Source organism: Macaca mulatta, chromosome 5 (assembly GCF_049350105.2).
Source record: "Macaca mulatta isolate MMU2019108-1 chromosome 5, T2T-MMU8v2.0, whole genome shotgun sequence".
Classification (NCBI taxonomy): domain Eukaryota; kingdom Metazoa; phylum Chordata; class Mammalia; order Primates; family Cercopithecidae; genus Macaca; species Macaca mulatta.
Window position 1 is genome coordinate 13368810 of NC_133410.1, and position 493691 is coordinate 13862500.

At 38.5% G+C, this 493691-nt stretch overlaps 1 long non-coding RNA gene across 7 annotated transcripts; it reads right to left on the reverse strand.

The window, feature by feature from the left end:
- Positions 1 to 58919: 58919 nt before the first annotated feature.
- LOC144341125 (uncharacterized) lies at positions 58920 to 486957 on the reverse strand. Of its 7 annotated transcripts, none has more exons than XR_013417771.1 (5): positions 486577 to 486957; positions 311146 to 311994; positions 183161 to 183272; positions 122803 to 122920; positions 121848 to 122445 (listed from the first exon to the last, which is right to left on the reverse strand). It is a non-coding gene; the product is annotated as an uncharacterized LOC144341125 (long non-coding RNA). The 7 variants fall into 7 exon arrangements; XR_013417772.1 differs by having other exon boundaries at positions 122803 to 122924; XR_013417770.1 differs by lacking the exons at positions 121848 to 122445; positions 122803 to 122920; positions 311146 to 311994 and adding exons at positions 58920 to 59580; positions 280912 to 281009.
- Between the last annotated feature and the right edge of the window lie 6734 nt (positions 486958 to 493691).

The following is a 493691-nucleotide window of genomic DNA, read 5'->3' on the forward strand; positions in this document are numbered from 1 at the left end:
ACCTCTGGGGGCAGGGCACAGCTGAACAAAAGGCAGCAGAAACCTCTGCAGACTTAAATGTCCCTGTCTGACAGCTTTGAAGAGAACAGTGGTTCTCCCAGCATGGAGTTTGAGATCTGAGAATGGACAGACTGCCTCTTCAAGTGAGTCCCTGACTCCTGAGTAGCCTAACTGGGAGGCACCCCCAAGTAGGGGCAGACTGACACCTCACACAGCTGGGTACACCTCTGAGATGAAGCTTCTAGAGGAATAATCAGGCAGCAACATTTGCTGTTCAGCAATATTCACTCTTCTGCAGCCTCTGCTGCTAATACCCAGGCAAATAAGGTCTGGAGTGGACCTCCAGTAGACTCCAACAGACCTGCAGCTGAGGGTCCTGACTGTTAGAAGGAAAACTAACAACAGAAAGGACATCCACACCAAAACCACATCTGTACGTCACCATCATCAAAGACCAAAGGCAGATAAAACCACAAAGATGGAGAAAAAACAGAGTAGAAAAGCTGAAAATTCTAAAAATCAGAGTGCCTCTCCCCCGCAAAGGAATGCAGCTCCTTGCCAGCACCTGAACAAAGCTGGACAGAGAATGACTTCGATGAGTTGAGAGAAGAAGGCTTCAGACGATCAAACTTCTCCGAGCTAAAGGAGGAAGTTCAAACCCATCGCAAAGAAGCTAAAAACCTTGAAAAAAGATTTGACAAATGGCTAACTAGAATAACCAGTGTAGAGAAGTCCTTAAATGACCTGATGGAGCTGAAAACCACGGCACGAGAACTATGTGACGAATGCACAAGCTTCAGTAGCCAACTTGATCAACTGGAAGAAAGAGTATGTGTGATTGAAGATTAAATGAATGAAATGAAGCGAGAAGAGAAGTTTAGAGAAAAAAGTGAAAATAAATGAACAAAGCCTCCAAGAAATATGGGATTATGTGAAAAGACCAAAACTACGTCTGATTGGTTACCTGAAAGTGATGGGGAGAATGGAACCAAGTTGGAAAACACCCTGCAGGATGTTATCCAGGAGAACCTTCCCAAACTAGCAAGGCAGGCCAACATTCAAATTCAAGAAATACAGAGAACGCCACAAGGATACTCCTTGAGAAGAGCAACTCCAAGACACGTAATTGTCAGATTCACCAAAGTTAAAATCAAGGAAAAAATGTTAAGGGCAGCCAGAGAGAAAGGTTGGGTTACCCAAAAAGGGAAGCCCATCAGACTAACAGTGGTCTCTTGGCAGAAACTCAACAAGCCAGAAGAGAGTGGGGGCCAATATTCAACATTCTTAAAGAAAAGAATTTTCAATCCAGAATTTCATATCCAGCCAAACTAAGCTTCATAAATGAAGGAGAAATAAAATCCTTTACAGACAAGCAAATGTTGAGAGATTTTGTCACCATCAGGTCTGCCCTACAAGAGCTCCTGAAGGAAGCACGAAACATGGAAATGAACAGTCAGATGTTTATAAAATCATTAGATCTCTTGAGAACTCACTCGCTATCACGAGAACAGCATGGGGTAAACCACCCCCATGATCCGATTACCTCCATCTAGTCCTGCCCTTGACACATGTGGATTGTGGGGATTACAATTCGTGATGAAATTTGGGTGGGGACATGACACAGAGCCAAACCATATCATTATGTATTTGAAGCAAAGTCATGGAAGATACATAGGAATTAGTTGTTTTCACTCTTGTAGCCTCACTGGATCATCATAGATGAGTATATATTTGTGGTACAGAAGATGAAATAGGAAATTTGTTCTAAAAAAAGACTTGAAAATCAATATAATGATTTCTCTTTCTATTTGAAATATTCACATATATCTGCATGTGTAACCTGAGATGATGTACAGACATTAAACTTTCTCATTAGAGAGGTAAAGAGATGGGAAAAAAAATCAACAAGCTTTAAATTGCAAGTCACAGTTGCAGTAAAACACTTATGATCACACACAAATCAGAGAAGAGAATTATGTTCCTAGATTCAGAAAAGCTTAGTAAACCCATTGAATTTTAAAAATTATCCCCACAAGAAATTTGTTGTTTGCATGTTTTAGTTTTTGTTTTTGTTTTCTCCCTCAGCAAATTGAAGATACTAGCGTTAGGGCAGAATGTAAATTTAGCAGAGAAAATGTCCAAGTCTATCACTCCCTAGCTTTTGTTTGATATTGTTAAGAAATCCTGTATCTTCCTTTCAGCTTGCCTCAGGAGAAATGATAAGCCCTCCAGAGACAAATTCCATTTCTCCATACATCTCTGATAAAAGAAGTTTAGAAATTTTTTAGGACTTGAGCTGCTTTAATTCTCAAATAGAATCAGGCACCTAGAATCAATGCCCTACTTCCCTGACCATCCCATTCTTGATTTTCTTGCCTCATTTTAGATAGCTCTCAAATTTAGAGAATATTATACATGATCTACTTTAAAAAGTACAACTTTTAATTGCCTTTTGATTCATTAAAGATAACTTGGGTGTTTCAGTGCTAAGGGATGTTAGTGGCATTAATTCAACTCTTTCAGTTTTCAGAGTTGGAAACAGATAATATTATGAGTTCTGAGAATAAGCACTGGATCATGAATGAGGAGAACTGGGTTTTACTATTAGCAGTGCAGTTTATCATCTGCATGATATTGATAAGTTATTTTCCTTTTCTGAACCTCAGTTGCCTTACACATAAAATTTGTGTGCTGCTTTAGAGATTCTTTATAATCTTTTTCTGTGCTGCTATTCTGTCTCCCTGTCTCTCTCTCTCTCTGTCTCTCTCTCTCTGTGAATATATATAAATATATATATATATATACTTTGAAAAAATACATCTAAAAATACATATATACTTATTTAATAAATATATTAAAAGTATATATACATATATACTTATTAAATAAGTGTGTGTATATATACATATATATACATATATATACACACACACAGACACACACACTTCTCTATGCCAAGGTGGCTTGAGCTAGGCTCTGTAGTGTTATATCCTCTGATCGCTGCCTTCTAGGCTATCATATATGCATGAAAATTATATTTAGAATCAAATAATTCTCTAAAATTTTATTTTAGAAATGTGTGGAATTATCTGTAGCAAGAAATTAATGCTTATAACAGATTAATAAGGAAGACTGTGACTCTCAGAACTTTAGAACTACTAGTTTAATTGGTTATTGAAAACTAATTTGGTATTCATGCAATTGAGTCAAATAGTTAAGATATTTATGTCATGGATATTGCACTTTAGGAGAGAAATAGACAACAAACATTAACAAACAAATACAGAAGCAAGCTAAATTCAAATGGGGATAAGTGATCTAAAAAGTAAAGTAAAATAGGATGATGTGTTATAGAGTGATGGGAAAATAGAGCTTTTAGATTCAATAATCAAGAATGAGCCTATGGAAAAGTGATGACAGCAACATAGGGGAACAGAAAGCCTGAATTCTTCTTCCTCACCACAGACATACCAATTCAGCCACAATTAACAGACAGATTCCTTTTGTGAGAAATCAGAAACTAATGGAAAAGCTCGTGCACTTCAGGAGAACACACAGACTCAATGCAACTGGTGGGGAGATCTGGAGCTTCCTCTCTCCAGATATCCTGCTCCCAGGACAGTCATACAATCAGAAAGAAACTCAAATCTGCCAGTTTTACCCAGAGGGAGAGAAGGGGCTGATTCATACATTCAGAACCCATATTTTCCAAGGGATATGTCAAAAGACTGACTTTGTGTCTTACTAGTCTTGGAGTTCTGATGGATGTGGCACAGGCTAGAATGGAGGCAGCAGGTTGGGCTGGTCCCTTCTACTCAGCATACAGTAGGCAAAATGAAACCCTCGGTGGAAATATAGACTGATAGAATAGAATAGAGTCTAGAAATAGATGAGCACATGTAAGGTCAACTGATCTTCCACAAGGATACCAGGAATACACAATGAGGAAAGGGTAGTCTACTCAATGAATAATGTTGAGAGAACTGAGCATACACATGCACAAGAATAAAATTGGACTCTTGCCTTACACTGTACACAAACATAAACTCAAGCTGGATTAAAGACTTAAAGGTAAAACCTGAAACCATAAAACTCCTAGAAGAAAACTTAGGGGAAAAGCTTCATGACATTGGTCTTGGCAATGATTTCATGGAAATTACACCAAAATCATAAACAATAAAAAGAAAATAAATAAATGGGACTACATCAAACTAAGAAGCTTCTGTACAACAAAGAAAAAAAATCATCATGATGAAAAGGCAACTAAGAATGTATTTGCAAACCATATATCTGACAAAGGGTTAAGCTCCAAAGTGTACCTGGAATTCCTGCGACTCAACAGTAAAATAAATCTCAAGAAATAACAACAAAAAACCTGTTAATCTAATTAAAACTGAGCTAAAGGCTTAAATAAATGTTTTTCCAAAGAGTACATATAAATGTACAACAGGTATATGAAAAAATGCTCAACGTCTCAAATTATCGGGGAAATGCAAATCAAAATCATAGCGAAACATCACCTTATACCTGTCAAGATGGCTATCTTAAAGAAAAAGTGTTGATAAGTATATGGGTAAATTGGAGCCCTTACATATTTTTGGTGGGAATGCAAAATGGCGCAATCACTGTAGGAAACAATATGGAGGTTTCTTAAAAATTTAAAATAAAACTACCAAGTGATCTAACAATCCAATTGTTTGGTATTTATCTGGAGTAATTGAAATCAGGATATCAAAGAAGTATTCATATTCCTAAGTCCATTACAATAGCTAAGATGTGGAAATAATCAACATGTCTATTAATTAATGGATAAATAAAAGGTGGTATGTACATACATTGTGTGTGTGTTTATACACAGACATACAGTATTCCATTTCAGCAGATTGGAAACAATAAAAGTGCTCATCAGTGAGATATTGCTTAAATCACTTGGAATGGAATAAAATACAATGGAATACTACTTAGCTTTTAAAAAGAATGGAATTCTGTAATATGTGATAACATGAATGAATCTTGATGACACTATGCTAAGTGAAATAAGCCAGTCACAAAAGGACAAATACTACATAATTCCACTTATATGAAGTACTTAAAATAGTCATTATAGGATCAAAGAATGCAATGGGGTTGCCAGGGGCTGGAGGAAGGGAAAATGTATTATTACTAATTAATAGGCATAAAGTTTCAGTCAATCAAGGTAAATACGCTCTAGAGATCTATTGCATAACATTGTACCTATTGTCAATAATAATGTATTCCACACTTAAAAAACTTTAAGAGGGTAGATCTCATGTTAAGTGCTCCTACCACAATAAAAGAAAAAAGAATGGCTCTATGAAGAGGTGGGCTTTGAGTTCAGACACTGAGTTCAGAATGTCACAAGTGAGCCAGCCATGAGGCAGCACCGGGGTAGAGCCTTTCACAAAAGGAAACAGAATATGCAAAGACTCCAAGAAGGATCAATCTGCGCTTATTCCAGGAATTTAAGAAAAAAAAAAAAAAAAGGAGAAGGAAGAAGAAAACAGTGAGGCAGCAGAAGAGGCCATGGAAAAGAGGGGAGAAAAAGGCCAGTGTGGTCAGGACAGAGTGAGAAGAGGAAGTGAGATAAGGTTAGGCACACAATCATTAAGTGGAGAAGTGGAGCCAGATAGGATATAGTAAAACGTTTAAAGTTTTTTTTCAGTCATGACAGAAAGCCATGAACTGGTCTTAGATGAAAGCATGGCATGGCCCGATTTACTTTTTAATTTTTTAAAAATTTTTTGTTTGTTTTTTGAGATGCAGTCTTGCTCTGTTGCCCAGGCTGGAGTGCAGTGGCACAATTTAGGCTCACTGCAACCTATGCCTCCCAGGTTCAAGCAATTCTCCTGCCTCAGCTTCCCCCGTAGCTGGGATTACAGGCATGTGCCACCATGCCTGGCCAATTTTTGTGATTTTAGTAGAGACAGGGTTTCTCCATGTTGGCCAGGCTGGTCTTGAACTCCTGACCTTGTGATCCGCCCACTTCGGACCCCTGAAGTGCTGGGATTACAGGTGTGAAACACAGCGCCTGGCCGATTTACCTTTTATAAAGAACACTGGACTGCCATGTGGCAAAGAGAATGTAGTAGAAAGATGGGAGGACAGCACGGAGAAAAATGCCATCGCCCAGGTGAGAGTGGTTGAGACAAGAGTGTCTGGAGTGGAGATAGAGTGGAGTGAACTGATTTTACAAAAAGTTTTCTGTTAGACTCACTTGGATTCACTGACAGACTGGATGTGACAGCATGTGGATGAGGAAAGAGAGGGTAATTCTAGGACAATTCTTAGAGTAACAGGATCAACTCCTGTATGTAGCAGAACTTAAGAGAACACAGTTGTGTTTAACATAGTTGGGGAACTATGGTCAAAAGGTACTAAGGCTATTCATAACCCAGAGATCAATGAGTACAGAGCAATAATAATAATAATCAGCTTTTATTGAATAAATATTATTACCTATTATTATGCCAATTTTACAAATTAGGAAAATAAATGAGGCTAAATGTGGTTAAATATTTTGTCCAAGGTCGCATGGTGAGACACTGTATTCTGCTTCTAGGAAGTGTTCATAAAATGGTGGCTGGTTTTTTTGCCATAATAATTACAAAGTTAGTAGGGACTATACCACAGGAATAGGGGAGGACACCCAAATAACCAGGCATCAACTGAGCTCCACGGTCCTTTAAGAGAAAGCAGGATAGGCTCAAACGCTGTTGTTTTGTCTCCTGAAATCTATGCCATCCCCAAGATTTCTGCAAGTCCCAAAGCCCATGTTTGCTCACTACTCATTGCCACTTCTCCCGTGGATTCCTTATTCTTCTTTCTGTCTCTCCTCTCTGATCTATTGCCCCTCTTTGTTCCAGTCTGCCTCAGTCACAGACCACTACTCCTTTACTCCTTTGCCTAGATTTCCCCCCACACACGATTCACAGAAGGCATTAATACAGAGGAGAATTTTACAAGAGATTTGGATGCAGTGGCAGATGAGAGGTAAAAGGAAAGAACGTATAACTCATAATTGAATGTCAAATATTAAGTAGTTCTGCTATTTAAAAATACTCTTGATTGCACCTGCCATAGGTAAGTCTCAATTCCCACTTTCTTTTATAATTTTTTTTTTTTTGTCCCAGGGCTTTAAACTTTCACGTTCATCTCTCTCTAGACCACTGCACCTCCTTTCTTATTGGACACCTCTTTAATACCAGGATTCTTCTATAGCTCTGATACAGGACAGTTTAATGATCTCTGTGTCACTGTGGCACGTTTTGACTTTGTCTCCAAACATGTCTATTATGGTGAGTTCTTGTGTAAGAGAGATTTTTTTTTCCTCCTGAAATCAGCTTTGAACATTATGCGTTTGTTCCCTCTCATATCTCCTCTCACTGGTTTTGCCTTCTTCCTTCCTCATTTACTATCTGTTTTTATTATGTACAAACACAAATACATATTTTCTTGGAAAAAAATTGAATCTGTCCTTTGATAATCACCTTGAGATTATGTTTTTATTGCTCCTACTGTTCTGTCCAGAAGGCTGAGCTTTGATGTCTGTGACTGAAGGTAAGACTTCAGCCTTCATTGAGTCAGTGTAAAAATAGACTTATAAAAGTCACACACCTTCTTTGTGAGCTGCAACCCTGCCAAGTCAATGTGAATCACCTGCCAAATTTAATGTCAGGCTGGGACATGTCTGTCCTTTGGTTTTATGCTGTTTCCAGTAAGGCTGGCAGTTTCATTATATTTATAAAGTTGTGTACATATTATAAGTACATGCCTGTCTTTACCCTACTCACCTTCAACTTTGGCCTTCCCACTTGCTGGTCTTTTCTATTCTCGGAAACCAGATAAGTCTTCCTCAGTCACAACTATGATTTTCCCGCTTCTAAATTAAGAACTTTTCATAATTCACCTACTGAACATGGAGCCTGCAGACTTGGCATCACATCTTGGCTCCTTGACCCAGAATCTATGTGAACTTGGGCAAGTTACTTACATCATCAAGTTTAGTGTCAATCTCTGTAAAATGGGTACATTTCTTACCTCACAGGCTAATCATTAAGATTTATTTGGAACTGTGTGAAAGAGTTTGTAAACTCCAATACGTGATTTGATATAAGTTGCAAATCTCCTCATATGATGAAACTTAACCTTTTAGTCTGTTCTTTTTTTAGATGGAGGCTTGCTCTGTCTCCACGCTGGAGTGCAGTGGCACGATCTCAGCTCACTGCAACCCTCCCCTCCCGGGTTTAAGCGATTATGGATCCTGTCATTCATAAACCATATGATCTTGGAAGAGTTGTCCCACCTTATTGAGTATCAGTCTCAATGCCAACAGAATGATTACTCTTATAAACATACCTACCACCTGTGTTCATCTAAAAATTATACAAAGGGATTATAAATAATAAAAATTTAGCAAAGGACAAAGTTAAGCTTTGTATTTTTGTAGAGGTTTCACCGTGCCTAGCAAAGTCTTGAATATATAAAAACAGATCCAAAGGAGAATTCACTTCTTTTCTTGCTAAGCCACTATTATTTTCTCACTTTCTGCAAATAGTCTCAATTTCTTAATGGTAGAAACAACTATGATGTTTTTCACTCTTTCCTCTCCTTCACAGCCTGTCAGTAACCAGCCCTATTGATTCTACTGATTAAATAGCTTTGAAATCCTCCCACTATCTGCTGCAGCCTTTTTTAATTTAGATTTTCTAATTTTATTTTCTGGAAGATGGCATCAGCCTTCTCTCTAGTCTTTCCAGTTTCAATTTATTTTCATTGTGTTATTCCATCTATCACTTAGTTACCAGAATAGGTATTCTTAAATTGAAATCCAATAGAACTTCATCCTGGCTCTGAGGTGTGCTATACTTTAAACATGGCTTTGGAAACAAACTGCCTGAGAACTGCCACTTAGTATCTTTGTGAGCTCAGTGGAATTATCTCTCAGTTCCTCAATTTATTCATGTGGTGACCATGAGTATGTGCCTCTCAGATCTCTGGCTGCAGGGAACATCAAATGGACCAATGGCCTCAGACATTGCCTTCTGGAACACACCACCACATTCATGCTGATGCCATGCCTCCCTCAGGCGTCTGCAGGAAACCACTGAAAAACTGCAGAGATACTAGAACAGACACCCCTTCCTGGGAATCACAGATTTCCCATTGACCTTGTGGAACTTCCTCTGACTGTATTGCAGTTTAAAAATCTTCCACTCAAGAGTTCTTCCTTTTCTTACTCCTTCATGAAAGATAGACCTGCACTGTGGTCTGACCTGTTCTCCTGGCCTCCGTTGGATCCCACTTCATTATGCCTCACAGGTATTTTCCCTGATAAATCCCTTGCATATCTAACCTTCTCTCAACATTTGCTTCTTGAAGAACCTGGATCAACCTACTTCATCTGTAAAATTGATATAATAATAGTATCTATGTTATAGGACTATGAGAAAGATCAAGCATAATATAGCTATAAAGTGCTTTCAAAAGTTTCCAGTGTCTACTGGGTGCTATAAAATTGTTTGCTGCTATTAGCATTGTTATTAATTTGCTACTCACTCAACATAGCATACACTTGCATGAAGTAGAGCATACATATATAATCGTATCTGCCAAACACACACACACACACACACACACACACACACACATACACACACACAGACACAAAACTCCTTTTTCATTCCAACCATGGAAAGTCATAATTACCTTTCAGGGTGCAGCTCTGAAATCATCATCTATGAAATACCTTTTCTAACTCACTTCCCTTTTCTTCCTACAGTCCCATGTATGCCATCCTCCTACAACTTTTATTAACACTAATCTCATTGTGGAGTCACTGATTATTGGTTGCTACTTCCAATGCTTGAGTCCTTCAAGGACTTAGATTTTTATCAAGTATTTTTGTTTTGTATGTGTTTGTAGTACTTTGCACAATACTCAGCACATTTTGGAGGCCAATAACATATTTTTTTAAATTACTGAGAAAATGGATGTTTGCACATATGCATTGTATTGATTTAGTAGCAATACAGGAATAAAATGTGCCACGATATCACTCAAGCTGGAACAGCTGAACTTTCTTTGCTTGAGTAGAATCTATAACACTCAAAACTTCTCAAATTTTTCAGTATCAGCTTACGACTCAAAGACTAAGGATTTTGAAATCCAAGTTAAATAGCTGTCCTTGGTGTATGTAGGGAGGCACCACTAATGAAAAATAAATGCGATTCTTCCATAAATCACTTTGTCCTTCTACAAGTTCCTTCGGGCTCTAACAGGCTGTAATTCTAAGCCAACGTCAAACAGAAGCTACTGAAAATTCAACATTACTCTTAGTTTCATAGTTTTTATCTTCTTCCTTTAATAAATAATTGAATAAAGACAACCTTGAGAAAAGAAAGGACTGAAGGAATACAGTTCCTTGACATCTGTCCAAATCTTGTGCCTCATTTTCATATCCAGCTGATCCTTTTTAGTCTGTGTTTCCACAGACCTGGTTATCTTCTTACTCTAATACTCATAAATGAACAATGATAATGATAACAAAACTTTCCATTTGTGTACATTTATTAAATGAATTTTTTGATCACCTGCACTGTTCTAAGCACTAAAGAAACAGTAACAAACAAAACAGTCAAGAATAAAACAAATACACAAAAGCTCACCTGCCTTTATGGAGCTCACATCCTGGTAGAGTGAGATAGATAACAAATAAATAAATGTGTAAGATGTAATATGGTGATTAGTTTGTGGAGAAAGGTAGGAAAAAAGCACCAAGAGAATATAAAGTCCTCAGGGTCCGGCGAATGTAAACTTTTAAAATAGGAAAAAATAGAGAAATCCTCACTGGGAAGAAGACATTTAAAGATGTATATGATATAGGTGAAAGGATGAAGCAGAAGGTATCTCAGGAATAGCATATCAGACAGAAAACACTGTCTTTGAGATGGAGTATGTCTAGAATATTTCAGGAACATCAAGAAACCAAGGTAGTTGGAACAGGAATCTCTAAAAGAAGAAAGTGGTAGCAGATGAGGCCAGAGAGATAACAGGGAGCTAGGCGTAGGTCATGGTAAGGTTGCTGGATTGTACCCTGTGTAAGATGAAGACATACTAGAGGTCTTTGAATATATTTTTAGAGATTTCTGTGTATACATCTTGAATCAAGACCTTTGTATGATACCATGCCCTCGGTAGGAATAACACATAGGGCCAGGAATCAAGAGGTGGAAGCAGGTATGGGCCTCTTACTGTAATTCCCAATGACCCACTCAGAGAATTTGAGCTTCCTGTACAAGCAATGCTATGCTGCGCAATATTACAAGTCCTCATCATCAAAAGGGGAACATTCCCACAAAGGGCCAAAGCAAGGGTTAGATATGGTGCTATGGCTATGCCTAGGAACTTTAGATTCCTACTGTCTAGGGATCATAGGGGAAAAGAAGACTCATTTTCTAAAGCTAAATTGGAATACACTTGGTGCCCGTGCGATCCACTAGACCAATGGTGTTGACAAATGCACAGGTACCAAAATTCTGGCCTGAGAAGAGCATAGTAAGAAACTGTGGGGCTCATATTCCTCCAGAGGAGGGTCTGGGCTTTGCCATAGGTAAGCCTCCAAGATCAGCATTGGTGGCAGCTACAGGTAAAGGTGATATAGGTTAAGTCATGGAGAATGGAGATAGTGAGTTTCATCTGTGGTCCTAAGACTAACTGCATGGTAAGAATTGTAGCTCTTCTCACTAACATTCCTATTTTAATTTACCTCTCAGGAATGTAGGAGGTGTTATACCCAAATGAATATAAAAAGGTGGATGTGAGCAGCACAAGGGATGGACTTCAGAAGAAACAATGATGAACCCCCAAGATGTCCCTCTTGGGGAAAACATATTGCCTTAGCTTCTGGAGGTGCTAAGGTCATAACCTTCAGGTGTCAGAACATTCAAGTCTTGTCTCAAGAGACCCATCTTGCTCAAAGTCATCCTCTTCCCAGGGCAATCTGTCAATAATGGCTGGTTGAGATGGGGTCTATGAAGGTCCAGCTATTCCAACCTAAGGAAGGAAAACATTAGAGGCCATTTTATCTCCAGAGCCTCCTGTGGGTTGACTTGGGGTTGTAAAGCCTACATCTCAACTCAATGTCTCCCTCTACCTGATCCTATTTTCTTTCCACAGGTGTCGATCAAAAGGGCACTCCATAATAAATATTATTCTTGTTGAACTCTGTCTCAGAGTCTACTTCCTAAGGAACCACTGTTACAGGGAAGGAGGTGCCTACTGTCTCATGAATGGCTCTTTTGTTCTGTTGACCACCCAGATTCATTCCAATAGTCAAATCTTAGAGATGCACGGGTGAATTTGGGTTAGAGAAATCTCAATTGGCCCAGCATAAAATAGCGAGAAAATGTGAGACTTCCTGGAGCTAATGTTAGAGGAAGTGAGGAGAGAGAAAAACAAGCCAAAGAAGGAGAAACAAATCAGAAAACAGTATTTATACCGTTTTCTAGCACTATATGAGGTAAAGCAAACCACTAGAAGAATTCCAGTGGCATCATGATCCGAAGGACTTTGAGTAACAAGGATGACTGATGTGGGATTTTACATTGTTTGCCTTATGTGCATTGTTCCTTCCTCTTGTTTAACATGCAGTGAAGTCTGCCATTTACAGAGATCTTATATGGTAGCTTTTATAAAAAGGGTCATATCTGAATTGATAAAATACAGAACAGGTAGGAAGCTGATCTATTAATGTTTCAAATTTATAGGAATCAGGAACTCAGAGTCATTGGTAACCGTGGTAATATAATCTCCAGTGAAGGTGCTGGTATTTAATCATATTGAAACCTTAAGCAGCATTTGAGTTGTGTCTGTTTACTTGTTTGTTTAATCCTTTAGAAAGTGCTTTCTTATGGGTAAGGACAGTGCCCATGATGCAACAAATTGCCACACTCATAATTAATACTCCTTAAATATTTGTGTAATAAATGTATATGGGCATGAAGGACTGTATTTAGTCGTACAGATATCTGCCTCCTCATTAAACTATGAACGTTTGTGGATCAGGATCACTAAAATAATTATTATGCAAAGTGCCTAGAACAATGTTTGACTCATAATAAATGAGTTAATTGATGAATAGAATGTCTAAAACTGATACACACCAAAGCAAGACACAGGTGTCAAGGATCAATTTATTCTCTCAGCTCTATACAACTAGAGATGGGCCTGGTGAATATAACTTCTTTACTACCTGGCACAATGCTAAGCTTTTAAGTAGAGGGCACTGGAGAGACACTGCAGCAGGAAGAGAATTTCCTGGTTCTGATAAGCTCATTTGGCAGGATCTTGTAGAGCACTTGGCTTATCCAACTCCTGGATCCTGCAGCACCAAAATTTTCCAATGCTTGGCTCTGACAGCAAGTGCACCTTCTCCATTGCCCAACTACTGTAATGCATGGTGGCCAACCTCACCCAGTAGCTAGCAACTTCCTGTACAACCATTCTCCTTTTGGTCTGGTTTATAATTGAGTGTCTCCAGTAAGACACCAACCTATGCAGTTTTCTAAGAAGTACCGTGCAGGGACCATACAGGGAAGTTTTTTAACAAGTTTTGGAGAGTAATAACCAGAAAGTTTCTCTGGCATGGCTTCACAGAGAGACTTCTCTGTTATCTAGTGAATGATGGTTGTCCCTTCTACAAGAAGATCTGCATCTCAGCCCTGAGAGGCTACTCCTTTGGGCTCTCTATCTCAAACCTAGGGTCAGCCTGCTGCTTATATCTGCTATTTCTGTATACTTTGGACTTCACTCTACTTGTTGATAATCCTTAATTACTCCAATGACCCTTTATAGTTGATGATTCTTCATATTAAACTTATCATGTTCAAATTTCTGGGTGGTTTCTCTCTTCTGATTGGACCCTGCCTGTATGGTAAAATACTTAAGACTGAAGGATCAAGAACTACTGTGAATTGACTGTTCTCCTTTCCACATATTTACCCTCTGAATTCCAGCTGTTTTGCACATAATTTACAGCACTGAAAAAAAATTAAAAACTGTAAGAAACTCAGGTTAACTGCCTTTACTCCATAATAGTAATAATATCCAAAGATCAAATATCAGCAAATATCAACAAGTATGTTAAATCTGGTCACAATGTTTGTGAATGTTAGGTAAATAAATGCAAATTGTTTCATTTTCTTTAACTTCAAGATTTTCTCACAACCTGTATCCTGCCAACGTGAAATTTTGAACCTCTAAGAGGTAGATGGATTATTAACATCTTGCAAAAACTATTTAATAGTCTTTTCATTTGGAGACTACCTCACCAAACGTGCCTCCCAAACACATGTGCAAGAGCTACCTTTAGGATTACCTAGCTCGGTGATTCTCATGTGTACTTCAAGGACTAGCATTAGCATCACTTGCGAACAAGATAGAAATGCAAATTCTACTGCCCATCCCAACCTACTGAATCAAGAACTGAGTACGGGGCCTAATAGTATGAATTTTTAACAATCCCTCTAGGTGATTATTAAACACATTAGAATTTTTTGAAGCATTGATCTAACTTAATACTATCTTTTTATAGGTGAGAAAACTGAATGTCAGAAAATTTTAGAGCATGCCAGGTTCAAACAACTTGCAATTAACAAAACAAATGTTCTGTTTTCAAACGAACTTGCCTACTGGTTCTTTCTTCTAAGCCTGACCTTTAGTCATGATTGCTTCTGAAACCTTTCTCTAGCACTTCTTACCATTTTTGGGGTGTATAACAGGCAAACAGAAAATGGACTTGAATAGAGTAAAGATGGTCTTTTTATAGATATTAAAAAGAATAAGCAAGTGTTATAAATATGGAATCGCTTCTGAGATGCAGTAAACACGTTGTTTCTAAGGTGCTCAAACGTTACTGTCCATTGAGTAAAATACAGTATAGAGAGTTCAAGCATGAATGAAGTTTGGACTAGAAGAGGTGGTCTTTAGAAACCATTCGCTCATGAAATGTTGTAATTTTATGATCCCATAATATGATGTTTGCTATCTTATTAAATAATCTCCCTGTGGGAAGAGATGTCTCTCGAACGGAAATAAAATCCTCCCGGGCTCTGGCTCCTCCCTCCTTTCTCCACAAAATTTTGTATTTGGCCAGATGCTTCTCCTTTTCATTTTCCATTTAGGTGGCATTTTCAAATATAGAAAACAATTTTGCAAACTCCCTGCCGTTTCTGTTTTGCTTGGGCTCCACAGAGGCCCAAATAATTTATGGAAAAACAGCACCTGTGTTTTCACCAGGAATGGCTTTCACCACATTGATGAATTTCAAATGAAGGGCATCTACCTCATTTAAGTTAAATGGAAAGCAAGTTCTCTCTCCATTTCCAGAAATTGATTGCAGAATGTGCTTGAAAACTATTTTCTTGCCTCATAAAAACATTAGGCCAGTTGTAAACATGTTAGACCAAGCTATACCCTCTGAGGGGAAGAAGACAGTAGGTTCAATTTTTTCAAAGAAAGAAATTCTGGGGTTACTTTTTGAAGATTTCTCCAAATTGATTGATTCATTGTTTCATTTATTCATGCAACAAAAGTTTGTGGTACATTTATTCACTAAAGAAATATTAATTCATTTGCCACCTATTCTGTAAACAGCCTTTCTAAGAAATAAGAATATTTTACAGGGAGCAGGGGCCCATTAAATTTTTAGGTCAACATGGAAGATTGAGCATGAGTTTATCATTTATCTCTTCTTTAATCTAAAATGAGAATCAGCAAACTATGATCTGTGAACCATTTTTTTGTAAATAAAATTTTATTGAAACACAGCCACACTGTTTATTTTATATATTATTTTAGAGTGTTCTGTTTATTTTTCTCTTTGATTTTCTTTTTTCTCTGTGTTTTATTTAGGATAGTTTCTATCAGTATGTCTTTGTGTTCACTAATCTTTTCTTCTACAATGTTAAATCTGCAATTGGTCCAATTTATTTATTTATTTTTAAATTTCTCACATAGCCTTCTTTATCTCTAGAAGTTAGGTTTAAATTTTAATTAGTATCTTTCGTGTCTCGATTTTACTTTTTGAATAAGCAGAGGAGGACACTAAATTAGTTCTAAAATATATTATTTTAATAATATAAATAATGTTATATTATAATAACCTATTTAGTGTCCTGTGTTTCAATATCTGTGCTACTTCTGAGTCAGTTTAAATTTATTTGTCTTTTTTCCTCTTTATGGATCGTATTTTCTTTTTTGCCTGCCTAGTAATTTTTAACTGGATGCCAAACATTGTGAATTTTATATTAAGTGATTAATATTTATGTCATCCTATAAATACTCTTGAGCCTTCTCCTGAAATGCGGTTTAACTATCTGACGTCAAGGGAAGTGCCATCCAAGAGAATTAGAGGGTACATACCTGGTACTCAAATAAGGGACTGGGAATAATGTCTGCCTCCTTCTAGCAAGACTCAAAAATTGTTAATTCATAGAGCACTAGTTGGCAGCACAGAGCTTAGTGTTAATTTATTATGGTTATTATTATTGAGGCAAGGCCCGTTGTACCCTACCCAATGCTCATTGAATCCTGAGGCTTTTACGATCTGGCTGGTGAGAACAGGCACTATGACTGTGTTAGCTCGGGACACTGTTATATTTAACCCTAAAAGGTTGTTCTTTCCTTGGCCTTTGGCAGTTTCCTCATGTGCATTTGCTTCTCAGTACTCTGCTGAACATTTGCAGGGTACCTTCTGATGCTTTCTGCAGAACTCTCTGTGTGTACCTTCCATCTCCCTACTAGCCTGTCTTGTGAACCCTAGCTGTTTTGCTTTCCCTGGACTCTCAGTTCTGCTCATCTGCTCAAGGAGTACACACAGCTCTATCTTGGTTCTCCTACCCTGAGTCTGAAAAACTAGCAAGGTGCGGCGATTATGCACTCATCTCTTTTGTTTTGCATCTGTTGGAGATCCATGTCCTGTCTTGTCCCATGCACAATGTTTTTAAAATCGTAATTCCATGTATTTTGTCATTTAAAAAACATGTTAGTTGTTTTACACAGGAAGGTAAATCCTGCCCTTGGCAGAGTAGAGGTCTTGGAACGATGACTTTGAATGATGTGGAAAAGAGCGTGGACTTCATGCTGAGGAAATGAAGCACCCTTCAGTCCAGAGTTGCCCACTGTGTGCACCAAATGTTGATCATTGCCTCTGGCCATGGGCAAATTTATCTGTGTGCTCCTGAGTTCCACACTGATATTATTTTCTATGGGCCCTGAAGTGAAAACGTTAGGGAAGAACTTTTCTTAGACGTTGGGGTTTTAAAGATAGTTCTTAAGAAAAGTAATGGGTACATGCCTGGTAGTAGAAAGAACAGATTTGTAGTGAGGTGAAAAGGGATTAAAGGGGGAAAGAGCAGTGGAGTTAGGAATGAAAGTTTAAAGGTTTTTAATATGACCAAGAGATCATTTTCAGTCTAGCAGATAATCAGACAAGTATAAACCTAATACATTTCTTATTTTAAATTTTTTTTAAAGAAGAGCTCGAGCAACACAGTGGGAGTTTTTTGAGGCAGGTGGACAACATACTCAAATGAATAGCTGATTTTATTTTGCACATGAAGGAAAATAGCCAAAAATGGTTCATCAAATTAGATAAAAGCCTGTGAATGATTATCCCTAAGGAATTCTTCCACCTGCCAGCCCTTGGAGAATGAGATTGCCTCCTTTTAAAAATCCTCAACAGTCGCTCAAAGATCTGGCAAATTCATTATCACCTCTAATAGCTTCTAATTAAACTGTTATAGTAAAGCTGTAGGATTTTTAAAAAGTCACCCATGCACAATAACACCTGTTAAGTGTTCTCATATGTTGAGCACAGATACAGAAAGAGTACACACCTGCTCTATGGCATGCTGTCCTGCCTCAAATACAGGCACCAGACAGTTTCTTCTGGAAGGGACCTCTGAGACCAGAGACTGCTGGGGACATAGGGGGCATCCTCTTTCCAGCAATACTCAGATAGGAACTGGATGACTTTCTGGAAGTGTCTACAGCAAAGAAAAGCCTATTATTCATTAAAGCTGTCAAGTTGTGGTGTTTCTGACAAGCTGGGGCAAATATGTACAGACTTAATGAAAAACACAATATCATTATGCTTACCCAGTGCCTTATAACTCAAAATGCAAGTCCATGTGATGAATTTAATCAGGCATCAACACATGATTGAGTTCTTATTATGTTACTGACACATTGCTTAGTAGTGGGATAGATAGGTGAGATCATTAACCTCACAAAGCTCAGAATGCGGTGGAGAAGACAGAGCCTCTACCTGTAGGACACGGAACTCATTTGATTTGGTCCCCGCCCCGCCTCCCCCCACCCCCGGCCTTTTCAGGAGGGCAGGGCAGGTGTTCTTCACCCTTTTACCACAGTGTCAATGCTTGGCCAACATCTTACAGTTTATAAGTGGCCAAACTTGGACACTCCTCTGGTTATTTGGGATCTTCCCTTGGTTCTCTTTTCCCACAGCAGGCTTTCAACAATTCTATGTTCCTCAGAATGTACTGCCTTTCTCAGCAGAAGGTTCTAGAACACAATCGCTAGGCCCAGATTCATGAAAAAGATGATAGCTGGCATTTTCCATCAAGGGAGCTTTTTAATAATGAATAATCCCATGATATATTTAACTTCTTTAAAACTATTGCAATTCAGACTAAAGAACAGCAACAATTCTCTGTCCCTCATGAAACCAGTAATTAATTGCAATGAGGACCTAATGTTGTCACCTTACATGCTGGCATCTAGGAGACCCAGAGGCAACGGAAACACAGGCCTAGTTGCAATTCTGGGGAAGGGGCTTCTGAGAGCTTCATGGCACAAGACAAGAGAACAATTTTGATTCTTTCCGAGAAATTCCCTGTTTCCAAAAAAAGTGACGAAAAGCACATCCTAAGGCATGCTATTTTTGTGAGATGAGTTAGCTCTCGGGCATGACTAAAGTTTGCTGCTTTTCCCATGTTTTCTTTTTTGTTTGTTTGTTTTCGTTTTTGTTTTTGTTTTCTGGATGAAGTTTAGAGAAAAAAGAAGCCTGTATTCTTGGCCTTCAGTGCACTGAACCCAGCATGAATTCTACCTCAAAGCTGAGGTGGCTCAAAATAACATTTCTTGAGCACTTGTGTTATTCTATGTTTAGTGCCTACTGCTTTCACATATCAATATCAATATCTATACTTGTGCGTACCTGGCATGTGTATGTGTATACATATACCTGTACACACACGGAAAGAGAGGAAGAGTAAATATCATATATATGTATATGTATACGTATATATTTACCAAGTCACATGGTAATATAATGAAAAGTTTTACAATGTCTCCAAAAATGTGGCATTCTTTCAGTTTTATAGAAGATGAAAATGAAATCATTATATAATTATAATAAAAAATAGGTAACTATGATAATGGAGTTCTCTGTGTAATGGTCTTTGCTCCAAGCATTCTTTGATACATTAACTCATTTTATCTTTTAAAAAAAGTAAAAAAAAAAAGAAGCATGGAAATAAAAACAAAACTATTAAATGAGTACTATTAAAATGGTTCCTAATTTGAAAATGAGGACATACTGACACAGAGACATTAAAAGACCTGTCCATGGTCTCTCACAATTAGAAAGTGGCAAGTTTCCAGGCGATGAGTGTGGTATAAAACTTTCACAAGTTCTACATCTGACAAAAGACTAATATCCAGACTCTACAAGGAACTCAAACAAATTAGCAAGAAAAAAAATCCCATCAAAAAGTGGGCTAAGAATGTGAGTAGACAATTCTCAAAAGAAAATATACAAATGGCCAAGAAATATGAAAAAATGTTCAACATCACTAGTTATCAGGGAAATGCAAATCAAAACTATAATGCGATACCACCTTACTCCTGCAAGAATGGTCATAATTAAAAATTTAAAAAGTAATAGATGTTGGCATGGATGTGATGAAGAGGGAACACTTTTATGCTTCTGGTGGGAATGGAAACTAGTACAACCACTGTGGAAAACAGTGCGGAGATTCCTTAAAGAACTAAAAGTAGAACTACCATTTGATCCAGCAGTCTCACTACTAGGTATCTACTCAGAGAAAAAGAAGTCATTATATGAAAAAGACACTTGCACACGCATGTTTATAGCAGCACAATTTGCAATTGCAAAGACATGGAACCAGTCCAAATGCTCTTCATCAACAAGAATTGATAAAGAAAATATGGTGTATATATACCATGGAATACTACTCAGTCATAAAAAGGAATGAAATAATGGCATCCACAGCAATCTGGATGAAACTGGAGACCATTATTCTAAGTGAAGTAACTCAGAAATAGAAAACAAAACATCATATGTTCTCATTTATAAATAGGAGCTAAGCTATGAGGATGAAAAGGCATAAGAATGATACAATAGATTTGGCGGACTCAGGGAGAAGGGTGGGAAGGGGATGAAGAGTAAAAGACTACACATTGAGTAAAGTGTACACTGCTCAAGTGATGGGTGCATCAACATCTCAGAAACCACCACTGAAGAACTTATTCATTCAACCAAACACCACCTGTTCCCCCCAAAACTATTGAAATAAAAAAATAAATTAAAGTATTACAAGTAGACCTTAAGAAAAAATAAATTACCATAAGCTTGATAGCTTAAAACAACACAAATTTATTATCTCACAGTCTGGAAGTCAGAAGTCTGAACCGGATCTCCCTGGGCTAAAATTAAGGAGTCAGCAGGGTGGAATTCCTTTCTGGAGGTTTTAGGGAAGAATCTGTTTTCTTGCCTTTTCTGGATTCTAGTAGCTGCCCACATTCCTTGGGTTGTGGTCCCCTTTTTATTTTCGAGACCAGCAATGGCCAATGGAGTCTTTCTCACATTGCAACACTCTAAGACTAATTTTCCTGCCTTTGTTTTTCACCTTGTGATTATATTGGGCCCACTATGAAAATCCAGGACAGTCTCTCCATCTCAACATTTATAACTCAATCACAGATTCTGAGGTTTAGGATGAGGATATCATTGGGAGGACTCTCATTCTGCCTATTACACCAAGTAATAGGATATCATGGGGGGACCCTTATTTTGCTTATTACACCAAGTATCTGAATTCAGCAGTTTACAAGAGAATACATCCATTTGTTCATAGTTTTCAAAATGGAAAACTTGTATATTTAACCCAGTAATAATATTTCTGGGGATTTATGCTACAGAAATATTTACACATGAACATAAAGATATTTACCAAGAAGTTAATCGCAGCACTAACTGGGCAGGCAAACATGGACATGATGAGCCTCAGGGCTCAGCAACAGCAGAGACTGCAGAGATAAATTACAGCCTGTCCATGCAAAGGATTCCTGAGCTACTTCCTATGTCTTCTCTGGTGGGTATTTTGCTCTCTCATTCTTATGCAACCACAGTGGCATCCTTGCTTCCTCCTCAGTCAGACCACAGCCCTTCGCTCTTCCTCTTCCTGCACTTCTCTTAAATCTCCATTCAAATGTCACCGTCTCTTTCTCTTTCCAGACCACACTCCCTGTCCAACTTAGCCATGCTTATCTTTCTCTGCAGCACCCATTTCCAACTGAGAAGCTGTATATTTACTTATTTATATGTTTGTTTATCTATGTACACTAGAATATAAGCTCTTCAAGGGAAGGAATTTTGCTACATAGACCATTATTTTATTTGCAGTACCTGGTATAGCAACTGCATTTACTAGGAAACTAACAAAGAAATATTTGTAGAATGAATGAATGAATGAATGAATGGATATACTCATTAAAAAGAGATTAAAAGATGTCTAAGATGAAAATATTTCTTGAATAACAATTTATTATGCCATATATATATATATATTCATTCCTATAAATATTATTACAAACATCTACATAGCCATACATAGTACATGATACCTAAATGTGATCTGTGGCTTTTGCTATTTACTTTATTACTTCTGAAATATAATAAACAATAACTATGTATGTTTTCTGTGGTCAGAAAAAAGTTTTAAGTGAATTTAAAAAATCTGAATCTAGGTTTATAATCCAAGTCAAATGCTGCCTTCTCGCTATGTATCACCTGCCTTGGAACGAAAACCTCATTTTAATTTTTTTTAACCTCTCAGATGACTGAGCAAAAATGAAATTCTAAAGAAGACATTTGTATCTGTCAGGATCTAGTCAAAATACAGGAACTACTCTTGGTATTTCATACTGAAAAAAAAATTGTAAGAAAGGAATTGACTATATGAGTGATAGAAGAAGGAAAATCAAGGCTGGGGTCTGTGAGGAAATAGTGATTAAGTAACATATGAAACTGCCACTGAACCTGGGGATACTAGAGATGATGTATTGTTACCAGAATCCAAAACTTGGGCCACTTAGCCAAAGTTGCACTCATGATGGATATATGGAGGGAAGTCCTGGACAACGGGACATAGAATCATTAAAGATGAGTAGCTGCTGTTAGAAATGTTACCCAAAGTGGAGAAAGATGGAGAGAGACATCCTCCTTCTCACCTTGCCAGCCAGTGATGTTATTGTTCAATGACCAAAATTACTCAGAAACCAGAAGGCAGAGGAGCCTGGGAAATGCAGTTCCCTGCACCATAGAACAAGGTGAGGAGAGGGATCGAATCTGAGAGGCAGGTGCCTGGTGTGATAGTTGGAAGGAATCACTGCTAGTCATCAAAAGCCACAACAAAATACCTAAGATAGTTTGCTATTCCAGTATGCTGCTAACGAAATTACGTTTATGTCCTAGTCATCTTGTCAGTGTCCATCTCTATGTGCATTTTGCTTTGTAATAGAAATGCAGTGTTCAATTTGCCTACGAAAAAAAAAAATACAACCAAACAAACAAAAACAACCTTTTAGGACATACAAGACACTCTCAGTTATAGAAATATTAAAAAGCAAGATCCTGCATTCTTCAAATATGTTCCACTGTGAAAACCAAAGTCTATTTATTTGGGTGAAAATCTATCATCAGGAGAAATAGAGACACATGCACTGTTTCTACCTGTCTGTCTATCTATCTATCTATCTGTCTATCTGTCTATCTATCTATCTATCTCTCTATCTATCTGTCTATCTATCTATCGATCTGTCAATCATCTATCTACACAGAGAGCAACACACACAGACACATGCAAACACACAGACACACACACACAAACACACAGACACAGACACTAACACACTCATATATATAGAGATAAAGTCCCTAAGGAATTTTCAAAATTATATCCTTGACATTTTGAAGTAAGTGTGTCTGTCTGTCTGTCTCTTATTGCATGTATTGGAGTATATAAGCCAGATATGACAACAAGAGTACAAAGAGAATGTAGATAGAAAAACATAGAATATAGGTAGAGAATATAGGTAGATAATCACAATAGTGGCATAGGAAGATATATTATGATTAGTCCACCATAAAACTACAAAAAGAGAAATTATGTGCATTTGATATATTGTAACAGACTAGTAGACATTATATTCAAAAAGGGTGTTATTGGTCAGATTAATAAGAGGGTATTATTCCTTGGAGACTGCTGAAATCAACCCCATTCATTAATCTTCCATAAAATAAATTAGACTACTTGAGCTTCTAAACATCTGGGATTAGGTGTAGCTTTGATGGGCCAAGAGCAAGTGATCTGAGGTTTATACAGAAATCTAATGGCAAAAATGAACTGAAACACTTGGATAAGAAACAGCCTGTAGTTTTAATTTGATTCTCCTTGTCTTCCAAGGAAAAAGTTTCCTGGATTGCCGAACTTTAGACATTCTCTGCATTACCTTCTGAAAATCTCATGCATGCTATGAATAAAATTCTCATTTTATGGGGAAGAGGAGAAAATTAATACATGTAGTCCTGACTTTACCTCTTCTTTTCCAATGTCTTGCTGGGTTTGGCTCCCTGTTAATCCACTATAACTATTCCAACTTGGTTCATTCAAAACCACTCTGGAAGCCATTCTTCCTCGTCTGTCTTCATGTTTGTTAGAAGTAATATGTTTAAGGATCTCAATATCTTTCCAGTGACCCAGGCTCCATGCTTGGACAACCAATACTTATTCCTCTGCTGTTTCGTCCACACTATCTTGCCTAGCTTTCAAGCTTTACCTCCTATTTCCATTCCTACTTCTCCGTCCACACTCCTACCATTCTCATTCTCACCTGCACTGTTGCAATAGCCATCCAAAAACTCGGTGAACTTGCAGACTTGTGCTAAAGTCCATTCTTCATACTGCTGTGGATTAATCTTTCTATGGCATGGTTAGGCTGTTATTTTGCTTAAAAACACTCAAATTTTTGTAACTTTTATTTTAAATTTAGGGGTACAAGTGCGGGATTGTTACATAGGTAAACTTGTGTCATGGGGCTTTGTTGTAGGATTATTTCATCACCCAGGTATTAAGCCTGGTACCCACTGGTTATTTTTCCTGATCCTCTCTTTCCTCTCAGCCTTCACCCACTGAAAGGCCCCAGTGTGTATTGTTCTCCCTCTATTTGTCTATGTGTCCTCAACATTCAATATTTTCTTACTGTGTACAGTTGTAGATTTACAATTAACATTGAAGAAGAGTTAGAAAAGATATAACATAAAAATAAAAGACAAACCTTATTTAATTCTTTCTTTTTAGAACCATATACATTAGCCAGTCACTTATTCTGCATCTCTGCAACATGCTTTCATGCGGAAGGACTTGTAGCTGACTGGGAGTTGTTTACATTGCCTGTACACAAAATTGTTATATCCAAGTATGTATTAGATGTATTCATTCTGCCAGAAATGGTTTCCTTTGTTTTCCTTTTTTATCTTTTACCCTTATCCCTTGCTATACATCTTTTTAAATTCAGTTAAATTCTATGTCTACAAAAGGTTTCCCCTGATCTATTCTCTCTCCATCCTGGCTGATTTAATTCCTCACTTTGTTGACTTCTCAGAGCTCTGTACCTCTCTCACTTTGTTTTCTGCATTCACTCTTAACCAAATTCTGTCTTGTAATATTGTCCATCTTAAGTGGGACATACTGTCATTGCTGACTGTACCTTAGGCTCCCAAACAGCCAGAGCAATGTTATCTCTATACCCTGGATCCCTTACCAGGTCTAGCATGGTTTGTGGTATGGTAATTAAGATTCCTTTTTTATGCTTCTGCTGTAGTCATACGTACCCTTTTAAATATTGCTTTTATAAGTCCTTGCTATTGGGTTAAAGGAAGAGAGCAAACATGACGTCCTCAAGACTAACAAGGTTCAGACTTCCATGTTTTCCTCTAAGACAGAGCTGAAAGAGGCATCGATTTACATTAAAATGAAAATAATAACAGCAACAACACTATTTACTCATGTCAAGACTGTGAAATAAAATCAAGGGTTTATCACTGTGGAGTTGAAAACTAAAAAATAAGAAATGTATCTGAATCTGTGGTCTCCTAGAGTATAGGTATCAACAAGGCCACAGTTCAGGAGTGTGGGTTTTGGGTACTCTTATGGACTGAATTATGTCCCTCGAAAATGCATGTGCTGAAATGCTAACTTCCAATGTGATAGCATTTGAAGATGGGGCGTTTAAGATATAATTAAGGTTAGATGGGGACATGAGGGTGGTGCCTCCATGATGGAGATTATTGCCTTTATAAGAAGAAGAAGAGATTAGCGTTCTCTGTATCTTTCTTCAATATGTGAAGCTACAGTGAGAAGATGGCAGTCTGTAGACAAGGAAGAGTCCCTTCCCTAAAACCTGACTACATGGGAATCCTGATCTTGGACTTTCCAACATTTAGAATTATGAGAAATAATTGTCTGTTGTTTAAGCCACACAGTCTATGATATTTTGTCACAGCAGCCTGAGCAAACTAAGATGGGTATACTGTTTAAAATGGCCCTGATAATTCACCTGGAAGTATAAAATATTCAGAGCTGCCTGAAAGTTATACAAACCCAGCCAACCCAGTGATATGCACAGCATAATGATGACAGGAGGGAAAAAAAAGGATTTTCTGTATGTTTTTTGTCTCACTGTCTCCTTTCCCTGTCTCTGTGCAATCCTTATTGAGTTCAATCGTATTATAGATAAACCTTTTATTGTAGACTTTGCTTTCTCATTAGACTTGAGGCTCATTTTGAGTACTACCTATGTAATATTCTTCTCTATAAACTCTGATCTGAGCCTAGATTGAAGCACGTAATGATAACTCAATTTTTCTGTAAAACAAGTAGGAAGTTGTTCCCGTTTATGAAAAAAAAAAGTCTAGATTTAAACATTCCTATGGGAAATGATGAAATACAGTTCGAGTTCCTAAGGTTATATACACATAAAAAAATTAATCTCAGAGAAGTCAAGTAGCTTATCTGAGATCATTTTGTAATGTGATGATTTGTGTCCAAAACTGATACACAGTTTACTTGTTTTCTTTTCCAAAAGGCTAGCGCTTTTATTTAAGTAGAGAAATATGATCTAACTTTCACAATTTCTCAAAGTGTATCTCTAGAGATATTAATAAGACTATATTAAGAAAGATGTTATGGTTTTGGAGGCTGAGGCAGGCAGATGGCTCGAGTTTGAGAACAGCCTGAGAAACATGATGAAACCCCATGTCTACCAAAAAGTATTTTTAAAAAATCAGTCTGCCAGGCACAGAGGTTCACACTTGTAACCCCAGCACTTTGAGGGTCAAGGTAGGCAGATCACCTGAGGTCAGGAGTTCGAGACCAGACTGGCCAACATGGTGAGATCTCGTCTCTACTAAAAATACAAAAAATTAGCTGGGCGTGGTGGTGCACACCTGTAATCCCAGCTACTCAGGAGGCTTTAGGCAGGAGAATTGCTTGAACCTGGGAGGAGGAGGTTGCAATGAGCTAAGATTGCTCCACTTCACTCCAGCCTGGGTGACAGACTGAGTAAGACTTTGTCTCAAAAAAATAATAATAAAAAATTTAAAAAACCTCAAGTCATATGACCCAGCAAGTTTATTTCTGACCCTCTTGGCTCTAGCCAAGAGAAATAATTAAATATATACACAAAAGTGTTTGTATAAAATTATGCAAAGCATGCTATTCATTATCACTAAAAACTGGAAACAATTCAAATGCCCATCAACAGGGGAATGGAGAAACACACTGTAGAATATGCATACAATATAATACCAATAACAGAGAACAAACTACTAATACATGCAATACCACGGATGAATCTTAAAAACATGCTGAGTGAAAGAAGACAGATGCAGAAAAAAAAACACCTATCGTATCATGCCATTTACACAAAATGCAAGAACAAGCAAAGCTAATCAATGAGAATGGAAGTTAGAACAGTGATTCTCCTTTAGGAGAATAAGGTTGAAAAAAGAAGGCAAGAAATTTCTGGAGTACAATGCGAGTACAATGTTTTGTATGTTGACAAAGTGGTGGATATGCTGGTGTAAGCATTTGGCAAGCAGTGTTAAGATGAACAATTATGATTATGCATTTTATTGCAAATAAATTACGCCTCAATAAATTACTGTGAACATTAATAAAAACTGCTGTGGCAGAAAAATTCAATCTTCTTGATTTTCTCATTTAAGTATCTTACGAATAAAAAAGTCAAAAATTTTAATTGCTCTTTTTCCTTGTGTTTTTCCTTCTGCATTCCAGGAGCAGTTCTTTTACACAACTCTTCCTGAAGAAAACAACAACAAAAAACTTGTTTGTAGTGACCCGTAATTTATAATGAGCAAATGCTTTCACATACATAAAACTTGCAGGAAGTATCTGGAATTATAAAAGTTTCAACAGGAGAGCAGTTGGGTCTAATGTATGCAATCCAATATAACGCAATGTGTTATATCTAGGGAGTATATTAGCAATAAGTACTTTTTATTACAAAGCACTAGGCCTTCAAGAAATTTTTTATGACTCACTAAAATGGTAGCAAAGTGTGGACTATTTTGTTGTTGTTGCTGCATTTTCCAGAAACCACACACCTTATATTGAATTAATCTATAATTGTTGGGCAATTTCTTTTTCCAACTGAACAGCACTTTTGAGACTACATTTTTCTGCTAGGTCATGAAAAGAAAATTGGAAATATCACATATCTGCTGACGTGTCATACAAGGGTCCTTTCATTTTGCATTTTCTTTTTCTCTCTGAATGAAGGCAAAAAAGCTTTTAAAGACAAAAATGCTTCCTATGGGTTCTCTCCCCTGAATGAAAACCATTTATCCTATAATTTGAGGCAACATGTCTTATAAACGAAGACTGAAGTCAGAGGTAGTTGTTTTGCTATTTTGTGAACATTCAAAGTCCACTGACTCCTTGTAAAAAACAAACCCATGTCTTGAAAACACTAAGTATTCTGACTTTTACATTCTCTTCACATGCTGTTCTTTTTTAAAAGGAACAACTGAAGGAAATTGCTCCCTCCTTTTCCCTTTTTTTAAAATCTCAAATAGAAACATTTACTCTGAAAACTTTCGTTGCATTGAATTTTTGGCCTACCAATTTGGCATACGGACTTTGTCCGCCTGAAGCAGAGCTGCAGCATGTTGCCACCATCTTTGTGGGTTTAATGCTAGAGTAATTGTCAAAAGAGTGAGTGGCGTTTATGACCTTGCACCTAGCAGGCACTTTTTGTATTTTCATTGTTTTTGAGCCTGGATTTGCTTGGATGCAGCAAACTAAGTGAAGGTTTAATGAGGGTCAGGGTCAGAACACAAAAACAACCCTTTCATTTTAATTAGTTCCCAAGAAACCTTTCTCTATTTCAGGTAAGAGCTCAATTCCCTTTAATGTAAATGCTGATGCCGTGATGAACTAACTGGAGACTCTCCCCTTATAAGTACCTATTAGCTCACATACTTTGGGAATGTTACTTCTTCTCTTTCTCGTTTTCAACTGTTAATCCAAATCACTCATGACTGACTTTCTCACATATTCCTGTTCCCATTGATCTCTTACTTTTCCAATTAGCGATATATAAAATATATTGTGATGTTTATTTATATCAATTTCATACAATTCTCTAATTACTTTATGAATAGATCATTTTATGTAATACATTTAAATAAGATATGGAGGGGGAGTAAACTTCATTTTAAAAAGAAATTAGGAAAAGAATCACAAAGTACCTAGAAGAAGGGGAGGGAGAGATATAAAGCTGATAAAGCATGTAAATCACTAGTGTCATAAGTACAATTAAGAATATTTTTAAAAATTGACTATTAGAAATGAGATAATATATATGAATGGATTTGCAATTCCATGGGAACGTATCTAACTTTGCAGAGTAAGTTGATGTTTTCTAGAAAAATGTAAACTACCAATATGTATTTGAAAAAGATAATAAATGTGAAGAGCTTGAATAGGAGCATTCAATAAAAATAAAACATACTCTAATCCCTTGTTATCTTTCTTTTTTTAAATATACTTTAAGTTCTAGGGTACATGTGCACAATGTGCAGGTTTGTTACATGTGTATACATGTGCCATGTTGGTGTGCTGCCCCTATTAACTTGTCATTTACATTAGGTATATCTCCTAATGCTATTCCCTCTACCCCCTCACAATAGGACCCGGTGTGTGATGTTCCTCTTTCTGTGTCCAAGTGATCCCATTGTTCAATTCCCACCTATGAGTGAGAACATGCAGTATTTGGTTTTCTGTTCTTGCGATAGCTTGCTGAGAATGATAGTTTCCAGCTGCATCCATGTCCCTACAAAGGATATGAACTCATCCTTTTTTATGGCTGCATAGTATTCCATGGTGTATATGTGCCACATTTTCTTTTATTATTATTATTATTATTATTATTATACTTTAAGTTCTAGGGTACATGTGCATAACGTGCAGGTTTGTTACATATGTATACTTGTGCCATGTTGGTGTGATGCACCCATCAACTCGTCATTTACATCAGGTATAACTCCCAATGCAATCCCTCCCCCCACCCCCCTCCCCATGATAGGCCCCGGTGTGTGATGTTCCCCTTCCTGAGTCCAAGTGATCTCATTGTTCAGATCCCACCTATGAGTGAGAACATGCGGTGTTTGGTTTTCTGTTCTTGTGATAGTTTGCTAAGAATGATGGTTTCCAGCTGCATCCATGTTCCTACAAAGGACACAAACTCATCCTTTTTGATGGCTGCATAGTATTCCATGGTGTATATGTGCCACATTTTCTTAATCCAGTCTGTCACTGATGGAGATTTGGGTTGATTCCAAGTCTTTGCTATCGTGAATAGTGCTGCAATAAACATACGTGTGCATGTGTCTTTGTAGCAGCATAATTTATAATCCTTTGGGTATATACCCAGTAATGGGATGGCTGGGTCATATGGTACATCTAGTTCTAGATCCTTGAGGAATCGCCATACTGTTTTCCATAATGGTTGAACTAGTTTACAATCCCACCAACAGTGTAAAAGTGTTCCTATTAGAGACTTAAATGTTTCCTGACTTTTTAATGATCGCCATTCTAACTGGTGTGAGATGGTATCTCATTGTGGTTTTGATTTGCATTTCTCTGATGGCCAGTGATGATGAGCATTTTTTCATGTGTCTGTTGGCTGTATGAATGTCTTCTTTTGAGAAATGTCTGTTCATATCCTTTGCCCACTTTTTGATGGGGTTGTTTGTTTTTTTCTTGTAAATTTGTTTGAGTTCTTTGTAGGTTCTGGATATTAGCCCTTTGTCAGATGAGTAGATTGCAAAAATTTTCTCCCATTCTGTAGGTTGCCTGTTCACTCTGATGGTAGTTTCTTTTGCTGTGCATAAGCTCTTTAGTTTAATTAGATCTCATTTGTCAATTTTGGCTTTTGCTGCCGTTGCTTTTGGTGTTTTAGACATGAAGTCTTTGCCCATGCCTATGTCCTGAATGGTACTACCTAGGTTTTCCTCTAGGATTTTTATGGTATTAGGTCTAACATTTAAGTCTCTAATGCATCTTGAATTAATTTTCGTATAAGGAGTAAGGAAAGGATCCAGTTTCAGCTTTCTACTTATGGCTAGCCAATTTTCCCAGCACCATTTATTAAATGGGGAATCCTTTCCCCATTTCTTGTTTCTCTCAGGTTTGTCAAAGATCAGATGGCTGTAGATGTGTGGTATTATTTCTGAGGACTCTGTTCTGTTCCATTGGTCTATATCTCTGTTTTGGTACCAGTACCATGCTGTTTTGGTTACTGTAGCCTTGTAGTATAATTTGAAGTCAGGTAGCGTGATGCCTCCAGCTTTGTTCTTTTGACTTAGGATTGTCTTGGAGATGTGGGCTCTTTTTTGGTTCCATATGAATTTTAAAGCAGTTTTTTCCAATTCTGTGAAGAAACTCATTGGTAGCTTGATGGGGATGGCATTGAATCTATAAATTACCTTGGGCAGTATGGCCATTTTCACGATATTGATTCTTCCTATCCATGAGCATGGTATGTTCTTCCATTTGTTTGTGTCCTCTTTTATTTCACTGAGCAGTGGTTTGTAGTTCTCCTTGAAGAGGTCCTTTACATCCCTTGTAAGTTGGATTCCTAGGTATTTTATTCTCTTTGAAGCAATTGTGAATGGAAGTTCATTCACGATTTGGCTCTGTGTTTGTCTGTTACTGGTGTATAAGAATGCTTGTGATTTTTGCACATTAATTTTGTATCCTGAGACTTCGCTGAAGTTGCTTATCAGCTTAAGGAGATTTTGGGCTGAGACAATGGGGTTTTCTAAATATACAATCATGTCATCTGCAAAGAGGGAAAATTTGACTTCTTCTTTTCCTAACTGAACACCCTTGATTTCTTTCTCTTGCCTAATTGCCCTAGCCAGAACTTCCAACACTATGTTGAATAGGAGTGGTGAGAGAGGGCATCCCTGTCTTGTGCCAGTTTTGAAAGGGAATTTTTCCAGTTTTTGCCCATTCAGTATGATATTGGCTGTGGGTTTGTCATAAATAGCTCTTATTATTTTGAGGTACGTTCCATCAATACCGAATTTATTGAGCGTTTTTAGCATGAAGGGCTGTTGAATTTTGTCAAAAGCCTTTTCTGCATCTATTGAGATAATCATGTGGTTCTTGTCTTTGGTTCTGTTTATATGCTAAATTATGTTTATTGATTTGCGAATGTTGAACCAGCCTTGCATCCCAGGGATGAAGCCCACTTGATCATGGTGGATAAGCTTTTTGATGTGTTGCTGAATCCGGTTTGCCAGTATTTTATTGAGGATTTTTGCATCGATGTTCATCAGGGATATTGGTCTGAAATTCTCTTTTTTTGTTGTGTCTCTGCCAGGTTTTGGTATCAGGATGATATTGGCCTCATAAAATGAGTTAGGGAGGATTCCCTCTTTTTCTATTGATTGGAATAGTTTCAGAAGGAATGGTACCAACTCCTCCTTGTACCTCTGGTAGAATTAAGCTGTGAATCCATCTGGTCCTGGACTTTTTTTGGTTGGTAGGCTATTAATTATTGCCTCAATTTCAGAGCCTGCTATTGGTCTATTCAGGGATTCAACTTCTTCCTGGTTTAGTTTTGGAAGAGTGTAAGTGTCCAGGAAATTATCCATTTCTTCTAGATTTTCCAGTTTATTTGCGTAGAGGTGTTTATAGTATTCTCTGATGGTAGTTTGTATTTCTGTGGGGTCGGTGGTGATATCCCCTTTATCATTTTTAATTGCGTCGATTTGATTCTTCTCTCTTTTCTTCTTTATTAGTCTTGCTAGTGGTCTGTCAATTTTGTTGATCTTTTCAAAAAACCAACTCCTGGATTCATTGATTTTTTGGAGGGTTTTTTGTGTCTCTATCTCCTTCAGTTCTGCTCTGATCTTAGTTATTTCTTGCCTTCTGCTAGCTTTCGAATGTGTTTGCTCTTGCTTCTCTAGTTCTTTTAATTGCGATGTTAGAGTGTCAATTTTAGATCTTTCCTGCTTTCTCTTGTGGGCATTTAGTGCTATAAATTTCCCTCTACACACTGCTTTAAATGTGTCCCAGAGATTCTGGTATGATGTATCTTTGTTCTCATTGGTTTCAAAGAACATCTTTATTTCTGCCTTCATTTCGTTATGTACCCAGTAGTCATTCAGGAGCAGGTTGTTCAGTTTCCATGTAGTTGAGCGGTTTTGATTGAGTTTCTTAGTCCTGAGTTCTAGTTTGATTGCACTGTGGTCTGAGAGACAGTTTGTTATAATTTCTGTTCTTGTACATTTGCTGAGGAGTGCTTTACTTCCAATTACGTGGTCGATTTTGGAGTAAGTACGATGTGGTGCTGAGAAGAATGTATATTCTGTTGATTTGGGGTGGAGAGTTCTATAGATGTCTATTAGGTCTGCTTGCTGCAGAGATGAGTTCAATTCCTGGATATCCTTGTTAACTTTCTGTCTCGTTGATCTGTCTAATGTTGACAGTGGAGTGTTGAAGTCTCCCATTATTATTGTATGGGAGTCTAAGTCTCTTTGTAAGTCTCTGAGGACTTGCTTTATGAATCTGGGTGTTCCTGTATTGGGTGCATATATATTTAGGATAGTTAGCTCTTCCTGTTGAATTGATCCCTTTACCATTATGTAATGGCCTTCTTTGTGTCTTTTGATCTTTGATGGTTTAAAGTCTGTTTTATCAGAGACTAGTATTGCAAACCCTGCTTTTTTTTGTTCTCCATTTGCTTGGTAAATCTTCCTCCATCCCTTTATTTTGAGCCTATGTATGTCTGTGCGTGTGAGATGGGTCTCCTGAATACAGCAGACTGATGGGTCTTGACTCTTTATCCAGTTTGCCAGTCTGTGTCTTTTAATTGGAGCATTTAGTCCATTTACATTTAAGGCTAAGATTGTTATGTGTGAACTTGATCCTGCCATTATATTAACTGGTTATTTTGCTTGTTAGTTGATACAGTTTCTTCCTAGCCTCAATGGTCTTTACATTTTGGCATGTTTTTGCAATGGCTGGTACCGGTTGTTCCTTTCCATGTTTAGTGCTTCCTTCAGGGTCTCTTGTAAGGCAGGCCTAGTGGTGACAAAATCTCTAAGCATTTGCTTATCTGTAAAGGATTTTATTTCTCCTTCACTTATGAAACTTAGTTTGGCTGGATATGAAATTCTGGGTTTAAAATTCTTTTCTTTAAGAATGTTGAATATTGGCCCCCACTCTCTTCTGGCTTGGAGAGTTTCTGCCGAGAGATCTGCTGTTAGTCTGATGGGCTTCCCTTTGTGGGTAACCCGACCTTTCTCTCTGGCTGCCCTTAAGATTTTTTCCTTCATTTCAACTTTGGTGAATCTGGCAATTATGTGTCTTGGAGTTGCTCTTCTCGAGGAGTATCTTTGTGGCGTTCTCTGTATTTCCTGGATTTGAATGTTGGCCTGCCCTACTAGGTTGGGGAAGTTCTCCTGGATGATATCCTGAAGAGTGTTTTCCAACTTGGTTCCATTTTCCCCCTCACTTTCAGGCACCCCAATCAGACGTAGATTTGGTCTTTTTACATAATCCCATACTTCTTGCAGGCTTTGTTCATTTCTTTTTCTTCTTTGTTCTTTTGGTTTCTCTTCTCGCTTCATTTCATTCATTTGATCCTCAATCGCAGATACTCTTTCTTCCAGTTGATCGAGTCGGTTACTGAAGCTTGTGCATTTGTCACGTATTTCTCATGTCATGGTTTTCATCTCTTTCATTTCGTTTATGACCTTCTCTGCATTAATTACTCTAGCCATCAATTCTTCCACTTTTTTTCAAGATTTTTAGTTTCTTTGTGCTGGGTACGTAATTCCTCCTTTAGCTCTGAGAAGTTTGATGGACTGAAGCCTTCTTCTCTCATCTCGTCAAAGTCATTCTCTGTCCAGCTTTGATCCGTTGCTGGCGATGAGCTGCGCTCCTTTGCCGGGGGAGATGCGCTCTTATTTTTTGAATTTCCAGCTTTTCTGCCCTGCTTTTTCCCCATCTTTTGGTTTTATCTGCCTCTGGTCTTTGATTATGGTGATGTACTGATGGGGTTTTGGTGTAGGTGTCCTTCCTGTTTGATAGTTTTCCTTCTAACCGTCAGGACCCTCAGCTGTAGGTCTGTTGGAGATTGCTTGAGGTCCACTCCAGTCCCTGTTTGCCTGGGTATCAGCAGCAGAGGCTGCAGAATATAGAATATTTCTGAACAGCGAGTGTACCTGTCTGATTCTTGCTTTGGAAGCTTCCTCTCAGGGGTGTACTCCACCCTGTGAGGTGTGGGGTGTCAGACTGCCCCTAGTGGGGGATGTCTCCCAGTTAGGCTACTCAGGGGTCAGGGACCCACTTGAGCAGGGAGTCTGTCCCTTCTCAGATCTCAACCTCCGTGTTGGGAGATCCACTGCTCTCTTCAAAGCTGTCAGACAGAGTCGTTTGCGTCTGCAGAGGTTTCTGCTGCTTTTTTGTTGTTGTAGTTGTTGTTTAGCTGTGCCCTGTCCCCAGAGGTGGAGTCTACCGAGACAGGCAGGTTTCCTTGAGCTGCTGTGAGCTCCATCCAGTTCGAGCTTCCCAGCGGCTTTGTTTACCTACTTAAGCCTCAGCAATGGCGGGCGCCCCTCCCCCAGCCTCGCTGCTGCCTTGCCGGTAGATCAGAGACTGCTGTGCTAGCAAATTGGGAGGCTCCATGGGCGTGGAACCCTCCCAGCCAGGTGTGGGATATAATCTCCTGGTGTGCCCGTTTCCTTAAAGCGCAGTATTGGGGTGGGAGTTACCCGATTTTCCAGGTGTTGTGTGTCTCAGTTCTCCTGGCTAGGAAAAGGGATTCCCTTTCCCCTTGCGCTTCCCAGGTGAGGCAATGCCTCGCCCTGCTTCAGCTCTCGCTGGTCGGGCTGCAGCAGCTGACCAGCACCGATCGTCCGGCACTCCCCAGTGAGATGAACCCAGTACCTCAGTTGAAAATGCAGAAATCACAAGTCTTCTGTGTTGCTCGCGCTGGGAGTTGGAGACTGGAGCTGTTCCTATTCGGCCATCTTGCTCCGCCGGATGCCACATTTTCTTAATCCAGTCTGTCACTGATGGACATTTGGGTGGATTCCAAGTCTTTGCTATTTGTAAATAGTGCCACAATAAACACATATGTGCATGTGACTTTATAACAGCATGACTTATAATCCTTTGGGTATATCCCCAGTAATGGGATGGCTGTGTCAAATGGTATTTCTAGTTCTAGATCCTTGAGGAATCAGCACACAGTTTTCCACAATGGTTGAACTAGTTTACAATCCCACCAACAGTGTAAAAGTGTTCCTATTTCTCCACATCCTCTCCAGCACCTGTTGTTTCCTGATTTTTTAATGATTGTCATTCTAATTGGTGTGAGATGGTATCTCATTGTGGTTTTGATTTGCATTTCTCTGATGGCCAGTGATTATGAGCATTTTTTCATGTGTCTGTCGGCTGTATGAATGTCTTCTTTTGAGAAGTGTCTGTGCATATCCTTTGCCCACTTTTTGATGGAGTTGTTTGTTTTTTTCTTGTAAATTTGGTTGAGTTCTTTATAGGTTCTGGATATTAGCCCTTTGTCAGATGAGTAGATTGCACAAAATTTCTCCCATTCTGTAGGTTGCCTGTTCACTCTGATGGTAGTGTCTTTTGCTGTGTAGAAGGTCTTTAGTTTAATTAGATCCAATTGTCAATTTTGGCTTTTGTTGCCATTGCTTTTGTTGTTTTAGACATGAAGTCCTTGCCCATGCCTATGTCCTGAATGGTATTACCTAGGTTTTCTTCTAGGGTTTTTATGGTTTTAGGTCTAACATTTAAGTCTCTGATCCATCTTGAATTAATTTTCATATAAGGAATAAGGAAGGATCCAGTTACAGCTTTCTACTTATGGCTAGCCAATTTTCCCAGCACCATTTATTAAATGGGGAATCCTTTCCCCATTTCTTGTTTCTCTCAGGTTTGTCAAAGGTCAGATGGCTGTAGATGTGTGGTATTATTTCTGAGGACTCTGTTCTGTTCCATTGGTCTATATCTCTGTTTTGGTACCAGTACCATGCTGTTTTGGTTACTGTAGCCTTGTAGTATAGTTCGAAGTCAGGTAGCGTGATGCCTCCAGCTTTGTTCTTTTGGCTTAGGATTGTCTTGGCAATGCAGGGTCTTTTTTGGTTCCATATGAACTTTAAAGCAGGTTTTTCCAATTCTGTGAAGAAATTCGTTGGTAGCTTAATGGGGATGGCATTGAATCTATAAATTACCTTGGGCAGTATGGCCATTTTCACAATATTGATTCTTCCTATCCATGAGCATGGTATGTTCCTCCATTTGTTTCTGTCCTCTTTTATTTCACTGAGGAGTGGTTTGTAGTTCTCCTTGAAGAGGTCCTTTACATCCCTTGTAAATTGGATTCCTAGGTATTTTATTCTCTTTGAAGCTATTGTGAATAGGAGTTCATTCATGATTTGGCTCTCTGTTTGCCTGTTACTGGTGTATAAGAATGCTTGTGATTTTTGCCCATTGATTTTGTATCCTGAGACTTCGCTGAAGTTGCTTATCAGCTTAAGGAGATTTTGGGCTGAGACAATGGGGTTTTCTAAATATACAATCATGTCAGATGGAAACAGGGACAATTTGACTTCTTCTTTTCCTAACTGAATACCCTTGATTTCTTTCTCTTGCCTAATTGCCCTAGCCAGAACTTCCAACACTATGTTGAATAGGAGTGGTGAGAGAGGGCATCCCTGTCTTGTGCCAGTTTTCAAAGGGAATGCTTCCAGTTTTTGCCTGTTCAGTATGATATTGGCTGTGGGTTTGTCATAAGTAGCTCTTATTATTTTGAGATACATTCCATCAATACCGAATTTATTGAGAGTTTTTTTTTGCATGAAGGGCTGTTGAATTTTGTCAAAGGCCTTTTCTGCATCTATTGAGATAATCATGTGGTTTTTGTCTTTGGTTCTGTTTATATGCTGGATTACGTTTGTTGGTTTGCATATGTTGAACCAGCCTTGCATCCCAGGGATGAAGCCCACTTGATCATGGTGGATAAGCTTTTTGATGTGCTGCTGGATTCAGTTTGCCAGTATTTTATTGAGGATTTTTGCATCGATGTTCATCAGGGATATTGGTAGAAAATTCTCTTTTTTTGTTGTATCTCTGCCAGGCTTTGGCATCAAGATGATGCTGGCCTCATAAAATGAGTTAGGGGGGGATTCTCTCTTTTTCTATTGATTGGAATGGTTTCAAAAGGAATGGTACCAACTGCTCGTTGTACCTCCGGTAGAATTCGGCTGTGAATCTGTCTGGTCCTGGACTTTTTTTGGTTGATAGGCTATTAATTATTGCCTCAATTTCAGAGCCTGCTATTGGTCTATTCAGGGATTCAACTTCTTACTGGTTTAGTCTTGGGAGAGTGTAAGTGTCCAGGAAATTATCCATTTCTTCTAGGCTTTCTAGTTTATTTGCGTAGAGGTGTTTATAGTATTCTCTTATGGTAGTTTGTATTTCTGTGGGATCAGTGGTGGCATCCCCTTTATCATTTTTTATTGCACCTATTGGATTCGTCTGTCTTTTCTTCTTTATTAGTCTTGCTAGTGGTGTATCAATTTTGCTGATCTTTTCAAAAAACCGTATCCTGGATTCATTGATTTTTCGGAGGGCTTTTTGTGTCTCTATCTCCTTCAGTTCTGCTCTGATCTTACTTATTTCTCGCTTTCTGATAGCTTTTGAATGTGTTTGCTCTTGCTTCTCAAGTTCTTTTAATTGTGATGCTAGGGTGTCAATTTTAGATCTTTCCTGCTTTCTCTTGTGGGCATTTAGTGCTATAAATTTCCCTCTGCACACTGCTTTAAATGTGTCCCAGAGATTCTGGTATGTTGTATCTTTGTTCTTATTGGTTTCAAAGAACATCTTTATTTCTGCCTCCATTTCATTATGTACCCAGTAGTCATTCAGGAGCAGGTTGTTCAGTTTCCATGTAGTTGAGCGGTTTTGATTGAGTTTCTTAGTCCTGAATTCTAATTTGATTGCACTGTGGTCTGAGAGACAAAATTTAAACAAAACCCAATTTTAACATAGATGCTAAAATTTTTAAAAATTTCAAATCGAATCTCTAAAATGCATCAAAAGTATGATACACCATTACCAAAATTCCCTAAGAGTTCAGCATCATGAAACAGATTCTAATAACTTTTTTACTTTAAAAATAGATTTGTTGTTGTTTTATCTAGAAAGCACCTGCTGCTGATACATTCATGAGAAGTAGTGTTACTAGTGACCCAGATAGAATATCTTTGTTGTTTTTACACATACTTTAAAAAAAAATGTCAATAGATTTTTAGGGAACAGGTGGTATTTGGTTACATGAATAAGTTCTTTAGTGGTGCTTTCTGAGATTTTGGTGTACCTGTCATCCAAGTACTGTACACTGTACCTAATGTGGAGTATTTTATCCCTCACCTCCCTCTCATGCTTTCACCACCACCCCAAGTCCCCAAAGTACATTGTATCATTCTTACGGCTTTGCGTCCTCATACCTTAGCTCACACTTATAAGTAAGAACATGACATGTTTGGTTTTTCGGTTTTCCATTCCTGAGTTACTTAATTTAGAATAATGGTCTCCAATTCCATCCAGATAGCTGCAAATAATGGCTGTGAATGGCATTATTTCATTTTTATGGTTAAGCAGTATTTCAGTGTGTATGTGTGTGTGTGCCTGTGTGTATGTATACCACATTTTCTTTGTCCACTTGTTGATTGATAGGCATTTGGACTGGTTCTGTGCTTTTGCAACTGCAAATTGTGTTGCTATAAATGTATGTATGCAAATATCTTTTTCGCACAATGATTTCTTTTCCTCTGGGTAGATACCCAGTAGTGAGCTTGCTGGATCAAATGGTAAATCTACTTTTAGTTTTTAAGGAATACCCATACTGTTTTCCATAGTAGTTGTCCTAGTTTACATTCCCACTAACAGTGTAGAAGTGTTGCCTTTTTACCGCATCCATGCCAACATCTATTATATTTAGATTTTTTGATTATGGCCATTGTTGCAGGAGTAAGGTGGTATCGCATTGTGGTTTTGATTTTCATTTCCCTGATCATTAGTGATGTTGAGTATTTTTTCAGGTTTGTTGGCCATTTGTACGTCTTCTTTTGAGAACTGTCTTTTCATGTCCGTAGCCCACTTTTTAATGGAATTTTTTTTTCTTGCTGATTTTAGTTTCTAGTGTGCTCTGGATATTAGTCCTTTGTCAGATGCATAGTTTGCAAAGATTTTCTTTCACTCTGTGGGTTGTCTGTTTACTCTGATGATTTTTTTTTCTGTGCAGAAGCTTTTTAGTTTAATTAAATCCCATCTATTTATCTTTGTTTTTGTTGCTATTGCTTTTGAGTTCTTAGTCATGAAGTCTTTGCCTAAACCGATGTCTAAAATGATTTTTCTAATGGGATCTTCTAGAATTTTTAAAGTTTCAGTTCTTAGATTTAAATCTTTTATCCATCTTGAGGTGATTTTTGTGTAAGGTGAGACAAGAGGATCCCGTTTCACTCTTCTACATTCTTCTACATGTGGGTAGCCAATTATCCCAGCACCATTTGTTGAATAAGGTGTCTTTTCCCCACTTTGTTTTTGTTTGCTTTATCAAAGATCGGTGGCTGTAAGTATTTAGTTTTATTTATGGGTTCTCTATTCTGTTCCATTGGTCTATGTGCCTATTTTTAGACCAGTGCCATGCTGTTTTAGTGACTATAGTCTTATAGAATAGTTTGAAGTTGGGTAACGTGATTCCTTCAGATTTGTTCATTTTGCTTAGTCTTACTTTGGCCACCCAGGCCCTTTTTTAGTTCCATATGAATTTTAGGATTTTTTTTTTCTAGTTCTGTGAAGAATGATGGTGGCATTTCGATAGGAATTGCAGAATAATTATTATGAGAAAACAAGTTTAATAAAACAAATGACCTGATTCTATCAGTACGGCAGGCTCATTTGTACTAAATCTCCACATAAAATAAAAATTGAAGAAAATCATTCAACACAAAAATGGCTACTTTCCAATAACCAACACCAAACTAAATGTGGATGTGCCCAAACTTACTTTTATTGAAACTTACTTTTATTGACATTAAGCATAAAGTGGAAATGTTAGATATTACATTGTTTTGGGAGGCTTTTGCTAATTCAAAAAGAGTAGATAAGGGATGTAAGTATAAAAAGTATAAAATAATCTTTATCATTTTTTATAATATTTAACTATAAAGTATTAAGTATAATCTTTAAGTATACTTAAAATATAAAGTATAATCTTTAAGTATAATCTTTAAGTATAAAGATTATAAAATAATCTTTATTCAATAAATGGATGATTGAAGACTTTAGAAAGAAAATGAAGAAGAAATGAAGGAGGGAAGAAAGAAAGAAAAGCTCTAGGAAAACAAAATTAAGTACTAAAATTACTATAGTAAGTTGATAAGGTTCCTAAATGCAATGTAAGTATACAAAATAAATGTTTATTTTTCTTGTACTAACAATATCTAGTTAGAAAATATTTTCTTAAAATATCATAAACACAACCTATAAACAGCTAACAATCAATTTAAAAACAGAAAAACAAAACCTATATAAAAATAACCAAAATATTTTTGTTGGACATAAAATAAGGCCAGAACTAAAGAACAGAAACAATTTTCCTGCATAGGAATAATGAGTATTATAAAGATGTCAATATTTCAAAAAATAATGAGCTTATACAGTTTTAGTTAGAATGCTATTTTAACTTGAATACAGCAATTTTAAAATTAATATAGCAGTGAATATTCTTGAATAACAAAAAAATTTAAAGAATTACAAGAGCAAAGTAGGTTAGTGAAGAGGGCATACTTTACCTTTTCTGAGATATTAGAAGTTTCTATAAAGCCAGGTAACCAAAATTATGTTGATATTATCCATGAATAACAAGATCAATCAAAGGAAGGGAATATAAGATACAGAAATCAATGCAACTTCGTGTTTTATATATGATAAAAATAGTATTTCAATTCCATAGAAAGAGGCTATTTTATTTATAAATAGTGCAAGCATCATGTAAAGAAACAAAATAAAGAACATATAAAAAATATTCCAAATGGGTTAATGTTTAAATATCAAAAATCTGAAATATTAGAAGAGGTGTTTAGAAAATATTAATAAATCTCTGAGTGAGAGAAAACATTTTAATCAATAAAAGAAATTTAGAGTTACTCCAAAACAAATTTGACTATAATGAATTTAGGCTTTTAAAAAGACTAAAGCTACCGTAATAGGCTCAAAAGAATATGTATATGCTGCAATAAACATATGTGTGCATGTGTCTTTATAGCAGCATGATTTATAATCCTTTGGGTATATACCCAGTAATGGGATGGCTGGGTCATATGGTACTTCTAGTTTTAGATCCTTGAGGAATCGCCATACTGTTTTCCATAATGGATGAACTAGTTTACAATCCCACCAACAGTGTAAAAGTGTTCCTATTTCTCCACATCCTCTCCAGCACCTGTTGTAAGGACAGAAAACCAAACACCGCATGTTCTCACTCATAGGTGGGAACTGAACAATGAGATCACTTGGACTCGGGAAGGGGAACATCACACACCGGGGCCTATCATGGGGAGGGGGGAGGGGGGAGGGATTGCATTGGGAGTTATACCTGATGTAAATGACGAGTTGATGGGTGCTGACGAGTTGATGGGTGCAGCACAGCAACATGGCACAAGTATACATATGTAACAAACCTGCACGTTATGCACATGTACCCTAGAACTTAAAGTATAAAAAAAAAAAATACATATATGAAAGACAAAGGGTTGATATTCTTAAACTGTGACTAGCAACATGAGACTAATGGTAAGTACATACATAGCCTAATAGAAATATGGGCACAATTTTTTAAAAGGCAGTTTTGAGAAGATGAAAAGCAATTAGTCACAAAAAGCATATAAAAGATCTAGTCAACCTCTCTTTTAGTCACAAAGAGAAACTACTTAGCCCATGGCTATTGTCATTGCTAATGTTGTAAGCCAGAAGTGAAAATGTAAAGAAACAAGCCATCCTAAACATTACTGGCTAGACTCTGAATTGGTTACATCAGAAGAGTAGAAGCTTCCTGTGAACCTGAAGAGAGGTTCCTTTTTAAAATAATTTATGGCTAAGTCTTCAAAAGCAATTGCAGCAAAAATAAAAATTGATAAGTGGAACAGAATTTAACTAAATAGTCTCTGCACAGCAAGAGAAACTATCAAAGGAGTATACAGACAATCTACAGAATGAAATAATATATTTGTAAACTATGCATTCGACAAAAGCCTAATATCCAGCATGTATAAGAAACTTAAACAAATCAAAAAACAATGCCATTAAAAAATGGGCAAAAGACATGAACACACAGTTCCCAAAAGAAGACCTACAAGTGCCCAGTAAACGTGAAAAAATGCTCATCATCACTGATCATCAGAGAAAAGCAAATCAAAACCACAATAAGATACTATCTCACACCAGTCATAACGGCCTTTGTTAAAAAGTCTAAAAACAGCAGATACCAGTGAGGTTGCAGAGAAAAAGGAATGCTTAGCCACTGTGGGTGGGAATGTAAATTAGTCTAGCCACTGTGAGGAGCAGTTTGGAGACATCGCAAAAGAACTAAGAGTTAAAGCCAGCAATCCCATTACTGGGTATATATCCAAAGAAAATAAGTAATTGTATCAAAAAGGCACATATACTCATATGTTCACTGCAGTACTATTCAAAACAGCAAAGACATGGAATCAACCAAGGCGCCCATCAGTAGTGGATTAAATAAAGCAAATGTGGTACATATATGCCATGGAATACCACACAGCCATAAAAAAGAACAAAATCGTGTCCTTGGCAGCAACATGGATGCAACTGGAAGACATTATCCTAAATGAACTAATGCAGAAACAGAAAACCAAATACCACCTGTTATCACTTATAAGTGGGAGCTAAACATCGAGTATACATGATCATAAAGATGAAAATAGGCTGGATGCAATGGCTTATGTCTGTAATTCCAACACTTTGGGAGGCCAAGTTAGGAGGATCATTTGAGCCCATAAGTTTGAGACTAGCCTGGGTGACATAGTGAGATGCCATCTCTATAAAAAAATTAAAAAATTAGCCAGGCATAGTAGCGCATGTCTGTAGTCCCAGCTACTCAGGAGGCTGAAGCAGGAGGATCCTTTGAACCCAGGAGATTGAGGTTGCAGTGAGCCATGTTTGTGCAACTGCACTTCAGCCTGGGCAACAGAGCAAGACCTTTTCTCAAAAGAAAAAATAAAGATGAGAACAATAGACTCTGGGAAATACAAGAGGAAAGAAGGAAGGAGGGGGACAAGGCCTGAAAAACTACCTTTAGTATACCATGCTTACTAACTGGAAGACAGATTCATTTGCACCCTAAGCCTCAGCATCGTGCAATCTACCTTTGTAACAAACCTGCACATGTACCCCCTGAACAAATAATAAAAGTGGAAGAAAATGAATTTATAACTCCTACCATATCAGATGAGTTTTCTTTCCTGTTGAATAATATATCAGCCATAGTCAGTTGTCTAAATATTTGTTTATTTCTTTAAAAAGCAATCAATGTATAAGTTTCAAATAAGTATGGGGAACTGGGTTTCAAACACTTCTTAAGCCTGGCAATAATCATATCAACACTTATTAAGTCTGTGGTTGCCAGGACTCAGACAGAAGCTGAGGTAAGACTCACAAGCAGAGAGCTGAAGGCCCATGCTAGGCTGAGTTACTTAAGACTTCAAACTTGGCCTGTGTGAAGACATAGATGCATTCTAAAATAAGCATGAATATTTACCATCAGAAAGACCTGAATTGGAGACCCACTCCTGCTCTCAAAACAGAAAATAATAATGATTTCTACTTCAAAGCAATATTTGAAGTTTAAGAGATATCAATGTATAGAAATAAGATAAGCATATGTGATATACATTTAAATATAAATGATCTCATGAATAATAATATGTAATACATGCTACATGGAGACCTCGTTCTAAGGGCTTTATGTCTATTAACTGGTTTAATTCCTCACAAAATAGCCTGTGAAGTAGTTAATTTTATTATCTCTATTTTACAAATAAGGAAACTGTGACATAGGGACATGAAGTAACTTTCCCAAGTTCACACAGCTACCAACGGCTAAAGTTTGGATTTGGATATAGTTCTAGTACCTTAAATTATATCCTATGTCACTTCACTTGTTGCGCTTATAACAATAATTTTATAACTAGCTTAGCAAACAGGTTCTAACTAATAATAGCTAGCAAACTGTAGCTTCCTAACTGACATAACTGTACAGTCATTGTATATTGTGGAAACTACAATCTGGAAATATTTTGTGTTCTTTCTACTTAGGGACATGCTTTATTATCTTCTCTCTGTCTACTAATTAATATTTTATTCTTTCTCTAAAATATACCCAATATTCACACTCAGAGAAGGTTTTCCTTTCTTATAAATTCACATTTTAAAATATATCTTTCCCCAAAATATATAAATTGCAATCTGCACCATCCAAGTCGAAGGCATGGGACTTTGAACCCTTATGAGTGCTCCTGGCTGCATACACTTAATTTGCCTCTGCCACTTTTCTCTGAGAGGACACCTAACAGCATCACTTCCATTTGACAGAAGAGGAAAATAGTGCTCTTGTGATTCCATAAAACAACAGAAAGACTGGAGGGAAGAGGTAAAGTTTCAACACAAGACATTTTATTGGTTGGTTTTGTTTTGTTGTAAGTCAACTCACCACTGCATAGAAATATACAATTTCTATAAATATTTGGCTTGCAGACAGTCCTTCAGGAACACATCTTTCCAGAGCATGAGGCGCAACTGCAGAGATATCTTCAGTAACTCAGGAAACAAAAAGCCAACTTACAGATCATTGATGCCTTTGCCTTGATGCCTCCCTCCCCCATTTGGCAATTTTTCTGCTCATTAGTCATTTCCTCCAGAGAATGAGTAAGATCAGAAGGAAGATCAAGCTCAAATCAGTCAATTACATCTACTTGTCAGTAACTGAAATGAAAGGATGAAGGCCTGGTGGGCAAGGATTCAGAGACAATTTGAGGGATTATCTGTGAATTTCAATTACCCTCCCACTTCTTCTCTCCATTAGCATGAATAATTAAGAAGCCAGAGCCTGGAAAACCGGTGAACTTACAAAATGCTGGAGCCAGATGGCACCTTAAATACAGTTTTCCAAACTCCTCTACTTATAGATGAGGAAACTTAGGGCCCAATGCAAGCATCTTGCTAATGGCAGATCTGGTGTCTCCTTGATTTTCAGCCCCTGTATCTTGTAGTTAAATGAAAAAAAAAAATCCAGTCCCCTGTTAGTAAGAGTGCAATTTTGTCTACGATAATATTTCCAAAAGAGGTAAAGTCTCAAAAGGAGCAATGTATGATGGGAAAACCCCTAGGAATGAGAATGCTTAGGTCTAATTATGGCTTAATGCCGTGCAATCTTCGGCATATATCCTAACTTCTTTGGGCTTTGGTTTTCTCACCTACAAGGAAGGGATAATTGCCTCTGCTTTCATTATCTCACAGGCTTTTGGAGAGGGTCATAGAATATAAAAATAATAATACATTAATGGTAATAGGTACTCTCTCTATGCCAGATAAAGTGTTAAATGGTCAACATGCTCATCTCTTACTCCCTATGACAACTTTATGACTCAGGTAATGTTGAGGCTTTGCAACCTAAAACCCAGAGAGGTTAAATAATGTGTTCAAGATCACATGGATAAGCCCACAGGAAAAATTTTGTTAGATGTAAGGTAGATGGGTGTTCGTGTGTGTGTGTGTGTGAGAGAGAGAGAGAGAGAGAAAGAAAGAGAGAGAAAGCTATCTTTCCATCATTGCTAAGGCAAGTTGTGTTCACTACTGTGAATCCAACATTCACCTTAGATTCTGTTTGACTTGAAGTGGAGGCAGCATTTTGAGAATCTCAAAATAAAGGAAGGAATCAAGAGAGTATGGAAGATCTCTAAGGCGAATATAATGCTTTTAGACTTTAGCCTGAGGAAACAGCTAAGTGTGGAAGAATTTTGGGACGTGAGATCTAAGGCACAGTTTAAGAGAGATTAATCAGCTGTCTGAATGTAAGATCCATGGCACAGGAGGGTGGGGGTGGTATATGTGGATAATAAAATGCATTTGAAAGCCTTGAACAGGATTAGGATCCTTTGCATGATTTTTTGGCTGCCTTCAAGCATTGCTCTGAATGGGTGAGTCTTAAGAGAATGAAGGAAAGGACACTGGGAGGGAATTATTTTCTTTGTCTAAAGAAGTATTTCCCATTAGTATTTTCCTAGGGGAAGATTCACATACCACAGAATATCAGAACTGGGAAAGACTTTAGAAAATCAGCCTCCATTATAATGTAGAATAGGGTTTTTAAATGACTCCTTTACCCTTTACCCAGCCTCACAACCAGGACTCAGATGCCTTTCTCATAAGAATTCAGCCTTGCAACAGGATTTAAGTATTGTGCAATCTTCCACCCTTATATTCATGTATTCATGAATGCTTGTTGAGTGAATATTCATGTATTCATGACGGATGTGTATACAAACAATTGCAATCTAGTGTGTTATGGACTACAGGGTATTCTTTAAAGCAGAGGTTGGCAAGCTTTTACCTGAAAACTAAATCTGCCATGCAGCCTGTTTTTGTAAATAAAATTTCACTGGAACACAGCAATGCTCATTTGTTTACATGTTGTCTATGGTTGCTTTCAAGCTTCAATGACAGAGTTGAGTAGTTGTGATGGGGAATGACCCACATTCTCTTTACAGAATTTACAGCTCCTACTGTAGAAGACAGAGTGCTTTTTGCAGAATTGAGAAGAGGGACAGTAAGGCTATCTACACAAGAGCTCTCAAACCTAGCTGTAGAGTATCACCCAAGGAGCTCTTTAAAAACACTGATGTTCAGATTCTATCCCTTTTTATCCCAAGATATTCTAATTCAATAGACCCGTGGTTAGAGCAGCCGTGGTATTTTCTTAATTGCCTCTAAGGTACAAATTTAGGATGCCAGTATGCAGCCAGAGTACAGCAAGACTCTTCTAGAAAATATAGCATTTTGACTGAGACCTAACAGAAGAATAGTATGTACCAGGCAAAGAAAAAGAGGAAGAGGACCTTCTGCATGTGCAAAGGTTTGGAATGGAGAGAATGTACCGTCCATCTGGGGAACTTCAATTAGTTTTATAGAGGAGAAGCTGTCAGGGAAAGGTAAAGTGGAAGAGAAGATTGGATCTAACCATGAAAATTCTTACATATCCTGTTAAAAACATTTGCAGGCTATTTTAAAGCCAAATGATTGGAATGACTGAAGGGTTTTCGACAGGGAAGGAAATATAGATTGGTATTAAGATAATATTAACAGAGCTGTCTGGGGTAAGGATTGTATGAGTTAGTGGGAGGGCAGGGGTCAGGCGTGCTGACGTTGCAAGGAATTGGAGGCAGGAAGAAAAAAGCGAAGGCCAATCTCAGACCCCATTAAGACCCTTTACCATCCACCTGCATTGGAATCTAAGAAATGGTATCCTGACTGCAGTTGTACCTATTTGTAACAGCAATGTAGACCTCCTACCACTCAGCAACTTTCTGCATTACTCTCCTTTGTCCCTTAATACTACTTGAGCAAGTTCTACTCCCAAGCTCCATAAGCTGCTTGAAAAGGACTCCATGTTATGGTCACATTGTCCCTCATCTCTCTTGGCATGCCCAGAAGAATGCTTTTGCCTAGAGGAGTTGCTGAAGAATAATCAGTTAAATCGTATACTCTTTTTTATAGGGGAGTGAGGAAAGTGACTGATAAAAAATGAGCCAGCTCACCAGCAACAGAACTCAGAGCAGCACCATCACCTGACTCAGGGATCAGAGACATCCTCCAACTATCCTGGGAAGCTGTCTATCTGAGCTAATGCACAGATCAGGACACAGGGACTCCAAACAAGCCTCTGCCGGCTACCTGGTGCATGACCATGACCACTACTCACAGGTGAGAAGAGTTCCCACAATGTCACAGAGTTCCCCTTGGACAGCGCTAGGTGCCAGCATATGTCATGAAAACTGGTGCCCAGTGAGGCCCACCTTTCCCTGGGGACAACTTAGCAATAACTCTAGATAATTTCATCTCATTCCTTTGCTTCTTCTTCTTTCTCTCCTAGATCTCATTCCCTACATTATCCTCTACTTTTGGATCTTAAGAACAATAGCCAAGCTGAGTCTCTTTTCTCATTGAGAATTTCACATCCCTTCATTCATCGGCAATGAATCCAACAGGGTGGCATTTGAACAAACAATTTTACTTGTCTCTTACAAGCTCTAATCTCCTGGCACGGAAGCCTCTGTGCAAAAAGCAGAACTATTTTTGTTATTTTTTTAAACAAAGGAAGGTCAATTTTCTCTTTCCTTTTATGTTGGGGGTGGGAGGGTTTAAACCATCATAAACTTCAGCTAGTTCTATTGGACCCCAGCAGTCTTGTTCCTCCCGCCCGTGCACATAGCCATTGCTTAATTTAGAGTGATTCAAAAGGCAGGGGGGATGAAAATGCAGAGTTCATGCTGTTAGAAGCGATCACTCTGCTTGGAGACATATGTAGCCACAGAAGGCTGAACAGATCACAGTAGCTTAAAGCACTGAGAGATAAAAGGACCGGCATTGCCGATTGGGACCCCAGAGACCAGAGACGGGCCTGCTGCGTGTATACACCCCTGGCAGCCTTCATAGCTGCTGCCTTTTCTTTTCTTTTCTTGCCTGCTTTTTTTCAAAATTTTAATTTTCTTAGTAAAACTCTGATGAATGTAGGGCAGGAGAAGGAAATGGGAGCTGCGCAGATGTGTTAATTCAAACCCTACAGATTTAGTTTTCATTTTACATACATGGGGCATGAAGCTAACATATCCTATTCTTCTTAAATTTTAAGGTAAAAAAGTCATAAAAACAAAACGCCCATATGAATGCAATACTGTATATGATTTAACAGAAAGAATTAACACACCAAGTCCACAGACAGACTTAGGTGCAAAGGCTGATTCTGGCAATTCTGTAGCTGTGGGTAGTGTGTATCCCAATGGATAATGTATCAGTCAGGGTTCTCTAGAGGGACAGAGCTAATAGGAGATATATATATGGAAGTTTATTAAGTATTAACTTACTTGATCACAAGGTTGCAGAATAGGCTGTCTGCAAGTTTCAGGAGCAAGGAGAGCCAGTCTAAGTCTAAAAACTGAAGAACTTGGAGTCTGATATTTGAGGGCAGGAAGCATCCAGCACGGGAGAAAGATGTAGGCTGGGAGGCTAGGCCAGTCTCAACTTTCACGTTTTTTTGCCTGCTTTATACTCACTGGCAGCTGATTAGATGGTGCCCACCAGATTAATGGTGGGTCTGCCTTTCCCAGCCCACTGACTCAAATGTTAATCTCCTTTGGCAACACCCTCGAAGACACACCCCAAATCAACACTTTGTATCTTTCAATCCAATCATGTTGACACTCAGCATTAACCATCACAGATAATAATCCCTAACTTGGTTAAGGGATTGATTAAATCCCAAATTAATCATTGGAAGATTAAATAGCATCATGAAGATTAGATGCCAAGTGCAGTCATTGCTATAAGTGGATGCTCAGAAAACTTACCTCCCTTCTGTTTCTCATCTGTAGTTACATAACCTTAGGGAAGTCACTTACACATGTTGAGTCTCAACTTTAAAACAGAGGCAATAGTGTACATCTGCTAATACATTAAAATAATAAAATAAGGTAACAAGTGTTAATATCAGTATAACTTATAAAGTGTTGAATAAATGTGAGGCATTTAGTTGTTACACACTCTGTTAGTCTAGATAACATGTTAACAAGCAACAGAAAAGCAACTTTGCAGATTGAGTATTCATTTTATGGCAGGCACTGTACTAAAAACTTTAAAAATATGTTCTCTTCAATTATTACACCATCCTGTAGAGGATATTAGCTCATTTTACAGATGAGGAAACTGAGGTGCAGAGAGACTAAGTCACTATCATACAACTGGTAAGTGATAAAATAATATTTGAAGGCAGGCAGTCTGCTTCTAAAGCCTATAGTCTTACCCATAATATTATACGACAAAGTAATGACAGTTACAAGCATTTATTCTTTGAGCTTGAAGCTGCGGTTCTCACTTGAAATTATTAACTTATGAGAATATTTCATAATATATAACAACATTTTTGTTTACTGCATTATTTCCAAAGGCAATGAATATATTACTTACTTAAATAAATCCTGTTGAGAAAAATACTGCCATTAGCAGAGAGATGACTAATTTGCTACCATTAATAGGTAGCATTCTGAAACTGGGTCTGTAACCTCGGTTGGTATACTTATGCATATATTTATTAATACATGTGTACTCCCATAAAGCTGGAATGCCATTTAATAATTCTGCTCTGCAGGATGCAACAATCGGAAGACATATATACCAATCCAATATCCAGAAATAATTAAAATGTGATATTCAATCGTAACTACTGTGGGCTTGCATTCACATCTAAAGCATTTAGAACAGGACAGCTCCTGAAATCTTCTTTTTAAGAATTCAGGTAGTCGGAGCACTTCTCTCTCTAACCACGTCTTCCTTCTTTCCAAGATACATTCTCCTTCAGCCCCTAGCAGTACAAATTAATCTTCTCTCTTTTTGTTCTCTTTCCAGCCTTCTGACCAACACAGCAACAGCTGCTAAAGAGAAAGCACAGTAGAAATAAAGTAAGAGCAAGATATGGTAAAAATTTGTGAAAATGCAAGAAAAGGTTTAGTCCATGTGTATACATGAATTTGCATATGTGGACACACATACATTTACATAGTGCAATTTGTATAATATATATGCAAATATAAACACATAAACAATTTAGAATTAGTGTCACTTATAAGAAGGTGCAAGGATATACTTATATACATATGTCTTATATTATTAATTGTATCCTATATAATCATTATACCATTATGTTATTAAACACAAACGCTTCACAATTTTAAGAAGCCATGATTTTTGTGATATTTAATATTAGGTTGTATAATCATAGTGAACTCCCAATTTGTTGAAACTGCATTTAATTTTGCCCCTTTTCTTCATCATCTCTAAGTTCTTTATAGAGTGGAAAGTTCTCAGGATCATTTCTGTGTGTTTGCTGACAGATGGAGTCCACAAAAGGAAACAAGCCTTTTCCCCAGTTTGATGGAAACCTCCTTCCTCGCCAGCAGTGAATAAGGCGTCCAGAACTGTCTCAATGAGAAGTCATGTGTCAGCAAAGGATTATATAAAGCCAGTGGGACATATTTTATTCTGCTTTTCACTTTTGGCTAACACTGTTCTTTTTCCTAAATCAAATTTTCTTCTGGCTTTGAAGGTACTAATGGAGCATTATTAATCCAGAAAGAATATTGCAATGGAGAATTGTAATTACTTTACTTCTATGGTGACATCAAACCAGACCACTTAAGAATAATGAGGTTTTAGTTCCTATAGGGAGATTCAGATTTGGAGGATACATAGAAATAGGAGTTCCGTGACATGTAAGACAAAAAAGGAGGACAATATTGAAACTGATTTGGTTGGCATATTTATGTGTGGGACCACCCCCAACCTCTGCTGACATCTGTGTTTGAAGATGGAAACTAAACATTGAACAAAGGCTTCAGCTCTTTTCTCAGGCTACTCTTCCATTGGCTTTAGGAGGTGAAAGATTTCTGAGCCAAAAATCACTCCTCTGTAAATCCAATGCGGTTATCCTTGTACTTATAACCATTATTTTTTCTACAAGTCTTTAACAATTGACAAATACATAGTTGGCTGGGCTTTATGCTGTAATAAAACACAGGCAAAGGAAGCAAGGTTGGCAAAGGGTTGTTTGATGTCCAAAACATGATTATTTGTACAACATAACACAAGTTAAACTATATTTGAAATTCTTAGGACTTTCTTAATTTGACCTATCAAACAGTTGAAGAGCAGTGTGTGGCTTTTAGGGTATGACAGAAAGTGTGCTTTAGTGTATATTCAGAAATCTCTTCTTTGTGTGAATTCCAAGATAAAAAGAGTGCTCAAGTCAATCTCTGCTGATACGGGGGAGGGGAGTAAGATAAAAACTTCAGATATACCATCCAGATCCTAGAGAAAAAGAGAGTCAGAGGAGAAGACAGAGGGGGAGAGAGACAGAAACAGAGACAGAGAAGAGAGACAGATGCAGAGAAGAGAGAGAGAGCCAGAGACAAAGATATCCAGAGAGAGACAGACAGAGAGAGAGAGAGAGAGAATGAACACGCATGAAATGGTTTTGGAGGGAGAGAGATGTAGTTTGTATTCAAAACACTAGCTCTTTCTCAAGGTTTGACTTTGGGGGTAGACTGGACACTTGGCACCATGAGCTGGACCTTCACAGAATCACCACACTTGGAATGGTTGGTGATTTATTTGCTGTGTGATCTTGGCCAAGTTACAAAACATCTCTGAGGTACCATTTTTTAATCCATGAATCTCAGATGATTTATATGAGGATTAAAAGGCTAACATTGAAAATAGCATCTGGCACATGGTAATAAAAAGCAGTATCTGGCATAGGCACTCAACTGTTTGTGCCGAATGAATATTATTAAGCCCTTTGACCCCTTTTAAACCTTTCACATCCGCACACATGGAAGTTTGCGGGGTCAGAATTCAACCCTATGTCCATTTGGCTCCAAAGTTTAAGCTCTCACCACCTACAGATGCTGGGTGTGTGTCCCAGACCCCCAATCTTCATTGTGTGACCGTTGCAAGTGTCTGCACCTTGTTGAATCAATTTAATTATCTGTAAATTCAGATAGTAAGAGGATGATGTTTATCTTCCTTTTAAAGTGCTTGATGAATCTGTCAAATTTCATCTTCTCCATTTTCCTAAGCCTGTATGTTAACCATTTTCTTTCTGATAGTAGATTTTATCTTAGAACAACAAAAAACTAATAAGAAAATATTTTAAACATACAGAAAATAAAAGGAAACTGCAACAAGTCCTCTCTGTTCCCAACTCCCAGATTTAACATTTTAACTCATGCAACAAATGTGGATTGGGGACAAGACATTCGCCGTTCTGAGGACTGGGGACGTATCTGTCTGGGAACCAAATGCCCCTTCCCTTGTGGAGTTCATATTTGACTGACAAGTATCAATGTGGCCGTATTTACTTTAGGTATTCTTTTAAAAATGATGTGTTACTGACAAAGCTGGAGGCATCCCACAAGCCCGTGTTGTTCTTGCTAAACGTCCCGAGGTGGGTGTCTCTCCTTCACTGATTTATTTCCAGCGATGGTGTCCAGCCCAGTCCTCCCTCTCCAGACTCAGTAGGCATTGGTGCCTTCATGTTGACTTTTGAAGACATGTAAACGCAACCATGGGTGTTTCAAGTGGTTTGAAGAAGGCATCTGAGTAGCCCCTCTGGATTACTCCATTGGAAGTTGTAAGAATAAAAGGAGAGGACACATAGGAGACATTTTACCAACTGTAAAATACTCTGCAAATGCTGTGTATCTTCTTGCATTGGTCATCTTTTATGTGCCGCCTCCAATTATCTGGACCACACCAGTCTCCTGGGCCTTGGAGATCCATCCATCCGAAGAGCCATCTTGGGACTAATTCCGGGAGGGCTCCTAAACAGGTCCCAGACTGGAGGCATAGCCAGGACTCTCTGGCTCCTTCACTGCACCTGACCTGGAGTGGAGTACATGCAGGATGGAGAATCTGACTTCCCAGAAGATGCAACCTAGAAGCACTAATGGGAATCGGGGCCAAAGGCAGCCCTGTTCCTGTGTGGGACAGGAATGGAAGGGGACAGGAAGATTAATTTCTATTCCTGCTTCCTGCAAGTGTCTGAGGCACAGGTCTCCTGACTGGAGACCAGTGCCAGAGTATGGCTGTTTCTTCTTGGAGTAGGGCAGCTGGTATTTGTTCCCCATCCTTCTCTGCCTCACTTTCTCTTTTCCCATTGCTTCAGACACTCTATGAGTACACCTCTTAAATGAAACATCAGTACATTAACCACGCCTCAGGGTCCTTTTCCTAGGAAACCTGGGTTAAGAGTTTCTCTTTCATCGCACCCTGTTTTTCATCTCTGTTGTTCAAAATGCCCCCAAAGTGGAAGAGAGTCAGTGAAGACCACACAACTGCCCAGATAAGAGAACCAAGTTTCCCAAAGCATTCTCACATGCCTGTTGGATGTCACCACAGGGCAGTGTGCTGCAAAACGCAATGAGTATGTCCTCATCTGAAAGATGAACACTGAGACTGAGAAAGGAAGCAACAAGGAAAGGATCACAGAAAGGAGTAAACACAGCTCACACTTTCTAGCTCAGCTTTTTACTTAGAAGAAAGAATGCACAAAAAAATGGGATTTACTAAAGAACAGAAAACCATTTGTTTCAGTCCATTATACCATTTTGTCTCCCACTAACATACTATTCCTATCAATAATTTTCCCTGGCCAGGCACAGTGGCTTATGCCTGCAATCCCAGCACATTTTGGGAAGCTGAGATGTGTGGATCACTTGAGGTCAGGAGTTCAAAACCAACCTGGCCAACATGGCAAAAACACATCTCTACTAAAAATACAAAAATTAGCCAGGCATGGTGGTGTGCACCTGTAGTCCCAGCTACTTGGGAAGCTGAGGCATGAAAATCACCTGAACCCAGGAAGAGGAGGTTGCAGTGAGCCAAGATCACACGACTGCACTCCAGTCTAGGTGATAGAGTGAGACTCTGTCTCAAAAAAATAAAAATAATTTTTTAAAAAATTGACCTTAACACTATTAAGGACTCTCTCTCTCTCTCTCCCCCTTTATCCCTCCTCTACAAATGTTAACTAAAATAGTCACTGTTGCTCAAATAGGCCCTGCATTTTCACAGTTGCAGTGTTCATCCTACCCTTCAGTTGACAAGGAATATATTTTATCTTCTAGCTTTCACCGCCATTTACAACTCACCATTCAAAATCTTACTCATTCTCCACAGTTGAGGTTGAATAATCTTACCTCTAGGAAGAGTTCCCTGCTGCCTCCAATCGAGTAAGAATTGATTACACCTTTAGCTGATAGAAAACTGTCATTGCCTTTAATTAGTGCTCATTTCTTCCTACCTTATTTTACTCAAATTTGTGCCTACCCACCACAGTCTCTAGGATCCAGTAATTCCATTTATTCAACAAATATTACTGAATGCAATGCACCAGCCAAACTTCCAAGACAGCAAAGTCCATGTTCTCATGGAACTTACACAAAGTAGCAGAGGGTGGGATACAGACAGTAAATAAGTAAATAAGTGAATAAGTAAATTTTCAACATTGTTAAGAAATATAAATATGTGAAAGAGGGCTTTGTGATTGAAAGTGACTGATATAAATGGTAGGAAACAGCACTAAATCAGAAGGTCAAGGAATTCCTCACCCAGGAGGCTGAATTGATACTTGAATGTTGAGAGGGAACCAGTGTGGGCAGACCAATTGGAAGTACATGAAGTACATGACAAGTGTGGGAGAAGGAAGTGAGGAGGTCAGAGGCAGGAGTCATCTTCAAGTTTTGAGCCAGGAGGCCATGGTGGTTGTGGCATAGAGGGTGAGGGGAATAGTGGTGGGGGAATAACTATTGGATGACTTTTAATGGAAACTGCCTTCCCAATTATAATCTTGGAGGGCCTCCTTTGGCAATAGAGAGAGCATAGAGAAACTTTAAATTCAGTCTGAAAAAAATGTGAACTTTGAAGATAATTAGAAAGCACCAATTACTGTTTTTCCTATGTTGCCCCGAAAAGTTACTGCAAGGTATTTGTGGTATAACTGATTTCCTCTCTACTAGCCTTTGCCACTGAGATTCAACTGGTATTTACTGAGCATCTGTCATGAGCCTCACACACGCACTTATCTAACCCTCACGACTGGCTGAAATGCGTCTTCTTATGCTGCATATCTATATACACATATATGTGTATATATATATATTTTTTATATACATACATACATATGAATGTGTGTATGCATATATTTACATATATTTGAAAGTTCTGGTAAGTGCCCATATTTGTCTTATTAACAAGGGTGTAACTGTGCATTGAGAGCTATCTTTAAAAACATTTACCAAAATGAGGAAAATAAAACTAAAAAATTGTTAAACAGTTGCTATGTTTGAATGATGGGGTTTGGAGTGATTTTTATATTGTCCTCTTTTTTCATTTTTTAATAATTTACTGTATTGTTTTGAGTTTTCCATACGTTTATATAACACTTAGAATAAGAACAAAAGCCATAATGCTATATCATCAATTTTTTTTTTAAAGGGCCCTCTGAAGCTTATTGGCTGATATGGTTTGGCTCTGTATCCCCACCCAAATCTCATCTTGAATTATAATCCCCACCTGTCCAGGGAGGGGCCTATAATCCCCACTTGTTAAGGGAAGGAGGTGATTGGATCACGGGGGTGGTTCTCCCATGCTGTTCTCGTGATACTGAGTTCTCATGAGATCTGATGGTCTTATAAGTGTTTGACAGTTCCTCCTTCACACACTCTCTTCTGCCACTCTGGGAAGAAGGTGCCTGCTTCCTCTTCCTCTATGATTGCAAGTTTCCTGAGGCCTCCCAAGCCATGCAGAACTGTGAGTCAATTAAACTTCTTTCCTTTAAAATTACCCAATCTCGGGTATTTATTTATAGCAGTACCAAACTAATACATTGAGAACAGCCTAATGCACTGGACATGAGTCACCTCTGTTTTGTGCTGAAGGCAGCTGAGAAATTGTCACTAATTATAGCAATAGCTACAATGCTGTATTCTCCTTTTCTTTCCAGTTAGAATAAAAATAGAGTATGTAGATTAATAGCCCACCTGACTCCCACCTACCCTTATATGATCATGAAGATTTTCCATTTCCTTGACCTCCTTTGTTTCAGAGCACATTTTGTTGCCATTTCATTATATTTTAACTATTTAGTGTCAGTTTCCCCACTGGAGAGTGAGCTTCATAAGAGTTTTCTGCCTCTTTTTATTTTCTATGGCATTCTCTACACCTAAAATAATTTCTTGCATGGTGGAGATGTTTAACTATTATATGTATAACAGGTGGTATAAATATATTATAAATTTAGTTCATCCAATTACCCTTCCAATTAGCCACAGTTTACAGATGGGGAAAATGAGGGTCAGAGAGAATAATTGGCATGCCGGTGTTGCAGCTCTACTAGATGATGAAGTCCCCAGTGTTTCTGCCTGCCTACCCTCCTCTCTATTTGTACAGGTGCTTATTTTCTCCTTTGTCTCTGAATATCTCTATCGTTAGCCATTCCATCTTCCTACATCGTTAGGATTATGCCATGACCTACTCTATCCAGACTCCCTTTGCACATGTGCTGGAGTCCTAATCCCAGACCTACTTCAGTGACTGTGCTGTCTGGTGACATGCTGCCTCTCCCTGCTACAGTCTGTCCACACGGGTTCCACCTCCTTGCATCCTCCTGTCTCATGTTATCTCCTTTCAATCCCACCTGACATCATCCACTCATCTATCCAGAATGATTTTGCGCACTCATAGCAAAGTTAAAGACTTCTGATTCCTTTTAATCCAGATCTGACCCTGGTGAGCTATTCAAAATAATGGCTAAGGAGGGAAGTCATAAAACATGGTATACACATACATGCATGTGTGCAGTTAGCCTTTTAATTACACATTTGTCAATCTTTTAGAAGGTAAAGTTCTTTTGAGCATAGATATTGTGGTTGGCATTCTGTTAATTTTATCTTGAATAAAATCACACAATTTTTCATGCTTAATTTTTAATTTTTATTACTTTCAAGTGGAGTAATATCTTTTACATGATCGCAAATGAATCTGAAGGTAGATCATCTTTATTCTCATGATTATCTTCCAAACTTTAAGTTAATGTGCTCTTACCACATTACACAGGGATGTTTTTAGTCATCTTTAACAAGTTTCAACTGAATTTTCAAATACATAACTTTCTTTTTACATTCTTATACCCCTATTTGAGATAATATTTTATTCTGTAACAACACGAGAAGTAAAAACTGTCATAACAGTTTAGAAAACAAACACATATAACTTTTAAGAAGCATACCTTGTAGAAAAATAATATGGCGCATGAGTCAATTGTCTAAATTCTCTGAGCAGTTATTGTGCCGCGGATATTAATAATGCTTTTTACAAAAGATATCAGAACCTTAAAAGTTTCTACTCTACTGAGTTTTGCCTGCCTAACTGTATCTCCTTCCAAGCCCTGTTGATAGGTCTTCTCCCCACTGTTGCATGTGCGTGTTCCTCTGTTAAAATATCTACTGTCAGGGTCCACTTCTCTGGGAAGCCCTAACTCCTTGCAGATAAACCAAGATATCACATCCCCACAGTCCTGCTGGACTCTGACATTCCAGGAAGCTCAAGGCAGTTTTTTTTTCTTTTTTTTAGAAAAATCCCATTTGAAATGTACAAAGGGTGTTGCACGTGACTCCAATCATAGTTAAAGATGCTGAACCTGGAAGAGAGAAAGCATATTTAATTCAGTTAAAAGCATAGCTCATTTTCCCACCCCCACCCAATCAGGCAATTATAGCACGGGGTGGGGGGGGGGCAGAAGTTTCTCTCACATTTCCCTCATAAAACATAATTCCACCACCAGCTGCTCACCAGCATTTTGTTGTCTCCTCAACAGACAACAAAATGACAAAACAGATCAGCAGAGGGTGATCTGCCAGCATCACCAATGAGATGCAACTCCCCTCCAACCTGCCTGTCATTAGGAAACAGTTTTCTGTTTCTAAAATAAACCTTCTGAAATCACTGCCTTTCTACATCTGTGCTTCTACCTAGGGGAGAGAGATGTTCTCCTAACTCACAACAGGTGCTGAGATATGTCAGGAGAAAGAGGAGGAACTATGCATAAGTAATGAGAGGCAGAGGGGCAGTTACTCAGGCTTTGAGACAGATATTTTGCTCATGATATGTACAGCAGTAAGGAAATTTAGAAATTTGGTATTAAGTGTGTGTTAAAATAGGATCCCTAAATAGGAAACCTACATTTTGTCACATCAGTTCCTTATTTTTTATGTTACTCATTTTCCTTCTGATCTTACTATACTCTTTATCCACATCACCCATCTTTTCCCAGTTCCTCTCCACCAATACTCATTAAGAACCTATTAAGTATAAATGTATTAAATGTTTTACGTGCAGGAAAAGAGGGCTAGAAAGAATATTTCAAACCTAAACTGGCAATAGCTGCTTCTGCCCTGCAGGCAGGGGGCATCATAGTATGAACATAAACTTTAACTCCCCATTCCTCGGTAGACAGAGGGGCAGAGAGAAGGAAAGAAAATGTGAAAAGTCAGACAGTTCTACTTTGTCTCTAAGAAGAAAGCACATGATGAGAGGTGTATTGTATACCAGAGCACATTAAGAAATCTCCATATAAGCAAGTGGAATGGAGAGCTATGTTGGCTTATTTAAAAATAAAAATAAAAATTTAAAAAAACACACGACACCCACCACCAACAAAACCCCAAATCCCAAAACAAAACCAAGAGGAATTAAGCTTTCAGGAAGCACTAGGTGCTAGAAGGGTCAGTGCCTGACAATGGGAGGCCTAGAGATTTCAGAAGACAGTAGGCAAAAATCCAAGGTTCTGTGTAATTCTCCCGGTGCTGTTACAAAAGTTCAGTAAAACTGGTGGCATGCCCACAAGTCTTGATGAGTAACAATTTGGAGGTAGGATCCAAAGGAAAGGAATTGAAGATTAGACATGGAGGAATGTGTCAACATTCAAGAGATGATAAAATCATGGGTTGACAGAACTCATTCAATGCGGCTTCAAGAACAAAGGTATCCAGTGAGCACTTACATCCCTACCCTCAATGCGTCCAGGAAAAGTTTCAGAATGGCTGAATTGTGTACAGGTAGTTGTCTCATTGTGCATGCAATAGAGTAAAGTCTGATTTCCTTGGAATATTAAAGACTGGACAGTCCAGCTGATACCAAAGCATATACATGAATCCCCCAGCAGGTGTTAGCATTTCCATTTGACAGGTGATGAAGCTGACATAAGAGAACTTATATTATTTGTTCAAGGTTACATAATTAAAAGCAAAGCTATAAAGAAGCAAGCTATTGGTTTTGTACCATGCTAAGGTATTTTAGGGATACCTAAATATCAAACATTTTGTAGGTTATTTTACTTATTTGATCCTTATTATACCATAGGACTAGTTTCATTTTACTGATGAGGAAAAAGTATGTTATTTGTAATTAAGCAGTTTTACTATATGCCATATTTTGACCATGATTTTAATCCATTTTTTTCTCACTGCTAACCTGTGCATGAGATTAGGACTTTCCTTGAGATCAGGATGCCTACTGTTCTATTCTGGTCATTTGGGGCCCATGTTTTAGGGAGAGAAGGCTTTTAAGGGAGGTTATACAGTTTTGGAAAAAAAGGGGGGCAGGAAAAATGAACTCTATTCTCAGAGGAATGAAATATCAGCAGTCCACGTTGTTGTCACAGATAATCTTCTAAACAAGTCAGGAACATCAGAAGGAAATGCATGACGAAGAGCACTTTGAAGTTTTCTGAGCTTCCATTCCTCTCATAAAACTATAAAGTCTATGTGCTTACTTACATAACTAAAAATATTTGTAAGAAAGTGAAAATGGTCCATGTTCTTGTTTTAAGGAGCAATGAGAAATTTTGGATCTTTACAACCTTATTTCATCAACCAACAAGGCTCGGGGTGGGGGGGGGGTGGAAATAAACCACATGGATGAAATGGGTAGTGACAACCTCAAAACGCCAAGAACAAGGTACACTTTGGAAATTGTATCACAGAAAAAAGGATGATATGGTCCTGAGATGGTGGCCCTGACACTTAAGGAAGGAGAATATATGATTTCCTGATATGATTATCTATTCTATCCTCCCAGTTTTTCTGTAAGTCAATATGGATAACCAAATGTATAAGAATAGATTATCCTCATAAGTGATATCAGAGTTCCTCCTGAAGGTAGCTATGCTCACCACTATACCAATGTCACACAAGGTAGGTCGTCTCAAGAGGGAATATTTTTATTTAGAAAATGAGTTGATGGTCAACCATTTAGATGTGAATATGCATACTCAAGTGTGGAATCTGGAAAGAGACTTCAGGGAACAAAGAGCAAAATTGTTATGCATAAAAAATGAATAAGATTTGAAATATTGTTGGATTCCCAGAAAAAAGGGTTGCAGAAAGAGTCAGAAAGATTTCTAGGGATGGGTTGCAGTATTGAGAGGCACACCTCAGCTATGGCAATTCATTGATTGTGGAGACCCAGAAAGAACATCTAAGAAGAATGAGTCCTAAAACTCAACATCCACTGTGAAGCTGGCTTATGAATATCCCTCTCTGGACAAATTTTCAGTAAAGCTAGCTACACACTCAAAGGCCTTGTGAGAGTCACTTGAGTTGCTTTTGTTGGTACTAAAATCCAGAAGCACATTTGCATTCTCTGTTTAGAAAAATTAATATAGGAAAAGCACTAGTAAAAGCCTTCAGGAAGAGCACAAATCCAAAGGTGTATATCAACTTGAGAAGTTTAGCACTCTAAGAATTAACAAGTGTCTTGTTGGAAGTGAGGGGCATTGGACTTTGCATAAGTCATATAATGAAGTTTGAGGCCAGTAATTTTTTTAATCCTAAGAGGTCAAGTCACTGATGCTAGGATCATATATATTTGAAACACGCTGATTAAAACAAACCAAAAGCCTGGGTTAAATGAACAAAAAATTGTATTAAAATAAATTATAGTGTATTTGTAAGAAAATTTCTATTAAAAATACAGGAGAGGCCTTATCATGATCTTCTCCAAGTCTTAGTTAGATCAGGATTTTATAACAGAATGCCATAGCCTAGGTGGCTTAAGACATTTATTTCTCATAGTTCTGGAAGCTGGAAGTCCAAAATTAGAGTGCCAACATGATCAGGTTCATGGTGAAGACCTTCTCCCTGATCAGGTCCTCATACAGCTTCTCCTTAGTTTCTACAGGAAGAGAGAAAGATATGTTGCCTCTTTCTTTTTTTATAAGGACACTGATCCCATCATGGTGGCCTTACCTCCATTACATTACCTAAATTTAATTACCTTTTAGAATCCCCATCTCCAAATGCCATTACATTGGAGATTAAGGTGTGAACCCCAAGTATCTGAGATATGTCTCAGTCAATGTAGGAGGTTTACTTTGCCAAGGTTAATGACACATTCATGACACAGCCTCTCAGGAGGTCCTGAGGACCTGTGCCCAAGGTAGTTGGGATACAGATATCTTTTATACATTTTGGGGAGACAAGAGACATCAATATGTGTAAGGTGAACATTGGTGCAGTCCAGTAAGGTAGGAAAATTCAAAGTGGGGGTTTCCAGGTTAGAAGTAGATAAGAGACAAATGGTTGCATTCTTTTGAGTCCTTGATCAGTCTTCCACGGAATACACAATTTAGTCTGGCTCAGTGATTCTGCATTTTTTTACACAAACAATAGAGAAGAGGAAGAAATCAGATATACATTTACCTTAGGTGAGTTCTGTCTGTCTTTTGTCCACGAGGAATTTTCTTGTGGGCAAATTGAAGGGAGGTATTTAGCTTCTTACCTTTTTAGCTATCTTATTTGGAATAAAATGAAAGGCAGGTTTGCCCTAAGCAGTTTCCAGCTTGCCTTTCCCGTTGACTTAGTGATTTGGGGAGCCCAATATTTATTTTCCTTTCACAAAGGTTTTGACATATAAATTTTGGGTGGACACAAACATTTAGTCCATAGCATTACCTTGGCTCATGGCCCACCAGGAGCAAGGACCAGTCCTGTCAGTGGATCATGCCCAGTCCTGATTTGACTGTTCCGGGTATGCCATTTGCCTCACTGTAACATGACATGGGCATATTCAGCAAAAGCAAGCTCCCAGCGTCATCTTTGAACAACTGGGCCAAGTGGGGAGGGCGTTGAACTAAATAAACATGTGTATGTTGAACTAGAACAGTGTTTACAGAGCCCCTAATATATAGTTATAAAAATATATTTGTGAACTTACTAAACATAATTATTTTATGTAGACAGCCTTGAAAGAATTTTATTTTCTTCTTTTTTTTTGGTTACTCTGTATTATTTAGTCTTCCTAATAATTATTTACTACTGCATTTTTAAAAGTATAAGCATATGTTATTTTTAGCATCATAATTATATAGTTGCAATGTATTATTGAAGGATCATTGAACTCTGGAGGAGACCAGGAACATGGTGGGGGTGGTCTAGTGATGTCAGTGTAGGCGTCCCTATGGCCTGCCTGTCATCAGCATCTGTCAAACAGAGCCAAGTATACAAACACTTCTTAAAACACTGTTATTCTCGAGGCAAATAAATCTGCTGCTAGAAAATCACAGTTGCATTTCCATTTCTGCAAAGAGAAAAGAAATTTTATGCTGAAATATTCAGCCTAGGAATACCAAAGGAAGCCCAGTAAATGAATTATGCTCCATTCCCCATGATACAATGCAACATGAATCCTCAGAAATTTACAGGCTTCAGCAATACCAGTGAGTTATATGGTCACTTCAACTTACAGAAATAAATAGTTTCATTTCAATGTCTACATTGCCACACTCTCTCCATCATATAGCTGGCCAGTTTAGCTATAAATTTGACAGTCAATACATTTCTAAAGATTATACGGGTTTCCAAGATTTGTTTTGAAAACAACTTCAGCATTTCTTTTTTCTTATTTTCTTTTCTTTTTTTCCTGTTCAGGTAGAGTTAAAGGTGTTATTCCTTCTGCAGGAAATGGACACCAAAATGAAAGTAAATAACTGAGGGCTCATCAGCCCATTCACTCATCCATCCATCCATTGAGGAATATTTCTGAATAGAAATGCTGCTACTTTCATTTACTTCTGATGAAACTTACTGCACTTTATGTAGACCATCTAAAACTGGTTTATGTATCCATACAATACGGGAGTGATAACTCTTATGTCTCAGACTATTGGAAAGATTAAATGAAGTTATGTATACAGAGTACTTCTAATAATTCCTTTTTCTCCAGTTGCAGGACAGAGTATAAAAACTGATTCAGATGCCAAAATACTGAAATTTTAGAGTACTTCCTTTGACTATTTCTGTGACATACAGGACATGTATAGGGAATTGTGACTGTCCAGCAGGCATGTACGGAGTGGACTGTCCCTAAGCTTCAGGAAAGTCTGTAGTGCAATGTCTCTATAGTTTGTTTGGTTGTATTGAGAATAATCTCTCTTTTTGAGATGGAGTTTTGCTCTTGTTGCCCAGCTGGAGTGTAACGATGCAATCTCGGCTCACTGCAACATCTGCCTCCCAGGTTCAAGCAATTCTTCTGCTTCAGCCTCCCAAGTAGCTGGTATTACAGGTGCATGCCACCACTCCAGGCTAATTTTTTTGTATTTATTATAGACAGGGTTTCACCATGTTGGTTAGGCTGGTCTCGAACTCCTGACCTCAGGTGGTCCACCCGCCTTGGCTTCCCAAAGTGCTGGGATTACAGCCGTGAGCCACTGCACCTCGCTGAGAATATTCTCTGTATATGTATTCTTCTGCATTTAAGCAGTTATACTAAGTCATTTTAACTCTTTGCAGGCTTCCCCACCTCACAGAGAGGTGAGCCAGGATTTTTCCCAATCACTAGAACTAATACTTCATTGAACCTTGACAAGGTATTCTGCTGCACTTAGCGACCCACAAAGCATAGTTACACCTGGGATTTCATCATGCTACACACTTTCCAATATTTATCAGATTATAGGAGATTAAAAAAAAAAAAAAAAACTTTCCGTCTTTAAAGGGCTCTAAGAAGACAGCTCCGTTCCCTGTTCCGAAGCAAGCTAAAGCCCTCTAGCTCTGTTAATACCTTGTGGCCCCCACTTTCTACTACCTGGATTCTGCTATTTGTGCTTTTGTTGGTTGAATGATTCCCAAGTAACCTGCCAAGGTAAATAAGTACCAACTCTACTCATGAATATTTAAGCCCAAGAGCATATAGTGGGTGGCTTTGTGGCCAGTATTGGATTTCCATATAAACCATAAGGAAGCTGTTGTGACTATGGTCGAGCCGAACTTTGAACTCTTCAATAGTGCAGTGATCCCTAGCCAAGCTGCAGAGTCTGGAGACTGCATTCTGTATGCCAGGGTCCACCTGTGGTATAAATGGAATGGAGCCCTTGTCCCCTCCCTGTTCTGAGACTGCTGGGCTCAGACACTGCCCCATTGTCTCTGCAGCATCTCTGCCTCCACAGCAATAAGAGAGAAGAAACTCCTAGGCCGTTTCTCACCCCTACCTGCCACCACCTTTGTTAACAGAAACCACTATGTCTGTTAAGGTTATAAATGGTTTTATATTTGCACCAGAAAATTATTTTCTTTGCTGTTATTTTCGATTGAACGTTTTCTTAGACATTTTCTAGTGTTCAATGCAGCAGTAGACAAAGAAGTAGGACATGTATTCAACATCCATTTCACCATTTCTGCATTTTTCTTCTAAAATGTTATTTTTTTTTCTATTTATATTTTGTGATGGATGTTTGTCATTAGCTATCTTGAGAGTAGTTGTGATGGTTAATTTTACATGTCAAGTTGGCTGGACCATAATACCCAGGTATTTTATTTGTTCAGAAAGAACTCTGGATTTGAGGGTGTTTTTTTTTTTTTTTTTTTTTTGGATGATTTTCTGGGAGAGTATTTTTTTAATGAGATTAACATTTAAATTGGGGAGCTTTTAAGTATAGCGTGTTACCCTCCATAATGTGGGTGGGTGTTATCCAATTACTTGATGTCCTAAATAGGACAAAAATACTGGCTGAGCAAAAATACTTCCCTGAGCAAGAAGAAATTCTCCCAGCAAACATTCTTTCAACTTGAACTGCAACCTCAGCTCTTCCTGGGTCTCCAGACTACCGGCCCACTTTGCAGATTTTGGACTTGTCAGCTTCCATAATTCTGTCAGTCAATTCTTAATATGAATATCTCACTTTCTGTATACACATCTCCTTGGTTCTCTTTCTCTGGAAAACCCTGACTATTATGGTGTGTTGGTCCAGTCGAAGGCAGAATGTTACATATTAATAGATTTCTAGGATCAGCATGCTGCAATGGTAATGCATTTGGATAATTCCATAGTCTTGAAAACATGTTGGGCACAAAGAAACACATTTTGGAACCAGAGAAGGAGGTTTGGAACTTGTCCTGCCACCTAACCACTTGTTGTGCTGTAAGTTGTGACCTTAAGCTGTCTAGTCTCTCCAGGGCTTAATCCCCACATTTGTAAAATGGTGATGATACGTGTATTAGGGTGTTTTTGGATCACTATAAAGAAATGCCTGAGGCGTGGTAATTTATAAGGAAAAGAGGTTTAGTTGGCTCACAGTTCTGCAGCCTGTGCTGCCAGCATCTGCCTCTGGTGAGGGCCTCAGGAAGCTTCTAATCACTGTGGAAAATGTGGGGGAACCAGTACATCACATATGACAGTGGGGACAAGAGAGAGCAAGGAGAGGGGGAAGTGCCACACTCTGTTAAACTACCAGATCTCACAGGAACTCAGAAACAAGAACTCTCATCAACAAGGGGATGGCCCTAAGCCATTCATGAGGGAGTCGCCCCCGTGATGGAAACACTTCCTATCAGATACCACCTCCAACACTGAAAATAAAATTTCAACATGAGATTTGAAGGGGACAAATGTCTAAACCATGTCAATAATAGTTCTCACCACTTAGGTTGTGATGAAAATGAAATGAGTTAATAAATACTACACCCACCCTGTAACAGCGACTAGCACCTAGTAAGCTCTCAGTAAAAGGAACCCATGTACAAAGAGATTGTTGTATGAAGCAGAAAGATCTCTCATCTACTGGATGCTTGCTGGATGTCTGGCACTCTAAGTGCTATATGTATATTTATTCATGTTATCTTCATAACCATTTTTTATTTTAATGTTGTCACTGAAAGAGATGAAATAATCGCCCTCAATGGTACAATAAGGGATAGAGTCCAATGCCAAAGCATTTCCATCTTCCTCCAGATACCATATACTTTTATGACACAGTGTCTGAGCTACATGTGCAAAATACTTAGCCAATGCATAGCATACAGCAGGTACTCAATAAATGTAAGCATTGATATAATAATTAGTGGCCTAGGTTTTTTTTTTGTTTCATTTCTCCTGAGAAAATCTGTCAGTAAATTATGATAAACTGTTTGCTTTCCTGAGAACAAATAACATGTGGTTTGACCAAGGTTTATTGCTATTATTAATGTTGCAAAATATATTTTATATCAGAAAAATTTTACCAAGTTATAAAAATTAAAATAGATCATTTTTAGGGGACAAGAACAAAATAAAAATATAGAATCCAGCAAAAATAAATTGGTTTAATATGGTTTGTGCAATTGGTATTATCATAAAAATTTGGAATACAATGACAAAAAATAAAAGATGGTTTTGTTCACTGTAAATCAGAAAACATTAACAACTCTGTAAGGACCCTGACCTGAGTAGAATAAGGGAGGCAGGTGAACTAAAACAAAGTTGTTTACCTTGCAAACTTGTTTGTAAACTAACTGAACCTTTGCCAGAGAGAAGATCACTGATTTCATTGGTTCAGTGAATAGTTGCCTGTGATAACCAGGAATGATGCTCCTGTGGCAGTTTTAAGCATGCTGTTGATCCTCTTCCTATTGAGGAGAAGGTCTATGTGTTCATTCCTGTTATCGGGGGCAAGTTTAGTGACTAACATGCCATCAACAATGCAGTAGAAGTGGCACTGCCTGACTTCCAAGACTAGGTCATAAAAGTAATGCAGCTTCTCTTTGGTTCACGGAAACACTTGCTTTGGGGCCCAAAGCCACCATGTAAGGAGTCTCACAACTCCGAAACTGCCATGCTGTGAAGAAACCCAGGACACATGGAAAGCCTGAACGCAGGTGCTCCTGTCTTCAACCCCACCAAGGTCTCAGCTAACCCCAGACCTATGCTGCTTAAAAACTCCTCCAGGTGATTCCAACCCCTGCCACCAGTCATGCCGGCTATTCCCTGCCCATATTCCTGATCCGTGGAATTGTAGAACACTTTAAATGGCTGATTTGAGCTGCTTACTTTGGAGTAACTGGTTAGACAGGAGTAAATAACTGTATACCACATTTTAAAGTCCAAGAGATCACAGGCAATGGAGGCAGAATGAGGTGAAGAGAACGGTGAAGTGGAAGTAAGGATGCTCAGAGGAGAGTGCCACAGAATCGAGCTGCACTGCCCTCTCTCAACCACTGTGAAGCATGTGTGATGACTGCACTCCTCCTGAGATGTGGAAACTGTGGTTAGAGGCTGGAACTGGCTGCTCCAGTTTGAATAGGAAAGAAAGAAAAAGGGCCGCCTTGTTATGGACTGAATGCTGTGCCGCACCCCCCAAAATTTATAAGTTGAAGTCCTAATCCCCATTGTGATGATATGAGAAGGTATGGACTTTGGAAGGTAATTGGGTTTAGATGTGGAATGAGAGTGGGGCCCTCGTAATGGGATTAGTGTCCTTAAAATAAAAGATACTAGAATGCACATTTGCTCACACACTCTATCTCTCTTTGTCTATCATGCACATAAGAAGAGGTCGTTGAGCACACAATGAAAGCCAGTCATCTACAACCCAAAAGAGACTCAGCACCAGAACCTGAATTGAACTGCTCTGCCCAGACTCTAAAACTTTGAGAAATAAATGTCTATTAATTAAGACACCCTGTCTACAGTAATAGTAATCCAACTAGACTAAAGACAAGATTGCATTGGAACCCAGATCTGTGTGACTCCAATGTTTTGCTGTCCACTGCTGCACAGAAATGCTTTCCAGAATGGAAGCTCTCAACATTGGGATTCACGGCTTAATCCTAACTCAAATTAGAACTGTGACATATTGGGCAGGAGTCTTTGTCTTCTGATGCCAGAAAGACATCAAGTAGTCTCTAGAAAGAAAGATTTCTTCTCCACCAGAGAATGATTTTGAGAATTAAGTAAGATGATGTCTTGGGCAAAGGAATAAAGTCTTTGGAAAAAAAAAAAGTACTTAACTCATTAGATGGGACCTCTGACCTGACCTATGTTCATTTTGTAGTAAAATTTGACCTGAACCTAAAGGGAGTAGGTTTTATAGCCTTTAGGTATTGGGTACAGTGTAAATTCTCATGAGTTTCACTACAGACAACGTGTTTGCTTATGTGCTGTTGCCCTAAGCCTTTCTAGCAGAGCTGTATAATATTGGGTACCATAAAATCCAGAAAGCCCCAGTGCACCTTTGGCTCCTCAAGTTTCAGATAAGAGATTGTGGAAAACTATTGCATTCACTGATACACCATTTCCCTCGCTTTCCCAGCCATGCTGCCACGTTGTTAAGTGTGAATGAGTATTTCTTTATATTTCTTAAAACTTTATTTGACTGCGACCTTTAACAGGATGTTTGAAAAGGGCATATAACAGCAGGCAAAGAGCCTAGACAGATTTGGGTTCAAAGTCTTGCTCTGCTCCATGTCCTTGGGTGTGAGTATTTAGCATCTCTAAATTTGTTTCTCTAGCTTTTAATGTGAGGAGTGATATATCTCTCATAAGGATCAAATAGAGTCTTAACATGGTGCCTGGCACTTTAACTACCTTCAGTAGTAGACATCACTTTAATTAAATGCACGTGTTGCTATTATGTGTGCTAGGAAGCCTTGCTGTCATAAGCTGGCTGTGGCAATCATGACCGTTGCCCATGAAGCCAATTTGCATCTCTTGCTCATTAAGTTGCTCACAGTGGCTGGAAATTTGACAGCCTTGATGTTTGAACTTCTTGAACAGTAGGTTTAGAACTGCCAGTGATTTTCCAAAGTTGTGTCAAACATCAAGCATTACTGAGGTAGGAGTTTTCCCCAAAGGTCTGTGATGAGATGGAAGTGGTCTCCTCTGGATGTAATGATTCATGGGTGCAAGTGTTGGGCTGAATGACTCAGGAAGGTAAAATCGGAGCTTCTCTTCAAGGAAACATCAGCTACAATGTAACTCCAGAGCCAGGAAGCCATTTAATACTCCAGAGCTCACAGCAGCAGAGCTTGAGCATCAGGCTGGGTTTAGGATATCCTCCCTCCTCCTTTTTTTAATGGACCCTTATTACAGAGGCAGAAGGCCTATTAACCTAGGACCCAGAGCCTGCTACCATAAATTCACCATAAAATCCCGTTGACATTGGTTGACTGTCAGGGATATAAAACTGTCAGTGCCCACGTTTTCAATTATACAGGACAATTACTCTGTGCATGTCAGTATATGCACACCATAGCCATAGTGTGGGATTCATCCCATTCTAACACATGTGTGGGAACAGTGGCAATCTGTCTTCACACAGTGTGCTAGGGGGTTGAAAAAGTCCAAGCAATGATCCAAACTCTCTTGTGCATTAATTCTAAGAAAGGAAAAGATATGTTCTGGTTAGTTTCAGTAATGTTCTTGGCCTTGCTCCCACGTAGCATGTCATCATGCATTAGAACGATCATTTTACTTATTGATCTCCTCTACTAGCCATTTGAAGGCTGGAGATGTCTGTTGTTATTATTAGTCTTCAGAATCTTTAATAGCACCATCTGTAGAGATGGTACTCCACAAATATATCAACTTCAGTCCAAGGTACACAGTATTGAGCTCAGTACTTAAGATAATTTATACTGTGTGCATCTATAACTACAGCACCTCTGTCCTTTGGAAACTTACCTGTAGCTACTTTAGATGGATGTTCTGAATCGTTCTGTCTGTGCTCAGAGCCAAATTATCTGACTGTGGCTGAATCAGACACCAGCATTCAAGGCAAGTTTTTACCAACTTGATTGGTCACTTGACAAAACCTTCAAACTACATTCTGCCAGTCTAATCTAAATCCCTCCCTCTCCAGGCTGTAAAACATACCTTCAGTGTATTATCTTTCTAACACAGACATATGTCCTGCTTTCTTTATCTTAACATTTTGAACTAATTATCTCATTTTTTCATTGAGTTCAGATGTGTTTTCTGGTATGAACATACTGAGCAAGACAGGTCTGTAGCTTCACTGAAGCTGTGCTATCTGTAAGATTTCAGCAGTTAGGCCTTGGTGTGACTGTAAACTCTGCCACAGTCTTACCAAGTCTTACCTGTGGCAAGATTAGGAAATTATGAGCTTCAGTTTCTTCACCTGTAAAATAGGAATAAATAACACTACCCGCAAAGTTGTGGTGAGGATTGCGTGAGATGCTGAATGGAAAATGTCTGATGGATCATGGTGTAAAATACTACTTCTCTTCCTATAAACATAACTGTTCTTTGATTCCACGGGAAATACCTTTATTTATGATCTCCTACTATTTAGGTTTTACCATCCTTCAATATGACTGGACATACAGGTATTTGGAGTTTGCAAAGTAATTTTTGTGTATGTGAGGGCATGGTTCATACCTACAGTGTGAGATAGATGAAGGAAGCATTGACTTTCCCTTACAAAACAGAAACCAGCGACATTGAACACAGAGAAGATAAGGAACTCTGCAGAGTGACAAGAGTCCTAAGTCTAGAGCTAGATGCCATATCAAGTATTAATGAACCAAAATCCCTCAAGGCTCAGCATTTTAGTGCCATGGCCACATTTAGACTGCCTGAGTTGTCCTCTTTGCTGTCTTTTCACATCCTTTAGCAGGGTCTCTCTCCTCATTGTACCCAACTCTTCACCTGCATCCCCACTGCAATAGGGATGGGTTTTCTCAAACCTGTTTAATCTCTTCTTACAGCTAGATTCAGCAGTATTAGCTGTCAGTTCTCCATAATTTTGATTTTTATGGGAGACATTGAAAGATCTATCATGTCAAACTCCAAACGTCAGAGAATGTAGTCTTTCATAGTGATAAAATGGGCAATGGAGAAAGCTTAGTGATGGAGAGAAGGTATCAGATGCCATGGCAATTGAAGGGCTTCTCTGGCTGGTCAAATAAAAGCACCCACTCTGCTCCCGTTTAAAGACTTCTTTCCTTTTACAAGCATGTTAACCACAATAATCAATTCCATTAGCATTTACAAAATTGCAAATCCAAGTTGTTAAAGATTTTGAGCATGAGTCCCCAATATATGCATGCTTTTAAAAATTTTGAATTGTATATTTGTACTAAGAGACTAATATATTATGTATGTTGTAAAAGAGGACATTAAAAGGAGGTGATAAAGGTGACATAAGAATATGTTGAAATGTCTTGCTATTTGTGATGGCATTATAGCAATCATATAAAACTTGGACTTGCATAATTTTTCTGTTCCTCATTACTAAAGTGGGATTATAATGTGTAGCAACTATATTCATTTTATAGGATATGTACATATTTTATTGGATATATGTAGCCAATAAACATATAGAATTTTATAGGTATGATAATACAACATGCCCAGTAATATATGTATGCTAATGTGTGCACCTTGTTAGTATTCACCTTGCATTTTACCTTAACTGTGCCTTCTGTTGCAAGATATTTAGCTGATGCTGATGACAGTGATATGGATCAACATTTTAAATGTTCTTCCAGATAATTTCAGAGGTTTTGTTTGTTTTCATCTTACTGTATGACGGAACTCTTTGGAACATTATTTTAATTCATTAATGTGGCAGCTAGGGATGACTTGAGTCTTAGAAAATCTGTCAATTCTACCATTTTCTTATTCACATATTCTTGTGCTATTCTCATTGCCTTCAATCAGTCATTTCATTCTATAAATACCGTTAAACCACTTGTTTACACTCTGCGTTAGCATAGTTGACATAAGATCACGCAACTCATAAATATAATTAAACTGGGAACACATAAACTGCAGCACATTAAAATACAAGTGATGGTGGTCCCTGGCTTCCCCTTGAATATCTATGCTCTACAATATAAAACAAAACAAAACAAAAAAACAACCAGAAGTTTTAGCTGGTTGGGAAGATTACGTACTACCCTGATCTCCTTTGCTGCTAATTCAATCATTTGACTAGGTTCTGGATAGTGACATGTGAACAAATTGATGAGTGAGACCTAAATAGGAAAAGAAGATGTGCTTCCCACTTTTTTTTTTTTTTTTTTTTTTTTTTTTTTTTTTGCGCAAAAGCTGAAGCTTCATCTTTTTTTCACAATAGGGAATCCTTATGCTCAGAATGGCTGAACAACACTATTGTAAGTTTGTGAGTGTTCCACACCACAGAGTTACTATTTGAACCCTGGGCTGCTCACACCCATGCTGTTAGGGCACTTGGAAATAAACCTTTCATTACTCATTGATATTTTTGTTTTCGTTATAGCAACAAAGTGAACATCCCAACTAATACAATATGCTAAAAGTTAATACTTTAGGCCGGGGTGTGGTGGTTCACGTCTGTAATCCCAGCACTTTGGGAGGCCGAGGAGGGTGGATCATGAGGTCAAGAGATAGAGACCATCCTGGCCAATATGGTGAAACGCCATCTCTCCTAAAAATACAAAAATTAGTGGGACATGGTGGTGCGAGCCTGTAGTCCCAGCTACTCAGGAGGCTGAGGCAGGAGAATCGCTTGAACTCAGGAGGTAGAGGTTTCAGTGAGCTAAGGTCACACCACTGCACTGCAGTCTGGTGACAGAGTGAGACTCCACCTCAAAAAAAAAAAAAAAAAAAAGTTAATATATTCGTGTAGATACCTGTCAGTCCCCCTGTGCTGTATAAGTCCCAGTGACCCCCTCCAGCCTCCAAGATGCTTGGTTAACCATATCAGTAATAGTCACACAGCTTAAATTTTTTACCTTTCATATTAAAAATAAAACAATAAAACAGGATCTTTTTTTTCCTCTCCCCCTACATAACACTAGACATTTGAATAATTGTCTGGGTTACCATTAATTTTTTCCCATTTTTCTTCTATATACCGGTCTTACCAACCTTGAGCAACATTTTTGAAGGCAAGGAATAGCTTTGTCTGCAACCTTTTTGAAGGCAAGGGTATTCTGTACTTGTAACCATTTCTGTGTGTCAGTGGTTCTCAAAATACGGTCCCTGGAATTAGCATTAACTGGGAATTTGTTAGAAATGCAGTTTATTGATCTCTACCCCACAATTATTGATTCAAAAATTCTAGGGTGGGCCGCAACAACTGTTTTTTTTTTTTTTTCCAAGTGCTCCAGGGGACTCTAGGCCCAGCCTAAATACAAGAATCACTGCTGTGATAGTTTACTCTTAAATCTCAAGTGCTTAAGGAAGAGCCATAATCAAATGATAAAAGGTGGTGAAGTGATAGGGGGATTTACAATGATATCAGGCAGGCAGGAAGTGCTGTGGGACTCTCCAAAAAAAAAAGGTTTTAGAATGTCCCCAGTGAAGGATAGAATGTTTCCACCAAAAGATTTAACAGCTTGTGATAGAGAGCTGGCTGATGATGGCAGCTGATATGGAAAAGTTCTTCCCTAAGTAAGTGTGCGAGTACTACAGAGCTGGCAGAAGTGGGCGGGCATCTCACCAGGTTGGCGCTGTTATTGGACTCCACAAAGAAGTCTGTGGGATTAACTCCCAAGAGAGTACACAGTGGTATAAGAATGATCAAAACTAAGGTAGTGGCTCCCAAAGGGTGAAATATTAGCAAAAAAGGATACAAATTGGTTTTATGAGAAAAAGAAACATCTATGAGCAAATCAATTTGGGCCCAACAGTTAACACTTTCTCTACTGCAGTACTTGTCAGAGGCTTTAATATCCTAATAACCATTTCAAATCTCCAAGAAAGGGCTACAGTAAGCAGCACCCCAGGGAAATTTATGGATCAACTATTCTTTGAAACATACTTTTAAAACAATGTTAGGAGCAGAATGTGTACAAATTCCAACTCAAGTATTTTGAGTGGAGGGAAATAATTAAAAAAAAAAAATGAAGGCTGAGCTTGAGGCAGGGGGTTCTGGGTAATTTCTGTGGATACCAGTGTTTTTTGTTGTTGTTGTTTCTTTTTTATTATACTTTAAGTTCTAGGGTACATGTGCAAAACATGCAGCTTTCTTACATATGTATACATGTGCCATGTTGGTATGCTACACCCATTAACTCGTCATTTAGGTATATCTCCTAATGCTATCCCTCCCCCCTTCCCCTACCCTACAACAGGCCCCAGTGTGTGATGTTCCCCTTTCTGTATCCAAGTGTTCTCATTGTTCAATTCCCACCTATGAGTGAGAACATGCGGTGTTTGGTTTTTTGTCCTTGCAATAGTTTGCTGAGAATGATGGTTTCCAGCTTCATTCATGTCCCTACAAAGGACATGAACTCATCCTTTTTCATGGCTGCATAGTATTCCATGGTATATATGTGCCACATTTTCTTAATCCAATCTATCATTGATGGACATTTAGGTTGGTTCTAAGTCTTTGCTATTGTGAATAGGGCCACAATAAACATACACGTGCATGTGTCTTTATAGCAGCATGATTTATAATCCTTTGGGTATATACCCAGTAATGGGATGGCTGGGTCAAATGGTATTTCTAGTTCTAGATCCTTGAGGAATCACCACACTATCTTCCACAATGGTTGAACTAGTTTATAGTCCCACCAGTAGTGTAAAAGTATTCCTATTTCTCCACATTCTCTCCAGCACCTGTTGTTTCCTGACTTTTTAACGATCGCCATTCTAACTGGTATGAGACGGTATCTCATTGTGGTTTTGATTTGCATTTCTCTGATGGCCAGTGATGATGAGCATTTTGTCATGTGTCTGTTGGTTGCATAAATGTCTTCTTTTGAGAAGTGTCTGTTCATATCCTTTGCACACTTTTTGATGGGGTTATTTGTTTTTTTCTTGTAAGTTTGTTTGTGTTCTTTGTAGATTCTGGATATTAGCCCTTTGTCGGATGAGTAGATTGCAAAAATTTTCACAGTTCACCTCTGTGACTTAGTTAGGATCTAGTGCAGTTCATTGTCATCCATTCCACAAGGCAGAATGCTAGTCATTCGATTTTCATGATGGGTGTTTTGTTGATAACTTGTTGATTTCTGTTGATGATTATGTTGATGATAAAGCTGGTATCTAGAGATACTTGCCTCTTCTGATATAGTCCCATTGATGATCCTAACACCAAACAGTCCATGAATGGAGTGGTTGTGGTGGGTGAAATATGCAATCAATAATGTCCTTGAAATCGACAAGGCTTGAAGGAGATAACTACTGATATAAGGAATCTAGATGGCGTGTTGAGTCTGGTTCGGGACACAGTTCGTCACTGAGGATATTGAGAGAATCTTGGTCAAAATTATGCATTGAATCAAGGAAATGGCAATTGTGCATTGGGTTCAAGATGGAACTCAGCCGGGCCACAGATGGAAAGCCAAAGAGAAATTTTGGAGGTGAGGAATGACAGAGATGTGGGTCTCAAGGAGAAATGGCTGTGGTCTGATGGGCATAAACGCTCAGCCAAGCCACTTTGAAGACACATTTTGGAAAACCAAGATGAGCTCCTGAAGCAGCAGCTTGAACACAGGATCTGAGGCCCAGCTCACCATGTGTGGTAACTCTAAGTGGTCAGTACAGCTGGGCAGTGATGGAAACGGACTAGGAGATGATGATGGAGAGCTATGCGGAGACAAGATCAACAGGTTATACCTTCACACAGCAAAGGGAAATCATCATATTTGCATTTTAGAAATAGTAGCTGGGAAGGAAGTGTGTGAGGAAGACAAGCCTCTAAGCAGAAGGACCAGAGAAGTGGAAACAGCATGATCTCATTGTTGAGAGCCTGGGCTCTGTCATCAGATGGACTCAGCTTGAAACCTAGTTTGGCATCTTGTTAGTGAGATGAACTTCTATGGCTTACTTCACTAAATGTCAATTTCATATCTTCAATAGGAAATATAATAATGTATCCCTTGGAGGGATATTGAGAGAATTAATAAAAGGCATATGTAGCAGGTTCACAACATAGATATGCAGAGAAAACAAAAAATTTAAAGAAGTTTTGTCTGGTGTTTCTCATGAGCTCTCAAACACCTGGTAAAAGAAACAACAACAAAACACTTTATTTTAGTTAACTCTTATTTAAAGAGTCTGTATTAGTTTTTTATTGCCATCATAACAAATTACCACAAACTTAGTAGCTTACAACAACACACACTTGTTATCTAACAGTCAAGAAGGCAGGTGTCCATACAGGTCTCACTGGACAGAAGTGAAGGATTTGATATGGCTGTGTTCATTTCTGGAGGCTGTAGGGGCAAATCTGTTTCCAGTTCACTCAGGTTGTTGACAGAATTTAGTTTTTTGCAATTGGAAAACTGACATTCCTCTTTTCTGGCTGGCTGTCAGTTGAGGGATATGTCTAGTATTTAAAGGCCACTGGTCAAGGTTCATTCCTTGGGTCATGGCTTTTTTTCTTCATTTTCAAAGCTGCCAATAGTTGATTAAATCTATGCCATGCCACACTTCTCTGATCCTTCTTCCATTGTCAACTCTCTATCTCTGACCACAGTCTGGAAAGGGTATTTACTTGTAAGGACTCATGTGATTGGACTGAGCCCAGCCAGATGAATCTGGGATAATCTCCCAGTCTCAAAGTCTGTACTGTTAATTAGATCTATAAAGTTCTTATTGCCATGTAAGGTAATACATTCACAGGTTCCAGGGATTAGGTTGTGGACATATTTGGGAGGCCATGATTCTGGATAACACACCATTTCTCCATGTAATGCCTGGTTTTATTTGGAAAAAAAGTAACTGTTCTTAGATACCTTTTAACCAATCTACTTCCTGCCTCTCTTTGGCAAAAGAACCGCAATGTGTGTACAAGGCGCAAATAGAGGGTTGAGGGCTGAGGAGTGAGGAGGGACATATATGTGATTTTCTCTCTCTCTTCTTGTTAGAGTTTATTTATGATCTGTGATTGATTGATACTCCCCTTGATGTCTTTGAAATTAGGAAACCTAGGTTGTAATGGCTCCTAGCGAGTCCCTGGTCCAGGGGATCCTTTCCTACAGGCCTTATTTGACCTCACTTTGTTCCTCCCATGGGTCCCTCTGGCAAGTTCAGCAGCCAGAACCCTCAGCCACTATCATCCTCTCTTTTCTAAGTGTCCCTTAGGCACTTCCTGATCCTTTCCACACCACATAGGGGTCAAAGGGATTCTGGGGAGCGAAACTCAGGCCTTCTCCTGGGCCCATCTACCTGTCTCAAACATGTGCATCCTGTGTAACTGCCCCTTTCTCTCCTGGAGATTGTGAAATGGGAAAAGTTCCCTTATCCCCCTCTCAGAGCTTGTGATGGGGGTGTGGCCCACTTCTTAGGTGCCCTGATACTCAAACCCCTAGATGAAGCATGCAGACAGGCAGGTCATGGGGCTCCAACACCATGGCAGCATCTAGGGTTGAGTGTTTACAACTCCCAAAGCCTCCGTGGGCATGTGTTACAGTGTGCTGTTTCCACATAGCAGACCGCAGACAACTTGTGTTAATCAGCTCAATTAGACCCTCTTCCTTATGGCAAGGACAGAGGGTTTTCAGTATCCTAGGGTTTTTGCCCTAGTGTACCAGAATAAACCAGATCACACATGGGCTTGGGGAATGAGTGCAAAGTTCTAATGAGTGTAGGTAGCTCTCAGCAGATAGATGGAGAGTCAGAAGGGGGATGGAGTGGGAAACTGGTCTTGCCCTGGAGTAGGGCTGCTTAGTGGCCAGGCTCTCTTCGGACCGTTTTTGGCAGATTTCCCCTTGGTGTCTGACTCATTCTGTCGTTGATGGCCTGCCAGTATCTCTCAGCGTCTGTCGGTGTGTTCTTCTGCTGGTGGGTTCTTCTGCTGGTGTGTTCCTCTCAATGTTCAGCCACTTGTGTCTGCCCACTAGGGTCTTGAGATTTTTATATGCACAGGATGAGCATGTGGCAGGTCAGAGTGGTCTTGAAAAATACAACAGGAGTGCCTGTCCTCACTTAGGTCCATGGGCACAGGCCCGAGGATGGAGCCCTCACCAGGGACCCTGCCCTTCTCTACCCAGCGCTTCTCTGCTCCCCTCCCATATCAATTGGAGTGAAGGCAGAGGGGACAGCCTACCAAAAATCTTCCCCCACTCAGTGGAGGAAGAAGGAAAGTACACTTTTTTCCCCAACGTGTTCACCTAAAGTAGTACAGTGCACCTACTTCATTTTCATGACTTTGGCACCTGAGAGTGGAAAAATCAAAGCAGCTGGTATCTCTTACCTTTCTCTTAGTGCCCCCCAAGTCTAGTCTTATCTTCCTTTCTAGGCATATGAGAGATAATTATTCCTGCTCTTTTTGATGTAGAATGGGCCTTGTGACTGTTTTTGAACAGCAGAATGGGAACAGAAGTGATTGAGGTCACCTTTGGGCGGTACAGGGGAAACACCCATGTAGGATTCTTCAATTTCTCTCTCCTCCTGGATGGATGATCATGGAGAACTTATAGGAATGATAAAACCATGAGATAGAAACATCCTGGTTCATGAAACTTCTTGAGAAAGGACAGTGGCCTGAAAAACCACCAGACATTAGGAGACTCTGTAGTCTAGGAATTAGATGGAGACATTTGAGGTTGTTACTATCCTAGATTATGATGCATGCTGGTTACTTCCCTCTTTCTCTTTTCACTTTCCCCAGAGACAGAACAGGCTTGCTTCCTCCCTCTTGATACTTTTACACGTATAAAAGAGGCTCTATGGTATATGGATTGAACAGGTAGAGCCTTAAGCAACCAGGTGTCCTTGGGTAAGTCACTAACCTCTTCTTTACTTCAATTTTCCCATTGAAAATAAAAATGTTGGATTCTTTATCTCATCAGTTTGTTAAAAGGGTCCACGGATTATACATGAAAAGTGTTTGGAATAGTGCTTCGTACATGAAATGGGTTAATTATAAGTATTACTACTTTCTTAGTGTGGAAATATTTAATCTGGGCTTCCAAGTCTGGCTTTCAAGCTTATTGTCTCTCTGAGAAGATCAAATCTTGGTCATCTCCTGTCTGGGGAAAGTAAGACTTTAGGACTGCAGAAAACAAGAGAATTAAAAGCACTGGTTTCGATATTTTTAAAATATCATTACTCATGTAAAGGCATCTGGCATATGAATGTAGTAAATAAATACCAGATACGATCGTCATTTTAGATCTCATCTACCAGTGAGTCTAGGGCTCCCCATGTTTTATGAGGATTGGCTCAGACATTGGCGGGGCTGAGTCTCTATGTGATAGACCTCTCTACAAATACTGCAGAGATAAAAGTTCAGGCAACTCAGAGGTTTCATGATGTCCCTAAGTCCCCCTGCCTCATATAAGTTGAATCTGGGAACATTTCTATCTTCTAATTTCCTTTCCACCAGGGAGGACCAGGACATGGCTAAGAAGAAGCTAATGTGTCATTCATCTCAGACGAAAAATTTAAGAGTCTCAAAAACAAACAAAAAAACCTCAGTAATCAGGAAAAATAATATTGTATAAAATATATTTGAAGTAAAAAGTAATGCAAAATATTTCCATGATGATCAAAATATTGAAAATTTAAATAAAAGCTTGACCTAGTAAGCAACACTATAGCCTGAGGCAAAAAGAAAAATCAACAATACTCATCTCGCTTTTTGTTTAAAATGTTGATGTTTTGCTCATCATGGATGATTGGTCTCAGTTTTTATTTCTTTCAAATATTGCATTGAAATATTATTTACCCTGATGATACACACACACACACACACACACACACACACACACACACATATATATCCCCTTTAATTTTGTGCCCAAGACAAATGCCACATTCACCCTGTCGTTAGTCTTTGCTCTTCCACTAAATCCTCCTTTTACTATGAAAATATAAATTTGTGCCTCTAAGTAATCACATTGGCTTTAAGCAAAGTACAAAACAAAACAAAAACAAAAACAACAAAAAAACATGTTCTAGTCCTCAAGTCATGCAGTTAGAAAGAAAAGTAGAAAGCAAAGAAGAATAAACTCTCTTATCTCACTGTTGTTTTGGCTCACTCCATGCAAGTTTTCAGGACAATGGATTATTTTCTCTTTTGAGTTTTCAGACAGCTCAGATAGCAGGGTGCCTATTCTCTATCAGAGGAAAAAAAGAAAATACAGCTCTTCTTGCATTTGGAGAGGTGCAGTAAAAACTAACAGTCATGATTGATTTCTCTCAACATCCACTGTTGTGAACTGAATTATGCAGCCTCATAAGCTGTAACTGAGTTATTAATTAACTCCTGGAGCCATGAAGATATTCATTTAAGGTCTATAATGTTTGTGTTTTTCCATGGGAGGAATTCAGGGCTAGAGTACAGGTTCTACTTTTCAGCTCTAGTGTGGAAAAGAAAGAAGATGGAAAATAGGGAAAAACCTCAACAAGGAGGTAATTTCAGGCCCCCTTATAATTGAAATTGCAATGATTAATTTAGCTCAGCACTTAAACACTGCCTATAGCTGAAGTGCCCTCACGCTGGCCAAGCTAATTATCTCTGCCCACGTGGTGGCTCTAAGAGTGGGCACGGTGGAAGCTGACGGTGATTTCATTTTAGAACATCAACCCAGGAGCACAGATTGGAATCAGTTATACTTATGGGCCCAGGAAGAAATAAAGAGAAAGAAGGGCACTTAAAAGAGGCCATAAAGAAATGGCCTCTAAATTACAATTTGAATCAAATCACTGTTTTGTATTTCAAACGTGTAAATGTTGTATTTATGTATTCAAAACACATTTGCTGAGAGCACACTCTCACCCAGGCACTGTGTAGGATATCGAGCATGTGATGCTCAGCAAAGACCCATGGAAGCCCTGCCTTCACAAAGCTTACAGGATATTAGAGACATCAAATGATGATAAAATAACAAAAAGTAGGAGAAGAATTACAAAACATAGAAGAGGCAAGAGGAAAGGTATAAGATGTTCTGAGAGTAGAAAATGGGCCCTGTCCTAGGCCAAGAGGCTAGGAAAGGTTTCTCTGAAAACATGGCATTTGAGTTGTGATATAAATGTTAAGTAGAAAAGAAAAAGAAAGAAAAAGGTTATTTTCTAGGCAAAAGAATGAGCATGCCCCTAGCATGGTGAATAAGATTAAGTACTCTTGAGGCAAACTGTGTGGATCATTTCTGAAATCATTACCAAAAGAAGACAAGTAAAATCAGTGAGGCTAAATACTTCTATGTTTGGTGAGTAAGTGGTATAGATCTGCTTCATTCAAAAGCCAGTGGTTCTATATACAAGTGAGATGATACAGTATTTGTTTTTCAGTGTCTGGTTAATTTCACTTAGCATAATGTCTTTCAGTTTTATTCATGTTTTTATAAGTGCTAGAATTTCCTTTTTCTGGCTAAGTAATATTCCTCTTTGTATACATATATATTCAAACACACACAAACACACACATTGTGTTTTCCTATCTTTGCTATTGTGAATAATGCTGTAATGAAAACAGAAGAACAGATATCATTTTGAGATACTCATTTCATTTCCTTTGGATATATACCTGGCAGTGCAATTGCTGTATCATAAAGTAGGTCTAATTTTGTTTTTTTGAGGAGCTGCCACATTATTTTCCATAATGGCTATACCAATTCACATTGCTGCTAACTGTGTAAAAAGGTTCCAGTTTCTTTCCACCCTGACAGACAATTGTTATCACTTGTCTTTTTGATAATAGCCATCCTAAGCAATATGAATGACCTCACTCATATGTGAAATGTAAAAATGTCCAGCTCATAGAAGCCAAATGTAGAAAGATGGTTGCCATGGGGCACCACCTGGGAAAATGTTGCTCAAAGGTTGGACATGGTTTGGCTCTGTGTCCCCACCAAAATCTTACCTTGAATTGTAATCTCCATAATCCCCACACGTCAAGGGTGGGACCAAGTGGAGGTAATTGAATCATGGGGACAGTGTCCCCCATGCTGTTCTCATGATAATGAGTGAGTAGGCATTTCCCCTGCTTGCACTCATTTCTCTCTCCTGCTACTGTGAGACAAGGTGCCTTCCACCATGATTGTAAGTTTCCTGTGGCCTCCTCAGCCATGTGGAACCGCAAGTCAATTAAACTTCCTTTTCTTATAAATTACCCAGTCTTGGGTATTTCTTCACAGAAGCATGAGAATGGACTAACACAGGGCACACACTTTCAGTTATAAGATGAGCAAGTTCTGGAGATCTAATGGACAGCATGGAGTGATGGATGTGTTAATTTGATTGCAGTAACCATTAAACTATGTATACATATATCTAATCATCACATTGTAAGCTTGAATATATTCAAGATGTAGTTGACAATTAAATATTTTTTGCTTTTTTTTTTTAAGGCCAATGTTTTCTCCATGCCTTTTCCCCATGAACAATTGGTCATTAGGAAAATGTTCTAACTGAAAAATTTGATGTCAGTGTTCTCTGCTGAGGAAGAGGACATCTACCCAATGGCCTTATTACTTTATTTAATCATGTTTCTGTGAAAATCTGCAAAGAAAGCCCTGCCCTCCCAGTTGATTCTGTAATAATCTCAATATCAAATAAGGTTGGCGTTCTGAATATCTCTCTCCTACCTGACTCTACAATATTGAAATAAGGTAATGTTCTCTTCTGTATGGATGCCAACAGTTCTTGTTATTAAAATTAGAAAAATGTTTTGTAACTCAAAATAGTCTCCACCTGTATTAAATCTTGGCCTCTGACTGGGTCTTTAACTCTGCTTTATCCACTGTTCTGGGCTTGGGGACCTCATCTCCTATGATGCATCTTTGGATAGAGTGCGCATTTCTTTGTCCAGATAGCAAGTATCGCCTTGAATCTATTTTCACTTTTTCAAAATCCTTTCTGAGGCAACTGCTGACTTCCCAACAAAATGAACAGTGAGCACTCTCACACTGAAATACTTTATTAATGGGACTTGTATCAGATATTTAAAGCATGTACTGGAGCAAATGGCTCTTTTTCAAATGTAAAATAAGCAGGTTGGCATGGTATGGTTGGGTCATCTAGTCCAATATCATTTGAGTAGTACCTGAATTCTCTCTTAAATGTTTCATGCTGGGAGAGGCATAGGACTTCTTCCCTTGCAACAAATCCTATGTAGCTCTGACCATTCATTACTTCTTATAAATAATTGAAGCTTTTTCTTTGTCATTTAAACACGTTTTTCCTAATTTTGCTTCTTTGGTTTCCTCAAAACAAGTATCTTTCCATGTGACACTCCATCAGATCTTCAAAGAGCAACTATTGTATCTTCTACCATCTTCTCTTTTCTAGGCTAAATACTTCTAGTTTTTTTTCAATATAATTCTCTCCAAGCACAACCAATCAATACTCACTTTCCTTATACCCATAAGATTAAAGGGGGAATATAAGAGACAGCTCTTTAATTAAATAATAACCACATCCTCTCTATCTCAGAGAAAAGGGTTAAGTCTTCATAGAAAGCTACTCTTATTGTACCTTCACAATCCAACCTCCTTATTAACGAGGTCTCATTAATGGTTTAAAAATATCTCATTTGGACAATTTCTTTCATTAAGTGTAGTAATTAAATGCACTCATTAATGTCATTAAGAGTATAAGGATATTTCTTATAATAAATTTGTATGGACCTGGGACATAATGTGCCTAAGTTTAGGATAAATGAAAATAAGGGACAACATCAATCTTGAAATCCCTGAACTGAAAAGTAGTTTATCTTGCAAATGCTGAGGTATCTGTTTAATCAGAAAAAATAATTTAGACCAGGTCTGGGGTCCAGCCTTAGGTTGTATAACTTCTTTAGGTGGGACTTAAGCCAACTAGTTTCTACTCAGAGAAAATCACTTGGTCTATCCAAAAGATTTGAGCATGGAGCCTTTTTCTGTTTGGTTCAATGTTGTTCACCTTGTGTCTATCATATTGTCCAACACGTAGTAGGCAGTCAAATGTAAAAGTCAATGAATTAAAGACACTTAAAGTTTTTCCATGTGGGAATAATAAAACAGGTCAAGAAAATTATCTTTGGGAAAAGATGACTGAGACAGAATATGGTAATGACCTTTAAGTGTCCAAAGTGCTATCTTTTGGGAAAGAATTTATTTTGATTAAAATTTCCTCAAGAAATGTTTTAATAAGATCTTTCACATGAAAAAGTCTACAATTGGTGAAGTATATGTGTGTGTATGTATACTCACATAATGTTATACATAATATTCTTATATATATGAATATAGAGCAGAAAAAAAGACACTTTGTTTTCTGTCCTCCAAAGGCAATGAAGAGTTTAGACTTAATCTTGTTAATCTCAACTAATGGATGCCAGATTAATGAGTAGAAGCTAGAAAAAAATTAAATTGACTTCATGAAAAAGCAAACAAACAAACAAACAAAAAACCTTTGTCATTTCCCCGTAACTTTCTTCTGTTTGTCTTGAAAGCTTTTCATGGTCACCTTCTTTTCTCAAACTAGCCATATCTCATCAGTCTGTCTGTAAAACTGTTACTTGTCCTTTAAGACTCAATTTAGGCTGGTGCAGTGGCTCATATCTGTAATCCCAGCATTTTGGGAGGCCAAAAAGGGAGGTTTGCTAGAGCCCAGGAGTTCAAGACAAGCCTGGGCAACACACCAAGACCCTCATCTCTACAGAAAAAAATTAGCTGGGCATGGGGGTGTATGCCTATAGTCCCAGCTACTTGGGAGGCTGAGGTGGGAGAATCACCTGAGCCCAGGAGTTGGGGTCTACAACGAACTATGATTGTGCCACTGCACTATAGCCTGGGCAACAGAGTAAGATTCCATTTCTATTAAAAAAAAAAAAAGAAAAAGAAAAAGAAAAGAAAGACTTAATTTAATGGTCACCTCTTCTGAGAAGCCTTCCCAGACTTTCCAGAAGGACTCCTGCTGGTGTCCCTCTGTATTGTCCATGCTGTGCTCCATACACACCATCTTGTGTCATAATTGTTTGCAATTCTGTTTCCCATACCAGACAGAGCTTCTGGTACCTGGTTGTACTTCCTGAGCCTCTCAAGTTTCTGCATAAAAAAGGTGCTCGATAATATGACTATTGCCCAAATGAGCAACTGAGTGAATGGTTGCTTGAAGGAAGATAGTGGTTCAAAGTTAAAAGGAAGGTGTGTGTGGAGTTGGGGGGAGGGGGGCAAAAGATGGGTGTTACTGGCAAAAACTGCAAGGCTTTCTATGACTCAGCCCTGGAAACAACAAAGACCACATTCACTTGTGCATGGCATTCTATTGCTCACAAACTAGTCACAGGGCCAGCCAGATACGGGAGGAGAGGACTACAGAAGAGTTCAACTATTGGAAGGCATGAATCACTGGAGAATTCTCTTTGGAGAGAAGTTATCATAGTTAGTTTCCTTCTCTACAGACAATAATAATATGTACCAAATTATCTGATATTATTTTTATTGCTTCAAAAATTGTCTATTTTAAATTGTTTAAAGAATTATGAAACTTTTCACTTTTATCTATATCTTGAATTTGATCTTATGTGGATAGTCTTCCTTTTTTCTCTCCTTGGCACAAAACCATCTACCCCAGAGGTCACCAAACTTGTTTTTGTAAAGGTCCAGATAGAGAGTAAATATATTAGGCTTTGTGGGTGATGAGGTCTTGGTTGCAACTCCTCAATTCTGTACTTATAGCAGCCATAGATAATGCTTGGAAGAACAAATATGGTTGTATTTCAGTGAAACTCTCTATATAAAAACAGGTGGTGGGCTGGATTTGGCCCATGGCCTTTAAGTTGCTGATCCCTGAAATAATCTGCAATATAGTAACTTTCACTTAAATGCCAAGAGATACACTTTTCTATCTGTAATAACAACAACAATGACAAAACCCTGTGGAGAAAACACAGCAATAACAACAAAACTTTCCCAGGGCCAACTGAAGCCAATCACTATTTTAAAACACGACTTTTATAACAAAATCTAAACAGTTATAAGCACATCATGAGAGGCACTGTTAATAACGGATATTTTGTGCTGAGCAGCACTATAAATAATAGAATAATGATGACCTTATTTTATATCTACAATTTCGCCAGTATTTCTGTTTCTAATTTATCTTCCATAAGAGCTGAAGATAGAGCCAAAGTATTATCTGAAAGTGACATGATTGTAGGAGTGTTGCCAGCAACCATGGAAAGCTGAAAATGCCTTCGGAGCAACCGAGAGCCCCAGATTGTGAGGGTATGTCCAAAGGTTATTTTTTATGAAATGGGAGCTCAACACTCTATAAATCAATTTTAATGAAATATACATTTATTTTCTTCAGGTTCTAATCTTGAAATAGGTTCAGATTCTGGGCCTGGAGAAAGATTGGATACACCAACAGCACAAGGTCAATGTGAAATATTTTCCATTTGAGTCTCTCCCTGAAGCCTGATGACTTGAGGATTTTGATATTTTGTTTACCCTTTCATGTTGCCTGGCTAGGTCCTAGAGGTTCAGGTTTGAACAAGCCTCAATGAAGGCCGATGATTTTCTGAGGACATCTGCAAAGTAACAAGTATTTTGTGATATGGATGCAGAAAGAAACTGATATTATTTCTTAAATATATAAATAATATACCCAATTCTTAGAATGATATATTGAGTACCCTAAACCTCTTTGATGAAAAATTAAAAGAATAGAGTGTTGAATTTTGGAAAGGCTGGATTATCTATCTCTATTGATTTATTGTCATACTCCATGTCTAATGATATTTTTTCATCTTTTTCATTTGTCTGGATGGCCATATTACACACTATGTATGAATCACTATCCTGCATGGATACTGCACACAGGAAGTCTTAGATTTAGATGCTTTCAGATACCATACAGGCAAATATATGTGTTTATATGTATTTTATATATATGTTTATATTCATATTATTGTATTAGGGTTCTCTAGAGGGACAGAACTAACAGGAGATAAATACATATGTGTGTATATATATCCTATATGTATATCCTATATATATATATCCTATATACACACACACACAAAAAAATATATATATGAGTTTATTAAGGTGTATTAAACTCATATGATCAGAAGGTCCCACAGTAGGCCTTCTGAAAACTGAGGAGCAAAGAAGCCAGTCCAAGTCCCAAAGCTGAAGAACTTGGAGTTTGATGTTTGAGCCCAGGAAGCATCCAGCACTGGAGAAAGATGTAGACTGGGAGACTAAGCCAGTCTCACCTTTTCACGTTTTCCTGCTCGCTTTATATTCTAGTCACACTGGCAGCTGATTAGATGGTGCCCACCCAGATTAAGGATGGGTCTGCCTTTTTCAGCCCGCTGACTCAAATGGTAACCTCCTTTGGTAACACTCTCACAGACACACCCAGGATCAATACTTTGCATCCTTCAATCCAATCAAGTTGACACTCAGTATTAACCATCACAATTTTATTTATATATATATATGTATATATCTTAGGCAAAAAATGTCTATTTGGAGGTCACCAAACTTGCTTAGACGCTAGTCCTTATTCAACACCAGTCCTTAGATTAATGAAGAACTGAAGAATACAGAAAATGTTGGAAATGATGGGCCCTAGAGAGACTGTGCCCAATCTGAGGGATGGGCTGCTGCTAGTTAACTCAGCTAATTATATCTCGTGGGGCTGAAGACCAGAGATTTTGTTTCTTTTTGGTGTGAAAAAGAAGCTGTATTTCCCACTTCTAAAGTAAAACCTTTTAATTTTTGAAGAAGTATTTTAAAATAACCCCTCATTGGCCAAATATGACATGTTTTTAGGCCAGACTTGCACCACGGGACATTGATTGGTGACCCCTGTTGGAATCTTCATGTGGAGAAGCATCTCACCTGCTTTATTCACTGCTGCGTCATTGCAATTAACAAAGTGAGCAGAACATGGAAGATGCTCAGTAAACAACTGCTGAATGAATGAACAAATGAGTAAATTATGATGTGAAGGGACTCCTGTATAAAGTTTAATCTTAAGTGGAGTCAGGATATTAATTTATGTATCAGTTAGTATTGCTGCATAACAAACCACCCCAAAATTTGGTGGCTTAAAGCAGCAACCAGTTATTTTCTCATGATTCTGCCGTATGGCAAATTAGGCAAGTGCTATGGTCTGAATGCATTCCCCAAAGTGTCTTGAAACTTAATGGCCAGTGTGATAGTATTAATAGGTGAGGCCTTTGAGGAGGTAATTAAGTCATGAGGACAAAGCCCTCATGGATAGGATTAGAGTTCCTATAAAATGCCTTGAGGGAGTGGGTTAGCAATCTTCTGCTCTTCATCCATGTGAGAACACGGAATTGGAGTCACTATCTTGGAAGCACAGAGCCAAGTCCTTCACCAGACACCAAACTTCCTGGTGCCTTGACCTTGGATTTCCCAGCCTCCAGAACTGTGAGGAAATAATCTGTTGTTCTTTATAAATGACCCAGTCTCAGGCATTTTGTTTTAGCATCACAAATGGACTGAGACAGCATGACTCAGCTGGAACAGCTTATGGCAGTGTTATGTGGTATTTGATGGGATTATTTCTGCATTTATCATCAGATGGCAGATTCTCTGAAAGCTGGCTACTCTTGGATACCCTATTCACAGGGCTGGGGCTATCAGCTGAAAGGCTTCCACATGACCTCTCCATCATAATAGAATTTACATGGCAAGTGAGCTTTAAAAGGGTGTGCAAGCACTTACCAAGCCTCTATTTGCATCACATTTGATAACCTTCCCCATGGGCCAAAGCAAGTCATATGGCTGACTACTGATTCAGTGTGGAAGGGGGTTGCACAAGAGTGTAAACACCAAAAATTGTTATTTGTTGAGGGTGATTTATGTATTCACTATACGGAGTAATAGTATCTTTAAAAAAAGAAAGCATACTACCATATATCCAATAAATATAGTTTTTAAGGAATTAGGAACAGAATTTCTTCGTAGGCTAAAAAGACACATAATTTCAGTGTCAGCTTCCTCTCTCTCTGGGATAACTCAGCCGTGATGGATGGAAAGCAATGTTTGGTCCATCTATTGCTCTTTTCCAAATAGACTATAAACACTTCTTACCATTTTATTGCAGGTTGTCATACGGCACCAAGCTTTGTTTTGATGCTGATGTCAATGTTGATTTTTATTTATTCTGAAACATTGTCCTCTATGCAAGGAAATAAGACCTCTAACTCATTTTACATAGGTCGTTGAACAGCCAGCAGACAGTAATGACCCTCTATTGACCTCATCAGGGAGGACTTGAACTGATAAACTATGGGTGAAGGATTATTTATCCAATTAGTATGGGAATACTTATTTCTATATCTAAAGAGTATATTTCACCCCATATGAGCTACATTAAATACATGTACTTTTTTGTAGACATAATGGAAAGACTTTATGTGTTTTCTCTTCCCAGTATAATGAAGACTTTAAGGCCGCACTAAATAAGGGAAGAAAAAAAAAATACTAACCCTGATTAGGTTTATGATAGGTAAGGATATCAATTGCCACATATTTATAGCTGGTCATTTATTCAATACATGTTGATTGACTGAGTTGGGCACTAATAATATATAAATAAGAATGCTTTGTCCACATCTTCAATTATGTGGAATCGACACTTACATGAAGAAGCAGTCAGTGGAATAGAGGATAAGTGTTCTGGGGTTTGGAATCTGTTTTCTGTGTACTGACTTTTAAAGCAAATCACTGTTTGATATTGAGCAATTAATTTCACTTTTTGAGCAGACTGGTTTTTAACTGCAAGAGAACATTTATTGTATGCCTATCATATTTTTCATGTGTTCTAATTTAATTTTCACAATACTCTTACAAGAATGACAGTTTTATTTCTGCCTTGTAGATAAATGTATTGGGGCTTAGAAATATTTAAAATTCTGAAGAATAGCACTCAGCTAATAAGTAGCAAAACTGGCATTTGAAACCTAATTTAGTCTGGCTTTAGTGGCTGTCTGGTGTTTATACAACCATCGTTCTTCCCATTGACTGCAGAGATTCTAAGATACTATTAAAAATTCGTCTGGGCCAGGCTCATGCCTATAATCCCAGAACTTTGAGAGGCCGAGGCAGGCAGAATGCCTGAGGTCAGGAGTTTGAGACCGGCCTGGCCAAAATGGGGAAACCCCGTCTCTACTAAAAATACAAAAATTATCTGGGTGTGGTGGTGGACACCTGCAATCTCAGCTCCTTGGGAGGCTAAGACAGGAGAATCACTTGAACCCAGGAAGCAGAGGTTGCAGCGAGCCTAGATCCCACCATTGCACTCCAGCCTGTGTGACAGAGTGGGACTCCATCTCAAAACAAACAAACAAACAAACAAACAAACAAATTCTTGCCTGATTTAGTCTCATCAACACTGGAACTTGTTCCAGGGTTAATGCAAGTAAATATACCTGATCTAGTTCTGCCTTGGAATCACTGGCTACCAAACAAAAGCTAATAGTATTAGATATTTTTATTTTATATTAGTACCCCAATATTAGTTATGGTAGGCTAAGTAATGCTGCAGTATCAATATATACCCATAAATTTTAGTGTCTTAACACTACAAAAGTTGATTTTTTTTTTTTTTTGCTCACATTACATGACTCACGTGGGTTGCCGATGTGTCTCATTCAGACAGTTACAAAAGCATCACCATCTTCTAACCGCCCCATGCACAATCCATGGTTTTCTTTCAGAGAAAGAGGAGATGATCCAAGTGCGTTTCTAGGTGACTGCTTCAAAGTGACACATACCATTTATGATTATATTTTATCAACTAAAACTGGTTTTAGGTTTTAACCAACTGCAGGATAACAGAATTACCATCATTCATGTGCTTGGAAAGGGAAAAGAAAAAAGTACTGGTGAATATTAGTTATGCCTGGCTGCCTAAAATCCAAAACATAACCAAAAATAGAATTCTTCTGCTACTTTCCAGAAAGCAAGGAATACGGCAGCCCTTCCTTATCCACTGTTTCACTTTCCGAAGTTTCGGTCACTCATGGTCAATCATGGTCCAAAAATAGGTGAGCACAGTATAATAAAATATATTAAGAGAGACAGAAAGAGAAGGAAGGATACAGAGAGATAGACCACATTTAAATAGCTTTTATTACAGTATATTATTTTGTTATATTTTATTACTTATTGTTAATATTCCTAATTTAGAAATTAAACATTATCATAAGTAATTATTTAGAGGGGGCACACATAGTATATACAGGGTTTGGTACTATCCTTGGCTTCAAAGATTCACTGGGGATCTTTGAACATATGCCCCACAGATAAGGAGGGACTACTGTGTATTCTTTGGTTAGGATAGTGTTCTCAGTCTCTTCTGGGTTAAGACAACAGTTCTCAGTCTTTTTAGAGTTCTAGTCCATTCATTCATGTGAGACTAGGACTTTAATGGGTCTGAGTGCTCTAGTTGGAAACGTTAGCCTGCCTACTAGCTTTCTAATCATAATTGCTCCATGTACCAATCTAGCTATCTTCCTTACAAATTAGATCTGCTACTGTTTACTATGGCTTATTCTGAAATTATTGGAATTGTTATGCTATTCTTGGCTCTAACATTATGTTTTACTCTCTATTGCTATTGGAAATTTGAAGACCTGAGGCCTCTTTCTCTTTTAATAAAATGAAAAATATCTGGTTAAGAAGACTTCTTTGGATAAAGGGGACAGTTGGAAAGCCTTAATTTTTAAAAATGATATATCATCATATGTAGTCAAATATTTAAAGAGTAGATGTGGCTTCAAACGGAGCTGCTGGATAAAAGGAGTTGAAAAACTTAATTCTGGATTTGTTACAGCCTCTCCATTTCTTGGCTCCATGTCTCCTTTGTTGACAGGCTTTCCTTCTGAGATTGCAAGAAGCCTGCCAGAAGCACTCAGGACTATGTGCTTCCAAGTTCAACCCCAGTGGGAAATAGTGGAACTTCTCTCAAGTTGCTCCTGTGAAGACCCTGGGATTAATTCTCTTTGGATGACATATGTCATGTTCTAAGAAAGGAACTCTATTTGGTATATCAGCCCACATTCTTCTGCTTTCACCTTTCATCGTTTGCTTTTTTTTTTTTTTTTCTTTTTTACAGTAGAGGCTGAAAAACCAAATTTTGTATTTACTAGATGTGTTGGCTATATAAAACTGGCACTCAGCATTTATTCTTATTTTCTTCTATCAGGTCTTTTTAAAAAATCCATAGACTGACAAAGTAAAAACTACATTTCTAATTCCTTCACAGCTTGATTTTTAAATGCAAATTAGAGTTTTGCTAATTACATGCATATACCTAACATTGGGAAGGCAGAAGTAAGTTCAACGTGATTTTCCTGCTGCTCTAGGCTGTTTTGTATGCTCGTTTTAAGTATCTTGCCTTGGAGTTACTGAGAATTTGCAACAAGAAGCAGTGGTTGGTCAGACTCCACAGTCCAAGGCCCCATATAACCAACTTTCTAGATGGAAGAAGGCAATTGTGATGAGAGTTATGGTGGTGATTGTTTTTCTAATCCTAGCTTCCTGACTCCTGCTTTACAAACCTACCCATGGCCAGGGTGATCTTTGCTTTAAACTTGCAGCTCCAGCAGACATATCTAAGTTCGGCACAGAACATTATATAATCTGTATAGACACAGGTAAGAGCAAACAAATGGACCAAAAAATGACCATACAGAAGAAGGGCATAGCACAGTGACTAAGTATACAGGCTGAGCAATGCACATTACAGTTCAAATTCTAGGTCCACCATTAAGTTGTATAAATGTAGACAAATTGTGAAAAAACTTATCAATTTTAATTTTATTTTCTGAAAAATTAGCATAACATTATGAGGTTTGAAAATTGTAGGAAAGTTGACATAAAACAATGTATGCAATATTTTGCCCTCTCCATCCACTGGAAAACACCCACTAGCATCCTCTTATCTGACTTCCTCAATGCTTTCTCACCTGTGGTCAGTTAACACAAGGTACTGATCTTCAGCTACAAGGCAGGGCTTCCTCTTGTCGCTTTCTGTTTGCCTGCCCACTTTGTGGTTGTTCTCCTTCCTCTTTAGCCCTATATGGCCGCCTTTCCAAGGTTTAGAGGTTCATTTTGATTGTGGTTTTCTTGTAAATGCTTCATGGAATCAGAATACCTTTCTTAAGAGAAAACATTTTCAGGAATACAATCACTAGGAGGTATTCAGTCCATAATTTGGATGGTCATAGAATTTGGAGCTATTCTTGCCTGTCAGGGAATGATGTGCTATTATCAAAGCAGGTAATTTTCAAAGGGAGAAACCTGCATAACCTGAAGATTTAAGAGCACTCTGGCTTGCTGTTTCTGAGGATAATTTTTTTCTAATCAGCTCCTCTCTAGCCTTTAGCTTTGGGTGAGGTAATCACATTTTGTTGCCTTTATTCATTTGGAAGGTTCTTGCTATTTCAATTTATCTGAACCCATTTAAACAGTAAAAATGGAAACTCTTCCAAATAAATTTAATTCCAATTACTCTGACTCTTTTGCATCTTCTGGCTGTAATTTAAAGCATTTTTCCAAACAGTCATATTTAAAAGGTGATAATTTCACTTGACAGCTGGAGAAACTAGGATCATTAAAAGGAAACATAATTAACATTATTTCCAATTCAACCTATCTTTTCTCTGTGTTTTCAGAACACTAGCACTGTTCTTGGCTGTTTTGTAGGATCCTTTTCTTGCTGCATGACAAAGGATTCAATTTATTTATTCCTTCAGTCGATAAACAGTTACTGAGCATCTGCTATCTTCCAGGCCCATGCTAAGTCTTAGTGACAGAAATATTAAAAAGATATGGTCTCGCCTCCCATCTCTCTTTTTGTAATCAGGTTTGATGTAAGAAAAGGAAGGAATGAAATGAGGAGAAAAAGAAGTTATACAATGAGAATAAAAGGAAATAAAAGATGGAAAAATAATAAAAAGGAAATCAAGGGAGTTTGGGAGATGCAGAGGGGAAAGTATGAGAAGAGATGAAGGAGAAAAAGGCAAGTACGAGAATGGGAGCAGAAAAAGACATAAAAATTTAGAAATATGGTCATATTGAAATGTATATACTGCTATTCCCATATGCATGCATGTAATTTTATGTATTTTCTAGAACTCAAATAACTTGGTAATAAGCCCTTTCTTCAGTTCCACTGATGTCAGCAAAAACATTTAATCTTGCCAGTCATCAGATATTCCATCTCTTCTAATTTAAGTCGAAGACTTTCTCCAGGTTAATTCTGGCTATCTGTAACTTGTTTTTTTAACTTCCCTCCTCCTTTCTCTTCTCCCAGAGTGTTATGCGGGATGCTTATGTGACATTTCAGATGCAGATCTCTAGTCTGAACGCTGACTCTGGGTACTTGCTGTTTCTGCTGGTGATATAAGTGGTCTTTCATGTACTAGTAATGGCCTCTCGCCTTGAAGTCCTCTGTGGCAGACAGAACAATGGCCTCTTGAAGATGTCCATGTCTACTCCCTAGAGACTGTGATTACATTACATTACATGGCAAAGGGGAATTACGGTTGCAAATGGAATCAAGGCTGCTAATCAGTTGACCTTGAGATGGCAATATTATCATGGAGTATCAAGGTGGGCCTAATATAATCATAAGCATCCTTAAAAGTGGAAGAAGAAGACAGAAAGGAGAATCTAAGAGAGAGATATGGTTATATAAGGATGGCAAGAGTAATGTCATGTTGCTGGCTTTAAAGATGTTAGGAGACCACTACTCAAGAAATGTAGCAGGGATACTGAAAAGGGTAAGAACAGAGATGTGCTCTTAGAGGGAGAAGTGCAGTCTTATGGATGTCTTGATTTTAGCACCATAAGACCATTGTCACATGCATAACCACTCATTGGGGTGCATAGGAAGTCTTGGGTCTTGTGTACACATTTGACAGCACGAGGAACTAGGAAAGAAACCTCAACCCTCTTTCAGCCAAACAAGCTGTTGCACCATTTCAACTTTCCAGGGGTCACTCTATGTGGGTATAGAACTCCTGAAAAGTGTTCCCCAAAGGATTCCAAAAGGAAAGAAGGAAGAATCCTCCCTCTTCTTGTAGGCTGTATCTTTAAGTAAGGCATAATGAAGCCTTGCGCCCAACTCTGGAAAAAGCTGAGTTTAGCTGTGCTGGTTCCATTTCAGTGAGTATCTTAGTTCATCTTATATGGCTGTAACAGAATACCACAGACTGGGTAATTTATAGACTAAAAGTTTATTCAGCTCACAGTTCTGGAGGCTGGGAGGTTCAAAAGCATGGTGCTGGCATCTGGCAAGGGCCATCCCATGGTAGAAGACAGAAGGCAGAAGTGAGCCCACAAGACAGAGTGTGAGGCGTAGATTTAATTTTATAACAAACTGCTCTTATGATAACTAACCCACTCCCATTATTATGACATTAATTTATTCATGTGGGTCTACCCTCATGACCTAATCACCTCTTAATTAGACCCCATCTTCCAACACTATAGCATGAGGATTAAATTTCCAATACACGAATTTGAGAGGCATATTCAAACCACTGGAGGGAGTCAGGCAGCAACTTCACTCCACTGTGTGCCCTAAGACTCTCCAAACATTTCCACCCAAGCCCAGAAATGGCTTTTGTCTATCTCGTGTAAAGGAAACTTGCCTCAGGTCATATCCTCCATCCTCCCTATCCTAAAGTTCATAGTAAGATGCTCCTACCTTAATTAGCTGACCTGTGTTCCTTGAAGTTTAAAAGAAAGCTTTTGAATTTTAGAAAACTAGTTTCTCAAAAGAGTCTGACTCTAACAAGCAAAAGCCCCTGCCTGCACAGTGTTGGCTTTTGAATGCATTTCAAGAGCCTGTTTTTAAAAGGAGAAGACTGAATAACTTTCCCTTTTTCTCATCTTGGTTTTCCACCTCCCCTGGAGCAATAGGTGCCTCAGCTTCAAGAGGCTCTCTTGCCCTTGAATGATTTTGTACTCCCTCTTCTTTTTTTCCAGAAGTTTCCCTTTCCTTTTTCACAGAGCTACTTGTTTTGTTCCTCAAGTTCCTCAAGACTTAGTTGATTCTTTGTGTTGTGAGGAAAGAACTTTCCATCTCCTGCCATGACTTGAGCTGAGCCAGGCAACCCTTCTGTGCAGTTTACACCTGGTACCTCCTGCAATTGTAGCTCCTGTCCCCTGATACTCCAACATTCTGCTATCAGCTAATTTCCTTGCCTTTCCCATGACTCAGATTTTCTATGAAATGGACTTGTTAAAGGTAAATTTCAGTCTTTATGAACAGGCCTGCAAATGTTATCACATTTATCTTCCCCACTCAGTTTAGAACTGAAATGCATGAGCATTCATAGATAATTGCAAGTGTCACACTGCTCTCCCTTCTGGCCATAAAACTTGGGCTCCAACCTTTCAACTATGCTTCTGTTCTTTCATCACAAACACTTCAGGAAAACAAACAAATATAGCTGCTAAACTGTCCCAGGTTAATAGCATGCCACATTAATAGACTAATGTAACTGAGCCCTCCAATTAGAGGGCTAGAGAGAGTTGCACACCACCATTCTCCTTTCCATTTCTTCTTCTGCATTTAAACTGAAATAATTTTATACAGTTTTTCACCAAGGGTGCACATGCACACACACATTCTCTTTCTCTCTCTCCAATGCTCATTCTTTCTCCTGTATAAACACACTCTCAAATATTTTCACAAACATGCACTAATTCTCAAACTATTACCTACAACTTCTTTCATTTCTTCTCTTGATCAAATATAAAAGGAAATTTGCACATGCCTCTCTATGCCTCTTTTCAAACCCCTTCCCTTTATTTAGATTCCTCCAATTTTTTTGTTTCTTCTGCATTTCCTTCTCCTCTGACCTGACCCTGCTTCCATGTCTGAGACTCACCAAGAATAGTGAGAGATGTGGACGGTTATTGTTGTATTGCAGGTGTAAATGATTGGAAACAGACATTTGAGAACAGCAGCTATGTATGCTGGACTTTACCCTAGGGCTTGAGGAGGTTCTATAAATAGGATTTGAAGGAGGAAATTGTTCGGATTTGAGTTTTATGAAATCATTTTGACAGTTGGTTGGGTCATGAACTAGAGGAGGGATATTATTGGAATCAAGGACACAAAGCTTGAGACAAGAATCGCAGAGACTTATCTCAAGTGTGGACAGTGGCTGTGGAAAGGAGAGGAGGGTTTGAGACTGAGTTAGGGGATACAATGGACATAATTATTTCCTTTCCATAATGGTGACAAAATGAGACACAGTAAGTGTGAAAGCATGGACAGTATGTAATTTTAACTAGGAGAAAGTCTTCATTAAGTGTTAAGTGTTCCTGGAAGCAGTTGGCTTCCTAGAACAATAGCCTGCAAGGCTAAAAATTAGATGTGTGTACTTGACAAATTCATAAAGGAGAAATGATGGATTGTGAACTCAGATTTTCAATGCATCTGTGAAGAGTTTTCTTTTCCTTTTTTTTTTTTTTTTTTTTTTTTTTGCGTCTCACTAAAACTATTCATTATTCTGAAGATGAAAAACATCTTGTCAGCGTGTGGAGGAAAATTACCTCCCAGAGAATTCCGGAACATTCTTAGACAAATTTTCTTAAGATCAACTCCATATGCACTATAACTTCACGTGATGGAAGGGCATAGTACAGGAGAAGTAGAGGTCATGTTATTTAAGAGTTATAGAAACAATGGCTGACATGACAATTCCCAATGAGCTAACAGGTAAATATTTTTTAACTTCAGCTGCTGGATCCACAGAGGTGTTTTACTAGGAAACCAGAAGCAGGTATTTTACCTCCTAAATAATAAAGTATAAACTTTAAATGCAGCATTCTGCCTGGATGATGACTTTGCTCTGCATATGACAAGAAAGAACTCCAGGTTCACACTCATAATCTGGGATAGGACACTTCAGGAGGAGGTTTAGCTAAGGAGATCTCTGTCTTCCAAACCTCTCTGTCTTGCACAAGTTTATGTAATAACAATGATTAATACAAATAAAATAGTAGATTCTGAGTTGTTTTTTGGAATAAAGTTAATAAGGCTGTGTGCTTCCAAGAAAGAAATTTGTAAAGTGGCAGATAGGGACACCAAGGACTCTAGTTACAGCATGCCCTAGAAACCGTCTGAGGAGAAAAGATATGGTCTCAGACAAGATAGTTCCTCTTCAAGATGCCTGACTAACTTTCCCCAGTGCCCAGGTGAGAAAGGGTTAGAAGTTAACCAGGCTTCCCTATTATAGTCACACACACGCCTTATATTATTATTACACAGGTGAGATACATTATTTGAGATATGTGGGGTTAAGGGAACTATATATCTATACATTATTAATATTGGCCTAAGTGTATATATTTTATTTTATTTTATTTTTATTTATTTATTTTTTTTTTGAGACGGAGTCTCGCTCTGTCGCCCAGGCTGGAGTGCAGTGGCGCGATCTCGGCTCACTGCAAGCTCCGCCTCCCGGGTTCACGCCATTCTCCTGCCTCAGCCTCCCGAGTAGCTGGGACTACAGGCACCCACAACCGCGCCCGGCTAATTTTTTGTATTTTTAGTAGAGACGGGGTTTCACCGTGGTCTCGATCTCCTGACCTTGTGATCCGCCCGCCTCGGCCTCCCAAAGTGCTGGGATTACAGGCGTGAGCCACCGCGCCCGGCCAAGTGTATATATTTTAAAGTAGAATGTTAGCACATGTCTATTAGCTGTAGTAGGCTACAGTATGCTTGCTCTGGCCAGCAAGAGCCAATTGTGCACCTCTCTACTCAACTTCCAGTTAAGTGAAGTCAAACTGGTTACTCAAAATTGGCCATGAAGAGAGTATTTCACCTCTGAATTCTGCAAATCAATCAAGGCTTTTTCTTTTTCTTTTTTTTTTTTTTTTTTTCTTTGAGTGTCAATCATTAAACACTTACAAGTACATCACTGCGTGCTGATGTTTCTCAGCATAATATCTCTGAATCCCTTTCACCCAGCACAAAGCCTGTGATACATGTCTGTTAAATGAGTGCACAGAGAAAGAGGAGGAGCTATTTGGAAGAACAAGAAGAGAGTCTTCAAGACAAATTTTTAAGCAGAGAAACCTGAGTTTTGAGGCATGTGTAAGAAAAAAAAGGAGGGTATATCTGGGAACAGATAGTGAGAAAGCCTTCCAGAGAGATAGGAGGCTCAGGAAAGTGAAGGACATGAGGAATTAGAAGAGTTATTACAGAGTTGAAAATGAGTTGAATACAGATTTTAACAGTGGCAGAAGATTAAGACCCAGGGTTTGATGACAGATGGATCTGAAAAAGCCATCACTGATAATCCCCAGTTCTAGTCAATGCCTTAAATCATCAAAGGTGAACAGAGAGGAGACAAAGTAGGTCTCCCTGCTTCACAATGATGCTGTCAGAAGTGAGGCTGTTGCTATCACATCTCATATTAACTTCAGATAAACTTTTCTTTTTTGAGAAAACACAGAAAGACTAACTTTAGAAGTCTTCTGTTTCTGATTTAATGTCAACAAAGTGACCTGATACTGTGCAAACTCTTGTGAGTTATAAAGATCCAGTGAGCAATTTTCCTTATATTCCATGTTGTCAAGCAAGCCACAGTGAGGACCACCTCCAGAGACTTGCAACTGACCTGCAGCCATTCCCAGGCACATGACTAGGTGAAAGCATGCACCTGCCATTCTTGTGTTTCACTCAAAAAGAACCATGGATGCTGTGTCAGCTTCCGTAAAACTGGTAAAGAAATGATATGCCAAACACCTATCCCCAAAATGTTATGGATGATGAAAGCTTCTGGGATAAAGAGGAAAAATAAAAAAAATTCCAGTCCAACACAGTTTTAGGACCAGAACACTAGAGATCTCCTTCAACATTCTTTCTATACAATGAAGGAAAAAGAGGATAAGACATATAATTTTATTTGAAAATATTGACCAAAATGAGTTCTCCTTCTCTCCCCTCAAGCCACACACATAATTATGATGTTATCCTTTACACCCCTAATGGGATGCAGTGAAATCAGCTGCATAGTGGTTAGTGCCTGGCCTTTGGAATCATAATTACTTGAATCTGAGTACCAACTTCACATTTTCTCTGGGCAACACTGCAGACATTGTATAACCTCATTGAGTCTTAGTTTCCTCACTTAAAATTTGGGGATAACAGGGTCTGCTTGACAGTGTTATTTTGAGGATTAAATGAGATGAATAAGCAGAGTGCTTAGCGCAATCCAGAGCATGTGATGAGAGGAGCTCAGTGTATGTTAATTATTGATTTTGTTGCTGTGATGTGATGACGATGATTTTATTTTAACTTAATCTTTGGATAATAATATTTTAACAGTTCAAACATTTTCACAAATGGCAAAGATTGTGTGTGTGTGTGTGTGTGTGCATATGATTACAATTTATAAGATCACAGGAGATAATATGCTTTCAATGTATTTCAAGTGATGTTTGACAGTCTTGACACTCCAAGATGTTAGCTTCTCTCTGTGGAAATATTGCAATTTAATGAATAGCTTATTATTTTTAACCAGGCCCGCTCTGTCATTGGACCCAGGTGAAGTTTTATGGGAGAGAATGTCACTAAGCGTTGTAATAAAATCTAACATTTGTCACCTAATAATTAAACAGATTAATCACTTTGACCACCAAAGCAGTTGACCACCATGACTACAAAGCATTAAGACTTAGCAATTCATGATTAAAATCAGGAGGGCTGTAAAAATCAGTGTCTGTGAATGTTCCAAAGAGGACTCACTCAGCTCTGTAATATGGACCTCCCCATGGGTTCTGGACCATAGTCATCCATCACGGGCTGTTCATGCACTGCAGGAAGCAGCCACCAGAAAGGAGATGCAAAGCTCCAGTGGTTGCAAAGACACCGTCTGAATGACAAATGTCTTGTGGTGACAACCTCCAGCTCTTGGGGTTGCTATTCACTGCCCATTAAATGGTCTCCTCATTCTCACTCTTGGCCAACTCCAATTCATCCTCCACACAGGAGCCAGAGTGATCTTTTAAAAAGGTGATTGGATCTTGCTATTCCTTTGCTTGAAGCCATCTGATGAACTTCCACCGGGCTTTGAAGTAAATCCAAATCCTTTACATTGGCCTTCAAGGCCCAGCATGCTCTGTCTCTGCTTACCTCTCCAGCCTCATCTCAGACCTCCCTACCCTCTGCCCTCCAGTCATCAATTGTTCTCTCAGAGCCTCAGACACTACTCTCTCCTTCTCCCTTCAAATCTCACAGCCTTTGTACTCACTGTTCCTTGGGCCTGGATCGCTCTGCTCTGGCTCTTTGTGTGCCTGGCCCCTGCTCATTCTTCAGATCTCAGCTCAAATGTCATCTCCGCAGTGAGGGGCAGCAGCTGTTCCTCTGAGTATACTACGTTCCTGTTTCTTTCCTTCACAGCAGCTCATGTTAAAAAATTATCTGTTTACTTGGTTATCACCTGCTTATGACAGCTGTAAGAGGAAGGGACTTCTTCTGTTTTGTTTGCCATCCTACATCCAAGGTATTTCAGCACCTGATACTTGCTAGGTAATCCACAAACTAATAACTGTCAGTCTTGATGATATAATGAATATGTATTGAGCACATACTATGAGTCAGGGCCTGAGCTGAGTGCTGCACATGTATTTTCTTGTTTATTCCTTACACCAAGGTGATAATGGCTGCTAATATGATATCTGTTTATAGATAGGGAGACAGAGGCAAAGGATGTTTATGTATTGAATCTGATGTCACACAGCCACTGATGACAGAACAGGATTCAAACTCAGGCAGAGTTTAGCCTCTTAATCTTTACCTTGTGATTGCATAAATGAGTAAAAAGTTCTTTGCCACACTCGATCAATTGACTCCTGCTGGGTCTCTGAGACTTGTTCAAGCCTCAGTCATTCAGTGTCAGACCCCTCCACTCCATCTGAAATGGTGTCTCTGTTGTCATTCTTGTCACTCTAAACTTACTTCGAATAGAGCATTTGCCACACTACTTTGAGATTGAGAAGTTCCTTGTCTCCCCCACTTTATCTAGAATTCCATTGTGGAGACTGGGTCAGTTGCATTCACTTTCTCTTCTATCTATCTTCTATATAATAAATAAATATGAAATACATACTGTATTCCAATCTTTTTCTATAGGCCGGGAATATGACAATAAACAAGACAGATGAATTCCCTGCTTCATGGATCTTCTCATTTATTGGGTAGGAAGTAAGACACTAATAATGTAGATAATTTAACAAATATAAAGTGTTACACATAGTGATAAATAGCATGAAAACAAATAAAACAGGGGAATAAGAATAAGAGGGGTTAGGAGAAAAGACAGGGACTTACTGCAGACAGCATGGTCAGGGAGGGCTTTCCTGCAGACGTGATGTTTGAGCAAAGACCTGAATTTAAGAAGATCTGGGAGAAAGTGTTCCCAGAAGAGGACACAGCTAGTATCCCAGGTGTAGGACACAGCATTGAGGATCTAAGAAGAGAATGAACTAGACTTATTCCAAGGACAGAAAGCAAATGTACCAGGCCCAGGTTGTGTGTTAATCAGATCTATTCAGCCCTGCATGTCCTTGGCCTCAGCCACCTGCCTGGCATCTCAGCCCCTAAAATGATTTCTGTGGTCCTCAGTCACCAAGCCCTGTGGGGTGAACCTGTGCCAGCATGCCTCTTTTCTTTATACCAGCAGACGTTGAGCCTCCTGAGCAGGGTCTCTTTTGAGCCAGCTGAAACAGAGCTGCTGCAGTCCCTGCATTGAAACCAGTGAAGCCAAAAGAGACTCAGGTTCCTCACTGGCTATTCAAGGTATCTGAATTACACAATTCAGAAGTTAATGGGAGTCAATACTCTGCAAGGAAGACTCTGACCTATTAGAGACAGAAGACAAGAGGGAACCAGCCAATTACTCATTCACCCTTTCTTTTTTAAACAAACTCTAAGACAGGCCTTTGTTTTCATATGAGATGTCCAAGAGCCTGAGTAAGGAGCAACATTTGTTGTAGTGCTGTGGGCAGTGGGCAGCTTGAGTTGCTCTCCTACCTTTCCCATTGCATATCCTGTATTTTTCTTACTCTTGCTTCCCTGGGATGAAACACTCAAATAAAGAATTGATGTATAAGATTTTGCCTCTGACTCTATTTTCTTTTTTTTTTTTTTTGAGATGGAGTCTCACGCTGTTGCCCAGGCTGGAGTGCAGTGGCGCGATCTCGGCTCACTGCAAGCTCCACCTCCCGGGTTCCCGCCATTCTCCTGCGGGACTATTGGCCCACCACCCATTAATAAATGCTTGTGGTAGACTCAAACAGCATATGCACTTTTTTATTTCACCTTCTGGACTTTTCTTTCATCTCATAAACTTCCCTTTGTCTTCTAACCTCCATCCCCTCCCCTTTAGCACCATTTTTTAAAATTGAATTTGAGTTCAGAATCTGAACTGTTAACTATGATTTAAGAGGTGATTTAGTAAGACAGCATTTCTGAAATTATTCTGCAGCTGAATTGAAAAGAGAAATGTTCTTTTTGTCAAAGTAATTAAACTTAGAATATTTTGGAGGTAGTTTCTTGCATTATCTCTGCTCACAAGCACTGTGAAGTAGAATCGTGGCCACTTAAATGGTAGAGCTAAGAATTTAAGCCTTTCTGCACAAGCCTTCAGGCCTTTTTCCATTGAGGATAATTGCACATGCTGGAAATTGTCAATCTCAAGGAAGGGTATAATTAATCTTCTATGAGAGCCAGAGTTCAGCCTTGGGTTTATGGGGGATGGTGAAGAGTAGTTGGCAAGTGGAAGGCAGGACACCATGCTCCTTCCCTGCAAATGATGTACCATTCCTATATTCATGGTGAAGTGTTTTATAAATACTCAGAGCTAAAAGAATGAACAGCAGACAGAATAAACAATTTTATAAATTTTATACTATTATGTGTACTAGCCTATTCAATGCATAAGGTCTTGCATAATTTTGAACATTTGTTTCTATCTTTTCCTCTACCTGTCTAAAACCCCCATTTTACTCCTCCCTCAACGATGAAACATGAGACTGGTGAGATGGAAATGGGCCAGCATCCGAGACTGCAGTGCTTGTTAGTATGGTTCTTAAAACACAGTCAATATAAACCAATTCCAAGTTGGAGACAAAAGTTAGTAGGTGAAAAGACCAGAAGCCAATCTCAAGACCAAAGTCTTAAAATGAAGAATGTTAATGAAAGCAAGAATGGAGAATCTGCGGGTGAAATTAATCCAATAAGAGTGCGCAGAGTCAATGAGTAGTGAGTCAGCACAGTTACCTCAAGCATCTTCGAGGGATCTAAGTCTTGCCTGTATCAGTTACTGGGCTCAACTGATGGGTGCATTTGTTGGATTTAATTAATTGAAGTTTCACTTTGGGTACAAAATCCCTCCAGTCACTCTTGCACCTGAATTCCAGCTGAACAAAACTACTCCCCCTTCCTTAAAATGACAATGTCCTTATGGGAACACTGTTTCTGTCTCTCCCTCTCTGTCTTTCCACCTAAATACATCTTTCTCTAGGCATAAACAGGGTTCTTCCTTCTAGTCTAGTCCTGGTATATTATCATCAATATGAATTTTCTAATAAATGTATGTTGAATTCAATGGTATAAAATGAAACATAATTTATACTTATTTTGTATATATGTACATATGCATGCATCTATATCTCATCTTCTGTCACAATTTGAATCAGTTAAAGTAAATAAATTTGTTTTCCCCAAAATCTTCATCCCTATACTCTACTATTCTTTGCTTGATTTACTTAGGGTAATATTATTTTGCAGACCACCCAAAATATAGTACCGAACTTGAAAGATGAGTAGGTATTTTCAGTATTTGTGAAATACACATATATCATCATTTTCCACATTTATGTGGTTACAAGAATTAAAGCAAATATACAACTTCAATAAAATAGATAATAGATCATGGATAGAACTCTGATTTAATTCATTTTGTAACTTTAAATCTTTGCATGATCAACATCATTTCTGAGACTGACACTTCCTTGTTGGACTCCTTCAAACTCTCTGTCATTCATCTTGAGGCCCAAAATAGACACTCTGTGAGATCAGGCAATGTCATTAATGCGTCTTATTTGAAACTCAGAGTGAGATATTTGAAAGAAATTATATAAATCCAAATATGGGATTTGTGTAAGACCTGAGTTTAAGTCTTGGCTAGAATACTCACTGGTTGTGAAACATTTCTTTCTTGTATTGATTTTTAAAATGCTCATTGAGCACCATTTTATGTCCAAGATCCTGGGGATCCAGCATTGAATGATTGTATGAGTCATATTTGGCCAGGGAAATGGAAATGACGATAGGTGTATCAAACAAGATAAATTTAATATGAAGAGATATTTGGCAGACTTGTTGGAAGGGCTGGAAGATTTTTTTTTTTTAAGGTGAGGATTACATTTACCCACAGCTGGAGAATTTCAGGAAGCTACTACCATGACCTCAGTATGCTGAATCTAATTTACTGCTGCTACTCAAGAACCAGCATAGTTGTGTCTCTCCTGCAGTGCTGACGGTCTTCTGATGCTACTGCAACAGCTGCCACTGTTGCTGCAGAAAACTTGCACACACAAGACTGCATTGGTCCACTGTGTCTGCCCTTCTTCAGACAACTTATGACTCTCTCCTATCTTTTAATAACATATCCTTGCCTTCCCATTAGTAGTACCAAAACCAGAAACATGCTGGCAAGAAAGCCTGGGGCACATAGTTTCTACTGTTTCAGCCCTAATGAGACGAGAGAGTCTAGAAAGAGGGTCACAAGCGGTTCTGAATTGTTAGCAGAAAATATGACATCATTATGGCACCATAATAGTAACAAAATGTTAGACTTCACAGAGAACAACTTAGAATGGCCTGGATAGACAAATAGTTATCCCTAACTAAATTTTCATAGTCTTATTATTCAAATGGTTGTTATGACAGATTTGCAGAATTTGTATGTGAATGTTGCTATTCAACATGAAACAAGCCAAACCCTGAATTTGTGTACTAGTGAAAACATCCAAGTTATTTGCAAATCCTGTCAATAGAATGCCGATAGTACTGCAGTAATATCTCAAATGTTCTCTTAAAAGGATCCCATTCAGTGCTCATGTTTTGTAAACATACCATGAAGTTATTGCTACCGTCTTCCCCATAGTATTCAGTGAAAATATCTTCCAAGAAGGCATAAGAGGAAGAAAAGCAACAAAATACACAATGCCAGTGCTTCACAAAAAATTATAAATCATGCAGACAAAATGACTGTTGTTGTGAGCATCATCATGACAAATGCAAAGATACCATGTTTAAAAATGCAATTTAAGTTTCATAACATGTTGTCATTAGTTGTATAACTAAGCAAAAGGCACAAAGGTATGTTCTCATTATTCTAATTGTTTTCTTTACGCCTTTGGATATTGATGCATAGGCATCTACTTCTTGAATCAAAAGATCCAAGAACTGAAGACTGTTCTGGCTCTGCAAATTTGCATATAGACAAACCATTTTACCCATCCTTTCACCAGCTGCTTCTCCCTCCTTTATAACATAATAGCCACAGTGACTACACGCTCTCTCTACCATCTTTCACCACCAAACCTTTCTTGGGCAGCTCTCCAATTGGTAGATAACAATTTTAATTATGTTTTTATTGAATTGTATTTTGCTAAGCACTATTTTAACTATCATGTATCTTTAACATATTTTATTTTTGTTTTTATTACAGTATGCAAGGGAGGAAAATGTACTTTGTATTGATATGTACAGTATCAATACAAACTACATTTGTATGTGTACAATGTATACTGCACCTGTATTAGTAAATGATAGGCTGGGCACCCACAGCATCTTTCATGAAAGGGAAGGCAAGGACTCTTCTCCCAATTTAAAGAAAACACAATGTGGGTTTAAACTATCCCTAAATTGCCATCCAACACAATTTTAGGTACCAATTACATTTGGAAAATGAAGGGTGTTTTTAATAACGAAAATGATAATGAGCTATTTAGATGGAGAAACACAAACTATGAAGAATGGGATCAAACTATTTGAAATAAGACCTGAAAAATAAATGGAGTAGAAAAGGCAAAAGAGGGAGGGGCTCAGAGTCAGGGGCAGTCAAGGGTGAGCCAAGAAATAGCAGATGCTAAGACCATAATCAAGAGAAAATGTTTTCTGCTGCAAGTCCTGGGAAAGGGTAACTATAAGACTGTAGAATAGGAGTGGAAAAGTAGCAAGAGGAAAACTGCTAAGGTAGATACGTAGGAAATAGCTTATAAATCATGTTAAAAAACTCAGGCTTCATCTTAGGTGCAAGAGAATACTCCGGCAGATTAAAGTAGGCGAGTATTGTGGCTGTATTTGGATTCTATGACTATTTTATGTGCGCTGTGTAATCTGGATGAAGGGTACAGGATTGCAAATGTGAAGAACCAATAGCAGGCCATTGCAATAGCTTTGCCAAACCTTTATTTTCCCTAATGGGAAAGTTATATTACTACCGTAAGTATCATTTGTTTTCAACACCTTTCCATCTCTAGTCTTTGCTAAATTTAATATTATTTAGTTTTACCTATGTGTGATATGTGAACTAAGTCACTTATATTTCATCCTTACATATATTTATTCTTTTGTATAAACATAGATATGCAATTTTCTAAAGTTTAATTTAGCTGGCCTAAAATTATGCATGCTAATAACATCCAATTTACATTGAGCACTTACTATGTACAGAGCCTTGGGCTAAGTGCTTAAAATGCAATTTCTCACTGATTTCTCATAAAACCTTTTGGATTGTCATTATGGTTTTTTTGTGGATGGACAGGCTGGGGCTTAGAGAGGTTGCAGCACTTATTCAAGGATATGGAATTAGTTGCCCATGGACATGAGACACAACCCAAATTTTTTAGACCCTAGGGTCAATTTTTTAGACCCTAGGGTCAAAGTTTTATCCACCAATTGCACATGATTGAGGTCTGTTCTTTCTCTGTGAGTCACAAAACACAGGGACATCACAATACAGGGGAAGAAAGTACCAGAAAAAGCCGAGGCTGATGAAGAAATTAGACTCTGTGAGGACTCTCAGTTCCTCCAACAACAATGGAGTAGCAGGTAACATTCCATTCAGTGTAGATTTTCATTTTTCCCTCTGTTAATTCACCATATACAGATAGAGAAACTGAGATCTAGAGAGCTGCCTAGATTGGCTCAAGTTTATTCCATTAGTCTGTGGTAACATGACCCTCAAGTTCACAAATATTCAACTAAAAAGCCAGTACTATTTCTGCTACATTCATTTATAGATGGAGAAGCTCAAGTGTTTCAGAGGCTTGGCAGTTCTTAGAACCACAGGGGCTGGTCCTGCAGTACTAAGATGCCTGAGATGAGGTCTTCAACTTGATAACCTCACAGTTCTGCGACTTCTGTCTGCACTCCACTTCCTGTTCTTCTTTTGTTTGTTCACTTACTTTTTCTTTGCCCTCTGCAGCAATCACTGCTCTTGGTGATGTAGGTTGTGAGGCTTTCAGGAAATAGAAGGATCTCAGAGCCTTTGAAAATTATTCGCATTATTCTATTTGGGGTCTAAGTCATCTTCCATGGAGGTATATTGAAAATGGATTAAAAGCACATTATTTTATTCAAAGAACAGAATTGCTGATGTCTCCTAAAGAACACAAGACCAACCAAGAATTTACTTTGCATAAGGGCCCAAAATGAAAAGATAATCCTCTAAATGCCCTGATGAGCCTTTGGAAAGGACAGAGTTTTTTTGAAGGACTCAAAGGACTTTTGCACAGATTACCATGTTTTTCCCCTCATGATTTTGTTTCTCATTTCATAAAGGAAGAAATAAAGATTCTAAATCATGAGCAAAAAAAGAAACTATATCCAATTCTCTCTAATTCTGCATTCTTTTATTCTCTAACTTATAGCTCTGGCTCTCAAACGTTAAATCCTGTATCAGTAGATAGAGCTGCAGGTGTTAACAACCATTCCTGTAATCTTAAGTGAGTTTAATATGACTCTTAAATGCCCTTTAGTCCAGATGGTATGTTTCCTTTATTTGGTATTTTAATATGGTAGTATATTTAAAACACAAAGAACTATTTTTAGGCTTATTCGTCATGTCTTTACATCCAGGTATTTAGAAGAAATGTTAATGTGAAGAGGATCATTATCAATCATCCGTTTTTTGTTGTTGTGTACAAAACAGGAGGTGCTGGTATTCATGACTTTATTAGTTACACAATGCTAAGTATAGATTGCTGGATTTATCTATGGAAAATAGACAATATTTATACCTTCTCAATACTTATAAAATAAATGATACAGCTATAAATTTTACATTTATCATATAAAGAGATGTCAAGTGGGTACATTGGTCCATGAAGAAACTTTTCAAAGGAGTTAGGTAAGTTATTGAATATAATACAACCAATAGAAATAATAGCAGCCATAATAACCATTTTTGTTTTCTACGTGTATAGCAATGACCTAGTAATTGCACATATATAATCATACATTTTTCATTCATGCTACAAAGTAACTATTAAACTTAACATAAAGGTAAATCAAACCTCTGAGACTCCAGGACACTTGTTCAAAATCACACTCCAGTCAAGTCAAGATGGCACCAGGTCTCTATGAGTTTGAAACCAACATTCTTTCAACAGACTAGTGCTGCTATAGTGCTGCATAGGCTGCTCAGTTGATTCTCTCTCTCTCTCTCTCTCTCTCTCTCTCTTTCTCATACACACACACACCACTACTTATTTAGTGAGACTTTCTCACTTGACAGAAATAAAATGGAAGACTCAGAAAGGAGAAAGAAGACCATAAGGTTGGTTAGTGGTAGTACTAAAATTAGAACCCAGCTGTCTACCTGAGCTCTTTCTTGTCTACCTGTCTGTCACCTATGATATATATATAAATCCAAGCTGATTTCCCAGAAATCTAACCTGGAATGACTGTTACCTCAATGGTTAGTTTTTTCCCATTCCAAGAATCCTAAGGCTGAGGAGAGGAGACAGAAACACTCCAATGCTGCTGAAGCAGAAGGAAAAGGGGAAGCAGAGCCCAGGGACTACAGTTCTGACTCCAGCTCTTTAACCATCTGAACACTTGAGGAGGCACTGAGCCCCATGTGGTTCATCCCTCGTCTAAAAGTCAGGAAGAGAGAACATTCTTACCTACTTGTGGGGTTGTTAGAGAGGTCAAATGAGGTGATAAATGGGTAAGTGCTTTGCAATCTCTGAAGCACTATTGGAGCTGTAACATTCCACAAGCTCAGGACCATTTAAGAGTAACCCTATAGGAATAGTAAACACATTCTGTGACCCTAACCCATTACATTGGCCCATGTGAGTTAAGCAAAACTACGGTGTATATTGTAATTTTGTCTGCTACGCTTGCCTCTCCTTTTATTGCCATAGGGTTTCTTTTAATATCTGTAGCACTTCTTAGACCAGGAGCAGGTGCAGCCTGTGAATATGGGGGTAATAATCACCTTTTTCTATAGTGGGCAGAAGTGAAAGAATAAATGCCCAGTTTCCTATGCTTCAGAGGGACAATTCTGAAGCATACTCTACAAGATTCTTTAGTGAGTATGTGTAGGGTTGAACCCCAGCTACTCACCTCAGTTTCCAACTTAACACCATAATCTTTCTTGACTGTTCCTTTTCTGTTGTCTCAATTACTGTCTCCCGATCTCTGTTTCATGGGATCTCTATCAGTGACAGTTAATTTTATATGTCAACATGACTGGATAATGGGGTGCCCAGCTGTTTGGTTAAGCATGATTTCTCACTGTGTCTGTGAGGATTGTTAACCAAAAAGTATCTCAGGTCTCAATCAATTCAGAGATTTACTTTATCAAGATTAAAGGTCATGGCCCATGACTCAGCCTCGGTAAGTCCTGAGAACATGTGCCCATGGTGGCTGGGTTACAGACTAATATTTTACATTTTAGGGAGACAGAAGTTACAGGCAAAGAGACAAACCAACACATGTAAGATATACATTGGTATACATTGACTTGGCTCAGAAAGATAGAACATCTCAAAGGAGAGGGTTGGGTTGGGGGGTGGCTTCCAAGCCATAGATGGGCTCAAAGATTTTCTAATTGGCAATTGGTTGAAAGAGTTAAACTCTGCCTGAAGAGTTGAAGTCAGCTTGAGTTAAGATAAGCGGGGTTGTAGAAGCCAAAGTTCTCGTTATGTATATGAAGCCCATAGGTAGCAGACTTCAGAGATAATAAATGCTTAATGGTTCTTACAGGACCTTGAAAGGTGTCAGACTCTCCAGAAAAGACATAATAGGAGAAGATTCTCCATATAATGCAATTTTCTCACTCAAGAGACAGCTGTATTAGTCCCTTCTCACATTGCCATAAAAAAACTACCCGAGACTGGGTAATTTACAAAAAAAAAAAAAAAAAAAAAAAAAAAAGATTTAATTGGCTCACAGTTCCACAGGCTGTACAGGAGGTATGGCTGGGTAAGCCTCAGAAGACTTACCATCATGGCAGAAGGGTGAAGGGGAAGCAAGCACATCTTTACATGGCAGCAGGAGAGAGAGAGTAAAGGAGGAAGTGCTATACACCTTCAAACAGCCAGATGTCATAAGAACTTCCTCACTATCATGACAACAGAAAGGGGAAAATCGAAGGCTTTGATCCAATCGCTTCCTACCAGATTCCTTCCCCGACACTGGGGATTACAGTTCAGCATGAGATTTGGGTGGGGAGCCAAATCATAACAGCTTTGCTGTGGCATCACAAAATAAGTAAAAATAATATATTTGGGGTTAAACATTTTTATTTCCTTCAGAGCTTGCTCTCTGTAATGTAATGCTGTACCAGAGTCAGTTTGGAAATGGGTGTCTTATTACTATAGTCCGTTTTTCAGTCTTAACATGTTTTAATATTAATGCTGGTCAGTTGTGTCTAAATTCCAAAGGGAGGAGGGCATAATGAGGTGTGTCTGACCTCCTCTTCTCTTCATGACCTGAATTAGTTTTTCAGGTTTCACTGGGATCCCCTTGGCCAAGAGAGGTTCTGTTTAGTCAGTTCTGGGGCTTAGAATTTTATTCTTGGTATACAGCCTGTTTCTGGATAACATTAATATTTGAATTAGAAGACCAAGTAAAGCAAATTGCTGTCCTCCCATGTGAGCACACCTTATCTAAACTTGTCTAACCTATTGAATGCCTAAAAAGAATAAAAGGCTGAGTAAGAAAAAAATTCCCTCTCTCTGCCTGACTCATCTGGGGTATAGTTATTCTCCTGCCTTCTGACTCTAACTCAGACTGTAAGTACCCAGGCTTTTAGTCTTGGACTAGAACTACACCATTTGCTTTTCTGTCTCCAGCTTGCTGACTGCAGATCTGGATTTCTCAGCCTCTGTCATCACATAAACCAAGCCATTAACTAAGACATATGAGTTGATTTTAAGCCCTTTATATTCTATAATCTTTGATTTCTTTTGTTTTAGCAAAAATTTACATAACTTGTACCATGTGCTAGCCACTATAGTGGAGGATGCTGGAATATGACAGTCTTCTCCCCTTAAAGCCCTTGAAGACTAGAAAGGAAGACAGACATAGAAATAGACAATTGCAGTACAGTGTAGTGTGGGCCACAGAAAAGGCAAATCTCCTTTATACTCTCTAGTATAACTCTGGCCTTACCTCTTGGTCTCTGCAGCAGTGTCCATAACTGGCTTCAGACTCCCATTATTAAATTTCTGGTCATGCTTCCTCAGCACAGTCCCCCTCCCCCAGGCTTGGCACACACTTCCAGCCAAGACGTCTTTCCTAATGATATTTCTGGGCTCTTACGCTGATGCAATGACAGCTGTGAAGAATGCTTCATCCCAGAAAGGTCAGGGAACAGCATAAGCCACAGACTAGCAGCCACTTTGCACAAAGCCCATTGCTGAAACACAGATTTTAACCTTTTGGGTTTCTCTAAAGCTGGCTTCAGTTTCTGCACCCTGCCCAAAGCTGGCAGTGCTGAGGGAAAGGCGAAAATGGGAATTATGATGGGGCAGTCCCTATAACAGACTTCTTATCCTGCCCTGCCAACCTCTGCAAATGTTGCACTGGGTGCTTTGGATCTGTGTCTATTGGACAATGAATGTCTGATTAAAAGTGGCACTGCTGCAGCTCACAGTACAACAAATGCATAAAAGTGAAGCATGGATATGCTAACCAATGTCTTCCTTCATGCTGTGGGAACAGACAAAAGGATTCAGCTAGGGGCCCAGCCTATCTAGGCAGACAAATCCCTTTTCTTTTGGCTCTTCCATGAGTGAGTGTTAAATGACTGCTCTGAGGCAGACACTTCAATGGGCATCTGAAGGTAATGAGACTAAATCCACTTTCCTGGGGCTCCCATAGTCTAGTGAAGAAACTGGATGCAACATCAGGTTGCAGGACACCGTGGCCTTCCTCTATGAACAGCCTCTTAGGAAGGCAGTGGGTCAAATGGTTTAGAGAAGAAGGTTTAGGTTTAGGTATATCCATGTTTGAATTCTAATTTCAACACGTACTAGCTTCTCAGTGTAGACAGGGACTTCACCTCACTGAGCTTTAATCTTTCATCTGACAATGGGACAGCAGTGTGTTTACACATTATGGCTATGGGATGATCTGTGGAAAGAGCTGGCACATGGTGTATCCAAGAGGAGGGGCACGTTGCTCTCTTTGTTTCATACCTCCACCGTCCCTGCCCGAGGGTCCTGAGCTGCCCTCTCTATGCCACTCCTGTGCATCATCGCCACATCCGAGACTCTGTTTTGCCCTAAGAATTTCAGATTGTGACTGTCAACAGAAATTAAATCATTTAACCCTCAAATCTCAGTTTCTCATCTGCAAAATGGAAATAATCATATTGAATTGCTATGAATTGAACACTTAATAAGGCAATGGTTGAGAGAGTACTTTGTAAACTACGAAGCCCCCTAAATAGTTGTTCATTACGTGTGTGAAGAGGCCCACAAGAGGGAAGTAAAAGTGTTGAGGGAATTTTCCTGGGTTGTAGGTGCAGCTGCTCTCTCTGGTCTGAGTTATGTATTTTAGGGTTATATTGCATATGTTTTGTTTTAAAAGATGTATTATTTTTTCATAATATGAAAGCAATGCATCCTTGTAATATTGCATTTAAAAACAGTTTATTGCAGCACTACTCACAATAGCAAAGACATGGAATCAACCTAAATGCCCTTCAAGGATAGACTGGATAAAGGAAATGTGGTACATATACACCATAGAATGCTATGCAACCATAAGAAAGAATGAGATCATGTCCTTTACGGGGTCATAGATGGAGCTGGAGGCCATTATCCTTAGCAAACTAACATAGGAACAGAAAACCAAATACCATATATTCTCACTTATACGTGGGAGCTAAATGATGAGAACACATGGACACATAGAGGGGAACAACTCACACTGGGGCCTATCGAAGGGTGGAGGCTGGGAAGAGGGAGAGGATCAGGAAAAATAACTAATGGGTACTAGGCTTAATACCTGGGTGATGAAATAATCTATATGACAAACCCTGTGAAACAAGTTTATCTATGTAACAAACCTGCACATGTATCTCTGAACTTAAAAGTTAAAAAGAGAAAAAAAGGAAAGTTAAGAAAACCAAAGCCTTCTTTTATTCCACTCTACCCATCGCATCCTGTTAACAGCTTTGTGTATTTCCTTCCATAAGCACTGAATGGTTGGGTTTGACCCGGTTTGGTTATCAGGTTGAACAGCACTCTATTTACCTGATTTAGAAAGCCCTGAAACCAGATGAGAGAGAACAGGGGAGAGAAGAGTGAAGTCAATGAAAGGAAGTGGGTAAACAGACAGCTCCTGGTCTTTAGTGCAGTATAACTAATACTTATTTTTGAGCCCTTAATCTGAATATTAAAGGAGAAAGCACCAAGGAGGTGAGTGGTATGTCTTCCTTCCTGATAAAGAAGGTCCCTCCTCTACATGTTGCATCATCTATTGTTAGCTGGGCTCTGGGATAACACAGCTCGTCTCAGCATCAAAAAGTTGAAATGGTCCCTTCAGATTCTTTCTGCATGTCCCGCTTCTATAGTGGAGCAGGCACCATTCTGCATTGCTATGTCTTTCTGCAGGAATGCTTCTTCACACACACACACACATTTATTCCTGAAAATAAAATAGATAATCCACGGCTTGAAGGAGCAATCTGGATCTTTGCACCAACATCCACACCGTCCCACCCCACCCTGTTTCCCTACTCAGGAAGCCCACCCTGCTGTTGAGATATAAATAACTGACTATCCAAACAGTGAGAGAAGAAAGAGAAGATGGTGATTCTAGAGAAAATTCAAAATGGCACTTGCATCGGGCAGCAAGAAAAATAGTCACAGGAGTCATAGAAGAAACCATACTGTTTCCTGCTAAGAGAGCTGAGGGTATGGAGAGTAAATCGGCAACTGTTGATGGATTAATAATGGCAGCATCTTCTAGGAACAGGTGATGGCTCACAGTGGCCATGGAGAGACCCCTGAAAACCCCCACAACCAACACACCTACACATACCTGGGCTTCTACTCTCCATCTTCTATTCAGAGTGAGAGATCAGGATGCTGCACATAATCCACAAAGGAATGAGCTGCGTGTGGTGTTGACCTTGACATATTAGTCATGCATTGTCTCTGCTAATTCATTCTTTCTCTGTTCTTGTATTTTCCTGTTTTTATTTGCTCCTGTTACCCCAGTGTGAGAGAGGAGGGATGAGCAGGCATGTTCTGTGCAACACATATTCCTGATATAGTAGTATCAGGTAATATGATAGTTTCTGAAGCTACTCGCCTGGGAAGTGATCAGCAGGCAAGCCCAAGGAAGTAGTTACATCTACTGCAAGCAATGCTGGGATTCCCTGGACTACAACAGATGACCACACTTTTTATTGATATCTTTAAAAAACAATAACAACCACAGTTTGGAATTCTCCTCTCTCTGGAAGGCTAGCTTCTTATAGTAGGAGGAATAACCACTGCAGAATAAGAAGAGGCATGGATTCTGGGCTAATGCTGCTACTGAGTTAAATGTGAAACAAGTGACCCATTCGTATATCAAGACATTCAGGAAAGCAAGTGAGCTATGGAAAACATTTTTCTTTGAGTGAATGGGTTTAATACACATATTTTTAATGTCCCCCAAATCTACCCCCAACTTGCCACCTCATGTGTGTTCAGGAATGACCCCTCACAGTGTTCAGTGTTGCGCCCAGCATCATCTTACCACCCTACAGTGTCCATTGCTGATGTCCATCGTGGGACCTCTATCCTGCTGAACACAGCTGTTCTGCCCTGGTGATCACTGCTTTATCTCTACCCAGCCCTGAGGCAGAGGGTAAGAGCTCTAATATATCCGCTCATAAAAATATACAGAAGTGACTTCATCTTCCTGGGGCTTTGCCTTTGCCTCCTCCATGCTAAACTACAGAAAATATCAATGGGTAGTATTTATTGAACACTCATTCTGTGCAGGCACTTTCGCAAGCATTTGCAAGTATTAACTCATTTGATCCTTTTCTTAGAGTTGTGTTAAATATTAAGTGAATCAATACATGTAAGTGCTTAGGACATTGCACAGAACGTAGTAAATGCTCGTTTTCTGCTATGACTGCTACTCTAACTACTATAACTTCTTTTGTGGTTTTTGTATTAGCTTACTAGAGCTGGCAGAACAAAGTACCACAGATGGCGTAGCTTAAAGAAACACATGTTCATTTTCTCACAGTTCTGGAGGCTGGAAGGTCCGAGATCGGGATGTTGGTAGGGTTGATTTCTTCTGAGGCCTCTCTGCTTGTAGATGGCTACCCTGTCCTTCCTGTGTCTTTACAGGGTCTTCCCTCTCTGTGCCCAAATTACATCTTCTTATAAGAACATTAGTCATATGGTGTTAGGGCCCACCCCAATGACCTCATATTAACTTAATTTCCTCTTTAAAGACACCATCTCCAAATATGGTAACATGCTGAGGTGATGGAATTTAGGGTTTTAACACAGCAATTTTGTGAGGACACAATTCAGCTCTTAACAGATACAGTATATGCCTTTGCCCATAAGTTCCTACTGCGAAACTCTAGAGATGACTTTACATTAAGATTACGTTGAAAGTTCAGATGGCAAATGATAGATAAAGAAAGGGAATATAGAAAATGACTTAAAACTTAAAAATGGACCGGGCACAGTGGCTCAGACCTGTAATCCCAGCACTTTGGGGGGCTGAGGCAGGTGGATCACCCGAGGTCAGGAATTTGAGACCACCCTGGCCAACATGGCGAACCCTGCCTCTACTAAAAGTACAAAAATATTAGCCAGGTGTGGTGGCAGGTATCTGTAATTCCAGCTTCTCAGGAGGCTAAGGCAAGAGAATCACTTGAATCCAGAAGGTGGAGGTTGCAGTGAGCTGAGATTGCACCACTGCACTCCAGCCTGAGTGACAGAGCAGTGATTCTGTCTCAAAAAAAAAAAAAAAAAAAAAAAAAAAAAAAAAAATCCAAAAAACAAAACAACAACAAAACTTAAAATGACTTATAAACCATGTAGCTATGTTTAACATCCCCAGACCACCTTGAGGAGGTCCCTAAAGACTGACTCCATTTCATCCCTGCAGCCCATTACCTTCTTATCTTTCATCTTCTAGTTAATTGTTACTAATATGTAAGTCTATGAGGCTGCAGAGAAAAAAAAATTGTTTTCTCATAGTGTTTTCTAGTCATCTTCTCCAGTTCTGATTCTTCAACTCAGACTATACAACTTCCCAGAATGATGAAGAGGATGAGTGTCCATTTTCTTCATGAAGGATCCATTTGGATCTTGTTCTTTGGCCCCAACAATGCTATCCTAACAAAACTTAATACATCATTCTGAATTATTCTTTAATTCAACATAACTATCAATGTGAAATATGCTTCTACATGTAGTTCATATTCCATTCCCATCTTTGCAAAATTATTTTATATTACTATTTTTTTATTTTCTACATGTGATTTCTTTTTCTTCAAACCTGTTTTCCTGTCCCTAAAAATGTTTTCAGTCATGCTATTTAACGTTTTTTAGTATTGCTCTTGTTGCTTCAAATGTGGCTGTCATTTTTTGCAGCAGTTTTATATTTCTTATTCATTTTTAAATATCTATTCTCACTTGCTCTTTAACCTGCTATTACATTGTCAGTTTCTTTTTCCTTTAATCTCTAAGATTTATTCTTTGATATATTTTTTAATGAAATTGTTTTCAAATGATTCTGGTGACTGACTCTGCTGTTTTCTAGAGTAATTCTGAGAAGTTTCAGATGTTTTATTTTGCTTACATCCCTTTCATCAACATTATGAATATTTTAATTTCATATTTGATATACATGCTCTTAGTCACTTATTTTCTATTACACATGTTTGAAACGTGTAGAGAACAGTTCCTTCTCAGCCAGTTATTTGCTCTCAGCAAGAGGGAAAGCTGGCAGAAGGCAAAGGGCTGAGAAAGTCAACAGCTTACATTTTGATTAATGGTCTCAGCCATTATTCAAACAATGCCCTTTGCCCTGAGGGCACGCGTTTCCCCAGTTTGAACATTCAAAAGTTTTTAGCGCTCACAGTGAAGTTCTGGAAGTAACAGTTTTTCTCTGTTATCTGATTTCCTACCCTCTTCCAGATTGTCTCTAGGTGGCTACTTCAACAATACTATTGCTAATGAAGTTGGCACGTTTTCTGGCTTCTTTCTGCTTCATTTCGCAAGCTTCTCTGTGGTCTCTTCTATCCATTCAGCCTTCTTATACATCTTTATCTTGCATGCTAATTAAAAGATCATTGGAGGCGTCTTTCCACACTATCGCATTTATTTCAGAGAAATATACTCCTACCCATATGTTTGAAAAGTCTCTCATTGTCCCCCATTTTAACATGCTTTCCTTCAGGTATCATTTGTAGTTTGTGATCTGTAGTTGTGGTTAGTGTCTTGTGCTATTAAACAGGAGATAGTATTCTCATTTTTTATTTTTTTAAAAATTATTTTGAGAAATGTCAAGGAGGAAAGTGGCCACAGATGTCTTTAATTCACCATATTTAATTAGCCCAACCACTCATTCTTACACATAATTCCTTTGTTTTAAAATAACATGACTCTCAAATATGTTTATTTCTATTGAGGTGTTTATGTAATGCCACATTTCTTCCCACCAAGGCACTTAGTCTATTCAAAATGAATGGCTTCATAAATGATAATACTAGACATGAAAAATCAATGGCCACATCTATTTAGAGGAGCATGAAGAGAAGGTGCTATTTTTTTCCTCAGTCTTTCATGGTATAACAAAAACTATAAGCTTAATGAAAGCAGGAGCTTTCTTTTTTTTTTTATTTGCCATAAAACCAGTCCTTAAATTAATGCATGGGACATAGTAAGTTCTTAATAAATTTATGTTGAATTTATGAATGACATCCACGCCTACAGGTCTTTACTGACATCTTAGCTCTACATTGACTGCAAACAACTTCTCAAAGAAAAATAACAAATACACTACTACAATGCACAAGAGAAATTACAAGCTTAGATTAATCTAAAATCACACACACACACACACACACACACACACACACACACACACACACACACACACACAATAAGCCTTTGGTGCAAAGAAGCAACTTGGTTTCCAAAGTCTGAGTTCTGCAAAAAGTATATTCAATGTATATGATGGAAAGGCACACACTTTGTAGTTTTAAGTTTTGGTCTCATTTTCCTTGCCTTATCCTCCCCAAAAGGTGAAAATCTGGCAACTTTTTTTTTTTTTTTAAATAACTAAAAGGCCTATGTTTTTAAAAAATTTTCCTTAAAACAAAGAAATAGTTTGATCCAAGGTTCAACTTAATTTATGTCCAATCAGAGAACAGAGAGTACTTACTACTTTTAGGTAATTATAGGAGATAATTACCTAAATTAATACATGTTTTCAGCTTTTATTTCCAGTAATGTTAAACAAAAAACTTGCAGAGTACATATCTTACCACAAGCATTTTTAAAATAAATAACTGGCTGGGCACAGTGCCTTATGCCTGTAATCCCAGCACTTTGGGAGGCCAAGGCAGGTGGATAACAAGGTCAGGAGTTTCGGACCTGCCTGGCCAATATGGTGAAACCCCGTCTCTACTAAAAATATAAAAATTAGCGGGCGTGATGATGGGCGACTGTAGTCCCAGCTACTCAGGAGGCTGAGGCAGGAGAATAGCTTGAATCAGGGAGGAGAAGGTTATAGTGTGCCGAGATCGCGCCACTGCACTCCAGCCTGGAGGACAAGAGTGAAACTCCGTCTGAAAACAAACAAACACCACAAATAACTGTTGGGGTTGCAGCCATCATAGGTTCTGATGATTGGGGGAATAGTAAATAAACCATGTATGCTACACACCCTGGAATACTGTATAGCACTCAGAAGCAACATGCTGGAGGTATTCATAGCAACATGACTACATTTTCAAAACTTAGTGCCCTGTAAGAAAATGGCAAAAAGGGCTGGACCTGGTGGCTCATGCCTGTAATCCCAGCACTTTGGGAGGCTGAGGCGGGAGGATCACCTGGGGTCAGGAGTTTGAGACCAGCCTGGCCAACATGATGAGACCCTGTCTCTACTAAAAATGCAACAGTTAGCCGGGCATGGTGGTACACACCTATAGTCGCAGTTACTCGGGAGGCTGAGGCAGGAGAATTGCTTGAACCCGGGAGGCAGAGGTTGCAGTGAGCTGAGATCATACCATTGTACTTCAGCCTGGGCAACAGAGTGAGACTCTGTCTTAAAAGGAAAAGAAAAGAAAATGGAAAAAAGAACAAAATAAGGTCTATAGATCACTATCATATAATGTAAGTTAAATGTTAAACATAACAACAACAATATCCACAATCCGTAAGAACCCATACACATGAAAGGACAGAAGTAAAATAAGACTAGAATGGTTGGTTTTGTAAAATAAGGAGATAAGAATAAGAATGGACAACGACGCTCAGCAAACTAACACAGGAACAGAAAACCAAACACTGCATGTTCTCACTCATAAGTGGGAGCTGAACAATGAGAACACATGGACACAGGGAGGGAAACATCACACACTGGGGCCTGTTAGGGTGTGGGGGGCAAGGGGAGGGAGAGCATCAGGACAAATACCTAATACATGCGGGACTTAAAATCTAGATGATGGGTTGATGGGTGCAGCAAACCACCATGGCACATGTATAACTATGTAACAAATCTGCATGTTCTGCACATGTATCCCAGAACTTAAAGTAAAAAAAAAAAAAAAAAAAAAAAACTGGAGAATGATAAAATGTAATAAATAAATATAAATACAGCCAGATTGTATTTATCAATGGAATCAACAATAATCTGAGGAGTATGACAGATTCAACCTAATGCAATGTGAGGTTAAAAAATACATAAATTAATCATAATACACAGGGAGGTATATTATGAAAACTAAAAGGATCAGAGGCTATAAAGAAAGGACTACAATATTTCATAGGAAACGTGATATAGAGGATGATGGAGAATGAAGGGTAAAAAAACCTCAACGATTATACCTATAAAAAGAAAAACAGCTTCCAAGTTATTATTTTATTCACCACGTGTTGTTACATACATTAGAAAGAACTACATGGATGTCTACATTATTCTAAACAAATCTGAAACACTAGGATTGTGAACTGTGAACTGTGTGGGCAGAGGTACAAATACAGTAACGTAGGGGAGTAGATATCAGGACTATCAGCTTTTTCTCTCGGGATGCTAAGGCAAGACTGCAGCCTTGAGGAAGAGGAGGAAAAGCAGAGAAAGCTATCCAGGGCAGGGGTATCTAGGGACCCAGTCACCAGATAACACAGGGAAAGATAAGGAAGGGCTTACCATGGGAGCCAGGTAATGGTGTTGCGGTTTCTCTACACTCATAGGCCCAAAGACAGGCAAGAAATGGGGTAGTTTTTTTTCTTTTCCACATTTCTTTCTAGGTGATAAAAATTCTATTGAATGTAGTAAAATATTTTTTGTTCAAATATTTATTATGAGAGTAATATTTGCTTATTATGCAACATTTTAAAAGCAAAGAAATGCAGAGAGAAGAAAAAACTGTTCATAATCCAGTGAACTATCATTATCATTTCAATATGTTTTTTTTTTCTGGTCTTTTCCGGTATAAACCTACTTTAAAAAGTTATAAAATATGCTTGCATGCTATTTTTTTCTGATTTAACATGATTATTTCAGCATTTTTTCAAGTAACAATTCACTTTTCACAAACATCTATTTTAATATCTAAATAACATTACACTGAAGTAGATAAACAAAATTTACATAACTCTTCTCATTTTATTGTCTTAGGATATTTTTTCTCCTCATAATATAAATTAATGACTATTCTCTGTACTTAGAGATTTATTTTTTCTATATTTCATAATATTTCCTTAGGAGAGATTTCCACAAGTCAAATTGTTAAGAATAAAGATGATAAACATTTTAAGGATATTGACATATGTAGTAAAGTTACTTCTAAGAAAGGCTGGGCCAGTGTATACCATCACCAGCAAAGGATGTAGGTGCCTGAGGACATATTTGAGCAGTTGCTATAATAGGTCAGAAATTCCCAAACTATTTTGTTTATAAAAATCATATGAGCAGCTTGATGAACTCCAGGTTTCAGACACAACTCATATACAACCTGATTCAGTAGATTCATGTTTGCAGCTTTAACAAGTAACCCAATGTGACTAACATAAGAATTACAAAGAATTCATGTTAAAGATACCATTTTGAGATATTACTGGGGAGCCTTTTATGTAGGATTTGTTTCTATAGCTAATGAGATGTTATAAATCCAGAAATCCCCCGTTTTCAATAGAACATGTAAACTTTAAGATTCTGATCACGCTACCTTGTGTTTTACCCTGAACCTGCACAGTTCCTTTTTCCTGGATGAGTCCAAATCAGGTAGCTCTTAATTAAATGCTGACTTCATGGACATAACGTAGAATTTTAAAAGTATTGTTACATTACTAGCTAAGCAAAAATGCTAGTGAAAGTTTGTCAAGCGCCAACATTTTTGGTAGGAGAAAAAAATATCGGCCGGGCGCAGTGGCTCAAGCCTGTAATCCCAGCACTTTGGGAGACCGAGATGGGCGGATCACGAGGTCAGGAGATCGAGACCATCCTGGCTAACATGGTGAAACCCCCTCTTTACTAAAAAATACAAAAAAACTAGCCGGGCGAGGTGGCGGGCGCCTGTAGTCCCAGCTACTGGGGAGGCTGAGGCAGGAGAATGGCGTAAACCCGGGAGGCGGAGCTTGCAGTGAGCTGAGATCCGGCCACTGCACTCCAGCCTCGGCGACAGAGTAAGACTCCGTCTCAAAAAAAAAAAAAAAAAAAAAAAAAAAAAAAAAAAAAAAATTTCAGTAGAAGAAAAAGAAATGACACTTGAAGCATCTGGACTTCAACATGTTCTGCATCTTGGAGGCACTTCTCTCCAGATATGCCTCCCCGTCTCCTCTCCTGGCCCTGTTGAATACCAATACACAGGGATTCCAGGAGCGACTGGGGTATCTGTGTCTAGTGACCTATGTGAGTCTTCCTCCTGTACAGCAGAACGGTTTATTTTCTTCCATTTTCTTAGCAAAGTTGCCCATTTAGTGTCCTTAGCAGCGGCTAGTGGTTGGGAGCTGTCTATGGTCCTGTCTGGATTGAAGCCGGCATACAGAGAATAACAAGCAGGATTAGGAAATGCAGAAGCAGCTCTAAAGTCCTTTGTTCTGGATTTTTGTTATATCCATCTGTTTTCTTGTCTTTCCATCAGCTTAGAGCTATTCTATGGGGTACCCTAATACCAATGAATAATTTTTTTTAATATATAAGCTTATTAGGGTTGGATTTTTATGACTTGCAGGGGGATACTTTTAATTCACTCATCAACACAGTCACACTTGCTTCCAGAGACTGTTGGCCACACCACTGGGCTTTGTGGAAAATGAGAGTAGAGGGTGTTTTGGGTGAAAGCGGGTGTTTGCTGTCGTTAGTAAGCCCTGTGACAGAGTGGAAAGTGCTAAGTTTTTTTGAGTCATACAGGTAGAGATTAAATCCTAATTCTCTTACCTCGTAGTTGTGTGGACTTCAGTGAGTTGTTAACTTCTCTTAGCCTCCATTTCCTTTCTATATAAAATTGGCATATTTTATCTTACATGACTTTACAGTTTTAGTGAGATTTTACGTGCAAGTGCCTACGATGGAGCCCTTGGTATAGCAGGTGCTTCATATAACCCACTCTGGATTGTAGCTCTAGCATCTTTCTTCAAATGATGACTTTGAAGTCTGTATTTCTTCTGCTTCTATACATTTTGCCTTGCCTAGCACCTCTGAAACCAAGCGTTCTTTATTTCTTCCTTTCATAACCAAAACTAGATTTATTGAAGTGAAGGCAGGAATAATCAAGTTTTTAAATTGGCTTTGGAAAATTTTTTTCTAATAATCATTTTCCTAGGGGGTGATTCTCTCTGAAAAGTCAAGTTCACTTATGGATGAGAATGATTATGAGTAATCCCATGAGAAAAAAGATATTGTTTTCTACCACATTTTAATTCTATACAGTTTTCTGTGCATTATCTCATTCAAGCTTCATAACATCCCTGCAAGATAGTTAATGAGAATATTATCATACTAATAAATAGAAGTAGAAACTGAGACTCTCTCACTCATTAATTTTCTCAGAATCAATATTGCTTTCTTGGGCCAGGCACTATCTTAGGTACTGGGAATCGATGAAAAGAATACTAAGTTGTGGTCTGAACCTTCGAAAACCAGGGTGGAAGAGAGAAAAACAAATAGAAAGTATAACTTGGAGTTATGGAGGAGTCAGGGGCACACCTGGGGTTCACATCACCAAGGGCTCACACTGCAGAAGAGTAGGAAAGCCAGATTTGAAATAAATTACTTTGCTTCAGGATCAGAACTAAAACTAAGGATGAAAAGTGATGGTGATGGCTCTTTCTGATATTTAACATTTGTTGTGCCATGGGAGATAGATTTGCTATTGTGTGTTCTGGTTAATCTAATATTCCACATAATTGTGAATTCTGCATACTATATGATAATTAAAGTTTTTAAAAAATCAAATAGAAAAACAATGTAACAAACCACTTTTGGTTCTGGACTTTAGAGATGTTTTTCCAAACATCAATTTGCATCTAATATACGCCAGAAAGTCAGTAAGGTGTAGTGTGGTAATTAAAAGTAAGGGCTGTGAGATCATGCTGCCTGTACTAAAATCCTGGCTCTGTCCCATGCTGGGAAAAACTACTTAACAACTCTGTGCCTTGGTTTTCTCAGTTTAAATGGAGATAGTGATGGTATCTACTTCATAGAATTTTTGTCAGCATAAAGGAGGTAATTAATTCACAGCTTTTGGCATAGTGCCTGGAACATGGAAGACAATCAATAATGTGTTAGTGCTGGAAAAAGTGGTGGTTCATGATGGATAAAAGGGTTCCTAGGGCCCAGCACAAAGTGGTCTTAGGGTTCTGACTGTGCTTCCCTGGAACCTTCCCTAGTCCTGTTATTCCACGGGTTAGGAAGAGTCTCAAAGCCTGGGTTACTGCTCTGTCAGTACAGGCAGAAACAGTAAGATGACAAGGGTGTAGCAATTCCTCCCATTCTCACCATCTTCCTTATGAAATAGGGCTCTCTGGCTGTAAGACTGAGCAGTTAGCCTACCTAATCCTGCAAGTGGGAGCTTCACAGCCTAGCACAGTGGCCCAGATGTGGTTCCAGAGGGTTTCATTACATCCTTATCTCCTTAGGAACAGATAACCAAGCAGCCCATCAAAAAAGTTTTGGAAAACCTTAGTCATTTTAATGAGTAACTTAAGAGTCAATTCATTCACATTAATAGCTCATAGTCATTAATTAGTAGGACCGATTAGCAGACAAATTTAATGACCCAAGATGGAAGAAGTAAAAATTCAGCTTTTTGAGTTAGGTATTTTTTAAATGACTCATGTCTATTACACAAAGAAAAAGAGTCTTAACCCCTGGAAAAAATTAATTATGCATTACTAATCTCCTTTGTCAATATCAATTTCCTAATTTAATGCTGTTTACATTATTGAACACTTCATGAAGGCTAGGAGTGCAAAGTCTACTCATGGAAAGCTTTCCCACCATGATTATCTCAGAGTACTCAAGACCACATAAATCTGCTTGAGCCTTAATTATCAAGCCAATGGCAATTAGAGATACTTCAGAATGTTATTTTTTTTGGGTTCAATTTATTTATCTTTCATAGGGACAAAAATAAATGTTAGTTTTTTTTTAGATGGAGTCTCACTCTGTTGCCAGGCTGGAGTGCGGTGGTGCCATCTCAGGTAAAGTCAAAGGCCACTTAGCTGGTTAGTGACTGTGCTGGGACTTGCCTACCACCAAAACTTCTGCTCCTTTTACACTATGGCTTAATTCCCTGCTGCATGTGTTGTGTCCTGGTGCCTAAGACATTGCCTAGAAAATGGCAGGCACTCAACAAACATCTGTCAAGTGGACAATGTACAGCACCCACACCAGCTTCATCCTCCATTTGTTGTCACTAGTTCTCTCACTGGAACATCTGGTCAACCCTGCTCAACTGTCCACATTTGCTCTGTTTCTGCATCAGTCTTAAACAGATAAAGAAAAGGTCCTTAATCTCAGCCCTATCAACTGATAAGGGTTGGATATTTCTTCTCACAAAAACAAAGATTCGTCTATCACAGAAAAGGATTCTAGAAACCTATAAAACCCCAGAATTGTAGTGTTTCAAATTCATTTCCCTGTGGGACACTCAAAACAAAATTCATGCTTCCTCTCTGGTTTTCCTTTCCAAAGAGGCATACCATGTGCTCTGAAGTGCTCTTACACATGACAACCACAAAAATAATTGACATCAACTGGGCCTGAGTTTGCATTCTGGTTCTCCACTTGGGGCTAATTAGTGTGAGCAAAGACATCAAATTTTTGGAATGTTTTTCCCACCTTTTTTTTTTTTTTTTTTTTTTGAGACAGAGTCTTGCTCTGTTGCCAGGCTAGAGTGCGGTGGTGCAATCTCAGTTCACTGCAACCTCCGCCTCCCGGGTTCAAGTGATTCTCCTGCCTCAGCCTCCTGAGTAGCTGGGACTACAGGACTACAGGTGTGTGCCACCACGCCCAGCTAAATTCTGTGTTTTTAGTAGAGATGGGGTTTCACCATGTTGGCCAGGATGGTCTCAATCTCTTGACCTGTGATTCACCAGCCTTGGTCTCCCAAAGTGCTGGGATTACGGGCGTGAGACACTATACCTGGCCTACATTTATTTTTCTAATTTAACTGTTTACATTACATCTATTTGTAACTATAATGCTCAATTTTTTAAATTTTGTTTTTGTTGGCAGATATATAGCATTCTCTTTGCTGGAAAACATACCATGGCACTTTGATTTTCAATCAAAATAATCTCCCTTTTCTTGAAAAACAAGTAAAAATAGCACTTTTCCTTGATATTCATGGCTTTATCAGTAGTATAAGCTTGTATGTTTTTCCTTCCTGATAAAATATTTATGACGGGGAAAGATACCCTTATCTATGAAATTATATATTATAATTCAGCAAATACTTTATCTTCTGGAACATGAGTTTAATTGGCATATTTAGGCTTGGGCAATTCTTGCTAGATTAATTCAGATTAAGATCTCCAAGGTTTTGCTTTTATGCCAATCTCTTGAAGGAAAAAAAAAAAAATCTGTTCTAACTTCTCCCAAAGTGTTTTGACTTTCTGCAAGCTGTATAACAATGGTTTTATTCAAATTGATGCAAATTTGAAAAGCCCTTGACATTTTCCCTTAACCAGGCATTAAAAAAAAATTGCAAGCAGCAGGTGCTGGGTTTTATGCAACCAGCCATCAAATGAGCTTCCTATTTTATTTTTCTTAAGTTTCCAGCAAACTCTGAACTCACTTTACAGTTTAGGGAAATAGGCCATTGATTCAGCCACACATAAAACCAACTGAGTTTTTGCCCTGAAGTAGTGTTTGGCAGATGTTTCTGTGGTGATTTGAGGAGCATCCTAAAGCAGATTGTCAAGGACACTCTGGAATAACAGCTGCTATAAATCAAATTCTTCCCTCTTCTTCCCTCTCCTGCTCAACTTCATCTATTAACTGTAAAATAATGACAACTGAAACTCTTCAACGAGTACCAGGAGTACTACAAGGACTTGCATTTACTGCAAAGCCTGTAAAACTCCAATCTAGTGTTTAATAAGGTGGGAGGAGGAGAGGGGGGAGAATTCCCACGAAGTTAGAAGTTTATGGAATTCATTACTGGAAAGTTTCACTGTGTGAAGTTTATAGACTTGTGATTTGATGCCTGCTAACTTTAAGCTCCTGGTGCTTCTTGTTATTGTATTTGGTGGTTTGCTTTGTGATATGGTTGGAATGTTTATCCCCTCTAAAACTCATGTTGAAATTTAATTTCCATTGTAACAGTATTAAGAAGTGAGATTTTAAGAGGTAATTAGCTCATCAGGGCTCTGCTTTCCTGGGTGGGATTGGCAACTTTATAAAAGGGCTAGTTTCGTCCACCCTCGCCCTCTTACCTTCTACCATGTGATGATGCACCAACAAGGCCCTTGACAGATGCTGGCACCTTGTTCTTAGACTTCCCAGCCTCCAGAACTGTGAGTCAATGAATGTATATTCGCCGTAAATAATGCAGTACCAGGTATTTTGCTATAGTAGCACAAAATGAACTAAGATATTTTATTTTTAGTGTTTTGGGTGGTACTATTGATTTCTTTTTCCTTTGTGATCTTTTAATTCAATATTTTGATTTACTTTCTGCCTTTCCTTATAATTAAAGGCCAAAAAAAAAATGACTCCTTCTCACCTTTCTATGCAATTTCCTCAGAAACTTTCAACACAGTCTTCTTTTGTCCTGGTCTTTGAGGCTTGGGAGAACACCAACAATCTAGTTTCAAGAGATGTTATTTGCTTTGGTTTAATGTTTTGTGCCAAGTCATTATTTTTTACAGGTTCAGAAATGACTCTATCATCTTGCAGGCCTTTGAGTCATTCCAAAAATTAACCTCACAGTGTCCTGGCCATGTTTTTATCCCCCCATTATTTTTGGTTCCCATTGAACTCTATGCAGCTTTGCCACCTTGATTATCTGGTGCCATAATTACCTGGGAGGCAGTCACGGGCAGTGGGTGAGGTTTAGGATTTTCTATCAAGCAGTCCCTAACTCTGACTTTCTGAACATCGTGACTTCACACATGGATAGGGTAGGTAATCACAATGCCAGCTTCATGGGAATATTGTGAGAACTAATAAAAATTCACCACAAAACACCATACATAGCATGTACTCACAGAATGGTCACATTTAGCTGAGTTCTTGATTATCTTTTCAGGTAACCAAAAGCTCCTCCAGAATAGAGGCAGCATCTTAACTCTTCTACCTTTCCAGCCCAGAAGAGTACTTTTCACATAACTCAAACTCAACGAAGAGATGTTGAATAATCACATGACTGAACCAAATTCTGGTCTCAACTGCTTTCCTTAATGACTGCCTGGCTCAGGAACACAATTTGTGTTTAATTTACCCAAATGTAATTTCCCTTATCAGGTGTTTTACACACCCTTTAAGACTCATCTCCTCCAGACCAATTGTCTTAACTGTTCTTACCTCTGAACTTTACAGTCCTTTGTCTATTGTCCATGCTATTTTAGACCTCTTTCTCTATGAGGAATAGATGTAATATTTCCCAAATCAGAAGCCTTTGGTAGATTCCTAGTATCCTCAGGATGGAGTCATTAACCCTCACTGTGGGATGCAAAGTCTCTATTCTCTGGCCACTGTCCATCTCTCCAGCCACCTGCCATGACACTGTCATGCTTTTTCAAGACTCTTCTATTTAAAAACTTCAAATTACCTTTTTCTCCCTCTCTGTAATACTGACACAGAATTTTAATTGTTGGATTACTTCTCACTAATCATTCTGCCATAATGGTAAAATCTTTTTTTTTTTTTTTATCCTGCTTGCAAACCCAGTTCCTGAAACATAGTTAGATATTTAAAAATGGTGATTGCAATCCCAGCACTTTGGGAGGCCAAGGCAGGTGGATCATGAGGTCAGGAGTTCGAGACCATCCTGGTTAACACAAGGAAACCCCGTCTGTACTAAAAAATACAAAAAATTAGCCAGGTGTGGTGGCGGGTGTCTGTAGTCCCAGCTACTCAGGAGGCTGAGGCAGGAGAATGGCGTGAACCCGGGAGGCGGAGCTTGCAGTGAGCCGAGATCATGTCACTGCACTCCAGCCTGGGCGACAGACCCAGACTCCGTCTAAAAAAAAAAAAAAAAAGTGATTGAATAAATAATTCTCATATATTTGGAATACCATTCCCTGTACATAGAATGCAATTTTACCCTTTGCCACCTTAAAATAAATGTTCATGGTTAAAATCCTATTTAGTCTCCATCTTCATTATCAGGCTTTCCTGACAACACCCAGAGGAAATAATTCATGCTCTCACCTTGTACATTCCTTTTTAAATGGCATGTTTTGCTCAGAATTGCTTGTTTACATGTGCATCGCTCTTCTACTAGGATGTGAGTTTGTGGTGTGCAAGGACAGTATCAACACACTTTCTGGTACTCGAAACTACAACAGACTTGGCATATTAGAGACGCTCAGCCAGTGTGTTGATTCGTTACTCTGATTTCCAAATACTGGCAGGTTTCTCATTCATCTAGCAAATCAATCTTCAGCTATTCCAGAGCACTGTAAAGGGTAATCCCATCATCTTTAAGCTATTATTGAGCAATTCACGAAAATGTGCTGATTAATAAGCCACCAAACTGGAAGAGATTGATATTGCTAAAACCCTTGTTAGGGAGAGGATTTTACAGCCTGGTGGCCAAAAAGACATGTGCCTGGAATATCTGAGAGAGACAGAGAGTCTTTTAAAGTGTGAATGATGGAATGACAAACATTAGGAATGTGCTTAAGTTTCTTTGAAAGATATAAATTCAGGTAGGAATTGGCACTGAGCAGAACCCACACCACCTTAAGATTCTAGAAGCATGATCCAGGGCTGCAATACTACTCCATGAGGGAAGCACGCATGGAAAATATCCTGGGACTGGAGAGAAGGGAGCATTCTAAGGTAGTGTTGTGTAGTGGAAAGAGCACTAACAAGCTGTGTGATCTTGGGCAAGTCTGTTGACCTTCCCTGGCTCCATTTCCTTTATTTGTAACATGAGGGCATTAGAACAACTAGCAGTTTCCAAATATTTAAGTAGATACAAGCCATATATAAACACCAATGTATGACATAGTTAAAACTGGTGTTGCTCTGATTGATGCTGGAATGGATCCTGGAAACCACTTTTCAATCCCTTTCAGAAATGGCCTCTAGGATACCCCTAAGGGACTTTAAGACACCTAGGAACACAGTTTGCAAATCAGTGGTCTAGATTAAGCCAAGTTCACATGTACATCTGGCATGCTCAAATTTTGTGATTCTGTAATTTAATGCCACCTCTCTGTAACAATAAGTGTAACATTAACAATAGCTACACACATTCACATACACACACAGGCATACATATGTGTGCACATACATACGCAAATATTTTTGTATTTACACATATATTTATACAATTACACACAATTGTATAATCACAATTATGCAATTATCATTTACACAATTATTTATATCTATTATTGCTTTCAGTTTCACTTCTGAACTTGGAGGAAGGTATGGCAGGAATTGATAGTCTCATTTTACAAAAGAAGATGCAGCAACGGATTGCTGATGTGCACTTGACGATTGTGGGTCTTGGCAAGGCTTCTGATATGCATTAAGTGGATGGCAGTCTTTTAAGAGTTGCATGATATTGAACACCTTGGATGTGCTAAGACTATATTCAGCAATGGTCACACAGGGAAAGTAAAAGAGTCCCTGATGTTTAGGTAGTTATCGTCTAATGGGTGATATATGCGCAGAGTTGAATTTCAATATAACATATTATAAGATAAAGTTCAGCTCAAGGTCCAAAAATAAAAAGAAGGGCACTTAGTAGAGTATGGGTTTAAGTAATCACTTTCTGGGGGAGATGTTGGTTGACCTGAGTCTGATAGAATTAAAAAGAACATTTCAAGCAGAGGGAACATCATGAGCAAAGACACCACGTCTTAAACAGCATGGCATCCTGAGAGTATAAGGTAGGAGATGAAGAAAGGCAGGATGGGGACTGGAGTGGTAGATGGGGACCAGATGTCAGGGACCAGGATGTCATGCTATGACTTTGCACATTAAACCAAGTGAAAAATTTTAATTGGAAAGTTAAAAGTTTGGATTTTTATTTTAGAAAGATCATCTTGGCTTTAAGGGATTGCAGAAGGGATTGGAATTGGAAAAGTTTGGAAGTGAGGAGAGAAAATTAGGTTGTGGTGGTAACAATCCAGGAATGAGATGATAAGGAAGTAGTACAGAACGATAATTGTTACTTAAAACAAAACAGGTGAAACAAAACTAAACCCCCCCCCTAAGTAGGGACTCAAAGAAATGGAAACAGTGTTAGACACTTTTGCTTCTTTCCTAATTGTTTGATGCCACCTTGTATGTGATCTCCTGCCTATCTCTCTAGCATCTCTCACCTGAACTTTCTACCTCATCACCACATGCCAAAAATACAGCACAAAATTATTTTAACATAGAGGTGGCTATTTGAATGATCTGGGGATGAAAGTATCTTAAGAACTGTAGAGAAAATCACAAAGGAGACTTCAGAAGGACTTGAATGCCTACATATTTTAAATGTCAAAGATACCATGTGCAAAATTAAAACAAAATAACTTCATAGAGTATTTGACATTAAAGAACAAGAAGAAAATATCATTAGTGTTCAAACAATTTATACAAATCAATGGAAAAAGCACTTAAGAATATCAATGGCTGAAGGACTTGAACAGAACATTATAGAGGAATTTTTTTAAAAACCCAATAATATAAGGACAATATTCAACCTTACCAGTGTAGCGGAAACGAAAACAGAAGGAATGATGAAACAATTTTTCTATGGCAAATCCTCGTAACTATTTTACAACTCTACTGCTTCATCCTGTTGCTAGTGAGGAGGAACCTACCACACCTCCACATGGGCTTGGTGTGGGCTTGGGAGTATTTATTCAACCATTCTGAAAAGTAGTTCAATTTTCTATTCATAGCTCTATATAGGTCTGTTTCTATCTAAATATCTCTATGTCTACATATCTGAGTATGTTTTCAAAAAGTTATATCTTTTGGGACTTTTAATTTCTTTACTAGGAATTTATTCTTAGGAGATACTAAAGATGCAGTAAATATTTATTCACAACAATGTGCATTACAACAGTGTACACAGTGGCCAAAATCTGAAGCAGTCAAAATATCTACCAAGAGAGGGTTGCATAAGTAGTTTTGTTAAGAAAACTGTTTCAGTAAAACGACAAAGAAGGAAAGGATACAAAATTGCATAATATGTAATGTTGCTTAAAGTGACTTAGAAAACGTATTTTGCAAAGCTTATTAAACCTAGCTGACATTTCTGATTTGATATCACGAAGTTTTGCTATTGTCAATGTATTGTGCGAGGAAGTGACTTTTGAAAAGTAAAAATGACTTTATTTCTTTGAAAAAGACAAGTCATTTTCCAGTGACATATGAAAGTTCGATGACACTTGAACAGGTGGCTAAATTTGTCCTGAGGAGAGATCTGTGAAATATGTGACTCTTGGCAGAAAAGTGATTGTGGAAAACCCCAAGAACCTTGATTTACAAAGTTGGGGTCTATGGATTATGCATGTTAAATAAACTGAAACAAAAACATGGAAACATTAACAGTGGAGACATATGTGTTGGGTGAGGGAATTTTTTTTTTTTAATTTTTTGATGTTGAATTTTCTTTGAGGATGCACTGCCTTGGAAATAGGAAAGAAACGCAGTGCTGAAGTTATAAAAATTAAAGTCACATTCTACTGATTTTTTCACACCTTCAGAGCTTCTTAAAAGAGACAAGGGAAACGCAGGTCCACATAATTTTGTTCACAACCTCGTTGGGTTTTACTATCTTGACTGCATCATCAGAAAGCCTGGAATAGATCTCATTTTCAAATTAAAAGAGCGAGATATGTTATTTTTCCTTCTATTAAAAACTTTCCATTTCCTGCTGCTACTTCTCCCACTGCCTCTCCAATTGCAAACGACCTCCTATCCCAACCCCTCAATAGGTGACCAATGACCTCAAGAATCCCCTACTTCTGGCAATAGATTCTATCCTCCAGCTCTCTAAGCAGGGCTGGTCTCACTGCACAGCTCTTCAATTGAACCAGCTCCCAGAGCCTGGTATCTCTATCTGCAGACCCTGATTATGCAGCACTTCATGAATAACCTGCACCATGATGTCCTCCCTGCAGTAGCCCAACCTGGCCTGTGATATTACTTGATCCTTCCTCACAGCAAATCTGTAAAAGTTTCAAATTTGCAAGCAATAATCCACCAGCTAGGGTGAACTGAGGACATGTCTGACTCCAGGGTGGCTATAAAATCAACAAAAACCACTCTCCCCATACAAATCAGAGGATCCCTCCCTTGAAAAAGAAAAATAACCCAAATAAAAAATCATCCATGAATTTATATTTACTCAAAGCCTACTATGTGCCAGTAACTAATTACTAGAATACCACTAAATAGAAATGATCACATTTAATTCTCACAACAGAGCAGATGCAATTAGGCCTCTGCTTTTTATTGGTTAACATACTGAGGTACAGAGAGTTTAAACAACTTAGCCGAGATCATAGAACCAGGACTTGCAGCCAGGGACCTGGCCACAAAGGCACGTTTACTCCTTGTAGTGAAATTCTATAGGCAGACAGCAAGGTCCTGAGTTAATGAAACACAGAACATTGAGCTTGATATTTTTTAAAAAGACACATACACACGTATGTTTATGGCAGCACTGTTTATAGTAGCAAAGACTTGGAACCAACCCAAATGCCCATCATTGAGAGGCTGGATAAAGAAAATGTGGCAAATATACACCACGGAATACTATGCAACCATAAAAACCAATGAGTTCATGTCCTTTGCAGGGACATGAATGAAGCTGGAAACCATCATTCTCAGCAAACTAACACAGGAACAGAAAACCAAACACTGCATGTTCTCACCCATAAGTGGGAGTTCAACAGTGAGAACACATGGACATAGGGAGGGGAATATCACACACCAGGTCCTGTCAGGGCTGGGAGGCAAGAGGAGGGAGAGCATTAGGACAAATACCTAATGCCTGAGGGGCTTAAAACCTAGATAATGGGTTGATAGGTGCAATAGACAACCATGGCACATGTATACCTTTGTAACAAACCTGCATGTTCTGCACATGTATCCCAGCACTTAGAGTAAAATAAATTTTATAAAAAGGACAAACAGCTATTTAGAAAGGACAGCCACTGGTCCTTGGCTGCAGAGGTAAAAAGAGGTGTGAGAACAGAGAAAGGGTCAGGGACACACATATGGGGACTGTTAGGCTAATGGACCAGTCAGCCAGACATCATGAAACTGATCCTCTGGCTCTGAAAATTTCAAGTGAGCTTAGGTGAGACATTTCTCCTGGGTCCCGGTAGCTGTCCTAATGTCAAGTTCAAATGGTACAGGTGTGTTCCTTTATTCTTCTGGCTGTTGAGTGGGGCTTCCCCTGTAATTAAAGAACCTGTGGACTATTCTGTTTTCCAAATATAACCAGATTCTGACTCGTCTTCACCACCTCACTGCTTTCACTCTGATCCAAACTACCACCCTCTGCCTAGATTGTCACAATGGTTCTTAACTGGCCCCTCTTATACATGTCCCCTTACTTGTCTAGAGCCCCTTCTCACCAGAATTCAGTGTGATTTTTAACAAAGTCTGTCATATGATGGAATTCCTCCATTTCCATTAGAATAAAAGAAGAAAGTCTTCAATGACTTAGAAGACCCTATTTCAGAGGTCGGCAAGCGTTTTTCTGTAAAGGATCAAAGAGTACATATTTTAGGCCTTGTGAACCATTATGATCTATCACAGCTACTCAGTTATGCAACTGAGGTGTGAAATTGGCCATAGACAATATACAAACAAATGAATATAGGTGTTTTCCAATACAACTTTATTTATAAGAGCAGAATCTAGCCTGCTTTCTTATTCTTGTTCCTGACTTTATTTCTTGCAACTCTTTTCCTTGCTCACTGCACCTCAACCACACCAGCTTTCTTCTTGTGCTCCAAACATGCCATGTGATCTCCTGCCTCCTGGCCTTCTGTCACCCTAGAACACTCCAGGTAGCCAGGTATCTCCACGACTCACTCTCTCACTTCCTCCAACCTCAGATAAAGATTACCTTCTCTGGGAAGCCTAAGCCAGCCCTCTTTTGTCTCACCACCGCAATTCCTCTTTCCTTGCTCTAGTTTTTTTTTTCTTTTTCCACATTTATCACCTTTAAACAAAATATAATTGTTTATTGTATCTATCATACATTACCTTTCTCCCTTACTAGAGTGTTGTCTCTACGTGGGCAGGTGGTTGATAGTTTTATTCACTCACAAAATCCAACTACCTAGAAGAGTATCTGGGGATGTAATACATACTCAGTACACACTTGTGGAATTCAAAGATTAAAACAAATTTAAAGCCACAGAAGTTACAAAAACGTACAGAACATCTTGCTGATATCACCTAATCTCTCCCTTGACTCAAAGGAACAGAACACTAAAAGTGCATGTAGATTGCATTAGGCCAAGGATTCGTCCATCAAGGAGAACAACATGACATTTTTCCTCTTCTCTCTATGTCTACCCCACAAAAACTAAGTGAGGATTGTTCAATTGCTCAAAGAAACTACCAGTAGAAATTAAGGATATGTTTGAGTTTTTGCAAAAATGTACCAATTGACCTGCCCCGGTCCCTTAATCCATGCCCTTTGCAACATTACTTAGCTGCTCCCATCAAGTAGTGAAACTTATTCTCCAGCCCTTGAACCTAGGCTGGGCTTGTGACTCGTCTTGGCCAGTAGAATCTAATGGAATGCCGTTGTGTCAGGTCTCACTTGAAACCCTTGCAGACACCATGTGAATTACTTCAAGCTAGTCTGTTGGAGAATGAGACACACACAACAGAGCTGAACTAGTCCAGTAGTTCCAGTAAGACACATGGAAAGTCTCAGACAAGATCAGCCAAACCTTTTAGTCCACCTATAGCTGATCACAGATGCGTGAATAAGCTTAACTAACATCAGAAGAAGGGCCTAACTAACATCAGAAGAAGGGCCTAGCTGCATTTATTCAATATTGCCCACCCGAAGAATTGTGACTTGAATATTTATTTATTTAACCAAAGTTTGGAGTTATTACCTGTCAATAGCCAACTGATACAGGTGTGTCTGCAAGAAAGAGATATTGGCCTTTCACTCATTGGTTGGTTGGAATATAAGCAGAGCTGAAGAAACCCAGCAGCCAAGTCAGGTTTTGCTGGTGGAAAAGAGCACATGAGCACATTCTTGGGAAAGTCTGGCACACATTACAGCAGTTTAGGGATGAGATGTGGAAACTGGATGAGGAAACTGTGTCCCGTGGCCAATAAAAAACAGCAGCCCAGGAGAAGCAGAATGTCTGTTGAATGAAAGTGAGAGATGAAGATTCCAGCAGTGAGGATTCCCTAGATTATCTGGGAAGTAATCAATAGATAACATAAAAAGCCCTGGCTGTTGGCACCAGTGTTCATGAAAGAAGATCCTGGAGGAGATGAGAGTAAAGGGGCTGGGTGTGGTGGCTGGCATCTGTAATTTCAGTGTTTTGGGAGACTTCAGAGAATTTCTTGAGCCCAGGAGTTTGAGATCAGCCTGAGCAACATAGTGATACCCCATCTCTACAAAAAAAATTAAAGAATTAGCCAAGTGTGACGGTGCATGCCCATAGTCCTAGCTACTCAGGAAACTGAGATGGGAGGATTAATTAAGCCCAGGAGTCTGAGGCTACAGTGAGCTATGATCATGCCGCTGCACTCCAGCCTGGATGACAGAGGAAGATCCTGTCTCTAAATAATAATAATAATAATAATAATAATAGTGAATTTGATGGAGAGCCCACGTGAAAGGATCAGTGGTGCACAGTGGAGGGGACATCTGTGTTTGAATCAGAGGTAAGGAAGGGAAGATGTATAGAAAGGCAGGTGATTGTGTGCTTAGGTGTGGAGGGGCAAAGAGGATGAGGATGTTTAACGGCTTTAATTATTTTAATAAACTGGGAAGAAGAGCATTTTACATGGGAGTACTGATTATTAACTGAGTCAAGATTGAAAAAAAAGTAGTGGTGATGCTTCAGAAGAGTTTCTGGGAGCAGAAGTTGACCATAAGCAGTAAAATGATTGACAGGCGAGACTGAGGACCTTGTCCATTGTTTCCTTTTTACTATCATGCTCTCTGCTGTGCTTAGCGTTTTCTTTCACTTGCCCAAGTTAAAGAAGAAGAAACACTGTCATGAAAATGTAGACTCCAGGTGCTGCCAGGCAGGTGTGGTAGAAAACAGGAATGTGATGAAGTTGAGGTTGTTAAAAAAAAAATAATAATAATAAAAACTTAAAAAAAAAAAAAAGCAGGCCAGGCTCGTTGGCTCAAGCCTGTAATCCCAGCACTTTGGGAAGCCAAGGCAGGCGGATCACAAGGTCAGGAGATCGAGACCATCCTGGCTAACATGGTGAAACCTCGTATCTACTAGAAATACAAAAAAATTAAAAATTCAAAAAAATGAGGGAGTGGTGGCAGGTACCTGTAATTCCAGCTACTTAGGAAGCTGAGGCAGGAGAATCTCTTGAATCTGGGAGGAAAAGGTTGCAGTGAGCCAAGATCACGCCACTGCATTCCAGCCTGGACTACAGAGTGAGACTCCATCTCAAAATAAAAAAATAAAATAAAATAAAAAAGCAATTTAGGTAACCAAAATGAGCACCAGCTGGTGAGGGGATTGCTTGAGATGAGCAGGGCATGATGAACTGATCAAGGTGGGAGCCACTGAAAGGAAGTTGGAGCTAAGCTTCAATTGAGTTGGGAAAGTCAAGATACTTAAATTGTACAGTGTTTCCATGGAAGTGTCCTAGAATGACAGGTGGACAAGAGAATGGAAGGGAAGTTATAATGTGCTATTCTTACGACCCTGATAAAACCCTCAACTCTTGGGTTGCAGGCGATACAATCTAACAGCACTGAGCCCATGGAAAATTTTCTATAGATACATGTCAAATGGCTGCAGGGACCTCCTTTTCCTGTGTTTGGCTTCTCAGTGGCAACAGAGTATAATGAAATAGGTGTCTGGTAAGTTCTGTGGAGGGGAGGAAGAAGGGCTGTGAGAGTCTGGGTGCCTCAAAAGCTAACCTCAGGATAACCACCACAACAAAAAAAGGCACAGACACCTTTGGGCAGGAGTTTGCTATTTCTGGATAAACACTGGACAAGCATAAAATTTTCTTCTCTGCCTCTCTCAGCCCTCCAACTGCCTCAGCAAGGAAGCTGCTTAACATAATATGCTTTTCCAGACAGGAGAGCCCAGGGTGAAGTGAGGGTTTGAGAAAGCAGCATCCCTCCCCAGTACAAATAAACATCCACAAAGCACTGTGTGTAGTGCAGAAGCAGAACATTGGTCTGTTTCATGCTGTTTTAAATGCCCAGGCACAAATGATCTAAGCTACCCTCATTTCTGAGATAAGAAAATTGAAATTCCTAGTTCTATAATCAGATAGGTTGTAAGTCTCAGCTCTGACACTTCACAGCTAGAGACCTTGGGCAAGTCACTTTTTTTTCCTAACGTCAGTTTTTCTCATCCACAAACTGAAAATAATGCTATTAAACTCAGATGTATGTGGAGAATTAAATGAGATAAAGAACCACCCAGCACAGAGTTGGGACTCAACTATTTTTAGCTTTGTATATATGCATATATATTAATATCAACATATCACGAATACTATTGTTATCACATATCATTCCACAGGCTGCTAAATGTACAACAAGGATGGGGATATAGAAGCGAAACCCTTTGCATTCGGGGTGGCTATCCTCCCTCCCAGTCACTGAGAAGTCGGGGATCATTAACATGATTTTCAATGACTGCACAATGTCACATATTTTGTCGTGACAGCATAAAGGCAAAACAAGCTCAATCTGATGTGAAAGTCTAAATTCATTTTTCCTCCCACATATAAAAACATCAGTTGCTACAGGGATTTGGTAATATGCTGAAAGTTTCTGATTCTATATGACCAGCAGGCATATGTGATAGAGTTTCATCTTCCTATGCATATTGGTTTGGAGTGCCAGTTATTTCAATATTTGGTGCCTCATATGAGAACTGTTCCCAAGTCGTGAGATAAAGAAATAGATACACCATCAGCAGCACCAGTATTGAATGGATGGGATTCTATTCAAGTCCTGATGTACAAGCTGTTATGACAGTAAGGCTCCATTATGATCATGTTCTTTTGCAAAAGCAACTGTTCTGGCTTTTTTTTTTTTTTTTTTGGCTCTCCTTTTAAAGCTGATGTCACATTTTTTAAGAAGTTGTTTAATAGATGATGTCAGTTGAGCTTTTTGTCTATTTTCATGGACTAGGTAGCATCAGAAATACATTAAACCACAGCATAATCAATGCCCAGGGATTTATTTATTTATTGCCCATTTTATATTGAGGGAACTGCAAAAGCACAGAAAAAGAGGAGATACCCTCGTCAGAATTAGAAATATGTCAACCCATCTCAAATAAAGCTATCACTTTGGCTTTAGGGAAAGGCATTATTACTTGGCTGTGAGGGTTGATCTCAGTGGAGGTAAAATAGATTATAAATTGACAAATGGTATCTCCCAGAAAAAAACATAAGAATTGGTCTAGCCTTTGTATCTAATAGCTTAACATCAAAGCCTCCATAAAATTAATGGAACGTGATTTTGTATCTCCTGGAAAGACCTGCATGACCTTGGTCAAGTCTCTTAAAGTTTCTGAGTCTTAATTTCCTTATTTATAAAATGGGGTTCATAATAACAATTTTGAAAGAACACAAAGGCTTTAAATGGCAGAACATTGTCTAGCAATGTGCCTGAGACCTGATGGATGTTTTCTTAAATGTTAATTTCTTAACTAGAAGTACAGAGAAATTCACCTCACAGACTTCCTACTTCTACATATATACAGGGCCTAGAAGAACCAAGTAATTTTTTAGTGATACCCAGGACAATGTGATACACCACTACGTTTTCCCAGACGTAAGTAAGATGAAATGTTCGTAGGGTTAATAGGTGAGAATAGATATCAGATGTGAATGTGCAATGAAGACTGTTAGATACTATGTACTAAATCTAACTTACTCTCGTTTTTATTTACTTATTCCTCCAGTAAACATTCCTGAGCTCCTGCTGTGGGCCAGTTACCAGAACAGATGTTGAGGGAGCAAAATCTTGAGCATGATTCTTGCCCTCCTGGAATCAGGGTATAAAACATGAAATGATTGCACAAACAGAAATAAAGTTTTAACTAGGCAAAGTGCAGTGAAATGGAAGAGTGGTACGCTATGGAGTTGGGAGAAGTTGGCCTCATCAGAGAGGCCCAGAAAAATTTCCTAAAAGTGATGCCTGAGCTGAAATCTGAAACACAAGAAGTTTTATATAGAAAAACAAGGAAGGAGGAGAGAACAAAGAGCACACATGCTTTATATCAAGGGCAGCGGGCAGGTAAGGGGACTGAGACAATGCTGGTGTTTTTGGTGTCCAAAGATGGTGGAAGATGAGCTTTAGGCAGGAAATATTGCCTTATTAGTCATGGTATGGAGTTTTCTTGTTATTTTCTAAGTTCTGAGATCTGTCTGAAGTTCTTTAACTGGGCAGTAAAGATATCTTAGCAGATATACATTTTGAAAAGGTTACTCTGGCTACAGTGGGATTTTTAGGAATGTATATATGGTGGAAAAGCAGTTAGGAGGCAATTGGTAATAGATGGTAGTAAAGGAGAACCACTAGGATGATTTGTGCAATGTTTGGAAAAACAATGGAAAGCCCTTCATGATGGATTATCTATAACTACTAGAGAGAGAAGTGTATATCTGGAGGATGTCTAAATTTCTGGCTTTCTTAACTAAGTAGATGATTTAATCTTTTAGTGAAATAAGGAGAAGGAAAAGAAGCCCACATTGACTGGGGAATAATGAAGTAGTCAGTTTGTTACCTTTGGACTGTGGTGCACTTAACAAATACAAGATGTCAGGTAGACATTTAGATATATGAGCTTTGATTTGAAAAGGAGGCTGTGAGCTTTGGAATCTATTTATTAGTGAATTACCTGGCTATTGCTGGAGGCAAGGGGATGGAGAGAGGGATACTAGTGGTGTTAGAGTGAACAACAGTGCCTAAAACGGAATATTGAGAAGCAATTGGTGTAGCAGAAGAAGAAATAACAAACAAGAAGGCAGAGAAGAGACAGAAACAAAAGTGGTTAGTTACCCCTGAGAATAGCAGAAAAACCAAGAAATGAGATGATTTTCCATAGAAGGCACAGTCAACAAGGTCAAATGATGCTGAGGTTAGGTAGATGAAAGACTCTAAAGTGGTACTGTTTTATTTCCTGAAGGTAAATGGTAATCTACATTTGGATACACAAGAACTGAAACCAGTACTAATTTTATTCACTGCACCCCCCTCCCCGTATAAAACTCCACTTCCATCACATACACACATTAAATGACCCACCATTCATTAAATCATATGGAGAGTCCCTAGCAATAGGATCCATAAAACAACATTTCAGATTAAAGATAACAATTCTTTCTGGAACAATGTTGTATTACTCTTATAAGAGTTACTGTATACCATTAAAATAATCCTTGGGCCAGAATATTTATTGAACAACTACTTGGTGGAAGAAAAGAGAAGAGGATAGGCACAGGTCAGCACTCATAATCAACAGTGGATACAACTCCATGCTGAAGACAACCAGAGTCTTGTTGATGACCAATTGCCTCCTCAGGTCTCATCCAAGCTCTCTTCCCTTGCTAGTAGACAGGGACGTGCTTAAAAATTCAAAGGTATATTTTTCTCATTTCCCTCCACCAAAGCTGCATGGGAAAAAACTGTTTATTTTCTTCTATTTGCTTTATCTGTTTTTCTCTTATTAACTCCTAAATCCTTTTTTCCTCCTAATTCTTACTAATAATTTCTTATTTCTTTGTTTCAATTGTTAAAACTCATTTGACCCTCATATGAGGCATTATCATTGGTAAAACTGCCTCAACACTAGACCTCATAGACTAAGCAGCTGATCTGAATTTGAATTCATATCTCTCAAATATCACTAATTATAATGGAATTATATTCCCCAAGGTGTCAGCACATGAAATTTTCACATAATTAAAATCTGTATTCTTCTGACTTTTAGACTCACAATGTCACAGCTATTATGCATCCAATGACGCTGTGGTTAGAAAAGAGGAGGAGGAAACCCTAGTGGTTTTGCAGGTACTCTCTCTGTCTTGAGGATCAAAGAAAGCTGGACACTGAAGGAAAATGCTAAGAGAAAAAGATAAAGCACAATGGAAAAAGATCTGTAGGAGATATAAAGATGACAGTAAAGTCCAAAGTGAAATTAAATTCTGCTTTGGGTACCAAAATGAATAGAAGTGGCATTGCACAATGTTAAATTAATGTTGGCTAGTAAAAAATGAAAATAATATCTGACAGAATAAAATAGAAGAACAAAGAGGTAAAACTTATGGTAAATAAAATGAGAAATTAGGATAAGACAGAAGAGAATCCTGACAAAAAAGGAATATTATTTGAATTTTGGAAGATGCTTTGAGATCAGTAAAAAATTGAAGCTTTCTAAAGGAAAGAATATCTGAAAATAGAAAGCTAAAAAAAAATCTCATTACATTCTAAGGAAATTCAAAAAATTGAACAATTTTTGGACACATTAAAAATAACTTTTGATATAGTTTGGATATTTGCCTCTGCCCGAATCTCATTTTGAATTGTAATCCCCAGTGCTGGAGGGGGTGCCTCGTGGGAAGTGTTTGGGTCATGGAGGTGGATCTCTCATGTCTTAGTGCCGTCCGCATGATAGTCAGTGAGTTCTCATGAGATCTTGTCTAAAAGTATGCGGTACCTCCTCCACCACTGGCTCTCTCTTTTGCTCCTACTTTCCCTATGTGAGGTGCCTGCTCCCACTGTGCCTTCCACCAACGTTAAAAGCTCCCTGAGGCCTCCCCAGAAGCAGATGCTTCTATGCTACCTGTACAGCCTGCAGAACTGTGAGCCAATTGAACTTCTTTTCCTATAAATTACACAGTCTTTGGTATTTCTCTATAGCAATGCAAGAATAGCCTTATATAATTTTAAAAATCAGGAAAAATTGTTTACAACTCTCCAGACAGGGAAATGTAGGTTACTTCTAGAGAAATAAAACCAGAATCTCAGACTTATCATCTGCAATGGTAGAGAATGTTTACAAAAAATGGCCATGAACCAAGAATCGTTTAACTTGACAAGTATAAGAGAATCATAAAATATCAATTTCCCACATGAAGGGGCTAAAACATGGTCCTTTGGACCATTCTTTATTTTAAGCAATGCTCTCAACAACCAAAACAACAAACAAAATTACTACGCTAAGAAAGAGAAAATTATATAAAATGATTGGTGTTCACTTTTTCATTATAACAATTATAAAAAGTCAGATATTCACACATTTACTTCTGCAGAAATGATACTTTTATAACAACATGGAAATAAAAAGAATATGTCATATTAGGGAAATTTCTAGGAGTAAAACTGAATAGTCATTAAATATAATTTTTGGAAAAGATTCTAATAACATGGAAACATGCATATGACAATATTATAAGAAAATATAAATACACAGCATTTAAGCCTTTATAAGCAGCTAGATTTTTACAATGGTAAGAAAGAGGGGCAGATAAGACAGGAAGAAATATGTCTCTGTGATGTAGTTAAAAAAAAAAAAAAGGTAGACTGGGCGGTAGCTCACACCTGTAATCCTGGCACTTTGGGAAGCTGAGGCAGGTGGATCACTTGAGGTCAGGAGCTAGAGACCAGCCTGGCCAACATGGTGAAACCCCATCTTCACTAAAAATACAAAAATTAACTGGGTATGGTGGCACACACCTGTAATCCCAGCTACTCGGGAGGCTGAGGCATGAGTACCACTTGAACATGGGAGGCGGAGGTTGCAGTGAGCCAACATCGCACTACTGCCCTCCAGCCTGGGCAACAGAGCAAGACTCTATCTCACAAAAATAAAAAATGAAAAAGCATGGCAAGGTAGATGAAAAATAGAAAGTGAGGTAGAAAAGAGATATCGGGTAGGATCAAGCAAGAATGAGACTCTTGAGGGAAAGACAGACCAGGCCAACTATTCAGTATTTTCTTCTAAGAAATTATGAGATGAGTTCTAAAGATTTTGCAAAGACAAGCTAAAATTTGATTTTTTAAAATATGCTATTGGCGATATGAAACATCAGTGGAGAAGATTATGAATGAGAGAGAAACAATCAGTTATAAGATGAAAGGAGAGTGGATGTTGGTTTAAAAAGAATGGGAGACTGAAGACAATGCAAGAGTTATTTGGAAAGAGAATTATAGCAATGCAAGAGTTATTTGGAAAGCAGAATCATTAATACTTGGAAAATGAGAAAAGAGGAGAAAATGATTGTCAGGTGGACATAGATGATATTTGCTGAAATGAGAAACACCTGAAAGGAAGCAAGTTGGAGCTGGAGTTGACTAGTACACAAATCTAGAATCAGTCAGGGGAGGAGAGCCAAGATGAGTATCAAATGTGGAGGGATCAAAAGTGTCACAGAAGCAGAAATTCAGACCTGGAAGACACAATTTAACCAATGCAGATTAGAGCTTCTTACTCTGGTGATATGGTTTGGCTCTGTGTCCTCACCCAAATCTCCTCTCAAATTATCTCAAACTGTAGTCCCCATGTGTCAAGTGAGAGACCTGTAATCTCCAAGTGTCAAGGGAGAGAGGTGATTGGATCATGGAGGTGGTTTCTCCCACGCTGTTCTTGTGATAGTGAGTTCTCACTACATCTGATAGTTTTATAAGTGTTTGGCAGTTCCTCCTTCACATTCTCTCTATCCTGCTGCCTTGTGAAGAAGACACCTGCTTCCCCTTTGGCCATGATTGTAAGTTTCCTGAGGCCTCCCAGCCATGCAGAATTGTGAGTCAATTAAACCTCTTTCCTTTAAAAATTACCCTGTCTCAGAGAAGTTCTTTATAGCAATGTGAAAATGGACTAATACATCTGGGTAGGATGTACACCTGTTGTATGTCACCTCTCCCACTCCTTCCAGAGACACCATAAAAATGCTAGCATAAGAATACAGCAATACAAATAATGATATTTGAAAGAATCAATAGAAAATAGGTTTCAAAAAATTTCTGGGAAATAGAAAGTCAATGGAAGGAACGTGATTGATGAAACAGGGAAGATAAGTCAAAGCCTGGATTTCAATACATGATTAAGGCTACAGATGAAAAGGGAACCAGTATGTAGGACCCTGCAGAACCCTGTGGTGATTTGGGACTTGGAAATGTGAAGTACCACAAAGAACAGAAGGGAGAAGAGGGTCTGAAAAGAGGCATTAAATTAAAACCTGTTTATGGGACAGTTGCCTGACTCTTCAGTCCCATCCTCAGGCACAGAACACCAAGAAGCCTAGCAAAACAAACAAATCAACAGAGAAAACAAAATCAGAGATTCTCTTCTTAAAAATTAGAATAAGCATTGTGTAGATAATCATGGCAGCAAAAGAGCAAACCAGAATCCCAAAGCTAAACCACACTTATTCTTGTATCTAGTAGTGCCATGCCAGCTTCCTAAAATGAGACCTGTTACTTTATACGCTATACCCATTATCACAGAGCTCAAAGTCAGCTTTTCTACTGTTCACTCTTAAATATGAATGTACCACTAGAAGTCGGACACTTGAACTTATGACATCGTGGTGGATAGTGTCCAAAGATGGTATCCATTGATACCTGTCTTCCTAAGGGCTCATGTTAGTCTTTCAATCAAGAAGTGGAGTCCCATTACCTTCCCTTTTAATCTGGGCTGGATTTCATGGCCTGTTTGACCAATAAAATGCTGCAAAAGTGTAATTCTGGTACTTCTGTGTTACAGAGAATCTGTGGACCTTTTGCTTGGGGTTCTTGACACACTCACTTTGGGGTAAGACATCCACCAGGTAATAAGTTTAATTATTCTGATAATCTAGTCTACTATGCTGTGAGGGAACTCAAGGTAGCCATGTAGAGGGTCTGTGTGGAGATTAATTCCTGAATTCCTAGCCATACCCAGGTGTTCCAGCTATCCCAGCTCAGGACTCAGATATGGAGCGGAAGAAACTAGGCTTAACTTCATAACCAGCAAATTCTTTACAGGACTCCAGCTGTTATAAGACTGCAACTGTATGAAAGTCACCAGGCAATCACTGTGCAAATGAGCCCAGTTAACCCACAGCTCCATAGGACGAGATGTGTTGTTTTAAGCTACTAGTTTTAGGGTTGTTTGTTATGTAATGTACTTATTGTTAACCTTTAGAATCAACATAAAAACAAGTGATCTCATTGTTCAACTCCCACCTATGAGTGAGAACATGCGGTGTTTGGTTTTCTGTTCTTGCAATAGTTTGCTGAGAATGATGGTTTCCAGTTGCATCCATGTCCCTAGATCACTTGGACATAGGAAGGGGAACATCAAACACCGTGGCCTATTGTGGGGAGGGGGGTAGGGGGGAGGTATAGCATTAGGAGATATACCTAATGTAAATGACGAGTTAATGGGTGCAGCACACCAACATGGCACATGTATACATACGTAACAAACCTGCACATTGTACACATGTACCCTAGAACTTAAAGTATTAAAAAAAAAAAAAGAATCAACATAAAGACAAATCAAGGAAGGTAGTTACAGACTAGGGTGCAGAAATACCTATGTTTGACTTTGAAACAAAAAAGATGATGACATTTGGAATGTGAAATCAGGAAGATAGCTGAAGGAAAGAAAAGGGGCATTAATATTCTTATCATACAGGTGGGAGTCAAGAGATACATTCATATTTGATGAGTAAGAAAATGAAGTTGCAAATATATTCATAAAGTGACAAAGAAAACCAATAGACAAGCTGAAAATTGAGTAGATGGGGTGAGAGAACTGAAGAGGGGGTTAAAGGAACCAGACCAACATCAATCACAGCAGAATATATCTAAAATTTTAAAATTAAGAAAGTACCCAACTAACTACCTTTGTTCTTCTGAGGGGTGGGCCTAGACGCAGAAAGGAGTAAGACAGGGAGTTGCTGCATTTTATTTCTATTTTACTTCTTTTGTCTTCAATTTAAGCCAAGTGCATGAAAAATTAAACAAATTCAGCAAGTGAAGATAATTCAGCCTCCATGGGGTCATGAGTAGATCTGGGATGGAGGCAAGGTGGAGGCTGTGAGAAGTGCCCAGGGCTACTGGCTGAAGATCAGGGAAGGGAAAGAGAGAACAGTATTCAAGACACCACATCCGTTGAACAGGGGAGAGGTGAAAGGATACAGAAAGAAGCAAGAATGACAGGGAATGAATAAAATGCCACAAGGCTTTGGGTTGCTGTTAACCTTGAAGTACCTTTTCTTTGAAAACGCTTCCATGGGCCTGTCGTTTATGAGTCATGGAAAGAGAAATTTCAAGATCATCAAGGGAGCTCTAGGGTGAGGAAGACAATCCCGAGAAACTCAATGGTTGAGACATGCTTTGTCAATCTGCCATGGGAATCTATGTGCTCCCAATACTCCCAGTGTTCCAGAATCTGAAGACAGTAAGAACGTACTTTGGCCAGGTTATCTAATTCAGCAACACCAGGGGCAGGTTTGAGCAGGTCACAGTCATGAGTATGTCAATGGGTAAAGCCAACTTTTCCTCCCAATTCTACTGAAACCCAGTCCATGGCTCTGCCCATAGGTATTTCATCTTCAACGTCTCTTTAGTTCCTCTGATCTTTCTTGGGAAATACTAAGGTGACTAACTGTCCCAGTTTTCTTGAAACTGTTCTAGTTCCAGCACTGAAAGTCCTGTGTCCAGGGAAATCCCTTAGGTTTCGGAAAATGAGAATAGTTAGCACACGCAGGAAGAACTCGTAAAGTCATCATTTGAGAAATAATGTCACATGGCGAACGTTTATGTCTTAGAAAGTGCTTTTTGTTCCTTGTGGTTAGACTTGTTCTCCACAAGCCTGTGCAGTAGGCATGGCATGATTTATGTGCCTCCCCATTTGATATGTGATTAATCAAAGATGATTAGTCATCTGTGAATAATCAGAGTCAGAAATTAGTTGACACTGCATTTTAATTTTATCACTTGACTCTAGATCCTGTCCTCTGTTCCATGTGTAAAGTTGCTGGGTTGACATTTGTCTTCTCATAAATAATGAGAATAATACTCATTATCTCATCTCATTAGTAGGTGCTAGTATTAGCCTTTTGTTAAAGATTAGAAAATTGAGGATCAGAAAAATTAAGCAACTCACCAGAGAACACACAGCAAGTGAGTAGTAACCAGCATTCAAACCAGATTCCTCTGATACTATGCCTTTGCTGCCTGAGCAGACAACTTGCAGTATTCCTGATCTTCAGGAATTCCTAATACACCTTCTTAAGAATCCCAACCTACTTTCACAATTTTATCCCCCACTAGTTCTTTTTCATAGAACTTACGTGCTGGCTGAGCTGAACTGCTATCTGGTTCTGGAATATGTTAATGGCTTCTCTCACTCCGGCTTTTGTTCTGGACAAGCTCCTGACTAGACTTTGTTTATCCAGACTCTCATTGTAGGGTGAAAAAACAAAACAAAACAAAACAAAAACACAGCTTATATAATCAGAGGTAGACTTCATTCACAAAAGTGCTACCTTGTTAGCATGGGAGCTCTTTGGTGAGTGTCCCAAACTTCCTTCCCAGAGCCTTCATTTCATTATCTGTAGATTGAAGACGATCATGTGAAATCATGGGCAGTTAATAATTCATGAACATGTGCTCCTAAATTGTCCAACACTGCACATGGCACACAGTCTGTGTTCTACCTCCTAGCTGTGGGCATAACAGGGAAGACTGTGTGCAATTCTTACCATCGTATACTTTGGGAATGGCATGTCAAGAAAAATTGCACATTCTATTTGCAGATCTGTATTTTGTGTATATGTGTGTGGTTGGCGACAATCATCCATGCTTTTTTGTAAGTAGCCCTCTGCCTCTTAGGCAGTTACGTAAGAAGCATTGCGGACCCTTGAATACAGTTATGAATCATTGGCTGTGGACTGAGTAGAGAGTGCCACATGCTATATCCAGTGCATTTGAAAAGACCTAAGTGTATGTGTGTTTTAGGGGATAGTGGTGGTGGGGTGTGTGTGTGTATGTGTGTGTGTTTTAGGGGATGGTGGTAGAGCCACACATCACATGGACAGCAGTGGATTGGCAACCATGCATGTTGAAAACAGTGTTTCATTTGGAACCCATCTGGCGAGAGGAGCTTTAATATCACTCTGGTTGTAAACACATCTTCAATGCCCTGTTGGTTGCCAATTTGTCTCCTAAACTCAGTCAGTTTTCTCTTTCGGTTTAAAGACACAGCCGTGAATTTAAGTTTGAACTTGGGCTCAAAAATCTACTAAAGTTCTCCTATTAATCCTTTTTATATTACTCTGTACACTATATATACACAAATGTGTGCATGTGTGTATATAATCTTCCTTTAGGAAACATAGAAATTAAGGTTTTAAATGGTTTATTTTCAAGATCCTTTTCAGTTTAATTTAGCTTCCACTAATTTCTTACTAATTCCCCCTCAGCAGTAATGTCACTTATTAAAAGAAAAAAAATGCAACAGAGAAGATGGAATTATTAGATCCGAATTAAAATCTTGAATCTCTGACATATTAAAATCTTGAAAAAAGACAAACTCTACAGTGCAGGAACATTAGCAATGTAGCAAAGACTGAGACATGTCTTTATTTTTTCTTTCTGGGCACAGAGCTAGACTACAATTTTTGGCCTTACTTAGAAATCTAAGCTGTGGCTACATGCCTGAGTTCTGGCCCAAGCCAGGATCCACACTGAGTCAACCATCCAAGATCCATTAGCTCAAGTAATCTTCATGATTCCCCTGTGAGAGGCATATTGGTCCCATTTTGAAAATAAAGAATCAAAGTCTCAAAAAGGCTAATTTTAAAAGATCTTCAAACCAGTGCCTAGGATATCAAGGAATTTATCTCAGTTTCAATAGATTATTTGAATACAGAAAATCCAAAGTATTTACAGATGATCTGCTCAATATAACTAGAGAGTTTGGCAATGTTTCTGGAAATAATTTCACTATATACCAAGAATATCAACTCGAGAAAATATACCATTTTCAATAGCAATATAAATTATAAGTCTAAAACAGTATTGCAGTTTTTGTAGAAAAAAATATGAAAGTATTATTGATATAAACAAAAAAAATAATTTTATCTTGGGCAAGACTAACCGCAGTGCCCAAGTTCTTCACTACATATTGAGACAGAGAGAGAAAACAAGAGGCCAAAACAGACACAAAGAATTAGGAAGGGAACTGAGAGGCAAGCAGAAACATGCTCTCTATATGTTTTTCCGATTTTGATAGTCAGGGAATGGGCCAGTTACTAAAAGGCTCTACCCTACCACTCAGACCAGAAGGGGGAAAGAACAGAGTATAAGATACATTTACCTGTTTGTATATGTTGCTATTTCTTAGACTGTAAGGGCCCTTTTCAGAACCCAAGGGGCAAGCAGAGAACAAGTGCAAATAAGTGATTCATAAAAAGGAGGCTTCTGGTCAGGCGCAGGGGCTCATGCCTGTAATCCCAGCACTTTGGGAGGCTGAGGAAAGTGGATCATTTGAGGTCAAGAGTTTGAGATCAACCCGGGCAACATGGCAAAACCTTGTCTCTGCAAAAATATACAAAAATTAGCCAAGTGTGGTGGTGCACGCCTGTGGTCCCAGCTATTCAGTAGGCTGAGGTAGGAGGATCCCTTGATCCCAGGAAGTGGAGGCTGCACTCCAGCCTGGGCGACAGAGTGAGACCCTGTCTCAGAAAAAAATAAAAATAAAAAAGGGAGGCTTGGCAGCCTTGTGCTGGGGCTGAGCACAGAGCCCTTCATTCCTCTCTAGCCAGGACTCTTTAAGGTTGATTGGCACATGGGACAGACCCAAGGCCTAAAAGTTCCCCAGCCAGCCAGAGGACAGGCTTCTGACTCCACAGCTATACCTTATACTCATTTCAGGCGCTCTTCCTGGGAAATTAGGTTCATATTTTAGATAAATCTTGGAAATTCAACTAACAAAAGTGTCCTTTTTGCCAGTAGAGACTTCTCTGAATGCCCTTTCCAGCTCAGCTCCTCTGAAGCTATGCTCCTATCTTGTTCCATGTGGAAAGGCTCTTCCATTTTGCAAAGAGAACATGCACACTGGACTTCTCAAAGGTGAACTTTGTGGGCTTATCTGAGGTCTCTTGGGTTGACTCATGAACCTTCTGTGTCCAAGGACATTTTGGTCAAAGACATTCAGAACTGGCAGCCTGGGGAATCCAGTTGCCACTTTGACACCTTCATCAGGGTCCTTATTAAAGCTGAGGCTCAATGGAACTGCCTACAATGCCCTGCTGTGGCCACAGTGGCATTCTGTCATAGAGACATACAGATTCTACTCATGAACTCTTTGGACTTTTTTCTGATTTTCAACAAGAAAATGCTGTAGCCCCACGGACTATCGAAGCCTCTAGGGGTAGAAAACCCTGGGTTCACCCCCTGGCTCTGGCTCTCCTAGGTTGGGAGATAAAGGGAAGCTGCCTGATTCTTATAGCATCAATGCCATAAGTTTTCAAATATATTGGTTTTATCTAAAGAGATTGTTGTCATGAGGATGTGAGATGCTATATGTAGAAGGACTGCATTGCACAACTTTGCTGTCTAATCTTCAGACTATTTGCTCATATTTTGGCATATTTAATTCTGGATTCTTCAGCATGCCATTTCTCCTGTCTGAGCTGGGTTCTTCATCTTAAAAAAAGGTGATGAATGCTATGTATGTCATAGTGATTAATGTAAAAATAAATTCAAATCAACCTATGTAAAATAGTTACAAAAACGTAAAGTTGCCCTATTACCCACCTTGAATTTTAGCAAGTAAAAAGAAATTGAGGCCTGGAGACTCCAACTTTTAAAAGTCTGATATTTTCTAGTTTTCTTAGATGAGATGCAACAAGGTCAACCTTTAAAAATTAAAGCTTTTCCTCTGGTTTCTTCACAATGGAGAAACTATAATGAAATCTGACTAAATTGCTTTTTAATTGGCAAAGCAATAAATCAGTGAAAATGTATTCTTGCTGTATTTCAGGATGACTTTACTGGATCTGGAAATAAATCACTTCATGTGGTATTGTTTTGTCTTTTCTTTATTGGTTCTTCTTTTTCACAAATTTATAGAGGTACCAACACTTAAGGGTGAAGAAATATAAAGTCACATATGACTCCTGGCATAATGATTTGCCTTTTCGATCAGGTGAGAAAATCACTGAAATTTTTAATTCAATCTAGGAATGAAGCATTTCACAAGTGTTTTTCAATATCCTAAGAAGATTATTACAGGAACTGATGGTACTTTAGTGATAGTTAAGTGGCTGAAAGGGCCAAAGGATTATGGACAGGTTTGGTCTGTGCTTGGATTAAGAGACACAAAAATGATAATGGCAAGGTGATGTCCTAATTTTTCTGTACATTTACAGAGCATGTTCTATGTTAGAAAGCACCTTCTCATTCATTGCCTAATCTGATTTTTCTAACAACCCTGGGAGGTAGACAGGAAAAAGATCTTTTTTTTTTTTGGAGATGGAGTCTTGCTTTGTTGCCCAGGCTGGAGTGCAGTGGCACAGTCTTGGCTCATTGCAACCTCTGCTCCCTGGGTTTTGGTGATTCTTCTGCCTCAGCCTCCCGAGTAGCTGGGATTACAGCTGTTCACCACCACACTCAGCTAATTTTTGTTGTTGTTGTTTTGTTTTGTTTTTGTATTTTTAGTAGAAATGGGGTTTAGCCCTGTTGGCCAGGTCGGTCTTGAGGTCCTGACCTCTGGAGATCCATCTGCCTCGACCTCCCAAAGTGCTAGGATTACAGGCTTGAGCCACGATGCCAGGCCTCTTGCTCTATTTTTTCAGGAAACTGAAGCATGAACAGTTTTAATGACTTACTCAAGTCATTGGCAAAATTGAGATTGAAATTAAGCTCTGTCTGATACCAAAGCCCAAGAGAGAAAACTATTACCACGTTAATAGACTATTCCAAAATGGATGATAATATCAACCTTAAAAGAGTCACTGAGAAGAAAATCATAATAAATAGTCAGAATGCCAGTTTGAACATCAAGCAAAAACAGTTTGGTCCAGCACAAAACATTTCAAGAAAAGGTTGGTTGGGAAGCAGAAACACAACAGTCAGTCATTACAGCATAGACTTTGCAAGACAACTGCAGACACTGGCTTGGACACTTACTGCAGATGCTTTGGGCACATTGCTTAACTCCTCTGTGATAAACAAGGGATAGTGACTCCTACCTTATCTGTCAAAAGAAGAAAGCAATTTCTCCCTCATGGAGCTACGGCGAGGATTATAGGTGATCATATGCGGATGTGTTTGGGACAAGAAGCATTCCCACAATATAAGCCGGAATGAGCCATCTCTTCTCAGCATGTAACGGCTTGTGAAGTCCTTGGCCCAGTCTGTGGGCCCTGCTTCTCAATGTATTCAAGTGACAGAGAGCAGTGGTATCTGCCTACACAAGGCAGAGAATTATAGACTCCAGAGCCTGAGACATCTTATAGGGAATATGGAGAATCCAAATGGCATATTCAGTTTGTGCTACATGATGGAGATCTTGGTGCCAGAGCTAAGGAATTTGGGCTCTGCTCCGTAGGCTGCAGCAAACCACACAAGGGATTGCAGTAAGTGGGTGGCACTCTCCAAGCTGTTCTTCAAAAGCATCCATCAGGCAGCCACTGTCAGAGGTAGGGGACACATCAGAAACTTATTTTAGGACTCCACCCTTAGGAAGAGAAGGAGAAGTTAACTATAAAAGAATTACCACTCTCAGGGGCAACTAGTGGCCACAGGCCACTCAAGGGCTGGACATACCTCAAAGCCAGACTCACTTTTAAAATTTTATTTATTTTTTTGAAATTTGCAACTCAGCTCATCCGGCCGGGTGCTACACACAGTCGTCAGCAGCTTCACACAAGTTTGTGGTTGTTTTTAAATATCAACTTTCAACATTTGCTCTTGTCCTTTGTGCCCATCTCCAGGTGATTAAAATCCCATCTGGTTTTTTCAGGACTCGAACATCAATACCTTATCAACGCCACTCTCTGCTGGCGTCCCCGGCTCTTCACTGACCTTGTCTTCCTTTTGTGTCTGAAATGCTTTCATGATGGACTGGATCTTCTCTCACCCCTGAGCACTCTGCCTTTCATCCTGAAATCCATGCCGTTAGGCATTTTTTCCACTCCCTTAGCTCAAGACCTGTCTTTTTGTACCCTGTTTGGCTTTCTCGCTATTCCTTGATTTCTTTTCACTCCTCCGTATTCATGCTGACCTTTTTTTTTTTTTTTTTTTTTTTTTGCTTGCGTATTTATTGCTTGATGGTATTCATCACCTCTGGGTATAGAATCATTTATCCACTATGTCTCCTTTCTTCCCGCTTGAACTTCACTCAATGTTACGTTTATTTCCCCCGATTCTACACTGCTGTAATCTGACTTTCCATTATTATTCTTATCAGCAGTCTGTTATTTATAGAGTGGAGAAATAAGATAAGCTCCTTCTAATATAAATGGGGCACAGGCAATGGAGCTGGGAATAAGAAATATAAAAAGGAAACCAAAGCTGCAAAAAGCAGAGCTCCAGGGGCATTGCTGATGGCTGGATGAAAAGGGAACTGCAGAAAGGAATTAGGGTAGAAAAGTGAGATCGCAGCAAGGGTAGTTACCTTCCAGGAAAGGGGAAGAGAAAACAGTTGCTGATCATCTGTTTTTTGCTGAGTACTATGTTAAATCCAGTGAATGCACCTTCTTCTTTAATCTGCACTCTAGACTATAAGGTAGTATTAGTCCTTATTTTATAGGTGAAGAAACTGAGGCTTACAGAGTTTATTTTCCAAGATAATGCAGATACTCTGGAGCAGAGCCTGCACACAATCTCAAATTGTATAAAGATGTAAAACACTCGTAGATGGGTTACTTGGCTGTATCTCAAAAGGGCTCAGATTTGTGTCTTTGAATTCAGTTTTCCTGGGTCTGAGACTCTATTGAAAGAGAATATTCTGAGATCCAGATAAAGATTTAGGCACACACTGCTCATGGTATTCCTACTTGATACTATCATCAACCACATGTCTAATAAAAGGGAAATGACAAATAATAGCATATCCATAAACAGAAATTCTCAAAAACACTCCAAATGACATTTTAGTGATTGTAATAAAAAAGGAAAACTTCTCCTGTAAAAGAAGCATTAAAAATGAGCATCCAGAATTGTGTGCAATTGAAAAATATAAAATTATGCAAATTAAATATCTGTATTTTTTATCTCATAGTTTCTTTTTTAAGATATAGTATATAAGAGATTATCTCTCATTTTATAGGAACTTGGAAAAGATTTCAAAATAAAAAGGTGAAGAAAAATGATAGCCCTGAACTTTCTACTGCTTAGCTTTCCTTATCTTCATACTATGAGATAGACAAATGTTTATATATATACTTATTTGATTTGCTTGTTCTCACTTTAAACATTTTGAACAACACATACAAAAGAGAAAATAAACAAAAATCTCAGAATTTTGCCAACTAGAAATGACCACCACTAATATTTTAGAGTGTTTCCTATTACTTTTCATTGTGTTATTTTTTCATGGTGGAAATCAGGCTCTGTATACTGATATTTTAGCAACAATATAAAATGTCAACACAAGATTAGTTATAGGAGATAAGTTATCTAAAAACACTTGTGATTACCTCCAATAATTACTATTGCCAATGTATTTACCTGTATCACCCACACCTACTAGACTATAAAGTTCCTCCTACAGGTATCATACATATTTTGCTCAGAGATACACTCTTAAAGTCTAGAATAATACCTGGCATTTGCAGGCACTCAAAACATACAGTGAACAAGTGAATGATACAGGAGAATTTTTCCTGTCTGCTTTATTTACCTGATTTTAAAAAATGACTTTAATTAATTCAAATGTGTTTTAGAGATGCAGAAAATACTTTTCATTCCCTTGATTGTAAAAATGATACCTGCTTTATTTGGTGAGAGAGAAAAGCAAAAAAAAAAAAAAAAAAAAAAAAAAAACCATAATTCGTCTGACAATTTTTCTGGCACTGTGTATCAAACATTTGGTCATAGTTAAATAGAGGAAACAAGCAGTATCAGTAATGGTTTTAAATGATATGAAACACATCAAGAGTAAAGCTTGCCTATTTAGAAGCACAGTTGTAAATACTGCCAAAAGACAAAAGCAAAACAGGGCCAAGTTTTTCCCCATGGACAGAGTACTCTGAAAAACATATGGCCTCGATTATTATAGAATTTGGGGTACAAATGAATCAAGAGAAGACCTGAAAGTCTTTGAGAACCACAATTTTTCTATTCTTTTCTAGTTTGTAGTTGTCTCTCCACCAATTGAAACATATCATTAAGTGATTTTTTGAGGTAATTTACCATATATATGTGAGTATTTGCATAACATTTGCATATTATTTACTTTTGACTATGATTTTCAGATATAAATGACAACTTGGCTGGTATAACATTATTTGACTACTTTATATTTTCTTCTGATTCTGAAGTCTTCTTTCTTTGTCTTTGAACATTTAGTGATACACAGAAGTCTGATAATTATTTCTACAAGTAGCTATTTATTAATAGTTTTTTTTTTTTTCGAGACGGAGTCTCGCTCTGTCACCTAGGCTGAAGTGCAGTGGCGAGATCATGGGTCACCACAACTTCCGCCTCCTGGGTTCAAGCGATTCTCCTGCCTCAGCCTCCCCAGTGGCTGGGACTACAGATGCATGCCACCGTGCCCAGTTAATTTTTGTATTTTTAGTAGAGATGGGGTTTCACTCTGTTGGCCAGGCTGATCTCAAACTCGACCTCCCAAAGTGCTGGGATTACAGGCGTAAGCCACTGCTCCTGGCCTAATAGTTTTCTTAATAGTCATAAATTTTTTTTTCTGCTTTAAACTCCAATTAACATATCCCTCAGATTATGCTCAGATGTATTTCCTCTTATTTGTTATTTTTTGTTTGTTTTATTTTTAATGAGTATTTTTAAGCAATACATTTGGTCCATTTCAACCTCAGGATCTTGGAAAAACAAATACATCATTAAATGTTATTCTCTTCTAATTATTCTCATACTATCTCAAAACAGACAAACAAGCAAAACCCCTCAACTTTTAGTTCAGATTTTTATTTTCCAAACTTAGAATTTTGTCTCTCTCTTGTTATTCTCCATATACAAATAAAACACTTTCATATCCTGTCTATCATTGTTTTTAGTCCATTTGCATTGCTATAAAGAAATGTCTGATGCTGGGTAATTCATGAGAAAGAGGTTTAATTGGAAAACGGTTCTGCAGACTGTACAGGAAGTATAGAACCATCTGAGACCGGGAAGTCTCAGGAGGCTGATAATCATGGCAGAAGGCAAAGGGGGAGCAGGCACCTCACATGGCAAAAGCAGTAGCAACAGAGAGAACGGGGAGGTGTCACACACTTTTAAATGTCCAGATATTGTGTGAACTCAGAGCAAGAGCTCACTTATTATCAAGGGGATGGCACAGATCATTCATAAGGGGTCACCCCCATGATCCAAACACCTCCCACCAGGCCCCACCTCCAGCAATGGGGATTACAATTTAACATAAGATTTGGGCGAGGATAAATATCCATACTATATCAATCATCTTTTCAATGTCATTGTATTGTCTTTTTATCTCTAATGCTTGGCATTCTTTCAGAGAATGCCTTCTTGTAGAAATCTGCTTGACTGAGCTCTAAAAGTAATAACATAAAAAGAGTTCCCTTTATAAATAATTTTCAGAAGTAAGTCATCCACAAGCATTCAAGTACCCACTTTTTTACCTTTGTCTGTAGTACATTTTTCATGACCCTCAAGTTGTTGTTCCAATTATTGCACGTCACATTTTATTACAATTGCCCATTTATTTGAAAATTGCATTTTACTCATTTTTAAAAGTTGGTGTCTACCCAGAACCAGCATTTGTCAAATGACACACTGTATATCTTGTCTTGGGTTCCATCCTATCCCTGGTTGACCGAAAATCACTTTCCGTTTGTGGATCAAAAGCAGGTCATCGTCTCATCTCATAGCCCAGTGAACAGAAACTAAAGAATTTTCACTTAGAAGGTCTTCTTAGATAAGGTGTAATCTTTTTCTACCCTACCTCTCTTCTTAAGATAGAATATACCACTGCCAGCCACATGCAAATCCCTATCCCAATCTCTAAATTCGTTGTTTCTCATTTTGCATTTTCTGAATTTGGAGTCACCAATTGGAAAACGCAATACGAAGCCAAGAAAAACTGACAATAACCCAGTTTTCCATTACAAAACAAATTGTACCTTTGAAATCTAGGAAAGGGTGACAAAAAGTCTTCCTAGCTGTTTTAAGGGGTCTGTTATAAAACATTTTTTTTTTAATGCCTGATTTCTGAATCAGCTGATGATCGGCATAGAATCCAGGCATATTGAGATTAAAATTCACTTCGTTAATAATAAAATCGGTGGAGAACTTGGATTAAGATCTGCAGCCAAGTGGAATTACTGTTATTGCACCCTGAACTAGACAGACCAGCCTTCTCATGTGGAGCAAGACAAGCTCAGGCCTTCACCTGGTGGTGCTATCTCTATGACCTAAGCCTGAAGGAGGAAGAGAGTATGTGTTTCCTACAGGGAGGAGTGAATAAGGGGTGTCGACAGTATAGCACTCTCAGAAACAGGAAAGGAGGATAAGAGCACCCACCCTAACAAATAATTGCTCCCTTTCTTTTTAGCTGGAACCACTAGAGTAGATGGGCCACCAATTGCATATTAAATTCTGTTAAATAGGATAAATGTTTGATCAAACTTTCTCTTAGATTCTGCGATTGGGTTGGTAAACTTTCAAAACTGTTAATTGTTTTTTTTGTTGGTGGTGCCTTGGAGATTTTAGTAAGAATTTAGAATGTTCATTATGAGATAAGCTAGCCTAGCCTACGTTTTTCCTTTTTATTCCTCTCTTTTCCAGATTTTCTACAAATAACATATTTAGAATCAGAAAACAATAGCAACGAATAAGGGATTAACATATCAGTGTTGACTTTAAGAATAAGGCTTACTCTTAAAAAAAAGTACACTGTACTGGCCAGGTGTGGTGGCTCATGCCTGTAATCCCAGCACTTTGGAAGGCCAAGGCAGGTGGATCACGAGGTCAGGAGATCGAGACCATGCTGGCTAACACAGTGAAACCCCGTCTCTACTAAAAATACAAAAAATTAGCCAGGCGTGGTGGTGGGCGCCTGTAGTCCCAACTACTCCGGAGGCTAAGGCAGGAGAATGGCGTGAACCTGGGAGGTGGAGCTTGTAGTGAGCCGAGATTGCACCACTGCACTCCAACCTGGGTGACAGAGCGAGACTCCATCTCAAAAAAAAAAAAAAAAAAAAAAAAATGCACTGTGCCTTTATTTTGCATGCATTAATCTGCTCAGGCTGCTATTTAAAAAAAAAAAAATCACAGGATGGGTGGTATAAGCAGCAGATATTTATTTTCTTAGTTATGGAGGCTAGAAGTTCATGGTTGAGGTGCTGGCAAATTTGATTTCCACTGAGGGCTTGCTTCTGGCCTTATAGAGAACTGTGTTCTCACATGACCTTTCCTCTGTACTAGCATAAAGGGAGAGAGATCTCTGGTATCTGTTCCTTTTCTTATAAAGATACTCAAGCTTAGGTTAGTTAGGGCCACACCTTTATGACTACATTTAACTTTAGTTCCTCTTCAAAGTTTCTGTCTCCAAGTACCATCACACTGGGGGCAAGGGCTTTGGCTTTAACATATGACTTTTGAAGGAACACACTTCAGTTCATAACACTGCAATTCTAATTTACTATAATTTACCTTGAGATCAGTGTGAAGAAAAAGTTTGATCAAGTAAGGATTCTGTTCAGTATTGTGTAAGTGACCATAAATTACCCCAAACGTAATTTGAATTAATGTTTCTCTTGAGTGCATAAATACCATGACTAAAACCCAATTTGTTCAGAGTCAGATACATGGTGGAGAAAATCCTGTGTCCTTCCCAGCTCTACCTCTGCTCTTTATACTAAAAGAATCAGGTTGTTTATACCACCAGTTATTGGTGACTATCATTATCAAATATGTCACTAACTTGCATTTAAGTTTGACAAGTATTTTTTAATTAGCTATGGGCAAACGGTTGCTATAGGACACATAAAAATAGGTAAGACATCTTAAAGACTTGAAGACATGATATTGTGGAGCTATAACGCATTTCTGTAAATGATTTTAACAAAGGCAACTAATATATGTCATACAATAAGGAGTGCATGAGGTAGTTGGGGAGTTTAGGAATGGTAATTAATTAAGCATCTGGTACAGTGACTTATGTAGGGTAGGCACTCAATATTTGTGCACTGAAAAGGAAGGAGTAAGTGGATGATTCAAAAGACAGTAGAATGCTTTTTTAGGGACATGGTCTCTGGAGTTGAACACCTATAAACATCATGATTTCTAAGGAAGCTAGACTCCAGCAATCCCCTTGGACAAAATACTATGTATACAGACAGGTAAAGAAAAGACTTCTTTCCCAACCACCAACCAAGATGGACTTAACACAATGTTTATCTTTTTTTAACCTTTACCTTAAGTTCAGGGATATATATACAGGCTTATTCCATAGGTAAACTTTTGTCATGGGAATTTGTTGTACAGATTATTTCATCACCCAGGTATTAAGCCTAGTCCCCATTAGTTATTTTTCCTGTTCCTCTCCCTCCTCCCACCCTCCACCTTTATAATATGCCCCACTGTGTGTTGTTTCCTTCTATGTGTCCTTATCATTTAGCTCCAAATTATAAGTGAAAATGTGTGGTATTTGGTTTTCTGATCCTGCATTAGTTTACTAATAATGGCCTCCAACTCCATCCATATCCCTGCAAAAGACATGATTTAATTCCTTTTTGTGGTTGCATAGTATCCCATGGTGTATATGTACAATATTTTCATTATACAATCTATCATCGATAGGCATTTAGGTTGATTACATGTCTTTGCTATTGTGAATAGTGCTGCAATGAATATATGTGTACGTGTGTCTTTATAATAGAAAGATTTGTATTCCTTTGTATATACACAGCCATGAGATTGCCAGGTCAAATGTTCCATGTTTAGGTCTTTGAAGAATCTCCACACTGTTTTTCACAACGGTTGAACTAATTAACACTCCCGGCAACAGTATATGAGCATTCCTTTTTCTCTACAACCTTGCCAGCATCTGTTATTTCTTGACTTTTTATTAATAGTCATTCTGACTGGTATGAGATGGTATCTCATTGTGGTTTTGATTTGCATTTCCCTAATGACAGTGATGAGCTTTTTTTCACATAATTGTTGGCCACATGTATGTCTTCTTTAGAAAAGTGTCTGTTCATGTCCTTTGCCCACGTTTTATGGGATTTTTAAAAAATTGTGTATTTGTTTACGTTTCTTACAGATGTTGGTATTAGAACTTTCTTGAATGCACAGTTTGCAAAAATTTTCTCCCATTCTGTGGGTTGTCTGTTTACTATGTTGATAGTTTCCTTTGCTGTTCAGAAGTGCTTTAGTTTTATTAGATCTCATTTGTCAATTTTTGCTTTTGTCATGATTGCCTCTGGCATCTTCATCATCATGAAATCTTTTCCCTTGCCTATGTCTTCAATGGCATTTCCTAGGTTGTCTTCCAGCGTTTTTATAGTTTTGGGTTTTACATGTAAGTCTTTAATCCTTCTTGAGTGGATCAGCACTTTTTATCCATGAACATGGAATATTTTGCCATTTGTTTGTGTCATCTCTGATTTTTTGAGCAGTGGTTGGTAGTTCTCCTTGTAAAGAACTGTGACACAATGCCTCTTTGGAGGTAAAAGGGCCAGGGAAGGAATTAAGGAATCATTACTGCTGAATGATCCAAAGGAGGTCATGAGAAATTGGTTGGAAATACATATCTGTAGCTGAGAAGAGAGTTTTAAAGTTGTAGATTAATGTAATAATAAACACATTGAGTGTAGATGATATGGTCAAATGAGAGAGAATAATGCGGGAGAGAGAATGAACAAACTAACCTGGGAACATCATGAGAAAGAACAAATAAAGAAATAAGTAAACTTGACAGAGATTGAGAAGAAATAATTTCAAATGTATAAGCAGAAGCAGACAAAAGCAGTATCATTAATGCCCCCCAAAAGGAATAGCTTTTGAAGGAACTTGTAAAACTGGAAAATCACTGGCTGAGGCAACTGTTAAAGGATAAAAAAATCTTCTGAGGAAAAGTTTTTACAGAATGGATGGACAAAAAAAAAGCCTCATACAAGAGTTTAAAACTGTGTCAGGGGAAGCTGAGGCCATAAGTTTATAATGTTTTTCTAAAAAGTTTGTTAATTAAGGAAAGGAGCAAGAAAGGAACAAATAGCAAATTTATGACTTAATGAAAATAATTGCACCTGAGTATGTTGAAGCTTGGATTTCCCATTAAAAAGCCATTTGTATTTTCTGCATTAGTATTTTCTGATACAGTTTGTTGGTATCTTTTTTGAGAAAATTGCCTCAAGAGTGTAATGAAGGGCAAACTATGTACCCAGTGAAAATAATGAAAAATTGATGCTCTATTTGTAGACTTGATGATTCAGTGGATTTGGTACTCATCAACACAATTACCTGCCAGCAGTTTGACAAAGCCACAAAAGGCTCATTTCTTACAGAGATAAGCCCTTTCCTACTTTTAATACATTATTTTTAAAATTTTATTTCCACATTTTCTACTGTGGTCCAATAAGGAATGTTGGTCCCGTGTATGATACAGGGTGACTTTTCTTGGTCTCTCTTTTGAACCAAATTATTTTGAGCCATAAAGATTAGAGATGTTTTACCTCCCTTTTCTTTTAGGGATCAACAAAGAAAATGAGTTCAGTTTGATAGAGAGTAAGGAGATAAGACACAAACAGAAAGAACCACCTTAAGGAGGGATATTAGCCATTTCATTGATATCTTTTTACATGAGTCTTAGTAGATGTAGCAGAACAGTAAAATTGCAGAGTGTGCACTAGAATTTGGAACTCAGAAAAGGAATGATAATGGCTACTGTTTATTGAACATGTACACTGCAACAGGTGTTTTCCACGTATTCCTTGTCACACTGAATATTATCAGCACCATCTTTTTCTTCATTTTAAGGTGAAGTTTAAGTAAATATTCAAGAACTGAAAGTAGTTATAGAAGAATTAGGATTTGAGGTTTTGTTTGTACAACACTGATGCCTGTTTATTACATCTTGCTTTTTCTCCAGAAGGAAAAGGGTTTATGGATCATTTAAGCATTTTCCAAAACATTTGTGGAAATAATTTGTGTTGTGTTAATAAATTTTCCTGGGTATTTTTAGGAGGAGCCATGGAGGAGTTTGATCATTATTGTTTGTTTGTTTATTTTATTTATTTATTTATTTATTTTTATGGTTGGAGGGAGTACTTTATTTGATGATGCTTCCAGTAAACAAAATCTCCAGGTTGAAGGCTGTGATCTTTGATATCTGTCTCCAGGGAGATTGCTTTTTATTTTTTATTTTTTAAATTATTATTAATTTTTGCTATACTTTATGTTCTAGGGTACACGTGCACAACATGCAGGTTTGTTACATATGTATACATGTGCCATGTTGGTGTGCTGCACCCATTAACTCATCATTTACATTAGGCTTATCTCCTAATGCTATCCCTCCCTTCTCCTCCCACCCCACAACAGGCCCCGGTGTGTGATGTTCCCCTTCCTGTGTCCAAGGGTTCTCATTGTTCAATTCCCACCTACGAGTGAGAACATGTGGCGTTTGGTTTTCTGTTCTTGTGATTCAATTCCCACCTTTGAGTGAGAACATGCGGTGTTTGGTTTTCTGTTCTTGTGACAGTTTGCTGAGAATGATGGTTTCCAGCTGCATCCATGTACCTACAAAGGACATGAATTTATCCTTTTTTATGGCTGCATAGTATTCCATGTTGTATATGTGCCACATTTTCTTAATCCAGTCTGTCATTGACGGACATTTGGGTTGGTTCCAAGTCTTTGCTATTGTGAATAGTGCCGCAATAAACACAGGTGTGCATGTGTCTTTATAGCAGCATGATTTATAATCCTTTGGGTATATACCCAGTAATGGGATTGCTGGGTCAAATGGCATTTCTAGTTTTAGATCCTTGAGGAATCGCCTCACTGTCTTCCACGATGGTTGAACTAGTTTACAGTCCCACCAGTAGTGTAAAAGTGTTCCTATTTCTCCACATCCTCTCCAGCACCTGTTGTTTCCTGACTTTTTAACGATCGCCATTCTAACCGGTGCGAGATGGTATCTCATTGTGGTTTTGATTTGCATTTCTCTGATGGCCAGTGATTATGAGCATTTCTTCAAGTGTCTGTTGGCTGCATAAATGTCTGCTTTTGAGAAGTGTCTGTTCATATCCTTTGCCCATTTTTCGATGGGGTTGTTTTTTTCTTGTAAATTGGTTTGAGTTCTTTGTAGGTTCTGGATATTAGCCCTTTGTCAGATGAGCAGATTGGAAAAATTTTCTCCCATTTTGTAGGTTGCCTGTTCACTCTGATGGTAGTTTCTTTTGCTGTGCAGAAGCTCTTTAGTTTAATTAGATCCCATTTGTCTATTTTGGCTTTTGTTGCCATTGCTTTTGGTGTTTTAGACATGAAGTCCTTGTCCATGCTTATGTCCTGAATAGTATTACCTAGGTTTTCTTCTAGGGTTTTTATGGTTTTAGGTCTAACATTTAAGTCTCTAATCCATCTTGAATTAATTTTTGTATAAGATGTAAGGAAGGGATCCAGTTTCAGCTTTCTACTTATGGCTAGCCAGTTTTCCTAGCATCATTTATTAAATAGGGAATCCTTTCCCCATTTCTCATTTTTGTCAGGTTTGTGAAAGATCAAATGGTTGTAGATGTGTGGCATTATTCCTGAGGGCTCTGATTCTGTTCCATTGGTCTATATATCTGTTTTGGTACCAGTACCATTCTGTTTTGGTTACTGTAGCCTTGTAGTATAGTTTGAAGTCAGGTAGCGTGATGCCTCCAGCTTTGTTCTTTTGGCTTAGGACTGTCTTGGAGTTTTATAAAAATAAGAAGTTTCATTATAATTTAAAGCATACCTCTAAGCCAAAGGAAAATACTTTCTCAGACTCTTAAGAACTATAGAGGACTTATTTCTGAATTCAATATAATAGTATTCTATTATTTTTGTTCATTTAATTTTGTGATTGCCAAACTTTTTAGTATCTATATTCAGAAATTGAAAATTCTCAGCAAGTTGTCATTAAAACAATATTTTATTATCACTCTGTTGAAAAGTGGGCAGTGTCCTAATTGACAGTGGCTTTCACATATTGGTAATCTTGTTTGGATGGTGTACTTGGTTGGCAAAGAAAAATTAATTCCTTAGCACTCCATTTGTATTGTAACTTTTTTCTTGAGTCTGTAGTCTAGTGATTATGTTTAATCCAGCATAATTCTCTGATTACTCTAGTGTAGATTCCCAGAGTTACCCATAACTGCATCCGTCTCAGATCCCAACTCCAGCCTCTCAGGGCCACCTGCACCATGATGCCTGACAGAGTGCATGGCAAATGGGTAATAGATACTCAATAAATGTCTCTGAATTGAAGTGAATTGAAACAATGTAATGTTTAAAGAGCCAACTACATGTGAAAATCCAACAAATAGGTGGCTTTGATGTTAATTTCTGATTTACTAGTTAGAAACACTGTTTTACATTTTTGTCTATGATTTCATGTTTTACACGGTCTATTTCCTTTTATATTTTTTCTTTTTTTAAATTTCTTTCTTCCTTCCTTTTTTCATCTCTTCACCCTTATGTAATGTAAAATCTTCTACCTTTTATTGAACACCCATTCTATTAATGTTTTCTAATTATCATTATACCTTTGAAATACAGGAATTTCCCACCCTCAACGATGAAGGTAACTTGCTTAAAACTTTAAGTAGCTTTGTCAATATCACACAGCTCATAAGTAGTAGAGTCATGCTCCTGGTTCAAATATGTATTTCCATAGATATAAAACAGCATTAAAGTTGCTTCTTCCTTATGAGGCTGGCTAAATTGTGATCTCTGCCAATGAGGGCTCTTGAAGCTTCCATGTGACTTCAGGCCATTCTCTCTTTCTTTTTCTATTTAGTTGAGTGACACTGCTAGGCCATAGATTTAAAATTTCCCTCTGGCTCATTAGGTATGAAAAAGTTTAAGAAGAGATCATGGATGTTTTTATTCCTCTTGGCAAAATACATCAATGCAAACATTATCCTGTAGAAATACCAACAACCAGTAGTTAAATAATCAATAGAAATATCGTTTTGTCTTTTCTTCATCATCATTCTTCTATCAGACATTTCTTGGGTTGAATTGGGTTAATTCTGCAGGCCAAGTGGCAGATATCCTGAACTTTAAGTTGATCTCTAAGTCTTTGGGATGGAAGTGGGCTTCATTAATAATTTATCCAATAAATATTTATTATGAATAATTCAATAAATATTTATTATGCAGGTTTTTTATTTTTTTTTTTTTTGAGACAGAGTCTCACTTTGTCTCCCAGGCTAGAGTGCAGTGGTCCGATCTCGGCTCATTGCAACCTCTGCCTCCCGGGTTCAAGCCATTCTCCTGCCTCAGCCTCCCGAGTAGCTGGGACTACAGGCACATACCACCACGCCCGGCTAATTTTTTTTTTTTTGGTTTATTTATTAGAGACGGGGTTTCACCGTGTTAGCCAGGATGGTCTCAGTCTCCTGATCTCGTGATTTGCCCGCCTCGGCCTCCCCAAGTGCTGGGATTACAGGCATGAGCCACCACACCTGGCCCTGCACTATACAATTTTTGTCTTATTTCATTTGATGCCACTAACACTTTATGGAAGAAGATTAAGCTTTGCCAAGTAATATGTAAATGTATATGTAAAATTTCTGATTCCAATGCCCTCAACTATTTCAATGGTTTTATATGCCTCTAAATCTCTGTATTGTATATTTTGTTCGAAATTTATTGAGTGGTTTGTATTTTCCTAATACAAATCTGATTGCTTGAAAATATGGTGTCAGAAATAGGGAGTTTCCTAAGATAATATTTCTCTCTGAGATTTTGGCCTAATGGATGGCAAGGAAAATGATGTTATAGGCTGGAAAGACAGTAAGCATGTTACACTGTGACTAAACAATTTGTATTTCTAGGGAAGAAGTGGTAACACAGAATGTTAGTTATATGTGCTGGTAGTTACCGACTCTACCAAGGTATGTAAGAGAGAAATTAATTCAGGAAAGAATCAACAGGTTTTCAAGCGTAAATGAAAAAGAAGAGTTTAGAAATCTCAGACTTTAAATTGGAAGAAAAGCCAGTGTCTGGGCTTAAATTGTAGGAAAGGAGATTGAAAAAACCTTTGGGAAGCAAAGTCCAATCAGAATCCAGTATTGAAATAAAGATTGGATTAAGGGCGTAGCCTTCTCATTCAATCTTGATAGCTTTAAGTTACCATTAAGCTAAGAGGAAAAGTGAGAGGTGGGGGGGAATAGAACTGTGGGTAGAGTAAGAAAGGTAAAGGCACAAGGAAAATCTATGCCTGGGGAAATAATATAGGTGTGGTTCCCAATATGTGGAGCCAACTGGAAGCCAATAGATCAGAAGCCTAGTTAAGGTATCAAACGAAAAGTGTTTCTAAAGATAATTCTCTTGACTAGTTGAGACCAAAAGAAACTTTTAGACCTTGGTTTATCATTCAAGGGATCCCTCAAGATAACCCATGTCTTTATTTAATGTGTGCAAGGGAGCTTTGAAAAGGAAGCAGGCAGAGCCAGAGGAAAGAAAGCATTATAGCCTAGGATGCCCCTCTCCCACCTAGAGGTCAGAAGCAGTGCCTAGCCAAGTGAATATCCCACTCCCAGGACAGCCAGTCTTCACTGCGTGCCCAGCGGGATTCCATCACTGTGATTGACCTGTGTCTTCTGTGGATCTTTCAGTCTTCTGTTATTTGAAGGAAATATTTTACTGGGGTCACCCTAAACCCATTTAATCTTGTATCTGAGCTATATGTGTTAGTGGGTGTGAGCAGTTAACTTATGTTTTTAGTTCATACATTGCTGGATGCAGGGCAGCCACACCCCAGTCTGATGACAAGGACTACAATTAATTTTTAAAAATCCTGAACTTTAAACACAGTGACTGAAGGGAATGCTTGATTTTATTCACTGGGGAAGAGCTGAGTGTATTCTGTAATTAGAGGAAATACATTTTGGTTGCTCCCATGGTGCTCACTGCCTGATAATAACACCCTTGTATAATCTTCCCTGGCAGATTGGCAGGACCTGTGACTTGATTCTAAGCAATAGACCAATAGTAATCACCAACCACCAAGAGCAAAGGGGATGAAATGTTTCTCCTGTGATTATACTAAATGTGAATAGTGATGGGACATTGCTTTCGTGATTATGTTACATTACATAAAACTGTCTGCTAGCAGACCCACTCTAAAGTCTCTCTCTGTCCATTGCTGGGTTTGAAAATGCAAGTTTTTGTGAATCCTACAGCCACAGAAAAAAAATTCTACTACTAGTGTCCTGAAAGAGAACTAGGAAATGCTCCCGCAACCCCTCAACTTGAGCTTGCAGACAAGAATGCAGCCGTGGCCCACACTTGATTGTAGCTTTGTGAGACTCCTAGTGAATGACCCAGCTAATCCATGGTTGAATTTCGGATCCACAGAAAATGTGGTTTTAAAGATCTAAGTATGTTTTAATTTATTGTGCATTACAGTAGTCTCCCCTTATCTGTGGAGTCTATGTTCCAAGACTCCCAGTGGATGCCTGAAACCATGAATGGTACACCCTATGTATTGTTAGCCTTTAATGCCCTTTTTATCCTAACTGAGAACTGCAGCTGTAACTTTTGCAGTTTGATGTATGACAGCAAAACTACCATAAATTAATTATTCCTTCTTCACAATTTCAGAGTTAGAAGATCTGTTTTTACCTTAGACCTTGACAACTTCAGCATGTGATTTTTTTTCTTTCCTTATTAAGACACCTTTCACCTTTTCAGTTAAAGAAAGCACTTTGTGGCTGCTCTTTGGCATATTACAATTGCCAATATCACTATTTTTGCACTTTGGGGTCATTATTAAGTAAAAATAAGGGTCACTTTGAACACAAGAACTGATACTTCCATAGTTGATCTGATAACTGAGGTCACTGCTAAATGACTAATGGATGGGTAGCAAATACAGCATAAATACACAGAATAAAGGGATGATTCTCCTACAAGGCAGTATGGAATGGGATAGTGTGGGCTTTCAACACATTCATAGGAACAGTGTGCAATTTAAAACTTATTAATTATTTCCGGGATTTCCCATTCAATATTTTCAGGCTTTGGTTGAGCATGGAGAACTGAAACCATGGAAAGCAAAACCACAGGTAAGGGGGGGACTACTGTAATAGAAGCCTAATACAGGTATACTTGGATATGTGATGACCAGAAGGATACACAGTGAAAAAGATTGTTTGCAGACCACCAAAAATTATTTGGCTTTTTTCCCCACAGTTTAGAATCGCTATTAGGAAAAGATTCCAGTAACGAATATATTCCCCTACTCTTTTATCAAGATAGGGCCACATGACCAGCTCTGGTTAATGCATACTGGAAACAATACGTATCACCTCTGAGTGAAGGTTTCTGTGTGCCCTGTATGCATGACACATAGTCTCTTTCTGTTGAATCATATATACTGAAGATAGTCGAAGTCCATGAAGAAAGGATCTTGGATCCTTGAAAAATTGTATGGGGCAGAAGACATTCCCCTCCCACATTTTCATCAATGATTTAAGCTATAAAATGAGAGAACAATAAACTCACACTGTGTTAATTCATCAATACTTGGCATTTTTCATAATATAACCTCACGTATTCTAACACCATAAAAGCAAAGTATTTTTATTGTCATTTTATTTTAATAAAGACAATTTCTTGAATTAATTTCATAATATTAAAATGACAAATGTTGTTATGCATAAACACCAGTGCATTTTATTTCTGAAGTGAAACAAAACTAGCATTGCTTCCAACTAAGTTTATGAATACATCAGTGAAACAAACCAAGCAAGTCATTTTTATATCAATTTTCTAGAACTATATATGCATATTCCAAGATGAGAGTAATGTATCCATTGGCTAATCACAATATACAATTGAAACTGCATAAAGATCATGGACTTTGACAACTAACAGATTTGAACTTAAAGCCTGGTTTCAAAAAGTACAAGGTGTTTGACCTTGGCAAAGTAATTTAACCTGTTTCTCATTTTTGTCATCTTGTAAATATGCATAGTATTTATAATATAGAACCATTAGGAGAAGGTAATGATGAAAAATATCAAGCAAGCACAGTTCTTGTCACTTAGTAGGTGGTCAAACACTCTAGATTTCTTCTCTTTCCCCCTTTATCTTTGTGTATCATAGGATGTCAAACAGATAATGAATAGCATCAATTATAGCTATGACATCCCCAGGACATTACTAATGAGAGTCATACATCAAAAAATTAGGATTATGTGTTATGCAACTATTTGCTGAAGCTGTTCCTACTTTAATTTTTAAGACAGTAACTTCAGAGCTTTCTAACATAACAAAATTTATATTTACCTTGAAAGCTATGCAGTACTTTGATTATAAAAGCAAACTGACAAAACTCTGCGTTTGGAATTACTACATCTTTACAAAATCCTCCAAAGCCTTTTATGTCCACATATTTCTAACTAAAAAGTAAAAATTCTGTGAAGTTCAGTAACAGCTGTGTGTGTGTGTGTGTATGTGTGAGCATGCACACGTATGTATTTGGAAATAACTCAAGAACTAAAGAAAGACCGAAGACACATTTGTGGTATGGCAACCTTGGAATTTAGTGAACAATATTTTGCTTCTTGCTCACTTTCCTTGTACACACCAGACCCACTCACCTTTATTCTTTTAATTTTGCTCTCTCCTCTTTTCACTACCAATGTCCCTCCTCTTATCTCACCCATTCTTCAAAACCCAGCTTAGGTTTCTCCTGTGCTAGAAGGCTCTCCTTAAGATTTCTCTCTTCATTAGCTGATTTTGGTCCTATTTGTTTCTATAGCAGAGGTCACAACTGGCACAGAAAATGGCACTTGGATTCTGAGGATCCAAGTCCATAGCAGAAAATTCCAATGCTACAGGAGATATTAGTGGGGAGAGGTAAACTAAAATATCAAGGAAAGTGTCCGCACACACCAATTCTGGAGGGGTCAAATGTGAGTTTGAACTCAATCCCAAGAGATGAGACCATAATAAGTGGAGAAAGATGCAGTATCTTTATGTAAGGCTAGATGATGAAAAGTTTCCAAGAGGGCAAATTTCCCTAGACTGTTCTACAGAGGATATCTTATCTTTGTGATCATAAGACTTTATTGTTTATATTCACAGATTAATTAGGATGTCAGCCTACATGGCCTGAAGTGCTACGTCTTGGTAGATAAATAACAGTGTTCTAGATATGACTTCACAATTTATTAACTGCATTATCTTAGCTATGATGCTGAACTGCTCTTGAGTCTTGGTTTAATAAAATACAGGGAGGTCAAGTAATGCCCAGCTCATGGAAGGATTGGAAATTCAATGAGATAATGCATGGAAAAAAGTTTGCAAATTCAAAAGTCTGGAGATATACTAAAGAATGTTTTAATCTGTGTATCTGAGTCCATTTGGTGTTCCTATAACAGAACATCTGAGGCTGGATAATTTATAAAGAAATAGGTTTATTTGGTTCATGAATTGGGTGACTGAAAGTCCAGGAGCATGCCATCAATCTCTGCTTGGCTTCTGGAGAGAGCGTTTTTCTGTGTCACAATGTGGTGAAGAGGCAGAAGGAAAAGTAGGTGCGAGCAAAGAGGCCAAGCATGAGACACAACCTCAATTTGCAACAACACAGTTTCACCAGGACTAATCCATTCCTGAGAAAACTAATCCAGTCTCATAAAAAGACATTAATCTCACTTTATGACCTAATCATCTCTGTAGAGTATCACCTCCCAACATTGCCACAATGGAAATTAAGGTTCCTACGTGAGCTTTGGTGGGAAACACTTAAACCACAGCACTGTGCAACAAAATTGAGCACTCGTTGAATGCTATTTATTAACGCCACTATAGACATAAAATACTCATGTTTTAACTTATAGTGAAAGCTTTTTGATGGGAGAAATCCATATATCATTATTACTAAGTCGTGTTTTAAAGTATAGGTCTAGGAGTACATTTGATATTCAACACGTTTGTTTAGTGTTCAGTGAATGATTACTCTTCTCTCTGCACAACACTTTCTAATCTTCTGGTTTCTTTTATGTTTTTTATTACAAAAAGAAATGTACATAAATGATCACTTCACACAATAAAATTAAGTTGACAATGTAAATGATGTGATTTATTACTGCATAAAATATCTGAATTCAAATCCTGGCTTTGCCACTCACACAATTTTTGAGTAAGTTGCCTAGCTTCTCTTTGTCTCTCTTTTTTTTTTTTCTAGTAAAATACTACAAGGCTACAGTAACCAAAACAGCATGGTACTGGTACCAAAACAGAGATATAGACCAATGGAACAGAACAGAGTCCTCAGAAATAATACCACACATCTACAGCCATCTGATCTTTGACAAACCTGAGAGAAACAAGAAATGGGGAAAGGATTCCCTATTTAATAAATGGTGCTGGGAAAATTGGCTAGCCATAAGTAGAAAGCTGAAACTGGATCCTTTCCTTACTCCTTATACGAAAATTAATTCAAGATGGATAAGAGACTTAAATGTTAGACCTAATACCATAAAAACCCTAGAGGAAAACCTAGGTAGTACCATTCAGGACATAGGCATGGGCAAAGATTTCATGTCTAAAACACCAAAAGCAACGGCAGCAAAAGCCAAAATTGACAAATGGGATCTAATTAAACTAAAGAGCTTCTGCACAGCAAAAGAAACTACCATCAGAGTGAACAGGCAACCTACAGAATGGGAGAAAATTTTTGCAATCTACTCATCTGACAAAGGGCTAATATCCAGAACCTACAAAGAACTCAAACAAATTTACAAGAAAAAAACAAACAACCCCATCAAAAAGTGGGCAAAGGATATGAACAGACATTTCTCAAAAGACGACATTCATACAGCCAACAGACACATGAAAAAATGCTCATCATCACTGGCCATCAGAGAAATGCAAATCAAAACCACAATGAGATACCATCTCACACCAGTTAGAATAGCGATCATTAAAAAGTCAGGAAACAACAGGTGCTGGAGAGGATGTGGAGAAATAGGAACACTTTTACACTGTTGGTGGGATTGTAAACTAGTTCAACCATTATGGAAAACAGTATGGCGATTCCTCAAGGATCTAGAACTAGATGTACCATATGACCCAGCCATCCCATTACTGGGTATATACCCAAAGGATTATAAATTATGCTGCTATAAAGACACATGCACTCGTATGTTTATTGCAGCACTATTCACAATAGCAAAGACTTGGAATCAACCCAAATGTCCATCAGTGACAGATTGGATTAAGAAAATGTGGCACATATACAACATGGAATACTATGCAGCCATCAAAAAGGATGAGTTTGTGTCCTTTGTAGGGACATGGATGCAGCTGGAAACCATCATTCTTAGCAATCTATCACAAGAACAGAAAACCAAACACCGCATGTTCTCACTCATAGGTGGGAACTGAACAATGAGATCACTTGGACTCAGGAAGGGGAATATCTCACACAGGGGCCTGTCATGGGGAGGGGGGAGGGGGGAGGGATTGCATTGGGAGTTATACCTGATGTAAATGACAAGTTGATGGGTGCAGCACACCAACATGGCACAAGTATACATATGTAACAAACCTGCACGTTATGCACATGTACCCTACAACTTAAAGTATAATAATAATAAATAAATTAAAAAAAATATTTTTTATTATTTTTTATTTATTATTTTTATTTTACTACTAGTAAAGATTTTTTTTTAATTATTATTATACTTTAAGTTCTAGGGTACATGTGCATAACGTGCAGGTTTGTTACATATGTATACCTGTGCCATGTTGGTGTGCTGCACCCATCAACTCGTCATTTACATCAGGTATAACTCCCAGTGCCATATCTCCCCGCTCCCCGCTTCCCGTGATAGGCCCTGGTGTATGATGTTCCCCTTCCCGAGTCCAAGTGATCTCATTGTTCAGTTCCCACCTATGAGTGAGAACATGCAGTGTTTGGTTTTCTGTTCTTGCGATAGTTTGCTGAGAATGATGGTTTCCAACTGCATCCATGTCCTCAGAAATAATGCCACACATCTACAGCCATCTGATCTTTGACAAACCTCAGAAAAACAAGAAATGGGGAAAGGATTCCCTATTTAATAAATGGTGCTGGGAAAATTGGCTAGCCATAAGTAGAAAGCTGAAACTGGATCCTTTCCTTACTCCTTATACGAAAATTAATTCAAGATGGAGTAGAGACTTAAATGTTAGACCTAGTACCATAAAAACCCTAGAAGAAAACCTAGGTAATACCATTCAGGACATAGGCATGGGCAAGGACTTCATGTCTAAAACTCTTTGTCTCTTTCCTAACTTAAAACTATGCTTTTCTCCATTATTCAACTGTAGAATGGAGGTACAAATAGTTTTCTCAGGGAGTTTTCAAATGGCCAAATGACTTAAGGTATGTGAAATATATAACACAGTGCTTTGCTTAGCACAAAATATTTGAACAATAAATTCTGCATTCCCTTATCTCCCTTCTGCCAATGTTGTCTCTTCCCTTGAAGGATGTGAGAGCATGGATGTTCTCACTACCTAATTGTTGATGGCATATTTTCCTGTAACCATCTCTGATTTTAATGATTATAGATATAGAGGAGGTATGTCACAATGAGTGGCTAGAAGGAAGATTTTCTTTTTAAAGTTTATATATTTTTATAAAAACAATAGCCTTGGTTGTCCCTGCTTGATAATTCCCACAGCATCCTCCTAGCTACAGATAAAAGGACTTTCTACTTCATAACAAGAAGGTTGTTTGATGTCATTTGGAAATTTTTAAAGAAGCCTATGGAAGGAAATCTAGAAATAAAATAACAGTGGCTGAATCTCAGGAGTTTCAGAGTGAAACAATACTTTATTTCTGTTCACAGGAAACTTCACCATTCAAATGAATTCACTTTTCATACAGCAACTCCTCAATTTCAGACAGAATGTTGAAAACTGGGCACATTAAATCAGAACAAAAACACTTTTGAAAACATCTTTGCAAAAGTACAATTTTGGCACAAAAAGAAGAGAATCAAGAAGGTGAACAAAATCAAAATGGAATTCAGTTCAAGGGAGACAAGTTCTCAGGTGGTTAGTTATTTGTGAAACTTGCAAAGTACCAATCAAAGGGGGAGACTATACCCATCAGTGCATATTGTTCCATAATAACTCTGATTCACTCTTTCAAACATTTAGAGTCAAGCAATTATAGGGGCCAAGGATTGTATTTTGTAGAAAATGGAGGACATAGAATTGACAGTAGCAAGCATATTTATCAGAAGTCTTTCTTCATTCCTCTCTATTCTTTTGAATCCTCTCTCTTCTTCATGGCCTCTTTCCATGCCCTACTGCATCTACAAAGCATTCCCTGACCACCGTGCCTAACCATGTTTCCTTACTCTTTCAAAATCTGCGAAGAAAGATTCTCTGCATTGTTTAGGGCTGTTCCATGTAGTAAAGTATTGGCTCTGGACTCCTGACTCCGTGGACTGAATCCCCGGCACTTGCTAATTGTGAAATCTTAGGTGACGTTATTTAAATTTTGGTACATACATTTTTTCACCTATAGAATGGGGATATTGTTAGTATAATAAATTTAACTGATAAAGGTTAAATGAGTTAAGGATGGCAACACACATCAAAAAGTACCAGAAGTGTGGTTAATAGTACACCCTGCGTTAGTTATTTTTAGTTAATATGACCATTCTACGTTCATTGGTTTCAGACCTAGAGCTGTGCAATCTTTCTAAAAGCAAATTTGTCTTAGCCACCTTATGCTGCAACTCCTTCAATGATTTTACTAATCTTTAGAAGGAAGCCCAAACTTCTTAACATGATGTTATGGTGAGCAATGCACACCTTCCCCCCTACCCAAAAACCATTCACACCCTAACACTGGAACCTATGAATATGTTACATTCCATGACAACAGGGGCTTTTCATGTCTACTGTGGGTATGAAGATTAACATTATCCTGGATTATTCAGTCTAAGCGAGTGTGTCCTTTCCTGCCTATGGTTATGAGAGAGAGACTGATGATGGAGAAGGGTCAGAGAGATGGAGGAAATGAGGCCACATACCAAGGAGTACAGGCAGAATCTAAAAGACGGGAAAGGGAAGGAAAGTGATTCTCCCACAGAGCCTCCAGAGGAGAATGTAACCCTGCAGATACCTTGCTTATTAGTCCAGGTAAATCCTATGCCAAACTTCTGATCTAATGTACTGTCAGATAATATATTTGTGTTGTTTTAAGCCATTAAGTTTGTGGTAATTTGTTAGAGCAGCCATAGGAAACCAATATATGTGATATACACAGCCTTTGAGGTTTCATGCTTGTCTTCTTCTCAGCCTACTTTCAGGGCCCTGGAGAACAAGATGGGAGAGAGGGTCTGAGGCCGATGGCCAAGCTTCTTTGTGTATAGGCAGCATTCTCATGGGTCTGATGGTGTATTTCCAGGAAAGAGACAATGCAATTATAAGGATAATGAATAGATGTCTGGTGCAGAATGAAGGGAAGGAGAAGAGGATGAGAGAATTTTAAGATGTTTTCAGATATTCCCTTGGTTTACATGTCCTTACAATGCCCAGATCTGCAAATATGATAGATTGTCACTCCCATGATTACAGTTGTTTATATAGCCAAGGAGATTTTTCAGATGTGATGAATCTCCCAAATCAGTTGATCTTTGAGAAATCATCTGAATGAGGCTTACTTTATTACATGAGCCTTTTGAATATGGATCTAGAGATCAGAGTAAGAGGAAGTAAGAGATTGAAATCTTGAGAAAGACTTCACATGTCTTTGCCTTTGAAGCTGGTTTCCAGCAAGGAACTGGGGACCTCAGTTCTGCAACCACCATAATTCTGCTAGGAATTTGAATGAGTGCTAAAGTGGACCCTTTCCCAGAGCCTCCAGAAAGAATCACTACCCTGGAAACTGTGATACTCTGAGCAGGGCAACTGTTGTGGTTGGGCCATGCTTCTACATACAGAACTATGATTTCATAAATGGTTGTTGTATCAAGCTGGTCAATGTAGGGAAATTGTGACATAGCAATAGAAAATGAATACAGGGGACAAGCTAAAGCTGCAATGGCACTTCACCCCAAGTTGCCCTCAGAATATAATGCAACTGGCACCATAAGGAGTTTAATTTCAACCCAGTGTAACGTGTGACTAAGGGCCTGGACTTTGAGGTCAGAGAGTCCCAGGTCAAATAATGGCTCGATTCTTGACTACCTGTGTAAACTTGAAAAAATTACTTAACTTCCCTAAGCCTGAGTCTGCACACATGGCTGTGATGAGGATTAAATGAGATGATTCACATAACAGATTTTGCCTGATTCCTGTTACACAAAGAGTTTGATCAAAGATGGTTATGATAGGTCTTCGTCCTCTTCTTCTTATCATCGTTTCCCTATCCCCCCTTTCTTTCTGTTGAAACTTCCCAGTATAATTGGAAAAGAATAGCAGTCAATCCTCTGGGAAGATGAAAAGGAGCAGGTTGCAAAGATTCTTGAATGCAAAGCTAAAAAAATTTACTCTGTTCAGTAGGCAACAGAAAAATCAGTCACATATTTTAACAGAGTAATTATTTTTTAGTTATTTATTTATAAATTAATAACTAGAAAGGCCTCACTCTGTAGTCCAGGCTTGATTATAGTGGCATGATCACAGCTCACTGCATTTTTGAACTCCTGGGCTCAAGTGATCCTCCCACTTTAGCCTCCAGAGTAACTGGGACTATAGTTGTGTGCCACCATACCCAGCTAAAGAGAAATTGCTTTGAAGTTTCATTATATATACTGCAAGAGCTATGTGATCTCTACATGTTTTGTTTTCTCAACTATAACATTAGAAATATATGAAGACCTACCTACCTCATACAATTGAGTAAATTAATACATGCAAAATGCATAGAAAAAGTGTCTTAGATGGTAAAGATTCAATAAGTGGAATTTTAATCTACTTATTTACTTATTCATTGTCCAATATTTACCAATGGTGTCAGAAAATGTTCTAGGAGTTGAGGATATATTTGGAGAAAGAAACAAACTTCGTGAATCTGACATTATGGTGGTAGTATTCAAACAATGAATTGAAAAGTACTTTTTAAAGTGTGTGTGTGTGTGTGTATGTGCGCACACATGTGCATGCATGTAGCATGTTAGGTGGTGACAAATGTTCCAGAGAAAAGAAGACAAAATTTATAAAAGGGAATCAAGAATGTCAGGGCAGGAGCAAGGCAGACAGGCTTCAAGTGTAAATGGATTATTCAGGAAGTTCTTACTGGGAGAATGACATTTAACCAAGACTGAATGGAAGAGGGAGAGTGCAAGCTATGAGACTTTCTAGGTGAAGAGCATTGCAGGTAGAGAGAAGAGTTAGAGCTCTAACTGGGAGCCCACCAGACATGTGTAAGGAATAGCAAGGAAGCCAACAGGACTGAAGTAGATGTGGCCAAAGGGCAGAGGGAGGGCCAAAGGAGAAGAAGCCATTGAATTAGAAGGAGAGGTAAGATTTTGTAGGTACCTCATTGCCACTGTGTTAGAATTTGGGCTCTGAGTCTGCTAGATGAGGAGCTGTTCATCGTTGCTAAGCAGAGGAGGAAGGAACACAGTCTGGCCTATATTTTGACAGCATCAGGCTGGATGCTGTGCTACAAATCGATGTAGGAGGATGAGATCTGAACCACTGAGACAAGTTAAAATAATTGAGTAGTATTTCAAATAGTATAAACGTTAAACTTCAACTACAGGTTTTAAACAAAATATTTGTTTTGGAAATCAAAATCTGCTTGCCCCAATGAATAATTTAATACATTTTGTGTAGCTGAATTAGTTTTCTTTCTCTCTCTCTTGAAATAATACAGGTAATAGATCTTTCTTATTCACAGCTCTTTGTAAATTACATGAAATTCAGCCAGCGTTTAAAGCTGGATTAAAATGCTGGCTGCCTCGTCCTCTGTTAACATTTGCTTTGTTCAGAATGTGACTACTGGATGAAGGATCAGGATGATTTAGAAAAGAAATGTATAGCATTTGTAAAGGACTTGAATGATAAATTACTGAGCATTCCCAAAATGCCAGCATCACATCACAGATCTCCTTACCTGGACTGAGGCAGCATCCAGGGTTAATCATTTCTTCTTTGGGTGCCTGGGTAGTAGAGTCTGAAATACAGGAATATCTAAGACATCGGTGGCTCTTGAGACCTTCTTTCAGCTGTGAAGTTTAGAAAGGAACAGATTTGTTACTCTGACTCACTCCATCGTTGATGGCAATACCAAATATTTATTATTTCTCTTGTTAAATGTAGACATTTAAACATTAAGCATTTATTGAGACTCTGTTATACATTAAGCACAATGCTAGGCATTGTGGTAATTTGTATTTGAATTTTAATCCTGCTTTTTAAAAGCTATACGTCCTTAGGAAAATTTTAATTCAGCCTAGCCTCAATTTTCTTATTATTTAAAGTCAGCAGAGGCAATTTCTGGCAATATGGCAGAGAAAACTTGAATAGATTCCCCTTCTACAGTCCTGTGATAAAGTTATAAAAGTTCTGGCAAAATATTTTCAATATTTTGAAAACATTAAACAATTTTAGATTAAAAAATATTTTAAAATACAAACCAATTTCTATGTAAATATATGTTGATATCCAAGTTCAAAATAAAGCAAAATATACGTGTGAAAAAAAAGTAGATAGAACTCAAAGTCATAATAATAAGGACCACTGGATACCATGGCAAAACCTAGAGGTGTTGGTCTCATTTAAAAGACAGAATGAGACACAGGATTAAGATGGTGGATGGGAAGTAGGACTAGCTTTCAGCTCCCACTTGGATGGACAGAGCAGTGTATGGAGACATATAGTGAACTTTTGTTCCAAGAACTTCAGGAAAATAACAGGAAACCTGAAAGAATTCACAGACCCCTGGAATTAACTGCATCACCACTGCAGGCTCCCCAAGATGCCAAAAATCTGTGAATCTGCTTGCTTTCTCACTGGGGAGGCTTGTGGTCTAGGGCAACTTCTCAACGCTGGTCACTGGCTGCCTGGAAATAGACTTGGTGCTCTTGGAGAGGCACAGTTGGAGTGACACCAGCCTTTAGGACTGCCTGTTGCATGGGAACAGGGTGAAGCCAGTGACTGCCAGCTTTCCCCACTTCCCTGGTGACCTGTATGACTCAGCAGAGGCAGTCATAATCCCCCTGGGAATATAACTCCACTGGACTGGGAACCATATCCTTATCCCCCACATCAGCCACAGCAAGCCCCATCCAAGGAGAGGTTGACCTCAGACATGCCTATCCTTGCCCCCTCCTGGTGGTCTTTCTCTACCCACCCTGGCAGCCAAAAACAAAGGTCATAATCTCTTGGGAGTCCTATGGTCCTGCTCACTACCTGAGAATCCTGAATACTTTACCAGCTGTCCCTACAGCAAGTTTGCATCTTCCCTATAGGACCACAGCTGATAGTCTTGAAAGCACCACCTTTCGGCTGGCAGCCAACGAACACAAAAGCAGTGCACTAAACAAAAACACAACCAAGGACCCTCACAGAGTCTACTTCACTCCCCTGCTGTCTCTGCTGGAGCAGGTGCTGGCATCCATAGCTGCAAGACCTGAAGACAGATCACATCACATGACTCTTTGCAGACACTCAGACACTCCCCAGTAACAGCCCGGAGGCCAGTAGCTCCACTGGGGGGCTAGACCCAGAAGAGCAAAAGCAATTACTACAGTTTGGCTCTCAGGAAGCCCCATTCCTAGGAAAAGGGGGAAAACACCATATAAAGGGAACACCCCATGGGACAAAAGAATCAGAACAGTAGTGCTTGAATCCAAGATGATCCCTCTGACATAGTCTACCCAAATGAGAAAGAACCAGAAAAACAATTCTGGTAATATGACAAAATAAGGTTATTTAACACCCCCAAAAGTTCATACCAGCTCACCAGCAATGGATCCAAACCAAGATAAAATCTCTGAATTACCAGAAAAATGAATTCAGAAGGTCAAATATTAAGGTAATCAAGGAGGCACCAGAGAAAGGTGAAGTCCAACTTAAAGAAACCAAAAGCATGATTTTAGATATGAAATGAACATTTTTCAGTGAAATAGCACAAATAAAAAATAATAACTTCTAGAAATCAAGGGCACAGAAAAATGCAAAATATACTGAAAATCTCAGCAATAGAATCAAACAAGCAGGTCAAGAAAGAACTTCAGAGCTCAAAGACAAGGCTTTTGAATTAACCCAATCCATCAAAAACAAAGAAAAAAGAATTAGAAAAATGAACAAAGCCTCCAAGAAGTGTAGGACTATGTTAAATGTCCATATCTAAGAATAATCAGTGCTCTTCAGGAAGAAGAGAAATCCAAAAGTTTGGAAAATGTATTTGGGGGAAAAATCAAAGAAAATTCCCCCAGTGTTGCTGTAGATCTAGACATCCAAATACAAGAAGCTCATAAAGCACCTGAGAAATTCATTACAAAAGATCATCTAGGCACATGGTCATCAGGTTATTACAGTTCAGCTGTCAGAAAGCCCCAGATTATCTAAAATCAAGACAAAAGAAAGAATTTTAAGAGCTGTGAGATGAAAGCATCAGGTAGCCTATAAAGAAAACCTATCAGATTAACAGCAGATTTCTCACCAGAAACCATACAAGCTAGAAGCAATTGGGGTCCTATTTTTAACCTCCTTAAACAAAACAATTATCAGCCAATAATTTTATACCCAGTGAAGCTAAGCTTCATAAATGAAGAAAAGATACAGTCTTTTCCACACAAACATATGCTGAGAGGATTCACCACTACCAAGCCAGAACTATAAGAACTGCTAAAAGGAGCTCTAAATTTTGAAACAAACCCTAAAAATACATCAAAATAGAATCTCCTTAAAGCATACATTTCACAGGACCTATATAACAATAACACAAGAGGGGAAAAACAAGGTATCCTGGCAAAAAAAAAAAAAAAAAAAAAAAAGCATGATGAATAGAATAGTACCTCATCTCTCATTACTACCATTGAATGTAAATGGCCTAAAGGCTCCACTTGAAAGATACAGAATGGCAGAATGAATAAGAATTCACCAACCAAGTGTCTGTTGTCTTCAAAAGATCCACCTAACACATAAAGACTCCCATAAACTTAAGGTAAAGGGGTGGACAAAGATATTCCATGCAATGGACACCAAAAGCAAGCAAGAGTAGCTATTCTTATGTCAGACAGAACAAACTTTAAAGCAACAGCAGTTAAAAAAAAAAGAGAGACATTAATGATTAAAGGACTAACAGGAAAATATCACAATTCTAAATATATATATACATATCACTGGAGCTCACAAATTTATAAAGCAATTAGTACTAGACCTAAGGAATGAGATAGATGGCAACACAATAATAGTGGGGGACTTTATACTCCACTGACAGCAGTAGACAGGCCATCAAAACAGAAGGTCAACAACAACAACAAAAAACAATGAACTCGCCGGGCACGGTGGCTTACGCCTATCATTCCAGCATTTTGGGAGGCCAAGGCACGGGCAGATCACAAGGTCAGGAGTTCGAGACCAGCCTGACCAACATGGTGAAACCCCATCTCTACTAAAAATGCAAAAATTAGCTGGGCGTGGTGGTGGGTGCCTGTAATCCCAGCTACTCAGGAGGCTGAGGCAGGAGAATTGCTTGAACCCAGGAGGTGAAGGTTGCAGTGAGCCGAGATCATACCATTGCACTCCAGCCTGGGTGACAGAGTGAGACTCCGTCTCAAAAAAAAAAAAAAAAAAAAAAAAAAAAAAGAAACAATGAGCTTAAATACTCTACAACAAATGGACTTAACTGATATTTACAGAATATTCTATCCAACAACTGCAGAATATACATTCTATTCATCAGCACATGGAACATTCCCCAAGATAGGCCACAAAACAAGTCTCAGTAACTTTAAGAAAATCAAAATTATATCAAGGAAATTAAAATTATATCACTCTTAGACCCCAGTGGAATACAACTGAAAACTCACTCCAAAAGGAATTCTCAAAACCATGCAAATACATGGAAATTAAATAACCTGCTCCTGAATGACCATTGAGTCAACAATGAAATCAAGATGAAAATTTAAAAATTATTTGAACTGAACTATAATGGGGACACAACCTATCAAAACCTTTGGGATATGGCAAAAGCAGGGCTAAGAGGAAAGTTCATAGCATTAAATGTCTGCATCAAAAACTCTGGAAGACCACAAATAAACAATCTCAGGTCACACCTCATAGAACTGGAGAAACAAGAACAATTCAAACCCAAACCCAGAAGAAGAAAAGAGATAATGATCAGAGTAGAAATAAATGAAATTGAAACAAAAAAACTACAAAAGATAAATGAAAAAAACACAGCTGGTTCTTTGTAAAGATAAATAAAATTGATAGACTGTTAACAAGATTAACCAAAAAGACAAGAGTGAAGATCCAAACAAACTCGATTAGATATGAAACCAGGGATATTACAGCTTGAGAACAGAACTACAAAAGATTATTCAAGGCTACTATGAATACCTTTACATGCACAAACTAGAAAACCTAAAGGAGCGGGATAAATAAATAGAAATATACAACTTCACTAGATTAAACCAGCAAGTTATGGAATCTCCGAACAGGCCAATAACAAGCAGTGAGATTGAAATGGTATTTTAAAAAATGTCAACAGAAAAAAGTCCAGGACCAGATGGATTCACAGCTAAATTATATCAGACATTCAACTAAGAATTGGTACCAACCCTATTGACATTATTCCACAGGATAGAGAAAGGAAATCCTCCTTAAATCGTTCTATGAAGCCAATATTACCCTACTATCAAAACCAGGAAAAGACATAACAAAGAAGGAAAACTACAGACCAATATCCCTGATAAATATAGATGCAAAAATCCTCAACAAAATACTAGTGAACAAAATCCAATAGTATATCAAAAAGATAACCTACCATGATCAAGTGGGTTTCATACCAGAGATGTAGGGATGGTTTTACATATGTAAGTCAGTAAGTGTGATACAGTACATAAACAAAACTGAAAACAAAAATCACATGTTCATTCCAATAGATGCAGAAAAAGCATTTGACAAAATCCAGAATCCTTTTTTTTTTTTATTCAAACTCTCAGCAAAACCGGCATAGAAGAGACATTCCTTAAGGTAATAAAAGCCATCTATGACAAACCCACATCCAACATTATACTGAATGGGGAAAAGTTGAAATCACTTCCTCTTGAGAACTGGAACAAGACAAGGATGTCCACGTTCACCACTTCTCTTCATTACAGTACTGGAAGTCCTAGCCAGTTCAATGAGACAAGGGAAAGAAATAAAGGGCATCCAAATTGGTAAAAAGGAAGTCAAACTGCTACTGTTTGCTGATGATATGATTGCATACCTAGAAAACCCTAAAGAATCATTCAAAAAGCTCCTAGAACTGGTTTCAGCAAAATTTCAGGATACAAAACTGTTGTACACATATTAGTAACTTGTTATACACCAACAGTAACCGAGCTGAAAATCAAATAAAAAACTCAACCCCTTTTACAACAGCTGCAAAAAAAAAAAAAAAAAAAAAAAAAGGAATATACTTCACCAAGGACATGAAAAACTTCTCCAAGGTAAACTACAAAACACTGCTGAAAGAAACTGTGGATGACACAAACAAATGGAAACACATCCCATGCTCATGGATGGGTAGAATCAATAGTGTGAAAATGACTACACTGCCAAAAGCAATCTACAAATTCAATGCAATTCCCATAAAAACACCACCATCAAAAAAAAAATACTAAAATTCATATGGAACCAAAAAAGAACCTACATAGCCAAAGCAAGACTATGCAAAAAGAGCAAATATGGAGGCATCACATTATCCAACTTCAAACTATAGTATAAGGCATAGACATCAAAACACCACGGTAGTGGTATAAAAATAGGCACATAGACCAATGAAACAGAATATAGAACCCAGAAATAAAGCCAAATCCAGTCACCTGAGCTTTGACAAAGCAAACAAAAACGTGAAGTAGGAAAAGGACACCCTATTCAAAAAATGGTGCTGGGATAATTGGTAAGTCACATGTAGGAGAATGAAACTGGATCCTCATCTCTCACATTATACAAAAATCAACTCAAGATGGATCAAAGACTTAAGTCTAAGATCTGAAACCATAAAGATTCTATAAGATATCATCAGAAAAAAACCTTCTAGACATTGGCTTAGGCAAGGACTTCATGACCAAGAACCCCAAAGCAAATGCAACAAAAATAAAGATAAATAGGTGGGACTTAATTAAACTAAAAAGCTTCTGCACAGCAATAGAAATAATCAGAAGAGCTAACAGATAACCCACAGAATGGGAGAAAATCTTCACAGTCTATGCATCCAACAAAGGACTAATATCCAAAATCTACAAAAAACACAAACAAATCAGCAAGGAAAAAACAATTTCATCAAAAAGTGGGCTAAAGACATGAATAGACAATTCTCAAAAGAAGGTATACAAATGACCAAGTATATGGAAAAAATGCTGAACATCACTAATTATCAGGGAAATGCAAGTCAAAACCACAATGCAATACCACCTCATTTCTGCAAGAATGGATGTAGTAAAAAAAATCAAAAAATAATACAGTATGGTGAAAAGGGAACACTTTTACACTTTTGGTGGGAATGTAAACTGGTACAACAACTATGGAAAACAGTGTGGAGATTCCTTAAAGAACTGAAAGTAGATCTATTGTTTGATTCTGCCATCCCACTACTAGGTATCTACCCAGAGGAAAATAAGTCATTATAACATAGATACTTGCAGACACGTGTTTACAGCAGACACGTGTTTACAGCAGCACAATTTGCAATTGCAAAAATATGGGACCACCCCAAATGCCTATCAATGAACAAATGGATAAAGAAAATGTGGTATATATGTACCAAGGAATACTACTCAGCCATAAAAAGGAATGAAATAATGGCATTTGCAGCAACCTGGATGGAATCTGGGACTGTTGTTCTAAGTGAAGTAAGTCAGGAATGAAACGTCAGACATTGTATGTTCTCACTCATATGTGGGAGCTAGACTATGAGGACACAAGTTATAAGAATGATTCACTGGACTTTTTGACTCAGGGGAAAGGGTGGGGGGTGCTGAGAAATAAAAGACTACACATTGCATACAGGGTACACTGCTTGGGTGATGGGTGCACCAAAATCTCAGAAATCACCACTAAAGAGCTTATTCATGAAACCAAACACCACCTGTTCCTCAAAAACCTATTGAAATTAAATAATAATAATAATAATAATAATAATAATAATAATAAACAGAATGGCTGGGGGCCTAGAGTTCTAAAGCCTTCACAGGAGTAAAAGCAAAGACCTCTGGCCACTGGAACCAAGATCCTAAACATTAAAGTAGTACCTCCTCCTCAAATATAGATACTGACAAATGCTTCTACAAGTTTATGGATGCAGTGAAAAATCCTGCCTATGTTCTAGGCTTTGGACAGTTTAAACTAAAAAAAAAAAAAGTCACTATTGAGAATGTGAAATTCTAGGGTGTGCCACCTAAGATTATGGGATCTGAATTTATTAGGTATATTTGGGGCTAGAAGCCCAAACCAAGAAAATCACATACAAATAGGAAAGGACCTTTGAAATCCACAGAAACTCTTCAGAGACAACACAGAACTGTTCGATAGGTTCATTCACAGGATTCTTGTGAATCCTGCAAGTCCACTGGAGATGAGCTCACATTCAAAAAGTACACAAGTGATGTCAACCATGCAAAAGGAAGTCAGGCTAGGTATGGTAGTTCACACCTGTAATCTCAGCACTTTGGGAGGCCGAGGCAGGAGGATTGCTTGAGTCCAGGAGTTTGAGATCAGTCTGAGCAACACAGTGAAACCCCATCTACACAAAGAATAAAAATATTATCCAGGCATGGAGGTACGTGCTGGTAGTACTTGTTATTTGGGAGGCTGAGGTGGGAGGGTCACTCTAACTCAGAAATTTGATGCTGCAGTGAGCCATGATCATGCCATTGCACTTTAGCGTGGGCAACAGAGCAAGATCCTGTCTATTAAAAAATAAATAAATAAAAGAGAGAAAAAAATGAATGGTCAATAAAAAATGAAGATACAATAAATAGAATCAGTGCTCTAAGAATTAAGATAATAATTATATGTTTGGTATATATATTTATATGGAATATATATAATATATATGTGGTATATATATTCCATATTATATATGTGGAATATATATAATATATATAATATAAATATATATGCCACATATATAAATATAAATGTATTTATATATAATGCATTTATATATAAATGTATTTATAATTGTATTTGGAATGTATATTTATATTCTATATATATTCTAGATAAATATATATCAAATATATTTTGAGGAATAAAATAACCAAAGTTGTAGAGTGAATTTTCCAAAATCATGCATCTTTCTAAATTTAACAAATTTTCTGAAAAACATTTGGAAAATCCTTATAGAGCGATTATTCTAAAAGTAATAAGCAAGTTGTCAAAGAGCTATTTCCCACTTCCTGAAAACCATATGACCAGATAGTTTTACAGGGGAATTCTGCAAAGTTTTATATAATACAATATTTCAATAATAGTTAAGCAGCTCTACAACATAAACAGAAGCTTCAAAAATTAATTTTTTAAAGTTAGCATAAAATTGGTACCAAAACTTAACAAAGATTGCCTTGATTGTCTTAATATTTCAGTTTTTATGTGAGATACTACATGTTACAAATTTAAGGTAACCATTAAAACAATAAAAATGAAATCCATAACTTCCCACTAAACAAAGAACGAACACTTGTTTAAAGATATCTGCTAACAGTGATTCTCAGATTAAATGTATGCATTCCAGCTTTATGCTATTTATGAGATTTCTCTAAGTTAATGAAATAGAGTGGTTTAAAGTAGAAAAGACTATTTCAATATTGTAATAATAATACCTAATTATATATATTTTAAGATAAAATTTCCATTAAGTTCTAATAGCATAATTATTTTATGATTAAAATTTTGCTTTTATTTACTTATACATCTGCAGAAATAGAATTATAGAAAAAAAATAAATAAAATAGTGGCTTTTAAAAATATACCTGCCTCAGAATTTAAATATAAATTAACAAATGATGATCGTATAGATTTTTTTTTTCAACTTTTATGTTGCGGGATACATGTGCAGTATGTGCAGATTTGTTACACAGGTATATGTATGTCATGGTGGTTTGCAGAACAGATCAACCTACATATTAATACCCGCATCTATTAGCTATTGTTCCTGATGCTCTCCTTCCCCCCTGACACCCTGACAGGCCCCAGTGTGTTTTGCTCCCCTTTATGTGTTCATATGTTCTCATGGTTCAGCTCCTACTTATAAGTGAGAATATCCAGCATTTGGTTTCTTGTTCTTGTGTTAGTTTGATGAGGATAATGGCTTCCAGCTCCATCCATGTTCCTGCAAAGGACATGATCGTGTTCCTTTTTATGGCTGCATACTATCTTATAGACTATTTGAAAGGAGTCGTTAGCAATATAAAATTAATGAAGTCATAAAAAACACTCTATCAATCTTTGCAGTCACAGAGTAATTTTAACAATATTGAATAATTGATAATTTATAGCACACCTTGCCTGAATATAATGCAATTAAGTTAGATATATACATATATACTCACAATAAAATACCTGTCAAAACCAGTAGATTTTGACTAAATCTGTTTTTATTCAGACAATATGTATGTGTGTGTGTGTGTGTATATATATGTATATATACATATAATGTATATACACATACACACACAAAATATATATATTTTATGAGATTGTCAGTCAACTGGGGCCACAAGATAAGGCAGAGAAAAGGCTCAGGAAGACAAAGTTCGTTACACTCAAAGGTCCTAGAGACAAGAGCCACAGCTACTGAAGAGGGTCTGGTGGACCAGGGAAAACCATTAATACAGAGCCTGGACTGGGGGTTTCACATGCTGTGGTCTGAATGTTTCTGCTCTTCCAAAATGCATATGTTGAAACCTAACCCTAAAGGTGATGGTGTTGTGAGGTGAGGACTTTGGGAAATGATTAGGTCATGTGTCTGGAGTCCCTGCAAATGGGATTAACACCCTTACAAGGATTAACACCCTTACGAAGGGCTGTGTAGACCAAAGTTCTCTTCTACCATGTGAGAACACAGCTAAAATGTGCTATCTATGAACCAGAAAGCCAGCTCTCACCAGACAGGGAACTGCCAGCAACCCCATCCTCCAGAATTGTGTGAAATAAATTTCTGTTGTTTATAAGCCATCCAGGTTACCATAATTTGTTACAGCAGCCCGAATGGATGGCGATATCAAGGGAAAAGCAATGCAGGGTAGGATGAACAGTTTAGAATCGGCTAGTTGGGATAGTTCTAGCATGCTCTGGGGCATGGGGTGGTCTCTAGTTGCCTGGTATCTGATGCTGGAAGCAGAGGAATATTGCCTGCTGGGGTACATAGGTTTAGTTTATATATCAAAGGCATGCTCCTTGCTGGGCCCTTTGTTATCTCTGAAAATTGGCTGGCTATGGGGGAAGAGGAGATAGTCTCTCTCCCACCCCGTGGAAACGTTTTTTTAAGATCATAATATATAGAGAATTTTAAACACACACACATATATAAGATTTTTAAATGTTTTGCTTTTAAAAAATGCTTTTGCTATTGTGCTATTGTGCTTATCAAAAGCAAAGCATTTAAAAATAATTCTTGAGTCAAAGAGAAAATAATGGAATTGTGAAATATTTAGGAATAAATGGCAAAGAAAACACCACATATAAAAAAATTGAGGAATGCAGTGAATGCTATACTTGTAGGAGAGGGCACAGGTAGACAGGATTTGTAGCCATAGATATTCATACAAGAAAAGAAGAAAAATTATAATTATAAATGGCCTTCTTCAACTCAAGAACTTAATGATAAAGAAACAAAGAACCATGCACATCAAAAAAAGGAGATGAAAACAATAAAAACAACAGGATAAATAAGAGTAAGCGAAGATATCAGTAAAAAGAGCCATGCAACTCCAAAAAGAGCTGATGCCCAGTAAAAGTAGCTTCTGCCTTCACCATCACAATTGCCTACCTTTGGCTTTGTCAAACTGATGGGAACTAGTTTTCTATCATATTCTGCTATAACATATGAAAGTTTCAGCTGGATGTTAAGAAAGTACAAAGCTGCAGAGAGTGTGTCATTTTCAAACCAACTCAACTGGTGGAAAATGCAGGGAAAGGAGTAGGCTCCGCTTCAAACGTTTTGCATCTTAATCTCATTTAATCTTTCTAACACTTGTACCATTTAACTGTGGCCACAATAATGCTGTGTAAAAACCACTCTCAAAATTTCAGAAGCATGTAATTAGCATTTATTTATCTTATATGTCCATAGGTCTGTTGGGGATTGGCCAATCCAACAGGGCTCAGTTTAAGGTAGCTCTGTCTCCGTTGTCTCTCATTCTGAGCTCAGTAGCAGTCATGGTTCTGGGCAAGCTCTTGCCATGGTGATACCAATGATGCCAAAGAGTAAGCCCAACTGTACTAGTTATTTCAGGACCTCTGCTTATGAATGTGAAAGCAAGTCCTATTTTTTATTCCAAAATTCAGGGTGGAAAAAGTTATTCTGGCTTCCTAATAAGAGGAACAATAAAGTCACATGGAAAAGTGGGTGCAGGTAGACACGAAAATTGGGATGATTAATAATACATTCTATACAATCCAGGATAGTAGACACTGTTGATATACATCTCAGTAAATTTCTGAAAAGAAGAAAAATAAGAAAACCTAGAAAGAGTGCTGCAGGGCACCTAAAAATCAATTTTCAGAGCCTAGTGGGGGAAATAAGACTTCCATAAATATGAGTGGAAGAAGGTTTCATAGTTTCTGCAGTTCAGTACTTACTCTACTGAAGAAACCTTGCTAGGCACTAGGGACACACTAGTGAGTATAAGTTGACATAAATTCTGTCCTCAGGATGCTACCAGTACATAGCCAGAAAACAGGAAAATATTAGGTAAGTTAATGTACAATGTCATACTTTTTATTGTGATGAATGGCATGAAGGAAATGTCCATGCTGTTATTGCATAAAGGAGATAGTGACTTAATCTGGGTGTCAGATAGGATCCCTGAGGAAATCATGATGAAACTGAGACGTGAAGAATTAGCAGGCATTTTGAAGCCTTAGACAGGGGGGAAAAGCATTACCAGCAGAAGGAAGTTTATTTACCAAAACTCTGTCATCGGGGTAACATATGAGTGGCCAGAGTAAAGAGTGTGGAATAAGATGAGACTGGAGATATGGCCAGAGCTAGAGCCTTTGTGGGGCCATGTGGGACAGGTGGAGGACTTGGGTCTTTATCCCAAGAAAAATGGAAAGTCATTAAAAATCTTTCACAGGGGCATAACATCATCAGGCTTTCACTTTGGAAATATTATTCTGGCTACAATGTGTAATAAAATGGGCATGATGCAGGAGTGAACGGTGGGAGGGCACAGTGAGGAGTTGCTTTCAGTGCACCTGCTGATGAGAGACGACAATAGCTGGAGAAGAATGAACCTGCACAGGGGGTGGAGGAAAAGCTAGAATGTTGGAATAAGCAATTAAGAGGTATTACTTAGTTATTGTGGAGAAAATTGTTATTTCCCAAAACAGAAAGAAAGAAGGGTTGATGAACAATACCCTGAGAGATCAGGAACTAGTGGAGGTCACTAGTAATCTTAATGTGAATTGTTTCAAGGGAGTGGATGGGAGGTGGCTAAATCTTGACTGTAGTGGGCTGAGGGATGAATGGAAGAGAGATCACTTTTGAGAATTTAATTGCTGAAGGAAAGAGAGAGAGCGGGAGTTAGAGATATGATTCTGATATAATTTTGGGGGTTTTTTATTCTGTTCATGATTAGAGACTTAAGACAATTTAAATGCAGTCATAAAGGATCCAGTTGAGAAGAAGAGATTTAAAATATTTAGAAAATGGGGATAGTCAATAATTTAAAATTTAAGGAAATACTTAAAGATAAAAATAAAGGCAATAAAGCAGTCTAGCCATTTTAACAGGGCAAATTGTCAGGCAAGAATAGCAAAAGCTGTAAAAAAGAAAATACAGACTTGTCTAGCACCGAGGCCATTCCCTGAGCCACATTTGCAAATACCATCAAGAATTACTTAATGAAAATGAGCAAGTTAATGTGAACCTTCGCTGTAAAATTTATAGTATATGCTTGTTTATGTGTGTTTACAGTAAAAAATAAAGGATTCTCATTATCGAATGCAGACTCAGTCATTTCTACAAATAACAGTCCTGAGTTTAGTAATACTTTTGGCATTATCATAAATAGATAACTACTTTGGATAGAGCTACATGGATATTAGAGAAAAAGTTCATATGCCTAACATTAGTAAGGCCAGGTAAAATCCCCTCAGAGTCTATATTTAAAAAAAACTCTGTTTGAGAATGGAGCTCATTTCAGATGAGTGACATGAAAAATCTAGAATTTAGAATGTTACACTGAATAAATCCCTAATGAAGAGAGAAGGCATACACATTTAATTTTATCTTAATCTCATGATTTTATAATGTAGCTCATACAGTAAGATTTTTGTGCCTCCTATTTACCCTTCCTCCCCAAGCTGATCTGCACGAACCTCTCCTGGCAGTCTCTCATGTTCCATCTCCTTGACAATATAAGTCAGCCTCGGGTGTCAGTGCATTCGGCATGTATTGACTTTTTAATTTTTTATTTTGACATTCTAATGATCTCTCTATAGATTTACACTGAAATCATGTTGCCATTTTCTTGGCACTTTAGGTATTTTTGACTTTGTATTGTTCTTAAGGGAGGGGTGTGTGTGTGTGTGTGTGTGTGTGTGTGTGTGTGTGTGAGTGTGTGTGTTCAGTTTCTAGCGGTCTTCTGTTGGATAGAGAAGAGCAGACTAAAGCTAAAGGAGATCAATTTCACTTTCGGATTATCTGAAATTTTGATAACTGAAAAACATCTTGGACAATTCATAATTTGATGACTCCAGGTTTCCTAAACAATGCAAATAGTAATATTAATAGATACAGACATTTTGGAATGTAATGGAGAAATATATGTTACATTTAAAATATACAAACCCTTTGACCCAGTAAGTCTACAGTGCCAAATCTTTTTCTATATGTATATGCACACACACATACACACATATACATACACACACACACATACTATATATAGGCATTATTATGACAAAAGCATGAACATAAACTCATTGTCCTTCAAAAGGAAAGTAATTAGAAAAATTATGACATGGCTATACTATACAACACTATACAAACCTTCAAAACAGTGACTTATGTCCTCATGCAAGGACCTGGAGGGGTGTTCACTAACCAAAGGTTGGTACTTCAAATAGAAAATAAGCGATGGCTCAATTTAAAATGTGCAATCAATTTGGATAGATATTTTGCAAAAGAAATTTCAATAAACATATGGAAAGCCATTCATTCTCAGAACATCAGAAATATCTCAATAAAAGTCGCAGTTAGATACCACACATCCACTTTTAAAAACACTGAATGTCACTGCTGTTGATGATAAGGAGCTCCTGGAACTCATAGATTGCTGGCAGAAATGAAAATCTAGAATTATAGATTAAAACTGAACGTAAAAATATCATAATTCAGCACTCTTCCTCTTAGGTATATGCTAGGCATATATGTGCATATATGTGTTTAAAAGGTCATGCAGAATAACATACATAACAAGCATTATAGCTCCTTCAAACTGGTAACAATCCTCATATTCATAAGCAGATTGAAGACACAGGTTAGGGTATATTCATACCATGGAATACTATACAGCAATATAAATAAACCAATTCCTATTGCATACACTGATATAGATAAACATCACAAACATAATTTGGAGTAAAATAAGTCAATGCAAAGGAACATATACTCAATGATTTTATTTACATAAAGTTCAAACACAAGTAAAACTAATTTATGGTGAATGGCCTAATTTTTCTAAAATAAAAGGGTAGGTCATTTCAACCCATACCCCAACAAAAAGTACTCAAACTAGCAATAATAATATTTTAATATTATTACTGTATAAAATTGTGTTGAAATACTATAACACATGGCTAAAAGAAGCAAATGTTCTAAATTATAATAAACAGTTGTTTTAGTGATGGTACAACTGTTAACATAAGAATGTTACAATAGTTACATAAAAAAATTTTCAAAATGCTTGCTCTTATTGAGAGATACAACAGTCTTAAACTAAAAGAATGGGGTTTGCATTCTCTTACTTTACTTCCTAAAATATCATTTTCCTTATTTGTAAAATGCATTGCTAAGTAATATCTACCTCACAAAGTTGTAATAAGGATTCAATGAAATTATGTAAGCACATGCATTTCAAAAGCCTAAAATTACTAATAAATGCAACTTCTTGTTCATATAAATGGCTCTAACAATTTTCAAGTGGTTTTTTGTGCTAATGTACAAGTAAACATTTTTCAGATCTTATTTTTGTTTTTTCTTCTTCCAAGCAAATTGCATATTAGAATTCATCTGCTATAAATATGTGTCATTTTGAAGTATTTGCACATAATTTGGTTCTATTTTACAAGTTTCTACCTCACTTGAGTACCGGCACCTTTCAAAAATAACATATTACTGTAGTGTCTACATCAGTGTTTCTCATCTTTTAGGTTTATTATTTTTAATTAACACCAACTAATGAATCTTTCTAGATATCATTTTTCTAATTGATATCCATGAAATTTCAATACTACAGATAAACACTCCATGTTTATGTAGTGTATGTAGATTTGTACTTCACAGATGAAAAGAGGAAAATCCCCTCCTCTTCTGCCAAGAACAAATTTTCACTTCTTTGGATGCAGTTGAGATATATGATCCAGAATAAAGCTCATTTTAAACTTATATTTCCATTCATATTGCACAAGTCAATATTTGGAAAGTGCTTAGAATAGTGTCTGGTACAAGTTAGGTTTTATCTAGGTGTCTATTCATTAAATAAATTCTGTGGGCAGTTCAGGTAGAAACACACAATTAATGCTAATTACAGTTTGAAATCATGCTTTCTGAGCTTTCTTGTTTATGAATCCCATAAGAAAAAAAATTCTTAACATGCGCCACAAATGCCTGCATCGTTTGTCAATTGATTAGTTATATACAATATGCTTTGTAATATAAACATAAACACAGGAACTACAGAAGAGGTAAAACTTACGTAGAAAGAGAAATTCAAGTATTTTCCTCCCACATCCCAATCACATCTATATCAGTGAGAGGACTCTGATTTAAACACATAATGCTGTCTATGTTCATATAAGAACAAACTTTTTTCATGTTCCACTTTACATTGTCAAGGTCCTTTTGCATTAAATGTCATACTTGACCCACATGACTGCTCTGTGAGACTGAGATAAGCCAAGCCAGTAGTAGTCCCCCTACAGTCAAATGAAGCTGAGAATCAGAAAAGTCAACATGTCTTGAGCGAGCTGTGTGAGTACACAGTCAGAATCATTGCTGAATGTCATATTGCCTCTTTGACTGCTAAGAGTTGACTTACCATAATTCTTAAGGGTCCTAGGATTTTTGAAATGGTCACTGAGCCTTGGCTTCAACTTAAAGTCCCCAGCTCCATTAGCCCCTAACAAGAGAGTCAGTCTGTCCTCTGAAGCTTTGAAGGAGGACATTGACTTCTCCTCTGTAGCTATAAAAGCCCTAGATGGCATCTTCGTCCAATAGGACGCCATTATGTCTACATCAAAAATCTGTTGTTTAGTGTGGTCACCTTCACCAGTAATCGTAGATAGATCTTCTTGATAATTTGCTGCAGCTAGTGCATCAGAACTTTCAGCTTCACCTTGCACTTTTATGTTATGGATAGTGTCCTTCCTTAAACCTCATGAACCTATCTCTGTTAGTTTCAGACTTTTCTTTGGCAGCTCTCTCACCTTTCTCAGTCTTTACAGAACTGAAGAGAGTTAGGGCCTTGCTCTGCATTAGGCCTTCGATTAAGGAAATATTGTGGCTGGTCTGATCGTCTATCTAGATCATATCAGCAATAGGCTGTTTTGAATTTCCTTCAAGAATGTTTTCTTTTCACTTATAACTTGGCTGTTTGGCACAAGAAGCCTAACTTTCAGCCTGTCTCAGCATTCAGCATGCTTCCTGCATATTTAAAGTGAGAGATATGCAACTCTTTCTTTCACTTGAATAGAGTCCATTGTAGGATTTGGTTGGCCAAATTTTAATATTGCTTTTTCTCAGGTAATAGGGCAGCCCACGTTGAAAGAAAGAGATGGAAAATGGCCAGTCAGTGAATGGAGCAGTCAGAAAATATACAATATTTATCCATTAAGCTTGCTATCTTATCTGGGCACAGCTGGTGACATCTCAAAACAATTTCACTAGTAACATCAAAGATCACTGATCACAGATCACCATAATGACATAATAATGATGAAAGAATTTGAAATATTATGAGAATTACCATAATGTGACACAGAGACATGAAGTTAGCATATGCTGTTGAAAATATAGGCTTGCTCAACACAGGGTTGCTACAAACCTTCAATTTGAAAGAAAAAACACAACACTATCTGCAAAGTGCAATAAAGCAAAGCACAATAAAACAAGGTATGCTTGTACGAAGAGGATGCTTGGGGAAAGCCACTGAATGTGGTAAATTTTGTGCAGACCTCTGAATGTATGACAGAGTGAATCGTGGATTTCTGAAGGAATAGCATCCCATGCTAAAAAGACATCAACTTGAGGAGTGGACTGAATGTGTTCAAGGAAAGTAAGGAGGCCAGTGTGGTTTGCACCACTGGAAATAGAGCCTTTAATTTTACAGGCAATGGGAGAGGAAAAGGAAGGTTGCAAAAAGACACAAGGGAAAATGAGCCTGCATGCTTTCCCATAATCAAGCTCATTTTCTTTCTAATGTTGGAAGTGGGATTTGAAAGACTAATCTAAGAGACTGTTCTAAGGCTTCTCCAGTTAAATAACCCCAGTGTTGATATTCATATCCAGGCCAGACCAAAATCCCAGAATATTTCCCCACTACTCCCGATGTGCACTCACTGCTCGCTGGCTTTACACAAGAGAGGTGTTTATGGAAACCTTAGCCATGCTTGTAAGCTCTACCTTCTTGCTTCCTGAATTGTTTGCAAGTTTTCAATTCAACAGGACTACACAAAGAGACTTTCAGCAACGGATTTACTTTTCTTTGAAACTTTTATTTTAGGTTCCGCAGGTACATGTGCAGATTTGTTACATGGGTAAATTAAGTGTTGTTGAAGTTTGGTGTACAGATTGTTTTGTCACCTATGTAATAAAAATAGAGCTTAATATGTAGTTTTTTGAACCTCACCCTCCTCCCACCCTCCACCTTTAAGTGGGACCTGGTATCTGTTTTCTTCTTTGTGTTCATGTGTACTCAATGTTTAGCTCCCACTTATTAGTGAGAATGTATATATTTGGTTTTTTATTCCTTTACTAATTCCCTTAGAAAAATGGTCTTCAATTGCAACCATGTTGCTGCAAAGGACACGATCTTGTTCTTTTTATGGCTGTGTGTAGTATTCCATGGTGTATATGTACCATGTTGTCTTTGTTGTCATGATGTATATGTACCATGTCTTTGCTATTGTGAATGGTACTGTGATTAACATACACGTGCATGTGCCTTTATAGAACAATTTATATTCCTTTGGGAACATACCCAAAAATGGGATTGCTGAGTTGAATGTTAGTTCTACTTTAAGTTCTTTGAGAAATCTCCAAACTGCTTTCCACAGTGGCTAAATTAATTTATACTCCCAATAGCAGTGTAAAAGTGTTCCTTTTTTCTTGCAACCTCATCATCATCTGTTATTTTTTGACTTTTTAATAATAGCCATTCTGACTGGTGTGAGATGGTATGCTACTATGGTTTTGATTTGCATTTCTCTATTCATTAGTGATGTTGAACATTTTTTTTCATATTCTTGTTGGCCATGTGTATGTTTTCTTTGAAGAAGTGTCTGTTCATGTCCTTTGCCCATTTTTTAAAAGGTGGTTGTTTGGTTTTTGCTTGTAAATTTAAGTTTCCTATAGACTTTGATATTAGACCTTTGTCATAAACATAGTTTGAAAATATTTTCTCTCATTCTGTGTGCTGTCTGTTTACTTTGTTGGCAGTTTCCTTTGCTGTGCAGAAATCCTTTAGTTTAATCAAATTCCATTTGTCAATTTTTGTTTTTACTACAATTACTTTTGGCAATTGCATCATGAAATCTTAGCCAGGGCTTAAGTGCAGAGTGATATTTCCCATGTTTTCTTCTAGGGTTTTTATAATTTTAAATTTTATGTTTAAGTCTTTAATCCATTTTGAATTTAATACGGTGAAAGAAAACAGTCCAGTTTCAACCTTCTACATATGGCTAGCCTGTTATCCCAGCACCATTTATTGAGTATGGAGTCTTTCCTCATTGTTTATCTTTGTCAACTTTGCTGAAAATCAGATGATTGTAGGTGTGCAGCTTTATTTCTGTGTTCTCCATTCTGTTCCGTTAGTCTATGTGTCTGTTTTGGTGCCAGAAACATGCTGCTTTGGTTACTGTAGCCTTGTAGTACAGTTTGTAGTACAGTTTGATATCAGGTAATGTGATTCCTCTGGCTTTTTTTTTTTTTTTTTTTTTTTTTTTTTTTTTTTTTAAGGATTGCTTTGGCTATTTGAGCTCTGTTTTGTTTCCACATAATTTAAAAATTTTATTTTTCTAATTCTGTGAAAAATATCATTGGTAGTTTGATAGGAATAGCATTGAACCCGTAAATTGCTTTGGGCAGTATGGCTATTTTAAAAATACTGATTCTATCCATGAGCATGGAAAGGTGTTCATTTGTTTGTGTCATATCTGATTTCTTCCCACAGTGTTTTGTAATTCTCATTGTACCGATCTTTCACCTCCCTGGTTAGCTATATTTGTAGGTGTATAGAAATGCTACTGATTCTTGTACATGGGTTTTGTATCCTGAAAGTTTGCTGAAGTTGTTCATCAGATCTAGGAGCTTTGAGGAAGAGAGTATGGGGTTTTCTAAGTATAAAATCATATCATCAGCAAAGAGAGATCGTTTGGCTTCCTATCTCCTTATTTGGATACCTTTTATTTCTTTATTTTGCCTGATTGCTCTGGCCAGGACTTCCAGTACAATGGTGAATAAGAGTATTGAGAGTCTTGTTCTGGTCCTCAAGGGGAACGCTTTGGGCTTTTGCCTGTTTATTACGAAGTTGAGTGTGAATTTTGATTCTTTCTATCCATGAACATGGAAAGTTTTTCCATTTGTTTATGTCATCTCTGATTTCTTTCAGCAGTGTATTTTAATTCTCATTGTAGAGATATTTCACCTTTCTGGTTAGCTGTATTCCTACGTAACATATCAATATAGATGGCTCTTATTATTTTGAGCTACGTTCCTTCAATCCCTAGTTTTTTGAGGAAATTCAACCTGAAGGGATGTTGACTTTTATCAAAGGTATTTTCTGCATGCATTGAGATGATCATGTGATTTTTGTTTTTAATTCTGTTGATGTGATGAATCACATTTATTGACTTGTGTATATTGAACCAATCTTGCATCCCAGTAATAAAGCCTACTTGATCACGGTGGATTAGCTTTTTGATGTGTTGCTGGATTCATTTTGCTAGTATATTGCTGATGATTTTTGCATCTATGTTTATCAGGGATATTGACCTGAAGTTTTTTTTCTTTTTTCTTTCTTTCTTTTTTGTTTTGTCTCTGCTAGGTTTTGGTATCAAAATTATGATAAGTTAGGGAGGAGCTTCTCCTCTTCAATTTTTTGTAGTAGTTGCAGCAGAATTGATACCAGCTTTTCTTAGGACATCTGGCAGAATTCAGATGTGAATTTGTTCCTGGGCTTTTTCTGGTTGGTAGGCTTTTTATTTTTGATTCCATTTCAGAACTCATTGTTGGTCTGTTCATGGTTTCAATTTCTCCTGGTGCAGTCTTGAGAGGTTGTAAGTTTTCTACATTTTATCCATTTGTTATAGGTTTTCTAGTTTGCATGCATAGAGGTGTTCATAATAGTCTCTGAGGATTTTGTGTATTTCTTTAGCATTGGTGGTAATGTTCCCTTTGACTTTTCTGATTGTGTTTCTTTGGATGTTCTCTCTTTTTTCCCTTGTTAGCCTAGCTAGTGCTCTATAAATCTTATTTATTCTTTTAACATACTGACTTTTGGTTTTGGTGATCTTTTGTATGGTTTTTCACAACTCCATTTCACTCTGATTTTGGTGATTTATTTTCTTTTGCTAGCTTTAGGATTTGTTTGCTCTTTTTTTTCGTATTTTCTCTAGGTTTAATGTTAGATTCTTAATTTGAAATCTTTCTAACTTTTTGATGTGGGCATTTGGTGCTATAAAATTTCTTCTTAACACTGCTTCAGCTGTGTCCCTGAAATTCTGGTATGTTGTATCATTGTTTTCATTAGTTTCAAAGAATTTGTTAATTTCCAAGTTGTTTACTCAAAGGTCATTTAGAATCAGGTTAATTTTCATGTTATTACATGGTTTAGAGAGATTTTCTTAGTATTGATTTCTAGTTTTATTATGCTGTGATCTGACAGTGTGGTTGGTATGATTTTGGTTTTCATGAATTTGTTAAGAATTGTTTTATGACAGATTGTGTGGTTAATTTTAGAGTATGTGCCATATGCAGATGAAAAGAATGTATATTTCGTTGTTGTTGAGTGGGGTGTTCTGTAGATGCCTGTTAGATCCATTTGGTCAAGTGCCAAGTTCAGGTCTTTAATATCATTGTTAGTTTTCTGACTCAATAATCTGTCTAATACTGTCAATGAAGTCTTGAAGTCTCCCAATATTATTGTGTGTTTATTTGAGTCTCTTTGTAGTCTTTAAGACCTTGTTTAATCAATTTGGGTAATCCAGTGTTGGGTGCATACATATGGTACTTTTTATCATTATGTAATGCTCTTCCTTGTCTTCTTACACTGTTGATTTAAAGTCTGTTTTGTCTGAAATTAGTATAGCAACCCTTGTTCTTTTTTTTTCTGTTTTCCATTTGCTTGGTAGATTTTTCTCCATCCATTTACTTTAAGCCTATCAGTGTCATTGCATGTGAGATAATCTCTTAAAGACAGAATACAGCTGGGTCTTGCTGCTTTCTCCATTTGGCCACTATGTGTGCCACTTAAAAGTGGGGCATTTAGTCCAGTTATGTTTAAGGTTAATATTGATATGTGCGGATTTGATCCTGTCATCATGTTGTTAGCTGGTTGCTATGCAGACCTTATTGTGTAGTTGCTTCATAGTGTCAATGATCTATTTACTTAAGTGTGTTTGTTTTTGTGCTGGCCAGTAACAGTTTTTTATTTCCATGTTTAGCATTCCTTTAAAGACATTTTATAAGGCAGGTCTGGTGCTAATGAATTCCCTTAGCATTTGCTTATCTGAAAAGGATCTCATTTCCTCTTTTGCTTATGAAGCTTAGTTTGGCTGGATATGAAATTCTTAGTTGGAAATTCTTTTTTTTTAAAGAATGTTGAATATAGGCTCTCAATCTCTTCTGGCTTGTATGGTTTCTGCTGAAAGGTCTACTGTTAACCTAAAGATGTTCTCTTTGTAAGCGACCTCCCCTTTCTCTCTAGCTACATTTAATATTGTCTTTCACTTTGCCCTTGGAGAATCTGATGACTATGTTTCTTCGAGATAATCATCTTGTATAGTATCTCACAGGAGTTTTCTGCGTTTCCTGAATATGAATGTTGACCTCCCTAGTGAGGTTGAGAAAATTATCAGAGACAATACCTTCAAATATGTTTTCCAAGTTGCTTATTCTCTCTCCCCCTCTTTCAGGGATGCCAATGAGTCATATGTTTGGTCTTTTTACATAATCCTATATTTCTTGGAGGTTTTGTTTATTATTTTTTATTCTTTAATTCTTTTTTTTTTTAAATTTTCTGACTGAGTTGATTTGAAGAACTGGTCTTCAAGCTGTGAGATTCTTTCCTCAACTTGGTCTATTCTTCTGTTGATACGTCCAATTGTATTATAAAATTATTTTAATGAGTTATTTGGCTCTATCTGAACAGTTTTGTTCTCTCTTTAAAAATGGCTTAATATTTCAGCTTTGTATTATTTTATTAGACTCCTTAGATTTCTTGGGTTGGATTTTGACTTTTTCCTGAATCTCAATGATCCTGATTCTTATCTAGATTCTGAATCCCATGTCTGTCACTTCAGCTATTTCAGCCGAATTAACCATTTCTGGAAAATTCAGTGTGATAATTTGGAGGTAGGAAAATACTATGACTTTGAATTGTCAGAGTTCTTACACTGGTTCTTTCTCAACTGTGTAAGCTGGTGTTCCTTTAATCTTTGAAGTTGCTTTCGTTTAGATAAGGTATATATAATACACACACACACACACACACACACACACACACACACACTTTGATACACTTGGAGGCTTGACTGTGGCATAAGGTGGGTTTAGTAAACTGGCTTCTTTTCTGGATAACTTCAGGGGGACAAGGCTTAGCTTATCACTTCTGGTCTGCATGCTCTCACCCTGGGGAGCTGGTATCAGGTCCATGGCTTTGTTCTCTGGCCCCTCAAGATTCGGCACCTGCTGTGTTGCAGGGGCCAAGGTGTTCCCAGTCCATTTGCAACAACAATCTGATGGGGGAGTGCTGGTCAGAGTACTTCCTCTGGACAGCGGTAGCGGGATTTGCTCTCATATACATGTGTCCTCAGTGATGGCAGTGCAGCAGGATGTGTGCACATTAGGGAGGGCAAGGCAGCAGTGGGGGCTTGACAGCCACTTTTTTTCTTTCTTTCTTTTTTTTTTTTTTTTTTTCTTTTTGTAGAGGCAAGGTCTCACTCTGTCACCCAGGCTGGTCTCAAATTCCTGGCCTAAAGCAGTCTTCCTGCCCTAGCCTCCCCAGGTGATGAGATTACAGATGTGAGCCATGGCTCCCAGTGCTTCAGCAGACTAATTTTTATTCTTAACTCCTAAACACAGTTTTCACTGTGGAAACACTATCTGGCCACCTTCAAGCAATTCCTTATTAATGGGTAGAATCAAACTAAACTAGTGTTAGTTAAGGTAGTCCGGTTCACAGCTCCCCACCTAGAGGGAGAGGCATGCTATATTCTAAAATCTCAGCTAGCCAGAACCAAGCTCAGTATGTCTAAGAGAACAAACACTGGCCTTAAAATCATAGTGAGAATCCATGTGACAACATTTATTAATTACATTTTGCAACGAGGTCTTAGGTTCCTATTCAAATTCTATTAACTCATTCTTTACCATGATTTATAACATGCTAGACTGGCAGTGTTGCAGAATGAAGCTTGCAAGTAGAGGGACCAATTGTCCCTAATGTCCCTAACTGAAGAGTTTCACAGGAGCTGGGGACTATAGAACTAAAACTAGGAAAACCTGGGGCAAGCAGAAGGCACCCACCCTATTTCAAACCATCTTCAAGACTAAGAGCAGTTGATAGCTGTGGACAGAGAAAGATGCTACAACAGCACTAGCCAAAAACTGATCTTCCAGAAAGAGTCAACAAAACAAAGTTAAGGACATGATAATTTCAAGCATTGCAATTGGGTCATTCAGTGCAAGAAAAAATAAGCTTTCATGCTTCACACCCATGAGGATATCTAAAATTATAGCACAGCACAAAAATGGATATTATTTTAGTTTAAAAAGTCGAGGAATATGAAGTTTATTTATAAAGTTTTCACTTCAATAACTAACCAAGTATAGTTGCTTTATTAAAAGGACAGCTTTTAGTTATTTGAAAAATTGTCTCTTAGGAAATAGCACATTTTCCAGTGTTGTTGGACAAATGAGATGCAACTGTAATATAATATGCTAGAGGTCATCCGCACCTAAACTGCTATTCTAAGCTTTGAAGAAAGTGGTAATTTGTTCAGGCTTCTACTAAATTGGGCACTAGAGGGATAATTGGTTAAGTAATATCCTTGTAGTAGAAAAGAGAAAGAAAAATATATCTCTGCACTTTCAAGAATGTCTTATGGGCAATTCAGGTGTCATTTGCTCATCAATAAAATCTGTGCCAGCATATGACTTAAAAGCAAAAAGTAGTGATTCAATCTGGTGGAAAATAGGCACACATCTTTACTACGAGAATATGTAGTTTGTAGGTTCTAAAAATAGGGCAAGTTGATGGGTGCAGCACACCAACATGGCACAAGTATACATATGTAACAAACCTGCACGTTATGCACATGTACCCTACAACTTAAAGTATAATAATAATAAATTAATTAAAAAAAATAAAAATAATAAAAATAAAAATAGGGCAGAGTCTAATTTTAATTTTTTATAACAAATTTATTTTTGTCAAAATAAATTTTTCAAGCATGTCTTAAATAAAGTCTTTAGAATATTTGGAATAAAATATTTTCAGCTCTATTAACAATTTCAAATGTAATAATGACATTTCAATATCAATTTATAATTTAAAAGACACATCAGATACATTACTTCAAACCCAATAATGCTACAACAGAAATATTAACTCTATTGTATAAATGTAGATGATTACTCTTAGAAAGAGGAATACATTATTTAGTACCTACTGCATTTTACAACGCATTATTTAATCCTTTTAATAACCTGACAAGGAAGGAATCACTAATGCCATTTACAAATGAGAAAATCCACGCTTAGGGAAATTTGTTTCTTGGTTTTTCGAAGTCCAAAATCTATATCTCCCCTCTGCATTTCTCTATTTCCAAATAACTTGTTAAGAAACACTCGGCAAACCAGTAGATTTCAAACAGCTCCATCACTCAGCCTGGGGTTCTTTCTGATAAACTAATAAAACTAACTTGGCTGTTATTACTTTTTAATGATAATGAGCATGGATTGACTTCCAGTGACACTAAACAAACAATAAAACTCTTGAATTTGGTTCTATACAGTAAAATTTACAGCAGAATAAACAGCTGTAAATTAACATGTAATAAGCAGTTTATCAGAATAACTTGGTTTCTCAAATGTATCACCCTTAAATTAGTCAAAATGACTATTAGAGTTGCATTTTATCTGTGTTATCATGTAATAATATGCCAATATTTGTCTTATCCTCTTAATAAGTACATATTGAGTATCAACTATATGCCAGGATTATCTAGAACTCAGATTTGAAGGTAAGTAAACATAGCCCAGCGCCGAAAGCTCTCACAATTTAGGTGAGGGTGGTTCCAAATTGCTGGCTCCATCTGTTTATGTTAAGAATAATTGAATTTTAAAAGTGACCACATATGCAGCCCTAGCTAAATACAGATGATGGTCAAATGGAGGGGAGCAGATCCACAATTTGGAGACAGTCATGACAAAATTTAGCTACAGTCAGTTTCATGTGAAACAACGATAATAAAATAAAAAGATGGCTATGTGATAATTCTGCTGGGCACTTTATGCATCATTTCATGGTTGCAAATCTGTAAAAGACATATTATCACCGTGTTACAGGAGAAAGGGATTGCACAGATGCTAAGTAGTGGAGATAGGTTTTGAATGACAAACATTGACAAGAGATTATTATAATAACATGGGATAAGATTTATGATAAAGTTATGCAAAAATTGGTGTGTGAGTATAGAATATAGGATGCAGGATTAATTCAATAAAAGGCCTATTTTCAGAAGACTTATATTGTCCATGGTAGAGACCAAATTTTGCTCATTGGTCAAATGTGGAGATACGTGAGTGAGCAAATTAGTATAGCCATTGTTAAATGACTGTACTGTTGATTCATAAAACTGTCTGTTACAATGGCAGAATTACCTAAAGTTTAAACTGAGGACATCTGTCTATAGTTCATTGATAAATAATCCCAGTCTGGGTTTAGTCCTAAACACCAAACCAGTAGCACATTAGACAATAATTGATAGTACTTAGGTCTTGAGAACTATACTTCATGACTTTGGTCAATATCAAAAATTTACTTTTTCTGTTAAAATAAACTCAGTAAACTGTGTGTGGTGGTGCACTCCTATAGTCCCAGCTATTCTGGAGGCTGAGGTAAGATGATTGCTTGAGCCCTGGAGTTAAAGGCTGCAGCGAGCTATGATGCATTCCAGCCCAGGTGACAGAGCAAACCCTCATCTCTTAAAAAAAAATTAAAAGTCTCAAATAAGTACTAACAGTCTTATTAGTTTGAAATAATTCTGAATTATACTTTGAGTCTGGGAAATCTAATTCTAGCTATCCCAGAGATTAAATCAACTCATAAGAACTTGGACTGTGCAGATTGAACACCTAAATTGAGAAGCTAATGCTACTTAGTTGGGGAATTGTGTTTCATTAAAAATGCTATTCCAGTCAATGTTGTTACATAGTGGCCTCTCAAAAATATCATGCAAATGAATGACTATTAATGTTACTACTTTATGTTACTATTTTTGCTGTAATGTTACTATTTTGCTATGGCTATGGAAAATTATTCCAGCATCTTGAATTTTTGTTGAAGCGTTTATCAAGTACTTTTAAGCACTTGATACAAATCAAGATTTGTCAAGTACTTTTAAGCCCCTAAAGCATATATGTTCAAGGAAGACAGGGACTTGTATGCTTTGTCAATGCTTATATTTCCAATATCTAAAACACGGAAGGCACTTACCTAATATTTATTACTTACCTAATATAGAACATAGAAAGCACTCAGCTAATATTTATTACTGCAGTATGCACATAATAGATGCCCCATTAATATTTGCTAAATGAATTACCATATGTCCTTGGAATGCACTTCTTTCAATTTATAAATTTGGGTCAAGTGGATTTTTTTTTCTACTTTCCCTCTCTTTACTAATTCTCGCAAGAGGACAGGGAGAGGGCTGTGGAAATGTTCACTTTATGAATTCACCTTAAAGGCTAGAATTTCTTTCAGATAATTTTAATCAATACTATGTTTATTCTTTAAAATCACAATTTTATTTTCACAACGTAAATAAAATTTCTCTCCACATTGAGTGTAATATATGAATGAGACATCTGAGAAGAAATGGAAATAACATTTTCTGGAAAACAGGTTGATCACTTTAAAGTTAGGTGAGTGCAAAAGTAATTGCAATTTTTGCATTGTTAGAATTTGCCATTTGATATTGGAGTACATTCTTAAACAAATGTGGTTATGTTACACATCATTTTAATGGGCATTTCTTGCTATATGATTTTTGTGAATAACTTAGTACTTGTTGTTTATGTTATGTTTATTTTAGACTATGGAAATGATGTTAGACAAAAAGGAAATTCAAGCAATTTTCTTATTCTGGTTCAAAATGGGTAGTAAAGCAGCAGAGACAACTCACATCAACAACGCATGTGGCCCAGGAACTGCTAACGAATGTACAGTGCAGTGATGGTTCAAGAAGTTTTGCAAAGGAGACAAGAGCTTCGAAGACGAGGAATGAGTGGCTGGCCATTGGAAGTTGACTACAACCAATTCAGAGCAGTCATGGAAGCTGATCCTCTTACAACTACACGAGAAGTTGCCGAAGAACTCAACATTGACCATTCTACAGTCGTTCAGCATTTGAAGCAAATTGGAAAGATTAAAAAGCTCCATAAGTGGGTGCCTCATGAACTGATCAAAAAATAATAATAATCACTTTGAAGTGTCATCTTTTCTTATTCTACACAACAAGGAGCCATGTCTCCATCCAACTGTGATGTGCAACAAAAAGTGGACTTTATACAACAACTGGTGACTACCAGCTCGGTGATTGGGTCGGGAAGAAGCCCTTCCTAAAGCAAGTGATGGTCACTGTTGGGTGGTCTTCTGCCAGTCTGATCCACTACAGCTTTCTGAATCCTGGCAAAACCATTACATCTGAGAAGTATGCTCAGCAAATCGAGCAGATGTGCCGAAAACGGCAACACCTGCAGCCAGCATTGGTTCACAGAAAGGGCCCAATCCTTCTCCATGACAACACCTGACTGCACATCGCACAACCAATGCTTCTTCAAAAGTTGAATGAATTGGGCTATGAAGTTTTGCTTCCTCTGTCATATTCACCTGACTTCTCACCAACTGACTACCACTATTCAAGAATCTCAACAACTTTTTATTAGGGAAAATGCTCCCACAACCAGCAGGGTGCAGAAAATTCTTTGCAAGAGTTTTTCAAATCCCAAAGCATGGATTTTTACCCTAAAGAATTAAACAAACTTATTTCTCATTGGCAAAAGTATGTTGATTGTACTAGTTCCTATTTTGATTTAATAAAGATGTGTTTGAACTTAGTTATAATGATTTAAAATTCATGATGTGAAACCACACTTACTTTTGCACCAACCTGATATTACTTTTTTTTAAGAAGTATTTACTTAGTTTCAGGTGTGATTTTTTTATTTGTTTTTGTTTTTGACAGCTTCTTGCTCTGTCACCCACACTGGAATGCAAAGGTGTGATGCAAGCTCACCGCAGTCTTGAACCCTTGGACTCAAGCCATCAGTTCGCCTCTGCCTCCTGTGTAGCTAGGACCACAAGCATGAATGAGCACGACTTGCCCCTACATTTATTACTTGAATGGGTTTCTCAAGCTAGCCATGCCAACAGGCTTTGTTAGTACCATTTTATAGAAAAACGTGGGATTCAGTATTTTGCTTAGAGTAATTGATGAAATTGGTGGAAAAGCTACCTGGGCTCAATTTAGCTTAAAGGTCTATGCCCTTTGCATTATGTTCCTATTCTTTCTACAAATAACATTATGATTTTAAAAAGTTCAGGGAGATGGGCAAATAGGATTTGCCTTGATCTTGAGAACCTGCTACATGCTGAGTGCTCTTCTAGATGCTGGTGGTCCATCAGTGAACAAAACGGACAAAAGATTGTGCTCTTTTAATCGAGCTATAGATGAAACAAACTTAAAAGCCAGTGCTGGAGATAAGAGATGATTAAGCAAACACAAAAATAAACATATCATTAACCCTGGGTGGATCACAATGGAGGAAATGACCAATGCAAGAATAGAAAACAACACAGGGGCCTGCTTAGAAAATGAGCGTCCTTCATAGTCCCTGTATAACTCTGAACAAGCAAAATGTGAGAATTAAACATTGTTCCCACTTCCTGCTCTCCAGTTACATTTTGAAAAAATTATCAAGATTCTTTCATATTCAGTTTCTTTATAGGAAAGATAGAATTCATCTTTTGAAGCTATTTTGAGCTTAGATAATTTTGGTTGTGAAAATGCTACACACACATATTTAAGGCTTTATCATAAATTATTAAAGTTTTTACACATGCATTTATTTGATAAATATTTGTTGAACACTTATGACCTATAGAAACTAGGCAAAGTACTCAAAATATAAAGATAAATAAGTTGAAATTCATACTCTTAAAAATAATTGATTAATGGGTAAAACACATCCATAATTAGAAAATTATATTACATTCTGTCAAGTAAAATATAGATAAACGTAAGAGGAGAAACACCTAACACATTAAACCTTCCTGGAGGATATGACATTCCTCCAACGTGGCAAAAAGATTCCTGGTAGAACAGCAGAGACAGAAAGATGGAGATGGGACACAGCATTGGTTTCTGGAAGTTAAGTGTGGACCAGTGCTGGGGCTTGCAAGAAGTAAAAGGGATGGATAATGGACAACTTTTCATGCTTTCCTGTTATCTCATTTAATTTTCTTCACTTACTTATAAGAAGGAGACCAGCTTGACATATTACCATGGCTATTGCACAAATTAGAAAACTTTTGAGCAACAGTGACAATAACAAAAAAAGAGCACTAGATTCTAAGAAGATAGATCTGAATACCTCAGATTAAATAACTGGAGGTGAGGTTAAGAATGCAGAAATACAAAATCATAGAGTGATGATCACATCCCGTGGAAAAGGAGAGAGACTGGGTTGATGGCCGGAGAGGTATATGGTCAACAGAGATATTTTGCTTTATTTCATTTACATATGTCTTTATGCTGAAGCTTAAAGCAAGGAGGAAACAGAAGGTACTGAAGAAAAATAACGATTAGGAGAAGAGACTAGAAAATAAGAGAGGTAAGGAGCAGAGGTGAAGGGATTACCCTTAATGCTAATAATAGTTCGTCGGTGTGTATTCAGTATTTACTATGTGTGAGAATCTGTTGTAAATGCATTAACATGTTTATGAGGTATGTACCATTTTTATACAACTTTAAAGAAGAGAAAACTGAAGTACAGAAAAGGTAAAATAATTGTCTCAATATTACTGAGCTGGTTAATGCTGCAAATGGGACTCAATCACACCACTAAGCTCTATGAAAGTAAAGGTAGAAAAATATTACTCAGTTTGTAATTTGTGACATTGCCACTACCATATACTATATATAATGTTCCTTCATCAAATCTAGATATTATAGTAACATAGTTTAGATCTAATTAACAAGAGTGTATTGAAAGCAAAATCTTAATTCCTAAAGTACAACCCCTGTTAATTTTTATTTTTCTAGTAGAATGAGACAAAGGAAAAGCTAAGATGATTTTTTAAGCACTTCAATTCTTTCTTCCCAATATATGACTTATTTCTATCAAATACAAAGATGTTGTGCAATTTGAAAAATATTTTTGAGTGAGTTTTGGCATATATCTGCAAAAAGGCTTTTATATTTTATCTTCAAGAAGCATATGTCTTTTGAAAAATGTTTCCAAGGGATTGTTCCTGACGCTGCTCTGATGAAAAATCAGGTTTGGATGAATGAAAAGGTTGGTTTCTTTAAACTCATTAAATGTGTCCAAATGTTCTACTCTCTGTCTCTTACTCATGACGAATCTCGCTAATTTGAGTCCATCTGAATATTTAGAAACTGGAAGTTATCTGTCAATCTACTGAATTATTTTCAGAAGACTGCTGAATTATTTAGTAAATCTGATATTATAATATCAATTAACTATTCTGTTAGAATATTAATCAAATCCTTGCTGTTTTATTGGTGAGTGCCTATAATTTATTGATCACTAATAATATTATCATGAAATTGTTTTTAAGCACAATTAGGATATGTTGAAACATATAGGGTCTCTTTTCTTTCCTGGCCACAATAGAATAACATGGTCCAAATGTTTTCATTTCGCATGTTCTGCTAGATGGTATATAAAACAATCATTTTCAGACATTTTACAATAGGCAGCAAAGTTCTGTGATTGCTCAGAGAAGGAAAACAACAAGGTAGTCCTTTAGATCACCTGGCATTCTGACTGGAGGCACATATTGGACGACAGAGCAACAGGAAATAAGGCAAGCACAGCATTTGGGCCTCACTGAATTTAAGTTACAGAATTTAAAGTTTAAGGAGACCAAAGTTGCTGAGTGCTGCAGTTTTAGAAAGAAAAGGGTTAAACAGAAAAAGACCTCCAGAAATCTATAGCGAAATACTTGTTAAACACCAAGGGCAAGACTCCATGAAGTAGGGCAAATAGCATTGAGGAACTGTGAGCAAAGTGGTTTCCATACTCAATTCAGTGCTAGAAAATGTTTGGGTGTCAACCAGCCTGAGTAAGAAGTATTCACTGATTACTCAGGATATTCATGCGAGACCCCAGAAGAATCAGGTCTTTTCAGCGAAAGTAAACAATTTATGGAATAAAGAGGAGTGTAGATCTGCTCTGACAACGATTAAAGGTAAGCCTAAAAAGATCACACTGGGCCGGGCGCGGTGGCTCATGCCTGTAATCCCAGCACTTGGGAGGCCGAGGCAGGCAGATCCCGAGGTCCGGAAATCGAGACCATCCTGGCTAACACGGTGAAACCCCATCTCTACTAAAAAAAAAATACAAAAAAATTAGCCGGGCATGGTGGCGGGCGCCTGTAGTCCCAGCTACTCGGCCACTGCACTCCAGCCTGGGTGACAGAGTGAGACTCCGTCTCAAAAAAAAAAAAAAAAAAAAGATCCCACTGAACTGGAACTAATTAAGAGTTTGCCAGAACAAAGCCCAATCCTCATACAATAAAAGCAATAAATTTCAGACAATTCACAACAAAATATCACAATATCCAGAATCCAATCAAAATTACTAGACATGTAAAGAAGCAAAATTAAGTAAATTACAACCAGGAGAAAAAAACAATAGAAGCAGACAGGGAAATGAGGAAGAACATGAATTCAGAGATAAAGATTTTTAAATAGCTATGAAGTTTTGTTACTATATTAATTAAAGAAGAGGAAGGGAAGAGGAAGGAAAGAGAAAATGCCAAAAATAAGCAAATACAACTGCTAGAAATGAAAATATATAATGTATGAAATAAATAGTGGGATTTAAAAAAGTAAGAACGGACTAATATGAGATCAGGCATGGCAGAAGTAAGTATTAGTAAACTTGAAAAAATAGCAATACAAATTATGTTAAAAAGACCACAGGGAGAGTAAAAGGTTTTAAAATATCAACAGGGCATCTGTTAGCGATAGAATAATATCAAATACCCTTATATACAATAAAACTGGAGTTCCAAAAGAAGGGGTTGTGAAATAGAATTATTTTAAAATAAATAGCCAACTATTTTCCTAATTTAATGGAATTTATAAACCTATGCTTCTATGAGAAACTCAACCTCAACTGGGATAAATACAAAGAAAATCATACCAATTCATAGTGATCAAATTGCACGAAACTGTTCACAGAAATAAAATTTTATGAGAAGCCAGATACATAATCTATATTTGCATAAAATACAAATAAGCAGTCATAAGAAACTACGAAAGCCAGAAAAAATAAAAAGATAGCTTTAAATTGGTGTATGAAATATTTTCAAGTTAGAATTCTGCGTTCAGTTTGTGTGCTGAAAAGACCCCAGCACACACACACATTGCTGAGAAGACCACACCCCCGCCCCCGCAAAAAGATTTAAAAATTTCAGAAATAAATGAAATGTATATTGTCAATTTGTTTTTGACAAAAATATCAAGTAGAAAAACCAAATAAGAATGAGACTTTTTTCAATGCCTGGTGTTGGAATAACTGAATATGCATCCATAGGTAGGGAACAGCACCCACCCACCCACACTCATGTGACATATAAAGAAATCTCGATAGATGCTAGTTATGGTCATTATTTTTCCTAACATGTACAATTGGAATAATGGTATTCAACTGATCAACCTAACTTAAGTGATAGAAGGCAGGATGTGGCTAAGTGGGTCAGTGAGGAAGGAGAGAGGGTTGTCTATGAGATGAATACTGGAAATACCATTGTAATGCTGTTTAATTTATTTTTTAATTTAGGAAAGAAGACATATTGATCTGCTTTTAGCTCAGAATTCATGCTAGAAATACGTTTTTGTACTAAAGTGGTTTTAAAGTGCCTCCCTCTCTGCTAGGGTGAACAGAGAATGCTGAAAGCCACAAGAGAAGGCATTCACCAAAGAGAACAGAGCCAGGGAAGAGCCTTTGGGAAAGAGAAGGCTTTAGAGACGTTGTTTCAACTTGGCAGTAAAGCAAACAAGCAACATAGCCACAGGACTGTTGTAGTGCGACGATGTTTTCTCTAGAAACAAACATTCAAGTCTTAAGGATTTGTTTTGAGCAAATGCATAAGAAATAAATAAAACTTTTATTTGATAAGTAATATGCATGTGTGTATGTGTGTATACAGTGTGCCAGGACGCTAGGGAGAAAAACAGCATCATGAAACACTCTAAGGGTAAATACAAAAAATAAAAAAGGATTTTGTTATCTTTATTGTGACATCTGAAACATCACTTTTCAAACCTTTCAACATAGGTGATGTATCCATCCTACAGGGTCTGTGAGCCTTATTTTATTCCTTAGTAAAATAAATCTATCAAATAAAAGGGTCTCTTTAGTTCATCCTAGATTTAACGGTCGCTATAGCATCTCCCCTTTTCTCTGGGAAAAAAAAAAAAAATTATGGTCCATTTCCTTTGGAAAGCTTAACCCAATCCCTACAGCACCCTTGACATGAAAAGAAATGCTATATCAGTTAATTTTGCTTAAAAAAAGAGTTTGTTCAGCATGGAAAAATCTTTGCAGCTTGTGGGGCGATGATCAAGAGAGACAAAATTTTATAATCTCCTTTACAGAGCTCTTCATGGCTGCTATGACCACATATGAAAAGTCCCCCTTACAAAGGCGTCTGCCAGATGTTTCACGTGACACTGACTTTCCTAAGAAAAGAGTGAGGCCATATGAGCCAGATGCCAACCTCATCTAATTTGTTGAAACATAATTCATTTTCAATGAGGATATTAGATGAGAGAGGAAAGAGTGTTTTTATAGACTGCAGAGAAGTAATAGTGGAGGAAATAACTTGAAATAGACTGAGAATTACTTTTGGTCCTAGGAGACTTGGAAGTGAAATATGAGTTCCTTGAAACTGCCCTCAGGTCTTTAGTCTTCTTTGAAGTGTTCTATGGTTCACCGGAAATCCCACTCCTTACAACAACTACTAACAATACTACTTGGGTTGGCTTTAGGGCTTTTAGATGTGTTTATAAACACCTGTTAACTGTTGTTCACATGGGGAAACATGGTTCTTCACTGGCTAGCAATAATACTTGTTCATCAAAAAGGACACGTGTTACATAATGCACTGTGGCTACTCGCGTGTATTGGTGAACCATCTTCTGGAGCAAAATGCGCTGGTTATCACAGATACCCAGGTAGGCTTAGAGCATTTTACTCCAGACCATGACAACAAGTTCTCCCATATTCCCTTTAATTTCTTCTCCACTGACGGGGTTTCCTCTGCCTTGAAACCTGATCAGACCTCCCACTTTTTGAAGAGTATGAGATTTCATTAATAAAATTACCGCTCAGGATTTTATTCCAAAAGAAAATTACACTGTCCCCACTTCTCTCATTTTGTGTTGTAAAATTAGGTTAACAGACTATTTGTTATTAGCCTCAAAGAAGAAATTAGTCACAGGTGTATCGTAAAGACAAAGCTAGTGTGGGGAGAGTCAATCCCTTCCCTGTATTCCACTGAAGACCCTGGAAATAAATGTGGTTATACAAGCCATGAGCTTCCAAATGGAGAACAGAGAGACTAAAGGGGCATCTAAGGATTGCCATTCCAATTGAGCTGTGGGCAAATGTCACAGAAAGTCTAGGAATCAGGGTCGGGGGCAGGAATCGAAGGCAACTCAGTTTCTAGGTGTCAGGACATAAGCCACAAAGAACTTTGTAGAGAAGACATCAGAGTTAGAGTCATGGATGAAAGTCAAGGTTCAAATCTGATAATATAAAGAAAGATAAAGTAAGAATCAGGCCTGCAACAGTCGGCCAGTCTTGGTTAGGAAGGAAGAAGTAAACTTTGGCCTAAATTAATTTAGGAAAAAAGTTCCATTGACAAGGAATTTATTTAAAGGTCCAGGCACCCAGATGCTTGGATAAGCATCAGATTATCTCCAAATGTGCGGTCTCTGGCTCACACTAGATCTGTTACAGGGCTCACTTTCAGAGTCACTACCTTCCCATCAAGAGGGTGTTTCCCTGACTGACAACTCAGCTCCCCCGCTAGTCTTAACTAGCCATTTTGCAAAGTGAGCATACGCCACTACAGAGTTGCTTCCTCATAAACTGATATAATTGTACTCGTATCTGCAAATGGTCCAGCAATTCACATGCCAGTGTATTTTGTCAATGTCCCTAGCTCAATGACTTTTTAAAAAATACAGAAACACAATGTGATTTTCCCATCTTTGCTCCTACCTGAAGAATGGCTGGTAACACAGATATCTTCACATTCCTCACAACTGCATCAGCATGATTTCAAGAAGTGCTTGAGACATTTTTTCATCTCAGTTCTGTGTTCAGTCATTACAGGAGACATTCAATGCTTTCCCTTAGGTCAAGCTCCTGGGCCCCTCATCTATAACACTGAAGTTAAACAGGAATTTTTCTTGCTAAAGACTTACATAGATTTTAGTGGGAATGATCTATGGCTTTCATCACATTTTCTTCCCAGATCAGAGGTTTCCAGAATGTGAATATGGTAAAAAGTAAAGGGTGGTTGGGGGTGGATGAGAATCATGAAAATCTCCTACTCTTTGTTCACTGGCTTCCTATGTTAGACTCTGCTTTTGCAAATACAATTTCCTCCTCCCTTAGTAAAGTTATATCTGTGCAAATTTCAGATCTCCTACATATAGACTTCACAGCAAAAATTGTCAGTGGCAGGCCAAGAGATGCCTCAATTCCAGAATAAATGGAGTTTTATGAAAAAGCATCATAGAACCTATGGCATATAGAATCACTGGTGTTCTCAAGTATCATAATAGACATACAAATATGAACATTTTTTAAGGTTTGGAAAGGCTTGAAGCACTAAATTTTGTTTTCAAAATTCACTTAAAGTCTTAAAATTGCCAAATTTTTATTCACAGAGTAAGCAGCAACAAAATACCTTGAGGCTTTCTGGGACATAAACTGTCTATCTCTCCACAAACCAGGGTGGCCTTTAAAAGCTCCCTTAATCCTGTCACAACATTTCCCCTAGAAACCATTAAATAAACTAAGCATCACTTATTTGTTCTATGAAGACATGCTCCTTATCTTTCTTTTGTTGAATTTTCCATTTTAATTTATCTATTATACATCTATATATTTATCTACCTATCATCTATTAATCATCTATACTCTGTGTTGGGAAACCCAAAAATGAATCCCAGCACTAATACTGCAGCCTGAGACTCATAGTGCCACAAGGTTTTGAGCTCCTGCCATGTACATAGGTCGGTTGATTCTCACAACATTCTGAGATGGATATTACTATCCTCATTTTGCTATGAGAAAACAGCAACTCAGAAAGGTTAAGCAACCTGTCCAAGATCACACAGCTTTCAAGAAGCACAGGCAAATTTTGAAGCCAGATTTGTCTCCAAAGCTAGTGCCTTTTCCATTATTACACTGCCACTTAGCTCTTTGCACCTCTCTTTTCCTTTCCTTGGGGCAAATAATACTAATATCATAGGATGGTTGTGTGAATTAATTACAAAATGCAAATGTACCTAGTACAAAACCTTAGGAGCCTTAGGTACATTAGGGCCCAAATACTATCTTCACTTTAATTTATCCCATTGTTTTTAAAGTTTACCTTTTTTTTTTCAATTGAAATCAATCTAAGAAAGCCTGCAGGGAGATTATCCTCTAGAAGCGCTTAGGATACTGTGGGGAAAGAGAAAGGCATTGTTGTTTCCCAGAGCCCTCAAAAAGATGCTGAAGGTGGTAAAAACAAGGAGGCAGGATTCTGAAGGAAGAACTAAGGAGAAGAAAAGTTTGTAAATGAGACTGAAAAATGTGGACCAAACTAGGAGGAAAAACAGGAGATAAAATATTACAAAAACAAGGAGGAAAACATTTTGAAAAAGACCTCAAATCATTTAAAAGCAGTATGTCATAGATAATTATAATAGCTAAGCTTATATGACTCTTTTATGTGCCAGCCCTACTGGGTTTTTTTATATATATATATACACACACACATATACTCACACATATATACACACATAATATATAAATAATATATATTATAAATAAATTATATATAGCATTATATAGAATATATATCATTTATATATAATATATATTACTATAATATATATACACACATGTATTTAAAATCATTACATTGCTCACAACAATGTACAAAACAGATATTATTGTTATTCCCATTTTACAGAATAGGGATTTAAATATTAGAAAGATTGGCACCCAAAGTCATTATATCAGTTTTCTATGCTGTGTAACAATATTACTACAAACTTGGCAGCTCAAATAAAACATGATCTTACCATTTTTATGGGTTAGAAGTTTAGCCAAAGGCTAACTGGGTCCTTTGCTTACAGCATCACCAGCCTATCTTCACAGTTTAGGCAGGGCTGTATTCTCATCTGGAGGTTCGAGTGAGGAAAACAGCTTCCCAGCTGACTCAGTTCCTTGACGGTTATTGGCTATAGGTTGCCTGCAGTTCCTAGAGTCTATCCACAGTTCCTTGCCATATGGACATTCTCAAAATTGTCATTTACTTCATTAAACCCACTAGAATAATCTCTGGAGGGAGTCTGCTAGCAAGCCAGTCTTTTACAATGTAATGTCATCATGGACATGACAACTCATAGTCTTTGACATATTATATTGGTTGGAAATAAATCACAGATTCTACTCACACTCAGAAGAAGATTACAGACGGGCATGAATATCAGAAGGCAAGAATCATTGGAGGTGGCTTGAGAGTCTGCATACTAGTCACCCAGCTATCGAGTGACACAGTTTACCTCTAGGGACTTTTCTTAAGAATTTTTCCACTGGGATTGGCAATATGGATATCAACAGAGATTTGAGGGAGAGCAATTTTACTGGAGCTATGAGTGAAAACCCAACTGCTAAGACAACAGGCAAATTTCAATTATTCCTAATTTTTTGCTTCTTTTGTTCCTTCCTTTCTTGTCTTTTGTTTCTTTTCATTTTCACTTCCCTTCCTTTTATTTTTCTTCTTCTTCTGATCCTGATCCTCTTTTTTCTTCTTTCTCTTTAACACTCAATTGCTGATATAGTGAATCACAAATTTTGTTTACTCCAATAACATTTACTCGTAACAGGTACTAAGTCAGGTGCTTAGGGCCCAGTTCTAAATTAGAAGCATGTTTATTTTCTCCCAGAGTTTACCATCTTCCTAAGACTCTGAGACAAACTGTTATCTTGAAAATTTCTTAGACTGACCCTCTGAATTATTCAGTAGGCACAATTCATCTCTCTTGTCAATGGCCCTTCTGGTCTGACTTTTTCCCAGAAGTGAAAGAAGTATACCTAGAAATTCATGGGGACTGTGAAGTCAGTCCAACCTGTGTTTGAAATTGGCTGGTACCAGGCTACATTCATCAACCTTGCTGCTGAAAATCTTAACTTTTCAGAAATTGTATATAATTCAAAAAGGCAATGTATAAAAGCACTGATTGTAAGTCCTGCCGTTCCCTAATACTATGGTCTAATTGAGAAAATGATGACTTCTACCTAATGTAAAGTACTTTTACAATGATCTCCAAAAGGTAAACATTTAGTTCTTTTAACCATGCACCTTTACCAAAAATGAGCCTACAAACTCATTTTATAAAATAAAAGGGGCCTATAAAATAAAAGGGGCCTATAAACTAGGTAAACTTAGTTTTGTATTTTTCTGTTTAATCCTTGGACTTATACATAGAGTCAATAAACACATGTAAGAAATGGTCACATTTGTTAAATTATTTTATGAAAGAAAGAAAGAATGAATAATAGAATGAACCAGCAAAAGAGAAGTGAATGAATACATGAGTAAATAATGAATCAACTACCTACCTAGTAAGAACAACTTTGTGTAGGCCAAAGATGATAAACTAATTTTTGAAAAGACATATTTCTTTTGTATTTTCCCATTTTGCTTTTTTCCATTTGAGCTGTCCATAGCAAAATGTTAAGGAGTAAATCCGGAAGTCTTACTAAACCACAATGGTGAGAGTTTTGTAGAGTAGTCTTAGGCTCAGGAATTTCCCTACTCTAACAGAGGTAACTGGAGCTGAGGAAAAGCAACAACAACAACAAACAGACAAAAAGTGATTCTGGGTTTCAGATAACCTCCAGCCAAGATAGCATTTGCTAAAGGAGAAAAGGGACTTGATCCAAAGCCAAGTGTCTAACAACCAGCCAGCCAAGAAGATGCAGGGGTGCTAGCCTTTAGTAGGTTAGAGCCAAAAGAATGCCTTGTGAATTAGGGCTACCACCTCTTGAGTACTTTCTATAAGCCAGAGACATTGCATGCTGTCTTCTTCAAGCCCCAGCAGTTCTCAGTGCAAGAATAAGGCCATGAGACTTCACCTAAAGTTCCTGAGGCCTGCTGGCTGTCAACATTCAGAAGTATATAACTCTAGAAAGCATAATACTCTATATATGCTTCATACTATATAACATCCTCAGCATAATCACATTAATACTTCTACATGCAAAAATTGTGAATATTGAGTGTGATAAGGGAAGACTTACATAGTTGTATGTCAATTCAGAACAGATTTTACTGCCAAAGGATCTTTCACTCTAAATTAATTAATTTTTTTTTTTAGATTCAGGGCTTCAGAATTTCAGAATTGTGTAAAAGAAATTGTGAACATGAATTTGTATAGTCATGGTATAGATAAAGAAACTGAGACTCAGAGAAGTAAAATGACTCACCAATATTTGCAGAGCTGAGGAGCATGGAATCAACATGTGGACATCAAAGCGATGCTCAATGTTCTTAGAGAATATAGGCCTAGAGGAAGAAGCTTGAGTCTTGCTGGTCCCAGAGTCTGTTAAACACACCCTTTCTATTTAATTCACAATGAAACTGTGGATATAGGGCCTCTCAGTGACCCAGGCTTTGCTCAATTTTTGAGTCTTCCAGGATATTAAATGATGAAGAAATACTAAGATTCAGTTGTGAAAAATATACATTTTCCCTTAATCTTTCACTTTAGAAAAACACACACAGTAATCTTCATTTGGAAATAACATTTTTAAAAATCTAAAATTAAGACCTTTTCTGAGCATGCACTGGTTAAATGAGTCTGTCAGTCCCATTTGCCATAATTTTAGCCCTAGAGAAATGTCAGTGGAACACATCATATCTCAACAGTCTTAGGATCAAGAGAATTGATTATTGAGAAGGTGCTGTGTGAATTGTAAAACATAATATGCACATGTACAATCATCATTATTAATAAACAACTGTATTATTTGCATCTACCACTTTGGCCATGAAAGCTTCTGAATTAGAATTTCTGTGCCTTTTTTTTCCTTGAGGCTATAAGCTATGCTAGACTATATCTAGGGATATCTAATGCTGTCAACTCAGCAATGTCCATTTTTAATCACTTTTTTGGGGTATACTTTATGTGTGTGTGTGTGTGTGTGTGTGTGTGTGTGTGTGTGTATACACCTACTGTTTTTTGGCACAGTGATAAGCACTGAGTATACTTGGGACTAACCAGATAATCTCTTAATATAATAGGAATTTAAATTTAGTTCAAGAGGTGGATAATGAGCAACAAATTGCTAGATAAGTGTTTTTAATTTACAATTATGTAAGTGCTATGAAAAAATAAAATGCTATCTGAGAGTATGAAAAAGGAGGACAGAATGAAAGCTGGCTCAGAGCTTGATTTAATCTGAGACCTAACAAGAAGTAGGAGACATTGAACAACATCATGAAAATGTTCATATAGCCCAAAGTAATTTACAGATTCAATGATATTCCCATTAAATTACCCTTGGCATTCTTCACAAAATTAGAAAAAAACTACTTTAAAATTTATATGAAACAAAGAAGAGCCCATATAACCAAGACAATACTAAACAAAAATAAACAAAGCTGAAGGCATCATGCTACCTAACTTCAAACTATAATTCAAGGCTACAGTAACCAAAACAGCATGGTACTAGCACGAAACAGATACAGAGACCAATGGAACAGAATAAGAACTCAGAAATAATCCCTCCCATCAACCGTCTGATCTTTGCCAAACCTGACAAAAACAAGCAATGAGGAAAAGATTCCCTGTCTAATAAATGGTGCTGGGAGAACTGGTTAGCCATATACAGAAAATCGAAACTGGACCCATTACTTACACCTCAAGATGGATTAAAGACTTAAATGTAAAACCCAACACTATAAAAACCCTAAAAGCAAGCCTAGGCAATATTATTCATGACATAGACAAAGACAAAGATTTCATGAAGGAAACATGAAACACAATTGCTACAAAAGCAAAAATTGATAACTGGGATCTAGTTAAACTAAAGAGCTTCTGCACAGCAAAAGAAACTATCATCAGAGTGAACAGACAACCTACAGAATGAGAGAGGTTTTTTTTTTTCAATCTATCCATCTGACAAAAGTCTAATATCCAAAATCTACAAGGAACTTAAATTTACAAGAAAAAAAAAAAAAACATCAAAAAATGGGCAAAGGATATGCACAGAAACTTCTCAAAAGAAGACATTTATGCAGCCAAACAAACATGAAAAAAGCTCAACATCACTTATTATTAGATAAATGCAAATCAAAACCATTTGAGATTTCATCTTATGCCAGTCAGAATGACGATTATTAAAAAGACAGGAAACAGATGCTGGCAAGGCTGTGGAGAAATAGGAACACTTTTACAGTGTTGGTGGGAATAGAAATCAATTCAACCATTGTAGAAGACAGTGTGGCAATTCCTCAAAGACCTAGAACCAGAAATACAATTTGGCCCAGCAATCCCATTGCTGAGTATATACCCAAAGGAATATAAATTACTGTATTATAAAGATACATGCACACATATGTTCATTGCAGCACTACTCACAATAGCAAAGACATGGAATGAACCTAAATGTCCATCAGTGATAGACTGGATAAAGAAAATGTGGTACATATACACCAAGGTATACTATGCAGCCATAAGAAGGAAGGAGATCATATCCTTTGCAGGGACATGGATGAAGCTAGAAGTCATTATCCTAGCAAACTAATGCAGGAACAGAAAACCAAACACTGCATGTTTTCACTTATAAGTGGGAGCTGAACAATAAGAACATATGGACACAGGGAGGGGAACAGCACTCACTGTGGCCTGTTGGGGGACGGTGCCAGGGAGAGCATTAGGGAAAAGAGCTAATGCCTGCTGGGCTTAATACCTAAGTGATGGGTTGATAGGTGCGGCAAACCACCATCACACGTGTTTCCTTGTGAACAAACCTGACATCCTGCACATGTATCCTGTAACGTAAAATCAAATCAAATAAAAATGTAAAAAAAATAACAATTATAGTAAAAAGAAGTAGGAGACATCCAGTAGACACCATGGGGGTAATGTGAAATAAGGATGCACAGAGAGGCAGTAGCCAGATCCCAGATAACCTTGCATGTTGTATTATGGCACACAGGTGGGGCACTGCCCAGGGAGACAGTGGTTCAACTCTTTTGGAATTTTCATCTTCACATGTTATGGCAGGGACTGAAATATTCAATGCAGCATAAATGCTCACTATAGTGTCAGTGAGGATGTAATATAATCCCAGGATGATTTGGCTGGCATGCCAAGAAACGTAGTTGGTTTGGGATGTAGAAAAAATAACGAAGGCTAGCCTATGATGTGGTCAATTAGGTTTGGATAGTGATCCTGAACACCATAATCCTGAGTGTTGAAATCTCAAAAGATAAAAATCCCTAATGTACAAAACTCTGAAAATCACAATCATAGGATAGTTGCATCATGTTAGGCAGAACTATTACCTTGTTTTTATTATTATTATTATTGTCTTTATTTGGAATTCAAGTACGCTTTAAGGACGTGAACTGAGAATTAAATATGGTTAAGGAGATGTTTATGGGTGCCAAGTCGACAAGGGGTGGACTTGTGGACTTAAGTTTAGGTTTCAACTTGAATGGATTAAGGAACACCTAGAAACCTGGTGAAGCATTATCTGGATGTGTCTATGAGGGTGTTTCCATAGATTAGTGCATGAGGCTGAGTAGATTAGGTGGCAAATATCTGCCCTCAATATTGGTGTTCACCATCCAACTGGCCAGGGGCTCAGAGAGAACAAATACAGAAAGGGAATGGCACTCTTATCTGAGGGCTAGGACAGACTTTTCTTCTAGTGGCCTCAGAACACCAGACTCTGTGGTCTTTAGACTCCAGGATTTACACGATTCTGCCTTCATAAAATGCTCTTTGTCAGAGAATAAAAAGAATTCAATAAGCTCAGTGACCTGTTGAACCAAAGATACTTGCTAACTTCCTCCAGTGTTATAAAACACATTACGTGGTGAAATAACTTGATTAGGGATTTGACTATTGGACAAGATAGACTTCCTATATTTACCACTAAATCTAACACAGAAAAACTAGCACATGCTTCATTTTGGCTAATAGACGGCACTTTCAAAACTGTTTGTACTGTTTATATACAATTCATGACCCTGTTGGATGTGAAAATTCTAGAACTCTAGAATTAGAATTCTGGAATTCTATCTTCTCATTTATGTATTAATGAATGGAAAAAGTGAAGCACTTTGTAAACACTTATTTGAAGATTTGGTGGACTTTGCAGAAGAAAATGAATTTCAATTGAATCCTCAATCCATAATGACAGATTTGAAATTAGGTATGACCAAAGCTTCTAAAAGTGAGTTTCAAGATGTTACCTACCAATAATGTTTGTTTTATCCATTAGGCTCAGTGCATTTGGTGGAAAATTCAGATGAGCACATTGGTCAATTGATAGGGCGATGACAAAAACTGTAGTTCAAAAATGTGTCATTTGCCCGCATTGGCATTCCTTCCAGCTGATGACATTCCAGGAGTTTTTAAGGAATTAAAGCCACATTTTTCTGAAGAAGCCAGCAAAGCTGCTGATTGGTTCAAACATAATTATGTGCATGGTAGGATAAAAATACACACAACGATATGGCTGTTTGATCTCTAATCTTGCTTCTGCCAAATTTGTGGTCTATAAATATAGGCATGCAGAATGTATTTCTGCAAACCCAAAACAACAAATAAATAAATATGTTTCAAATCATTTTAATTCTAGCTTTAGAATTATATTTTCAGGTTTTGATCTTCCAGCATTTCAACATTTGGGATGATGGCGTGATTGGGTCTTTCAGTATTATAATCAGCTCCCTGGTAGATTATGTTCACTTTTCTAACACTTCTTACATTGTATTACAGTCATTTTTCACAAGCCTTTTTCCCACTGTAGGTTTAAAACTCAGGGAGTGGAGAAATTTGTATCTACCTCTACATCCTGTTTAAAAGATGAAAGCAAACTTTAAAAATAAAAATGAATAGGGCCTATAATTTGAGAAACATACATCTTTCAGTGCAAAGGAATCTGTAGATTTAGCAGTGGGAAAGCAAGCTGACAAGCAGACAGTGCCCCTTGCAAAGAACCTTGTGAAAAACACGCAGGATTAAGGGTTTTATCTTGCCTGTGATGGTGAGTCATCGAGGGCTTTAAAAATGGCATGGTCAAATTTACTTTTGAATAGATGACTCTGAGTGCACTAGAGACAAATGCGTCTGGCAGCAGGAAGTCCAGGTAGGTAGCTGTGGCAACAACACAGAGGGGAAAAAGGAGACCTAATCAAGGAAGTGGCAGAAGAGAGGTAGGGGAGAAGGCGTATTAGAGAAGCAACCAGGAGGATTTTGCAAATTCAATTGCTCAACTGACTATTATTGGTTGTTTACTATTTACTAGGTAGGATAGGGAGAAATAGTCCCCAGCCCTGCTCCTGAGGAACTAAATTATTTTAGGGGAAATGAAAAAAGTCAGGTGTTTTCTATTATAAAATGAGAAGACATACACTTTATTGGCAAATATATTGGAAAAATCTAGTGAATACTGCTTATGATAGTACTCTTTAAATTATTTAGTTATAGGTATTATTAAAAGCAAAAATAGTGCCAGGTACTATCCTTTACATTTGTTAATCCATTTAATCCTCACAATAGCTCTGTGTGGTAGGTTCCAGTATTAGCTCCATTTTACAGATGAAGAAACCAAAGTATTGTTGTTATTGAATTATACCAAGTAGCTTACCTAATTATCATAAAAAATATGCCACGCCTTTATAATGCAACCTTAGACAGCAACAATAAGATGGAGCTAATAACACAGTACAAACTGACTGATCTTTCCTTAAGTTTAGGGGTGTATTCTGCATGAATGCAGGTGAACAGAGCTGGGCCAAAAGTCAGTTTGCTTTGACTCTGATTCATTCCTGCAACCCAAATTGCTAAATTAAATGAGTGGTTGAATATATGAAAGCATGGATGGGTGGTTAGCTAGTGGGTAAAAGATGGATCCATCTCAGCATGTGATTTTTAAAAAAGGTGAAGCCAGTTGATCTCATATAACACATATATGATAGCTCTTAAAGAGAAGCCAGGCTGGGCACAGTGGCTCAGGCCTGTAATCCCAGCACTTTGGGAGGCTGAGGTGTGTGGATCACCTGCGGTCAGGAGTTTGAGACCAGCCTGGCCAACATGGCAAAACCCCGTCTCTATGAAAAATAACAAAAATTCGCTGGACATGGTGATGGGTGCCTATAATTCCAGTGATTTGGGAGGCTGAGGCAGGAGAATTGTTTGAACCCAGGAGGCGGAGGTTGCAGTGAGCCGAGATTGCACTGTTGCTCTCCAACCTGGGCAACAAGAGCAAAACTCTGTCCAAAAAAAAAAAAAGAGAGAAGCCAGACACCTATGGGCATTTGGATACATTTCTTGACACCTACTGGTATTTGGATACACTTCCTGGGGGACTTCATTATCATGCTGCATCTTCTCCTTTAAACTGATGTTTTAGTAAGCCACTGGCTTTTAAATTTGGTTTCCCTTGCTTGGAGCATCTGGGGACAATTGCATTCCTCATTCAGAAGTTTGAATTCCCAATCCAGGGGTCAGTGCCCTGCACTATTGGACCAATCCTCCAGGAAGAGGGGAATTCAGACTACATGGATATAGGAATGGATATGTCATCACCTGGACCTCATAAATTACTAGAGATAACAGTTGGGCCCAGAAATGTATCCCTTATTCTTCAACATTTTATTTTTGTTTCCACTTTCTACAGCTTGTCTTGGCAGAATAATTTTTAGCAGAATTATTCTGATTGACTGTCTTGTTTATTTTAAGCCAGTTTCTTATCCATGCCTAGAGCAAAAGTTATATAATGTTTCGCTAGGGTAACTGGGAGTTCAGCAATTGGAATTCAACAATTAATAACGAAAGTATCAAGTCATGAGATTTTCCATTCTCTATAGGGTCTCCTGTTTGTCTGACTTTGATCTTTGAAGATTTTTTTAGGAGACACCAGATTCCACACTTGAGTGGGTTCCTGCCCTCAGGATTAACCAATATGCTTTTTTTTCTCAGCTATAGCAGATACTGTTCTATTTTACTTGAATTCAAGTAAAATAAGGTTTGGTTTGGTGTACACATTCATCCTATGGGCCTTTTGTTCTTTTTCTACTATTTTTTAAAGGAATACCCATATTTTTGTCCAGTTTCGTCACAGAGCCAACTGCTTAAGAGTCAGGATTACAGCATGAATCAAGCGAAAGCCACAGGTTCTATGAAAACTGAAGCACCAAACATGATTCTAGGATATCCTTTGGATACCAAGCTCAATTGCATTTAGCTCCTTTATACGCATGATATCTCCAAAAGAGATTTAATTCATCAGAGTTATGGTATGATGTAGCAGAAATTCTATTAGCTTTGTTAGGACAAAAGTAGACAGTTATGAGCTAACCTGAAATTTACTTGTCATCTTCCTTCCTTCCTCCCTTTTTTCCTTTGTTTACTTCTCTTCTTCTTCCTTTCCTTAAACATATATTTACTGTGTGCCTGCTATGGAGCAGGCCCTTTGTTTGCATCTGAAGTAAAACTACATATTCTCTATCATGGATTCTACAAACTTAAGACTGAGATGTTAATACTTCTGTCCTGGGGTTCACATCCATCCAAAAATCAGGTAAGTTTGCTTGTGAACGTTGAGCTCCACTGACTAAGTACAAATGAGTGCAGTAGATCTGGAACAATAGAGGAGGCCTCCCGGGAGAGGGATTTGCTAGAGTAGAGGTGCCGTAGAAAGAATAGGACAGCAGTTGCCGCTGGGGTGCTGAGACTGAGGGGTTATGGTGAGAGATAAGTCCTAAAAGGCAAGTCAGGATCAGAGAAGGAAAGACGTATAACATTCTAAAGAGGAGAAGAGGTATGTTTGCAATGACTAGCCTGGTGTGTTGAAAATATTCTTGCAGTTACAGAGCGAAGAGCAGGCTGAAGAGGCGCATGAACAGATGTAAGCGGATCAGTTAGAAGGATATGGCAGCAAGCCAAAGGTAAGACAATGATCACTTCTACTTGGATGGGGTGATGGAGATTGAAAGAAATAGACTTATCCTAGACAAAATTGGAGGGAAAAGTCTTTCTTTAAGCTCCTCCAAGCTAACTTCTATTCTTTCAGAAAGCTTCTCTCATTTGTTGAGATGAACAGAGTGTGTTTTTAGACTCTTATCTTCTTGTTCCCCTTTAAAACCAGATTTGGCTTTATAAAGTTTTTCATTTTACCTTTCTTTTTGTACAAAGTAATAAATGAAAAGCAGCAATTAAGGCCATTTCAATTGACCTTTATGTGTTTAGTGGTTTAGTGTGAATTCATTCCATCAACATAGAAGAAATCATTCTTGAAAAAGATCTATTGTTAGGGCCTGGGAAATTCAGAAATAAATAAGCCACTCTCCTTATTTGCCCTCAAGAAATGCCTTTTATCAGTGGAGAAGGACATGCAAATAGATAATTGCATGGATATGATGTGAACAAGATCAAAAGCATGCACCAAATGCAGAAAAGATCTCAGAGAGGATTTGGATGATTCTGATGATAGGTTATAAGAGGATTAAGAAGGTCACAAGTCACCTGATATTTGAGACAGAGCAGTGGTTTTCAAACTAAAACTAAACGCATCATTACCAGGCAGAGCTTGGATGAGTAGCTGAATACACAAGGGAAAATAAAACAGTTTTGAAATACTCGAAGCATATTGCTTTGGACATGTCTTTGAGAGCTATCCTGTTTAACTGGATCTCCAGCAGCAATAACTGGCAAGACAGAAAGAACAGGAAAGGGAGAAGCATTCCCCAGACTCCATGGTGCCAGCACGTTGTTCAACATGAGGGACTTCCTGGGACTTGAGTCTATTTATAAGTCTAGAAAGAAAGAGTGGTGGTGTGGGGGTGGGTCCTGAGGACAATATGTATTGTATTGCAAAGCAACAATCTCTAGAGAGGCCATTAAAATTTCCTCAAGTAAGGCAGGATTCCCTCCTTCAAACAGGAATGAAGAGATGCCTTCTCCTAAAGCTGGGACGGTTGCTTCCACTGGCAAAGGAGACTCATCAGAATTTAGAGGCTCATTATTCCCAACTTTATTGAGGTCTTCTCACACATCCCTCTTCAAATTGTGAGTATCCTATTCTTTCACAATCAGTGTCCTCACTTTAACGTTAGACACCCTGTAAGATGGAAATTCAACTTGCATTGTAACTCAGCCAGTCACTAAATGAGATTCTGGGTTTGGTTTTCAGGAATCACAGCCCTGTGGCTGTAGGAGAAAAGGATCTCCTTCAGGGTACACATAGAAGATTTCATATCATTTATGGGCCACTTAAGTTGGGAATTTGAATTTCTGAGCTCATCCTTCTTTTCCCTCACTTTGTCCAGTGACCATAGGAGCAAACATCTAGCCTCATTACGGTTGTTAGTTTGATTTTTAAAAGTTTAAAAATATCATATATACCATCATTCACATCCTTGCCTCTCATAAGTGGTTGATTAGGAATGTCCAATGGTGATATGTTGCATATTTCTATTGTCAGATGACACCACAGACTATTAGTTTTCTACTTACTATAAAAATAGAGTCATTTATGTCTTTAAATATAATCACATTAGACAGTCAATTTCAGAAATGCAAAACCAATTCTAAGAACTCATTCTTAACATTTTGTTTTTAAGAATAAGTTTTTCACTCTCAGTATCAAAAAATCTATATTTGTCAGATTATCTATCAATCAAAATAGAAAGCAATATTTATTATAAGAAATTGACTCGTATGATTATGGAGGCTGGAAAGTCCCAAAATTTGCAGGAGGAATAGACAAGCTGGAGACCCTGCAGAGTCAATGATTTAGTTCCAGTTAAATTTCAAAGTCTGAGAACTAGATTATTTGATAGTGTATTTCCAGTTTGAATCTGAAGGCCTGAGAACCAGGACAGCCAATAATGTAGTTCCAGTCTGAAGGCCAGCAGGCTGGAGACCCAGGAAGATTTGATGTTTCAGTTCAATTTCAAAGGCAGGAGCAAAGTTAATGTTCTAGTTCAAAGACTATCAAGCAGGGAGAACTCCTTCTGAGGAGACAGTTGCTTTTTTATTGTATTCAGACCTTCAAGTGATTAGATGAAGTCCACCCACATTATGGAGGACAATTTGTTTTATTCATTCTACTGATTCAAATGTTAATCTCCTCCAAAAATGCCCTCATGGACATACCCGGAATCAAATATGACCAAATATCTGGACATCTTTTTCCCTAATAAAATTGACATACAAAATTGATCAGCATTTAGGATGTCTTTCTTTATAGCTTAGATAGGATGGTGGGAAACCAGCTCACTTGGAATATATCTGTCTCACATAAGCTTATAGGTAAATATATATTATATATAGTAAATAATCTTCATGTAGGAAACTTTATAAGGTTTGATAAACTCACAGCTCCCTGTCAATCCCCTGTAATTTTATCTCCAACCTACCATTCATGGCCCATTGATCAGACCATCATCTTCCTCTTCTCATAAAGCAAATTCTTCTTTAATTATCATAAGAGTATGGTTTTTAAATATATAGTTATTTAATGTTTTAAAAAATACAAGTTTGGATGTTTTGGATGCTTGCATTAGAATTGAGGAAAGGGAGAAATTGGGAAGTTATACAGTAACAACACATGCTTTAGCCAGTCATGGTGGGGGTGGGTGGCTCTGGAACTAAAATAGGCCTACAAAATTATCCTGAACTTTGATATGGAGGCAGGGCCTTTATAACCCAGCATTGGATCAGTCATTAAGTATGCTATGTGCCTTGCAAAGAGTTCTGATTGCATGTTAAGTCTATTACTTCAGCCAAGAGGTACATCAGGAGGGATGAGCGACAAGCCATCAATAATCCTTGGTGCTTGGGTGAAGGAGCTTTTCAGTCTTGAGTAGGAGTGGGAAAGCTGATAGTATAGCAACTCATCCTCCACTCCCTATTGCAGTTCTTTGTCAATCATAGCAAGATATGAATGGAATGCAAATGTGTGGTTCAGTTCATAATTATGCATCAAATGATCTGGTAGAAGTTCCAACCTGGAGAGCAATGCGACAGTATTGGCTAAAACAGCGTTGGAGCTGTGGTTATTATCCTTCTCCTGATGCTTGACTGAAAGGGCTAAAGGAGGCCTGTTTCCATGTAGTCGCGAAAACATGACACAGAGTTCAGTGAGAGGGCAGGATAAGGTATGGCTTGGGGAAGAGTCTTAGCTCCATAAAGTCATTCAAGGGTCTAAATGCCTTCCATCTTGTGACTCCATCCTGTTCAAGATTAGCGTTTTCTTTTGTCCACTAGTGGAAAGAAATAGGTCATCTTAATGAACAGGACTGCACATGGGTTTTATCACTTCTGCTCATATTTTACTGGGCATAAGTAAGTCTCCTGGGCTTAGTGAGCTAAATAAGGAAGTCTGTAAAATGTACTCCAGCTGTTTGCTCCAGAAGTAAAGAACACTAATATTGGCCGGGTGTGGTGGTTCATGCCTGTAATCCCAGCACTTTGGGAGACCAAGGAAGGTGGATCACACAGTCAGGAGATCGAGACCATCCTGGACAACATGGTGAAACTCCATCTCTACTGAAAAAAAAAGAAAAAATTAGCTGGGCGTGGTGGTGTACACCTGTAGTCCCAGCTACTTGGGAGGCTGAGGCAGGGGAATCACTTGAACCTGGGAGGTGGAGGTTACAGTAAGGCCAGATCGCAACACTGCACTCCAGCCTGGCAAGAGCAAGACTCCACCAAAAAAAAAACCAAAAACAAACAAACAAACAAAAAACACTAATATTTGCACTCAGCATGGTCTCTGTCACACAATGGAAAGACCTTAGGCAGAATTATGTTCAAATTCCAGTTGTGCCATCATATGCCATCACATCTGTAGCTGTGCGTCATGGGGCCAGTTGTCTAACCTTTCTGACTCATTTTTCTCATCTCCAAAATGTGACTATTATGTGTTCCTCCATGGCTTGTGGAAAAATTAATTGTGGTGAATTTAATTTCACAGAAAGTCTTACATAGTTTTTCTTTCTCTTTTCTTTTTCTAGCTCATTGTAAGTATGATCTTTCTAGTATTTGGAGCTGACCAAAGAGGTGTGAAATGTGGTGGCCTGAAAGCTAGTTGCCGTGGGAGGAATTTTCATGAAGTGGCAAATGGGCCGTATTGACTTCCAAAGTTCTTCAATACCATAGAAACAGCTGAAATAGTAATTAAACTCACACCAAGGTAAGCCAGAGTCAGACTGGGCATTTACACTGGAACCAAAGTCTGGAAAGTGCTCAGTAACCATAGCTTTGCTTTTCTTCTGGAAGTAAGTCTTCTCAGCAGAATATCGACATCTATAAAGCTTTCAGACTCGACTTTTCATTTCTCCTCTTCGCAGAGCTGTGCTTGTCTTGGCCTTTTCATCTCGGCATTTAAGTGAGAAGAATTTCAATTGTTTGCAGTCAATCCTACAGTGCTTTTTCAATTTCCTTTTGTTTTCTTTGGGATTTTCAGAAAACCTCATGTGCCCTACATAATGCAGTTGTGATTCCAAGAGTCTGGTGCCCCAGAGTCACTGACAGATGCTTAAAAATATTTCAACTCCTGTGTATGAGAAGGAGCATTGGATTAGGCATCAGAAAGCCAGTGCCACACTCCAGCCCTGCCATTAATTAGCTGTGTGACCTTTAAGAAGTACTTTTGTTTTCCTTTCTGGGTTTTATTTTTTCAATTGAATAAGGAGAGCAAGTTGAATCTATGGTTTGTAAACCATGTTTTGTGGAATCCTGGGGTTTCTTGGAGATATTTCCAGGACTGTGGGTATTTCCAGGGGTGATGAAAGGCAGTCTTTTTCCCATATGACTCAATTTTTTACTTAATGCATATATTTGGAGTTCTAGTAATATCTCATTACTTGATGTTTCATTAATTTTTGTTTAAATCACTAAATTCTGATGACACCTAAGGGCCAATCATGCTTCTACTTTCTCTAGCATGATAAGTTGACCAACATATGTACATTTTTTCAAGTGTAGGATAAAATGAGGAACTGACAAAATATTCAATATTAGAGGAAATCAAATTAAGTCAGTTGTATGATAAAATAGCACAGAAGTAAGCTCAAATAGAAGCTCTACCTTCAACTGCCTTTGGGTAAATTATTTGAATTTTCTAGCTTTAAGTTACTAATTGTAAGATGTGGAAGAAAGTGCTCATCTTGCGGATTATGATTGAAGTTAATACTGTATAGTGTCAAGCATATAGGCAAAAAATGTGCACACACTGCTGGTTTTCACTCCCACACCCATTGTCAATCAACTAATGCCAGATTTGCTTCCCGCCCTATATGTGGCTCCAGAAATTCTTCCCATACTGGGCAGTAGGCAACCACTACTATAAGAGAAAATCTCCATTTGGGATAAAGTGCAGCTGACATCCTGTTACACTCCCATTTTCTGTCTGTATAATAAGAATATCTGTAAACTGAATTGTGTCCACCCCCCCAAAAAAATTCATATATAGAAGCAATAACTTCCAATGTGACTATTTGGAGACAGGACCTATATGGCAGTAATTAAGGTTAAATGAGAATTGGGCCCTGATCTAATAGGAATAGTGTTTTGTGAGATACCAGAGAGCTCACTCTCTCTGCTATGTGATGGACAGTGAGAAGGCAGCTATCACCAAGCCAGAAAGAGGGTCCTCATCAGAACTCAATCTTGTTGTCACCTTGATCTTGAACTTCTAGCCCCCAGAACTGTGTGAAAATAAATTTCTGTTGTTTAAGCCACACAGCCTATGGTCTTTTCTTACAACAGCTTAAAGTTGGAAAATACAGGAATGCCAATGCCTTTTTAGATATGTATTATGATGATTGAAGAGGGCATCATGCATCCAACATTATTTATGTCTACTATGCATGGGACTCTATGATAGGTATAGGGTGTTTAAAGGCATGTGTAGCATGTATCAATTCTCATGGAAGTGACTGTCTTAAAGAACATGCTAACACACTGCCATTGCATAAAATAACCTAGAAAGTGCATGCTACCTTGGAGATATGCCTACGTAGTTAAAAAAAAAAAACATAAATGCCAGTTAGATGCAGACTTAGTTGTAAATAATATTAACTGAAGACTTTGTATAATAGTTTAACTTGGAAAGGAACTCCAATTTGCTTTTGACTCTGAGCATACCATGTGCCTTTTACCTTTTAACACATTCTCTCCACTAACCACAGTGGCCAGAATAGAATAGGAGCTTGTACATGTTTGTGGAATAAACACATGAATTAATGTTAATATGTAATATATATATATATATATAACCATATCTCATACCAAAGAGAGGGGAAAGGAAAAATATACACTAAATTGTTAGTAGATTATCGTCACTTTGCATGAATCCATGTTTACATATAATAAAAATAAACATTTACATTTCTTTTGTGGTCAAAAAAGGAATTGTATCATTGATGTTTAGCCAGGAAAACAGAAGCCACTCTAGATGACCTGATATCAACTAAATGATATCCCCCACAAATTCATATTTTGAAGCCCAAACCCCCGGTATGATGATATTTGCAGGTAGGGTCTTTAGGCAGCAATTAAGGTTAGATAAGGTTATAAAGGTGGGAGCCTCCTGATAGAATTAGTGTTGGCTCCTGGTTGTGGCAGACTGTGGCCAGAGTGCCTCCTCAGGCCTGACCCTGACTCATCCTTCCTCACTGGGTGGGGCTTCCCTGCAGGAACTCCAGCCAGAGGCTCAAGGACAGATCCCTGATCTCCCTGGGCCTGAGGCCCTTAGGGAGGAGAATGGCTGCAGACTCTGTGGACCAGCAGACTTAGCCTTTCCCATTGGTGGTTCTGAGGAATCAGGGCAGCCCAGATGAGTGGGTTTCCCCTTAGTGAAGCACACCACCTCCGCCAAGGAACAGTCAAAGTGCTTCGTTAAATGAGTCTTGTTCCTGTGCTACCCAACTGGGTGAGACCCTCCAACAGGGATCGTCAGACACCCTATACAGGAGCCTCCTTGAGTGACATCTTCAGGCATGGGAGCAAACCAGATGAATAGGGGCTGAAGTGAACGCCCCCAGCAAACAACAGCAGCCCTACAAAAAAAGAAACCTGACAGTTGAAAGAAAAACAAACAAAGAGAAAGCAACAACAACCTGACAGTTGAAAGAGAAACAAAGAGAATGCAGCAACAACAGCATTACCAACAACAAAAACAGTCCCCACAAGAACCTTATCCAAGGGTCTGCAGCCTCAAAGATCGAAACTAGACAAACTCACAAAGATTAGAAAGAATCAACAACAACAACAACAAAAAACTGAAAACCCAAAGGACCAGAGTGCCTCTTCTCCTCCACATGACTGCAATGTCTCTCCAGCAAAAGTGTAGAACTGGACAAAGGAAGAGATGGACAAATTGATAGAAGTAGGCTTTAGAAGATGGGTAACAAAAAACTACACTGAGCTAAAGGAGCATGTTCTAGCCCAATGCAAAGAAGCTAAGAAATTTGATAAAAGGTGAGAGGAGCTGCTAACTAGAATAACCAATTTAGAGAGAAACATAAATGACCTGATGGAGCTGAAAAACACAGCACAAGAACTTCACAAACATACACAAGTATCAATAGCCGAATCGACCAAGTGAAAGAAAGTATATCAGAGTTTGAAGACCACCTTGCTGAAACAAGGCATGCAGACAAGACTAGGTGAAAAAGAATAAAAAGGAACAAACAAAACCTCCAAGAAATAATAGAACTTCGTAAAAAGACCGAACTTTTGATTGATTGGAGTATCTGAGAGAGTCGAGGAGTATGGAAATGAGTTGGAAAACACACTTCAGGATATTATCCAGGAGAATTGCCTCAACCTAGAAAGACAGGCCAACATGCAAATTCAGGAAATACAGAGAACATCACTAAGATACTGCATAAGAAGATCAACCCCAAGACACATAATCATCAGATTCTCCAAGATCAAAATGCAGGAAAAAACGTTAATGGCCGCCAGAGGGAAAGGCCGGGTCACCTACAAAGGGAAGCCCATCAAACTAACAGTGGAACTTTCAGCAGAAACTCTACAAGCCAGAAGAGATTGGGAGCCAATATTCAACATTCTTAGAGAAAAGAATTTTCAACCCAGAATTTCATATCCAGATAAACTAAGCTTCATAAATGAAGAGGAAATAAAATCCTTACCAGACAAGCAAATGCTGAGGGATTTTGTTACCACCAGGCCTGCCTTGTAAGAGCTTCAAAAAGAAGCACTAATTATGGAAAGAAAAAAACAGTACCAGTCACTGCAAAAATACACCAAAATATAAAGACCAATGACACTATGAAGAAACTGCATCAACTGGTGTGCAAAATAACCAGATAACATAATGATGAAAGGATCAAATTCAAACATTAACAACACTAACCTTAAATATAAATGGGCGAAATGCCCCAACTAAAAGACACAGACTGGAACATTGGATAAAGGGTCAAGTCCCATTGGTGTCCTGTTTTCAGGAGACTCATCTCACGTGCAAAGGCACACACAGGATCAAAATAAAGGGATGGAGGAAAATTTACCAAGCAAATAGAAAGCCAAAAAAAGCAGGGGTGGCAATTCTAGTCTCTCACAAAACAGACTTTAAACCAATAAAGATAAAAAAGACAAAGAAGGGCATTAAATAATGGTAAAGGGAACAATTCAACAAGAAGAGCTAACTATACTAAATATATATGCACCCAATACAGGAGCAGTTAGATTCATAAAGCAAGTTTTTAGAGACCTACAAAGAGACTTAGACCCCCGCACAATAATAGTGAGAGACTTTAACTAAAACCCCACTGTCAATATTGGATCAATGAGACAGAAAATTAACAAGGATATTCAGGACTTGAACTCAGCTCTGGATCAAGTGGACCTAATAGATATCTTCAGAACTCTCCACCTCAAATCAACAGAACATACATTCTTGTTAGCACCACATAGTACTTATTCTAAAATTGATCATATAATTGGAAGTTAAAGACTCCTCAGCAAATGCAAAAGAACTAAAATCTAACAAACAGTCTCTCAGACCACACTGCAATCAAATTAGAGCTCACTCAAAACCATACAATTACATGGAAATTGAGCAACCTGCTGCTGAATGACTCATGGGTAAATAATGAAATTAAGACAGAAATCAAGAAGTTCTTTAAAATCGGTGAGAACCAAGAGATACCATACCAGAATCTCTGGGACACAACTAAAGCAGGGTTAAGAGGGAAACTTGTAGCATTAAGTGCCTACATCAGAAAGCTAGAAAGATCTCAAATTGACACCATAACATCACAATTAAAAGGGCTAGAGAGTCAAGAGCAAATTAATTCAAAAGCTAGCAGAAGACAAGAAATAACTAAGATCAGAGTAGAATTGAAGGAGATAGAGACACAAAAGACCCTCAAAAAAAAAAAAAAAAAGCAATGAATCAAACAGCTGTTTTTTTGAAAAAATTAACAAAATAGATAGACCAATAGCTAGACTAATAACAAAAAAGAGAGAGAAGAATCAAATAGACACAATAAAAAATGATAAAAGGGATATCACCACTGACCCCACAGAAATACAAATTACCATCAGAGAATACTATAAACACCTCTATGCAAATAAACTAGAAAATCTAAAAGAAATGGATACATTCCTGGACACATACACCCAAGACTAAACTAGGAAGAAGTCAAATCTCTGAATAGACCAAAAGCAGTTCTGAAATTGAGGTAGTAATTAATAGCCTACTGACGGAAAAAAGCTCAGGATTAGATGAATTCACAGTCGAATTCTACCAGAGGTACAAAGAGGAACTGGTACCATTCCTTCTGAAACTATTCCAAACAATTGAAAAGGAAAGACTCCTTCCTAACTCATTTTATGAAGCCGGCATTATCCTGTTACCAAAACCTGGCAGAGAAACACATACGGAAGAAAACGTCAGGCTAATATCCCTGATGAACATTGATGCAAAAATCCTCAATAAAATACTGTCAAACCAATTCCAGCATCAAAAAACTTATCCACCATGATCAAGTCAGCTTCAACCTTGGGATGCAAGGCTATCAACATACACAGATCAATATATGTAATCCATCATATAAACAGAGCCAAAGACAAAAACCACATGATTATCTCAATAGATGCAGAAAAGGTCTTTGATAAAAGTCAACATCCCTTCATGTTAAAAACTCTCAATAAACTGGATATTGGTGGAATATATCTCAAAATAATAAAAGTTATTTATGACAAACTCACAGCCAATATCATATTGAATGGGCAAAAGCTGGAAGCATTCTCTCTGAAAACCAGCACAAGGCAAGGATGCCCACTCTCACCTCTTACTCAACATAGTCCTGGAAGTTCTGACCAGGGCGATCAGGCAAGAGAAAGAAATAAAGAGTATTCATATTGGAAGAGAGGAAGTCAAATTGTCTCTGTTTGCAGATGACGTGATTTTATATTTAGAAACCCACATCATCTTTGCCCCAAAGCTCCTTAAGCTGCTAAGCAACTTTAGCAAAGTCTCAGGATACAAAGTCAATGTGCAAAAATCACAAGCACTCCTTTACACCAACAATAGACAAGGAGAGAGTCAAATCATGAATGAACTCCCATTCGCAATTGCTACAAAGAGAATAAAATACCTAGGAATGCAGCTAACAAGGGATGTGAAGGACCTCTTTAAGGAGAACTACAAACTACTGCTCAAGGAAACAAGAGAAGACACAAATGGAAAAACATTACATCCTCATGAACAGGAAAAATCAATATCCTAAAAATAGTCATACTGCCCAAAGTAATTTATAGATTCAATGCTATCCCCATCAAACTATCATTGATATTTTTCACAGAATTAGAAAATACTGCTTTAAACTTCATGTGGAATCAAAGAAGACCCCATATAGCCAAGACAATTGTAAGCAAAAAGAACAAAGCTGGAGGGATCACACTATCTTACTTCAATCTATACTACAAGGCTACAGTAACCAAAAGGGCATGGTACTGGTACTAAAACAGATATGTAGACCAATTGAACTGAAGAGAGACCTCAGAAATGACATGACACATCTACAACCGTCTGATCTTTGACAAACTTGACAAAAACATGCAATAAGGAAAGGATCTCCTATTCAATAAGTGGTGCTGGGAAAACTGTCTAGCCATATGCAGAAAACTGAAACTAGATCCCTCCTTACACCTTATACAAAAAATAACTAAAGATGTATTAAAAACATAAATGTAAAACCCAAAACCATAAAAACCCTAGAAGAAAACCTAGACAATACCATTCAGAACATAGGCATGGGCAAAGAATTCATGACAAAAATGCCAAAAGCAATTGTAACAAAGCCAAAATTGACAGGATCTAATTAAACTAAAGAGCTTCTGCACAGAAAAAGAAACTATCATCAGAGTGAACAGGCAACCTACAGAATTGGAGAAACTTTTTGCAATCTACCCATTTGAAAAAGGTCTAATATTCAGAATTTACAAGAAATGTAAACAAATTTACAAGGAAAAAACAACCCCATCAAAAAGTGAATAAAAGATATAAACAGACACTTCTCAAAAGAAGACATTTATGCGGCCAACAAACATATGATAAAAAGCTCAACATCACTGATCATTAGAGAAATGCAAATCAAAACCACAATGAGATACCATCTCATGCCAGTCAGAATGGTGATTATTAAAAAGTCAAGAAACATTAGATGCTGGTGAGGCTGGGGAGAAATAGGAACGCTTTTACACTGTTGGTGGGAATGTAAATTAGTTCAACCATTGTGGAAGACAGTATGGCAATTCCTCAAGGATCTAGAGCCAGAAATATCATTTGACCCAGCAATCCCATTACTGGGTATATACCCAAAGGGATATAAATCATTCTCATTCATAAGTGGGAGTTAAATAATGAGACTACATGGACACAGGGAGGGAAACAACACACACTAGGGGCTATTTGGGGGTGGAGGGTGAGGGGAGGTAACTTAGAGAACTGGTCAGTAACTGCAGCAAACCACCATGGCACACGTATACCTATATAATAAACCTGCACATTCTGCACATGTATCCCAGAACTTAAAATAAAATTTAAAAAAGGACCAACAACTACAAGTGTGTGTGTGTGTGTGAGTGTGTGTGTGTGTGTTGTTTAAGGCAAGTCTGGAGTACTTTATTAGAGCAGACTGAGAAGATTAATACATTACTCATTAGGAAAGTTTTCAGCACAGAGATTTAGAGGCCCACACACCCTAGTATTTGCTGGAAAGTGAGGTCAGTGGAAGCAAAAAAATTAGAGGATTAGAAGGAGGATACCACAAATGGTCTCATTTGCTAGGGTCACCACCAAAGTAGGTGTTTCTCAGGAGCCTTCTTGGAAGCTGGTACCAACTTCACATCTATTCTCTGCCCATACATCATCTACCATTCATAGTTTATTCATCTGGAATGCAGAAATCCTATTTTATTCATCTCTTACACACAGCACCTACTAGAATTCCTGAAACATAGAAAACATCTCATAAATGTTTATTGAGTAAACAATGTCTTCCTGCATTCTCACAACTGATCAGAAGAGTGGGCATTACCAATCCCAATGATAAAAATGAGGAAGTTCCTGAAATTCATCAAAATTGCCTTAAGACACAATATTATGCAATAATTTTCAAAATTTTAATGACTTGAGAGAATATTGGTAATAAAATATTCTCTTTACAAAAACAAACACACACACACACACACACACACACACACAAACATGCTGAGGTATTAGTAGTGGTTATTTCTATCTCGGGAAATGAGGCTTTCCTGTATTCCTCACGACTGAGGTGGAAGGATTGCTTGAGCCCAGAAGTTTGCCATTGCAGTGAGCTATAATAGCACCGCTGCACTGCAGCCTGTGTGACAGAGTGAGACTTTGTCTCTAAAAAGAAAAAAGAAATTTTGTTGCTGTTCGAGTTAGTCCCCATGCCCTTTAGTCACTATTCAAATTTCTGTCACCACAAACTAATTTTGCCTTCATATAATATAATTACACAGTTTGTACTCTTCCATGTCTGGCTTCTTTCTCAGCATAATATTTTTGAGATTCATCCATAATGTAGGCATCAGTAAGTTTGCTCCATTTTGTTAAGGAATAGTTTTCCTTTGTATATACATACAACAGTTTGTTTAGTTATTCAATTACTGACAGGCATTTTAATTGTGCCTGGCATAAGAAAAGCTGCTATAAACATTCTTTAAAAATCTTTGTGTGAAAAGAACTTTTATTTTATTTAGGTAAATAACTAGGTTTAGAAATTTCTGGATCTTTAGGTAGATGGATGTTCGAATGCCAAAAAGTGTTCCAAATTGGTTATAGTAATCTACAAACCTCCCCCAAACCTTCAGGACCATATAAAAATCCCACCTGCTATACATCGTCACCAGTGTTTTTTTTGTCAGTGTTGCTAATTTGAGCTCTTCTGGAGAATGTACATTCTATTTAAGTTTATAATTTGTATGCCTCTGATGACTAATGATCTTAAGCAGTTTTTTTTTTTCAAATTTTTACTGGTCATTTATATATCTTCTTATTGAAGTGTACATAAAAAATTTGTCCATTTGAAAATTGAGGAATTAGTCTTGTTACTGGTTTATAAACGTTCATTACATATTCTGGATGAAGTCCTTCCAGATATAACATATCTACTATATATTAATGATATATTATATATTATCAACTGTATATACATAAGCATTTAAGAAAAGATGAGGTTAAAATAGAGAAAGTAGATATAAAAATAGTCTAAAAATGTTTAAAACTCTGAGTCATTGATCAGGGTTGACATATTAGCCTCTTTCAAAGCTTACCATGAAGAAATTTAAAATGACTTACATGCATTTAGAAACACCACTAGGCAAAGTACTGTGAAGTTTGCTATATAAAGAAGATTGAATCTCATTTCACAAGAATGAGAACTTCATAGGAATACGTGCTATGAGCTTATATTATCATTTGATTTAGTATTAAAACTGGCATATTGAAGATGGTCAAATATATTTGTGGAGAGATTGAGATAATAAGTTAATTGGCTAATTATATCATTTAATTATCATAAAATAGAACCAATCACTAAGCTTTGGGGAAAAAACAAAACCACTGCAAATAAAAGCAATGTGTATGTTATGTATTGATGATGTTTGGCTTCATCTAAGTGAGAAATGGACACAGTATGAAAACAAGATAAATGGGATGGAACACCCATCCATAGTTCCTAGATGTCCATAAATCCCATTTAGCCTAAGGCTAAGAATCAAATATTGCACTAATGTTTCTGGACATAATCAATTTCTTTCTCATGTACCATGACTCTTACTTTCTCCTGGATCAATCCTATCAGCATTCACACATGGTTTTTGTCTCCTTTCACTAACCCTCCTTTGACCTCATATTCTCCTCCAGGTTTCTAAGAGGTGAAAAAAAAAAAGGGAAAAAAAATTTGCAAAAGTTGTTAACACCTGCTGCCTGTGCTTCCCAGTCTCCAATTTATTTTTCCAGTCTTTCCTATCTGGTTTCTGCCAACCACATGCCAAGGATATTACTCTTGTTAAATCTGCAGAATGCAAAATCAATGAGCAGTTCTATGTCCTAGCCTTATGTGGGAGTCTCTGCAGCACTCATCAGGACTGGGTCAATATAACAAAGTGGTTTATGTGGGAGCAGGAAGCCACACTGCACAGATTGGGATGTCAGCTCTACTGCTTATTCAGACATCCTCCTCTGACCGTCATAGTATCTTTGTTGTTCGTTGAAAGTTTATTTGTTTTCTTCCCCACTTGGAGTCTTTGTACTCGTTCTTTTTGCTTAGAATGTTCCTTTCTGTTTTGTCTCAATGAGATGAGCCAGACACCTCAGTTGAGAATGCAGAAATAATCTGCCTTCTGCGTTGATCTTGCTAGGAGCTGCAGACAAGACCTTTTCCTATGTGGCCCAAAACATATGAAAACAGTAATAAAACTAAAGAGCTTCTGCACAGCAAAACAAACTATCAACAGAGTGAACAGGCAACCTACAGAATGGGAGAAAATTTCTGCAATCTATCCATCTGACAAAGGGCTAATATCCAGAATCTACAAAGAACTTAAACAAATTTACAAGAAAAAATCAACTCCATCAAAAAGTGGGTGAAGGATATGAACAGCCACTTCTCAAAAGAAGACATTATGCAGCTAACAAACATATGAAAAAATGCTCATCCTCACTAGTCATTAGAGAAATGCAAATCAAAACCACAATGAGATACCATCTCACACCAGTTAGAATGGTGATCATTAAAAAGTCAGGAAACAACATGTGCTAGAGAGGATGTGGAGAAACAGGAATGCTTTTACACTGTTGGTGAGAGTGTAAATTAGTTAAACCATTGTGGAAGACAGTGTGGCGATTCCTCAATGATCTAGAACTAGAAATACCATTTGACCCAGCCATCCCATTACTGGGTATATACCCAAAGGATTATAAATCATTCTACTATAAAGACACATGCACATGTATGTTTATTGCAGCACTGTTCACAATAGCAAAAACTTGGAACCAACCCAAATGCCCATCAATGATAGACTGGATAAAGAAAATGTGGCACATATACACCACAGAAAACTATGAAACCATAAAAAAGATGAGTTCATGTCCTTTGTAGGGACATGGATGAAGCTGGAAACCATCATTCTCAGCAAACTAACACAAGAACAGAAAACCAAACACCACATATGCTTACTCAAAAGTGGGAGTTGAATAACGAGAACACATGGACGCAGGGAGGAGAACATCACACACCAGGGCCTGTCGTGGGGGTTAGGGGGCTAGGGGAGGGATAGCATAGCATTCAGAGAAATACCTAATGTAGATGATGGGTTGATGGGTGCAGCAAACCACCATGGCACATGTATACCTACGTAAGAAACCTTCACATTCTACACATGTACCCCAGAACTTAAAGTAAAAGAAAAAAAGAAACCCACAACCCCCCACCAAAAAAAAGAGAAAAAGCTCATCATCACTGGTCATTAGAGAAATGCAAAGCAAAACCACAATGAGATACCATCTCATGCCAGTTAGAATGGTGATCATTAAAAAGTCAGGAAACAACAGATGCTGGAGATGTGGAGATGTGGAGAAATAGGAACACTTTTACACTATTGGTGGGAATGTAAATTAGTTCAACCATTGTGCAAGACAATGTAGCAATTCTTCAAGGATCTAGAATCAGAATTACCATTTGACCTAGCAATCCCATTACTGGCTATATACCCAAAGGATTATAAATCATTATTCTATAAAAACACATACACACGTATGTTCATTGCAGCACTATTCACAATAGCAAAGACTTGGAACCAATCTGAATGCCCATCAATGATAGACTGGATAAAGAAAATGTGGCACATATACACCATGGAATACTATGCGGTCATAAAAAGGATGAGTTCATGTCCTTCGCAAGGACCTGAATGAAGCTGGAAACCATCATTCTCAGCAAACTAACACAGGAACAGAAAACCAAACACCGCATGTTCTCACTCATAAGTGGGAGTTGAACAATGAGAACATATGGACCCAGGGAGGGGAACATCACACACTGGGGCCTGTCAGGGGGTGGGGGCTAGGGGAGAGATAGCATTAGGAGAAACACCTAATGTAGATGACGGGTTGATGGGTGCAGCAAACCACCATGGCATGTGTATACCTATGTAACAAACCTGCATGTTCTGCACATGTACCCCAGAACTTAAAGTAGAATAATAACAATAATAAGAATAAGAAGAAAGCTCCTTTCCCATGCCCTCGCTATCCTTCATTTCTCTGCTCACATTAATTCCCCTCAGAGAGGGCTTCCCTGTCCTCCCTTGTACATTAATCTTTTTTCCCCTGTAATTTCTCTATCTGTCCCTGAAGCAAGGTCCATGGGAGTCATGGCTCGGCCACACTCTGACTCCATGACCCGGGCCAAGTGTAGAACTTCTTCGCACTGCACTTTTCTCTTGCATACATTACCATGACGCCCACCACAACAGACTGCTGTAAGCATCCAGTGAGTTAATGCAGGCAAACTGCTTGTTACAGGGCTTGCCACATAATCAGCTATTGTTATAAGAAAAGTCCACACTCGCTTTTCCCTTCCCAGGTATAACTAAAAAATCTGCTGTAGTTAAAATTGCCTACTTGTCTCTTCTAGAGAAAGATCTCCAATAACTGGAACAGATTGCCATAACTGTTGGGAAAATAAAGTTATTCTTTTTAGAGATGGTCACACTAGAGAAAGAAAAAGGGTAAACAGGTCTCAAAAAAAAAAATTAGAAATGAGACTTCCATGTGCCTTTTAATAGAAGTGTTATTTAACTTTTATGGGTGTGTCATAGAGAAGACACTAGTTTCTGCCCGGTGAGCTTACCAACAAAATAAAATAAACAAACAAGGGAGGCAGTGGGCCATTTGATAAACCTTCTCAGAAGAATTAAAATTAACTGGCTGTGTTTGTTCACTTTTAACTTCTATCTGGGTTGAGCTTTAATTTCTGCCTGAGCACATGCTACCCTTTTTATTATGAATTTTTCCCTGAAGAAACATGTGTCCTAGTCTTCTCTCTCTCTCCTGCGTTTTCTCATAGAACTTGTGATCCCAGCATATGAAGAGGTGTGTGTAAGGCCGTGTGGCATTATGGCTAAGCACGAAGCTGTTATCAGACCATTCTAGTTCTATCATTTGAACACTGCACAATCCAGAGAGATTTTCCTAATGTGTTAAACCTCATTTTGAAACTAAGGAAAATATTGTCACCCATCCCATAGAGTTGTGAAAAGGTTTAAATTAGATGACTCATGTAAAGCCCTTGAAGCTCACCTGGTCTGGAATAAGCAATGGTTCAATATATGATTGCTTTCCTCTGCCCCCATATCATTAGGATGTGTCTGACTATGATGTTTACCATTACTAGAAGCATCATCCAGGAGGGCTCTCTCTTCTCTCCAGTATTGTCACTTAGCATTCCAGTTTCTGACTCTTCCTGAAACTTGGATGACCATACTTCATGGAAGACATCCAGGGAGAGACTGGGCTGCCCTTCTTGGGGAGGTGGAAGAATAGAGAGTGAACCATGTACGTATATTTGAAGGTCTCTTCCACCTTTGCAACTCAAAGACAACAAAAATCTGAACACTGGTGATGAATACATCAGCTGTTTAAAAATCTACTTCATGTCTTGATTTCTTCCTCCTTGCAAATTTTGAACTACGCCTAACTAACCAAATGACCCTAGGATGGTTGGGAAGAGCTTGGTGTCTTTCTGTCATAGAAGAGACATGTGAAGGCAGATTACATCAGCTCTAAAGTTCATTAGAGCACCAAGAAACCATGATCCTTCTTCCCTTGCTGGAAACAAACAAAAGAACAAGACAATGTGCTTGTGTATTTTTTTAGTCCTCTAACTGAACTCTCAAACTGTGGTTAATCATACTCTGTTTTTTTTTTTTTTTTTTTTTCCCAATCCATCATTCTCTGATTATTACCTTCATGGAAGAGTCCCTCCGTGGTCCCCTCCTCTCAAGAATGAAGGGAGTGAGGCCTCGCTGCAGCCCATCACTCTGCCCATTGAATACATGAAGACCCAGGGTCTTTGGTTGATAACTGTCGCTTGCAGACCAAGCTGAAGCAAGAGTCTAACCTTATATTACAAGTGAAGACCCTTGTCAGAGGATGAGTTCTCTAGGCAGAGCCTTGTTTGAAAAAGACAAATACCCCACTTCAACTGACTGAACTCTTTCCTGATTAACACTGGATAAATATGGAGACTATTACTTAGATACCACATGCTGGGAAGCAAATGTGATAATTATTATCTGTCAATCTGCAAAACCCTGTGCCCACCCCCAAGCCCAGTCTCAACTCCAGTGAAATGCTACCATTTCAATCTCATCTGCGAGAGAGGCAAATGGAGAGAGGACAATGACTATGGAGAAAGCTGAGAGCACCCCAGCTGTCAAAGCATGTGTGGGAGGCAGCGGATGGTTTGGGTGTCATCACATTAGCAATCTCTTGAATGAAGGGAAAAATGAAAAGGAAGTCTGGCTGCTTTGCGCCTTGAAAAGGAGCAGCAGTTGAAAGCATTAAAATTAGATGCCATTTTGCTGAAGATCATGATTATTTAAAATGTCAGTTGTTTTCCCTAAAACTATCATTTATGATGGAACACAGTGAAGAATATCAACATAACCAGAGATTGAGCCTTTTCTACATGTCACAGAGTGATGAAAAATGCACTATTTCAGATGGTGCTGAGGGCTCACAATGGTGGCGGGTGTGTGCTCGGATGTGAACATGTACGCATTTCCAATGCTGCTCTGAATTCCCCTCTCCTTATTAGGAGAGCTGGCCTTCAGCCCACCACACAGGCTGGAGAAAACGGGGTGGGGCGGGGGGGACTTTCCATGGGTAGAGAGGAAGGAGAAATTCAGCAAGACACAGTGAAACACCAAATGACACGGTCCCAAAGAGATATCAGGAGCCAGTGTATAAAGGTGATGATGATGTTGATGGTAATAACAATAGCTAGCATTTACATACTGTTGAGTGTAGTTCTAATTTTATTTATGTGAATCCATTGAATGCTTACCATAGCCTCATGAGTTAGAAAACTTTTTTTTTTTTTTTTTTTTTGAGAAGGAGTTTCACTCTTGTTGCCCAGGCTAGAGTACAGTGGCATGATCTCAGCTCATTGCAACCTCCACCTCCTGGGTTCAAGCGATTCTCCTGCCTCAGCCTCCTAAGTAACTGGGACTACATTCGTGAGCCACCACACCCAGTTAATTTTGTATTTTTCGTAGAGGCAGGGTGTCACCATGTTGGTCAGGCTAGTCTCGAACTCCTGACCTCAGGTGATCCACCACCTTGGCCTCCCAAAGTGCTGGGATTACAGGCATGAGCCACTGAGCACAGCCCAGAAAACATTTTCAATCCCCTGTTTACAGATGAGTAATCTAAAGATCAGGGCAATAACTAGCCCAAGGTCAAGTGATGGTGGGGACTGGCTCTGGGAGTTGGCTCCAGGGTTTATACCCTTATCTTCCTAGTTGGATGCTTCTCAGAGTAATGGTCTGGATAAGCACAATGATTAGTGTGAAATAGCAGTTGGCTCATAAACAGGGAACAGTCAGGGCAATTACCAGAGAAATACCCAGGTGTAATGAGGGGTACAGCAGGGGGCTGCAGCATGGAAAAGGCCAGGTGGGCTCCGACAATATGAAACCCAGGAGGTAACAGAGCCAAACTGTGAGTGACCCCAAGGAGCCAGCTAGAGCATGCCTAGCGTGTGCATATGAGCACAGAGTCCTAGGATGCATCTTTTTGTCAAGAATATCTTATTCATTTTTGTTTGTTCAACACTGTCATTTCCTTCCAACCACAGGACCTGTGCACATTCTGTTGTCTCCTCCTGTAATGCTTTCACCAGAGGATCTTTCCCTGACCATCCAGAATACTAGTTCAGCAGGCCCTTTCCCCTTCTTAACACTCAATACCATGGAAAAGTAATTTATATGTAGTCATTGTTTTTGTTGTCTCTTCCAATAAAATTCAAGCTTCTAGAAAACATATGCTATATCTATTTTTTAAACATCAATTATCCAAATTCTAGCACATGCAAATAGAATTACTAGTAATAATAGTTGTGAATACTTTTTTACTGTCGCATACTCTGTTCTAAACGTTTATATATATTATGTTTGAAATCCCTACAATAGTTCTATAGGAGAGGTATTTTATGATTTCTCTTTACAGTCGGGGAAGCTAAGTCATGAAATTTTTAAATCTTATTGATGTACATAGTATAGCCAAAATCTGAATACAGGCATTTGGGCCCCAATGTCTACTCTTTTAACTTCACTTAAGTAAACTGTCCTTTCTACAGAGCCTCAAGTAAAATGTATTAAACGGAGAGATGAAGGAATGAATTGATGTCTTCATGATGGGCCAAAATAATGTCTTGTGAGGTTCAGTGGCTATGACAGAACCCAACCTGGGAGGAAAACTCTGAAGAATTCTAATCACAGTAACTCTCCATAGAGAAAGGAAGCTGACTCTACTCCTTAGGTAGGACTTGGCCTTGGGAGAGTCTGAGGTAAATCTAAACCTAAACCAGACAAAAGTCTCAAGGACCATAGCTCAGACAGATCATAGGGTGATTTAACTGCACTGTTTTTCTTGTTCCTTTGCAATTTCTAGATGTTTTTCAGCATATATATATTGGGTTTTTTTGAGACGGAGTCTCGCTCTGTCACCCAGGCTGGAGTGCAGTGGTGCTATCTCAGCTCACTGCAACCTCCGCCTCCCAGGTTCAAGCGATTCTCCTGCCTCAGCCTCCTGAGTAGCTGGGATTACAGATGCCCGGCACCATGCCTGGCTAATTTTTGTATTTTTAGTAGAGACAAGTTTCACCATGTTGGCCAGGCTGGTCTCGAACCCCTGACCTCGTGATCCACCTGCCTTGGCTTCCCAAAGTGCTAGGATTACAGGAGTGAGCCACCACACCCGGCCTTCAGCATCAATTATTAAGGAACAAATGGAGACCACTCACATGACTAATACCTTGAGTGCGAATATTTTCATCAAATTAAGCAGAGCTGTGATCATGTTGATTAATTCATCCACCTATCAGTCACTGAGAAACCCTTCTGTATCAAGCCCTCCATGAAGCAGACAAGAAGACAGGACTAGATGTACAAAATATTTATTGGGGAAATAAATCTCTTCATAGGAACACCTGTAAAGGAGAAAGGGGAGAGTGAGCAGGAATAAGTTGGAAGAGGATTCAGACTATGATGTAGGGTCTTCACCTTTGAAAAGAAAGAAGGAAGAAAGAAAATGGGGTATGAAGAGGCTTGGGCCACAGAGCAACTCTGAGAAAGTCTCAGCCAGGTCTGTGGGGAGTCCATGAGCAGGAGTGGCTCATTAGAGGAGTCCCAAAGATAGTAGCCCCACTATGCTTGAATAGTGACTGGGAACAGTGTAGGTAAGTGAACATGGCCTCAGGTGACTGCTGCAGTGGATCTGAGGATAAGGTTTGGCAGCTGGAGGCTGTCAATCCATTGTGCTTTCGGTAGCAGGTCCTCTTGCAGGGAGCTCTGAGTGACGCAACTCCATGGCCTCTACGCTGCATTCTTTAATGCTTCATTCATGTGCCACCCCCTCTTTGAAGCTCTCCCTATTCACCCCATCTGGCAATAAACTCTTCCTCTAAAACTTTTGGCACTTTCATCTTGTGTTTTGCCCCTTCATGTATCATATTAAATTTTAGTTTAATTGTGTATGAGAAAGTTCATGATGGGGGTGGGGCACTCTAACCTGCATGTTTATATTGGCTATTCTCAAATTTCAAAACTCACAGCGACATCTGGACACCCATGGCCTTTGCAGAGAAACCGCAATGAGAACTTTGACAAAGAGATCATTGAAATGCTTTTGGTGCCATCCTAATGAATATTGCTCTTGGGGTCCTGAGTAGGCATGCTGAGTAAAGGCAAAACATATGTCCCTCCATGTATGGTGTTCAGGATTGATTGGGAAGGGCATTTTTAAGTGGCACATAGCATGTGGCCAATGCTGTCCCTTGAGGAACTTGTTCTTAATCCTTGGCAGACAGGATATCACACTGGAAGGACCAGCTTATCTTTGTGTTCTGTAATGAAGCAGCTACTTATCAACCAGACCCTCAAAAGCTGACCAAAAGAGCCCACACAGCTTAAGCCTTTCCTGCCTCAAATCTGGATTAAGAACTACCTATATGTGTCCCACTGGGTAAAAGTAGAAAAAGCTAGGTGGGAGGCTGGAGGAGTCCTCAGGGATGGGAAAATCATATTTACTAGCTGGTATTAATCCATAGGCTTCAAGTTCAGCTTTAGGTAGAAAATTTATCCTACTAGTCACTGGTTCCCTGCTCAAATATCATACTCCTGAGAATAAATGTCTTTCCTCTCTGCTCTGTTGACTGATGTGTGCTGTGCTTTCAAGTACCAGTTCTGCTGGTTTCTCAGTTGTCTCTCCTCATCAGAGAATACAGTGTTGCCTCGGACCAGCTAAAGCATTAGGCTTGCTACCCGCAAAAGACCTTACAGGAACCAGCAACTTATCTTTCTTTATTTCTGAAGGAAATTTCATACCCTCATTCCCTATCACCAGCATATAGCCTCTGACACTTCCACCCACTTATGAACCTCTGCTTTTGTGGATCGTAACTGGCATTGAGACACTTCTGGTACACCATGTCTATTCCAGGGAAGCACTGCTGTCTTTTTACAACAGCCAGTTATGGGGGAAAATTGAATTTTAGGGTGGAAAAGCCTGGTCATAGGAAGCTATAATTAACTCTAGAATTGACCGCCTTTCCTGTTATATATTTTCATATTATCATGCACATTCCTTGTAAGGCAGTTGTCACAATTTTAATTATTGTTGTAATTATAGAGTAATGCTTCCCTCTACTTTAGTGGCTTCCTAAGATCTTGCTGTCTTGTTCACTGCCGTATCCCCAGCTGCTGCCATAGGCCACGGCACATAAAAAGAAGCAATTAATATCCGTTCAGTAAATGGATGAATAAATTAATGAATGAAAGTCAAAGGATCTACTGAGTAAGGTTAAACTCACACTTTGAAATTAGAAATCTCTACTACGTAGGTTTTGGTACCAACCTATATACAAATTCTAGAGACTGTTCAGTGTATCCTGGTAGCCTCTGAGTTCTCCTCTGTAAAAAAGCTTTTGAAATCATCTAGCTATGGCGTTTATCACCCCAATAGAGGCTAGGGTTTACTTAGTCTATTGAACCAACTTGTTTTGTATAAGATTCTAGTGTGTGTGTGTGTGTGCGCGCGCGCGTGTGCATGCACACGTGTGTGTCCCTTTCTAATATTTTACAAGTTTGGAAGCAGTTTACAGAAAATGACCTCTAAGTCAGCTCAAAAGTTACATTTGTATTAGAACTTAGGCTTGCCATGTTTCTGACTTTGTTCAGCTTTGTTTCTATCCTAGATGATGTTGAATTTGTCCCACACTATAGGCGTGAAAACAACTACTTCCTGTTTTAGAAAGCTATTAGGCTAAACATATGTGTTTGCTCAAAATATATGTTTTAAATACTAAGCCTCTATCAGTTAATTTCTTCTTTAAAAAAGCTTTGCTTCCTTCTAACACGCTGGTTGTTGATCCATCTGTTAATGAAAATGAAGACAGTGCTATTGCTCACTGCTGTGCTGGTCAGAGAGTTGTGCCTGAATTCTTGACATAATTAATTGTTTGGTCTTTGTTATGGCATTGGAAGTATTTTAGCTAGCTCCTCAAGTTTTAGAAACTGTTTTAATTCTGAAATAATTTTAGATGAACACAGAAGTTGCAAGAATAGTGCAGAGAGTTCCTATGTCCACTTCATTTGGTTTTCTCCAGTGAAAGCATCTTTACCATGGAAACCATTGGCACTATACTAATAACAAAACTACAGATCATATTCAGAATTCACCAGTTTTCATGTAAACTCATTTGTGTGTGTATAGTTCTGACATTTTACTCCCTGTATAGATTCATGTAACTGCCAGCACAATGAATATCACCTCTTGATAGTTACATATTCCTCCAACATTTGAAAACCTCCCATCTGTTCTCCATCTTTATAATTTTGTCATTTTGAGAATGTTAAGTCATATAACAAGCAACCTTTTGAGACTGGTATTCTACTTCTGAGTTTACTGACCTTGAGAATAACCCAAGCTGTTTTATATATCAATGATTTTTTCCCTTTTTACTGGCTTAGTAGTATTCCATTGTATGAATGTATGTGTTTGTTCAGCCATTCATCCCTTGAAGGGCATTTAGGTTTTTCCAAGTTCGGGGCTAGCACAAACGAAGCTGCGGTTTTTAATTTTTATGAATGAAGCTGGACATTTGTAACAATGTTTATGTGCAAAATGTTTTCATTTCTGTATGGTTAATCCCAGGAGTTGAGTTGGTAGTTCATATAAAATGCATTTTTTAACTTTATAAAATACTGCCAAACTTTGTTCCAGGATAGCGATACCACTTTGCATTCTCATCAGCAAAGTCTGAAAGATCCAGTGTCTCCACATCTTTAATAGCACTTGGTATGGTCAGCATACACATTTTTAATTTTAACTATTTTATCAGGAATGTACCCTATTTAAAAAGTTTTTTTTTTTCCCAAGAATCTGAGATAAAATGCATTTCTCCATTGGACAGAGTCACAACAGAACCAGCGTAATACAGTGAAACTTTCCTTCAATAGCTATGGCAGAGCGAGTTAATGTTTTTGCACCAAATGTCAAATGGGTATTACAGAATTCTGTAATTTATAAAATATTATATACATGAATTATTTTCTCATATTATCACTCACAAGAAACATGTAGGGAGAAATTAGAGGATAACTGGATTAACTAGATATAAGACTTTTTGAGTGACAGGAAAGATATTTTCCTAACTGTAGAAATTGAGAAGTCATCAGAAAGGTAATATAACCAAAGCTAGTTTTTTGGAAGATCCACGTAGTTTCGCTGTGGTAGCTGGACTAAATGGAAAGGATGGTAGAGTGGAAACTGAACAAGCATGCTTACAGAAACTTCATAAAAATGTATACAAGGCCAGAGGTAGAAAAAAAAAATAGGATGCAGGAAGAACATGTTGTGAAATAAGAACTTATATATCAAGGGAGTCATGAGATTTAGGATGACTCTAGGGTTATTAAAACAGACATAAGAAAGTCAGAATTAAAAGCTGGTAAAAACAGAGTGGTAGTGATAATTAAATCAACCAGCACTAGCAACACCTGGCTGTACTAAGTGCTTTCTTTGGTAATCTTTACCATAGTCCTACAAAACAAGAACAATCAGCTCTAACTACAGATGAGGAAACTGAACCTCACAGATGTCAATAATTTGTCTGAGATCAAACAACAAATAGATTTCTCTTTCTATCTGTGTAATGCGACAGTAGTGCTATCAATATGATTATTGAAATATTAAAATAAGATCATATCTACAAACTTCTAAGGGCCATATAAATATTATCTAGTATTGTTTTGGCAATAATTCTTCTCTAAAGATTGGATGTACCAAAGGTTTCCAGGATTTAAATAACGGGTACAATTTCTCTTCAGAAAAAAGATATTACCACACAATAAATATTTTCTACATTCAAAGTAAAAGCTCTTTGGGTTTCATTCCAAGATCTCCCATCAGAGACCTTAATTTAAAAATGAATATGACAGGGAACTCAGAATTCTTTTAATTTTCCATCAATTATGTATAATATAAATGTGCATATAAACAAACGTTGCAGTAGAAAAATAATACTTTATCCTCATTTTTCTAGAGTGTCAAAAATGATAAATTTGAATATTTGTGGTAAACACTCAGCAAAAATGTCAGAAACATTACTTCCGCAAGCTAGTGTCTCATTGTCAGCTCTTTGTAATCAGTTTAATTTTTATCGAGGAAAAGCAACAATCACAAATCAGCCTTCTTGTGTCCTTTGAATTCTTATGGCTGCAAATGAGGCTTCTAGCCATGTCAATTTCATTTTGCAAAGGCAACATGTTGAATCATTAATTACCTAAGAAGGTACTGAATCCTTATCTCCTTCTGGTAAAAATATATGTGTGTGTGTGTGTGTGTGTGTGTGTGTGTGTGTATAATATGTATACATACAAATCAGATTGGAACCTGGGGCTGTAAAGTCATCTTTTCTTAAAATGCCATCTGCCAGATTTCACTTCAGAACATCTGCAATCTTTAAAGGTGAGGGAAGGAGAGACGAGTAAGGGCAGTGAAGCATCAGAGTGTCAAGCTGTCTTATCATAGTAGCCTGTGCTGTTCCCTCCTCCCTAGTCTCACCAGCTCCAGGCCCCCTTGGATTACTGACACAGCCAGCTATCTCATCCCCTGCACTGTCAGCAGCCCTGTCTGCTCATAAATCTGAGCAGCCAGAACAGTCACTCCATAATGCCTATCTGGCCACGTTTCTTTCTGACTCATAATCTCCCGAAGGCCTTCCATGCCTGTGATGTCAGGGCTCCCTAAAAGGACAGCAAGGTGCTTTCCACTCAACCCCCACATACCTTGTCAGCATCCTCTCTCACTATCATCTATCTGATAAACCATGCTCCTGCCATGTGTAATTATGTAAAGTCACTTTAACTCTAGGCTTATTATTTTAGTAATCTCTGCCTGAGGCAAAATTCATGACTCAGTTTATGTTTTACCTCTTCTAAGTCTTCCATAACCTTCTCTCCGACTACCAATCACCATTTTTCATTCACCTCAATCATGAGACTGAACATGGTGCCCTGCAAATTGGTTTCAACAACCTTTGAGAGTGATTGCATGTTATTATAATTGTTCTTTGTCTTTTTTCCACCCTCCAATAGTTTGTAAGATGCATGTAACAAGGCAGAAAAAGGAAATATCATGTCATATTTGACAGCATAACTGTAGTCCCAGTGTTACATATGTAGTTGACAGGGAAACAAATGTCATCTATGAAGGTATTTGAAATAAAAGAGAGGAAGAAAGAAAGGAAAGAAGGGAGGGAGGCGAAGAGAAAAGAAGGGAGGGAGGGAGGGAAGAAGGAAGGAAGGAAGGAAGGAAGGAAGGAAGGAAGGAAGGAAGGAAGGAAGGAAGGAAGGAAGGAAGGAAGGAAGGCAGGCAGGCAGGCAGGCAGGCAGGCAGGCAGGCAGGCAGGCAACGGAAAGGAAATAAAAAATCATGTTAAAGACTAAGGTGCAGTGGGTGGGCTGGATGTCCATTCTACTCTTAATTCTTCTCTCATCACTATGTTGAGAGTCCTAATAAATGCTTATACTATTTGAGCATAAGTTTTGCATCTTGAAAATTAGATGAAAATAATTCCTAGGATTCATTTTAACTTGAAAATTCTGATTCTCTAACTCATTATTGGCATCCTCAAGGTAATTTTAGCAGCAGAAAAAGGCTGGACTTCTGGTGAAGGTGGACATGCCTATCTCACTGTTGGAGCTCAGGAGCTGCCTCACCACACAATCTTCATTTAGCTCTACCCTGGCACAAAAAATCTTTCTCTCTTTTTTTCTTTTCTTTTTTTTTTTTTTTTTTTTTTTTTTTTTTTTTTTGAGACGGAGTCTTGCTCTGTCACCCAGGCTGGAGTGCAGTGGCATGATCTTGGCTCACTGCAACCTCCGCCTCCCGGGTTCAAGTGATTCTCCTGCCTCAGCCTCCCGAGTAGCTGGGACTATAGGTGCCCACCACCACGTCCGGCTAATTTTTTGTATTTTTAGTAGAGACAGGGTTTCACCATGTTAGCCAGGATGGTCTCCATCTCCTGACATTATGATCCACCCGCCTTGGCCTCCCAGAGTGCTGGGATTACAGGTGTGAGCCACCAGGCCCAGCCTCTACATATTTATAATAAAAAAAAACCTGCACGCTAATGCTGGCATTCTGAATGTTCTGCATTTCTCACCATTCTGAAACATGACCAAGCCTTGTCAAGGTCTTTCCAATACTCCAAAATGTCTAATAACTGGGACTACATCTGTAGAAGACCAAATCTCTCCTTAGAGTTTGACATTATACCACATTTGTACATTCAACACATATTTATTAAGGGCTTGTTCTATGACTAATACTATGCTAGGCACTAGTGGTATGATTAAAAATTAGACATAATTCTTTCTTACATAAAGCTTTAAGTCTAGTTGGAAGACTAAACAATGCTATCTATCTTAATCATTTTTGTATTATAACAGAAAGCCCAACTCAACATGGATAGGAAAAAGAAATGTATTGGCTATAACTGAAGAGACTGTCTGTCGGTCCAGTTCAGACAGAGATTGATCAAGGTTCTCAAATGATAATCGTAAAGAAAGGACACACACACACACACACACACACACACACATATATTTTCCTTTCTCTTTCTTCACTACATGATGGCTACTTCAGCTTCAGCTCCTACATTTTTCCTGATTTATGTCGACAGGAAAGAGAATGCTACATCTCCAGAAACTTTTTTTTTAAGGCCCAGAATTGAGTTTCATTATGCTACACTGTCCTGATTTGAAGTCAGAGGCCCATCCTGGAAGCAGTTACCATGAGCAGAGGGGAGGATGCAATGTTGGTTTTAGTCTCAGTCATATGATCCTGCCCTGGAGCCCTGGGCTGAAGTCAGCTTCACTTAAAGCTTATGGGCTCTCAAAAACTAAATTGCGCTTCTCTTTCCCCAAAAAGTAAGAGGGGATATGGGCAGCAAAACCCCAAAATTTGCTTTAATATAACTTAAATGTTGGCAAATGATATGAGAGAAAAGAATAATGAGAAAATCAGAGAAAATATCTGAGAGAGCATGGCCTGGGAAACTCACCCTGAAGAAGTGATCATTCCACAAAACAGGATCTTTCAAAGGACAATAAGGAAACAGCCATAAGGCCATCCATGGGAATAGTATTTCAGACATGGAAAATAGTACAAATGCCTGAGTCTCAGAGGAGGTTGGTCGCTTCTGGGCAGCATGAGATCAGGTGACTGCATTGTGGTGGGATAGGAAGAAAAGGGTAAGGTGGCGGGGAAGGGGTAAGCAAGCATTCCAACATGTCAACTGCATTCTAAATATTATAAGAAGTCACTAATGGATTTATTCCTCTCAGTCCTCAATACTCCTAAGCTAATTATTCAGCAAATCTTCATATGTTATTTATTCAATAAATAAACACATTGAAGGTGTTAAGAAATAGGCATGCTTCCAGCTTTCAAGAACCTCACAGTCTAAGGAGTAGGAGGAAGCCAAGACAACAATACCACAGCGAGATATGAAGAAAAGCAGCCACACATGAGCATCTGCCAAAGCCGCCTGGAACTGCACTAGGTATGTTGTCTGCATGTTCATTAATTCCCCTACAAGCAATTTACCAGATAAGTGTCATTTTCCAGAAAGAGGGCACCCACGTATCCCAAGCTTGCCTGATGTCTCACCCATAGATTAATTGGTAGAGATAGGGTTTGAATTTAAACCTGGCTGACTTCTAATAATATTTACAAGACCTTCTTAAATGTAATAACAAAGCAGTCATTTACATTTAGTTTCTGCTAGCTTTCAAAACAGTCCAATGCTAGATAATATCTTCTCTCTAATAAGAAAAGCAACACGGCCTCAAATAAATAAACACTTTTCCAAGGTCACAGAGCAAGAGCATAGCACGGAAACCAGGATCATCTGGGTGCCAAGCCAGTGTTCTCTGTGCTGCCATGCTGCCTCCAAGATCCTAAAAAAAGTATTTTGCTGATTCAGAACAAGGAGGGTGCAAGTCCAGCTGAAGAATTGTGGAAGCTTTCTTGTTGGGGCAGCAACTTGCTGCTGAGGCATTGACTGAACCTGGGCAATCAGATTAGGGGAGATTTTAACTATGGGAGCTCTAGCAGTTCCCACTATCCCTCTCTCCCCATTCAAGGATCTCCTCAGAGGGTCCTGGAGAAGGGATTAAACACATGTCTCTGACAGGCATGCCCTTGAGGATGAACCCAGGTTAGCTGAGACCCCCACACTGTTGACAGCCTCCTCTCTTTCCCTCTTGGCTTTCAAACAAAATTAGCTCCTGACAAGAAGAGGAAAGAAGGGACCTGACAGTTTGGGCTTCTCTACCTAAAGGCTAACCCAGTTCTCACAGTGCAGTGCTCAGCTGTCCCATCAGCCGGCATCCTCTATGCCTGAGACACCCATGGGTACCCCAGGGGAAAGAAGCTGTGTCAGGACCCATGGTGGCTTGTGTCATCTCTCCTGGATTAGTCCTTCAGGGATGCACATCTTAGTCTTTCTTCCCCATAATATATGTCAGTTAACTTGCTTTGAGCATGCAATATGGTCCAAGCACTGGACTGGTACACTCAGTAAATAACACAATAGTACTTGCCCAGCATCATGGTGCTTTTAGTCATTAAACACATATCTCTGACAGTCAAGCCCTTCAGGATGGGTCCAGATTGGCTGGGGCCCCCACCCTGTTGCAAACCTCCTCACCTTCCCTGCTGGCCTCCAGGAAAAAATAGCTGAAAATTAACTGTCGGGGAGAGGAAACACCAAGAATTAGAGTTTGGTGTGATTTTCCTTATGTATGTATTTATTTATTGAAGGAGGTGTGTTAGATTCCTCAGTTGCTCCTAGAGGAGTCTATAACGCACAAGAGCTCTCTCCTGTGGACCATAAGGGCTGCAAATCCAGGCAAAACTCCTGGGTTTTCACTTCCATCTAAACCTCACAGGAAACATGTCTTCCTTTAAGTTTGCTGACAGTGCAAATTTCATAACAATTTTTTCAATACGTATTTATTACTTTGAATTATAAAATAATCTGTTTAAAGGGCACATGTTAAGGGATCGTGCATTTTGGGAAACAGACAGAGCTGGTGCCTGTCACATAGGCATGCCCCTCTCCCTTGGAAGTCACTCTAGTGCCCGCAGGGAAAACTTCCAACTGCTTGGTTTGGATACCAGACCTTCTGTGTTCTTGAATCCTGGTCTGTATTTCTAGCATCACTTGCCACCACTTGTCCAGGCTTCTGGGCAGCTCCCACACCGTCTTCAGTGCTGTTCTCCCTATCAAGACTGCCTTATCCTACCGTTCTCAAAAATGGGTTGTTCTATGATCCCACTTAATAGCACGCACTATGTAAACCGTGCCCTGAATCCTTCAGGCAAAATTTATGGGTCTTGCTGTGATCCTGAACCAGCTCTTCATGGTGCTAATAGGACACTTATCACAATACAGCCCAGGTAGGTGTATATGTGCCCATCATCATCCGTGACTCCCCCATCCTCTACATGTAGCACAAGGCCTTGCTTTGCTCATGGAAGGTACATGACTCAATGATTACATTCATGGTAAAATGTAAGATGGTGGATTTCGTAGAGCTTAAGTTGCAGGGCAGCAGCCTGACAAAAGCACAAGGGAGAGAAAGAAAAGGGGATTGGTGAGGGACATTTGTTTAGCTAAATACAATTGTGTTGGAAAATCCCTATAGCAAGCCTCCGGGTCTTCCTTTCCCATCTACACATGGCTGGAGGTCAATTTCTTAGAAACAGAAAAGTGAACAATAGTGAAAAAAAAAAAAATAATACCAGCCAGCATAAAAATTGAGCTATATGGTTTTCATACTAATAACATTTTTATCACAGATGTAATATATGCCCATTATAGAAAATTTAGAAAACACTAACAAGCAAAGAGGAAAAAAAAAAAAAAAAGATGGCATTATTTCCACCACAGAGAAAAAGCCACTATCAATTATTTAGCATATACTTTTCATATTTTTGTCTTCATATGGTATCTAAAATATATATTCTATTCTTGCTCCCTATCCCTCTGATATGGTTTGGCTGTATCCCCACCCAAATCTAATCTTGAATTGTAGCTCCCATAATCCCCAGTGTCTGGGAGGGACCTGGTGGGAGGTAATTGAATCATGGGGGTAGGTTTTCCCTTGCTGTTCTCATGATAGTAAATACATCTCACAAGGGTCCATGGTTTTATACAGGGCAGTTCCTCCGCACATGCTCTCTTGTCTGCTGCCATGTAAGATGTGCCTTTGTTCCTCCTCCTTCCACCATGATTTCGAGGCTTCCCCAGCCATATGGAACTGTAAGTCCATTAAACTTCTTTTTCTTTACAAATTATCCAATCTCAGGTATTTCTTCAAAGCAATATGAAAACGGACAAGTGCACCCTCCTTCATTTTTCTCTTCTTTTTCTGCTGTTCCTTCTTCTTTTCCTGCCTTCCACCACCTTTTCATTCTTTGTCCATATTAATATAGGGAGTTATTCAAATATAAGATTCTAAATAGTGTTTGCAGAATGCCACCTTTTGTGTAAAATCCAGGGATAATAAGAATATATAAATTTGATTTTGCTTATATTTCTATCAAGGTTCTAGAAAGACACATAATAAAGAAATAAAAGTGGTTGCTGATTGGAGTGAGCTGGGGCAAACTAGATGGATTAGGGCAAAAGTAGAAGAAGAATTCTTTCTTTTCACCAAGTATCATTCTGTAGTACAGATGCTCCTTGACTTACAATGGGGTTACATCCTGAGAAACCCATCATGAGTTGAAAAGATAGCTAAGTAGAAAAATGCATTTAATACACCTAACCTTCCAAACATCATAGCTTATCTTATCCTACCTTAAATGTACTCAGAACACTGTACTTTGATTTTGCATCAGATGAACACAGTTCCTTGTAAACAAAAATCATAGTGTTGCAGGTCACACATGCTTTCCTGTACTATGCCTTTGTACTCCCTCAACTAGTGTCCTCTTGAATCTAGGTGGCATCTCAGACTGCTTGTCCAATAGAATGTGGTGGGAATGTTGCTGTGTCAGTTCTGGACATCATAGATCAGTCTAGATGCTTTCTGGGAAGCTAGTTACCATACAAGAAGTGTGACTACCTGTGTACCATCATCCTCTGGGAGCCCTCAGTTTTGCATGGGCCAAAAATATCAAAGCACTAGTCAGTCATGCATATGACTGACCATATAAAGAAACCACCAGGCATTCTGCTCTGTCACTCCTCCAGATATCACCAGCCTCAGCAACAATCTCACTGCAACCTCATCATGAGAGACCCCCAACAAGACCCTGTCCAATCAAACCACAGAAATCTGTGAGTCACAGTAATGTATTTTATTAAATATAAAAACACTTTAGGGTAGTTTAGCAAGTAAGACAACCTGAGCAGAAATACTAAAATGTAGGTAGACAAATACCATGTACCTGCTCTGCAGCATAGGGGTAAAAAACTCAGATTTTAGGTTCAGGCTGCCTGTGTTCAAATCCTGGCTCTAACCCAACTAGCTGCATGACCTTGACCAACTTTATTCACCTTTCTGTGTCTCAATTTTTCATATAATAGAGGTAATACTACCTACCTCAAAAGAGTGTTATGAGGGTTTAATAATATTTAGAATACTACCTGGCACACAGCAAATGCTCAGTATTAGCTATTATTATTATGTACCAAGAGTTATACAAAATTGTCAATATTTTTTGATATGAAGATATTCCTCAAGTAAATAATAGGCATTATTCCTGAAAATACTCTAATGGAAATTTTTGTAATTTGTTTAATTGAACCTCTATGTTCAAATTAAGATTAGACTGGATTTTTTGTTTTTTTCTCTCTGTCCTCTTTTATAAGTTATCAGGGTTATGTTTGCCTCATAAAAAGCTCTGATTTTGGAATAATTTACATAACATATAACCTCTCTATTTCTTAGAAGTTGGAATCAACTACGAAAATGCTTGGAAATTTTGCCTTTGAATTTGTCATGTTGAAAAGATGTGACAAGTTTGTAATTTATTCTAACTTTATTGGAAAGCACTAGAGTAGTTTATAAAGATGGTGTAATGCTCAAACCATTGTGAGAACATGATGGCCTTTTGCCACGTGGCATGGTACTCTGAAGGACAAGTCGAGCAACGGCATAATAGATTTTGTCACTATAGGTCTGGCCCCTTTTTATTTGCCTGCCTGAATTACAGATTCTTTTTTTATTATTCCTTGTTATTGTGAATGTCACAAAGCTACATCTAAGCATGATAGTCATGAACCTCATGGCATTCACTTGATTGGTAAGCCTCTCTGATTTAAATATTAATTATTCAACCTTATTTTGTTATTTCTGTCATTTCTCATCTTATTCTATGTATCAATTATGTTCTCTTTGTTATTTTTCTGTTATTTTTTCTTGAACAATGGAAGTATATTTGAACCAACTTCTCAAATACTGATGTATTTACTTTTCCTGCAGAATCCAGTTCTATCCACTGTCTCCATCACTTTTTTTTTCCCTTAATTCTAAATTCTTTCAATTGTCTAAAATTTTCTGGCCTTAAATCTTTATTTCATAAACATCTTGCTTCTTTAATGATTTGAAATTTCCTCAAATCTTGTTGAGAATATGAATGAATATATCCTAAACATATCTCATGGTTTTTTCTTTTTTTAATCCAGTTTTCTTTTTTAGCCCTTTTCTTGAGTTTTTCAACCTACTCTTTTCATAATCTTAGATTCCAGAAGATCAATTCACTTCCTATTGGGAGGTGGTACTGCTTCTATCAAAAATAGCACATATCTCTGTTCATAAGAACCTGATCCTGACACTATTGGCACTCTGACTCTGGCTGAGCTTAGGCCAGCCTGTCTAAGTCAGGCCTTTCAGAGAGAAGAGGAGGAGATGGTGTTGAGGACAAGCATCTTTCCCCAGCAAACCATCTGTAGTATCCTTGAGGATATGCACCCCTAAGGAATCCATTGTTTCAAGAAGAGTAGGACCCTCCAATTTAGTACCGAGAACACGTTCTCCTGGCACCTGGGATGAGGGGTAATTTAACTTTATTCATTTGTTTTTGTTTTTGTTTGAGATAGGGTCTGGCTCTGTCACCCAGGCCAGAGTGCAGTGGCATGATCTCGGCTCATTGCAACCTCCAGCTTCCTGGCTCAAGTGATTCTCCCACCTCAGCCTCCCAAATAGCTGCAAACACAGGCGCATGCCACCATTGCTAGCTAATTTTTTAATGTTTTGTAGAGACAGGGTTTTGCTATGTTCCCCAGGCTGGTCTCAAACTCTTGAGCCCAAGTAATCCACCCACCTTGGGGCCTTCCAAAGTGCTGGGATTACAGGTGTAAGCCACTGTGGCTGGCCTGATGGGAAATTTTAATCAATAGAGAAAGTCTGAAAGAAAGCCGAGCCAGCTGCATAGGTCTGGAGTTCCCATGGTAAAGTCACTCAGTTTTCAGAGAAGCCCTGATTGGAGTCAGAATTGTCATCTCCTTCCAGCTCTGCCTCTGATGACATAGGTGGTGTGGAGTGGATTACAGAGCACCAGTTTTGGAGATAGATCAGCTAGTGATCACACCCTGCCTCTGTTCCTTGCTAACTTGTGACCTCAAACAACCCTCCTAACTGTTCTGAGTTTTCTTTCATGTGTAGCTTGAAAATAATAATGGCATCACCATTTTCAGGGGAACATGAAGTATAGTAATTCACATGAAGTTTCTTATACCAATTCACTGTAGTTCTTATTCCCATCCTCTTTCACCTTACCCCTCTCCACAAAGCCTCAGGCTCCTTGATAAAAGCAAAATATTGAGCTAATCTCTTTCCAAAGTCCATTTCAGCCTGGAAAATATAGAACATTCCAGGCATCTGGGATGCTGATATTTGACATTGCCTTTCAAAGAACCAGAAGAACCAGAAGTCTCTATCACTTTGAGATATAGGTTTTCTTATCTGCCTTGAGATATTGCCTTATTCCGGTCCGAGTCTACTGATGCTAGCACCATATCTAACTCAGCCATCAGTTGTTCCTGGGGCTCCCTACCTCTCATCTAGTGGATCTCAGATCTGGTAGGGGAGTACTATACTTCTTTTCTCTTTTACAACCACATCCATCACAGACTGTCAGCTGACTATCTGGCATATTTCTAAAAGGAAGACATTATACTACAAGAAAAACGTGGGTGACTTATTATATGACAGTAATTTTAGGGGAATTACATTTTCACTTTGATATTTAACACATGATTATTTGTATTACAGAAAATGCACATAAGTAAAAAGAAAAAAAAATGAATTGTCCACAATTCTACCTTCCAGAGATTACCCTATAATATTTAGGGATAATTCATTTAAAATGATAGACTATGCTGTGTAGTCATATAATCTGTACTCTCCATTTGCAATATACTATGAACAGTTTCTATTTTAATTCACATAGGCCTACAAACCACCTTTTAAATAATTTCATTGTGTGCTTTTCTGAGATGTACAATATTTAATTTATCTAATTCATATTGATGAGATTTGAGTTCCAATTTTGAATCAAGTGTATGAAAAAATAGACTTGTATCAATATTTTTATATTTGTCCAATCATCTACTTAAGATACATTTTCATAAAAATGGAAATTCCACATGAAAAAGCGGGAGTCTTAAAGATATTGTTCATCTTTTTATACCCAGTGTATAACTATAGTATCTGGCACATAATACCATCTGAAGACATACTTGTTGATTAAATGAATTTTTTGAAGTGTAATTGTTAGGTCAGAGGGTATGCCTATTTTATATTTTTATATACATTATAAAGTTGTATACAGAAAATTTATACAAATGTATAATCCTATCAACAATGTCTGAGGGTGCCTTTATCCTTCCTTGCTCTTGACAATGTTGGGTATCAACAATATTTCAAACTTTGCTAAAATTGTAGTCAAAACTTATCTATCTCACTTTACTAATTTCTTAGATTCCCTATGATATTAAATTTTTGTTTATATTGTTTGCCATGTATGTATCTCTTTATGTATCTGTCCATGTTCTTTTGCCCCTCTTTGTACTGAGATTGTTTTTCTTTTCCAAGTTAATTTGTAAGTACCTGCTATATTTATTAAGAGTATTAATACTGAGAATGCCATTCATGTTAGACATATTCTACCGAGTGCTATTTGTCTTTAAACTTTATGTTATTTATTATACACACACATTGTTTCTATTAAAATGTTTTAATCTATTCTTCAACGGCGTGGGAAAGGGTCATACAAACCCAAATGCCTTCAGTAGCCAGGCAGGTGATAGATATGTGTTTTTAAAAAGGTGTATGTAAGACCTCAGAATATGTTGTTTCTAAGACAAATCAGAAGTGATGTGCCTTTAGGGCTTTCAATTCAGTTATTTACTTCTTTCTTTCTTTTTTCTCTCCTCATCCCTGCTTTCTTCTCTCCTTCCTTCCTTCCTTCTGTCCTTCCTTCCTTCCTTTCTCTTTCTTTCTTCCTTTCCTTTCCTTTCTTTTGCTTTTCCTTCCTTCCTTCCTTCTTTTCTTCCTTTCCTTTCATTTCCTTTCTTTCTCTTCGTGCTTTTCTTTGTTTCCTTCCATTCCTTTCTTATTTGTTGTTCTTTCCTTCCTTCTGTTGTTTCTCTTTGTTTCCTTCTTTCTTTTCATTTCCTCTCTCCCTCCCTGCATTCCCCTTCTTTTATCTCTTCTTTATTCTTAAGAAATCTCTCTCCTACCCAAAGTGAATAAATCTTTGAGCAGTATCTGAGCTGGGCATCATTAGTTTGTAATCTCTGCTTTCATAACTCCTTGAATTTTTGCCCTGCTTTAAACAATCCTCTCTATCCCAGGACTAGGGATACACACACACACACACACACACACACACACACACTATTTATATATACATAGCATATACGTTATAGATGGATATGTTATATTTAATGGATATATATACACATCTCCATCATGTAGTTTTTAATATTTTTTAAAAATTCAAACTTTAAATTCATCTGAAATTTAGGTTAATGAATGATGTAATATTAATAGATTCATTTTACTTTGTTTTCTAAATGGGTAGCCATTTGTTTCATCACCATTTTTCAAATTGTCTGTCTTTCCTAAGGGATTTTGGTGCCTGCTATTATCATATACTAGTTTCTCGTATATCCTCAATTCTGTTTCTGTATAGTCTGACTCTTCCTGTGAATGTACCTGTCTCTATTTTTATCTATGTCACCACCTCTCTATTCTATTTACTATATCTCTGTAGTAGATATCTGATAAAGCAATCCCCTCAGTCACCCTATGCAATTTCCCATACCATTTTATTCTTTTACAGAGCTTCATTGGATATCCTTATTTAGTTATTTCTCCAAATAATCTTTAAAGTAAGAATTTTGATTGGAATAGGATTAAATTGATTTTTGAGAAGACTAAACATACAAGATACTGAGTCTTCATATCTAGCAAAATAATACATTTCTCATTTTTTTATGCACTTGGTTATAAGTTTGTAGTTTTCTTCACCAAAATTTTGTACCTTTCTTCCTAATTTATAACTATTTTATATTTTTATTGTTTTTTGAATGAGGTATACATATAATATTTAATATGAGTGAAACTCATTGTTATATGTATATATATACATTTTATATATACTATATATGATACATTATATATAATATATATACAATACAATACAATATATACATACTATATATAACCTGCCAAAATGCTGACTATTAATGTTGATATCAGGCACCTTTGCCATGTATGGGATGTTAGTTGCAGTGCTTTTAGTACTCATAGGCTTATTTCATAATTTTAAATCCCATTTTTGAGCCAATCTGCCTGAATTTAAGTGACAGCTATGCTGTTTCATGACATATGATCTTCACAAAATTGCAGAACCTCAGTTTTGTTATCTCCAAAAAAGAAAGATATTACTACTTAGAGGTGGTTTGAGTGTTAAATTAATCAATATATGTAGAAGTGCTTAGAACAGTTCTTGGCATGTGGAAAACGGTCAGTGCTAACCATTATTATTAAGCACAATATTTGCTATTAGATTTTATACACATTCTATCATGCTATGGGATTTTTTTTTATTTCTACCCCATGATTATTTCTAAAATATTTTCAAAAACAAGAAGAGATATGTAATTTTATTTATAGCTTCTACAAACCTATCAGGAAGTAAAAATCAATTTTTTCTCCTATTGCAATAAAGGCTTTTTATTTTTTTTAAATGTTAAACTATCATTGAATTCCTAGCTTAAATCCTGCTAGGACACATTATGTATTCTTTTCTTTTACCAACAAGCAAAATTTGTTGCTATCTTTCATGATCATTGCATTATTGTGCAAATGTTCTAATTCTTGTGATACAATTTTGTCAGATACACTTTCCTAGAAAATTATTAGTGTTGAGCTATTCAAAATTTTAGCAAAAAAATGTAAATATAGTTTTATTATAATTCATAAACTTCCTGTTCATATATATTAGTTCCCATTTTTAAGTTCTGGTACCATATACTTCTATTTTCTATCTTGTATAAACTTTCAAAATGGGTGCCTCTTTTATGGATATATTTATGACACAACCTGGAAGAAAGGGTATTTTATAGTGAGAAAAAAAGTCTCTACATATATATAATTATAAAATATTTGCAGTGAGCTCAATAACCCCTAATTCCTTCACACTACATGCATTATTCAGCAACCTGTGCATAACAAGCTGACCAGTGACTTAATACAAATTTGTTATCATTCACCAGGCTGTGGCTTAGCTAGGCCACACATCCGGTATGGGTTGAGCTATGCTGACTGTGGCCAATAGTGCTCAGGGTAAAGCAGTCATCACTGTATGTCTCACTAAGGGTTGGCCGGATGAAGATGATCTCACTGGCTTACAAAGTAATCACAGATAGCCAACAGAAAGATCAATAATAACCAGACTTTCTTGAGGCTTAGGCTTGGAAGCAGCATAACTGCCACACTCTATTGGTCAATGTATATCACAAACCTAGCCAAGATTTAAAAGAAAGAGACGTAGTTTTTCCCTGCTTGAATGGAGAAGCTGAAAAGTCACTTTGCAGACAGAAATAGAGAATTTGAGCCATTTTGGCAATCAATCTATTCCACAAAGTAATGAAGGAATGACTTATTGCATACACTTTCCTTCTCTCTCATGCACACATAATCTTGTGATAATCTTATGTAAACTTGAACAGCTGAGATCATCTCTGAAATGTCCTATGCTGCTGTTGTCTCCCAGTTTAGTGACATCTACACTGAAAGTCTACTTATCACTGCAATGCATTTCAGTCTTGCCTGTTGCCCATATGTTTCTCAAAGTCCAAATATATTGGGACTTGTGCTTCTGGGAAGATGGAGTACGTAAACATTTTTCCATTCTTCCAATTAAGTATGGCTAAAAATAAAATACTTGTGTGTGAAACCTAAGGAAAATGTGTGCAGGACTTGTATGTGGAACACTAAAACACTGATAAAAATATTTAAAAAATTGAAATAAATGGAGAAGCATACTGTGTTCATGGATTGAAAGATAACATGGTAAGTGTACCAGTTCACCCCAAATTCATTCACAGGCTTAACATGATTCTAGTCAAAACAACTATTATCATTTGTTGTCTAATATCATCTATTTTTTACAGATACAGACAAATAATATAATTCTAAATTTTATATGGAAAGGCAAAGGAACCGGAATAGTTAAAACAATTTTGAAGAAAAATAAATAAAATAGGAGAAATCACTCTATTCACTTCTAAGATTTGTTATAGAGCTGCAGGAATCAAGACCATGGTATTTGTGGAGGAATAGACATATAGGTCAATAGAACAAAATGGAGAACCTGAAAACAGCCTCAGATAAATCCAGGTAACTGTTTTTAAATACCCAGTCTAAGATAATACTTAATCTTACAGAAATGAAAGCGTATCCAAACAAAAACCTATACATGATTGTTCATACCAACTTTACTTGTAATAGTCCAAAAATGTGAATCATCAAAAATTTTTTTCAAGAGGTGAATAGTAAATAAAATGTTGTACACCTATCACACCAATATATCACTCGGCATTCAAAAAGGAAAGAAACATTGGCATACGCCTTGGATGGATCTCAAGGGCACTGTGCTAAATGAAAGCAAAAGCCAGAGGAAAAAGGTCAATTAAAGTATAATTTTATTTATAAAGTACTACTGAAATTGTAAATATACAGAAATGAGAAACCAATGGTTACCAGGAGTTAGAGGTTTTGGGGGAGGTGAGAAGATGGAGGTGACTAAAGAGGGGTTGCACAGTGGAGATCTCTGTGGTGATGGATTAGTTCTGTACCCTGATTGTGGTGGTGGTTGCACAAATATACATATGACAAAATGGCACGGAACTATATATATGTAGTGCCAATGCTAAGTTCTTGGTTTTGATAGTGTGCTGTAATTATATGTGATGTAATTACTGGAAAACTGGGTGAGGGTATACAACTCCTCTCTGCACTACCTTTGTGAGTTCCAGTAAATCTATAATAATTTTGAAGTAAAGAGCTTTAAAGGAAACAGCAATCTTTGAATCTTGACCCTGGGAATGACTGTGGGATCCTGCTGCTCTCTTCCTCCAGAAGCCTTCTGTGTCTGCCTGTACTCTGTAGAGATCAGCACTCTTCCTCTCCAGGAGCCACATTTTCTTACTGCAATGATGGGACAGGTACTAAGATCACTTTGAAGAGTAGAGTTTCTTGATGCTTGGACCCTAAACCAACAAGTGCTCCACAGTCTCAAAGCATACATTGACCTAAGTCACACCCATGAAAGAGTCCCCTTGGAAGTAATACCACAATGAATTACTGTTTAATTGCATCTGCTCTAATTTTGTGTACTTTATACTGAAGTTTTCTGCCAAAGCTCATGTTCTTTTTGTCTTAAAGTTTGTCATGTGATGGTTTCCCTTTAAAAATAAATATTGGAGACATGACAGTTTGTAGGAAAGAACATTAGACTAGGAATAAAAACCTAAGTTTAAATCCTTTTACACTATATTATTTTAAGATTGAAAGCAAGAGAACAACTTGGTCAGCATTTAGAAAGATCACTCGGGACACCATTTGGAGAAAAGATTGGAGAGGAAGAAACTGCAGGCAATGAGAGAGCTATGGCAATAATTCAATTCAGCAAATGTAAGCCAAGATTTTCCTTTATCTTTGGTAATGCTGAATTCCGTGCCTAGAATTTACTATTCCATATCGGTCCAATTAGATAGATAGATAGATAGATAGATAGATAGATAGATAGATAGATAGATAGATGAATCAGACACTGTTGGTTGCCTACCCAACAAGAATACTTGATTTTGTTTCACCTCTTCCCCACATGACTCAGAGAGCAATCCTGATTTATTTCCCTTAAACATGACAAGCATTTTGCCATTAAAAATAATGCATTTGAAGGTGTCCTTTGACTCAGTTTTCATTATTGAGTTGTGAGGACACGTTTGCTGGAAGACCTTTCATGAAAGTTCTAGAGATACATAAACAATAGGAAGAAACAGTGCCTTCTCTTGCACTGAACATGACTAAAAGTGACTATGCAAAGGTCTCACCAATGACAAAAGTCTAATGAAGGTGGTAAAATTGAAAGATGGAAAGAACTGGGTACTTGTTAAAATTTCTGAGACGCTGAATGACCAACCCCAAAGCACATTATCCCTAGCCATTAATGAAGCCATAACATGCTTATTATTAATATTATTATTCTTTTATTCTAGGTTCAGGGGTACATGTGCAGATTTGTAATATAGATAAACTTGGGTCATGAGAATTTGTTGTACAGATTATTTCATCACCCATATACTAAGCATAGTACCCAATAGTTACTTTTTCTGTTACTCTCCCCCTTCCCAGCCTCCACCCCCATGTCATCTCCAGTGACTTTTCCCTTCTTTGTATCCATGTTTTCTCATCATTTAGCTCCCACTTACAAGTAAGAACATGCAGTATTTGGTTTTCTGTTTCTGCATTAGTTTGCTAAGGATGATGGCCTCCAGGTCAATCTATGTTCCTGCAAAGGTTATGATCTTGTTCTTTTTTATATGCCCCTTATTTTCAAAGCCAATTAAATTGAGTCTTCTGTTAGTTGCAGCCAAAAGCATTGCAGCTGATGTAAACTACTATGAACCAGACACAGTGCTATGGGTAAAAAACCAAAGTGAGGTCATCACGGGCCCTGTGTTCTAGGAGCTTGTCATCTTTTGTAAGAGTTTTCAATCTGTATTTGAAGTGTTGGAAACAATAGTTTTTTCTAGGCTGTGGTAAAATTCCTCTACATCTTGTAAGGCCTACCCAGATCCATTTCATTTTTTTCACGGATGCTTAATGCTTCTCTCATAGCACTTATTCTACTTTTTCATATCTTGCCATTAACATATATCCTCTCCTCAACACTGTAGGAGAAGAATGAAGCTATCTTGGAGTAGTGCACTGCTTCTACTTTATAGTATTTAATTGTGAGGCTAAGAATTCAGATGACAAAATCACGTATTGTCCACACATAATTGCAGCCCTGACTATAACCATGATCAGATGACTTAATCTTCTGACCCTGACTACAAGCCTACAAATATCACAAATATTTAATGGAGGAATATCTAACTACTCACTAAACAATTGACATTTAAGCTCTTGTTTTATTTCTCTCTGATGTCAATGCCACAAGGTCATCTTCAAAACACCCCTTTTATCCCTATGCATGTTTATATGGCACCAGGTCTTTGATAAATGGAAATGGACACTGTGTAGGCAATTATCAGGAATTTACATTTTATTCTGTTGCATCATTAGAGAAACGGCATTTGATTATTGGTTACTTTTTGTTTTATCCCCAGCTTATTCCATCACACAGAAGTTCACATGTTTAAGGAAGACCCATAGGTATGTAAATACGCAGTATAATCATGGCATCTGTTGGCACGCAAATCCCTTAAGTTCAGTTCTCATAATGAACTTTGCAGTCCCAAACTACCAAATCAAAATGGAAATCTTTTCTGCTCTTCAGGTACAGAAGCAATTGCTACATCTTAAATTGGGGGCAGATCACTTAGATAAAATAAAATGCTGGGGAAAATAAAATTCTATGCAAGTTCTCTACATAAGTAATGGTGGTCTGAACATATAACTTTTTTTATCAACTTTTAAGTTCCAGGGTACATGTGCAGGATGTGCATGTTAGTTTCGTAGGTAAATGTGTGCCATGGTGATTTGCTGCACGGATCAACCCATTACCTAGGTATTAAGCCTAGCATCCATTAGCTATTCAAGACTGAACAAGGAAGAAATTGAATCCCTAAATAGACAAATAACAAGTTCTTAAACGAGGCAGTAATAAATACCCTACCACCACCACCAACAACAAAAGTCCAGGACCAGACAGAGTTACAGCTGAATTCTACCAGAAGTACAAAGGGGAGCTGGACCCATTTCTACTGAAACTATTCCAGATAATTGAAAAGGAGGGACTCCTCCCTAACTCATTATATGGCTAGTATCATCCTGATACCAAAATCTGGCAGAGGTACCACAAAAAAATAAAATTTCATACCAATATCCCTGATGAACATTGAGGCAAAAATTCTCAGTAAAATACTGGCAAACCAAATCCAGAAGCACATCAAAAAGCTTATTCACCATGATCAAGTTGGCTTCATCTCCAGGATGCAAGGTTGGCACTTGAACTTATATCTTTTAAGTAGAGATTAAATTAGGGGTTTTGACATTATACAGTCAACTTGTTCTTTGCAAAGAGGAAGGTTTTAAGTCTGGATGAATTCATTGGTTGTCCTAAGATGATCGACGTAAGCAGAACATTACCTTATTCTCTCTTAATTTCTGTGGTGCTGTTAATCATACAAATCTTACTCCTGTGAGTCACCCTAATAATTTTTCTCATACATGATCCTATCCCCTGTGAAGTTAGGAACATGTATTTTTGCAGAAACATATTCTATAGTTTCAAAGGTATATCTTCTAATCAGTAACAGTAGGGTGCTCTATTCTGCTAAATGTGTTAAACTCATCCACAATTCTCAATCTTAGAGTCTCTGTGGCATTTCCTGCAGCTGAGCCAACACTTGGAAGCCACAGATAATCAATTAATCAAAGTCCCTGCATCATTTTCTCTGCATGGAGTCTGAGGCCAGGCCTTCCAAGCTAATTGGATTTTCCCACTTTTCCTCAGTGTCTGTGCTAGGAAGGATGATAGTGAAAATCAGAGAGTGGAGGAGAAATCAGCCCCTAGCCCTTTTTCTCCCAGTTTGAATCTAGTCCCATCCTTTGAACTTGATGTATAATCTTGATCCCCTCAGCTTCATCCCAGAACTCTCTAAATACCTTGGCCAGATTTCCCACTGGATTCCTCCACTCCTGGTTTTCTCAGATAGGAGAGATTATCTTCACTCTTGTTTGGGGACACAAACATGGCCTCATTTTCCTAAGGAAAACATTTAAGTGGAGGGAGAATTGGTAAGAAGCAAAGAAATAAGGTGATGAAAAATTACAAGAGGAGGCTTCATCCTAATGTCATTGGAGGTCGTCTTCCTGGGGGTGGATCACATAACAGGCTAGTTATGTGAAAAGGCTCTCGTAGACATTAGGATAGCAAAGGGCAGAAGCAGCAGTGACCACTTTTGCAAATGCATCTTAATCCCACTTCTTCTCTGATATCCTGTCTACTTCATACTTCTCTCATGTCCACCACCTGTAACAAGCCAAGTTGTGCCTTTAAATGACCTTAAGGATCTTTTCAGATTTCTGCCAAGGTATCCAAACTCTAATTTTTGTAGTGAAGGAGCACAAAGTGCAGGTTGTGTAGTTTTTCCTATCTGTATGTTATATAGATCTAGGGTTTGGTTCTTGGGGGCCAGAACTAAGTCCTACCTAAGGCATCCAGGAAAAAGTATTTACAAAGGGCCAATTGGAGACAAAGTCCTTAGATTATGTCATGAAAATTAGCAATAGGTATCTAGCCCAAAGAAGAGCATGGCTTGGATTACCTATTGCTGCATAACAGCCCATACCAAATGTAATGGTTTAAAGCAACAACAGCCAATTATTTTCCTTGTGAATCAGCAATTTGCGAAGGGTCATGCAATATTATGGGAGCTAGAGAATAAGCTTCCTCTATAATTGTGTGAGCCATCTTTCAGAATTAACATCTATCCATCAATCTATCTTACCTATATTTAAATGTACGATTGGTTCTGTTTCTCTGAAGAACACTGATTAATATACAGCATTTGATTGAATCATTTTTTAATTCCAGGCTGTAAGTCACACTTTGGATGTCACTGAATATTCTGCCTATGGGTCAGATGCCCACGCATCTTTACATGACTGGCAAGTAAGTGCTCATGTTATGGGTTTAACTGTATCCCCCCAAAATTCATATGTTGAAGTCCTATCCTCCCCAGTACCTCAAAAGGTGACCTTTGATGATCAGGATTCTATATAGGTAATCAAGTTAAAATAAAGTCATTAGGGTTGGTCCTAATCCCATATGACCGGTGTCCTTACATGAAGGGAAAATTTGGAAACAGACAAGTCCAGAGGAAAGACTGTGAAGACACAGGAGGAAGATAGCCATTGAGAAGCCAAGGAGCAAAGCCTGGATCAGATGTTTCCTTCACAGTCCTCACAAGGAGCCAACACTCACCAAGCCTTGATCTCAAACTTCTAGCCTCCGAACTGTGAGGCAAATTTGTGTTGTCTGACCCATCCAGTTTGTGCTACTTTATTTCGGCAGTTGTATCAAACTAACACAGCTAGCTATTAGCATCTCTGAACAGGGGCCATTCCTAGGGTGACTTGAGCTTCCTCATAGCATGGTGGCTGTGTTTCAAAAATGAGCATTCCAAGAGCAAGGAAACAGAAACTGTCATTTCCTTTCACCTTGAGCCTGGAAACTGGCATGGTATCATTTCCTTTGTGTTCTATTAGTCAAAAATCAAAAGACTGGATTCTATGGGAAGGAACATAAACTGTACTTTGTAATGGAAGAAGTATCAAATAATTTTGAGGACATGGGCAAAAACCATCTCCAGAATTGATACTGAGAGACAAAGGATGGAGCACTTTGAATATTCCTTGTAAAAAAATAACCAACACTTGTTGAATATTTACCATGCTCAAGGCTCTAGAAGCTTAAGTGCATTATTTCTTTCTACTCTCATCATAACTCTAAATAATCCTAATATAGATATTGTTGCTGTCATTCTCAAGTTGGAATCAGAAAGATTAAGAAACTTACTCAGGGTCACACAGCTAAGTAATTGTCAGAACTGTCATTTGAACCCAAAATACCTGATTTCTGCACCTGCACTTATAGTGACTGCAATACTGTTGTATAGGTCTTTCAGGATGGACAGTGTGGCCCTTCAAACATGCACCTACTGATTTTTAAGCTTCTCTTCCAAAACATGCTGCCCAGATTATCTGGTTTGAAAGGAAAATGCAACCCAGTTCCCCTCTTTTCATTTTTCATTAAAGGATAAGAATAAAATTTAGCAACTTCTATAAAACAGCCATCGATTTAAAAAGGATAGATATAGGCCAGATAAAAAAAAGTTTGTTACTCTGAGAATAAATTCAAGTGCATTGAGTTTATAGGCACAAGTAGGAGAATAAATCAATTTAACTCTATATCCCATCATTCTTTACAGGTTTGTAACAAGGTGTACTTCGTTAGATTTTAATCTGCCTACATTTGAGACAGCAAAGCTCTCCACAATCATCTTTTAATGGCATTGCAATTTATAGACAGTAACTAATTTCAAACTTCATAGCACTTGGCTTTTATGATTATTTCAAATCATTTAAATGCAAATGAATTTCCAGAGAGAGAAAACATCAAATGCCCTTGAGTGGCACCATGTAATAGAACCATGCACGGAAGCCACTGTAGGAATCTGAAGCAGTTGGATAGGGTTGGGTGGTAAGGCGGTATAAAAGTGTTTGCCTAAATCCAATTTACATTTCATTCCACATTATATTCTATTTACCTCTTTTGTCATTTTAATACAACTTATTTACTTAATCCTCCTCTGAAATCCTATCCATTCTCCATTGCAAACGTAATATTTGAGTTAGGAAAAAGGAATGGCAACACAACATTCCAAAACAAAAATCGGGGACTGGGTGAGGTGGCTCACCCCTGTAATCCCAGCACTTTGGGAGGCTGAGGCGGGTAGATCACCTAAGGTCAGGAGTTCGAGACCAACCTAGCCAACATGGTGAAACCCCATCTCTACTAAAAAATACAAAAAATTAGCTGAGCATGGTGGCACTCACCTGTAATCCCAGGTACTCAGGATGCTGAGGCAGGAGAATCACTTGAACCTGGGAGGCAGAGGTTGAAGTGAGCCGAGATCGTACCACTGCACTCCAGCCTGGGCAAAAAGAGTGAAACTCAGTCTCAAAAACAAACAAACAAACAAAAACAAAACAAGAATGGACGACTCTCAGATACCTCTTGCTTTTCCACCCCTCTTTGCAGTTACTGATGCCACTGTCTGATGCAGCCCCATGCATAAATGTGTAAATTATACTATTGCTCTTCTTTCAAACAGAGCTTGTTTGCCTGTAGACAAAGTAACATTTCCACCACAAAATTGCTCAGCAACTCTCTCTCTCTCTCTCTCTCTCTCTATATATATATATATATACACACACACACACACACACACACACACATATATACACATTCACACACATAGTATCAGGACAAAGAAGGCTGGCCTCTATATGAACTCATTCTACCCTGATAGTTCACTAAAGCATTGGAAGCATCACGGCAATACACTTAGAGAAGAGCTATGAGTAGCAATGTGCTCTTTAAAAAGGAGGAAAGATGATCATTCATTCCCTCTCTCTGCCCAGTATATGCCAAGCTCTGGGTTCAGCACTAGGAGTGCAGGTATCATCCTTGGTCTCTATAAGTTTAAACACAGTAGAAGAGAAAGATGCAGTTGAACAGCCATACACCAAGACTACATGGCATTGCAGGGCAGTGACTATCTCTGAGCATTAAAGAGAGCAGAAATGGGATCTAATTAAATTAAAGAGCTTCTGCACAGCAAAAGAAACTATCATCAGAGTGAATAGGCAACCTACAGAATGGGAGAAAATTTTTGCAATCTACTCATCTGACAAAGGGCTAATATCCAGAACCTACAAAGAACTCAAACAAATTTACAAGAAAAAAACAAATAACCCCATCAAAAAGTGGGCAAAGGATATGAACAGACATTTCTCAAAAGAAGACATGCATACAGCCAACAGACACTTGAAAAAATGCTCGTCATCACTGACCATCAGAGAAATGCAAATCAAAACCACAAAGAGATACCATCTCACACCAGTTAGAATGGCAATCATTAAAAAGTCAGGAAATAACAGGTGCTGGAGAGGATATGGAGAAATAGGAACACTTTTACACTGTTGGTGGGATTGTAAACTAGTTGAACCATTGTGCAAAACAGTGTGGCAATTCCTCAAGGATCTAGAACTAGAAATACCATATGACCCAGCCATCCCATTACTGGGTATATACCCAAAGGATTATAAATCATGCTGCTATAAAGACACATGCACACATATGTTTATTGTGGTACTATTCACAATAGCAAAGACTTGGAATCAATTCAAATGTCCATCAGTGACAGACTGGATTAAGAAAATGTGGCACATATACACCATGGAATACTATGGAGCCATAAAAAAGGATGAGTTTGTGTCCTTTGTAGGGACATGGATGAAGCATGAAACCATCATTCTGTGCAAACTATCACAAGAACAGAAAACCAAACACCGCATGTTCTCACTCATAGGTGGGAATTGAACAATGAGAACACTTAGACATAGGAAGGGGACCATCACACACCAGGGCCTATTATGGGGAGTGGGGAAGGGGAAGGGATGGCATTGGGAGTTATAACTGATGTAAATGACGAGTTGATGGGTGCAGCACACCAACATGGCACATGTATACATATGTAACAAACCTGCACGTTGTGCACATGTACCCTAGAACTTAAAGTATATACATGAAACACACACACACACACACACACACACACACACACAAAAGTACATTTAGAGAAATTTTGACTAAGACTTGTTATTGTTGTGCTTTGTTCCTTTAGTGTATCTAAATAAAATTGAAATCATCCAATGGGGAAAAAAAAGAAAAAAGAAAGCGGAGGTAAAGGAGATGGTAGGTAGTGTGGCAGATATTTCAGAGAACAGCTTGATTGGATCGCCTGTTTTCACTTCCAGTTTTGGGGCTTTTGCTTGATGATGCTTATCTCATCTAGGTTTTAATCATTTATAATTAGTGGTTCTCTTGTAGCAAAAAATACAGACAAGGGCTATGTCTGCCCTGCAAACCCTGTATCTTGCAGTTTATCACTGGGCCCCACACACAGTAAGAACTTCGTACATATTTGTTGAACAAAGGAATCAAAGTTACTGTTTCTTTTCAAAAAGTTTAATCACCATGATGAGAATTGGCTTTCATACCAGTCATGTGATGGCCTATGTGATATCCACTTCTCTCCATTTGAAGGTGCTGTACTTTCTGTTGGGGTCACTGCCCCCATTCTTTTCTATGTGGTCCATAAAAGCCTAGTTCAAAACTTTGATTTTATCATAAAAACCATGCCACTTGTAATGATGTCCCTACCTCTGAATTTGTACAATGTGAGTTACCATTTTCATAGATTCCAACACAAAATTGATGTGCTATTCTCGGCTTCATGAAGTGTGTGTTTGTGTAACTGTGCAAGTGTATGTGTGGATGATCGGCATGGAATTCTTTATGAAACTGTTCAAAATACACACTGTGTCTTTTATGCCATGTTCTCCACTGTGTAGCATATAGTGCAAACCTCAAAGAATAGAATTTCCAAGCCTTTATATTCTAAATGATAATATGATCACCTGAACATGAGCCACTGTTTTGTATCTTCAGGGCAGCTAAATAAGCATGAAGTACCACACCCAGCACCAAACAGCAGGCGCACAGAGGAAGACCCAGAATTTGTTTTCCTCACTTCTAGTCTCTTCTTGTTTTCATGCTTCCATGTTGCCATTCTTAAATGCACAATAAAGAGTCATATAAAAGATGAGAACTTGAAGCAATCAAAATCCATAGCTGATACTCTAGCTCTTTAAGACCAGTTATTTTCCTGATTTGGGCCTCCATCTTCTCCCCTCCAAAATAAAAAGTCTGGATTAGGGGCTTTCTCAATCCTCTCACAACCCAAAAGTTTCAGTATCCATTTTCTGAGTTGATGGTTTTTGCTGCCTGGGAGAAATGAATGAAAGATTCTGTATTTGGAAATTGAACATTGTGATATATAATAAACTTCTAATCCTCATATTACAGTGTAATGACCTTTTTACATCAATTTATGACTAAAAATGAACTAGGCGAGAAACACAGTATGCATATATCACTCCCAATCTTTCCTAAGAAGCTTAGAATTCAATTAGATAGAATGACAAGTGAAACTAAAATTATAGGGAGGAAATGAGTCACCAATCAAGGAACATAGAGCCCACAGGCAGGTTCATTGAGTGCTATGTGAGTATTAGTGCAAATCTCTCCATTAATTTGATAAGAATTTCAGAAGAGTTTCCAAAATAATGTTTGAAAAAGATTGTGAGAGAAAATTAGTTAGGTACAAAAGTGATTCATTTGGGGCCACAGGACATAAAGGGTGGAAAAGAATAACGGCTAAGTGCATCGACTTTGGAGTCATTGAGATCTGAGTTTAAATCTTAACTCTACAACTTTGATGTGAAACTTGGATCAAGTTATTAAACATCTGTAAGCCTCAATACAATTATATGCAGGCAAAGGTAAATAAAAATATTTTTCTCAAGTTCTTTGTGTCTGATTTCAATGATGTAATTTGTGTAGCCTCCAGGGAATAGTAAGTGTTCAATAAAGTCAATATTGCAAGAGATCAATATTTATTAAATTGAGTTCACACAGTTTCAGGAAGCTATATTGCCAAGATAATTATGTTAATAAGCCAAGAAGATTGAAGATGAATGAAACCAGAAAATAAATGTTGAATAGTAATTGTCATTAATATTTGCAGGGACATGATCGGAGCCGAAGGCCATTATCTTTAGCAAACTAACACAGGAACAGAAAAGCAAACACTCCATGTTTTCACTTATAAGTGGGAGCTAAGTGATGAGAACACATGGACACAGAGAGGGGAGCAATACATACTAGAGCCTTTTGGAGGGTGGAGGTTGGGAGGAGGCAGAGGACCAGGAAAAATAACTAATGGGTACTAGGCTTCATACCTGGGTGACGAAATAATCTGTACAACAAACTTCCATGACACAAGTTTACATATGTAACAAACCTGTACTTGTACCCCTGAACTTAACATAAAAGTTAAAGAAAAATTGCAAAGGGCTTAGGAAAATCTCTTTAGTGCTTATCTCATTGAATAGTATTAGAAGCTCTTTAAGTGGCCAGAGAAGGGCTTGTGATTCTTACTTTAGAGATGAGGAAATTAAGTAACTTGTTCACAGTCACTTAGTGGCCGGAGAAGGGCTTGTGATTTCTTACTTTAGAGATGAGGAAATTAAGTAACTTGTTCACAGTCACTTACAGAGAAGTGGAGCTGGTTCTCATACACATAAAATTCTGAGTACCCAAATCATAAAAAATAAAAACAAAATACCTCACAGTTTGTGTCAGGAGACTTCAAGTAAAAAGCAAGGGTTGGATTTAAATATGAGGCCAATCAGGGTTATAGAAGAGAACAGATGTTATTAGATGATAAGCATGGGACAAGTTGACACAAAGGACAGGTCCAAAGTAGAGACTGGAACAGAATGGAAAAGAAAGACATTTTAAGAAGCCCTTCCCATGGAAAGGAACACTTGGTTGTGATCTCAGTGTGGGGGCTGGAACTTTTTACTCTTTATCTGGAGTATGGCTGCACAGATATTCTGGAGTACAGCTATACACATGTCTGGAGTATGACTGTACAAATGCTCTGGAGTATGACTGTACTTATGTTGGAGCACCTGCTTTATCCCTGCCCCAGAATAAGGGTTCTTATCCTGATTCAGGATAGAAAAAGGACAGTTCCAATCCCTTGCCTCCTTCTTATGGGGTATCCTACTACAGGCTAGACACTGGTTCAGGAGCTAGAAGTACAGAAATGATAGGTTAACGCTGGTCAGGTTGTTAGGACATAGTAGAGCCAAATAAGGAAAAAGGCAAATCTAATAAAATGGCAAAATGTTAGAACAGAGAAAAGCACAGGATTCTTTGAGATTGGAGTGGAAGGCTTCTGCATAGGGACAGAAGTAGAGAAATCCGTCCTTGACCAGTGATGAACGGACTGGGTCTCAAAATGAGCAGGAGATCGGCATGGGAGGAAACTGAAAGAAGTAGCTGTGAGAAGAAAGGGTGCTCAAAATCCTAGGCAGATTGCACAGCCCATGCCAGAGCATCACAGTGTGGAGGGGCAGGCATATCAACATTATCTACCCATCCCCCTGGCCTGTAACAGGAAAGACACCTAATTAGGGATGTAATTGTTCCTGCTCCACCCTTCCCTTCTTTTCTTTTTTTCTTTTTTTTTTTTTGAGGCAGAGTCTCGCTCTGTCACCCAGGCTGGAGTGCAGTAGCATGATCTCGGCTCACTGCAAGCTCTGCCTCCTAGGTTCATGCCATTTTCCTGCCTCAACCTCCCAAGTAGCTGGGACTATAGGCAGCCGCCACCATGCCTGATTTTTTTTTTTTTTTTTTTTTTTTTTTTGTATTTTTTAGTTTCACTGTGTCAGCCAGGATGGTCTCGATCTCCTGACCTCGTGATCCACCCACCTCGGCCTCCCAACCCTTCTTCTAAATATACTTTCTCCCTCTGTGGTGAGAAATAGCCACTGTATTTGGTACCACATAGCTTCATCTCAGCTAGCCACAGCCATATAGACCAGCTTAGGCATCTGACCCATAGCCAGAATATTCAATGACATTCAAAGTATGACTTATGGCCTGGAATTTAAAAAATGATTCAATCAAATGCTGTATTAATCAGTGTTCTTCAGATAAACAGAACCAACAGTACATTTAAATATAGGTGAGATAGATTGATGGATAATTCTGTTAATTCTGAAAGATAGTTCACACAATTACAGAGGTAGAGAAGTCCCACCATCTGCTGTCTGCACTCTGAAGGTTCAGAAAAGCTGGTGATGTAGTTCTAGTTCAAGTCCAAAGGCCTGAGAATCAAAGCAGACAGTGATGTCAGTCCCAATTCAAGTCTGGAGGCCTGGAACTGGGACGCTGGTGTCCAAGGACAGAAGATGGATATCCCAGCTCAAGAAGAGACAAAAGATTTATCCTTCCTTCATCTTTTTTGTTCTATTAGACCCCTCATTGGATAGTATGATGATGTCCCTCACATTGGTGAAGGTGGATCTTTTTCACTCAGTTTACTGATTCAAATGCTAATCTCTTCCTGAAACACTCTAACAGACATACCCAGAAATAACTACCAGTTAACTACCAGTTAACAGAGCATCCCTTAGCCCAGTCAAGTTGACATGTAAAATTAACCAACATAGGTGATCCACTTATTAATTATAATAGGAAAAAAGAAAAACAAATGTAAATGGTAATATGAGGAAAAGCAAAAAATAAAAATAAAAATACTGTATCTAGAATTACCAGTAGAAAGCATAAGAGATGGTAGGTAGACAAAGCCATAGGTCAGACATAGTTAGCAGGGAGAAAGCCATAGGTCAGACATAGTTAGCAGGGAGAAAGCCATAGGTCAGACATAGTTAGCAGGGATGGTAGGCATAAGAGATGGTAGGTAGACAAAGCCATAGGTCAGACATAGTTAGCAGGGAGAAAGGAGCATAAACAATTAAAGAAATTAAGCTGGTAGAGAGATGAAAGTAAAAATATAAACAATGACAGATGTCAAAGCTTCATGCAAGAGAGAAGTCTACCCTCTCAGTCCCTGTTATTGTTTTTGGCATTATATGCTATTTGAGATGTAGTAAAAAAAAAAAAAAAAAAAAAAAAAAAAAGTGATAACAACAGCAGGTAATTCTGAGTTAGCATTTTTGACAGTCTTCTAATCAGAATCCATATTTTGAATATAGACTAAACCACCTCAAAAAGGGTATTTATGTAGTGATGTGAAAAAAAATAAATGAATAGGAAGCAAATAATTTAAGTAAAAATATTAATATCTAATTTGTCCCCAACCTTTCTTGCAGCAAGAGCAAAAAGAAAAAACATGGTGAGTTACTAAATTTTATTGTCACAGTAAGAAAAGTCCCAGTGGCCCAGAGGAGTTGAGACAGGACAGGAAAAGTCTCATTTCAAACTTCAAAATGAATTTCCACATGGGTTATTCTACAAGGGTTACTCTTCAGTACAGCAGTCACTCTCCTCCATGATAATTTCAGAGTAAATTCAAAAATGGTTTCCAAATGATGCATAGTCTTAAGTCGTAATTAATTGAAAGAGGCCCTGCAAGGGCCTCATGTGATCTGGCTTTGCAACCCTCTGTGGCCATATCTGGAACCCAGTACACTCCGAATACCAGGCAAACTCTCACTTCATCTCTTCCATGCTTCATCTCACTTTCCACAACCCAGGGACATGTGAACAACAGAATATAACTTTCAAGGGTGCAGGGCATTTTGTCTGCTTTGTTAACTGCTGAATGACCATCGCCTAGAATAGAACATTGTACATAGTTGGAACCGAGTAGATACGTGTTTATTTAGTGTGGACTGACTCATTTCAATCTCAATCTATAAATTATAATAGGTTCCCTTTACTAAATATGCTATCAAATGTTTTCGCTTGTTGTTGAAATAACATCCTGGAAGCTGGCCTTCCTAGAAGACTATTAAGTCATTGAGGGTAGTACTTCTTACTGTCTTATAGTATCCCCAGACTTGTTGCAGGATTCTGCATTTAGAAGATGTTCAGTACATTGATGGTGAATGATTGATGGTAGGAAGGAATGACCCATGAGTCATAAGTTGTATCATGTAATGCAGGTTCTAAATGCAAAATTTTTAGGGAACTGAAAGAGGATGGAAGGATTGCAGAATGATTGAAAGTAAGAGGATAGAAATAGTAAATGATGGAGGAAGAGGGTAACAAGGACAGGTAAAAGAAGTTAAGAACCAGAGCATTGCTGCTCATGTGAGAATGAGGGTGAACCCATACATATCATCTCACTTGATTTTCCTAACAGGAAGAGTTATAGCTGGAACTTGTAGGTAAAGATACTAATAGTCTAAGAGTCTAAGTAGGATATATTCAAGGCATTAAATTGAAGATACGATTTTAATTATGATTATTAACCTTTATGCCAAAGAGCCTCTGAGTCTTCCCACTGGTGTGGCTAGCTCAGGGCCTACCTGGCCCACCCACCCATTCTGCATATAAGGGAAAAGGTCCAGCGAGATCTCATGAGTTGTCCAAATTTGCCCAAATGGATGTTAAGATTTTTCTGCAGAGTTGAAATTCTGCAAAACAGTGACACTAAAGAGGGGTCCTCAATTTTCTCAGATGAAATCCTTTAAATGTTTGTGGTATCATAGCAGGGACTGATCAGGGTGAGAGTAGGGGAAGCAAAGGAGTTTGCTGTTTCCACTATGCACTTCCTCTTCAGAGTGGCCGTGACAATCCTGGGGGACACGCTGAAGCCAAGGGCCTGGTGAGCGTGATTATCCTCTCCCTCTGCTAATTAACCCCTGCAACTGACCCCGAAGAAAAGTCCCGAGGGAAGCCAAGGGTTAGATCAGCCAAAGGCCAAGATAATAAGGCTGACCTTTGAAAAGGCAATCAGACTTGCATAGTGATTTATAAAGAGGGTAGGCCTGTCTTGCAAAGGTCAGCTACCTCTTCTAAGCAGAAATGGCACCCTAGGTATCTAGCGACGAGTGAAGGCTGCAGGAGCCCTAACAGGTGGGTCCATATGACACTGGTGAGCCAAGTGGCTGTTGTACACTGACACCCTGCTGGAGCCCCATATAGGAATCTGACAGAATGAACCTTCCCTCAATAAAAAGACTTAGAAACTCCCTCCAGGTAAATACATACACTGGATTCAAGAAGATAAACACAAAGCTGCTATGCCTAGAAGCAGTGACACCTCCTGAAAAATACAATTATTCTGTCACATAGCACATTACTCATTTTCCTGAATGTAGAGTGCAGCAGTCTTGGCTTTCTGTGTGCAATAAAGTTTATTTTCCAAGGAAAAGCTTACTACAAACACCAATCAAACAAAATCTGAGTGCTATTAATTGAAACAGGATGGGGACAAGACATTTCCTTCAAGCCCCTTTTGCCTACAGCTGCCTCAGAAGCACCTTGAATGGACTGAATTGAAAAATTAAAACAGAAACTACTGGTGTAAGAAAAAGGATTTCAATGGCATACTTGCTTATGGGATGATTTGCTTAATGTCTGTCTGTCCCATTGTACTATTACCTTCCCAAGGGCATAAATCGCTCTGCTTTTCTCAACATCGCATTGCCAGCACCTAGCATAGAGGTCAAAACAGGTGTGAGAAACCTTGAGATGGTGTGTGGGAAAGTGCTTTGTAAACTCTAAAAAACTAAAAGGCTACAGCTAGAAGGGAGTAATCTCAATTCACTCATCAGAATCTATTTTCAGGAAGCAATTATGTTCAGTCAAGTTGAAAGTGTTCTCTCAGTAAGTTCACTGGCTCCCAACAAACAAACAGAGAATTATTGTTTGACTGACGCCTGACAGACACTTGAAATGACTCCCAAGCCTATTGTTGCTTGTCATCATTTTAAAAATGCCCATCCCTCTCTCACTAGCTCCATGTCCCACAACTCATTGTTTGCGAGGCATCCATTGTCTCCAAGTTTCTCTCTCAAACACCCGCATTAGCTCCTTTCAAATGGCCACACAACAGCAGAATATAATTGCACTTTCATCTTCCTTAGGTATCATGTCTAAAGAAAAATCTGTGGTGGGCCTATTCTTCTGATTAGATGGGCATGCCAACAAAAAAATAAATTGAACCTCTGTCTTTCTGTGAAATCCAATATTTCACAATATACTATTTGACACAGCTCTGATTGCATTGATCTGAAAGGGAGCATTGTAGCACACCGAGAGAATGCTCACCTTTTACTATGTTACAGGGATAAAGAGTGGTTTAAAGGCCCCAAATATAAACAAAGTGTTGAGCTTTCCTTGCTGATAAGTTGACATACTAGGTGTTAAGTAAATATGCGGAAAATGTTTTGCTCAGTTACATAATGAGAATGACCTATAACGCTTGCAAAGTGCCTCATAGGTTATGAGGCATGAGGTGTGGACTAGGGAATCCAGCAAACAGGACTCCCTGCATAGTGGGGAGAGCTACACTCCCACCAATTCAGCCTGTGGTCATTCTTTTCATAGCAGCACCTTCTACCCAGAGATAACAAGGAAGTCTTCATACAAAAGAAAATGTTTAAGGGTAGACTTGCAGGACCAGCTGCCTTCACCGGGTAGGGCCTGGAAAAGACCTTCCAAGCAGAGGGACTAGAACTCAAATGAGCAAGCACAGACCTCTCTGGCCTCTGGTTTGCCTATAATCCTCCGAAAGGAGCACAAGGATGGAAGATTTTACCAAGACCTGTCTACTGGACTATAGTGGTGGGAACCAGCGGTGCCAGTTTCAACCCCTCACTGTTTTGCTGGTAGGTGGAAAGCACATGATCAGCTAAACCCTCAGCTATTTTTTAGTGAACAGCTGCCCAGTCAGGAGTCTCTTCCTGCACTTATGAAATGAGTTTGTAACCTTTTCTCGTGAGCAATTTCACTTTTACTGTTTTTTCGTTTTGGTTTCATTTGGTTTGGTTTTTGCCTCAGCATCCATACCTCTGAATATTATTTTAATCTCATATCCTTTGTTAATCATATGAGCTACCAATCCCTCCCTATTATGCCTGTTAGCAAACTTCATAAGCAATCTGTTTTTATCTTTGTGTACATCCTTTATAAAAATGTTGTTCAAAAAGAGATCAGGAGATTCCCTGCTGATACAGGAGAGGACTCACTTGGGGGTCACGAAGATTTGTTCATTAGAGGTGTCTACATAGGATTGACCTACAGTCTTTGATTATGATTTTAATCATCACTCTTTAGTCACAAGATTTTTGCCAACACAATGCAGCACGGTGAAAAAAAATCATTGAAGAGTGAGACAAGATCTAAATTTGAATTTTTACTCTATTACTTTCTGTACAAATATAACATGGCATTTTTCTGCACGTCTCAGCTTTCTAGTCTCTAAAATGGGGTAAAAATGCCTTCTTCTCACGAATGGTCTGAAAATGTAATTAACTGACTCTGAATACCTGGAGTCTAACAGGTCCACAAACACACAAATGGCTGGTGATGCTCATGCTGACACCGTTAATGATTCAGGCCTAAAAATAACTGCTTCTCTTTATTTCCAGGTGGTGGATAAATAAGAATATTTTCTTCTAGCATTTGCATATTCCCACTGGGAATTGTCTCAGTGACTCTTTTCACAACATCTTCTGTCTTGCAATAACAGAGGTTCAAGCTCAGCTCCACTTATGAATCAATATGCAACCTTGGACAAATTGTTTCCCCTTCTCTAAACTTTATTTTTCTTATCTGGAGAGTGAGCATAATATTATCTACTTTGCAGCATGGTTAGGTGTTATTTGTTCATGCTGCTATAACAAAGTACCATAGACTGAGTGGCTTATAACAGAAATGTATTTCTCACAGTTTTGGAGGCTAGAAGTTCAACATCAGGTTTCTAGCATGGCTGGGTTCTGCTGAGGGCCCTCTGCTGACTTCTCCTTTTATACTCACATGGCAGAAAAAAATAGTGAGCTAGTCCTCTGGTCTCTTCCTACAAGGACACTAATCTCATTCACGAGGGCTCTACACTCATGACTTAATTGCCTCTCAAAGGCTCCTCTTTCAAATAATACCACATTGGAAATTAAGATTTCAATAAATAAATTTTGAGGGGACACAGACTTTCAGTCCATAACAGGAGGACAACATGAGATAGTACAGACAGGACACATACAAAGTAGTAGCTTCTATTAAGAAAATGGTCTCTGAACCAATGACTCTTCTAGTGTCTTCTGCCAAATCAGTGAAGCCCTTTTTAAACATGTAAATTAATAAATCAAACTGATTCTTACTGATCATTTGCTGTGTGCAAGGTATTGTAGAGAAAAACAAAATGGAAACTATGCCCTTAAGGAATAGCTATTCTCCTATATGGTGATGTTTCTCACTGTTAGTATACTTCGGTCAAGGTATGAGAGGTGACTGCCATGAGAGAGGTAAAGGCAAGAGACTGAGATCGCAGAAGATGAGAGAGAAAAGCCTTCTAGTTGGATAAGGCCATGAAGTTTCCTTGTAGAGAAAAACTTTAAACCTGCCCTTAAAAAGCAAGCAAGTAAATTAGTTCAAATATTGTGGAAGACAGTGTGGAGATTCCTCAAAAATCTAAAGACAAAACTACCATTTGACCCAGCAATCTCATTACTGGGTATAGAACCAAAATAATATAAATTATTCTATTATAAATACACATGCACACATATATTCACTGCAGCGCTATTCACAATAGCAGAGACATGAAATCAACCTAAATGCTCATTAGTGATAGATTGGATTTAAAAAATGTGGTACATAGACACTATGGAATACCATGCAGCCATAAGAAAAGAATGAGATCATGTGCTTTGAGAGATATGGATAGAGCTAGAGGCCATTATCCTTAGTAAACTAACACAGGAACAGAAAACCAAATACCACATGTTCTACTTGCAAGTGGGAGCTAAATGATGAGAACACATGGGCAAAGAGAGGGGAACAACACACACTGGGTCTTTCAGAGGAAGGAAAGAGAGGATCAGGAAAAACAACTAATGGGTACTAAGCTTAACACCTGGGAGATGAGATCATCTATAAAACAACCCCTGTGATACATATTTACCTATGTAACAAACCTCGCTTGTACACTTGAACTTAAAAGTAAAACATAAAACATAAATAAGTGAATAAAACATTAAAAAAAAAAAAAAAAAAGCAAGCAAAGATGGACCTGAGGAGATGGGATTTAAGTTAGGTTAAAACTCTTTCATGGCATGTACCTGAAAGCAGGGAAAATAAAAACATTTCTTAATGGTTCTGTTAAGGAAAAGGTAGGATTTGTTGGAAAGATTCATAAAGCGGAATTTCAGTATCAAACCTGAGGAAATTCAGGAACCAGGGCCTCTCTGAAAATGCTAGCAAAAGAAGCATATAACTCTTCTCTCTAGGATGCAAGCAAGAAATAACTAATTTTCAGCTGCATTTCACAAATAGACCTCTCTGTTCCTTTGTTCAAATTATCTGTAGAGAGAATCAAATTGGCACAGTGTGTATCAGTAAAAAGTGGCCAGTGTAGGGACGACATAGTCATTGGGAATGCCTTTGTAAGCAGAGCAACTACCCCAATTGGTGTTGATTATAGAATAGAATGAGGAAATGGATTCTAGAGGACAATAGCATGGAGGTCAAAGCGCTCAAGATGTGCACAGAGAATAGCAGGCTGCATGGCCAGATTGTACACGGTGTGCAGGAGACGAATAAGATGAAAGCTGGAACCTGTTTCTATTCCATTAATGTCTTCAAAATCCCACGAATAAAGGATGAGTGAGAGATGAGAGGTCAGAAAGGAATGAGTGACATTTGGCTAAATTACTGCAGAGAAATTGTACTGTGTAGGATCTGCTGGGTTGTTAGTGAACACCAGGATAAAACTTACTCTGGAAACATTATACGGCAGAATCAAAGGGTGTTCAGTTTAATTTCACAGACTGCTCAAAGCAAAAAACAAAGTACTTCAAATAGATTGAAAAATATTACTTGAACTGAATTAAATTTATCATAACCTGGAAAATCTTGTTTTGATTTTGCTATCGAAATTGATTATCCTCTCTATTGGGAGTTTGCAAATTATGTCTAAGTCTCACTCATTCGTTCAACTAATTCTTTGGAGAATCTGAACATTCATTTATTTCTCAATAGGTAAAATCTGCCTGGTTGAATATGGAGACTCAATTCCTAAAACATAGGGATTGCGTTCCTAATGTCTCTCCTGAAACCCCACCTTATGTGTCTACAAAGGCCCCACCAAAATAAAATTCAAGAAGTACAAAAAGGAATACATTTATATGAGAAAACAGAGAAATCTTTTTTTTAAGAAGAAAAAAAGAAAGAAAAATAAAATGTGAAAAAGTTTTCGAGAGCATAGAGCAAAAATACAAATAAACATAAAATTAAGGTAATAGAAAACAAATATGAATGCTCATCACATAAATGTCTTAGGTAGGGCTACTAGTGTGATAAGAGAAGAAATTAAGAAAAATCAAAGTAATTCAGAATAATCTCAGACTTAATGAAGAATCCCTCAAATTAAAACAGCTGACTAATAAATAAGCACGATTAATTAAACAAAAAAGGCCCACATATTAGCATGTCTTCATACAGTGTACCACATCAACGATTACTTTTCTAAAGAAAAGGGTAATTCACATACAAAAGAACCAAAATCAGACCATCACCATTCTAGCGTCAACACTAAGTCTCAGAAAACTTCAGAACAATAGACTCAAAGTTCTGGAGGAAAACTGTTCAACCCTTTAATCTAAAAGAAAATAATTAAAAGATGGTCTTTATCCTTTCAAATTGGAACATAACTAGTACATTTTACAATAATGACATTTGTTTTATTTCTGCCATTTTAGTTTTGTTTGCTTCTTCAACTTTTTTCCTGTTTTCTGTTAGATTATATTTTCTTATTTTGTTTTCTTATATTGGCTCCTGCATGAAGAGGCTCTATCAATTTATATTCCAAGAGTCATTTTTAGGAATACTCTTATCCTCTCTCTAACATCCTCACTAGGTAGCCTCAGGTTTTTGGCCACATTTTTGACAATCTGATAGTAAAAAAACAACTCAATTTATTGACTACTAACTAAAAACGATTCATGCTAATCATTGTGTTTATTTTCTGTAAGTTGTTTACATATCTTTTCCTGTTTCTAATTTGTCTGTTTCTTCAATACTGAATTACAAGAATTACATATTGTAGGTATTAATTATTTTATATTATTTTAAATATTTTTTCTCATGATATTACTTGTTTTTTAACATTGTGTTTCATGGCACTTGAATAATAGAAGTTTTTATTTTTTTTATTTTTTATTTTTTTTGAGACAAGAGTCTCACTCTGTTGCCCAGGCTGGAGTGCAGTGGCATGATCTCAGCTCACTGCAACCTCCACCTCCAGGGTTCAAGAGATTCTCCTGCTTCAGCCTCCCAAGCAGCTGAGATTACAGGTGAGTGCCACTATACCTGGCTAATTTTTGTATTTTTAGTAGAGATGGAGTTTCATCATGTTGGCCAGGCTGGTCTGGAACTCCTGACCTCAGGTGATCCACCTGCCTTGGCCTCACAGTATGCTAGGATTACAGGCGTGAGCCACCGTGCCCTGCAGAAATGTTTAAATTTTAAGAGATCTCACTTATAATGCTGTTTGTTATGGCTTCCAAGTTGTTTGTCTCTGAAAACTTTACAATCCCAAAATTATAAACATATTTCCCTATATGTTTGTAATACTTTTGTCTTAATAGTTATTTTTATCATACTATAAGATATCTGAGGATGTGCTATCCTGAGTTAATTTTTAATATTAATCAAATTTTCTAAAGTCATATATAAACAAGTCCATCTTTTCACTAGTGAGTTGAAATGATTTTGTTAAATTCTCCAAGACATCTGAATGAAATGATAATTTTGTCACACAAGGATTTTCATATATATACATGAATGTGGATTCTCTATTCTGTCTTACAGATGTATTTATTTATTCTATGCAAATACCATATTGTATTTATCATTACAGTTTTGTGTATGTGTTTTAATCTCTGGTTGAACAGTTGCTCCTTTTTCTTATCATTTACAGATTAATTTTACAATCACCTCACTTCAGATATTATCCTAGAAGATATTGTGGCACCAGGTAGAGGGTCAATACACAAAAATTATTCACAATTTTCATACTGTCAGTAATATATCAAAAACAAAAATTTAATGTAGATACCATTTACAATCACTTAAAAAAAAGGAAATATATAGGTATAAATCTAACAAAACACAAAAACAGGATCTATATGTATAAAAACTGTAAAGTCTTGATGAAAGAAAGCAAAGAATATCTAAATAAATGGAGATAAATACCATGTAGGTAGATTACAAGTCTTTACATAGGAAACACATCAATGCTACCAAAATTGATACATAGTTTAAGAACAATATCAAAACTTCACCAAAATTTTTGTAGTTATAAACAAGATCACTGTAAATTTTATATGGAAAGGCAAAGAATGGCTGAAATTATTTTGAAGAGAAAGAGTGAAGTGAATGGAGTTACATTAGCCAATTTTATTTATTTATTCATTCATTCATTCATTCATTCATTTTTGAGACAGAGTCTCGCTCTGTCATCCAAGCTGGAGTGCAGTGGCGCAATCCCGGCTCACTGCAAGCTCCGCTTCTCAGATTCACGCCATTCTCCTTCCTCAGCCTCCTGAGTAGCTGGGACTACAGGCGTCTGCCAGCACGCCCAGCTAATTTTTTGTATCTTTTTTTAGTAGAGACAGGGTTTCACTGTGTTGACCAGGATGGTCTCAATCTCCTGGCTTACAATATAACTGCAGTTTTTAAAATAATGTGGATTGATGGAAGTATCAACACAGAGATCAATGCCACGGAATAAGGAACCCAGAAAGAGATCTACAAATATATATTCAACTGATTTTTGGCAAAAGTGCAAAGGCAATTCAATGGAGAAAGGATAGAATTTTTAAACAAATGATGTTGAAACAATTGCACATGCATAGGTTAAAAAAAAAAAAACTCAACCTCAGGCCTTCTGTAAAAATTAATTCAAAGTGAATCAGAAATCTAAAGTAAACTGATAAAAACAATATATTGTATATTTTAAAATATAAGAGATTTAGAATGTTCCCAACATAAAGAAATGATACATTTTTGAGATGATGGATATCTTAATTGCCCATATTTGATCATTGCACATTGTATGCTTGTATCAAAAATTCACATGTATTCTTAAACATATACAACCATTATGTATCCATGAATTTTTTAAAAAAATTGTCCTTGAAACAGAGCCTTTATGTTCACAAAACATAATTAATTCCAGATAGTAACAGAAGATGAAGCTAAAATTACAAGAACCTACTTTACAATTAAAAATAATGTAAGATACAAAAGACCATATATGTTATAATTTCATTCAGATGAAATACCCAGAACAGGTGAACTCTTAGAAACTGAAAGCAAATTAGTACTAGCCAGGGGCTAAGGGGAGAGAGGCATGAGTAATGACTGTTTAAGTTGTATGAGATTTCCTTTGGAGTGATGAAAATGTTTGAAAGTAGACAGTAGTGATGTTTACATAACATTGTAAATGTACTAAATGTCATTGATGGTAAATTTTGTGTTCAGTGTATAAAATGTTTAAAATATTTAGAAAGAAAAGAATACCTAGGCAGAAAATAAGTAAAAGTAAGAAACCCCACAAAACTATAAACCTTTTGGAAGAAAGCTTTTAAAAAGAGAATTTTGGGGCAAATAATGTTTAGACATAAAGTTCTATAAAAGATCTTTGAAAAAGTAGATAAATTGAATTAATCAAAATTTAAAAAAAGGTTTTCTTCATGAAAGACCCCTGTTAAGAAGACAAAAAGACAAGCCACTGAGTTGGAGGGCGGGGAGGATCCTATTTGCTAAGCACATATATGACAAAGGACTTTTCTCCAGAATATTTAAAAAAATCTAAAGAATAAGAAAACACAGAATTCAATTAGAAAATGAGAAAAATACTTACACAGACACTTTGCTAAAGAAGATAAATGGTGAATAAGTATGTAAAAGGGTGCTGCAAATCACTAGCTATGAAAGGAACACAAATTAAAATCTTGAAGATACATCATTAAAAACCTATCAAAAAGGCTGAAATAATGCTGTTAGTACCAAATGCTGGAGAAGATATGGAGAAACTGGGTATTTTATACATGCTACCAGGAATGTGAAATGGTACAGCTACTCTGGGAAACAGTTTAGCACTTTCTTTTGAAGTTAAACATACATTCGCCATGTGACACAGCAATGCCACTCTAAGAAAATTTAAATGTATGTTTACACTAAAATCTATACAAAAATGCTCACAGCATCTTCATTTGTAATAATCTCAAACTGGATACAATCTAAATATCCCTCAATGGATGAAAAGTAAAATAAACGCTAGTACATCTATACTACTCACCAATAAGACTCAACAAATTACTTGATGGTTAGATCTCAATAGCATTGTGCAGGATATTTTTAAAGCCAGTCCCAAGATGTTACATATTCCATTTATTTATTTATTTATTTAGTACATATTTTGAGATGGAGTCTCACTCTGTCACCCAGGTTGGAGGGCAGTGGTATGATCTCGGCTCATTGCAACCTCCGCCTCCAGGGTTTGAGCGATTCTCATGCCTCAGCATCCTCAGTAGCTGGGAATACAGGTGTGCACCACCACTCCCAATTAATTTTTGTTTTTTTTTTTAGTAATGATAGGATTTCACCACATTAGCCAGGCTGGTCATGTACTCCTGACTTCAGGTGATCCACCCATCTCAGCCTCCCAAAGTTCTGGGATTACAGGTGTGAGCCACTGTGCCCAGCCTGATTCCATTTATGCAGCATCCTCAAAATGACAAAATTGTATAGATGGAGAATAGATTAGTGATGATCATGGTTTAGAAGAAGAGTGACACAAGTTTACCTATGTAACAAACCTGTACTTGTATCCCTGAACTTAAAAGTGTTTTAAGAAGAGTGTGAATATAAAAGAATAACATGCAATTTCCCATGTAGTGAAGAAACAATTCTGTATCTTTATCATGGTAGTAGTTATATAAATTTATACATGTGATAAAATGTCATAGAATGTATATGTATAACCCACAGACATACCAAAAACATGAGTGCATGTAAAACCTGATGAAGTCTGATTAAGTTATACAGTCTAGTTAGTTGTATTATACCAATGTCAATTACCTAGATTTATTAAAAACATTACTACACATTAGTAATGATGCAAGATGCTATTAATGAAGGGACCCAAGTAATAGGTACATTGGATCTCACTGTACTCTTTAGAAACTTTTTGTCAGTTTATATCAAAATAAGCTAAAAATGTACATAAAGGGAATCGTGTTATATGTATTCTTTTGTGATTTTGGGGGGTTCCTCTCAACACTGTTTATAAACTTCAGCTAGAAGATTACCCATAATTCTTACTTATTCATTTTCACTGCTGTACGGTAGTTTTATTATGAGTACTCTATACTTTTTATTCTCACAATGATATACATTTAGGTTGTTTCTAATCTAATTGTGGTTGCTTTTGTTGTTGTTTTACTGGTGACAACAGCAATGCTCTGAACAACATGGTGCCCAGGTGAGATTATTTTTGGGAGGCATATACCTAGGAGGAAAAGCCTTAGATTGTACAGGGTGGACATTATGAAATTTACAGAAAAGCCCATTGCTCTCCAAAGTAGTTATACCAGTGTGCACTACAACAAGTAGTTGTAAGCAATCCCCTTTTTCAGCCTGTGGTATTTGTCAGACTTTTAATTTGTGCCAGTCTGATGATGGTATTTGATATCTCATTGCTGTTTTCTTTTGCATTGCTCTCATTATGAGTGTCATTTCTAATATCTGATGGTTGCCTCTGCCTCCCTCCCCAAAGTCATTCCCTACTACCCAAACCCATTACTAAGTGTGCTTCAGCAACCCTGTCCTTCTTTCATCTCCTTGTTTAGTCATAGACAGTTCCTGCCTTATGGGTTTTTATTTTATATTCCCTCTACTCATCCTCTCCATTTGAATTAGTCTGTCCTCCAACAGTCATAGGACTGGCCTTTTCTCATCCTTTGGGTTTCACTATATCTCCTCAAAGAGGCATTTTATAACTGTCTTCATGTCACTTTTTTACACTTTTAAAATATGGTTTATTTCTCTCTGAAACAGCAGAAATAATCTTGATGAGTTTATGTTTAATAACTTTGTTGAGTCACTCTCCTTCTATAATATTATAATCTCCATGAGAGGAGCAGTTTTGTCTTTATCTCAGTCTTCCCTACACCTGAAATAGTGAAGAGGTAACAGGATGTTGTGGGAAAGTTCTGAGACTTGGAGCAGCTTGGAATGTTGCAAAAATGGAGCATTCACACTCTTTAGTGTGTATTTATTTTTAAACATGATGGTAACATTTAAGGAACATGAAAAGGGAAGACAGCAATCCTACTTATGTAGTAAAATTTATGTAATTCTCCTGCACAAGCCATAAACACTAGCCTTATCATGAACCTGTTCTCCAGGTTAGTTGACCTCTAGAGATATTGCACAGTGGCATTCTGAGACTCTCCACTTCGAAATCTCCATGAGATTCAACATAATCTTCTTTATTGTTTTATTTCTTATTTTTCTGAAGTTTGTTTTCATGTGACTTCTGTGAAAATAAAAAATTTTAGACTCCTTGCATGTACAGTGTGCTCTAAATTGATAGTTTAGCAAGGTATCAAATAATAAGCTAAATTTGTTTTTAATAGAAAATCAAAGTAAAAGCTATTGATATTTGAATCAAAAAGATAACCTTAAATACTAAATTGTTGAGATGGTCTTCAATTCATGTATTAGGTAACAGGAAAGAGAATTAATGGTGCAACTCTCCAATATACTAGAAGAACAAGACAATAAATAACAGAAGTATAAATATATGGATAAAATCAGAAACTCTTAAAATTTAAAATACACATGGATACATAAAAACAAAAAAAGGACATAAAAGTTGAATTTGTTTTTAAGTCAAAAAGTCTAACCATGTAAGAAAGAGAAAAAACACCAAATAAATATTGAGATAGGCAAAAAGTTTTCTAACTACCAAGAAAAATATTTTTAAATTGCTTAAACTACAAATAATCAGATTGATTGAAAACACTTATAAATTTTTACATTAAAACTTGAATATATTTTTAAAAGACTGTAGAATAACTATAAAAATCTATTACTCATTAAGCTACAATGAAAATATTAATTCAAAAGGAAATTATATAAGCTATATTCTCTAATGATTATGTTGTAAACTTGTTATATATAGATACGCATAATTAGACATATAAATGACAAGACATATATATCCATACAGAATTTTTAAAACATATATTCTAAATAACTCACCTAAAAGCATATACAACTATATACCAGTTAATTTTGAAATCTAGATGACACAGTTTTCATTAAAAATAAATATTTCTGAAAATTCTTAGAAGAAAATAAACTAAAAAATATTTAAACAGTTCAGACTAGTAAATAGTATGAAAGCTTTAAATTTCTCAGATCTGAGATCAGAGTCTCAGATCTCCAGAATCTGGCATCCTTATGAGAAAAAACAAAGTAAGTTTCATTGTGTACTCCAAAGTGACACTTTTAAAGATTCAGTGTATAAATAACCAATCCCTTTGGACTGTTTTCAGCCAGGAATACAAGTCTGTCCATGCCCCTTCACTTTTTTATGTTATAGGGCAAGCCATTCTTCCTCACTTTTTACACTTCATTCTGATTGCACAAGTGAGTAGGAAAGTCTGTATAATTTGGAGTTTAATGAATCCCACTTTCTCACAGGTGTATGCCACTGTTTCAAATAAACAGTGATTTCCTTTATCAAGAATTTCCTTTATCAAGTATTTCCTTTATCAAGAATAAAAATAATATTTTGATTGTTCATCTCCTTTACTTTCCTTGTTTCATTTTAATATAAAGGGATAAAACTTGAAGAGAAAAGAGAGATACTGGTTATTGAGGTTTTTGAAATCCTCAACAGTGGCTCTAACCATAAAAGTAATAAAGGAGGAGCTGTCAATTCTCCTCTGTCTATAAAAGGTAATTACACCTTTAAGGCCCCCAGGTTGAGAAAGGCCAGTTCACCAGGATTCTGCCCATGGATCACCTACCCACAAGGGATTAAAATGGGAGGAAAACCAAGTGAACTGTTAAAAAGAATAGTTTTTCTATTTGTTTAAGTCACTGGACTTTTAAAACTACATATACCAGAAACAAAATCTCAGTCCTAACAAATGTGTTCCATGAATTAAATAATTTGTTGAGAATTACAATGTAGTAAAGGTGTAAAGAATTTCCAGAATTTCCTGTAGAAAGCCAAGGAAGCAGTTGTGTATGTTATTTTATGACAGGTATGTGAAAAAGTATTTGATTATATTTATGATAATGTTGATACTTAAAAGCATATATAGCTTTTAAGAGAATGTGAAAACTTTTTTTAAAAAAAAATAGTTTAAAAAATGCAATTTTAAGAAAGATGATCCAGCAAATAGGGTGCACTGCCACTTCTCTGAGGGAGACAATGAAAAAGTATTTTAGCAAATGAAAGGTTCCATTTCTGAAATTAATTAGCACTTCTCAATGTCAAGTTTGTTCAACTTATGAACAGTTCTATTATTAACATACAGAGAGCTAATATGAAAAGCACATTCTTATGTTAATTATCTAATTAACTAATCCAGGCACAATTAAGCCACTAAATTCACACAGTATTAATTTTTCTTATGTTGGTCTCAAGGATACTAAATTTCTTGACAAGTTAACATTTTTGCTGGTCTTCCTGACACTTTGATGTTTGATAAGTCCACTCCAGGGGACTTCTTAGAATGCGTGAACTCAAGAAAAGTTAGAGGTCTCCCATTATTTTCACAGGCCTGTTTTCTAGAGAATTTTGCCTAACTTCACCTGAAGAACTCAAAAAATACTACCCAGCAAGTAACATTTCACTTCAAATGACAGTATTAAGCCCTTCCTTTTTTAGCAATTAATCATGAGATGATGAGAAGAGAAGGAAGTAGAATGTATTGAGTGCATGGGGATATGAGGAAGCCCTGCTTTGAAGATTGAAATTTTGAAAGCAGAAGAGACAAGTGTCCCTGTTTTTTTCCTGTAGCCATTGAGAGTGGAAAGACCACTGTTCTATCCCACATAGGCAAGATGCTGGACATGGGACTATGAACTGACTGGACACAGCTATTTCTTCAGACAGCCCACATCATCTTCTCCTGAGTTCCCCTAGAAGCCTAGAGGAGATCAAAGAGGTGACAGTGGCTAAGCCTGAGAGCGTTTATCTCTGCCAGAGAATTACCCCAGGAAGGAAACAGAGTTAGAGATGGCTAAATCTCAGAGTAACAACAGCTGCAGCCATATCAAAGGTGAGAATTGGGCCAACAAAGGAAAAGCAGTCAAATATTCCAGTGAGTGTCAGGGGATAATGTAGAACATTCTGATGTTAAGGGCAGAATTATGCTCTTTGATGGACACTTCCCATCAGCAACCTTGGCTGCTATAATCCATGATCTATGAATCACATAATGGACAACATACTATGATGCCTACTGGGAAATTTAAGTCCAAACTGAGTTTTAAAATAACAAGTGATTGAATTAGAGGCTCATATGAGTTGGAGAACAACTGGATTGGTCAGACAGTTTTCCAGAGTTGGTGAGGTTTAATTGGATGCTAATAGAGCCACAGTCTCAGCTTATATTGATTCTGATGTTATCCACATCTATTGAGCTAAGATACTAAAATATATTCCACTACTCAGAAGAGAGAGTGCCCATGAAGAGTCTAGATTTTGCAGATAGGGAAACGTGGGTGTAAATTCAATCTCTGCCACTAGGCTGGTTGAGTACACCTCAGCAAGCTTTTCCCTTCCTTAAGACTCACCGCCTTTTGCCTGTGACAGGTTGGAGGCTAATAAAATACCAGACAGCATTGTTGAGAGGATGGGTGTGTGACAGACTCAGAAGCCAGTCTCCTCTGAAAATCTCTGAATAACTGAGTCTCTCATCCCACATCCTGTGCAAAATCCTTCACCAGAGTTCTGGAAATTCCTGAGAGTTTGTGTCTCTTCCAGTCACCTGCAGCTTTAATGCCTATCTTCTGCTAAAATTTCAGTCTTTACTTTGCATTTTGTGGCTATCTGCTCCAATGAAAATCCAAATTTAAAAAGTGTCTTTCTCTTGGTTTCTCAGCTGCCTCAATTAGATTGTTATTATTCTTTTAGGGGCTCCACATTGCAATAACACATGATAAATTATTTATACTGAACATTAAGGCCATTTTCTAATTCTAGCAAGTGAATTTTAGTAGCCTTCCCTATATTGTTCTCAGTTCTCTCTTTATTACCCTTCTTTCTTCTCTGCGCTCTGCACTCATGTATCTCCCTTTTACACCATTATTTCTAAATGACCTATATGTGTAATGTTTTACTTATTTATATATGTATGTTATATATACATTATATGTTTTATATATATATGTTGTATGTATTTTTATATATGATGTAAAATTCTAGAAATTAAAGAAACAATCACCATAACAATTTTATTACCTAGAAACATTCATGTTTGTAATTGAAAACTATCCAGGTTAGCATCCAGGCTTCACCTATGTTGGCTTGGGTAATTCTCCAAACCTGTCTATGTCTCAATGCCATCATCTCAACAGTGAGAATAATGATATTTGCCTCTTAGTGTGGTTGGTTATGAGACGTAGTAAAGTATCACATACACAGTGCTCAGGAAACTTCCTGCATTCAGTAAACACTCAGTAAGAAGTGCTGGACAGCTCTTAGTATAATTGTTTGGCATTATAATTTCAGCCATCAATTTATCATATACAGAGTGAGAAAGGTAAAGACAAATGAATAGATAGAAATAATGTCTAAAGGAAAAAATAATTCTGGCAAATATTTTTATTAATTGTTAAATTTTTTCAGTATTGTATTTTGATAAACAGAAGAAATTGTTAAATATCTGATAAGAAATTTTCACAAAAATAGTAAATATTTATTATTATTTCTTTACAGTTAATAAAAATGATTGTGCAAACAGCATTACAAGGTTAGACTCATTACTTCCTTAACAACACTCTTTAATTTCAGATGGTTTAAATTTATTATTTACTATAAAACAGGTGAGATAAGGCGGTCAAAATACCCTGTCTCCAATTTCTCAATTCTCTCTTTTTCCCATTTCTAATTTGTGTAAGGTAAATTATGATGTTTATATTACTAAGAATTATAATATTTATGTACTCTTTTGTATATAATTACTCAAGTCTTAACTATGTATCAAATAAATGCAATATTCAACCCACATTTTTACATAGCTTTTTTTTAATTTTTAAATTTTGTGTGTTCTTTAATTGGTCATTTTGCTTGTTTTGCTGTAAGAAAGGCATATGGTTATTGTATTTTTAAATATTCTGTATCTAACAATACAGATGTTCCTTAACTTATGATGAGGTTACATCCAGATAAACCCATCATAACTTGAAAATATTGTAAGTCAAAACTAAATTTAATACACCTAACCTAGTGAACACCATAACTTAGTCTAAGCTACCTTTAAGGTGCTTAGAATAAATATTTACTTTAGCCAAATAATCTAACCCAAAGCCTATTTTATAATAAAGTATTAAACATCTCATGTAATTTATTGAATACTATACTGAAAGTGAATAACAGAAAGGTTGTATAGGTACTCGAAGTATGGTTTCTCCTGAAGGTGTTATTGCTTTCATACTATTTTAAAGCCAAGTAATTATAAATCAAACCATTGTAAATCGGGGACTACTGTGGTTTGGATATTTTCCCCCTCCAAAGCTCATATTGAAATTTGACCCCAAATGTTGGAGGTGGGACCTAATGGGAGATGTTTTGGTCCTGGAGTCAGATGCCTCATGTTTGTGCCATCCTTGCAATAATGTGTGAGTTCTCATTCTCTTAATTATCCCACGAGGTGGTGGTTTAACAGAGTCTGGCACCTCCCTCTCTCTTGCTTCCACTCTTGCCATGTGACCTCCACACTCCAGCTCCCCTTTGTCTGGCACCAAGAGTGGAAGCAGCCTGAGGCTTTCACCAGAAGCTCACTAGATTCCAGCACCATGCTTCTTGAGCAGTCTACTGAACTATGAGCCAAATAAACCTTTTTTTCTTTATAAGTTACCCAGCCTCAGGTATTCCTTGATAGCAACACAAATGGAGTAAGAAAAGAAACATCTGTACTATAAGCTCTATCTGTGCCACCCGAACTGTGTTGAAATTTATCTACCATTTCTTGGATTAAGTATTACTGTCAAGAAGTAGAAGTCCAGACTATTCTTTCCCCAAGTAGATGGCTCACTATTTCTGCTAGGGTATCAGAAATATGCTTTTCTATTTATACCAAACAATCAGTAATTTTATTAGGACATGCCCCAATGTTGATCAATCAGAATTTTATTTCTAACTATGAATTTACTTCTTTCTTACTTTCAGAAAACTTTCCTGTATTATACCTTTAAATATGTTTTGTTCTGCATATTGAATTTACTAATAAGGACACCATTTATCCTTATGTTTTCTACCCTCTATATTTACCTTCTCCTATCTATTTGCTTAATCTCTTCATCTAGTTTTTCTGTGCATTCTTTTGTGATTATCCCAAAACTCTGTTCCATGACAAAAAAAAAAAAAATCAATTTCAGTCATTTTATCTCTCACTGTCATTTATTATTTGTCCTGTTGTGTCTGCTTTAATAGTTGACAAATGCATTATCATCTGCTGTTCTGATTTTGTTTCTCTTCACACCCCCTCTTACCCCTCTGCTTTTCATATTGGAGTTGAATGAGTCTCTCCCAGAACTGCCTCTGATCATGATCACGATCATCGCCTACCTTTCTAACCACTGGCTCAAAAAATCTTCAAGGATACCCTGACTCTTCCACTATCTCTCTGAGACCTGAGAGAGTTGCTGCCATCAGAGTCCTAGTATCCTCACGTTTGTTTTTATGGATTTCAAAGGAGAAACTTTAATGACAATGATGATGATGATAATGACCATGACAATTGATGATACATATTGAGCCCTTGCTATCTGCTAACAACTGTTTCAGCTAATTTTTAATAATTGCCTCATTTAATCCATGTAACAGCTCTGTAAGGAGGGTGCTAGTACTATTCTTATCCTCATTTTGTCAGTGAAGCACAATGAGAAAATGAAGGCACGGAGCAATTAAGGAAATCACCCTGAATCAGACAGCAATTTAAAAGTGGTTGCTTCACTTCAAAGTGTTTTCCAATACTTTTTAGAATTAGTGTGTCTTTAGGAGTACAAAAAAAGAGAAAAGTCATCTGCCTAACAGAAAGGTGCTCCCCAACCTACCCTGTGTTTTAAATTGCTTTAATAGCAAAAAACATCATTCACTTTACAGTCCTGATTCAAGTCGACTCCTGCCTATCATAGTCTCTAACTGGTCTAGCCACACCACCTACCAACCCATTCTGCTCACATTTGCCCATGTGGTTTCTTCAGAGCACAGACTTAAGCCCACTATCATATGGGTATTAGGATGCGTCCCTAACACTTTCATGTGATTCCCAAGATTCTCTGTGATCTGGCCTTTACCTCCCTTTCTGGACTCATCTGCTGGTCTCCTTCCTGAACTTTTTATTGAAGGACCATGGACTCTATTCTTTTAAAGCAATATTGGTATAAATGTATGAGTTACAAGTGCAATTTTCTTACACACATAGGTTACATAGTGATGAAGACAGGGCTTTGAGGGCATCCATCATCCAAATAACGTATGCTGTACCCATTGCCCTATGGCTTCTTGAACCTTTGCTCTTCCTCTCAAATCCCGATCTCTGACCCTCTGCATTGAGTAAATGTCACACATTTTACTTGTCTCAACTTTACCATTGTTTTACACAGGGTTTTGGCTGACCCTATACAGGTATCATGTGATATAGTCCCACAACTTTAAATATTTACCAACTACATTTCATTGAGATTAATTTATACATGGGTGTGTTCACTTTGGTTTTCCCCGGCACTTAACCCTGCATCCAGAAATGAGTAGGCTTGAAGTAAATATTTGTTTGTGGATTAATAAATTAATACCACTGGAGAAAATAAAAACAGAGAAGGCACCCTAAATGTGGACTCTTTCTCTGAGGGAGAAATTAGATTAAGAGATGAAAATGTGCTTGATATTTTTTTCTGTGTCCTGGAAATACACTGAATATTATTTATTTGGGGGACCATTTTCCTCACTAGGTTGCGGGTTCCTTGAGGAGAGGGACCACATGTTATTTATGTCATATACCCACTGAACAGAAACATATTTGGCTCAGGGATTGATGATAAATTATCGTTTCCACTGGGCATGGTGGCTCATACCTTTAATCTTGGCACTTTGGGAGGCCGAGGCAGTCAGATCACTTGAGATCAGATGTTCAAGACCAGCCTGGTCAACATGGCAAAATCCTGTCTCTACTAAAAATACAAAAATTAGCCAGGCGTGGTGGTACACACCTGTAGTCCCAGCTACATGGGATCCTGAGGCAGGAGGATCCCTTAAACCCGGGAAGCAGAGGTTGCAGTGAGCTGAGATCATGCCACTGCATTCTAGCTTGGGTGATGGACTAAGATTATGTTTCAACAATAAAAATAGTAATAACTTTTGTTTCCTTAGGTGTCAGTATGTACCTACTGCCCATGGAAAACTACCAAACTAATCACACAGTCAACCGGATGTTATTGTCTTTTCAAAAGGAAAAGTCACACTGATTTTTCAGTGAGACATACATCACACAAAGTGAGACCTACTTGCATGCCTCTGTTTAAGGTTGATTGAGTTATTTTCCATTTCCAAGGCAGTTGAGTTTCAACCACTTTTAAAGAGCAACATTCTTTCTGTGGTTTGGAGTATTATTTGTTTGCGAAGAAGGTGATAATCAGGTTTCATTCCATTACACGTAGCACAAAGCACATGACTTATAAAGCCCATGGTACCATAACAAGGTAAAAATGTCTTGTCAGATCTCTGGGAAGAAACTCTATATCCCAGTTCAATAACAAAGACACTGGAAATGCAACCATGCCCTGATTCTTCTGTGCACAGTAGCCTCTCAGAGAAAGAGAGAGAACAGTAGGCCTGTAAGTTGAAGTCTCAAAGTCAGCCACTCAGACAACCCATTGGGATGATGAATGAGCTGTCAAGCAGATAAATAAACAGTAACTCTGCCATTGCATTCAATACTTTATTTTGATCAAATAAATGTCAGTATAGAGATACATCATTTGAGAATCACTGTGTTGGAGAAGACTTTAGAAATGTTATTCATAAGAGTATCTAATATTCATTCACTATTATCCAGGGGGTAGACAATTTATATAGATTACCATATAGAGCTCTCAGAACAACCCTATAGGATAGTTAAATTAGTACCATTGCTACAGATGGGATTCTCGATGCATAGAGAAAAGAAGTGACTCTCCCAAATTCTTGTAACTATAAAATGGGAGAACAAGGATTTGAATTGGGACTATGCAGTTCCAGAACCTGTGACGTAAACTACAGCTAATCCCTTTATCATAGAGATGAAGACAATCAACAGTGTAAGCAAAGCTACTATGTATTAACTTGTTAACATGAGTATTTCTCTGAGAAACCCTATACATTAATTGTGTTATTTACTAATGAAAATAACACTATAAATCTGAACGTATTGTCCCCATTTTACTAGTGAAGAAAGGGAGGTTCAGAAACATTTAACGACTTCCCCAAGGTCACACAGATAGTAAGTGCAAGGTCCATGATTCAAACTAAGGTGTGTAAACCTTGAAACTGAATCACGACTCATTATTAGCCTGAGTGCTTCAAAAGATAATGAAGGCAATTAGTGCAAAACTATAAGTGATAACTCAAAAATGATAAAGTGGTAAGGAGGATACTGGGACAAAAGATAGCTGGGTTCAAATTGTAGTACCATCACATTTATTTTGTGATCTTAGGAAAGTTATCTCCTCCTTTCTACTCCTTTTGAATTTCCATTTTCTCAAGTTTAAAATTGAATAAAAAATATCTTATTGAAATATCACTGTCAAAGTTAAGTAAAGTGATGTAGGCAAGGGGCCTGACATATGATAGAAATTCAAAAAATGTTAGTATATACCAATTAAACATGGTAGCAGATGTGTGTATTTGTCTCTCCCTTCCCACACACTGCTGAAATAGAAGTAAGTAAGTATAAGAGTAGGATCCCTCAAGCACATTCAAAAAAGAGGAAATAAATATAGATGATAGATTTCAATAGATTTTTGAAGGAGGAGAAGCCAGCAGAGGAAGTTAAAACCTAAATACCTGAGAGGTGAGAAATTATTAGAAACAATTCAGTTAAATCCAAGTAATCTCAGAAATATTCAAAATTGGTGGTACTATGAACTATGAAAAATACAGATCATACCTGGAACTTAAATGCAGATTTGATCCTCATCTTCTCTCTTTCATCCAGTGAAGAAGTAGCTGGCTATATTTTCCTGCTGCTGTCGGAGACTAGAGTTTATTCTTTGGAGAAACAAAAAACAAAGAGGTCTTGGAAGCAGATTCACCATGTCTGGAAGTTGTTGGAAGTGACACACTGAAAATGTGCATTACATGGAAGCCTGCAGAGTAAATAAGGCAAGTCCAAGTGTCATCCTTTATTTCCAAACACCAGCAGGAGAGAAAGTATGAGATGACTTCAGTCACATGTCTGGTACCTTCCTCAGATTGACTTGAAAGCTGAACTTAGAAGGAGCCTTCTTTTTCTCCATGTTCTTTCAGGGCCTCTTCACATTCATGTTGTTTAATAGTGTGGATAATGTGCTCCAAAAGACTAGGATGAAAGCTTGCAGTCTTCCTAAATGTCAGGCCCAGAAAATCACAGCATCATTTCCTCTATGGTCCATTGGCCAAAGCAGTTACAGGTCAGCCCTTGTTCAAGAGGACAGAAACAGAATCCTCCTCTTGAAGGGAGGAGTGTCATAGAATCTGCAGCCATCTTTAATCACCCACAGTTCACCCTTTGATCATAAATTATTTGCATTCCACATGAATCTAAAATATACTCACTCTCTTCGAAGGTTTCCTAAGTACTAGCCCATTTCATTGCAACATTAGCTCACAACCAGGAGTGGTGGAGGCTCTTCAGACATGGTTCCTTCAGTAAAGTTCCTCTTAATCTAAAATCTTGGAAATGAAGACATAGCTATGTGGCCTCTTCACATCCAATATGTAATGCTGGAACAAAGACAGGGTACTACCGTCGACAGTCCTGTTTTAAAAGAGAGAAATGAAGAGGTATATTGCCATCAGTAGTGTAGAGAAGTTTTGAAGTCTTGCCAGATATATGTTGCCAATTCCTTTATTTCATTCCAGTCCAACTTTTGGAAAAATTTTCTGTGGCTCTAACCTCTGCCCTTTGGGTTTTGGGTTCTGCCATGAATCACCTTTCCTTTTCCATAAGAAATGAACTGGATAGCCCATATTTCAGCCCAATTCCTATTGAGAGTTTGAAGGTCTTGAGAGCTCTCATGCCAGCTGGTGGTGTATATGCCAACTTATTTTTAAAACTTCATGGATCTCATTTGGATCTTATTGAGGTTCACTACAATAAACCACATTTTTCCCATAATAACATATCTTTCCACAAAATAAAATATTTGTAGTTCATCTTCACAACATTTGTGTCATTTCATTGATCAGGCATTATTATTGTCTTCATTTTCCAGAGGAAGATATGCCTTTCTGACAAAGGCTCTTCTCTGTCTTCGTTTGGCTAGGAGGTTGCTGTGGGGCAACTTATAAGATTCTTCAAAGTTCTCTTGTCTAGCAATGACAGGCAACAAATATGCCTTTAAATCTTTCTGAGATATTAATAGTCTTGTAGCCACACCCCACCTTTTTGCCCTGAAATTATGCATTATTGCCATGGATTTGATCTTTGCCCTGAGACATGTCTTTGAGTATCTTTTGGTTGATGGACATACCTACATTATTTAGGTTTTTAAAAATAGATGCCAGATTCTATTTCAGCTATATATTGCTGTATAACAATCTTCCCCTAAGTTTAGCGTAATTAAAAAAACAAATGTTTCGTAATAGTTTGTGATTTTGTGGGTCAGGGAGTCAGGCAGGAATAGGCTGTGTTATTCTTCTGACACTGTATAACTTAGTAGCATTCAGCTAATAACTAGGCTGGTCTAGGGGATCCAAGATGGCTTTCCCCAGGAGGCCCAGTACCTTGGTGGGGATGGCAGGAAGGCTGAAGTCAGCTGCCTTCCTGCTCCCCAATGCAATCTGAAGGTCTCTTTGCATGATCTTGTCAGCAAAGGAGCTATAGTTCTTAAATGGTGGCTCAGGACTCAAAAATTATAAAGGCAGAAGCTACCAGTCCTCCTAAACTCTCAACCCAGAACTGGCATAGTATCACTTATGCCACACTCCAGTGACCAAAGCAGTCACATTCTAGCCCATGTTCAAGGACTGGAGAGCAGATACCACCTCTCAACGAAAGGCATGTCACAGAACTTGCAGCTTTCTTCAATCCACCACAATTATTTCAGAGAGTGCAGGAAGAGAATAGAGCTCTAAGTGTAAGGGAGCTAAATGTTAAACTACTATAATACAGAGTCAATAGATAATATTTGTAATTATTATCAAGACCAAGAAGTACAAACATATTACTTATAGCTTTCGAGATAAATTCTAGAAATAATGGCTTTAAGAAAAGAAAGTAGGTACCTCTTGGGGAGGACTTGTTGGCAGAAAGGGATAAACAAAGCTCTTCTTACATTTTATTTATAGCCTTTGAAATAATATTTGATTCGTTTCACTGTGCACTTGAATTACTTGACAAAAATTAAAATTAATTTCCAAAGGGTAGTTTCTCATCATTTTTTTCAAGTGTGGTAATTGTACCCCACTAGCCTAAGATGATGTTGAATGAATTTTGCAATGTTACTATTCTGAAATAAGCAACTAAAGAATTCTTCAGAAGTTCCTCTCTGCCTCTGACTCAGGATAAGCTCAATAAGTCAAATAATAATAACACTTCAGGAGAGCCGATACCATAGTTTCTACAAGAAAAATGACTGAGACGACAAATTTACAAATCTTTTAAATAAATCCAATGTTTATTACACTTTAAAAGTGTGTTAAAGGCCGGGTACGGTGGCTCACGCCTGTAATCCCAGCATTTTGGGAGTCCGAGGTGGGTGGATCATGGGTCAGGAGTTCAAGAACAGCCTGGCCAAGATGGTGAAACCCCATCTTTATTAAAAATACAAAATATTAGTCAGGCATGGTGGCAGGTGCCTGTAATCCCAGCTACTTGGGAGGCTGAGACAGGAGAATCGCTTGAGGGAGGAGGTTGCCGTGAAGCCAAGATTGAGCCACTACACTCCAGCCTGCGCAACAGAGTGAGACTCCATCTCAAAAATAAAAATGTGTGTTAAAATGCAGGCCAATGTTATAATTAAACTCCAAAATAACACCATTGGTAACATTTGTGTAGTGCTGTGCCTTTGATAGATGATTTTCCTATACATATTTTTTATTTCATGTTCATAACACTTCTGTTGCTTTATTGAGCAAGCATTACTATTGTCTTCCTTTTCCAAAAGAAGAAAGTGAGGTCTTCAGATATGGTTCCTTCAGTACAGTTCCTCTTAATCTAAAAACCTGGAACTGAAGGCACTGCTATGTGTCCTCCTCACATCCAATATGTAATGCTGGAACAAAGATAGGGTACTACCATTGACAGTCCTGTTTAAAAAGGGAGAAGACCTTGAAACTCAATCATGACTCATTATTAGCCTGAATGGTGATGATGGTTTGACTCTGAATCTCTACCCAAATCTTATCTTGAATTGTAATCCCCACATGTCAAGGGAGTGACCTCTAATCTCCACTTGTCGAAGGAGGGAGGTGATTGGATCATGGGGATGGTTTCCCCCATGCTTTTCTCATGATAGTGAGTGAGTTCTCATGAGATCTGATGGTTTTATGAGTGTCTGGCATTTCCCCTGCTTGCACTTATCTCTTCTGCCACCATATGAAGAAGCCGTTGCTTCCCCTTCACTTCCACTATGATTGTAAGTTTCCTGAGGCCTCCCCAGCCATTCGGAACTGTGAGTCAATTAAACCTCTTTCCTTTATAAATTTAAATTACCCAGTCTTCAGTATTTCTTTACATCAGTGAGAAAACAAACTAACACAGATGAGCTAAGTATATTATCAAAGCTGATTTTTCTTTTCCAAACCCTGAGCTTTTTCATTACACTTGGTACTGGTCTGCCAAACCCTTATAAGACTATGACCAGAGTGTGTAAGGGAAACAGAACTGTGAATGTTCATCTGAATCTGAAAAATACTACCACACTTGAACATTCCACAAGAATGAGTATAATCTTGACATGTGTAGTAGTAATAGTATATTTATTGATTATTGCAATATCGAGAAGCAAACAGTGTCTTTCTGGATGCAAACAATGAAGAGAAAAGGATTCCAACTCAGTAACATTTCAGTGAGAATGTTGAAAATTTTCCTCTATTAAGATAAAGACATTATCCAGAACACTTTCTTCAGGATAGTGCCAAAGTGTATGTAATTTGAACAACGAACCAACCATTTAAAGTACGGTTTGCAGAAATTCTGGTGTGATTTTTAATAGGAAGGAAAATGTGGGACATGAAGAGGTTTCACAGCTACATTTCACAGCATGGGGTCCTCAGCTGCTCCTCTTGAATGGACTGGTATGACAATGCACACTTACTCTGTAAACAGGTTTCACTTAGGGACCTGCAGCTTTGGCTTTGAAGGATAGAGCTGCCATCTTGTATAGTGTTATGAGCCATTGGGAGGTGTGGTTTTCCACTTGGCTAAGAATTGTTGTGTGACCATGGGCACATAAGATGTGAGTCTCAGTACTCTCATTTAAGTGTTAATACATAGCATTTTCCAAAGTGTTCTGCCCATACCACTGACGGCACACATGTCAATCTTAGTCGGGACAGAGCTGAAAGCTTTAAATTGTGATCATAATTTGTTTATTTTAATAGGGATTGGAATAACAATAAAGTATCTTCTCTAAGATTTTATCAACATTATTGGTTAGTTTGAGACTAGAGTAGGTACTGAAATTGTTGAAGGTAGTCAAATTAAAGAAAAAAACAAATAATAATAAAAGTATATGTGTGGGGAAGCAACTAAAAAGCACTGGACCAGAAGAATCCTTTCTGCTTGAAAAATGTGATTTTTTATCCTTAAAAGACAGGAACATCAACAAGAACTAATTTTTTTTCTGTATTAATAAGAACACTGTTAATAATAGCTACTGCTAATGGCTATAATAGAAGGACGAAACTGTTATTTTCCCTGTTAAATAAGGAAACAACAGTTCAGGGAGACTAATTTGTAAAGAACCACACATCTGACTTGTGGCAGAGCCACGATTCAAAGCAGTTTTACAATAATTGCAGTCTATACCCTTCCATGGCCTATGGAAGAACATAATAACTGAAGTTAAGTGGATGGAGCTCTGGAATCAGACTGCTCAAACTGGCAAATTGGCTCCATCATTTTCTCTTTTTATTAACTTTTATTTTAGGTTCAGGGGTACATGTGCTGGTTTGTTATACAGGTAAACTGTGTGTGATGGTAGTTTGGTGTATAGATTATTTTGCTATCTAGATAATATGCAACCTCCCAAGACTGAGTCAAAAAGAAATTGAATACCTTAATAGATCAATAATGAGTTTTAATATTCAATTAGTAATAAAAAACCTACCAAGAACAACAAGAACAAAAAATGACCAAGTTACAGAAGAATTCACAGCCAAATTCTCCAGTTTGTAAGGAACAGCTGATACCATTCTGACTGAAACTACTCTAAAAAATTAAGGAAAAGGGATTCCTCCATAACTCACTCTCTAAAGTCAACATCGTTCTGATATTAAAATCTGGCGGAGACACAGCAAAAAAAGGAAAAGAAAACTTCAGTCTAATATCCTCAATGAACATAGATGCAAAAATAGTCAAAAAACGAATCCAGCAGCACATCAAAAAGCTTATCCACCATGGTCAAATAGACTTCATCACTGGGCTGAAAGATTAGTTCAACATACATAAATCAATAAATGTGATTCATCAAAACAGAACTAAAGACAAAAACCACATGATTATTTCAATAGATGCAGAAAAGGGTTTCCATAAAATTCAACACCACTTCATGTTTAAAAACCTTAAGAAATTAGGCATTGAAACCATATACTTCAAAATAATAAGAACCATCTATGAAAATCCCATAGCCAACATCATACTGAATGGGGAAAAACTGGAATCGTTTCTCATGAAAAACAGCACAAGACAAGGACGAACTCTCTCACCACTACTGTTCAACATAGTATTGGAAGTCCTAGCCAGAGCAATCAGTCAAGAGAAAGAAATAAAAGCCATCCAAATAGGAGGAGGGGAAGTCAAACTATCCCTGTTTGTATATATGATTCTATACCTAGAAAACTCCATAGTCTCTGCCCAACAGCTCTTTGATCTGATAAACAACTTCAGCAAAATTTCAGGATACAAAATCAATGTACACAAATCAATAGCATTCCTATACAGCAATAACATTTAAGCTAAAGGCCAAATCAAGAATGCAATTCCATTCACGATAGCCATAAAAACAGTAAAGTACAGCTAACTAGGGAGGTGAAAGATCTCTACAATGAAAATTATAAAACACTGCTCAAATAAATTAGATGACACAAACAAATGAAATAGCATTCTATGCTCATGGATAGGAAGAATTATTAAAATGGCCATACTGCCAAAAGCAATTTACAGATTCAGTGATATTCCTATCAATCTATCAATGACATTCTTCACAGAATTAATTTATAAAAAACTATTCGAAAATTCATATGGAACCAACAAAAGAGCTTGAATAGCCAAGGCAATGCTAAGCAAAAAGATCAAAGCTGGAGGTACCATGCTATCCTACTTCAAACTATACTACAGTGCTCCAGTAATCAAAACAGCATGATACTGGTACAGAAACAGACAAGACCAATGACTCCACCAGTTTTTACCTGTGAGACTTTAAGTATATTTCTGAACCTTCCTGTGCCTGTTTCTACATCTGTAAAGGAGGGTTAATAATAATAATGTGTTTATTGTGTTATTGGAAATATAAATTATTTATGGCAAGCATAGAGCAAAACACCTGATGGATAATAAGCTCTTGGTAATGTCCAAACTGTCATTGCTGTTGCTTTTGTTGTTGATGTTGTCTTGTCCTCTTCAAAATTAAACTTCAAAATCTTGCCCTTGGTAATATTTTTGCAGTGCTGTGCCTTCTATAAATTATTTTCTTATACATAATTTTATTTGGCTTGAAGGCCTTCTCCAGCCTTTTAAGCATCTAGGTTTACGGACCTCATTTCCCCCTGTATCATTTTGTATCTCACATTGGTTGTTGTATCTTTAAAATGCTTTCCAAACTTCAAATGTCGTATGTCTTAGGTTTGCCATTTATGTCTTTTTCTCCCTTTTTTCCACGTGTGGCAGAAGTCTGGGAGATGATTTCATGAAAGATAATAACTTCCATGTGTTGTATGCTACCTCTGCTCCAATGCCTTACTTACATCATCTCAAACAACCCTTTCAGTCACACTTGCTGTGGTTGTGTTTATCATCATTTACAGAGAAGGAATTTCTGGTGCATAGAGGTTAAGTGACTTGCCCACTCTCTTGCAGATGGATTGTGGCAGAACCAGTATTCACCCCTATTTCCATGTGATTCTGTAATGCACAGCCTTGATTGGTCACTTATCATTTACTATGACTTGAATTTCTGCTGGTCTTGGACCTTCCGAGGGTTTTCTCAGAAGCCGTCAAATTTGTTTACGGATGATTCCCATACTACCTTTTTTTTTTTTTTCTGAAGACATTTTTAGTTTGGGGCTCAGAAAACATGACTCCCATATTTAAACAAATCTGGAAAAGTGTTCTCCCAGGACATCATCTGGGCAACAACAACAAAAAAATTTGTTTGCCTTGTTTAAAAGTGATGTCCTTAGTCAAGATGAACGCATACTCCTTTTGAGTAGTTTAATCATTTTTCTAATTCAGACAAAATGTTTGGTATTGTTTGGTATCTACTGACTTATTGTGATGGTCACGAATTGTCAACAAGGACCTCGAAAACTCTCTGAGTCTTAATCCACAATGCTCATTTCAGCCAACCCCAACACTTTGAAGGAGGATTCACTTAATAGGAACTAAAATTTTTAATATTCCTTATAGTGTTAAGGCTCTAAAGGAAACTTGGTACATTGTGGTAGCATCAATCCCTGGAACAAAATATTTGATTTCATATGGCCTTTCTTATGCTCTTATGATTCAGCTCAGGGACGGAAATTTCCATGCAAAGGAGAATTCTGAATTATATTTGTTTCCATTATGGTTTTGCTGGTGATTGACTTTTCTTAGTTTTCCAATGGCACTAATGACCATAGTGAGTTTGAGCATTAAAATATCAATATTTATTACAAATAACACATGTGGGCCATTGATACTACATCTTATAGTAAAAGAGCTATCAATAAAGCAGCATCTACCTGAAAACTCAGTCCCTTATCTTCCTCTCTCTCTCCCTCTCTCTCTCTCTCTCTCTCAGTCTTCTGCTTTTGTAAACTTTTCTCATATGCCTCATTCATGTGTGAACAGCCAGTGATATGTGCAGTGAGGGAAAAGGATAGACTATAATTGAAACTGAGAGACAGATATAGGAAAAGAGGAGACAGGGAGGGATATTGGGGACGTATCACTTATGTGCCTGCATTGTTTTGAATTATTGTGTAGACTCAATATGCAACATTATTTAGTCCTCACATTAACTTTACATTTATTTATCTCTGTATCTATCTCAATATGGAACCATCAGACCACCCTATCTGGGCTCAAACACAGAGGGAAGCCTGAGATAAGGTTTAGCTAACACAAATTTTGATCCTTACTGGGTGTGAACATTTGGATAATTGTACTCTTATTTTCCCCTTTTACATTTTCTTGTTGCATGAATGTTTTCAATTTAAAAATGCATTGTTTTCAAGGCTCTTATTATTAACAAAAATAATAAATACCCAAAGAGTCCTGTCCCAGCTTGCGCGCTCTAGAAACAGACTCTGAGAGAGTTTAGTGTGCAGGGTGTCCCTTGGGAGCAACACCCATGGAGGAGGTGGTGAAGCAGAACTGGGTGAAGTAAGTTCATAAACTGTGGCGCAGACCCGAGAGCCTCAGTGGACCCATGAGAAGGTATGGAGTTGAAATGGCCCAACAAGCTGTTGCACATGAGGCTAAAATGAGCAGTCCTTTTTCTCCATGTCAGTCAGTTGGATATGATCCGCCCTAAAGTTCCTGTCCAAAGTTGGGTGACCTTGAGCAAGCTGGCTCTACTGAGGCTAGTCCTTATGGGCTGATAGCTGAATGCTGATCCCTAACAGCATTTCCTGAAGTTGAGGCAACAAATTCTTCCATTGAAGGAGGAATCTGGCTGGCACCTGCTTCACTGGCACAGGATCTCTGCCATCACACACGGTCTTGGGCTTTGAGGGGACCACGTTTGGTTCAATGCTCTGCTATTGCTGCTGTCCTCACATTTAAATTTTAAAATAAGAGTTCCTGTATTTTCATTTTGCACTGAGCCCTATAAATTAGGCAGCCAATGTGTTCTGGGTACACAGCTCAATATCCAACATAGTTCCTACTCCCTGTGATTCTGATGTATCCTTACAGAGTAAGCCAGTCTTCAAAAATGCACTTCCAGAGTAAAACAAGATTAGTCCATGCTACCCCTCAGCTGTGCTGATGCAGAATAAAAGCCTTGAGATCTTCTGAAATGGAATTAAGCATCTACATAATTTAGCTAGTTAGGTCTCAGTAAATGCCATTAGAGGTCCCTAAATGAAATTAGGCAACTGAGTTAAAATAAAGAATAATAAATCTTTTTCCTCCATTTTGTTGCAACTTTAAAAAAAATGTTTTATTAAAGTGGTGAGTGCTGAAGAAATTCTGTGCTAATTTGATTGTATTCTTTCTATCTTCTTTTTTCTTAACTTGTTGGTAGAGAAGCAGAAACAGAATAGATTGCTAGAACTGGAAGTGTTTCAAGAAGCCCCACAAGGACATTGTCCAAAGTAACACAGCTGCTCAGGGCCAACTCATGAACTAGAAACAAGTTATCTTGATTTTAAATAAGGTAGTATTTAACTATATTTGAGATTTTTTTCACTATTTACATAATCGGTGATCCAGACATTAATTATCACATGCAAGGCAGACATTTCAGTCCATGCTTAATTTCACAGCAGCTCAGAAAATTTCTAATATATATCAAGTCTACATTAAAATCTGTATACCAAAAGTGGGACAGCAGATATTTTTTTCCTTTCCTTTCCTTTTTTTATTTTTTTCTTTTGAGACAGAGTCTGGCTCTGTGGCCCAGGCTGGAGTGCAGTGGTGCGATCCCGGCTCACTGCAAGCTCCACGTCCCGGGTTCATGCCATTCTCCTGCCTCAGCCTCCCGAGTAGCTGGGACTACAGACGCCCGCCACCACGCCCAGCTAATTTATTTATTTATTTATTTTTAGTAGAGACGGGGTTTCACCATGTTAGCCAGGATGGTCTTGATCTCCTGACCTCATGATCCACCCGCCTCGGCCTCCCAAAGTGCTGGGATTACAGGCGTGAGCCATCGTGCCCGGCTGGAACAGCAGATTTATGGGGTAACTCTCCGAAATGCAGATGCTGTCATTTTCTCCATTGAGTTAGAGTTGTCAGTTGCTGCATCTGGAAGCCTTCATTTCAATTGGTTGCAGTGAATTTACTTCAAGATGCTACCTGTTCCTCTTTGTATAAGCAGAGAGTTGTCAAAACAGGAAGTCCGATTATAATGGGGCCATAGAACCAGCCTGAGGCTGTACTTGCATATCTGGAAACTGAATATAACATACCCAGAGATGAGAACTTTCAACTTTCAAAAAAAATTCAGAGGGCAAAATTGATTTTGTTTCATAGAGAAAATGTGTTTATGGGAGGCTGATGGTTTGAAACAAAGCCAAGAAGCAAAACTGTGTTAAGTATCATTGTTATTGGGGTTGGTTGAAAAATAAAATATCTGGGCCAAATATTCTTTTCTAAAAGCTAAAATAATTCTGGAGCAATGGAATGTAATCTTGGATAGGGACTAGAAGTGTTCATAGAGCTTTGGCTATTCAATAAAAAGTCACAGTGAACTCTGTCTCTAGCATTTCAAATCACCGGCAACCTCAGGTAATTTGGTGTATTGTTTTCCTGGTATGTTAAACTTGAGTTTGTCCATGCATTTTATCTTGACTGCTGCAGCTACCTATGTTTGCCTCCATCTTAAACTAGGAGAAAGAGAAAGAAAACTAATTTCTGCCTATCAGCATTCTTGCAAAATAAGAATTAGATTGATGGATAAATCACAGTGGGTATTTCTTAGTCACCTTCCCTATGTCCTTTCCATTTTTTTTACTTTTGAGAATTCATGCTCATCCAATTTTAGACAATGCATTTAAGGTGGATTGAATTTATTTCAAGAAATGAATGCCTATTGGCCTGAACCAATCAGCCTATCTCATGCCTGATTCAGACATGGATTTATGACCAGGTTAGAGCCTCTGAAATGCTGTGGCTACTCCAAGAAAACAGTTATTCTCTCTTCCAGTCCTAGTGGTAATAGGATACAAGGCTTGGAGCCATCTTGCCACCATTAGATGAGCCAGGTTTTGAGGAAACCAATATAAAAGGAGGCAGAAGGCAGACATGATAAAATAAGCACTAATAACATAGTCTGAGCCATCTAGATCAAGCCATGTCTTTGCCCTTGTCAGTTACTTTATTCCCCCAATTCCCCATTTGATTTGAGTATATGATTATCCTTATGGCATAAAAAATAAAGATCATTAAATTATCCATCCCATTACAAACACTTTGCGTAAACCCAACCTGCACACCATACTATCCCAGTAATATTATCCCAGTAATAATTCAGAATGTCCTGGCCTCAGGACTTGACCCCATCTTGAGATATTTATCCAGACTTTGCCTACCCAGCCCTTCCACGCTGTTGTTCTTTTTTCTTCCTCTACACATATCCTCTCTTCAATAACCATCATGATTACTGACCACAGAGTTCACTACTGACCCTGGGACCCCAAGCTGTGGCAATCCATTTGGGTATGTTTCACCAGGATGACACCAAGAAATTCTCCTTGGGCACAGTGTCAGGATGAGGACTTTAAAAACACACTACACAGCTGGGTGGAAGGGGGACTCACAATTTCTTCTTGTGCTCACTGAGAGCTGAGAAGATTGGATGCCTCTGGCTCCTAGCCTCCCTAAAGAAGGAAGAATTAGATCACACTGATGGATGTGTTGCTGTGATTGAAGGTCAGTCCTGGAAAGAGCATGACAAGGAGAGAATATATTTCTTTCCAATAAAAAGAAAGTGATAAGCAAGGTGAGAAGTGGAACTTGCCTGGAAGCAAAAAACAGAGTTGCTTCTGTGGTTTTTCCCAGTTGCATCATCTTTCCCTAAAAAGAGAGTTCTTTAGCTTAGAAATTTTGGCTACCATAAAGCTAATGTATTCAAATTTTGTGATACTCTAAGTTGTTTGGGGTGGGAGGTAAAAATCTTCAATTCTCCCTATTCTACTCTCTGGGAAAAAACAAATAAATAGATAAAACTTTGTAAGTCACTTAGAAAACAGGAAAGCAGTGCTCATCTGCTCATTCCATTAACTTACATAGAACCCTTGCCTTGGAGAGTGTGGAGGAACCTCAGAAGCAGACTCCAACTCCCACCTTAGAAAATGAGAAAGCTGAGGCTCAGGAGCCTCCTTACTCTTGCCTGAGATTAGGCTGAGACTTAGCCTAGTGTCAGATGGAGCCAAATAGCCTGGTTTCCACCCAATGTTCCTGCATTGCAAATACTAAGTCATTCATAGTACAGTAACCATCCATGTGCCAAAACCTGATTGAATATTTGCTATGTGTAGGATACTATGCTAATCGCTCTCAAAGTAAATCAATAAGTCAATTTTGTATCTGAAGGACATCAACCTGCTTTACTTTCTATAGCAACATGAATAAAATTCATTGCATTCCAGGCTAAAAGGGTTTCAATTTCACAACTTTACAAGGCAGAATCTAGTATGAGGGGTTTCCACATACATAGTTTGGGGAGGTCCAGGATTATTGTTTAATACTTCCATGTAGAATAAATTGCAATTACTTACCTATAATCATAATTTATCTTCATAGATGGATGTATTGATACTAAAAGCTGCCCTTTATTTCCTCTTCAGAGCTGCACTAAAGGTGATTTAGAAGCAGTGGTGGGCATAAAGTTTACAATCTAAATTCAGGACTTTTTCTTCAGTTGATCCATCCTGGAACTTGTCAGCTTATCAAGCTAAACTGTCACCATGATCTGTGATTTTAACTTTCTTTCATATTTTTGTGATTTCCAAATCTACATTTGCATCAAAGGTCCCCTTCCTAGCTTTAAACCCACATTGTCCAAACATACATCAGATTCTTCAAGCTGGATGTCACACTGAGACAACGCAACAGTTCCAAACCAGAATCCTTCATTGTTCTTGCAAAGTTTTTGCTTCCCTCTCCCTGGGTAATTAATGAAGTGTAGTTGCTTAAGACAGAAATAACATATTTATCTGTAGCTTCCACACATCCCTTGCCCTTATATCCAATTGGTTATTAAGGCTTATCAAGTTTTTTTAATTGTAATATTAATTCACTTCCTCAATTCTCACTGCTCTACTTGAGACCTTTATTGCTTCCTCATTGAATTTCCACTTGACTGTCTTTTAATTCACCCACAACTTCACCATCAGAATTCTATTTCTTCATATTAGAAGATCAACTATGATGTTTCTCTACCTAAAATATTTTAACACTTAACCATTGCCTACTGAATAAATTTCAAATTCCTAAGTCTGATATTCTAACTTCTCTACAGATTCCAATTTACATTTATAACTTGATGTCGACCACTCATCTTAAAGTACAATATTATCTGATGAAACCAAATACTAGCCATTACTGCAAGATGATACATACTTCCATTGCTGTCTTTTACTAGACTCTCTTTCCCCAAATCTTTATCTGTCAAAATTTTATCCATCAATGTCTACTGAAGTCTAACATTTACTGTCATCTCCTCTGTCAAGTCTTTTCCTAACATCCTTCCAAATTGAACTAAATCCGGTGTCTATTTCAGTAGAATTTTTTACATTATACTATCATTTATTACCTACATGTTCACATCCTTAATTAATATGTGTAATCTAAGAAGGCTGAAGTCATGATTTTTATCCTCTCTGTTATTCCAAATGTCTACCAAGTCCCCCTGCATAGAAAAGACAATTTGATAACTATTAAATAAAGGAACACATAAATAAACTCATGAATATTGAAAGAGAAGTTTTATAATTAGAAACACACATGTTAGATCTGCATATGTTTAGTCAAACTGCCTGTGGTCTCAACTAGTTGGGAGGCTAAGGCAGGAGCATTGCTTGAACCCAGGAGGTCCAGGCTGCAGTGACCCATATTTGTACCATTGCACTTCAGCCTTGCTAACAGAGCAAGATCCTATCACACAAAAAAATTAAATTTTAAATTAAATTAAAGTTGACAAAAATGGAGGCCCAGAATGTCAGGATCTAATAAAAAAGAAAAGAAAAAAGAAAAGAAAAGAAAGGAAAAGGAAAAGGAAAAGGAAAAGGAAAGGAAAGGAAAGGAAAGAAAAAAGAAAAGAAAAGAAAAGAAAAAAACAAAAAGAAAAGAAAAGAACTCCCACAGTTAGCTGGCAGTAGAGGATACACAATAGTTACAGAGTAGTACTCTAAATTCTAGTAAAGATTTCTCCACTCAGCTAATTTTTTTCTATAGCTTTGAGTCCTCCCAAAGTATGATTATACCATTCAAACAACTGATTTAGGATACATGTGAAACCAATATTAACTTTAATTTGTCAGTAAAAAATAAGAAAAAATTTACTTGCTTGAGATTCAGTATAACTAGGTCCTAATGCTAGGTTCTGGTCCTAGGAGCTAGAAAAGAACCATGCAATATTGGAAAAAGTATGCTAGAAGTTGGAAAATAACATTTGCTGGTAAATTTCTCATGATGAAGTGAGCATGATAAGGGCAGAAATTTTTATACTATTCACCTATGCATTCACAGTGCTTGAAATAATGCCCAGTTGCATAGTAAAACTTTGGGGGAATATTTAGTGAATACAATAATAAATAAATTTCTATATGCTATAAATTTTATTTGGTATTTTATATGTACTACTTCATTTAAATTTTATAATCATCCTATAGAATAATAAGTCTCATTAGCTCCACTTTGTAGATTTGAACCCCAAGGCTCAGAGAGTAAAGATGTTGCTAAGAAATTCAGAATTATTTAGTCTTACAGCAGGTACTAACACTCAGGTGTATACATCTCATTATTCTTTTTCCATCTGTAAAATCATAATGTTGGAAAAGTTTAAGGGCAAAAAGTATATTGTATTTACACATATATATGTACATACATACATACGTATGGTGAGGGAAGAAATACATTCATACTTTCCAGATCAAAAAGCATATTATTGATTTAATATTTAAAATTACATCATGCATTGCTTAGTTTGCTCATAAAATCATCATGACTGACATATTTAGATTTTTATGGATGAGAGAAATCATAGAACATTTCTGGAATTTAGGAATGCTCAGTTATTTTAAAAGAAGTTTTGTTCAACAAACCTGCACATTGTGCACATGTACTCCAGAACTTAAAGCATAATTTAAAAAAAAAAGAATTTTTGTACCCTTCCCCCATCCCCCCAAATAACCAAAAAGTCCTTAAGAAATATTTTCAAAATAATCCCAAATTTTTCCTTCTGGACTTTTACATCTCTACGACTAGATTACTACCAAGGTCTAATGAAGTAATAAAAATTTTATGATTGTAATAAAGTGCAGAATGGAATATTTAAAAGCCAAAATGTGTGCTCCAGAGACCAAGTATGAAGATGACTGGAAGAAAAAAGATAATTATGGCCTGAAGTCATAGAGGCAGGCCTCATGGAAGACTGGAGGATGAGGGAGATGAGCTGTATCATTATGATGGATATCTGGGTGGATTTTCTCATTTTGTTTTGTTTTGCTTTTGCCTTCTCAGTATCCATTTCCAAATTCTGTTTTTCTTTTTGGAACTTGCCCCAATCCCACTTTGTTCATTTGATTTAGAGGGAAACTAACCCCCACCTACTACCCCAATTCGTGGGGTGACTTCTGGTCTGAAGTTTGGTTACATAGGTTTTGTTCAAGGTGTAAAATAAGTTCAGGTCAATAAAAGAAAATATGAGACTTTTGCTAAATGATTTGATGAAAAGAAATCCTCTTTCTATCAGAGGAGCTAAGCTGGTAGGATAAAGTCTAGAGCTGTGATGATCATTTCGACAATTCATGGGAGAAGCCTAGGGATGGAGACCCAAGACGCAAATTCCTGATGTGGTTTCATGAGCCTTTGAATTCATGCCTGAAAAAACTAGACATCTCCACAGACTTTTCACTGTCACCATTCACAAATTATTTTTTATGAATCAAGCCAGTATGAAGTGTTTATATCCCATGCAGTCAAGAGCGTCCTAACTAATACAAGCATGGATATGACTTGGATTAGAATGGGTAGAGAAAAGCAATAAAAGTGTTTTTAATGAACCATTATCTATCATGAACAAAGGTCAGAAGTAGGAACAGGTGATAAAATGTAAAGAAGACCAGAGATAATGCACTGGGGCAGACCATGATATAAACGCTTTTACTGGTCTGATGGGGCCAATAGATGGAAGACTTTAAACACATTGGTGGAAGTTCTTATACTAATGATGTCAGAGAATCACTGAAGGTTTTTGAGCAGTAGCCATAGTGATAAGATTAATTTATATCTGAAGAGCACTTTACAGCTTTCAGAGTGTAATTCATGTATTATCTTATTTGATCATTTTCCAAAGACATTGTTATATATTTTTATAATAATAAATGTTATTTTACAGATAGTGAAACTAGGATTTACAGAGGTGATATAAAACATGCATTGTATCAAACCCTTCGGTGTTTTCTCATTATTCTTAGAATAAATTCACACTGTTTACCATAGACTGTAATATCCCGCATGATCTGGTCTCTCGTTTTCTCTTTAGTTTTATCCCATTACGTTCCCTACCATGTTTACAATGCACCAAGATATTGTCTTGTCTCATTTCTTCAAAAGCACCAAGTTTTTCAGGACTTAGGGCCTTAACACATGATGTTCCTCTGCCTGGAATTATCTCTCTGATTTTATTCATTCAACTAATACTGCATGTGCCTCAGTTCTCAGTTTTGCCTAGGAGGGCTTTTCCTGACTAATCCTACTCCACATAAAGCAGAAGCCTTTGCTATACTTTTTAATAAAACCATGAATACTTCTTTCAAAGTATTATAATAATTCCTGATTATGAATTAATTAGTATAATTATTTTTAATGTATTTTATTCTATTAGACTACAGTTCCTGTGAAATATGAGAACTACAGTCATTTCTTTTTGGTTCCTGTCTATCAAGGACTGAGGACATTAATTTCCTCAGTATTCAGTATCCATTTCCTAATTCTGTTTTTCTCTTTGGAACTTGCCCCAACCCTACTTTGTTCATTTGTTTTGAAGGGGAACGAACTCCACCTAGTACCCCCAATCTATGGGGTGAGTTCTGATCTGAGGTTTGGTCAACCAGAATTACACATGTTTGTTCAAAGTGTATAGTAAGTTTAAGTCAATAGAACAAAACATGAGACTTTTGCTAATTTCCTCAGTGGCCCTGAATCAGAATTGTTGGGTGAATTAAAGAATAGATGAATGAATAAACTTTCTATTTTCTGAAATATAAAAGGTAAATACAAATAAAAATGTTTATGGCTTAATTTACAAGATTCTATAACAATTAAATTAGACAATGCTTGTTAAAGGTAGGTGATGTTTTCACTCAAGCACCTGCATTAGCCCCTTTAAATTGGGTTTTGCTATAGCCAAGTGTTGTGGAGAAAGGATATTTGCTAAATCCCTTTATCTCTATGTTCTAATCAAAGGAGGGGTCTCCCGTAATGTAGAGAAAATCACCTTTCTACTCAAGGCAGACAGTGAGGCCATGAGGTTTACTGTTCAATGATAGAAAACAAAACCAAGATTGTCATCATCATTGTCATTATTACCACTACCATTATCTTAGTGCTTATAATGTGTAACTCATGCTTTGATTCCATCTATTGATTTAATTCTCACCATAACCCTGTAGTAGAAGTTGCTATTATTGTCTACATTTTCAGATTAAGAGGTAGATGCAGAGATGGTAATAAATATGCCTTATATCACATGGTCAGAGGCACAGGCAGGATCAATCCAAGCAATCTAGTTTCTGAAGCTGTGTACTTAACCATTGCAAATACTGCCAATTTCATCACCATTGGGCTACGCTGGTAGGGACAGCACAGAAAGACTTGCTATGTATCTCTGCCAGCTGGGCACAGCCACCTCCAGGTATCAGACAGGGCAGAGTGTTCACACAGAGGGACATCAGCTGCATAGTTCCTTGAGACTCCCTCATTCCTAAAGGGGCCCATGTCAAGGGAAGATCCAGTGGTTATCAAGGTTCCTGCCAGGAAAGGTGACAGAGATCCATCAACAGAGTGGTGGACAGGACAGGACCCCCAGGCCAATGAGCTACATGGTGATGGTGCAAGGAGTCAGGATTTGCAGCCAGTAGGCACCAAAGTGAGCCGAATAAGCCAGAAAGCCCCTCAGAGTTCCAGCCAGAGATAGAGTCGAGATCACAATCTGTAAGAGTCACAAGCTTCAGCCACTACAGGGATCTTGTGTGGCTCATTAAATTGCATCCGTTTTCTTTTTTTTCTTTTCTTTTTTTTTTCTTCGAATACTAAACCAAATTATAAATAACACAAAAGAATCAGTGATTAAAAAAAAAAAAAAACGTACTTTAGCTTCCATTGTTCTACAACTAGCTCTACATTGGAGTTACAGATCAGTGAGAGAAATGAAAATGAGCCTGCTAAAAATCTTACTTGATGGATATTTAAGTCACTGACTCTCACTGATTTATCCAATTAAGAAATGTGAAGAAAAAGGTAGTCATTTCCCAACCTGGCTATTCTCCCCTGCAGAGTGAAGAGTTCAAATTGGGAAGGAAACACTGAGAACACCTCAGGAGTGGGACAGAAACATTAGATGAATAGATACATAGTTTTACATTTTCTCATAGTCATATTAAATAAAAGTAAAAAGACGGGGGCTCACGCCTGCAATCCCAGCACTTTGGAAGGCCAAGGCAGGTGGATCACCAGGTCAGGAGATTGAGACCATGGTGAAACCCCATCTCTACCAAAAATACAAAAAATTAGCTGGGCGTGGTGGTGGGCACCTGTAGTCCCAGCTACTCAGGAGGCTGAGGCAGGAGAATGGCGTGAACCCAGGAGGCGGAGCTTGCAGTGAGCCAAGATCACTCCACAGCACTCCAGCCTGGGTGACAGAGCGAGACTCCGTCTCAAAAAAATAAATAAATACAATAAATAAAAAAGAAAAAGAAAAAGAAACAATGAAGTTAATTTGAACAATGTTTTAACCTATATTGTCGAAATATTATTTCAACATGCAGTGAATATAACAATTACTAGATTTATGTTTTTTCATACAAAGTCATTTGAAATCTGATGTGTATTTTGTATTTACAGTCTGTTAATTTTGATTAGTCAAATTTTAAAAGTCCTCAAAAAGGAGTATGTGTCTAGTGGCTATATTATTGGACAGCACAGATTAAAATTACTGAGTTGGCTAAATTTAGACTGTGCTAAATACTATTTTATTTTCTAGGAACCAGTGCATGAAGCTTAAGAGGAAAGCTAGAACAAACATGGAAGAAAATAAACTATATTCTGACTGCCTGACTGAGTTTCCTTGTGAGTTAGGATTTCAACCTCTACAACCTTTCTGTATTTTTAACGTAGTGTCTGACACAATGCAAGAGTATGGGAGTGTAATTTTTATTACCGTCATTATTAATAGCAGGGACAGAACGAAGGACCAGGTCTCCTGACTTCTAACTAAATGCCCTTTCTGGAATCTCAGGGGCCTCTCATGTTAGCAATACATTTGTACTAAGAAGACAGTGCCATGATTGGCCATCAGCATTATTAAAACTTGTACACTGGATTCCTGGTGCTGTAAGATCTGAGACACTTCAGATCAACTGCTTGCAAAACAAAGTACTGAAAAACAAAACTTCTCATTTTCCTGAACTGATCTTTAAATCCACACATACTGCCTCTACCATGCAGCCCTGGCTGCTAAGCACCCTGATGCTCTTACTAAAGATGCAAGATCCAGCTTGCTAGCAGGAAGCACTAGAGGCCTGTCATGGTTGAAAGTCAGCGTTGGGAGGCTCTGTTTTTATGTGAATATATTGCCATCAATGAAAAAACTTACTGAGGCCACACTTGAATTACATTCTTACTAATGAATCAACTAAGAAAATGAAAATTAAAAATGCTTCATAACTATCATTTTGCAACATCCTCAGAACTGACAATGAAAGAAAATGCATTTTCTTAAGACAGCAACTCTTGGGGACAACCATAGTAACCAAATCAAAGTCAGATTATTACATAGAGAATGTAATATGTATTCTCTCACAGGAGAAGCTGGCTGTGAATGGGTAAGTACCAAATTAAGTCTCTTTTCTAGAAATGTATCCTCAGGATCCATTTGTTGTTCCTAGTCACTAAATATCTTTTAAAGGTTACCTAGTCTCTTAGGAAACTTGTCCTTATGTTAATAATTTTCTAAACCACAGGGACAGATTAAAATGCTTATGACCACAAGTGTGAAAGAATCATACACAGCCAAAGTAGGAACCTCAACTACACCCCCTTTACAGGTAATATGGAAAAATCAAGTTTCCTCACTCTGAGTGGCAAACTTTTAGGGAGTGGATCAGAGAGCTGTCTGCAGCAGCAGAATATGGTGATTACACTTATTCCTTTTTCACTCTGTCGTTGTTCATTTGCCATGGGCAGGTACTGTGCTAGGTCCTGAGGATAGACGAGAAATGTAGTTCTGCCTTGATGGAACTTATAGTCTTGTGTAGGGGAAGAAAAACATTATAGACACTTAATAATTTAAATTGATTGAACATTTTGTACCAGAACCTGTAATCAATATTAAATATATATTATTTCTAGGAATCATCCTACTAGAAATGAACATCAAGCTACAAGTAAAGTATATGCTACAAAGGAGGGGAGCATGGGGTGATGGTATCGTAATACAGGAGACTTGACCCAATTTGAGAGACTAGGAAGTGACAAGTGAGCAAGGGTATGCTGGTAAAGGGTTAACAACAAGTTCTCCAGAGTAAAAGTGTGATGTGTAGTGTTCGCTGATTTCCAGAGTGTAAATACTTCTGCAGTGTCTGATTTTATGCCACTACTGTGATGTCACTGAAGGTGGAACTGGAAAAAGACATGCACGATCAGATCTTTTCATGAGCAGAGGTAATCTTGCTCCAACTATCTATTAGGACAATAAGCTATTATCTGGAGAAGAAAAGATAGGCAGCAAGTTGAATGGGTCTTGAATTCATCTGCTAGGACTTCCATAACAAAACAATACAAACTGGGTGGATTAAATATCAGAAATTTATTTTCTCAATTTTTTAAAAATTTTACTTTAAGTTCTAGGGTACATGTGCACAACGTGCAGATTTGTTACATAGGTATACATGTGCCATGTTGATTTGTTGCATCCACAAACTCATCATTTATATTAGGTATTTCTTCTAATGCTATCCCTCCCCCACCTCACACCTCCCAAAATGTCCATCAATGATAGACTGGATTAAGAAAATGTGGTACATATATACCATAGAACATTATGCAGCCATAAAAAAGGATGAGTTCATGACCTTTGCAGGGCCATAGATGAAGCTGGAAACCATCATTCTCAGCAAACTCATAAGGACAGAAAACCAAACACCTCATGTTCTCACTCATAGGTGAGAATTGAACAATGAGAACACTTGGACACAGGGCAGGGAACATTTTCTCAGTTTTGAAGGCTAGGCATCTAAGATCAAGGTGCCAGCAAGGTTGGTTTTGGCTGAGGGCCCTCTTCCTGGTGTGTAGACAACCACCTTTTCACTGTGCTTTCTTATGACATTACCTCTGTGTTTGCATGGAGAAAGAGATAAATGGTATCTCTTCCTTTTCTTATAAAGACACCAATCCTTAGGTTGTTTATGGCCCCATCTTTATGACCTCATTTAACCTTATTAACATCCCTAACAGCCCTGTCTCCAAAAACCATCACATTGGGGTTGATAGTAACCATAGGCTTTGTCTCCTTACCCAAATCTCATCTTGAATTTTAATCCCCTTAATCCCCATGTTTGGTCAAGGAAGAGACCAGGTGGAGGTGATTGGATCATGGGGGCGGTTTCCCCCATGGTAGTTTCATGATAGCGAGTGAGTTCTCCTGAGATCTGATGGTTTTATAAGGGGCTCTTCCCCTTTGCTCGGCACTTCTCCTTCCCACTGCCTTGTGAAGATTTCTTGCTTCCCCTTCACCTTCCACCATGATTGTAAGTTTCCTGAGGCCTCTCCAGCCATGTTGAACTGTGAGTCAAATAAACCTCTTTCCTTTATAAATGACCAAGTCTCGGGTGATTATTTATAGTGGTATGAAAATGGATGAATACAGAGGGCTAGGGCTTCAACATATACATTTTGTGGGTTCACAATTCAGTCTATAACAGTTCCTGTCCTCTCCGTTTGCACAGTGAATGAATGAATGCATATGTCAGTCCTCTGACTCTGAGGTTTCTAAACGGCAAGCTACAGGTAGGAATAGGGTGTCCTTAGAGCCATGATAAGGGACTTAGGCAGGCATAAATGCATACCCAGAATCTGCCTGTAGAATGAGTAGATATCTTGCCTATATAAATAAACTGAAATTCTCATAAGCAATTACGTATTCTTATGATAAATAAAATAATAATGCATTAAAGATATTAATAAGTTCCTTGTGGGGTTTTTTAATATAGCATTTTATCAGTACGAAAACATGACTGATTTAAATCTGGAAAATGAGTTACTGAAGCTGGATGTTAAAAATAATTAAGAGTTTACCCAGTTGTAAAGGGCAGAAGACATGCCAGAGGTGGGTTCTATCTACAGCAGATTCAGAATGGTCCATGGTATGGGTAGGTAGAGCACAATATTCTTGGAGAAGACACTGAGGTGAGAGTAAAAGACTGGGGCAGATGTGGAGGGTTTATTTTACTGTGCTAGGTAGTGTGGGTATCCCCCTGGTTATACCGGGCTTTTCACAAAGAGCTTTAATGCAGAATATGATTTGAGAAGAACTGCATTGCAGAGGAATCTTGTTAATATAGAAGATGGATTGCAGAAGCCAGGATCTGGGAGTATGAAGATCAGACACAAGTCTGTGGCAGTAGTTCTGAAACATGAAGAGGGCTGTGCCAGTGGAGGTTCAAAACGTAGGATGGCACTGATGCAGTTCTTATCATACTTTTCTTCCACACACATGTGGACTCTATCTTTTCTCATCAGACTACTGATGACACAAAGATGATGAATGTCAAATAGATATACTAATTTTCTACTAACAAAAATTGGTTAAGTAAATAATAAATCAATGTTTATAAGCACACATTATAATTAAGATTCTATTTACAATTTTTACCAAATAGCCTTTGGAGAAACTTATACATTGTTTCACTTATTTATGTCAGAGAGATTCAATTTAATACCTTTGGTTTAGAGAACTACAAGGGACGAAATCCTGTGGGCAAATGACAGATTTAAAATAGGTTTTGTCATACCTTCAAGGTGAACAAGGTTTCATTTTCCCATTTCTAGAAGTTTAGAATTGGTTTTCTTAATATTTGGGATTTAAATCTTGACAGCTATAAATAAAGTCAAAAGAGTAGAGTAAATTCAGATTGTTGAGATCCTAACTGATTTTGGTGTTTGATTTTTGCATAATGTTTAGCACACCTAGGAAAAGTCAAGCCCTGTTAAAACAGAATTCTTAAAGAGATTCGCTTACATGAATTTGTCTTCACTAGGCACTGTGGCATACTTCTCTTTTTATGCCCATATCTTTAATGTAGAGCATTATGAAAATGGTGGGAGCTTTCTCTGAGAATGATTGGGCCCACACAGACAAAAGCAAAATACATAGCTCTTGAGCGCTTTATATACATTACTTTATTAAATTTTTTTTTTCAGACAGAGTCTCGCTTTGTTGGCCAGGCTGGAGGCTGGAGTGCAGTGGCACGATCTCAGCTCACTGCAACCTCCGTCTCCCAGGCTCAAGCAATTCTCCTGCCTCAGCCTCCCAAGTAGCTAGGATTACAGGTGTGTGCCACCAAGCCTTCCTAATTTTTGTATTTTTAGTAGAGACAGGGTTTCACCATGTTGGCCAGGCTGGTCTTGAACTCCTGACCTCAGGTAATTTACCTGCCTCGGCCTCCCAAAGTGCTGAGCCACTTTGTACACGCATGAGCCACCACCACACCCAGCCTACTTTATTAAATTCTTATATCAGCTCTACAAAGTGCTGTTATCATTCCCATTCCATAGATGAAGTAGCTGAAGCTTTACTTGCCTAAATACACAAAACTCAAAAATGGATGCCACCTTTTCTGTCTGACTGCAGAGCCTGGGCTTTAACCATGCCACCACACACATGTTTTCTTCTTCATTGCTCTCTGTATCCAGTCAAATCCCAGGTACTGCTGAGTTTTTCCTGGGTTGTTCTCAAATATTTGTTCCTGTCCCACCCCTTCCTCAGACTTACCATCCAGCTCGTACTAAGACATGGTAAGCACCACTTAACCCTCTGGCTCCAAACCAGACTTTTCAAATACAAATCTGATTGGACCATTGCCCAGGCTTTAAACCCTTTAATAATATCCCACTGCCCTCATGATAAAATCAAGAATAATGAAATTAGAAAACCGTATTAGATGTAGGAGACTTGATGTGAGCATAGCCCTACCTGATTCTACAGCCCCTACCTCATAATCTATGTTCTAAGTACACAAACTACTTACATCTAATCATCTAATAGATATGCAACACTCTTTCGTACCTCTGGCACTTATGTAGGATGTTTTCTCAAGGACCCCAGAGAACTGAAAGGCCTTGAGCTCAACTGGAGCCCAGGTTTTCAACCCAACATAACAACATTGGCAAATAACCATCCTGAGATATATTTGTATAATGTGAAAAAGACAGGGAGCCCACTCTTTTGTAAAGCAGTCCAGTTCTTTGCAAAAGTTAGTTATATATATATATAACTACAGGTACCAGCATCTTGTGTCTCATGATTTCCATCCATTGCCCTCTAAGTTCTGCCCTCTGGAGTTACTTAAGAGCAATCTAATTCTTTTGTACACAATGTTATATTGTCAAATATTAAAAGTCAATTCTCATATATTTTTATTCTAATGTTATATTTAGGCATAATTGTGTGTATGTGTATATATGCTATTATATTTTTTTTCTTTTCTTTTGAGATAGAGTCTTGCTCTGTCTCTCAGGCTGGAGTGCAGTGGCATGATCCTGACTCACTGTAACCTCTGCCTCCTGGGTTCAAGATATTCTTGTGCCTTAGCCTCTTGAGTAGCTGGGATTACAGGCATGCACCACCACGCCCAGCTAATTTTTGTATTTTTAGTAGAGATAGGGTTTTGTCTTGTTGGCCAGGCGGGTCTTGAACTCCTGGCTTCAAGGGATCTGCCTGCCTTGGCTTCCCAAAGTGCTGGGATTGCAGGCATGAGTCACTATGCCCAGCTATGTATGCCAACTTCATAAGAAGATAAGAGAGTGCATAAAACACAAGGGAGACAAAGGTGAGAATAAGGCATCCATCCTATGCTCCTCAGACACATCTTCTAAAACAAGAGTTCCCAAGCTTCTTGTATTGTTACCCCATCAAAAAAGTGCATTTCACATTACAGTCCGCTATACACATGCACACACACACACGTATTTAGTCGTGTGCCATATAAAGATGTTTCAGCCAACCACGGACTGTGCTTATGATGATGCAGCCTAGGAGCAATAGGCTGTACCACATAGCCTGGGTGTGCAGCGGACTAGACAGACCAGTGAGGTTTGTCTAAGAAGCTCTATGATGTTCATACAGTGACAAAATCACCTAACCACACTTTTATCAGAATATATCCCCATTGTTAAGTGATGCATGACTAGGTATCATAGATATTTGACCCTTGAGTAACTCACGGTTTAGCGGCACTAACCTCCATGCAGTCACAACTTTTGAGTTCCCAATAACTTAACTACTAATGACCTGCTGTTGACCAAAACCTTACCAATAACATATAGTTGATTAACACGTTTCATATGTTATATGTATTATATACAGTATTCTTACAATAAAGGAAGGTAGAGAAAAGAAAATATTATTAAAAATCATAAGGAAGAGAAAATATGTTTTGAGTACTGTACAGTATTCATTGATTCTATAAGTTTACAAGATGAACAGTCAGTCTAAAATGGCAGCAACTGCAACTGCAGACCTCAGTCAATGGTCCATATCAAGCAAGTCAACTTTTTCTTATATATCACGTCATGACTTTGCTTCTTGGGGACACTTCCAGCATCACTAGTGGCACTGCCTGTGTATAAGTCCCATGTCAGTTGGTATTGCACTAAACACGATGAAAAACACATAAGAACTATAAGAAATTACTTTTCACTGTGATAAGCAATTTACTGGTGAGATGAACTGCTCAAGTAGAGGTGATTAGCATCACTTGGCATTTTAAATGTATATTCCCAAAACCTGAGCTCACCAGAATGGCAACAGGAGGTGGCTACAAAATTATTACAGTGGTACAGTATTATTACAGTTAATTGTATGCAATTATAATTTAATATTGCATCTTTGCATTTGTTTACATTTGTCTCAATTGTGAGGGGCACCATAAGAGATTTATGTATAATTAAGGTGGCAAATGATAAAATAGACTAGAATCTACTATCTTAGATCTACTATCTACTACTAGCGACTACTATCTACTATTTTAGATCTACTATTTTACACTAGTATCTACTATTTTGTGAATTTGTCATATACTTAATTTTTTTGACTTTTTTGATATTTCTAGGATACTCAGTTCATCTGCTAGTTTTCCAAATTGCAGCAAGTCTCAAAAGCTTTTTCAATATACTTATTGAAAACAATCCACATCTAAACAGACCTGCACAGCAAAGGTCAATTGTATCATACTAACCATCTACACACACACACACACACACACACACACACACACACACACACACACTTCTTCTGTCCAATGGACTCTGATTTTATTTTCCATTTTTCTTTTTTAGATTCTGGTCATGACTCACACATTTATTTCAGAATCTGCTAATGTACAACAACCAGCAATTTGAAAGACATTGTTCTGGATGAACTCTATCTCATACATGGTCCTCTTGACACACAGATTCATGAACTAAATCAAAGATTCCCATCACACTCTATTGCTAATAAAGAAAGCTAATTCCATGAGTTCAAGTACTATATGACAAAATTCTAAAGCATAACGAAGTTGCCAAAATATCACAAATATCAGCACTGGGGACCAGGATTTGGCTGCATGGGAACAAAGTAAATAGCTTGGCCAGCAAGGATTTAGCAGTCATAGTAGACTGAAGAGTTAAGCTTCTGAAAATAGATAAAAGGATGTGTTATCAAAAATGACCTAAGAAATATTCTCCATGCCTCCTTTCTATGCAGTAAAAAGAAGAACCCAAAGGAGAATGTCTCAATTCCTTATGCCTGGACTCTAGGCCTAGATCTTCCAGGAGTGGACTAAGAGATATTGAATATGTCCTTTTATTTCAATAGGCCTTAATCTAGTTTTAATATTTAGGAGTTTGCCTTAAAGTAGATTAATGATTCCCAGCCCTAACTATTAGCTAGGGAGCTACTACAAATTTTAGAACAGGGGTCTTCTAGCAATCCTGGTTTAACTGGTCTACGAAAGTATCTGGGAACGGAGTAATTCTAATGGTGAGCTACTGATGGGAATTGTTGCCTCAGGTATTTCTAAGGTCCTTATAGTACATTCTGCAACTCTACAGCAGAAAAGAAGAAAGCTGTGTATCATAAGTAGAGACAAATTTCCAAGAGGCAATATGGCAGTCTGTGCACAGCAAAGGCTCTGGGGTCAAGTCAACATCCATCATCTTCTAGCCTCAGTTCTCTCATAGGTAAAATAGAAAAAGAAGGAGTCCCTGTCTTAGGAAGTAGGCACAGGGATTAAAGAAGAGCATAAGGATAGTGTCATTTGCATAGCGCTGTACACACACGTGCACGTATAAATATAAAGCTTTAGGTAAATGTGAGCAATCACTGTTATCAATGTATTGATTAAATAACTGAGGTCACTTAAAAATATAAGTGAAAGTGAGCTATGTTTACTCTCCTACCCAAAGTTTAAAATAAATTGTTTGTTGGTCCCAAATAAAAGAAAAGTAAACATTTGTAGTATGCTGCAGTAGGGGTGAAATGACATGATGTCTGAATTGCTTTGAAATCCTTCAGAAAGAAAGCAAAAAGAAAAGAAAAAATGGGTGTAACATAAATATGACAAACTCTTGGAAACTGTAAAATATAGTGAATATATAAACGTTTGTTGTACTATTTTTTCTACTTTCTGGCATTTTAAAAAGATTTCATACTAAAATGTCTTTTATTTTAATTCAAAAACAAAAGAAATAAAGTCTTGGCTGTGGCATGGTCAGATCTGTAGACAACATACCTCCCCCAACAAAAGAAGACTAGTTCCATGATAATCCAGAAACCTTTCAGAAGAGTTAAGAGAAGGATGTGTGCACAGAAGTCACGACAAGGGAAAAAACAAAGACACTAAGTACGTTCAGTTTTTGTCTATTTGTTTTGCTCTTCAGTTGGCATTTTCTTGAGAAAGAATGCAAGCCAAAGTAAACAATTCTTAAACCTATTATATAAAACGATGTGAAAAATAGTGATGCAGAATTCTGTACTTGTGGAAATCCGTTTGTCTGGAAACATCTGAGGTCCTTATATGTAAAGGTACATTCAGAGAAATCTCTGCATTATATCTGAACTCTTATGAGAGGTTTTAGTTTCCCAGAAATGTGGTCTCTTAGAACCACAGGGAAACTTCAGACCTGTTGATTCAATGGTCTCTTTACTGTGCCCCGAAGAGTCCATAAAAGAGTCTTATTCATTCAACAAGGATGTAATGAGTACCTGCTATGTGGCAGACACTGTTCTAGTACTCAGTGATAAAAACAAATAATATCTTACCTTGCCCTAGAATGGAAAACCTAAGTTGCTGGTAGTCCAATTGTTAAGTGCCTGCTGTAAGATTTGCTTCCTGAGTTAGTGGTCTGTTGTAAGACTTCTCTAAAAGAAAAGATTTTGATAAAAATGAACCAACACTATTTGAAAATAGCTGGTCTATTCTAAACCTTCATTTTAGATTAAAATTTTATGCCCCAAAAAGGGAAACCAAATCCTGAGGTTTTGTGGAGCTGGTGGCAGGGCCAGGACTAGCACATCACATTCCAGGCTCCAAGTGAAAGCTTTTCCCTCTCTCCCACACTGTTATTTGGCCCTTCTCCCCGCTGCCCCACTTTACAGACTAGTCTAGTAGCAGCTCACAGATTTGGAATAAAAGGTTAGAGTCTAAATTCCAGATAAATCAATTACATTTTCCTGGAACTCAGTTTTCCTGGATCTTAAAGGATACATGTGGTTTGGGGAATCAAATCAGCCCAAGTATTTTGTACATAATCTGTAAACTGTAAAATACTATACAGATGTTAGTAATTATAGTCTGAGTCCCTATGTCTTCTCATTGGTACTCCTCAAAGCAAAATAATTGAAAGATGGAGTAATAATAGTGAAATGAAAGGAAAATAAAATGTGTCCACTGGCCAAATTGTTACAGTTAAAACAAAAAAAGTCTAAAACAATCTTAGTTAGATGCTGGCCCAGCTGCTTCCTATGCAATGTCAGTTAGTGCAGGGAAGTCCTACAGGCAATTGTGAGGCTTGAGCACTTGAAAGTCAGACAGACTCTGAAGTAATCTCCCTGTCTCCAATTTGTCAACTGTAAAGTGGAGAAGATGACACTAGTGCCTATTTCATTTGGCTACTCTGGTAGCCAAATGGTGCTTTTAAAGCCTTTAGCATAATATTTAGGATACGCCCAATGCTCAATGATGATTATCTATTATTTTTAATTCTAAAATATGGACAATAACTTCTACCTCATAGGATATTTATAAGGATTGAATGAACTAAAGTAAACTGCACATCCAATAAGTGAGTGATGTCTCTGAAAGGTTAAAAATATGTTCTTTACATTTTCCTTCAGTTTTTACTGATTTCTGAAACTGGTTGCAAAAAATATATACTTACTGGAGAATTGTAATTTAAGGGACATGTGATAAGCCAATATCTCTAAGGCAGCTCCAAAATTTTAGTGGATGTCAGAATTTTATGCCAAACTAGGAAGGCAATCCCATTCACAATTGCCACAAAAATAATAAAATACCAAGGAATTCAGCCAACTAGGGAGGTAAAAGATCTCTACAATGAGAACTACAAAACACTGCTCAAAGAAATCAGCTGATAAAAACAAATGGAAAAACATGCCATGCTCATGAATAGGATAAGTCAATATCATTAAAAGTCATATCATTGAATCTATAAAAGCAATTTATAGATTCAATGCAATTAATATCAAACTTCCAATAACATGTATCACAGAACTAGAAAAAGCTATTTTGAAATACATATAGAACAAAAAAATATCCCAAATAACCAAGGGAATTCAAGTAAAAAGAACAAAGCTGGAAGCAACACGCCACCCAATTTCAAATCATACTGCAGGGCCATAGTAATCAAAGCAGCATGGTACTGGTATGAAAAAAGAGATTCATTTTTTTAAAAAGGCAGCAGTATCCGTGGACCCTCCTCCTATGGAGAGGGAGCTCAGAAATCTGATTTTTCACAAACAATTTTAACACAATAACACAAATGATGGCGATATGGTTTGGATGTGTCCCCACCCAAATCTCCTCTTGTAGTTCCCACAATTCCCACTTGCCAAGGGAGGGACCTGGTCGGAGGTAGTGAAATCATGAGGGCATGTCTTTCCTTTGCGGTTCCCATGATAGTGAATAAGTCTCACGAGATCTGATGGTTTTTTAAAGGGGAGTTTCCCTGCACAAGCTCTCTTCTCTTGTCTGCCACCATGTGAAACGTGCCTTTCACCTTCCACCATGATTGTGAGGCCTCCCCATTTACGTGGCACTATGAGTTCATTAAACCTCTTTCTTTTGTAAATTGCCCTGTCTCAGGTATGTCTTTTATCAGCAGCATGAAAACAGTCTAACGCAGATGGGTAAACATTTCTTGAGTGGTGTAAGCTCTTGTTACTCAAACTGTGGTGCTTGTTCTGACAGCAAAAGCAACTCCCTGGGGATTTGCTAGAATCATAGAATCTCTGCTGCACCCTGACCTGCTAAATCAGAGACAGCATTTTAACAAGATCCCTGGGTGACTCGTGTGTGTGTGTGTGTGTGTGTGTCTAAGCTCTGTCTCTTGGGAGTTAGATAACTGACTCTCCCTGGATCTCATAGCTTCTTTTTCTGTTTAAAAAAAAAAAAAAAAAAAAAAAAAGTCATTGCTCTTCCTTATAAATGGGAGCTTTATAAAAGTTTAACAGAAAAAAAAAATGAACATATTAAGATATTTCAATATTTCTGCTGAATTATTATCAGAAGCTTTCCCCATTATATTGGTCAGTGTCTTGCATTCAAAAGGCTGTATGATGAATGAATTTTAGAAAGACAAAATCTCTTTTAAAATATTTATCTTCTGACCATTTTTATTTTATTTTTTAAAAGGCAGTGGAAATCATTAGGAAGTTTTTCATTGGCTACTACCTCAAAGTTAAATTTGATATTCAATTACAGTAACTTTATTAGCCCAGGTTTGGATATGTTAATCCCCCCGCCTATTTGTCAAGTTTTTTGCTTTTCTAGTGCTTCTTAAAGATTTTTTAAACATAGATATAATTAATATACTATAGGCCAGGTGCTATGGCTCACACTTGTAATCCCAGCATTTTGGGAGGCTGAGGTGGGTGGATCACTTGAGGTTAGGAGTTTGAGACCAGCCTGGCCAACATGGTGAAACCTCATCTCTACTAAAAATACAAAAATTAGCTGAGTGTGGTGGTGCATGCCTATAATCCCAGCTACATGGGGGCCTGAGGTGGGACAATTGTTTGAACCCAGGAGGTGGAAGTTGCAGCAAGCTAAGATTGCACCACTGCACTCCAGCCTGGGTGACAGAGCGAGACTCTGTCTCAGATAATAATAATAATAAATATACTCTAAAGTTCAAAGCCAGATTATCTTCACATATCCATGCACCCTTATAAAAATAGAGTTACATTGCACCCCTTCCCAGTCAATAGCTCCCAATTTCACCCCAATTATTCCAACTTCTATCACTATAGATTACTTTTGGCCATGCTTGAACCTCATATAAATGAAATCATAGAGTATATAATCCTCTGTGTCTGCTTTCTCTTAATATAAGATCTTCAAAATACATCCATGTTATTGTATGTGCTAGTAGTTCATCCTTTTTATTGCTGTGTAGTATTCCATTGTATGAATTTTTTATCCATGCTTCTGTTGTGAGTATATGAGTAATTTCTAGTTGGGAGTATTACAAATAAAACTGATGTGAAGATTCATGTCTAATTTATTTTGGTGGCTATCAACACTTATTTATATTGGGTATGTACTTAGGAATGAGTTGCCCTTTTAACCATTTTCTGTGTACATTAGTAAATCATTGCTGGTTATCAGTGGGTTATAGATTATGGTTGAATGGAAAGAAAAAAAGTGTAAAAGGGAAAAAAAGAAACAAGCATAAGAGAAAATGGAATACAGAGAAAACATACAACAGCACTTCAAGATCAGAGGTGGACCCTCCTATGAGGAAAAATTCTGGTTGAGCAACTCAGAACCCTGGAATTCTTTAGGCAAATCATTTATTCTTGTTAGTGGTTAGTTTATGTATCCAAAAGTTGTTGATAGACTAGATGTCCTGAATGATCCTTTCTAGCTTTATCATCTAGAAATTTAACAAGTGAATTATGCAGTCACTTGAAAAGGAAATGCATTGAAGAGTCCTTTCTGATTAATAGTTTGTGGAGGAGGAAATTTCTACCACTTTTCCCTCATGCCAGGCTCACCTCTCTGTACTTCTTCCTGAATCCCTCTCTCAGAAGCAGGCCTCGTTAAGCTCACTGACCAGAGGCCATGCGTTCATTGGGCCACATTTCCTGGAGGGCAGGTCACTGTGTCTTGTTGGGCAGGAACTCAAGTTGCTCCATCGCTTTCTCACCCTGTCTCATGGTGCAATAAACTCTCCTGGGCAGGCCCTGTGCTCTAGGGAAGGTTGGTCCTCCTGTTAGCTTCCCTCTTCCCACCCATGTGTTCACCAGGGTGAATATGTTCAGAAAACATGGCACCCATCTAAATGTTCCTTCCTGTATATGCATGTTTTAGTCCCTGAGCCCCAATATTTAAATATGAAGAAGACAAGACACGGCACTTCATCCAGAATTGATCACACACTAACTCAAAGTTCTCAGAGATCTGTATATTAGTGGGTATTGGAATCTTGGTTGACTACTGATAAAGCATTTTCTTCCAGTTGAGGATTTGTTTTTATTCCCTTTGTGCATAGTACTCCCTTAGTCCAAAACCTCAGAAGGGAACAATGGTCGAATTATTCAGACTCCCTCAAAGCCTTCTGAGACATTATAGAAATCCTACACCCAGGGCAGTCAAAGGTTGTGTCAAGAAAAGTAAATTGTTAAAACAAGGAGCCAGGGTGCCATGCCACACAAACATCCAAACCACAAACCCACAGCCACAGATCATGAGGGTTACTTGTATTAGGAGGACAAAGAAAATTAGACACAAAGGAGAAATAGGAGCTCTGGGAACACAAGCTACCTACAAAAGGATTGGAGCATATTGTGGGAGTGCTCGTCTGAGCAACTGCCACATGCCCAACCTGAGTTTGTCTCTTTATAGAACACTTTTACTGCCCCCCAACAGCTTTTGTTATCATAGGGGTTTATATGTCCATTCCAGATGTGAAATACAGATGTTTAGAAGGATTAAGTCACCTGTCCCAGGACATATAGCATGTGGCAAAGCCAACTTTAAACTTTGTCTGCCTGCAAAACCCATGATATTTTTGCCATGACCAGCTATCTCCATCTATCACTCTAAAGAAGTTGTAGCCCAGATGGCCTTTGCAAATTAGTTGTCAGAATCAGGACTGGAGACAGACTTCTGACTCATTACTGGGTCAACTCCAGTCACACTGCCCTGTCTGTTAATGCCAAAACAAAGTGAAGCCCTATTTGGCTTTCAAAACATTGTCTGAAATGTCATGATGGGATTGTTTTGCCATCTCACTTTTAAAGACATGAGTCCTAGAGTCCTATTGATTTGATTTAAAGAATAGCTCTATTATTTGCAGCGTGCTAATGGCAAGCTACTTAGCTTTTCTGTGCTTTAGAGTTTGTTATCTATGAAATGGGTAAAACAATAGTGCCTTCCTATCAGGTCTTAGGAAGACTATATGAGATAATCCATGTAATTAGTTTACCATCATATTAGACATGATGACTACTACAGAAATAATAATAATGGCTACTATATATGGCGCAGTGATTTATCAATACACCGTAGATGTAGGTTGTTTTCCTGGAGCTCCTGCTTCTTTTTCATGTCTAATTATTATTTTTGTGCTATTTCTCACTCATTAGCAGTAAATGCGGTTCCACTGAAGACCAGAGGCTTGAGGATAAGGAGAGTGATTATTTTGTTTTCATGATATTCATGGGTCTATGAAGACACACTTTCCTGGGGCCTTAGATCAGACCTATGTCTTAGATCAAAGCAAAGGACCAGCCTGTGTCTCATCTTCATGATTATCCAACAGATTAGTGCAGTAGAATATGTCAGGCCCTAGGATGGGCTCCAAGACTCCAGGGATGGAAATAACAGAGTTCCTTCCTCACAGTTCAGCCAGGAAAAGAAACATCAACCAACGAGGACAGTATAGTGGAACAGGTTCTGCTACACTGAGAAAGAGATAAGAGGTAGTCTCTTTGCTGATTTAGGGTCCTTGCATAGCCAGAGCAGCTCACCAGAAAGCCTCGTGGCTTGAGGACCTGATGAATCTTCTGGGGGAAACAGAAGAGAATGCTCTGGAGCTGAAAATCAGCCTGGAACACTGGGAATAGGACTGAGAAACAGGGAGAGGTTCACCTGGTTCTGAGCAAGGCTCTCTTCTTCTCTGAGCCTCTGATCCCTCAACTCCCTCAATGGGTAGATTTAACTATTAATGTTACTCTAAACATTAAGCAGGAACCATTTTTTGTCATGTAGCAAGTACATATTAAATCATAATTTGATGAGGATAATGATGATAACAGTATAGTTCAGGGTGCAAAAAAAATAGTAATTTCGTTAAAATATTATCTGAATCATATCTGGGTTAGTTTCAAGACTCTGATTTTGCTTAAAGCCCATTTAAAAAAATGAAAGGTAGATCAGACAAAAAGAGCAGAAGAGCATTCCAGACACAGGTTTACAGGACCCAGGGCACACCCTCCTCCTCAGTAATCCTGTGTTGAGAAAACTAAATAGAGAGTTCTAACCCCAGGAAAATGATCCCTTCCCACTCTAAAAAGAGCTGCAGGGCTGTAATAGGAGTCAGAGTCCAGGGCCTTGGCTGGATCCAGCAGCTCTGGCTATGGCCACAAGGCAGACAGCAGAAATCAGTCCTGCAATTACCAGCAGAACATTTTACTAATCACCAGAGAGAATATGTGAATCTTCAGGGACCCTGAAAGGGGAAGGAGAAAAGTAAAGGGATTGGAGTTATAGGAATTCTTCTGAGTGTGAGCACAGATTCAAAGGCAACTTTCCCTTATTGTTCTAACATCATCCCTCCCCTGGTGTGGCTTAGGGAAGCAGCTGTGTGTGTGTATGTGTGTGAAGAGCATATTAGATAAAGCATCAGGAGTTAAGAATGGTAAAAAGATGTGCTCAGCGACAGGAGTCAGGGGTGGGATGAGAGTGAAATGAGGGAAGACTTTACAAGAGAGTCACTTTGGACCTGCAAACACCAGCAGACCAGAGGCCACGCAGAGCTGATCCATGGATGTATCTCCAGCACCTAGTACAATGATTGGCACCAGAAGGCAGTCAGCGAATATTAACTGAAAAGCAGATCCCTGAAAAAGAGCAGAAGAGCATTCCAGACACAGGTGTACAAGACCCAGGACATCACCCTCCTCTTCTCCTGTGTCTAACTAACAGACAGGAGAATCAATTACCTAAAAGGAGATGAAATTATCTGCTTTTTGCTTTTGGAATGCTAAGAAAGGATCCAAACATTTGCAAAGGCAAGGCTCTTGATTGAAAAACATGACGGAGTATTTTACCTCATATCTCACCTGTGACTTTTAACCCAGTCACAGGTGGGCTGCCTCCTCAGGGGAAGCACTAGCCTTGTTGTATGGACCACAAGTGACAAGGCAGAAAAGGGGAAGCTTCTCTCTCTCTCTCTCTCTCTTTCTTTCTTTTCTCTTTTCTTTTCTTTTCTTCCTTCCTCTTTTCTTTTATTTTCTTTTCAGACAGAGTCTCGCTCTGTCACCAGGCTAGGGGAGGCTTCTCTTTTCAGGGCTACAGGTACAGATTACATTGCAGTTATAAATAGAGTATCTAGAAAGATGCTGTCTGAGAAGGTGATATTTGAATAAAGACTTGAGAGAGCTGCATAAGGGAGGAAGCAGGGAGGTCAGTGAAGAGGCTGCAGCAAGGCGAGTGAGAAAACATAGTGGCTTAAACCAGAATGGAAATAGGAAAGAGGTCAGAAGTGACTGGACTCTGAATACGTTCTGAAGAAAGAGTGAAAGGGATTTGAAAGATTCAGTGTGGCAGAGCAGAGAAAGAGAGGATTCACAAGATTTTAGGAGGTTGAGTCAGAGGAATAATGGCATTTCATAAACTAAGATGAGACAGAGTCCAGGGAGAGCCAGCTTGGTGGGGACAGGAGTGGTGCGAACACTAGGAGCTCCATGGTGAACAGGTTAACTTTTAAAAATCTATGAGACAGGCAAAGAGTAACAAAGATTAGGTAGCTGAATACGCAAGTCTGAAATTCATGCAAAGGTCCTGTTGGGAGGTAGAAATTTGGAATCAGTAATTTAGAGATTTCTAAAGTCTTGGTACTGAATGATACCATGAAGAGAATAAGTGGACTAAGGAAAACAAAAAGTCCGAAAACTAAATGCTGGATAATATCCATGATCTATGTGCTATATTCATGTTGTCAAATGAAAAATGCAAGTTTCAAAGTAATATGTGTAATATTCTGTTTGGTTAAAAAGTAATTAGACCAAACCCTTACATTATTTCATGTTGGCATATGTATATCAGAACAAGGAGGAAAATGGGAGCGTGCATATGAGGCTAATAACATTGGCTACCCCAGAGGTTTGGAAGTGGAGCAGTCACTATGGAGAGGATCATTAACTGTGCCTTTATATATCTTCACTTTTTTGTTTATTTTTGCTTGTCACAGCAGAAAATTATTGTAATTTGTAAAATCTCAAATCAAGAACAAAAATATCAGTTTGTTGCACCCCAAAATAGTAATTTCTGATTTCTCTGCAAGTAGGAGGAATAATGACACAAGTTCTCTGTAAAGTACTGTACAAACACTAAGGCCATATGGGAAGGGTAGAATGGCCTCTTGTGGCTCTGTAGATAAGCAGCATATCAGCCAGAGATTCTGAGGGGGAAACTGGCACTGAACATTCACCTTGAGCAAGAGCACAGCTCCAGGGAAAGGTTCAGCTGTCTTTGGTTGTGGTTAACTGAGCTGGAGAAAAGCAGCATCGTTCTGAGATGAAAATTGGGGAATACATACCCATAGGGGCAGGAAGTTTCAAATGTAAAACCTGTGAAGGAGGTAGCAGCAAAAAAAGGTCCCCACACGCTAGAATGTAACTGGAGAAATAATCTGTATTTATATCGGTTTCAGGAACAATTACCTCATTGAAAACAGATACCAACTATACAGGATATTGGAAGAAACCATTGACTCTGGGCTCAATACTGACTTTTTTCCATTCTTGCTCTGCCAATTCATTGTCTCACCTATGACAAGTTACTATACTTCTTTATCTCTTAGTCTCCTCATATAAAACAGTGTGATAATAATTATGATGATAACAGGACTTGCTTTATGGGAGTGTTGTGATTAAATAAGACAATAGCTAACTCAATGCCTGGTGAATAGCAGGCACATAATAAATATCTGCTATTATATTAGTATAAATATCTTACTAAAATTAATTTGATTAATGCTGTGGGTTGAATTGTGTCTGAAGATATGTTAAAGTTAGAATCCTTAGGCTCTGTGAGTATGGCCTTATTTGAAAGTAGAATCTTTGTAGATATAATCAACTTAAGAGAAGGTAATACTAGATTAAGGTGAGCCTTAAACCAGTGGCTAGTGTTCTTATAAGAAGAAGGAAATTTGGACACAGACACACAGGGAAAAAGGTCACGGGGAGACAAAGGTAGATATTGGAATAATACAACTACATGCCAAAGGATTCCAGCAACTCCAGAAGCTAGGAGAGAGACAGGAAACATACTTTCTCTTGGAGTCCCCAGAAGGAACCAGCCCTGTCAGCACTTTGATTTCAAATTTATAGCCTCTAGAACTGTTAAACCATAAATTTCTCTTGCTTAAGATATAAAATTTGTAATTTGTTATGGCAGCCATAGGACATTAATACAATTAAATATATGAGAACACTTGGTGAGCTTTTCGAGCAGTAACTCTACCACCACAGAAACCACTTTGGTCTGAGGATTTATCAGTCTCATGAATTTGGACAAGCTGATGGCTGAACACAAAGTGGAATATTCCTTCATCCTGTCTATTCAGTGTAACCTTAGTTTAGTGTATTTCATAATAGCTTAAAGAAGACAGAGACTGCCACAGTCCTAACTGGGAAATAAATTCTTCAGATGCATAAGCCTTAAATAAACTTCAATGGGAACAAATGAACTGCACTGAATACCAACATAGAGCAGGGTTTTATTGGAGTTCACTATTCACTATTCTAGACAGTTTGCATTTCTTAACCTATTTAATTCATATCACAATACTTTTCAATAGGAAGAAATAGCAGTTGATACTATAGTTTTATTTACTTGTAGTAAAATGGTATTATGTCATGAACTTTGGAAAGTTGCCAACACACAAATGGATTAAAAAAATCAAAGAGCCACGTTCCCTTTCTATGATACAGAGTTGTTGTTGGGAAGTAGTTGCCAAGTCAGGGATTATGTTTTCCAATTCCCTTGCATCTAATCCAAGTGACGTCTTGTTTCTGGTCATTGAAATACGAATAAAACTGACATGTGTCAAAGCGGGACCAAGGAAATTATATATATGGTAAACTTTTACCATGTTCTCTCTTTCTCTTCTTCATGAACTCTAGAAGCTGGGCGATGTGTATGGAACATCACAGGCTGGAAGGAGCCTGCATCTCTTAGCTATTTGCTAGAATCTGCCCCAGAAAGGCTGCCCCACAGAAAGGAACAATGCTAAGCCATCCTGGGATTCTTTTTTATAGTTTTTGGCCTACTCTTGTTGTCACTGTTTTTGCCATCATTATAATTATTGTCATATAATTTTCATCTTTAAGAAAAAAGGAATGGACACTGGAAACTCCGCTGTTATACTGAAGCCATCCCCTAAAAACACTTCACAGATTGGAAACTCATTACAATGTGTCTAATGTTTGAAGTTTGGGTCAAGAGAAACATCTTTTTTAATGCATTTGTTCATTTTCTTTCCAGGTCCCTTCCAAGTAAAGTGACTATTTTCCCCAAAGTGCTTGAAAATGATGTTTTTGCTGAAGATTACTGGGTTTCAGATTATGACTTCAAGCTATAGAGAGAGATAAGGATGGCAGCTAGACCTGGTTGATCAAGCTCACCCAGCCCTTCTGTCTGGGCAGCTAATGAGTCATAAGCCATTTGGGGGAAACGTCTACATTACTGAGTGGCTAAGCAAATGAAAAATCTGTCTTCCTCAAAACCACAATTTTCTCTAAAAGAGAGAAACAGAGAAATGATTAGTCACAGTGTTGGGTACCATTTTGAAGCTGGTCCTTAAAAGCCAATCATCCCACTCCTAATTTTAACTGATTGAAGCTGATAAGGTAATATTCCCTCAACATTTCACACTCCATTTTCTCCAAGGTAATATCTTGGCTCATATTCAAATAAGTTTTTTTTTTCCATGAACCTATCAGCTTGTCATTTGTAGACTCAATATTTGCATCTAAGTCTAGATAGTTGGAGCAAAGCACTCAGCATAATTCATTGCATGATTCACTGTAACTACTCTGTAAAGATTGTTGCCTTTTCTCCTTATCAATTACCATCCACTGTCACAATTACTTCTGCCACTGGAACATGACAAAAGCCATGGGCAACTTGTAAATGAACAGGCATTGTTATGTTGCAATAAAACTTTACTTACGAAACAGGCATTCTGAACAGCATTTCAAAAATAGGGAAAAGCAAGTGCCACAAGCTGAAGGCATTAATGTGAGTGGCATTGGCAGGTTCAGAGAAAAGAAAGACCAGCTGACCAAAGATTAGTGAGCAAGAAGGAAAAGAAGTGTGTACTAAGAGGTCCAAGAAATATCAGGAACCAGTTAAAGCAGGGATCTGTAGGCAATGATCTAGCTTTAAGTCTATGTGCTTTTGATGGTTTAGACACACAGTGAGGGAAAGTGATAAATCAAAGCAGATTACTAAATATTTTACTTGACAAACAAGATCATCCATGGTGGGAAACAGAATTTGGGAAATTGAACTCAAAAATTCTATTTTGGACACCACATGGTAGGTAAACCATTTTTCCTACAAAATGCTGCAATGACAATTACTGATTCATTTGTTTAGTCTTAAACTCTGGGTCTCATCATTCTTGACCTGTATCACAGCTTGGTGCCCTAGAAGAGTGGACTTTTAGGGAAGACAGAATTGGGTTGAAATGCTGCCTCTCACAAGGTCTGGCTGTGTGAACCAGGAAAGTCATCCTCTCTGAGCCTCTGTTTCAACATCTGGGATACAAGTTTACTATTGTCCACCTCAGAGTTATTTTGGAGAAAAGATTTTAATTAAGAATATGGCATAAAAAGCCGGGCACGGTGGCAGGTGCATGTAGTCCCAGTTACTTGAAAGCCTGAGGCAGGAGAATCACTTTGGAGGTTGCAGTGAGACGAGATTGCATCATTGCACTCCAGTTTGGGCAAAAAGAACAAAATGCTGTCTCAAAAAAAAAAAAAAAAAAAAAAAAAAAAGATTATGGCATGAAGTAAATGCTCCATAAAAATTGTTTCCTTTCCTTTCATTTATTTATTCATTCAGCACATTTGTATTTTATTTTATTTCATTTCATTTTGTGAGACAGGGTCTCACTCTGTCACCTAGGCTGGAGTGCAGTGGCATGGTCATGGCTCACTGCAACCTGGACCTTCTGGGCTCAAGTGATACTCCCACCTCTGCTTCCCAAGTAGCTGGGACCACAAGTGTGCACCACCATGCCTGGGACATTTTTTTTTTTGAATTTTTTTCTTTTCTTTTTTTTTTTTTTTTTTTTTTGTAGAAATGAGGTCTTGTTATGTTGCCCAGGCTGGGCTCAAGTGATCCTCCTGCCTCAGCCTGCCAAAGTTCTGGGATTACAGAGTGAGCTACTGCGCCCAGTCCATCTATTGCATTTTGTGCTGAGTATATGCCAGGCACTGTTCTGAGCACTGGTACAAGATGTGAGCATGACTAACAAATCTTATTCCTCATAAACCACAGATACATCCTTGGTGAATAGATCTGAATATGGGTGTGGATATGGATGGATTTAAATGTAGACCATTGGTTCTCAACCAGGGATGGATTTCCTCCCAAGAGGACATTTGACAATGTATGGTATGATTTTTAGTTGTTATATTAGCAGGAAAATCCTATTGGCATCTAGTAGGTAAAGGCTGAGGATACTGCTACACTTGCTGCTATGTACTGAATGGCCCCATCCACAACAAATGATTATTAAGTTCAAAATGTCAATAGGGTGTTGAGAATCGAATATTGTGTGTGTGTGTGTGTGTGTGTGTGTGTGTGTGTGTGTGTGTGTGTGTGTATGAGACAGAGAGAGAGACAGACAGAAAGAGAGTTAAAGAACTATGAAGAAAAGTACAAAAAAACAAAGTAATGGAGTACTATGGGGACTACTTTATGTACAAATATCAGGTAAGTTTTCCTTGAAGAGGTGAGCCCTGAATAAACTGAAGGTTCTCTTTGTAATATCTGAGACAAGATTTTTCCAGCGAGAAGAACTAGGACTTGTACCTCTCATGACAAGTCTTAAAAAAAAAAAAAAAAAAAAAAGAATAGTCTTGATTCCAGCCACAAAAGTGAATTAAGTTTATCCTTAATTTTTGCTTTAATCTCTAAGGATTTATGTGGTTCTTTATTTCTCCTACCATGAGCTACAACGATAAAGACGAAGATATTACAGCTGAATAGACTTAGGACCAAAAGAATCCTAGGTTCATTTTTTTTTTTAATTTTAATTATTTTGAGACAGGATCTTGTTCTTTCACCCAGACTGGAGTACAATGGCACTATCATAGCTCACTGCAGCCTTGACATCCTGGTCTTAAGAGATCCTCCTGCCTAACCCTCCTTAATAGCTGGAACTACACATGGACGTCACCACAATCAGATAATTTTTATTTTTATTTTTAAAATCTTATTTTTATTTTTATTTTTATGCTTCCCAGGCTGGTCTTAAACCCTTGAGCTCAAATGATCCTCCTGCCTTGGTCTCTCAAAGTGCTGAAATTACAGGCATGGGCCACCACACACAGGCCATAATTCATTTTATAACCTTAAAAACTCTCACTTAATATCTTGCAACCCTGGTTCCTTTACCTGGAAAAAAAAGAGAATTGATAACAGCAAATACATAAAACATGGTTGCTTTGAAAACTAAATAAAATAGCCCATGAAAAGCACCTATGTCATTGTCTGACACACAGTAGGAATTCAATAAACAACCATGCTTCTACCCAATTGTCTTGAGAATGGAGACATTTTATCTCTTTTAATTACCACTTGTAAGTATGTGAGCTGAAAACGTCAGAATCATTTTTGACTTTTCTCTTTTTTTGAAAAAAGTCCCCTCTAACATTCTTCCTCTGAATTAGTTCCAAAGTCATACAAATTTAGCCTTCTTGGTAAAACTAGATCAGTTTGGAATTTGACAATTTATGCCTACCAGGAGCTCACCCAGGGAGCTGTCCAGCAGGGAGTTAGAAATTCAGGACAAGAATATTGAAGACAAGCTAATTCCTATTTCAGCATTATAGGAAGCATCCACCTCATAGCACTGGAAAGGACAAAATCTTCAAGGAGAGTAAAGATGATTGAACCTTAGGGAAAGCTTTCATGTGAAGGAGAAAGCCTATCAAGTTGGGGATAACCCAGACAACGAAGCTTCCCAAAAGCCCCAAGAATGTAGGTAGTCAGCAAAATGACATGTGTTGGAGGGGAATGAGGGCAGAATAAAAACCACTACATTTCCTTATTGCAAAGGCACTTCCAACTCTCTAGTTAGCCAGTTTAATAGAGCTGTGTGAACAGAATCCAGATACAAGGGAATCCATTGGAATATAATGTCATATAGGTAATATATATCTATATGATGTTTTCAAGATGCTCATAGCAAAAGTAAGTAGAGAGATGCGACACACCTTAAAAAGGAGGTGGAATGGTGACCTAGAGCAGAAGTGAAAGTATTGGCTTGGGCAAGCAGTGGAGGAGGAGCAATGGAAGAGAAGTGGAGATATGGAAGAACTATGAGAACTCTCACCATATCTCATCTTTTTTTCCAGTGAGGCAGCAGGTGAAGATGATCAATGATTAGCAAGTAGCTGAAGAGTCTGGATGGCAATTTAAAAGATTTACAATGGTTGCTCTGAGAATATGTCAGAACCCTTCAGAGATCAATCAAGGGTTGCTAAGCTGTGGGCAGAGCCCAGCTGAGCTTACAGGGAATCAACTTGTCATGAATTTGACTACCACACTGTAGCTATCATCAGCAACAGTGGTTGGCACAGAGCATAGCAGAAGCCAGTATACCAGGGAGTGGATGACCTGGATTAGTATATTGAAAGAAACAATGTGAATTAAGAAGGTTAAAGTTGAAAGGAAAAATATCAAAATGGTAGCAGGCCGCAGAGTTGCTCTGTACTTTACTGTTCAGGTTGGCTGGGAAGGCATGAGCAAAGAAAAGAATTAAAGGAGGAGGGTAATCTTTAGTCAATCAGTTACTCACCAAACACATTTTACATCTACCGTGTAAATGGGCTGTGAGGCAAGGCATTTGGGGCCACAACTTTGAGCAGAACACAATATCTGCTTTTTACAGATCTCTCTGTAAATAGAAGAGTACTAATCATGACCTGGGATATCTTAGAGAGCATCCAATTCCAAGGGAAAGAAAGCCATTGAAAACTCAGTAGAGGATTTGTTAACAGGATGATTATATATCTCATAGAACCAAAGGGCTGGGACTACAACTGGTCTTCAGTAAGAATTAGAAGCAGGAATAAGAAGTTCCAAGGAATCAGAGCATCTACCTTTTCAATTTCTATTCAATTGAGTCTTATTATCTCTTATATCTTTGAATCTTCTTTACCTGAAGATCTGAAGTCTGGCTTTCTCTACTCTCTTGTATCTTCTTAATGCTGCTTTAGCACCCAATGCTTTACCAATTTGAGCACCCAACCAAAAGAGTATATGTATGTATATGTACTAATACATATGTTTATGTATATGTACAATACATATGTTTATGTATCAGTATATGGGTCACCATATACTAATATCAGATCTAGGGAGCCAACATGATTGCTCAACCTTACCAAGAAAGTGTGTCCCTCTGAGTCAGATGTTCACCCTTCACTAAGCTATTCAAGGGTGGCAGGATTACCTTGTTCAAAACATGTGAGAATGTAGATGGGGTAGAGGCTCAAGAGCAAAAGAAACATTCAAGAGGTCAGACACTCAGAGGGGAAATGTTGAAACTTTTACTTTTTCTCAATACGGAACATCAAAAGCATCAAAAAAAGTATTACATCTCCCAGGTATTATAGCTGTATTACATGCCAAGCAGTAGTGTGCTTTAATGAGGTAAGGGCTCAGACTGAGCTTCCTGGAAGTGGAGACTACGGCAAAGGCTTGCATGGAGAGTTCATTTAGGAACGTGATGCTACAGAGAAGGAGCGAGGTTGGGACACGAAGTAAGGAAGGAAGAGCCAACTGGCCATCAATCCTGAGAGACATTTTAATGATCCTCATGACATAGTTCTCAAAACTGTCTGCTCAGAGAATAAATGGGCAGAGCACTTATTCACCTGTCCCTGCCCTCATTAGTCAAAAGTTGCCCCACGTTGTTACTCTCCTGAAACTTCAGGTAACACTCACACAGTGCATCCCAATCTTCAGCGTCAGAGAAAATACAGGGCAGGAAGAGGGAAGTATTCAGTGCAGGGCTGGATGAGATGCTCTCAGGTTGCACCTGGTGAAATGGGTCCAACCTGCATAAAACTGGTCTGTCTAGAAATGGCTGCATAAAAGGTGGGGCCAAGAGAATAAGTAGTTGTGTGCAAGTGGATTCCTGGATAAGTAATGTCAAAATGTAAACAGAATACAAGATCAGGCTTGCAGGAGTTGCCCTTGTCATCTGTGCTGGATCTTTCAACAGTTTCCTCATTTTCACCAAATGCTGACCATTTATGAAGCAGGGTGCTGGAAAGTAGGTATAGTGGAGAGAGGGAGAGAAAGAGGGAGAGAGAGAGGGAGGGAGAGAAAGAGGGAGAGAGAGAAAGAGGGAGAGAGAGAAAGAAGGAGAGAGAGAGGGAGAGAAAAAGATAGGGAGAGGGAGAGTGAGACAGAGAGACAGAGAGAGACAGAGAGAGAGAAGGGGAAGAAAACAAATATTTACTGATTATCTATTTGCTACTGCACAAATTTTATGCAGAATCACATTCATTTCTCCCAACATTGAACAGTTCTGAGGTTTAAATATTCAAGTCTCCAATTAAAGATGAACAGAATGACACTCAGGTTAGTTACGTAATGTGTACAAGGTCACACAACTAGAATTAAAATCTAGGTGAACTCCTCCATAATTTTTCTTCCAAGGTTAGTTAGACACAGTCTCTGCCTTCAGGAAGTTTGCATTCCCATAGAAAGGAAAACAATATGCAGACATTAGCAGTTACAACGTCCTGCAGGATCATTGACCACTAACCAGGAGAAAGCCAGTAGCTAGACTTAGAATTTTCAAAGATTGGATAGATGTACTTCAAAATAAAGATTATACCTTAATACTAGATGACTTTAGGAAATCTAGGGTACAAAGCATACCAGACGTGTATAAATTTTTTCCTTTTTTTGCTACTATGCAACATATTTATTAATATTTTGAACAGGTTTAGCTACTGAGAATTTTAGAAAGGAGAGTGAGAAGTAGAGCACACCTTTGAGATGAGCCCAGCTAGGCCAGAGACCTTGGCAGAGCGTCCAGATTAGGACCCTGGAGGCAACGAAATGTCATGGCACATATAAAAATTTTATTTTTTTGTGTCTGAATAATATTCCACTGTATGTATATATCACATTTTGTTTATTCATTCCTCTGTTGATGAAAGCTTGGGTTGTCTCTACCTTTCAGATACTGTGAATAATGGAACTATGAACACTGGTATGCAAGTATGTGTTCAGGTCCCTGCTTCTAATTATTTTGGATATATGAGTGTCATTCCTGCATCATATGGTAATTCTATGTTTGACCCTATGAGAACCCACAAAGCAGTTTTCTACAGTAGCTCAACCATTTTATACTCCTACCAGAAATACAAAAGATTTTCAATTTCTCTGCATCCTCATCAACACTTCTTATTGCCTTTCTTCTTTTTAAAATTATAGCTATCCTAGTTGTTATAAAATGGTTTTGGTTTATGTTTCTCTACTAATTAATGATGTTAAACATCTTTTCATACGCTTATTGTTCCTTTGTATATCTTCTTCGGGGAAATAACTATTCTAGTCTTTTGCCTATTTTTGAAATGAATTGTTTCATTTTTGTTCTTGAAGGGTGCCAAGACCATTCTATGGGGAAAAAGACAGTCTTTCAACAAACTGTGCTGGAAAACTGGATATCTACATGCAAAAGTATGAAAGCAAATTATGTAACCACACTCACTAATTAACTCAAAATGGATAAAATGTCTAAACTAAGGGCTAAAGCTATAAAACTCTTTTTTTTTTTCTTCAGATGGAGTCTTGCTCTGTCACTAGCCAGGTTGTAGTGCAGCTATAAAACTCTTAGAAAATATTGGGGGAAATTTATTGATATGCTTTGGATATCTGTCCCCTCAAAATCTCATGTTAAAATGACTCCCAATGTCAGAGGTGGGGCCTGGTGGGAGGCGACTGAACAATGGGAGTCAATCCAATCATGGGAGTCAATCCCTCATGCATGGTTTAGAACCATCCCCTTGATAGTGATAAGTGAGTTCTTGCTCAGTCAGTCACGTGGGATCTGGTTGTTTAAAAGTCTAGGAACTCCCCTTCCTCACTCCCTTTCTCACCATGTGACACCACCTGTTCTCCCTTCACCTTCCGCCATGATTGTAAGCTTCCCAAGGCCCTCACCAGAGGCACATGCGGGAGTCCTGATTGTAGAGCCTGCAGAACTGTGAGACAAGTAAAATTCTCTATTTTTTTTTTCAGTGTGGGTCTATTTCAAATTAAAAGAAGGTACAGTGACATACTTGAATAGATAACCTCAGGTATTTATAGTGATGCAAGAACGAACCAACACATCTATGTAACATTAGATTTCACAATGATTTACAACGATTTCATAGGTATGATACCAAAAGCACAGACAACAAAAGAAAAAGAAAATCAAAGTGAACGAAATTTCATAAAAGTTAAGAATTATTGTACAACAAAGGATACTGTCAAGAAAGTGAAAAGACATGCTATCAAATTGGGAAAATGCATTTGTGAATTGTGTATCTGGGTTTAATAGCCAGAATATATTAAGAGGCTTTAGAGTCCTCCAAATCTTAAAGAAAGAATAGCAAATGCTGCTGATAAATCAAGTAAGATCAGGACTAAGAATGGACCACTGGATTTCGCAATTTGGAGGCCAGTGGAGACTTTGAAGTGAGTAGTTTCCATAGAGGTATATGGAAGAAAGCCTAGTTAGAATGGTTTTAAAGGAAAAGAGGAGGGGAGAAATTGGAAACAGAATAGACAGGTCTTTCAAGATTTGCAGCAAAAGGGAGCATACGAATGGATAGAGACTCACAGGAAGAGTGGGTTCTAGAGGTTATTTCTAAGACAGAAATAGCACATGATTGAATGCTGATCACAATGACCTAATAGAGAGAAATGTCTATTGAAGATGTAAGAGAGAGGGAAGAATTGGTAAAGCAAAGTCCCCAGTGGAAGATAACTATATAGGGGAATGATACAAAGATTTTGTTTATTTTATTAAATGTGGGGAGGCCAACTAGTTTATTTGGTGTCTGCCATATGCTAGGCACCATGCTTTGAATTCTCTATTCTATATAACTTCGCCAAAAATGTATTTTCCCAACAGCTCTTTTAGGCTGCTCCCAAGGCTCAAAAAGATGAAATATCTTGAGCTAGTGAACAGCAGAGCCAGAGCTTAAATATTCACCTACCTCAGTCCAAAGACCATCCTCCTACCTCAACAAATGTTACCTTCTCTAAAGGAGGAACAAACAAACAACAATAAGCTTCTAGCAGGTGTGAAAGATGGGACAAATTAGGAGGCAGGAAGTCAATTAGGAAGCTCCTTTAATCATCAGCATGAGCAGTGGTGACTGCAAGAGCCTTCGCTGAGATCAGATGGTGGTATTGAGTGGGAAACCCAGCAGGGAGACCTTGATGAGGTGGGCTCCTCTGACATAGGGAGATGTAAGGGGTGAAAGTGAAGTCAGGAGAGGTATGGAGGAGGGGAAGAATCTAAGACACCTCCCAGCTTTCTCATGAGAGCAGACAACAGAGGAGAACAGGTAATTCTGTGTTTTATAAATGAGGATAGGAAATAAAGAATTCTCAAGGTCGGGCACAGTGGCTCATGCCTGTAATCCCAGCGCTTTGGGAGGCCAAGGCAGGTGGATCACCTGAGGTAAGGAGTTCAAGACCAGCCTGATCAATATGGTGAAACCCCATCTCTACTAAAAATACAAAAATTAGCCCGGCATGGTGGTCTGTGCCTGTAATCCCAGCTACTCGGGCAGCTGAGACAGGAGAATTGCTTGAACCCAGGAGGTGGAGGTTGCAGTGAACTGAGATCATGCCATGCCATTGCCCTCCAGCCTGGGTAACAGAGCGAGACTCTGTCTCAGACCAAAAAAAAAAAAGAATTCTCAAAGGAAAAGAACATATTAATGTGTGTGGATTCATGGTTTTCCTTCCATCCTTCTTGTGTGTTCTGCAATTCTGCATTAAAAAACCTTAGACAAATTAAATGTAACTCTTTAATTTAGGAAAGAGCAATTCGAGCATCAGCAGCCACCAAACCAGAATAGGTTCAGAGAGACTCCAGGATAGGCGCTTGGTGGAAGAAAATTTATGGACAGAGAAAGTGATGTACAGAGAATGGAAGTGAAGTAAAAGAATAGCTGGATAGGTTCCAGCATGGCATTTGCTTATTTGAACATGGTTTGAACAGCTGGCCTTCTTTAATTGGCCAAAACGTGGTGATCGGCACCACAGTAGGTTACAGTCTGGACATCCAGTTAGGTTTCAGTTCACTGTGTATGAAGAAACATTTAGACTGAACTGAAAATATGGACAGGGGATGCTTTAGGCTAAACTTAACAACTCTCTTCTCTGTCTCCCATCTCCCACTTTCACCCCCTACTCACTGAGGAGGCATAAAGATCCTCTCAGGAAAAAAAGTAACAGGAGAAGGACTATGTTACCATAAAGTTTAAGGTGCTGAGAAAAGGGCCAACTCTGAGAACAGGGCAGCAGAACAGGAAGAATGAGAGAGGTGAATATGCACAGCCACTAGGAATCTGGCAGAGAAGAGAAATGGCAAGGATTTATAAAATGTTAGTCATCTTTAATATGTACTGACCATTTATCATACGCAAAATACTATTCTGTGTGCATGTGTGTATATGTGTGTGTGCATGTGCATATGCGTGTGCGTGTGTGTGTTGGGTGAGACTATCTTTAATCCTCACAAATACCCAGTGTGGTACTTGCTTTCACTAGGCCCATTCTATCCTTGAAGATACTATGGGAGACTGAAAAACTAGCCTCCCAAAAGACAATCATATTTTAATTTCTAGAACTTGTGAATGTTACTTTATGTGACAAAAAAATATTTTTACAGATGTGATTAAGGACCTTCAGGAGAATTATCCTGGATTATCCAGGTGAGTACTAAATGCAATAAATCATGTTTCCTTACAAGAGAGAGGCCCAGAGACATTTTCCTATACATCAAGGAGAAGGTGATGTGAAGACAGAGCAGAGAGAGAATTGAAGATGCTGGCCTTGAAAATGGGAACGATGTGACCAAAAGCCAAGGAATGCTGGCAGCCTCCAGAATCTGGAAGAAGCACAGATTTTCCTGTGGAGCATCTGGAGGAACATGGCCCTGCCAACAACTTGATTTTGCCCCAGTGATATTAATTTCAGATTTCTGGCCTCCCGAACTGTGGGAGAATACATTTCAGTTGTTTTAAGCCACAAAGTTTGTCATAATTTGTTGCAGCAGCCACAGGAAACTAATATAGATGGCAAGCGAGTTTAAGTAATTGGCCCAGTAAATTGCCAAGCTCTCTTCAAACCCAGGCAGTCTGACCTGGGCGGCCTAAACAACTCTGCTGTCATCCTTCCTGGCTGCTGGCCTCCTTTAAATGTTTGCAAGAGACAAGTATAAGGACTGGAATTCCTGTTGGTCTTAATTCTTTAACAATAACACCACTCTGCCGCTCGATAGCCATCACACACAGCAGACACATGGCCAAGTCCAGGCCAGTGTGGGAAATTAGTGGGGCAGCCAGAACAAGGGCCTACACCTCCAGAGCCCAAGAGAGTTTTATTTTTGAGCCAAATCTTCAAGAACCGTCTTGGAGCAGCTTTTTTTTTTTTTTTTTTTTTTTTTTTTTTTTTTTTGAGACGGAGTCTCGCACTGCCGCCCAGGCTGGAGTGCAGTGGCGCGATCTTGGCTCACTGCAAGCTCCGCCCCGCGGGTTCACGCCATTCTCCTGCCTCAGCCTCCCGAGTAGCTGGGACTACAGACGCCCGCCACCTCGTCCGGTTAATTTTTTTTAATTTTTAGTAGAGACGGGGTTTCACCGTGTTAGCCAGGATGGTCTCAATCTCCTGACCTCATGATCCGCCCGCCTCGGCCTCCCAAAGTGCTGGGATTACAGGCTTGAGCCACCACGCGCGGCCGAAGCAGCTTTTAAACAGAGTCTCGGGAAGATTGGGTGAATAATGCCTGTGAAGTCCGGAACCTTCATATTTGTACAGCCGCAGACCTCCAGTCAGTCCCCCAGAAGGAGCAAGCCAACCCCCAGGGCTGCTATGGGTCTCACCTAAGGGCAGATGGTCCCATAAGGTTTTTGTTGTTGTTGTTGTTGTTGTTTTTGTTTTTGTTTTTTTGAGACACAGTTTTGCTCTTGTCACCCAGGCTGGAGTGCAGTGGCCTAATCTCAGCTCACTGCAACCTCTGCCTCCCAGGTTCAAGCAATTCTCCTGCCTCAGCCTCCCAAGTAGGGAGCACAGGCGCTTCCCACCACACCAAGCTAATTTTTTGTATTTTTAGTAGAGACGGGTTTTCACCATGTTGGCCAGGCTGGTCTCGAACCTGACCTCAGGTGATCCACCCACCTCAGTCTCCCAGAGTGCTGGGATTACAGGTGTGAACCACTGTCCCTGGCTGGTGCCACAAGATTTTAATGCTGTATTTTTATTGTGCCTTTTCTATGGTTAGACATATTTAGATACACCACTATTAACCATTGTGTTACAATTGTCTATAGCATTCAGTACGGTAGCATGCCGCACAAGTTTGTAACCTAGGAGCCATAGGCTATACTACAGGTGTGTAGTAGGCTACATCACATAGCCATCTAGGTTTCTGTAAGTAACCTATTGTGATGTTTCCACAATGATGAAATCAACTAACGATGCATTTCTCAGAATATATTCCCATTGTTAAGCTATGCATGACTATAAATAAAGTTTCCTTGGCTCCACCCCTTCCCTGAAGTGGAGACCTTCTTTAGTCAGGCTTTAGAATACAATTAAAACCCTTTTTAAAAGGTTTCACATTTCCATGAAACATCTCTTCTGTCACTGGAGATATGCCAAGGGTCTTGGTGCTGAGATATTGTCTCCTCTGCATTCCTAATCTCTTGATGGGCCCTGGCAGGTGAAGCCGCCCCTACAGTATTAGTCCTGTCCACCCCATTTCGTAGCACACCCTCCTCCACTAATGCACATGTTGTTCCCATCACCAGGATCTCCTCAGCACTTCCTCTGTACAAACTGTTCCTCCTTCTCACAACAGTCTCTCCATGTCCTCTGGGACACATGTACACACACCCATCTTCTCTGACTGATTTGGTTGTACTCACAGAGGCCACTCTGCTGCCATTTCCTCTGAGAAGCCCTCCTTGATCAAACTCCCACTAGGCCTGAGTCCAGTCCCCTCCCAATACTCTCACAGATCCTGTGCACATCCTGGTAATAACCTGTAGTGCCTGACAGTGTGATAGTCTATGGATTGTCTACGAGTTCCACAGCAAGAATGGTGATTCACTTACTCGTCTTTTTTTCTTTTTTAATCCAGAATTCTGGCACATGCTAGGGGTTCACTAAGGATTTGTAAATGACTGGATGAAAGTACAAACAAGTGAATGGGTGGCTTCGGGTCTGCTTGTCTCTGAAGCCCTTTGTCCCTTGGCAGACAGTATAATGTGGTGATAATGTATCTTACTCATCACTCTGTCCTTTATAGGGCCTTGCCCAGAGCAAGTGTTCAATATTATATTATTGATTGATTCACATCAAAAATTAATCTTGATTGAAGAAATTTCAGATGTTACTGATGGTATTAACCTGAGGGCTCTGAATTCTAATAACCGAGACACAAAATTTATTTTCAAAACTTTATTCCTCACAATTTCCTCCAGTAAATCCTTTCACATGCTGGACTACTCACTGCTTTCCAACAGGACATACACTTAAATATCCCTGTGTTTTTATCTATGCTTTTGTCTTTACCTAGAATTCACCCTGATGTACAGCTAGAAAACTCTTCTTATGTCCCAAGGCACAGCCAGACTGGAAAGAACTGCTCCTTTCCCGAGTCAGACTTCTACACTTTGCACCCATTTCTATTACAGTACTTTCTACACTTAAATCAGTGTAGTTGTTTAAGTGTGGGTCCCACTGTGCTGTGAGCTTTTTGAAAATACAACAGTATCTTATTGAACTTTGTGCTGCTGTGTCTAGAGCCTATTGAGGTGCTCAACAAGTGCTTGATGACTGAATGAATGAATGTGTGATACCAGCTTGACCAAAACAGAGCTCAAAAGGTCACCCATAATGACAGCAACTTTAAGTTTTTCCTGTCAGAGCCATTTCTCAGAAAAAAAAAAAAAAAAACGGAAACACACAAAACACAAGTAGCCTAGCTCAAAAATACACAGTAAATTAGTGGGGTAGCTAGAACAAGAACCCAAGCCTTGAGAGTCTCGCCTGATGCCTTTGGCACTGGTCAGCCCTGAGAGGCTACAGCTTGGTCTTCTGCCCACTTTCCTTTATTATTGGCCACAAGAACAGCATTGCAGGTCCACCCAGGGGCTGAGTTAAGATCCTGGTTGCCTGGAAGTCCTTGCACTCCTTTGACTCAGAAAAGCAAGGAACTCATTGTTCCAGCCAGATGTGTCCTCCCTAGGGAAGCTGCAGACAAACTTGATTAACTCCCTCTTAATTGTCTATGAAATGCAAATGTGTCCCACTCACACGCCAGTGACATCCTTTGTCTGCTTCTGTGCAAGGGACGATAATGCCAATTAAATGCCAAGGCTCACTTAACAGGTGTGCTGATTGCCACCGTGGGATGATTTACTGGAAGAACACTCCGGATACGAAACAGACAATAAAGAACATTCTGTCTCCTCCTGCTCTCCATCTTGGTTATTAGCTTTGAAATTTGGTCTTTGCTTTCAAGAATTAACTTTTTCCACCTGAAAACAATGTCAGAATCATGTTTCACATGTGCCAGAAATGTGGCAACATTTCTGATCTGTAATCTCCCCATCACGACTGCACCTCTTCAGTGCAGTCTCTCCCAGTCTTTGCCCACCTCTACCCCCCAAATCTAACCACCCTACTCACAGCTTCCTGAGTGATCTTCCTGAGAAGGCATGGCTCTCAGTCTGTCATTTTCCTACACAAAAGGCTTCAGTGACTTCCCTCTACCAGAGGAAAGAGCCTATTTAATTATAAGGTCTGCTGTCTGTGGCCCTTGATTTAACCTAAATAGCTGATTAAACCACTTACCCAGGAACCCATCTCTTCAATCAAGTGCATATCCTTCAGCCAGGCCTCAAAATCCTCTGTATGTTGGGCCCATCCTATTTATACATGATAATCTTCCACTGATCATCAGCCCACCTGAACCTTATACTCTACTTTTCACATCTGTTAGAAGCAAACTTCTAAGTTGTTGCCTTTACTGCATTCTTGTCCAGTGGCATAACCCTTCCTCCAGAGCCATCTCCTACCAAAAAAAAAAAAAAAAAAAAAAAAAAACCCTTTTCTAATCCCCTTGATCAGCTTGATCAGAGCTTCTTTCTCTTTCCCCTATAATCCCAAAGTTATTGGTGTAGAATTATCAGTATTTGAGTATTTACTATACATTACAGATGTAAACCTGTTGCTTTCTTTGCACAACTTCATTTCATCTTTATAAAGTGAGTTATTGTTAATTTCATTTTATGGATGGGAAAACTGAGTCTCTGAGTGATGAAATAACTTGCCCAGATCCGCAGAGTTAATAAGAGGCATAACCTAGCATTAAACCCAGATATGAAGTAATTCCAAGGCACCAGCCCTTACTTTTATCCTGCATGTATGTGTTGGGACTCTGGGTAAAGTATTTATTACTGAGTATCATGTACCTGACAATTATTCATGTCTGTGACTACCTCTATCATCAAGTTAACAAATCCTAAGAGAAGAGAAAACACGTGATTTTCACTTGTGTACCACTCCTACTCAAATGGAGAAGCTCAAAAGTAGATGTTGTTAAAATGTTTTAAAGCAATCCAATCTGTCTTCGGAGAAAGATGTCTGTTTCTGCATCTACATTTTGCCTCAAGGATGTCTATAGATGTGTTGCATGAAAATGTGGATTTAAATTCTCTCAGCATAGGGGCTGGGATTATTTTTCGTATTTCTATCAAAGGTCTATATGGCTGGGAGTCACAGGGCGGTGGGGATGAAGTCATTTAATGTATACGGGCTGAAAACCAAATGCCATCACCCCAGACCCCTTAGAGCACAAGATTCCCATTGCTTTGGGTTTCTACTCTCCACTACTGCAAGGTCCTACCTAGAGAAAACTACTATCCATTCCTGCTCTTTCCAGACTTCAACTTCTTTCCCCCAATTCCATAGAGCCATGATGACAGGCCCTGCTGCTCTCAGACAGAGCTGCAGAGAAGCCTGCCCATAGATAATTTTCATTTCAAAGCTCAAACATGAAAAGCACTCCCTTGCTGGGTAAATGAACCCACTGTTTTCTTGCTAAATCAAGCTCTGTTGAAGGAAAGCTGGAGGATGAAATTGGCAAAAGAATTGAGGAGATGGGGAGTGGAAAACAAAACTTTGATCGCTTCTTTTTTTTTTTTTCTTTTTCAATTTCTCAGCTAAGCTTAAGTTGGCTGAATAAAGAAACTGTGTTTTCCTAAAATGCATTGAGAAAGGTGAGTATCAGAAAGGGATTGTTCAAAGATAAGGTCTGATGTTGGTGGCCCTTGATCTAACCTAAGTGGCTAATTAAAGTGCTTACCCCTGCATCCATACTCCTGTGGTAGTTTGGACTTCAGTTGCAGGGGAGGGTCATAAACATCCATCTTCCTTTTGTATAGAGGTGGAAGTTCAATTTCCTGGAACCTGATATTCATGCAGTAGCAGTTTCTTTGCTACCTCTGGAAAATTACCAAAAAAAAAAAAAAAAAAAAAAAAAAAAGGAACTGCAAGTTTTTCATAGTGGGCAGGGGGTAGATTTTACCTTCTTTATAATCCCTCAGGTTGCCTTTGAGTCTGAGCCACCTCCCTCTATAACAAGGGGAAATAAGGCTAATGATTGAATGATTTGTACAACTCAGCTACCCAGTTTCCTGGCAAAAGAAGAGAATGGTGGTTAGCAGGGGCTGGGGGGCAGGGGGACTGGGGAGATATTGGTCAAAAGATACAAAATATCACTTAGTAATGAGGAATACTTTCAGGAGATCTATTATACAACATGGTAATTATACTTAATAATAATGTATGGTATACTTGGAAATTGCTAAGAGAGTTGATTCTAAATGTTCTCACCACATAAAAAATAAGTATGTAAGGTAATAAAAATGTTAATTAGCTTGATTTAACCATTCCACAATGCATATATATATCAAAACACCATGCTCTATACCATAAATATATGCAATTCACCATAAATACATGCAATTCTAAATGTATCAATTAAAAAATAAATAAAAATAGAAAAGATGAGTCTTTTTCTCTCTTGGAAGAAATTCATTTTCAGAGAGTTGTAAGAGGACTCCACATACAGCCAGGAGAGAGGAAGGGAATAGGAGCAGACACACAGCACAGTTGATTATCACAATGCCTGGAAACGAGAAAGAGAGAATATTCACTTTCACAGATGATCCCTGAGAATCTGCCCAGGTTTATTCCACGTGATTTTTAGGACACACATTTATGATTCCTCATGTTATAAAAAAACAGCAACAACCAAAAAAACCTTTCTACCATCACTTGGCTCCTTTTCCTAATGTAACTAATGAAACACTGCCAATCAGTTCTTGTACAGTCACCTTTGGGTTGTCTATCCTTCTTTCTTACTGACTGAACCCACTTGTCCAAGGGTTGTGAGGGAGATAAAAGAACACACAAACATGCACAGACATACACACAAACACACACACACATACACACACACAAGTTGGGTAGGGTTGAACCGTGGCTGAGGCTGAAGTGTAGCTAAAACTAACAACACCCAATGCTGTAAACTGGGATATTGCACTGGACCATAGGGAACACTCATCTTCACTAAGTGAGACATAATGCTCCATTAGTTTGCCAGCTCTGTTTTACTTCTCTAAGTGCCTAAACTCCAGTTTCAAATGTTAAAACACTATGGATTACTGTAAAAAAGGAGCAGAGAGAACAAAGGTTCTTTGCATCCTGAGTTTTACTTTGACCCTTTATGCTTTAGCAGTACAGAAGAGAAAGCCTGACCCATGTATCCTTCCTAAAACACTCTGTGATTTCATCTTCCAGTGAACAAGGCCAATCAGTGATTTGAATACAACTAGTAACAATAGTGTTCCTCACTTTAGGGATGTGATACAAGAGAGATTGAAAGTACCATATAGAAGAGAGATAATATTCTGGATATAACTGTGACACAGTATTATGTAGTGTATATGTCCATTTTCAGGCTGCCAATAGACATACTCAAGACTGGGTAATATATAGGAAAAAGGTTTAATTGACTCACAGCTCAGCATTGCTGGAGAGGCCACAGGAAACTTACAATTATAGCAAAAGGGGGAGCAAACATGTCCTTCTTCAAATGGTGGCAGGAGGGAGAAGTGCTGAGCAAAGGGGGAAATGCTCCTTATAAAACCATCAGATCTTGTGAGAACTCACTCCCTATCACACGAACAGCATGGGGGTAACCACCCTCATGATTCAATTACCCCCCCCCAACAGATCCTTCCCACCAGATGTAGAGATTATGAGAACTATAATTAAAGATGAGATTTGGGTGGGGACACAGCCAAACCATATCATGTAGAGAGAAATAGAAAAATCGAAGGGACAAGAACAGTAGAAGAAATGTGTCTGAATGTTCAGGATACAATTTGAAATTGGGCAGGACACATACTGTTTCAAATATCACAGCCTCAGAGAGAGTGTGCAATAGTGGAAAGGCATAGCCTTTCGAGTAAAAAATGACTTCTGGTTCTGAATGCATGATAAAGGTATTCCATTTTGCTCTTTCTGATAATCACAATTTAAAAGTCCCTGGACAAAATGCATAAGTCATCTAGTAGAAAACTCTGGGAGATGGAGAAAAGAAGGACACCATGCTAGGGACCCTGGGACTTCAGTGAGGACAAAATACCACTTCTAGGTGCTGCCTAAGATAGAGTTCTAACTTCCACCCCACCCCTGCAGTGACAGGCATTGCCATTCCTCCTGCACTGTGGACACTATGGACACTGGTATGGAGTCCTGTCATCTAGGTAACACTCAAGTTGAGCAAACTGCAATAGCACTTCAGAAACGTTAAACATAACTTGCCATTTAAATCATAAAAGGGAGCCAGGATATGAATTCTGAAGCTAAATAGGTTCTAAAGTTCTTTGAAATGTTCTAAAGAACACTTCAAAGTCTGTACTTTTTTCTATGAACTTAACTTGTGTCCTCATTTTCACCAGCTCCTTGAGGACAGAGATTGGGTGTCTACTTCTGGATATTTAGTGACATCTGGGAGTTAATGCGCACTGACTTCCTACATGTCACCACATACAGATGACGACTGTGGTAAGACAATGGCCAGTGAACAGAGTTCAACCACAGTGAAAGGAGCAGCGAAAGTGAGGAATGAGCTTAGAAAAAGACCATGAACAACTTCCTGCAGACCTCAGCAAGGTTTGGAAAATGTCAAGAGTCTTGAGTAAGAAAGAAGAAATTGAGGAATAAAGGTCATGAGAGCATTTTATAGCTCACATTATATATCAAATATTATGTTTAGGATTTTAACATATTATCCTATTTATTTCTCACATCAATCAGGTAATAATTATATCCTGCCTTAAGGAAGAGAAAACAAAATACAAGAGAGGATTCTAACCTAGGTCAGTCTTATGATGATGATGATGATGATGATGATGATAGTAACTAATAATTATATAACAATTACTATGTACAAGACACTGCTCTGCACAATTTTTCATATATCATTTAACCACATAAGAAAAATACTATTACTAATCCTACTTCTTCAAATAAGAAACTTAATGCACAGAGGATAAGTAAATTTCTCAGGTCTGTTCAGCTCATACATTCCAGAGCCAAGATTCAAACCCAAATATTCTGGTTCCAGAGGCCATGTTCCACTACACTTACTTACTCTCTAGGGCTCCAACATTTTTTCCTGCCTTTCACTTTGTTCTTACTAATATATTTACAGTCTTCATCATCATAGCTAAGATTTGCATATGTGTCTAGTTTGGTTTAACCATAAAATTAGGTTGTAGGGGTGATACTGGGTGAGGACAGGTGAGTCTGGACAAGTAAGATAGGTTTCTGATACAAAGGAACTCAACTGCCACACCTGGAATTATTTTGAGATTTACCCTAAGGAAGTAAAGAGCTATCAAACAATTTTTAGTAGCAGCCAAGGAGCCCAGAAGATAAACTTTTAATTGTTCATTGCTTGATGAAAATTGTATTAAAGCATTTGTGATAGACCAACCTAGATGTGTGGCTAGACTTGGTCACGTGCAATAGACAGGTTCAGATTTTATCAAAGTGAAAGATAATGTATTAGTTGGAGAAGCCACATAAAGCTGACTTTGAATCTCTGGTTCCATTAATTCACTAGTCACGTAATTTTAGAAAAGTTGCTTAAATCTTCTAACTCCAATTTAAACATCTATAGAATGGAGCTCATAGTAGTTCCCAGCTCCTAGGGCTAGCAAGAGAACTAAATAGCTTTAAGCCAAATCACATTTACCCTTCATTGAACCTATTACCAAAATGGAAGTATCTTAAGAGATATCCTACAGATAGTAGGCAGTATAAATAAGTAAACTGAATAAAGACTGAATAAGTATTCTACCTGGTATACATCATCTACCCACTGGGAATATACCTGGCATTTTTATATTAAGATCACAAGAAAGTTTACTGGTTATTTCGCAAGGAAGGAGAAAATCATCTGGAAGAGAATGGCTCTTTTAAAAATATAAAAATGATAAATAATAAGAATAAAAGGGCAGAGGAGGGCCATTTTATTACCTGTTTTAAGTGAAAATTAGAAACCAGACCCCCAGGTTCCAGAGTCACATCCTTTTCTTATCCCCTGTGTTACAGGAAGTGGCAGAGTGGTTGTCCTGACTATGTAATTAGGTCATGAATGATAATTAATCTTGGACCCTGAGTCAGCTCCCTGCCAGGACACTTCCTTTCTCAGTTCCAGTTCTCCATACCCCAGCCTGCCTCAGAATCCCAAACCTAAAACCACTCATTTTAATTTAGTTTAATTTCCCCTCCAAAATCTTGCCTCTTGCCTTTGCTCTTTGTTATGCTTCTACTGAATTTCCCCATTGATTGTATTTGTTTCCTCAGAGCCTGGAGGAAGGACAATAAATGTGCAATGCTTCACTCTTCCCAACAATCCTCAAGGACATGGTGGAAGGCCCCTCCCCCTTTCCATTTGTGCTTAAAATCTGCATGAAATTGACATTATGCATATGCAATGCACAATTTGGAAAAGACTGCCAAGAACAAAGACCAACACATTGGCTGTGGTTTTATTTTAAGTTCTATTTTCGGTAAACAAGGTTGAACATGCTCCAGTGGTTCCCACGGCCACCAACCACATCTAAAGCATTCTTGGCCAAGCCTTGCTGACTTCTGCGTTTAATGTAAAGGAGGTAGAAACAACAAGGTTTGGAGACTGACTGGAGAAGAACTGAAGATAAGCCAGGTTTCTGCCTTTGTGCTGGGATAAACAATGTAGGCATTCTCTCAGAAGGGCAATGTTGGAAGAGAAGCTAATTTGAGAAGAAAATGTTAATAGGTTCAATTTGGGGAATGTTGAGTGTGAGTTGCCTGTTGGACTCTAATAATCTTGACCCCAATTTCCTCTCTTTAAAGAGAAATGTCTTGAAAGAGATATTTATACTTAATGTCTTAGGTCTGGGGTTCACGGAAGGAGACACTGAGAGGAGGATGTGTGCTGAAGTGACTTATTAGGAAGTGTTTTCCTCAGGCAGATTCCCACAGAGGATACCTTTGCTCAATCCCCCAAGGATCCAGAGAGGCAGCATAAACCACAACTGAGGAGGAAGGGGCAGTGAAGCCCAGGGACTCTGCATTTGCACTTTCCCTGCTTTGAAGTCTCTTTCCTTAGATTTTTGCAGATCTAGCTTCTTAAGATTTGTGTCTCTACTCACATATCATCTTCTATGGAGGCCTTCACTAACTACCTAATTGAAAATAGTTTTTTAGCCCCATAACATCCATCACCATCACCTCCCCCTAGAGGCACCATGATCACCACCAGCCCCTGCTTTCGCTCTCCTAGCTTGCTTTAATGTTTTCCCCAGCACCTTGCATGGCTTGATGTAGGTAACATTATATATCATAGACTTGTTTAGGGTAACTTGCCCCTCGTGAACATAGTCTCCTGGAGATCAAAGACTAATGTGCAGTTACATCAGCAGTGTCAAGAACATGTCTGTCACATGGCAGGCATAGAAAAGTATAGAATGGTTTCCTGTTAAAAGAATGACTAGTGAGGTATTGGGAGAGATGGAGTCACTAGAAGGAATCACCTGGAGAAAACAAAGAAATTTAGGTAAGATCCCAAGAAAGACCTAAAGTTGTCCAGGGAGAGGGAAACCTCTCATTCTGATGCTGAAAATAAGAAAGTGGGGGTGGGAGTAGGCAAAGGAGAGATTTTTGAGGGATTTTGGACCTGACAGTTTCCATTTTCTCTGTGAAACTGCAGTTACCTTAGACCTTCTGCCTGCCTCAGTCCCTGATAAGCTCATTAAACACACTCTCAGGGAATTTTTACATTCTCTAATGATTCCATTTAAGAATCTTATTTGATAAGCCTATCAATTATTCCACCGTGTGCCATTTATGCTTTAAATACCTTTATACCACTTTTCTGTGCTTGTTACTAGAGATTCAAAGTGGGCATGAGATCTGGAGTGGAGTCATGGAGTTGCCCGTGTCATGGCCTGACTGCAGCAAGCCCTGCCAGGAGGCAGCCCGATATAAGGAAAGGAGTCAGAGGAAAGGCCCTCAATACCTCACACTCTGACATCAACACTGGCACAGCTGTTTCTTGCTCATCACATTTGACCCCACAAGAAACAATATGCTTTAGAGGAAAGAATTTTAGAAATAAACCCGGAAGCTCCACTCCTGATGGCTGAGTGGCTTCAGACAGTGATTCCTTCTTTTTTTTTTTTTTTTCAACTTTTATTTTAGGTTCAGGGGATACATGTGCAGGTTTGTTACATGGGTAAGTTGCATGTCTCTGGGGTTGGTGTGCAAATGATTCCATTATCTAGGTAGTGAGACTAGTATCCAACAGGTAGTTCTTATTTGTTCTGATCAGCAGTTCTTCTGATTCTAAATGCCTGGTGGGGTAACCTGACCTCCATGGCCCCTTTGGCTATGGGATCCTCACAACTCTATGACATGGTCAAACTTGCACAGTCAGATACATTTTACAAAAAAGGAAACAGACTCACAGATGTGAAACAACTTGCCCAAAACCACACAGCTCCAGAGCAGCAGAGTTGACCCAAAAGCTCAGCTCAGTCCAGTTCCAAAGCTGGGCCTTTTGCACACTCTGCTGTCCTTCCCTCCATCCTCTCAGAAGTCCTGGGTGCTCTGAGCAGCAGAGTTACAAGGGTGCTGCTGACTGTCCGACAGAGCCAGTGGGGAGGCCTGTGGCAGAGGGGAGGACTATCCTCTCTTACCTAGTCTGGGTGTCTGCATCAACTGTCTCAATTCCCCCTCCTTGGCTCTGCAGATTTCTCATTCCACCAAGGCATGCCCTGCTCCATGCCACGGCCACTGGTGCAGTGCTTGTGTAAATCCTGTTATATGATCTGGATCTACATAACAAACCTGTTACATGTGGACCCGAAAAGAGACAGGTTGGGAAGGGGAGAGAGGGAAAATGAAAATGACTTAATTAGCACATGGCAGGTTGAGATTCAAGGCCTCTGGGAAGCGCTGCAATCTTCACTTGGAACGGAGACTGGGGTGGAAGCTGGGAAAGCCTGGCCATGGCCTGGCAGCACAGCAGGCTACACTCCAGTCTGCTACTTCATGTGTGAGTGGGCACAATACTTCCTTCTCTGAGCCTCAGTTTCATGTCTGTAAATAGGAAAAACAATACCCACCTCACAGAATTGTAATATGAACCAGAGAAAAAAGCTTGCACAAGGCTAGCAGTGTGTGACATACTGTAGGTGTCTGATAAACGGTCTGCGCTTCAACTCATAAGAGAGGGCTCATTTGAAATGACAGGGGTGAGGGTGAGATGAGCTATTTGCTGTCTTGAGAAGAGGGACCATCTTCAGAGAGATGGCAACTCCTTCTTGGGGTACAGCATCTCTCCCCAGCATCTGCCACCCTGGCCTGACAAGATACCACTCCACAACCCAGGCAGGCAATGCCGTTGCCATGGTGATGGAGTCCTGTGCTCAGTTCTGCTCTGGCCAGCCAGGACGCACAGAACACAAGTGGACAGCTTGCTGTTTGGAGCAGAGATCAGGCTGCTAATGAGGAGGGAGGTGTGGGCCAACCCACGGTCTCAGGACTCTCACTAACTCAGTGCATCTGGAAGTAACTACTTCACTTCAGTAGACCCCAGTGTCTTCATTGGCAAAATAAAAATACTAAAACCTTTCTTGAAGCGTTATTTTAAAGATTACACTAGGTGATGCATGTAAAATCACCAAGGGTGGTTCCTGACAGGTCCTTATCAAATGCTAGTTCTTTTCTTCCTTTCCTGTTATTTTTAATGGAATGAGAGGAAGGGGAGAGCAGGAGAAAGAGAAAGAGAATGGTAAAGAAGGATGATGGACAGGAAAAGAAGACAGAAAGTATGATAAGGGAAAGAAAAGTAACAATAACTAGAACAGCAAAAACAATAGCATTCAGTGTACCTCATGCATTTGGTGCTCCAGGGTACCTATTTGTGTAATTAACAATCCTCATTTTATCTGTTTACTATTGCTGTTGTAACCAATTACCACAAAGGTGGTGACTTCAAACAGTACAAATTTATTATCTTACAGTTCTAGAGATCAGATGTCTGAAATGGGTCAGCAGGGTTGTATTCCTTCAGAAGGTTCTAGGATAGAATTCATTTCCTTGCCTTTTTCAGCTTTTAGAGGCTGCTCTCATTCCCTGGCTTGTAGCCACACAACCCCCTTCATCAGTCCAACCTTTTCTTCTTTCGTATCTTTCCTTCTGACTTTAACCCTCCTGCCTGACCTATTTTACTTATAAGAGCCCTTATGCATACACTGAATCCACCTAGATAATCCAGGAGAATCTCTCCATCTCTAGATCCTTAACTCAATGTCATCTGCAAAGTTTTGTTTTGTTTGCTGTGGAATGAAATATATGCACAGGTTCTGAGGATTAGCATGTGGATCTTTTGGGGAAGGTCATTATTCTGCCTACTATATCCATACCAACTACTAGATGGGTATTATCAACATTTCTACTCTAAAGGTTAAAATATATAATAGTAAAAATATGACTCAGAAAGAGTAGGAAGCTCTCCAAAGGTCACACATATATAAGGATTCAAACCACATTCTGTTCAACTCTGCACCATATGTTCTTTCTCTAGAATATACATGAAGATACTCAGTAAATGTTGCCTCTAATCCAAAAGGATTGGGTTGAATGATCTTTGAAATTCACCTTCTGTTTGATACTCCATGATTCTCTACACAGTGGAAAAAAGAAAAAAAAAAAAAAAAGCCTTCATTCTAGCCAGTCTTAACCATGATTACTCCTTCTCCTCTGGCTCTAAACTGTTAAGTTGAAGAGTCCTAAGGCATCACTACAATGGAAGAGAATGATGGTAGTGAGATTTTCTTAAGCAAGAATTTTGAGAAATGCATGACAAGCCCTGCTCCTGTATATACTACCTTGGAATAATAAATACAAAATCTGCTTAAGATCCTGAACTATTTCCCATTGGGCTCCTCTCCTGGAAGCCCAACCATCAAAATCAATGACAATCATGTTGGCATTTTGCTAATTGAACCAAACAGGAGGTAACTGGTCTTGAAAAATCCTATAATGAAGTAATTAGTAACTCTATCAGTAAACGGGAATAATAGTCACAGATTGTTGAAGCTAGAAATAAACTTTTTGATTATAGATGAGGACCTGAAGCCCAAAATGTCTGAACCACCTGACACAGCTGTGATGGGCAGGGCTGGGACTCACAGCAGGTCTCCTTGCTGCTGGCCTAGGATTCTTTCCACAGGACCACCATTTCTAGAAGTTTGAACATGACTAGGTGGTTTCTCCTAAAAACTGGAGCATCAGGGATGAAATGACAGACTATGTAGGCATCACAGCCCTTGCCCCATATAAGGGATGGATTGCTGAAGAGTCTGCAATCTGTCTGCATCTGGGTTTGGGCTGGTCCTTGGGTCACATGTACTCATCCACACGTTGTTTGATGGGCTTACCAGCTGGCTTGGCTTTCAGGGTTCATTTTTTAAATTTTTCTTTTCAATTATAAAAATGGTGGGTTATGACTAACAATCATTTGGAAACTATGTTAAAAGTTAAAATAAAAGTAAATCATTCACCAAGATATCCACATGTTAATTATTGCTAATATTATGAAGAATATATAGAATTTCCAGTAATTTTTTTCCCTCTGTGTCTACTCAACAGCTCTTTGGAGAAAAGAAATCTCCTCCATCACATAACAATACTAAAAAATTTTTATGGCCTCATAATAGGCCTCACACTGTTAGCCTGGCCTCTAGTTGAGCACAGTGATTGGCTCTTTGCCTTGGCCACAGTGATCTGTTCAAGGACGACCACGGGAATGAAGCCAAGCCAATAGAAGACCCCTCTAGGACTTTTGCTAGAGCTACTGGGTACTGGAAAGAATGTTCTTATTCTAAAGCATGAAGTCTCTTCACTGGGCTGATTTTAGACTTGTGTTATCATGTAGGGAAAGTCGGCCTCCAAATAAATCCAAGCTGAAGTGAGCAGAGCCTGGAGAGATATGGGGATAAAGACGGAAAGAAAGAAAGGAAGAGGGTGGGGGGAAGAAAAAGGAGGGAGAAGGAGGGGGAGAATCTCACTACATCATTCTATTTGGATAAGTAAATTTAAATATATGTAAAGCCAGCTCTTCCTAGTAGATTTTCTATTTATTTATTTATTATTATTTTTATTTTTTTGGTGACAGAGTCTCACTCTGTTGCCCAGGCTGGAGTGCAGTGTCACAATCTCAGCTTACTGAAAACTCCGCCTCCCAGATTCAAGCAATTCTCCTGCCTCAACCTCCTAAGTATGGGGATTATAGGCACCCACCATCATGCCTTGATATATATATGCACACATACATGTGTGTGTATATATATACACACAATATATATGTATATATAAATATATACATATATGTATATGTATATACACGTGTGTGTATATATATTTATATGTGTATATATATTTTATATATATGTATATACATATGTATATATACACATATATTTCTTTTTTAGTAGGGACAGGGTGTCGCCATGTTGGCCAGGCTTGTCTCAAACTCCTGACCTCAAGTTATCTGCCTGCCTCGGCCTCCCAGAGTGCTGGGACTCCAGGTGTGAGCCACTGTGCCTGGTGGATTTTCTCATTCTTATGAGACAATAAATTGTCTTCTTGATTAAGTCAGTTTGCATATTTATGACTTACAATTGAAAGAACACTGACTGATACCAAAATCAGTATCCAGTTGGTGCATTGCAGGTGGCAGATGCTAATATGTGAAACTGGCTGAGTTGAGGGAGATTGTGAAGTGGTGAGAGGGCAAGAGTGCCCCAGCTTTGATGCAGAGATTGGAAATCCTGTGCTAATGTGGACCTTATTTTACCTTGTCACTTCATGCTATACATATGACTTTGTGCCATGCTTTTTTTTTTTTTACCTACCACAATTATGGTGATAATGGCAATGGTCTCTATTAATTGAACATCAAGCATTGTGTGCTGTGCATTATCCATGCATTGTCTCATTTTATCACCCCTGCCCTATTAGATGTGTACTATTATCATCAACACTTATAATTATAAAGAAGTTAGAAAACTTGCTTAAGTTCCAACAGCTTAAAAGAATTCAAATGGTATAGTTCTAATCCAGAACAAGAGTTCTTACCTACTGATATTTCTTCTTAACCATGTTTCTTTGGGTTATTTATTCCTTGTAAACTTTTTTAACAGCAAAACACTGTCCCAGTGGGAACATGTAATAATTATTTCTCTCTTTTGAGTTGAGATATAAAAGATCAAGAAATGATAAGACATGGATCAAAGCTGCAAAGACAAGGCTTGGATCTTGGTGACAAAAAAGTATATCCTCCTAAAAGTCTGCATGGGGAATTCCCCCCATGCTCCTTCCAACTGGGTCCTGGTAATTTGTACCAATTTTCTTCATACCCATTCCCATCAAACCTGCAAAAATAATGAAATTAGTTGTAACAGGAAAAGGGGTCTTCTATGGCTGGAGGCAGGGATGGGGGTTAGTCACTCAATAAAATGTATTAATGCCTCCTATATGTGGTTGGGGCTCTAGCAGTGAACCAAGCAACAAAAATCTTCATCCTTATAAAGTTTACATTTTCACTCTAGTTCAAGTCACTCTTTTATCTCTTAATTGAACTCCCTGCTTCTACACTTGCCCTCTCATAGTCACTTCTCATACATAGACCAGAGGGGTCCTGTGGGCAAGCCTTCAGTGATGAGGTGATATTTGAGTGAACACAAGGCTATGAGAGGCTAAGCCATGTCAGTGTGTAGTGAAAGAGCATTCCATAAATGTGTTCTGGCAAACACAAAGTCCCTGAGGTGAGGGAGTGCCCTGTGTTTGAGGAAGAACCAGGAGCCCAGTATGACAGGAGTAGAGCAAGTGAGGAGGAAAATATTAGGAGGGGAAGACAAAGAGAAGATGTGGCCGAGGGCAGACTCTGTGAGTTACTGCTTGCCCTGGGAGTGCTTCAACATTTGAGCTGAGGAGTGGAATTCCAACTTAGAGTTTAAGAGGACCCCCTCTGGTCTATGTATGAGAAGTGACTATGAGAGGGCAAGTGTAGAAGCAGGGAGTTCAATTAAGAGATAAAAGAGTGACTTGAGCTAAAGTGATAATGTAGATGTGTTGAGAAATAATCGGATCCCAGATGTGGGGAATGTAGATCAAAAAGGATTTGCTGATCCATAGAATGTGGGGCCAGAGAGCCAAGAATGGCCCTGGTGTATGAACAAAAGCATCTTTGTTTGTCCCTGCATGGTTAAAGTTGATGTGGACCATGTCCATGGCCTCCATCTTCTCTGGAAATTGGAGGCTGGTGGCTGCAGGTGGTCCATGCCCTTCCCCTGCTAAAGTCATTTGATGAAAAGTAAGGTGATATAAAGACATAGCACGAGTAATTGACTTTTCCATTATAAAGTTATTGGTCTCTAAAAATATGCCTTTCTCAGAATGTTTTAGGTGAGTTCTACTTTTCTGCCAGTCCATTTTTAAATCTTGTTTTGTCAATTATTTCTGTTCTGTATACTTTACGTTGAGAAACATTGGAAAAATCTAAGTGACAATTATTTAGATGGTGGCATAAATTGTGGAAGATAACAGAAGAGTGTTTACATTAAATCTTATTGGTATAGTAAAATAAGAATGTGTAGAGAGATATCTGGGAAGATCTTAGGTATACACAATGGTTTTAACAGATGTCAAGGTGCAAGAGATTATGAATATTCTGTTTGATTTTTCTTTAATGAGTGATAGGGTTTGACTGTATCCCCACCCAAAATCTCATCTGGAATTGTAATCCCCATAATCCTCACATGTCAAAGGAGACACCAGGTGGAGGTAATTGAATCATGAGGGTGGTTCCCCCATGCTGTTTTCTTGATAGTGAGTGAGTTCTCACCAGATCTGATGGTTTTATAAGTGTTTGGTAGTTCCTCCTGCATTCATTCTCCTTCCTGTAGCTTTGTGAAAAAGATGCCTGCTTCCCCTTTGCCTTCCACCATGATTGTAAGTCTCCTGAGGCCTCCCCAGCTGTGAGTCAATTAAAACAAGTGGCCCCAGACTAGTTCACACAAGGTCTCATGCAACAGCCCCTCACAAGTCCATCTGCTTTCATGGTACTCTAATTGTTTATAATGCAAGCCGTTTACAGATTTGATCATCGTCCTCCTGACTTGCATCTTTCAACGACTTCCAATTACTGATTAGATTGACAAATGGGAATTTCAAGTTGTTCAAGAGTAATTTGGAGGGATAATAACAATCACCATTATTTAGTGGTAACACTATGACAACTAGCATGAGTGGGTTCTTTAGGGACATTATTTTTTCCTCACAACAGCCTTATGAGGAAGGAATTTTTATCGTTAGCAGTGTTCAGATAACGAGACTCAGCCCATCAATCACCAAGTTGATAAAGAAGCCATATACACACACACACACACACATATATATAGTGTGTGTATATATATATATTTATTCTATATGAAAGAGAGAGAGAGAGAAGATTATATTTTAATTGGTTGTAAAGTTTCACCCTTCGATCTGTTACCCCGAGTACAATGGGAGCTCTTGCAGCCAGGACATGGCCTGTGTACTTCTCCTCTTTAGAACTTGAGACAATTTCTCTTATAGAGACATATTTATTAAATGGTGCATGAATGAGTACATGGATATATCGATAGACATTACATAAGATCAGCCTCACTCAGGTGTATATGTGTCTTCTGGCTTGTTTTATATGTAAAAGAAACAGCAAGTTATAGCAGCAGGGTAAAAATATTCATGTTAACATCCTCTCGGTTCTATAAATGGGTCAGATTTCGCTTTCTCTCAGCAGTTGCCAATAGTAATAAAAATGCTTAGAGTTGGTCTTCCAATTCTCTCATATAGTATATAAGTAATATTATATCCACTAGAGGGTAATAGCTTCTATTTATAACTCTAAAATGTATTTAACCTTTTTCTGTTATAGTGATGAGAGCTTTAATATTAATAATCACTTAATGGAAAGGAAGGAAGAAAGAAAGGAGGGAAGGAGGGAATGATGGAAAGAAGAAAGAAAAAATGGCAGAAGGAAAGCTTAGTAAATTCTTAGGACAAAAAAAGTCCCTCGGACCATAAATATTTATTTATTGAGGTCAATTTTAGAATGTTTATCTTTTCTCTTATATATATACTCTTAAATTGTATCATTCATTTAAACTTGTGTTTCGTCCTACTATTTTCAACTAACTAGCCCTCCAACTCCTTTCATTTTCAAAGCAGATGATCTCACATCCTGTCTCATAAAGACCTAAAGTTTAATCTCATTACCTTCAAATTTATTAGGGACTTGTCTCATCAATTACTGTCCCCTTTTCCAATATATTTTGCAATCTCCTTTCAACCAATTTCTGTTCATCAAGAGGTAAACATTCCAGTTTTGCCCAATTAAAACAAAAGGCTTTTATTGCTCCTTATTACCTTCCAGCTCCTGCTGTGTCTACCGATTCCCTGTCTCTTTATATTCAAAGTCTTAACATAATTTTCTACCTTAACTTTCTCCTACTCATTACCTGGTCCCCCTCATGTCACACATGAATGCATTTTGAAATCAATGGACATCTCAGTCTTACTTTCCTAATGATTCAGTATTGTACCTATGTACATCTGTATCTGCAGACCAACGTTTCCTCAGAGGAGCACATCTTTGGAATGGTTCCATCTCCATGCAAGTGGCCCCACACTATGTCACACCAGGTCTCACACAACAGCCCTTCATAAGTCTGCCTGCTTTCATGGTGCTCTAATTGTTTATAATGCAATTTGTTTACAGGTTTGATCACGGCCCTCCTGGCGTGCATCTTCCAATGACTTCCAATTACTCATTAGATAAATTCTAAAAGTCCCTGATGTAATATAAAATGCCCTCTGGGTTTTATCCATCTGTGCCTCTGCAGCCCTTCTCCCGGCATCAAATCCAGTCATAATAAACTTCTTTCAGGTTCTCAAAATATTAAGCTCTCACCAAACTCCAAATCTCACTGTGCTTCTCCTTTTGCCTGGAATCCGATCTTACATCACTCATCTTTGTCTAATGAACTGTTACTAGATATTTAGGTCTGCTTTAATGTCACATTTCTAGGAGACTTGTCTGAACTTCCAGGCTATCAAAGGTGTCGCTGCTTATATGGTCCCAAAGCATACCGTTCTTTCTCTATAATAATACTTAGTATGCTTCACTGAACTCTCACATTTAGTCGACTGTTTCTGCAGCTAGGCTCTAAGAGAAAAGAGTCTTGATTACCGTAATAACCCCCAAATAAATGAGGAGACACACAAATTGTGGATTTTAGCAAGTGTCTATAGAATGAATAAATAAATGGATGGATATCAACTGGTTAAACCACTCACTATTTTAGGTGGTTGGTACAAGTGGGTGAAGGTCAGGAGCTCTTGACTAGAGTAGCAGCAAATTTACTTAGATTTACGTTTATTATTGAACATGGGTCATACTCTCTAATATCTGTGCTAAATAGTAGCTATTGTTGAATATTAATAGTCTCTATTATCACCGTGAAGTCTGCGATAGGCTTTAAAATAATGCACACACACATATAAATCTATGAATATGTTTCTCACTTTCCTTCAAAGGGGGCCCATTGCAATTTGTGTACTCTACATCAGCATTCTTATTTTCCAGTGTTCCTCAGCTTTAAAATGACTTTTTAGTTTCCTGATCATTTAATATTATTTCCTCTATCAGCAACATTGCAACTTTCCATCAGCTTTTCTCTCCTCAGAAGGCCTTCCTCCTACTAATTTTATCAGATTTTTCTCCACTTTCCTTCCAGATTTTATCCAACTGAAACATCTTCACTTCTCTATAGAGCTCCTTGAAATTGGCATCTTTTTTTTTCTTTTGCCTTCTAGTCTAGCATAGTATTCAGAGCAGATAAGAATCCCAGGAAAATAAATGAATTAAATAAAATAATGAATGGATAGATATATGAAAAGACAGATGGTCGGGTAAAACAATAAATGAATGAAATGAATGAGTAAAATGAATGGATCTATCCCTCGTAAATCTAAGTTTTGTGGAAGACAAGGACACATACATCTGGCCTTATCTCACAATGTACAAGTAACACAAAAACAAGAATCACAATAGGCTAAAGAACTTCTCATAAGTCCACATGAGGGGTCTTTTTTCCAGACTGACATAGATTGCTTCTGCTTGAAAACATCAACAATAAATACCATTGAGTAAATACAGCCTTCTCTCATTAAAATCTCATGTAAAGGCAGGTACTTTTAGAATATAATTGAAGTGTTTTATTATTATTTTCATTGCTTAAAGCATTTGACACATAACTATCTCTAACTCCATTCCATACTAAGACAGAGATGTTGCATCTCAAACATCTTTTCCTTGAGAAAAAAATAATTCAATAAAACTTCATACTTCTTGAAAACACAATGCTCTGGAAGCTTCCTCTAATAGAAGTTGTCCATGAGTGGACATCTGATATGGTTTGGCTGTGTCTTTACCCAAATCTCATCTTGAATTAGTTCCCATAATCCCCACGTGTCATGGGAGGGACCTGGTGGGAGGTAATTGAATCACAGACGCAGTTACCCTCATGCTGTTCTCATGATAGTGAGTGAGTTCTCATGAGATCTGATGGTTTTATAAAGGACTTTCCCCCCTATTGCTCAGCATTTCTCCTTCCTGCCATCATGTGAAGAAGGATTTATGCCTTCCCCTTCCACCATGATTGTAGGTTTCCTGAGGCCTCCCCAGCCCTGTGGAACTGTGAATCAATTAAACTTCTTTATTTTTTAAATAAATTACCCAGTCTCAGGTATTTCTTCATAGCAGCATGAGAACAGACTAATAAAGCAAATTGGTACCACAGAGAGTGGGGTGCTGCAATAAGAATACCTGAAAATGTGGAAGCAACTTTGGAACTGGGAAACAGGCAGAGGTTTTAAGTTTTGAGGCTCAGAAGACGGTAGGAAAATGTGGGAAAGTTTGGAACTTCCTAGAGACTTGGGGGGCTTAGAAGAAAGGAAGATGTGGGAAAGTTTGGAACTTCCTAGAGACCTGTGGAATGACTTTGACCAAAATGTTGATAGCGATATGGACAATGAAGTCCAGGCAGAGGTGATCTCAGATGAAGATGAGGACCTTGTTGGGAACTGGAGCAAAGTTGACTCTTGTTAATGCTTTAGCAAAGGGACTGGAAGCTTTTTGTCTCTGCCTTAGAAACCTGTGGAACTTTGAACTTGAGAGAGATGATTTAGGGTGTCTGGTAGAAGAAATTTCCAAGCAGCAAAGCATTCAAGAGATGACAGAGCATAAAAGTTTGGAAAATTTGCAGCCTGACAATGGAGTAGTGAAAAAACCACATTTTCTGGGGAGAAATTCAAGCTTGCTGAAGAAATTTATATGAACAATTAGTAGCCAAATGCTAATCACCAAGACAATAGGGAAAATGTCTCCAAGGCATAAGAGACCTTCCTAGCAACATTTCCCATCACAAACCTGGAGGCCTAGGATGGAAAAATGGTTTCCTGGGCTGGGTCCAGGGCTCCTTGCTGTGTGCAACCTAGGGATTTGGTGCCCTGCATCCAAGCTATTCCAGCTGTGGGTAAAAGGGGCCAAGGAGAAGCTCAGGCCATTGCTTCAGAGGGTGCAAGCCCCAAGCCTTGGCAACTTCCACATGTTTTGGGGCCTGCAGGTTCACAGAATACAAGAATTGAGATTTGGAAATCTTCACCTAGATTTCAGAGGATGTGTGGAAATGCCTGGATGTCCAGGCAAAAGTCTGCTGAAGGGGAAGAGCCCTTATGGAGAACCTCTGCACGAGCAGTGCCGAAGGGAAATGTAGGGTTGGAGACCCCAAACAGAGTTCCCACTAGGGCACTGTCTAGTGGAGCTGTGAGAAGAAGGCCACTGTCTTCCAGACCCCAGAATTGTTGATCCACTGACAGGTTGCACCAAAGACACTCAATGCCAGCCTTGAAAGCACCCAGGAAGGAGGCTGTACCCTGCAAAGCTACAGGGGTGATGCTGCCCAAGGCCATCAGAGCCCACCTCTTCTATCAGTGTACCCTGGATGTGAGACACAGAGTGAAAGAATATCATTTTGGAACTTTAAGATTTAATGAATGCCCCATTGGATTTCAGACTTGCATGGGAACTGTAGCCCCTTTGTTTTGGCCATTTTCTCCCATTTGGAAAGGGTATATTTACCCAATGCCTGCACCCCCATTTTATCTAGGAAGTAACTAATTTGCTTTTGATTCTACAGGTTTATAGACAGAAGAGACTTGCCTTGTGTCAGATGAGACTTTGGACTTGGACTTTTGGGTTAATGCTAAGACTATGGCAGACTGTTAAAAAGGCATGCTTGTATTTTGAAATTTGAGGACATGAGATTTGGGAGGGGTCAGGGGTGGAATGATATGGTTTAGCTGTGTACCCACCCAAATCTCATCTTGAATTGCAGTTCATAATCCCTATGTGTCATGGGAGGGACCTGGTGAGAGGTAATCAAATTATGGGGGTGATTACCCCCATGCTGTTCTCAAGATACTGAGTGAGTTCTCATGTGATCTGATGGTTCTATTAGGAGCTTTTTCCCCTTTGCTTGGCACTTCTCCTTCCTGCCGTCCTGTGAAGAAGGTGACTTTGTTAGCCTTTGCCTTCCACCATGACTGTAAGTTTCCTGAGGCCTCCCAGACATGTGGAACTGTGAGTCAATTAAAATTCTTTTCTTCATAAATTTCCCAGTCTTGGGTATTACTTCATAGAAGCATGAAAATGAACTAACACAACATCTATCATCTGAAAATAGAACACCTCTCTACTATGTCAGAATCTGGACTTGACAACCTTTAAGATTATTCCCAATTTGAAGATTCTGTAATTCGTTGCATGCTCTGAAAAGGGCAACAGGAGAATTGAGTCTCAGAGAGGTGCCAGAGAGGATGCAATCAAAAAAACAGAAACCATGCTAGGTATTTTAACAGAGAAAGTTTATTATTAGATCTGAGTTAAGTGCTAGTCAACTGAAAAAGCAAATGGATAACCTGAAGATAACCCAGACTGCAACTGCAGGAAGCAGCTGTCATTCTTAGGGTTAGGGGGAACTATTACTGTTATGGGAGTAAAGATCTATGGCTGAAACCACACTGAAAGGAATTACGGGCAAATAGAAAGAGTTAATCCCTTCCGTCCTGTTCTGCCTTCAAGTCTTGCTCTAACACTCTTTATCAGCAGATCCTAACAGCTGGCATACCAGAAATAGAGTTTGCAGGTTCCAAGCACCAGCATTAAGAGGACAAATACAGAAGGATAGATTTGATGCTGAGAGATTGAGAGATGATAGCTTAGTAAGTGATAAATATAGGAATCTTGCTGGCTAAAAAAATTAGATGTTTAGAATTGTATATGGGAGCACAAAATATTCTTTAGTAACACTGGGATACGCAGAAGAACAGCTGAATAAGCAAAATGCAAATGGGAGACCTGGAAAGAAAAGTTAACCTTGTATCGTTGGAATGGTTTTGGTAGCCAGTGGAAAGAGACCCAAGTGGAAAATACCAGATTTTTGGGAATTAAAATGTTCATATGATTTAAGCTATGTGTCTATATAAAAAAGCAATCTGCATAAAAGAGATTAGGGCAGAATCTTGTTCTTTTCCTAGTGAGACAAAACAGATTTAAACCCCTTAGGAGCACATATAGAATATTGGTTAAGGGCTGGGTCCCTGCAGCCGGGAAAACCTGGTGTTAAATGCTGTTGCTGACTAACTTGTCTGTGTTTCCTAATCATTAACATTGAGACACAAAACTACCTTCTTCTAGTTCCAGTCAAACAGGATAATCTGAGGAGTAAATAAAATATGCTCTTAAAATGCTTAATAAACACACTTAGCACATAGTAAGTATCCATGCATGGGAGCCATTATCAGTGCATCTACCTCACCCCGTCCTACCTTCATCTGGTCCTTGCCGTATTTTCTTCAAACATTAAGAAGTTGATAGCTTAGGTCTTCTTTGAGGAAGACAGTGTGTCAGGGAAAATTCTTGAATTAAGGTTAGCTTCATTCTTGTTCTCTGCCTATACAACTGAGACCCCTGATTTCTCACCAGCCTTTCTCATGAGTCTAGAATTGCCCAGATTCCTCTAACTCTGAACTTTCTTTTATACCCATGGCCCAAGGAATAATTTTCCCTGCCTGAAGATGGTCCAAACTGTTCAGTCATGCCCTGTACTCCCTGAAAGGCTTCTGTAATGGGATAGACCGTCCTACCTCAAATCAAGCTCTCATTAAACCACATTAATTCATGAGTGAATTGCTGTACTTTCTTCAAAAATTAAGAAGTTCACACAGTTTAGGACTGCTAATGGATTAATGAATTCCTTGGGAATTAATGAATTCACAAAACAACACTTGAGTTAAACACCGATTAGAATAAAACAAAATACCCTTCTTCCTTTCATTAACCCAAGGTGATCCTCAGTTTAAAAGGGTACAACTGTGGCCATTCTTACGTTTTCTCCACAGATAAGCATTATCAGTCTTTGCTGTTCTCTACTGCAGTTTGCACTCTTCTGTTTTCTTCATAAAGGGGTTGAGGATTGAGGAAATGAGCAATTAAAAATTATTTTTTGGCATTTGTTCCAAAGATGGGGAAAAAATTACATTCTGTTGATAAAATGCACAATGAAAATATATGAAGAAAAGCTCTGTGGAACCAAAACCAACTAAAGAATCTGACCAGAAATTTTTTTTAACAAGAACAAAGCAAAACAAAACAAGCATGCATTTGCTCCATCTGTCACTGGCCCATGGAAAATAGGGTGTGGGTTACCCACATTTAATTTGTTGACACAATGACAAAAGGGGCAATACTAATTTAATCTTGTCTTCAAAATCAAATAACGATTAACCACACTGAATTCTTCCCACAAATTGCATTACTATTTTTTATTATTCTAACTAATTATCCACAAGAGTCCTGCTTTTAAGGGTGGACTTTCTATCACGGGTTGTTACAATTGATTAAATGAGAGGCGTCTAAAATGTTTTCTTGGAATCCCAATGACGTTACTAATGCAGACTCAGATTTGAATAACTACAGCTGAAACTATAAATGGAAGATGAAAATTATGCCTCCAGATGTGGGGAGTGTTTCACAACACACATCATTCCTCTGCCTCTTCATCTACAATAATAATAATAGGTGACTCATGGTTTCAAAGCAAGTTTTTCCATGCTTAGAAGCCATATTTTCATTGTGTGACCATAATTTTTAAAGGATTTTCATTTTTTTAAAATAGGACATTGTTTTATTTTTTATACTCAGTTTTGCTGTTGATAATTCTGATGTAATTGTTCATCCTTGTTTCTCCATAGGTTATTTTCTTTTTTATTATTATTATACTTTAAGTTCTAGGGTACATGTGCACAACATGCAGGTTTGTTACATATGTATTCATGTGCCATGTTGGTGTGCTGCACCCATTAACTCGTTGTTTACATTAGGTATATCTCCTAATGCTTTGGAAAGATAACGAAGGATTGCCTTGGGATAAAATACAAATTCCATGAATGTTTTTCAAGGTTAAGATTTTTGCAATTGTTGGCTTTTTCTGCAGTTTATCTCACTCCTGTATCTTAATTCCTATTTTCAGAGCCTTTCTCAATTCATGTTGCACTTTTATTGTATGATTTCATTCTTTGGGTACCAACAATATTGAGGAAGGAATTACTATTATCCTTCTTTCATGGGTAAGGAAACAGAGGTTCAGAGAAATTAAACAATTTATTGAGCAAGGTCACCTAACTAGCAAGAGGCAAAGCTGGGATTGGTGCCCAGGCTGACTCAATGCCAAAATTAATGCCTCTTCTAGAAACCTATATTGTCACCAGCCCTGATTTCCATCTCCTGTTAACCTCAGGAAAGCTCCTGAAAAATTTGGCTTGCTTAGAAAAGATTTCCCAAGTTAATCTCCCATAGGCTTGGAGGACAGAGGCTAGTTCTGGTTATTCTCTGTATCTGGAGAGCTTAGTACAGGGCTGGCAGCAGAGTATCCATTCATTAGAACAGCTTTAACTGAGGGGCTGGATTCTTCATTTAATCTGCACTAATGGAGTCCTACTGGACGGGGAAGCAGGTAACAGGGAGGACTAAAGAAGAAAGGGAAGGAGGAAGGGATGGAGGCTGAAGAGAAGATCAAAGAGGCTTGAGAGGCCCCAGAGAAGGACTGGTGACATACGATGGCCACGAAACCTGCCCAGGTTTTGGTTGACCTCCAAGAGGCCTTTGCAGTAATAGACGAGAAGAGTATATCTGAAAGAAATTATCAGGAGCAGAATGCCAGGTACAGAATATTTCTCCATTATCTGCTAAAGGCAAAAGAAATATAGGTTCTTAAAAACAACTTGTTCTGTTCTACTCTCACACTGTTAAATTATAAATCCTTTTTTTTTTTTTCTTTTCTGATGGAGTCTTGCTCTGTTGCCCAGGCTGGAGTGCAGTGGCATGATCTCGGCTCACTGTAACCTCTGCCTCCCAGGTTCAAGCGATTCTCCTGCCTCAGCCTCCCGAGCAGCTAGGACTACAGGTGCACACCACCATGCCCAGCTAATTTTTGTATTTGTAATAGATTTGGGGTTTCACCACGTTGGCCAGATGGTCTCAATCTCTTGTCCTTGTGATCCACCCTCCTCTGCATCCCAAAGTGCTGGGATTACAGGCATGAGCCACGGTGCCCAGCCTATAAATCTTTAAAGCTAGACAGGCAAAATTTACCAATCTTAAAAAAATACTAAGTAGCATTTATTTAGTTAATAGTCTGGGTCAGACATTCTGCTAACTGGTATGTCTATATTACCTCATTTAATCCTCACAACAATTCTATGAAATAATTACTATTATTCCCCTTTGTACAGATGAATGGGCTCAGATAAATTAACCTGCCCAAAGTAAGAAAGCAATAACCTTTCTGAGTGTAAGTTTTGTCCTCTGTAAAACAGTGAGTATAACAGCTGCCTACTAGAATTGTGTCCCAATGAAAAGAGAAAATGTATATACGGGAACAGTCCAGCATACAGCAAATAACAGATCTTCACTCAGTCACTTAAAGCAGAAGTACAGATGCGCTTTGAATGCAGGTGGTTAAGGTCCCAGGTGTTACAATCAAATACAGGGGTAAAAGCACTTGCTCTGGCATATTCATCTGGATGGGTTATCTTGGCTCTTTAAGCTAGCCCTGTTTCCTTAGTTCTATGTGCTAATACATAACAATGATAGAATGTGTCTCATGGGGCTATTGTTAATAATCAAATGAGGTTATGCATCTGGGTAGGTAGAATTCTACTATGCCCCCTATAATCTCTGTCCTCTGGTCTCATATATTTTGTAATCCCCTGCCCCTGAGTGTGGGAGGCACCTGTGACTTGCTTCTAACTAATAATATGTCAAAGGCAATGGGTTATCATTCCTGTGATTAAGTTCCATTATATAAGACAAGCTTGTCCAACTGGCAGCCTGAGGACTGCATGTGATCCAGGACAGCTTTGAATGTGGCCCAACACAAATTTGTGAACTTTCTTAAAATATTATGAGATTGGTTTTTTTGTGTGATTTTTGTTTAGTTCATCAGCTATCATTTGTGTTAGTGTGTTTTATGTGTGGTCCAAGAAAATTCTTCTTCCAGTGTGGTCCAGGGAAACCTAAAGAGTGGACTTTGTTTCAGCAGAGCAAAAAGAAAGATGCCCCTACTGGCCTTGAAGAAACAAACAGTCATGTTGTGAGCTGCCACAGAGGGGCCACGCAGGCAGTAATTCCAGGAAACTCCCAGGAGCTGAGGTAGCCTCTAGCTGACCGTCAGCAAGAGGCCAGAACCTTCAGCCATAAAGCCACAAGGAAATAACCTGAGAAATTTTGGAAGCAGAGTCTTCCTTAGTTGAGTCTCCAGATGAGAATGCAGCTCAGGTGACACCTTGATTGCAGCCTTGTGAGTTCCAGAGCAGAGGACTCAGCTAAGACTTCTGACTCATAGAAATTGACAGATAATAAATGTGTTGTGTTTTAATCTGATAAGTTGTAGTAATTTCTTATGCAGCAAGAAATAACCTAATTGGCACTGAACCTTGTATGTACTCGTTTTCAAAATATACTACATGCATCTTTTACATATGTCAGTCAGAAAAAATATGTTTACAGAGTTCTTGGGCATAATATATCTCTTTAAAAGACAAATTCATTTATTCAATTCATGCCTTCTATATAGTTAAGAAAGACATATTTTTAGAACTTTCTAGTTAATGTCTCCTAATAAGTCCAGAGTTACAGAACACTCTTAGGGGCCCTAGATAGCTTTACTGTAACAAGGTCTCAGAGGGGCTGTGGATGCATAAGATTCAACTATGTACCTAGAATATGAAAGGCCTCCAAATAAGGAGTGAATACGTAAAGTGGATGGGTAGGACTGACTTTATATAACAAGCCATGTCATTTATTTTTAGGCTTTTGTCGTATTACTGAACGACAATTTTTAGCAAACTAAATGATAGTAGCAAACTTCAGCTTACCCATGTTTAGCCACGATACAATACACACATGCTTTTAAAATCCTCTCTAACAGCTAGTGAGAATTCAGCCTGAGACAAATTCATAAAACAAGTATTTTATAACTTGTTTGGTGGGACATCAGAAAACGAAGCTAGCTTTATCTATCAGTTATTCAATCAATGGAAATAGAATACTTTCACAATACAGGCTGCTCCTGCTCTAAGGCGGCTGATGTTGGGGGGCTCCTTCTCTAAGGCTGTTGATGTTTGGGGGCTTCTCCTTCAGACTCCAGTTACCCCTAGAGAAGGGGATTACATGTCCATGGACACACCGACAAAAGTATTGAAAGACCAAACAAAAGAAAGTCTTCATCTTGCCATACACTAGGGTTTTCCTTGGCTACAACACTGAATGAGGACCCCACTTACACAGTTTTTCCATACATACTCAAGCATTTTTTCATTATATTAACCTTGAAATAAGTGAGGACTAGTTTTTATTAGCCCATGAATTCCTTCAATAAATAAGTCATTGAGTACCTACCCTATGCCAGTAAAATAAAACAGAAGAGCCTAAAGAAGTGTAGTGACTTGACTGATGTCACACACTTGAAACTCAGAAGAGTTGGGACTCACATCTACAGCCAGCTCTGTTGGTCTGTTCCCAACATGTCTTCTGGCCACAACAGCGCTTACTTGTTTCTGTCATAATGATGTAAGATGCAAGAATATGGATGAAGTTGGAAGCCATCATTCTCAGCAAACTATCACAGGAACAGAAAACCAAACACCGCATGTTCTCACTCATAAGTGGGAGTTGAACAATGAGAACACATGGACACAAAGAGGGGAACATCATGCACCAGGGCCTTTTGGGGGATGGGGGAAAGAGGAGGGAAAGCATTAGGACAAATACCTAATGCATGTGGGGCTTAAAATCGAGATGACAGGTTGGTAGGGGCAGCAAACCAGCATGGCACATCTATACCTATGTAACAAATCTGCACGTCCTGCAAATGTATCCCAGAACTTAAAGCAAAATAAATAAATGAATACATAACTTTCTGAAATTAGAAAAAAACTGCAACCTCAAGGGGAACAACGTCAGTCAGAATTAGTTCTGAAAGACAAATGATGCCTTGTTGTTCTAACGGGTTTTGCTTAGGACTGTAATTGTCAGGGAAGTACAGCGATGTGTGCCAATCCCAACACTCAACACTTGATGACCCCATACTGTGCAATGAGGAGGCACTGACTCATTACCTAATTACTGTCCAACAGTCTTCAGATTGCCCAGTGGCTTGTGTTGATATTTTTGTTTGTAATTTTAAGTCTGCTATGAACTACTGCTCTAAAGTATACTTTCCAAATATGCCCTCTCAGAAAGGTCTCCAAATGTTTGAAGGAAAAACAAGCACCACTACTTATTTCAAGGTCTTTCCCATATTGTATTCCCAGTACTTGCAACCAGCTATACTAACCATTAATTCACTTATGAAACAAATGTTGATAGATCACACTTTCTACTTGGGGGGCACAAGCAGGATGAAATTGATTTCCACTGGGCAAGAATAACTCTCAATCATGCCTCCTTGTGTCACATGCATCACTCAGTACCTTCTCTCAGTCTTTACTATAAACTGCCTTTAATTTCTGTTGCAGCGTCCTCACAAAAACACATTCAGCTATTTCCAGAGCTTGTACAGCCTTTGGCATACATGGCTACATTGACCAACTGAACAGGAATGGAGAAAAAAAACAACCACTAAAGAAAGGACTCTTGAACCCATAGCATGGAAAAGTGTTGAGAGTGACTGTGAGTGTGGGCTGTGGAGCCAGGCTGCATGGATTTGAAATTTGGCTCTACCACGCACCAGCTATGTGTGATCCCAGGCACACTCACTTCACTTCACCTGTAAAAGAAGGATAATAATAGCAATTATCTCATAGGACTATTGGAGGAATGACAAGAGCTAACATAGGTTAAAAGCTTAGAACAGTAGCTGACCTTTGGTAAGCACTCAATAAATGTTAGCTATCATTATTATAAAGAATATTGAATATTTTCATCCCAATTCTATATATCTTGGTATAGTATGTGAACTCACTTTTCATAGTAAATTTGAAAAAATCCGTCTTATAAAATCTTCCATACCAGCTAACTTTGGGAGAGTAATTCCAAAGTCATTATTATAAACATGGGCTATTGTTTATAATCAGGGCAAGAAGAAACAAATGTTTTTAAAACTTAGATTTATAACATGAATTGGTTTTGTTATTCTGACTCCTTCACCTCCCCATCGTGGTAAGTACAATTTGTTAATTCCTTTCCATGTTCCTGTGCTAAGCTTTCTTTCCACTCTGATTACTCTTGGCTGGTTCTTGAGCCACACTGCCTATATTTGCAATCTGGTTCTTCTACATCTTGTCTATGAGAGCTTGGAGATGTATTTTACTCTCTGTGCATGAGTATCCTCTTATCAAATGAGAAAATAAGTTGAACCTACCTCTTAGTATTGTTAAGTTGGCATAATACTGGGTAAAGATAGGTCCCCATGAATTCTAGCTATGACTGGTACCCTAAGATTTCAGGACAATATCTGACCTCATAGCTGTTCACTGAACACTTTTTGATGTTATGTTCTATGAGCAGCAGGAGCAATGACTCGGTGCTAGGACAGTACAGAATGGGTAGCAAAGAATGCAAAGTGTTCCATGAAGACAGAATATGTGTCGCTCCAGACATGAAAGCCAAAACCCTCTTCCAGATGTTGAAGCACTCCTGCTCCAAGGCATTGCCTCAAAGCCAGGCCTCTCCACTTTGCTTGGCAATGAAGGCCCATAATCCACCTTAATTTGGAAAATTCCACTCACGTTCCTGGTCTCTGGCTTTCCACATGTCCCCACGAGCTTTTATGCCAGCTTTGAGTTCCAAATGTTGACGAGGAAGAAAGGAGAGAATGGAAAAAAAATAAGTAGAGGAAAGGTTGGAAATTTAAACTGAATTGTTTGGTAATGGAAAGTCCCTTTCAAGTCTCTTTCATTCTTTATTTGGATTCCATTGAGTGTGTGCCAAAAGAAAAAAAGGAAAGGTTAAATTCTCCTATCAGATCTGGCAAAGAAGCTCAGCCAAGCAGCTCGGCCAAGCAGCTTAAGGGACAGATTAGCTTGCCTGCAAAGCAGAAGTGTCGATACACAGGATGCCAGCAGGCTGCATGGACCCCTCCTGAGAGGCCTTGGCATCCACTGGCCCTGGGAGGGGCTTGCAGGAGGAAATTGGACCATAGGCAATAGCTTGATCCTCAAGAAAGCGCAAAATATTCCCTCTGCCCAGAGGTGGAAGGAGGTTTTAGATATTCTCATCTTAACTAGTCGGATTCGCTTCCCTTTGAAGAACAAACTTTCATATCCTCCCCCCAGAGAAATACTCACAAGATTTTGCCTCCAACCTAAGCGTTCATGGATCTCAGCTATCCCACCCACAGACCTTGAACCCCTGTCTTATAACATGAGATCCCTGACCTCTTTGAGAACATCTTACTAAAAGCCTTTCTATTTTTCACAGGCCTCTTTCCATCAGCCTTCACTAGAGTCAAAACACTTCCTTTCAAACTAAGATCAGATCCAAAATTCAAAACATGTCTGTCTGTGGCCTGATGTGTCTGTGTTTAATTAAAAAAAAACCTGGCAAGTTTAGTGGGGAAAAATAACCCAAAAAATTGATCCTTGGAGTAAATACTGAGCCCTACTATTATCTTCTGGAGTAAATATTGGTCTCTACTTTTAGCTCCTGCAGTCCTGGACTGGTGTTAGGAAAGTCACTCAGCATTTCAGAGTTTTCAATGTTCTCATGAATAAAATGGGAATTTATTAGTCACCTGTCACCCTCTTCAGGTTTTTGTCAGGTTACATTTCCTGTGGGTCAAAGTGATTCTCCAATGATAAAAGGAACTATAGAAATATGAAAGTTTAATGAGCAGCTATCACATGACAGACCCTGGAGATGGGGACATAGGTCCCTCCTTCCCTGAAGGGGCTCCCATGGAGTGGGGAGGTGGCCGAGGAAGGCAATGACGGCAGTTCATTATAATAAAGCATTCTGACAAAGGCTTTATGAGACCTTCCAGGGAGAAATACATGCCTTCTGAGACAATCAGGAAACACTTCCTGAGGGAGAGAAGCATCTGAACTGAACCCACCAGGGCAGTGAGAGGAGCCAGCTGGGAAAAGGAGGGACAGGATATTTCCATCAAGGGAATAAGCATGCTCAAAATTAAAGAGGAGAAATGTAATAATAATGACTGCATGATATGGTTTGTCTGTGTCCCCACCCAAATCTCATATTGAATTACAGCTCCCATAATTCCCATGTATCATGGAGGGATCCAGTGGGAGGTAATTGAATCAGGGAGGTAGGTCTTTCCCATGCTGTTCTCATGATAGTAAATAAGTTTCATGAGATCTGCTGGTTTTATAAAGGGCCTCCCCTGCACACACTCTCTTGCCTGCCACCATGTAAGATGTGACTCTGCTCCTCATTTGCCTGCCCCCATGATTGTGATGCCTCCCCAGTCATGTGGAACTGTGAGTTCATTAAACCTCTTTCCTTTATAAATTACCCAGTTTCAGGTATGTCTTTATTAGCAGCGTGAGGACAGACTAATACACTGTGTATTTCAGCTCAGGCTGCTGATATGGGCATAAGTACTTACTGTGATGCTGTGAGTCTTGAATTAAAACACAAATACTGAAAGGACATTTCAGGGTCATGAAGTGGGGCTGAGGAGGGAGAGAGTAGGGAACAAGTGCCCTCTCCAGTCTCCTCACCACCCTGAAAAAAGGCAGAGCTTGGCTGTTGAGAATAATGATTTTCTCTACTCCCACATTTTGCTGTGTCCCCATGTCCATGGCTCTATTGAGAGATGCTACCAAAGGCCACACTCCCTAAGTGTGTCAGATTCTTCCACCCGCCTTTAGACTCTCCAAATTTCAGATTAGATGACATTTTTATTTCTTTAAGGTCTTTGGGATCCAGCCCTTAAGCCAGGGACACGAGTAGACATCAAGAAAGCTGAGCCCGCTTTCCGGCAGAGGAAAGTAAGCCTATCATTCATGTGAAGAGCATCCTCCAAATGATCGTGTGTCTGCACGTGCATGAAAACACTGCAGATTTAGCAAAACCAAAGAAAAGTATTTGGAAGTCCCTTGCCAAATACTTTTCTCTTAAATTTTAAGTGTGTTTGTGTTTTAAAGGGAAATGTAATCCGTATGTTTCTGATGGACTTAGGTTTAATATATCCAAATGCTTCACAATAATTTCTGCCATCCAAGAAGTTCTTGGAACCTGGATTTTAGTCTGAAATCCTCCTCAGAAATAGAAAGCTTAGATGTTTTCTAAGAGTAGGAAGCATGGTGGGACGAATTTCAGTTTTTGTTTAGTGCATGGAAAAACAAATCTCCCTAAAACAACTCATCTATGACAGTTCTCACCTGCCCTTTCTCTGTGGCATTCATAGTCACCTTACTCATTGGGAAGGTGACCTCACATCTCATTGTCTAACAGTCCCAGTTAATGCCACTTGTCCCAAAATCATTGTCTACAGTGTCTACTTTTATTCTCCAAATATCCTGGTATGAATAAGAAATGATGTGATTACCCCAGGTAAGGCAGAGCTCTGATATGCCCATTCTCTCCTTCCTTCCCCTTTGAGATAGTCCAGATAGAAATGTAACACAAGCCACAAATTCAAGCTACATATGTGACTTAACATTTTCTAGTAGCCATATTGTGTCTGGAATTGGTTCCTTCTGGTGAGTTCTTAGTCACGCTAACTTCAAGAATGAAGCCACAGACACTCGCAGTGAGTGTTACAGTTCTTAAAGATGGTGTGTCCAGAGTTTGTTCCTTCTGATGTTCGTATGTGTCTGGAGTTTCTTCCTTCTGGTGGGTTCATGGTCTTACTGACCTCAGAAGTGAAGCTGCAGACCTTCCCAGTGAGTGTTACAGCTCTTAAAGGTAGTGCGGACCCAAAGAATGAGCAACAGCAAGATTTATTGCCAAGAGCGCAAGAACAAAGCTTCCACAGCATGGAATGGAACTGGAATGGGTTGCCTGCTGCTGGCTCAGGTGGCCAGCTTTTATTCCCTTATTTGACCCCACCCATGTCCTGCTGATTGGTCCATTTACAAACCTTTAGCTAGACACAGAGTGCTGATTGGTGCATTTACAATCCTTTAGCTAGACAGAAAAGTTACCCAAGCCCCACCTGACCCAGAAGGCTAGCTGGCTTCACCTCTCAAAATTAAAAATAGTAAAAATGAACAGGAAAAATCAATTTAAATATATTTCATTTAACCAAATATATCTAAAATATTATCATTTCAAAATATAATCAACATAAAATATTAAGATATTTTACATTATTTATACTAAGTCTTTGAAACTTATGATGCATCTTGAATTGGACTTAGTATATGGCATAACCACATACCACAATTGTCTACTGTACTGGACTGTGCAGTTCTGCTATGAATGTCTTCCATGTCATGCTTTTTTACCCCATTTACGGTTAGTAGTCAAATTCATTTACAGTGAGTTCCTGTACTTGTATCTTAGTATGTAAAGTGAAAATATTCAAAGACTGGCTTTAAAACCATTATTTTCCCATGGCCTTAATAATAATAATAAAATCAAGTTTCACACTCAAATCCCAGGAATAACTTTGTATTCAAGGTGGTATCTTGTCTCCCCTTGAAATATTGAAATCCATTATTTTCATGGGGTAGCTAGACACATAGCAATGCAATTTTTAAGTGAGGAAAAATATCTTGGCTATTTCAATATTTCACATTAACCTCAGTATACAATCAACAAAGGTTGGTTGCTCTCATTTTTATGTTCTTCTTGTCTGCCACCCTTTAGTGTCCTTCTAGGTCAATAAGATTCTTTTTTTTTTTTTTTTTTTTTTTTGAAGCCCTGCCCCAGGGCCTCTGCCATGCCTGCAAACATTAGACACCTAGTCATTAGTCATTGTCCTAGGAAGGTATATGGGCTCTGACTTCAACTCTCACTTGTTTAGGAACTGTCTGGCAGGGACTTCCTCCCCAACCACTGGGCATGAAACATCAAAGGCCATTCACTGACATCTGCTACTGGAAATGATAGACTTTCTCCAAAAGTGCCATATTTGATTAGTGATACATTCAATTCTCATTTAAATTGAAGTTGTCACTTCCTTGTCACACTGGGCTCCTAAAAGGCCATGTTCACATATGCTCATGTGCATGAACACACACACACACACACACACACACGGTTGGTAATTAATGCATTTGTGTATTCTTTTATTCTTCCTCCCTGCTTGTATTTCTTCCTTTCTTCCTTTTTAGCATTTGCCACTAAGGCTGACATATAATATGTACCTGATATGGTTCGGCTGTGTCCTCACACAAATCTCATCTTGAATTGTAATCCCCATATTTCCCATGTGTCAAGGGAGGGACCCAGTGGGAGGTGACTGGATCATGGGGGCAGTTTCCCCCATGCAGTTCTCATGAAAGTAAGTGCTCATGAGATCTGATGGTTTTATAAGTGTTTGACAGTTCCTCCTTCATAGGCTCACACTCTCACCTGCCACCTTGTGAAGAAGGTGCCTACTTCCCCTTCTGCCATGATTGTAAGTTTCCTGAGGCCTCCCCAGTTATGTGGCACTGTAAGTCAATTAAACCTCCTTTGTTTATAAATTACCCAATCTCAGGTAATATCTTTATAGCAGTGTGAGAATGGATTATTACAGTACCCAATAAATACTTCTTAGCTAACTGATATACCTGACAAATTTTAATAAAAAGCAAGAGGCTTTAAAATTTTACAAGTACTCATAACTAAATATTTAAAGGCAGATTTATAATTCCAGTTGTCACTACAAACCAACTCAACAGGCTCGAGCCATTTCTAATCTGGGAAAGTCTAAAATAAAGCTAATTCTGTTAGCTTTTTAATGGGACAAAAATTACGGTTACTGTGAAAACTTTAACTTAGAATTCTCAGACTTGAGGATAATTAAAGTCACAGCTTGAATGTTACAGAAATAACTATTTCAATTTAATTTACTATTGCATACAATATAAGGGCTGATTACTTTCCCCTCAGCATTTTGGACTTTGATATAATTTCCTTTTTGTGAGTTAAATTTACTTAAGTGTCAATATTTTGCAATTCAAAGTACCAATTAACTTTATGTGTGTTTTTCCCCCTTAAAAAAAAAAAAGCATCATTCAACAAAATTGTAAATGTTCTCTTGTTTTACTTCTCTCACACACTTTGGGCTTGAGTTGTATTTTAGAAATGTTTGTGTCAGGATAAGGCAAAGTCAGGGTGTTCCTAGGTCAAAAGCTCTAATCATCAAATAAATTCATCACCGCATTGGTTTTATTCTTGGACACTCATCCCTTTTACCTAAGAATGTAATGTGACATATTCAAAAGAACACGTGGTCTAGAGAATAATGGGATTTGAAACCTAGATTTCTATGAGATGTTGGGTGATGTGTTTTAACCTCTCTTAATCTCTCCAAATAATAATAATAATAGTACCTATTGAATGCTTATATGCTAGGTACTGTTCTTGGTAATTTTCAAATGTTATCTCATATAATAATTATTAAAAATCCCATCTCTCCATTTTGAAGATAAGAAAAATGAAGCTTTAAAAAGCTAAATAACATGCTCAGAATCGCACAGCTAGTACAGAATAAAATCTGGATTCCCAACTCATCCAACAGATTTCAGTTTCACTGTTTTAATCCCTACTACTTGGATTCTGTAAACTGAAGGTGGCACCATTGTTAAGACACAGACTGGGAGACGTGATGCAGGAAACACATCTGGCTCAAGATTACTGTTGTCAGTGGACCATAGGTACCCCAGAGCTCTAACTCATCCTCTGTTTGACCTGTCAACCTAAAATGAGTGACACAGATATCAACTCTCCAAAACAAAGAACTCATGCAGGAAGAAACAAGGGATTGCATTTCTGGATATGTATGCTATGGCAGACCATAGGCACATCTGAGGAAGCATAAGCAAGGGAAGCTTTTTTAAATTGTTTAATTTTTCTTTTTTTTGGGATGGAGGCTTGCTCTGTCAGCCAGGCTGGAATGCAGTAGGAAAATCACAGATAACTGTAGATTCAACCTCCTAGGCTCAAGCAATCCTCCCACCTCAGCCTCCCAAATAGTTGGGATTACAGTGTGAGCCACTGTGCCCAAGGAGAAGCTTTTAAAGGCAAGACCATTGTTTACAGGAGATGATCAAAGGCAGTGGTGTTGGTTCATTGGTGGTGCTAGGTTTTGATAGGTGAAGGTCTTTGTAAAAGAGGCTTAACTGGAAAGTTCTGGTTGGGAAAGTCCTTTGTGGCAGTTCCTGTTACTGTCAGACCTGTGTCAGGGCCCTTCCTTCATGGCCTCCCAGTTCCATTTTCTTAGACTTTGACATGAGTGACTCCATCTTTGTACTGATAATTTTCACAGACCTGAGAGAGGATCACCCCAAACTGTCATGTTTACATCTTTCTATGTGGCCCAAATTTACACAATCCTGCAAAATAAATAGTGAACCAGCCAGTAGGAGCAATATGCTTACCATGCTATCCTTCTGGAAACCTTGCAGGCTACAAGTCCCAAGACAGCCCTGTAGGCACAAGTCCTAGAGCAACTCACAGCATCTGGTCCACTCCACATAAAGTTCAGAGTTCCCCAAGGGGCATCCCAACCAGTTAGCATAGCCAGACCCAGAGACAGGGGCTCCAAAAGCTCAGCCATCCCTGACGCTGGGCAGACCAGGACCCCCTGTTTTCCAGATCAAAAGACAGTATTGTTAACAGTCAGATCTTCTAATGGGATGGACAAAATTGATCTGAGAGAAGCAGCGAAGAACAATGAAAAGACCATCTCATCAGCTTTCACATTCCCAGAGACTAGACTAGACCCCTGCCCTTCTACATTAGATGAGTCATTTTAGTGTCCTACCACACAAAACTTGCCTATTTTGATTAAGCAAATTCAAGACAGATACCTGTCTCTGAAATCAAAAGAATTTTTAAGAATGTGCCCGCTGGGCACAGTGGCTCAGGTCTGTAATCCCAGCACTTTGGGAGGCCGAGGCAGGCGGATCACGAGGTCAAGAGATGGTGACCATCCTGGCTGACAGGGTGAAACCCCATCTCTACTAAAACAAACAAACAAACAAACAAAAGTTAGCTGGGCATGGTGGTGGGTACCTGTAGTCCCAGGTACACCGGAGGCTGAGGCAGGAGAATGGCATGAACCGGGGAGGCGTAGCTTGCAGTGAGCCAAGATCGTGGCACCGCATTCCAGCCTTGGCGACAGAGCGAGACTGCGTCTCAAAAAAAAAAAAAAAAATGTACCAATGAACAATTTCATTCTTGTTATTTATCCTGGGACTGGCTTCCATAACAAAATCATAGAGCAGAAGCCAATCAACTTGAAAGTTAGAACACTGGGAACAGTTTCCCATCTGCCCCTTATGAATTTCATGACTGTCAGTAAGTTATTTCATCTTTCTTGCTCAGTTTATTTACCCCATTTAAACTTGTAAACACACACATTCCAGAAGTCTCTATATGCCTTCCCCACTTGATTTTCCCCATAATAATTTTTATTTTTAATATATTAATTTATTCATTTTGTGAATTGTTCCCCCCAGTAAAATGCAAGTTACATTTGGATGCTATTCAATCTCCCTGTTCCAGAATAGAATACATAGGAATTCAACAGATATTTCTGGCAGTTGTTGTTGAATGTATTATGTGATTTGATTATACTGTATCAGTGGTTATCATCTTGAGATCCTATGAACCCTGTGAATTCATTAAGATAGTATTAGACAAGCCTTAGGCTAATTTGAATATGACTGAAAGCATAATGGAGATAACACATTTTAACCATCACTATGTTCCTCCAGGTAACATATCTAACATCTTATTATACAAGATAATTTAATGCTTCTTAAAATTGCTATTTATTATTACTTTTCACTAATTTCCTGAATTACCTATGACTTTTGTTAATAAAAATGATAATGCTATTAGTTTGACCAAAAGTTAAAACAAGAGACAGTGGAAGAAAAAAGCTACAAAAGAAATCTTTGGCATGTGACATTTCTCAAGTTAGTTAATCTTCTCAAGCCATATTTTGTTACCTTAAATATAAGTGTGGTATAAGATAGCACACATAAATAGCCTAACATGTACTTAATGAACATTAGCTCCTTTTTTCTTTCACATGGTGGAGAACAAATTCTTTTCCAACCCTAGAATCCAGGATTCTTTGTTGCTGGAGCTGCACAAGCCTGAGATGTGTAAGTGCAGTTTAAGACCAGAATTTCAAAAGATCATACTGTCCACTTAAGAGCTCTTTTAAAATGTTCAACAAATAAGACTTAACAAATCACTATTAAGCTATCGTGAGTTCAATTCTTATTGAACTTACTGAACACTGCAAAATTGGCTCAGAAAAGACAGCAACATAGGCGAGGACAGCACTTATATCTCTGATTCTCAGGAAAAGTAACCAATGTGGGGCAATTCATTGGGTGGTTTATTTCTAGTTGCAAAAGGAGAGAATGGGCAAAAGTGAGAGACTGAGATGAAGTTTGAGAAGAAACAGAAAGAGGACACTGGAAGACAGAGTGACAGAGCAGGTTGAATACAAAAGCTAATTCCTTCCTTATGCTAAGAACCCCCCTATCTGCATTAGCATTTGATCAGTAGAGGAATTAAACAAGCATATTCCCTCTTTCCCCTCATTGGTTGATAAGTGACACCCAGAAAAGAGGTCAGAAGAATACAACTTAAAATGGGAATATTTTTAATTTCTCAACATTTCTCATGATTCTTGAAAGTAGGAACCTTTCATGGTTATCTCTGTCAAGAATTCTTGAGGCTATTCATGGCACATTAAACACAATAATAATAACTAGGAGCAGTTTCTCTATGCCCAGATGTTACCTTAGATACTTTGCACTTATTACCTTGTTTAGTTTTACCCTTCAAAAATTACACAATTTTCTAAGTATTATTAGTTCCATGTTTTAGGATAAGGAAGCTGAGCTTCAGAACAGTTAAGAGATTTTATTAACCAAAAATAGGATAGGTTATATTAAATTAGCAAACAGCCTCCAAATCTAAAGGTTTTTTGTTTTTGTTTTTAACACAAAGTTCTTTCTGATTTGAATCCAGGGCACTCTCCAGAATAACTTTCCTCCAAGTGGTGAGACTCCAAGCTGATCACCACTTTGAATCTGCAATCTTAATGCGAGACCTCTTCAATAGCTATTTTGGCAGGAGAATAAAAAAAAGTAGAAGATCTCACATTGACAAATGCTTCAGTCCAGAAGTGGTATGTGTCACTTCTGCTTACAGCCAATGGACAACAAAAAGCCCTCATTCAACTGTGATTACCCACAAGAAAAGAATTAGACATCAGTAAGTCCTAACAGAGGCTTGCCCAAGGCTACATAGGGAGAAGACAGAGTAGCAAAGACCCCATTTCAAATGTTTTGATTCCAAATTCCTAGTTTATTGCTTTGCCAGCCAACTAAATAGGACATTCTAAATGTATAAAAGAAAGATTCTCAAATATTAACAACATTTTAGAAATTGTACATGCTTAGGAAAGACTTAGGGCAAGTAAGAAGTTTCTTGCCGCCTTAAATTATACCTACTGTCAACCAAAAACAGATGTTTCTGGAACCACAGATGCTTCTGGAAGAGCCAAAAGGGAGAAGTCTATTACTCCTCAGTAATGCTATCATGATCAGCTCAACACCACCCCAAATAAACAATCTAATGGTAAACATTACTAGTGTTAATATTAGTATAGCCTGTATCTATTGAACAATTGTGCCATAGCAAATGGTTTTGAAAATTCTTTTCACATATTGATTCATTTCATCCTTACAAGAGCCGTGAATTAGGTATCACTATCAGCCTCATTCTCATGTGAGAATAAAGGATGCAAGGATCAAGGGGTCATGTAATCTAAATTCAACCTGTAAGTCTGCTATGCAAATACAGTTGAAGAAGCAGTCCCTGTCTTTGCCTTTTTACCAGATTGCTCTTTTTAGGTTCCTTGTGTATCCAGTTCTAGAGCTACCTCCATGCATAGTCATCTCTGGGTAGGATAAGTCAACACACCAAGTCTCAATTGGAAATAAGTCAGAGAAATAAGTCAGAGAAAGCAACTGGCCAGGTCCAGAGAGGTAGACACTAAAGTTTAAAGCTTTGGCTAAATACCAGACACTCAGGTTACACAAACCAGCTCTCAGGAGAACCCAGTGGAAAAAAGAACAGGAAGAAAAGAGCAAATATTGGTGGAACCTTGTTAAACTAGAGAAGTGGGAGAGCTCAGCACCCTGTAGAGGATTCGGAACTCCAGTGATACAATCCCAGCAGCTTCCTCCTTCTTACTTCTTTTAGCAGCACTGGTTGAGGCTCACTGTTAGCTGCATTAGGGCTTGTCTTCCCAGAGCATTCTCCTTCTCTGAACAGCTTTTTTAATGAAAAAAAAGCAAGAAAAAAATTTTAAAAATTACTTGAAGAATTTACCAGTAAATTCTCCAAATATGAGAGCTTTTGAGTGATGAATAAGCACCAGGTTGAATCTTCTATAGCCAGAAGTTTAGAATTAGGAGGCTTAAGAATGTATGAGAAGGGACTCAGTATCTCAGCTTTCAATGTCCAGTAGTAGTAGGATTGAAAACAGCACTGGACTTAGGCTTAAAAGATCAGATTTTTGGTTTGCTACCCATGGCACCATGAACAAATCAGTTAATCTCTGTCAGACTCATTACATTGTCTATTAATAGTGAAATATGCATCTCTTACCTCCTAGAATACATGGTACATGTAGGAAACACAAAGATTTCATAATACCCCAGACTCTTTCTCTTACTTTACAGTCTCTGAAAGTGTCTCTCCTTCTCTCTCGAATGCCCTATCCCATCCAGTCACCCTTCATATGGCTAACTGTATGAAAACACATATGATCCTGTATTGCAATGCCATTTTACATGCCTGTTTCCCAACTCCGCTGTGAACTCCTTCACAAGAGGATGATGCCTTGCTGTGCATCATTGAATGACCAACAAACATAGGAGTTGTGCTGAAAACGTACATTAGGGACTTGAAATTTCAGAAATACTATGAACAAAACATTCTAACACTGAAAATGCTGAATACAATATACACAAACTTCTCATTAAATGCATCAATGGACTAACAAACAAGGAAAAATATGTAAAGGACAAAACCTAAACGCACAAGGGTAACTCAGAAAGTTGAGCATAGCACTGAAGTCAGCTCGCATCCAGGGTTTGTTTGCTGAGCTCCAGTGGTCTTGAGCCCTAGTTAACGAGGAGACAATCCCCAAGGCTCACCCAAAGTAGGACATCTGATAGGAGATTTCCCAAAGAGCTATGATCTTAATTTAAGACTGAACATAAAATGAATCCACCATCAAAGTGATTACAAAAGGATGAGCCTGTCACAAACTTTTATACTGTGTGGAAGACAAAAAGCTCTCTGAACATTCTTAATCATAAGTTGGTCTCCAGTCAGGCTTATTGTTCCAAATCTCCATAACTGGGTGAAAATTCCTATCTAAAGATCTGGTTTAGAGTATTCCCAAATTAGTAGAACAAACCTCCCCTAAAGGAATGAGGTCCAAATCAGGCCTCAAATAATTCTTCAGATGAGGAATAAGAGGAGAGAACTCACTATCACCTCTTCCATTCAATATTTGTTGGGGGTAAAGAAATAAAATAGAATAAAAGTCATGAATAAAAAACAGAAGTTACACATTTCTTAAAAAAAAGAAAAATATTGTTCACAGATGACATGATTATCTACACACTAAAAAACACAATCAACAGATTAACCATTAGACTCAATAGATACATTATCAGAAGTTCTTGATAAAATATGAAATATGAACAAACAGAAAATAGACTTTAAAATTTATAAAATTAAGTATTTATGTCTGCTACACATAAATCTAACAGAAATGAGAAGGAGCTTTATGGAAAATATAAAACTTTATTGAAAAACATTAAAGAAGGACAAAATTTTAAAGAAGAGATATGTACATGCATAGGAAGAGTCAATATTTACGTCACTTCTTTCTAAATTTATTTATAAGCCTATAAAGTCAATATAATTATGAGAAAGTGTTAACAGGTTATTTTTAAGGAACTTGGCAAAATGAACATTTTATACGAAATAGCAACACTCCAAGGACAGCCAAAACACTCCTGAGGAAGAACAATTTGGGGTTTTAACTTTCACAATACCAGGTATTATCAGGTGAGGGTAATTAAAGCAGGCTGGTGTTGGTGTACAGAAAGACAAATACGTACAGAAGAAGAAAAAGGTGGACAAAAACAGGCCCACACATATTTGGTAACCCAATTTATGACAGCCAGCATTGCAGATAAGTGGCAAAAGATGACCATTCAGCAAATAATCTTAGAGCAATTGGTTACTTACATGGACAAAAATAAAAATTAACCCCATCTCACACCACACATAATATCAATTTCAGCCCATTTAAATATTTAATTACAAAAATAAAAATATAAAGCTTCTAAAATATAATACAGGAGAATACCAGAATATCTTGATGACATCCAGGGAAGGAAGGGTTTATAAACAAGAAATAGAAAGTACAAATCTTGAGGAAATGAATGATGTACTTTGTCAATGTCAAGAATATCTATGCATCCAAAGGCATAGTACAGAAACCGAAGTGACGAGTCACCAAGCAAGAGAAGATGTTTGGGAATATAACATGATGAAATTAGTATCCAGACTGTATATACATGTATATACAATTTATATTAATTGATAAAGACAAACAATTTAATAAAATAAAATGGGAAAAGTCTTGAGTAAGCATCTCACAAAATTAGAAACTGTAATGACCAGTTTTAAAATACTCTTCATCTTGCTAGTGATCAAACTAATGCAAACTAAAACCACAAAGGGGGACAATTTTTTATCCAATAGATTGGCAAATATTAAAGACTAAGAATAACAAGTGTTGACAAGGATGTGAGGCAGACATCCTGCATGATATACAGCAGGTGGGATTGTAAATGGGCATAGCAGTGTAACAAGGCTATGGCATTATCTAGTAAGGTTGGAAATGTTCAAATCCTGCAACCCATCAGTTTCATTCTCTGCTGTCTATGCTGAAGAGAATTTCGCCCATGTATACCATGAATTTATATAATTATGTTACTACAAGCACTTGTAGTAACAAGAAAACAAATGTAAAGGAAGCAACTAAAATGCCTATTAAGAGTGAAATGGGGGGTCAGGAGCAAGATGGCAGAATAGGAAAAGCTCCAGCCTCCAGCTCCCAGAGCAAGTGACACAGAAGACGGGTGATTTCTGCATTTTCAACTGAGGTACCGGGTTCATCTCACTGGGGAGTGCCAGACAATCAGTGCTGGTCAGCTGGTGCAGCCCGACCAGCAAGAGCTGAAGCAGGGCCAGGCATCACCTCACCTGGGAAGTGCAAAGGGGAAGGGAATCCCTTTTCCTAGCCAAGGGAAACTGAGACACACAACACCTGGAAAATCGGGTAACTCCCACCCTAATACTGTGCTTTACCAAGGGTCTTAGCAAACAGCACATGAGGAAATTGTATCCCACACCTGGCCCGGAGGGTCCCACACCCATAGAGCCTCCCTCATTGCTAGCACAGCAGTCTGAGATCTAACTGCAAGGCAGCAGCGAGGCTGGGGAAGGGGCGCCCGCCATTGCTAAGGCTTAAGTAGGTAAACAAAGCCTCTGGGAAGTTCGAACTGGGTGGAGCCCACCACAGCTCAAGGAGGCCTGCCTGTCTCTGTAGACTCCACCTCTGGGTGGAGTCTGACAGCTGTCTGACAGCTTTGAAGAGAGGAGTGGATCTCCCAGCACGGAGGCTGAGATCTGAGAACGGACAGATTGCCTGCTCAAGTGGGTCCCTGACCCCTGAGTAGCCTAACTGGGAGACATCCTGCACTAGGTGCAGACTGACACCTCACACCTTACACAGCTGGGTACACCCCTGAGACGAAGCTTTCAGAGCAAGAATCAGACAGCAGCACCTTCTGTTCAGCAATATTCTGTCTTCTGCAGCCTCTGCTGCTGATACCCAGGCAAATAGGGTCTGGAGTGGACCTCAAGCAATCTCCAAGAGACCTACAGCTGAAGGTCCTGACTGTTAGAAGGAAAACTAACCAACAGAAAGGACACCCACACCAAAACCCCATCAGTATGTCACCATCATCAAAGACCAAAGGCAGATAAAACCACAAAGATGGGGAAAAAGCAGGGCAGAAAAGCTGGAAATTCAAAAAATCAGAGTGCATCTCCCCCTCCAAAGGAACGCAGCTCATCGCCAGCACCTGAACAAAGCTGGACCGAGAATGACTTTGATGAGTTGAGAGGAGAAGGCTTCAGTTGATCAAACTTCTCAGAGCTAAAGGAGGAACTACGTACCCAGTGCAAAGAAACTAAAAACTTTGAAAAAAAGAATGGAAGAATAGATAACTAGAATAATCAATACAGTGAAGGCCATAAATTAACTGACAGAGATAAAAACCATGACATGAGAAATACGTGACAAATGCACAAGCTTCAGTAACTGACTCGATCAACTGGAAGAAAGAGTATCAATGATTGAAGATCAAAGGAATGAAATGAAGCGAGAAGAGAAGTCTAGAGAAAAAAAAGGAAAAAGAAATGAACAAAGCCTCCAAGAAATATGGGATTATGTGAAAAGACCAAATTTACGTCTGATTGGTATGCCTGAAAGTGATGGAGAAAATGGAACCAACTTGGAAAACACACTTCAGGAGATCATCCAGGAGAACTTCCCCAATCTAGTAGGGCAGGCCAACATTCAAATTCAGGAAATACAAAGAACGCCACAAAGATACTCCTCAAGAAGAGCAACTCCAAGACACATAATTGTCAGATTCACCAAAGTTGAAATGAAGGAAAAAATGTTAAGGGCAGCCAGAGAGAAAAGTTGGGTTACCCACAACGGGAAGCCCATCAGACTAACAGCAGATCCTCGGCAGAAACTCTAAAAACCAGAAGACAGTGGGGGCCAATATTCAACATTCTTAAAGAAAAGAATTTTCAACCCAGAATTTCATATCCAGCCAAACTAAGTTTCATAAGTGAAGGAGAAATAAAATCCTTTACAGATAAGCAAATGCTTAGCGATTTTGTCACCACCAGGCCTGCCCTACAAGAGATCCTGAAGGAAGCACTAAACATGGAAAGGAACAACCAGTACCAGCCATTGCAAAAACATGCCAAAATGTAAAGACCATCGAGGCTAGGAAGAAACTGCATCAACTAACAAGCAAAATAACCAGCTAATATCACAATGACAGGATCAAGTTCACACATAACAATCTTAACCTTAAATGTAAATGGACTAAATGGTCCAATTAAAAGACACAGACTGGCAAATTGGATAAAGAGTCAAGACCCATCAGTTTGCTGTATTCAGGAGACCCATCTCACATGCAGAGACACACATAGGCTCAAAATAAAGGGATGGAGGAAGATCTACCAAGCAAATGGAGAACAAAAAAAAGCAGGGGTTGCAATCCTAGTCTCTGATAATCAAACAGACTTCAAACCATCAAAGATCAAAAGAGACAAAGAAGGCCATCACATAATGGTAAAGGGATCAATTCAACAGGAAGAGCTAACTATCCTAAATATATATGTGCCCAATACAGGAGCACCCAGATTCATAAAGCAAGTCCTTAGAGACTTACAAAGAGACTTAGACTCCCATACAATAATAATGGGAGACTTCAACACCCCACTTTCAACATTAGACAGATCAACGAGACAGAAAGTTAACAAGGATATCCAGAAATTGAACTCAACTCTGCACCAAGCAGACCTAATAGACATCTATAGAACTCTCCACCCCAAATCAACAGAATATACATTCTTCTCAGCACCACATTGCACTTATTACAAAATTGACCACATAGTTGGAAGTAAAGCACTCCTCAGCAAATGTACAAGAACAGAAATCATAACAAACTGTCTCTCAGACCACAGTGCAATCAAACTAGAACTCAGGACTAAGAAAATCAATCAAAACTGCTCAACTACATGGAAACTGAACAACCTGCTCCTGAATGACTACTGGGTACATAACGAAATGAAGACAGAAATAAAGATGTTCTTTGAAACCAATGAGAACAAAGATACAACATACCAGAATCTCTGGGACACATTTAAAGCAGTGTGTAGAGGGAAATTTATAGCACTAAATGCCCACAAGAAAAAGCTGGAGAGATCTAAAATTGACACTCTAACATCACAATTAAAAGAACTAGAGAAGCAAGAGCAAACACATTCAAAAGCTAGCAGAAGGCAAGAAATAACTAAGATCAGAGCAGAACTGTACAAGATAGAGACACAAAAACCCTCCAAAAAATCAATGAATCCAGAAGCTGGTTTTTTGAAAAGATCAACAAAATTGATAGACCACTAGCAAGACTAATAAAGAAGAAAAGAGAGAAGAATCAAATAGATGCAATAAAAAATGATAAAGGGGATATCACCACCAACCCCACAGAAATACAAACTACCATCAGAGAATAGTATAAACACCTCTATGCAAATAAACTAGAAAACCTAGAAGACATGGATAATTTCCTGGACACTTACACCTCCCAAGACTATACCAGGAAGAAGTTGAATCCCTGAATAGACCAATAGCAGGCTCTGAAATTGAAGCAATAATTAATAGCTTACCAACGAAAAAAATCCAGGACCAGATGGATTCACAGCCAAATTCTACCAGAGGTACGAGGAGCTGGTACCATTCCTTCTGAAACTATTCCAATCAATAGAAAAAGAGGGAATCCTCCCTAACTCATTTTATGAGGCCAACGTCATCCTGATACCAAAGCCTGGCAGAGACACGACAAGAAAAGAGAATTTTAGACCAATATCCGTGATATGAACATCGATGTAAAAATCCTCAATAAAATACTGGCAAACCAAATCCAGCAGCACATCAAAAAGCTTATCCACCATGATCAAGTGGGCTTCATCCCTGGGATGCAAGGCTCGTTCAATATATGCAAATCAATAAACGTAATCCAGCATATAAACAGAACCAAAGACAAAAACCACATGATTATCTCAATAGATGCAGAAAAGGCCTTTGACAAAATTTAACAGCCCTTCATGCTAAAAAACTCTCAATAAATTTGGTATTGATGGAATAGATCTCAAAATAATAAGAGCTATTTATGACATACCTACAACCAATATCATAATGAATGAGCAAAAACTGGAAGCATTCCCTTTGAAACCTGGCACAAGACAGGGATGCCCTCTCTCACCACTCCTATTCAACATAGTGTTGGAAGTTCTGGCTAGGGCAATCAGGCAAGAGAAAGAAATCGAGGGTATTCAGTTAGGAAAAGAAGAAGTCAAACTGTCCCTGTTTGCAGATGACATGATTGTATATTTAGAAAACCCCATCGTCTCAGCCCAAAATCTCAAGCTGATAAGCAACTTCAGCAAAGTCTCAGGATACAAAATTAATGTGCAAAAATCACAAGTATTCTTATACACCAGTAACAGACAAACAGAGAGCCAAATCATGAATGAACTTCCATTCACAATTGCTTCAAAGAGAATAAAATACCTAGGAATCCAACTTACAAGGGATGTAAAGGACCTCTTCAAGGAGAACTACAAACCACTGCTCAGTGAAATAAAAGAGGACACAAACAAATGGAAGAACATACCATGCTCATGGATAGGAAGAATCAATATCGTGAAAATGGCCATACTGCCCAAGGTTCTTTATAGATTCAATGCCATCCCCATCAAGCTAACAATGACTTTCTTCACAGAATTGGAAAAAACTACTTTAAAGTTCATATGGAACCAAAAAAGAGCCCACATTGCCAAGATAATCCTAAGTCAAAAGAACAAAGCTGGAGGCATCACGCTACCTGACTTCAAACTATACCACAAGGCTACAGTAACCAAAACAGCATGGTACTGGTACCAAAACAGAGATATAGGCCAATGGAACAGAGCAGAGCCCTCAGAAATAATACCACACATCTACAGCCATCTGGTCTTTGACAAACCTGAGAGAAACAAGAAATGGGGAAAGGATTCCCTATTTAATAAATGGTGCTGGGAAAATTGGCTAGCCATAAGTAGAAAGCTGAAACTGGATCCTTTCCTTACTCCTTATACGAAAATTAATTCAAGATGGATTAGAGACTTAAATGTTAGTCCTAATACTATAAAAACCCTAGAAGAAAACCTAGGTAATACTGGTAATTCAGGACATAGGCATGGGCAAGGACTTCATGTCTAAAACACCAAAAGCAATGGCAACAAAAGCCAAAATTGGCAAATGGGAACTAATTAAACAAAAGAGCTTCTGCATAGCAAAAGAAACTACCATCAGAGTGAACAGGCACCTACAGAATGGGAGAAAATTTTTGCAATCTACTCATCTGACAAAGCGCTAATATCCAGAACCTACAAAGAACTCAAACAAATTTACAAGAAAAAAACAAACAACCCCATCAAAAAGTGGGCAATGGATATGAACAGACATTTCTCAAAGAAGACATGCATACAGCCAACAGACACATGAAATAATGCTCATCATCACTGGCCATCAGAGAAATGCAAATCAAAACCACAATGAGATACCATCTCACACAGGTTAGAATGGCGATCATTAAAAAGTCAGGAAACAACAGGTGCTGGAGAGGATGTGGAGAAATAGGAACACTTTTACACTGTTGGTGGGATTGTAAACTGGTTCAACCATTGTGGAAAACAGTATGGCGATTCCTCAAGGATCTAGAACTAGAAATACCATATGACCCAGCCATCCCATTACTGGGTATATACCCAAAGGATGATAAATCATACTGCTACAAAGACACATGCACACTTATGTTTATTGCGGCACTATTCACAATAGCAAAGACTTGGAATCAACCCAAATGTCCATCAGTAACAGACTGGATTAAGAAAATGTGGCACATATACACCATGGAATACTATGCAGCCGTAAAAAAGGATGAGTTTGTGTCCTTTGTAGGGACATGGATGCAGCTGGAAACCATCATTCTCAGCAAACTATCGTAAGAACAGAAAACCAAACACCACATGTTCTCACTCATAGGTGGGAATTGAACAATGAGATTACTTGGACTCTGGAAGGGGAACATCACACACTGGGGCCCATTATGGGGAGCGGGGAGGGGAGAGGGATGGCATTGGGAGTTTTAACTGATGTAAATGATGAGTTGATGGGTGCTGACGAGTTGATGGGTGCAGCACACCAACATGGCACAAGTATACATATGTAACAAACCTGCACGTTGTGCATATGTACCCTAGAACTTAAAGTACAATAAAAAAGAAAAAAAAAAAGAATGAAATGGATAAGTGAATTCCTCCATATCCGTTCTTTTGCATAGCACTGAAAGAATTCATTACACCTATGTGAACAACAAGGATACATTTCAGAATATAACACTGAGCAGACAAAGCAAATAGCAGAAGATCAATAGCAATGTGATTACATTAATATAAATCTCAAAAGCATGAGAAACCCCCAAAAAATTTATTGTTAATAAATGCAAACATAAATGGTATAGCTATAAAGAAAGGCAAGGAAAGGCTCAACACAAAATTAAGGGTTGTGGTTGCCTCTGGAAGAAGATGAGTGCTTTCATATGGTGGTCTTCACAGTATGGTGAGTGGATGGTTTATTTTGCTGTCATGTTATATAATGCATGCATTTTTCCAAACACCGCATGTTCTCATTCATAGGTGGGAATTGAAAAATGAGAGCACTTGGACACAGGAAGGGGAACATCTTGGAAGGGCTGAGGGGGCGGCAAGGATAGCATTAAGAGATATACCTAACGTAAATGACGAGTTAATGGGTACAGCACACCAATATGGCACATGTATACATATTTTACAAACCTGCATGTTGTATACATGTACCCTAGAACTTAAAGTATAATAAAAAAAGTGTATGCATTTTTGTAATTAATATTATTTAATATTACTACATAATTATAATTAACATGTTTTTTGATATTTAATATAAAAATTTAAAGGCACATTGGATAGCGAATAATTATATACCTCCTTACATTGAAAATAATTAACTTGTGAATTTCCCCTTACTAAGTATTTTGCTAATGCTATTAATAACTAATAATTACCAAACCATTGTTATGTAGCTGGAACTGAGTAAACACTATTTATATATTATTTCTTTTAACCTTCTCAAACCTGTTTATATATATGCCCATTATATAAATGAGAAGACTATATGAGAGATTAAGTAAATTACCAAGGTTTCATAGGTATTGAAGCAGCCCTTCTTGGCACCCTTGAGCTCACCAAGCTTTAGCTTTCAGTGTCTCATGCAACATTTAGATGCTTAGTATATGGTCAGTGGTCAATGTATTGAGGGCATAGTTTCTACTGCCAAGAAGCTTAAATAACCTCACTTAATGACCTCCTGAGATAAGGCTTGAGAAGGTGAACCCTGCAAGTTGCTGATAATTAGTGAAAATCAATAGGAAGGATGTTACCATCTTGGACACTATAAATAAGTCAGCTCCAGGTGGGGAAGGAAAAAAAAGACAAGCAAACAGAAATGTGTGGGTTTGTTTTGGTTTTCTAAGAAGATTATTTAAAAACACACAAGACTGCCATTGTGGGGAGGAGCAGAGGGAACCAGCAGGTATGGAGCAGTCCTTACGCATGATAGTCACTTTCTCTGTACTCTTTCGTTTCATTTTCACACCCATCCTGCCATGGCATATTTTATTTCTTTTATAGATAAGAAAACTGTGGCTCAGGCATTATTCCTGACTTACCCAAGGATGCCCATCTAGTAAGGAAAAAATTTGCATTTGAATCCAGGTCTGTCTGTCTCCAAAGCTGTCTTTACCCTGCCAGACCGAATCAAGAAAGAAACAGCTTTGAGCCTCTGTTATGTGTCGGTCTCTCTGGTGTGTACAGCATGGGGTGTGTGACATCTCATCCGTATCAGCTTTGGTGTCAAATAAACTCCAGTTTGAATCCTGGAAAACTGATGCTTGATCTTTATAATTTTTATTTAGAAACTTATAATAATTAAGAAGAAGAAAACCAATCTTACAAGATTATCATAGTGATTCCAAAATACTATTAATTATAAAATTCTTGACAGCTAATAGGTGTTTAGACAGGTTTGTGCTCTTACTCTTCCTACCCTTTCTCTAGGTAGGAAATTAGAGAGCTGGGCTTCGATTTTCCAGGGTAGCTGAGAGGGCTTTATGAACTGACTCCCCTCCTCTGGGGCTTCATGTTCTCATCAGCACAAAGGGCAGTAGACCAGATGTCATTAGGAAGGACCAAGCCCCAAGGGCCACAGTGAATCAGGCTTCAAAAATGAGATGGCAAATATCCTCCATCATTCTATGAAGCAGTGTGAGCAGAGAGCAGGGAAATGAATCTCATGCTATTCTTTTCTGAAACAACAGGAATACGAACCCTCACCACCCACCTCGCTGGGATCTGGGAAGGATTAATGAGACATAATGCACAGTGCTCCCCTGAGAGCTATTACCGTCTTACAGGGGGAAAATTCCCATTGTTGCCAGCAAACACGACTGACAATTTGATGAGGTGTGAATATTTTTAGTGTAACAGTATGTAAACACTGCTTTTTTCATCCAAGTCATCACTGTGCACATACCCTTATGCATTTTTATGAGGCCATTTCTCTGTGGCTGTAAATAGTCTGTGCTTGCCCTTTTCCATGAGCTCGTAGAATGTGCTGACCAGGGGCCAGGCTGAACTTCTAAACTGATTCCTAGGGCTGTCCACATCCTTTGGGAGAATGTTAATAGGCATATTCACATTTTGTACTAACATATATGCCTTCCCGCTGGCTGATACAAATTGCGTCATGCAAAGCCAGGGGTAAAAAAAGGCCTCTGTTAGAGAAGGTTCAGCTATTTCAGAGTGATAAATATGGAACGGCAACATGATTACCAAAGCATAAAAGTAGAAAAAAAGGCAGGATTCCTTATGCTAATTTCTGTTCCTGCCACACTTGCTTAAAAAGTCAGGAAAAAAGCCTAAGTCTTCAAACCAATGCCTTTTCAATAAAGAATCCCACCATTCATTCAAGAAGCATTTACTGGGCACTGGGTGCCAGAGGCTGAACCACGCACTAAGATATAAAAGTAAATACGACTTAGCTCCACCCTTCTGTGATTAGATTTTAGTGAAAGACTTGACAAATAAATGATGATAATTCAGTGAAAAGTGTGCAATGCACAGGTCTTCTTCCATCTCATTCCCCCGTCCATCTAACCCCTAAAGCATCACCTTCCTCACAATACCTGATAAAGAGATGGTTTGTCTCACGTCTTTCCTGGAGGGATGTCCTTGGCAATTGTTTTTGCCCGTTGCTTTGTTGTTGTTGTTATTTTGTTTTGATTTTTTTGAGACAGAGTCTTGCTCTGTCGCCCGGGCTGGAGTGCAGTGGTGTAATCTCGACTCACAGCAACCTCTACCTCCTGGATTCAAAAGATTATCCTGCCTCAGCCTCCCAAGTAGCTGAGATTACAGTCAGGCACCATCACAACTGTCTAATTTTTGTATTTTTAGTAGAGACAGGGTTTTACCATTTTGTCTAGGCTTGTCTCAAACTCCTGACCTCAAGGAATCTGCCGACCTCAGCCTCCCAAACTGTGGAATTACAGGCATGAGCCACCGTGCCCAGCCTGTTTCTGCACTTTGATAGCTCTTTCCCAACCCTCTCTGCTGCTGGTTACATCTTAAATTCTAGGGCCATTACCGCCTGGGACCCTATTACTACACTGCCTGATGCAGGGGTGAATGAGGGGCAGGGCAGGCTTTTCTCTTTCTTTCAACACTGCATTCCTTATGATAGCACATTGCAAGGTGGTAACACGTATCTAATACCACTGAGGGTGGCATGCATGGTGAGGTCAGAGTATATAAATCCATGCACTAAAAATAACAAATCCTGCCATATCCACCTCCAAAAGATCCCCAATCCAATCATTTCTTTACCCTTCCAGTGAGATCCCCCAATCCCAACAACTCATGGTTGTTTGTAATTTGAATAAACCAATAGTTTCCTGATTTCTCACACTCTACTTTTTTCCCTCACTCCCAAAATCAATTTCCCCTCAACAACCAGAACAACTTTTAAAATCATAAATTAGATCATATTCTGTATTATACAAGCCCTCCAATACTTCTGTAACACTTAAAATCCAGAATCTTCACAATGGTCTTTAAGACCTGGTTTCTGCTGGTCTTTTCCAATCTCTCTCTTACTTCTCTCCCCTTACTCTACGGATCCAAACTACATGACCCTCTTTCTGTGCCCTAAAGATGTTCAGCTTGGAGGAAGAGCTCCTGTCTGCAGCTCCCAGCAAGACCAACGCAGAAGGCGGGTGATTTCTGCATTTCCAACTGAGATATTCAGTTCATCTCATTGGAACTGGTTAGACAGTGGGTGTAGCCCAAAGAGGGCCAGCAGAAGGAGGGTGGGGCTTCGCCTCACCTGAGATGCACAAAGGGTCAGGGAACTCACTCCCCTAACCAAGGGAAGCCATGAGGGACCTTGCTGTGAGGGACAGTGCTATCTGGCCCAGATACTACACTTTTCCCACGGTCTTCACAACCCCCAGACCAGGAGATTCCCTCAGGTACCTACACCACAAGGGCCCTGAGTTTCAAGCACAAAACTGGGTAGCCGTTTGGGCAGACACTGAGCTAGCTGCAGGATTTTTTTTCCCCTATCCCGGTGGCACCTGGAATGCCAGCAAGACAGAACCGTTCACTCCCCTGGAAAGGAGGCTGAAGCCAGGGAGTCAAGTAGTCTTGCTCAGTGGAGCCCACCCCCCACAGAGTGCAACAAGCTAAAATCCACTGGCTTGAAATTATTGCTGCCAGCACAGCAGTCAGAAGTTGACCTGGGACACTGGAGCTTGGTGGAGGGAGGGGCATCTGCCATTATTGAGGCTTCAGTAAGTGGTTTTCCCCTCACAGTGTAAACAAAGCCTCCAGGAAGTTCAGACTGGGTGGAGCCCACCACAGCATCATGAAGCTGCTGTAGCCATACTGCCTCCCTAGATTCCTCCTCTCTGGGCAGGGCATATCTGAAAGAAAGGTAGCAGCCCCAGTCAGGGGCATATAGATAATAGTCCCATCTCCCTGGGACAGAGCACCGGGGGAAGGGGCAGCTGTGGGCGCAGCTTCAGCAGACTTAAACATTCCTGCCTGCTGGCTCTGAAGAGAGCAGCAGATCTCCCAGCATAGTGCTCGAGCTCTGCTAAGTGGACCCCCAGCAAACTCCAGCAGACCTGTAGAAGAGGGGCCTGACTGTTAGAAGGAAAACTAACAAACAGAAAGGAATAGCATCAACATCAACAAAAAGGACAACCACACAACAACTCCATCAGAAGGTCACTAACAGCAAAGACTAAACATAGATAAATCCACAAAGATGAGCAAAAACCAGTACAAAGAGGTTCAAGATTCCAAAAACCAGAATGCCTCTTCTCTTCCAAAGGATCACAACTCCTCACCAGCAAAGGAACAAAACTGCACAGAGAATGAGTTTGATGAATTGACAGAAGTAGGCTTCAGAAAGTGGGTAATAACAAACTCCTCCGAGCTAAAGGATCATCTTCTAATCCATGGCAAGGAAGTTAAAAACCTTGATAAATGTTTAGAGGAATTGCTAGCTAGAATAACCAGTTTAGAGAAGATAAATAACCTGATGGAGCAGAAAAACACAGCACGAGAACTCTGTGAAGCATACACAAGTATCAATAGCCAAATTGATCAAGCAGAAGAAAGGATATCAGAGATTGAAGATCAACTTAATGAAATAAAGCATGAAGGCAAGATTAGGAAAAAAGAACAAAAAGGAACAAACAAAGCCTCCAAGAAATATGGGATTATGTGAAAAAACCAAACCTACATTTGATTGGTGTACCTGAAAGTGATGGGGAGAATGGAACCAAGTTGGAAAACACACTTCAGGATATTATCCAGGAGAACTTCCCCAATATAGCAAGACAGGTCAACATTCAAATTCAGGAAATATAGAGAACATCACAAAGATAATCCTCGAGAAGAACAACCCTAAGACATATGTTTGTCAGATTCACCAAGGTTGAAATGAAGAAAAAAATGTTAAGGGCAGCCAGAGAGAAAGGTCAGGTTACCCACAAAGGGAAGTCCATCAGACTAACAGCAGATCTCTCTGCAGAAACCCTACAAGCGAGAAAAGAGTGTGGGTCAATATTCAACATTCTTAAAGAAAAGAATTTTCAACCCAGAATTTCATATCCAGCCAAACTAAACTTCATAAGTGAAGGAGAAATAAAGTCCTTTACAAACAAGAAAATGCTGAGAGATTTTGTCACCACCAGACCTGCCTTACAAGAGCTCCTGAAGGAAGAAGTAAATATGGAAAGGAAAAACCAGTGCCAACCATTTAAAAACAAATGAAAATACACAGACTATCGACACTATGAAGAAACTGCACCAACTAATGCGCAAAATAACCAGCTAGCATCATAATGACAGGATCAAATTCACACATAACAATATTAACCTTAAATGTAAACAGGCTAAATGCCCCAATAACACAGACTGGCAAATTGAATAAAGAGTCAAGACCCATCAGTGTGCTGTATTCAGGAGACCCATCTCACATGCAAAGACACACATGGGCTCAAAATAAAGGCATGGAGGAAGATTTACCAAGCAAATGGAAAGAAAAAAAGCAGGCGTTGCAATCTTAGTCTGTGATAAAACAGACCTCAAAGCAACAATGATGAAAACAGACAAAGAAGGGCATTACATAACGGTAAAGGGATCAGTGTAACAAGAAGAGCTAATTATCCTAAATATATATACACCCAATACAGGAGCACCCAGATTCATAAAGCAAGTTCTTAGAGACCTATGAAAAGACTTAGACTCTCACACAATAACAGTGGGAGAATTTAACACCCCAGTCTCAATATTAGACAGATCAATGAGACAGAAAATTAACAAGGATATTCAGGACTTGAAATCGGCTCTGGACCAAACGGGCCTAACAAAGATCTGCAGAACTCTCCGCCTCAAATCAACAGAATATACATTCTTCTCAGCACTTATTCTAAAATTGACCAAGTAATTGAAAGTAAAAACACTCCTCAGCAATTGCAAAAGAATGGAAATCATAACAAACAGTCTCTCACACCACAGTGCAATCAAATTAGAACTCCAGATTTAGAAACTCACTCAAAACTGAATACATGGAAACTGAACAACTTGCTCCTGAAAGACTACTAGGTAAATAACGAAATTAGGGCAGAAATAAATACGTTCTTTGAAACCAATGAGAACAAAGACACGACATACCAGAATCTCTGGAACACAACTAAAGCAGTCTTTAGAGGGAAATGTATAGCACTAAATGCCCAAAGGAGAAAGTGGAAAAAATCTAAAATCAGCACCCTAACATCACAATTAAAAGAATTAGAGAAGAACGAACAAACAAATTCAAAAGCTAACAGAAAACAAAATAACTGAGATCAGAGCAGAACTGAAGGACATAGAGACACAAAAACCATTCAAAAAATCAATGAATCCAGGAGCTAGTTTTTTGAAAAAATTCTAGATAGACTGCCAGCCAGACTAATAAAGAAGAATAATCAAATGGACACAATAAAAAAAGATAAAGGGGAGATCACCACTGATCCCACAGAAATACAAACTACCATTAGAGAATACTATAAACACCTCTACACAAGTAAACTAGAAAATCTAGAAGAAATGGATAAATTCCTGGACACAAACACTGTCCCAAGACTAAACCAGGAAGAAGTCGAATTCCTGAATAGACCAATAACAAGTTCTGATTTGAGGTAGTAATTAATAGTCTACCAACCAAAAAAAGCCCAGGACCAGATGAATTAACAGCCAAATTCTACCAGAGGTACAAAGAGGAGCTGGTACTATTTCTTCTGAAACTATTCCAAACAACAGAAAAAGAGGGACTCCTCCCTAACTCATGTTATGAGACTAGCATCATCCTGATACCAAAACCCGGCAGAGACAAAGACAAAACAAAAAAAGAAAGTTTCAGGCCAATATCCCTTGATGATGAAATTAAATGTGAAAACTCTCAATAAAATACTGCCAAACAGAATCCAGCAGCACATAATCTACCACAATCAAGTTGACTTCATCCCTGGGATGCAAGGTTGGCTCAACATATGCAAATCAATAAATGCAATCCATCATATAAACAGAACCAATGACAAAAACCACATGATTATCTCAATAGATGCAGAAAAGGCCTTTGATAAATTCCAACACCCCTTCATGCTAAAAACTCTCAATAAACTAGGTATCAATGGAATGCATCTCAAAATAATAAGAGCTATTTATGACAAATCCACAGCCAATATCACACTGAATGGGCAAAAGCTGGAAGCATTCCCTTTGAAAACTGGCACAAGACAGGGATGCCTCTCTCACCACTCCTATTCAACACAGTACTTGGAATTCTGGCCAGGACAATCAGGCAACAGAAAGAAATAAAGAGTATTCAATAGTAAAAGAGAAAGTCTAATTATCTCTGTTTGCAGATGACATGATTGTATATTTAGAAAACCCCATCATCTCAGCCCCAAATCTCCTTAAGCTGACAAGCAACTTCAGCAAAGTCTCAGGATACAACATCAATGTACAAAAATCACAAGCATTCCTACACACCAATAATAGACAAACAGAGAGCCAAATCATGAGTGAACTCCCATTCACAATTGCTACAAAGAGAATAAAATACCTAGGAATCCAACTTACAAGGGATGTGAAGGACCTCTTCAAGGAGCACTACAAACCAAGGAAATAAGAAAGGACACAAACAAATGGAAAAACATTCTATGCTCATGAATAGGAAGAATCAATATCGTGAAAATGGCCATACTGCTCATAGTAGTTTATAGATTCAATGCTATTTCCATGAGGTAACCACAGAGTTTCTTCACAGAATTAGAAAAAACTACTTTAAATTTCGTGTGGAACCAAAAAAGAGCCCGTATAGCCAAGACAATCCTAAGCAAAAAGAACAAAGTTGGAGGCATCACACTGCCTGACTTCAAACTATACCACAAGGCTACAGTGATTAAAACAGCATGGTACTGGTACCAAAACAGATCTGTAGACCAATGGAACCGAACAGAGGCCCCAGAAATAACACCATAAATCTACAACCAGCTGACCTTTGACAAACCTGACAAAAGCAAGCAATGGTGAAATGATTCCCTATTTAAGAAATGGTGTTGAGAAAACTGGCTAGCCATATACAGACAACTGAAACTGGGCCCCTTCCTTGCATCTTATACAAAAAGTAATTCAAGATGGATTAAAGATTTTAATGTAAGACCTAAAACCATAAAAACTCTAGAAGAAAACCTATGCAATACCATTCAGGACATAGGCATGAGCAAAGACTTCATGACTAAAACACCAAAAGCAATTGCAACAAAAGCCAAAATTGACAAATGGAATCTAATTCAACTAAAGAACTTCTGCACAGCAAAAGAAACTATCACTCGAGTAAACAGGCAACCTACAGAATGGGAGAAAATTTTTGCAATCTATCCATCTGACAAAGGGCTAATCTTCAGAATCTACAAGGAATTTAAATTTACAAGGTAAAAACAACCCCATCAAAAAGTGCACAAAGGATATGAACAGACACTTCTCAAAAGAAGACATTATGCAGCCAACAAACATATGAAAAAAAACTGCTCATCATCACTGGTCATTAGAGAAATGAAAATGAAAATCACAAGATACCATCTCATGCCAGTTAGAATGGTGATCATTAAAACGTCAGGAAACAACAGATGCTGGAGAAGATGTGGAGAAATAGGAACACTTTTACAGTGTTGGTGTGAGTGTAAATTAGTTAAACCATTGTGGAAGATGGTGTGGCAATTCCTCAAGGATCTAGAACTAGAAATACCATTTGACCCAGCAATCCCAAAGGATTATAAATCATTCTACTATAGAGACACATGCACACATATGTTTATTGTAGCACTATTCACAATAGCAAAGACTTGGAACCAATCCAAATGTCCATCAAAGTTATACTGGAAAAAGAAAATGTGGCACACATACACCACGGAATACAATGCAGCCATAAAAAGATTAGTCAATGTCCTTTGCAGGGGCATGGATGAAGCGGGAAATTATCATTCTCAGCAGACTAACACAGGAACAGAAAACCAAACACCACATGTTCTCACTCATAAGTGAGAGCTGAACAATGAGAACATATGGTCACAGGGAAGGGAACATCACACACCGAGGCCTGTGGGGGGTTGGGAGGCAAGGGGAGAGATAGCATTAGGAGAAATATCTAATGTAGATGACAGGTCAATGGGTGTAGCAAACCAACATGGCACATGTATACCTATGTAACAAACCTGCACATTCTGCACATGTATCCCAGAGCTTAAAGTATTCAAAAAAAAAAAAAGGAAAAAAGAAAAAAGATGTTCAGCTTGGTTCCATACCTTTGGGTCTATGCATTTATTTTTTTCTATCTGAATTTTACTCCCTCAAGACCTTTACTTGGCTGGCACCCTTATGTCACGTCTCAGCTCAAATGCCCCCACTTCACTGACTATCCAATTTGTCCCCCACCCCCATGCCATGAGGTGCTAACAAAAATCTCCCTTTTATTTCATGCATAGCTATTGTCATGACCTGAAATTGTCATGTTTATTTCTTTGCATTTGTTTTTATTGTGTGCATTGTCCCACCAAGTTTCTAAATCACATCAAAAAAAGCATTTTACTGCCTTATCTACCCTTTATCCCAACACTTAACACAATGCCTTCCAAAGGGCAGTGGCTCAATAAGTGAATGAATATCCTAATCATACAAAAGAAAACTATAAGAAATGTCGATTGTTCAGATTTCCCAGACAACTTACCAATCTATAGTGCCCCATTCCAGTCAGAATACGACCTTCTTCAAAGCCTTCAGTGCTGATGCCTAATTTCTATCCACAGGGCTGGTCTGGACCAGAAATCTGTGCCCTGACAGTGTTTCACCTATTTGCACTCTAGGACACAGAGGCAGAGCTACATTTTTCAGAGTCTGTCTTTCAGTCCAATATTTCAGCAGAATATTTTAACACCAATTCTGGCCCTACACATTTATCAAAACTCCTCAGCCCCTTCAAATGATCTTCTTCCAAGTGAGGTACTGCAATGCTCCCAATATGGTTTGAATGTTTTCTTGTGTTCTCCCAAGAGTCATATGTTGAAATCCTAGCCCCCAAGGTAATGATAGTAGGAGAAAGGATTAGGTCATGAGGATCAAATCCTCATTAATGGGATTAGTGCTATTATAAAAGATGCGCAAGGAAGATCCTTGCTTTTTCCATCATGTGAAGACATAACAAGAAGTTGGCTTTCTGCAAGTCAGGAAACAAGTCCTCCCCAGGAATGATATTGATTTGCATCTTAATCTTGGATTTCCCAGTCTCCAGAACTCTGAGAAATAAATTTCCGTTGTTTATAAACTACCCAGCCTATGGTATTTTTATTGCAACTCAAGCCAACTAAGAAACCTCCTCATTCTTCTTAATCATCAAATAAATAGATGTTAGATCAAGAAAATATACAAACACACACACCTGTCGGGTGTAAGCATCAATTTTCAAACACAAGGCAATCTGAATCCATCCTAAGTAAAGGAGGGTGCTTTTCTGGCAGCAGGAATATTTTCACAGTTGTTATTGCTCATATTGATCATATCATCTTCCAACATTAGAAGAGCAATGGCCATTTCCCTTCAGACTCTGTCCTGTATCATTGGTGATGTATGAGAAACAAGGTGCCGTACAGAATCATCTACTCCCACTGGCCAACCCTTAACTACCAACAGGCCAATAGAACATTTTAAATTATTTTAATTTTGTTTTACTGTTTGGTCGAAGTCACCTCTCTGGTAGATTGTCTTTTTGAGATTCCTAGACACGGAAGAAAGGCTGTGTAAGAGTCCATTTGTAATTCTTAGAAAAGTAAGGGAGTTGTTTATCCAGGGAGTGCCTTTCTTTCAGGTACAAATAACAACTAAACAGAATGCTTTGGCTGCTTGGAGAAGAGACCACTGACACAGCCCACGTGTGATAGGTGGAAGAGGCAGAAATGAGAGAAGGTTTCCCAAGCAGGTGATATAAGAGCCAGATCTAAATAGCTTATAAGCAAAGAAAGAGATAATTTCAGGCAGAATCTGCATGAGCGAAAGCCTGAAGGCAAGTCATAGCATGAAACATCCTGAGAACCCAGGGAATTTCATAAAGGTGAAGCACAAAGAGGCATAAGAGAAGAGTGGTAATAGATGTGTCTGAAGGGGGGGGAAAGCACCTATCATAAATAATGTAGTAAGTAATATAAGAAGTCCAAACACTTCTCTGAAAACAAAAGCAAAAGAGTGACAGGTTTTAAGCAGAGAACAGAAGTTGGATTTCAGGATTTTGTTTTAGCACTAGAGTTTGCTTAGACCATATGTGCCCCTCCCATATACGTAGGTATCAGGCCGGGCTCTCTCTCCTCCCATTGCTGGCCTATACCTGAGCACTGAGTCATTGCCAGGTACTAGGACTTCTAAGAACACCAACCACAAATCATTACCCAAGAAACTGGCTTATGTTTTTGTTTTGTGCTTTTGTTTTTTTCATTTTACAGTGGAAGAGACCTAGTTGAAGTTCCTAGTCATTAAAATAAGCAAATGCTACTTATGTAATGGATTATTAATTGCCCTGCCTGTGCTTCTGAATGTCTTGTTGGAATAGACCTTGATATTCAGAGGGGATTTGGGTGTCAGAGGTGCCTTTCTTCTACTATATGCATGACTGTTGATGCTTTTCCAAAACAAATTCGAGTCTGCTGACTAATATTTAGATGATAAACTTGACATTTCCACTTCTTAGGTTTTTAATCATTTGCTGTATCCCAACCGAGGTTTGTTTTCAAAAGTCCTCTCATATTATCCACACTTTCTCTTCAAGCATTATAGAACATGTATCTGTGTGTTGAATCAGCTTCCTTCTCAATAATATTCCCAGCAAGCCAGGTAAAGAAAGAAGCAATGTTTAATTATGTTAATCTGTCTCCATTTGCTACACAATTAAAATACTGTGCTGTTGGACAGAGCATGTGAAAATAGTGACGAAGAGTAATTAGAGCATGTGGTATTTGGCTTTCTGTTTCTGAGTTATTTCACTTAAGATAACGGACTCCAGTTTCATCCATGTTGCTGCAAAACTCAAATAACACATGTTCTCACTTATAAGTGAGAATCAAATAAAGTGTACTCATGGACACAGATCACGGAATAATAGACTGGAGACCTGGAAAGGTGGGAGGCTGGGAGGCAGGTGAGGGATGAGAAATTATTTAATGGGTACAATGTATACTATTTTGGTGATGGTTACACCAAAATCCCAGACTTCACCACTACCCACTCTGCAATATATCTGTGTAACAAAACTGCACTTGTATCCCATAAATGTATATATATATATTTAAAAAGAATAATTAGAATATTAATTTCTAAACTCAGAGACCCCCCCCCCCATGTAGAGGAATAAGCATCAAACCAGGGATCAAAGAGCTCCATTTGGACCTAGCTCTGCTCCTGGGTGGGTTTCCTGCCTTAGACAAGCTCCTTCACATTTCTCAGCTCTTCATGAGCTCCATTAATGGGGTAAATATGAGGCTTTCAATCAAGATTAAAGCAGGCAGCCTGGTTAAGAGGTAATGCTATTATTCTTATCATCATTACGATTACACTACTGTGTGTGTGTTTTTTAAGAATCATTATTGGGGGCCAATTTTTACAGCGCTTTTATTGTAAGCAGAAGTTGGGGGTTTGTTGATTTGATTTTGCCTTTAGTAGGCAACAGTATTGCATTGGGAGACAGACAGACAGGGCTCACGCTCACCAGCTGTGTGTCCTCAGCAAAGTCAGTTAATCTCACTTACCCTCTATTTTCTCCTGGGTAAAATGAGTATAATGATACTCTCTACCCCAAAGAGCTGTTACTGTGATTAAAAAGTCTCTGCAGTGTTTGGCCTGTGCTAATGTTTTGTTGATGCATACCTCTCTGAACCCTATGGAAAAGTTTTGCTAGTATTTTCCATTGGAACAAAGGAGTTACCTTCAAGAAAGGTCAGCAGGATCAGAGAAGAGGGGCAGTGTCTCCATCCTTTCTGGGGAGCTTTCTCTGACCCTCCATTTGTTCATTAAAGCATTGCCTCAGCTTGCTGAGCTTCCCTGAGTGTAGGACTGTCGACACTGGGTTGCAATCTCCTGTTTACTGGGTCATTTTGACAACTGTACTGAAAATTTTTAATCAAAATAATTGTATTTAACTCTCCATTCTCCCTTCAAGGCCATCCACATTTTCTAGCACATGTTCATAAATAGCTGACTAAGATACAATTGAAGAAATCAACTAAAGTAAAATTCTTGTGACTCTATATGAACTATAAGAAATCATCAGGATGTGTAATTATACATTTATTTCAAACAACTTTTTTCAAGCCTAACTATCTATTAGACATCTTTGTGGATTTTGAACTATTTATTGAAGTGGAGTTCATAAACAATGAGAAGGAATCTTGTAGCGTATGAAAATCAGAATAGATATTTCAGAAAGAGTTGTGGATGCTCAGGAACTGGACATGTGAGAAAAAGAACCAACTTTGAGCCTTTATAATAAAGAAATGGAATGAAGTCCTCTTTGAATACAGGGAAAGAGAATACTAGAAAAAGTACATCTGGGCTACAAAGAAGGCCTTGAACACCAGTCTAAAAATTTGACCATAATCAAAAAGGAACAACTACAGATTCCTGAGCAAACAAATATCTGGGTAGAAGATGCCACACTTCATAGTTTCTTGCCAGTTACCTTCTCCAAACACAACCATTGCATAAGATAGCTCTCTTACTTTGCTTAGAAGTTGATAAGTCTATGGAAATAATCTCCTTTGGATTTTTCCTTTCTTTATTGGACAAGCTGATCTGTATTCTCTTCCCATCTGGTGGTTACTCTTGAACCACACAGAATTTAGCCCAGGTTTGGAACTTCAACTCAAAATAAGTTGAAATAAAATTAATAAAATAAAATAAACCATCCCCCCTCAAAACAAAAAAACAACTATTTTCCAACTTAACAACCCCAGCTAACTGCCTTCCTCCTCCCCACCTTCTCCTTCCTGTCAAGAAGTTGAGTATTGAGTACTATAAAAGCAAAAACCAAAGCAATCTGATCTCTTCTGGGAAGTCAGAGACTTTTTTTTTTTTTTTTTTTTTTTTTTTTTGCGTGAAACTGTGCTTAGACCTAAACAAAAAGTCCCAAAGTCATTTGTGTGTGTGTGCATGTATATGAGGATGTAGGCAATATTTGCAGGAAAGGGCGATAACACATATAAACATCCCAAGGCATGAGAGAAGATGATTCTTAAACATTTAAAGAATTAAGGAATCTTCAATAAATGTTAAGTGAGTACTTACTGTGTGCTACAAATTTCAGGCAATAAAAGATGCAAAAACTACAAGCAAAGTCTCTAATCTTAGGAAATGTACAATAATAACAGACATAATTAAGTCATAGGCAGTTGAGATAATATGAAGTCATAAAATAATCATGATGACAAATTTGACTTATTGTACAGTTAGCATATATGCCTGATAGAGCTGAAAACACATTATGCCTGTTAATTATTTCATTTTCATAATAGCTCGATGAAAGAAATTTCATTTTTAATCCCAACACCAAGGCACAGGAATGTTAAGTGTATTGTCCCAAGGTGATACCAATAGTAAATGATAAATACTAGATTTAATCACAGAAATATGAGTTTGAAGTTATTGTCAGAAATATGTAACATATTCATTCAATAAATATTTATAACCTATTATATACCAAGAATACTGGATTTTTTGGGAGGCTGAGGTGGGCAGATCACTTGAGCCCAGGGTGTTCAAGACCACGCTGAGCAACATGGCCAAACCCTTTCTCTACCAAAAAAAAAAAAAAAAAATACAGAAAGAAATTAGCCAGACAAGGTGGCATGTGCCCGTAGTCCCAGCTACTTGGAAGGCTGAGGCCGGAGGATAACTGGAGCCTGGGAGATTGTGGCTGCAGTTAGCAGTGATTGCACCACTGCACTCCAGTCTGGGTGACAGAGATCCTGTCTCAAAAAGAGAGAGAGACAGAGAGAGAGAATACTGGTTTTGATACTGCCTTCAAGAAGTATACATTTTTGATTCTAGGACTGAGACACACAGTAAACCAAAACATAAATATGTTAATTATTTTAATCAATTTAGGTATAATTTAATGCAATAAGATACTCCACTATTAAGTGTAAAATTAGAAGTTTTGAAAAATAAATATAGTCACCCAACTGCCACTACCCTCATGATTTAGAACATTCCCATTACCCTAAAATGCAACCTCATGTTCCTTTGTAGTCAATCTCCTACTCAATCCCTAGCTCCTAGCAACCAGTAATCTTTCTGTCACTATAGTTTTTGCCTTTTGTTTGATAATTTCATATAAACAGAATCATACAATGTGTAGTCTTTGTGTCTGGCTTCTTTTACTTAGCGTAATGTTTTTGAGATTTATGCATGTTATTTTATGTATCAATACTATTTTCCTTTTCATTTACGAACATTAATCAATTGAGTAAATACACTACAATGTGTTTCTCCATCTATCAGTTGATGGACATTTGGGTTGTGTCCAGTTTTTAGTCATTATGAATAAAGCTACTATGAACAGAAAAATCTCTGTATAGACATATATTTACATTTTTGTTAGGTAAATACCTAGGAATGGGATTGCTGGGCTGCATAATAAGTGCATATTTTGCTGTATAAGAAAACTGTCAAATTGTTTTTCAAAGTGGCTGTTCGATTTTGAATTCCCATCACATTCTGCCCTCCGGACCTGTCTGTTATCCATCAACCAAATCCTTCCCAAGGTCCTTAGTCTCTTCTCTCTATGTTCCAGTTACTGTCTTCATTGTACACATACCAGAAGATCAAATGGTCAGGTAGAATATTCTGTTTGCTACTGTTGCTCCCTTCATACCATTTCTCATCACTTGCCCCCGCCAAGAACTCCAACTCCTCCTGACGTCCACTCCCTCCTTCTCCAAAATAGCCATGCTGCTCTCATCCAATGCTCTCCTGATCACTGTTCCTTCTTCATTAGCGATATTAGCATCTGCTTTCCTGTCTTCTTCTCTATCATTATTCCTTTCATCATTAATTTTTTTTACTCAACAAATATTTTTAGAGGGTCCACTTTGTTTTACGTGCAGTTTCAGCTACTAGTTTACAGTAATAGACAAATTAATAAATTAAATATCCCAGTCTTCATTTAGCATGTGATTTAATGAAAACATGTATACATACATACATTTGCAACATGCATACATATAAATGTATACACATACACACATTTATATAAGTTATGGCGAAAAGCAAAGCTGGAAGGGGCTAGTCAGGTTATTTTGATAGTGGGAGGTAAATTTATGTAAATTTTTAATAGTATATTAAATGAAGGCCACACTGAGAAGCTGACAGTTGAACAAGGTGACAAATGACAAAGCAGGTCATGAATTTCTGTAGGTAAAGAGCTGTATTGGTCTGTTTTCATGCTGCTGATAAAGACATACCCAAGACTGGAGAGAAAAAGAGGTTTAATTGTACTTACAGTTCCACATGTCTTGGGAGGCCTCAGAATCATGGCGGGAGGTGAAAGACACTTTTTACATGGCGGTGGAAAGAGACAATGAGGAAGAAGCAAAAGCTGAAACCCCTGATAAACCCATCAGATCTTGTGAGACTTATTCATTACTATGAGAACATTATGGAGGAAACTGTCCCCATGATTCAAATTATCTCCCTCAACACATGGGAATTATGGGAATATAAGTCAAGTTGAAATTTGTGAGGGAACACAGCCAAACCTATCATTCTACATCTGGCCCTTCCAAATCTCATGTCCTCACATTTCAAAACCAATCATGTCTTCCCAACATCCCCCAAAGTCTTAATTTATTTCAGCATTAACCCAAAAGTCCACAGCCCAAAGTCTCATCTGAAACAAGGCAAGTCCCTTCCACCTATGAGCCTATAAAATCAAAAGTAAGCTAGTTAATTCCTAGATACAATGGGGGTACAGGTATTGGGTAAATACAGCCATTCCAAATAAGAGAAATTGAACAAAACAAAACAAAAAGTTACAGGCCCCATGCAAGTGTGAAATCCAGCAGAGCAGTCAAATTCTAAAGCTCCAAAATGATCTCCTTTGACTCCATGTCTCACATCCAGGTCACACTGATGCAAGAGGTGGGTTCTCACAGTCTTGGGCAGCTCCAATCCTGTGGCTTTACAGGACATAGCCCCACTCCTGGCTGCTTTCACAGGCTGGTATTGAGTGTTTGAAGCTTTTCCAGGTGCACAGTGAAAGCTGTCAGTGGATCCATCATTCTGGGATCTGGAGGACAGTGGCCCTCTTCTCATAGCTCTGCTAGGCAGTGCCCCAGTAGGGACTCGGTGTGGGGGTTCCAATCCCACATTTCCCTTCTGTATCATCATAGCAGAGGTTCTCCATGGGGGCCCTGCCCCTGCAGCAAACTTTCCATAGATCTTCTGAAATCTAGGTGGAGATTCCCAAACCTCATATCTTGACTTCTGTACACGCGTAGGCTCAATACCACAGAGAAGCTGCCGAGGTTTGGGGCTTACACCCTCTGAAACCATGGGCTGAGCTTTACCTTGGCACACTTTAGCCTGGCTGGAGCAGCTGGGGTGCAGGGCAGCAAGTTGCAAGGCTGCACACAGCATGGGGGGGGCCCAGACCATGTAACTATTTTTTTTTCCACCCAGACTTCTGGGTCTGTGATGGGAGGGCTGCCATGAAGACATATGACATGCCCTGGAGACATTTTCCCCATTGTCTAGATTAACATTCAGCTCCTTGTTACTTAAGCAAATTTCTACAGCCAGCTTGAATTTCTCCTCAAAAAATGGGTTTTTCTTTTCTACGGTATCATCAGGCTGCAAATTTTCTGAATTTTAATGCTCTGTTTCCCTTTCAAAACGGAATGCTATTAACAGCACCCAAGTCACCTTTTGAATTCTTTGCTGCTTAGAAATTTCTTCTGCCAGATATCCTAAGTCATCTCTCTCATGCTCAAAGTTCCACAAATCTCTAGGGCAGGGGAAAAATGCCACTAGTCTCTTTGCTAAAAGATAACAAGAGTCGCCTTTGCTTCAGTTCCCAATAAGTTCCCCATCTCCATCTGAGACCACCTCAGCCTGCACCTTATTGTTCATATCACTATCCACGTTTTTGTCAAAGCCACTCAACAAGTCTCTAGGAGGTTCCAAACTTTACCACATTTTCCTGTCTTCTTCTGAGCCCTCCAAACTGTTCCAGCCTCCGCCTGATACCCAGTTCCAAAGTCATTTCCACATTTTTGGATATCTTTTCAGCAATGCCTCACTCTACTGGTACCAGTTTACTGTATTAGTCCGTTTCCATGCTGCTGGTAAAGACAGACCCGAGATCGGGAAGAAAAAGAGATTTACTTGGACTTACGGTTCCACATGGCTGAGGAGGCCTCAGAATCATGGCAGGAGGTGAAAGGCACTTCTTAGATAGCCACAGCAAAAGAAAAATGAGGAAGAAGCAAAAACAGAAATCCCTGACAAAACCATCAGATCTGGTGAGACTTATTCACTATCATGAGAACAGTATGGGGGAACCGCCCCCATGATTCAATTTTCTCCCACAAGGTCCCTTTCACAACATGTGGGAATTATGGGAGTACAATTCAAGATGAGATTTGGGTGGGGACACAGAGCTAAACCATATCAAGAAAGTTCCAGGCAGAAGCAATAATAAATACCAAATCCTTGAGGCTGGAATATGCCCAAGGAATACGTTCGGAAAGTACAAAGGCCAGAGTGGCTGGAGCACAGTAAGCAATGGGAGAATAGAGATGAGGTCAGAGAAATGAGGGACAAGTGCAATTGACTGGACATAGTAAGGATTCAGAAGTTAGTCAAGCTGGCATGTGAAGCCCCTGTGCGGTTTTGAGCATGGGATCAACAGGACCAGGTTAATGTTTGTAAGGGTTTACTCCAGCTGCTCTATTAAATAAAATAGGAGATGGACGAGCAGCTGACAAGTTATTGCAATAATTTGAAAGATACACAATTTAGGTAATAGTGTTTGGAGTCTGTATATAATTTGAAGGAATAGCTATGAGAATTTGCTGAGTAATTAAATGTGGGATGTAATGAAAAAAATAATCATTTACTTAGAAACATAAAGATTATATTGATACATGATAAATGAATTATTGAAAAAGATAATTCATTTATGCTCCAAGATTTGGGGCATGGGTAACCAGGATGGGGACGCTATCAACTTTCACGTTAGCTTTCACAGGCTGGGATTGAGTGCCTGCAGTTTGAGTGGAAAAGACAGCAGGGGGAGCGTGTTTAGTGAGTGAGATCGGGAATTCAGTTTTAGATGGCTTTTCTTGATGACTTCAACATCTGCATAACTCACTCTGGATTCTTGGTCCCATGGCATCCTCCACCAAGGAATCTTATCCTCCACTCCTCCTATGATGACTACTCCAAGGCTGTGGTTGCCATGGTCATTTCCTGGATTTTGTCATTGCCAACAATCATTCCACCTCCAAAGATTGATTTCAAGTATCTCACTTTCTGGTTATCACCTTGTAATCTACAGCTCACTCTTCAGTGTTAAACTTGCCCTCTTCTTTGGCCCCACTGAGAAATCCAATCCAATGATCTCACAAGAGTGTTGCTATAGTTCTGTGCTCCTTTTCATCTACCATACCTTTCCTTACCGGCCTTAGATGCCATGGTCAATTAGTACATCAACACCCTAGCTTGCTCACTTGGCTCCCCTTTTCCTGCTTTTCCCATCATATTCCATGTCACAAAACCCTGGGGTCCTAGTAAATCTCATCCCTTAACTATTTTATTACTACACTTGAGTTCCAAGATATAACTGGTGAAAAGCTCACAAGTATGCTGACTAGTGTCACTTTAAACATAAAGTCAAACTATCCCTCTTTGCAGATGACATGATCTAGAACAGCCTATAGGCTTGACCCAAAAGCTTCTAAAGCTGATAAACAACTTCAGCAAAGTCTCAGGATACAAAATCTGTACAAAAATCACTAGCAGTTCTATGCACCAACAATTGTCAAGCTGAGAGCCAAATCAGAAACACAATCCCATTCACAATTGCCACAAAAAGAATAAAATACCTAGGCAAACAGCTAACCAGAGAGGTGAAATATTCCTATGATGAGAACTACCAAACATTGCCAAAAAATTCAGAGATGACACTAACAAATGGAAAAATAGTCCATGCTCATGGATAGGAAGAACTAATATCATTAAAATGGCCATACTGCCCAAAGCAATTTATAGATTCATGCTATTCCTATTAAACTACCAATGACATTCATCATATAACTAGAAAATACCATTTTAAATTCATGTGGAACCAAAACAAAAGAACTCGAATAGCCAAGGCAATCCTAAGTAACAAGAATAAAGCTGGAGACATCACACTACCCTGCTTCGAGCTATATACTACAGGGCTGCAGTAACCAAAACAGAATAGTACTGGTACAAAAACAGACACATTGAGCAATGGAGCAGAATAGAGAACCTGGAAATAAGATCACACAACTACAATCACCTGATTGTCGACAAACCTGACAAAAACAAGCAATAGGGAAAGGATTCCCTATTTAATAAGGGGTGCTGGGATAACTGGCTAGCCATATGCAAAAGATTGAAACTGGATCCCTTCCATACAGCATATACAAAAATCAACAAGAGATGCATTAAAGACTCAAATGCTGGCCGAGTGCGGTGGCTCATGCCTATAATCCCAGGACCTTGGGAAGCCAAGACAGGCAGATCACCTGAGGTCAGGAGTTTGAGACCAGCATGGCCAACATGGCGAAAGCCTGTCTCTAGTAAAAATACAAAAATAAGCTGGGTATGGTGGCATGCACCTGTAATCCCCAGCATCATCCTGATACCAAAACCTGGCAGAGACACAACAAAAAAAGTTTCAGGCCAATATTCCTGATGAACTTCAATGACACAAGTTTACCTATGTAACAAATGTGCACAGGTACCTCTGAACTTAAAATAAAAGTTAAATTTTAAAAACCAAAAATCCAGTGGTCACTCAACTCTGCTTAACCACTCTGACTTATGTGCTTAATAAATTTACTTTCTCATTCTCTGGGTGACCATTGTATATCTTATCTGATGTTTTCAAACATGTTAATTTTCCATTTCCCCATTTCAGGGAAATTCAGTATTTCCCTGAAACTCTCAGCTGGTAATTGCATTTCTTATTAAACTGAGAAAACTTTAGCAAGAAGCAAGGCAAAATGCACAGGTACCGATAGAGAAAGGGTGGCAGATTTGGTTTGAGGGAGATGAGGGAGCATTTTGCCTTGCTTCCTGCTAAAGTGAGTGAACGTCACTGTGCCTATTTGGAGCTGCTTCTTTGATCTGGATTCTGTCTCTTCTCACCTATTAAACACGTTTTCTTCTACAACTATTTTTTTCTCTCATCACCTGAATCTTTACTGCTTTCCACCTGCTAGACTATTCCAAACTGTATTCAAAGGTGCCATAACAAAACCCATCTTAACAAAAACATTTCCACTCACCCCACATTTCATTTAGGCCACCTCCCCGTTTCTTTGCTTCTCTTAAAAACAACCCCTCAAAAGAGTTTTTTCTGCATGATTTCAGTTTCTTACTTCCATTCTCCTTTCAGCCCATCTCAAATACAAACTACCTCATCAAATCACTAAAACTACTCTTTCAAGGTTATTAACAACCTTCAAGTTGCCAACTCTAGAGACCTATTTTCTGTTTCACCTTATGCCAAATCTCCACAGCATTTGACAGAATTGGTTTTTTCCTCTCTCCTTAAATACTGCCTTCACTTGATTTTCAGGGCACCACCCCTTTCCTACTCTTTCCTCCTAGCTCACCAAGGACACCTGAACAGTCTCTTTTGCATGTCTATCTTGAAGTGCCTCAGGGCACAGTCTTCATGCTTCTCTCTCCATGGCCTCACTCGTGATCTTATCATGCCCCCAAGACTGTAAATACCATCTACAGTAGTGCCCCCTTATCCATGTGGAGTATGTTCCAAGACTCCCAGTGGATGCTTGAAACCATGGATAGTACCAAATCCTATAGAGACTATGATTTTTCTTATACATACAGACCTATGACAAAGTTTAATTTATAAATTAGGCATAGTAAGAAATTAACAATAATAATAAAAGAAAACAAGTATAACAGTATGCTATAATAAAATTATATAAATATGGCCTCTCTTTCCCTTCCTTTTCAAAATATCTTCTTGTACTGTGCCACAGATAACTGAAACCACAGAAAGGAAACTGAAACCACCGTAGTGGGACTGCTGTATATGCTGAGTGCTATCAAGCACCAAAATTATGAGTCTCATTGCCCCCAGGAGACCCCAACTGGATGTTTAGTGGGCATCTCAGTCTGAACAAGGTTAGAATAGAACTCTTGATTTCTCACCACCACTGCCACCACCCCTCCACACACACATATTCAAACCTCCTGTGTTTGCTCCCAGTTTTCTTTTAATACACGGCACCAGTAATACTCAATTGCTTTATTAGTTTGCTACTGCTGCCGTCACAAAATACCACAGACTGGTGGCTTAACAAAGAGATTTATTTGCTCTTGATTCTGAGGCTAGGAACTCAAGATCAAGATGTTTGCACCTTTAGTTCCTTCTGAGACCTCTCTCCTGGGCTTGCAGACAGTGGACTTCTCCTTGTGTCTTCACATGGTCATCTCTCTGTGCACACGCACATGTCTAATGTCTTTCTGTGTGTACAAATGTCCTTTCTGTATAGGGATTGTCAGTCATATTGGATTAAGGTCTACCTTAAAGGCTTCATTTTAACTTAATCACCTCTTGAAAGACCTTGCCTCCAAATATAGTCACGTCCTGAGGTACTGTGGCTAGAACTTCAACATACAAATGCTGGACATGGAGAGATACATAATTTGGTCAATAACAGCTGCTCAATCCAAAACTTCAGATGACATTCCTGTTTTTCTCTTTTCCTACTTAATATATCAATGAGTCGTTTTGCTCTAGCTTAAAATATGTCTGAAATTCGATCAGACACAATCTCTCCTTCTAGAACCTAGATACTAGAGTTTCCCCAGAACTGGCATCCATATTTCCAAACTTGTTCACACAGTAGTTAGAGGGAAAAATAAATACATTAATTCACTACTTCAGTGGCTTCCTGTTGCACTCAAAATAAAATCCAAACCCCTTACATTTGTCCACATGATCCAGCCCCTGCCTCTCCCTCCTATCTCAGCAACCATGTGCCTCTCCTTGATTTCCACACTCTAGCCACACTGGGCTTCTTGCCAGCTTTATACACACCACATTAACTCCAGCATCAGACATGTTACATTTTCCAGTTTCTCTAACTGAAACACTAATTCCCTATATCTTGGTATGGGTTGACCTCTACTTATCATTTAGCTCTTTACCCTACTCTATTTTCTTCAGGTTTCATGTCACTCTCTGAATTGTGTTTAGTTATCCATTGCCTGTCTCTGCAACTAAAATGTAAAGTCTGAGATGGCATAGACTTGCTGCTTTGTCTACTGACATATTTGCAGTGCTTAGAGTATAATCACATATAGTACATGCTCAACACTTAGTGAATACATAAATCAATGGATAAGTGAATATTACTTTTACCACCAGTTTGCAGTTTTAAAAACGGAAGCTGAGACATTTTGAGCAAGTTGCCCAACGTCATATGGCTCTAAATGGTCACTGCAGATCTACTTACTTTAAATCCGCATCTTGTGTGTTCTTATCACAACACAATGTCTAGTTGGGACTTAGAATAGGCATCGGGGTTAAAATTTTTAAATAATTGGAAGAATTAATATTAAATTGTTGTCATTTTAACTTGCTTTTATGTCGTCTTGTGACAGCCAGACATGTTCTTCCACAGTACCAGAATGGAGACATGTAACTTACACTCCCCCTACTCAGAACACAAACACAGCAGAAACCACACCTTCCAGAGAAAAACAAAGGTACAGAGACTGTGAGAAAATCATTCATTTGTCCCTTAGCGTCCTGTCCAAAAAAAGAAGGAACTTTTAGTAGTGAGGAAATTTTTCCTGGCTTCACGTCTGCTATTGTTTTCAAAAATTTGCCATTGTTGTTGTTGTTTTAGATAAGCTCATAGACTCTCAGTTGTATTGTTTTTCACCAGAACATTTTAAAGTTTAGATTTTACTTCTGTGAGTGGTTTAAGTAACAGAAATTTATTATCTCCCAATCCTGGAGGCTACAAGTCTAAGATCAAGGTGTTGGCAGGGTTGGTTTCTCCTGATGACTGCGAGAAAGAATTTGTTCCGTGGCATTCTGCCTATGTTTGTATCTGTCTCCAAATTTCCCCTTTTTAAAAGAACTCTAGTCGTATTGAATTCATGCCCACCTTCATAATGTCATTTTGACTTGATTACCTCTGTAAACATCCTATCTCAAAATAAGGTTATAGCCTGAGGTACCAGGATTGAAAATGTCAACATATGAATGTTGGGGTGGGGGCGGGGATCACCATTCACCCATTAACAATTCTTACAAGTACTCTAATGAATCAGATATTCCATTGCCAGAAAATTGTAAAAGGAACAAATCAACCTCTTTCACGATATCCTCAAACTCACCATTTCTGGAAAGAAAGGGGGAGCAGATAAAAAAATAATATATTCACTGAGAACACACTATTTTTTCATTATTTAATTCAATATCATTGAATTGAATTAATTTCAAATGAATTTTATCTAACGAATTCATTACATTATCTTATTCTGCTCTTAAAACATCCAGGTGAATAATATTCCTACTTGACAAAAAAAGGTATTGAGATAAAGATAGGCAAAGTGAAATATTTATTGTCAACATAATGGAAAAGTTTTGATGTCTTGGCATTTTTATGTGATTCTAAAGCCTTGCTTTAGTGTATGCTAACCTTCTCATGACTCCTGCCTTTAATAAAAGAGAAGTAGAAAGCAGTCTCTGGTCACAGAGGTTTTATAGTCTGGCTGATAAAATGAGCTATATACAAAACTGAAGATGAATTCAAAATCAATTATCAACAAGACTAAGTTTAAGTTTCTTGGTAAAAGAGACTTCATCTTATTCATCAATGAGGCCACAGCACAGAGTCAAATGCCTAGCACAAAAAGGATGCTCAATACATATTTGACAAATAAGTAGGTGAATAAGTGCATGAACAAATAGCAGCATGTTAAATACGACTCATTCAGCAAGCTATTTACTGAATGCCTCTTATGAGCTAAGTATGTGCCAGGTACTGCTTCAAAGGGTACAGAAATCAACATGCCTTAAAGGGGGAAAAGCTGGAGAATGAATCAAATAAGGTCAAAATCTTCACATGATTCACCCACTTTAGGATCACTCCAGCCCCACTTGTGAGAGTAAGACTCCTACTATTTCCCAAGAACTCTAGGATATAATTATTGAAAGAACTAATATTTATTGAGTGTTTACATGTTGAAAGGCACTGTTTTAATTACTTTTTACATGTGGATGCATTTCTTGCTTACAACATCCCCATGAGCTGGGTATTGTTACTACTCCCATTGGAATACAATATATGTAAAGAAATTAAAACACAGGTTTTAAAACCAAATATGACAAAATGGTAACAGTCATTGAATCCAGACACTAAGTTTATGGGTGATTAATGCAGTTTAATTTGAATATTTATTCAAAAATTTTCATGATAAAACAGTTAAGAAAAAGAATAGGTTTTGAGGAGTTTAGATCAATGTGATTAAAGATCTCTCTCTCTCACACACACACACAGACACACACACACACACACACACAGACACACACACACACACACAGACACACACACACACACACACACAGACACACACAGACACACACACACACACACACACAGACACACACAGACACACACACACACAGACACACACACACAGACACACACACACACACAGACACACACACACACACACACAGACACACACACACACACAGAGACACACAGACACACACAGAGACACACAGACACACACACACACACACACACACACAGACACACACACACACACAGACACACACACACACACACACACACAGACACACACACACACACAGACACACACACACACACAGACACACACACACACCCCCTAACTTACAGTTCAATAAAGGAGGACAAATGCTAAGAATCTAAGGCACAGTAGGACTCATCTGTTGGTAGGCGCATGTCTATTCCCTCCCAATTTTCTCAGATCCTTGACGGTAGGGACTGTGGCCTCAAACCACATATTCCCAGCACTCAAAACTGAATCTAAAACGTGGTCAATGCTTAATGATGTTCAATGAACACATGAATGAAAAAATGGGAATGAGAGGTCCAGTGTGATATAGGGCAGGGAGATGGTTAGAACCATGGCATATCAGTTTCCTAGGGCTTCTGGAACAAAGTGTCTCAAATGGGCAGCCTAAAACAATAGAAATTGTTTGATTTACAGTTCTGGAGGCTAGAAATCCAAAATCAGGATGTCAGCAGGGTTGCACTCCCCCTGAAATGTGTAAAGGAGAATCCTTCCTTGCCTTTCCTAGTGTCTGGAGTTGGCCACCACCAATCCTTGACATCCCATGGCTTGCCACTGGACCACTCCAATCTCTGCATTAGCCATCACACGGCATTCTCTTTGGGTGTCTCTCTTTCCTCTTCCAATAACGGCACCAGTCCTATCGGAATAAGGGCCCATTCTATTTCAGTAAGACCTCATCTGAACTAATGATACATAGAAAGACACTGTTTTTAAATGACGTCACTTTCTGGGCTACTGTGGATTAGGACTTCAATATATCTTTTGAGGGGTCACAGTTCAACTCAGAACATATGGTCCCAGGAGAGACACGTCCATCCTAATGCACCTTATCTCTCCAAATGTCCAAAAGAACACAAATTTAACCAGAATGCTTCAGCATGTAAGATGAGGAACAAGCTTAATATGTGTTCATTGACAATCCTGACATGGCAAGAAATTTTATAATCTCCGCCAATCAAATGCCAGCAACAGCTGGCTTTCTCACAGTGCCAAGTCAGCTTTCCCAAGTAGTTTATGACTGGCTTCTCAGCAGCTATTTATGTTTTCAGAATATTAAGCAGTGTGTAGTCACTTTCTCAGGGAGGGCTTCTCAGTGCGGTTTCTAAAAATGTGCTGAATGTGTTTCCGAAGAGGAAAGGCACCAGAGGGCCTATAGTGGGGCATGCTGAGCCTTGTAATCACAAACAGATGAGAGCTTCCTGGTTCTGACTCTAAGAAACCAGCAAGAGTCCCCAAAATCAGCTCACAATCAGCCTGGGCAAAATCACCATCTTACAAAAATTGTCATGGACTCCTTCCCTCCATCCTGCCAAGTCCTCAACCCTCCATGAAACTCAATTTGCTGATATGGTAAAGGGACCCAGTCTTCCTAACTTTGTGGTCTAGAATTCACAAAAGGCCTTCTATGGCCTCAGATTAACATAGAGAGCTCCCCAAATAATGATGTACTGAGCACAGCCAGGGCTTTGTCTCCTGCTCCATGTATCTACTGACACTGGTGAGCTCTTGCATCTGCTAAGATTCTAGAGAGCTAGTAACAGAATCTGAGTATAACTTAAACGAAGGGAGAAAAGTGCTTATTGGATGGTTACTGTGGTGGCATGTGCAACTACGGGAAGCCTGAACAATCTCAGACCCCTGGGGATGTAATAAGGTGTTCAGGAATGGGGAAACTGATGTTGATGTTCTCATTGTGGAAAGATCCAAGAGCCCTGGGTGCCTGTGGGTCTTTAGTCAAGATTCCAATTTTTATCCTCACTAGTATTATCTGCCCCCTTGGGTAAAACAACAAAGAGGGAAAAGCCAGTCCTCAAGTGAAAGAATGCTATTATCATAAGCAAAGAGAGGAAGCAGTGTGCTGAGTGGACAGCAACACTAGCCCCCACCAGGAGACCGAGGCATATGACTGCCAGAGGACTCATTTAACCTTGCCCAGCAGCAGGCAGATCTACCACAGCCTGTTTTCCTGAGGCCACACTCCGGGGAGCCCTGTAAGATCAGTGAGGCTCCAGGTCTGCCCAAACCATGGACAATGGGTACCAGATGGAGAAATAACCTACCCCAAAAATGTCTAATTAGGGATTCCCATAAGAGAGTCTACCAAAGAAGATCAATCAAGGAATTTTAATATCCTTCTTCCTGCCTAGAGCTAGCACCTAACATAAAATGCAAAGACTAGTGAGCCCTGCTCAGTGGAGACTCCTATAGGAGATAAAACAGTTTCCTTAGTCCGGCATTTAATACTCTCTGTAGCAGTAGCTTTCTACTTCCAGGATACTTTCCAGAATGCTCTGAGGCTCAAACTGTGTTCCCACAGTACCTTGTACGAAGAGTCACTTCTGCATTTGCCACATTACAAAGCTTCTACGAGCAAGTAGAATTCACCTGATTTCCCTAAATATAGGTAATTATATGGGCAGAGAGGATGAGAAGAGAGCCTGCTAAGCAAAAGGAAACCTATTAGCAACAGGACAACTTAGGAATTACACAAGGAATCATCACAGGCAGAAAAGGAGGCCTATAAGGGGCATTGTGTTTATTTAGAGGAATAAAACATTAAGCAATAATCAAAAACTAAAAATTATTTAAAAATAATAAATGTGATTAAAAAGTAAAAACTAAATTTCTGAATGTCTTCCCACCAAAAATCCATACATAAAATTAAAAGACAAATAGAAAACAAACAAAAATATACTTATAACAACTATATCAAAAGATGTTAATTTGTCATGCTATAGAGTTCATTCAAACTAATAATAAAGGGAATAACAGCATAAGCAGCATATATAATTGCTCCACAAATATTATTTTATTTATTTATTTATTTTATTCATTTATTTATTTATTTATTTTTGAGACGGAGTCTCGCTCTGTCGCCCAGGATGGAGTGCAGTGGCACAATCTTGACTCACTGCAAGCTCCGCCTCCTGGGTTCACGCCATTCTCCTGCCTCAGCCTCCCAAGTAGCTGGGACTACAGAAGCCAGCTACCACGCCCAGCTAATTTTTTGTATTTATTTATTTATTTATTTATTTTTTTTTGAGACGGAGTCTCGCTCTGTCGCCCGGGCTGGAGTGCAGTGGCCAGATCTCAGCTCACTGCAAGCTCCGCCTCCGGGGTTTACGCCATTCTCCTGCCTCAGCCTCCCGTGTAGCTGGGACTACAGGCGCCCGCCACCTCGCCCGGCTAGTTTTTTGTATTTTTTAGTAGAGACGGGGTTTCACCATGTTAGCCAGGATGGTCTTGATCTCCTGACCTCGTGATCTGCCAGTCTCGGCCTCCCAAAGTGCTAGGATTACAGGCTTGAGCCACCGCGCCCGGCCTTTTGTATTTTTTTTTAATAGAGACGGGGTTTCACCGTGTTAGCCAGGATGGTCTCCATCTCCTGACCTCGTGATCTGCCCGACTCAGCTTCCCAAAGTGCTGGGATTACAGGCATGAGCCACCGCGCCCAGACTAATTGCTCCACAAATATTTGTTGTTCACCTATTAAGTGTTCAGTTCAGAAAATATATATATATTGTTTAGAATTATATGAACAGAAGCCTAACTTCACTCAATGATTTAATAAATGCAAATTAAAACAGCAAGATATAGTTATTTTTACCTATCAAATTGGCATTGAGTAAAGGGGATTTCAAAACATGGATTTGGCAAGATTTGGAAGAAATGTATATTCACACACTGGTAATGAGAGTACAAATTGGCATAACTTTTTTAAAGGTCAATTTGGCAAAAGATCGGTATCTATTATAATGAAATACCCTTTAATTCAGACATTCTGCTCCAAATAATTTCTGTGTACAGATATGCCCACAGAGGCACACAAGGATGTATGGCTAAAAATATTCATTGGAGTATTGCATGGAAAAGAAATTTAAAACATAAAATGCTCCAAACGGAAAATAATCTGCATGTTCATTAATAGATGATCTATACATAAATTATGGACATTTATATAATAAATACAATGAAACCATTAAAAAGAATGTCCTAGAATGATAGAAAGAAAATGGTATATACTAATATAAAATATCTATAATATATTAAAACGAAAAAAAGTCACAGAAAATAGTTGATTGAATCTTTTTAAAATCTAATAGGCAAAATACAGAACTTTCTTGTTTTGTGAGTGTATCAGGTATGAAGATAGGAGTGTGTGTATTTGCATTCTATATTTGCCTATGTTCATTATATGTATAATAATTTCTATTTCATTGTATTTATCTTTGCCTACCTATTGCATGAAATTCATGTTTTAAAATCTACACTTTTTAAAATATTTATTTGATTTTTAGTCATAACATTCTTGTAGACTATTTTCCTTCCCTGGAGCTTTTATTATTATTATTATTACTACTAGTGATGGTTCATTTTAATGTGTCAACTTGACTGAACCATGGCATCCCAGATAGCACATTATTTTGGGGTGTATCTGTAACGGTGTTTCTGGATAATATTAGCATTTGAATCAGTAGATCCAGTAAAGTAGAACACCCTCCCAATTGGGTAGGCATCATCCAATCCTCTGAGAGCCTGAGAAGAACAAAAAGGCAGGGGAAGGAGGAATTCACTTCTTTTGCTTTTTGCCAGCTTGCTTGAGCTGAGACATAAGTCTTCTGCCTTTGGTCTGGGATTTGCGCCATCAGCCCCCTTCTTGGTTCTCAAACCTTCAGACTTGGACTGAATTATACCAGCAGCTGTGATGGATCTCCAGTTTGCAGATTGTAGATGATGGGACTTCTCAGCCTCCATAATCATATGAGACACATATGATAATCATATGAGACATATATGATAATATGAGACACATGATAATCATATGAGACACATAATCATGTGAGACACATGATAATCATATGAGACACATAATCATATGAGACACATAGATAATCATGAGACACAGATGATAATCATATGGAAGAAAGTAAAACGAAAGCAGGGTATATGCCCTATTTTATACCCAATATACCATAATTGTGTGTCTATATGTATATGTCTATATGTGTGTACATATATATACACACACAATGTATTTTTAGGGTATGTGTATATAATGTGCATATATACCCAATTTTTTCCTGTTTCTTTGGAGAACATTCAAATAATTCTTATTCTATATTTTTATTATATCCTCACATTTTAATCCAGCTCTCAAATATACTACATATCCAATGCAGGCTCTCCTTTCCCTCCTTCCCAAATCCAGCAAGTTTTGCATAGTTTGTAAATTTTTTTTTTGACCTTAATAAATAAGAGACGCTTGTGTTTGAAAATCTTAACTTCAAGCATACAAGTCCTAGAAGACAAACATATAAAGGTGGCTTGGGGCTTTCCCTCAGGACCAGAAAGACAACAACATCATTTGAGAGAGAGAACTGCAGTCCTTGCCCCCTAATAGTAATACCACTACTGTGCACACTACTCAGTGAGCAAAATCCTCAAAGCTGGACTGGTTTTATCTGTTGGGTCTGCTCTGTCTTTCTGATAAGCACATCGCAGGAGAGGAAAGAAATATGGTTGACTAGTTAGGTGAAGGCAGGTCATTGTGGTTCCTTCTCTGCTTCAGGAACATGGTCAAGGACAGCTTGACCACCCAGCTTTAAGTAACAGCTTCTCCGTTTACATGGTTTATGCAGTGGACCCCAGGACAATTACTTCAGAATTTAGAGAGTTTCCCAGAGACGCACAGTCCTCCTGGGAACAAGAACCAGCTGGGTGTGAGGCTTGTGCACTTGCTCCGAAAGGAGCATTCCCACACCCTTAAGTGACCCAACAGAGAGATATGCACACATTGGGGACCAGAGAGACATTTTTTGAACCAGTGCTAGAAGTCACGACTACAATTCTCTTCCAGATTATTTCCTTATTAATGGCTGTGAAACATTACAGCCAAAAGCTTCAGGAAAGGCAGTATGAACCAACATGGCATTCAGTTCTCTAATCAGAAACATAATATTTCAGCTTGACTCAAGTGTCAGAAGTCACTGTGGTAGAGAGCAGATCAGCAAAATGTCCTGAGAGCCATGCAAAGGAGACAGTCATTTATGCTGGTGGCATCATTGCACTTTTAGGGGGCAGAGGAGACCTGGCACGGGTCACATTTTAAGTAATAAAAAATAATAGCAGCAACAAGCACTTTGTCATGTTCAGTATGTAGCAAGTTCAGTTCTAACTTCTTCTTTTGTGATGATCATTTAGTCCTCACTACAGCCTTATGGTCCCTGCCCCTGTTATTGCCACATGGCAAGCCAGGAGGCCTAAATATAGAAGGAGTAATGTGGCAAAGGCACTCAGCTAGTTAATGTGGAGATGGCTGGCACTGGAACCCCTAGACCTATCCACATAAACTCTGCTATGCTACCTTTCTATGCCTTAACTGGATGCCTCCATCAAGACTCTCCTCCCTCCTCATTTCAGAACAAGTGCAATGACCACTGATAATGGCCACCTGTGTTTGAAATTGTACCTATCACAACTTGATTTTTATTGCCTCAATTGCTTTGCATCAAGTAGAAATATCACAGGCAGATGTTGGAATGAGACCAACCCCTGTATGGAATTTGCTCAGCCCCTTGCTCCCTTGTTAGACCTTAAGCTGAGAGTCTACTCTCTAACTAAAGTTTTCCCATCTGGAAAACTAGAACAACACCCACCTTACAGGGTTCACAGACTAAAGAAGACATTTGCAATGCACCTGGTGGAGGAACAAACATATAGGATGTGCTCAATATACACTGGTTCCCTTCCTTGTCTTTTCCTTTTTCACAGTGCCCTACCTACACTTATCCACCTCAGGTGTTAATAGAAAAACACTTTCTTGTTTTACAACAGCCCTCATCTCCATTCTGGCTAAGAGCAACTACACACAGAGGTGCTCATTCCTTCATTCGCTTCCTCATTAACACAAGGTAGCATGGATCTTGGTGGGGCGTATTTGTTTCCCAGGGCTGCCTTAGAATACCACACTCGGTGGCTCAAGACAAGGGAAATTTATTCTCTCACAGATCTGCAGAGAAAAAGTCTGAAATCAAGGTTTTAGCAAGGCCATGCTCCCTTGCAAGCCCTTAGGGGAGGATCCTTCCTTGTTTCTTCCAACTTCTGGTAGCCCTGGGCTTCCCTGACCTAAAGGTGCAGCATTTCAACCTCTTTCCATGGTCATGGTGCATTCTTCCCATGTGCCTCTGTCTTCAGATGGTGTTTGCCTCTTCTTAGAAGTATGCCAGTCATATTGGAGGAAGGACCCATCTTAACGGCCTCATCTCAACTTGATCAAATTTGCAAAGACCCAGATTATTTCCAAATACGGCCATGTTGCCATGTACCAGAAGTTAGAAATTTAACATGTTCTTTGTGGGTATACAATGCAACCCATAAGAGGGATGACAAATGCAGAATGACATGGCATGGATCCAGGGGAGGCAGATGGGGAAACTGAGGCACATACTTGGAACTTTTGGTCAATTTGTTTCTCCCCTGTTTCCCAGCATGACTCTCCCATCATGACTATGCAATCTGTGGGAAGGAAAACTGTGGCACAGGTCAGAAGTACTGAGGGAAACTACTTCATAAGAAGCCAAGGAGTTGGCAGTCAGTGTTTCTCACTTGACACCTACTATGCACTGCACACACTCCAATCACCTACTTGAATCCTCCCAATACCCCTATGAGATTATAAAAGGTGGAAGTGAAGCAACTCATGAATGATTAAGCAGCTTACTGCTGATAAGGTTCAGGGCTGGAATCTGAATCCAGCTCTACCTGGCTCCAGAGCCTGTGAACAGACAAGAACCATTTAATAGAAAAGTTGTCACAGATGTTCAGTGCTGTATGCACATGAAGAATTAAGGTTAGCATATTATGATATCATTGTGAATCCTTCATTGTCATTTGCCACATGGAAATGGCAACCATCCCATGTGGACCAGTTCACCAAGGAGATGCAGGGTTACTTATTTAATTGACTGCCCTCCACCTTTCCTCTCCTTTCCTCAAATCCCATTTTATCTCTGGGCACAGATGGAGCATTCGCTGAGGTGTTTATGCAGCTGTAGCCTATTGGGACTCCCACAAATCAGCCACAGGGTGGAGCACTAAGATGTGGTGTTGCATCTGTGACTGCTCACCATACCCGAGTTGTCTTCCCTGCTGTCCACCAGCTCTGTGACCTTAGGCAAGTTACCTAACATCACTGAGTTTCTGTTTTTCCATTTGGAAAATGAGGATAATTATACCCATTCATAGGTTGTTGTGAAGATTAAAGTAAATGTGGCAATACATGCAAAACCAGTGGTATAGCACCTGATACCTAGTATATGTTTAACTAATATAACTTTGCTAGGTCTATAAGGCAATGGGTTCTCCTATATTTTAGCCCATTGCACTAGATTCCTATGATATGATCTAAATGGGGAAGGAGTGGAGAGATCACTTTAACCTTAAAGCACAAAAACTGGGATTTTTCTCAAAGGTAGTCATATTTCAAACCAGGGGATGCAGGGTATAAGAAAGTGCAGGGACCTTTAGTTTCCTAAAGCAGGCATAAGGTGGCTAGATGGCTTGAAACAACCGAAATGTATCTTCTCACAGTTCTGGAGGTTGGAAGTTTGAAATCAAGGTGCTGGTTGAGCCATTCTACCTCTGAAGCTCCTAGGGGATGAGATTTCCTTGCCTCTTCCAGCTTCTGGTAGTTACAGGAGTTCCTCAGCCTGAAAATTCATCACTCTGGTCTCTGTGTCCATCTGCACATCGCCTTCTGCCTGTGTCTTTTGTGTTTTCACTTGTCTATCTTCTTATAAAGATGCCAGTCATATTGGATTACAAACTCACCTTACTCCAGTGTGACCTCATTTTAACTAATTGCATCTACAATAACCCCATTTTTAAATAAGTTAACATTCTGAGGTACTGAGCATTACAACTTCAATATACTCTTTGTGTAAGACACACCATAACTGACCATGTGGATTGAACTTCCAGAGAATTGATTTCCACTCCCCCAACCAGGGCCTAGGCTGTGGTTTGCCTGATGGGGTCACTGAACCCTTAGGTTCAGGAGAACCCAGCATGCATAAGTCTCTTCCCAAGTCTACATTCAGTGACATCATGCTGATGGTTTGAAATCAGCCAGGTGGGAAGATTCACACCATGCAAATTAGTAAAATCTGCTCAGAGAGCATGTTGTTCAATATTCATCAGCCCACTGCTGTAAGTCACCAAGGGAGTCACTTGGCTACTATGAGATAGAAAAGATACAAGACCCATGGGTTTCAGGAGATGAGAGTGTGTAGAACTGTAGAGAACTCCACTATTTATTGAGGAAGTCAGTTCACTTCTCCAAAAAGTGAACTGCAGGATACCTCCCCTCTGCTACCCAACAGGCCCATGCTGAAGGCTGAAAGAAATAAGGGTGTAAGTGCAATGTGTTCTTTTAAAAAAAAAAAAAAAACAGAAATATTTTGCTGCTTTTTTTTTTTTTAACAGAATCTTGTTTTATTCAGCATGAAGAGTACAAAAAGCCTCAGACATAATCCACAGTGGATGTATTAGTGCATTCTCATGCTGCTATAAATAACTGCCTGATACTGGGTGATTTGTAAAGAAAAGACGTTTAATTGACTCACAGTTCTGTGGAGCTAGGGAGGCTTCAGGAAACTTATAATCATGGTGTAAGGAAAAGCAAACATGTCCTTCTTCACATGGCAGCAGGAAGGAGAAGAATGAGAGCTGAATGAAGGGGGAAGCCCCTTATAAAACCATGAAATCTCATGAGAACTTATTCACTCATGATTGGGGAAACTGCCCCCATGATTCAATTACTTCCCACTGGGCTCCTCCCATCACACGTAGTGATTATGGGAACTACAATTCAAGATGAGATTTGGGCATGAACACAGCCAAACTGCATCATTGAGCCCCTGGCCCCTCTTAAATCTTATGTCTTCATATTTCAAAACACAATCATGCCCTGGCAACAGTCGCCCAAAGTCTTGTCTGAGACAAGGCAAATCCCTTCTCCCTATGAGCCTGTAAAATCAAAAGCTAGTTAGTTACTTCCTAGATACAAGGGTATAAGCACTGAGTAAATACACCCCTTCCAAATGGGAGAAATTGGCCAAAACAAAGGGGCTACAGGCCCTATGCAAGTCTGAAATCCAGAAGGGCAGACAAATCTTAAAGTTCCAAAATGATCTCCTTTGACTCCGTGTCTCACATCCAGGTCATACTGATACAAGAGGTGGGCTCCCATGGCCTTGGGCAGCTCTGCCCCTGTGGCTTTGCAGGGCACAGCTCCCCTCCCAGCTGCTTTCATGGGCTCTTGTGGAGTGTTTGTGACTTTTCCAGGCACACAGTGCAAGCTGTTCATGGATCTACCATTCTGGGGTCTGGAGGACAGTGGCCCTCTTCTCACAGATCCACTAGGCAGTGCTCCAGTGGGGGCTCTGTGTGGGGGCTCCGACCCTACATTTCCCTTCCACACTGCCCTAGCAGATGTTCTTTATGAGGGCTCTGCCTATGCAGCAAACTTCTGCCTGGACATCCAAGCATTTTCATACATCCTCTGAATTCTAGGCAGAGGTTTCCAAATCTGTTTTTGACTTCTGTGTTCATGCAGGCTCAACACCACGTGAAAGTCATCAAGGCTTGGGGCTTACATCCTCTGAAGCCATGCCCAAGCTTTACCTTGGCCTCTTTTAGCCATGGCTAGAGTGGCTGGGATGCAGGGCGTCACATCTCTAGGCTGCACACAGCAGAAGGGCTCTGGGCTGGCCCATGAAACCATTTTTTCCTACTAGGCCTCTGTGCCTGTAATGGGAGTAGCTGTCATGAAGGTCTCTGAAATGCCCTAGAGACATTTTCCCCACTGTCTTGATGTAAATTTCTGCAGCAGTCTTTAATTTCACCTCATAAAATGGGGTTTTCTTTTCTATTGCATTGTCAGGCTGCAAATTTCCAAACTTTGCTGTTCTTCCTCTTGAGTGCTTTGCCACTTAGAAATTTCTTCTGCCACATACCCTAAATAATCTCTCTCAAGTTCAAAGTTCCACAGATCTCTAATGCAGGGCAAAATGCCACCAGTCTCTTTGCTAAAGCGTAACAAGGATCACCTTTACTCCAGTTCCCAACAAGTTTCTCATCTGAGACCACTTCAGCCTGAACTTCATTGTTCATATCACTATCAGCATTTTGGTCAAAGCAATTCAACGAGTCTTTGGAAATTCTAAACTTTCCCACATCTTCCTGTCTTCTGAGTGCTCCAAGTCTCTAGAAAGTTCCAAACTTTCCCACATTTTCCTGTCATCTTCTAAGCCCTCCAAATGTTCCAACCTCTGCCAAAGGTCACCCAGCACCAAAGTCACTTCCACATTTTCAGGTATCCTTATAGCAGCACCCCACTCTACCCGTACCAATTTACTGTGTTAGTCTGTTCTCATGCTGCTATAAGTAACTGCTCAAGACTGGGTAATTTATAAAGAAAAGAGGTATAGTTGACTCACAGTTTTTTGCAGCTGGGGAGCCCTCAGGAAACTTACAATCATGGTGGAAGGGGAAGAAAGTATGTCCTTCTTCACATGGCAACAGGAAGGAGAAGAATGAGAGCCAAGTGAAGGGGAAGCTCCTTATAAAGCCATCAGATCTCGTGATAACTTACTCACCATCATGAAAATAGCATGGAGGTTCAATTACCTCCCACCAGGTCCCTGCCACCACATGTGGGGATTATGAGAACTACAATCCAAGATGAGATTGGGGTGAGGACACAGCCAAACCATATCACTGAGTGTCCAATAAATATTTCTTAAATAGAAGTATTACTATCTTAATCAGAAGAGTGGGTTTTTTGGTAGTTTGTTCATAATTTAGCTCCCAAAAAAGCATAAGTAAGTCTAGGAAATTGACCAGTTGCTAAGCCAGAATGACTTCTTAAAAGACCTTGTCAACAATTTACCCAGCAGAGGCTAATGCTTTTCTGTCTGTCTCCAACTGGAACTCAGAAGGGAACATCATCTATTTTCTCCTTCATTCTCGCACACTTCCGCCACCTTGTACACAGCTCCTGTTCTAAGGTCTTACTTTAGACTCTGAAATTAGCATCATAATGGGTCTTCCAGCTTCATATCTGCCCCACCATCTCAACTACTTCCTCTTTCTGCTCCTGGGGTGCTCTTTCTAAAGACATGTCTGACCATTCCATCCCCCTGTCTAAAACCTGAAAATAATTTGTCACCCTCAAATACAACCCGAACTCCTTAGTATGGCATTCAAGGCTCTGGGGCTATTATTCCGTCTGGGTCTGGGTCTGGATAGGATCTTTTGATGCCTGATGCCACCTCAGATGCAGATGGGCAAGTAACTCAAGTTAGCCAATTAGATTTTCCCAACCCCAGTCACTGTGGTTGGTAATCCAGGAAGACCACTGAACTAAATAAAGTCAATAAGTCTTACCTGGGGTTTATTTTAAAAATAAATAAATAAATAAATAAAGTTCCTTTTTATTGCAAGTCATTAGGCTGGAAATAAATAATTCTAGACATACCTATGATTGCTTCTTACCGCATAGGAATTCCAAATTCCATCTTTGCAATAAGAAAATACACACACACACACACACACACATACAGAGAGAGAGAGAGAGAGAAAGCGTGAGAGAGAGAGAGAGAGCGTGAGAGAGAGAGAGAGAGAGAGCGTGAGAAAGACAGAGAGTCAGTCTGAGGGAAGCTAAGATAGAAAATTAAAAGCAGAAGACAGAGGTGAGGTCTTTAGGTTCGGGTCCAGTTGCTCTGGGGCCATCTTTTTTGGTCCACACTCACGCTTTGCCACACAAGTCCACCTCCATTCCACTTAAACCAACTCCAGTTGGGTTTCTGTGATGGAAAAGAATCCCCAAAAACAAGACAACCATTGACATTCTGTCCCCAGCTTGTCCTTCCAGCCTTGCCCATTTTTCTTCCCTGGACTCTCTTCTCCATACCTTTGCACAATCTGATGTATATTCCTAAAATTCTCTTGTCCACTGTTTAGGCCTCCACTTTTTTTCATCTTGATTGTGTGTTTCTTTGTAAGCTAATGGTCTGTCTTTCCCAGTGTGGATGAATTTCAAATGATCAAAGTATAAATTCACTGTAGTGTCCCTAACACCTAGACAGGGCTGGGGACATAGTATTTGTACAACAAATATTTTCCTGAAGATATAAACACATTTACCCTCAAAATGGGAAAGAAGGTGGTCATGATAAAAGGTTGCAGGCTTTATGTCTTAGCCTTGCTAGACTATGAACTCGCTGAGAGCAGGCAACAATTCTTACCATGTCCAAAGCCGCAGCCCAGTGTGCACTTCCTTGCACATGGGGGTGCCAAGTAAAAGGGAATAGGCTGACTTTGTCTACAAGCTTGTGGGGTCTGAAGAGAGCCCCAGGTATCCCTAAACACTGGGGGCACTCAATAAACCTGTGTTTAAACCTAGGTGACAATTAGCCTAGTTTTAAGCACAGTTTTAATGAGTGCCCCCAGTGACTTCTGACTTCTTCCCTACTCTTTTGGAAGGAAGAATAATATTAATTTATCATTGATAAGAGCAGCCAACAATTTATTTATCTAGTACTAAAGGCAATATAATTTTTTTCATAATTTTGTAGTTTTGTAGTTTTATGTAATTTAGTCTATAGAAGGACCTTATATTGATGCTGTTATAATTCTTTCCTTTTTATAGATTAGGAATTGAGGCTCAGAGCTGTTAAGTGACTTGCTGAGAAGCCCATGACAGTCAGTGTCAGGGAAGGACTGGAATCTGGAGCCATCATCAACTAGCCCCTCCGCCATCACTCACTTAGCGGACACTCTGAGACAAACCCCATACTCACATTTAGGACAGAGATGTCAGTGGGACACAATGCCTGTCCTCGAAGGGAACACAGAAACAGACGGCAACATGCAAGGAACAACATCGGGGTAAGGTACAGGGAACAGAAGCTGAGGGTAGTGGGAAAAGCAACATCAGAAAAGGCCAGGAGGACTGAATTTTGGAAGGTGAGTAGGAGTTAGCTCAGAAAGGAAGTAGAAAGGAATAGAGAAGAAAACAGGAAGCATTCTCCAACAAAGAAACAAGTGTCCTTGAGGGCTAAAACCAGAGTTGGCAGTAGCTCCTTAATTAACAGAACTCAAAGATCAGGATTTGAGGTAAAGAATGGGAAGAGGGAAGTGGCAGATGATCAAAATTCCAAAAGGCCATTAGTGTCTCATCAGGGAGTCAGACCATCCTGAAGATTTGTGCCTAGAACCAATACAGCACGGTGTCCTAGGTATGGACTTAGAAATCAGAGAAACATAGGCTGTTATAGCCTCAGTTTGGAAAACAGCCATAGGTAAGACCCTATGTGATGGTTCTTTATTATGTATCCCAGAGAGTAGAAGTGAGGAAAAAGGAAGATGAAATAGGAACATACGTTGAAATAAAATAAAAAGATGCATTATCAATTTGGCTGCCATAAGGTACAACTGGTTGCTTGATTCTGTAGGACTGTTCTTCAAGAAAATATATAAAATGTATGTTTGCACAGCCTATCCAGGGTAATAATCAGTACACCTGATTCTACCTCCTACTGATCAAAGGTTCGTCCCATGGAGCATTAATTCTCCAGTTCTTGTGGGCTGGGGATACACAGGTGACTAAAGGTACTGTGCAGTTGGGGTAACAGAGAAGCCCCAGGACAGAAGGCAGCAGGCATAGGGTGGCTGGGTGAGGCGATGTCCAGCCACCTCTGCCTGAAGTGAGTGGAACTCATGCTGAGCGTATTGCTATAGCAGCCCCTGAAACAAAAAATCAGGTGAGGCCAAGAAATAGGTAAGTCTCATGCACACTATCCCAACACCTGCTGGCTATGTTTCTTATGTGTGCCTCAGTTTCCTGTGAATAAAATGGAAAGAGTAATTGTATCTGGCTCATGAGAAAATTCCAGTGCTCACAACTGTTCCTAGAACATAGAAAATGCTCAATAAATAACAGCTTTTCTTATTACTACTGTCATCATCAAAAACAATGGTATGATCAAACTAACTTTGCCAGAGATTTGCACTTTGGGTCATTGATTTGTAACCTATTATTATATATATAGAAGTTTATCATTAAAAAAAAAAAGCAACAGTAACCTTGAGCTTTAAAAATAAAAATGCAGCACTTTTTAAAATCCCTTTTATCTCTGGTTCTTGGAATCAAATTGACCTCTCTCTAAAAACGTGACTTGGAAAGCACCACGAATGAGGACACAGAAGATGTGGGCCTTAGTTTCATCTTTGTACAGAGCTGTGTGTCCTTAACAATTCCACTTGTTCCAACCAACAGAATGTATTGATTCTGGGGGGAGGGGCAGGCCCTGGGACTTGTCCTACAGACAAAGATGAGCCAGGCTTAGTCTTCTGAGATCTCAGTCTAGGAGGTGAATACAGACCCTGAAACATCTGACTCTGGTATCAGACAGTAAATTTTTCACAAACATTACAAATAATCAAGGAGCAACCAGAGAACCACATGGAGTCTCTAGAAAATTGGTTTCCTCACTGGTCACAAGAATCCAACAGAGTGTCCCAAGTATGGAGCACAAATCTCTAGTAAAATTGAGACAATTTAGGTGGTATACAGACAGGACATTAAATAAATTATAATTAATAGTATAGTAAGAAAGTAATTCTCTTTATAATCCTTCTGGTTCTTTCAGGAGGTAGCTGCCCTCTGGAACTTGATAATCTTCAGTTTTAACAAAGAAAATAGGAGACCACTAGCTTGCTCAGAACTTTTGGCTGACTTGGTATTTGTGTACAATTGTACAAATTTATTTCATTTTACTTTTTTTCATAATTTTATGTGAAGTTTTACTTTTTAATTGAAGATAACAATATATTGCTTTTATTTTAGACATAGTTATTTAAGTTTTAAACAGTACCTTGATTGAAAAACACATTACCTAAAGACAGTACAGATGGTATGCAAATGTAAGGAAATAATTTTTCGCTATATGATTCAACATAAAGTAATCACTTTGATGGATAGCATCAAATATAGCAAAATCATAAAGGTGGAATGAAAATTTCTGAAGTAGGGGAGATACTGGAGTAGATGACTTAGAAGCCCTCCTGCTTTTTAAATATATTTTGTCTATTACACAAACACTTAAGGAAAACACTTCTGAGAAGAGTTCTTCAAGGGTGCTGACTCTGCTAGGGTGATTTACCTGCTTCATCCTCTGTGGCTTGGAATGAGGATATGATGGATTTAGCCAAAGCAGTCATTTTTGACCATGAGGTGGTCTTGATGATGGATGCCAAACTCCAGGAGAAGAAAGAAAAGAGATTGGGACACCAATGAATATAGTACCACCAAAGCCAAAGGAGTCCTAGACTATGTACTGCTAGGCTTCTTTTATATGATACTGAAATAAACTTCTTTCTTGTGTATTTGACTGAATTTTTAGACTTTCTGTTAGATGCAGCTGAACCTAATATTAAATGATACAGCATTTATTTCTTGCAAGAGAGGTACCATGAGAAATGAAATCTAAAATACAGTATTATCTTATTGCATAAAGTCCTACAGGCAAATATTATGGACTAGGATATTGCAGGTAGAAAAGCTGATGTCCCATGCTATATGATAGCAAAACAGTTTGCCAACCTATTGACTAATAGAAGTTGAAACACAGACCACACACTCACTTAGGCTATACCATTAGGAGAGAGGAAAGCAAAAGTCAAGAATGTTGATATATTGGTTATCTATCACTGCATAAAAATTACCCCCCAAACTTAGCAGTTTAACACAGCAAACATTTATTATCTGACAGTTCCTGTGGGTCAGGAATCTTAGCACAATTTAGCTGGGTCTCTCTGGATTAAGATTTCTTTTAGAATTATAATCAAGATTTTTCCTGTGGCAACAGTCTCATCTGAAGACTCGAATGAAGGAGATCCACTTATAAGCTCACTGATGTAGTTGGCAAGATTTAGTTCTTCGCAAGTTGTTTGAGTAAGACCCTCATTTCCTCAATGGATACTTATCAAAGGCCTCCTTCAATTTCTTGCCATGTGGATCTGTCTAGAGAACAACTCACAACATGGAAGCTAGTTTTCCTGAGAGAGCAAGTGATAGGATAAGAGAGAGAGTAGACCCAAATCTTAATCGCACAAGTGGCATTTATCACCCTAGTGTGTTGTGAAGTGTATCAGTAAATTCAGCCCACATTCAAGGTGTGTAGATTACACAAGTAAATTCCAGAAGGTAGGGATCATTAGGGACCATCATAGTTGCTTACCATAGTTGATATGTGATAACATTGTCTGCCACTTTCAACAAAGTTTCACAAAAAATAAAGGCAAACAACACCTATCCATTCACAAAAAGAATAGCAAGAAACTAAGCTTTCCTTTGTCTGCAGACTAAAATCTAGGCTCCCTGTGAGGCCATAATTAGAGATCTAGAAAGATTATGGTCTAACCTGAATCTGTTATCAGCAGCTGCAGCCTTAGCATCAAATAGACTTGCTGGTGAAATGAAAATAAGTGAATTGCCTCCTGACCAAAGCCTATTGTTTCAGATGGCCTTCAAGCTGGGAGAGAAGAATGAACAGATCACAGAGATCTATGATTGAAATTCAAGAGCCATCACGTTTAAAACCTCTAGCTGGACAAGATTTGGGGCTGTGGTCACTTACATATGGAAATTTCCAGAAGCATATGGAACAGGAACCAAGTTATTAAGCTAGAAACTGCCCCACGAGTGTTGTTATTTGTTATGGACTTGTGGCTGTTGCGTTTGTCCAACCCTCTCCTTTACTGAGTGGAGGTTCTTTCTGCAGGAATGCTGTTTCTGCTTCACTGTTGGTTGCTGGTGGACAGGGAGTGAGAAGGAGATAGGTTGTGTTAGTGTATAGATCACTGGGGTTTAAGGAGATAAAATCAGACCTGGTGAAGAGAACTGCACATCTTCCAAGATCCTAGACTTTCAGCAAATACAGCACCTGGAGGAGATACCAAGGTCCTCTTCCTTGGATAGGGATTATATTCTACAAATAAAAAAATGTAGGTTTCAGCCGGGCATGGTGCTCACGCCTGTAATCCCAGCACTTTGGGAGGCCAAGGTGGGTGGATCATGAGGTCAGGAGTTCAAGACCAGCCTGCCCTATATGGAAACCCCGTCTCTACTAAAAATACAAAAATTAGCTGGGTGTGGTGGTGTGCACCTGTAGTCCCAGCTACTTGGGAGGCTGAGGCAGAAGAATCGCTTGAACCCAGGAGGTGGAGATTGCAGTGAGCCAAGATCATGCCACTGCACTCCAGCCTGGGCAACAGAGTGAGATTCTGTAAAAACAAAAACAAAAACAAAACAAAAAAAAGTAGGTTTGGAGGTTGGGTAGCTAAAGGAACAATTGTGACAGAAATTGTTTGATGCCTACCTAATATCTATTGTCTTCTTTTGCACAGTCTAAATATTGGAGCCTCCAAAATGAAATACTTTGTGAAAGCTACAGCATCTTTCACTCCTTGTGTCAATTGTTGTTCTGGGTTAATCCCCTCACACCCAGCAGAAAGTGCTGGTTTTATAGAAGCAGAAGTGAAGCTGGAACTATTAGGACTCAAAAGAGGGAAGGAAAACTTGAAACGGATAAAGTTTGTGTATTAATCCATTCTCACGCTGTCATAAAGAGCTACCTGAGACTGAGTAATTTATGAAAAAAAGAGGTTTAAGTGACTGACAGTTCCACAGGTGGTACAGGAAGCATGGTTGGAGAGACCAAAACATACGGCCATGGCAGAAGGGCGAAGGGGAAGCAAGCACCTTCTTCACGTGGTGGTCGGGGTGGTGGGAGGGGAGAGAGAGAGAAGGGCGAAGTGCTACACAGTTTCAAACAACCAGATCTCATGAGAACTCATTCGCTATCAGGAGAGCAGCAAGGGGGAAGTCCACCCCCATGATCCAATCACCTCCCACCAGGTCCCTCCCCTAACATTGGGGATTAGAATTCAACATGAGATTTGGGTGGGGACACAGAGCCAAACCATAGCAGTGTCGTTTGAAGGTTCTGCACAAGCAGCCCCCAAATGGAGTTGAAAAAGTACAATAGACACATTTTTATCCACTTGGCAGTTTTTTCAACTTTTGGCAACAGTCAGGATAGAGCCTGTGAAAGTTAAAACTTCAGGATTCATTTGGAAGTTGGGACACTAAGTTCCTCCAGTTTGATGTGGTCTTCCTGTTGTGGAGAAGAAAACTAGAAATAGAATAAAGGAAGTGAAACAGAAAATGAAGGAGTGAGCAATACTCAGCACAGATGGCTTAATTCAAACAACAGGATGAAGGTGATTGCTCCCTGACACGGATTATGTGTGGCCAGTGTTCTGAGCACTATACATACATTGCTAATTGCTTCACCTTCTCAGCAAGGGGATACTCTCTATCTCCATTTTACATATGAAGAGATTGAAGCTCTGATAGCCTATCAGCCAGGATTCTAACCCAGGCATTCGGTGTCTAGGGACCATGTGCCTAAGGACCAGCTCCTCTGTGCAAAATTGTTTGAGTCAGCTAGGGAGGGAATAAATGAATCAATTACAGAATGACCAAATTTATAAGTAAGTAAATTACTCAATGCATACATTTGTAGACAAATGAATTGAATAAATATATAGATATCACCACTTTTCTGAGAACTACAAAGGATTTGGCGAATCTCCTTAGTCTGTATCTTGAGATACATCCTCCATGAATTCTTTGAATCTAATTAAAACTGCCACTAAGGGAAGGCAGGTTGTTATTTGCATCATTGTAGGTACCATAGGGAAGGAGAAGCCAGGGTCAGGAAGGGAGGGAGAGAATATCAACACAGCTTCACTTTTTCCTCTAAGGCCAGCCTTGGTGCCTCCCATGCCACAGAGTCCAAATCACCCACCAGTTACTTTCCGAGGAAATTATATTTTCTCTTCCAAAATGTTATTATTTAGAGATTTATTTGGCTTTCATTAAAGGAAAACAGGGGGAAAAGTGCTATCAGTCACTCACATTTTACTGTCCGTTCATTATTCACTGATATATTTGCTGGATATTTATTAAGTCTGTGTGCCAGGATTTGTGTCAGATCCAGCTTTGCCTTGAGAGGAGAGTCATTGTCTTAGGTTTGATTCCCCTAGAGGCAGACCCTGAGACCAGAATGGGTATGCAAGAGGTCTATTTGTAGGCAATCCCAGGACAACTGGCACAAGTGTGTGAGGAGCAGAGTCAGACTGGGCAGGGAAGGAAGCTAATAGAGGGTATGCCTTCATGCCGGTTAGTGCGGAGCTCACGGTTTACCTGGGCAACTCTGGAACATGTTGTAGAACATGCCTCCAAGGGAACCTGTCTAAGGGGCGATGAGATGGGCTCATGAAGAAAAGAGGTTTAATTGACTCACAGTTCTATGGGCTGTACAGGAAGCATGGCTGGGGAGGCCTTAGGAAACTTACGATCACAGCAGAAGGGCGAAGGGGAAGCAAGCACCTTCTTCACATGGTGGAGCAGGAGTGAGAGAGAGAGTGAAGGAAGAAGTTCTAGACAGTTTTACAGTTTCAAACAACCAGATCTCATGAGAACTCACTTACTATCATGAGAACGGCAAGGGGGAAGTCCAGAGTCTTATCATCTAACTCCCATCCATCATTGGTTGAGGTGAGAGCTGCTCCCAGGTACCATAATCCCCTTGCATTTTTGGTTTCCCTGCCTGTGATGCAGAAAACTCTCTCAGACTGAAAGCTCCAGGTGTTTGGAGTAGGACACTGTAGGCATGCACTGTGCCAAGAGGATACGGGATGGGGAAGACCCCACAGCATCTGCTACAAATGAACACGTAGATGATTAATTTAAGCAGAAGCCAGAATAGGAATATGACTTTGGTACTACAAAAGCACATAGCAGAGAATGATTGATTTATGGACCACTAGGCTTCCCTGACCACACAAGCACATACTTGTACACACATATCCATGCATGCACATGTACACATACATGCGTACCTATGCGCACATGCATGCACGCATGTGCACACACACACACACACACCTCTTCATTCCACAGCCCACAAGTATTCCTTATCAGATAACTTAGCTAAATGCTTATGTTCTCCTCTTTACAAGGACGAAGGCTGTCCTTTTGAGACTCCAAGCCTTGGAAATATTGTGATTCCTCTTCTGATATGGAATTCAATATAAAAATCACCCTAAAGCATAAATATGTATAAGGAAGTTCAAAGTAGTTGTGATTTTTCTGATGTTGATAAAATAATTTTTTGTGTGCAAAAAAATGTCATATTACTTCCAAACAATTTCTTGGTATCCCTGTTTTGTGTCTCAGGTGTATACGTGGTGTGCCCATTGGGTGATCTCTATACTCTTCACAAAACTAAAGCATCATGCAGAGGAGGGTGACCTCGTCCACTTTAGAATCAGTGGTATCTGCAAGGCCTGGTAACATTAGGCACAGAGTGGGAAGTCATTCAATGCTGGATGGGATGGGTGGGTGGGTGGGTGGGTGGGTGGATGGATGGTTGGATGGATGAATGGAGGGAAATATGAGCGAGCTCTATTTGAAGAGAGAGAAATCCCAGGATATGTCAGAGCTTTCAAAGATGAAGTAAGCTCTAAATCTAGACTTAGAGGATGGCCAGTGGATGTCTTCAGATAGGGGATTCAGTGTGGGAGATAGGGAACACCTTATTTTTCAGGTGTTTTGAAAAACACCATTCGATTTAACTTAGTTATACTCTTGGATTAGAATTCATCAGGCCCCTGGGGTTAGAGTTTCTCAGGGCCTGCTAGTGAGCTTGACTTGAGAAGACCACACAGGTGGTCTCTGAAGTTGTCAGCAGCTTCGGCCACTGCCACAGATAATTTATTCCCTCTGCTGGAACTTCAGCTACTGAGAGGGACAGGCTAATTGGGTCTTCCTGGAAATCCACATCAGTTAGAAGCTTCCTGCTACAATCTCTGCACCTCCTTTCTAACCTTTTGCAGTGCCAAGGCATAAAGAGAAGGAACATTTATAAAGCACATCCCTGCTGAGAATACCCTGTCGTGATTGTTTTCCCCAGTTCAGGCATTCCCTGCCAGCTACTTCAAAGGCTTTTGAAGTTACTGCTAATTTAAAAGCAATAATAAGATTGACACTGAAATGCTTCCCAGCTGGTTTTTCTGGGCAATAACTCTCACCAGTTCCTTTACAACCTGCTTTCTGTTATAGTTTGGGGTTTGGAAAACATGGGCTTCTAAAACACTCAAACAGAACAGAACATGTTTCTAAAACAAAGAAATAACACGATCCTAGCACAGATATAAACATGTTCTTCTCTATTTAGGATATATTTCTTAACAATGAATGTCAGTGAAATGTACCTGGCCCAGTACCTGGCACTTAACAGAGTGCTTGTAGCAAGTGTGGGGTCAGTGAGTCCTAGGTTTAAAACTCAAGTCTTCCACTTATTAATTGGTTGTTCTTAGACAAGTTATTTAATGTCCCTAAAACTCCAAGTTATCCTCTAAAAATAGGATATAAAAGTACTTCTCTTGAAAGCTAGTTAAGAAAATGGAAACTCAAGGAAAAAAAAAAAAAAACGCAGGTGTGAGATTCAGATCAGAAGTGAAAGCTTAGCTTCGCCACTTTCCAGCTGGTCACCTAGGGCTTAGTCAATTCACCTAACCTCCCTGAGACTCAGTTTCTTTACCTATAAAATGGAAATAATAAGACATCTCTCATAACTCATATAGTAGATATAATAGTAATTAAATTTTATGACATATTATTTAATGGCACAGTATTTGGTACTGAGTTCAGTAAAATGACAGCTTTTATGGATGTAAAGACGAAATGAGAAAAAGTATCTGGGCTGGGCGCGGTGGCTCATGCCTGTAATCCCAGCACTTTGGGAGGCCGAGGCGGGAGGATCACGAGGTCAGGAGATCGAGACCATCCTGGCTAACACGGTGAAACCCCTTCTCTACCAAAAAAGACAAAAAAATTAGCCAGGTGTGGTGGTGGGCACCTGTAGTCCCAGCTACTCAGGAGGCTGAGGCAGGAGAATGGCGTGAACGCGGGAGGTGGAGCTTGCAGTGAGCCAAGATCGCACCACTGCACTCCAGCCTGGGCAACAAAGCGAGACTCTGTCTCAAAAAAAAAAAAAAAAAAAAAAAAAAAAACCGAAAAAATATCCAAGTAGCTGTCCCAGTATACCTAACAGACTGTTTCACAAACTTTTTCTATTTTAAAACCATTTTCATTGATAGGTCTGTATTGGCTGTTGCCTCATAATCAGGTTTCCCAATGCTCAGTGATTAATTTTATCAGTGTTTTTATTATTGTCACAGTGATTTAATCATTTTAAACATTCTGTCAATGTTTAAGCTCCGGCTTAGAACAGTAACAGTTTAACATGGCTCATGAGTCGCCCCTTCAGCTGCAGGCTGGGAGTTTTTCTGACCCAGAATAGCTTTGGTTGCAATTGTTTGCCTGCTCCACAGTTTTTCATCCTCCGGCAGGCTAGCCCCAGCTTGTTTATTTACATCAGAACCAGGCAAAGTCCCAAAAGTGAGTGGGAAAAGACTTGGAACTGGCATCTCATAGCTTCTGCCACATCATTGGTCAAAGCACATCACCAGACCAACCCAGATCCAAAGACTGGGGGAAAGACTGCATGTCTTCATGGGAGGAGCTGCAGAGTTATATGCAAAAGGGCATGAACACGGTGAGAGGTGGAAAGAAATGTGTCCATTACTGCAATCTATCATATTGCTCCAAAATAAATTGCAGACATTTTACCATGAGTTTGTCATGAGAACTCAGATGCTCAATCTTCGGGCATAGGCTCAGAAACAGCCTTTCAGCCCCTTGGAAGTGACAGACTATGAGCTTTTCCTTTTTAAGAAAACCTGTTAGCCATATAATTTGCCTCATATGTCCTTGGAAGAACTAACCTGGTATTGCTTTACTCACACTATCTGCCTGAGCCTTCCCACACTCATAGCAGGGGTGCAGAGCAGCAGTCCTATGGATTGTCATTATGCAGCAGCTGCAATGCTGTTACCAAAGCAGGGATAGCAAATGGACATGATGCAGCTCCTGAATGCCAACCTTGCCACAGACCCATCAAACCATCTAAGTCAGGGTAGGTAGCTTAGCTAGGATCCAGAATTGTTGGGGTTACCAGAAAGGGCAGAGTCAGTGCCTTCAGGGATGGGAGAGGATCAGAATGCCAATTCTTTCCCATCTTAGTCATAGCTAGGGCAGCAATTCAAACTGACTCAAGGTATAGAGAATATGGTTCTTTAAATCTGGTATCATTAAAGAGCACAGGAGATATAGTCAGAATTGGTGTGAATCCCAGTTCTGCTATTTACTCACTCTATAACCTTGGATGACTTGCTTACCACTCCTGGTTTCCATTCTTCCAATCTTCCTACTGGGGACAATATTTAATTTACAATGATACAATGAGGACTGGATTAAGGATATACCATATGTAAAACACATGACAGGTGGGCACTCAGTAAATGTATATTTCACATTCTATCATACTAGCAGCCTTCTAAAATGGGGTATTAATAGAACAAATCAGAGTGAGATGTTTAAATAGTGAAGTTGAATACCTTCTTTCTGAGGTAGTAGGATCTGTGCACTAATTAGAGATGATGAAAACAAATGGCTGCACCTGAAACTTCAGAAAATCCTACTTACATAAGTTCCACCCCTACTTTCCAATACATTTGCCCCCATTATGACTTCTTATTTCTCAGCTTTTCTTTTATTGGCTCATCTGGATAGTCAGATTAGTCAGAGTTCTGTATGACTATGAAACCAAAGCATGGTGGAACACTTAGGATCTGAACTCAGTTTTCTGCTTCCATATCAAATCACTTAGGGATTTGAGTCAAAGCTGCCACTAATGCAGAGCAAGTCCTAGAAGATGGCTTATCGCATGACCAGCTTTGGTTTCAGGCAGAACTTACATTAAGGTTCCTAAACTATCTTTTTGTCTTTCCATTAAGAATAACCCAAGAGTATTTTTTTTTCAGCCAACGTTACACTGGAATATAAATTTTATTTAGTACAATTCTCAATAACTTATTAAATATGTGTATGTGAGAGGTTAGGTGATATTACTAACAACTAGCATTTATTTGATATCTACCATGTGTCAGGAACACTGAACACAATATATCCAATATTCACTATGACTCTAAGAATGTTGTAAGGTTAAGGTGAGGTTGGGCTAAAAGTAAGGGAGACTCAAAAAGTAACAGTGGCTTAAGCAAGTTTACTGCTCTCTCTTTGTAAGTTTCAAGACAGAAAATAGACTTATATACTTTGTTCCAAAATGTTTTCAAGAACCCAAGCACCTCTGAGTGTGAAGTTCATTCCCAAGATATCTTCAGAGTTCAAAATTATTGCTTTGGCTGCCAGCCACTATGCCCACATTCCAGCCAGCAGGGCAATATAAGGACTAACAATAAATGTAAAGGGTGTGATCCACTTGTCTTAAAAAAATAAAATAAAAATTAAAAAATAAAAATAAAAAACCTAATAAATACATAAATTTGATAAATAAATTTACAAAATTTATTTATCAAATCTAGAAGTCTTCTGAGGGAGTCCTTGGGGTTTTCTAGGTATAAGATCATATCATCAGCAAACAGAAATAATTTTGACTTCCTTTTTGCCAATTTGGATGCCTTTAATCAGTAGCATTTCTATTGATCAAAAATAAGCAAGGTAAGAACCAAATTAAGAAGTGAATTCCATTTACAATCACAATAACAATACAACAACAATACAACAACAACACCTAGGAATATATTTAACCAAAAAGGTAAAAGATCTTCATAAGTAAAACTAAAAAATGCTGATGAAAGAAATTGTGGGTGATAAATACAAATGGAAGAACATTCCATGCTCATGGACTAGAAAAATCAATATTGTTAAAAATGACCATACACTCGAAGCAATTAATAGGTTCAATGAAATGAACAGCAAAATCCCAATGTCATTTTTCACAGAATTAGAGAGAAAAAAAGCCCTAAAATTCATATGGAACCAAAAAAGAGCCCAAATAGCCAAGGTAATCCTAAGCAAAAAGATCAAAGCTGGAAACATTACATTATCTGACTTCAAATTATACTACAAGGTTATAGTAATCAAAACAGCATGGTACCATCATAAAAATAGAGACATAGATTAATGGAACAGAGTAGAAAACCTAGAAATAAATCCAAATACCTACAGACAACTGATCTTTGACAAAGTTGACAAAAGCACACTGGGGAAAGAACACACTATTAAATAAATGGTGCTAGGAAAGTTAGCTCACCAAGTGGAATGAAATTAAACCCCTATCTCTTATCATACATAAAATTTAACTCAAGATGGATTAAAGACTTAAATGTAAGTCCTGAAACTATAAAAAAAAAAACTAGAAAAAAGCCTAGGAAAAACTCTTCTAGACATAGGCCTAGGCAAAGACTTCATCACTAAGACCTCAAAATCAAATTTTTAAAAATAGACTTAAATAAATGAAAAAGCTTAAATAAATGTACAGCAAAAGAAATCAACAGAGTAAAATTCTACCTGCATATTGGGAGTAAATATTTGCAAACTATGTATTCAATGAAGGATAAATATCCAGAACCTACAAGAAACTCAATTCAACAGCAAAAACCAAATCATACCACTGAAAAATGAACAAAGGGCACAAACAGACATTTTTCAAAGGAAGACATAAAAATAGCCAAGAAACACATGAAACAAATCCTCAACATAACTAATCATCAGAGAAATGCAAGTTAAAACCACAATGAGATACTATGTTAAAGCAGTCAGAACAGCTATTAAAAAGTAAAAAAAAAAAAAAAAATAGATGTTGGTGAGGATGTGGGAAAAAAAGAAATTGTTTATACACTGTTGGTAGGAATGTAAATTAGTGCCAACTCTATGGAAAACAGTATGGAGATTTCCCAAAGAACTAAAAGCAGATACACCATTTGATCCAGCTATCCTACTACTGGGTATATACCCAAAAGAAAAGAAATCACAATATTAAAAAGATACCTTTACCTGTATGTTAATCACAAGACTATTCATAATATCAAAGATATGACATCAACCTAAGTGTCCATCCATGGATGACTGGATAAAGAAAATGTGGTATATACATATATACGATGGAATACTACTTGACCACAAAAAAAAGAACAAAATCATGCAGCAAAGGATTAACTTGAGCCTATCTATAGTGAAATAACTCAGAAACAGAAAGTCAAATGCCACATGTTCTTACTTATAAGTGGTAGCTAAATAATGTGTACATATGGACATAGAGTGTGGAATAATAGACACTGGAGACTCAGAAGGGTGGGAGAAGGGTGAGGGATAAGGAATTACTTAACAGGTACAATGTGCACCATTCAGATAATGGCTATACCAAAAGCCCAGACTTTACCACTATGCATGTAACAAAATAGTACCTGTACCTACTAAGCCTCTAAAAAATTTAAAAAATTAATTTAAAAATATTTTCCAAGTAAGAACCTATAACACTTCAGCATGAATATCACTGGCCAATACTTAGTCAAAGGCTTTAAGAGTACCTGGAAAATGTAGTCCTCATTCTGGCTAGTGATTTTCTAAGAATAAAGAAGAAAATAGATACTGAGGGAAAATTAGCAGTGTAGGCCATTGTTATTAAAATCTTCAAAATACAGAGTAGAAATAGCCTCAGAGATGTTGTCACTTGCTTAGTTAACCCAGATTTGAGCCCAGGGTTGTGTGAGTTTATTTCATTCTTTCTACTAAATTATATTGTCATAAATCCATTTTTTCTATAGGAATCAAGGCCATAGACAATGCCATTAATGAATGGATTAGTGGAGTGGAGTTCCAGACATGCTCCATCCAAAACTTTGAACCTCCTTCTTCCACTGTTTTACAGCAAGGCTATGACTAAGGATAATTATTATATTGCCAGTGATCTTTTAAAAAAAAAATCACAAAACACTCCCCTGTAGTATTCTCATCTATAAAATAGGTATAATACCTATTAAAAATCAGGATCAAGGCCTTCAGTATATGTAAAAGTGATATATAAACAGAAAAATACTGTAAACAGATGTTAGCACATTTTGTTATTTTATATAAGGCATTAAGTACACTATTTTATGTAAGTGGGTCCTCATAGGAGGAGGAGATGTATTTCTGCAAGGGTCAAGCTTTAAATGTTTCATGAATGCAGTGGCACTTTGTCAGTCAGGGACTGGGGAAGAAGGTGCTCTGGACAGGGAGAACCCACAGTACAGAGACATAGAGTTTGCCAGGACACGGTGTTTGGGGAAGACTAAGGAAATGAAAAGGAATAAACTCCCATGAATCACTGATGATGGGCAGATATCCTTGCAATTATGTGGCTACTCTGGGTGACCTTCATTTTCAAGGTCATCTTATGGTAATGATACAAGGTGGCTACTCTAGCCACTTTGTTCACCATTGTCTTGCCCCAGCAGCCTATCTAAAGGAGACGAGAGTGGTAAATGAAAGAAGTTATGGTGACTCTGATGGGCAACTATAGAACCCATTCCTAGGAGAGTTACAAAAGATGTGTTCATTAGGGATACAACAGAGGATCTAGGAAAGAGAAGGTCTAGCTCTGTATACAAGTCAGTAAAGGCTAGGATTATGCAGTAGCTAATTTCAAATAGTCCCATATTCTGAGGATTCCCAGATTTTTATGTTCTTATTCCTTTACTCCTAGTCTCGTCTGTAACATTCTCAAAAGACTTCAAGAGAGTTTTGTGCTATCTTAGTAACATGATAGTAAGAAGGGCACCTGTGTCACCATCCACGGTGGCCAGGAGTGAAGGGAGTGCTGTGTGGGACATAGGAAAGGGAGAAGTAATAGGGAAAAGCAGGCAGGTTGGTCCCAGAAGCCAAGTGGATAGATTCATAAGAGTGACTGTCTAGGTTTTCTGGAGCTGGAACCTCCTGAGGAATCCTCAGCTCTCCGCTACCCAGCCTTCCCGCTTAGCTTAAGCCTAAGATGCATGGCCAAGATGTATGAAAGGTCTACATGCCTAGACTTCTCTCCCAAGACAAAGGGAAGGCACCTAGCTGCATGAAGTCTGAGACTTCTACAATCTGGGAAAATCTCTTTGAGAAATAGAATACAAACTTGGGGATACAGAAATAATTATGGAGCCTTGGAAGAAAGTGAAAGAAAAAGTAAGGCAAAGAGAACACCATATAAGAAAATAGTGAATGGGACTCATGTGATTGGATTTTAGACTTGACTTTATCATTAACCAATCATGAGAAAATAGATACATCGCTCTCCTTACTGAGCCTAAGGTTTCTTATGGAAAATGATGTCTCCTCCCCCATCTCCATCAGTCAGGGTCATGGAAGGAAATAGATGGTTTGATATGGTTTGGTTCTGTGTCCCCACCCAAATCTCACCTTGAATTATAATAATCCCCACGTGATGTGGGAGGGACCTGGTGGGAGATAATTGAATCATGGGGGCAGGTTTTTCCTGTATTGTTCATGATAGTGAATAAGTCTCATGAGATCTGATGGTTAAAAGGCAGTTCCCGTGCACATGCCCTCTTGCCTGCCACCATGCAGGGGAGGCCATTGCCGCTCCTTCACCTTCTGCCATTATTGTGAGGCCTCCCCAGCCACGTGGAACTGTGAGTCCATTAAACCTCCTTGTTTAAAACAATTACCCAGTCTCAGATATTTCTTCATAGAAATATGAAAATGGACTAAAAATGGTTCATTCTAATTGGGTCATAGCAGGATTTGGTAGGTGAGGCCTGGATGTGGATAAAGTAAAAGGAATTCTGGCAGAGTACCCAGGACTTGCAAAATGGAGAGTTCTCTCCAATGCTAGGCCTGAAAGGACAAGGATTGAGAGTAAGTGCTAAACCTCAGAGAGGGTAATAGTATGGGGAGGGCTTCCAGATGCCACCAACATTGAGCAACCTAAGGAAAAGGAGTTGGGGAAATAAATACTCCATTGTCATTCACCTCTCACCCACTACCTTCTGCTGAGGGTCCCTGTCCAAGAAACTCATCCAGAATTTTGAAGACAGAGGAACCCACTAATGTGGTCTATACAGGTTGTTCTCCTGAGGCATAGAAGAGGAAAGAGAAGGGTGGAAGTGGGTCTGAAGGAGCAAAGTAGCAGTAAAGATTTCTGGTTCTCTAGACCTGGCAGGCTAATGTTCTGTCTGTATAGAAGATCTCCAAAAGTTTGCCGACTTACAACATGAATTTGGTAAACTTATCTCCTCCTTTTCCTTCTTCACCATGAAAATATCTCTGCCCAAACAGAATAAAGGAAGCAATGTATGTATCTGTGCCCCATTTCCCTCTGAAAATGGAGCATTTGTGATAGACTTCAAATATAGCTCTGGGTATGTCGTGCCATTTCTGAGAGCCTCAGTTCATTCCTCATCTGTTCTACAAGATGTTATGATGACCAGCTAAGATAATGGATTTGTACTTTGTAAGCTGTAAATTGGCACACAAAAAATTGGTCTTTATCATAAGAACTATATAACAGTAATAGTAAGTGACATTTTTGATGTTTGTCCTATGCTTCTGAACTACACTTAATATTCTTCCAAATCACCCTTTGAAGAAGGTATTATTAACCCCCCTATTTTCAGATGAGGAAACTGGAGATTGAGAGGGGTTACATAATTTGCTCCAAGTTATACAGGAAGAACAGTGCCTCTTAAACATGAATACAATTAGAATCAACTGATAAGAGGCAGACTCTGAAGATGAAAGTCTAGGTGAGGCCTGAGATTCTGAATTTGTAACAAGTTGATATTGCTGATCCACTAACCATGTCCTAAAGAGCAAGGAACTAAAAAGTAGAAAGCAGAGATGCAAATCCAGCAACCTGACTCCAGAGCCTGGATATCAAACCACTACAAAATCTTCTGGACTAACTCTACCCTGGTTTCAGGATCCTGCTGAAAGAAGTCAGGCCTGGGAACACTGATGTGCAGAAGCTTTTGGAGGACAGAATGTAGAAGTGAGGATGGGTGAGGGAAGAGCAGATCACATAACCAGGCCTCAACATGAATGGGACTGAGGAACTCGGTTGCCTCCCTCACCCCTTCCTGACATTCAGGCCCCAAGGTCTAGACCTTCCACCTCCCATGGTCATGGACCTAATCTGGATCTTCATTTTCTACAGCCAGCAACCCCAGTTCAAATCCTAGCTCTGGCATTTATTAGCTGGGTGACCATGGGCAAGTTATTTATTCTCTCTTTGTCAAATGAGAGAAGACATTTCTCCTAAGATTGTCGTGAGGGCTAAGCTAGTGAAACTGCATTTAAAGTGCTTAGAACAATGCCTGAGCTACAGGGAACGATAAACTAGTCAAAAAAATATCATAACTAGTCTCCTTTATTGTAGGTCAATTCCCCTCAGATCCATTCTCCTGTAAAGGCCAGATAAATCTTTCAATAAACTTGATCTGGCCTTGCCAGTCTTTAGCTTCAGAGCCTTTGATGATGGCCTTTGATTTCAGTGTGGTGTGCTTGGTTCTTCCTCTAAGCCTTGGGTCCTGCTATGTTCCTATACTCAGATCACATTTAAAAAAACCTGTTGTTCTCTGAAACATACTTGCCGTTTTGCCTTTAAGCCTTTATATGCACTGTTTCCTCTACCAGGCCTGTACGTCTTGCCCCTTCAAGGCAAAACTCAAACACCTCTGTGACCCAGTCTCCTTCCCCTACCTCTCCTCCCTGTCTCCCCATCATGGCCAATTTTGTAAGAGAGCATGTGGCCCCAGAACTCTCTGTATCCTCCATTAAGAAACATCACAGGGTGATCCATTTGTCCATGCCCCTTACTCTCCTCTGGAATATGAGCCCATATCATGTACCTCCTGAGCTAATGCAGGTCCTGGCATGTGATGGAGTGTTGCAGGGATTTGATGCAAGATACAGAAAACAGGAAGCAAGGGAAGGAAGAAACGAGAGAAGCAGAAGGACAGAGAAGAAGTTGGGGCAATTGGTGCTGCTGTAAACCCAGAACTCACACTTAACTCATCAATATAAAGATTCACCGGATTTAGAAATAGGTTTTGTTTTCAAGTTTGTTCAGAATTTTCCTGGCTCTTTGGTGGGCATCCACATACTTCTCCACAGAAGTGACACTGTATTGCAGGTTTGCAAGTTGTGATGTAAGTCAGGAATCGTAATTTATTTGTAAATTAGCCCCAGGCCAGTTCTGAAAAGCCTTTGTCATCTTTCAAGTCACGAGGTTATCAGGATACTGAGGTTCTTGACTCTCAAATTCCAGGCAGAAAAATGTTCCTAAGGGAAAACACTTGCTGTATTTTAAGAGCAGGTCCCCTAAAACCACCTGATAAAGGGGTTTGGGGAAAGAACACAGGACAAGACCACTATCTAGGTCAAAGCCGGGGAGCAAATTTTTATAGGTAAAGTGTTGGTTCACCTGATTGGCTTAATATGTCATCTTTTATCAGCCTGTGGCGATGTAAGAGTCTGTTGATGTGACCTTGTGTGTGATATGCAATGAACAGTCCATGCAGTGAATGGATTCTGAGTGCTGCAATAACTCCAAGGACTCATCTTTGCTCTTCATCTCTCACAGAAATACTGTGGGATAAGAACTGCCAGCATTATCACTCTGTGGAAGAAGTGAGACAGCAGAGAGGCTTAAGTTGCATAGTCACCAACCAACAAGTGGCTCCTACAAAAAGATATGATCATGACCCAATCTTCAGCACCTGTGAATTTGACCTCATTAGGATAAAAAGTCTTTGCAAGTGTGATTGTTAGAGATCTTGAGATAAGGAGATCCCTTGAACAATCTGCATGTGACCAAAATAAAATAATAAGTGTTCATGTAGGAGGACCACAGAGGAGAAAGTGATGTTAAGATGGAGCAGAGAAAGAAGTGCCCACAAGCCAAGGATTGCCTACAGATGCTGGAAGCAAGAAGAGGCAGTAAACAGATTCTCCCTGAGTGCTCTAGCCCTGCAGGCACTTTGATTTCAGATTTTTGAGCTCAACACCTGTGATATAATACATTTCTATCATTTTAAACCATCAAATATATGGTAATGTACTACTGTGACCTCTGGAAACTTAAATAATGGCGAAGCCAGGATTAAATCCCAAGTCTGCTTGGCTCTGTTCTATGACTTGGGACAGGTTATTTATGTTTCACAGGCTTCAATTCCTGATTACAGCAAAAATTAAATGAGGTAATGTGCTGATATCCAGTACCCAACACACTGCCCAGTGGCAGCCCTCACCATAGTTTAGTAGTTTATGAAGCAAGGAGCATATAGGAAGAGAACTTTCAGAGGTCACAAAACTTGATTTCAGAGGTCCTGATGACCTTCTCTTCTACTTCCTTGCTGTGTGGCCTTAATCAACTTACCCTCTTAGGCCTGAGTTTCCTCATTGTTAACATGGAAATAACATCTACCACCTAGGACTGTGTTATGTATATAAAACAAGATCAAGTTGAAGTGCAGCATGATAAAGACTAATTGGTTTGTACTTCTTCCTTCTCAGTTTCTCAGAATTGGAAACATAAGCTCAGTTTCTCTGCTTGGGAAAAGTTAGATATATATAAGGCAAGATTTGGCTAAATTGTTTTTTAAATGTTCAGTGAAAAGTCCAGTCTTTCATCCTTCAGATGGCGTCCATGCTGAGTCCACCCAGGGCTAATCACTGGGGACCCAGAGTCGAATATAAATGAGCAGACTCATTTCAGCAACTTAAAGTTCTCTCAGAATTCATGATTTGAGCACTCTGAACTGAACTTGAACTCTCCAGCATTCAAATTGGCTTATACAGTTTTGATTGCAAGAAAAGAGAATTTTAAAAAGTCATTAAACAAGGTGAAAAACCTTATTGGATACGAATTGGCTCCTAAAGAATATTACAATGATATAAAGCTTAAATGGGTCAGAAATTTATGAAAGTCATTTCCCTTAAATAAAACATGATTTTAAAATTTAAGGGCGAACACTTTGCCAAATGTACTTGGTGTTTTCAAACATCTGAAGAACTGCAAGAGATTTTGCTCATACAACATGCTACACAGCAGGATATCCACATCAGAACTGAGGGCTCCACTGGGCCTAAGGCATGTGCATGAAGCCACCTGCACAGCCCTGCTGGTCTCAGGATAGAGCCACACTGATTTCCCCTTGTTTGCCCAACTGTGAAGGCCATTTAAGACCCAGGCATTGGACATACAGATTAAGAGTCCCAGTTATCGCAAGATATACTATACTGCAACTGCTTGCTCTTCAAACAGAACACAAACTTCTTGAAGGCAAATAATGGGCCTTTTTACTGTTACATTACCAAACACCTAGCAGAATGACCAGTCAATACATGGAGGTTAATGACTGAGTAGGTGAGGAAGGAAGGAGGGGAGGGGAGGGGAGTGGAGGGGAGGGGAGTGGAGGGGAGGGGAGGGGAGGGGAGGGGAGGGGAGGGGAGTGGAGGGGAGTGGAGGGGAGGGGAGGGGAGGGGAGGAGAGGAGAGGGGAAGAGAGAGGAGGAAAGAAAATGAATGAAACAGTGGATGGATAAAAAGATAGGTAGATGAGAGAGTGTATGGATGAATATGTTGATATGTGAGTGTATGGATGGGTAGATGGGCAAAGCAAAATGGGTAAGACAGATAAATGATCATGATGAAGATAGATAGATAGATAGATAGATAGATAGATAGATAGATAGATAGATAAGGATGGACAGATGAATAAGTTGATGTATGGAAGGATGTATACATGAAAAAATGAAGGACTTGATAATACATGGATAAAAGGAAGGAAAGGAAAGATGGATGGATAGACAAATAGATGAATGGATGGATAAACAGATGAATATACGGCCTACCTAGAAATTCTTATGTGAAGGCACTATCTAACAATTCCACACTTGAATATTATACTTCCACGTTTCTATTTTCCTATTAAAAGATCACATTTACCTTTTAAAACAGGGGCCTGTAATGCCTTAATCCCACAATAATATACTATAGCCTTACAATTCTTTCTACTTCAACAAAAAAGTAACGTGTGGCAATGAACAAAGCAACTGGGCGTCACAGAATCTGTTCCAAGGTGACAGCTAGAAGGGTAGAAATGGGACTTGAAGCAGTCAACAGCCATCCATATAATCATCACACCATGCTGCTTTCTCTTGTTGGCTAAGTGTTAAATTTGGATGCAGCCAAAGTTATATCATGTTATACAAAACCTACACCTAAATTTCTATCTTTCATGGTTCTTCTGAACACATATTGGTGCCAGTATATTATGCAACCTTCAAATAGACCCTAGGAAATATCTACTATGATTCTCTAATATGTAAGTTAGCAAAAGGATGATTACAAAGGTTGAGTCACCTGCCAAAACCCACATAGCAGGTCAGTGGCTGAGAGGGATTGGAAGGAGCCCTGATTCCCCTGGCTCTGAGGCTGACTCACTTCCCATCGGTGTCTGCCTTTCTGAGAGATGCTCATTTCTTTGCACAGTCATAAAGGAAACCCAAAGGAGTCCTCAATGATGGTAATGAAACTTGACACCTAGGCTGAAAATAGTCCAGCAGGTCTGTAAGGGAATTTGGGAGCAGAAAGCAGTGTTCAATACTCTCAGATGCCCCTGAAAGTCTCCTCTTATCTCACCCTGAGAGGTCACCTCTCTCCCCAAATTTGTGACTCAGACAGACTTGGTCTCCCTCATGGCATTAGCACTTGGTTTCAGAACCAACGATCCTTCCTCACCATGAGTCTCTAGTCTTGCTGCTGAGAAAGCACCATTATCATCAAACAAGTCTATACATGGAGTTGCTCCTCACAATGCCCTGAATTAAGCCTGTAAGGAGCAGAGATGTGGTTAGAAGGGGAATAAGTCAATGGAGATCCCAAGAGATAGAGAACACCCAAGAATCATAGACCCTGTGACCTGGAAAATATCAGAGATCAGCTGGACGAACGCCTTCAATTTATACACAGTGATGTGAGACTCAGAAACACCCATGAATCACTACAACTCTCATCCACTCATCAGGCACTGCAGTGTTGAACTCATTTAAATCCTTACCAAAAATTAAACAGTAGGTGATAACCCCAAGAGCAAACAAATGCTCAGAAAGAATAGGTGACTTGCCCAAGGGCACAGAGCTAGTAAGTAGTAGAAGTAATCCAGGCAGGCAGGTTTCTGATCTCCACACCACTGCTCTTTCCACAGCCCCTGTGCTTTTTGAAGGCCCTAAGGCTGACAGTCAAAGAAAAAACGAGGGATGAGGAGAAGAGAGTCAAAAAGAACAAAGAGAATGGTGGAGGTACCCAGGCTCAGGCTTAAGGGATGTGCAGCCCCTGAAAAACACTTGCAGAGATGTGTGTCTGCATGCATGGTTGAAGAGAAGGGGAAAGGGTCTCAAGTTTTATTGACCTTTTTCTCCCACTGATTTGGTGGAATTGGGAAAACAACAAGCAGGGGATCCCTCCAGGTCACAGGACATGGTAGTGATAAATGGACGTGTGTGTATGCATGCGTGTATATATGCCTATCTTTTCACAGTTGTCAGCCTGTTTATTCTAGTACATAAAGTTTCCTCACATTTCTTGAAAAGTTCTGAGAACTCATCTGAGACATGAATTGAAAAAGTTAAAAACAAAAATGTCAAACAGAAATATAAGTGCCATGGAGTTCAAAGGCCCTGCTGTGCATGAGTTGTTGTGGGGGAAGGGGGAGGTGTAGATAATAGGTAGGGTCCAGCAGGCCCATGAGGGGATTTGCAACTGCTTGGCCACTATGCTTAGCTTCTGCTGCACACATTCTGGTGCTCTGTGATATTGGGAAACAATTAATCTACCCACGAGCTTCCTTCCCCCGAAACTCAAAGCTAACCAACCACACCTCTGCTAGGCTTTTTTTTTTCCTCCCTCCACAAGTTTAGCACGGAGGGAGAGGTTGGTGTGGTAGTGCTGGAGTTAATTACACACTTCTAGGTGCTGCTCCTTTACTCCCTGGTGGTGATATTGCAAGCCACATGTTGTTCTGAGGTTGTATTTCCATCTGTAAATGGGGATAGCAACACATTTGCTGCCTTTCTTTGCTCTGCACATCAGCCATGCTAGTTTTCTCAAGTGTGCCCTCCGTCTCTGGCATGCATTATTCCCTCTGTCCAGAATATTCTTCTCAACACTTACCCCATTATACAGTCTACTAGACATGTACCCTGGCCCTCATAGACCTGTCAGAGTTCCCCTTTTACATTAATCATGGTGGCTACTTCCCATCACCTCTCTCCCACAAAGTTCCCCAAAGTGAAGGATTATGTCTGCTTTTGCTTGCAGTTACAGCCCAGTGCCCAAGCTCTGTGCCCTACACCTACCTACTGACACTTAGGCTGAAAATAGTCCAGCAGGTCTGTAAGGGAATTTGGGAGCAGAAAGCAATGTTCAATACTCTCAGATGCCCCTGAAAGTCTCCTCTTATCTCACCCTGAGAGGTCACCTCTCAGGGTTGTCTTAAGGAACAAAGGATTGAATGTATCTAAAAGGCCATTATCAAAAAACAAAAGACAAGTGCTGATAATATGGAAAAATTGATACCCTTGCACACTGTTAGTGAGAATAAAAAAAAAAATGGTGTAGCCACAATGGAAAATAGTATGGAGATTCCTCAAAAAATTAAAAATAGAACTACCATATGATCCATAAATTCCACTTCTGGGTATTCATCCAAAAGAAGTGAAATCAGGGTCCCTAAGAGATATTAGCATTCCCATTTGTTGCAGCACTATTTATAACAGCCTAGATGTGAAAACAGCCTAAATGTTCATTGACAGGTGAATGGATAAAGAAAATTTGGCATATACATAGAATAGAATATTATTTAGCTTTTAAAAAGAAGGAAATTATGCCATATGTGACAACATGGATGAATCTTAAAAATGTTTCACTAAAAGCAAAATAGGCCAGTTTCAGAAAGACAAATACCACATGATTTCCCCTACATGAGATATCTAAAATACCTAAAATAGTCAAATTCACAGAATCAAAGAGGGTAATGGTGGTTGGTGGTTGCCCAGGCCTGTGGGGAGGGAGAAAAGGGGAGTTACTAGTCAATGGGTCCAAAGTTTCAGTCAAGCAAGTTGAATAAATTCTAGGGATCTAAAGATTGTTGTACCTATAGTCAGCAATCCTTCATCTTCAATATTGTACACTTGAATTTTTAAAAAATGTTTAGGAGGATAGATCATGTGGGAAGCATTCTTACCACAATAAAATATGATTAATAAAGTAAAAAATAAGAAATCACCAAACAAGTGTGAATTATGAGAGTTATCTTGGAAAGAACATGTATATAAATGCAGACTCACATGTGGGTCTTATTTTTCCCTGAGCATCCTACTCTCTCCTCTTGGGCCCATAGATATATGTGGAATATTCCCAATCCCTACTTTCTCCACCATGAGCAGCCGAGGCCACCTGAGAGATGCACATAAAGTGCTGGATCATCACCTGGGAAGTTGTGATCACTCAGTTCCCTATCTTCTTACTTGGTTTATGTGATCGTAAAGAATACTTGCGACCATGGTCACAAAAATTATTCATAGCATGAAGACATCTTTTGGCATGACTCAGTGTATTCTGAAGACACACAAGACTTCCTATGCTTGATTTCGCATCATTGAACAAGCTATCCCCACTTTATTTAGTAGATAAAAGACCTTTTACTCTTCACTGAGGTTTAGTCATTTGCCTAGTTAATGGCAGTAGTCATTGGTTCATAGAGTGGAGCTAATTTACAAGGACCCCAAACCCTGGGAATCTCTTCTCTCTTCCCTTCCACACCTGTACCAGTGAGAGAAGTGACCTAGCATCCAACTTTGCAGGGTGTGCTAATTCAAGACCTAGACAGGGAGCTGGAGTTAGCAAGCCCATTTCTCAAACTCAGTCTATAAGATGTATGTCTACATAGACTCTATCAATAATAAATCTAACATTTTCTTCTCTATTTGCTAATTATCTTGCCTATTTCTCAATTGTTTCAAAACTCTGCTAGAAAAGAGAGGGCTGCAAGTTACAGACCCAATAATATACCCTGATGCTGCCCCCACCACTCATCTCCCTGGCACATAGTAAACAGCAATTTCAGGAGTGAATAATATTATCTAATATATATTATCTAATATATAATATTATCTAATATATATTATCTAATATATTCTAATATATATTATCTAATATATTCTGATATATATTATCTAATACATATCTAATATATAATGTTTATCATGTGCTAGGCACTGTTCTAAGCATTTCACATGTTTTGCTTTACTCCCATGCTGAAATCCAGGCATTTAGAACACCCACTCACCTAAACCAGCAGCCGGAGGTGCCCTACCCTTCATAGACATAGATTGTGATGTAGCAGGACCCTCCCTACTCTATGCCCAGGGAAATATCCAGGCATTCAGACCACCCACTCGCCTGGATCAGGAGGTTGACCTGCCCAACCCTTCCCATGCAGAAATCCTAGTAGAGAGAGACTTTCCCTGCTCCAAACCCAAGTAGATATCCAGGCATTCGGAGCAACAGCTTCTTGGATCAGCAGCCTGAGCCACTCCACTTTACCTAGACATAGACTGCGGTATAGCAAAGCCCTCCCTGCTCCACATCCAGGCAGAGCTCCACACATTCAGGGCACCAGCTCACCTGAATCAGCAGCCTGAGCTGCCCCACCCTTAATGGACATAGATCACAGTGCAGCAGGGTCTTCTTTGCTCCCTGCCCAGGCAGATCTCCAGGCATTCAAAGCGCCTTCTCACCTGGATCAGCCACTTGAGTTGCCCCACCACTTTTGTGTAGAGATCTTAGTATATGGGAGCCCTCCTTCACTCCAAGCCCAGGCAGATCTCCAGGCATTGAGAGGACCCATTTTCCTGAATTAGGAGTTTAGACTGCCCCCTGTCCCCATGTGGAGAACTTGGGGCCAAGAAGGTTTCCACTAGGCACACCTCTGGACATTTGGTGGCCACCCACCAGATTCTCCCTCAGCACTAGTGCTTATACCTGCAATCAGAGGACCCATAGGAGTACCTGCTCAGTCTGGCCCTGCTCAACAATCGTCACTATCCCCTTGGGGCTGAGCAAGCAGCTCAGACCACTATGCATTTCACAAATTAGCCCATTGACTGAAGCAACAGGGAGCTTCTGCCAGTAAACAAGGATCAAATATATACCCAGCCATGTTGGCCACAGCCAGCTCTTACCTATAAGCACCCTCTACTGGTTTGTATGTCAAACTGCACAGCCCAATACAAAACCTGCAAAAAGAATTGCATAGGGCCATAGGAGCAAAGCCAAAAGATCCTACCCAGCATTCTCTACAATTGCACCCTCTAAGGAGTGAGTGCAAGGAAGGGGGAAAAATACATTATAGGAAAAACAGGGAAAATAAAATATCCTACCCACAAAAAAAATCACAAAAATTAAAACTGCCAGCATCTCCAGATGGGAAGGAACCAGTACAAAAATTCTGGTGGCCATGAAAATTCTGAATATAATTACCCCACCAAAGTATTACACTAGCTCGTCAGCAACGGCCCCTAATGAAAACAGGACTCAGAATTTACAGATAAATAATTCAAAACATGGATTGCAAGGAAGCTCAACAAGATCCAAGCCAAGGTTGAAAACTGACACAAAGAAACTTCTAAAGCAATCGAGAAAATGAAGAAACAGAGACATCTTTAAAAGAAATCAACCAGAGCTTCTGGAATTGAAACTCACTTAAGGAATTTCAAAATACAATCGAAAGCTTTATCAGTAGACCTGATCAACTAGAAGAGAGAATTTCAGAGTTTGAAGACTGGTCTTTCCAACAAACCCTATCAGAAAAAAATAAAACAAAATTTTTAAAAATTAACAAAGTCTTCAAGAAATATGGTATTATGTAAAGTAGCCAAACCTATGAGTCATTAGTATTTCTGACAGAAGGATAAAAAGCAGATGATCTGGAAAAGATATTGAGGAGAACAGGTGAAGAAAATTTTCCTAATCTTACAAGACAGGTAGGCATCTAGATACAAGAAATCCAGAAAATATCTATGAGAATCTATACAAAATGAACACGAGGGCATAGAGATACCAGATTGTCCAAGGACAATGCAAGAGAAAAAATCCTTAAAGAGAAAGGCCTAGAGAAAAAGGTCAGATCATGTGCAAAGGGAATCCCATCAGGCTAACAGCAGAAACCTTATAAGCCAGAAGAGATTAGGGGTCTACATTTAGCATTTTTCAAAAAAATAAATTTCAACTGACAATTTCATATTCCTCCCTAAGTTTCATAAGCAAGTGCTAAGGGAATTCAATACCACTAGACCAGCCTTACAAGAGATCCTTAAGAGCATTCTAAACATGGAAACAAAGAACAATATCAGCTACCACAAAATACACCTAAGTACACAAAAAAACACCAAGTACATAGTCAACAGACCCTATAAAACAACCACACAATACAAACTACAAAGCAACAAGCCAGTAACTCCATGATAGCCTCAAAACATCACATATCAATATTAACCTTGAACGATAATAAGTCTAACAATCCAAATTAAAAGTCACAGAATGCCAATTTGTATTTTTTAAAAAACCAAGATCCCTTCATCTTCTGACTTCAAGAGACCCATCTCACATATAATGACACCCACAGACTCAAAATAAACAGTTGGATAAAGATCTATTATGAAAATGGAAAACAAAAAGGCAGAGGTCACTATTCTTATATCAGAAAAAAAAAAAAAAACCAGACTTTAAACCAACAACAGCAAAAAAGGACAAAGAAGGCCTTTACACAATGATAAAGGGCTCACTTCAACAAGAAGACTTAACTATCCTAAATATATACACACCCAACATTGGAGCACCCAAATTCATAAAATAACTACTTCTAGAAATACGAAAAGACTTAACCACATTATAATAGTGGAGGAAGCCCTATTCAACATCCCACTTACAACATTAGACAGATCATTGAGGCAGAAAATTTTAAAAGAAATTCTGGACTTAAATTTGATACTTCACCTTTTGGACCTAATGGGCATCTATGGAATACTCCATCCATCAACCACAGAATATATATTCTTCTCATTTGCACACAGAACATACTTCAAGATTGACCAGATGCTCACCATAAGGCAAGTCTCTATACATTAAAAAAAAAATCAAAACAATACCAACCATATTCTCAGATCACAGTAGAATAAAAATAAAAATCAATAACAAGAAGATCTCTCTAAACCACATAATTACATAGAAATTAAACAACTTGCTCCTGGATAACTTTTGGGTAAAGAACGAAATTAAGTCAGAAATCAAACAATTATGTGAAATAAATGAAAACAGAACCACAACATACCAAAATCTTTGGGTTGCAGCAAAAGCAGTGTTAAGAGAAATGTTTATAGTGCTAAGCACCTACCTCAAAAAGTTAGAAAGATCTCAAATTAATAATCTAAGAGCAAACCTAGAGGAACTAGTAAAACAAGAACAAACTAACCCCAAAGCTAGTCGAAGAAAATAACTAAAATCAGATCAGAACTGAACAAAATTTATACCCCAGAATTTTTACAAAGATTCCATGAAATCAAAAGGTATTTTTTGAAAGGATAAACAAGATCAATAGACCACTAGTTACATTAACAAGAGAAAAAGAGAGAAGAAGAAAATATCCACAATTAGAAATGACAAAGGTGACATAACATATTCCACAGAAATACAAAAGATCAATACCTCTATGCACACCAACTACAAATTCTACAAGAAATTAATAATTTACTGGAAACACAGTCCCCCCAGATTGAATCAGGAAGAAATTGAAACCATGAACAGACTAATATTGAGTTCTGAAATTGAATCAGCAACAAAATTCTACCAACCAAAAAAACCCATAGACTGGATGGATTCACAGCTGAATTCTACCAGACATACAAAGAAGAGCTGGTACCAATTCTACTAAAACTATTCCAAAAAATCAATCAAAGAGGAGGGACTCATTCCCAACTTATTCTATGAAGTTGCAATTATCTTGATACCAAAATCTGGTGAAGACATGACGAAAAGAGAAAACTACAGGCCAATATCCCTGAGAGATATAGATGCAAAAATTCTCAACAAAATACTAGGAAATCAAGTCTAACAGTACATCCAAAAGTTAATTGATCATGATCACCTAGGCTTAAGTCCTGATGTAAGGTTGGTTCAACATATGCAAATTAATAAATGTCATTCACTGCGTAAACAGAATTAAAAACAAAAACCATATGGTCATCTCAATAAATGTGAAAAAGCTTGCATTAAATTCTAACATCCCTTCATGATAAAAACCCTCAAGAACTTAGGCACTGAAAGAGCATACCTGAAAATAATGAGAGCCATCTATGATAAACCCACAGGCAACATCATACTAAGTGGGCGAAAACTGAAAGCATTTCCCTTGAGAACTGAAACAAGAATGTCCAGTCTTACCACTCCTATTCAACATAATACTAGAAGTGCTAGCCAGAGCAATCAGGCAAGAAAGAGAAATAAAAGGCATCCAAATAAGAAAAGAAGTCAAACTATCACTCTACACAGATGATAAGAATTTTAGAGACCTAAAAAACCCTAAAGATTCTGCCAAAAGACTGGGGAACTGATAAACAACTTTAGTAACATTTTAAGATACAAAATCAATATACAAAAATCAGGAGCATTTTGTTGCACCAATAACATTCAAACTCAGAGCCAAATCAAGAATGCCATCCCATTCATAGTAGCCACAAAAACTAAAATAAAATACCTAAGAATAAATCTAACCAAAAAGGTGAAAGACCTCTTCAAGAAGTACAAAACATTGCTAAGAGAAATCATAAATTACACAAATAAATGGAAAAAACATTCCATGTTCATGGATTAGAATAATCAATAATGTTAAAATGTCCACAATCTCCAAAGAAATCTACAGATTCACTGCTATTTCTATCAAACTACCAATTCATTTTTCATGGAACTAGAAAAAAACTGTTCTAAAATTCATATGGAACCAAAAAAGTCCAAATAGCCAAAGCAATCCCAATGAAAAAGAACAAAGCCACAGGCATCACATTACCTGACTTAAAACTAGTAAGGCTACAGTAACTAAAAACAGCATGGTGCTAGTACAAAACACACACATAAATAAATGCCACAGAATATAGAACCCAGAAATAAAGCTGTACACCTACAGCCATCTGATCTTCAACAAAGCCAAAAAGAATAAGAAATAGGAAAAGTATTTTCTATGCAATAAATGGTGCTGGTGTTGGGATATGTAGAAGACTGAAACTGGACCCCTACTGTATTAATCCATTCTCACACTGCTTTAAAGAACTACCTGAGGGAAAAAAAGGTATTGGATGTGGCAGATCGGAGGCAGAAATAGATTGCAGCTCCAACTCAGATGGACAGAGAAGCATGTGGAGGCTTGCATCGTGAATTTTAGATCCAGAACAAATGCAGGAATAAATAAGGAAACATGAGAGGACCCAAAGACCCTCTGAAGGATGCAGATTGCCCCTGCACAATCTGGGAGACACACCAAATATTATGAGTGCCCAAACTGTGAAAGTGGGAAAAGGGAGGTTGTCCTCCCTCAAACACACACCCCCACTGGGGAAACTGAAGGTCTAGTTTACAGGAGAAGATTCTGACCTTACCTGGAGCTGAGTCCATTTAGAGAGCCAAGCAAAATACAGGGGTAGAAGCAGCAGCAGGAAAGGCCCTGTCAGCTCACTGGGTCCCCAAGCAGGTCATTGCTGTCTGGAATTATAGGGAACCTTTGGGAGGGCAGCCAGAAGTGTGAGGAAAGCACCACAGGGAAAAGGAAATCTCCAGATGAACTTTGTAACAATTTGAACTGCTGAGAAGCCTCCTAGCCACAACTTGGGGGAGGGCATGAATCCCGGGTGCAGACTTTTCAGGCAGGGGAAGAACTAAAGCCCTACTTTCTGTTGCAGCTGGGAGGCAGGTTTCCTGGGGCAAGTTCTCAGCCCTCTTGCCCACTGCCTGGAAACAGACTTGGTGCTGATAGGGGAGGCACAGTGGGAGTAAGACCAGCCCTTCAGATTGTGTGGGAGCTGGGTGAGGCCTGTAACTGCCAGCTTTCCCCCACCTCCCTGACAAACAGCATGACTCAACAGAGATAGCCATAATCCTTGTAGGAACATAAATGCATTGACCTGGGAACCTCACCCCCATCTCCCACAGCAGCTGCAGCAAGACTCACCCAAGGAGAGTCTGAGCTTAGACACTCCTAGCCCTGACCCCACTAGATGGTCCTTCCATACCCACCCTGGTAACTGAACACAAAGGGCATATACTCTTGGAAGTACTAAAGCTCCACCCTCTGCCTGTTCCTCGCCATAGTATGACAGCTGATGCTCTCCAGAAAGCACCACCTCCCAGCAGGAGGCCAACCAGCATAAAAATAGAGCATTAAATTACCAAAGTTAAGAACCCTCACAGAGTCCATTACATCCACCACCACCTGCACCAGAACAGGTGCTGGTATCCACCGCTGAGAGACCCATAGACCGTTTGCATTACAGGACTCTGTGCAGACAACCACTAGTACCAGCTCAGAGCCTGGTAGACTTGCTGCGTGGCTAGATCCAGAAGAGAAATAATAATCACTACATCTTGGCTCTCAGGAAGTCACATTCATAGGAAAAGGGGAAGGCACTACATGAAAGGAACACCCAGTGGGACAAAAGAATCTGAACAACAGCCTTCAGCCCTATAACGTCACTCTGACCGAGCATACCCAAATGAGAAGGAGCTAGAAAATCAACTCTGGCAATATGACAAAATAAGACTTTTTAACAGCCCCCCAAAAATTACACTAGTTCACCAGCAATGAGTCCAAACCAAGAAGAAATCCCTGATTTACCTGAAAAATAATTCAGGAGATTAGTTGTTAAGCTAATCAGGGAGGCACCAGAGAAAGGCGAAGCCCAATGCAAGGAAATCCAAAAAAGAATACAAGAAGGGAAGGAAGAAATATACAATGAAATAGATAGCATAAATAAAAAACAATCGAAACTACAGGAAACACTGGACACACTTATGGAAATATGAAATGCCCTGGAAAATCTCAGCAATAGAACTGAACAAGAATAAGAAAAAATTCAGAGGTCAAATGCAAGGTCTTCAAATTAACCCAGTCCAACAAAAACAAAGATAAAAGAATAAGAAAATGTGAACAAAGGCTCCAAGAAGTCTGCGATTATGTTAAACAACCAAACCTAAGAATAATTGGCATTCCTGAGGAAGAAGAGAAATCTAAAAGTTTGGAAAACAATTATGGGAATAATCAAGTAAAACTTCCCTGGCCTTGCTAGAGACCTAGACATCCAAATACAAGCAGCACAAAAAAACACCTGGGAAATTCATTGCAAAAAGATCATCGCCTAGGCACACTGTCATCAGGTTAACTAAAGTTAAGATGAGGAAAAAATCTTAAGAGCTTTGAGACAAAAGCACCAGCTAACCTATAAAGGAAACCCATTATATTAACAGATTTCTCAGCAGAAACCCAACAAGCTAGAAGGGATTGGAGCCCTATCTTCAGCCTCCTCCAACAAAATAATTAGCAGCCAAGAATTCTGTATCCAGAGAAATTAAGCATCACATATGGAGGAAAGATACAGTCTTTTTCAGAAAAACAAATGCTGAGAGAATTCACCACCACTACAAGAACTGCTTAAAGAAACTGTAAATCTTGAAACGAATCCTGGAAATATAACAAAACAGAACCTCTTTAAAGCATAAATCTCACAGGACCTATAAAACAAAAATAAAATTTAAAAAACAAAAAACCAAGGTACACAGTTAACAAATAGTATGATGAATGGAGTGGTACCTCACATCTCAATACTAACATTGAATGTAAATTGCTTAAATGTTTCATCTAAAAGATACAGGACTGCAGAATGGATAAGAATTCACCAAGCAACTGTCTGCTGCCTTCAAGAGACTCAACTAATACATGAGGACACACATTCACCTAAGGTAAAAGAGTGGAAAATGGCATTTCATCCAAATGGACACCAAAAGTGATCAGGAGTAGCTATTCTTATGTCAGACAAAACAAACTTTAAAGCAACAGCAGTTAAAAGGAGACAAAAAGGGACAAAGAGATAATGGTAAAAGGCCTTGTCCAACAGGAAAATATCACAATCTTAAACATATATGCACCTAACACTAGAGCTCCCAAATTTACACAACAATTACTACTAGACATAGAAATTAGGTAGACAGCAACACAATAATAGTGGGGGACTTCAATAGTCCACTGACAGCATTAGACAGACTATCAAGACAAAAAGTCAGCAAAGAACCAATGGATTTAAACTACACCTTGGAGCAAGTGGACTTAACAGATATATTCAGAACATTCCATCCAACAACCACAGAAGACACATTCTATTCAACAGCACATGGAACGCTCTCCAAGACAGACCATATGATAGGGCACAAAATGAGTCTCAATAAATTTAAAAAAATTAAAATTATATCAAACACTCTCAGGCTGCAGTGGAATACAACTGGAAATAAACTCCAAAAAGAACCTTCAAAACTATGCATAAACATGGAAATTAAATAACTTGCTCCTGAATGGTCACAAACGAAACCAAGACGGAAATAAAAATATTATTCAAACTGAAAGACAATAGGGACACAACCTATCAAAACCTCTTGGATAAAGCAAAGGCAGTGCTAAGAGGAAAGTTCATAGCCCTAAATACCTACATTAAACAGAGTGAAAGAGTACAAACTGACAATCTAAGGTCACACTTCAAGGAACTAGAGAAATAAGGAAAAAGCAAACCCAAAGCCAGCAGAAGAAAGAAAATAACCAAGATCAGAGCAGAATGAAATGAAATTGAAACAAAAAAATACAAAAGATAAATGAAACAAAAGGCTGGTTCTTTGAAAAAATAAATAAAATTGATAGACCATTCACAAGATTAATCAAGAAAAGAAAAGAGAAAATCCAAATAACCTCAATAAAAAACAAAATGGGAGATATTACAACTGACACCACAGAAACACAAAAGATAATTCAAGGCTACTATGAACACCTTTACATGCATAAATTAGAAAACCTAGAAGAGATGGATAAATACCTGAAAAAAATACAACTCTCCTAGCTTAAATCAGGAAGAATTAGATACCCTGAACAGACTAATAACAAGCAGCAAGGTTGAAATGGTAATTTAAAAATTACCAACAAAAAAAGTCCAGGACCAAATGGATTCACAGCAGAATTCTGTCAGAAATTTCAAAGAATTGGTACCAATCCTTTGGCACTATTCCACAAGAAAGAGAAAGAGGGAACCTTCCCTAAATCATTATATGAAGCCAACATCACCATAATACCAAAACCAGGAAAGGACATACCAAAAAAGAAAACTACAGACCGATATTCCTGATGAACACAGACACTAAAATCCTTAACAAAATATGAGCTAACCAAATCCAGCAACATATCAAAAAGAAAATCCACCATGATCACGTGGGTTTTATACCAGGGATACACGGATGGTTTAACATATATAAGTCAATAAATGTGAAACACCACATAAACAGAATTAAAAACAAAAATCACATCATCATCTCAATAGATGCAGAAAAAGCATGTGGCAAAATCCAGGATCCCTTTATCATTAAAACCCTCAGCAAAATCACCATACAGGGACATATCTTAATGTAATAAGTCATCTTTGACAAACCCACAGCCAAAATAATACTGAATAAGAAAAAGTTGAAAGCATTCCCTCTGAGAACTGGAACAAGACAAAGATACCCACTCTCACCACTCCTCTCCAACACAGTACTGGAAGTCCCAGCCAGAGCAATCAGACAAGAGAAAGAAATTAAGGGTATCCAAATTGGTAAAGAGGAAGTCAAACTGTCACTGTTTGCTGATGATATGATCATTTACCTCGAAAATCCTAAAGACTCCTCCAAAAAGTTCCTAGAACTGATCAAAGAATTCATCAAAGTTTCCAATTACAAAATTAATGTACATGAGTCAGTAGCTCTTCTATACACCAACAGCGACCAAGCAGAGAATTAAATGAAGAACTCAACCCCTTTTACAGTACTTGGAAAAAAAATTCTTAGGAATATACCTAACCAAGGAAGTGAAAGACCTCTACAAGGAAAACTACAAAATACTGCTGAAAGAAATAATAGACAACACAAACAAATGAAAACACATCACATGCTCATGGATGGGTAGAATCAATGTTGTGAAAATGACCATACTGCCAGAAGCAATCGACAACTTCAATGTAATTCACATCAAAATACCACCATCATTCTTCACAGAACTAGAAAACACAATTCTAAAATTCATATGGAACTGAAAAAGAACCCACATAGCCAAACACTAAGGAAAAAGAACAAATCTGGAGGCATCACATTACCTGATTTCAAACTATGCTATAAGGCCATAATCACCAAAATAGCATGGTACTGGTATAAAAATAGGCACATAGACCAATGGAACAGAATCGAGAATCCAGAAATAAACCCAAATACTTACAGCCAACTGATGTCTGACAAAGCAAACAACAACATAAAATGGGGAAAAAACACCCTTTTCAACAAATGGTGCTGGGATAACTGGCTAGCCACATGTAGAAGAATGAAACTGGATCTTCATCTCTTACCTTATACAAAAATCAACTCAAGATGGATCAAGGACTTAAATCTAAAACTTGAACCTATAAAAATTTTAGACGATAACATTGGAAAAACCCTTCTAGACATTGGCTTCAAGCAATATTTCATGACCAAAAACCCAAAAGCAAATGCAAAAAAATACAAAAATAAATGACTGAGACTTAATTAAACTGAAGAGTTTTTACACAGCAAAAGGAACAGTCAGCAGAGTAAACAGACAACCCACACAGTTGGAGAAAATCTTCACAATTTATACATCTGACAAAGGAATAATATCCAGAATCTACAATGTATTCAAATCAGTAAGAAAAAGTCAAACAATCCCATTAAGAAGTCAGCTAGCAACATGAATAGACAATTCTCATAAGAAGATATACAACTGGCCAACAAACATATGAAAAAATGCTCAACATCACTAATGATCAGGGAAATGGAAATCAAAACCACAACGCAATCCCACCTTACTCCTGCAAGAATGGCCAAAATCAAAAATAAAAAAACAGTACATGTTGGCATGGATGCAGCAAACAGGGAACATTTCTACACTGCTGGTGGGAATGCAAACTAGTACAACCATTATGGATCAACAATGTGGAGATTCCTTAAAGAACTAAAAGTAGAACTACCATTTGATCCAGGAATCCCACTACTAGGTATCTACCCAGAGGAAAAGAAGTCATTATACGAAAAAGATACTTGCACATACATGTTTGTAGCAGCACAATTTGCAATTGCAAAATTGTAGAAACAACCCAAATTCCCATCAATCAACAAGTGAATAAAGAAATTTTAATATATATATACACATATATATATAATGAGACATACATATATATATGATGGAATACTACTCAGTCACAAACAGCAATAAATAAACGGCATTTGCAGCAACCCAGATGACACTGGAGACTTATTCTAAGTGAAGTAACTGAGAAATGGAAAACCAAACATTGTATGTTCTCACTGACATGTGGGAGCTAAGCTATGAAGACACAAAAGCATAAGAATGATACAATGGACTTTGGGGACTTGTGGGGAAGGGTAGGAGAGGGTCGAAGGATAAAACACTACAAATATGGCACAGTGTATACTGCTCAGGTGATCAGTGCAACAAAATCTTACAAATCACCACTAAAGAACTTACATAACCAAACACCACCTGTACCCTAATAACCTACGAAAATTAAAAAAAAATTTAAAAACTACCTGAGACTGGGTAATTTCTAAGAAAAGATGATTTACTGACTCTCAGTTCTGCAGGCTGTACAAGAAGCATGTCTAAGAGGCCTCAGGAAACTTACAATCATGGAAGAAGCTGAAGAGGAGGTAAGCACATCTTACCATGGCAAAGCAGGAGGGGGGACAAAAGGGGAGGTGCCACACACTTTTAAACAATCAGATCTTGTGAGAGCTCACTATCACGAGAACAGCAACGGGGAAATCCATCCCAATGATCCAACCCACTAGGCCCCTCCCCTGAAACATGGAAATTACAATTCAACATGAGATTTTGGTGGGGACACGGAGCCAAACCATATCATTCTGCTCCTGGCCCCCTCCAAGTCTCACGTCCCATGAAAGCAGCCAGGAGGGAGGTTGTACACTGCAAAGCCACAGGGATGGAGCTGCCCAAGACCATGGGAACCCACCTCTTGCATTAGCATGACTTGGATGAGAGACATAACATCAAAGGAGATCATTTTGCAGCTTTAAGATTTGACAGTCTTGCTAGATTTCAGACTTGCATGGGCCCTATAACCCCTTTGTTTTGGTGAATTTCTCTTATTTGGAATGGCTGTATTTACCCAATACCTGTATCCCCATTGTATCTAGGAATTAACTAGCTTGCTTTTGATTTTACAGGCTCATTGATGTAAGGGACTTGCCTTGTCTCAGATGACTTTGGGCTGTGGACTTTTGGGTTAATGCTGAAACGAATTAAGACTTTGGGAAATGTTGGGAAGGCATAATTGGTTTTGAAATGTGAGAATATGAGATGTGGAGGGGCCAAGGGTGGAACAATATGACTTGGCTGTGTACTCACCCAAATCTCAACTTGAATTGTATCTCCCAGAATTCC